The 544,285-nt window shown below is 44.2% G+C and overlaps 2 protein-coding genes and 3 long non-coding RNA genes across 15 annotated transcripts; 3 read left to right on the top strand and 2 right to left on the bottom strand.

The window, feature by feature from the left end:
• The first annotated feature begins 64,594 nt into the window (after positions 1–64,594).
• LOC109283616 (uncharacterized) lies at positions 64,595–126,646 on the top strand. The gene is made up of 3 exons (XR_002090858.2): positions 64,595–64,803; positions 112,466–114,123; positions 117,523–126,646. It is a non-coding gene; the product is annotated as an uncharacterized LOC109283616 (long non-coding RNA).
• Positions 126,647–130,592: 3,946 nt separating this feature from the next.
• RESF1 (retroelement silencing factor 1) lies at positions 130,593–177,267 on the top strand. Its single transcript, XM_006270003.4, has 6 exons — positions 130,593–130,697; positions 148,557–148,618; positions 164,248–164,346; positions 167,671–173,363; positions 175,434–175,508; positions 176,137–177,267. The coding sequence occupies exons 4-6, from the start codon at positions 167,717–167,719 to the stop codon at positions 176,331–176,333; spliced, it is 5,919 nt and encodes a 1,972-aa protein (XP_006270065.3). The 5' UTR covers positions 130,593–130,697; positions 148,557–148,618; positions 164,248–164,346; positions 167,671–167,716; the 3' UTR covers positions 176,334–177,267.
• LOC109283615 (uncharacterized) lies at positions 155,271–162,434 on the bottom strand. The gene is made up of 2 exons (XR_002090857.2): positions 162,304–162,434; positions 155,271–156,566 (listed from the first exon to the last, which is right to left on the bottom strand). It is a non-coding gene; the product is annotated as an uncharacterized LOC109283615 (long non-coding RNA).
• A 51,116-nt stretch (positions 177,268–228,383) lies between the features above and the next one.
• BICD1 (BICD cargo adaptor 1) lies at positions 228,384–509,607 on the top strand. Of its 11 annotated transcripts, none has more exons than XM_059726477.1 (11): positions 228,384–228,592; positions 237,439–238,000; positions 363,267–363,479; positions 420,734–420,886; positions 423,237–423,674; positions 430,236–431,330; positions 446,121–446,272; positions 461,867–462,074; positions 463,521–463,683; positions 493,032–493,107; positions 503,756–503,938. In XM_059726477.1, exons 2-11 carry the CDS (start codon positions 237,788–237,790, stop codon positions 503,841–503,843), a joined length of 2,799 nt encoding a protein of 932 aa, XP_059582460.1. In that variant the 5' UTR covers positions 228,384–228,592; positions 237,439–237,787; the 3' UTR covers positions 503,844–503,938. The 11 variants fall into 11 exon arrangements, with proteins under 11 accessions (XP_059582460.1, XP_019344900.2, XP_059582459.1 ...); XM_019489355.2 differs by having other exon boundaries at positions 461,867–462,184; positions 463,493–463,683; XM_059726476.1 differs by lacking the exon at positions 493,032–493,107 and having other exon boundaries at positions 228,384–228,580; positions 461,867–462,184; positions 463,493–463,683; positions 503,756–509,607.
• LOC109283614 (uncharacterized) lies at positions 229,214–238,016 on the bottom strand. The gene is made up of 2 exons (XR_002090856.2): positions 237,928–238,016; positions 229,214–236,200 (listed from the first exon to the last, which is right to left on the bottom strand). It is a non-coding gene; the product is annotated as an uncharacterized LOC109283614 (long non-coding RNA).
• Positions 509,608–544,285: the final 34,678 nt, after the last annotated feature.

The raw sequence follows: 544,285 nt of genomic DNA, 5'->3' as shown, positions 1-544,285 counted from the left end.
ACTTTAGGACCTGGTACTCCCTAAAAAAACAAACTTCCCGAGACGGCTCATATAACTGCACCCCACAGGTCAGTCTTAATGTTACAGTATGGAACTGTGTAGGACATGGAGGAGCTTGTTACCTAAATGGATCCCGAGCAAACTCATCCTCCTCCACCCTAAGGCAATTCGAGCCTGTTGCAGGTTGGAGAAGTCAAGCACAGTTTGTGCTTTGGAATGATGGACAGAACACCACCAAAAATAATGCCTGCTGGATTGCCCTAAAAGGCACCTATTGAGTATGTGGTGCAACAGCATATCATTGGCTACCCAAAAATTGGTTTGGATCCTGTTATCTGGCCTGGCTAACCCCTACCGTCAGGATAACAAAGACCTTGCCTCAAGGGTGTCACCAAAATAAAAAAGAAAGCCCCGATCTAGCAGACCGAGAACAAAATGTGGTAGCTACCCTTGAAACTTATAAAAATCCTTTAACCGTGGGAAAAATTAATAGGGTGTTCTGCAGCAGGAATAATTCCACTAGTTACTGGCCCAGCTATCTCCTGTTTGGGAAGATATACCCTGAGACTACAAGCGGTAGTTAAAATATTGGCCGTAGAAACTGAAACTGCCATAACCAGTCTGGGAAATGCTATAAAAACCATAGCCCAAAACCAGGATAATTTACGACAAATAGTTATGCAAAAGCGATCAGCTCTTGACTATGTTTTAGCATTCAAAGGGGGTGCCTGTGCAGTAATAGGGCAAGAATGTTGTACCTCTGTAAATAGTACTTTCAAGTTGTTAGAAGAGCAAGTTAACGATGCTTTAGTTCACGCTGCCAAGGCAGCTGAAGCTGCTTTTGTTCCCAAAGACTCTTCAGCAGATTGGTTTGCCTGGTTAGACCCTAGTGAATTATTCTAAGGTCTGCTCGGGAAAATAATGTCTGCATTATGTATGATTCTAATTTTAGGCTTAAGTTTATATGTAATAGCACAACTAATTTTATGTTGTGTAAAATTGTGTGTAAAGAAGGCTGAACAAACTATCTCAACAATATCAAAGGAAACAGTAAAACAAATGATGGTAGAATTTAAGAAAAATGAGATAGAACAGGAGAAACTATGGACAGACGTGTGCCAGATAGAAATAGAATGATCCTTCTTTTGAAGGATCAAAGAGGGGAATGAAGGGGAACAGAACGGAGTCTAATCGCCATTATGTGTAAGTGAACAGATCTCGTACCCAGCTTAAGCTATGAGGAAGTCAAAGGACATGACCCGAAACCGCTAGGCTAGCGCAAACTGGAACAATCCTGTCGTAGTTCAGTAAAAGCAGAAACTTAGTGTAGAAAGAATGTGGCTATGATGTCATGCTTCCTATTTAATCGAGTCGCGAGCAAAGTAGAACAACAGACAGTTTCCTCTCGGGGCAGTTGTCTGTTCAGAATGCATTCTTTAATAAATCAAGTCTTTAAACTTATGTTGTCGTTCGTCTGAGCCTCCGCCCAGTGAACCCGGGGAGTAAGATTTTCCCCAACATAAGGAAGTTGTCTTATTGCACTAATTTAAATAAAGTGAGCGTATGAAAGGATTTGTGACTATTCCTATCTCAAATCCTAATTTATTGAACACATAAGCAAAACTACTTCTACAATACAGTGCCCAAATCAGTATTCTTAAGTAGTCCTTCCCAACAATACATGATGACTCTGCTGGCTAGGCACTGTCACAGTATTAGGGTGCTATTAATTGTTGTTCCTTTTTAATGCCTATTGTTCTCTGCTATCTGACTTTAGCTTCATTTCATATTTGGTATTGCTATAATACTGTCCAGTTACAGATATTATCTGGTATAACTATCTGTACAGTTTAACTGCTTTTCTGGGTTTTCTTCTTTATTTCATTTTGGATACCCACATCCTGTTTTTCTTGCTGCTTAGGTCTGTCTTAAGTTGCGACATGCATTTGGTTTGCTCTTGTTTCACTTTCAGAGAATGGCACTGAATACACAAAATAGCTTTGCTTATGATAAGCATTTTACTAATGTGACTTTCAGGCCTATAGTCTAATGCAGTGTTTCTCAACCTGTGGGTCACAACCCAAATGTGGGTCGCAAGAATATAAGACAGAGTTGCAAACAAACTTTAAAAATGAATTCTCCTTTAAAAGAGAAAAACATGGGTTTTCCCTTGCAGGCCCCCATGCCTCACATGCCCAACCCCTGTCCTACACACTTAGAAGCTGGGGCCAGGGGGCAGCAGGTTGGGAGTCTGGAGTGCTGGGTAGAGCCAGGAAGCAGTTTTCTACATAAACTATCTACTGTGTCAGGACTGGCCATTCATGTTTAAAAATGGGTCATGGTGCAAAGAAGGTTGAGAACCACTTATCTAGTGCATCTTTGCTTAAGGCAGGATCATCCCTATCAAAGCCATTCCAAGCAAATATTTGTTTAACCTGCACTTAAAAACTTTTAGTGACAAAGATTTCACAACATCTTGATAATCTGTTACAATGTTTAACCATCTTCATACTCAGAAAATTCTTTCTGGGTACATCTACATGAGCCACTTTAAGGCACATTAGCCCAAATTTAAAGCACATTAGGGCACATGTCTACATGTGTGTGCCCTTAATGTGCTTTAAAAATGGTGATTTGGGGCTAATAGCACCTAAATTTGATACCTGCATTTGGAAGTTTCAAATGTAGGCACGAATAATTAAGGTGCATTAATGCATGTATAGATGTGTTAAAATGCATTATCGCTGTGAGTGTGGACTGGCTTGGGACTAACTTTAGTCCCAAATCAATCTACACACAGCATTAATGCGCTTTAATGCCTTTATGTGTAGATGCCTGTCTAAACTTGCTTAATGCGCATTAAGCTAATGCACATTAAATTTAGGCCCACTTAAATGCATGTGTAGACATGCTCTCTAATATCTCACGTAAATCTCTCTTGTTGAAATTTAAGCCCATTACTTCAAGACCTTTCTCTGGTGAGCACAGGGAACAATTGATTACCATTTTTTTAGTAATAGTCCTTTCTGCATTTGAAAACAGTTATCAAATTTCCTTAATTTTTTTCCTCACCAAAATGAATAAGGCCATTTCTTCCTCATATGTCATGTTTTCTTCACTTCTAAAATTTTTGTTGGTGGACTCTGCAATTTGCCACGTCTTTTTTGCACCAAAATGGACATAGATCTCCAAGGGTGGTCTTACTAGTGCAAATACAACAGAAGAAATCACTTCTCCTGATTTGTACATGCCATCCCTATTAATACATCCCAGCATGCAAATGGCTTTTTTTATAGCAATATTACACTGTTGACTCAGATTCAACTTGAGATCCAGTATAATCTCTAGATCCTTTTCTGCAGTCCTGCAGCCTAGTTAGTTACTTCCCATTTTGTATTTTTGCATTTGATTGTTCTTTCAAACATATTAAGGCTATCGGTGTGGATATAGGAATATTTAGTATATCTTGGGACAAGTTAACTATATCCCATGTCATGGTCTTGTTCCCATGACAAATTCTTCCAATGTTGCCAAAGGACTCTGTTCAAAGTCTTCTTACCCTATTGATATTTTTCCTTAAAGTATTCAATTTATTGGTGATTGCATCAATGTCATGACCATCTAAAACTCCTTTTCTGGTTTCCACTCATCCTAATGCTGTTCCTATGTTTCCATCCTTTCCCCTTTTTGTTCTGATGTTGGAAAAACTAGCTATTTCCAGTCATCCCTTTGCTTGTTGGTCCAGAGATCACTGAAGAGGACAACAGTGAGTGTTCCCCATAACTGCGCGAGTTTCTCTTCTACCTGTTGAATATTGCTTTTACAACCTGTGCAGTCACTACCATCATGTTTGATTCACCTGTCTGCCTCAACAAGTTCTCTAGTTACTCTGTACATATTGCAATTGAGCTTCAGCAGACTCTGGTGCTTCTGCATACTTTAGTTTCCAGTAATCACAGACATTCTGAACTGCTTGTCTGTGTTGTATGAATTACATTTTGGCCTTCGAAGAACCTGCTCTTATGTACATATGCGCATGTTATGCACCCTGGCCAGAAGGTGGAACTAGACCATACTATGATTATTTCCTGTTGCTGTCTGCTGTTAGGCTTGAAAAGCATTTGGTTAGGCCTTTTGGACTGTACAATAAAGATGGTTGCATTCTCTGCATGTTCTCACTGGGACAAAAAACCCTGCAATAGCCCAAACTGGTAATGCTGATGAAATCCTAGTGAATAGGAGGTTGTCTGTGCTTCATCCTGAACTGTAACTGGCAAGTGCTGCGAGGAAAAGGGGCCCTTGCCACCTTGGGAGCCAAGACCAGGGGTATCTTCTTATGGGGTACTCAGTGTAGCTACTATGCAATGGCCAACTTCAGCCATGCTGAAGAATTTGAGGTGGCTGTGCTGTTGTTCTGAGACTTCCACATTGACTGGCTTCTCTCCTGTCTGGAAATCAATCAGATTACTAAAGCCAATGAGAAATAAGCAGGGCTACTGACTGCCATTGACTCACAGGCTATTGACTGGCCAGAGGCCCTGACAATAACCCCACCCTGCCCAACGTCACGGGGCTGTCTTTCAGGCAGCTTGGGACTGGGCTTTTCTGGGTGCCTCTGATGGAAGGCTTGCACTAATTTGTGGGCATGAACATGGTCAGCCAGTTCCCAGGATTGTTCTTCAGGACCACAGCCCTCCCAAGTGACCAAATAGTAGAGCTTGCCTTGGACATGTTTGGAGTTTAAGACCTGCTTAACAATATACTTTTTGTGACCTTCCACTATCATGAGTGGTGGGGGTGTGGGTTCAGATGGTCAAGAAAAGGGTTTTCAATGAAAGGTTTGAGTAGGGATACTTGGTGTATCTTCAATGTCTCTGGTAGAGAAAGCTTAAATGCTTCAGGTGTGATATGAGGTTGTTCATTGCAGAAACCTGCGAGAAGTTTGGTTGTGCTAGCTGGCTGGAACTGGGGATGGAAACCGGAGTTGCAGAAAAAGGAAGTCTAGCCTGTGGTTGTATGGACAACATTGTTATATGTGATCTCTGCTAGGGTGAACAGGGACACCTAGTTATGCTGGTGGAAGTTTAAAAAACAACTGAGGTATTGTTCAAATGTCCGATTTACATGCTGTATTTGTCAGTTAGTCTGAGGATGGTACACAGACGAGTGAAGAGGTTCCACATCCAGGACCTTACAGAACTCATGCCAGAAATGAGAAATAAACTTGGAGTCATGATCAGAGAGCACCTAGGACAGGCAACTGTGTAGGCAGTATATATGCTCCAGGAATAGATTGGCAGTTTTGCTAGCAGTGGGGACAGAATGGGCAGGGATAAGGTAGACCATTTTGGTTAATACGTCCACTACAACAATGATCATAGAACAGTTCTCAAGAGTGTGGGAGGTCTACAATGATGTCTACCAAAATAGTTGACCATGGTAGTGCAGAAGTATGTAATGGCTGGAGAAGCCCATCTGGCTAGGTTCAATGTTTAAGGAATCTGTTTCAAAACACCTAGAGGAAAACAAGGTGATATGGGGCAGCCAGCTTGGATTTATCAAGAGCAAGTCATGCTGACAAACCTGATTTCCTTCTAGGATAACATGACAGGTTCTATGGGTATGGGAGAGCAGCGGATGTGATAAGGCTTGACTTTAGCAAGGTTTTTGACTTTGTCTGCCTTGACATTTTCATTAATAAGATAAGGAAATACAGACTACATGAAAATACTGTAAAATGGTTGTATAACTGGCTTTGAACGTTGGGCTCAATTATTTGTTATCAATGGCTCAAAACCTAGTTGGGAAGAGTTATCATTAGGATTCCCTAGTGGTCTGTTCTAGGTCTAGTATTGTTTAACATCTCCATTCATTATGTATGGGATTGTATGCATGCTTAGGATGGATAACACCAGTGCAAATGACACCAAGTTGGGTGTAGTTGGAGACAGGGTAGGATCCATAATTACCTGGTAAAACTTGAGAAAATACGAAAAATCAACCAGATAAAATTCAAAAGGTACTAATGCAAAGTCCTGAACTTAGGACAAAAACATTGCATGTACAACTACCAACCAGGGAATTACTGGCAAGGCTGCAGTGTTGTAGAGAAGGACCTTTGGGTTACAGCAGGCCAGAAGCTAAATATGAGCCAACTGTACTCTTTTTGCAAAAGAAGTCAATGGCATACTGGGATGTATTAATAGGAGTGACTTTTACAAATCAAAATAAGTGATCGTTCCACTCAATTCAGCACTGGTGAGGTCTCACCTTGAGTACTGTGTACAGTTTTCGGCTCCACACATCCAGAAAGATGTGTAGAGATTTGAAAGAGTCTAGCCAAGAGTAACACAAATTATTAAAAGCCTGGGAAGAATGGTTTATGAAAAAAGGCTGGAAAAACTATGATTTTTCAGTTTGGAGAAAAAAAGACTTGGGGGATTTGATAACCATTTTTGAGTATTTGAAGGGTGATTATGAAGAGGATGAGGATACCATTGTCTCTGTGGCTGTAGGGAACAGGATTATGAGCAATAGCCTCACACTGCAGTAGAGGAAATTTAAATAGGAGATTAAGGGAACTTTCTGACCACCAATGTGGTCAAGCATAGGAGCAGGCTACCTAGGGAAGTTGTGGAATCCCCCTCCCTGGAAATTTTCAAGAACAGTTTAGGCAGACACTTGACTGGGGTGGTTTAGTCAGAGATGATGCTTCCTTGAGCAGTTAGCTGGATTAGGTGACCCCATGAGGTCTCTTCCAGCTCTATTTACTATCATCCTATGTTTTATAAAAGTAAAGAATAAATATACAATCTGTTAATATTTGGCCAGAACTAGCTCTGTTCCATAGCTGTTGCTTTTCCATAATTCCTTCTGGGACTTGTAACAATTAACTATATGTCTTAGTGACCAAATATACTCTTAATCAGCAGACTAATTGAGCTTAATCAGTTTGGTCTCTTGAGCCCATTCTTAAAGATGTACTTGTTTTAGGGCCCTCCTATATGTTCAAATTAGAGCTCATTACAAACCAGCTATAAAGTTGTTACACATTTCCAAGAACTAATTTGAACCTGGTTGGCTCTTTTTATTGCTGGATAGACATTTTTATGTCTTACATTTTATGTCTTACTTTGCCCATGTGTCTGGTCTAAACTTACTGTGCAATTAACCAGTTAAATTGTATAACATATATAACCTGTGGCAGAGGCCTTAGAGACAATACCCCAAACTTGTCAGGTTAGCTTCTGAGTGCAATGTTACGGTGCCCCTGAAGAGGCCACAGCATGTCACTTGTGTCTTGACCCATCTCTTACTCCCCACATTGCATTCTGTAGCTTTCCCTTAAACCATTCACTATGGCATGCTAAATCTTGAGCACATTGTGAAATATATATTATGGCCTCTTGCACCATAGGAACCAGAACTCAGCTAGGATTCAGCTCATGGTCAACTTGTCTGCACTTAGTCCATGAGGCTGGAAGTCCTTTTCCCCTCCCATATGATGCCAGAATTCCAGCAAGAAACTACAGCTGTCCCTCACACTTCTCAGCTTTGTTTGGTTGCAGTGAAGCAGCCATGGATCTGGTATGGGATGTATTTCTCATTTTGGCCCCCATCCTATCCCAAACTAGCAGTTGTTTTAAGAGATTCTTGCAGAGCTTTTCAGTACTTCATTCATGTATCTACACTTCATTCAAGTTTTACCCAGTGACTGTGCCAAATAAGCACAGTAACTGGGTGATTGTCAACCTGAAGCAAGTAGCAGCTGTGGAATGAATGCTGCCTGTGATCAGTAATTCTGAGGTAGGAAAACTAGCACAGAGTGCTGGGATCACAACCTTTTGCAGGTGTGGGATAATCAGCAGTAGACATGTAACTTCTGGATGAGGAAGCAGACTTTCTTTGATCCATGTGATGAACTTGTTGTAGCCTTATAGTATCAGAACAAGGTGCTGAGAGAAACTATACAACTGCTGAATGGCAGTCTGTGAACACTCACACTAAATTGCACGTAGTGAAAACTCACAACTCCAGACTGCTGTAGATTAGTGGCCAACCAGTTTCATGTCAACAAATCTATTTTCACAGTGGTGGTAGTGGAGGTTTGTAATGTCACACTGGAGCATGTTTATTCATGTATAGTTACCATCATGGGTATGCCAGAAGTAATAGTGGACTTTCAGAAAATGACGTTCCTTAACTGTGGCAGGGCTATTGATGGCAGGGAGCTCAGATATTGGTTGCTTAGATATACTATTTGATTGTGTGGCAGCACCTCTTGCATAAATAGAAGTGTTCAGAACATCGGGATTTGAGAAGATCTGGTGTCACTTGCTTGTACAATCCAGGAAATTATTCCCTCCTAATAAGGCAATTGTTTATATAACCCTTCTGCCAGGCAGCAACAAGGGCCAGGTTCAAATTTTGGGGTACCTCATAAGTTTTCACTAGTCTCAAGCTCCTGCTTAGAAATCTTAGGTCACTGAAATTGGCTGGGGTGTCCCATATAAATAAAACCCCCTCCTCACAAGCAGTGCAAATACAAGAGGACAGATTATTAATAGAAAAAAAAAGGCAAGGAAAACAAGGGAAAACACCAAATGCAATTTAAACAACTACCAACTACAAGGCATAGTGTATAGGTTGCGCCCTCTTGGGGAAGCTTCACCCATGCACAGGTAGTCTGGGACTTCAGAGCTCCCCAAAGGGTAGCCTGTACCCCTATACTTGCCCTTCAGCAATAGGCTGGACAGAAGGGCCCACAATGGAGAGTCTTATGAAGCTGCTTCTTGGGGTTTGCTGCATCTTGGGCAGCTGCTAGTAAGTGAAGATCCTTCTATGTTTCAAGGGGCCCCTTGTTGCTCCCTGGGAAGCTATAGGGTGCCAATCTCCATGTCCACAGTGGCTTTGAGGGGGTGACTTGCAGCTTCAGTCCCCAAACCGCCAAGTCTCAACCTCCAGCTCTGCTGGGGCAGAAAACTGCAAGAGAACTCAGAAGGAGAGCCATGCCTATTCTGGCCTGGTTCTGAACATACAGAAGGGCTCAGCTACACAACTAAGCTGAGACACAACAGGTATAAAACTATAAAAGGGGAGGCCCAGACTTATTTGTCTTGGGCCTGGATCAAACAATAAAATGTGCTAAGCTTCTCACCCTGGCCCAAACCATGCCAGCCTGGCCCAAATCTGTCAGGCCTTTAATCCTGGCCAAAACTGCCAGCAGGACATACTTATAGCTGAGGTTCACCCACACAGCTAGGCTGAGACCAAGGGAGTTACAACAGCAACTAAAATGTGCCAGGCTCTTAGCATGCCAGCAAAAGCATGCCAGCAAAAGCTGCTAGGCTCCAACCCTGGTCAGATATGCTCCAGGGATTAATACCCCCATGGTATAACCCCTGCGCCCTCCCCCCCCCCCACAAAAAAAAAAAAAAAGAAACCACAAAAATTGGGGGAGGGGAGGGGAGAGGGGAGAGGGAAATGAGAGGAGTCCCAGATTTAGAGACTTACTCACTCCCCTATACCTGAGATTTCCATAGCTTCAACTTGCTTCTCCAGTAAAGAAGGGGAGAGACCCACCATGGGGAATAGTTCTCCCTAGTTGGCCTTCAGTTGTGCAGCCCTCAGCAGCCCCAAGAGAGGCGGTGAGCCTTACCTAAGAGTTTCCTATATAGCCTGGCATGACATCACCTAAGCTTTTGGAATCAGGCCTTAACCTGCTTACAGTTTTTCCTCTTAACCAATTAATTTTAAAAAATTGCCCAGTTAACCAATTAGGCTAGGGGTCTGATCCCTTTGTATATGTAACTAGAAGCTAAGCTTCTTGTTTACAGTAAATACAGGGGGGTTCCTAAAACAAAAGGCCTGAACAAAAGGGCCTGTTCTGTCTCAGGTATCTGCCTAGTGCAGTTTCTCTTTAAAAGTACCAAGCCAGAGTGGAGACGAGATCTCAAATACAGAAAACAAGCTTATAGTACTTGCTGTACAAATCAGACACACACAAGCAACTCCCCCCCACCCCTGCCCCCCATAATTATGTTGGGGAAAATCTAAGTCCCCAGGTTCGTTGGGTGGAGGCTCAGATGGACGACAATATGAGTTTAGAGACTTGATTTATTAAAGAATGTATTCTGAACAGACAACTGCCCCGAGAGGAAACTGTCTGTTGTTCTACTTTGCTCGTGACTCGATTAACTAGGAAGCATGACATCATAGCCACATTCTTTCTACACTAAGTTTCTGCTTTTACTGGAATAGGACAGGATTGTTTCAGTTTGCTCTAGCTTAGCGGTTTCGGGTCCTGTCCCTTGACTTCCTCATAGCTTAAGCTGAGTACGTGATCTCCTCTCTTACACATAATGGCGATTTGACTCCATGGATTCATAGATTCATAGATGCTAGGGTCAGAAGGGACCTCAATAGATCATCGAGTCCTACCCCCTGCATAAGCAGGAAAGAGTGCTGGGTCTAGATGACCCCAGCTAGATACACATCTAACCTCCTCTTGAAGACCCCCAGGGTAGGGGAGAGCACCACCTCCCTTGGGAGCCCGTTCCAGACCTTGGCCGCTCGAACTGTGAAGAAGTTCTTCCTAATGTCCAATCTAAATCTGCTCTCTGCTAGCTTGTGGCCATTATTTCTTGTAACCCCTGGGAGCGCCTTGGTGAATAAATACTCACCAATTCCCTTCTGTGCCCCCGTGATGAACTTATAGGCAGCCACAAGGTCGCCTCTCAACCTTCTCTTGCGGAGGCTGAAAAGGTCCAGTTTCTCTAGTCTCTCCTCGTAGGGCTTGGTCTGCAAGCCCTTAACCATATGAGTGGTCCTTCTCTGGACCCTCTCCAGGTTATCCGCATCCTTCTTGAAGTGTGGTGCCCAGAATTGCATGCAGTACTCCAACTGCGGTCTGACCAGTGCCCGATAGAGGGGAATTATCACCTCCTTGGACCTATTTGTCATGCATCTGCTGATGCACGATAAAGTGCCATTGGCTTTTCTGATGGTTTCGTCACACTGCCAACTCATGTTCATCTTGGAGTCCACTAGGACTCCAAGATCCCTTTCCACTTCCGTGCCACCCAGCAGGTCATTTCCTAGGCTGTAGGTGTGCTGGATATTTTTCCTCCCTAGGTGCAGCACTTTGCATTTCTCCTTGTTGAACTGCATTCTGTTGTTTTCTGCCCATTTGTCCAACCTGTCCAGGTCTGCTTGCAGCTGTTCCCTGCCCTCCGGCGTGTCCACTTCTCCCCATAGCTTTGTGTCATCTGCAAACTTGGACAGAGTACATTTCACTCCCTCGTCCAAGTCACTGATGAAGACATTAAAGAGCATGTCTATAAGAGTATGTCTCCGTTCTATTCCCCTTCATTCCCCGCTCTGATCCTTCAAAAGAAGGATCATTCTATTTCTATCTGGCGCAGGTCTGTCCATAGTATCTCCTGTTCTATCTCATTTTTTTAAAATTCTACCATCATTTGTTTTACTGTTTTCTTTGATATTGTTGAGATAGTTTGTTCAGCCTTCTTTACACACAGTTTTACACAACATAAAATTAGTTGTGCTATTACATATAAACTTAAGCCTAAAATTAGAATCATACATAATGCAGACATTATTTTCCCGAGCAGACCTTAGAATAATTCACTAGGGTCTAACCAGGCAAACCAATCTGCTGAAGAGTCTTTGGGAACAAAAGCAGCTTCAGCTGCCCTGGCAGTGTGAACTAAAGCATCATTAACTTGCTCTTCTACTAACTTGAAAGTACTATTTACAGAGGTACAACATTCTTGCCCTATTACAGCACAGGCACTCCATTGGATGCTAAAACATAGTCAAGAGCTAATCGCTTTTGCATAACCATTTGTCATAAATTATCCTGGTTTTGGGCTATGGTTTTAATAGCGTTTTCTAGACTGGTTATGCGACCAGTGTAAACCAATTTTTGGGTAGCCAATGATATGCTGTTGCGCCACATACCTAATAGGTGCCTTTTAGGGCAATCCAGCTGGCATTATCTTTGGTGGTGTTCTGTCCGTCATTCCAAAGCACAAACTGTGCTTGACTTCTCCAACCTGCAACGGGCTCGAATTGCCCTAGGGCGGAGGAGGATGAGTTTGCTCAGGATCCATTTAGGTAACAAGCTCCTCCATGCCCTACACAGTTCTATACTGTAACGTGTATACTGACCTGTGGGGTGCAGTTATATGATCCATCTCGGGAAGTTTGTTTTTTTAGGGAGTACCAGGTCCTAAAGTCCTGACACCATGTTCTCTCTTTGGATTGATTGTTCATCCATACCCCAGTTCCTACAGCGTAACGATTACAGCTACTATTTCCCACAGAGTGATTTTGGTGATGGGAGTAATTGCGCACCCAACACATTTCACCCTGCTGAGGTATCACTTTTACATATTCAACAGTTTTCCAAGTTGAATTATCTAGGTCTGCCCACCTGGCCATCATATTTTCTAAGCTTAAAGGGTGGGGTATCATGAGGAATCCTTCACTATAAATTCTTGGACTAAGGCCACATACCCAGCAATCTGAGGCATTTAAAGCTATGGATACCTTTTGTAGCAGACCTAGGTATACATTTGGGGCACCTAATACAGCTAAATTAAGTAATACTGTAGCTACAATAAACTTAGGAGTCATGTTGGCAGGTATTGTTTGGCTTGCCTCTGTAGGCAACTCTTCCGGATTATGTTGTCACTTGCTTCACCGTACGGAAGACTTCTTTTGCTGAAACCGTTGTAGTTGGTTTATTTTCTCGGACGCAGGTTGTAGGTACGAGGGGGCTCAACCCGGTGAGCTGCTTCAGCGCTTACTTTGGGGAGACCTTCTTCCTCATCAAATCCAGTTCCCGTAGGAATGGGATTTATGTCCAGCTGGGTTGGTTCTGGGTTGATTTGTTCTTCTTCTTTTGGTGTTAAGGTTCTTCTGCAATGAGATGCATGAATCCAGGCAGACTTTCCATCAACCTTTACAGCCATATTGGTGGTTAGTAAGACTTGATAAGGTCCATTCCATCTAGGTTGCAGACAGTTTTTCCAGTGAAATTCGTTTACAAGGATCCAGTCTCCAGGACTTAGAGAATGGCAAGGAACACCAGTAGGCACCCTTTGCTAGGTGGGAGGTCAGTGAAGTCTATCTGCAAGTTCTGAAATGGTCCATAGGACCATGGAGTAGCACTGGCCTGGACATGTGTTGGTTTACTAATTCCATGTTGTAGGCATATAGCACAAGTTTCTGATACCTTTTTCGCTTCTGCATGAATGGTGGGTGCATACCAGTACCTCAAAATGTTCTCAGCTACCCCACTTTTGCAAGCATGTCCCATTTCATGGGACATGTGAGCAAGCTGAGGGACAAGGGTTTTTGGGGCAATAATGCGCCCATCTGGAGACTTCCATAGGGTATCAGAATGTAAAGTACAGCCTGCTGCAAGCCACGCATGCTTTTCGGATTCTGGAGCTGCATCTTGGAGGAGAGAGATATTAGATAGTGAAAGATTAAGAGTTGCACATAAGGAGATAACAAGTGGGGTGCCTTCAAGGGCGGCATGCTGTGCGTGCTGATCCACGCAAGCATTTCCTTGGCTTATCGGATCAGAGCCTCCTGTATGAGCTTTGCAGTGTATAACAGAAATCTGTTTAGGGAGTAAAATAGCATCCAGTAAGGCGTTAATTAAAGGAGCCTGAGAGATAGGGGACCTGGAAGAGGTAAGGAATCCACGATGCTTCCAAATCTGACCTGTGGAATGGCACACTTCAAAGGCATAATGGGAATCAGTATAATTATTAACAGACTGGTTTGCTGCTAAGGTACAAGCACAAGTTAAGGCTATTAGTTCAGCAGGTTGTGCGCTCCGGATACCAGGGAGACTGTGAGCTTCAATGACTGCATGTGGTGAACATACAGCGAATCCCGCACCAAGTTGCCCAGTCGCGTCTCTTTTGCATGAGCCGTGTATGAAAAAAATATAATCAGGGTTATGAAGCGGGTTGTCAGTAAGGTCTGGGCGTGGGGTAAGTACCTGATCTGTCTGCACAACACAGTCATGGTCTAGCAAGTGTGTCTCTCCATCGTGTGGTAAAGGTAAAAGAGAAGCAGGGTTTAAAGCATTACAACGAACGACAGTAACATTATCAGCAGCCAGAATAGTGTGCTCATAAGAAGATAACCTTTGAGAGGACAAGTGTTGAGTTTTTCCACGGTTTAACAAGGCAGATACAGCATGGGGAACAGCAAGGGTAAGGGGAGATCCTAATACTATAGCTGCTGACTTGTTCAAAAGCAATGCAGCGGCAGCTACAGCACGCAGGCAGGGTGGAAATCCTTGTACAAGAGGATTAAGCAAGGAAGAAAAATAAGCAATTGGTTGGGGAAAAGAAACAAAGGGTTGAGTCAGGACTCCAGAAGCAACACCTTCTCTTTCATGACAGTACAAAGTAAAAGGTTTATCGTAGTCGGGGCGTCCCAATGCTTGTGCAGAGGCTAGGGCTGCCTTTAAATCAACAAACACCTGTTCGTGGTGCTCGGTCCACGGGAGAGAGTTATCAGTGGAATCATCTCTAGTAAGCTCATTTAAGGGTTTTGCCAGAATGGAAAAGTTGGGTATCCATTGTCGACAATATGAAGCAGAGCCTAGAAAGCCTCTGAGTTGTTTCTTTGTAGTGGGTCATGGAAGAGAAAGAATGGCAGAAATGCGATCTGTAGGTAAATGTCTATACCTCTTGGAGATTTCGTGCCCCAAATATATAACTTTTGGCTGGCAAACGCAAAAAAAAATTGGGAGTTAGGGTGTACTGGGATAGAGAAGAAAGCAGAACATATATCAACAACAGAAAAGAAAGCAGCAGAGGCAGGAATCATGCTGAGGATAGTAGAAGGGTTTGGCACAACAGGATGAGAAGGAATAACAAATTGATTAATTTTTCTTAAATCTTGTACAAAGCGATAAACAGGTTTTCCATGCTCGTCTATTTTCCCGGGTTTCTTTACAGGTAGGATAGTAGTGTTACAAGGAGAGCGAGTTGGAATTAAAACACCCTGTTGCAACAGTGCATCTATGACCGGGGCAATACCTTCCTCGGCTTCTCGGGAAAGGGAATACTGATCTACAGCAGGAAAAGGTTTGCGTGTATTATAAGTTAATTGAACTGGCTCAATGTTCAAGAGCTTCCCTGTTTCAATGAGGTGGGAAGCCCACAAAGACTCTGGAACATCCGAAAGAGATGGAGCGTTGAAAGAGTCACCATCTGTTTGGTTATTCTCAGGGTCTGTAGAGAACAAGAGCATTAAATTTTGGGTCCGATCAGAGGGCAGTCTAAATACACAACCTCAGGGGAACAGTGGATTGTGGCGCCCAATTTACACAACAAATCTCTTCCTAATAGATTTACTGGAGCAGTAGGACTTAACAAGAAAGCATGTTCAGCAGACAATGGCCCAATTTTGACTGTAGCTGGACTAGCATATTTATGCAGAATGACTTGACCCCCTACTCCAATTGCATTGACTGTTTCATTGGTGGGTATTAATCTTTCAGCTTCTTCATATTTTATAGTAGACATAGAGGCCCCTGTATCTACGAGGAAACTATGAGATTTGTTATTAACAGTCACACTTACACTGGCATCTCTAGAGGTTTTGATGAGAGAATGTAGCACAGCACATTCTGGAGACACAGAGACCGTGCTGAACTGTCATTGGGTAGGGCTTGAGGGGCAGGAAACAGGTGGGCCACTGCGCTGGGGCCGATTTGGGCAATTAGTTTTCCAGTGTCCCTTTTGTTTACAGTAATTACAAACATCGTCAGGGCGCAGTCCACGTTGGAAACGTGGCTGAAAAGGAGGTACATTTGGTCTTGAGTTAACTTGTGAATGAGGGTTTTGATCAGACTCTAGGGCCCCAGCATAAAAGTCTTTATGAAGTTGGACATATGAGCGAGGACCAGTATGCCATTTTTGTTCTAAGTCTTGGATTTCAAAGCCATAAAGCTAGTTTTAAGTTCTTTTCTTTTTTCATTTTCCGCCTGCTGTTGTTTCCATAAATCGATACAAGCCTGAACAATCTCGGCCATGGGTTTACCCTTCCAGCCCAGGACTAATTGCTGTAGTTTATCTTGTAGCTTTGGCTGTAATTCTTTACATAAGTGGTAACTATTAACCCTTGCATATTGTTTGCAGCAGGATCAATGCCAGTATGTCTTTGAATTGCTGCACAAAGTCGATTTTGAAAATCGGCTGGATTCTCGTCAGGATTTTGTTTGCAATTTTCTACTTTTGTCTAATCTACATGATTCTGAGCTACTCTGGTAATGGGTTTAACAGAGTGGCCCTTGCATTTTACAAATTTTGCAATCCCTGATTGTCTTCATAGTTGTAATCATTTTGTGGCTATGGAATGCCGTCCTGTATATTTCGGGTTTCAGCAATGAGAAGCCACTTTTGCTCTCAGTTTAAGAGACTGTTTAGGAGCCAATCGACATCTGACACAGTAGGATTATAGATATTAAAAACTTGTTGCAGTTTATCTCTAAAATCAGAAGGCCATTCCCTTAGTTTCGGAAAGGTATTGCAAAAGGTGGTGATGTCACTAGCAGTCCAAGAGACATGAACAATAGTCCTTTGGCCGCCATGCATTTGAGGCAGGTACTGTCTCAGGGGACAGAGAACGGCAGGTTTAAAGTATTGTGGATTATCAAGACCTGTTACAATCATTCTTGATTCTTCTGGGGTGAAAAAAGTTATGACAGGTTGTCCATCTAAACCTCTTTGAATATTTTTCACTTCATATAACAGTCTTAATTCAGATTTCATTCGTTTTTTGACCTCTTTAACAGTGGGTAGGTCTGGCTGGTTAGATTGGTCATCTTCTTCAGAACTTGAAGCAATGGAGGGTGGGGGAGAGACTAAAGTTATTGGTGGTTGAGGAAGGGTTTGTCTGGCACCACTTCAAGAGGTGACGGACCCTCCTGCAGGAGCCGGAGGTGGAGGAGTTTGACTGGGTACCCAGGAGTCTAGCAAATCTTCTGTGTCTTCCGGAGTGGTGGTATCGCTGGGCACCAGAATACTGGGGTAGAATTTTTTATAGGTAGGAGGATCAGGTGGGGGAGCGCTAGGGCTGGATTTTGCCTCTTTTAAAGAAGCCAATTGTTTTTTCAATTTTTTGTTTGAATCTCTGAGACTAGCCTCAATTGATTTTTGTTTTCTTTTAGAAGCTTCATTATCCCATAGGTACCAATATTCCATCTGCTTTGGCTTGGGTATTTCTAGGAATCCCCTCAGATAATTTAATTTGTCGGGGTCAAAGGTTCCTTTATTAGGAAATTGTAACTCGGGGTTTTCATAGGTATACCCATTCCAAGCATGTGCCAATTTAACTAAGTGCTTTTGCTTCCTTGGACCCAATTGAGTTCCGTAGGTTTTACACATATACCCTAAAGGGGTTTTTAGATCTGGACAGGAAGTTCCTTGACCCATTTCCAGAACAAAACAATTCAGTCAGGAGAGATTTATCAGAGACACAAGAGGAAAGGGGAGACGGGTTCGTCAGAGTGATGCCCGATACCAGAGACACAAAGGGAATTCACAACTGGAACACGAGCCCTTGCATTCAAGATTGGCTCACAAGTGGCCAACTTGGGGCGGCTGCCCATGAACCAGACACAAGGGAAAAGACACAAGACAATCTCTCAAATATAAATCAGAGTCATCAGGACAGGGACTGTTAGAGGCCAGTAGGCAAAGCGATAGACAGAGAAGAGTCTAGGCGTCCCCAGACGAAATCAGAACAGTCTACCTGTCAGGGATCCCATATATCTAGTTTCAGATAAAGAATTCTGTTATAAATTTCAGTCAGTCAGATAAACCAAGTCTTAGCCTCTTTCAAATAACATAGGGAGCGCTTACTGTCAAGAAGACGTAACTTGTCCAGGCTAGGGAGCACTGAGACCCGTTAAGTAAGATTTTTAATTAGGATCTCTTACCTCTGGGTTTTGGTGCCACGGGTGTCAGCTGTGTCCCCAGACTGTTCAAGCTGTCAGCTCGGTGTTCCGCCGCAATCCCACTTGTAACACCAGAAAACTGTTGGGGAAAATCTTAGTCCCCGGTTTCATTGGGTGGAGGCTCAGACGAACGACAATATGAGTTTAAAGACTTGATTTATTAAAGAATGCATTCTGAACAGACAACTGCCCCGAGAGGAAACTGTCTGTTGTTCTACTTTGCTCGCGACTCAATTAAATAAGAAGCATGACATCATAGCCACATTCTTTCTACACTAAGTTTCTGCTTTTACTGGACTAGGACAGGATTGTTCCAGTTTGCGCTAGTTTAGCGGTTTCGAGTCATGTCCCTTGACTTCCTCATAGCTTAAGCTGCGTATGTGATCTGCTCGCTTACACATAATGGCGATTTGACTCTGTTCTGTTCCCCTTCAATTATATTTAAACGAAAACAAAATACTTAACAACATGAAAACTAGAACACAGTTTGCAGTAAAAAAACCAGCTGGTACACATGTTGTGTGGGTTACATTGGCAATGTTTTGATGTTCACTTTTTATCAGAGAAGACCCAGCCATCTCTTCTTCTGCCGCATGAAGACATATGCCAGACGTGTGAATCTCACACGGCAATCGGTTACACTCTCAAGAGCTGTAGAATTGTAATAAAATGCACTTTGGGGAAGTAGAATGGGGGAAGCTGCAGGGTCCACAGCTGCAGCAGTGTGGCTAAAGCAGACTGCTCCAGCCTGTTCTTAAATGCCTGCAAAATAAAGCTTTGCAGATGTGGTCAGAAAAATGAAGAAAGGAATTAAAATGTCCAGGTAAACAAGTGCTGAGATCAAATTGGAACAAAAGGCCTAGCAGGAGACTTCATACAAGAAAGCCTTGAGATGAAAAAACAAACATATTTGTTAAGTTTCTTAGATGAGTAGCAACAACAGAGGTAGAGTTGTCAAGGGAGACCGTAAAATAGAGAAAAAAGAAAACAGGATGGTGGCAAACAACATTCCAAAATGGTGAAGGAAGGAGATAAGAAATCCTCCCTTCCAAAAGTTATAATTTGCACAAGAACATAAATCCCAACTAATTGACACCTTCCATGACTCTGGAATGAATAGTTCAGTTTGGTTCCCCCATAATAATAAAGCTTTATTAAACCGTTAATACTTTCAGCACAGACAGCAGGAATAACTGTTTATTTTGAGGAGGGGTCGGTGGGAATCATACACAACTAAAAGGGTCTAAAGATGAACACATCTCAACCCAACAACATGCAAGAAGCTATATATGGTACTCATAGAGAGGACATAAATAATCAATTTAACAGTAGGAATTAAAACCAGTAGGTCTCCAAACCAAAGTCCAAGTAAAAATTGTAGCTCAAAACTAGACAAAATTAGTGTAATAAGTGGATAATACACAGTGTCAAAAGGAGAGAATAAATTAACTGTTTATAATTTGCAGCTAAAAGCAGTATAGATGGTGGAACAAAGAGCAGTGTAATAGCTTATAAAAGGAAGCCAAGCAGAAGCATAGAAATGAAGGGGCTGAACAGGGCTAACAAGACTGGTACCTATCTATCCCATTCACTTCCCCTCTATCATCTTTATTTTTTCTGTGCCATCTGGTTTGGTATAGTAGATGAAAGGTAAATGGGTGATGTTTTCTCCCCACAACATTTCTCTGCCCTCTAGGTCCTCTTGTTTCATTGTGAAAAACAATGGAGGGTTGAAGATTCCCCAGAGATTTCCTGTCTTTTGTTAATTGAGTGAGTGCTGAACTCAGGGGAGATCAACTGGACATTCATTGATTTCATAGACATTAGGGCTGGAAGGGACCTCGGAAGATCATTGAGTCCAGCCCCCCACCCGAAGGGCAGGAAGTCAGCTGGGGTCATAGGATCCCAGCAAGATAAGCATCCAATTTTCTTTTGAAGGTGTTCAATGTAGGTGCTTGAACCACTTCCAATGGCAGGTTATTCCAGACCTTGGGAGCTTGTACAGTAAAGAAATTCTTCCTTATGTCCAGCCTGAAATGGTCTTGTAGGAGTTTATAACCGTTCGACCTCGTCATCCCTTGGGGCGCTCTGGTGAACAAATGTTCCCCCAGATACTGGTGGTCACCCCTGATAAACTTATAGGCAGCCATCAGATCACCCCTAAGCCTGCACTTTTCTAGGCTAGAGAGCCCCATAGCTCTCAGCCTGTCATTGTAAGGGCTGTTTTCCTGACCTCTGATCATGCGCGTGGCTCTTCTCTGCACTCTCTCAAGCTTCTCCACATCCTTTTTGAATTGCGGGGCCCAAAACTGGATGCAGTACTCCAGCTGTGGCCTCACCAAGGCCGAGTACAAGGGGAGAATGACGTCCCGGGATTTGCTTGAGAAGCATCTATGGATGCAAGCCAGCGTTTTGGTCGCTTTATTAGCCACAGCATCGCACTGCAGGCTCATGTTCATCTTGTGGTCAATGATGACCCCCAAGTCTCTTTCTTCTGTAGTGCTAGCCAGTGTAGCGCTACCGAGTCTATAAGCATGCTGCACGTTTTTCTTCCCAAGGTGGAGAACTTTGCATTTTTCAGTGTTAAACACCATCAGGTCTCGTCCGCCCATTTGCTGAGCCTGTCCAGGTCAGCCTGGATCACCCGCCTGTCTTCAGGTGTGGATGCTTTGCCCCAAAGTTTGGTGTCATCAGCGAACTTGGCTAGTCCACTTCTGACTCCAATGTCCACATCATTAACAAAGATGTTGAACAATATGGGTCCAAGGACAGAGCCTTGGGGGACCCCACTGGTCACAGGGCACCATGACAATTGACTTCCGTCAGTTACCACCCTCTGGGTCTGACCACAGAGCAAATTCGGGCGACCGTGGAGCCATTCGGGTGACCAGTGTGAATTGTGCTGGTTTGTTTGGGCACTGGCAAGCATGGCAAAGCAGAGGTCACATTGGACCTCATGCTCTGCTGCCTCCCCCTCCCAGAATTGGTTTTGGCACAGCAGTTCATGTGCTTCACCTGCTCCTGCCAACTCTCCTTGAGGAACTGTTTCTCTCTTTCCTCCTGCCTTGCTGTATTCCAATAGAACTCATCCCCTCTGCTCCAGCTCAGACAGTACCTCATTCGCTACACACTTCTTAGCCCTTTTTAGAATGGTCTTTAAGCAAGGCTCCAAGGAAGGATCAGAGAGGCCTGGATGAACAATGTCTCTTTGATGGAAGGTCCTGAGAAGAGTTGCAAAAAGATGCCACTCACCTATCTGTTTAGATCCTCCAAACTGGCAGTGGACTGATCTCAGTCCTCTGCTGCAGCCCCTTTTTCTGACCCCTCCTCTATGCACATCTGACAGCTGCTAGCAAAAAAGGTGGGATCATGTAAGACTTCGGGTTCAGCAGCAGGAACAGTTGCAAGTGCTGCACAGAATTTTTGAAAGAAGAGGCAGCATTTTGATGAGTAGGGACCAAATCAAATTGTGATTATATGGATTTTGTAGAAATTTCAGAAAATCATGAAATTGGACAATGCCTGCAAAATCTATAAAAAATCCTTTACTTTACTGAAAATAAAATGCTGGCTTCCCAGAGGGAGCTGCTGGCACAAAGAGGAGCCCAAGATGGCTGCTTCCCCTACTGCTTGCCACTAGAGGTGTAAAATTTCTGGAAATTTTGAAGACATGGGAAAAAAAGTTGTTTTTCTGGGGTTTTTTGGAAAAAATGGAAATTTTGGGGGAAATTGAAATATATGCAATACTTATTTTTTAGTACCCTTTACAGATCTAAATTCACTTTGCTACTTTAAGAACATAACATTTATAGAACTTGGTTTGCTCATAAAATTATCATGTTTGGTATATTTATTAAATGTAAAAGTATAGTTTTTTCAGACAATAATTACAAATTTACTAATTGAATTTACTTTAAAATGTTTTAATTTTTGTTACAAATGGAGCTACAAGCTGCTGAACTCTAAGGAACCTAGCATCTCTTAGTTTTTGCCAGTTTTATGACAAGCAGGCAAAAATTAAAGTTGAAATTAGAAGGAACCATTAACATTATAGTAAAACAAATAAAGTTATTATGTATTCTGGACTTAGTCTCCTCCACAGTGTTAAGCAGATACAGAAAGCACTAAATTTTAGAAAAAGAACTGAGAAATAAAGGAAAAAAAACCCGCAAGACTCATTGACTGTGTAGACAAATAAAGGGGCATGTGTGCACAACACTTTAAAGTGGGCTAAATGCTTTTGCACCACACTAACGGTGTTGGTGTTTGTACGCCTCGTGGCATATTGTGCATTAATTCCAGCCGCTTTAGGAAATTCAGTGGCATAATACGCCTTAACTTGGGGCACAGCAACCTAATACTCAGAGGAATTTTAGTTTGCTGCCCCTACAGCTGCAGAGTGAAGCACTGGGCTCTGTGCAGGTCTGCATCTCTGCAGGAAGCCCTGCAGGCAACCTGGCAGCAGCATGGGAAGGCAGGCTCCACCAAAGAAAAGCAGTGAACCTGATTCCCCGCCCTGAGCCTGCCTGCCTGCTTGAGCTGCGCAGGGGTCCGGTGCTTCCCTCTGTGGCTGCGGTGCCGCCCGGGACTGCCTGAGTTGGGTGCCTGCAGGTGGGTGCTGCCTGGGGGGGTCTGCTGCTGCCATGGAGGGAAACACTATCCCCCTGCTGCAGCCCAGGGACTGTTCTGCCTGCCAGCACCTCACCCTCCTCTCCCCACCACTGGAGAGGCAGGTAAGTACAGGGTGTGTGCACGACATGGGGGTTTACTTCACTCTAAATAGGAGTGGTGGGTTTAAAAACCAACCGCTTCAATTTAGGGTCCCCATTTCATCTACACACGCCCATTGAATACAAATTTTGTTACGTGAAAATTTGTCTAATCGGTCTCATTGTCTGAGCTATCATTATCTACAGTTTCTGCTTCTTTTGATTCTTCATTTTTATCATCTTCATGGACTTCTGAAAACTGAAGGTTTGCCTGGATTTAGATGAGCTTCCCTACTTTTTCACATGTTACTTTATTTCGTGATTTGGTATGAGTATTTCCAAGCATAGACCAATTTCTTTCACATGCTGCAGAAGATGGAGGAATTGGAAGCAGGCAAGAAGCAAGAGGAGTCAGAGGCTGTGTTGTGCAAAGGCCTTGCCACCTTGTTGTAGGAGGCATATGATTTGTAGACTCCCAGACTGCATTCCTGGATCAAATATCTGCAACATTTGAAAATACCTTTCCAACATCAAGTCCTAGGTGTGTTGCTTGTTTTGTATTCCAGTCAAATGCAGTAGCAGTGCTATCATCACTAATGTTTCTGCCTTTAAGTCTTGGATCTAAGAGATTTGCAGGAGCATGAATTGATTGGCAACAAAATTCTTCCTGTCTGTTAATAAAGTCTTTCACTTTTCTTTCATCTGTGCTTGTAAGTGGAGATATACTTAGCTTCTCAAAAACAGTTGATTTTATGTGGGCCATTTGGTAAGGAATGTCTGACAAAAGTACACTGTCTGATTCAGGTGCAGTGATTGCTGAAGAAATTGGCTTTAGAATCTTCAGGGAATTCTGCAGCTGAACCCAGAGGACACCCTCATCAAGTATAGTGTTCCTTACACTTCTGGGTACCATAGGATTGTAATTTCCTGTGGCGTTCACTTGAGTATTTTGCCTTTTCAGGCTGATCAGGCGCAGCTGTCTCTTTGAGGGTCGGCAGCTTGCCCTCCAAAGGTAGTCTCTATGGTCCCCAGGGGTTCTCGACTTCCACAACTTGATGTTAAGGCTATTGCTGGGAGGAAGTTCTCACATCCTGTTTCTCCTATTTCCCTCTTTGATCTCTTACTTAGATCTTTGTCTTGGGGCTTTGCCTCCCCTACACCCCGCCTTACGCCAACCAGAGATGATTCATAGATTCATAGATGTTAGGGTTGGAAGGGACCTCAATAGATCATCGAGTCCAACCCCCTGCATAGGCAGGAAAGAGTGCTGGGGTCAGATGACCCCAGCTAGATGCCTATCTAACCTCCTCTTGAAGACCCCCAGGGTAGGGGAGAGCACCACCTCCCTTGGGAGCCCATTCCAGACTTTGGCCACTCTAACTGTGAAGAAGTTCTTCCTAATGTCTAGTCTAAATCTGCTCTCTGCTAGCTCATGGCCATTATTTCTTGCAACCCCCAGGGACGCCTTGGTGAGTAACGTCTCACCAATTCCCTTCTGTGCCCCCATGATGAACTTATAGGCAGCCACAAGGTTGCCTCTCAATCTTCTCTTGCGGAGGCTGAAGAGGTCCAGGTACCCTAGTCTCTCCTCATAGGGCTTGGCCTGCAAGCCCTTAACCATACGAGTGGCCCTTCTCTGGACCCCCTCCAGGTTATCCACATCCCTCTTGAAGTGCGGCGCCCAAAACTGCACGCAGTATTCCAACTGCGGTCTGACCAGTGCCCGATAGAGGGGAATTATCACCTCCTTGGTTCTGTTCGTCATGCATCTTCTGATGCACAATAAAGTGCCATTAGCTTTTCTGAAGACTTCGTCACACTGATGACTCATGTTCATCTTGGAGTCCACTAGGACTCCAAGATCCCTTTCCGCTTCCGTGCCACCAAGCAGGTCATTTCCTAGGCAGTAGGTATGCTGGACATATTTCCTCCCTAGGTGCAGCACTTTGCATTTCTCCTTGTTGAATTGCATTCTGTTGTTTTCTGCCCATAGGGCGGTGTGCTGAGGGAGATCGGTGCACAGGTGGTATTCTCTTCTGTCCTACCAGTGAGTGGACATGGAAGACGACACGAGAACTGCATTAGAGAGACCAACTGGCAGCTTCGGCAATGGTGTCTCGAGGCAGGCTTCAGCTTCCTTGACAATGACCCGCACATCACAACGAGGGACATGCTCAGTTGGGATGGGCTTCACCTGTCTCCTAAAGGTAAGTGTGTGTTCTCTTCTAGGTTGGCGGATCTCCTCTGGCAGGCTTTAAACTAGGCTCGTCGGGGGAAGGGGAAGATGGGGACGGGAGAAGCCGTGGACCACCAAACCATGTGGCACCCACAAGGACAGCCCAGACTGAAGAAGGAGAACATTGGGAACCTGCAATCCATGGGGCGGCCAGCAGTACAGCACAGGTAAGCAATAAGGGGCCCTTTGGGAATCAGAGCTGGGGAGCAACAAAGGCACCAGTCACAGGGCTCAAGTGCCTATATACTAATGCTAGGAGCATGGGGAGCAAGCAGGATGAACTAGCACTCCTGCTTGCAGAAAACACCTATGACTTAGTAGGGCTAACAGAAACCTGGTGGGATTCTTCCCACGACTGGGCGGTACATATTGAGGGTTATAAACTGTACAGAAAGGACAGAGTGGGGAAGAAAGGGGGAGGGGTTGCGCTCTGTGGGCGCGTTCTCCGTAAGGTGTGTGGGAAAACGGCCGCAGTCGCGTCCTGAGTGGGGCACCAGATGGTGACACCAACCCAGACATGCTCGGGGATGCCAAGTGCGAGAGGGAGATAAACACCAGAGGCAATAAAGGGTGAAATAAAGCTTGATGTTTACTTACAGAACAGTCGAACGGTAGGTCAAAACAACTTGGTGGGTGATAAAACTTGGAGAATGATACAGATGATAAACTATATACAACAGCAAGGGAATACAGATGACAGACAAGCGACGGGTGACGGGTGAAGACCGCAGTCTAAGTACGATACAAGTACAATGTCTGGCTAGGACAAGGTACAGGGCGTTCCGGATTTGTGAGGCAGTAAGCTACGGCGCTCGGAGCAACCAGAGCAGCTTCTGCTGGTGACCTAGGAGTCTGACCAGGCCCCAAGACAGGTGATCAGTCTGTCTCGAGAGTCAGAGCCCGGGGACCCGGCACCAAGGCGTGTGGTCCCCTATATAAACTTTTTAGCCAATCAGAAAGCTCCCCTGATGGTAAGTTCTGGAACACATGGACATGCTGGCCAGCCAGCCATGCCCATTAGGTGGTTTTTGGTTGGCTAGACCACAGGTGATTACGCCCTACCTAACATTGTGATCACGCGCCACTCACATGGTGGGTCAGACTGCGGACACACTCCGCCACCGCATCACCAGTTACAGATGGTTGTGTCACTTAACCCTTTTTGGTACAATAATCTGGCGGGGATCACTTTATCTGTTGACACGCTCTATGTCAATGAGCAATATACATCAACCCTTAACAAGACGGAATCGAAGGAGGAGAAAGTAGAAGGATTGTGGGTTAGGTTACATGGGGGTCAAGGAGAAAGGGATTTGGTGGTAGGGGTCTGCTACAGACCCCCACACCAAGGGGAAGAGCTAGATTTAGGGCTCCTGAGGCAGCTCTCAGAGACCATAAAAACTAAGGAGGCGGTAGTCTGGGTAGTTTAGGTCCCCCATGACACATGCTGGGAGATGCAGACAGCAAAGTCCCACCATTCACGCAGGTTCCTATCCTGTGTACAGAACCTCCACCTGACACAGGAGGTACATCATCCCACTAGGGGGAATGCCTTACTGGACCTGGTATTGGCAACGGGGGATGACATGGTAGGGGACCTACAGATCGGTGGTCACCTGGGGGACAGTGATCACCAAATAATAGAATTCATCATAAGATGTCGAGTGGGTAAGGTAACTAGTAGGGTGAAAGTGCTAGACTTTAGGAAAGCTGATTTCAATGAGCTCAGGGGATTAGTCAAGGACGCACTGCAGAATAGGAGATTTGAAGAGATGGGAGCCCAGGAAGGGTGGCTGTGCCTTAAGGAAATGATCCTTCGGGCACAGAGGGAGACGGTCCCGATGTGAGGAAAAGGAGGGAAAGGGGCCAGAAAGCTTCCCTGGCTGACCAGAGAAATCCAGAGCAGCCTACGGGCTAAAAGGGGAGCATATAAAAAGTGGAAACAGGGAGAGATTACCAAAGAGGAGTATACCTCCTCTGCTCGCGCTTGTAGGGAGGCAGTTAGACGGGCCAAAGCTACCATGGAGCTGAGGATGGCATCCCAAGTTAAGGATAACAAGAAATTGTTTTTCAGCTATATAGGGAGTAAAAGGAAGGCCCAGGGTGGAATAGGACCCCTATTAAATGGGCAGAAGCAATTGGTGACGGACAGGAGGGACAAGGCTGAACTCTTCAATGAGTTCTTTCCCTCAGTGTTCCTAAGTGAGGGGCACGACAAGTCTCTCACTGGGATTGTAGAGAGGCAGCAGCAGGGCGCCAGACTACCATGCGTAGACCCTGAGATGGTGCAGAATCACTTGGAGGAACTGAATGCGTTTAAGTCGGCAGGCCCGGATGAGCTCCATCCTAGGGTACTGAAGGCACTGGCTGATGTCATTGCACAGCCAGTGGCAGGAATATTTGAACACTTGTGGCGCATGGGCCAGGTCCCGGAGGACTGGAAAAAGGCCAATGTGGTCCCCATTTTCAAGAAGGGGAGGAAGGAGGACCTGGGCAACTATAGGCCAGTCAGTCTCACCTCCATCCTTGGCAAAGTCTTTGAAAAAATTATCAAGGCTCACATTTTCGAGAGCCCGGCAGGACAAATTATGCTGAGGGGAAACCAGCATGGGTTCATAGCAGGTAGATCATGCCTGACTAATCTAGTCTCTTTTTATGACCAGGTTACAAAACGCCTGGATGCAGGAGTAGGGGTTGATGTCATATACTTAGATTTCAGGAAGGCCTCGGATACGGTATCCCACCCCATACTGGTGAACAAGTTAAGAGGCTGTGACTTGGATGACTACACGGTCCAGTGGGTGGCGAATTGGCTAGAGGGTTGCACCCAGAGAGTCGTAGTGGATGCGACGGTATTGACCTGGAAGGGTGTGGGCAGTGGAGTCCTGCAGGGCTCGGTCCTTGGACTGATACTCTTCAATGTCTTCATCAGTGACTTGGACGAGGGAGTTTAGTGTACTCTGTCCAGGTTTGCGGATGACACAAAACTGTGGGGAGAAGTGGACATGCCAGAGGGCAGGGAACAACTACAAGCAGACCTGGACAGGCTGGACAAACGGGCAGAAAACAACAGAATGCAGTTCAACAAGGAGAAATGCAAAGTGCTGCACCTAGGGAGAAAAAATGTCCAGCATACCTAATACCTAGGGAATGACCTGCTTGGTGGAACGGAAGCGGAAAGGGATCTTGGAGTCCTAATGGACTCCAAGATGAACATGAGTCGTCAGTGTGACGAAGCCATCAGAAAAGCTAATGGCACTTTATCGTGCATCAGCAGATGCATGACAAACAGATCCAAGGAGGTGATACTTCCCCTCTATCGGGTGCTGGTTAGACCACAGTTGGAATACTGCGTTCAGTTTGGGCGCCACACCTCAAGAGAGATGTGGATAACCTGGAGAGGGTCCAGAGAAGGGCCACTCGTATGGTTAAGGGCTTGCAGACCAAGCCCTATGAGGAGAGACTGGGGCACCTGGACCTCTTCAGCCTCCGCAAGAGAAGGTTGAGAGGCGACCTTGTGGCTGCTTGTAAGTTCATCACGGGGGCACAGAAGGGAATTGGTGAGGTTTTATTCACCAAGGCACCCCCGGGGGTTACAAGAAATAATGGCCACAAGCTAGCAGAGAGCAGAGTTAGACTAGACATTAGGAAGAACTTCTTCACAGTTAGAGTGGCCAAGGTCTGGAACGGGCTCCCAAGGGAGGTGGTGCTCTCCCCTACCCTGGGGGTCTTCAAAAGGAGGTTAGATAGGCATCTAGCTGGGGTCATCTAGACCCAGCACTCTTTCCTGCCTATGCAGGGGGTCGGACTTGATGAACTATTGAGGTCCCTTCCGACCCTAGAATCTATGAATCTATATGTCCAACCTGTCCAGGTCTGCTTGTAGTTGTTCCCTGGCCTCCGGTGTGTCCACTTCTCCCCACCTCCCCTACACCCCGTCCATACGCCAGCCTTTGAGATGAGGCTCTGGATCTCTATACAGCTTGCCTTCTGTTGATGTCAACTCCTGATCTTCATGTTGCCTTAAATAAGTAACCTCTCAAATAAGAGGGAAACTTAAGAAAAAAAAAAGACTGAAGAAAGAGGGGTCATTGGGGTAATCAGCCCTTCTACTCTCCCAGCTCTAGCCTGTGCCCAGCATTTCTTGGCACAGCTTTGTGTTCTAGCACCAGCCGGGGTCCTCTGTAGCTCCTCCTCAAGCTGTCTCGACTCTCACACACTAGTGCCACCTGCAACTGGTGTGGGGAGCTTTTGCAGTCTCTGCTGCCACCGACGCCTGCCTCAGCGCTGGGTCTCCTTGCTCCTGCTGGTGCTGGGTGTAACTAGCATGGGGGATCCCTGCAGCCTCCTCTGCTCCTCATGTCCCTCTTTGCTCCTCCTTGGTGCCGGCTTTTATTTCCGCCAGACAGTGTTCTTCTGACGTCACCCGCTTGTGCCAGCTCCAGCTGCAGCTGCAGATAAATGCGGCTAATAAACCGCATGGGTGTTTCTCTTCAGCATGGTTCTTCTTGTGCTCAGCATCCTGAAACGGGTGAGTAATTCTTTTTTTCGGCGTTTTTCCTTTGGGGTTGGGTCACCCATTTCTGGGGTTCCCCCATGGACGGGGCTCCTTGCTCCCCCATGCTTGTACCCCCAGGACAAGGGCAATAAGCTCCTTGTTTCTCCTTGTTTCTAATCTCTAATCTCTACAGGAACAAATGGATGCTACTGTCAGTGTCCACTTCTAGTCCTTTGAGGCCTAGTCAGAAGGACAGGAGCAGATCCACCAACCTCTAGATCAAATGTCAACAATAGGGGAAGTCCTCAAGCAAAGAAGGCACTGAATCCTTCTTCCTTCTCTTGTGAAAATGGCAGTGTCCCTGGGGGCAGAAATGCATCTTGCTCTTGCATTTGAGAGTTGTACTATACTGCTTGTCCTTGGTGTACAGGAATTGTAATGATCTGATAGTGTAGGTAGTCTTACATCAAAGTCTTCCTATTACATAGTTATTAGAAAACATTTTGGGGGAGTAAAGGGTAGCAATATATGCAACATATGAACACATTGTCTTAAACATTTTATTTGTCATTCTAAAGGAAAATATTTCATAAAAGTTTTTTTTTAATTTTTCCAAAATTTTCAATTTTTCAATTTTTCCAATTTTCTGGAAAAAAACAAAAAAATCCTCAGGGAAAAAAACAGGAAAAAACTTTTTTTTCCCCTGAATTTTTCTGGGTTTTTTTCTGGGCCTTTACATCTCTATTCCCAACTAAACCATGCCAGCCAAGTGTATCTTTTGAAAGTTTCCAGGGATGGAGATTGCATAAAGAGGGGAGGGGCAGGAGATTACTGGCCTTAAAGGCTTTATAGGATCTAGTTACAATAGAATTAATGTCTTTGAATTTCATACTTTGGAGGTTCAGTGACCCCAGTTGCCAGAACTGGTAGAATCAGCTGGAAGACTAATCCCTAAGATCTCCCTGGAAAATTGGCTGGCTGCCTCCTCAAGTTGGGTAGATCTCTACTGATGAGGCTTCCCACTACTCTTTGTCAGCTTGATTATATAACAATTTTAACATCTTTCCCAAGTTCTAGTATTGGTTCCTGACCCTACTGATTCTAAGGCACACAAGCTGCTTTGCAGATAATTTTTTTTAAGATTTACCTAAAATCATGAACTCCAGCATACTCAGTCCACATCCTGACAAGGAAGTGGCTGAACTCCTTTGACCAAGTCAAACCAAGCTGAGCATGTATCTTTCTGCAGTGTGGCTTCCAGGAGTTAGAAGGTCATGGGGTTGACCCTGTGATAGGTACAGGGTTTGCCACCAAATGACCCAGAAATCTTCCAGGCAATACAGATGGAAGGAAATGGGTGGGAATGTGGCAGGGCACCATTGGTGCCTGCCACTTTAATGGCAATAAGGCAGCTACCAGGTTCCTGATAGTGACAGCCATTTTGGGAACCAGATATAAAGAGGATGCAGCTTGCTGCTGCCAGGGCAGGCAGAAACATCGCCTAGCTGAGCTGCAGCATAAACAACCCAGGAGGTAAGGGCAAGAGCTGATGAGGTTGGCTATGAGGCTCTTGGTCCTGGGCACAATCTAAAACTGCACCCTGATGGGAGTGGGTGGCCTGGTGGGGCTCCCAGTGGTGAAGGAGCCCCCATGAAATACCAGGTCAGTTACCACCCTGGTGAAAGGTGGGTCAGGGTGCCTTAATAACCCCATCCCCCACATCCCTGATGGGCGAGATCAAGCAAGGGGGCCCCAGGCTCACTGTGGAGCACTGAGGCAGGGCCCAGGTTGGTGGAGAGACCTGTGGCAGTGCCCAGGCTCTGTGGTGGAGGTCTGAGGCTGCATATAGGAGCCAGCTTGAAGCTCCAGTGGGATGGGGCCCTGACCTTTGGGGAGCTATTGAGGAAGCTCCCAGGGCCAGGGATAAGGGGATTGCCCAGGGAGGGCTTGGGGACAGGGCTTGGGGTCCTGATCCCAGAGAAGGGGTTGGAGCCCCAAGAGTGTGGAAGGGGTTGGAGCCCTGAGAGTGTATGTGCAGGCTTGGAGCCCAGTGTGTGAGCACAGGGCCCGGTGTATGTTGCTTTGGTGTGTGCACAGAGTAAACCCAGTGTGAGGGTGCTGGGACCAGGAGCTCCAGTGGGAAGTAAGAGTCCTGGTGAGACTCTGGAGCTCAGGTCCCAGTGCTAGCTAGCTGGAGGGAATACCTGCGAGGCTTGGGCTGCAGTGTAGGGGAGGAACAGAGTCATAGATAGTGCCCCCTGGCATCAAAGTGGAAAAATGGGCAGCCTCCCTCCTGTGTAATTTCGTAATTATTTTCCAACAAGGTGTGGCAGGTAAGAGAGGCAGGCGGTTAGCCCAGAAACAGGATGGGCAGGCCAATGTCTGACCAGCCCTGGGAAGGCTCACTTATTACAGGGAAAAAGGAACAAAGAATTTGGGCTATTTGGACTTTTCCACTGCTGACTCCTTATGACTAGGCCCCTACTGAATTCATGGTGGAAGTGGGCTGCACAGTGGCTCCTTTAATCTTGCAGTTTCCCCTGCATGCCCCCACTCTCCTGCTGATTGGCAAAGGGGCCCTGCTGCTCACTCCTGATCAGCAGGGAGATGAAAACCATGGTTTTAAAACTGGTGCCAATTTTGCCTCCTGGCCAGTCAGCACCAAGCAGCAGGACCACTGGGGCTGCTCAGCTGATCAGCAATGGGGGAGAGGGCAAATGGGGGAACCTGCAAGATTACAGATGCCACTGTGCAGGCCACTTCCACCGTGAATTCAGGAGGGCCCTACTTAGGATGCAGGGTAAACTATCTGCATTGGGGAGAGACAACAAGCAAGGGTTCTGATGAACTTTTGACCACTGAGGGATAAGCATGGAAATGCAGGTAGACAAACCTAGATGGTTACAGTCTAGAAAAAAAAAACCACATGCACATGTAACCCTGGGTGCGACACTACATGCGCCCTCACCTGAATAATGGGATCCTGGGGTACCCGGTAGCCAGTAGCCCTGCCCAGCCCCCCTGGGAAGCTGCTGCAGTGCCCCCGAGCGGAGAGCCTCCCCTTACAATCAGGCACCCTTGCAGACAGTTCTCAAACTATTTACAAGATTTAATTATTTACATCATAACAAATAATCATTAAATAAGCACATGGATATACTGTCTAATAAGCCCTCAAGAGCTTATTTACACAGTCTCTCACTTGCACACGGTGTACTGGGGATCCCGTGTGCGCTGCCCCTGGCGGGGTATCTCAGGGAACGGGACTGTCTGCGTCCCTGCACATGGTCTGTGGACGCTCCCTGGCACTGGTGTCTGTCTCCGTGCTCCTGGGGTCTCCGGGCAGCAAGCAGCGGCTCCTCTGCAGTTCCTGCAAGACAGCCTTCCCTTGCCTTTGCCCCCTTCCCTGGTTCTGCTGAGAGCAGTGTCTGGGCTGCAGGCTATAGCAACCCCCCTGCCCCACACAGCCTCACAGCCCCAGCAAATGCAGCCCCTCCCTGGGCTTTGCCTGCCTGTGGGGCCCCTCACCCCTCAGGGAAACTAGGGCAGACTCTGGCAGTCCCCACCCTGGCTCTGCTGTGCTCACCCAGCCACACCAGCTGCAGTCAGGTCTCTTCAGACTTGGGTTCTCCACACCAGCAGTCCCTGCCTGCTCCTGCCCCCGCAGCTTCTCCACTCTGCTCCTGTGGGCCTCTCTCAGGGGCTCTCCGAGGGACCACTGCACTGAGACTCTCAATCCGGTCTCCAGCCTGGCCCTCAGTCCTGCTCTCTCTCGTTTTCCCCCTGCGGGAAAAACTGCTCCCCCTTTTATCCAAGCCTCTCAGCCAATCCCAGCTCAGGGCCCTTCCTGGGCTTTTGCTAACGGCTCTCTTTCAAACTTTGCTGGGGTTACATCACCCCTCCCACTTCCAACAGGGCTGCTCCCAAACAGCTTCACTTGCCCTCAGAGCCTACAGTGTCCCCTCGGGGACAAACTCTGTCTCTCTGCCAGGCAGCTCTTGCCATTCTGTTCAGGTGGGTCCAGTTTTTAAAGGCTGCTACACACACATAAAAAACAGGGCTGTGTGAAACACCATCATTTCATTTCACTGTCCATTTAACCATTTTGAAATGGCAGTGTTTCATTTCATCATTTCATTTTGTTTCGAATCACTGTCCCATTTCGTTTTGTCGAAACTGTTTCACTGTTTTGGCTTGTTTTGATGTTTTGCCCATAGGCTATAATGAGGAATCATGAAAATGCCAAAAACATTGTCATTTCTTGCCTGATTTGGATGCAAATTGCTGGAATGAGAGCCCCTTCTGAGGGCATGAAGTCTGCCAAGTTTTAAGGAGATAGGTGCAGAGGTTTCTCAGAAACTGCACCTCAAAGTCTTGAAAGCAAAACTTGCCAGCAGCAGTAGCCTTCTGTCATACGGCATGCAGATCCTGGGGCTTATACCCCTGGGAGTGCTGCAGGGGACTACTCCCAGGGATGTGGGCCCCATATCTGTGCCGGGTGGCAGAAAGCTGCCACTGCTGCCTGGGACCGGTACTGGGCGCAGCCTGTGCCCAGTGCACCTCCATGGAGCTCAGCCCAGAGGTGGGAGATGGAGTGCAGCCCTGGCTCTGCCCACCTCCCACCACCGGGCTGCACTATGAGTGGCTCTGCAGCTCCTTGGAGCTCCACTTTATTCTGCCTCCCACCACCCGGCTGAACTCTATGGGGCTGTGAGCTGCTCAGAGCTCAGCATGCTGGTGGGAGGCAGAGCGCAGCCCCGGCACTGTGCTCTGCCTCTGGCCACTGGGCTGAGCAACATGGGGTTGACAGAGCTGAGTGCAGCCCAGTGGTGGGAGTTGGGCAGAGCCAGCGTGGCGCTTTGATTGGCTCTGCCAGCCCCACAGAGTCCAGCCCGGCAGTGGGATGCAGGGAGAGCCAGGGCTGCACTCCCTGCCAGGCTGAGCTACATGGGGCTGTGGAGCCATTCAGAGTGCAGCCCTGGCTCTCCCCTGCCTCCCACCACCGGGCTGCTTCAAAATTTGAAATGTTTCAAAAGTTTTGAATGTTTTAAGTGCCTTCATTTTGTTTTGAAGCTGTTTTGATGCTTTTTGTTTCATTTCAATTTTGCTGTTTCAAGCTTGAAATGTGTCAAAACAGCTTCAAAATGAAACACTTGGCAAAATTTTGCACAGCCGAAATATATATCTATATCTATATATAGATATATCTCTCTATATATGCATGTATTGGGGTGTGCAAAATGGGCCGTATTTGATTCAGATTCAGATTCAGCCCGATTTGGGGGAGAGTTATTCGTTTCACTGGTTCAGATCACTGTCCCGATTCGATTTGGCCGAATCTGAAGATTCGATTCTGATTGGGATAATTAGTGATTTGGCCATAGGCACAGCTTTAAATGTTTTTTCTACATACCTCAAGGTATCAGGCGCAGCTTGTGAATGCTGAAATGGTGGGGTGGAAGGAACGTCCCACAGGAGCACAGGAGGCTGCGCCATGTGCTCAGTGGTGGACCTGGAAGTGGACCAGAAGTACTTCCGGTGCACTTCCAGGTCCGCCACCAAGTGCTTCCATGCCCCCCCCAGCTCAGTGATTGGCCGTGGGGGGACCCCAGGTGCCCCCCTAGACACAGGAGGCACCAGTCGCTGATCCAGGGCTGAGGGAAGGGGTCCCCCATGCGCTCTGTGGAGGACCCCGAAGGACCAGAAGTGCTTCTGATCTACTTCTGGGTCCACCACCAAGCATGCTGGTGGATCCCCCTCACACTCCTGTGGGACGCTCAATCCACCCCACCATCTCAGTGTTCACAAGCCGCCTGGCACCTGGAGGTATGTAGAAAAACCATATAAAGCTGTCTCTATGTCCGAATCGTTGAATCTCTCCGAATCTCTCCAAACTGAATCAGAGGCTTCCAATTCAGTTCAGAGAGATTAAATCGAATATGAATCGAATCAGCAACTGAAGCTTTGCGCAGCCCTAATATCTATCTATCTATCTATCTATCTATCTATCTATCTATCTATCTATCTATCTATCTATACACACACACACATACACACACATATATATATACACATATACATATATAATTTTGCCATGAATTGCAGTGTTCTTTTCATTTGTTAAATATAGTTCAACAGCCAGCTTCTCCTGCCTGAGTTAAACGGAAACTATTAAATGTATCAAGAATGCCAGGACCTTCTACAATTGAAAAAAAGCCTATTTTTTATTGCCTTTCTTCACCAGCACGCATTGCTTGCAAGTATAGCATAAAGTTCTTCTTAAATCTCTTTCAGTTATCTTCAGATTTTCAAGTGCCAATCTGAGGTAAACCATGGCAGCCATTCTTATACTCAAGGTATTTTTTTAAAATATCTGTTTATTTTGCTACCATGTGATGTTTCATAATCACCTTGGGCCCAAGATGATTGAGACAGAGCTTCTTCATTTAGTGGTGTTATCAGGTGCTATCTTGTGTTGTTCTTCCTGTTGTCCTCGTGTAGCCTCAGCAAAATGCATAGCATAAGCAATACTATTCTGTACCTTGATATAATTATTGCACACTGAAAACTGAGAAAAAACTATTTCATGAATTATTTGTAACCAACATCAGTGCGAAAGGTAGAAAGAGTATCAGTTAACTTTTCGAAACCATAAAATTTAAACAGTGCCTGAAAAAGCAAAATGATTGGGTGCTGGTATAGTCCAGTAGGTGACTGCAGAGGTTGTTTTCTAGAACAAAACCCCACAGTCCCAAAAAACTGAGAAGTAAAGCAATAAATGACAGAGCCTTCTTGTGAAAGTGGAAAACCACACAAAATCAAAGGGGGGTCAGCCATAACAAAAATAAATTGTAGAACATGATTGGTTCATTCTTAAAACTACAGTGACAACCCTTCGACAGAACATAAAATGCCTAAGCAACTATAGCAGATTGGAACTGTTTGCAAATCACCTGATGGCAATTAACAGCCTGCTTGCTTTCCCCATCCTGACACTAAAGTTTTCCAAGCAACCTGAAGCTGTGCTTGAGTGATATGTTATGCTGTAAGCAAAGTAAGTGTGTAGTTTGTTTATAAATTAAGAGTAGTATAATGGATACACCTCTTATCAAATTTTAAGCTCTGCCTCCATATAGGTGCCCTGCCCCTTGCCCTACCCTTTGGCTACCATCTTGGCCATCATCTTGAGAAAAGAAGTCCCTCCCTGTCACATGGCCTGTGACTCATAAGCCCCACTCCTGACTCCCATGTTGGCTGCTGTGATGGCTCCCAAGATGGCCCCATAATCCCTTGCTGCCCTGGCACATGGTCTGTGGCATCATAAGTCCCACCCCCTGGCAGCCATGTTGGCTACCATGTTGGCCCCAGAATCCTTTGCTGCCCCATCACATGCCCCATGACATCAGAAGTCCCACCCTCCTGTCCACCATGTTGACCCCAGAATACCCTGCCTCATCACACGCCTCATGACATCCCATGTCCCATCCTCCTAGCCACCATGTTGGGTGCCATCTTGGTCCCAGAAACTCCTGCTACCTTGTCATATGCCCCTGTGACATCAGAAGGTCCACCCCTTAATTGGGAAACAGTGCCCCTCAAGTTGCATGGCCCACCCCGGGTCCCCAGAAGTTCAGCCTTCCTAGGGTGCATAGCATAGGGATAGGCTATCAGGTAGCAAGGGGTTGTGACCCATGTAACAACTTGCCCTGCCCCCTCAACCAATCAGTAGTATTGGTGGGGTTTCAGGGGCATTGGACCTCCCCATGAAAATGGCACTGGACCAATCAGAGCAAGTATAGGGGGTAAGACCTAAGGTGGGAGTCCCTGACCTGCCTCTTTTCCAAATCCTGTTGAAGAATCCTCCAAACCAGGTTGCATGTTTTCTGAGACCATGCTAATGCAGACAGAAGCAAATATGGATTCTTACATTGTGGAAGCCTCAGATACAGTTCAGACTGAAGGTGGTTGTATCCATTTTGTCTGAGTCCCTGGAGCCCATGGAGCAGGGGTACGAGCTTGTGGAGGTTACGGAGCAGGGATATGAACCTATGGAGGTCACTGAAGAGGGGAATGGACCTCCTTGTTCAGAGAAGTATTTTCTGTGTGTCTAAAAGAGAGAAGTTCAAGACATAGCTGAATACTCCTATATTTGCTGCATTTCATTACCTGATTAATAAACCTTGTTTTATCACTATTTAAATTTGTTGTCTGGCATTTGAATCCACCATACGTGTGTTAGCAAGGAGGGTACCATGATTACCAGTCATGTCTACATGAGGAGCTTTGTTAAAAGAAATTTATTACACTCCTGGGGCAGCAGGGAGTTTTGGTGGGGTGAACTCACTTTCTGAAGTGGCCAAAAGTCAAAATAAGAATCTGAACAAAAGCCAGGTAACTGCCTGGCTTTCTGATCAGGATGCTTACACTCTACACGAGTTGGTGATAAATCATTTTGAAAGAAACAAGACTTGTTTCAGATGTGGATGCGCAATGGCAGGCAGATTTGGTGGATATGCAACAGTTCTCCAAACACAAAAGTGGTTTTAAGTACATCTTAACAGTGATAGACACATTATCCAAGTGTGCCTGGGTGTTGGGACTAAAAGACAAGTCAGCAGGTGAACTATCCAAGGCCTTTAAAAGCATTTTCTCAGTGGGTTGTGTGCCTCAGAAACTACAGACTGACCAGGGGAAAGTATTTTTAAATAAGTCTTTAAGCAACCTGCTAAAGCAGTATAATATCCACCATCTTGTTGCATACAATGCAGTAAAAGTGGCAGTTCTAGAACGGTTTAACAGAACATTAAAATCAAAGATGTGGGAAAGGGTGCCCGTTAGGCAAGGTTGGCATGGGCATGAAGCCCAAGGGGCATCATGGACATCCCTGGGGACCCCATCCTGTGACACTCTGGCCAATCCAAAATAGCTTGACAGGGGGCCAAAATTGTGATGGATAATCTCAGGGTGTCCGACAGGGTATTCCTTTGCTTTGTTTACAAAGGGGAAGAGGCTGGTAAAATCATAACAGTGTATTTGTTCACCAGGGTTAATTCTGTAACATAGATGGATAGCATTAGTTCTTCCCCCAAAGAGAGCATCCCTAGGCAGCAGAGGAGAAGGCAACTGGGTTCTGCTTAAGAACTGTATGAGCTCCCTGTCTCATTCTAACAAGAGTCTTCCACTCATGCTCCCAAGTGGTCCAGACAGTAAATCCTGCTCTCTTCAGATAATGGCCTTGTACTGTGCCTGGTAATTCAAAAATCCATAGGTTATCAAGGGGTTCCACTCTTTTTCATTGTAGCATGTGACACATTCATCGCAAAAACAACCATTAAATTTAAAGGTCATGGGTTTCCCATCAATGGTGGCATAGCCATTTAAAAAATAGGTCCCCACCTGAAATTCCCCACCTGTAAAACATGCCAAACTTGAATACTTTCTTTCTTTGAGATGTACATCAGCCACTGGATAGACGGAGTCAAACATCTCCACATGTTGTGAGAGCCAACAAACTGCCTACAAAACACAGGTTGGTATCAAAGGTAGTTAGGTCAATTTTCTCTGGAGCAGGAATTTATAATTTCTTGTCCCAATTAAATGTTCAATGTAGGGTACCAGAGGTTTATCCTCTTCATGGATCACTTCATATAAAGCAGAATTTTGGTCTTCAGCCAAATGAACATGGCTTATAATCGCCATTTCCTGAGCTAAATGTTTCTCAGTGAGGCGCAGACAATCCATAGAGTACCCTAATGCAATAATGGCATTTAGAACACTTTTCATATGCAGTTCAGTACAAAGTTCCCAAATTGTCTGGCTTATATCCTCATCTGTCCAGTCCACACACTCATGGCTTCCTTGTTCTGGTGCAGCTAGGAGACAGACCATGCAGTCTTCAAAAAGTCTCTTTTTCTCGAGCAGTATTTCAGTATGCTATAAAACAAACACAGATTTCATGAGGCTTTTACATTCCTGCCTCAAGACAGGGCCTATTCATTCAATCCCTAGTTATCTTCTAAAGGCAACGTTAGAAGGCATCTTCTTCTTCTGAAACACCTGGCCTCTGTTTGTCATAAAAACAGTTTGTTTGTTTTTTCCAACACGGGGTTTACAGGTCTGTTGATATGCCATCTTTCTGGTGTCATTAGAAAGGCTTGATCAAGCTGCAGAGGGATTTCAAAGGAAAAAACTCTAGTTAGCCACTGGTTAAGTAGTTCATAGCTAATTTCTGCCCCACCAAACTCAATGATGATATAGCCATCCCCTCCTAACAACTCCCCTAAGGGCCCCCACACCCACGGTTCATGTCACTCACCAGTGCCTCTGCTTCTTTTGAGACATCTTCTTTTCACTCAGTGTCCAGCACGAGGCACCCCTCTTCTCCAGAATCCTTAGCATCTGACCTAGGCATCAGGCATCTCAGGCAATCTTTGGGCTAGGGGGATACTCTCCTTAATTTCTCCCTCCTCAGAACTATCTCTAGGGTAGTGTTCCCTTGGTAGGCATCTGGCATGGCTTGGTGCTAAGGCAGGAACAAAGGGCATTACCAGTATAGTGTAAGAATCCATATTTGTTTCTGCCACAGTACCCAGGCCTGTTTTGGGAGCCTGGGAATGTGTCTTAATTACTGAGATCTCATCTATAGTTCTGCTGAGAGATATCTGAACAGTGTCTGAGGCTTTCACATTGTAAGAATCCATATTTGCTTCTGTCTGCATTAGTGAGGTCTCAGAAAACTTGAGGCCTGGTTTGGAGGGTTTCCGAACAGGATCTGGAAAAGAGGCAGGCCAAGGACTTCCAGCCTAGGTCCCACCACCTATACCTTCTCTGATGTGTTCAGTGCCATTCTCAGGGGAGGTCTGATGCCCCTGAAACTCCAACGCCCTACGATTGGTTGAGGGGGTTGTGGCAAGTTGTTAGAGGGGTCACAAGCCCTTGCTACCTGATAGCTCATGTCTGTGCCAAGATGGTGACCGACATGGTGACCAGGAGGGTGGAACTTGTGATGTCATGGGACATGTGATGAGGCAGGGGATTCTGGGACCAACATGGTAGACGGGGAAGTGGGACTTCTGATGTCATGGGGCATGTGATGGGGCAGCAGGGGATTCTGGGACCACATGGTGGCCAGGTGGTGGGATTTCTGATGTCACATTCCATGTGATGGAGCAGCAGGGGATTAGGGGATCATCATGGCTGCCACCATGATGGCAGGAAAGCTGACTCTGACAAGCTCAGAAAGCTTGTTGGCAAGGCCCCAGGGGACCACAACCCAAAGGGGAGGGGAGTTCAGGATGACTGGTAGCTCCTCAAGGGAGCAATCCTGGAAGCACAAGCATTGTCTATCCTGTCTCAGAGGAAAGGCAGGAGAGGGGCACAGCAGCCCTCTTGACTCTGCAGGGAACAGCCTCCTGTGTCTAAAAGGAAGACCTATAAAGGATGGAAGACTAGATCCACCCCAAAGGAGGAGTATTTTGCAGTGGTCTGGACCTGCAGGGAGTGAACCAGGAAAGCAAAGGCTGTGACTGAACTCCCAACTGGCCACACATATCAAGGACAATAAAAAGTCCTCTTTTAGATATGTGGAAGAAAAGCAAGGGTAACATTGGACCCCTGCTAAACCATATGGGACAACTGACACCCAGAAAAAAGCCAACCTGCTTTTTTTTTTTTTTTGCGTCTGTTTTTCACCAGCCCCAACGGACAACCCTGCTCAATACGGTATGGGACGGCCAGGGTGAGGAAGAATTGTTACCCTTCATCAATGTAGACCATGTGAAGGAATACCTTGAGAGGCTGGACACCTTCAAGTCAGCTGGCCCAGACAGTTTACACCTCAGGGTACTTAATGAACCAGCAAGCATTGTAGCTCAGCCACTGGCATGGATCTTTGAGAACTCGTAGCGCTCAGGAAAAATGCCAGAAGATTGGAAGGCCAATGTGGTGCCTATCTTCAAGAAAGGGAGGAAAGTAGATCCAGGAAACTACAGGCCCATCAGCCTGACCTCTATCCAGGGGAAGATCTTGGAAAAAATTATCAAAGAGACCATTCTTGACAAATTGGCTGATGGCAACATCCTGAGGGATAACCAGCATGGGTTTGTTGCAGGTAGGTCTTGCCTGACCAATCTCATCTCCTTCTATGACCAGGTGACATATCACCTGGACAAGGGAGAAAAGATTGATGTCACATAACTTGATTTAAAAAAAAAAAGAAAAAAAGCCTTTGATCTGGTATCCCATGATCATCTCAGAAAAACTGGCCAACTGTGGCCTCAGCTACATCACAGTCTGATGGCTGGGGAATTGGCTCTGAGGCCAGATCCAGAGAATGGTAGTTGATGGAAGTCAATCATCACAGTGTACCATAACCAGTGGGGTCCCCCAAGGTCCCATCCTTGGGCCTATACTCTTTAACATCTTCATTAATGATGTGAACATTGCTATCAGAAACGGACTGGCCAAGTTCACCGATGACACCAAACTTTGGGGTAAAGCATCTACACCCGAGGACAGGATGGTGATCCAGACCAACCTTGACAGGCTCAGAAAATGGGTAGATGAAAACCTGATGGCGTTCAACACTGAAAATGCAAGGTTTTCCACCTTGGGAAGAAAAACCCACAGTGTGCTTATAGGCTCAGCAGTGCTATGCCTGCTAGCACCATGGCCGAAAAGGACTTGGGTGTCATGATTGACCATAAGATGAATATGAGCCATCAATGTGATGTTTCAGCTGGTAAAGCGAGCAAAACTCTGGCTTACATCCATAGATGCTTCTCAAGCAAATCCCAGGATGTCATCCTCCCACTGTAGTCGGCCTTCGTGAGACCACAGCTGGAGTACTGCATCCAATTCTGGGCTCCACAATTTAAAAAGGACGTGGAGAAGTTTGAGAGACCAGAGGAGAGCCATGCGCATGGTCAGAGGGCAGGAAAACAGGCCTTATGATGAGAGACTGAGAGCTATGGGACTCTTCAGCCTGGAAAAGCACAGGCTCGGGGCAGGGGGCGGTGGGGTCCTGATGGCTGCCTATAAGTATATAAGGGGTGTACATCAGGATCTGGGAGAATGCCTGTTCACCAGAGCGCCCCAAGGGATGACAAGGTCAAATGGTCACAAATTCCTCCAAGACCGTTTCAGGCTGGTCATAAGGAAGAACTTCTTTACTGTCCGAGCCCCCAGGGCCTGGAACAGACTGCTGCCAGAGGTGGTGCAAGCACCTACTCTGGACTCCTTTAAGAGGCAATTGGATGTTTATCTTGCTGGGATCCTTTGACCCTAGCTGACTTCCTGCCCCTGGGGCAGGGGGCTGGACTCCATGATCTTCCAAGGTTCCTTCCAGCCCTACTGTCTACAGCCCTACTGAAATCTGTGAAACATGGCAGTCAACATCACAGCCAGGGGGTGCAACTTATGATGTCACAGACCATGTGGCAGGGCAGCATGGGATTCTGGGACCATCATGGCTGACAACATGGTGGCCAACATGGCAGCCAGGAGTGGGACTTATGATGTCACAGACCATGTGATGGAGAGGGACTTCTGGTCCCAAGATGGTGGCCAAGGAAGTGACCAGTGGGGGTGGGGTAAGGGGCAGGGCACCTGTCAGGGGCAGGGCTTAAAGTTTGACAAGAGGTGTACTTACTATACTACTTTCAAGCCAATTACCAGAACAGTTCCTTGGTCTTTTCTTCACCATTTCACCCACCAATCCCAAAAGCCCTTTCCCAACACTCTTAAAGTGTTATTGATGTTTTGTTAGTGTTAACGTCTGAGGAACTGTGGCGCCAGCAGAAGTTGCAGCCAGAAGTTCCCAACACCAGTCCTATCTTAAGGAACGACCACAGGCTTGGTTCAGTGGCACAGATTTGGCCAGGTTTATTGTCTACAAGGACAGCCGTAATGTGTTTTGGCCTAATAAGCACATCAGACCAGGAGTTACAGCATTTCTATCTGTAAGAAGATAATCGGCACAACACCATGCAGGCCCCCCTAGGCTGCTACAAAGTTCCCATGCTTTCCACCCCTCCTTTGTGGGCACCCAGAGGCCTTTGGGTGTGGGCTTTAACTCTGGCACTTAGCATGAGAAAATCTAGCATGAGCATGCTTGACTGCAGAATTAACCATGGCTCTAAACAGCTGCAACTCAGCAATGAGACACAAGACCTGACATGTGATGTACTTGACCATGGCCCTTTCTCAGTGAAAAAGAGGAAGTCTGGAAATACCCTGTCCAGTGGTCCAATGACCAAAATTATAACCAGGGATCCGGGTTTCCGTTTCCCATGGAAAAACGGAGAAAACGCGGATTTCTCCTTTTAGCAGAGAAACCTGCGGATTCCCTGCTTTTGCAAACTGCTCTGCAGGCTGGTTGAGCTCCAGCCTACAAAAGGTGTTTGCAAATAGGGCAGGAAACCCCCAGCCCTGCCCAGAGAGGAAGGGGAAGGGGGAGGGAGAGGGCAGGGCCTGAGGCTCTCAGTCAGCCACAGCCGCGACTTCATTCTTTGCTCCTGGAGTCTGAGGTAAGTGCGGCTTGCAGGGGGTTGGGGCCCCTCTGGCAGGGCTGGAGGTGTTGCAGGTCATGGCTGGCAGGGCTGAGGGAGCCAGGAGCTAGCCCCACCCCCATCCAAGCAGGCAGAGCAGTGGGGGAGCTGGCTCCATGCTGCTTCTGCTGCAGCTGCCTGCTGTTGGGGGCAAGGAGCTGCAGACTTGGGTCCCTGGCCCCACAGCCCTGGCATCTGGGGGCCCCCTCCAGCAGGGCTGGGGGGCAGAGCCTGTGGGTGGGGGGTAAGAGGCCCAAATAGGTTGGGGGTGCTGTTGTGGGGACAGTGAGGGGCACAAGCAGGGCTGGGAGGGGGCTTTGGGGCAGTGAGAGGCACCAGTAGGGCTGGGGGGCGAGCTTTGGGGCAGAGAGGGGCACCAACAGGGACGGGGGAAGCATTGGAGGGGTGTGAGGGGCACCAGCAAGGCTGGGTGGTGCTGCAGGGGGCTTTTAATTTTAATAATGGATTTGGGGGGTTTTGTCAGAGAATCTGAGTTTTTGTTTTTATCAAAGAAAACTAGGATCCCTGATCATAACAAGAAGTTGGCCAACTAAAATAAGGAAATTTGGCTTGGGAAAAAAGGAACAACCAGTAGCAAAACTAACTCTCACCTAAAGGATGAAAAAGTAGTAAGACTGGAAAATTCCAGTAATGTTTTATCATATATAAAACTTATTAATACAGGGGTGTAGGTTGTAGCCGTGTTGGTCTAAGGACATAGGCAGACAAGGTTCTTTGGGTGAATCTGATATCTTTTATTAGACCAACTTAAATAGTTGGAAAACAATTATTAAGCAAGTTTGCTTCAGCTGTGCCTGAAGTTTTTTAAAATTTCTTTCTTAAGATTTACATTTTTTGTATCCACTCCCCATTTTTCCTTTTCCTTTACTGATTTTTTAACTTTTGTGACCCTAACCTTAGCCTTGGGGTACATAATCTGGTTTCTTAGTTTGTTATTGTTTTAACTGTGTCCATAGTTCATTAACAGGAGTTTCTTCATGCTTTCTAGTAGCTGTTTCTATTTTTTCCTAACCATTCATTCACTGGTAATTTTTCTCTCTGTCCTCACACCAAGAATTCATCCACACTGACACACCAAGTGGTAATGCTTGTAACACAATTTCTCTCAATGTTTCCTGATCAAGTTCTTTATCTTCAGTTATTTCATTAAAAACATTGGGATCACCAGTGTCATCAGGTGTTATTAGTGTTGTCTTTCCTGTTGTCCTTGTGAGATGTTATTGATCAGTTGTTAGTGTTGAAATCTCAGGAGCTGCGATGCTGGCAGAAGTTGCAGCCAGGAGATCCCAACCAACACCAATTCTTGTCTTAAAGAATGACCACAGATTTGGTTCAGCGGCAAAGATTTGGCCAGGTTTATTGTCTACAACCACAACCCTAACATGTTTTAGCTTAATGAGTGCATCAGACCAGGAGTTAAGGCATTTGTACTTGTGACAAGATAGTTGGCACAACACCACACAGGCTCCCTTAGGCTGCTACAAAGTTTCCATATTTTCCAACCCTCCTTTTATACAGTGATAAAAACAAATGACACATTGCATTCCGTCTGTATCTTGAATATCTCAAACCATCCAGTACCATGGGCTTGTTTCACATTCTGACCTGGGTGTTCCCATTCCAGCCTTATCATCCTGCTACTGGATTATCTTAAACCTTGCACTACCATCTCCCCCTCCCATCTTTTGGTAGGAATGCACATCTGGCCCACATACCAAGCTTTGTTTATGTGAGGAGTTCATGCAGCAGTCAGGTTTGCTGATCAGGCCTACTCTGGTTAATGCTTTAGCAAAGCCTTTGTGTGAGTAGTATATATATATTGATCAATGTTCCAGCGATGTTACTTGTATGCCTTATTCTGTCTGCTGCCCTAGACAGAAAATGTGTTTTGGCAGCATGTTCCCTCCCCTGTGCTTGTCATGTCTTGAAAGCTGAACCTTTTTAAGGTAGGCATAGATAGGACATACCAGCTGCAAGGTTGGATAATAAGAGGGACAAAATAATTCGGTAACACTAAGAAATAAATGCTATGAGTACTGTTCTTTTTCATATTTCACTTTGTACTCGCATTTAATAAGATTTACTTACTTGAATGTTTCCTCCCTGCATAGAGTACTGAAGATAATTTTTTTTCTTTCTGATTTATAAGGAAGTAAAGAGGTTGGATTTGGATTTTTCGAATGGCAGGAGAAAGGGCATTTTTAATTGGTTTTGTTTTTTATTTGTTTTGCATTCATTTAAGAAGTATAGTCCTGTCTAGACTGAAATACTTTTAAGATATTTGTAGAAGTGCGATGATGATACTAGAAGTGTGCTGAGACTGACTTTCAGGAAGTTGCAACATATCTTGGTATGTAGAAATAAGCCCATTTTGGGTGAAATAATTAAAACTGTCATTGCAGTCCAGATGTGGTTACAGCACAGAGCCAGTACAGGATGTTTATTAGGGATTTGATAAAAAACCCACTAAAGAAGATGAAATGATTTATTCTGACTTTGGGCTTTGAATCAGGCTTAAGTAAACTTGCTATATGCCTCAGGCTAGTTTGCTTACAAAAGCAAGGCTTAATGCCTAGTCTACACAAGGTTCTTTTGCCACTCAAGGTTAGTTAATGATGGGATTCTTTTGCAACACTTCTGTAGTGGCAGAAGCCCTAGTGCAGGAGTGGTCATATCAGCAAAAGAGCACTTTCCTGGTATAGGCAGGCAAGGTTCTTGGAGTAGATGTGCTATCTTTTATTAGACCCACTGAGTAGTTGGAAAAAAGTTCTTAGCAAGCTTTCGGGTGCAGTCACCCTTATTCAGGCATAGGAAGTCTCTGATCCTCTGAGACACCAAGGAAGTCTCAAAATTATATAGCTTATTTCCGGATATAGATTATTTCACATGAGAAGCCCATATAAGATGTACTGGCAAAAGAACTTTTTGCCAGTATAAATTGCAACTACACCAGGCTATAGCAACTCTGGAGCAGTGAACCTTTTTTCAGTGTTAATCAGTCCTGAGTGCTCCAGTAGCTCACTAATGCACAAGACTAATGAATTGAAACTCAGATGAGTCCTTTTTTGGATCTTAACTTAGCCTTTTCAATGCTAAATGAGAGCTGAAACTTCTTGGATCATAAATAGCTGCCAGAAAAACTAGCTGGGCTCAAGGGTGATGAGAGCAGAGCTGTTCACAGCAGCCATTTTTCTCATCCAAACTTCTGTGGGCCTCCTCTGTCAGTCTCTTTTTTTTTTTTTTTCTCTCTCTCTCTTTCCTGTTGTAAGAACCTGGTTGGAGACAGGGCATGTATTGCATCCATGGCAATTTTGAGTGCAGAGTCAGGTGGCACATGGGCCTTCCCACTCCCACTCCAGCTATGCTAAGCCTGGAAATGAGGTGATGATGCCTCCCAGAGACCCATCACCAAATTCCAGACGTGTGGCCCAGGCCCTGGATCTCATTTAAATGGTTGGGAATGCTGTGGCCCAAGGGGCTAGAGAGCAGCATTCCATGCATGTATCTTAGCCTCTAGTTTTTGGAGGCTCCTAAATGTCATGTTTGCAGCCTTGAATTTAGAGCCTTGATTTGACAGTGCAGAAACCTCCCCTTACTTGCCACCAGTGCTGTGGCTTCTAGCTAAAGGACAGGGCATGCCTAAGACTTCCATGGGTGCCTGGGACTCTGCTTTTCTACCCTACCCTGCTCCAGGACTTGCGTAGCTGTTTCACAACACCTGACCAGTCACTCTCCCTATTTAAGACCAGGAAGAGGAGGTCCCTGGACAACAGGTTCTTCTTGTTTCTGGATTGTACTCCTGCAGCTCTGTTGGTCCTGTAGCTTATGACTTATTGGTTCCTGACTTGGCCTGTTCTTAGGTTCTGCATTATTCTTGATTCCTACATCTGTGTATGTGTAAGCTGGGCAGCCTGTATAGTATAGTATCAAGCTTTTCATTATGACAACTTCTGGACCATACACGAGCACAATATTCTGCTGAGGCATATACCATTGCAAGCGCAGTGGCTCTGTGCAATTTGAATTTGGCCCCCCATGTTCTGCTACCTAAATGTCTTAAGGCAGATACCCATGCAGAGACTTTACTGCTGACCTTTTGAATGTGATGTTCATAGGTGAGGCATGAACGCCACATGCCCTCAGAGGCTGGGAAGGAGGGGGGGGGGGGGCACAGCGAGCTCCCGCAGGTGGCAGCAGTGCTGTTGGCAGCAGGAGCATGGCAGGAGCAAACAGAGCTCTCACAGGCAGCTGTGGTACTGTTGGCGGGGAGGGGTGGGGTAGTGAGCGCTGACCGGTGGTCAGCGACCACCCACAGGCAATGCAGACTGCCTATAGATGCCACTGGTGTCGGCAGTGAGGGGTGGGGGGTGATGAGTGGTGACTGCCTGTGGGCAATGCCAACAGTGTCAGTGGTGCCTTTTCACAGTGGGTGTACTGTCACGCTCAGGGGGTGCATGTACACCTGCGTGCACCCCCTACACATCACCAATGGGTGAGGGAATAATGTAGTGTGATTCCTTAGTAGCTTGGGGTCTGTTTATGGGGAAGGCTGTAGCTGTCTACTCTGATATTCAGTGTGCTCTTGGTTTGATGATTGTCCACATGGAAGACTGATTATACTGATTAGTTGAGGCCTCTCACTGATGGTTTTTGTTTGTTTGTTTGTTTTGTGCCTTTCAAACAACTCCTCCCCCCCCCAGCTGCTGTGCCACTGGCTTGGAAAGAGGGTATGGCACCAGGCTCAGTCCCCTCTACTGTTACTGGGGGCTTATCAGGTTGTGTTACATTAAGTGGGACCATAAATCTGGGTAATGATCAACTGACTGTCTCATACCTCAAGGTTGCATTGTTTTCCTGAGAAGCCATCGTGTTTACCCACATCCACCTGACACAAACCCTAATTCAAACAGACCCAAATATATGCTGAAAGCTCTTCTTGAGCCCCACAGCCAAGGTGTAACCAACAGGTGAAACTGTGTGCTTTGGCTAGTGATTCTCTGGGCACTGTTTGGCAATGCAAATACTAATGAGCACTGCTGCAAGTAAGAAGCAGAAGGAAAAGTGAATTCCCCTAGCAACCCCCCGCTCCCCTCCTGGAGACATGGAGAAGGAACATCCCTCTGGGCCCTGACACTAGGGTTTCCTAGCCTGCCTGGCTCCCACAGAAGGGAGACAGAACCCGGGCATTTGGGTTTTCCTAGATGGGAGGCGGAAAGCAGGCATTCTGTGCTGTGGTCAGTACTGGGTTGGGAGGAGCTGTGCAGCTTCTGGCCCTGGTTGGGGAAAGGGAACCACTGGCGAGTTCCCCATCTGGACCACACACACACACACACACACACACACACCCACCCCCCCACCCCCAGGTGTCTGGGACACGTACGGATGCACACCCCCCCCAAGCGCCCAGGACACACACTTGGTGGGTGCACTGGGTGCGCATGCACTGGACAGCTGGCTGATGGCTTGTGGCCATGATGGGCTGCTGCCCCATCAGGACCAGGAGGGCAGCTGTGATGTCCCCTCCAGCCAATCAGGGGTGGCTTGGCTGTTCGGCTTTGCTTGGGAGTCTTTGGCAGCCCCGGGAGCCTGTGGGGCATGCTGGGAAGCATGTGAGCGCCTCCCCTACTTGCTGTGCTTGGTCCATGCAGGCAGGCTCTGAGCACTCCTCCTGACCAAGGACTAACATGTGTTCTGCTTCTTCCTGACCTAAATGGGGGTGCTGAGAGTAAAGCTTAAAAGTAAGAGTGCTGCCGCCACTAGCTTCTTGAATGCCTGTATACCGCCTATGTGTTTTGGTATCTACTGGACCAGTTTGTCATTGCCTATCTGAACAGCATCTTTATTTTCAATGGACCCTGAGCAACACAGGACACACATCTGTGTAGCGTTGGAGAGAGTGCATTGACATAGCTGCTTCGGGAAGGGTGCCTTCTATCAGTCTCTCACTGAGTTTCTTGACTTCACTCTGTCCCTAGATGGTCTGCAAATGAACTCATGAAAAGTGCAGGCAATCTATGTTTGGTAGGCATCCTGAAATGTCTCAGAGCTACAGACATTTCTGGGGTTTGAGAATTATTACTGGGGTTTGTGAATTTTACCCAAAGGGTGGCCTTCTCTCACCCCTCTCCTAGTGTCCAATTTTACTGGTCCTCTGAGGCCCAGTAAGCCTTTGAGCACCTGAAGTAGGCCTTTGCCTCAGATCCTATATTGGCCAGATGCAGCTTCCATATTCATGATTGATCCTGATGCCTCTACAAGGATCAGCATTCTTAAAATGGCAAGAACCAGAACAGACACTACACCCATCTGCTTTTTTTTCTATCCTAGAACTTGCCGCAGCAGAGCAAAATTGTCAAATCCTGGACTGCAGCTTCCATTTTAGAACTTCAAGTATGTTTTTGGAGGGTGAATTCTGTCATCCAGAGATTGTGCTGATGTGCCTTGTTCTCCTTACAGTCCAGCTTTCAGTTCACCTACCAACCTGGGCCCAAGAAGAGGAATATAATAAAAGAGAGCACACCTGTCTCTTCTCAAGAGAATCACTTTATTGGAAAGTTAACATAAGTTTAACTTGCATTCAGATCAGGTAGTGGTAGTACAGAGACATATCTGTGTTTTTGGAGGATCCATATCCACCTTGGAGGATGGATGTAGGCTGAACCCTTGAGTTCTTTCTGGTTGTTCAGTTCCTTGGGTCCTTTTTATTTTCTGATCATCTCCAGGTTCACAATCACAGATATACAGTCATGACATTCATCTGCCTACACCTTGATTGAATATACGTTAACGAAAGGGATTGGTCATGAAGACTCTCCTCTCCAGCCAAGTAAAGAATTTGTGATAAGGTTCCACATTCATTGTTTAACAGCTGTTTATGGTTGGTTTGGTAAAATGGTTTTCAGAGATTATTAATAATGTTTTGACTCGACACCGAGTTCCATTTCCTATGGTAATGGGTTTTAATTACTTTGTTTGTGGTACCATGGCCAAATACTTTGTAGTCAGTGCTCCGTTGTTGAACTCGGAACAAATTGGTATCTAGCCTTCCAAGCCTGTTTCTAGACAAGGTCAATCCAGAATATCTATTATTTTAGTTGCACATTTATAGTAACAGTAGATGAAGGATATACATTCAAGGTGGAGGCACTTATGCCAAGGCCACTAATGTCTTCCTTATACTATCTACATCCTCAAAACATAATCGGTAATGCTTTACTCTTGTAGCTGGATGGCTGTGTGATGCATACAATGACCATGAGTCAAGTCATGGTGACCACTTTATCAGCAAAATAGAATATCATGTATAAAAATATTATGGTTATAGCCAAGTATATGTAGACCAAACACTAGTTGTGAGCATGCGTATAATGAAGTGAAGAAACGGATAAGTACTGCAGCAACACAAACAGGAAATGGAACTATACATGTATGGAAAGACAAAGTACAGAGATAAGGCACCAGCTGGACTTGCTACCAAGATGACAACTCAGTATGCGTGAATCCTGCACATCCTTGGAGCCTGATCAACTTTCAGGAGTTGCTCTGATATGAAGGCTATGTAAGGGTGATTTTTTTTTTTAAATAGATTATATTGCTTGCTTACATATTCAATATACTTAATATAGTGAGCAGACTAAATGTCTGTGCCTGAGTGCCATGAATTTCCTTCACCCACTTTCCTTCATTTCACCCACAACTTTGGGCAACCCTTTCAGATCAACTCCCTGTGCTTTGTGCAAGCTGAGGAAGAAATATCCGTGGACAAGAAAATCCTCCCTGTGAAGGAGCCACATCATGTCAGGGTAGGAATCGTCTTTACTAGGAAGAAGATCTACAGGCCCCCCAGCTGTGCCAAGTTGATCATTCTTTTTAAGCCATGACTGTCCACGGGCAGGGCAAGATGGTATAGACTTTTGTCTATGCCTGCAGTGTATGTGCCTGCACCAGCAAATCTTATTAGAAGCCTTGAGATGGCTGCAAAGTCATGCAGCCAGGGAGCTGGAGAGCAGAAATCCCTGCATGCCCTCAGTCTGTGGTATCTAGAAGCTCCTAAGAGTCCAGCCTGAAGTCTTGCACCCAGGGTTCTTGGCCTGCTACTGGTCTTGGCCTGACCAGTATAGCAGCTTACCTCAATCTACCACTTTCTACTGTGGGGTTTGTTTTTTTTTAGGGCTTGGATGAGTCATGCCTAAGAATTCCATCAATATCTGAGGCTCTGCTTCGCTAAGTAGCTAGTTTATAACACCTGATTACCCAGTCTTCCTATTTAAGACCAGGGAGGGGAACACTAAGTGTCTAGGCAACAGAGTTCTATCTACAACCGTACTTAGATCAATAAAAAATGAGGGTTGGAAGGGTCCTCAGGAGGTCATCTAGTCCAACCGCCTGCTCAAAGCACAGCTATCCCAAACTAGATCATTCCAGCCAGGGCTTTGTCTGGGTCTTAAAAACCTCCAAGGATGGAGAGTTTATGACCCCTTCAAGTAAACTGTTTCAGTGTTTTACTACCCTCCTCATGAAAAAGTTTTTCCTAATATCTAACCTAAACTCCCTTTGCTGCAACTTGAGTCCATGCCTCCTAGTTCTCTCATAAGCCACCCATAGATGGAGGAAAAATATTATTTGGGGGGGCTGAGTGCATGTGTCAGCATGAGAACTGCAACTCCCATCATGCTCTGCATGGTGCAATGCATGCACGGTTAGCCTCTTCTTCCTCAGCTGCATAGAGCTGAGCGTGCATGAGGTGCTGGCTGGGCTGTATGCCGAGGGGTGCTCTGGTGCTGCTGCTGTCATTGGCCACTGGGAAATAAGTTGGGGGGGGGCTAAGCCCCCCTAAGCCCCAGCCTTCCACTGCCTATGCTGCCACCACAGAGAACAGTTGAGCTCCATCCTTTTTGGAACCACTCTTCAGGTAGCTGAAGGCTACTATTAAATTCCCCCTCAGTCTTCTGTTCTTCAGACTAAATAAGCCCGGTTCCATCAGCCTCTCCTCACAAGTCATGTGCCCCAGCCCCCTAACCATTTTCACTGCCCTCTGCTGGACTCTCTCCAGTCTGTCCACATCTCTTCTGTAGTGGGGCTCTTAGCTCTTGCCAGTTCCAGTTCTGGTTGCAATGCTACAGTCCCCTACCCCAGGAACCCAGACCCATGTCCTATCACTGATACTAAAATCATAGCAAAGTACTCAATTGACTATCTGTCCTGAGCCCTATGCCTCTCTCCCGCATGGGGTGATGAATGTTACATTATGGGATGCTGAAAAACTATTGGAGTGTACAGATATTTCACGAAGCACTTCCAAATTAAGCACTTTGAAGATATTCTTCTTTTTTGAGGGTCTTTCTTGAAGTTTCTGGCCATTTTTTAGGCTTTTCTTTATCCATCATGGTTGGAGTGCTTTAAAGGCATATACCTGTCTATTCTTTATACTGGAGTGAGAAGGAGCTGTCAATGACAAGCCATTAATTACTTGTCCCACAATACAGAACTGCACTGTTGTGGTTATTGCATCTTCATAATGATGGAATCATTTTGGATATTGATGTGAAAAAGAGCCTTTCATTCAGTTCCATTTGGAGTTGGAGAAAGACTGAACACAAAATTAACAGCTAAGACTTTCTTTAAGGTTTGTGTGTGTTCCTTTTTACCCTTTAATAACCCCTGTTATAGTTTATTGTTGCTTGCCTATGAGGCAGCTTGTTTACGTGGGAACCCCTAGTTAAATTTATTTCCTCAGGTTCCTGACTCGGGGCTCAAGCTGCAATAGAGAGTTTGTGAAAAACCCTAAGTTTGAACCTGGTTCTTGTTGTTACCAACCAGAAATAAACATATATATTTCTTTTGCTTTTTATATGCCCTGTAATGCCAAGGTCTGAATCATGCAATTGCAAGTATCTTAACTATTAGTGCATTGTAGAGTAGAACTTATACTGATATATATATCCAGTAAAAATCATTCAGGAACTACAAAGCATAAGCCAGTGGTTCTTAACCTTTTTAGACTCCAGGCACCTCTCCATAACTTGTGAACTGAGTGGCACCCCATTTCTAAAACTACCAGTAATTTGTTTATTATAGTTCTTACCTTCTTGCACAATGGCCTGGCAGGGATGCCATATTAGAATCTAATAGATGATAGGATCCCACCTGAGCCCATTATGAAGACTTGCATCCACAGTACTTTTCTTTTTATGTTTGATATCCAATTGCAATAGCATCCAAAGAGCACCTCCTGTCTGGAGTTTTGTATGTGTGTATGAAAGAGAGAGAGAGGGAGAGAGAGATGTTTTTCACCAGCTGCTTAGCACGTGGGATGCTAAACAAAATAAAGAAATGTACAAAATTTAAAGCAATCCAAATCCTAAAAGGTTCCAGATATATAAAGTTAGATATCAAAGTGGATTGTGTCAACATGTATGTTGCTCCATGCTACAAGTGCGGAGTACTGAATCCCACCAGCTAGATTGGTAATATCTAACACAAAGTGGGTACAGTAGGAAACAGTAAACTAATAGAACTTGGTCAATTTGGTCTGTTAAGTTCTTACTTTACAGACAAGAAATAGACAACAGAAAAGTAAAACATTTTAAACAGTAGGAAACTGAGGACAAAACTATAAAAAGTCAAAGAACATATTACTTTAAATTAATTTAGCGTTTCAGCCTGCACCTACGCCAGGTACAAGAAGTACACTTATTGCGTGGTAGGTACGCAGAAAGCTCTCTACAGGTGTATCTGAGCAGACAGTCAGGGTGCATAGAGCACAGTAAAAATGGCAGATCCCCCTCTAAAATAACCTGGGATGGATGTGGTATCAGACTTCAGTGCTGTAGGTTTGTGGAGACAGTTTAGCCTCTTGACACTTGACAGGACTGAAATGGTCCCTTAGGCCTACCAGACCTAGTAGCCTTGACATAGGTAGGCTAAAGTACATTCACAGAGTTAGCATACACCACAGGCTATGTGACTGTGTAACCTGTTTTTCTACAGAGAAAGGTCTGCTGTAGCTTGTTTTTTTGCAAGAAGTCTGATAAAAACAATTGTTATGGATAAAAGGGCTTGTTATGGTGCATTGCACCCATATCTTGGACAAAAGTCTCCTGGTACCAAGAGAAGGGAAAAACAACGATAAAGTAAAGACATAACTCAATATGTTGAGGAAAAACAGAAACTGGCTTAATTGGTAGTTAAGTAACTAAAGGACTATAAATATTGCCACCTGAACAAAGGGAAGAATCAGTCTCCTCTCCTTACCCTACCAATTCCTGAGAACTGAAGGCATTTCCCTTCAAGGAACCAGCCTGCTTTGAGATGCCTGGCCAGTTCTCAAGATGTGTATTATTAGGACTGGTAATATACAATTGTTTGCTTGCTAAGATTATGTCCTTATGCATTCTCACAGTTAATACTTTATAATGCTCAATAAAACTGATTTATTAAGGAATTAACTGGGTTCTCATTTGGAGAAAATAAATAGGTTCTCATTTGGAGAAAACTGAAACATACTTTAAGGCAATATCGACCCTGCTGTTTCCTCTCCATTTGGGAGGAGAAACAGTTTCCCCCTGGTTGTTAAGGCAACAGGTTAGAGTTCCGTAATGAACATCTGTACCACATCCCATTGCAAGTCATAGTAGGTTGCATTTTGCTGGCAATCCCAGGGGCTTTGTGGCACCCCACTGCCCCCCCCTCCTTTCCCCCTTTCAGGGTGTCACTTTAGCCTTAGACAGAGCTTGTGTGGTCTACTGTTGTTAGGGGCTTATGAATTTGTGTTATGTTAAGTCAGGCCATAAATCTGGGTAACTGACTGCCCCATCCCTCAAGGTTGCATTGCTTTCCTGAGAGAGGCAGCATGTTTACCCAGATCCACCTGACACAAATCCTAACCGAAACACACCCCATATACACTAAAAGCTTTTCTCAAGTCCCACAGCTGAGGGGTAACCAACAGATGAAACTACTTATTTTGGCTGCTGATTCTCCAAGTGCTGTTTGGCAAAGCACCTATGAATGAGCACCGCTGCAATTAAGGAACAGTGGGAAATGTGAATTCTCTCTAGCAAAACCTCATCACTTTTTCCCTTCCTCTCATCCCAGAGAACTGGAGAATGTCATTGTGGCGGCGAAGCGCCCCCACAGGCGAGTGAGGGGGAGAAGAGGGGACCCACAGACCCTAGACCCCGAGAGCAAACCCCCAGAAGGGCATACGTACCGGCAGAGGGGCAGCGGGAGGAAGAGCCGCAGCCACAGCCTCACGAGCCACCATTACGCCGGCTCTGGCAACAGCTGTTCCCCGTGCGGCGAACAGCTGAGCCAATCCCAGCGGCCAGAGCGGCCGCTGCTTGAGGATTTAAAAACGCCGGCAGGACAGGGAAGGGGGGAGAGCCAGGGGGAGAGAGTACGGGTGTGTGGCCCGTGCTGCAGGCTATCGCACGAAGCGTCGAGGACCCCGCCTGCGGGTCTCAAGCAGGCAGTGTAGGCAGGAGCGGGAAGCCTTTCGCCAGCAGCCAGGCGAGAGGCAGTCAGAGAGTGCACGCCGAGGCACTCTCTCTGCTGCATCCTGAAGCGGCAAACGCACAGGAAGCAGGGGAGCGCCCTGCGGACGGGAGGAAAGGGGAGACAGCGGAGGCCCCAGGAGGGGGCTGGAACCAGGGGAAGCAACCACCAGCTCCCCCTGGTCCGGAGGAGTGTTATCTATAAGGGAGGAGAAAGGAGAAACCCCTCTCTGCAGGAGGGAGGACGACCGAGAACCGGGGAACCGGTCAGAGGCCATCATACTGGGCCTGGCAACATCTGGAAGACATCGCCCAGCGGCTGGCGTGTGGACGGGGTGTAGGGGAGGCGGAGCCCCGTGGATCACCGTGTCCGATAACCGTGAGTACCACCGCCTATCGGGAGGCCCCACCCAGGATAAAGAGCTCCACTGGAGACCCCTCCGAAGGTAATTGAGTACATCCAAGTCGTGGCAGGCGAGTTGAGGGGAGGGGCCACACCCCGATAGGCCAGACGGAGCGAGGCGCAGGCTCCACAGTCATATTGAATGAAATAGTTTGAATGTTTGTAATAGTTGCCCGTTAGCCAGTTTAGGAAGAAGACAAGATTTATCTTCTTATCTAGGCCATTGTTTTGGTCTATGTGTGGAAGGTCCTGACTTTGCTCAAAGTTTTAACTCTTGAATTTTATCTTTAGAGGCCTTTAACAAAGAGAACCTAAAACTGACCCTTAAGCAAATATCCCAAATTCTGAGAGATCAAACCCTAGGGCCTTTTGATAAGATTGGAAATAAAAAATCAATTCAGTGATATGGAAATTCTTCAAAGTAATTAAAATGGTCAACAAAAGAAACTGAACCCAGCAGAAATCTGTTGAGTAAGATCTGAGCCCAAATTTGGGAGTATTGACAGGTTTGGGTAGGAGGGGCCCAAGACGGCAACTCACTCAATAAAAACTGTAACCTACTGTCCCAATTTGGAGGTAACCTCACTTGCAGAACAACAAAGGAAGAATCGCAAGTGTAGGCCAGATCAGACTGATCACCTGAACCACCCTCTCCATGAACACGAATCTCTTAGTTCACGCTGAAGCTGCAGAGCACCCGAAAGGGACTGAAGGAAGGAGACATAGTCCTATCAGTATTGAGGCGAGCCCATTGAACCGTACTACTGAGGCCAACCCATTAAATTGTACTACTGAGGAATGAAACCATATTTAGGTGTTTGGCTTCTCGGAATTCTAGGATTGTAAGTATATTATGAAAAATAATAGTATTGATTCAAATTTAACTTCTAGTTGTAATTGTAGTTGTTTTTGTAATACTAATTCTTATAGCATTGTTTGGGAAGGAAGTAATTATTGTGTTCTTAATGTTTGTGGTGTTTCTTAAAGCTAAGCAGTGTTATATGTGTAGCAAAGAATTTTAAAATAAAATTGTGTTGTATGAATTAAGTGTGTAATCATTGTGAAATCGTGCAATCAACTAGATACTCCCCCAGCCAGTGCATCAAATGAATCAGTAAGTTGTGTGGGATTTTCTCTATTCCATAACCCACTAGAGACAGAGAAGGCTTATGCCTCCTGACCCTGATGCCTGGGTTTCCCAGCAGAGGTGGAATCCAGGCATCTGGGTTTTCCCAGCTCGGAGGTAGAACGTCAGTGTTATGTGCTGTGGTGAGCAGTGGGTTGTGAGGAGCTGCTCAGCTTCTGGCCCTGGGTGAGGGAAAGGGTCCAGACAGGGAACTCACCAGAAGTCCCTCAGTTTTCCCCTTATTTTCAGGGTCCACATTTGTGTGGGAGGCCCAGTCATGGAGCCTGAGTTGCTGGATCCAGGATGGTTGTCTAGACACCTGCAGAGCTCCAAAGATATGTGCGTAAATAGCACTAGTGACATGAGACTCAAAGGGGACCCTTGATGAGGGGGGTTGGAATGGACAGGCTGGTGACTGTTTGCACCTGTGATACTGTGGCACTTGAACGAGCTGCCCAGGCCCAAGAACACACTGTGAAGGTTCAAGACCAAGGTCTACAGATGGCCAGCTGCTCTCTGAAGGATGCTGCATGTGCCGTTACAGAGCTGAGAGAGTGGCAATGCCAGAGTAGGGAGTTTATGCACAGGGTCAAAGACCACTTGGGATTTCAGCTTCAACACCACCTCCCACAGGGAGACCATTGCCCTCCTGGGCCAGAGTGATGGGGCACATTGCTACCTCAACCCCACCATGTATAGCCCCGCTCCAGGGACTACTCTCTGGGATAATATGCCCGAGAGTCCCACGAAGGGGAGGCCCTGGATGGCACCCAAGAGGGAATGTTCCAAACTGTACATTGTTTGGGAGATGCTGGGGGGCAGGAAGCCCCAGAACAGGAGATATGGTGAATGGGAGCCAATGCCATATGGTCCAAGTAGCCAGGAAGGCATCCAGCAAAGCCCATTCTGGAGAGCAGCAGTGTGGGAAGGGAGGAGGATGAGGCTCCCTGTGAGACCCATTGATTCAGTCTACATTCCAGGGCCAACTTGCTACCCTCAGGTGCTGGTGGTTGCCAGTACAGGTGCAGGGCTGTAAAGAGAACAGGGAGTGCGGTTGTGCACCAGACCACTGGGCCAGGCTATTGTGGGCCTAGGATCCACTGCAGGGGAGCAGTACAGCCTCTGTGAAGATAGCCCCTGGGGCTTTGGTACAACTTCCAGACTGGGCAATGTTCCACATTGAGAAGTTTAGCAGTTACAACATTTAATTAAGTTGAGGGGCGGTAGTTTCATGCATAGTGTTCCCCCTGCTGCTCCAAGGTTTTGTGTTTGTTAAGTTGAGCCCCTGAGGCTGACCACCCTTCTCTCCCCCTCAACTTCATAACTGCCTGGTTTAGGCAAGGACTTTCCCCACTCTCTCAATGTTAACTAAGAAGAAGGTTCCAAGTTCCAGAGTGGGCAACATTGCATAATTTTGTTTAATAAAAACCACACGAAAAGTTTGGCAGCTTCACCATTTGATTACAATGAGTCACAGCTCTTCCTTGGGCCAAGGGAACACTTTTGCTGTGGGCTTCTTAAATGCTTGTATTTAGCCTTAATGGGTCCTGTAACACTGGAATGAGGCCCTGTAGCACATCAGGGTCCCAGGGGTGGCCATGATGCCTCCTGGTGGCTCTGCAGCCATGCTCCGCTCCATCCCTAGGACACCTTCCCTTCTCGCCCACCACACCTTGATGGAATACTAGTAATAATAATAGGGAGGCTGCCCACGGGCCTTTCTGGTTCCCCAATCCAACTGGCCCACGCTCATCTCAGGTCCCTCAGGCCATCTGTGCCCTGCAGGGCACCCAAAGCCTTAGGGGCTAATTGCATGGCTCCAATCCTTCCCCAAGCCTCACGGGCATTACAATGTCATAGTTCTTCTGTCGGGGCTTCGGCCTCATTGGCCTCTGCTCCTTTACTCTCAGCTAGGCCTTCTAGCCTCAGCCCACTGTGTTGGCTCTGGCTTTGAGGCACTTGCTTTGGTTTGACCCTTTTGGGCACCGGACGCCTGGTTTGTGTTTGGTCTGCCCCCTGTATGGCTGTGCCCCTCAGGTGCTGGGCCCCTGCCCCCTGTCTGGCTCTGTAGCCTCACTCAGCCCTTGCACCTGCCCCTGGCAGGGCTCAAGGCAACCCTGTGCCCATGGGCACCAATGGTTCCCCATATACCACCTCTATAGTTCCAGCCCAAACCATTGGTGTAAACTGTAACATAAACCAAAAGCCCCCCTGGCTATAACATGAACACAAAGGGGAAGCAGCCCTTTGTGCCCCTTTGCGAAGGTAAACTTTCCCTTACCGTTCAGCTAGGAGAACCTTTCAGCCCTAGGCTATATCCTAGCAAGCTCCCCTAGCCTCACTGGAGATCCAAATGCAGTACCACAGTTCTTCCAGGAGCCCTGCTGCTGGGTGCTCTTCACCCTATGGTAGCCAGGGAAACACTACCTTGCCTAGTCAGGCTCTGGGCTTATATGTTCCCAGGGCCCTGCCCCCTGGGACTGCCTGCAGGTGCCTGCTAATTGCCTTATTTGCTGTGTTGCCCCAGCGAGTGGCAGCTGCTGCACCCTGCCTAGCCTGCAGTGCTCCACCTCTGGCTGGCTTCTTTTCTTAAAGGAACAGGGAGCCTCAGGTTCTCTGTTACAGGCCCCCATATAGCTTTAATAAATCTAGACAGTGTATAACATACAAGTAGGTCACTTAAAAGGTATTAGTTATTGTAATGGTTTTGCAGCTGCTAATATCTGAATGTGTCCAATAAAGAAGTTGTTGCATGTTGCTACGTGATTGACTCCCGGCACAAAGCTGGAAGGTAGTAGAATAGTGGAAAAATGCCTAATATTTTGAACATGACTTGAAATGTGTGCAGATGCAGTTGTATATCGGGTTAGTCCAGTGGTGCTGGGTCAGTGCATGGGATCACACTTGCAGACCATCACCACACCATTTGTTCAGCACTTTGTGCCAGCGGTTTGAGCAACACCGGGTACATCTATAAAAGATGCTTCGAGCACATTAGACGGAATTTACTGTGCATTAGAGTGGCAGGCAAAGCTTGTACTAATGCGCTGATGTGCAGTAGATTTTGTCTAATGCACATTAATGTCACTAAAAAAGCACTGATCTATGCTAATGGGCAGTAGTGCCAATTACAACACATCAAGTTAGTACCTGTCATTACAGGTACTAAACTTAATGCGCTGTAATTATGGTGCATTAATGAATGTGTAGACACGCCCTCTAGGTTAGTTTAATTACAGGCTTAAATCTGCCTGGTCTCTTGAGCTGTCACCTCCCTACCAGTTTGAGAATCATAAGAAAGCATTTTTGAAGGAGATGGGATTTCAGATGAGATTTTCTCTCTTGCTCTTTCTCTTTTTTTAAGCACTCCAAGATGCTTGAGTGACAGATGGAAGAGATGTGAAAATTAGCCATCTAGTTATAAGTGCAAGAAAGGAGGAACTGAACTGAAAAATAAGCATGAGAAGCTCATGTGATTTTTCTTGTGATTTGCACCTATACATGAAACATTTGGGAAATAATTTAAATCTACCACATGTTCTTCCTTGGCTAGGACAGACTTGCTTTGAAAATGTGTATCCCAAAGTTTTTTATCCCAGTGCAAATTTTTTTGGACTTGAGAAATGTCCCACTTCACTATGGGACCAGGCAGCACTATAGTGAAACAGCTGTGCCTAAGGGTCTACTTCATGGTTTTGCAGTTCTTGCAGAACCCATGAAAAATGGTGCTGTCTGTGATCACCAGAAAATATTGCATTGGCCATAATTTCCCACAAATCAACTTAAATACCCCTTCCAGCATGTTATTCATATAATATTCTGTTTTAGAATGTCCCAATGCTTACCTCAATACAAAGACAATGTGACAAGCACTGCAGCCATACATGACTTGATTGAGAGCTACTGTCTGTTAGTGACTTAGATAGACTAAGTGAAGGCACCAATCAGTGAAGTGAAAATATTTCTGTTAAGGTTAGCGTTAATTAGTATTTATAAACTTTTTGTAGAATGTTACTTATAATAATAAATGATGATGATATAAATTACAAGTCATACTGTATATAAATGTATATTTATAATATATTAAATTTAAATCTAAATTTTTACATATAGATTTATAATAATATGATATATTATATGATATAATTTACTTTCTGCAGAATTTGCTATTAAATTATATGGTATATACCTCTGGCAATCAGCAACGAGGGGCGGGACTGCCAGGAGATGCCCACAAAATGGTCTCTTTGTGCCATGACTAAGCCGTGAAAATTGCTTTGTCTCACTGCAAGTTAGGCAGATGCCGTCTTTTAGTGCAACACTGGGAGATTTCCTTATTAATCATTTATTTAAGCACAAAAGTTAATTAGGAATTGTTTTAAGTTAAACTGATACAAGTCCTTCTTCAATCAGTTTAATTGCCCTGTAGGAAGAGTGAGAACCACTTAAGATGCCTGTAGGTAATGCTGACAAGTATTTAAATTATACATATTTGCCAGATCCCACTCATTTAAATATTAAAGACATTACTTAAGCCTATGTAAGTGTTCTGGCTAATCTGTGCTCTCAGCTTTTGATACCTCCTTAACACTCCTTCCATTGCTACTGAGGAAGCTTTGTCTCTAATGGCAGCATTACAATTGATGGGACCCAATCTGTTTCCTTGCTGCCAATCTAAATTGTTTTTGCTGAATTGGTACACTTTTGTGTGTAGACAAGGTCTAAAATTGTGTGTGCGGGCAGGACTGTGAACATTGTTGCTTAAAGCCCCTGAAATAGTGAACTCAAAAGAAAACTCCAAAGAGCTGAATTGAACTGCAATTCTGTGTCCTGCATCTCTGGCAAACCAATGAACTCTTTTAGGAGTGGTGAAAGCTGTTCATTGTGGGAAAGTAAAATGGGAAGGTAATTCTAAATATTGAGATTTTTAAAGGTATTTGTATTTAATTCATAAAACTGCCTTATTCTGCACCTGCCATAGCACATCCTAGGCCCAGCACAGAGCCAAAGAATTGACTTTATTACATATTAAATCTCTGTGGCCAAGTACAGACAGTCAGAAAGCCCAAAGCTGAATCAATTCAGTCTTTGCAGGTTAATCTAAACTGCAGAGATTGAACTAACAAGCGAAGAGACATTTACTTGCAGCCACATGCCAGTGGTGACTCAGGCCAGGAGTTGAGGGGGCCACTGTCCTCACTGTCGACGACAGCAAGCAGCGAGTGGGGACTGCCCACAGGCACTGACAGCCACGTTGGTGGGAACAGTGGGATGGCGACCGCCTGCAGAAGCCAGCGGCGGCTTCGGTGGCAGCCAGTCTCAGGTGGGGCATGTGCCCCCACATGTCTCCCCTATGTGCCACCTATGATCACAGCTAAGGTCAGTAATTCCTGTCTGAGAACAGGGTTACCTGTTCTTGTATAATGTTTGGACATTTAAGAAATTGCTAACAAAACAGGGGGTTTCCTTTGGCAATTTTTTCAGTACCTAGCTGTGAAGCAGTCATGTGCAACCCTCTCACTACTTTCTGCTCCACAAAGCCAAGGTAAATTAATAGATTAAAGTAGTAACCATATGGCCAGTATTTTTTTGTGAGTTTTCTCTTATATTTATGGAAAAATGTTAGGCTTATAGAACACTTTCTACAGAAAGTCATTATATGTACTTGTATAAGGTGCTTTCTTGCATGTAGAAGTCAGGGCTTGATATCCAAGTTCCAAGATAATGACTCCCTGTGGTAATATCAGGGCATATCTAGTGCCCTGTTCTACATTACTGCTGTGACAAGTAGACAGAATATGAAATCAGAGCAGAGACCTAGAAGACTTACCTGACTCTAGTTCATCATAACAGTATGAATAAAGTCCAAATTATGCAAATGCATATGCTTTTTATCTCTGTGCATTAATCGTTGCATGAATATTTGCAGCGTTGGAGGAACTTAAGTATGTAGAATTGATTGACACGTCTCCCCTTTGGGGAAATAAAAAAAATGGAGGTGATTTGCTGTGAGTTGTAGTTTTCCCTAATCCTTCAGAGATGGTATGATTTTTTTCACTGCAGAATAAAATTAGGTGATCAGTCAATGAGTTAGCTGGCTTGGTTCAGGTGTAAGTGGCTACACGGTAAACCCATACTGTATGCATCTACTCCACCGCCTCAACACTGATGCTGTCCTTATTTGATTGAAGCAGAAGGGTTCTGGGGTCATACCCTAGTGTGTTGAGCACTGCAATAAGATGAGTTTTGTCAGAACCCAGTAGTTGTATGCCTATGGCACAGTGGAAAATTCCTTTGGTTTGATACATGTGCCTTAGTGGAAAATTCCATTAGCTTGATACATGTGCCACAGTGGAAAATTCCGCTATGTCAGAGCCCAGTAACTAAATGCTACATCTCAGTGGAAAAGTACAGCTTAGAAAAAGTTCCCACCAACGTTATGCAAACACGCACACCACCATTGGTCGGTTCCAAATTATTCATATTTGACGACTAGCGATTGGCTTGTTAGTCATATAAAAGTTAAAGCAGTTTCCGCCCACGTTGGAGAACTCCGCACATTTCTCGGAGTAAACCTGGCGGACTGATCACCCACCAGTGACTCCCCGTCACCGACCTACCCGACGTACCCTGTGCCCTGCATGCTCGTTAAGCCGTTCACGGATGTCTCGTTTCGTTCTCAGAAAGCTTTCATCTCGTTCCATTTGCAACTGTAACCTAAGTCAGTTTTCCGTCCTGCACTGTAATCACCACCAGTGTAAGTAAAGCAATCTTAGTTTAACCAATACGCTTCAGTGCCTAATTCCGCTCCATTGGTCAAAAGTACCCACCTGCCGTTTCAGGCTACTGGCCATAGCCTCGGCCTGCCACTCGACTGCCACAAGTTTCTTTTTTTTCTTAGTGAACTAACTGTAGTAAAACTTTCAGGTTTATAAGGGGAATTGTGGGAAGGCATCTTACAGCTAACAGCATGTAAATGGTTTAGCTTATATTAATGTTGCAAGATGCATGCCTAATAGCCAGAGTGCTCAGGGTTTTCAGGTTCAGCCAGCTGACTTAAGGGAAAAGCACCAGTATGTTTGGATGGGAGATTTCTGTGTGGGGGTTAATATTTCAAAGGTTTCAAAGGCATGGTTAACATTTCAAAGGAAACTGTTCTCACCGTTTTGTCTTTCAAAATGCATTCTCAAGCCAAACAATAGTGGCTGTAAATGTTTGAACTGCAGACCACCCAGTCCTCTCAACATGATATTAACTCTTGCCTGACTAGAACTATTACAGGCAGCATAGCCAAAAATAGCTGGAGTTAAGATGTTATATTCTTCTTTCCCTCTGCTTTCTAGCTCAGGCTCTTCATACACTTCAAAGCTGATCCTGCTAACTTTCTTTTTGTGAAGACTTTGTAGTAAAATTAAACACACATGGAGAATGTGTCTTCATTGAAGAGCTAATTCAGGCTTTTTCTTGGATGTTGCCCTGACCTGGCTCGCAGATGAAACAGACCTGAGATGAATTGTCTTCACTTATGACTACAGTTTTAGGAGTTTTCATTCACTTTTAAAAATTACTGCTCCACAATAGGGGCTGAGTATTTGGATAATCAAGGGGTTTATTTCTGTCCTTAAGTGGGCCAATCAAAAGGTGTATTTAGCACCATTTTTGTCTGTACAAAAGAAGGCTTGGCTTTTTCATATTCAAATCAGATTTCTCTTTCAGTCTCATTGACAATCTTCATAATCTAGGATAATCTGAATGTTTTAAACATGCTAATCAATCTTGTATCTGGGTGTGGTAGATGAAGAAATGAGTAGCACACTATTTTTGACTAAAAGGTGGCAAAAAAAGCATTCCTTACTTTTCAGGCAAGGTTCTTTGGCTAGATGTGATATCTTTTATTAGCCCAACTGGGTAGTTGGAAAAAGTTTTTTGCAAGCTTTTGGGTGCAATCACCCTTTTTCAGGCCTAGAAAGTCTCTGCTGTTCTGATAGCCCAAGGAATGAAAGAAGCTAAAAGTGTGACAGGATGTCAGTGAAAATGTAAATAGGTGGAAATTAGGAAAACAAAAAGTAGAGCAAGAAAGGGAGGGGGGAAAATGAGGGAGAAAAAAAAACAAAGGTACGTAAAGGAGACTCTACAATAGTAGCAGTAAGAAACTTGCCTGCCTATGTCCTTAGACCAACATGGCTACAACCAATATTCCTTACTCTGCCTGATTTCAGACTAACAAGGCTAACTCTCTCTCTGCCTTTAACTGTTTTCCTGAGTGTCTGTATTACTTAGTGGTTGCCTTCTAGGAGTGTAAAGCCAGGTCAGATAAGAGGAAGATCTACAAAGAGGTGTGTTTGGCATTTATTCTCTTATGACTGGTCGCCATGTGCAGCACCGTGTGGTTTGTGGTGCCATAAACGGCACGCAGAAAACATGAAAGCATGTGTCATGTGTGGTAAAAATACAGCATAATCTATACACCCTGCTTTTGTAATTGCTTATGCACTCCGCATGTTTTCACTCTCGCTTCCACACATCACTAAGACAAGTAGACTAACCATTGATTTGTGAGTAGAACTAAAATTCTGCAGACAGAGCCAGGAACGGATGCAATAAATAACTCCTTACAAGAGATAAGTGAAGAGGGACAGGGAAAAATGTTGATGCAAAGAAATTTTACCCTGACCGAAGGATGACCAGAGGGGCTTAAGAACTGCCCCTGGGAGGGGATTTAAGATGTAAATGATACATGTATGTAAACCGTCATAAACCATGTAACTGCTAAGACATACGATGCAAGACATAATGCTAAGTCTGCCAATAATTGCACGACACGTTGAAATCTATTGTTTACGTTGGCTATAAAAAGAAGCTTCAGACACAGTTTGAGGTCGACTCTGATTTGAGCGACTCAGCTCCCTGGTCGATCTGTTTGCAAACAAATAAACTCGAGATGGACCCGGCCTGAGTGTGTATGACTCTCTCCTTCAGGTGTATTGGAAAAGCCTCCAGGGGCACGAAACTAGCCGTTTGTGCAACAATGCAGCAAATTTGGAAATCCCAGTAGCAAATAAAAATGCCAAAACAAAAGGCAAATGAAACAACTGTGCACTGGCACAAACAGAGATTGGGCCATCCAGAGCAATGTTCTGGGTCCCAGCTAGGACTCTGTGCTGCGCCTGCTGCTACAGTACACCACCAGGCCAGCAGGTAAGACTGCTAGGGCCATCACAGGTGCTGGCCCCAGCCTCCCTTACACAGGAAAATTTGCTGTGCACTGAGGCACATGTGCAGGTGAGCAATGGTGAGCAAATTTGTGCCGCTTCTATTTGTGCCTCAACAAGCACATGCCCCTGCACATGGGAACTGATCCTTAAGTGGCAGGAATTAGTTTTATCCTGATCTCTGAAGGTAGAAGGATCACTAGTTTTTCATAACAATACTCATCCTTTGTTGGGCTACTTGTGGCAGGGTAGGTCCTTTAAAATACCATAATGTTGGAAACTCAAAACCCTAGCCCCCACTGCCTTATAGGTACTCCTTGGTTGGAGAAAGGCTGACATCAGCCTGACAGAAACATGCCTTTGCTGAGGTTTTAGGCAGTCAGCAGCAGTTCTTATCTGTTGCTTTCTGGCAGAAGCTACAACCACTGAAACACTGAATGTCTGGACTTGAATTCTGTCTCAATGCTCTAAAGCAGGGAAGGCAGGTCTTGGACAGCTGCCACTCCTTCATATACTTGCCTAGGAATACATGTTGTAGGTCTTGGTGTGATGGTTCCAGGACTCCATAGAAGTGGATTCATCAGGCACCTGACTAGATCTCTTATTGCATACACCATGATCCAGAAGATTGATGGTTGTGTACTACTTATCCTTGAAGACATTTTTCCCTTCCCTCTATCAGGAGTGAGCAGGGAGCCAGGAGCTCCCTTTTATTTTAGAGTGAAGGTAGCTGTTCATTAGGGGCTGAAGAAGCACAGGTTGCCAGAGAGTAGTAGGCTATAAGCATCTATTGCAGAGCTAGTGGCTCTACAGTAGTACAATTCAGCAGAGTCTGACTTGGGCAGCAGGGGAACTGCTGCAGCTGTTAAGTCAGCCAGGAAGCCTAATTGGATACATCTGAGGATACAGCTGGGGATGACTCCTGACCAGGAGGGGCAGGGCTCAGGAAGCGTATAAGCCTGAGGCATGGACTAGGGAAGTAGTCTTGCCCTGTAGGCTTCTAGGAAAGGAGCTCTGCACCAAAATGGCTCTAGCAGAGACATGGACTGAGACCTTGCTACAATAAGGGCTGACAGTAAGGAACTGAAGGTTTGCTAGGAGCTAAGACCCAAAAGGAGAAGGGGGTTTGATATGCACCTAGGGTGCTTAGAGTTTAGTTATAGCCTGGGGACTTGCATGCTTTTCCATTACATTTTATACCAGTAGTTACGGTTGGGAAGAGCAGGAGTAGAGGTCCCAGCATGCCCAGGGAGGGGCAGACACAGGACCACAAGTCACTGTGCTAGGGTGACCATCATAGAGGACATTCTGGTTTTCTTGTTCTCTGTCCACTAATATGAGACTGGATGCCAAGAGAAAAATAGAGGACATAAAGGCATCCAGTTTTGTATCAATAGAGGACACCCAGACTGTCCTCTATGATGGATACATTACCCAGTGCCCAAGGCAACTATAGGCCAGTCAGTCTCACCTCCATCCTTGGCAAAGTCTTTGAAAAAATTATCAAGGCTCACATTTGTGAGAGCCCGGCAGGACAAATTATGCTGAGGGGAAACCAGCACGGCTTCGTGGCAGGCAGATCGTGCCTGACTAATCTAGTCTCTTTTTATGACCAGGTTACGAAACGCCTGGACGCAGGAGTAGGGGTGGATGTCGTATACTTAGGCTTCAGGAAGGCCTCCGATACGGTATCCCACCCCATACTGGTGAACAAGTTAAGAGGCTGTGACTTGGATGACTACACAGTCCGGTGGGTGGCGAGTTGGCTAGAGGGTTGCACCCAGAGAGTCATAGTGGATGGGTTGGTTTCGACCTGGAAGGGTGTGGGCAGTGGGGTCCTGCAGGGCTCAGTCCTTGGACCGATACTCTTCAATGTCTTCATCAGCGACTTGGACAAGGGAGTGAAGTATACTCTGTCCAAGTTTGCGGATGACACAAAACTGTGGGGAGAAGTGGACATGCCGGTGGGCAGGGAACAGCTACAAGCAGACCTGGACAGGTTGAACAAATGGGCAGAAAACAACAGAATGCAGTTCAACAAGGAGAAATGCAAAGTGCTGCACCTAGGGAGGAAAAATGTCCAGCATACCTACTGCCTAGGAAATGACCTGCTTGGTGGCACGGAAGCGGAAAGGGATCTTGGAGTCCTAGTGGACTCCAAGATGAACATGAGTCGTCAGTGTGACGAAGCCATCAGAAAAGCTAATGGCACTTTATCGTGCATCAGCAAATGCATGACGAACAGATCCAAGGAGGTGATACTTCCCCTCTATCGGGCGCTGGTCAGACCGCAGTTGGAGTACTGCGTGCAATTCTGGGCACCGCACTTCAAGAGACATGTGGATAACCTGGAGAGGGTCCAGAGAAGGGCCATTCGTATGGTTAAGGGCTTGCAGGCCAAGCCCTGTGAGGAGAGACTAGAGAACCTGGACCTTTTTAGCCTTCGCAAGAGAAGGTTGAGAGGCGACCTTGTGGCTGCCTATAAGTTCATCACGGGGGCACAGAAAAGAATTGTTGAGGTTTTATTTACCAGGGCGCCCCTGGGGTTTACAAGAAATAATGGCCACAAGCTAGCAGAGAGCAGATTTAGACTAGACATTAGGAAGAACTTCTTCACAGTTCGAGTGGCCAAGGTCTGGAACGGGCTCCCAAGGGAGGTGGTGCTCTCCCCTACCCTGGGGGTCTTCAAGAGGAGGTTAGATAGGCATCTAGCTGGGGTCATCTAAACCCAGCACTCTTTCCTGCCTATGCAGGGGGTCGGACTCGATGATCTATTGAGGTCCCTTCCGACCCTAACATCTATGAATCTATGAAGGCAACAGGAGCTGGCAAGGAGATGGGGGATGGATCGAATGGTAATTCCTGCAAGGCAAGGGTATGGCTGTAGGAGGCCACAAAATCAGCCCTTAAGACAATTATTGCATTAGAGATCAGTCAGTAGGGAAGGGCTCACTCTCAGACCATGGGGTGGTTTCCTCTTCCCAAGTTAACTAATTACATCAAGGGGTAGCAGGCAGGAAGAAAGGGAGGATGACCAGAGAGTGAGAATGAAGCAGGAGCAGGACAACCACTGGAGGCATCATGGCCAAAATGTTGAATAAGAGTTGGATGAAATTTACTCAGTTTCTTTTGTGCAGGTTACAGTCACTCGTGTTGTAAAAGATTTTCATTATATATTTAATAAGTACTTCTTTAATACCCTAATTTTCTTGTTGCTATGTGTATGTGCCTGATAGGCCTTTTATGTGATAGGACAGGGGTCATATCTCACAGCCTCTGACTTAGTCTTTGTACTTATACTGTCCCCTTTCCTGGTAATTATTGGAGTGGCTGAGTCATTAAGGTAGTAGAGTTAAAATTCAATGGGCAGTGGCGATGCATAGGTGGTATGCGGGGGTGCACAGCCTTGTGATTGGCTGCAGGGGGATTGCCTCCCGTCAGTGGGATTGGCCATGGGGGGGATGCCCTCCCCCCCCCCCCGGGTCTCTGACTGGTTGGTGAGGGGGGCGGACAACTGACCTATGAATAGCGGCCACAAGTTGATTCAGGCCACAAGTTGAGAGTAGGTTCAGGCTAGACTTCAGGAAGCACTACTTCACAGTCAGGGCAGCTAGGATCTGGAACCAACTTTCAAGGGAAGTGGTACTCGCTCCTACCCTGGGGAGTCTTCAAAAGGGGGCTAGATAATCACCTAGCTGGGGTCATTTGACTCCAGCATTCTTTCCTGGCAGGGGGTTGGATGTGATGATCTTCTCAGGTCCCTTCTGACCCTATCAGCTATGCAACTAAGGTGGCACCAGTCAATGATTATGCCCAATGGTTATGCCTGTTAGTTTGACCTCACCTCTGGTAACACTTTCTCTCTCTCTCTTTTTTTTTTTTGCAAGCCATGATTTTGATACCTGATAATACTTTACATATTAATTTAAGTATCCGGGTGCATGGGAAAATGTACATATTTATGCTGGTTTTTCTTGAATAAGGAGGCAAGATGTCTAAAGAAAAGGCTCTTTTAAGTAAGATTTATTCTGATCCTGGCTCTGTTGGAAACTTTGGGGATTTACACCCTCTTTGTTACATGGTCAAAAAATGTAATAAAGAGGGTATGCAGACACGCTGAGGAACTCTTCATAGTGGATGAGGCTATGACCATAGGGCAGAGATCTGTCTGTTCAAGTTAAAAGATGACATTTGAAAGAGAATTACTAGCTCCTTTTTCCCCTGAGGAATTACAAAAAGTTAACTCAAAACAGGACAGGGTTCACAAAACTTAAATAGTTTTGGCTGAGAAAGGGAAGGGCAGAAAAAATGTTTCCTGACAAATAGATTTAACTGGCCTGCCAAATCCAACAGCTGGATGGAAGCCTCTGAAATCTGTAATATAAAGAAGTAAAACTAGCACTTGCTTTTTTTTTTTTTTTGAAGGAGACAGGAACAATGAAAAGAACACAGATGCTTTTTTACTTTGCCTACTAAAACCTGCATCAGGATGTTCCCTCAGAAAAGCGGCTCAAACTTTATGATACAACTTATTAAACCTCTGCATCTCTTGAGGACTGGGCGGGAGGGTTAGTGGAAATACAATATCACCACAGTTGAAACACAGTCAATAAAGACATTCTTTTGAATTGTTTTTGGAACCAAGTAATGGACATAGCTCACTCTGAAGGGATATTATTTATCGATAAATGACTTGTAAACTATATGAACAAGATTACCACCAACAGTGCTAACCTGCCCAAACAAGTTATGGTCTAAAAACATGTAAGTGGAAAAGTTACACTTAGAGTTGCCAGAGGATCTTACACTTTTTCTACCAGGGGAACTAGCCAACATTTTAGGACTACTCCCAGGGAACAGCATAAAAAAAATTCCTCTTCTCAGCAGATATCATTGGTGGATTCAACTTGTGTTTATACATTGTATATGGGGGTGTATACATTGTATACTTCGACATTGTAAAGATTGTGGAGGACTTTTCCATACCTGACTGTTTTAAATTATGTTACATCCCATGAGACAGCACCACATAAACATATTCACTGCTGAAATCAAGACACACTAGAATACACCTGTCTCATTTTGCTTTGCCAAGTGATAAGTAAGCTTCACCTGCATCCCCAGAAGTCTTTGGGATTTAAAATAAGCAAAACTGTGATGATAGCTATACAGGAATTAGTACATAGCCCAGGTGGGCTGTGGAGTCCCAGGTTCTCATGGGACCCCCATGTTGTATGAGGATGTAACTATAGAATAAAACTAATGTGTAATAAACCACTGCATATAAACCTACTTTATAGTGAACAGTTAACTAAGTTTGGTAATCTCCTTTAAACAGCAAAACTATAGAACTAATTATAAGGCCACAGTTAAGCTTGATTAGCATTATGTATAGACTAATATGATGTTTGAAATAGCATAAGTTAAGGTCACATTAAGGAATCATGTGGAGGTTTAAGTTGGCCACAGAAGGAGGAAGAATCTATATTTAAGATAGCATAAGTCTAGACATATGGGGAGATTTTAGCTTTGGCAGATTTATAGAGAACTAACACCCTTGGGTGCCCCTTTTTGATCTGTAAATAACCCTCTTAGAATTGCAACAAGACTGCTGATTTGCTGACTAGGGGCAGGAGGGGGGAAAAAGAGGAAATAAACAGAAATAACTGCAAGCTATGAGGAAATAGTAAAAATATATATGCTGAACATGAGCAAGAAAGAAATCAACTAAAATGCAAATAAGGAAAGATAGAATTTAATTGGATGACAGAAAACAACTTCATATATAATACTTTTCATTTCCTTTATGTGAAGAGCAACTTGGGTACTGGGAACTGAAGATACCACCGTGCAGGTGTGCAGAAGCCCTCTGGCCTGATGTCTGCACCTGGCCAGCAAAGTTGCCAAACAAAACTACTCATTCCACATGTACTGTATCTTACTACTTTGTTTTGATTTATTGACAGATTAAACAATGTGCCCCATATGACAGAAATGGTTCAAAGTCTTGTTTAGTGTTGCCTCCTTGGCCACTTGTACATCAGGTGTAATAGTAACAGGGGGCATATTTCATAGCCTCTTTTGAAAAGCGGTGCCTCTTTTGAGAATGGGGATGGGGTGCTATATATTGTTATGTCTTTGTATTAAACAATGAGAATTTCCTCTCAATGTATGGGCCTTTTACCAGGTAAGGAAACTCATCAGACAATCAGGCTTAGCATAAAGACAAAGTTTATTACCTTTTGGGGGTGTCTAAATGTGATGCTACGTCACCATAGCAATGTGCTACGGTGATGTAGCATCCACTGGTTTCTACATGTAACGAGAGTGCACTCACTGCTATGGCGAAGTAGCTGCTAAAAATAACCATGCACCGCATGTACGGCACAGTACAGGTAGTTACTGTGCTGAGCTTTAGTACTTCCTTTTGGAAGTAGACCCAAAAGGAAGTACTAAAGCACACCACAGTAACAGCATTACCGTAAGGCAACGTGTAGACGTACCCTTTTAGAACTAATACAAATATAAAATAATATGGATACCTTTTATTGCAATATGATTGGATTAACATATATGCTCACCACTCTAAGAAATAACAAACATGACATCAGCGATTGATCAGTTCGTGAGATCTTGTCCAGGGGCTACCAACTCTTATGTTTAAGTTCTGCACAGCATAGACTTGTTGGTCTGAGGATTCATGTTGAGGGTCTTCAGAGTGGGCTTCCCCTTGAACCATGGCTACTTCCCAATTTTATACCTGTCCTGTTTACATAACTCCATTTCTTATCTTAGCGCACACATTTTTTTATGGCCATTTATTTACATCACACATTTCTATAGCAACACTTGTAGCTGTTTCTCATATGGTTTGGCTTTCCTTAGAGGGTCTCTATTTGCCCAAGACCATATGTTGTTTTTCTGTGCTTAACCAATTTCTTAGTATCCTTAATTCATCCCGACTTAGCAAGAACTGCATTTTACATACACAACTCCCATTGCAAGGATGAGAGTCAAGCTAATTATATCAAGAGGCCTTTATTTTAGGCTAACACTTACCATCAAACCCCAAATTAAAATAGGTCCTCAGAACGTAGCCAAGTGTGGCATAGGATATGTTTCTCAAATTAGTTTGAATAAAGTGAAGAAACTGGCTACCCAGGAAGGAGCAGGAAGACTAGGTATATATTAAAAGAAGGAGCGCCCCCAGTCATAGTATGCATTTGCCATCATTGGCTTTCCTTCATACAGATAACAGGTTTTCTAAAGCCCCATGAATATCCATAGCCTGATAGAAGTAGTTTTCAACATTTTTCAGGAAAAAAATAAATCTCTGTTTTGTTAAGAACCTTGAAACATTTTTCAAGTGCCACCACCAACTTATTAAGCCAGTGTTACATCTAGTAATGCTATTACAGGTCATGTACCAGGTATGGAGACTAAGACACAGTTGTCCTTAACTATAAGCAAATTTATTGAACCCTAACAATTAAAATTCTAGATCAAACATACAGCATCCTCAGCAGTTACAATTCTAATGCTGTAGCTGGTCAAAAGCAATACAACGTGCTCACCACCCCAAGATATAACACATGCAATATCACTGGTTGATTGAGTTGTGAGGTCTTATCTGGGGCTCCCCGTTCCTACATTTGATTTTTGCGCATGGTAGAGGATCAATGATTGGATCTTTTCTGGTCTTCAGGAGTGTTTTCCAAGGTGGGATTCATGTCTTCTTTCTTATATACTTTGTAGTTACCACATTTCTTATCAAATCTTAAGCAATTCCCTATAATGCATATTAATAAGCTTGCTTTCACTTGCCACATATGGTTAAATTTAACTGAAATTTTCTATTCTTAGGTAATTTTTTCATTCTTTATTTGGGGGTAAGTTTTGCAACTGATTGTTCCTTTTTCCAAGTCAAAGTCCTCATTTTAATTAGCCAACTTCTTGTTTTGATAAAGCTCACCTGGACCTAGATAGGGGATTTTCAAACTTCCTCCTCCTTTTGCTGGGAAATAGGTCATGGTCAAGTATACATCACATTCCAAGCCTTGTTGCTAAGTCTGCAACTGTATGCCGCTTATGCTAATTACCAAGGTCAAATCTGCAGCTGAGCACAATTTTTGCTAAATGCCAAAGTTAAAATGCAGGCCTGAAGGCCTCTGGGTGGTTACTCTAGGCCCTTTAGGGCCTACAACAAGACCCATTAAATGAGTTATAAGCCCTCAAAATAGCTGAAAAATAAGCGTGTATCTCCAGGCCCTATTTTTTCATGCATATCTATTTTGGAGTTGTGATCAGCTGTGTTTTACTCATTGCTTCCTCAAGTTTTGGGGACTAATTAACCTATAATAAGGGAGTTGTAAGATTGCAGATTATTTTGACAGGTTATGCAGAAGGGGCTGATGAAGCGGTGGTCCAGCCTCCATGAGGGCCAGTCTGTGCAGAGGTGTTTGGTTGATAACAACACTTTCTCATCCATGAAGTAAGTAGGCCTTGGTGCTGGTCTGCTTGTCCTTTATAGGCCTTTTTTGCCTTCTCCAAGTGGTGCTTTTGTTCCTCTTGGATCTTGTGTATGTGGTGCATGCAATCCATGGCCCTGGGATTATTGAAGCTGATGAGTAAAATGGGATGTAGTGAGAGGTGGACCCCATAGTTGGTGAAAACGGGCTTTGCCTGTTATATGCCTATCGCATATAGAGTATAAAAAAAACCAAGTAGGACTTTTATCAGAGGGACAAGGCAATAGGCCATGTTTATTGAGAGGATAAAGTCAGAAAACACAAAATCAAACCAAACTAAGTATTACTAGAAACATATGTATATGATACCTTATATTTTTATATATGTACAATAAACACACAGACACACACACACACATATACACACACACATACAATAGCAGCTAAAATCATTCAGCAGACATTGAGATGTTACCAGGTTCAGATACTCGACTTAGTTTGGTGGCCAACCAAACTCAGTACGAGGATGAACGGAGCCAGACATTTGTTGGACACGTATACCAATACTTCTGTCTTTGTTGCAGAAGTCACCCAAGGACTTTTTAATTTCACCCATATTATTCTAGCTGTCTCCTGCATCAGGTGTACCTGTTATTATTCCAGTTTTCCCTGTCATCAGCTGCACTATTCATTGAATGTTCCATGTGGTTGGATATTGTGGGCTGATTTCTTCACATTGGTCTTATCTGTGTACATCTTCAGTTGTTTGGGTCTGCAGGGATGACCTCTTCCTCTCTCTTCTTTCCATCTGTATCTGCAGTTTCCATATCCTTTCTTGCCTAACCACATGCATACCACATTCATACAAAATAAAAACAAAATCATTTTTTTTTACTTATAGAACTTAAAAGTAACTTTGACCTATAACAACTTAAAATATAATTCTGATAAAACCACATAGAATCTTACACAGAATGGAATCTTAACTTATAAAAACAAAAAGGTTGAATGCAAAGTATATTTCCATCATAAGATTATATGATTGATCTGAGTCCAAAGGAGAGCCATTCGTATGATCCAAGGCCTGGAGGGAAGGCCGTGTGAGGAGAAGCTGAGGGACTTGGGACTCTTCAGTCTGGAGAAGAGAAGGCTCAGAGGGGACTTGGTGGCAGCCTACAAGTTCATAAGAGGGGTACATCAGGACCTGGGACAACAGCTGTTCACCAGAGCTCCCCAAGGGATAACAAGGTCTAATGGCCATGAACTCCAGGAAGGCCAATTTAGGTGAGACATTAAAAAAAATTATTTACATAACGTGTGTCCAGGGTCTGGAACAAACTCCCCACAGAGGTGGTGCAAGCACCTACTCTGGACTCCTTCAAAAAACAGATGGATTTATTTCTTGCTGGGGTCACTTGATCCCAGCTGACTTCCTGCCTATGGCGGGGGGTGAGGGGGGAAGGGATGGACCCAATGATCTCATGAGGTCCCTTCCAGCCCCTAATGTCCATGAAATCTAAAGGTTACATGATCTTTAATGATACAAATGTAAATTTTTACTCTAAAGGTTACATGATTTCCTAAAGGTTTCATATGCTGTAATAATTTTGCAATAAACAGAAAAATAAAACTATATTTATTATATCTATTACATGCCCAGTTGAGGCATGCTTGAGGTTATTGTAGGTGAACCTGTGAGTGTTAGGAGTGAAAGCCAGTTGTCCTGTTGGAAACTGAGATAACACTTGCGGTACTGCTCCAAGACCACACATAGGATAAAGTGGGTCATTTTAGTGAATCGATCTGTTATGGTCAGGATCATAGAGCACCACTTTGAGACTGATAATTCTAAGTTGAAGTCCAGGGAGACTGTGGACCATGGCTAAGGTGGTGTGGGAAGGGGCTGGAGGAGTCTGCATGGAGGAGTCTCCTGGCAGGTACAAACATTGCAAGAGTAGACAAAGCTCTGCACTGTCTTGCAAATCTATGGCCACCAAAACTAGAGGGAAATTAGGGCTGTGCGAAGCTTCAGTAGCCAATTTGATTCGGAGGAGATTCAACCCAATTCAGCAGCCAAATCCGAATCAAATCAGGAGACCCATTAAACGGTCCAAATCAAATCGAAAGCCTCCAAATCGATTCAGAGATTAGGAAGGCTTGCAGCAAACAGAAACTGATAAGAGCGGGGAGATGGGGTGATCTTCCATATATGGAAAAGGCTGAAAGAGGGGAAAGACTGCTCTGATATTGATATCTGTAGCTGGCCAATGACGGTGATCTTTCTCTGAGTTCCCTGCTGTTTTCATCCTGCTCTGTCTTAACACACACAAGTGATATGACTTTTGCTTTCAACAGTTTGAGGTGTACTTTCACAGAACCACTGCACCTATCTCCTTGAAACTTGTCAGGCTTCATGCCCTCAGAAGGGGCTACCACCCCTGCTGTTTTCAAAAAAATGACAAAGTTATAGGTATTTAAGTGATTCTCCATTATAGTCTATGGCCAAATCTCTGAATCGGCGCCGAATCTCTGAATCTGAATCAGCAGAATCAAATTGGGCAGCGATTTGAATCACCAGATTGAATCTCTGCTTCTCCAAATCGGCCAAATCTGAATCTGATGCAAATACTTGGTGCTTCACACTGGCCTATTAGCTGGTAGGTATTTTCAGCTCCAGGGTGGCCTGCTAAAGGATAGTCAAGAATTAGGCAAAGGATGGTAAGTCTAGCCATGGTCTGGAACATGTAGGTCCTACCCCAGCCAGTTATTTAGCTTTAGACTCTGTGGCTTGGTTAAAGATGGTTTGACAAGGAACAACAAAATAGCTGCTTACCTCCCCAGATTCTGACAGGTGCTGTTTCTATATCCTGTAGAGGGTTTCCTGGAAGTGCAGGTAAGAGACACACATCCCTACCTCACTTTTATATAGTCCTATTGCCTTTACATAATCCTAATTATTATATAAAACTGTTCTGTTATTTTACACCCACCCCCCAAACACACCCTTAGCCCCCTCACTCCTCCTCCCCACCTACCTACAATTTTGCTCTGTAGACCCAAAGCTATTTATAGAATTGTAGAATCCTAGAAAAGTAGAGCTGGAAGGGACCTCCATAGGTCAACTAGTCCAATCCCCTGTAAGGCAGGCTCATTCCTATTCAAACCATCTTATACAGATCCGCTAACTTAACCTCCAAGCAAAACTACAGAGTCAACTCGGACAAAACACAAGACATAACACCCTAATCTGCCACGGGTAAAGCAGGGGGTACAATGATGGTAAACATTCTGATACTTCAAATATTGTTAAAATATACTTGAGATATCCAAGGAAGAGAGCAGTGCTTTCCACTACAAAGGCGGGCAAACCCCACCGCAGTCCATACCAATCCAACCATGGGCAATTCCTTCCTGACCTCAGATATGGCAATTGGTCTACCCTGAATGGAGGGGCAAGATGGTTTAGCCAGGAACCTTCAGGGTCAAATCCCAGCAGAAGCATTGGCACACTGTAGTCAAAGCCTAGGTTTGACTTCAGACAACACTCAATGTTTCTGAGGAAAATGTAGCAGCAGAAGGGGAAAATTCCCTTCCAGCTCCATGCAGCAACCAGCAAAACCCAGAAGCTTGGGAAATACCCATAGTAGAACACAGGCATAGCATGCCTACATCATCCCTAACCTCCTTATTCAAACTCTTCTTAAACACCTCCAATGATGGAGATTCCACACCTTAGCAAGGTAGGTGCAGCTTATTGCTTACCATTTCTTTACTTGTGGTTGCCTTCCTGATTTTGTCCCTGTAGGTTCTTGCTATTTTCTGTCTGTGAGCGTGTTGTATTCTCTTGCCTTGGAACTGCACTGAGTTATTCGGACCGCAATATATCCCCCATATTCACCTGCCAAGCCTTAATGGAAATTATGTCCAGGAGGATGGCTGTTCTGGCTTGCATGTCTGTCTGATCCCATCGTGGATCTTCTTCAGGGCTCCAACCTTCCTTGTACCCTGCCACTTTTCTCTCAGGTGGATGGTCACTGTTCTCCATGGATGGTGAGCAGAGACTGTCTGAGTCACTCTCTTTCTCTGTCTCCGATCTGCAGCTCACAGTATTTCACCCTAGTTCCTCATCAGCCCCGTCACTCTATGGATACCCACTTTAAATCAAAGAAGCAGTATCTCTCTGAGATCCCTTGGAGTTTTTCCCTTGTAGGTCCCGAGGTGTTACCAAATTTGCCCATTACTTTGGGGTGTGCTCATTTATTAGGGATAGTTTCTAGGGTCTTGGTGATTCTGTCAGTGTGCTGCTTGTGTTACTATACGGAGCTGTATTTCTCCCTTCTGCAAGCCCTCACCCCCAGTGGAGCTATCTTGCAGGACTCAATCTCAATGGGACTGGGTTCCTCCAGTCACCAAATCAGTCATACACACAAACACACACAAATTAACGTGACACGCCTGACCTGGCCGGGCTGATCAGCATGGACAGGCTGACACCCTCATATGCCAAGAATCAGTTCATAAGAGCAACAATAAAATGCAGTCAGACACAAGCACACAGGTAAACAGAATCCCTCTGAATCCGGCTGGGTGTCCAGCTGACACCCTCATGGGCCAGCATTCAGTTCATAAGGGCACATCTGAGTCAAACTGGGTCAATCAGCCTGTACAAGCTGATCCCCTTATGTGTTTCAAACTCAGCACGTCCCAATCTTTGGCCTCTTGATGAGCAGACCCCACAATAATTTAGGCTTCACAGGGATCTTTAGCATAGGTAAAAGAAGTGTTGCTGCAGAGCACGGGAGGAAAAAGAAGCAGAGAAGGAAAAATATACCCAATTACTACCAGTTTGACTATAAAAGTTATTTATTGCTAAGCATATGAAATATATAATAGTACTAGTAGTAATAGACATGCAAAAGAAAAACAAACACAAACAATGACAATACTACCCTGGTTTCACTAAGTATTTGGGGAAACTTAGCTCAAGCTTAACTAATACAGTTCAGGTTCAGAAGTTTATGCCTAGACAGAAGAGAGAGAACTCTGGGGTCTCACCTAGTCCACGGTACTCAGGCTGCAAAGCTGACAGGCAGTCCATAGCACAATCCTTGAAAAGAGAGACGATCTGTTCTTCCAGCGTCCCAAGAATGACAGGGGATGGTGTCAGCACAGGAGTTTTCTTCTTCTTTCCTTTTCTCCCTCTTTCCTCCTGCTTCTTCTTTTTCTTTCTTTCTCTTCTTTAAGCACACACACTTACAGATTTTTATACCCTCAGTTCAGCTGCTTCGAAGCACCCTCAGTAGTGTAAATCATTGTCTTTTCTATTGACAAGGGGTTATCTGGTTTGGACCATCTCAGGAAACTGATTGATAATCAGGAAACACTTAAGATTAGGGAGTAACCCAAATACTTGGGAGCCAGCTTGAGATTCCTATGGATGGCAGATATCCTGATGGGATATCTCATGGTTTCTTCAGGAACAATAGATAGCTTGCAGTATCAGGATTTTGGATTTTTACTTGTTGTGCACAAGCCTCAGCTTAGCATGACTTTTCCAGATCTTACTATAGTCTTTTAACAGACTTAAAGCAATTATTGGGATGCTCATAACCTTTTGTGGAGAGGACTCCCACCAGTCGTCTCGGGAAAGATATGACAACACCTATGATTAGGGCTCCAGCAGGCTGGATGCTGTGATGAACCCTTAACCATTGTTCAAATGTTGCCCATACCCCCTCTGACTCGGTCTCTTGCCTCAGCATTCCCTAACCCGGCAACCGAGTTTTAGTCAATCAAGTTTAAATAGGCCTCCCATAGTGGGACCGGGGAATGTACGGCCCGAGATGCCTATTAAACTTAGAGCTGTGTGTGTGTGTCTGGGGGGAGAAAAGTCCTTAGCAAATCCAGATTAGAACTGGTCTGATAAATGCTGAGCTGGGTGTGTGTGAACATGGGTTGATTAACATTGGAAGCACAGATTCCCCATCATGCAGTGCTCTCCTGCTTCTCTGGTCCCAGAATTCACCGCAGTCTCTGCTTCAGGCTTTCTGTTTTCCATCTCTCATGTAAATGAATGGTCATCTGGTTCCATCTCGGATGTAAATGAGACCTAGGGCAGTTGTTTCACTCTTATCACCCTTATCTGGAGAGTTTTAGGTGTGTCTCTCATTGCATCTTAATCAGTTTCGTTTAGGTAGAGGAGGGGAGGGAGGGGGGTGAGTTCTTGTGAGTCAGACAGACTGCATCCTGTGCTAGGGTTGCCCAAGAACACAGAGCTGAGACGTAACAGAGGCTTCCACCTCAGACCTCTTCAATTATCCTCTTTGGGGCTTGTAGACATCTTCCCCCTTTAACTTTAAATCAAATAGTCAGGTGAAGGGTTCTTCCCCTGCCCTTTTCTTGCTATTACTCCTCCTTAGTGTGGAGTGATTTCAATCAAAGGTAGGGCACCTAGCCAGGTCCTCTTTCACAGTATTCTTTTACAACTCAAAATTAACCAGTACCTCCCTCAGATCTCTTTTCCCCACTTCAAGGTCTATTCAGCCATTGACAGTGTGTCCCTGCTTGGTTCTTTGCTCACCAGAAAGATGCCTATACTCTGTTTCTTTATGCTGGTGGCTTCAGGGTTGCCTCTCTCCTTGCTTGCTCCCAGCAAACCAGTCCAATTTCATTCACTCCTGCTTCTTCTTTCATCAGTGGGCTGGCTCAACCATTTCCCACAGGGATTCTTGCCCTAGATCACCAGCTCGGGCTTCTGCAAGGATGGGGTCTCCATCCTTCCCCTTTCTCCCCATTTACATATCTCTTTCAGACAAAAAAACATGATCTCTTCTTAGGGTCTGTCTCAGTCTCCACAGCTCCTGAAGGTCCGGCATGCTGGGCTGCTTCTCTGGGGTTCCTCCCTCCTCTTGCTGCCTCCAGTCAGGTTTTCTCCTTTCTTCCTGGCTTGGCAGCCTATAATAAATCTCAACCATTATATAAGTGCTTCATCTTTCACCTTTCATCTTCACCCAAATGCATTCTGCCCTGCAATCTTTTTCCTCTTGAACCAAGTATGTGTTTTTGACATACAAGGCAACACCACCATCTTTTCTCCCAGCCCTGTCCTTCCAAGACAGAGTGTAACCTTCAGTATTGATGTCCCAGTCAGAAGAGCTGCCCCACCAAGTCACTATGATATCAATCAGATCAGAGTTCTCTTCATAGCCTGTGCCTTCCAGCTCATTTTGTTTATTCCCCATACTTCTTGCATTTGTATACGTGTATTAGATGGATTTTGTATTCTGACCTACTTGTTTCCCTTTTGCACACTTCTTGCTGTCCTGCAGCTCCCTGGCCCTTTCCCAGAGCTGAACTGTGTCTTCCAGTCCTTTTCTCTCGGGACTGTTTGCTCTGCTACTAAAGATTTTTGTTCACCATCCCCCGTGGAACCTAGCTTAAAGCCCTCCTTTCTAAATTGGCCAGATGATGTCCAAAGATGCTCTTTCCAGTTCTGGTCAGATAGATTCCATCTCTTTATAGCAGTCCTCCTCCCCAGAATATTCACTCACTGTCAAAGAATTCAGAGAGTTCATACCGACACCACTATCTCAAACCATTTTATTTCCATGATAAAATGGTCCCTGCTTGGGTCCTTGCCTTCAACAGGGAGGATCGATGAGAACACCACCACTTGTGCTCCAAGCTCCTTAATCATAGATTTCATAGACATTAGGGCCGGAAGGGACCTCGGAATATCATCGAGTCCAGCCCCCTGCCCCAGGGGCAGGAAGTCAGCAGGGGTCATAGGATCCCAGCAAGTTAAACATCCAAATTTCTCTTGAAGGTGTTCAAAGTAGGTGCTTGAACCACCTCCAGCGGCACTCTATTCCAGACCTTGGGAGCTGGGACTGTAAAAAAGTTCTTCCTTATGTTCTGCCTGAAATGGTCCTGAAGGATTTTATGACCATTCAACCTTGTCATCCCCTGGGGTGCTCTGGTGAACAGGCATTCTCCCAGATCCTGGTGAGCACCCCTGATAAACTTATAGGTGGCCACCAAATCACCCCTGAGCCTTTGCTTTTCCAGGCTGAAGAGTCCCATAGCTCTCAATCTGTCATCATAAGGTCTGTTTTTCTGACCTCTGATCATGTGCATGGCTCTTCTCTACACTCTTTCAAGCTTCTCCACATCCTTTTTGAATTGCGGAGCCCAAAACTGGATGCAGTACTCCAGCTGAGGCCTCACCAAGGCCGAGTACAGTGGGAGAATGACGTCCCACGATTTGCTTGAGAAGCATCTATGGATGCAAGCCAGCGTTTTCCTTGCTTTACTGGCTGCAGCATCACATTGAAGGCTCATATTCCTCTTGTGGTTAATCATGACCCCAAGTCCCTTTTATCCATAGTGCTAGCCAGCTTAGCACTGCCGAGCCTATCATGATGCTGCAGGTTTTTCTTCCCAAGGTGGAAAACCTTGCATTTTTCGGTGTTAAACACCATCAGGTTCTCATCCACCCATTTCCTGAGCCTCCCAAGGTCAGCATCGATTGCCCTCCTATCCTCAGGTGTGGATGCTTTACCCCAGAGTTTGGTGTCATCAGCGAACTTGGCGAATCCGCTTCTGATACCAATGTCCACATCATTAATGAAGATGTTGAATAGTGTTGGCCCAAGGACAGAGCCTTGGGGGACCCCGCTAGTCACAGGGCACCATGACAATTGACTTCCACCAACCACCACCCTCTGGGTCCAACCATGGAGCCAATTTCCCAGCCAGCGGATCATGGCGAAGCCAAGGCCACAGTTGGCCAGTTTTGCCAAGAGGTGATCATAGGATACGAGATTGAAGGCTTTGTTAAAGTCAAGATCTTTGACGTCAAGCACCTCTCCCTTGTCCAGGTGGTAGGTCACCTGGTCGTAAAAGGAGATAAGTTTGGTCAAGCGAGACCTACCCGCAACAAACCCGTGCTGGCTATCCCTCAGGATGCTGCCATCGGCCAGTCTGTTAAGAATGGCCTCTTTGATAATCTTTTCTAAGACCTTCCCCAGAATAGAGGTCAGGCTGATAGGCCTGTAGTTTGCCGGATCCACTTTCCTCCCTTTCTTGAAGATAGGCACCACATTGGCCTTCTTCCAGTCCTCGGGCACTTCACCAGAGCGCCAGGAGTTCTCGAAGATCCATGCCAGGGGCTGGGCTATGATGCTTGCCAGCTCCTTCAGTACCCTGGGGTGTAAGCTGTCAGGGCCAGCTGACTTAAAGGTGTCCAGCCTCTCAAGGTGTTCCTTCACAAGGTCAGTATTGATGGAGGGCAAGGAATCTCCCTCACCCATGCGTTCCTGTCCCGTAATGGGCCGGGGCACCTCTTGGGACTGGTGAAAAACTGATGCAAAGTACCCATTTAGCAATTCCTCTAGCTCCGCACATGTCTAAAGAAGGACTTTTTATTGTCCTTGATACTTGTAGCTAGTTGGAGTTCTGTCGCAGCCTTGGCTTTCCTGGTTTGCTTCCTGCAGGTCCAGACCAGTGCAGAATATTCCGCCTTGGAGGTGGATCTCATCCTCGATTCTTTGTAGGTCTTTCTTTTTAGACACAGGAGGTCTGCTAGTTCCCTGAAAAGCCAAAGGGGCTGCTGTGCCCTTTTGCTGCCTTTCCTACGAGGCGGAATAGACTTAGCTTGTGCATCCAGGATCGCTCCCTTGACAAGCAACCATTCTTCCTGAACTCCCCTCCCCATTAGGTTGTGGTCCCTTAGGGCCTCACCTACAATCCTCCTGAGCTTGTCAAAGCCACCTTTCCTGAAGTTGAGGACTTTTGTATTGCTGACTGACTTGCTAGCTTTACAGTGGATGGTGAAGGTGATCAGCTCATGATCACTGTCACCCAGCTTCCCTTCAATCATTAAGTCGCTGAGTAGGTCATCCCCCATAGCCAGTACCAGGTTAAACAGTGCTTTACCTCTCATTGGCCCATCAACTTATTGAGTCAAGTAGAGCTCATCCATGCATGAGAGACAGCTTTGCGACCGCTCTGATTTGCCCGAGCGCTCTCCTACCAGGAGCCCTGTAATCTCCTCTGATCTGTTCAGTGTCATTCCTGGTAGTATTGTTGGTGCCTATTATATGGACAAGAAAAAAGGGTATTGGTCTGATAGACAGATGAGTTCTGGCAGTCCCCCTGCGACATCCTTAATTCAGGCTCCAGGTAGACAGCACACCTCCCTGGGCCCCAAATCTGGATAACAAATTGATTCTTCTGTTCCCTGCAGAAGGGAGTCATCAACCACCACCTTCTTTTCCCTCTTTGTGCAAGGATCCTAGAGTCTCCATCCCTGGGACCCTGCTCTCCAGGCTACCAAGGTATCATAGCTGCAGATGTCCTCTCCTTTGCTTTCTCCTCAGCTCTTCCACTGCAGACTGCTTGAAACAGACTTCAGTCTGTTCCTCTTGAATTCTGTGAACCTTCCTTCTTTGAGTAGTCACATGCTGCCACTTCTCTTTACCCTTTGGCATCTCTGCTCCCAGCCTCTTATAACTCCTGTCTGAGTAATCTTACTTTTTCTTGATAAAATGCAGCATGGATACCCATACTTGCAAGCTTTGAATCTTTTCTTCCAGGGCAGATACCAACTTACACTTGGCGCAGATAAAATGGTCTTGTTGCTCTGGGAGGAACACAAACATGGCACATCCCAGGCAGGTCAAAACAGTTGACCCAGACTCCCTTTGTGTCTCTGGTTCCCTGGAGGACACCTAGGCTGCCACATTGCATTACAGGCAGAAACAGTAGTTTCATCATTTGTCTTTTGAAAAGAAAGGAGATATTAATGGAGAGTTTCCCTCAATCAACTGCAGTTATCATACTAGATAATTTAACTAATTTTTAGATTAACTTTGAGTAGTGTTTGCTTTCTAAATTTATTTTCAAATACCAATCATCCCCTAGCTGCATAGTATTAAATTAGTTGTAGACTTAAAAACAGATCAATTTATTTAATGCTTATTAAAAGCTTGTATTAATCCATATTCCATTTTATTGCTTTTATTATGGTATGTGTTATGCTATAGTGTTTGCATGTGTTTTTACAATTTTGGAAGATAGTTTAATAAAAAAATATAGTTTTCTAGTTAAGAATCATTTACACAGCAGAAGAAACTGTCTTTATGCTGGGATTAAGGTTAGAATCTTGTCAATGAGTTTCTTAGTAATAGAACGTTACACCCCACAACCTCCTGAACATGTCAGCGTATTTTATGGTGGGGCCGGCTGACCCAGATTTTACTGATAGCTGTTTGTCTGTCATGGGAAACCCTATCCACTGCAATAGCAAAAGCTTGGGGGAGAGTGGCTATTAACTAGGTTGATTCTGCTCTCAAGATGAGACCTGTTTGAATTATTAGCACCAGACCATGACACTGGTAACATGACACACTTCCAAACACTTGCAGAAAGATTTATAGTGGGAATGGCTGACCCAGTTTTTCTGAGAGCTGTTTGTAAGCTAGCTTTTGGGACTTGTTTGTGTATGATTTTGTGCATAGTTTACAAAATTACTTATTAACCAATGTATAATCTTGTAATTAATTCTTAGACCTCAAACAAAATGGGCTTCCTGCCTTGCTCTATACCTGATTCACAGTTCACAAGAACTACAAACATGCTGTGATCACATTAGACATCCTTTATTTAGAAGCAACACATTACAAAAGCCTTCAATGACCACTTTCTTTCCTGAGCAAATGAAGTAGTAGCACCCTTACAAGTAATATTGTTTAAAGCCACATTAGGGTCTTTGCAGAACATCTAAAATACCCATATTTTGTGCTATATTCTTTTGAGTTCAACATAGACAATCTGTGGCATAGCCCATAGCTACAATAATGGTCAAAACACTCTCCCAACAGGGCCCCACAGATTTTGTGGATTTTCTGGTTTAAATCTTCAGTTCGGACAGTGGTTCCCCTGTCCAGGGGCATCTATAACAGCTCTCACATTCTCCAAATAATTTATCTCTCAGGCAGTGCTTAAGAACAGCATAAAATAATGCATGTTCAGTAGCCTGCATAACAAATTTGCAGACTTGATTTGAAACACTTCTGGTTAGCTGGATGCCTAAAGATCTTTTAGGGAGGCAAATTCCTCCTCTGGCTTCTGGTCCAGGAAACCTTGAATAGTATATCCCATGTCAGAACAGAAACAGTCTGATTTTGGTTCTGCAACAGTCATGAGAGGACTGGCTTTTTGTTAACAGATTTCAAGCAAGATACTGTAACCCAGAAGATGCACTTTTTTCAGTTAGGCATATGGATGGGCACACTCTCACTTACTTTTACCATCCTCATCACTCATGGCCCTGCATGCCACATTCTTGCTCCCTAGGTTCACCAAGGCCTCTGGAGCATCTCTGTCCAACAGTGGTTCAGGGCTCCCTTCTTCTTCTAATGCCACAGATAATGCTCTAAGAACTAGGCCATCAGTTTCATGCTCAGATTCAGATGTATCCAGCAGCAGCTGGGCCAGAGGACTGCTGTCCTTGACAACTTCCCCCTCCTTGCTTGAGCTATTACTAAGGTAGCACTTTCTCAACAATGGTTGATGCACAGTCTACAACAGACTTCTGAGGTCCTGACCACACCACCCTGTGGGATTAGATGACTATGATTTAATTATACTATACACTGAATATGATCAAAACTGGATTTAGAGAGGAAAGATTGTTCAGCAGTTAAAGAAACCTGGTTCAAGTCCCTACCTTGCCAAAGACCTTCTGCTGGTCCTTCTGGGCTAGATACAGATTGGTTCTCTAGGCACTTCCAGGTAAGCATTGCACCTTCTAAAAAGTAAGGACCTAGCCCCAGAAGGACTATCAAATAGATGGGATTCAGTGATTAGCATCCTTGTGTAGTTAGTGGGAAGATTTAAGCAGAGTTGCTCTTGAGTTGGCTGGGGGGGTGTTAGTGCTGCTCACCTTCTGCCCAGTAGACTTGTGTTTAGAACACTCAACCGGGAAGTGGAAAACCTGGGTTAAAAGCATTCCTCAGACTGAGGGAATTCTCTGATCTTCCAGGAGAGAGCACTAGCCACCAAGGTGTAAAACTGTCAGAGTAGAGTCACCCTGGGTAGAGTCTTTGAAGAAGCTGGACTGCAAGCATCATGGTGCCAGAAGAACCAGAGAGAAACTGCACTGCTGTACAGCCTAGTTTTTAGGGCACTCACCACTTTCTCTGTGGGTTTTCTAAGTATTAGCTATTATGCAAAAACTGGATGCTACTGCCCTGTTTTCCAGTGGAAGTACTATGAGTGCTGCACCTTTTATTGAACTCAAAGTGGCCTGGGTAAGTTAAGTCTACTCTGAAAAACCTATCTAATCAGGCCCACCTGGGTCTTAAAAATAGTGTAGGCACCTCCCAGACACATTCTAGACTACAGTGGACAGGAGTTAGGTGCCTAAATATTCAAACTGGATTGCTATGGAGCTTGCCTAGGAGTCCAAGTGTAGGCATCTGGCATTGGTAGTGACAACTGAATGCATATGCCTAATGAGATCTGTGGCCACAGGAACAGCACTATGTTGGATCACATCTTGGAATTTTGCTGTCTACAACCCTTTTTAGGTGCCAGTGGGTGCATCTACATATATGCTTTACTGAGGAGTTGACTAATTAGCTCCACAGTAAAGCATCACTGTATACACATGTGCCAGTATTAGGACTCAGTAAATTAATTAACTCCACCATAAGATAGTGCTGTTGGAGACAGTACTATCTTACGGTGTAGTAAGTAACTGTGATCAAATGCTTGTGTGGATGATAACTGCTGGGCATGAATTGTGCCTGGTCAACTAAGCCAACTGGGGGCCAGACCCCTGGCTCCTGCCAGTCCCTCTGCCACCTGATGCTGCCACCCAGAGCCTAGGGCTAATCCTGGTGCCTCCTGCCAGCCCAGGACTGCTCCACCCAAGCTCTAATTGCTGCAGTTCTGGGTATACATGTAGATGCTGCATCTGGAAGCAGTTAACTCCAGAGCAAGCTGCTCCAGAGTTTATTGCATTGCCTTAAGAGCATATATAGATGCACTCAGGGAGACAAATCTAGCTCTTAGCATCTCTGTGCTTCACTTGCCCCTCTGGAAACAGTGAGGGTAAAATGGGGATAAATGGTATTTCCCTACCTTGAAAGCATATTGTTGTTACTTTAAATTACCAATTAATCAAATCAAAAGCAAGATCTTATAAAGGGGGATAAGGCAAAATGTCGCATTTATTGATTATATGAAACAGACACAGAAGTTTGGATATACCATATATACAGACACACACATATCATCATACACATCGCTATGCATAAACATACACATACACAAAACAACCATGCCGTTCAGATGTTATAGTTACCAGCAACAGTTCAATGCTCAATATTGGCACTGGGTGGGCCGCCCAGGCCTATTGAGAAGAAGATGAAGATAGAGGCTGGAGCAGGGTGAATAGACATGTCTGTGCTCTGAAGAAAGCAGCAGTCGAGAGAAGGCTCACCCAACCTGGCATTTTTCAGAGCCCTCTTTTATAGGATTGCCATCCTTTGTTTCAGCACTTTGGGTTTTTTCCATGCTCAGTCTCTGTTTAGAAGTTACTTTTCATTCATCTTCTGCTCATCTCAGCTCGAGGTCGTGTTGGTTGTAAAAGTTGGCATCTCAGCTTTGAAATATCGTTGCTGCCTATATGGCAGGATATGCAGCATTCTTTCTCTTCATTATCTGCTTTGTGCCCCAGGCCTCAAAGTGATTCTTCAGCTATCCATTAATTAGTTTACTGACTGGTAATTTACACATTTGGTACCTTGTTGCTTACATAAATAGTTAAAACTTTCTCTTCCTGCCTCCGTGCCATTCTCTCACTATTCACCTTTTCATATACACTCACATAGGGCATACAAAGTTAATTTACTCATCTCAAGCAAAGAAATACAAAATGGGGTCTTCAGCTACTCATAGAATACCAGATTATTGATTACATATCCAGAGATTATTTTAATAACATTCTTTTAACATTTAAATCAATATCAAATCAGCTCAAATTCATGCTATATTGTGAGGATAAATACATTAAAGACTGTGAGGCATTGTAATGGGGTTTTGTAGTAAGTGCAAGATGTCAGATAATCAGGACCAGTTAGTTTATGAATAAAAGATAAATCAGAACAATTCAGAAAGGTTAAATGCATGACCTGTAAGGAGAGCAGTCTTGCACTGGTTTAATTTTCACTCTTCCTGTTCCAAATAGTAGGCTTAAATCTGCCCATTTTTGCATCTCACCTGTTTATGACATAGAATATCCTGCACATTACTTCAATTTCCACACATCTTTCTTTGCTTATCTTGCATGCATCTCAGGATTTATGAGGCTATGGGACCTTGCTTGAGCCTTCATTAACAAGAATGAAAATTCTAACTTTTTGGTATATTCTCCACTTACTAAAATGTCCATGAAAGTTTAACTACTAATACATTTTTGTATGAAAGCTCAGCATGAGCAAAAGGCATTCTGGAAATGTATGATATTGGTTATATTAGTAGCATTCAGACACTGCAGTGGTAAGTGCTATATGTGTGTAAATATACTCACACACACACTTTATAAAGTTTACCCAGGCTAAATTGGCTGGCCAATTTATATTCAACTGTTAGCCTGTTTTTAAACCATGTCCAATTAGTTCAGATAACTTAATTAGATACCTATTTGGGAGATTGGGGGTCATGGGGCAGGAGTGTCCAGCTTGTATTGCGTTGATTTGTGCTATTTTGATGTCCAGGCTCCTCCTGTGTATCTTCAGTGAAAATATGTATCACAGATTTGAAGGGGTTGTTAGTTTGTTCCCATGAGGGACAAGTGAAACAATGGCTTTATTGACTGGCCTTGTTGCTGGATTTTTTTTTTTTATCATAAAAGGAATAATTTATTCTGTGCTCTGAGATAGTATATAAGAGGATATGTGCAAGCAGTGGCCTCTATTGAGCTAGATTACATTCCTGAGAAAGAAACTTTATTTACTCACGGTTGTATCTATCTGTGGTTCCTATAAAATATAGCAACTCAGTAACACAGGTCCCAGCTGAAACACATTTTTCAGCTGAAATCTCAGAGCTCATCTTCCTTTTTTCTACAGATAAACTACAACTGGAGGCAGACAGAACTGTTTCTACTATTTGTGACCCCTTTCTAACCTCTCCCCACCCCATTAGATGCTGTTTCATGACATGGTTTGCATGTCTTGTTTGAAATCATTTAACTGAACTTTTAATATATATTAGTTTTTTACCACGCTTATAGCAATGTCCACTCTGCAAAAAAAAAAAAGTTTGAAATATTAACATGTGTTAATCCCCAAGTGTAGATAACTTTAACACTTGCCAACTGGTAGGAGTCAATTGCCTTTTTAGATTTAATATACTTCAGTAATATGTTAAAACATGCCTTTTTGTTATTAAAGGCAAGATCTTTGTGTTTTTAAAAAAGGGTCATGAAATAAAAGAGGCTTTCACACTCTTGCTTTCTCATCATAAAGTGTATTCTAAGGAACATTTATGTTAAAATTTCAGGTCCTGCCTGTTCTGGAAGACTCTGTGTTGACTAGAGAATCAATGAAATGAAGAGTTTTCATTGTTATTTTAAAGGGGATAAATCTGTAAGGATATGTGTACTATTATGGGAATGTCTGGCTAAAATGAGAGATTTTGTATTTGGTTTCAAGGCAACAATGCTTCATGCTTTTAGACCACTTCCTAAGAAAGTTGTGCTTTCCACCCCCACATCCAGATCATTGATGAAGATCTTGAAAAGCACTGGTCCAAGTACCAAACAATGGGGGACCCCACTGGCTACCTTCCCCCAGGTTGACACAGATCCTTCTATTAGTACTCTTCAAGTCTAACCCCTCAGCCAGTTTTCCACCCATCTGATCATTGAATTGTTGAGCCCACAGTCCCCTAGTTTTACCTTGAGAGCCTCATGGGACACCAAGTCAAAGGCCTTCCTAAAGTCTGAGTAAATGACATCAACCTCATCTTCCTTATCCAGGTGGTAAGTAATCTGGTCATAGAAAGAGATGAGGTTAGTCAGACATGACCTACCCATGACAACACCATGCTGGTTGTCATTCATAATTTTGCCTTCTACTAGCTTATCGCATATGGACTCCTTGAGAAATTGTTCAAGGATTTTTCCTGGGATTTAGGTCAGGCTGATTGGCCTGTAGTTCCCTGGGTCCTCTCTCCTCCCCTTCTTGAAGATGGGCACAACATTGGCCCTCTTCCAGTCTTCCGGGACCTCTCCTGATCACCAGAAATTCTCAAAGAGGATCGTCAGTAGTTCTGCACTGGCTCCGGCTAGTTCATTCAGCACTCTTGGGTACAGTTCATTCGGTCTTGCTGACTTATAGATTTCCAGCCTCTCTAGCTGTTCTTTCACCAGCTCTACATTGACTGTTGGTAAGTGATCATCCCTCCTGTAACTATTCTGTGTCATATTTGCATTTGGCAGGTTATCACTCTTAGACTGGTTGAATACAGATGCAAAATACTCATTCATGAGTTCAGTTTTCCCCTTGGTGTTGGTGATAAGATGCTCAGATGCATTGACCAGTGGTCCCACTGGTTTTTCTCTTGTTACCTATGTACCTATAGAAGGACTTATTTTCCTTGATTTTGGTTGCTAACCTAAATTCAGTCACTGCCTTTGCTTTTCTAATCTGCCCCCTACAGGTGTGGGTCAATCTTATGTAGTTCTCCTTGGGGCCTATTCCTAGCTTCCATCATTGGTAAGCCTCCCTTTTCTTTTTCAGAAGACCTCTGACTTCCTGATTGAGCCAAGATGGCCTCTTGGCCCCTGTGCCACCTGTTTTGCATACAGATTTGGACAACTTCAGTGCACTGAGGATAGTGCCCTTGAGGAATGACCACTCTTCATCCATACTCCTTCCCTGCAGTCCATAATCCCATAGGGCATTAGTCACTAAAGTCCTTAGCTTATTGAAGTCAGCTTCTTTAAAGTCAAGAATTTGTACCTTACTGACAGATTTCCCAGCCCTACAATGGACAGTCATAGGGCTATGGGCTCAAGACATAGACTGGACTTGAGTCTTATAGGGTAGCAGCCTAGGAAAGGACTGCAGCGGAGTGCAGCTCAAGGCAGATAGATACAGGGACCCAGACAAAGTAGGCTCAGCACCCAAAACAGGGTGGAGACGGGGCTGGGGGCCCAGAACCAAAGTAATCAAAAAAGAGCTGGTGGCTAGAAAGCAGGTCTAATACAATGGGCTAGAGAAAAGGGATGGAAGCTGACAAGGCTGAGGCCCCAATATGCAAGGCATGGGCATGGCTGTAGGGGATGTTTGGAGGCCATGAATAGCTCTTAAAGCTGAGGGGCATGAACAAGCTGAAAAGGCCCACTGGGTGCAAAACTAGGACTAACACCAGTCGGGTCCAGGTGGGGCCTGCTGGTTGTCAGAAGAACAGAGGCCTCGCTTTAGGACTGTTAGGCAGCTTCCCTTTCTAACATTCAATAGCTACATCAAAGTGTAAAGGGGATGATACCCTGGAGTCAGAGCAGAGCAGAGCAGGGGTTGCACAGCCACCATGGAGGTGTCACAGCTGCCCCTGGAACCTGAATGTTGCCACAGTCATGCTATAGACTCTCACCAATTACTTTTTACTGCAATTATTTCCTCATTAATCTTTCACCCACATCCTGTTTCTTTTTAACTTTCTGATCACCTACTGAGCTGTCTTTGGGCTTGTTTTGTTCCCCTGTTCTGTTCTATTTATCTACATTTCACAGCTATCTACATCCTTTTTTGCCTACAACAGTTGTTTTCATTGTCTACGTGTTAGTCTCGCTTACTAATCTTATTTACTATGTGCTAGTAACTCTTTTTATGTTTTCTGTAACCGAGTCCCCAGACTGTTTGCCAATCAGGAATGACTGTTCATGGGATGTTTGTATGTTCCATGCATGCTCAGGCACACATTGTTAGGAAGATGCATCAAGACCCATTCACATGAGCTGCATGGCAGATTTTCCCTATATGTCCTGTTTTGCTTCAAACTCTCCTCTATCCCTAGATAGAATATCTGTCTTTCATTATTTACTAGTTTGTGCTGCTCGTCCTTGAATGATATCTACCATTTGTTTTTCAATTGGAACTGCTGCCTGTCCTTAAAGATAAGCTGTTATACATAACTGTGAAACTGTGTGATATGCTCTCTTCAAGATAATGGTGTCCATAGAACAAAATAATTGAGAGAGACATCTTAGCTACTGGCTTCTTGGTGCTTTTTAGGCCTACACTTTACCCAACAATTTGCTAGGGGTCAACACTAATCTAAAGCCTGAAGTTTAGCCAACTGATATATGATAAAAACACAACTTAGCTTGTTAGATTTTTAGCACGTTAGCTACCATGTTAGAATATGCATTGTCTAATGAAGATAAGACCTGTATATCTTGTCTTTGCTTTTAAAAACAGTTCTGAAATTAAAAATGAAATAAAAGTAGCTTTCACACTTTTTTTATTTTACTTTATTATAGCACCCAGGTTTTGATCTGCTTGATTGAGTTCAACTGAGAAGGGCCTAGAAACCCTGAATTTTGGACCTCTCAGCCTACTTAAAACTTAAGAGCATGCACAGTTACTGCTCTGGTTTTGATGCAGAGTGAATTGACAGGTGAATGTTGTGAACAGGATTAAAGATGATTGGTGATAAGTGAGGTGAATGTTGCACCCTGAGTGATTGACAGGTCCTGTTGGCAGGAAAGAATGATTGGAAAAGTTGTTACCACCCTGCTGTGTTTGGAGGGAGTCAATGAGTTCATGACAATCAGACTCTCTGAAGTTATAAGAAAGCTTTGCAGCGAGTGGGGTGTGTGTGTGGGCACGTGTGTGTGCGTGTGTCCCCTGCAGTATGCATTTGGAATCTGTGTGATTATTGGTGTGTGCCTTAGTAAAGGATCTATGTGGCTTGCTGTCTGTATCTCTCTGTATCTGTGGTTGACTGTATCTGTATCTCTGTATCTGTGTCTGTCTTCCCTTATGGTTGGATTTGTGAGGGAGAGTCTCTGTGTATCCTGTTTGTAACTAGTGTCTGACACTTGTGACAGGCTGGGTGAGTGAGAGAGAGAGAGAGAATTGTCTTTCAGTGTATTTGGTGCTCACTCCAGAATCATAATCCGATTCTTGCCTTCCTGCACCTTAGTGCAGAGAGAGGGTGGCCAGTCTAACAGTGCCATTGCCTGCCTTGCTCACCACGCTATCAACTGTGTGGATCACACACTAAGGTAGCTCTGAATTTCAAGCACCAGTTAAGGAAGGTTGATCCTGTAAATATATTGTTTGTTTGTTCTCACTCTACTCCTGTTTCATAGATTCATAAATTTGTAGTCTGGGAGCTAACTTTGCCTGTGAATACAAAGGTATAAAAGGCATTCAAGTACTTCAGCCTTTTCTGCATCCCCTATCACTAGGTTGCCTCCCCCATTTAGTAAAAGACCCATACTTTCCCTGATCCTACTCTTGTTGCTGACATACTTGAAGAAACCCTTCTTGTTACCCTTCACATCCCTTGCTAACTGGAACTCCAATTGCACTTTGGCCTTCCTGACTTCATCCCTGCATGCCTGAGCAACACTCTTATATTCCTCCTTAGTCATCTGTCCAAGCTTCACTTCTTGTAAGCTTCTTTTTTGTATTTTCGCTCACTGAAGAGTTCTCTGTTAAACCAGGCTGGTCTTCTGCCATACTTGCTAGTCTTCCTGCACATTGGGATGACTTGTTCCTGTGCAATCAGTAAGGTTTCTTTAAAGTACATCTTGCTCTCCTGGGCTTCACTGCCCCTCAGACTGGTCTCCTAGTTGATTCTGTCCATCAGTTCCCTGAGTGCGTCAAAGTCTGCTTTTCTGAAGTCCAGGGTCCGTACTCTGCTGCTCTCCTTCTGCTCCTCAGGATCCTGAACTCAATCATCTCGTGGTCACTGCTGCCCAAGTTTCCATCCATTACTACATTCCCCACCAATTCAATATCTTCATCAGTGACTTCGATGTGGGTGTGAAGTGTACTCTGTCCAAGTTTGCGGATGATACTAAATTGTGGGGTGAAGTGCACACTCCGGACGGTAGGGAACAATTGCAGGCAGACCTGGACAGGTTAGAAAAGTGGGCAGTACACAATAGGATGCAGTACAACAAGGACAAGTGCAGAGTGCTGCACCTAGGGCACAAAAATATCCAGCACACCTACTGGCTGAGAAATGACCCTCTCAGCAGCACAGAAGTGAAAAGCGATCTCGGAGTCATAGTGGACTCCAAGATGAACATGAGTCGTCAGTGTGATGAAATTATCAGCAAAGTTAACCGCACTTTATCATGCATCAGCAGATGCATCACAGATAGAACCAAGGAGGTGTTCTGTCCCCTCTATGTGGCTTTGGTCAGACCACAGTTGGAGTACTGCATCCAGTTTTGGGTGCCGTATTTCAGGAAGGATGTTGGTAGACTTGAGAGGGTCCAGAGAAGGGCCACTCGTATGGTTAGGGGCTTACAGGACAAGCCCTATGAGGAGAGACTAAGGGACCTGGACCTCTTCAGCCTCCACAAGGGAAGGCTGAGAGGTGATCTTGTGGCTGCCTACAAATTCATTACGGGGATGCAGCAAGCGATCAGAGATGCTCTGTTCACCAGGGCACCTCTTGGGGTAAGAAGGAACAATGGTCACAAACTAACAGAGAGCATATTTAGGCTAGATATCAGGAAAAACTTCTTCACGGTAAGGGTGGCCAGAATTTGGAATGGGCTTCCAAGGGAGGTGGTACTCTCCCCTACCTTGGGGGCTTTAAGAGAAGGCTGGGTAGGCATCTGGCTTGGGTCATCTGACCCCAGCACTCTTTCCTGCCTAGGCAGGGGTCAGACTCAATGATCTGTTGAGGTTCCTTCCAACCCTAGCATCTATGAATCTACAATTTTTCCCTGTTTGTGAGGAGCAGATCAAGAAGAGCACAGCCCCTAGTTGGCCTCACCAGTCTTTGACAATCCCTCACAGATGATAATGATTGTCTTGCATGATTATTTATCTGTGTTTCTGAAGATGGCTGATGAGGTTTATCTGGGATCAAGAGACTCTGTTCCAGCTTGGTCATATGTTTCTGTGTGGGGCAGGTGCCTCTGGATTCTTGATTTGGTCCGCAACACGCTGTTTCTGTTGCTCCTGCTTTGCCGTCTCCTGTTGTTGTGAGGTTTAAAAATACTGACGTCCCTGGAGCAGACCACAGCATTTGGGGTAGTCCTGGGTGATAGTCTCCCACAAGTTGACATTGATGTTGCATTTTTTAAAGTTGTCCATCAGGATATCCCTGATGCATTTTTTTCTGCTCTTCTCTTGAGTGTATGCCTTGGCTGACCTGGGAACTTGCTTTGGGTGTCTAGAGTCGGACATCTGGATGACATGTACAGCTCAAAGAAGTTGATGACAGATGATCATCATCTCAATACTCATGGTGTTTGCTTACAGGAGAACATTAACGTTAGTGCATTTGTCTTACTGCTAGATTAGAAGGATCTTCCACAGGCACTGTTGATAGTACTTTTCCAACAACTTTAGATCTCTCCTATATGTTGTGCATGTCTCAGCTCCATACAGCAAGGTGGGGATCACAACTGCTTAATAAACCATAAGTTTGGTTTCAGATATGATGTCATGATCTTTAAACACCCATTTCTTCAGACACCCAAAGGCTGAACTTGCACATTTGAGGCAATGTTGGATTTCTTTGTCAGTGTCAGCCTTCTGTGAGAGAGCTTCTGAGGTATGGGGAATTCTCAGTGTTCTCCAGAATATCACCATGGATCTGGATTACTGGAGCTGGGGACTGTTTATTAGGAGTTTGTGGGTGGAGGACCTTAGTCTTTTGAATGTTAAGTGTCAGCCCCATTTTCTTGTATGTCTTGATAAAGATGTCAATGATTGCCTGAATATATACTTCCAAATGAGCACACACTATAACATCATCATCATACTGGAGCTCAATGACTAAGATCAAGGAGGTCTTGGTTTTGGCTCGGAGTTGGCTGAGGCTAAACAGCTTACCATCTATTTGGTACTTTAGTTCCATTCTGGCTTCAAGCTTGTTGGTGGTGACATGTAGTATCACAGAAAAGAGTACTGAGAAGAATGTTGGATTGTTGATGCAGCTTTGCTTAACTCCTATTTTAACCTCAAAGGGACCCATAATAGATCCATTACTGAGAACCACTGTTTGCATACCATCACAGAGCAGGCACAGGATGGTGACAAATTTTGGTGGGCATCCATATTTCAGAAGGATCCTCCACAATACTTCTTGGCTGACAGATTTGAAGACTTTCATGAGGTCAAAGAAGGCCATGTAGAGAGGTTTATGTTGTTCCTGGCATTTTTTCTGGCAGCTGATATGCAGTGAAGATCATGTCAGGTGTGCCTTGTGATGCCCTAAACCCACACTGAGATTCTGGGAGGAGCTCTTCAACAAGTGGAAGGAGATGATTCAGGAAGGTTCTTGCAATGATCTTTCCTGTGGTGGACAGCAAGGCAATCCCTCTTCAGGTTCCATATTCAGACTTGTCTCCTTTCTTGAAGACTGTCACAATCATGGCATCCCTGAGGTTGTCTGGGATTTTCTTATTATTCCAGATCCTTAAGATGAGTGCACAAAACTGTGATGTGAGCTCCTCTCCCCCCTGCTTGAAGATTTCCATTGGGATTCCATCTGCTCCAGATGCCTTGTTGTTCTTCATCTGCTTGATGGTTTTCCTCAACTTGTTAAGGATTGGAGGGATTCCGAGATCATCTCTGACTGGGTCTTGCAGGATGGAGTTGAGAACACTCTCATCAACAACAAAGTCTTAATTGAGAAGGTCTTCAAAGTGCTCCTTCCAAAGGGCATTGATGCTCCCCTTTCCTTGATCAGCTCTCCTCCACCCTTACGTCTCTAGGGGGTTGGTCTCTGAATGCTGGGACTATAAATGGCTTCGATGGCACTGAAGAAACTGCACATATCATGAATGTCAGTGAGATGTTGGAGTTGGTGTCATTTTGCCAAGCACAAAAGGCCTTGTGCTTGTGATTGATGAACTCCTGGATCTCCTGGTCTTTCCCATCAACCAGTCTTGATGTCTCCAGGTAGAGAATCCAAGTGTCTCTTCACATGCATTGATGATGGTGCCCTTGAGGGCACTCCACACACTTTTGACATTCTTCCATTGTTGTTGATTGGAATTCACCAGTTTTTGTTGAGGTACTGGTGGAAGAGGTCTTGCTTCCGTGGTCCCTTGGGGTCCTTCAATGATGATCTTCCATTGACATTGCTTCTGCTTCAGTCATCATTTGGGAGACCGTTTGAGTGACATAACTGAGTGGATGAGTTGGTGATCAGTCCAGCAGTCATCAGTTCCTAGCATAGCTCAGGTGATGTGGACATCTTTGTGACCACGGGTATGAATGAAGACATAGTCGATCCAGGTGCCGATGCTTTATCGTGGGTGTTGCCATGATGACTTGTGCCTATTTTTCTGATGGAACAGGTTGTTGGTGATGGTAAGTCCATGTTCTGTGCATTTGGCCAAGAGGAGGATGCCACTGGAGCTGACCTTTCCTACTCCTTCTTTGCTGATAGTTCCATCCTAGAGGTTAGAGTCCCTTCGGACTGTGGCATTGACATCATTGAGAAGAATAAGTCTGTCTCCCTCTGGAACATTAGAAAGGGCTTGGTCAAGGTTGGCATAGAATTCCTCCTTGGTTTCATCAGCAGTGTCACAAGTCAGGGCATATGCAAGAGTCCATGGTGCATTGGCTCCCTGCCAGTTTAAAATGAAGAGTCATGAGGCGCTTAGTAATTCTGATAGAGAACTCACTGAGTTGGTTTATGAGTTCATTTTTAATGGCAAAACCAACTCTGTGAAATCCGCATTCTCCTTCCTGTTTACTCTTTTGTTGACTGGGGGTACGCCAAATTAGCTAACTAACTCACTTACCCATCAAATGAAAGCTTATTCTTGCCAAGTTTAAACCTACAGCCTGGCTTTAACTGGCGACAAAGGAGCTTAAACAAATTCAACAGACTTAATTTAGATTGAAAATCACAAGACTATATTTTAAAACAGTATTAATTAGCAAACAGTAATGAACAAGACCAAATACAGAATTAACAACAGGGAAGGGACAGAAAACAAAGGAATACAAAGGAAAAAAAGAAAAAGCTCTTTTCTTGCCCAACATTTGCATCAATGTTTGATTGCAGGTAAAGGCTTATCTTACAAGGACTCACAGGATCCCTTAGCCACAATGGTGAGTCAACCAACATTATTTTTCCCTTTCCTCTCAGGAGCAGTCCTCTCACAAAGGCTCCGTTCCTTTAATAGGGATGGGTACTACTTTACCCTTCCTATGGGTGGTGGCAATCAGCACCTGGTAGATAGCTGGTCCGTGGTTATCTCCAACAGCCCCTGGGGAGCTGAGCTCGCATCCAGAAGAATCGTGTTCAACAATCAGCAACTTTCATCCAGACCCACAGTTCACACCAATACATTTACCTTACACAACAATTACCTACACACACATGCAAATGAACCCAGTCTCACTTGTACCAAACAAATGTTTGTACACCAGGGTCTCACTCACATGCTGATTGAACTCTCACACACCAAACCTTGAGGTCATGCTCTTTTATAGCCCTTAATCATACCACATTTTCAAGCCAATCACATTCCTAGGACTTACGCCAATCCTTCCCTCAGCCAACTGATGATACATTTGTCAATCATTTCTTTGATACATTTGTATACACTTTTCAAACCTCATCCAATCAGAACGTTAATCACCTTAGGAGGTGAATCTTCTGTCTCAGAAGTTAGCACCAAAACTTGTTTGTCACTTGTGCACCAACTGGGCATACTCACAACTCTTAAATTTCATAGATTTAATAGATTTCATAGACATTAGGGCTGGAAGGGACCTCGGAAGATCATCGAGTCCAACCCCCTGCCCAAAGGGCAGGAAGTCAGCTGGGATCATAGGATCCCAGCAAGATAAGCATCCAGTTTGCTCTTGAAGCTGCTCAATGTAGGCGCTTGAACCACCTCCGGTGGCAGGCTGTTCCAGACCTTGGGGGCTCGGACAGTAAAGAAATTCTTCCTTATGTCCTGCCTGAAACGGTCTTGTAGTAGTTTATGACCATTTGACCTAGTCGTCATCCCTTGGGGTGCTCTGCTGAACAAACGTTCCCCCAGATACTGGTGGTCACCCCTGAAAAACTTATAGGTGGCTATCAGATCACCCCTGAGCCTGTGCTTTTCCAGGCTAAAGAGCCCCAGGTCTCTCAGCCTGTCATCGTAGGGTCTGCTTCCCTGACCTCTGATCATGCGTGTGGCTCTTCTCTGGACTCTCTCAAGCTTCTCCACATCCTTTTTGAATTGTGGAGCCCAAAACTGGACACAGTACTCCAGTTGCGGCCTCACTAAGGCCGAGTACAAGGGGAGAATGACGTCCCGGGATTTGCTTGAGAAGCATCTATGGATGCAAGCCAGCATTTTGGTCGCTTTATTAGCCACAGCATCGCACTGCAGGCTCATGTTCATCTTGTGGTCAATGATGACCCCGAAGTCTCTTTCTTCCATAGTGCTAGCCAACATAGCACTGCCGAGCCTATAAGGATGCTGCGGGTTTTTCTTCCGAAGGTGGAGAACCTTACATTTATCGGCGTTGAACACCATCAGATTCTCGTCCGTCCACTTGCTGAGCCTGTCCAGGTCAGCCTGGATCACCTGCCTGTCTTCTGGTGTGGATGCTTTTCCCCAAAGTTTGGTGTCATCGGCGAACTTGGCCAGTCTGCTTGTGACTCCAGTGTCCACATCATTAATGAAGATGTTGAACAGTATGGGTCCAAGGACAGAGCCTTGGGGGACCCCACTGGTCACCGGACACCATGATGAGTGACTTCCATCAATTACTACCCTCTGGGTCCGACCCCGGAGCCAATTTTCCAGCCAGTGGATCGTGGACGACCCAAGGTGACAATTGGCCAGTTTCTCTAAGAGGTGATCATGGGAAACCAGATCGAAGGCTTTTTTGAAGTCAAGATATATGACATCAATCTCTTCTCTCTTGTCCAGGTGATAGGTCACCTGGTCATAAAAGGAAATGAGATTGGTCAAGCAAGACCTACCCGCAACAAATCCGTGCTGGCTATCCCTTAAGATGTTGGCGTCGGCCAGTCCATTAAGGATGGCCTCTTTAATAAACTTTTCTAAGATCTTCCCCAGGATAGAAGTCAGGCTAATGGTCCTATAGTTAGCCGGATCCACTTTCCTCCCTTTCTTGAAGATAGGCACCACATTGGCCTTCTTCAAGTCTTCGGGCACTACACCAGAGCGCCAAGAGTTTTCAAGGATCTGTGCTAGAGGCTGGGATATGATGCTTGCCAGCTCCTTGAGTACCCTGGGGTGAAGATTGTCAGGGCCGGCTGACTTGAAGGTATCCAGCTTCTCAAGATGTTCCTTCACAAAGTCAGCATTAATGGAGGGCAGGGGATCACCCTCACCCGGACTTCCCTGTCCCGTAGCGGGCATGGGCGTCCCATGGGACTGATGAAAGACCGACGCAAGGTACCTATTTAATAAGTTGGCTTTTTCCTGGGCGTCAGTTGTCAGTTGCCCCATCTGGTTCAGCAGGGGTCCAATGTTGCCCCTACTTTTCCTCCAGCTCCCCACATATCTGAAAAAGGACTTTTTATTGTCCTCGATGCTCAAAGCTAGTTGGAGTTCAGTTGCAGCCTTGGCTTTCTTGGTCTGCTCCCTGCAGGACCGGACCAGTGCAGAATAATCCTCCTTGGAGGTGACTCCCATCCTCCATCCTTTGTAGGCCTTTCTTTTTAGCCTCAGGAGGTCTGCTAGGTCCCTGGAAAGCCAGGGGGGCTGCTGTGCCCTCTTGCTGCCTTTCCTCCGAGATGGAATAGACTTAGTTTGTGCATTGAGGAACGCTCACTTGAGGAGCAACCACTCTTCTTGAACTCCCCTCTCCCTGTGGTCATGGTCCCTTAGGGCCTCACTGACAAGCCTCCTGAGCTTGTCAAAGTCGGCTTTCCTGAAGTCAAGGACTTCCGTGTTGCTGACTGACTTGCCAGCTTTTTGGCGGATGGTGAAGGTGATCAGCTCATGGTCGCTGTCACCCAGCTTCCCATCGATCACTAGGTCGCCAACTAGGTCATCCCCAGTAGCCAGTACCACGTCGAGCAGTGCTTTGCCTCTTGTTGGCCCATAGACTTCTTGAGTCAGGTAGAGGTCATCCACGCACGAGAGGAAGCTTTGCGACTGCTCAGATTTTGCTGAGCGATCCTCCCACGAGATGTCCGGGTAATTGAAGTCACTCGTGACAACCATGGTCCTGGAGCAAGCTGCCTCAGCCAGTTCCCGGGCAAACTCCTGGTCAAGCTCAGGACTTTGGGTGGGAGGTCTGTAGTAGACTCCCACCATTGTGTCCCCTGTGCCGTGTTCCCCACGGATTTTAACCCAGAGGGTACCAGGCGTCCACCCTGGTCACCAATATCGGCTTGCAGGGACGTGTAGCTTTCCTTAATATAGAGAGCTACACCCCCACCCCTTTTCTCTACACGATCCCTCCTGTACAGGGTATAGCCATCTATCCCTGTGGTCCAGTCATGGGTGGAGTCCCACCAGGTCTCCGTTATCCCTATGACAGCATAATTATTTGCATTGAGCAGGAGGATGAGTTCCTCCTGCTTATTCCCCAAGCTCCTGGCATTCGTGTACAGGCAAGCAAGTGTCCCCTGGGGGGCTCCTTCCTTGCCCACAGATTTTGCCAGGGCTGGGGCAGGGGTGGGCTCCCTTAAGTGCCTTGACCTGCTGGCTTTGCAAGGATTGCTCAGCGGGCCAGCAGTGGCGGTAGTGCCTCCGTCCCCCAGCGGGCTTAGTTTAAAGCCCGGTGGAGCAGGTCAGCCAGTCTGGCTGAGAAGAGCCTCCTCCCTAGGGGAGAGAGGTGGAGGCCATCTCTTCCCAGCAGCTCGCTACCTCTCTCGCCAAAGAGCGGGCTGTGGTCATGAAAGCCAAAGCCTTCCCGACGACACCAGCGCCGCAGTCTTTGGTTGACCACGTGGATCCTCCTCTCCCTCCTCGGCCCATAGCCTGAGACTGGGAGGATCGACGAGAACACCACATGTGCCCCCAGACACTTTAGCCCCGCTCCCAAATCCCTGTAGCGCCTCATGACCCAGCTGGGAGCGCTCCGAGCCGTGTCATTGGTGCCCACATGAATTAGGAGCTTGGGATAGTGGTCTGTGGGTTTGAGGAGCTCTGGGATCCTCTCCGCAATGTCCCGGATACGGGCCCTCGGGAAGCAGCAGACTTCCTGGGCTAAGGGGTCAGGGTGGCAGATTGCCCCCTCAGTCCCCCTCAGGAGGGAGTCTCCCACAACAAACACCTTACGCTTTGTCTTGGGGAGAGCAGGGGCGGGAGTTGCAGTTAGGCCCATGTTGCCTGTGGAAGCCGGCAACTCAGCAGGCTCTGCTGGAGCGGCAAGAGGTGCGTACCTGTTGCTCAGCTCTGGCGGGGCAGGGGCCTTGGTGCAGCGGGCCTTAGGGCCCTTGACCACTGTGGTCCATGCCCCTGGCTGGATAGAGCAGGAGGTCCCGGAGTCCTCCTGTGGCCTGGAGGGAGACTGTGGTCTACCCTCCGCCTCCTGGGGGAGAAGGGCCTGGCAGTAGGAGTCTATTTCCTGCTCGCAGTCCCTGATGGCACGCAGTCTCTGGACTGTGGCCTGGAGCTCCTCCAGCCGGCGCGCCAGAGACCCCAAAAGGGAGCAGACCCCACAGGGGGAGGTCACCATGCTCCCAGGCCCCAGAGCCTGGAAAAAGGGACAGGCAGCCCCCGCAGCCGAGAGCCAGGGGCTCCGTCTGGGTGGCTGTCTCTGAGGTGCCAGAGGGGGGGCCGCGGAGCCCGAGGGGACCCGAGGGGTGAAGTGCATGCCCATCCGTGGCATGCCTCTGGTAGGCTGGCTATGGCTGGGACCGTCTACCCTGGGGGGTGCGCAGGCAGGGTCCTGGGCCCTCCCGTGTGAACTCTTGCGCTAACTCACGTGCCAGCAGAGAAGTGCGCCTGTTTGCGCAGCTCCGGTTGCGTGGCTCCCTGGGGGGCTGGGCCAAGTAGGGGCCTGGGCAGGGCTTGACCCGGCCCGGCTCCACTCACCCACCTCCTCCCGCACACACACTAAGGGGTTAGCCCCCTCTCTCCATGGGCCCCACTTACCTCCGGCTGTGCTGGGGGTCGGTGGGGGGCTCCGCGGCTGCTGCAGGGTTTTTGGGGGGCTTCGGGGGAGCGGGGGCACAGCGGGCTTTCACCCATGCATCTCTTGCCACTTCCGCATCTAACTGGGGCTTTTTCCCTGTCGGCGGGCCCTTTTAAACTGCGCGCATGTGCAGTCGGCCTGCCATCGAGGAAGCTGCTCTTGGCCAAAAGGGGGCCCTGCCCAGGATTTGGGGGACCCTGCCCTACTGGAGGGGGACAGGTGAGTACCCCCCCTACTTCTCTCTCCCTGGGGGGCTGGGCCAAGTAGGGGCCTGGGCGGGGCTTGACCCGGCCCAGCTCCACTCAGCTGCCTCCTCCCACACACACACTAAGGGGTTAGCCCCCTCTCTCCACGGGCCCCGCTTACCTCTGGCTGTGCTGGGGGTTGGCGGGGGGCTCCGCGGCTGCTGGAGGGTTTCTGGGGGGCTTCGGGGGAGCGGGGGCACAGCGGGCTTTCACCCACGTGTCTCTCACTGCTCCCGCGTCTAACTGGATAATAGTTCAAATGTTCAGACCTTCTGAAACCTACTGGTCCTGAACACTGTCAAGTATATGCAACTTCAACTTAATGTAAGTGACAAAACTAAGGCCAGGGACACAGAGGTCTGTGGTAACACTTCCAGAAGAAGGTATAGCCACCTCCAATGTTCTTCGAGCTTCCCATCTCCCATTCACTAGGTCTCACTCAGGGCAGCTACATTGATGTTGTGTCACCTGAGTTCTTGGGCCACGATTGCAGTGCAGCACTGTGTGTTCACTATTAGGGTTTCCATGAGGGTCCTGATGTTCCAGGTCCTAAAAATGATGGTGTGTGTTCACTGGTATTTTCGACCATGGTAAAGGTGATCCATTGGATGCAGTTATCCAGTCAGGTAGAAATAAAGAATACTGTATTAGACAGGCTATGTTTCGGGCACCTTTCCTAGACCCCTCCCCATATGGGATGAGCAGAGAGGATCCTGAAGAGGACTGCCCAGTCACAGTTGCAGCAGCCAAATCATACTCTTACCTTATCCAAGTGCTAGACAACCTTCTTATAACTGCTGCCTCCATGCCAGTTCATGACTAGGAGCTTCCAGACCTCACAATCCTGCTTTTGTTGCCATTAGCTGGTCACCAAGGACTTGAGGAATGTGCCGGAAAAGATCTTTTCATGGAAGATGCCTCTATGTGACTTCTTTTATTGCGGAGAAGCTGCTGCACATTAGCTTCCATATGGCTCTTGACAGAATAGAACCTTGATCCAATGGCAACAAGACCAAGACAACTGAAGATTTCATTCCACAACAGCCTTCATCTGCCTTCACAGCTGTTGAGAGTCTAACATCTTCCACCTGCTATCCATTGAGAACTTGCAGACCCATAGCTGGGAGCTGGGTAGACTTATTATAGTCATGACCTGTACTTGCCATGTCACAGCAACATCAAAGGATATATGTGGCTTTTCAGGAAGGAAACCATTTCCATCTGCTGTCCTCACCACATCCTGGTGGTACTGCCACTGCTTCATCTGCATCTGCTTATTTGTCAGAGTTACCCCTGAAGGTCAGCTGTGTGTAGGAAGGTTAGCTGTGGCCTCTACAGTAGTTGTCCCCAACACTCTCCAAAAACATTCTGGATTGCTGTGCCTTGCTGTATTGCCCTCCCAGAAGATGTCAGGGTGACTGAAGTCCCCCATGAGAACCAGGGCCTGTGACAGGGAAATTTCTGCAAGCTGTGTGAAGTAAGCCTCATTTACTCCATCCTCCTGGTCTGGTGGTCTGTAGCAGACACCGACCACAACATCACCCTTATTGCTCTCCCCTGTGACTCTAACCCAGAGACTTAACAGGCATATCTCCAGTTTCATGCTGGAGCTCTGAGCAATCATCCAGTTCTTTAACATAAAGCACAACTCCTTCTCATCTTCTCCCCTGCCTGTCTTTCCTGAACAGTTTATACCTATCCATGACAGTGCTCCAGCCATGGGAGCTATCCCACCAAGTCTGTTATTCCATTCATGTCATAGTTCTGTAGCAGTGCAAGGATTTTCAATCCTTTCTGCTTGTTTCCCAGGCTCTGTATATTCATGTATAGGCACCTGAGGTAACTAGCCAATTGCCCTACTTTCTCAGGAAAAATGAAAATGCCTCCCCTGTTTCCACCTTCTGCTTGCGCTTCCTCCAGGTTACCCACTTCCCCATTTACCTCAGGGCTTTTGTCTCCATTCCCTGGTGAACCTAGTTTAAAGCCTTCCTCACTAGGTAGAGAGCCTGTCTACTGTTAGACCTTAACTCCATGCAATGCCTAACGACTGGATAGCAATGGGCCAGCACATGCATTGGCTTCACAAAGCAGCTTTATTGCGAGACAGCTCGGGACACCTGTAACTTGAGTGACCTGGAGTATCTTTTCTAACAGTGTTTTATTAAGCTTGTGTCATGGGGCACATTGCTGCCCCACTCCTAGAGAGGGGAAAACTGCTGGGGAAAAGCCCTAGCAGGGATAATGAGCTCAGCTGTGAGTTGCCAGGGCAACTCCAGATAGATTGACTCACAACTAATGAGAGTCAGCTGCCTGTAGGAGGCAGGGCCTGGCCCTTATAAAGCCCAGGGCTGAAGCCAAGCTGGCAGTTCCCTGCCAGCAGCCAGAGGGGCAGGAGCTCACATAGCTAGGATGCGAGTACCGCTCAAGCAGACTGAAGGATGGTGGCTCCGGGATGCAGGAGCTATGTTGTTACAGCCAGGTAGCCTTAAGTTGAGTTATAGCCAGGAAGCTTGTGTTTTGTTTTGTTAGTGCTTGTATTACACCGGTGGCTAGGGTGAGGCTATAAGGGGTTGGAGGAGGCCTCATAGGGACCCCCAGAGGGGTGGGGGCCCCAGTGCCTGAGGAGGGCGCAGCGTACTCATTGGGGATCTCACAATGAAGGGTGAGGACCCCAGCACCAGAGCAGGCGTGGCATACTCAGGGGGAACCCCCAGTGATATGGGAACCCCGGTGCCAGCGAGGGGGCAGTATTACTAAGGAGCCCAGCGTGGGCGCAGCAAGCCCCAGCGAGGGGGCAGTATTACTAGGGAGCCCAGCGTGGGTGCAGCAAGCCCCAGCGAGGGGGCAGTATTACTAGGGAGCCCAGCATGGGCGCAGCAAGCCCCAGTGAGGGGGCGATAGTATCAGGAAGCCCGGCGTGGGCATGTAAGGTCCCAGAGAAGGGGGACTATTGAGAAGCCCGAGACGGGAGTAGCGAGGCCGGCTGTAAGCTAGTACGGCAATAGCCCTCAGACAGGGGTAGGGTGCTGCGGTGGACCCTGACGGAAGGGGTTAGTAGTACAACACCCCAGGAGAAAGGCAAGGTGCTGCGGTGGTCCCCGGCAAAAGGGGATAGCAGTGCGGTGAGCCTGGATAGGAGAGGGTAGCCATGCGGTGGGCCTAAAGGACCGGAGACTCGGGAGGGAGTCCCGTAGCGGGCTAGATTATTTTAGAGAAGGCCCAGAGTGGGCTTGACGAGAGTCCCAGTGAGGGGCTGTGTATTACAGAGGAGGCCCGGGAGAGCGGGCTAGACTACAGAGGAGGCCCGGGAGAGCGGGCGTGTTGACAGACCAATGTCTAGGACATCTGTGAGGCTTGGGGCATGGTATTAGGGGTTGGTAGGAGCCACTCGTAGCCCATAAGGCTAGGGTGCCTGGGAAGCACCCATCATACAGGGAGACCCTCGGTGGGTCCAGGAGAACACGGGGGACGGAGGTCCCGGCTAACCGTGCCTAGGAGACGTAAGGCAGCCTCCCAACTTTACCTTAAGATCAAAGACGTGGCAGGCAAGAATAAAGGGTGCCCTTGGGCCGACTTGGCACGGAGAGGGGGCCTAAGGAGTTCACAGCCCTCCTGTAGGACCCTGCCGTGACAGCTTGATTTACATAGACCCCACCTTGTTCCCTCCCTTCTTCCCTCCCGTCTTACAATCTCACCCCTGCTTACTATTTACCTGCTTTGCATATTATGATATCCCCTATATGGCACTTTATTTCCACCCCTACTATGACTGTTGGTGCTCTTTGTCATTGCTAAGTGTTGCTAGGGTTGTTATCTACAGCACGTTCTTGTTGCTTCTTGTTCCCCTTTCCTGCAGATCTGTAGCCTTCAGCATTTTATCTTATCTTACTTTCCACTACCCTAACTTCTACAAAGATGCTTTTCCCTCTCTTCATCAGGTGGATACTGTCTCTTCCTAGCAATCCTTCTTCTTGAAACAACAACCTGTGGTCAAAGAAGCCAGTGCCCTGCTGGCAACACCATCTGTGCAGCCTTGCACTGATCTGTAGGTTGCATCTGCTCCTGCCTGTGCTCTTTCACTTGACCAGGAGGATTGAGGAGGACACCACCTGAATCCCTTTCCCCTTCACCTTTGCACCCAAAGCCCTGTAATTACTCTTGATCTGCTCAGGGTCTTTGCTGGCAGTATCTTTGGTGCCAACATGGACGAATAGCATGGGGTAGTAATCAGAGGGCCAGATGAGTCTTGGTAATCCCTCTATGACATCTAGGATCTGGACTCGAGAACAGGTTAGTGTGACAGATGGATGCCTCTGTCCCCTTCAAAAGGGAGTCTCCAACCATCACCACCCATTGCTGCTTCTTGGTGGCAGTGGTCTAGATCCTTCCAACCTTGAGAGAACCTAACCTTGTCGTCCTCCATAAATGGATCATGCTCCTCTACCTCTGTTGTTAGGGCTCCACTTCTTTTCTTTAGGCAAACTGCTGCAAGTGGAGATGAAGACTCCTGCTTGCTACCAGAGGTCACAAGCTTCCAGCTTCCACCTTCCTGGGAGTCCATGTCATCACCCTTCTCTAATGCTGCCTTTGGCAATACTGTTATGGTAGCTTGTTATAGTTAGCCTTAGTTAGACCTGTTTGAGTTATGTATAACAGTATTATTTGAACTTTTTGCATTCTGTATCTTCCTTGTCAGGTACAGCTTTGGGCTTGCTTGTACCTTATGTTCTTGTACAATCAGTATGAGAAGGCCACTGTGAGGCTTCACCTGTGTTCTATTGTCAGCATAGGCATGTAGGATGTGGCCTTCCCACTAGCTTAAACTAGGTAAACTTGGCACCAACCGACTGAACTAGAGGGATGTAATGACTGGATATGTTTTTGAAAGGTGATAAGAGGGGACCAATTGGACAGTGCCCAAATGGCAGAGCCCTTGGGATTTCCAGTTTTGGTGCATGGAACAAATTTAAGACACCAGTAAAAGACCAAGTTAAGATGTGATGGTGTGGAAGCAAGGAAAACTTACCAAGGGGGAACCCAGGAAGTAGGTGCCCCAAAAGCTCCCCTCATAGTACCTGGGTAAAACATGGAAGCCTGCTAAAGGCCAGAGATTTCCCACCTGCTCGCATAAGAACGGTGGCAGCGGCTGAATGGGAAGAGAAGCGGCAGCTCCACTTTGTAAGTTCCTGCTTGCTGTGCATTGGAGGACACTTGGGAGTCACCAGTATATCTGGACATCTGGCTCAAGCAGGAGGGGGAGATGGAGCTGCATGGAGGTATTGCACAGAGCCATGCCAAAGCAGGAGCACAGGCCGTGCTGCTGAAACCAGTGAGGGGAAAAAACTCTGTAGCCCAGGAGCTCAGAGGAGCACCCAGCATTGGGCACCGAGACCCCCAGAGAAGTGGCGGGAAGAGCAAGCCCTGGAGGACCCATTTGGAGGTGGGCAGAGAGAGGAAAGACTTATCTTTTCTTTCCAGTGACTGCCCATCATAGCAAATGAATGGAGGGGACACTGAATGAGTTTGAAGTATGTAAGTGACTTATGAACTTTGATCTGGTATATGGACTGCCTGGGAAGTTAACTGAATTAATTGATTGCCAGGGAAGTTGATTGAATTAAGTGATTTATTTATGGGACTGACTGAGAATTAATTGGACTAGCTGATTTGTGTAAGGAACCATGGGTGAAATTAGTAAGGCTGAGTGATTGATTTAATGAACTGCAGCTGAAATTGATTGGGCTAATAGATCTATTTGAACAATGAATCAAGATATAAATTGATTCTCCTGTAAAACGAATGAATGAATGAATGTCAAGACTTTGCTTTGAAGTTTCATTGATCGTTGTTTATTTATAAGATGCCATTTTGGGGTGGAAGTTCATGGCCAACAAAATTTCAGCCTGAACTGAAATCCTTTGTTCTTGAACTTTTGAGTTAAGAGCAACTAGTGAGCTAAAGCCAGCAGGGTACACCACACCATGGGTTGGAGACTGGGCACCAGTTTAATATCCAGTTGGTGAGGAGGACTGACCGTAGGCTCCTAACTTAGCCATGATAACTGGACCCGAACCTTGTCAAAACAGGTCAGTTTAGAACCTTATTGCCGGCTAAAATTTTCTGTCTTATCATTTTGTTCTCTAGGCGCCACCAGGCGGCCGTCCAGGGAGCGCCAGAGAGAGTGGGGGTGCAGTGAACACCCTGCACACAGCCAGTCATCCTTCTCCTTTTTTGGAGCTTGATTTTTGGAGAAAGACTAGATTTGAAAATCCAAAACTCTACTAGAGATTTTGAATTGGGTTTCTTACCTCTTAAGTTTGGCATCCAGGGTTCAGCGGGGAACGGTCTGCGGTTCTCCTTCTTTAACACGTGTTCTGGATCCGAGTCATGGCACCAAGAACTGTTGTGAAAAAACACGTGTAGACTTTAGGGTTAGGTTAGTAGAAGCTTTTATTCAGATCCACAGTGCCGTGGGGGAGAGCTCAGAGTAACATGGATTCACTAGCACTCCAGGGAGGTCTCCACCTTTAAACAGAACTGTGCAGTTTATATAAGCTTTTAAATGGACTGTTACACAGCACGTGATGGCAAAAATAAAATTCTCTGAGTAAGCACTCAAAGACAACTAGCAAGCACTCTGTTATCTCAGGCAGAACAGGCACATACTTTTTTTTCTGCTGTCTTCAAGGCTGCAGTGAGTGTAGCAGTTGCAGGGGAGTTACAAAGAACAAACACTTTCCCTTTGTCTGCTCTAATATGCAGAGCCAGCAATTCCCCACAAAGCTGTTATGGTCATCTTACCATATGAACAAAGTTTTAAAGCATTCATTTTGTCTGATTCCACAGCTGGTTGTTGTAAATGACCAAGGACCCTCCCATTAATATTAAAGACTAAGACATGGCAGGTGAGAAGAGGGCCAAACCTTGTAAGTGTGACACACTGAGGACGAATCTGTCCACTCCAACAAGTCAATGCCCCAGGGGTTGGAGTGCACATGCACGACAACATAGTGCATGCTGGCAGCACTACTCACAGATGGGTTTGTTGGAATAAAGGAATAGTCTGACAGGATAGAACATGGACAGTTATGATGACTACAGGGAAATCAATCAATGGTACTGGGAATAAAGAGTCATCAGAGGAGTGAAGTTAAAGAAAAAGCATAAAAGGAGGCAGGAAGAAAAGTTAAGTGTGTGTCGTCATCATCATCAGCATCATCTGACCAACAATATCTGAATTGTGTCAGCCAGAAGATCACCAAGACAACCATTGTGCATCTTCAGAACTACTGATTGGCCATTGGTACCTAAGGTGGAGAAACCTTGGAGTGGGTGAGAACATTGATTTATATGTTGTTTCTCTCTGTATAGAAATTACCAATATAACTTTTTATGTATTAATAAAGAGTTAGATTTTAGTTAAGTTTAAATTGGTGTTTTGCTTATTCCATGTTCACTCTGCGTTGGTTGAGATTAGCAATCCTTTATCACGATCTGCTGGACAGATTGGTGTGGTAACAGATTCCACCTTCCTGGAAGTCTAAGTCCTCTTCCTTCTCTAGCACTGTCTTTCCTCCACAGTCCTAGAGGTCTCCTCCAGCATGGAGTCAATGAAGCCCTCATGACAGAGGATGCTTTGGACCCTTACCACCTCTGGTAGTTCTCTTGCCTGCTCCCTGAGGGACACCATGAGGAGGCATTGTTCACATCACTGGCATGCCCCCACTTGGCTGACACTGGAAGGAACCTGCAAGCTGCAGTCTCCTCAGCATCAAACCAGGACCTGTGTGGAAACCTTAATGGTGAGTGGTCCTGCCTGGACAGACACCTCACAGGTACAAGCAGAGGCAGTAGGAGTAGCTCTGGGCAATGTCCTCCAGCCATTTCTCTGGGTCTCTGAATATGCCGCCTCTCTCTGACTACTCTTCTTCCAGGCAGACCTTCCCTAGCAAACTCACCTGTAAGCTGGCCTGTTTACTGCTTCTTATTCCTGCAAGTTTCCTTTTCCCCAGCTTCCTCTCACTAAGTTTAAAGGCTCCCCTTCAGAGAGAGGGTCGCAAGCTGACCTGTGAACTTCTTGCAAGCTGCTTCCCTTGGTCACTTGCTCCCTGGTTGCTCAGGGAGTCTCCTGGGACTAGACTGGCTCCTTCCCCTTGTTACGGCGTTTGTCAAACTCGGGCAACAATCACTCAGCAATCACCCAGCAAACAATTCAATAAACCTTTTCAATTTTAATGAGCCATTAATCTCTTTTCTATACTTGCACTAAGCATTGAAGCTGGACTTCTTAGTGATGAAGATGTCATTTTTAACCCTTCCTGCCCCTTAGTTCCTAATAAAGGCACTGATTAGTACTAATTAGGGCTGCTCCAACATTTTCATAATAGAATATGTTTCCCAAGGAATGTTTATGTTAAAAATTCATTTTTTCCTCTGTTCTGGAAAACTCTACAATGACTGTAGAATTGGTGAAATAACAATCAGAGGGAAGAGAGTGTTGTAGTGGCTCTCAACCTTTTTAGACTTAAGGCAACCCTCCTTAGATGCAAGGCATGGCTCAAAATGTTACCTCTTCGGTGTTACATCCATGTAACAACTAGGAAAGACAAACTCTTTTACTACAGGTCTTCTACCAGGTGTGGAGACTATGACACAATTTCCTTTCTTTTGTAAACAAACTTGCTAAACATTAGCAGTTACAAATTAGTTTAGTCAAAGCAATATGCTCACAACCCTGAGATATAACAAATGTGATGTCACTGGATGGCCAGTCTGTGAGGTCTTGTCTGGAGGCTCCCGACTTGTGCATCAAAGTTGTGTGCAAGGTAGAATCTTGGATAGATGACCGGATCTTTGGGGGTAGGCTCCCAAGGGTGAGCACCTTTTCCTCCTCTTATATACCTTATAGTTACTATATTTCTTAATACATAATTAGCTTAAGCCTTCCTCCTAGCACATAATTAATATGTCTGCTTCTGTTTGCCATACATGGACTTGTTCTGCTGTAGCTATACTTTTTCATTCTTAGGCAGGTATAGATCTTGCTCTGCCTGTTTTTCTTTTCCCAGGCTATATTTACTCCATTTAGTTAGCTAACTTCTCAGTTCATTTTAAGTCAAGGAACAGTATTTCTTCATACTTCCTCTTGCCACCAGATGCAAGCCACATATGCAACTCAAGTCAAACATGAAGATCCATGCATTAGCAGGTTTCTTGGGCCTATATAGATTTCAATTCTCTTTTGACTCAGAAAAATAATAGAACAATTCTTCTGTTGCTAAGAACTCAGAAAGAAAGACCACAAGAGATCAGAAAGTTTTAACTCTCTGAATTCCTATTTGAAACTTCTGGGTTTATCTTGTGAATGATGTTTGTACACCTAAGTGTACTAACATAATGTGGCACCCCACAGAACCCTTGAAAGTATCTCAAGACACCCCAGGGTGCTGTGGCAACCTGTTTGAGAATCACTGGTTTAGAGTTTCTATTGGAGAATTGTATGGATGAGTTTACTCTTATGAGAGAGCCTGACTAAAATGATTTTACATGTGGTTTGAAAATAAGATACCATTAGTCAACAGTAACAGTAGGATTACAAAATACAGCTGATTTAGAAGGTCATGTTGTAGGAGGAGAGAAGATATGTCAAGTGGCTGGGACTCATTCTCTTTAGAGATTTGAAAATCAGTACAGAAAGCATGAGCTGGATTTTAGCCACATCTTCATAGGTAATTTACCTTGTCCTAGCACGGTATGGTCCCTACCCTCCAATGTGCTGCAAGCATCAGTCTCAGACACCTCAGGCACACCATAGATCAGGGTGGGCAGTACTTCTTTGGTTAGAGACACCTGCAAAGAGGGAGGCTATAAGCCCAATAAACCCCGCAGAAAGTTTTGACCCTGCGGATCCTCAAGCTCTATTTACCAATGGGGCGGCGGATGGTGTAATGGCAGTATGGTCTTGGTACTGCCCCTTCTCGGGAGAATATGGGAGGGGTGAAATACAAGGGAGTCCCCAATTAGCAGAATTGAAGGCTGTAGAAGAAGCAATTGCTTATAGGATTGATAAGGGTTGAACGGAAATAAGAGTGTATACAGATAGTTGGGTATGTGCTAAGGGGGCCACTGAATGGATCCCTTATTGGCAAAAGGCTGGATGGCACTTGAAAGGCAGACCTGTTTGCGGAATGGAAATCTGGCAATGTATTTGGGAAATGAGTGGCCAAATTGGGGTCGCCATCCGACATGTGGCTGGACATCAAGGGGCTGGTTCTCCAGAAGCGTTTGTGAATGTCAAGGCAGACTTGCTGACACGCCATTCCCGCATCAACTCTCTGGAGACAGCATGGGCAGCCCATGCATTTGCCCATGAAGGGGGAAAAGGGATGCAGAGGAGACTTTGGCAGGAGGGCTACGGAGGCGGAGGTGTGACAGACCCTGGAGGAATGTCTGGCTTGCAGCACTCACCAACGATCCCCATACCCAGGGAGGGGGCAGGTAGACATTTGAGCCCTAGAGCCGGGAGAGGAGTGGCAAATGGATTTTGTAGGGCCCTTAAAAGAGAGTGAAGAGAAAAGATATATATTAGTAGCTGTGGATGTAGCCACAGGCTGGCCAGAAGTATGGCTTACTACGGAGGCCACTGGGGAAATGGTGGTTCGAGCCTTGAAGGAAATAAAGGCCCATTTTGGGAAACCACGCTGTTTAAAGACTGATAATGGGTCCCATTTTAAAAACACGGTAGTGGGATGATGGTGCGAGACCACAAGGGTAGAACATCAGTTCGTCATTCCTTATCATCCACAAGGCCAGGGAAAGGTTGAGCGTTTGAACCAGGAGTTAAAGAGGAAACTGGAAGTAGTGTAAGAGGTTTTTGGAAGGGGATGGGTCCGGCAAATTCCTTGGGTATTAAGGGCCTTGCGAATGCGAGGGGGAGAGTGGGGAACTAGCCCTTTCACCCAGATGATGGGCCGACCCCCGCATTTCCAGTGGGAGGAGGAGGTGGAGTTGGGTCTGGAACAAGGAGATAAGAATTGATTCCTCCGACCCCCTTTAGGAGCGAAAATAAAGTTTATTTCCCGACCAGGTCAGAGAAGAGAGGAAGAGGGTTTGGTCTTGGCTTGGGGCAGGGCAATACAGTGTTGGTAGGGACCCCCACAAGTAAATATTGGGTCGCTGCTAATCAAACAGCTGTTTTCCAGGAAATACCATGAAAACCTGGGTGCTGCTGCTGATGGGGCTAAATTGGACTTGGGGAGCACTTGAGCTACCTGGCTGGTGGAAATCAACCTCGCATGTGCTGCCTCTTAAGGCTACATGGCCCAATGCTTCTTGCCCCCCTATGGCTCACCAAGGGTATGTGTCTGAAGTGTTTCTGTTACACGCCTGGAATTCCAGTGACCACCAAACCTGGCAGCTGGCGGATACTACCAGCAGTCTGTATGGAGCGCATTGGTGTGTATAGATCAACACAATGAGATTGAAGGGAGCACAGCTGTGGGGTGTTACCCACCATGGAGTACACATATTGGATCCAAAGGAGAACGTTACGTTCCAATACAAGGTGACTGTAGCCCTGGGTACCAATTGGACTCTATTGGCCAATGATGACGAATACATCACTGAGATTGAGGAGCACCAAATTCTCGGAGTGGAAGGCACTTAAGATCATGCCATGCGCGATGGACTTCAAATACATTTTGTGCTTGTATTTTCTAATATTGTGGAATCATTAGATTGTGAGCCAGGAAGGCATCCCATCTCTGCAGAGGTATGGGAGGCCTTGTGTGGACAGGCAGAATTTCCTCATCTTAACTCAGGACAAATACAAGGGTTGCGAAACGGAGTGAAAATCTCCTTCTGGATTTTGGTAGGTCCCACCTTCCCAGAAAAGATTCCTACAGTTTGGGGAATTAGGGTCCCAGAAAACTTTGTTGTATTCCCCTCACTGTTCTTGGAAAAATTTGTAGTCTTGCAATGGGAAATTAATGTTACCAGGACACATCCGTGGTGCAAGACACATCCATGGCGCAGCAAATGGGCAGATCCCATTCTATTGGCCTGGCTTGGAAATTCTGAATTGCATAGGAAATTTTGTAGAGATGCAGCAACCGTCCTGGGTTCAGTGGGAAGTGCCAGAGCGGTGCTTAACCAAATGGATATAGAGGTAGTGCGAAATAAGCTTGCTAGGATGGAACAACTCACCTGCCAAGCATTAAAAGGTCAAATTGTGGCTAACGTGGAATATCAAGAGAATCACGTTAACAGTGGCCGTACAACCACTCAAGCAGCTATATTCCATTATGCATTCAGTGTTAGAAGGAATGAGAGACTTAGCCAATGAAACAGGTTCCACCATATCTTGTGTAATTATGCAAACCTTCGTATTACACCAATATGAAAAACAGGCACTTTGGATTAAGTCAGGGGATCCAGCAGTTATATCCAATTCCTATGCAGAATGGTATCCCGAATGTAAAACCCTCTGTGTGAAGGTCATCTCCTCTGGGATTAACAAGACCTTGAAAGAATATATTCATGTGAGATGGGTGGAGGTGGAGACCAAAACCTGGCCCCTCTATGAATATGTCCCAATCCCTATAGTGTTGACGGGGAGGGTTTGGGCCCCCAGTTCCCCTGCTAAATGGGTGACTCATACAAAAGAGCTCCTAGATCCCAGAGGGTGCGAACAATGGGGCCGTCATGAATGGATGTGCTAGCATGAAGATTTCCTAATGGACCCTTGTTGTCTACATCAGGATAGTGTGGGCAACTGTGTTAGATGAAATCTTTAACCAAACCACTGTAGTAGTGAACAATGCCATTGGGTGTCTATGTGTTGCTTCAGTGACCCCGGTAACTTGAAACGAAGGGAATGTTTCCCAGGCCCCAGTTAGAAAGTGCCATTGCAATGCCACCGCTGTAGAAAGTGGAGGGCATATTTATGCACAACCTACCTATTTGTGTTCATTAAGTTTAGCCAAGGTCTTCCCGGTGAATTGGACAATGTCACTAGGCCCTTCTTGGGAGGCTGTCTATCAGAAATTAGGGAAATTAGAAAAGATGATTAGCAGTTCTGCTACTGCTTTGAATAAGGAAAAACAGGCAAGCCTACATATAATACATCAAAAGGAAAAACTTTTAAAGTTAACTGCCGAGTTAAAATCAGTGTCTGAACACCATTGGTATGACATTTTCTTAGGTTATAGCCCCACCTGGACTGGGTTGATGAACTTTGTGCTACATTCAGTAGTTATCATGTTGCTGTGCATTGGTATCTTATGCTGCCTTATGTGTATGCTTACCTGCTATGCCTGAAGATTATATGGGAGAGTGCAGGGCCTGATGGACTATGTTGATGGTTATGTAACCCTGCGAAATTTTGATCGGCATGAGTACACGCAGATGCAACCAGTCAGGGAGGGATTGTAAGGCCCATCCCGAAAAGTGTTCTGGGAGGAGGCTACGCTGGCATCCCGGAGGGGAGGTCAGCCTTGTGGAATCTAGGAGCCACAGGATAATGACCTAATGCATATGCTGTTCTTTGGATAAGATTAGAAAGAGGAACTGCTCTTGCCTGACACAACGGCTCTGGAAAGAGGAACTTCGAAATGACAGCTTTGCAGCATGCAACAATAGCTTTGCTCTAATCTATAAAAGGTAATAAGGCTAGAAGCTACTTTCGTTTAAAAACCCAAAGAGATAGAAAGCGGGAGTAAAAATATAAAAGTCATGAAAACTAGGCCCTTGGAGGAATCACTTCAGGGAAGGACAAGGCTAAGAACCCCATAAAGGAGACCATCTCACCACCCTGGACACAGGGTGGGGTTCCCAAGACAAGTCAGGTAATGACTTAGGACAGGGTGGGGAGTGCCTTTCCTCCAGCCCAACGCACTAGTGGTTTTGTAAGCCCTTGTATTAAGTTGCTGCCATTAAACCATTTTGCTGTTACCCACAATAAAAGTTATAATTGTTGCTTTGACCCTGGCGTGTGACTTGTGGGTCACTCACCTTCCCCCTTTGGAAGGGAGGGACCCCTGACACCATGTTCCAGCATGGTATGGTCCCTGCCCTCCAATGTGCTGCAAGCATCAGTCTTAGGCACCTCAGGTACAGCATAGATCAGGGGTGGGCAACACTTGTGGGCAGATTGCCAAAACACCCACAACTTTGACATGTAAGAAGTTGGCATGCCAGGGCAGATGGTGGAGGAACTGTGAGGGGCCCAATCTTTGTTATGGAAGTGCAGCCCTGGCCCCTTCTCCACTCTGCCCTGAGGCGTACATGCCAAGCAAAATGCCTTTGCGTGCACCACTCTGGTACCCATGCCAGCAGTTGCCTTCCCCTGCCATAGATGTTTCCTACTGAATAGGCCAATTTGTTATACATTCATGATAGGCATACGCCCATCAGAAACTCCTAAACAGGAATAAGTGTAACTTCTTTTGTGCAGTGTTCTGGGTGGGCTAAGTTGCCTTCATGAATGACAATGCAGTTAGCATGCCCATGACAAGGAGAAATTCAGCTACATTGCATACAGTTTAAGAGGTGCCAGAGCAGTGTATTAAGTGTGCGACTGCTAGGTACAGTCAGTTTACTGTTCAGAAGTAAACATGGGTGACTGGTGCCTCCAGAGTCTGGGGTGGGCACCAGCAGCCCATGGCTGACCAGGGTGGGGATTCCCCATCAGCCGATTGCCAACCCTAGAAGCACCGGCAGCAAAAGCGGAAATGCCGCTGGTGCTACTCCTGGCGCCAAGCTCACGGGGGTCACCGGCCAGCACTTCACTCGGCGCCCCCACTTCCCAGCTGATGAGGGCCAATCTTAGGGGGCCCCCCCCCCTGTATCCCCTCTCATGTAGCCTCTGGAAGTAAACTTTGTATTCAGTCCCAAGTCAGAAGTCATACTGGGATTGTGTGTTCTTGTCTATGGCAGGTTAGGGTGTTAGGTCTTGTGTTATGTCAGGATTGACTGTTTTGCTCAGAGGTTAGACAATGATTTTGTAAAGAATGGTTTGGACTATCACTAGATGACCTGTGGAGGTCCCTCGCAGCCCTCCTTCCCTATGAATCTGATGGCTAATGTCGCAGCGTAAGATGCTGAATGTACAAGGCTGGTAAAATTTTGAGTAGACCATCTTATTCTGAATCTTCTGGGTTTTCTAAAGGATTGCATATTTTCCTCCCTGTATATTAGGTAAAAGAAAGGGAACTCAAACAATTTCATTTTAAATAGGAATTTTCCTTTGATTCCCTTGTGGCTAGAAGCAGAGAAGCTTGAACTAATAGATGTTTATTCTCAGTGTTCTGATTGTTGTTCTGTAGGGCCAGGCCAACTCCCAGGATCTCAAAATTGCACTGTTAGATGGAAGGGTGTGACACAATTGCACATATACACACACAAAAATTACTAGGCACATACACACACTGGGCGCATGCACACACTAGGTGCACACACACACACTACCAACTCAGGTACATGCACATCCAAGATTACCAGTCTAAGCACATGCACACCTATCACCAATTCAAGCCCCTACACACTATACACACCAAAAGTTAGACAAAAATCATTGTCAGTACTTGCACACTCAATACACATACACGGATTACTAATCCGTATATCATGCACATGATGATAGATAGATAGATAGATAGATAGATAGATAGATAGATAGATATGCCAGTTCACACACACACACACCACACACCTACACATACACACAGGTAAGTTCCTGACTTGGGTGGTGTGGTATGTATGTGTGTGCTTGGTGTACTTGGGGTACCTAGAGTGCTTGGTGACTCTGGGAGGGGGAATCAAGGGTCAAAGATTTCCAGAAGGAGGGGAAGGAGTGAGATGAATGGGGGTTAAGATGAGAGAGGGAAAAATAAGAGAGTGAAAGTGCCAGGAGTGAAAGCTTCTGGGGCCAGGATTAGAACCAGCAGGCTGGAGGGAGCTGTGGTTACTTAAGGTCATGTGGCCCCAGGGTTACTCAAGGTCACTGGGACTTGGGGTTACTTATGGTTAATGTGCCTCAGGGTTACTCGGGGCCACCAGGTGCTGGGGTGGAAGCAAGGCCCCAGGGTTACTTAAGGTCACTGGGACTTAGGGTTACTTACGGTTAATGTGCCTCAGGGTTACTCGGGGCCACCAGGTGCTGGGATGGAAGCAAGGGAAAAAGCCTGGTGGTAAGGAGGAGAGGGCGTGAGAGCCTGGAAACTGAGGAGAAGAAGAAAGCTGGGAGATCAGGGGGGCAGATAAGTGGTGGCAAGGAGGAGACAGCCAGGAAACAGAGAGGCAGAAAGCTGAGAGATGGCTGGGAAATCAAAGAGGAGGGCTAGGAGGTCAATAAGACAAAAACCCAACTCAGGGTTTCAAAATAACAGGCTTATTAAACAGAAACACACTACACAGCTCCACAAAATTATTGGTTCCTACACACACAAGCACTCACATACACACCCACACAATGGTAGCAGGAGAGAAAAAGGCTTGGTGGAGGGATTGAAGCCAAGGTGTGTAGGGACAGAGTCCAGGTCCTTTGCTTGGGTAAGAAAGGTGGGTGATAGCTACCTATCCTGGGCTGTGAGTTGATCCTCAATGGCCAGTCAGGATCTTCTCCAGCAAGGTGTTGTCCAGAGGGGGTTGCTGGCAGGGTCTCTGGGTGGATAGGTGGTGTGGCGTGGTGCTGGTCCAGATGGAGAGGACATCCCACTGGGTCTGTCTTCACTACCCCTTTTTATAGGTGCAGACCTTCTATTACCCTAGTGACAGGGTCATGCCCAGACAAAGGTCAGCCCTGGTATACTGAGCATGTGCACTCCAGGGAAGGACATGCAGTTCCAGGTATCTGTGTTGCAACAGTGGGTTGGGCTGATTTTTGTAGGGTCTTTGTCTTTCAAATGCTGGGTCCATGGTCCCTGGGTGAGTCAATGGAAGGCAATGGTCCAGTCGTTGAGTTGATTATTCAGTAGAGGCCTGCTACCATTGTATCTCAAGCACCCTCATTCATTCAGGAACCAATTTACATGAGACTGGTTAGACATGAGACATAGGTTACAACCGGGCAGAGGACACAAGATGGAGGCTTGACATTCAAAATGGAAATCTGACATTACTTGACATTACTTATGCTAACTTACACACGTAGGTCTAAATCATATAGTATCAATTAAAAAAAAACCAGTAAAAATCAGTAAAACATAATAATTATACAATATAAAACAGTGGACCAAAGGAGAGAGAGAAGAAAAAAAAACTTGTTACAAAAATGCTAAAGCTTATCCATGTATTTCATAGATTTCATAGACATTAGGGCTGGAAAGGACCTCGGAAGATCATCGAGTCCAGCTCCCCGCCCAAAGGGTAGGAAGTCAGCTGGGGTCATAGGATCCCAGCAAGATAAGCATCCAATTTACTCTTGAAGGTATTCAATGTAGGTGCTTGAACCACCTCGGATGGCAGGCTATTCCAGATCTTGGGGGCTTGGACAGTAAAGAAATTCTTCCTTATGTCCAGCCTGAAACAGTGTTGCAGTAGTTTGTAACCGTTTGACCTCGTCATCCCTTGGGGCGCTCTGGTGAACAAACATTCCCCCAGATACTGATGGTCACCCCTGATAATCACCCCTGAGCCTGCACTTTCACCCCTGAGCCTGCGCTTAATCCTATGTCTTAGCTTACTCATGCTTATCTATAGGGAATAGAGAGGGAGAGAAAAATTCAGAAATAGTTGGGGAAGGGAGGGAATGTATTTAAAAAAAAAGTAAAAAGAAAAACTGGGGGTTTTGCTACATGATCTCAGTCCAAGCAAACTGGGGGCAGTCTACCAGTAATGGAGTTGTGGCCAGAACACTAATGCCCTCCAACTCCTTTATTTTAAGGTCGGGTAATTTTTTTTGCACTGCATTGTATCTACAACCCTTTCTTTTGGTTTTGGGCAGTGCGCTTTTGCTTTGCGTTCTTTTTGTTTTCAGGTTCTACATGTCCAGCTCTACGAAGCCAACAGGCATCCTTCCTAGATACAAACTTGCATTAATTCTAACTTGGCATTGTGATTGTGTGGGTCACAGCAGCTGCATTCCTAAAACTGCGTGTAATCTTAGGACTAGACTAAAGATAGCAGAGGGTTTTTTTGTTTCGTTTTGTTTTTTTAACTTGGCTCTTGGGTGTCCAGACACGGTGCAGGGTTCACAATTTTGATCTGTTGGCTATAAACTAGAGCATCCCCTGGCCTAGCTAGTGTTTGTCCGTGCTCAGTGGATCGGAAGGGAAGAAAGTTCCAGGGTTTGTGAACTTTTGAACTGTCTTGATGTAATGACAAAGTTTTACACCTGAGCATGCCCAGCTGGTTCAAGTTAAGTAACCTGGTTTGGGCAGGAAACATGCGTTTACCTGAGTGATTGACAGCTGAATGCTGTGTGCATAAGAGAGTGCCATGTGAAAGGGCATGAATGTCATGTGCACAGATATTTGATTGGCTGTCTGGATGACTGATAGGTGTCAGTGGAGTATGGGTATAAAAGGTAACAGATCTAGAGAACCTGTGTTCCCTGCATGAATGAGTGCCTGGAGGAGAAGCCAGGGTTATTGTGTGTGGGTATCTGGAGTGTGCCTGGAGCACCTGAGACTAGAGGGCCCAGAGTAGCCAATAGCTGGCATGGTCCAGTGGCAGGGAATTGTGGGTATGCAGAGTGAGGGTCCAGGGGACCAAAACCTCTTTGTGTATGTATGGGTTTGCAGGGTGAAGGACTAGGGAATGGAGATCTCTGTGGTGTGACAGTAGAGTGGATCTGTATGTGAGTGGTGCTGCTGCAGTGATTGCTGCCTGCACATGAGGGTCTCAGTAATGCCAACTCTCATGAAAGAATCGCGAGACTCCCAACTTCTAAATCAAATGAACTCTATAACTCATAATCTTGGGATACAACCTTCAAATCTTGGATGTTTTCCTTCTAGCACGTGTAGAGAGTGCCCAACTGGTAAGTCTGTGGAGGGGAAGGGGCTGGTGGGGCATATTGAGGCCCCCACGGTGAGGGAGGGAGTGGGGAGGAGCTAGGGTGAATGGGGCCCTGGGGCTGGGGTGGGTTGTGCTGGTGGGCAGCTCGTCCAGAGTGGTGGGGGCACAGCTCCTTGCTGCAGCGCACACCACTGGGAGAGATACGGGGGGCATGTGGCCCCTGGATCTGTGTGGGGCAGAGGCAGGCTGCCTGTGCTGTACGCTTGGGCTCTGCATCCTGCCGCCTTTGCCCTGGGAGCTGCGTGATGCCGTGTGTACCTCCTGCTGCCTGCTGGGCAGGCCCAGCGCAAGGCTCCCAGGAAAAGGAGCAGGGACTGGGGTAAATGGGGCCCTGGGGCTCTCTGCATCCTGTGGACAGCTTGTTCAGAGGCACAGAGGGCAGGGGTGTGGTTCCCTGCCATAGTGTGCACCCCTGGGGGAGGCATGGGGGCATGTACACCCTGGATTTGTGCACGGGGCAGAGGTGGGCTGTCCACTGTGGGCTGGGGCTCTCTGCACCCTGCTCCCTTTGCCCCTGGAGCTGTGCCTCCTGCTGCCTACTATGTTGCCCCAGGAGTCAGGTGCTGGCCGTGGTGCGCGTCCCCTGCCCGCCCAGCAGGCAGCAGGAGGTAAACTAGCATTTCACAGCTCCCAGGGCAAGGGCAGCACATCACAAAGAGCCCTAGCCCACAGTGGGCAGCCCTGCCTCTGCCCCTTTCTTCTTCCTCCAGCCCCTTCCCCTCCATTTGTGTGCTCTGTGTGTGTGTGTGTGTGTGTGTGTGTGTGTGTCTCTGCCCCTCACACCCAAGCCACAACCCTCCCAGCCCTGCGGCTGCCCCTTACTCCTGACCCACAGTACCCTACATTCTGCCAGGGTGTGTGAGGACCTCCCCACCCCCGCAACACACACACAGCCTCCCACACCTTCACAAATAACACCCCCTCCCCCCCGGCACATATACGCATACTTCAAAACATAGCATCTCATGATTTACATTTCAAATCTCTTGGTTTTTAAGAGGTTGTCTTATGATTTTTGACATGGTGAGATTGGCAATTAGGGTGGCAATCATACAGGATGTTCCGGTTTTCTGCTACTCTATCCTCTATTCATATAAAACCCGATGCCTTTACGTCCTCTAGTTTTCTTTTGGACAGAGGACAACCAGACTGTCCTCTATGATGGCCACCCTATTGGCAATACTGGAGTCTGCTTATGCTCTCAAGCACCCTCTCTTGAATAAGTATTGATTGTTGTATTATTGTTGTTTGTATTGTACTAGTATTGGATTATTGTTGTTCTTTAATATAATTATTCTTACTCCTTCAGGTGTCTGTCAGTCATTTACTAATTAATTATGTTGCATTATATGTTGCATTAGGATAGAGCTGAGCTGTAAGCTAATGATGACCTAATGAGAGTTGAGGCACCCACCATTCTTTCACTGGGCTGATCTCTAGGAGGATTAACACCCTCATTTGAATTGCTGTTCAACAGATCGATTTAGTTGTAAAGTTGGGGGTGCAGTGATACCACCATAATTATACTTTTGTCACTTCCTCTTATTATTCCTTGATAAGAAGGCATCATTTCACTTTTTTGTTGCTACCCAATAGGATTTTTTATGCCTTAATTTTTTATGTCTTTTCATGCCTGTATCTTTCTCAAAAAGCTAAAACTAGGCTCCAAAGTAATCAGTCAGGGTCCAGATTACAGTGCGCAGCCCCACCACCAGGTCACAGGGTTGTACGCAGAGGATCCTGCTTGGACTTCCTGGGTGAGAGCATTACACCCAGGAAGCCTCGGGGGTAGGGGTGGGCAGAATGTGGCCTGCAGGCCAGATGTGGCCTGCCAGGCCATTCTATCCAGCCTGCGGGGCCCCTAAAAAATTCAGAAAATTAATATTTATCTGCCCCTAGCTGCCTGTTGTGCAGCCCTCAATGCTTGCCAAAACTCAGTAACCAGCCCTCTGCCTGAAATAATTGCCCACCCCTGCTCTGGGGGCTTTTATTTTATCTGGAGAAGTATAAGAGAAACCAAAGTACTTTCCTCCAAACTAGACACTGGTTTATTGGGATGTTATCCACCAGGTAGTATGAACAAGAGCCGGTCCATGCAGCAGAGACTACACAAGCACACTCACTACCAGGTTTTTTTGTTTGTTTTGGTTTTTTTAAGGAAAAATTTTCATGTCCAAAGTCAAATCAGCCAAATCAATTCCAAATCCACGTGAATCATCCAAGAAACATACATGGCCCTGCTACTGGCAAGTATCCTCCACCCCCGCCTGGGTCTTCAGATATTTTCAAATCCTTTTGCAGTCATCCTATGTGCAGGCCCGAGCCCAGAGACTGGCGGTTCAGATGCCCCTGAGTTTCGCTTGCCCTCAATGGTATGGCCGCAGGAGCAAGCTAGAGAGGAGTCTCCCATTTCCATAAAGTTTGCGTGCAGCCAAGATCCTCCCACTGGAAGCTGACCAGTGGGAAGTGAACTATGAAGCTCTCATAGGGAGCCCTGTCCACAAGCAAACAAGGGCGCAACCTTCCACTACACCATTGGTGATGCACAGGGGGTACATGCGCGCATCCCCTGAGCATGGCAGTATACACCCTAGGAAAAGGTTCACTGTTCGCCACCCCCCACCCCTGTCGACACCACCGGTGACATCTGCAAGAGGTGAGTTGCCGCTGGTCGGTGCCGACGGCATCTGCGGGAGCTCCCTGCTTACCGCTGCCATTCTCCCACTGCCGCCAGTGCTGCTGTGCCGCCCCCAGCACAGGTCGTTCATGCGCTACACAGTACCATTTTAATTGCATTGTTGTCTCGGTCAGGGTATTTCCCCTACCACACTCACTGCCAGGTAGCCAGGTAGGGTTGTCAACTCTGTTTGAATCTATTCCAGGCAGTTTTATTACATGACATAATGACATTAATGAGTCATTACCTCAGGACGGCAAATGCACATGACTGTTATGTTTTTCAAAACCACAGGACTACTGCATCAATTGGATTAAATATTTAATGTGATCATTTATCTCCCTAGTGACTCAGCAGTCTCCTGGAGATTTAAATCCCATTCCTGGCGACTCGGCAACCCTACGGCCAGGCCCTAAGCCCCTCAGCCTCTGTCCCCAGGGTTTGAGGCAAGGGCAGAAGTTTTTCTCGCCCCTTCCTCTTAGAGAATGATGGTTGGGCCTGTTCAGTAGGGAGCGGGGAAACTGAGTCAGGGCCCGCAGCCATTGTCCTTTATCACACCCCTGGGTCGTTCCCCCTCCCTCCCCCGGGGGTTTCTATCTTGCTGGCAGGGCTCAGGTTTCAGTGCAAAACAGTGGGAAGCAACTTTTCCTCCTGTGGGAACTCAGTTGGGACTACAGGTTGCAACTGGGAGACGAGCGTGCCTCTAGGGAAACGGCCGGTAGGGGAAGAGGCTGCTTTGCAGGGTGGATACTTGTCACAGACCAGCTAGGCACCATGAGTGTATAAATTCTATCGCAGGCCAACTGGGCTGTTCAGTTTAGTTTTGGATTGAGGAGGCAAAGTTGGGAGTGAAGCAAAGGCAAATTTATTATAACTTACACACACAACAGTTAACAGAAAGATAAATGCGATAAGCAGATAATTCAGTATTAAAGAGCTAATAGTAAATAATAACAACAGATAGTTAAGCAGATAATGCAGTATTAAAGAGCTAATAGTAAATAATAACAACAGATAGTGTCTATCTTAAAATAAGTTATACCACTCGACCCCTTACAGGCACGACATCCATTTCCTCCTTCCTGCTGGTTACCTGAGGCACGCGCTTTTTATACCTAGTCTTATGCTAATCTGTTGGTTTTAGAGCCACTCTCAATCTTGCCCTATAGTTGTTACACTATGGGATTGAAAGGTGTTAAAAATGATCATAAAAGGTTACTACCTAGTCTCGGGTTTATCCAATAAGCAAATTACAATGCAGCACCTTTAGGTTTGAAATTGACATTACTCCATCTAAGCCCAACCCTTTTAGGTTTCTCTGAATATGCTTTCTTGGGACATAGGCAGACAAGGTTCCTTGGGTGAATTTGATATCTTTTATTAGACTGTTGTACAAACTGCTAGTTTCATGCCCCTGGAGGCTTTTTCCAATTCACCTCAAGGAGAGAGTCACACACACAGTCAGGCTGGGTCCATCTTGAGTTTACTGTTTGCGCAAACAGATCGACAAAGGAGCTGAGTCGCTCAAAGCAGAGTCGACCCCTAGTCGTGCTCGAGGTTCCACTTTTATAGCTTACATAAACATAGGGTTTCAGCATGGCGATACGTGATTGGTTATACTTCTTTGCAAAGCTTAGTACATTCGTAGTTCTAAGACAGAACTGCGGCAAAATTAATGTCTTTTAGTAACCTTGTATCTTGGTGTAACTTTAGGGCATTGGACAAGGATGATGGTTATAAAATTTATGTGCAGGGCAAGCATTAATCTTTGTGTTTTAACAGGAAGCCTTGAGTCTTATCACAAAGTAAGCATTATCCGGACTGTTCTTTATTATGACACGGTTTATCTACTGTAGGAAGAAAAAGAGAAAGAGCAGCCCATAACTCAGCCGTGAGGCCTTGTGCAGCTTGCACAAGGGATCATGAGACATTTTTACCACACAGCTGTTACACAAACGTTATTGCAAAATCATGGTGACTAGATTATAACATATTTTTACCACAAGACCAACCCAAATGGTTGGAGAATAGTTATTAAGCAAGCTTTCGGGTTCAAAAACCCTTCGTCAGGCTAAGGAAGCTTCAGCAGTTAGTGTCTTGGGATGTGCTTTCCAGGATTGTGTTGGTTGTGCCAGGCGCTTGGATCCAGTTTTTATCGTCAAGGCTGAACCCTGAGCAAAAACCATTAGGTCAGCTAATCTTGCAGCTACAGCTTCGCCTTTGGGGCCCAGTCAGTTCCACGATTATAGGAACAGTTAGTTTTATCATTTTGGTTAAACTTACCACAGACAAGTTACATTTGCGGGTTACGAATTTACAAGCTTTATATTAGCTATATTACCTGTTAGGCAAAATACCAAATGCTTCCAAAAAGCAGGCATTTATTGCTTATTAATTCCTCCGGCTCTGGCCGTCACAAGGCTCCAGGAGAGGAGCTGGTGACAAGCTGGAGCGAGCAGGGGGTGGAAACCGCGGCAAAGCCCGCAGACACCCTGCACCGGGGCTAGGACCCGGCGGGAGCCCCTCGACCTGAGGCTCCATCCCCCTGGGCGGGCCCATTCCGCCGGCGGGGCGGGGAGCGGTGGAAGTGATGCGCTCCGTCCGCGGGGCCGCTGCAGCTGCACGGGGTGCTGACGCCGCCGCCTCTCTCGCGCCGCCCCAGGACCCCAGCAGCAGCCTCAGGTAGGGTCCGGCTCGGCTCGGCGGCCGTTACCCGCCCGCGTGCCCCCCCTAGCACTAAAAGTGCCGCTGCAGTTCCCAGCAGGTCCCGGGCAGCCCCGGGGGCTCCTTGGGCGGCCTCTGCGCGGGCGGGGCCTTTGTCGGTGGGAGCGGGGCCGCCGGATGCCGGGGGAGGCGAAGGAAGGAAGCGCGTTGCTGCGGCGGGCGCGGGGTCTGGTAGCCTGCGGCTCGCTCTGGCTTTTGCCCTCTGCGTCCAGCGCACTGGGCTCTTCGCGGGCCCGGGGCGGGGGGGGGAGAGCTGGGCTTTTTGGGTTTTGCCCCAAAGCCCCCAGTGCAGCTCCGCGGTTGGACTGGGCAGAGCTCCAGCGGGGAGTGTGGGGGGGCAGAGCGACTCCCTCTCCCGCCCGCCCGTGCTCCGCCAGGCATCCAGGTGCTTCCTGCCGTGCTTGATTTTAGCAGTGAAGGTGCCTAGGGCTTGGGTTGCGGCTCGGGAATGCTTGGAGGTGTCGGGTGCCTGCGGATGGCGGTGTTGGCCCAGCTCAGCTTCACCCTTTCTGGGGCCCTGAGGTCACGGCAAGCTTTTGCACTCTTAACTAGTCTCTGGAGATGGCTCATCCCGACTGCTGGCGACCCAATTTGCATCCGAGTACAATGGAGATTGAGTGGGGAAGGGAGAGGGGGAAGAAGCACAGACTTATCACAATAGAGACTGAGAGGGCAGTCATTACCTGGTCTGGCGTCACCTGCTTGAGTTGAAGTGGCCACAATCTTTGCACTGATTTACTCGGATGTATTTAAAAGAAAGTTTTTGTTTCAAAACTTACTGTTTTTTGTCAGTGAGAGGGGAGCTGATTGGTAGCTAGGCTAGTTGTAGTAGTCATGGCTGAGTAACTGAACAAGCCATCCACTTAAATTTAAATGTACTCAAACAAGCAAAGATTACTCTAAATGCTTCCTGAAACAATTTAACTGAACCCATTTATTTTATCATGCTCTTGCATTGGATCGCTGTTACTTCTGAAGCAAATCAGATGCACACTACAAATAGCTTTTTGTATTAATTACACAAAATTATTTTTTGGAGGGAATTCTTTTGTATGATGTGGATGACCCAGCAGTTATTAGCGTCTTTCCAGTAGCAAATACTTTGGCTATATACATACTTGTTTTTGCATAAAAGGTGAATAAATAGAAAAATGGAAAAGCAAGTAATGAGAGCAGAAGCAGTCTCTACAACTCATTGGTTCAAGAGGTTTTACAACTTCATTTACTGCAGGGGATTTGTTCATTCATTGAGATAGATGTGAAGATGCCTTTGAATTTTAATGAATTAAATGGAAATTCAGGAAAACAACTCAGTAATTTAAAATGGCTTCTACAATTTTGTCAAGGAGAGAGGCTGAATATCTTAATCACTGATTGTTTCAGAGTGGCATGATGTTCCACAGGCAACACCATAGTTTGTCAAATACTATGCAAGGACTGGCAGAAAGAAAGAATTATATGTATGAGAGGCAGTTGAGACAAACAGGGAAGGTTCTTTGAGTAGATGTGATACCTTTTATTAGACAAGCTGAGTAGTTAGAACAAAGTTCCTTGAAAACTTTTGGCACAAGTACCTGAAGAAGGGCACTATGAACAGTTCTACCCAAAGAACCTGGTCTGCCTATGTCTTTAGACCAACACAGCTACAACCTACACCCCTCACACAAACAGGGCACTTAACACCTGGAGGGACACTGGTATTAACAGCTTGTCTTCGAAATAGGGTAAGAGGTCCCTGCTGAGAACATCGATGACTTCTTGTTCTGCAATTTCAGATTTAAATTTGGTTTTTCAAAGTTTCTTGTTTAACTGAGATTTTTGTGGCTTCCATGTGTTTTTGTGTATGTGTACTTTGTTTGGTGGCACCCTGTCTTCTACCCAAATTTGTCACTGATCCACTTCTATCAAATCAATTTAAGTAGCCTCCTGCATGTTAAGGAGCTGCTGTTCCTTTCCAGAGGAACCTAAAGCCACTGCCTGTTTCAGTGTTGTGAAAGGCAGAGGTAGACCTGAAGTATGTGGAGAGGAATGGAGGAAAGGGAAAATAGATGCAGCTTTTTCCCCCCATACTAGAAAGAGTTTGCTGGTATAGCAATACTAGCAGACACTGACAGTGGAGCTGTAGTGTACATTGACAAGTAGTTTTTGTTTTTTCCTTGCTGATATAGCTGATGCCAGCACTCTAAATAGAATAAGCTGTACTGACAAAAGCATGATATAATATGGATTTTTGCCAGTATACAAAGGAGGCAGGAAGAAGAGGAAGGAACACACTTACACTCCTATTCTGCTATACCAGTAAACCAGTGATTCTCAACCAGGGTGTAGTGAGGTCCTTTACCGGGGTGCTGTGGGGTGCCATGTAATGTTAGCATTGCTAGATGTGCAAATATGATTTGCAAGATAAACACAGAAATTTCAAATAGGAATCCACAGTGTTAAAAATGTTCTGACCTTTTTTGATCTTTCAGAGTGCTTAGCAAGGGAAGAACTGCTGTATTATTCTTCCTCAGCCAAAAAACAAATAAATATTAGCCTGAAGCTGGCAGTGGTGACTGCGCTGCCTGCACTGGGCCATGTCCAGAGCAGGAGCTGCTGCCACTGCTGCTGCGCCAGGGCCAGGGCCAAGCCTAGGGCCAGAGTACCTTGAGAAGCTGCACGCCAGGAGAGAGGGGCTGCATGCTGTGAAGGAGACCACAACTGCATGCCACTGCTGCTGCTGGGCCAGGGCCAGAGTGCCTTGAGGGGGTGCACACAAGGGCCGCATGCTGTGAAGGAGGCCACACTGCATGTTACTGCTGCTGCTGGGCCAAGGCTAGGACTAGAGCTGCTGCTGCCTTCTCCCCTGCCTATCTGGGGAGCTGGAGCTGCCATGTAGTGGCTGTGGGGGGAGCAGGCTCCAGGGGGTACAGGCACTGTGGTGTTAGGGGACCAGGCACCACAGGATTAGTGGCATGGGGGGCAGAAAACAACAGACAAGAATGTGATCCTTACTCCATAACTCCCCTCCCTCTCCAACCACTGCTTTCCTTGCTGTTTGCTCCATTGCCATGGCTTTCCATCCTGTTAGGACTTGACAGATTTAAGATGACCCTCCATTCTGTCCATAGAAAATTATAACACGTTTATAATTTTCCACATATAGAATTTAATTACTGGTGGGAGGTGGTCATCTTAAATTCAAAGTCATTTTAGATTGAGATAAATACTGTATGTCAAGACATTTAGTTTTACAAGAAGTAGAACTTTTTGTGTGGCATTTAAACTTGCAGAGTACCGGAAGTTTCATTTCGCACAGTCTTTTTTATTTTCTTTGTATCTGCTGTGCCTGACTTACTCATGCTGTACTTTAGCACTTTTAAGGTTGCCAAATTAATACCTGCTTTTTGTGTGATTATAATATCTAATACTGTGGTATTTTTTTGGTTCTGCTTTTACAGCTGAATTCTGTAGAGGTGTATTTATACTGTGTTTATTTATAACACATGAAACTATGCTGAGTTGACTCAGTTTCAATTGCTGTGTCTACTACAACAAACCAATGGTTAGCAACATAGAAATTTTATTGCTGACTGACTGTGGCTGTGGTCTTTATAGTTCTGACTGGTAAACTAACTGATCAATGTCAGTTTCCTCTAAGCTATGATAGGCCTAAAGCTGCTTAGTGGCGGTCTGTGTAAGCATTCTGCATTTTATCTGGGTTTCATTTGATAAAGGGGGTCTTTTTAATATCAAAATGTAGATTTGAAAGGATAAACAGTGTGACTTGGTAACCTTCCTGGTCTAGGTTATGTGCAAATGCTTTGTTGGCAAGAATATAATCTTTTTAGCAGAGAAGCTAGTGATGGTGAAACTGACCAATTTAAATTTTGTTGAACAATGTTGAATGATAGACCTTTGTTGCTAGAGTTGCTAAAAATGTCTGGCTATAATACAGTTTTTATATTGAGTAGTTCATAAATCTTGGGCCCTAGGTAAGATTATGCTAATTTTCTGTAAAGTGGTCAAGTGACTGGCATTTTTGTGGAAAGGATGAGGTAGTTTAGGAAGACTGGATCCAGAATTTCTGTGGTATGCAGAACCACTTTTTTTTTTTTTTTAATTGCTGTCTTGAAATGCAGCTTTTGCAAATTACTAAAGATGAACTAATTTGAATATCAGAGCAAGTTGCATGTTTCTCACTACAACTCTGTAACTCTTTTGTCTGAATACCCAGAAGGGAGATGTTCCAAGGTGGAGTAATGAAAGCTTGGAAACTGATTTATTGAAATAAGACTGAGGAGCTGCACCTCAGGGGAAAACTAGTGAATACCTAGACCTGATTACTTTGGGAAGAATAGGTCACAACAACAAAAATTAGGCCACCACAGGCTTTGGTCAGTGTCCTCCAGCACCTGAAGTAGGTCTGCTACTGAGATATGTTGTACTGGTAGACCATCATTATCTAGCTCAGCGGTTCCCAAACTTGGACAGATTGCACTGTTGGGCAAAACTTGTCCCTGGTTCATTGGGCGAAGGCTCAGATGAACAGACTAATCAAAGTTAAAAAAAGAACTTGGTTTATTAGAGAATGTATTCTGGACAGACTCATACACAACTGGAGAATTGTGAAGAGGTCTGACCCCGTACAATAGGTGAGGTGAGTTTATGTAGAAAATATGACATCATAAACACAGCAACAGCATACACCAATCAGGATTTGCCATGACTTTGATAGTAATGCTCATGTTTCTACTTATTTTTAGTATAGCAGTGTTAGTTTTTCTGGTTTCTTCTGGCATGTAACCACAGGGTCACTTCCGATTCTGGGCTGACTCAGCAGGCAAATCTGTGGCTACTTCTACACTAAGCTTTTGTTTTTACTGGACTAGGACAGGATTGTTCCAGTTTGCGCTAGCCTAGCGGTTTTGGGTCATATCCTTTTGACTTCCCCATAGCCTAAGCTGGGTATGTGATCTGCTCGCTTACACATAATGGCAATTCAACTCCATTTTATTCCCCTTCAGCACACCACCAATTTAAAATGATAAAACCTTATGTACCACCAGCAAATTTTTGCCATGTCAAGTAATTATAATAAATCTGTTAACGCATACCACTGAGAGGTTGTCTGTGTAGCACTGGTGGTACTCGTACCACAGATTGGGAATCGTTGGTCTAGCTTTTTGTATGTTGTTCCAGCTCCTTCAGAGAGTTGGACTCCATAAGACTGCAATTAAAAGAGGGCTCCTCAGCTCTATCCAAACCAGGGCTGTCCAGCTGGTGGACAACTCCATCCAGCCTATAAGGGGTTAATAACATGCAGCCCCTGGGCTCCTGCCTGGTTTCTTCCTCGTTGTTCCTGCTGCTTGTGTCTCTGGGCTCCCTCTTCCTCTGGCTTCTGCTTCCTGTTTCCTGGGGCAGTGTCGATGCAGCAAGAAGAGAGGTTAAAAACCCTGCTATCCAGAAGTTGGAACTATAGCTCTTGCCCTATGGGATCAAAAGGTGTTAGAAATTATCATGAAAGGTTACCGCCTGAATTCGGGATCACCCAATAAGCAAATTACACCACATTACTTTGAGGTTTGAAATTAGCATTACTCTGCCCAAGCTGAACCCTTGTTTTTTTTATTCTTTGGATTCCTAGGAATGTGCTAATTATATTAGGTGGTCAGATCTTGTTACGGCCAACCTTTAAAAAACCTGTTAGATCAACTAATGTTGTAGTTTGCTTATTTTGGGGACCCATGATCAGTGCAAACAGTTAGATTCAACACTTTGGTTAAATTGTGATGGACAAATTCCACTTGCAGGTTGCAAACTTGCAAGCTTTGCGTTAGCTAATCTTAACTGCTAAACAATTGCCTGGATGTCTCCAAGAGCATATTTATTACTCATGATAGTAACCCCTCTGGTTCTGGCCACCACAGTCCTGTGGTCCAGCGATGCAGCCAGGAACCACATGGTACTGTAGTAGCCAGTGGGTCAGGTGGGGGTGATGGGGAGAAGCGGTGGCTGGGAAAGCAAGGAAATGGTGGTGGCAGTGGTAGGCAGGGGGGCAAGTGGCAGTGAGCTGGCGGGCAGGTTGGAGCATGGGGTCTGTGCTGGTGCCCTGGGGCCAAGACCAGCAGGGGCCCAAAGCGGGGCAGCAGGAGTGCAGGGCCTGGGCTGCCAGGGACTCTATAGAGCCAGGCCAGCTCCCCTCCCCCCTCTCCCTGCTGGTGCAGTCCAGAGGGGCTCCATGGACTGTACCAGCAGGGAGAGGGGGGAGCTGGCCTGGCTCTATAGAGTCCCTGCCAGCCCAGGCCCTGCGCTCCTGCCTTCCTGCCCTGGGCCTCCACTGGCCCTGGCCGTAGGGAACTGGCATGAACCCCATGCTCCTGCCCAGCTGTCGCTGTGCTCCTGCCCACTTGCTAGCACTCGCCTCTCCCACCTGCTGCCACTGCCATTTCCCCACTTTCCTGCCCGCTGCTGCCGCTTCTCACCATCCCCTTGCCTGCTCTCTGGCCACTCTGGCACCCTGTGGTTCCCAGCTACATCACTGGGACCGCAGGACATGGCAGGAGCCAACCAACCCCAAGGACTGGGGTGATTGCCAGTGGTCCTCCTTTCCCCCCAGTGTTCTTAGCTGAGTTGCACTCTTGGGCGGAGGGAGGCAGGGAACAGCCCCTAGGCCGCAATCCCATGTTGTGATGGGCGGGTGCTTCTTACTCTGGGGTCTGTAATTTTCAGCCATTGAACCACAAAAGGTCACTACACCCCTTGGTCATCTGAACCAGAAGAGGTAACTGTCTTATCATGTTTTCCTATATACCATACTTCTTTCATTACCCTTTCCTCAAGTATACCATGTCTCATACATACTATATTTAGAGTACAAAAAGAAAAACAACAAAATGGCTGTCATGTTTAAGCTAAGTAATATAAAACTAAAATGGAGTTTCAGCTTAAACAAAAATGGAACCTCAGTTCAGGCCAAGCCCTCATACCACCCTGCTCAAGCTGAATCTCTTTACCCAAATTTGGATTATGTAAAAGGATACATGGTTATATAAAAGTGAATACATGTGATTATATAACAGCAAAATTAACTTCAATTTGATGCTGGGGGTGGGTGGGGTAGGGCCAGGCAGGTCTTGCCCCTGTGGCTGCTGGCTCCTGCCACCAGCTCCTCCTGGGTCCTGCTGCTGCTGGTGCCTTGTGATATTTGACAGACAGCCAGGGTCAGATAATTAGTTTTTTAATTTTTTTAGAGGCCCCGTGGGCCAGATAGAATGGCCTGTTGGGCTGGATCTGGCCTGTGGGCCATATTTTGCCTGCCCCTGCCCTAGGTGGATTGGGGATTATGAGGAAGAGATTTGGGAGGTTACCAGGTTGTTTTCTTTTTAGTTTTTGTACTTCCATTTTTAGTTTATTTTCCAACATGTTTCATGAATTAAAAAAATGCTCAGATCAGTTGTGTAGTTCCTCTTGTTTGGGAGGTGCAGCAGTTCGCCTGTGCAATTCGTATAGGAAAACATCTCTGTTAGTGGGGGAACATGTTAACTGTAATTGCGAGAAGTTTTAGCCTTTTGTCTCAACAGTATTGCAAGATTCACAATCTAAATTATGCATTTTGAGCGAGACAGATGCTAACACTTAGTATTTGAGACTTAAGGCAAGAATGTACAAGGCTACTGACAAAAAGATACTAATAAGCTGACTTTGTTAAAAACCAGAAACCTACTTCCTTTACTGTTTTAAATAAAAGAGCTTGTTCATATTGTTCACCAGTGAGTGGAAAACTGAGGCTACCCAGTATTGAGATCGCATGCAAACTAGCAGAGCTTAACAACAGAACATGGAGTTGCTTGGTGCCTATAGCTTTTGCTCCAAAGTATAGGATAGGGATGTAAGTACTGATTAAAAAAAACCCTCCATTTTAACTTGGTTAAATGATTAATCATTTACAATGGTTAAATGATTAATCGGTGACAGGGGGAGAGGGACAGTACCTATAGCTAGGCTCTGTAGACCCCACTTCAGCCACTTGCACCTTCCTTGTGGCAGGTGGTAGGGAGTCTAGAAGTGGGTGCACTGCACTAGTGTCCGCTATAGGTACTAGTCCTCCCCCTCTGTTAGACCCCAACTCCATGTGGCGCCCAACAACTAGGGAGACGACAGTCCAATTGCTTGTGGATCCTGTTACTTGTTAGCCAGAGCAAGCAGGGAGCAAACACCAGCACGCATTGCTCGCAACAGCTTTATTCAGAATGGAGATGGCTTCGGACAAAGGTTCCTCACAGACGCACAGCCCGTGAACCAGGGGCCTGCCCTGAACAATAGTTCTTTCCACATTTTATACACCTTGGTTCATACTTAGTAACACTTACCCCGCCTATGTCCCTCCTTTGGTTCCACCCATTTCTCCTCCCATCTCAAGCTCTGCCTCTGTTTGCTTCCTTAGCATGGTATTGCTTATGCATTTTATTAATTTACATGCCTCTCTGCTAAGAGCATAAGACTTTGACCATTTTCTCCCAGTCAATTGTGGTTTTTGGCTGGTTCTTTCTGGTTTCTTGCTGACTTCAGCACCATCTCCAAGGCTGTACTTCTGCTTTCTCCCCTAATGATAGCCGTTGGTCCATATCCTATTTTTACACAACACATCATGCACTATGCACCCTATCCTTTTGTTGGGAATCCACTTACTTAAGCATTAGCAAAGTTAGTTACTTTTAATATATCATCCAGCCGTGTGACCAGCAGCTTTTGCAGAGTCACAAGAAAAAGCCTTCATTCAGCTGCACACTCAGTGCTCCCCAAAATCCTTACTGTTACCCTAACACCTTCCTTTTGTAAGTCTAAAATAAAAGCCTCTTGACACAAGTAGCTTGCCCAGCAATGGGAGTTGTGTATGTGAAATGCACTTTTTGCTTAGTCAGGACAAATTAAGAATACTAAAATATTGGTTAAAAACGGAAAAACAACAATGGTATTAGGCAAATAGAAACCCTCTAAAGCAAGGCAAACCATATGAGAAATAGCTGTTAAGTAAGGTATAAGGTTGCTATAGAAATGTGTGAAATAAATGACCACAGGAAAAAATGTTCTATTAAGATAAGAAATGGAGTTAAGTAAATGAAACAGGTATACAGTTGGGAAGCCAGCTTTGGTTCATGGGTAGCCTGTTTTGAAGATCCTCAACACTGATCCTTGGACCAAGAGTCTACCCCAGGGCTGGGCAAAATATGGCCCGCAGGGCCTCTAAAAACTTTAGAAAATATTTATCTGCCCCAGCTGTCTGTCAAAGATGCCAGCATCCAGGGGCAATAGGACCCAGGGGAAGCCCCGGCAGGCTCCTGCAATAGCAGGGCCTGCCTCCCAGCTGGAAGCCTTGGCTTAGCAGGGGCTTCTGGCCTGGGACCATGGGGCTGTTCGTGCCTTCCTGCCCCAAGTGGGGAATTCAGGTAAGGGGCGGGGGCAGGCAGGAAGGTGGGGAAAATGGCAGCAAGGGGAATGGAAGCGAGCGGGCGTATAGGAGTGCATGGCCCATGCTGGCGTTCTGGGCAGGGCCCAGAGCAGGGCAGCAGGAGCATGGGGCGCAGGCTGGCAGGGGTCTATGGAGCTGGGCTGCACTGCGCCAGCAGGGAGAGAGGGGAGCTGGCTCCATAGAACTCCATCTAGCCCTCCCCCCACCCCCCTTCGGTGCTGGCATTCCCTGCAGCAGCCACCCAGAGCCCACGCAGGGCTGTTTTGCCTCTCCGCCATGTCCCCACTGCTCATGAGGAAGTGGTGGCAATGGAGAGCAGGCACAGGAAGCCCCGCGTGGCTCCAAGTGGCTGCCACAGGGAGCACCGACAGTGGGAGGGGGAGAAACCACTTTTCCTCCACCCCAGCAGCAGTTCATGCCCACTGTCACTGCCACTCAGCCCATCAGGCGAGCCTGGAGCCATTGCGGGTCCCAGGCTGGCAGTGGTGGTGATGAACAAACTGCTGCTGAGCACAGGGGGAAAGCGCCCCCCCTTCCTCCCCAGCTGCTGGGGAGTCTGCCAGAGCCGGCTCTGCTGCAGCTGCTTTGCCACTGGCTCTGTGCTGTCCAGTGCGGCAGCAGTGGCTGTGTGGAGCAGCCGCACTGGGCAGCATAGAGCCAGCAGCGAAAGAGATGCATCGGAGCCTGGCGCAGAGTGGGCTCCCCCAGCAAACACTGCCTAGCAGTGATGAGGAGGGGGGCATTTTCATCTGCCCCAGCAGCAGTTTGTGCCCTGCTCTTGCTGCTGCTGCGCCACGGCCTGGAGCCGGCATGGGGCCCAGGCTGGCAGCGGCAGCGAGGAACAAACTGTAGCCGAGCATGGGGGAAAAGTGACTCCTCCCCTCATGCTGCCTGTGTGCAGCACTCCTGTGGCATCTGCATGGAGCCCTTGTGGGGTTGCCCGTCCCCGCTCTCCATTGCCACTGCTGCCCCACAGGTGGCGGGGAAACGGAGGAGAGGCAGAACAGCTCCACGTGGGCTCTGGGCACCTGCCATCGGGAGCACTGGAGGGGGCCACTTTTCCCCTGCACTGAGCTGCAGCTTGTTCCCTGTTGCTGATGCTTTTTGACTAGATGGGTGAGTGCGAGGAGCACGGAGTTGTGGCTGCTTGCAGTCATCCCCGCCTGTGTTGTGGGGCTGGGGCAGGCAGGGCTGGGAACGAGGAGGCGTGCAGCAGCCGCGTGGGAGCTGCAGCTTCCGCTGCCGGTAGTTACGTGTGGGTGGTAGGGTGGTTCTGGAGGGGGGCAGCTTGGCTCTGTGTGCCCCGTCCCGCTCCCGCCGCTATGGCTGAGCCTGGTAAGGTGCTGCCCGCGCCAGACTGGGCAGGACCCTCCATCCCTACCTGCAGATGGGAGCAGGGGGATGTGGGCAGGGAAATGCCTGGGGCAGAGGAGGGGGAGGCTCTGCTGCTTGCTCCTAGGAAAGGCAGCAGAGCCCCTTTTTTCTGGGCAGCCTCAACTGGATCTCCCTGGGCCACTGCCTGCACAGCCGCCTCCCTGCAAGGTCCCCAGGTTCCCCAATCCCATCCAATCCTTGCAACCCTACCCCCCCCCAAAAAAAAATTAAATTTAAATCTGTAAATTATACAGTTTGCAGGTCCAAAGTATAAAAGGGTTGGGAACCCCTGCCATAGACCCCTGCCAACCGACACCTCATGCTCCTACTGCCCTACTCTAGGCCCCATAGGCCCTGCACTCCTGCACACCTGCTCACTTCCACTCCCCCTGCCCCCCACCACCTCTACTGTCTCTTTCCCCGCTTGCCTGCCCACCCGCTGGCCAGTCTGTACCCCATGACTCCCATACCCACCTGCCCCATATCCCCAGACACCCACGCGCACCCCACACAATATACAAGTTATTAGACCCCGACTTTGTGCAACGCCCAGCGACTAGGGAGACAACAGATCAATACCATCACGCATCACCTGCACACATTGCTTATCAACAGCTTTATTCAAAATGGAGACAGCTTCAGGCCAGCTCCAACAAACTGGGGAGCTGCAACGAACACTAGTTCTTTCCATATTTATATGCCTTGGTTTATGCTTATTAACATTTACCCCACCTTTTTCCCTCCTTTGTTCTACCCATATTCCCTCCTATCTAAAGCTCAGCTTCTGTTTACTGTTTATTTCATTAGCATTGAATTACCTATGCATTTCACTTATTTGCCTGTTTTTTTGCTCTGATCGCATGCCTAAAACCCTGACCCCTGCTTCTTTCGGTCATTTGTGCTCTCTTGCTGATTGATTTCTTCTCCATCTCCAAGGTCTTGCTTCTGCTTTATCTCCTAACAATAGCTGGTGGTCTGCACCCTGTTCTTCTTACACAATGAGCTATATATTTTACAACACTACTACATTGTTAGGAAAATACTTGCCTAAGCGTCTTGCAGTGCTACTTTTAACATACTATTCTGCCTTGTGGTTAGCAGCTTTGCTAGGCCACAGGTTATATAGCCTTTTATTCGGCTGCAAATCCAGTGCTACCTAAGTTCCAAGTACTGTCACCCTAACACAACTAAGACTGCATTTTGAGCTTTTATTTAATCACTTCTACATATACAGCACAAACACACACAAATCAGATATATTTTTTTAATTACATTAAAATATACTATTATGGGTGTTTGATTGTTAGTATATATATATTTTTCCCCCCTAAGTTGGCAAATCCTCTTCCCCAAAAGAGTACTTCTAGGGGCAAGGGGAGGGACTTCTGGTGGCAAAGGTCAGAGGTTAAGGGGGTGGGATTTCTGGTCCCAAGATGGTGACCAGGGGGCAAGGCATGTGTCAAGGGGCGGGCTAACCATGCGGTCCTTGACAGCTTGCCAAAACTCGGTAAGTGGCCCTCCACTCAAAATAATTGCCCGCCCTGGTCTACCTTGTGCAGAACTTAGACATCGTAGTTGGGAAGCCCTGGACGAGACTTCACGGACTGATCAACCACTGATGTCATGTTCATTATTTCTTATGGTGGTAAACATGTTGATCTGTAGGGACCCGGATTTTCCATTTCCCATGGAAAAACAGAGTAAACCGTGGATTTCTTATTTTACAGGAGAAGCCCATGGATGTTGAAGTTTTGTGACAAGCCCTCTGTAGGCTGACAGAATTCCAGCCTGCAGAGGGCTGAGAAGGAGTGGGAGGAGGGTGGTCAGGCAGGGGTATCATGTGCCTATACATGCACATGGCCCCAGGCAGCCTGGAGATCAGCCCCAGCAGGTAAGTAGGTCGAGGGTGTGTGTGTTTGGGAATTAAGCCCCTGTAGGGAGGGAGGGTGGGAGAGTTGGGCAGGGCTGGGACTGGGGCTGCTGCCCAGCCAGGTAGTGCGTAGGGCTTGGGGCCTGAGGCTGCAATGTGTGGCTGCAGGACCCCAATGTGGAGTAGGACAGTGTTGTGAGGAAAATTAAATCTGGTGGGGTCAAGTTGACCGAACTCCCAGAAGTCTTTTTGAGATGATTCAGTTAATGATTGACAATGATTGGCCTAAAGTTAACCCCAATAAAATGCCAGGGAACCTCAAGAACAATAGAACCATAAATAAAACCATAACATGGTGACCATTGGGACTAATTAGTGTGGGAACAGGAAAATAACAGGAAAATACTCCAGATATGTAAGGCTGTGTTGTTGTAAATTTAGGATCTATAAGCCAAATATTATATGACAGGCTTGGCTAGAATTAGTGATGATGATGTCACTAAATGGTTAAATAGCAATAAGCAGGCGAGATGTTCGCTCTTCGTACCATCTTCATGGATTTCCGAGAGAAAAGATCAGGTCCTTGGAACTGGGGCGGTGCAACCCAGTTAGACCTGGAATTCTTGAGGCAGGACTCAGAGGCAGTACACTCAAGGGACATGGTTGTCATGGGTAACCTAAACTACCTTAACATCTGGTGGGAGGAGCAGTTAGCTAAATCTCCCCGTTCACGTAGGTTCTTAACCAGCATAGAGGACCTTCACCTAACACAGGAGGTATACAGTACCACTAGGGGAAATGCCTTACTGGTCTTAGTGCTGGCTACAGGGGATGACCTGGTGGGTGATCTGCAGATATAGGGTAACCTAGGGGATAACAACCACCAATTGTTAGAATTCACTATCTAGTGAAAGGTGGGAAGAATAACTAGTAGGGCAGAAGCGCTAGGCTTCAGGAAGGCTAACTCCAACAAGCTCAGGAGGTTAGTAAGTGAGGCACTGAAGGGCAAGAGCATTGAGATGGGAGTCCAGGAATGGTGAGTGTTCCTTAAGGGAATGATCTTTCAGGCACAAAAGGGGACTCATCCCACATAAAGGAAGGCAAAAGGGAAATCCAGGAGAGCCTAGCAGGGAAAAAAGGCATATAGACTGTGGAAGCAGGGGATAGCCACCATGGAGGAGTATACCTGCTTGGCTCGCACTTGCAGGGAATCAGATAGGAAGGCCAAAGCAGAAATGGAACTCAGGCTAGCAACAAAAAGTCCTTCTTTAGGTACATAGGGAGCAAAAAGAAAATGCATGATAGCATAGGGCCCGTACAGGACAAACTAGGGCAACTGGTAACAGATAGGAGGGACAAAGCTGAGCTCCTAAATGAGTTCTTTTCATTTGTATTCCTGAACATGGATAAAGACATATCTCCCAAAGGGGCTATAGCAGGGGTGGGCAAAATGCGGCCCAGGGGCCGGATGCAGCCCGCTAGGCTATTCTATCTGGCCTGCGGGGCCCCTAAAAATTTTAGAAAATTAATATTTATCTGCCCCTGGGTGCCTGTCATGCAGCCCTCGGCTTGCCAAAACTCAGTAAGCGGCCCTCTGCCCAAAATGATTGCCCGCCCCTGGGCTATAGACAGACACAAGAGGGACTCCAACCCACTGATAGTTAGCACTGACCTAGTGAAGGGGCGTTTAGAGAGGCATATAGGCAAACCTTAAACCATGAAAATCCTTGGGAAAAAAGATTTTCCTTGGGTCTGGGCTAAGAACAAACCTGAGTGTGGAAAAAATACAGGCGGAAATATTAATTACAGGTCCTGACCTTAAGCCCCCAAAAACATATGCATTTCCCCAGCAGGCAAAGAATAGTATTAAAATGCATTTAAAAGCCTACTGTAGCAAGGAGTGGTTACTCAACAAGAAATGCCCCCTTGTGGCCTGTCCTTAAGCCTCATGAAAAAAACTTATAAAATGACTGTCAGGACTCATAGTAGACATGATATCTTTTATTACACCAACGAGATTTTTGCAAAAAAATATCTTTAATTGCAAGCTTTTGGGCACAAACACCGTGTCAGGCATTGGAGAAAAGATTATAAAAGTTCTCCTGGGTAAAAATGAAAGTTCATATTTCAGAGGATTTCACAGAGGAGTCAATAGATGGAAGACTCCTCTGGGCAGTCAGTTCATAGCTGGTATGGAGCCTCTTACCTCCTGTGAGGTTCTGTGATGATGCATATTAACTTGAAACAAAGGCGGGAGCAGGATCTTAGGTTTTAGGTGGTCACAGTTGCTTCCTGCTTGGGAAAATATGAAGATTTCATTTTAAAAATTGACTAAAATTCAGTATCTTCCATGTGTCAGGTACCTAGGTTGTAGCTGTATTGGTCTAAAGGAAAAGGCAATTAGGACTTGTAGTTCATGTTCCTATCTAGTTATGGTTCTTAAGGTAACGTTGTGGTTGTCTTACTGCTTATTTCCAATTTCCCAGCATGTATGTGCCTGTCTATGCTAACCCTAGACCCTTGAATGCTAAAATGTTGAGAACATGAATCTCCTTGCTGTTTCCCCAGACTTTAGAAACCAGTTAACCCTTGCTGTTCTACTTATTGTTCTAATGCAATACTTACTCTTCCTGCAAGCCAGTTTCTAAAAACAAATTTCTAAATATCATTCTCTAGCCATCAAGTATTACAGGGTAAAATCAAGTATCATTTGGAGGGAAGCTAACAAATATGGAGACTAGTGCTACAGTTAAGATTAAGGGTCAACTTTTATGTTTAAAGGTCAGCTCCTTATCCATGTGGTTAAAAATGGTATCAGAAGTCAAGCTGGACCTATGGGGTGGAGTAAGGGTCTGGAGGCCCCATTCAGTGTACAGTTTAGGGAGATCGAGCCATGAAAGTGTGACACTTCAGTAAGCAACTGCCTGAGAGAGATGGATCATGTGCAGTGCAGAATGGGGGTGTGCGAAACGAGCCATATTCAATTCGGATTCAGCCTGAATCGGGGACAGTGATTCAATTCGTTGATTCAGATCACTGTCCAATTCAGCTGAATCTGAAGATATGATGCTTATTTGGAGTGATTCAGCCATAGACAGAACTTAAAATTTTTTTTTCTGTATACCTCAAGGTACCAGCTTGGCTTACGAATGCTATGGTGGATTGCACATCCCACAGGAGCGCAGGGGTCCTTGTGCATACTCGGCGGCAAGCCGGGAAGTGGACCGGAAGTAGTTCTGGTCCACTTCTGGGTCTGCTGGGGAGTGCATTGGGGGGCCCCCTCCATGCCCCCCCCAGCTCGGCAGTCGGCAGCAGGGGCACCCTGGGTGCTCCCCCACACCCAGGAGGCACCAGTCGCCGAGCTGGGGAGGCACCGGGGGGGGGAGGGCAGCGCACTCCCCGGCAGACCTGAAAGTGGACTGGAAGTGCTTCTGGTCCACTTCTGGGTCTGCTGCTGAGCGCCCTGGGGAGCCCCCTGTGCTCCTGTGGGACGCCCCAGCATCGCAGCATTCACGAGCCACCTGCTACCTTGAGGTATGTAGAAAATGCATTTAAAGGTGTGTCTATGTCTGAATTGCCAAATCTCTCTGAATCGGAACCCTCCAAATCGATTCGATTCAGAGAGATTAAAGGGTCCCCAGGCTCGATTCAGAGATTCAGGCACTGAATTGGGCCGAATTGGGGACCAAAGCTACACGCAGCCCTAGTGCAGAAGCAGCCAAGGGACTAATAGCTTAATTGCACAGGAAGGGAAGAATTAGCTGGAAATGTTGACAGAAGGGATTATATGAAGAGAACTATAATCAATCTCCACATATATGTTGAGTTATTGTAGCCATTATGTAATAAAACTGAAGATGTTTTTTCCCCAGGAAATAAGCTACATCTGTGTTCTCTGTCGCTCTGTTTTAGCAACAACACATTTAAATGTCTGACCATAATCACAATTATTCTGTTTAAAAAAAAAAAATGTATAAGATGGTGGCAAGGAGCACTTAAAAATCGCTACTTCCTTTGTCTTCATCTAGCTGCAGTAGCATCTTAGCTGCTGACCTACATGAGAATTAAAGTTGCCTAGAACTACAGCACTTCTTACATTTTAAAAGTACCAATTCAATTTCAAAGCTTTATTAACATGGAGTTAAGACTGCCTAATGCAAACTTACAACCTTCCAGGAAGTTGAGTGCAGCAAAACTCAAATTTCTCAAACAAGGGAAGACCTTGGCTCTTATCTTTTTGAACAGTGTTTCAGCATGCCTGTGATAGTGTCCCTGTTTTACTTGCCATACACCTAAACCTACACTTGCCATACATGTAAACACTTAGCAGACAGTGTCATGTTTATGGAGCAGGTTAAATTTTACGACCTTTTACAACCCTTCACTCCTAGGCACTTTATATCATCTTGTATATTCTTTCATTTACCCATCATTAAACCCACAGTTATTTTCCATCTAATCCCTGATGGTCTCCATGGCACAAAAACCTCAATCCCACTTTTGACAAGCTGCAAAATGAAGTGCTGAAATGAGGGGTGCACATGCTTCAGTCCTTTCATTGCATACTTGGATTAGATGGAGATTGCTTCACGTCACACCATTGCTCTTGTCACGCTGCTGCAGCTCCTCTTTTCCATCATTTCATATTGGTACATTTGAATGTGGCTGAAATGCTTCCAGATAACTTCCATTGGCTATTGTAAACTCTGAAAGGAATGAAGAACAGGGGAGTCGGCAGAGTTAAGGTTCCTAGTTTTCTGTAGTTTGTGTTTTTCTGAAATCAGTGTTCTGGAAGGACAGGACTCCCCCCTCCCCCCCCCCTTAGAAAAATGTAACTGTGTTAGCAAAATTCTGTGTTGTTGAAAAGGAGTATACTTGAAACTCCCTGTAAGGTAATCCATGTGCTCTAAAATGCTATCATGTTACTAAATCACAATTAAGCTAATTGTTTGCTTATGGCACCATCTTAAAAACCTGTATTCTGACAATGGAATTGCAATTTAATGATTTGAAGTATGTCATGCCTGAAGTAGCAAACTAGAATAGAAGAGGAACAAATACAGTTCTGTTAACATTTATAAAACAGTGACATGTACAACTTCCTTTTATTTCCTTTTACTAGAACTTTTGTTTGTTATTCTGTGGACTGTGTGAAGCCTGGAGGCGTCCTTTGTGAACTAGCACGTAAGTATTTTGTTCTAATGTTACACTTGTTTATGATCTTGGTCAGTGAGTTTGTTGTGACTTCAGTTATTTTGCAGTCAATTTCAAACTGAAATAATTTCCCTGTTTTTCTCAAATTTGGGGTATGGTTGTTAGTTTGGTTTACCTTACTATTTTTGAAGTCCTTCCTACAAAAGGTTATTACAGCACATTTATCGCTCTGGCTCACAGTAATTGTTCTTTCTGTCTTCCTCATTATGTATCTGCATGCTGGAATAATTTTTCTTAGATAAATGCCTTAACCCAAATAATACAAAAATAGATGCTGTAGAGATACAGAAATATTTGAGGATTGCAAAATTGAGTTAAAAACACTAACTAATATATATCTAAATGGAAAAAATGCAGGGTAAGGAGAAGAGCATAAGTATGTTGCTCAGAGTTGAGAACATTTTTAAAGTGAGGTTTTTTTGCTGCTTAATGTAATGCCATTCTTTCTCCTGGTATTGAAGAAGACATGCAATTGCATGTTCCTCTGGTATAATACAGTGCATGCTAACACTACTGTTGCTTTCTATCTGTTTCAAAGCTTTTCTATTAATCTTAACCTAAATGTCTTTTCTATACATAGATATATAATATCTAGAAATATAGTTAGTCAAAACTGCTATAGGTATGAGAAACGGATAAATTATACTTTTTGTCATCGGCAGATCCTTCGTGATTGTGGGAATGTAATTTAACCAGTCTCAATCTTCATTTCTGTTTTAAAAAACAATGAATATTCAACTACATGACAAGGATTATGAGAAGCTTCTTTACTTTGAAGAACTTTATTGTTACAGTGAAAAATGACATTATTGTTAATTTCTTAACGAAAGCAAACTTGAGCAGCATTTTTATTTGATTTAAAAATTTTTATCTTTTATCTAGTAAAAGCACTAAGAATAAAACATGATTGCAGCACAGATTTCATAGATTTCACAGACATGAGGGGCTGGATGGGACCTCGTGAGATCAAGTCCAGCTGCCCTGCCAGAGGCAGGAAGTCTGCAGAGGTCAAATGATCCCAACAAGATAAACATCCAAATGCCTTTTGATTGAGTCCATCGTAGGTGCTTGCACCACCTCTGCGGGGGAGTCTGTTCCAGACCTTGGACACTTGGACTGTAAAGAAGTTTTTCCTTATATGGAGTCTGAATCAGCCTTCTAGAAGTTTGTGGCCATTAGACCGTTATCCCTTGGGGAGCCCTGGTGAACAAGTGTTCTCCCAGATCCTGATGCCACCTGTCTTATGTACCTTTAGGCTGCCAACAGGTCCCCCCTGGAGCCTTCTCTTTGCCAGGCTGAAGAGTCCCATGTCCCTCAGCCTCTCCTTGTAAGGCTTGCTCTCTTGGCCTTTGATTAAATGGGTGGCTCTCCTCTGGACTCTCTTGAACTTATCCACACCCCTCCTGAAGTGGGGGGCCCAAAACTTCCTTGGCCAGGTGGAAAACTGACACAAAGTAATAGTTTAGGAGATTGGCCTTTTCTTGGGCATCAAATGTCAGCTGCCCTGTATCGGTCACTCTCTCAGGGGACCAATATTGCTTTTGTTCTTCCTCTGACTTCCCACATATACTGAGGAGTGACTTTTTGTTATCCTTGATTCTGGTGGCTTGCTCGAGTTCGGTTACTGTTTTGGCTTTTCTGGACTGCTCCCTACAGGTACGGGCTAGTGCTGAATAGTTCTCCTTGGTGATAATTCCAGTTTTCCATCTGGTGTAGGCTTCTCTCTCTTGTTTCAAGAGACCCAGAAGTTCCCTGTTCAGCCAAGGGGGCTTCTCTGCCCTCTGACTGCATTTCCTGTGGGAGGGGATGGACTTCCCTTGTGCATTAAGGATTGAGTTCTTTAGGAACAACCATTCCTAATGGGACTCCCCTTCCTAGGGAGCCCCATGGTCCCTTAGCACCTTACTGACCAGCCTCCTGAGTTTGTGGAAGTCAGCCTTCCCAAAGTTGAGGATTTCTGTTTTACTGAGGGATTTGCCCACCCTGCATTGGACAGAGAAAGTAATCAGATCATGGTTGCTGTCACCAAGCTTGCCCTCGACCTCAGACAACTCACCAGATCCATCCCCTTTGGCCAGAACCAGATCCAGCAGTGCCTCACCCCCAGTTGACCCATAGACCTCTTGCGTCAGTTACAGGTTGTCAATACAGGCGAGAAAGTTATGTAGCCGGTCAAACTTGGCCACTTGCTCTTCCCACAAGATGTCTGGGAAGTTGAAGACTCCCATGACGATCATACATCGGGAACATGCAGCCTTGGCCAGTTCCCTATTGAATTTGAGATCCAGTTCTTCTCAGTTAGGAGATCTGTAATAAACTTCTATGAGTATATCCCTTTCCGCAGGTTCCCGCCCCCCCCCCCCCCCCCAATATTTTAACCTAGAGGGCCTCAAGACAGCCTCCCTGGTTAATGAACTCAGTTTGAAGGGAAGTGTACTGTTCCTTGACGTAAAGAGGAACACCCCCCCACCCCTCTTCCCAACATGGTCTCTCCTGTAGAAGGTATAGCTTTCTATATCTACTGACCAGTCATAGGAGGAGTCCCACCAGGTCTCCATTATCCCTACAAGGTCATAATCTTTATCAGTCAGAAGAAGGGCCAGCTTCTCTTGCTTGTTACCTGAGCTCCTGCAATTTGTGTACAAGCAGTTGAGTCTGCCATGGGACTCCCTAGGCTTCCTTATGTGATGGGATGTGATTTTTTCCTCGGGCTCTCGTCAAAGTGGGTTCCCTCGGGCTACCTAAGCTGTTACTACTGTGATTGGGATGACCTGAGCTAGAACAATTGATTGACCGCCCGTCCCTCAGCGATCTTAGTTTAACGCCCTATCGAGTAGGTCAGCCATTCTGACCGAGATCTACTTCCTTCAGATAATGCACTTATTATTGTTATAATTAAGTATATGGAGAAAATAGATCCCAATCATGATAGAATTTAAATGCTAGCTCTCTGGTTTAAAGTTAAAACAAATGACTTTTCATTAGCCTCAGTACTAAAGGTAAACAGGCCATAAAGATATTTACTAGGAAAGAATTGAATTGTCCTGAGTATAGGGCAGTAAAATTCTTCTTGCTTTGAATAAACTGTGGAAGAAATCAGACTTCTCGTTGTGGTTGTATCAGAATTGACAGAGCCATCTTGGTTTATTTAGAGCTATACAAGTGATCAAAAGAAGGGTTCTCAAAGGAACTCTGAACTCTATAAGTTTACAAGCATATTTATACTTTAGACAGCGAGAAAAGATGCATGGCTCAGACAGAGCAACCTTGAAGAAACAGGAAGAAGTTGATCATTCGTCTGTCACACATAGGCAGTTTGCTTATTCAGCAAACACATTGTGTTTTGGGTACAGCTTTTAGTTTCTGGTTCTCGGAAAGGAAGAAGTTAACATCTGCACACAGAGATTAATATATCAAGACAAAACAAGGCATGAAGGTTTTTCCTTATCTTAGAACATTTTGAAACACATAGCATCAGCATCTTTTTCTCTTCTCTTTCTCTCTCTCTCTCTCTCTGTCTGTCCTCTTAGTCAAGTAAGAGACCTGGTTAAACCTAGTGTTAAATGTCATTAAAAAGGTGTTAGGCTGACCAAGCTAAAAGGTCATGATTATACCAGTTATAAAGGCTTTTAGAGAACTTGTGATTTTTTTTGTTTGTCTTTTTTTGTTCCAGAAGCCAGTGAGAACTAAATGGTTTTCAAATATCTGTTGTTCATTAACTGCTGTATTACCAACTTCCCTTTCTTCCCTCAGAAGAATTTGATTGCACATTCTCTTCTATTAATTTCATTTTCTGCATTGAAGAGCTTGAGCTACCAACAGATGGGTTCAGGATAAGTCACATAGTATGTAGAACCAAAGACTGTAAAGCAATCCTAAAAAATATCAGAATGGCTTCTGGAGGCTTGAGCTTCATTTCCTCCTTATAAGCAAGTTTCAAGCTAATTACTGTAGATCGGGGGGTTGACCACCCATATCCTGCAGGCTGGATTCAGCCTGCAAAGATCTCATCAGGCATTGAGTGGATTTGTGGCTTATAGCAGCACTTGGTCACTAATTCCTTCTGCAGTACTCCTCTCCTACAAAGGTTGCTGCTCAGCTGTACCTCTGCTTACTGTCACCTCAGTGGGGATGGAGATCAGTGGTGAGAATAAGCATGAGCAGCTGGGCACTCTGGGGCAACCAGAGGCGCACCCAGGCCTAGGATCAGTGAGGACCTAGTCAGGGAACTTCTGGATGGACTGGATGTATTTAAATCAGCAGGTCCTGATGATCTCCACTCCAGAGTGCTGAGGGAATTAGCAGAGGTCATTGCGGGACCCCAGCATGGCTTTACGAGCACTCATGGTGCTCTGGCGTGGTGCTAGAGGACTGGAAAAGAGCCAGTGCAGTTCCCATTTTCAAAAAAGGGAGGAAGGAGGACCCAGGAAACTGTAGGCCAGTCAGTCTTAGCTCGGTCCTGGGTAAGCTTTTTGAGAGCGTTATCTTGGTGCATGTCCGCGAGGGGCCAGCAGGGGAGATTGTTTAGGGGCAACCAACATGGGTTCATTAGAGGCAGGTCCTGTCAGACCAACCTGGTGGCCTTCTATGACCAGGTCACCAAATCCTTAGACGCAGGTATAGCAGTGGACGTGGTCTTTCTAGACTTTAGGAAGGCCTTCAACGCTGTCTCTCACCCCATCCTCGTTACAAAACTAGGAGACTGTGGCATCGACACCTACACAGTCAAATGGGTCACTAGTTGGCTGGAGGGCCGCACCCAGAGAGTGGTGTTGGAAGGGTCATTTTCAACCTGGAGAGATGTGGGCAGTGGGGTTCCACAGGGCTCAGTCCTCGGGCCCACACTGTTCAACATCTTCATCAGCGACTTGGACAAGGCTGTTAAAAGCACCCTGTTCAAGTTTGCAGACCACACTAAGATGTGGGGAGAAGTGGGCATGCTAGAAAGGAGGAATAGGCTGCAATTGTACCTAGACAGGTTACAGGGGTGGGCAGATGAGAACAGGATGAGTTTCAACACTGAGAAGTGCAAGGTACTGCACCTGGGGATGAAGAACCAGCAGCATACCTACAGGCTGGGGAACTCCCTTCTCATCAGTGCAGAGGCAGAAAAGGATCTTGGAATCATTATTGATGCCAAAATGAACATGGGCCAACAGTGTGGGGACGCAGTCAGGAAGGCCAACCGCACCTTGTCGTGCATCCACAGATGCATCTCAAGCAGGTCCAAGGAGGCGATCCTCCCCCTTTATGCGACACTGGTCAGGCCGCAGCTGGAGTACTGTGTCCAGTTCTGGGCGCCACACTTCAGGAGAGATGTGGACAACATGGAGAGGGTCCAGAGGAGGGCCACCCGCGTGATCAGGAGTCAGCAGGGCAGGCCCTACGAGGAGAGGTTAAGGGACCTGAACCTGTTCAGCCTCCACAAGAGAAGGCTGAGGAGGGTCTAGTGGATGTTTACAAACTAATCAGGGGGGACCAGCAGGCATTGGGGGAGTCCCTGTTCCCCTGAGCACTACCAGGAGTGACAAGAAATAATGGTCACAAGTTGGCAGAGGGTAGATTCAGGCTAGATATCAGGAGGCGCTACTTCCCTGTCAGGGCGGCTAGGATCTGGAACCAACTTCCAAGAGAAATGGTGCTGGCTCTTACCCTGGGGGTCTTTAAGAGGAGGCTGGATGAACACCTTGCCAGGGTCATTTGACCCTAGTACTCTTTCCTGCCATGGCAGGGGGTCGGACTTGATCTGCTCAGTTCCCTTCCGACCCTACCAACTATGAAAATATGAAACCCCTGCAACAAATGTAGACTTCTAAAGATATCAGGTATTGATAAAGAAGGTGAGTGATGAAAAATGTAGGGGGGTTTTTCCCCACGAAGTGAAGCTGAACAAGTATTTGTAATTTAAAATATTAAAAGGGATTGTGGGTGGGGGGAGCGGGGATGTTCTCTACTGCTTTAAATTGAAAGTTTTATTTGTTTCAGATTGTAGCTGTAGACCAGTGGTTGCCAACCAGTCTATCTCAATTGACTGGTTGATCGTGGAGCCTCTGATAGTCTATCTCAGTCTGTGAGAGGATCCACAATCAGGAGCAGCAGAATGTACGTGGCTGGGCTGAGCCATGTCCCCTGCTGCCCGGGATGGGCTGGGTGAGTGGGGTCAGAGCCCAGGCATCTTGTCTAGGAAGCAGGGAGGGGTGGGGGGTTGAGCAGGCAGGGGCCAGGCATAGTAGATCCTGGGGTGCCAAAAAAGTGACCTTCACCATAAAATGGTTGGAGACCACTGCTGTAGACTGTGTATTATGCCTGTGTAGCATAAGCCATAGCATAGTTAGAGGCAATATTGTATTTTGTGAATCATTGAAGGCACACACCCCTCTGTTGGGTGAATGACACATTGATAAACACCTATCATTGTTAATTCAAAATTCCCATACCAACTGTTTTTGTTATATTTTGAGGGTAAGAACACCCGTCTGCTCCAATTTGGGTGGAGGCATTCTGGTCTGGAATCCAAAGACAAGTCTAATTTTCAGATCTTGTATTATTTACAGTTTCTGTCACATCTACATGATATTCAAATGTGGTTCCATTTTTAATAACCAACACAAACAAAACAATCTTCATCATAGTATCAGAGCCACTGCTTGAGTGAAGAAGGCACTGATGATTTTATTGGTGATAACAAGGCTTTGCAGTTCATCAGCTTTCCTATAAGGAAGTGTAAAACAAAAAGTTCCCCCTTTTTCTGGGGAGGTTATTGGCAGCCTTCAGTTTAAAGTTAACTCTCTAATCATTTTACTTTCTGTCATTTTTACCCCAAACATAAAATGATAGGATGAATGGCTTATAATTGTCTCAGCTGCCTGCAGTGGGTTGGTTCGGGATTGAGAGAGTGGTCGGGGTGAAAAGGTAAGAAAGGTTTGTTATTTTAACAAACATGTAATTATGCAAAGCTTAACAACACAACAAAGACAGACAGTAAATCTCCGAGTCGGCAACTTATCGGCAGTCCCCTTTTATGCCTTGTATATGACAAGCCTCTCGAAATCCAGCGAAGTCAGGTGTCCCCAATCTACGCTGTCCAAAGGGGTACTGGGAAGGACCCTGGTATTTAGTCTTCAGGCTTCTCAGGACCTACTGCCCCACCGAATGCCAGGTCTGCTGCTTCTCTTTCACAGTGATAGCTTCTTTTACCATGTTGCGTTTTCCTTCAGCCGATTTCCGGATGCGCCAGCAAATTTATAGATTTTTTTTTTTTTTTTTTTGAGCTAGCTGTTGGCTTGCAGCCAGTTATAGTTTTATACTACAAACTTTCTTTACATGACTGACCAATAGCAGTACAATCCTTTGCGTTTTCCTTATATGATTAATTTTAGCTGCGCCATCGCTAATGAAGCTGGCTTTAAGCTATGGCAAAGTGCATTAACAAAATACAGGAAATGCATAACCACAACAGCTTCCTTTTACACTCTTTCTTTTAACTATAAGCATTCTACAATACACAGATAAGCAGCAGAAAACCAGGTTTAACCCTCAGAAGACTGGTTTAGCTGTCACAGGATGCCTCAGCAAGCACTCTTTGAAGCAGACACTATTTTGCTGTCAAGAGACTTGACCAAGTCACTGCCACGTATAGTTAGGGTACTCAATTTAGTCTGGGTCCCAACAACTACAGTGTCCTGCACTCCTATTTAATTGCCAAATTGAGGTTTTTCTGTTATTCTACCAAATGGTTAACTTTTCATTGTGATTAAACGATTGTATTTCTAGTTTTCCTGCTATATGATTGATTAGGTAAGCTTATAGGCAGTTAATTTCCATCTTTTCCTTGAATCTTGAAAGTGTCGTAATAATCTGTTAGGGGTGGTTGTAATCGTTTTCCAAGGTTTCCTTGATAGGCATTCATCGCTTTGCCCTAATTTAAAAAAAAAAAAAAAAACAACCAAGAATTAATTACCTTTCCATGCCTTTAATTGAGAGGAATGGTGTCATTTTCTCCATGGTTTTCCCGTACCATTCTTGTTAATTACCAATTGATAGACTGTAGGGCTGACTTTATTAACAAGATATACTGGACCTTCCCATTTAGCCATGAGTACGTGATCTTGTTCTGAAAAATGCCGGTACATGAGTCTCCAGTATTCCATTCTTACAGAATTTTTAACTTATCCCAATTGTTTATCTAACTTGCAAATATTTCTTCCCAACCGAATGACAGTGTCTTTATAAATATCTGTTGTCACATCATTTCTAAAACCCACTGGTCTGTGACAGATTTCAATTGTAGCCCTTCAGACCTATATCAAGGCCAAACCACCATTGTTCAGGACTGTGCAGTTTCTGTCCTGTTATAACTTCGTATGGGATGGGAGCATTTGTACTTCTAAGGACCATTAGAATAATTGGAAGCTTCGAGTCCCAATCTTTACTAGAAGCCTTAACAACTGTTCGGAGAGAGTCTTTGATGATACTCTCAACCTGCCTTAAAGACGGTGATAAGCAGTGTGAAATTTTTGCTTAATTCCCAATAATTTATGTGGTTCGTATATTATTTCCCCTGTGAAATGGGAACCTTGATCCGAATCCATTTGTTTTTTGATTCCCCACCGGGAAAGGACTATATTAAACAATTGGACAGTGGCAACCTGAGCAGTATTGATTTTTATGGGACCTCTTCTATCTGTTTTGTAAATGGATCGCTTATTACTAAACAATACTTATTTCCTCTTGCTGTTGTGGGTAGTAGTCCAATATAATCGGATTTGGATTCTAGCCCGGGGCCTACTATCTGTTGATGTGCAACAGGGCTCTTTGTAACCTGGGAGTTGGCATTTGCTAAAGCGCAGGACAAACAGTTATTGCACCAGTTTTTCATATTCTTGTTTATACAGGCAGTTGGTTTGATTCTGTCTCGTGTTTTTATATCCTGAATTGTTCTGTTCACGTATAAATTGTACTAAGTCCGTTCTGATTTTGAAACAATCCATCTTTTCCTTTTAATTTCTCTTCTTTGTGCCCAAACTATCCCCTCTTGTTCAGACACAACATACTTCCCTTTGTGGCCTTGATCTTATTCTTTAAGGGCATGTATCTCTTCATTTGCTTCTTGAAAAGTGGCCAAGTCAAGATCCCAGCTAGACTCCTTTACTCATGCTTGGACATTAACTACGATGACTACGTCTTCTTCAGATTGTGTCAGTAAAACAGCTTGCTTTGCCAGGCTGTTGGCTTGGTTATTCCAGTAAATTTCTGGGGATTTCCCTTTTGGTGGGCCTTCATATGATTAACCCACGTTTGTCCAGTCTTTTGTTTTACCAGACTATGTATTTGTTGCCATTGATTGACATGGGCAACTGGTTCCATCTCCCGTAAAAAAATAAATATATAAATAAAAATAAAAAAACTTCTTGCTACCCAAATATGCAGCCAAGTTACCATAGCTTTGGTGACCCAGTCAGAATCTATAAAGATAGCTACATCCTGATCTAACCTTTCTTGCTGCAGAACCTGTAAAATCGCTACTATTTCTGCGGCCTGTGCCAAATGGATAGCTTCTATAATTTCCTGACCATTATTAATTTGAATTGCCTCAAGGCCTATTTTTGCTTTTCTATCTGATAATAGCTGGACCTATCTACAGGCCATACCTCTTTTTCCTAGATCTGTTTCCTGAAAGGATTTACTTACCTCCTTTTACTGGCCAATCAATATGCTGATGCTCAGGTAATGGACAGTCATGTTCTTCTCCATCCCCTAATAACCCGGAAGGGGTTGGGGCCAACCTTTCTTCCTTTTGGACCTCAACACCCCTACTCATTAGTGGCAGAGTCCATTGGGTCAACAACCTAGGACTTGAGACTTGTCCATCATGAAGTTTTCTGGATATAATGTCTTTCAATGGTGAATGGATAGTCTGAATAACAATCTGGCTGCTCCCAGTGACATATTCCCAATGTCTCAGCACCCAGTCTAGTGCTAAGCATTCTTTCTTGCAGGGGGTAAATGTTTGCTCATGAGAGCTTAAAGTCTTGGAAGTATTAGCAATTATCTTCATTTTTCTTTCTTGACTATGTAATAGAGTGGCTCCCATAGCTGCTTCTGTTGTGCCAAAATGAATAATGAAGGGGTATCCCACCTGGAGGTAAGCTAAGGCCTTGGCTAAATCTTCCTTAAGGATCTTTAGGGCTTCCATTTGCTCTGGGCCCATTCTTATTTACGGTCTATCTTTAACAATTTCCATAAGGATCAGGATTTCTCAGCAAACATTTTGGTAAAGTCCTGAAAGAAATGTAAGGTACCCAGAAGAGCCCTTTAATTGAATAAACATTATGCTGGCCTAAAATGATTCCCAAATATATGACCCCCTGCTGTACTAATTGAGCTTTCTGTCAGTTAACTTTAAATCCTGTATCTTGAATAATGTGGAAGACTGCTTAGTCAACTTGTGTGGGTCCTTGGATTAAGACATCATCAACCTAAGATGTTACTATGATTTAGTATTGGGCAGGCAGTCGCTTCATGCGCATGGCATAAAGCTGGGGCATTATGGAAACCCTGAGGCACCTCAGTAAAATTATAAAAATAAATTTATACCACGAAATGAGATGTAGGAATCACAAAGAAGGCATTAGCCAAATCAATTATGGAAAACCACTTTGTTCCCCCTTCCATGACTGCAACTACTTTTTGATACTTCACAAGTACAGAGCAGTAGTACCTTCTCTTAGTTGCTTTCAGTTTGAAGTAACTAAAAACATCAAATGCCTTATAAGCTTGTTCCAAGGCGTCAGGTCCCTGGAAGGCACTTGGACTCCAGGGACAAATTCCCTTTCCTTGGACCCACTGTTCTAAGAGGGTCAGTTTATCTACCATAGTCCACTATCCACTGCTGGGTGGACTCTGGCCTGGGATGGTCATCTTCGGTAATAGATTGAGATCCTTTTTACTGAAAAGGCTTAAGTACAGCAGTTAACAAATGTCTTTTGTTTCCTCTATTTACATGGTCCAAAGAAGCTTCACCTGGTTTCCCACTTTCTCCACCATATTGTCTGTATAACAATAAGGGAGGAAACACTCCCTAAACAAATTTGTTAAACATTAGCAGTAACAAGTTACTACTATAGTTTATTCAAAGCAATATGCTTACCACCCCAAGATATAACACGTGGGATGCCACTGGATGGCCAGTGTGTGAAGTCTTGTCTGGGAGCTCCCAACTTCTGCATCAAAGTTCTACACAGGGCAGAATCTTGGATCAGTGACCAGATTTTCAGGGGTAGGCTCCCAAGGGTGATGAACACCTGTTTCCTCTTCTTATATACCTTATAGTTACTATATTTCTTAATGCATAACTAGCTTATGCCTTCCTCCTTTGTCCAGGAAGGTGATGCTTCCCCACTATGCGGCACTGCTCAGGCCGCAGTTGGAGTACTGCATCAAGTTTTGGGTGCCACACTTCAAGAGGGATGCAGAGAACCTTGAGAGGGTTCAGAGGAGGGTCACTTGTATGGTCAGAGGCCTGCAGGCAAGGCCCTATGAGGAGAGACTGAGGGACCTAGATCTCTTCAGCCTTTGCAAGAGAAGGCTGTGAGGTGGTCTTGTGGCTGCCTATAAATTAATCAGGGAAAGGCAGCAGGGAATAGGAGATGCTCTGTTTACTAGGGCACCCCTTGGAGTAACTAGAAACAATGGCTACAAATTGATGGAGAGCAGATTTAGGTTGGACATTAGGAAGAACCTCTTCACAGTAAGGGTTGCCAGAGTTTGGAATAGCGTCCAAGGGAGGTGGTGCTCTCCCCTACCTTGGGGATCTTCAAGAGGAGACTGGACAAGCACCTAGCTGGGGTCCTCTGACCCTAGCACTCTTTCCTGCCCAGGGCAGGGGGTTGGACGTGATAACATACTGAGGTCCCTTCTGACCCTAATATCTGACTCTATAATTAATAAGCCTGCTTCTGTTTGTCATACATGGACTTGTTATGTTTTAGCTCTAATTTTCTATTCATAGACAGGTATAGATCTTGCTCTGACTGACCCACTTTTCCCAGGCTATATTTACTCAATTTAGTTAGCCAACTTCCCATTTCATTCTAAGTCAAGATTATTTTTCCATAGTTACCCTTTCCATCAGGTGCAAGTCATACATGTAACTCAAGCCAAGCATAAAGACCCAGGCATTAGCAGTTTTCTTGGGCCTACAGTAGTGAGTAGTATACAGCATGAAACTTGGGCCTACAGTACTGAGTAGCATATAACCAGACTAAGAATATACTATTCAAAGCATGACTGAATTGTGATTAAGTGTTACTGTCAGACTTGGCCTTTCCCAAGATACCTAGGCCAAAGCTGCAGGAGCCTGACTAAACAGCAGGCCCAAGAGCCTATCACAACTGTATCTTAGAATATTATAAGTAATGGCTAATGTAACCAGATGTATTCATTGCTATTTTGCTAAAATGACTATTTTTGTATCCATTTGAGGCCCAATATGTGAAGACCTAAGAAATCCCCATGGGGGAATGTACTCGTTTGACCTGTATCCATGGGGACACCTAGCCCTACCCTGTGGCTTATCTGAAACTAACAATTGGTGGGCACAAGGGTCAAGTGAGAGTGGCTGTGGCCTCCCAACTGGCCTATCCCATGGTAGTGGGGAGGGACGGGGGTTCAGTGAGTCACCTGCAACGGAAAGCCCGCCAAATGCAGAAGCCCCTTTTGGGTCCCAACCCGGCGGAGCCTGTGGTTGAACAAATAGTTGCCTTTTTGTACCCAAAGCTGTTCGGCCACAACCCATTGCACCAAGAACAGAGTCAGGTTGAACGAGAAGCCCTCCTTGGGCAACAGAAGTATTCGGGGAAGGCTGTTGCAGCTCCATTTTAACAGACTGTGGTGATGGGATATAGTTTCACAGTTTCATAGTTGGTAGGGTTGGAAGGGACCTGAGCAGATCAAGTCCGACCCCCCACTGCCATGGCAGGAAAAAGTACTGGGGTCAAACGACCCCAGGAAGGTGTTCGTCTAACCTCCTCTTAAAGACCCCCAGGGTAGGAGCCAGTACCACTTCACTTGAAAGTTGGTTCCAGATCCTAGCTGCTCTGGCTATGAAGTAGCGCCTCCTGATGTCTAGGCTGAATCTACCCTCTGCCAGCTTGTGATCGTTATTTCTAGTCACTCCTGGTAGTGCTCAGGGGAACAGGGTACGTCTGAGCCAAACTGGGTCAACCAGCCTGTACAAGCTGATCCCCTTATGAGTCTCAAACTCAGCACGTCCCAATCTTTTGCCCTAACTGTCCTAGTAGTGGTAGCTTCTTGATGAGTGGACCCCACAGTGTTTTTGGGTTTCACAGGGATCTTTGGTTTAGGTAAAAGAAGCATTGCTGCAGACCGAGTGGGGAAGGGGAAGTAGAGAAGGAAAAATATACCCAGATACCACCAGTTTGACTATAAAAGTTATTTATTGCTAAGTATATGAAATTTATAATGGTACTAGTAGTAATAGGGAAACAAGGGAAAACAAACAATAACAATTACAATATTACCCTAGTTTCGTTGAGTATTTGGGGAAACCTAGCTTAAGCTTAACTAATACAATTTTGTACAGAAATCTATGCCTAGAGAGAAAAAGAGGAAGAGAGCAAGAGCTGGGATCTTACCATTCCAACGCACTCGGGTTGTTTGCTGACTGGTAAAGTTATTAGCATGATCGTTGAAGGTTAAACAGATAATAGAAAGGCGATCTATTTCTTTCAGCTTCTCGAGAACAACAGCCGATGGTGTCAGAGAGATTTCTCCTTCTTGAAGCATGCTGTTTGCTGCTTTTACAGCTTTTTATACCCTTAGTCCAGCCTCTTCAAAGCATTCTTTTAATTGTGTAAATGATTATCTTTTCTAGTGACAAGGGGTTATCTGGTTTGGAACATGTCAAGAAACTGATTAACAACTAGGAAAAACATAAGGTTTTAAGGAGTAACCAGACAGCTTGAAATTCTTATGAATAGAAGATATACTGGATGGGATACCACATTTTCTTCTCAGATGGCCTAGCTATGCTTGCAGCATCAGAGTTTTGTATTTTACCTGTTGTGAGTAAGCCTCAGTTTAGCATGACCTCCAGATCTTACTTAAAGGGACTGATTACTTGGAATGTTCATAAACTTTGTGGGGAGGACTTCTTCCAGTCATCCCGGGAAAAGTATGACAGCATTTCTGGTCAGGGCTCCAATAGGCTGGACATTGTGATGAACTTTTAATCATTGTTCAAATGTTGCCCATACCCCCTCTGACTCGGTTTCTTGCCTCAGCATTCCCTAACCCGGCAACTGAGTTTGTCAATCAAGTTTAAATAGGCCTCCCATAGTGGGACCAGGGAATGTATGGCCCGAGATGCCTATTAAACTTTTCTTCTGCTTAGTTCTGGTTAGATGAGGTGTGTGTGTGGGGAGGGGAGGGAATAGAAAAAGTCCTTTGTAAGTCCAGCAAGCTGGGTGTCAGGCTTCCCTCAGGAAGACAGAGCTGACAGGTAACAAAGGGGAGTCTTTAGCCTCAAGAGATATTTTGCAAACTTGTCTTTCCTGGTTATCTTCTTCTTTGCCTGGTACCGACTTGCTTCTTTAGCCTTCTTTAGCATGATTTAGCCGCCTTTAGCATGATTCACCATTTGGTAACTTGTTTACTGACACGTAGCTTACTTCTGCCTTTACCAATCATCCTACACTTGCTCATTCATACATTCAGATCTCTCTTTTTTGCTTTGCTTTTATATGTCTGTCTGTCTGTCCATAATGCTTTATTTGCACTCTGATTGGCCAACAGAAACAGCCAATCAGAGTGCTCCAACTGTGGGGGAGTGCTGCCATGATTTCTAAGCGGCACTGAGGATCGGACAGGGAGTGGGGGAGCCAAGGTCAGCAGCGGTGAGAAACTGAAACTACTAATCCTTTGTTTTTCTTGCAACAGCTGTTCAATCCTTTTTCATTTGTTATAAATGTATGAATGTCAAGATAACTGTCCATTTTGTATCCAGTTATTGCATATTCTTAATTTTATTAGTTTTCATTTTATGGCAGATGTAATTTACTATTCTACTGATGTCTTTCTTTTTATTCTTAAGTTTAATTATCTTTCTTGGAATGTGTATATACAGTAAAAGCTCTGTTATCCGGCATCCCCCGGGAATGGGGGATGCTGGTTAATCAAATATTCCAGTTAATCCAGCGTGCACCATCTGGCGCACTCCCTGGCGTCAGTGTGGTGGGGGACAGGGAGGGGGGCCCTGTGCAGGCTGCTTTGCCCCATGCAGGCTGCTTTGCCCTGGGCTGTGGGCCAAAGAACTGGCAAAGAAAAACTCTGCTTGCAGAGTGGTACTTCTGGTTTCGTTTTTGCCATGTCCCTCGGTTGCCAGTTAGAGTTTTTCGGCTAATAAAGTGCTGGTTAACACAGCTTTTGCTCTATATACTTAAGTAAACTACTGAAGGAAGTTCAAGCAATTTTAATATATTATTCGCTTGAACTTCCTTCAGTAGTGCATATAATTCAGGTCTTAAAAGCAAGGAGATTTAAGTCTCTTATTGCTTGTTGTATTTTGTTTTGTTTTTCAGGAAACAGTGTAGTGTGGTTTTTGAAGGTCTGAGATCTCTTGATTAAACAGAATTTTGGATTCCGGAGCCTTTGATCTTAGTTAAACTTCACACATCACTGTAAGTTTTGGCTTGATATCATCTTTGATGAACTGGGAAATTTGTATCTTTTTCTATAAATATTATGTGAAACTTGATTTCTCTGTTAAGTTCTTTGTTTATGCCTTGAGGTCTTATAATGAAATTGAAGGAGGTTGTAAAGCTGCTAAAGAACTGAGCAGGACAGGCAAAGCAACGGCGCAGATGAATTCAGTTGTACAGATTCAAATGAATGAAGCTGGATTAACTGGAGAAGTTTCTGTATGGCTCCATTCAGGCTGGAATCCCAACGCTAAACTGGGATCAAAGGAAATGTAGCATCTGTAGGACCTTAGAAAAGAGAAGGGCTTTGAGTATTTTAGAAGAGGCTACTTGAGAATCCAACTACCAGCTAGGGAGATGGTATCCTAAGCCAAGGTGGAGTTGACTGGGTTGAACAAGGTGAAACATGTAAGTAGTACCCCATGCATCTAGGCCTTTTTTGGTGTTTTGCACTTTACTCAAAATTTTTGCTATCTTTTCAAGAACAAATGAAAGGTGAAAGGTTGTTAAAAGGTTTTGACTTTGAAATGTCTGGCTTTGTATAATGGTAAATACTTATTTCCAGGTTACTGGAGGTAAAGCTTCAGCTTGTTGGCTGTAATGTAGGCCGTAATTGGGTGAATTACAGAATTCCACCCAACAGGGAGAAAAGCCGAAGGTCATGATACTAGGGGGAACAAACTTAGTGGGACCCTGTGAATGGATAGTCATAGAGCTAGCCCAGTAATAATGAAGCCCTTGATGCACTTAACTATCCATTAAGCCTGTTAGAACTTTCTTAATGTTGTTTAGCCACGTGCCGTTATTCACTTGAAATTTTGTTGACAACAGTGTCAAAGTGATATGTGAGTTTGACTTCTCATACAGCATTTAACAAGTGGCCCTTATATCAAGGAAGGGAGAATGATTGCTGAAATGCAACAACTCAGGACAAATTATGCATTATGTTAGAGAGAAATCTTAACAGATTATGATCTTTTTCATCCCTTTGTTATATTTGGAGGTATACCTACATATAGTTCACAGAAGTTGCCTTGCAAGCTGTTTCCAATGCAGGTTTTTCTTTATAAAAAAAATTGTTTATTATAGGTCTTGTAAGTGAGGTTGAGGAGAGAGAAACTGAGGGTTTACTGCATTTGCATGGCAAAAGTAGCTACAGAAGTTAATAAGTGATACTGATAAGAGGGTCTAAATCAGTGATGGGCCATACTGGTCCAGTTAACTCAGTGCCTCATAAGCAGGGATCTGGGTTTTCCATTTCTCATGGGAAAACAGAGAAAACCACTGATTTTTCTCCTTTCTATCAGAGAAAACATGGATTTCTCCTTTTAGCAGAGAAACCCGTGGATTGCCTGCTAATTTAGCAAACTGCTCTGCAGGCTGGTTGAGCTCCAGCCTACAAAAGGTGTTTCCAAATAGGGCGGGAAACCCCCAGCCCTGCCCAGAGAGGAAGGGGGAGGGGGAGGTGGAGGGGAGCCATGAGCTGGCTCCACCCCCACCCGAGGCAGAGTAGTGGGGGAGCTGGCTCCATGCTGCGTCTGCTGCAGCTGCCTGTTTCTGGGGGCAGGGAGCTGCAGCCTTGGGCCCCTGGCACCATAGCCCTGGCAGCTGGGGGCCCTCTCTGGCAGGGGTGGGGGCAGGGGCTTTGGGAGGGAGGGCAAGAGGCACAAGTAGGGCAGGGGGGCTGTTGTGGGGGCAGTGAGGGGCACCAGCAGGGCTTGGGGAAGCATTGGCGGGGGACAGTGTGAGAGGCACCAGCATGGCTAGGGGGGGCTGCCAGGAGGCTTTTAATAACGGATTTGGGGGGGTTTGTCAGAGAACTCATGATTTTTTATTTATTTATTTATTTTTATTTTTTTTCTATCAGAGAACCAGGATCCCTGCTCATAAGCAGGGTCCAGGTTTTCCATTTGCTATGGTAAAATGCAGATTTTTTCTTTAAAGAGAAAGATGCAGCTTTTTTTTTTTTTTTTTAAGGCGAAAGACATGAGAAATGGCCAGTTTTCCTTTGCAGGCTGGCAGAGTTCCAGACTGCAAGGGGCTGAGGGGAGTGTGAGGAGGGCGATCAGGCAGGGGGTGCCACAGAGGTTGAGGGCCCATAGTGAGAGAGGCACCAAGTTGGGCAGGGCTGGGGGCACTGCCCAGCCAGGGAGATGCTTGGAGCCTGGGACCAGGGTGGGAATGCATGGCCACAGGGCCTGGCTGGGGAGCAGGATGGAGCTACAGTGGCTCCCTTCCACTGCACGCACTCCTGGAAGGAGTATGGGAGGGCACATGATTTGTGTGCATGATTAAATTTTGGCATTTGATTTTGGTTTTGTTTTTTTTACAGCTATTTAGAATGTATTTTATTATAGTGATTTGAGGTGCTGGTAGACTTACAAATTGCTTTAAAATCTTAAATATATCAATAAAACATTGTGCTTAACTGATACTTCTTTATATAATGGTGTTTCATTTTAATTGTGGAAAAACACAGATTTTGGGGGTTTTAATAGAATTTATAATTTTAAACGGAAAACTGGGAACACTGCTCATAAAATAATAGAAATAAAATAAACTAGATTAATGCTGCACCAAGACTTAAGAAGTGAAGTTAGCTTATGTATCAGATATTACCTAATTGTAAGAACATGCTTGGTGCCTGATTTAATATTTTGATTAGTTAATAAATGGGTTGATAGGGATTGAAATTACTCTTGTTATACTTGCTATCTGTGACATGGTACAGACATTCAGTTTCTCCTGTGAGAGTTGCTGCTTTCCTAGAAGAAACTGCAAGCGTACAGATGTTCAGGATTTTTCTCCCAGAGTAAAAATGGACACTCCAGGGGGAAAAATAACCTGGGGATGACCAGGATTAAATTACTCCCAGGAGAATTTCTCCTGGAAGAACAAATGTCTGCATGTGTTATCAGTCTATTTGAACTGTGTTGCTGCAGGAGTTTGACAGTTCTTTAGAAGCAACACTTGAGCCTGTATTACATTTTGTAAATTTTTGTGGTTAGTTGCTTTTGCTTATTGCTTAGGTGTCTATATGGCATGTATATATAAATTGATTGTGCTAAAATGATTGAAGACAATTACTTGTAAAACTTGTTAAGTGTTTTTTGTTTTGTTTTTTTAAACATTGGGAAACTAGTTTAAATCAAAAACAAATGTTAAGAATCTGACAGTTGTGAAGTTCTGGTTGTGTTATGGCAGAGTGAAGTTCCTGCTGTTACAGCAGTTGTGTTTGTAGTGACTTTTTGTTTTTGAAAACCAAAATGTGTGAGCTTAAAAATAATATTGTTCTTCTTTTAGAATTGCAAATTTCAACTCAAGGAGGAAAGAACTGCATCAAGACAAAATGGACTGGAATGTGAGACCACTCCAGAATGCTCATACACAAAATAACTTGAAAAGTCAAGAAACTTACTTATCACAGGGACTTTCTAATGGATGCGCTTTCTCTCAAACAAATACTTATCCCTCTGAGAATACTTGCATTTATCCTGGAAGTAACCAAACAGTATTTCTGCAGTCCAGCAACACAAATATGGTTACAAATTCAACGCCTTTTGTAAATAACGAAGGATACAGTATGTTGCAGCAAGCTTTTGTACAAGTTCCTCTATCTGGTAATGGTTTTATTAACACACAACGTTCACTTGATAGACATCCATCTTCATATGTACGAATAGCACCAAAATTTCCTAACCAGAATCCCCGTATGCCAGCAGACACAACTCAGACTCTTTGGCCAAATGCTTTTACTAATGTACATGGTTTTTCACATGTAAGGCCAGCTACTGAATCTTACCAAATAAGCTCTGGAAGTAATGTACAAAATATACCTCAGGAAGTACAAAATCAGTTTGTGACCACAAACATGTATACTATGCAGCCACAACTAGCACAGCCTAATTCTACGAGAATTATGTTGCATCAAAGTAGCCACGAAAGGAGTAATTGTTCAAAAGGACTGCCAGTAGCAAAGGCATCACAATACAATTTGAATGGGCCTTACTCTTCTCAAGAATGTAGTGTAACAGAACCTGTTAATCAGTCATCAAATAATTTTGTAAATTCTCAACATAACTCTTTGTCTTGTGGTTTGCCTAGGCAACATGCCTCAAAACAAGGATGCTGTCCAAATAATCCATTACAGGTTGCACATTCATCAAGTCCAAATACTTCAGCAAGTACACAATTGCAACAATACACATCTGTACATACAGGATCTGAAGTTTGTAATGGAAGTCCTCCAACATATAAAAGGCCTCCTAATTATGAATCCAGATCATCAGCACAATCTCTGCCAATTATACAACAGATACTCCAAAGTGTAACTAATGAAAATGTCCCAAATCAGCAAAAACCTACATCAAAACAAAAACACATCTCTTGCTATAAAGATGTACAACAGCACCGTCAGAAACTTCAGTCTGGAGAAACTAGTTGGGCAGGCGGAAATGTGACATTAAGTCAGCCTGTTAATGAAACATCTAGACCTTCAGCTAACACTTTAGAAAGGCTTTGTACCACCACAGGAGAAATCTCAGCAGTTCCTTCTGATGTAGTTTCAAAACCACTGAATGAAGCCATTTCCACACAAAAAAAACAGACAGGTTCAATGGATTTCCCTGTCAATTCTAGAGCTGTGTCATCCAGAGGAGGAAAGTGGAGAATAACAAAAGAGAGTCTGGCCAAGGATGCCGCAAAACTGCTTGTAATTAAAAAAAAATATGCAATACTTGAAAAGATGTTTCAGTATAAACAAAATCTCTTAGTGGCTTCAGAACGTGACAGAATTACTTCTGATCTTCCTTCACATAATCAAAACGCCAACCACATGCTTTTTTTCAGTGTGGTCAATCACAATCGGGTATCTGGACAAACTGATACCATAAGAACGCAGAATCTAGAACAGTGTGAACCTGAAGAAAGAAATGACAAAATCACAGCCAACTTTAGCAGTGAAGTATTAGATAAAACTCAGAATAGTCATCAGACTAAGCATGGAGATTCTTTAAGTTCTCTTTGGATTCAAGGTCAGGATCAACTCCCAGGTTCTGTAAATAGTAGTAAGAGAACTTCAGTCTTGAATTCAAAAAATGTCTTGTCAGTTGTTTCTACTCAAGAAAACTTGAAACAAACTGAAAACACTTCAGGCTCTACTGCACTTGGTAAAAGTAATGAAGTTCTACCACAGAATATATCAGCCAGTCCTGGTGAATCCTCATTTCTTCAGTTTGTGCTAAGTAGCACAAATGCATTGAGAGAGAAAAAGTCTGGTGCTATTGCTGATAAAATACTGGTTACCCTTCTTCAGAATGAGAAAAAACCTTCAAATGTAACATTCTCAGATAGAACTGTCCTGTCCAGCACAAGAATGCCAAAAGATGCTAGTGAAAACTTACAGCATTCAGTATCAGCATGTCCTGAATTGGGTCAGCATGCTAAAGATATTTGTTCTCAGGCACCTGAGAAGAACACCAAAACTTTGATCAACGAGCAGGTGTTGAATGCTTCTATCACAAATCCTCATGTATCAGAGAGAGCTGAGTTTGTAACTAATTCACAAACACACATGGCTCAGCATACACCACCACTTACTGAAAATTCATGTTCTAAAACAAAAAGTTTCAATTATTCAATGGAAGAGCTAGCTGCATGTCTTGCTTTATGGAGAAAGTGTCCTCCAGGATCCGTGGATGCTCAGTGTGGTCAAGTAGAATCAGCTAAAGTTTCTTCAGCTTCTGAAAAAGTTGTTGATCAGAGTATGTGTTGTATTTTAGAAAACGTCCGAAACGCAGTAGCTAAAGGGGAGCTAAATAAAGTTGCAATAAGCACAAATGAAGCAAATTTGTCTTCAGCAACTTTTCCTATTGGGCAAAAGTATGATACATTGGGTTCTAATTTGATAAAGAGTTTTGAACCCCAAGTTGCTGTCGTTTCTCCTTTAATCCTTTCTAAAGAGAAAACTCAGTGTGACCTGCAAGTCAAAGAGAAAACTTGTTCAGAAACCTCTTTTCCAGTGATTGAAGCAGGTAGTGTGCATAGTCTACGAGATGTTTCATCTCTGATAAACGTTGATAAAGAGGCAGTAGAAACTAGTTACTTAAAATCAGATACCTCAGTTCCAGAACAGAAAGTGGATTCAACTGTACAGCAAACAAAGTCAGCTGGTGGAAACAGAATAGTAGAAGGTTTTGTAAATTCAGTCTCTTCATCTGATACAAGCCGAAAAAAAGATGGTCCGTTTTTTCAAGTAGTAACGAAAAATGATCTAACTCTCAGTTTAAAAAATAAGCATTTTCTCGAAACAAGCAAAAATTATTCCAGTCTGAATCCCCAAGAGGCCACAGAAGAGAGTAAAGATAAGCAGGACTTGTTAGAACCTGAAGATGCTACAAAAGTCATATTGGACAATGGCATGTTTCAGATTTCCAGTGTTTGTTCACTTGTGGAAGGTGATGCATTTTATAATTCACAAATAGCAAATATGTTCAGTTCTGTTCCTTTACATTTAGTGAGGAATAACATGATGCCAGAAGAAAGTACATCTAATACAAAGCATAATGAGCAACAACTAGAAGCTTGTAAAGATGAACTGAAAGCCAATGTTCTTGAAGGGGAGAGCGTACTATTGCAAAAAACAGAGTCATTAGAAAAAACAAGTTTAAACGTGTGTAATAAAAATGAGATCTCAAACATGAATGTATGCAGTTCTACAGAAGAGAATAATGCAGATGCTTCTAAAATTATTTCTCCTTCAGTACAAAAAAAAATGTTAAATATGCCTAACAGGACTGCCAGACATGGTGAAAGAGTTGCTGCTGTTAATCAGGAGTTGATCAGAAACAAACATGACTTATCTAATGTAATTGAAACAAATAAATATAGCATTGCAAGACAAGAGAATACACAAGAACATGTAACCAATGAGGATGAATGTACAGATGGAAGGAATAGCAGTACAGATACTTCTCCAGCATACCTCAGTGATCAGTTGACTGAACTTGTAAAAGAGTTTCCTTATGGAATCGAATGTGTGGACGTACTGCCAAGGGAGCTGATAGAAAATGTAGATTCTGTGACTGAGCGTGCAGAACATCAGATTGGAAAAGAAACTCAAATTTGCATCAAAAGTTGTGATGCTAAAGATCCCATAGATCAAATACAAATCAAAATATTAAACTCTGAACAAATGAAAAAACTGTTTCCTGAAAACAGTCACCAGTCCTCTAACAAAATCCAGGTGGAAAATGCTCAAAAACCTCCTCTAGAAATAGAATCTCTAGATAAAGGGAACTCAAAAAATCTACTTGATCAGGGTCTATGCGCAGAAAGGGAAAAGAACACACAAGAAACCAGAGCGCCTACAAGAGAGAAAAAAATGTTTTGTTGTTTAATGGGTTGGTTAGCTGCAGAATACGAAGTGCCACGATGTTCATGTCTATCTAAAAATGCCACTTTAGGGAAACAAGATGATGACATTAATTCAAAATCTGAAAACGTTGACCTTAGAGAGAGACAGGAAAATAATCATGGAACTGATCACAAAACAACAAAGACTAACTGTGCAGTGGACAACTACCTGCAGGTTCCTGCAAAATTAGAAGATGATGCGAGCCAAACTCTTCCCTTAAGAGACGAAGATGCACGTAAAAAAATTTCCACGATAAACAAAAATATTAAGCTGAAAGTGAGTAGTGAATACAAACCATTTAAAATCCAAGAAGAAATAATCTGGTGTTGTAGTCTCTCTGAGAAAAAAGAAACTGATCAATTAAAAAAAGTGAATGGCCAGCGGAAGGAAGAGTTGCAGCCTCATTCAGGAAAAGAAGTCTATTTTAATGAAAAAGATGCTCAGGAATACAAAGGGGAGGAATTAGCTTCAGGAAAGGTCAGCCCTACAAATACCGAACAATTGGAAGTGTCAACTGTAAAGAGGGAAAAAGTCTTCAAGGTTGAATCTTTGGAAAAAGATAACACCCAAACAGAAGGGCAGGCAGTAAACTCTAAAATGGATGTCTGCAAATTAAAAAGTTCAGAAACAAATGGAGCCAAATTTATTAAAATGTATAAAGAAAATAAATATAAAAAGCTTGAACAGAAAGCGCAAGAAGCACACAGAGTTAAGAGACCTAGCCACAAGCATAACAGTGATTTCAGGTTTAATATTAACGAAATAAAACATATGTTGGATAATCATGCTGCCCTGAGTAAATCATCAAATAGAAGCGACAAAGACTTAAGTTCAAGGAACTACAAGTATTCTCAGCACAAACCTACAAGAGTCCTCCCATCCCACGAGCCCTTATGTAGACTAAAAAGGAAAGAAAATATGCGTGGAAAGGGAGAGTCTAAAAAACCAAGATTAGAAGGTGATGGGATCAAGGAGCGTGAAGCAAACACTTCTGAACGTGCATTGCACATTGAGCAAAGTACTAATGTGGCAAATCTTGAGAGATCTGCAAAATCAAAAGAGGGGGATCGATGGAAATATAGAAGCTCTTTAGCAGATCGTAGCAGCCCTAAACTACACAAGAAAAGGGGACGCCCTTCTACAAAATCTAAAGCTGTTTCTGTCAAAGAGAAACACCTGGATGGTCAAAACAGAGAGAAACGCTCTGAGAAAAGTTTTCCTGAAAAATATTTGTTACATTCAAGTAGAAGAACTAATAGACTAAGCATTTCTCTTCAAAGGGAACAAAAAAAAACCTACCTGAATAGAGTTGCATTTAAATGCACTGCCCAGGAAAGCATTTGTCTGACAAAACTAGAGACATCTCCTGCCAAACCTATATGGCATATAAAACGTAACAGAGCCTCCGAGTACAGCCAGGAGTGGAAAACTGATGCCCTCCCTTCAGAAGAAAATAAACTACATAAACCTCCAATGCTTGAGTTTAAAATGTGCCCAGAGATACTGTTTAGAAGTACAGCGACTGATGGAGAAAGTTTAGATACGAAACATTCTCCTGACAGAAAGAAATGCCATGTGGCAGGTACAGTATGAAGTTTATTTTTCCCCCATGTATTAAAAAAAAAAAAAAAAAAAGTGTGTGTGTGTGTGTCTCCTTGTGGTAGCATACAAGAGTAAAAGTTAATGCCAAATTAGGTTGAATACAATAATATAAAGCTGAAAGGAATTTACTGCCAGTATTGTCGCTAACCATACCTGCCTTGATATGTCTTGAGAAATGAAACAGTCCCATTCCTTTTAAATTTCATGTAGACCGTGATGAATAATAAGTTATATGAATGTGACAGTTTGAAACTGAGGCTTAAGCTGTTCTCAGAATCACAAAGCTGTTTTCTTTCATTTGCCTTGGCTGTGTGGTAAGCATTATCTTTACATTTTCTTTTATCTTTTTTTTTTTTAATTGGCCTAGGTTACCTAAGATAGTTGTGAATGTTTATGGGGCATAGCTGGAGTAAGCACACAGTGTATGTTGAAGGGTGCAGACAGATGTTATATTTGAAACATTTCAAAATGTAATGGGGTTTAAAACTTTTTTTTAAAGGAGCGTTTTGACCCTGGACAACCTAAAGCTTCCTGTGGAATGGAACGGAATGCTTCAAAATAGTTGCACTGGCATGCAGCTCTGCTCCATCCTGCAATAGGGAGGGAAGAGTGGCATAGATGGTCAGTTAGTGTTTCCGGCATGCTGGACACTTGAGTACCCTGTGGCACTAACTGCAACAGTATCCAGCTGACAGTGGCCAATGTGCAGGGAGCCTATAGGGTGGTGGCAGTGCCTAGGTTCCAGGGAGACCATGAGGGTGAAGAGAAGAGCACTGTATTTTGTGATGACTTGAAGACCAACCTGCTACATGCATATAACATCAGTATAAAATAGTACCCGCTCCCTCCAGATACATTTTTGCCATGGTTTAGCCATGTTGGAGCATTGTGTTAGTCATTTTATCTGTGTGCTTACCTATTGAAATGTTTCAGAGATATTTCAAAGCAGTTTGGAACATTCAGAATATTTAATCAGTTCACAACCTGCATATGCTATAAGAACCTAGTTAGATGGATGTTTTAAAATCTCCTACAAAAAGTAGGAGGGGCCATCTGAAAAGCTGAAGGGAGTGGGAGGATAGTACTTGGATTCAAACTTATGATCCATCTGTCTACTTCCCAAAATCATTTGATCACCTAAATTTCCTCTGATCACCTTTGCTTTCCCAATTAGATTTTTCTCCACCACTTCTGGAGATGTATGTTACTGTGAAGACCATTGCCATATAGTTTCCTGTTGTGACCTTGTTTGAAAACCTGTCCTCTCTTTTGCCACTTCAGAGTTTGTGGGACATGTGCGCGTGTGTGCGCGCGCATGTCCCACAAAACCCAGGGCGTTTTCAAACTTGTTCTGTCAAAGTGAGATGGCATGATCCCTTAAAAAAGGTGATAATCAAAAAAACTTTTAAAAGAAGGATTCTGTAAATGGCTGTGTAGTTAGAATAAAGTGCAGGCTCTCAATTGCAGTTCTGTATTTTTTTCTTTCACCCAGATTTCTTAATAAATAAAAGATTCTAACATAGCACACTGGATAACTGAGGTCTGTCCCATTTTCTTCTGCAAGATGGGTAGGGAGATAACATCTTCCTTCCCTGTTAGTTCTTCCTGACTGTTAAGCCTTCTGCCTAGTACCATGGAGTGACTTTGCTTTGGGTTCTACTTTTGGCATGTACAGACATTTACTCTCTGAGGCAAAACTCTCCTGGGAGTGATTTAACTTTGGTTGTTCTCAGGTTATTTTTCTCCTGGAGTGGTTATTTTTCATATGGGAGAAAGAGCCTGATCACCTGTACACTTGTGGTTTCTCCTAGGAAAGCAGCAACTCTCCCAGGAGAAAATGTCTGTATGAGACCTTTGAGCTAGAGGTTGTCATTTTATAGTAGGTGATGTCCTTTAGGTTTATTATAAAGAAGGATCATGTATTTAGAGCTATAAACTTAAACCCAGCAACCCTACTGAAGTTTGTTTTTCCATTTAAATACCTGTTAACTGTAATGTAAGCCTGGGAAAGTTAGAGATCATTGAAAAAGCCTTTCCTTTTAACTCACAGGAATCAAAAGTAAAAAAGAAGATTGGTTAAATTATAAGCCAGTGAAGCAAAGAAAAACAGAAGAGACAGCTCAAGGTGATTTGAGTTACTTACTGATTTTTTTTAAATACTATTTAGAGTTTATTAAAAAAAAATTGAGTTTATAATAAAGTTTAGTTGATAATAAAATTGTTTAATTACATTAGGAAATCTTAATAAAAGATTGGCATTACTGGTACTTCCACTAGTTAGTTCAGTAGTACCAAATTAGTGGATTTGTGTATGCATGGCTTTGTCTTTTTGGATGCACTTACTGCCATTACAAAGTGTTAAAGCTGGAAGCCTTTGGAACTTTCCCCATGTTGGGCTTCAGTTGCTACATTTGAATCGTAGAATTGATTGGAATATTCAGCTAACATTTTTTGATATGTCTTTTGCCCCCCACATGTTGCAAGCATTACAGTTCCATATTAAAAAGGGGAGTTCGGTGGTGAGGTTAATACTAGATTGCACGGTTTTTAGTAAAGCATAATAATATATCTTCACAGTGGGTGGCCCTAAAATTAAATATTGCATGTTTAGTCTCTTTCTTCCTGCACTTTGAATGTTGGCTTTTATATTTTTCCTTTCAAAATAGTGAATTACATAGCTTACTGATATTGCAAGTAAGCTGCAGATGTTCAAAGCTCTGTTCTTTGTAACTGATTCCACATCTGTCTTGCAGATGACAACAGCATTCCACTTGATACAGCCATACAAATGTTGGAAGGAAATGAGGCTCTAGGAAATGAGGCTCTTCCTCTGTCAACCAAAGACTCAAAAGCAATGTTTGAGACCTACAGGAAAATGTATCTGGCAAAAAGAAGCAAAAGCCTAGATAGCAGCCATTCAGAACAGTTCTCCCTCAGTAATACTAGATGAGTACCACCACAAAAGTATTTTTTTGCACAAGAAATTTCTGGGTTTCTTCACTTACACAGTTTGTGTTTGTTAAATGGGTTTTCTACTGAAAATTTGTCAAGTTAATTCCTTTTCTAGGACATCTTTTTAAAAAGGTTTGTGGCTTAATCTGAAGCTATCAGTCCCAAGAGCATTTAAACCATTCAAAAATATGTCAGCCAATTTCTGGTTCTACAAAATCCCTTTCAATTGTCGTACTTTCCATTGCTGGTCAGTGGAAATAAATATTACTTGTTGCAAAAGGGATCAAGGGTAGATTCACAAGATTTGCACCTACATTTTCTGTTTATGATATTCTAAATATTCCTGTCTTTTTATTTTATTTTTTTTTTTGTAGAAAAGTTTGTTTGTTTGTTTGTTTTTACTTTGACCATAATAGAAATATGGAACAAAGCATTTATAGCTGAGCATGTTGATCAGGGGATACCATGAAGTATTCACGCTGCTATCCAGTTTTGTTAAAATTAACTTCATAAAGCTTGTCACAAAGTAAACTAGTACTTTTTTGACATAATGCTGCAAGTGACTAGTTAATATTTTTCTTCCCTAATTTTTAGGGTACGTTTCTTATACTTTCCTAATACTTGAAAGAAAAGGAGCAATGCTTTGAAGTCTAGGAAATTTGAATTCAATTTTTTCTAGACAGTTTTGCTCACTTTATCTAGTGACTATAAACAAATTCCTGTATCTTTAAGCTACATTAGCTAATGTTTAAAACCTACACATTCACTGTGGCAGATAAATTATTTTCATTATTGGATGTCACTTTAAGTGCCTTTTGAGTAATATGTTCAGAATTTTGAATTGTCATATTTTTTCAGAATCTTTTTTCATTTGATTTCTTTATACGTTTAAACCTTTATACTGAAAATAAAGCTACTGCATATTACCCAAACCATTTTTTCTTGCATTAAATACATTTATTCTGAATAATTAATGTTGGTATTTTTCAGCTAGAAAAATAACTTACTTCATTAACTGCACTTAAGAGTAACTTGTTGAATGGGTATTGAAGGCAATGACACATTCTGCACAGAAAGCAGAATTTTCTTAAAATGACTTGGACTAATTCAAATGTAAAAGTAGGTGCCTGGTGTTGCCTTTAGTTTATATGTCACTCTCCGCCTTGGTTTAGGTGGCAGGGAGCTAACTGAGCAGAATTTGTTTCAGATTGCACAGCTGAATCTTACAGATGCGGTCAGATCCAAGAGGCTACTCAGGATCATCTTTCTTGTTCAGCATCTTTTTCCTGTCATCATGTGGGTTGGAGGAGAAAAGGGGAGGTTGGAAATCCAAAGATGAATAGAAGTTGCTGAATTATCAGCAGCCTCCTTCCAGTAGAGCAGTCTTTCTCACCCCCTGGGTTGCGACTCAAAAGTAGGCCACAAGAATGTATGAAAGGGTTGTGAACAAACTTTAAAAATGGATTCTCCTTTAAAGGAGAAAAACGTGGGAAGCCATGTCTTTTTCCTGGCAGGCTGGCAGAGTTCCAGCCTATGAGGGGCTTCTTGCTCCCCTACCCCTTCCACCCACTCCCTGCCCCACACACTGGAGGGCTGGGGGCAGGGGGCAGCAGGTTGGGAGTGAGGGGCACTGGGTTGGGACTGACCACTGATGTTTACAAGTGGGTCCTTGTATAAAAAAGGTTGAAAACCACTGCACTAGAGTACTGAGGGAACAGGTTTAGGCTGGACCTATGTGGGAAGAAGAAACTAGTAGTTGTTCAAAAAAGTGATCCCATTATTTTTTCCCATAGTAATGTCATCTTTTTCTTTGTTCCCCCTCTTTAAAAGTTTTTAAACTAAGGTTCCTTTATTTGAAAATAGAAAGGGAGTTGGGCAGTGAGAACTGCATGCCAGGAGAATATTTCAAATATTGCTGGCAACTTTAAAAGAACATATTTTCTCTTATCTTGAAGCTTACCATCCACATGAAGTGTATTCCTTTTTCTTGTCTTGTCTGTCTACTGTGTTAATGGTAACCAGCTCCTGTTGAGAACTAGTGTGACTTCCATTTGCTGTTTGGCTAACTTGAATAGTTAAATTCCTTTCAGCAAATGTTTAAACAATTAGTTGATGACTGTTGTGTCCTAAATATCTGTAATGACCCTTTTGCATGTATTCTTTTGGAAGGTCATCAGTAATAGGCTGCTGTCAGATTGAACTCAGAGTGTATTGTGCCTTCTTTGTTGAGATTCAAGTACATAATGACCATAATTCAGCCAGAGATTCTTCTTTCATGTCATAAGATCACTTGGGTTTTTTGGTTGCATTTAATATACATCAGTAGTACATTAAATGTTAATATACAGCTACCTCTGTTCAGTAATAAGCATTGATTAGATGCTTACAATTAAAAAGTCCTGGGAGAGAACAGTCCCCATACTGGGTGGCTTTAATCAGTTCATCAGCTGTTAGCACCCAGCAGCTCCTTGTCAGTTAAACTTTCATGGTGTATATGTGTCATGATTGTGTATTTTCACGCAGTGTACTCTTCCATCTTCCTTTAAACAAAACAATCATGCAAATAAAAAAGGACACTTTTTTTGGGCAAGGTGTGTTAACAATAAGCTGGATCTTTATTTGCAGATATATAAATACCATATTCTCTTGCATATATCATGTACCTTTTTTCCAAAATCTAGCTTCTGGAAATTAGGATGTACATGATAAGCAAGGAATTATGGTAATGGAAGTTTCTTCCTCTTCAGGAGGTGGGAGTGAGGAGTGAAACTTAAGCTCCACATCAGGCTCCCTAGCTTCTGGCTGGGGACAGTTTCTCTCTCTCTCACCTCAGCAGAAGCTCTGAAGGAAAGATCTTTCTTTATTCTGCCTTTCAAAAATGAGGTCTCTTATTTGGAGGTGTATTATGTATGAAAAAATACAGTATACAATTATTGTTGCTTACATAAACTTTTGCATAGGACTACATAAAATTTGATTTATATTATGGTTGCACTAAAGTGGAAAGTATTCATGCTAGTTATGTATGTAAAATGGGAAATTTTACATACGTGCATACATGTGCTGCCTGCGAAAGATACTAAAGATCAAGTGGCAGGACCAGATTCTGGACACCAAGGTGCTCGGAAGATCAGCTCTCCCCAGTAGTCACACTCTACTAAAACTGGCACAGCTAAGATGGGCCAGCCACCTTTCTTGAGTGCCTGACTCCTGCCTGGTGAAGAAAATCTTCTACGACAAACTGTCAAATGGAGTGTACTTTCACGGCGCACCAAAGAAACTGTACAAGGACACCCTAAAGGTGTCAGTAAAGAGTTTTGGTGTCGATCCGGAGTCATGGGAGAAAATTGCTCATGATCGTCCATTCTGGAAGTCTTCAATCCAGAACAGAGCGCTTGCCTTCGAACAGCAGCACACGGCAGAAGCAATGAAGAAATGCATGGCCAGGAAAACGAAAACCTCCCGTATCCAGTCCTCATTGCTCTCCTGCCCCTGCTCCAGTCACCTACGCACCCAGGCGACCTAGCCTCCACCCTGCCCCTTTCTATTTCCCTTTTCTTTTTTCTCCTTTTGTCTTTTTTTTTTCCTTTTTTCTCTTTTTTTCTTTCCCACTTTTTTTTTTCTTTATTCTCGTCTCTCTCCCTCCCCACCACTGGATGTGGTTAACTTTGCCTGCAAAGGACAACAACATACACATGTATATAAAATACTAGCAGGAATACTTTTCTACTATTCTTGGAAATATATGCACGTCAAAGTGAGGTGAGGGTGAAGCAAACCTCAGGAAACGTTGTCAGAGTCATTCTAAGTTAAACGTTTGTTAAATGCAACTTTGGTAAAACCAAACAAATTCTGTGCTAACAAAATCAAAGGTGGGAGAAAATATGGCAGATTAAAGTGAATGTGTTTTTTTTCAAACCAGCCAGAAGAGGTTTTGAAACCATGTATATTGCACGTGTACGCAGATCAGGGAATAAGAGCAGTGCCCCATAACCTCAGCTATATAAATACACATCCAAATATAAAGTTTCCATGATCATACCCAGCTAAGTTTCATAGTTGGTAGGGTCTGAAGGGACCTGAGGAGATTATCTAGTCCAGCCCCCTGCCGTGGCAGGAAAGAGTACTGGGGTCAAACGACCCTGGCCAGATGTTCATCCAGCCTTTTTTTTTAAAGACCCCCAGGGTAGGAGCCAGCACCACTTCTTTTGGAAGTTGGTTCCAGGTCCTAGCCGCCCTGACAGTGAAATAGCGCCTCCTAATGTGTAGCCTGAAACTACCCTCCACTAGCTTGTGTCCATTGTTTCTTGTAAGTCCCGGGAGTGCTCGGGGGAACAGGGACTCTCCCAATGCCTGCTGGTCCCCCTTAACTACTTTGTAGACTGCCACTAGATCCCCTCTCAGCCTTCTCTTTTGGAGGCTAAACAGGTTCAGATCCCTCAGCCTCTCCTCGTAGGGCCTGCCCTGCTGCCCCCATATCATGCGGGTGGCCCTACTTTGGACCCTCTCCATATTGGCCACATCCCTCCTGAAGTGCGGCACCCAGGTTGTACTTATGCTTGTGAACACACTTTTTCCAAAATAAAGATCCTTTTACAGCTAACAGCTGAACATTTGCCTTTCTCATAAGCTTATGCAAGTTGAATATGTAGCTTGCTATTAACTACTTGATAAGCAGAAAGGGTCACAAAGGAGGGGTGCAATGGCGGCAGGATAGGCAAGAAGTTGTATGCATAAGGTAGGCCCCTCAGAATGAAACAGGTGATGTATGTGAATAACTAGCTTGGAAAATGAATGTATGCCTGTTTTTGAGGGTTTGGTTTTCAGTTTTTCCTGGCATAAGGAAACTGGAGTTCCCCAGCTTGTGAGCTGGCTGGAGGCTGCATTCTTGGATTTAAGAATAACTTAATCATTTTGATACCTTTTTGGTGGGTTATTATTTTTTATAATCCTTTTAATGATCTTTTTATGCACTTGGTGTCAATGTTAACTGAGTCCAGAGCATTTGACTAAGCTTGCCTATTCTGCAGAAGTGGGGATCCATCCTTTCGGAGTGCATGACCGGAGAAAGATGTTATTTTTTTTGAGCTGGGAGCAGGCTGGGAATGGTCTTGATCATTGACAACATTGTTTATAGAGCAAGGTTGGGGAAGAGCTGGGACATGAGGAGCAATGAAGTCTGCAAAGGAGGGCATGGCAGAGCTGTGAAATTGCAGTTAAGAACAAGAAATATAAACTTAACAATGCAAAGTTAAGAGAATTCAGGACGCGGTTGTGACTGTCTAAATAATGAACAATGGCAAAGCTAATTTAAAAAATGGCCTTAGATTTGTTTGATCTGATTAATTTAAACTGTACTGTTTCAAAAACAACTTTATGATATCTGTTCTACCTCAGATGTTTCTTAATCCTGCTTTGCCATTACAGATGGAAGTTATTTTCTTAGCAAATAGTGAATTTGCTGAAAAATCACTGTTTTCAACCACTACTGAATTTATTGAATAGCTCAGTGGTCAGAGTACTCTGTCAGGATATGCCAGCCCCCAATCTAATTCCCTTTTTGCTTGAGGAGGAGAGCATATCAACTTCTTCCCTGACAGTTCTACCCATTGGCCTATAAGGATTTCTGGGGTGAGGCACCTTCATACCCTGTTGAAACAGTTCCACATTATATAAATAATTTACTAAAGTAGGGACTGGGACCTAGGCATCCTAACTAGTAAGCTAGAAAATCTATATTGCTTTCTGGCTTAACAAATACTGAAGTAGATAAAGCTTCTGTGGTCTTTCTGAACAAAGTAAGATGGTGGTGGTGGTGACAAGGCAACTTCAACAGAGGATATTTGAAAACATCTTCCCCCAGCCCCCAAACCTAGCGGTTAGGATACTCTCCTAACAGATGAAAGCCGTAAGTTTTAAAACCTTCAGGATGAGAGAGGCCTAGGAATTTTGCTTCTAGATGAATTCTTGCCCTTCCTGAATGATTCTGTAAAATAAAGGTTCCTGTTGCTGCTGCTACTCCTACTACAAAAGTGGATGTTAGTATTAGATATAAAGCATGAGTTCCTCAGGGCAGGTTGAATGGACAAGCAGAATCCTCCAAAATGTTAAGAAAGTTTGCTTATAAACAGGGAAGATTGGGATAGCTTTGCTTATTAGCAAGGATCTGGGTTTTCTGTTTGCCACAGAAAAGAAGCAGATTTTCTTGTTTAAAGGAGAAAAATACAGGTTTCCTCTTGCAGGCTGGTAGAATTCCATCCTGCAAGGGTCTGCTTAGGACTGGGAGGAGCAGGACACGTGTACGTGGCTGGAAATACAGTCAGGCAGAGTTGGAGAGCAGCTCCTACGGGTAGACTGGGGGGGAGGAGTGCAAATTGAGGCAGAGGCTACAATGAGGGGGGTGTGGGGGGCTGTGGGCAGTACCCAGCTGAGGTGGGAACATGCAGCCACGAAGCAGGACAGCCATGGGTGGCTCATTTGGGGAGGCTCCCCCCTGCTGTGTGCCCTCCTGGGGGGAGGGGTTGGATGCAGAGGTGACCCATCAGGGGAGCACGGGGGGGACACGTGCTGCCCCAGATTTGTCCACCCACAGTGGCATGCAAAGCTGCAGCATGGCTTCCTCTGCAGCCCAGTGGGTGGGACCTGGCACAGGAGGTCAGAGTGAGGCAGGGAGGCTTGGGGTGGTACCAATGCTGCTAGGAATTTGCACCATCATGAGGCAACCCCTGTCCACCCTGCAGCAGTGGGGAGGCACAACTCTGCACAGCTGTCCCCGCTCCTGGCAGGGGGCACCTCATCATGGTGTGGCTGGCACAGGGCACTCAGTGGCAATTGCATTAAGTTTTTTGTGCCCCACTCCATCTTGTACCAGGTCCCACCTGTAGGGCCACAGAGGCCCCTGGGGGAGAGAGCAACAGGGCAGGGATCCCCAAGCCCTGCAGTGGACAGACCACATCTTCCTCCATCACTGGCACCCACAACACCATCTCCTCCCCCAGTTGTGCCCCCATTCTGCTGCCAGGTGGGCAGAGGGTGCCTCACTTCGGTGGCACAGCTGGCATTGGACTTGTGGTGGTGGCAGCACTGAGCTTCCCCATCCTGCTCCATCCTCCTGTACCTGGTCTTACCTGATGGACCATGAAGGCCTGTGGGGGGAGAGCAGCAGGGTGTGGAGACCACCACTGCGCAGCCCACATCTGCCACCCCACCCCTGCTCCACTTGGCTCTGCTCTGGCCATGCCACCCGTACGTTCAGGCACTGCTGGACAGCTGCGGCTGGCACCCATGGAGCAGGGAGCAAGTAGGATGTAGCCTCCATGTCCTGTACCCCCAGCAGCTGGACACCCCCTCTGGAGGGGGCAGGGGGCTGTGGGTTAGGAGTCTGGGGCACCAGTGGGACTTGGGTGGTGTGTGTGTGTGTACACACACACACACACGGGCTGTGCGAAGCTTCAGTTGCTGATTTGATTTGGCCTGAATCAGCATCCAAATCAAATCAGGAGACCTTTTTAATCTTTCTGAATTGAATTGGAACCCTCTAAATTGTTTTGGAGAGATTCAATGATTCATAGACACAAATTTATATGTTTTGTCTACATACCTCGAGGTACCAGGCAGCTCGTGAACACTGAGATGATGGGGCAGATGGAGCGCCCCATGGGAATATGGGTGGGTCCCCAGCGTGCTTGGTGGTGGACCAGAAGCACTTCCAGTCCACTTCTAGGTCCTCAGCGGAGTGCGCAGGAGACCCCCCACTCCCTGGCTTGGCAACTGGTGCCTCCTGGGTCTGGGGGGGCACCTAGGGTCCTCCCCACGGCAAATTGCTGAGCTGGGGGAGCGTCTGGGGGGGGCTCCCACACGCACTCAGCAGTGGACCAGAAGTACTTCGGGGGGGGGGTATTAGTGGTGTTTCATTTTAATTGTGGGAAAATGTGGATTTGGGGGGTTTTAATAAGAGAATTTGGGATCTTTTTATCAGAATTTGGGATTTTTAAACAGAAAACCAGAATTCCTGCTTATTAGCCATAAGGATTTACAGCCACTAGTGAGGCAAATTAAAACTCCTCCTTTTTAAAATTGTATAACTCCTTTCAAAGTAATGACAGGTAGAGAAATGAAAATGCCAAAATGTTTGTGTACATGTTGGAGGAGTTAAAAATGGATTTTTTAAATGTAAAAATACTAGGAATGCTTGAAATGAGTTAATTTGTAAAATAGCTAAAGAATTGAAAAAATAGGGACAAAAAAAAGCAGCAGCCAAAATATACTTTGACAAAGGCTTTTAAAAAAAGCAATTAGGAAATAGAAATGCTGGAAATGTTTCTGTTTTAAACAGTAGTTGCTTAGCCCTTCTGTTTGTTTACATGTGTATAAAAATCAGACTATTAGAAACAATTGTAAATTAAATTTACCATAAAGCAAGGATTGAATCAAAAGAAATCTCATGAAGTTCCTTAAGGATAAGTGCAAAGTCCTGCACTTAGGGCTAAACAATCCCAGGCACTGATGCAGGCTGGGGGATGACTGCTTGGACAGCTGCTGTCCAGGCAAAGGACCTGGGGGTTACAGTGGACAAGCTGAATATGAATTGGGTGCGCCCTTGTTACCAAGAGGACTAACGGCATATTGGGATGCATTGGTAAGAGTGTTGCCAGCAGATCAAGCTAAGTGATTATTCCCTTCTCTTCAGCCTTGGGGAGATCACATCTGGAGTACTGTGTTGTTCTGGGCCCCCCACTACAGAAAGGATATAGACATACTGGGGAGAGTCCAGTGGAATGCAACAAAAATGGTGAGGGGGCTGAGATGTGTGACTTATGAGGACAGGCTGAAGGAACTGCACTTATTTAGTCTAGAGAAGAGAAGGCCAAGGTTTTAACCAATTAGCTCAAAATAAAGAGCAAGATCTTTGTAAAAGAAGGCAAGGCAAGACGCCGCGTTGGTTGATTAAGTGCTTAGTACGCATGTACCCCCCCCCCCCCCCAATTTCTGTTCTGTGCTGGTATATGTTACCAGTCTCATTGGTGCTCAAGTCAACTTATTGGCTAGCTAAGTTGATCACCAATGGGAGTCGGGCTTCTGTTGGTCCGTCTCGTCAGGTGAACTGACGCTCCAGAACGATATGCGGAACAAGATCCAAAATCAACATGTCTTCCACACCTTCTATAGTCTTGTCAATTCATTCAGTCCTCTGGGCTTTTGCTGTGTTATCACTGTGTTCCTCCTTGAAGGTTGTTTGAGATTGTTCTCTCACTGTTCTGGGGTGGATTCTTCTTGTTTTTGTCTTTTATCTGTCTGCATTCTTCAGCCAGTCGCCAACTGGTGTTTTCTTTGTCCGCAACCACGCTTTCGCCCATTCCCTCACACACACGGTGTTCAAAGGAGTGAAAGGCCAAACACTTATGTCAAGCTACAGAGCAATACAAAATGGAGTTTCTTAAGGCAGTGCAAAACTCAAGAAAATACACCAAAAAAAAAGCATCAAGATGCACAAGATTAAGGCAATAGACAAAAGTCTATTTCCATGTTATTTACGTAACCTAAAGCTAGTATTTATGCCATTTGCATAACAGAGGTGGGGATTTAAGAGCAGCCTTCAACTACCTGAAGGGTGGGTCCAAAGAGGACAAAGCTAGACTGTTCCTAGTGGTGGCAGATGACAGAGCAATGCACCATGGTTTCAAGTTGTCGCAAGGGAAGTTTAGGTTGGATATTGGGAAAAACTTTATCACTAGGAGGGTAGTAAAACACTGGAACCAGTTACCCAGAAAGGTTGTGGAATCTCCATCCTTGGAGGTTTTTAAGACCTGGCTAGACAAAGCCTTGGCTGGGATGATCTAATTGGCAATGGTCCTGCTTTGAGAAGGAGGCTTGTAGGGGTTTGCTCCCTTTCCCGGGGTAGGTGATTAGCCCACAAGTCACACACCAGGTAAAATCTAAGGATTTATTTTTATTGCAGGAACAGGAAAATCAATAACACATATTTGATATGATCTTATACCTAGTTCAAGAATAGCAAGCGCGTTGGGTTGGAGGAAAGGCACTACACACCCTGTTCCCTTGTAATTACCTGATGGGTCTCGGGAACCCCACCCAGTGTCCTGGTTGGTGAGACTACTTCATCGGGTCCTCAGACTTTTCCTCCCTGAAGTAGTTCCACCCAAGGCTTTGTTCTTAGAACCTTTATACCTTTCTGTCTCTCATCTTCCTGAGATCCTCCAATCACACAACGCCTTTAGCCTTACCACCTTGTATGGGTTAGAGCAAGCTTCATGGTATGCTGCAAAGCAGGGTCACTTCGGGCCTTGCCGCAGTTCCCATCTTCATGGCTATTTCTGGTACTTTCCAGAACAGTTAGTTGCTCAAAGCATTTCCCATTTCTCCATTTTGGCTGATCAGCAGATGCATTAGGTCATTGTCTCGTGGCCTCCGGGTTCTGCAAAACTGACCCCCCCCCCCCCTCCGGGCTGCCAGCTTGGCCTCCTCCCAGAGGCCTTTTCGAGATGGGCCTTACAAGGCTGGACTAGATGACCTCCTGAGGTCCTTTCTAAGCCTAATTTTCTATGATTTTTATGGCTGAATTCGGCCATTGTTTGAAAATAAATGTATTGTTATTGTATATTTAATTGTTGATAGCTATAATAGCATCTTGTCAGTAATGTGTATGGGATCAGCTAGCAAGTCCTCTTCTGTAGGGTGAGCTAGATGATTACAAGATGTAGATGAAAATATTAGTTCCACCTCAGGGTTATTTGGATCTAGAATGTCTCTTTACAATCAAGAATAGGAAATGACACATTTATTATTTTGAAAGAAAGGCAAGGAAAGAAAGAAAGGTTCCTAACCCTATGATTAGGCTTGACAGAATTCAATTTTTTAGGACTGCCACCAGCTGTGTGGCAAAGCTGCCATCAGTCCCTGCTCCACTAGTTCATACCTTCCTCATCTACTTTGTTGCTTCCTCTTTCTTTGTTCCTGGTTCCCTGGGGTTTCTGTGAGTTGCAGTCCAAACTGAAGTCAGCACACTTCTGTAGGACTGCTCCCTTTGTCATCCCACACTCCCTTAGCCATTAATTTCCTTCAGTCCCTTTCTATACATTTGAATGATTAATTATAGAACTTTTTTTTTGTCAGTCTGAGTGTGAGGTAAAAATCCATGTTTATCAACATATACCGATTAAAAGAAATCCTGCCAATCCTATCTATAATACATGATATGATGAGCCTGTCTACAGAGGAATAAATTACCATGTATAATATGCATAATGCCTTCCTGTTTATTCGTTAGAGAAAGGAATATTGTCTGATCTTACCAAGGACACACGAATGACTCAGGGATATGTGTGCATATCTAAGATTCTTGTAATGTGTCAAGCCAGGTGAGTGAGTGTCCCTTCAGTACAATTTGTAAATTGGAGCCAGTGACATCCCAAAGTAATAGAGAGATTTTATACTTTTTTACAGTCCTGGTCAGTTTCAGGTTCCATGTGTATTTCATTTCCAGTATTTTGTTAGTTCTGGACCATTACACTGCAATATTTGATAAATTGGCTGCTGTTTGTTCAATAGATTACTTTAGAAAGAAGTATCTAAGAGGAGCATCTGGATCTGCTGTGGCTTCTGTGTTTCATGCAACAGGACCATCTGAAGAATGTCATGTACAACCTGTTGCCCTATAAAGGCATATCAGTATACCTTCAATATCTCAGCTGCTGGTCATGTTGGTTTAACACAGAGTGGGTGGACAATATTGCATAATAACCAGTTCACATATCAGCTGCCTATGGCCTGCAGGCTGCATCCAGCCCATGGAGCTGTTTGATTCAGGCCACATCAGGCCACAGACATGGGGCTTTGGTAGCATTTGGGAGCAGGGGTTTTTAGTAGGGAATAGTGCTGGCTGGGGGTGTTTTCCCCTAGTTATGGGGAAAATCAATGGCAGCAGTTGGATCCTAGTGCCACCCTTTCTTCCTGCCTTTAAACCAAACTGAGTCAGTTCAACCCACAACCTTAAAAGATTGCCTATCACTGAGCTAATTTAAATTTTGTGTTGTGAAAACCTCACGATATTTTCTCAAGATTTATCTTGCATTCTTCCCATATATAGCCTCATTCTGCCCCTTCCAAACTGTTGCAATGAATCCATAGTCCAAAATTAAGCCTCATGACCATGATGTGTTAAGAAACACATCCGTAACAGACCCAACTTTTCCATTTATCTTAAATGTAAGTATTAGGGTGACAATATTTGAATCTTCGTGAGCACTGGGTGTGTAGCTGAATAAAGGCTTTTTCCTGTGTCTCAGCAAAAGCTGCTGGTCACAAGGCAGGATGACATATTAAAAGTAACTAACTGCAAATGCTTAAGCAAGTGGATTCCTAACAAAAGGATAGGGTGCAAAGTGCATGATGTGTAAGAACAGGATACAGACCAACGGCTATCATTAGGGGATAAAGCAGAAGTATGGCCTTGGAGATCGTGCTGAAGTCATCAAGAAACCACAACTGACTGGGAGAAGACGGGGTCAAAGTCTTAGGCATGTGCTCTTAGCAAAGAGGTATGTAAATAAATGAAATGCATAAGCAATACCATTCAAACAGGAAGCAAACAGTAAACACAGGCAGAGCTTGAAGTGGGAGAAGAAATGGGTGGAACCAAAGGAGGGACATAGGTGGGGTAAATGTTAATGAGTATGAACCAAGGTGTATAAATGTGGAAAAAGTATTGTTTGGGGTGGCTTCCCAGTTTGTTGCGTTTTTGGGAGCTAGTTCGAAGCTGTCTCCATTTTGAATAAAGCTGTTGCGAGCAATGTGTGCTGGTGTTTGCTCTCTGCTTGCTCTGGCTAATGAGTAACAGGATCCATGGGCAATTGGATCATCGTCTCCCTAGTTGCTGGGCGCTGCATGGAGTCATGGTCTAACAGTAAGACCTTCAACAAAAAGGCAGTCATTCAGATAGGAATAACATACATAAAGCAAAACATTAAATGTTCCAATACATGATGGTTATTTTTAAATATTCAGTTCTAAATTATTAATAAGGTTTCTTTGATTATTTTGGAAACCAGTATTTGTTTGTATTGTATTGTGGTTTGCCTATGGTGGTAAAACCGTATCAAATTCATTTGAATGCATTTTCATCTGGCATTTACATGCGTGTACTAATGGTGTCACTAGAGGAAAGCGGGGGAGTATACTTTCTATTGCCAGAATTTAAGCCATGTTTTACAACCATGAACCATAGTTCCAGAATTTTTTTTTTAATTATTTCTATTAAGATGGCATCAAAATGACGCTAGGTGCAGAAACATACCAGAAAAATGGAATAAGATGGACGAGCCTAACAAAGCTTGTCAAACATACACATTTGTACAAATGTCTATAATGGGTTAGCAACAGTTTTGGGCTGAGTGCCAAAAATACCTGCAACCTCTACTTAAAAGAAGTTGTCATGCAAGGGGCGGAAGGCAGGGGAGCTACAATCCTTGTTGTGGCAATACATCCTGGTCCCCTTTCCCACCATTTGCCCCAAGGTGCATGTGCCAAACAAAATGCCTTGACATGGCATGCTTTGGCATGCATGCTGGGGGGTGCTGACTCCTGGTCTATAAGCTTAGCCTGGAATATAGGTAGGGAACCATCTGCTGAATGTGAAAAAATAAATAAATAAATAAAGGTGGTGCCAATACAGGTGTATTAATATGTATATTGAGCTGGCTTCTGAAGGATCCCTCTTTCTACTGGACTAGTAACAGTTATCTGCTGTTTTTAAACCACACTTAACAAATGCTTTTTCTTCCCAGTTTATTCTGCTTAATATGTTGTCCTCTGTTAGTCTATAACTGCATTCTCCATTCTGAAGAGCCTTAAGACAATTTATAGGTGGTTGCGAATGCAGAATAAAATAATTACTTCAATTTTGTACTTAGACTATCAATAATAAGCAAAGATCAAATACTTGAAAAATAATCTTTAAATTAGCAAATACATTATTTATTAGTGTTTTTGCTTAATCTGAGACTCAATTAGACCCTTTTTATTTGACAGTTGGTTTTAAGAGAAGCACAGGGTCTTAATATTTTCTTTTTCTTTATACGTAAACACTTAAAACTTCTGCTTTGATACTGAGAACTCTTAGAACATTAATTTAATCAGGAAATTCACTCTGCCCACATATTTGGTTTCTAGATGAGTGGTATATGGGAAGTCTGAAGAAGTAAAATTCACTTACAGTCCATTCCAGAGTTTGGGGCTTTAACAGAACCATCATTCACTAGACACACTTCAACTTCTGTAGTATTCCAGACAAGTGCAGTAACACCCAGTGTAGTTCTTCTATAGCAGCGGTTCCCAAACTGACAGATTGTGCACTACCAATTTAAAATGGTACAACCTTAAGTATCACCAGCAAATATCAAAGATACAGATGGAATGTAATATGTAATTTATTTTCATCATTGTATAAAAGATAGATTGGAAAGTATGCCCTAGGGAGCCTGTGGGGTGTTGTGCTGACTACCCTGTTACAGGCATAAACATATTAACACCTTGTCTGATGTACTTGTTAGGCCAAAAAATAGTAGAGCTGTGTAGATAATAAACCTGGTTGAATCTTTGCCACCAAACCGAGCCTCTGGTCATTCTTTAAGACAGGAATCTAAGACTAGTGCTGGAATCTCCTGGCTGCAACTTTTGCCGGTACCGCAGTTCTAGAAACTTCAACACTGACGATATATATAATCAATAACACCCAACATGAGGACAACAGTAACAACAACACCAGTGACCCAGAAGACAGCCTCACATAAGGTGTAAAGCAGTAGGTGTCAGAGTTTGGATTCTTTCTGCAACAGCATGAAAAGAACACAAGAGTTTATTTATATTGGAATTGTCCACTTTGTGTTCTGAATGGGTCTAAGGCAATCACTTTAAAGTTCACCATTTTATAAGAACCAAGCAGGATAAGCTATTAACAGGAAACCCAAAGGAGGTAGAGCTGCTCAACAGCTAATATGCCTTGGTCTTCATAAAAATAAGCTGCAACTAGACATCTAATAAAATAATAGATACAAAGAAGGTGAAAAGATGAGGGCCATGATAACTAAAAAGTGTGTCAGAGTTTTTTATTAATTTGAATGAGTTCTTGTTAGCAAGGTCTGATGAAACTCATCCCATGGTACTGAAGGAACTAGCTGAAAGGTTCTTCGGGCCACAGGCCATAACATTGATTAGACTGATCAGGAATTCCTGTGGGGCAGGAGGATTTCTGCCCCAGAAATTGAAGTCTGCTTATGCCCTAAGGGTTGTGCTTCAAAGGAGTTCTGTCTCTTGGCTTCTTCCTTAGGTCATACTCTCCACTGTTCCCTTTTGTCTCTACTCATTGTCTCATTCCTGTTTTCCCATTGGCTTTCATGTTCTAACACACAAGCTCAGTTTCTCTCCACTGTACTGCAACTTGCCCCAAGAAACAGACCAAGGTTGCTCTGAGAGAGCTCCCTACCCCAGCAAGCCTCATCTCCACTGCCCTTATACCAGACCTTCCAGACACAGCAAAGGAATCTCTGCCAGCTCCAGGTAGTGCTCTCCTGCTCCCCACTTTTGTAGTTCAGAAGAAATTATAGGTGGATGGACAAATGTGCGGGGAGAAGGAACAATAAACTCTGTGATGATAACACCTCAACCAGTTTTTTTTACAGAAACATTGAAACAGGAGAGAACAGGCATACTGCAGAGTATATCAGTAGTAAAATATGTGAAGCCCTACAGAAGATTGAGAGTGGTAAAGTATTTTCTTTGTTGACTGACCTTGCAAGTAACATGAAAGCAGCATGGGAGATCATAATGGATAAATATCCACGTATTAGTGCAATAGGATGTGCATCCCATGAGCTAAACTTGCTTCTTAATGACATCATGAAGTTGGACACTCTGCAAAAGATCTATAGAAGAGCAAAAGAAGTTATAAAACATGCTGCAGTCTTTAAGAATAAGCAGGAAAAAAAGAATGCAAAGAATCAAATAGTGACACACAATCTGTAGTAAAACTAGATGGGGTGGAGTGGTGATCTCATTTGAAAGTTTACTAAAAAACAAAGAAACTCTTCAACAAACACTAATAATTGAGGATCTTAATGTACCCAGAAGTATAAGGAACACTGTACTTGGTGAGGATGTCTTCGGGGTTCAGCTGCAGAACTCCCTGAAAATTCTAAAGCCAATTTCTTCAGCAATCACTGCCTCTGAATCAGAGTGCACTTTTGTCAGACATTCCTTACCAAACGGCCCGGATAAAATCAACTGTTTCTGAGAATCTAAGTGTATCTCCACTTACAAGTACAGAAGAAAGAAAAATGAAAGACTTTATTAACAGATGGGAAGAATTTTGTTGCTGATCAATTCATGCTGCTGCAAATCTCTTGGATCCAAGATTCAAAGGCAGAAAAGTTAGTGATGATAGCACTGCTACTGCATTTGACTGGATTACAAAACAAGCAACAAACACATTTAGGACATGATGCTGGAAAGGTACAAATCCCTCCTGCAACATGGTGGCAAAGCCCTTGCACGACACAGCCTCTGACTCCTCTTGCTTCTCCCCTGCTTCAGATTCCTCCATCTTCTGCAGCATGTGAAAGGAACTGGTCTATGTGTGGAAATACTCGCATCAAATCAAAAATAAACTAACATGTGAAAGAGTAAAGAAGCTTATCTCAATCTGGGCAAAGCTTCAGTTTTCAGAAGTCCATGAAGAAGATAAAAATGAAGGATCAGAAGAAGCAGAAACTGCTGATAGTTCTCGGTCCTCAGGCCTGCACTGTTCAACATCTTCAACGACTTGGACGAGGGGGTAAAAAACACCCTGTTCAAATTCGCAGATGACACATGTCACAACCCAAAGTTGTGATTTGTTGTTTGTGTGTGCTTCAGCAACGCTAAATTATGTTCCCGTTAAAATTACAGCTTCCTTGCACAATCGAGTTCTCTGCTGCGGGAGAGAACTCCGGTGCAACGGGGAATTTCCCGCCAATTTGCAGCTTCTTTGCATGGTGCATTTCTTTTGCATCTCAGAGATGCACGGTGCAAAGGAGTTCCTGCCATTTGTATTTAGATTCGCGCCACATTATTGGCCGGTTCTGAATGAAGGCATACATGGCGGCTAGCTATTGGCTTGCTAGCTGTACAAAAGGCTTGGGTAGTTTCCGCCCAAGTCGGAGAGAGAGGAAAACTGGAGAGAGATAGAACTCGCCAGGAGGAGGAGACTTCGCGCTGTGTGAAGATCTTTAAGCGATGTGGACACTTGCGGACCCAACGCGCCTTTCTTAAGCAGGCAACAGAGGTCTAAACAGCCTCTGGCCTCTCCCCATCGCTGAGCACAATCCTAGACGTATCCCTATCCTATATACCCAATTTTCGAACCCACGGAGTCTTAACAGCTCCGGGGGCCTAGGAACCGAACAAAACCCACGGAGCTTCGACAACTCCGTGAGGAAAGAATTGCCGAACCCGCGGAGCCTTAACAACTCCGGGGCCAAAGAACCGAATTTGTCAGAGTCCTCCAACGAGGACTTAAGCAGAGCTGCACCTGGAAAACTGTCCAGCCTACACCGCGACCATCTTGGGTGTAAGTAAATAATCTTTTCAATCAACCACTACGCCTCTGTGACTAATTCTAGCCCGCGCGTGCCTTGCCGCCGCGCGGTTTTCTCCGGCCCCGCGTGCCCGGGCTGCTGGCCACAGTCCGCGTGCGCAAAGACGGGCCCAGCTCACCCCTGGCCCACACAACGCTAAGATGTGGGGAGAAGTGGGTATGCTAGAAGGGAGGAATAGATTGCAATCAGACCTGGACAAGTTACAGGGGTGGGCGGATGAGAACAGGATGGGTTTCAACACTGACAAGTGCAAGGTGCTGCGCCTGAAGGGGGGAGAACCAGCAGCATACCTACAGGCTGGGGAACTCCCTTCTTGTCAGTGCAGAGGCAGAAAAGGATCTTGGAGTCGTTATGATGCCAAAATGAACATGGGCCGACAGTGTGGGGACACGGTCAGGAAGGCCATCCATACCTTGTCATGCATCCACAGATGCATCTCAAGCTGGTCCAAGGAGGTGATCCTCCCCCTCTATGCGACATTGGTCAGGCCACAGTTTGAGTACTGAGTCCAGTTCTGGGCGCCGCACTTCAGGAGGGATGTGGACAACTTGGAGAGGTTCCAGAGGAGGGCCACTCGCATGATCAGGGGGCAGCAGGGCAGGCCCTACAAGGAGAGGCTATGGGACCTGAACATGTTCAGCCTCCACAAGAGAAGGCTGAGGGGGGATCTAGTGGCCATTTACAAACTAGTCAGGGGGAACCAGTAGGCATTGGGAGAGTCCCTGTTCCCCCAAGCACTACCGGGAGTAACAAGGAATAACGGTCACAAGCTGGCAGAGGGTAGATTCAGACTAGACATCAGAAGGCGCTACTTCACTGCCAGGGTGGCTAGGATCTGGAACCAACTTCCAAGAGAAGTGGTGCTGACTCCTACCCTGGGGGTCTTTAGGAGGAGGCTGGATGAACACCTTGCTGGGGTTGTTTGACCCCATTACTCTTTCCTGCCATGGCAGGGGGTCGGACTTGATGATCTGCTCAGGTCCCTTCTGACCCTACAAACTATGAAACTATGATAGCTTAGAAAATGAGACTGATTAGACAGAGCTTCATCTGGTAAAATTTGTATTCAATGAATCTTGGGGGTTTTTTTCCCTTTTTTCTCAGCACTTTTTCTAAAAACGAGTGCTTTCTATATCTACCTGTCACTGTGGAGGAGACTTAAGTCCAGAATACATAATACCTTTCTTTGTTTTACTATAATGTTGATGGTTTCTTCTATTTTCAACTTTAATTTTTGCCTGCTTCTCATAACCTGGCAAAAACTAAGAGATGCTAGGTTCCTTAGAGTTCAGCAGCTTGTAGCTCCATTTGTAACAAAAATTAAAAATATTTAAAAGTACATTCAGTTAGTAAATGTGTAATTATTGTCTGGATAAACTATATTTTTACATTTAATAAATATACCAAACATAATTTTTTGAGCAAGCCAAGTTATACATAACACGTTTTATGTTCTTAAAGTAGCAAAGTGAGTTTAGATCTGTAAAGAGTGCTAAGAAGATAAGTATTGCATATATTTCAGTTTTCCCAAAATTTCTGTTTTTTACCCCCCCAAAATGGAAAAAAAAACTTTTCCCCATGTTTTCAAAATTTCTGGAAATTTTATATTTCTAGTTGGGAATGATCCTGGCTTCAGCAAGGGGCTGGACATGATGACATTGTGAAGTCTCTTCTAGTCCTACTTTCCTATGATTCCTATGCCAACAGTTGCTGCTGGGATGCTGTGGTTCAAATAGTACTAAAAAAAAGACCGAAACTCCCAGTATGAATGCAAAAGCCTGCTTGTGATGAGAGAAAAGCTAGCGTATATCTACAAATTGAAGCTTGCTACTTGTAGGCATGCTAAGCTTGTAGATCCTTCTAACCTGTTAAAAAATCACAGCTGCATCTCTAGTGCTAATAAGCTTATACTCCCCTCTGTTGCAAATCATCTAATCTTTTTCCCCATTTTTTTTAACTATAAATGGTGGTCATATTTTCTGGCTAGAGAGAGTGCTGGATTCATGTCCATGGTGTTCTATGAAAAGGCTTCTTATTTATCCTTTTACTTCTCATGTGTTCCACTGCAGCTGATTCACAAGGGTGGGACAGTCGGGCAGTTTTTCTCTGTATGAGATGCTAAACAGTCAGAAGTAAGAGGCAGAAGAAAGCAGGGGGTGGGTTATGTGCTGTGTGTGTGTGTACACACACCACACACACATACACACACAGAAATGCCATCTGGGAAGGGGAAATGATAAGTTGTGCGGCAGGCAGTAGATGCAGCCACTTTTCTGCAATCTCTGGAGGAAACGGGAAACAAGTCGTAGAACAACCTGGTCCACATGCAGTAAGCAAGTGCACAGGGACATGTATTTAGTCCCCTCTTAAAGACTAGAAACTTACATCTACCTGATTTAAAAGAAAAAAAAAATAGCTACCCACAAAGAGAGGAGATGTTTGCGACTTGGGAGTAGGGAACAAGCAGAACCAGAAGGGGCTTAGGAGTTCACATTGGAAGGCTCAAATTAATAAATGGGAGAAAGAGTAGGGAGAAAGCAATCCAAAGAGAACTGGGAAGATGTGAGAGAAAGAGAGAGATGAGAACAGTGGAAAAAATCTGGTTTAGCTGTACTATGGGCACTAGGCACTAAAGTACTAAGCTGTACTAAGCTGTACTAAGTCGGCAGGCCCGGATGGGCTCCATCCGAGGGTGCTGAAGGCACTGGCCGACGTCATTGCAGAGCCACTGGCGGGAATATTCGAATGCTCGTGGCGCACAGTCCAAGTCCCGGAGGACTGGAAAAGGGCTAACGTGGTCCCCATTTTCAAAAAGGGGAGGAAGGAGGACCCGGGCAACTATAGGCCGGTCAGTCTCACCTCCATCCTTGGTAAAGTATTTGAAAAAATTATCAAGGCTCACATTTGTGAGAGCCTGGCAGGGCAAATTATGCTGAGGGGAAACCAGCACGGGTTTGTGGCGGGCAGATCGTGCCTGACCAACCTAGTCTCTTTCTATGACCAGGTTACGAAACGCCTGGACACAGGAGGAGGGGTGGATGTCTTATACCTGGACTTCAGGAAGGCCTTCGATACGGTATCCCACCCCATACTGGTGAACAAATTAAGAGGCTGTGATGTGGATGACTGCACAGTCCGGTGGGTGGCAAATTGGCTAGAGGGTAGCACCCAAAGAGTCGTGGTAGATGGGTCGGTCTCGACCTGGAAGGGTGTGGGCAGTGGGGTCCCGCAGGGTTCGGTCCTCGGACCGATACTCTTTAATGTCTTCATCAGTGACTTGGATGTGGGAGTGAAATGTACTCTGTCCAAATTTGCAGATGACACAAAGCTATGGGGAGAAGTGGACACGCCGGAGGGCAGGGAACAGCTGCAGGCAGACCTGGATAGGTTGGACAAGTGGGCAGAAAACAACAGGATGTAGTTCAACAAGGAGAAATGCAAAGTGCTGCACCTAGGGAGGAAAAATGTCCAGCACACCTACAGCCTAGGGAATGACCTGCTGGGTGGCACAGAGGTGGAAAGGGATCTTGGAGTCCTAGTGGACTCCAAGTTGAACATGAGCCGGCAGTGTGACGAAGCCATCAGAAAAGCCAATGGCACTCTATCGTGCATCAGCAGATGCATGACAAATAGGTCCAGGGAGGTGATACTTCCCCTCTATAGGGCGTTGGTCAGACCGCAGTTGGAGTACTGCGTGCAATTCTGGGCGCCACACTTCAAGAAGGATGCGGATAACCTGGAGAGGGTCCAGAGAAGGGCAACTCGTATGGTCAAGGGCCTGCAGACCAAGCCCTACGAGGAGAGACTAGAGAAACTGGACCTTTTCAGCCTCCGCAAGAGAAGGTTGAGAGGCGACCTTGTGGCTGCCTATAAGTTCATCACGGGGGCACAGAAGGGAATTGGTGAGGATTTATTCACCAAGGTGCCCCCGGGGGTTACAAGAAACAATGGCCACAAGCTAGCAGAGAGCAGATTCAGACTGGACATTAGGAAGAACTTCTTCACAGTTCGAGTGGCCAAGGTCTGGAACGGGCTCCCAAGGGAGGTGGTGCTCTCCCCTACCCTGGGGGTCTTCAAGAGGAGGTTAGACGAGTATCTAGTTGGGGTCATCTAGACCCAGCACTCTTTCCTGCTTATGCAGGGGGTCAGACTTGATCTATTGAGGTCCCTTCCGACCCTAACATCTATGAATCTATGAATAAAATTGCAATTCACTGCTGAACAGAATGCTGAATGTAACCATTAAATCCACTAGATGTCAGTATGGAGACTGGGTTCTGTGCTACAGCCACAGAAGTCTGTTAGCCTTTTTGTCACTTTACAATATGGGCTTGGAATAGATCTATATTTATAGATAGCTATGAAGAGAAAGGGACTAAGCATATACTAGCAGGGACACATTATACTGGCATGGAAATTAAAAGGAGAGCTACTTCCATGGAAGGGAGAGGAGAGCTGCTACCTTCTCTCCTGAACCCTGTAGAATCTTCTCTTTTGGTTCTAAGGTTAAAATGGGGAATAAGAAAAGAGGGTCAGTTAAGGGATGGATTGGGAGACAGCTTTAAAGACACTACTGTCTTCCTAGCAGTCCCTTGGAGCTTTGGTGGGTAAATGGAGTGCTTTCCACATTTGATCACCATCTTCCCTGCCCCACTGTCTGATCCGGACAGGGAGCCAGTGAGGAGGCACAAATGGTCTGAGCTCTGTGGGTCTTCCACTTCTGTGGAGGGGAAAGCCCCGCCCCATAGATGATGTGTGGAGGGGCAAAGATGGGCATGTGCCTCCCCCGAGATTGGCCGCCACTGACGCTGCCACCTGTGTCTGCAGGTGGTCGACGCCCCCCCTGCAACACTGCTGCAGCCACCCGCAGGCAGTCCTCACTTGGCCCACCCTCACTGCTGATGTCATCGCGCCTGCCTGTGAGCGGCTCCCGCTCAGCCCACCCTTGCTGCCAACGTCATCATAGCCGCCTGCAGGCGGTCTCCATTCAGCCCGCCCTCACTGCTGAATCAGAGCAGCCGCCTGCAGACAGTCCCTGCTCACTACTGCCACACCCCCATTGCCGACACTGCTGCCTGTGGGTGGTCGCTATGCCCCACCAGCCTCAGGAGGCATGAGTCATTCATGCCCTACCCCAGTGAAAACGTGTAGGAAGCACAGGAAGTTGTCTCTTACAGAATTGGCTGTTATTTACATGCAGATTCTTTCCATGTAGAAGGTGCTATGACACACATGTACATACTAACAAAAATCAGGGTTATTTGGAGTGATATTGTAGCTGATGAAGGATGCCTTGCTTGTCTAACTTTATCCCAACTATTGCAGTTGGTCCAATAAAAGATATCACTCACAAAAATTCTTGCCTGTTAGTTATTTGATATCCAATTTAGGCTCAAAAATCAAAGAAATACCATAAAAGAAGCAAGTGTAGACCCTGAGATAGATCTACCTCTGGGCTCCTCTGAAGCTCTGAGCCTGGGTTTTGACTTTGGTGCATAGCATAAGTTGCAAATTCAACATGACTAATAAGCAGAGATTCTGGTTTTCTCTTTTTAAAAATCTCACATTCTTTGATGAAACCCCCAAATTCTCTGATTTAGATTTAAATGGATTTAAAAACCCAAAATCTGCATTTTTCCATGATTAAAATAAAACATGACTATATAAATCAATTGAACACTAATGTTTTATTGATATATTTACAATTTATAGCCATTTTGAAGCTTACCAGTGCCTCAATCATTATAGTAAAATACGTTCTAAATAACTATATATTTGGGCATCTGATTTTTGGTTTTTATCATGGAAAATCAGAGCTCCCCCTACTCCCTTTGCTCACCAGAATGCGGGTCCAGCTGTAGCTGGACCAGCTGCTTTGAGCAGCTCTGATATGCTGATACCCTGCCCCTGCCCATACCATTTCCCCTGCTGATGCACAGCCTCCTGGCCCTGCCAGTGGCCCTCACTCCTGACCCACAGCCCCCTGGCCCTGTTGGTGCCTCTCACTCCCGATCTGCAGCCCCGTGGCCCTGCTGGTGCCTGTCACTCCTGGCCATAGGCCCTTCGGCCCTGCTAGTGTCCCTTATTTTCAAACTGCTGCCCCCCAATCCTCAGTGTGAGAGGAAGGGAGTAAGTGCCTGAGGAAGGGGGGGGGGTGGGCACAAATGATGCATCAAGGGGCACACAGCTGATGTGGGGTGGCACAAGCCACACATGGGAAAGCACAGGCAATGCATGGGGGAGGTGGGAGGGGCACATGTCCCCCCAGATTTCTGCACATACTGCAGGGCATGGAGTGTGAGGCATGGGGCTACAGCTGGGTCAGACAAGTTCTGAGCAGGAGCCACCTACATGGCCTAGCAGGTAGAACCCAGCATGGGGGGGAGTGCCATGTTGCTATGGTCAAGGTAAGGTACCCCCAGCCTACCTGGCAGCAGTGGGGACACAACTTCGCAACAACACTGCTGCCACACCTCACCTTGGCCATGGTGGCATGGTGCTCCCTCCCGAGCTGGTTCTCACCAGCTGGTCCATGGAGGCAGCTCCTGCCTGGAGCTAGTCTGGCCCAGCTACAGCCTTGTTCTCCACTGTGGGCACAGAAATCTCAGGGGAGGGGGGTGGGGGCATGGTCCCTCGCTGCTGCATTGCTTGTACCCCACACCCTGCCTCTCCAACATGTTGCCTGTGCTACCCTACCACCCCCCGCATAGACTTACCTGAAGAGAGCTGTGGAAGCTACTCTCTATGCTGTCTGGTTGCCATGTGGTGCCCCCTGCATCCCACTCCCCCCAGCCCTAAGCAGCCCCTTACAGGCTGGAATGCTGTAAAAACTGTTTTCCATGTTTTTCTCCTTTGAAGGGGAAGATCCATGTTTTTTTCACAGCAAGCAGAAAACCCAGATCCCTGGTAATAAGGCTTGGCATATGTTGTGTATGTGACTGTGACCTGTTCTTGGTGAAAAGAAGAAGTTTGAAAATACCCTGTCCAGGTGACTTTAATCAAAACAAGAAGTTGGCTAACTAAAATGAGGAAATTTAACTTGGAAAAAGATGAACAATCAGTTGCAAAACCTACCCCTACCTAAGAATGAAAAGATTACTTAAGGATGGAAAATTCCAGTTAAGTTTAACCATATATGGCAAGTAGAAGCAAGCTTATTAATATACATTATAGGGAAGGACTTAAGCTAATCTTATTATAAGAAATGCAGTAGCTATATGGCATACAAGAAGAAAGGAACCCCACCTCGGAACATGCTCCCAAAGGTATGAATTCCATGTGCCCCCAGAAGCTGGGGGTGCATGGTGAGCTTCTGCAGGTGGCAGCAGCGGCGAGCAGCAATTGCCTGCAGGCGCCGCCGGCAGCATCAGTGGTGCTTTTTGCAGGGGGTGCACCGCCAAACTTAGGGAGTGCATGTGCACCCGCTTGCACCCCCTACGTGTTGCCAATGCCCAAAGGTCTAAAGATCCATTCACCAGTCCAAGATTCTACCCTGCACAGAACTCAGATGTTGGAGCCGGGAGCCCTGGACAAGACTGCTGGCCTGATCACTGAGTGATGTTGCATTCATAATACCTTGGGGTGCTGAGCATGTTGTATTGTTTTGACTAACTACAGTAGTAGAATTATAACTGCTCAGGTTGTTTTGCTTTTGACTTAGAATTGTAATTGTTAGGGTTTAAAACACTTGCTTAAGATTAAGAGTAACCTTGTCTTAGTCTCCATACCTGGTACAAGACTCGTAATAGTGACAATGGATGTAACACATGGTGCTAGGTGTAGGTGGGCTCACTTATCAGATCACCCCACAAGATGGCTGTTATGATTAAATAGGGCCTGATGGTACCTCCTAAGTCTATGGATAGAGGGGACCTACTCTGTGCGGAGCTTTCCCACATGTTCAGAAGGGTGTATCAGAAGGCAGGATTTCTCTCCATTCCCCCAGACCTATCATATCCCCTGCATAGCTCAGGGTGGAGGGGTAAAGCACTCTTGGACCATATTATCTTTCTATACCTACCCTTCCTGATAGACATTGGGTAGTCATGGGCCCTAAATCAATCCAGGATTGGAGATCTGTGAATGGCTTCTAGCATTCAGGGATACCCAACAGGCTCTGAAGCAGAAGGTTGACATGTCTTCAGTCATATAATCACTGTGAGCGGGTGTCCTAAATCAATCTAAAGAAATAGTGCACTTGGCAGAGCATTTCCCGCCTAGCATTTATTCTTTCCTGCCATGACTTTGATGGGAGTTAAAGTTAATACTCGCAGGAGGGTGGCTTCTGATCTTAACTAACACCAAAGTGACATTCTCTCATTACTCAGGAGCACTGCAGGTGGAAGAGCCGCAGACTTCACCCCACCAGGACAACCCATTGTGCACTAGGGCAAAACTTCTGGGGAAGGCTGAGGCTCTCACCCCACATACTTTATCCTCCCCCTCTACTCACTCTTTCCTTCTCAGGAAAATAGAATTGTGAGCCAAACTGTTAATTGGCCAGGTGCTGACTTTTAATTCACTTTTTCTCTCCGTCTGGAGAGACCTGACCTTCAGCCTGGCAAAACAACGTACTCAGTCCAAAAAAAAGAGTCCGTTTTCACGGTAAGTATTAGCAAAGTCTCTAATCAATCATAAATACCTGCTCTGCAGAGTTACCAGCAAGATTCATTCTCAGTGCACAGGTTACCTGACTTCTGTCTCCTTTGGGCACTCTGTCCACCTTGTTCCCGTGCCTCCACATGGAAAATGGCTCCATCATGGAGTCCTTCTTGGCTCCAGCTCCAGCTCCGGCTCCAGCTCCAGCTCCAGCTCCAGCTCCTCTCCCTTTCTGGGGGAATACACTAACCAAGTACAGCTCCTCTTATAGGAGCTCACTCAATTGGTAGTTTTAAAAAATGTCGCTCCCTGGTGCTGGAGACACTCCCAGTGCTGGCGAAAATCACATCATGTCCCCAGCTGGTCCCACAGTGTCCAGTAAGTTTCTCCACTCGGTCTTTCTCTGTAACAGGCATCAGCTCCCTATTACTATCACATAGTGTCATTTCCATAGGAGTTCTGCCAGTGAACAACCAGACAATGAGTGCCATGGGGCTTTCTAGGAAATGGGTCCTTATCTCCTTTCTTTGTTAATCAGGGCCTGTATTTGGTGGGCTGTCAAGAATTCTACAACCACTGTCTATTCTCACTGGATTTTGCCACTGCTGATGGGGAATTTTATTATTTTGAGGCTAGAGTGACCCTTTCATGGGCATCTCCATCAAACCAGTACCCTAGTCTGTGAACAAAAGCTGGAGTCTGGTGGCCACAAAGGGATGTTTGCATACAGCCTGCTCTCTTTGGAAGTGGTTCCCATGCTGGTTCCACTTACACTGGCCCAAACAGCTGTGGTGCAGAGTAGGGTCCATAGTGCCTCAAAGAAATGCCCTATGCCTTAGCCCTAGGTCAGAGAGGGGATGGATTTCATCTGCTGACTCCACCTAGCTGAGCAGCCAGTTACTCAGGTATAGTGTGGGAGAAATTGATTTTAGCCTTAAATTGAGACTACCTTGAGTTGTGACACTGTTCTGGGGATCACAGAGGTCATTTATGGAAGACCCTTTTCTTAAACACATTACCTATCATGCACTTGCCTTTCTTTAGATCAGTAATTATCAACTTGGTTGCCACAAAATCTTTTAAGGGTGCCATGGGGTGCATCCAGACATGCATGGACGTTTGGTTCCCTGGGGACAACTAGCAGTGGCATGCTTTGCACTGCAGCTACTTGTCCCCTGGGAATGCCCGTGCCACATTCACTTTGGCATGTGCAAATTCACTGGACTGTGTGGTATGTGACGCTGCAAATATGTTTGTAACGCCACATACCGCATGACCGCACTCGTCTAGACATGCCTATGGTGTGCTGTGCAATATTAGTGCTGTTAGGTGTACCAATACCTACCTATGATTCAAAAGATAAACCTAAAGTTTTCAAATAAGAATCGATAGTGTCAAAAATATTCTTACCTGTTGTGGGCTTTTTGAGTCCTTGCAACAGCAGAATTGCTCTATTATTGTTCCACAGTCACAAAAATAAATAAAAGCTAAGAGCTGAGGAATTACATTAAGTCTAAAAAAATTGAGAAAATCAGAAAAAAAGAAACACAGGAGGCTACAGAAAATATATATTTGCAAGAAAGAAAGCTTCCTGCATAAATAATATTTTAGGTCCCTTAAGGGGTTGCAATTGCTGTATAAATACAGTGGGGATAAACACCAATGAGAGAAAAATACCATTTAATCTGAACAGTGGGGCATAAATCTAAATAACAATAATAATAAAAATAACATTGATACAAGGATAAATTGGCAAAACTTCACCCTTAATATATTCTGACTGGAAATCAGTAGAAGATTTCTAATCAGCGGAGCAGTGATGTTCCTGTAACAGACTTACAGCTAGAGTAGTGGGGATAAAACTCTAGTTTTAAGATGGAGCTTGATACATTTTTAAAGAGATTGTATAATGTGATTGCTTATGATAGGAAAACATTTCCAGTCTTAGGCCACTATGTCCTCTGTTTTAGCATCACAGAATGCATCTAAGATTTGGGCCTCAGCTTGTTGAGAGGTATGTTTATCAATTCTTCATCCTAAGACAATACTTTTATAACTCTGGGGAAAGGAAAACTATGGGGAAGCAGGAGGAGAAGAAAACAGATTATGAAAAGAAGGTTGCAGTGATCACTGGATTCAATAAAGACAGTCAGGTGTGAGTGAGCTGAATGAAAATTGAGAAAATGTTCTACAAATTGGAGAAATGTGGGCAATTACTATAAGGTGGATAGATAACTGGATCAATAGTCGCAAGCAGAGGGTAATTGTCAGAATGGTAGGAGTTTTCTAGTGGAGTCTCAAAGGGGGTCTGTCCTGGGTCCGGTGCTGTTCAATGTGTTTATTAGTGATTTGGATACTACCATAGAAAGCTTCTTGAGCAAGTATGCTGACACTACAAAATGGAAGGATTGGAAACACATTGGAAGATAGGACTGCAATTTAGAAGCATCTCAACAAGTTGGAAAGCTGGGCTGGACCTAACAGGATGAAGATCAATACTGATACATACAAGGTGCTACACCTCGGGAAGAATAATCAGAAATACAACTACAAAATGCGGGACACCAGGCTGGATGGCAGCACTATGGAGAAGGAGTCTTGGTAGGTCACACACTTAGTATGAGTCTGTAGCAAGTGCCAAAAAAGGCAAATATGGCTTTGGGATGCATCACTAGAAGCATTAGGTTTAACATATGGGAGGTGATAGGGACTCTCTACTTTACACTGTTGGGCTCCACATTTTAAAAAGGAGATGGAGAGAGGGTCCAGAGGCAGGCAACAAAGATGATCAAGGGCTTGGAAGGCAAGTCATACATGGAGATGCTGAAGGAGCTAGGCAAGTTCAGCTTGCAGAGAAGGTGCTTAAGAGGGGCCAGGATAGAAGGCTTCAAATGCTTGAAGGGTTGCCATAAAAAGGAGGAAAAAAAAACCCTTTTATCTCTTGCTACACAGTGTTGGACAGAAAAATGGCTTGAAGTTGCAGCAAAGTAAGTTTAGACTGGATATCAGGAAAAATGTCTTCACTGTTAGAACAGTGAGGCAATGACAGACTGTCTAGGAAAGTTGTCTCTTCATCACTGGAGGTGTCCAAGAGGCTTCATAGATTCATAGATTCATAGATGCTAGGGTCAGAAGGGACCGCAATAGATCATCGAGTCCGACCCCCTGCATAGGCAGGAAAGAGTGCTGGGTTCAGATGACCCCAGCTAGATGCTTATCCAACCTCCTCTTGAAGACTCCCAGGGTAGGGGAGAGCACCACCTCCCTTGGGAGCCCGTTCCAGACCCTGGCCACTCGAACTGTGAAGAAGTTCTTCCTAATGTCCAGTCTAAATCTGCTCTCTGCTAGCTTGTGGTCATTATTTCTTGTAACCCCCAGGGGCGCCTTGGTGAATAAAACCTCACCAATTCCCTTCTGTGCCCCCGTGATGAACTTATAGGCAGCCACAAGGTCACCTCTCAACCTTCTCTCGTGGAGGCTGAAGAGGTTCAGGTGCCCCAGTCTCTCCTCATAGGGCTTGGCCTGCAAGCCCTTAACCATACGAGTGGCCCTTCTCTGGACCCTCTCCAGGTTATCCACATCCCTCTTGAAGTGTGGCGCCCAAAACTGCATGCAGTATTCCAACTGTGGTCTCACCAGCTCCCGATAGAGGGGAAGTATCACCTCCTTGGTTCTGCTCGTCATGCATCTGCTGATGCATGATAAAGTGCCATTAGCTTTTCTGATGCCTTGTCAAACTGCCGACTCATGTTCATCTTGAATGCCATTGGTCAGGGATGATCTGGGCATAGCTATGCCTATGTTCTAGTATGGGTATTTCTCATATTTCTGGGCTTTACTGTTTGCCGCACAGGGTCAGGATGGAATTTCTCCCCACCTACCCATCCTCTGTACCACAGCTGCTACAGGTGTCAGGGGTTTTTTAAGCCTACCTCAGAAGCATTGGGGGTTACCTGCAGCCAAGCCTGGAGATTGTGACTGAGATATGCCAATTCTCCTGCTGAGACTTAAACCCAGAGGTTCCTGGCTAGGGGGTCTTGCCCCTCCCGTTAGGGTCAGACTGATTGCTGTATTTGAGGTCAGGAAGGAATTTTAATTTGAGGTCAGGTTGATATGGAAAGTGGGAGTTTTTGCCTTCCTCTGTAGCAGGGAGGTGTGACCCTCTACCTGGGTTCACTTGAGTGTATTTTAACAATTTTTGCAGCAGATGGATGCTGGCTGCCATGGTCCCTCTGCTTTACCTGTAACAGGTTAGGGTGTTATATCATGTGTTGTCTGGGTTGACTATGTAGTTCCTCTGGGAGGTTAAACAATGGATTTGTATAGGATAGTTTGGATAGGGGGGGATCCTGCCTTTGGCAGGGGGTTAGTCTGGATGACCTCTAGAGGTCCCTTCCAACTCTATTTCACTATGAATCTATGATTTTATGAATGAGATGAACTAAACAACCAGTACCATGTATGAGTGTAGGGCAACTGGGACAGCATCCCTGGGTGCCACTTTTATGGGGGATGCAAAAGCAGCTGCCACCACAGTGGTGGCTGATGGCACAGCTGTAATTGGCACAGTCAGAGTCACCACTGCCAATGTGTTGGTGGCTGTTCCAGGCACAGACCTGCTTTGCAACGCCTCTGTAAACAGCAACTTCATTGTGGAGCAGTAGGTAAGCCTCAGAAGATCCTTTGTTTCTCTCTCTCTCTAACTAGCCACTGCCTAACGGAGGGATGATCTCTCAATTACCACCTTCCTCAGCCTCCTCAGTGAGAGTACATCTCTAAATTACACCTTCTATCACTACAGCAGTAAAAGCAGAAAACAGGAAAGGCTGAGAAGAGAGAGAGAGAGAGAGAGAAAGAGAGATAGCAGGCTTATATGTTAGGCTAGAACAGTGGCCAATGGTGCCAACCTTTTCAGGTTGGTATATTTTTATCACTATATCATGTGATAGTATATATAATAAAATAATACAAGTGTGTTTATTTTTTATTCCAAAATAGAAGTAAAACACATTTAAAAATATTAAATTTGAGCACATAATGGAAATTCTGAATTTTGGGCAGCTCTCATAAATTGCTATGAAAAGACCTCAAATACAGGGATAAAAAATGGAAAGAAAATTGCTAGCTACAAAGAAAAAATATATATGTGGCCATACAATGAAATTGCTCACAGCCTGGAGCACTTCAGGAAGCTTCATTGCTGCTGTCACTCAGTGAAAATGGCAAGGAGACTGTAGACAGAAAACCCCCCAGAGAAGCAAGATACAGCTGGCTGACTGTAGGCAGCTGATGGGAAGGGCAAAATGGCGAAGACGGTACAGCTGAAACTACCACATGGCAGGCTCTGAGCATATGTCTGTACTATCGTTCTAAGGCATGATTGTGGTTTGAATACTCAAACTAGCTTTAAACAAATTAGGGGGAACATCAGTACCATCCACCTACAACATCATGGGCGTCATTGTAGGTGGCAAAAACCTTCCGGGACCTTAGGCTCACTGATTGGAACCCATGCCAGCTCAGCCACTGTGCTGTTAGTACCTAAACTAGCAAGTTTGAAGCTAGTTCAAGAATGCCTACGTGAGCTGCAGTCGCACTTCTTGTACTGCAGTGCAGAAGCACTCTTGTGAATTCCTGAGGTACTTCTGCCTTAAGTATTGCTCAGGACTCCTGCTTTCCAACAACCAGCCCTGCTAATTGGGGCCTAAATAACATTTTGTCCTTCCCCTTCCAATTGTCACCTCCCTAGTGAATGTTCACTTTGCATGGCACACATGAAATAGTAACTGGTATATACCACTTATTTTGAATGGATAAGGTTGAGAGAAAAGTGGTTGTGTTACCTTGTATGTCAAAACCAGGGATCCAGGTTTTCCATTTCCCACAGAAAAATGGAGAAAACCACGGATTTCCCATTTTAATTGGAGAAAGTGCAGATTTTCCCTTTTAGCAGGGAAACTTGCGGATTTCCCCCTTTTGCAAAGAGCTCTGCAGGTTGACTGAGTTCCAGCCTGCAAGTGCTGTTTCCAAAAGAGGCAGGAAAACCCCAGCCCTGCCCGGAAGAGGAGGGAGAGGGGGAAAGGGTGGGACGCAATCGCTTACTGGAGGCTGTTGCAGGAGGAGCGGTGTTTGAGGGTTGCAGGGCAGGGCTGGGGGGAAAGCTGGCTGAGGGCTGAGGGAGCGAGGATGTGTTGAAGGAAGACATGGAGTGCCTGCCAGCCAGCAGGCACTCCTGGTGGGGCTTTCCCCAACACTTTCCCATCCCTCAGCCTGGGCAGGTGGGTGGGCAGGCGAGGAACAGAGCAAGTCCCAGGGTGTGGTGGTGGAGGGGCGAGGGGCACTGTGCCACAGGGTGTGCTCTGTTCCCCCCTCTCCCCACATGCCTGCCCACCTGCCCAGACTGAGGGAGGGGAATGTGTTGGGGAAAACCCCACCAGGAGTGCCTGCTGGCTGGCAGGCACTCCATGTCTTCCTCCAACACATCCTCACTCCCTCAGCCCCCAGCCAGCTTCCCCCCCACAGCAGCAATGGTGTGGTGGTGGCCACCATGTGTAAGCTTCCCCCCACCACAGAGGGGCACTGCTGCCCTGGCCCCCCCCCCCCACACTCAATGGAGCAGGTGCAGAGATGCACTCTTTCCCCATTCTCAATTTTCACCACCAACCCTATCTTTCCCCCCCCATTCCCCACCTCCACACACCCACCTGCTGGGGTGGGTATGTATGTCTGTGTGTGTGTGTGTTTGTCTGTGCCTGCATGTGTGAGACTGGGGGGCTGTTGTGGGGGGAGTAAGAGGCATGAGCAGGACTGGGGAGGCTGTGGGGGGAGTGAGGGGCACTAGCAGGGCTGGGTGGGGACAGTGGGGGGCCTTTAATTTTTATCATGGATTTTGGATTTTTTATCAGAGAATGTGTGATTTTTTATTAGGGAAAACCAGGATCCCTGGTCAACACACATATGCTTTTTCTCTGGTTCAGGAGGAAGAAGATGGCAAAACAGAATACATTGGGGTGAAGATGGTAGCTGAAAGATATGGTACCAATATATAATGGTGAGAATTTACTATAAGCCACCTAATCAAGAAGAGGAGGTGGATGAGGCACTCTATAAGCAGGTAACAAATCTAACCTAAAGCTATGGGATGAAAGACTTCAATTTTCCAGACATCTGCTGGAACAACATCTGCAGTCAAACATAAAATGTCAAGCCAGTTCCTAACTTGTGTGGAGGACACCCTTCTCTTCTAGAAAGGAGGAAGGACTGCCAGAGACAGCACTGGAGAAGGAAGAGGACATGCACTCTCAGGAGGGTAGAAGCTGGAAGCTTGTGACCTCTGGCAGCAAGCAGAGATCTTCATTTCCACTGCAGCAGTTTACCTACAAAAAGGTTAAGGAACCATAGCAGAGGAGGAGGAGCACATTCCATTGGTGGAGGAGGACAGGCCAGGCTTTCCCAAGGTTGGAAGCACTGAGACCACTACCACCAAGAAGAAGTGATGGGTGGTGGTGGTTAGAGACTCCCTTTTGAGGGGAATGGAGGCATCCATCTTCCGGCCTGACCTGTTGTCCCAGGAGGTCTGCTGCTTGCCTGGAGCCTAGATCCAAGATGTCATGGGAGGATTACCAAGATTTGTCCAAACCCCTGACTACTACCCCATGCTGCTCCTCTATGTGGGCATCAACATCAATTATATTTCCAGTGGAGACTCTCACCAGATGAAAAGTGACTACAAGGCTCTGAGTGCAAGGGTGAAGGGCACATAGGCTAAGGTGGTGTTCTCCTCAATCCTTCTGGTCAAGGGGAAGGGCCTGGGCAGGAGTGGATGCATCCTGCAGATCAATGCATGGCTGCACAGAAGGTGTTGTTAGTAGGGCTTTGCTTTCTTTGTCAGTGGGGTGTTGTTCCAAAAAGAAGGATTGCTAAGAAGAGACAGGATCCATCTGACAAGAGAGCGAAGAGCGTCTTGCAGATAGGCTCACTAATTTAGTGAAAAGGGCTTTAAACTAGGTTTACAAGGAAATGGAGACCTAATCCCTGAGGTAAGCGGGGAAGCAGGAGATCAGGAGGAAGCACAATGAGAAAGGGGAAACAGAGGCGGCCTCCACCCCTGAGAAGGTAAGGCAATTGGCTAGTTACCTCAGGTGCCTGTACATGAACGCATGGAGCCTGGGAAACAAGCAGGAAGAACTGGAAGTCCATGCACAGTCAAGGAACTATGATGTGACTGAAGTAACAGAGACTTGGTGGGATAGCTCGCATGACTGGAAGACTGTCATGGATGGAAGGACAGGCATGGGAGAGTAGGAGGAGTTGCACTGTAAAAGAATTGTATGATTGCTCAGAGCTCCAGGTTGAAACTGGAGATAGTCATGTTGAAAGTCTTCAAGTTAGAGTCAGAGAGGAGAGCAACAAGGGTAATGTCATGGGGATCTGCTACAAACCACTAGACCAGGAGGATGAGGTGGATGAGGCTTTCTTCAAACAGGTAGTGCAAGATTCCAAATCAGAGGCCCTGGTTCTCATGAGGGACTTCAATCATCCTGACATCTGCTGGGAGGGCAATAGAGCAGTACACAGGAAGTTTTTGAGGATAGAATATGATGATATGATAGAATTCCAGATCCTGAGATAGGAAAAGAATGCGATCAGCAATGTAAGGAGACTAGATTAAAAAAAGGTAGATTTCATCTGACTCAAGTTGCTAATGGGCATGGTGCCATAGGAGGGTAGATTGAAGGATAAAGACACCCAGGAGGGCTGGGAGCTTTGAAGGGGCACAGTATTGGAAGCCCACCAAGAAACTGTTCCAACATGATCGAAGCACCAAAGGAACGGCAAGATATGGCTGCACCTTCTAAATGCATCAAATGCAAAAGGAAGCCATACAGGCAATGGAAGGATAGTCAAGTCAGCAAGGATGCATACCAGGAAACAACAAGAACCTACAGGGACAAGATGAGAAAGCCAAAGATAAAGAACAAGCTGCATCTGGCAAGGGAGGTTAAGATCAGCAAGAAGAGGTTCCATAAGTACGTTGGACAGAAAAGAGGGACCAGGAAGCGGTGGATCCTCTATTAACAAGCCAGAGGGACTTCCTAATAGAAGATGCAAAGAAGGCAGATTTAATCAACAGCTGCTTTATCTCAGTCTTCCCCAAAAAATTAAGTTGCAGTCAGGCACCTACTAGGGATTACCTGGATAAGGAAGGGGGCAAGCTGAGGGAGGTGATACAAAAGAGATAGAGAGCTTTTGTTGGGTCTGAATAAATTCAAGTCAGCAGGTTCGGATGAGCTTCATCTCAGGGTCCTGAAGGAACTGTCAGATGAGATCTTGGAGCCCTTGGAAATGATCTTCATGGGCCAGGTACCAGGAGACTGGAAGAGTGCCAATATAGTGCCCCTCTTCAAAGAAGGCAAGAAGGAGGACCTGAAGAACTAGAAACTGGTTAGTCTCATCTTAATACCTGGGAAGTTACTGGAGCATATCCTAAGGAAGGCCATTTGCAAGCATCTGGTGGAGGAAGGCCAATTGCAAGTAGCCAGCATGGATATATGAAAAAAAAATCATGTCAAACAAATCTTACCTTCTCCTTTGACAAAGTAACTACTTGGGTAGATAAAGGGAATGAAGTGGATATAATGCATCTGGATTTCAGCAAGGCTTTTGACAAGGTCCCACACAACCTTCTTGATAAATTGGAGAAATATGGGCTACATAAAACTGCTACAGGGTGAATAGATAACTAGCTCAATAGCCACAAGGAAAGGGTAACTATTAATGGGTCCATGTTAAAATGGCAAGAGTTTTCGACTGGAGTCCCACAGGGGTCTGTCCTCAGTTTGGTGCAGTTCAATGTGTTTATTAACTGTTTGGATTGTGGCATAGAAAGCTTCTTGAGCAAATTTCTGTAAGACATTAAACTGGGAAGGCTTGTGAACATATTGGAAGATGGGAGTGCAGTTCAGAAGGATCTTGACAGATTGGAAAGTTGATCTAGAACTAACAGGATAAAATTCAATGCTGACAAATGCAAGGTACTATACCACAGAAAGAATAATCAAAAATTCAAAATGGGGGACACCTAGCTGGATGCCAGCTTTATGGAAAAGGACTTGAGAGTCTTGGTAGATCACAGTCTCAATATGATTCTCCCATGTGATGCAGCTGCACAAAAGGTGAATGCTATTTTGGGCTACATCAATAGGAGCATTAGGTGCAGGACATGGGAGGTGATAGTTCCTCTCTATGTGGCACTGGTTAGGCCTCATATGAAGTATCATGTGCAATTCTGGGCTCCACATTTTAGAAAGCATGTGGAGAAGTTAGAGAGGGTCCAGAGGTGGACAAGAAACATGAACAAGGACTTGGAAAACAAGTCGTAAAAATAGAGGCTGAAGGAGCTGGCGTGTTCAGCTTCTGGAAAAGGCAGTTAAGAGGGGACATGATAGCAGTCTTCAAATACTTGAAGGGCTGCCATAAAGAAGAGGGAAAGAACCTTTTCTCTATTGTTGCAGAGAACAAGGTCGTAGACCAATGGCTGGAAGTTGCAGGACGCCCTCCCTCACATGTCCTCCCCACCCCGCATGGCACACAGCCCCCACCAGCAGCAGGAGCAGGAGCAGGAGCAGGAGCAGGTGGTGGGCCCTTGAGGTGCTCATGGCCTGTGCAGGCATAGCTGCCTCGTGGCACGCAGTTCCAGCCAGTTCCGGGAGGTGCACGTGGTGGCAAGGAGCAGAACCAGGCCTGTTTGCTTGTATCATGCAGGGCTCATGTGCAGCTCCCGGGACTCATGCACCAGCAGAGGGAAGCCCTGAGCAATAGAGCTGGCTGCCTGGACCCACACTCTGCCCCAGCCCCAAACTCTGCACTCCTGACCAGCTGTAGATTCCCTACCTGCCTACCAAGCACTGCAGCAGGAACATGAGGAGATGCTGCTGAAGGCCAGGGAAGCTGAGCAGGTGTGTCCCCCACCCCCGCCAGCAACTGCAGCAGTGGCTCTTCCCAGAAGCTATGCATGGTGGCCTGGGCCAGGGCCCTCTCACACATGAGAGTGGGAGTGAAGTGCATGGGCTGGGAGGTGTACAATTAATTGGTGCAGGGGTGTAGGTTGTAGCTGTGTTGGTCTAAGGACATAGGCAGACAAGGTTCCTTGGGTGAATCTGATATCTTTTATTAGACCAACCCAAATGGTTGGAGAATAGTTATTAAGCAAGCTTTCAGGTTCAAAAACCCTTTGTCAGGCTAAGGAAGTTTCAGCAGTTGGTGTGCTGAAACTTCCTTAGCCTGATGAAGGGTTTTTTAACCCAAAAACTTGCTTAATAACTATTCTCCAACCATTTCGGTTGGTCTAATAAAAGATATCAGATTCACCCAAGGAACCTTGTCTGACAATTAATTGGTGGGCACCCATGGGCCAATGAAATCACCTGGCAGGCTGAACCCAGCCTGCAGGCCATATTTTTCCTGCCCCTGCTGTAGAATCTGTTCCAGGTGCTAACTCCTCCCTCCCAATTTCTGCTCTGATATAGCTTAAAATTTCAGATGAGGAGGAAATTCTGCAAGTGGAAATGTTTGGAGTTTCTTGTCTTGTTCTTTCTTTATCCTCTGGAAGAACATAGTTTAATCCTTTTAAGTTAGTCCAATTAAGGTTTTTTTCTTTTAGAAATTAACTATAGGTTGAAGTCTCATGAAATATAAATTTAGTTTCTTCACATTTCACATGGCATTATTCATTGTTGTTCAAAATCTTCTAGGAATATAAAACTATTAGGATGTCCTTTATTTGACTGGCTTGCTACTGCTCTGTTTTAATGAGTTCTTGGCTTTATGAATCCCTCACTGAGCTTGGTCTCATACTTTAAATCATACAATTGATTCAGTGTTCAAAGTTAGTCTATCAGACCGTATCTTCATGAAATTGCCTGCCAGCTATGCAGTCTAGGCAATGAAAAATTGGGATGGAAATCAGAGCAGCCTCATTATTTTTAAAATTGTCAAGCATTTGTGGCCAGATTCTGCAACTTTTTCTCATACCAAGTAGGAGAAAGAGCATTGTAAGTGGTCTTTCTCAGTACCCACTAGAGTAGTTACTGCTCAGTAGGTCTCCAGTGGCCTTTGGATAAGGTACCAGGTGCATGAGAGTTATTATTAAATTAGGCCCTTTGTGAATTGTATTTGGATTTTTGAAAAGTTAAGGAGTTTTCCTTTTTTGAAATGTCTTTAAGATACAAGAGGTGGTTACTTAAGGGAGATTTTCAAAGGCACGAATGGAAATTGACTTCTAATAAGAACTGGGTACCTAAGTCCCCTTTGCCCTTTTAAATATTTCTCCCATTGTTTCCAAGGACGGCAGCTGAGAACTGCTGCTGAAAAACTGTGATGCTTGGAAATAAGCAAGTTGCTTCCAGGCCAGCACAGTCTGCTAAATTAAATAAATCTTCCTCCGAAAACTCTCTGAGCGAATGAATCCCAGTCTATTCAAAGTAACAGCTCAAATATCCCATTTGGTTTTCAGTGGGTGCGCCTACACATGCATTTGATCTGAGATCAGTTTACTTGCAAGTAAATGCTCCCGGGCAGACATCTATGCATGCAGGGTCTTGGCAGCAGATTTGCTGCTCTTTGCACCAAACTGGCGCCACTTCCTGCAGCCCTTCAATATGCCCCTGCTGCCACTAGGGAGAGCTCCAGGCTCTGGCTGCAGCTGCCAGTAGCTGGCAGCCCTCTTAAAAAGGCAGCTCTGCTCTCTGCTCCCCAGCCAGCCACTTCCCTGGCCAGGAGCAGCATGAACACAGTGAAGGGGCAGTATGCAGCGGCTCTCTCCTCACTGGCTCTGCCTCCCCATGTCATGGCTGCTCCAGTCCCTGCCCCTGGCAGCCATGACCAGCGCCCTGGGCTCCTGCTGACCACCGCACTGGCCCTGCAGGCCCACCGCGCTGGCTGCCAGCTGGTCCATGGCCATGTGGGCTCTCCCAGCTCCCACAGATGCAGCAACAAGCTGCCTGGCCCCACTGCACCATCCCAGGGCCATTGCCACCATGCAGCTGCCACCCAGGTCCTCTCTGACTGGTTGGACCCCAGCAGGGATACTGACAACAAGCTGTTGGATGCCACCCCTCCTTGACCTCCAGCCCCATTGCCTCTGGGCCCACCAGGCCAGCCAGGACTGGTGGCTGCACATTGTCCAGCACACTTGGGATGACGAGCAGTGGCTGGAGGTGTTCAGGATGACTTAGGCCACCTTCCTGGACCTCTTGGGGCAGCTCTGGCCACACCTGGAGTGGCAGGACACCGCCATGTGGTTTCCCCTCCCCGTGAACACACAGTTGGCCCTCACCCTGCTCAAGCTGGCCACACCTGCCAGCCTCCATTATGTAGGTCATCTCTTTGGCATGGGCAAGGCCACTTCTGGGGAAGCCATCCTGGAGGTGTGCGGCACCCTCTAAGACAGGGTGGGGCACACGGTGCTCCATATGCATGACCCCTAGTGGTGATGGCTGGGTTCCGTGCCCTGGGATTCCCTGGATGGGTCCCACACCCATCACCTGCCTACCCCACAGTGACTAGCCCTACTACAGCCAGAGAGGCTTTCACTCCATGGTGCTCCAGGCTGTCATGGACCACTGTGGCACCTTCACAGATGTGAGTGCTGGCTGGGCAGGCAGTACCCTGGGTATGAGAGGCACTGGCTGACTACCTCCTCCTGCACTCCCTGCTGTAGCCGCCCTGGACTGCCACCCACTGACCCACCCCGTTGCCCACCTCCAACACCACACTCACTGCAGACATGTCTCAGAAGAACATCAAACAGAACCCTGATCCCCCCTCTGTCCCCAACAAACAGAGCCTCCCTTCCTCCCCCCCACAACAACAGAGCCCCTCTACCATGCACCCCACCCACCAACAATAAAAAACCCTCTTCCCTGTGCAAACTATGTGCAACAATGTGCTTTGTGCTGTCCAAACATAGGAGTCAGTGGGGTAGGGGTGCCTAGGGTGCAGAGCCTGGGGACAAGCAGCCAGTGCCCCAGCCTCTGGATGTTCCCTCACAGGTGCATAAGCTGCAATGACCCTGGTGGGCAGGCAGTTCACCCAGGGGCGATGGCGGCCAGTGGTCCCCTGGTGTGGGTGGCTCCCCTCTGGCAGCCAGTGCCCAGGGCCAGCAGGGCCAGCGAGCGGTCCTGGCCCTGCTGCAGGCAGATCTGGCTCCACGCCTGCATGGAGCTGGGGTGAAAAGTGGGCCTGGGCCCAGGCAGGGGCCTGGGTGGTGAGGGACCTGGGGCAGGGGCCAAGTCAGGGGCTCCTGGTTGCTGGATGTGGCACAGGACCTCCTCCCAGGACCTTGGGGGGAACTGCTGCCACGGGGCAGGTGGAACTAGAGTCAGGGGTTGAGCAGTAAGCAGCACAAAGGCCAAGGCCAGGGCCAGGATGGTGTCCAGCACCCAGTGGTCTTTGTCCATGACCTGTACTACCCTGCCCAGGATTGTGTTCTGCTCCTGCAGTGCTTCCACCCACTCATGCTCCAGGGCCAGGAGCTGTGCCCTGAACTCCTGGTCCACGCTGTCTGGTGCCTCCTTGCACTGATCCCATGCATCCTCATGGGTGATGTCCTCTGGCCGCCAGGCCTGTGCATTCACCAGCTGGTAATCCAATGCCATCACAAGCTGGCCCTGGAGGACAGCGTGGTCCTGAGTCCACCTCTGGTGCAGTCAGCACTTCTTTAAGTCTCTGACTGTGGGCTGTGGCAACCCTGAGGCTTCATTCTGGGTGCCATGTTTGGCCTCTCCCCCACGTGCAGCTACACAGTCAGCAGAGCCATGAGAAAGAAGCTGTTTCTGAGATTCTGCAACATTTGTTAGATAAGATGCTCTTTACCAGGCCAGGGGCCATGCGCTGCCTGGCCTCAGATCAGGGTTGGGCATGCCCAGGTGCCCAGGGACCATTGTAAGTCATCTGGGCAGGCCCAGTCCCAGTCAGCTTCTGTCCAAGCCCCACCATCCCCACTCACTCCCCAGGGGCAGGTGGGCCTCTGGGTGCTAGCTGCAGGCAGCCTGACTTCCCTGTCCCCTTCCCAGGCTGGCACAGGCCAGCCTCCTGGAGCACCTGATGCCATGGCTTCAGACCCCTCTCCCTCCCTCCTCTCCTGTGCTGCCGCCAAACCTACAGTGCCCAGGCTCAGGAGGCATGGAGCTCCTGGATGACTGGGACAGGGAGCTGCCCATGCCTCCAGCCACCCCACAGGGGGCCTTTCTGGGGAGACACCCTGAGGCCAATCTCCCCCGCACCAGTGCTATGCCTCAAGCATGCCCCTGCTGTGCGTGTCATGGGTGGTGCACAAGGAGCTATTTGTATAGATTTAGGGGTGTCCAACCCACTACACCCTGCTGCTGCTGATTGCCATGATGCTCTGGGCACACCCGTGCACCTTGCACGGAACCCTGAAATTATATGGTGCAAGGGGCAAGCCCAGGCTGCCCCACAAATTCTGCTGCCATCTGGAGGGCTTCCTGTGGTTGTGCTACCTGTCCCTGCCCCCTGCAGCTGAGGAGGACATCGCTGCTGGCATCAAAGCATTCCTCAGAGTGCAAAAGGCCCATGGCTGCCTAGCTGCAGGAGTTTGGGATGCTCAATAAAGTTTTACATTGTCTCCTGCTTCCCTGCATGCTGGGGGGGGACCCAGGGTCAAAGGACTGTGGGTGGGCTGGGTGGTGAGAGGAGGCAGGGGCAGGGACAGGAGCTGGGGGCAGGGGGCACGGGCCAGGGCATGGAGGTCCGTCCCCCCAGTGAGGGACTTACTATGTGGCTGGTGGCTCCACCGCAGCCTCAGCCTCAGCCACAAGGCACAGCTGGCCATGTCACTGTCAGCTGCCAACAGTGCCAGCTTCTCCCTGGGGGGTGCCCTCAACCAGGTGGCCACATGCTGTGCCCTGCCATCTGAGGACACCATCTGGAGCTGCAGGCCATCACCACCAGCTGGGATCCACAGCTGTTCAGCCAGGTGCAGGCCTGGGCTCCCTGAGCTGCTGCTGGAAGCTGTGGCCAGGGAGCTTGGTGCGATGGGCTGCTGCAGGCCTGAGGGGCCCTCCCCCAGTGACATGTCAACATGGGTGCCAGGTGCAGCAGGGGCTCATGCAGGCCACCTGTGCTGCTGTACACAGCACAGCTATGGCCTGGGTCCCAAGGTGCAAGAATGGCTGTCACATAAAAGGCATGGACTTGCAGGCACCTCTCCCCCCTCCCCCCCCCCCCCCCCAAAAAAAAAAAAAAAATTGTAGTCAGTCACAGTGACCCATTGTGCCTGCAAGGCCTTGACCTTTATACAGCACTGCCATGCAGGTTGGTTGTGCCCAGGCTGATGCATGCGGCCTGACAGCCCCTGATAGACATGGGTGTTGAAGCACCTGCTCCATGCAAACTGGTGCTGCACCTCTGCCTCACTCCACAGAACCTTGAGGTCACCAGTCTCCTCCATGGACCACCTGAGGCCCCAGGAGGAGGGCATGGGCATGGGCATGAGTGTGGGAAAGGAAGACGCCATTGGGGGTCCCAGACCAGCTGTCTGGGCCTCTGCATGACTCTCTCTGTGCTGCTGGGCCTGGGCAGCTGCCTGCAGTGCTCAACACAGGCGAACAGCATGGGACTGACAGGCACATGGCTGTGGGCTCTGGGCAGGCTCTGGGCAGGCTGCTGGGGGTGGGCTATGGGCAGCTGGAGCTGGCTCCAGCAGCCAGAAGCTGCCTGCAGCTGGGTCTGTGTGCTGGCAGGGCTGGCTGGAGCCTGCAACACCCTGTAGCACCCTGTAGGCCTGGATGGCACAGGCCTGGCAGCCATGTGGCACTGCAGTTCAGGCAAACTACCACAGCTAGGCTGCAGCCTGCCCAGAGGGACACGGGCCTGGAGTGCCCTCAGGCTCCTTGCATGTGTGCCTCAGGATTCAAAATGCCTACAGGCTTTTAAAGGGCCTGAGTCAGGGACTGCCATAGAGGCAGCCCTGGGGCAGGAGAGACTCCCAGCCCAGAGCCCTGGGGTTAGCCTCAGGCTAGCTCCTTAGTGGCAAGGCTGACTGGGAGCAAAGCTGCTCCCAGTTGGCATTTTCATTTGTGTTACTGCACAGTAACTAATCGCGAGTAAATTTGCTACCATGCACGTAGCAAATGTACTCGTGTGTAGGGCCATTTACTGCAGAGTAAGCATGCGCACATGCAGATGTGTGCATTTACTGTGCAGTAAACTACACTACGTGCAGTTAAGCATCTGGTGTAGACACGCCCAGTATTACCAAATTTTCCTGGGAGGTTATTCCTACATTTTCTGTAGGAGGAGTTGTGCTGTATGTAAAAGAGCAGTATGATTGCTTAGAGCTTAAGTTTGAAACTGGAGATAGGCCTGTTGAAATTCTCTGGGTTAGGGTCAGAGGGGAGAGAAAGGAGGGTGATGTTGTGATGGGTGTCTGCTATAGACTACTAGACCAGGAGGATGAGGTGGATGAGGCTTTCTTCAAACAGCTCGCAGAAGTTTCTGGATCACAAGCCCTGGTTCTCATGAGGGACTTCAATCATCCTGACATCTGCTGGGAGGACAATAAAAGAGTGCACGGGCAATCTAGGAAGCTTTTGGAGATCGTTGGAGACAACTTCCTGGTGCATGTGTTGGAGAGCTCAACTAGGAGCTGTGCTCTTCCTGACCTGCTTCTCACAAAGAAGAAAGAATTGTGGGAAATATAGTATGGATGGCAACTTAGGCAGCTGTGACCATGAGATGACTGAGTTCAGGATCCAGCTGGGTGCCAGCGGTCGGGTGCTGCCTGTGGGGCGCCACCACCACAGATTGAAGCACCGAGGTCCCCCGCAGCTCAGAGACCACTTGGCCTGGCAGCGGCTTGCCACCTGCTCCCCCCTGCACCACAGGAAAGGCAGGTAAGCTCCAGCACCCTCTGCACCATTCCTTCTGCCTTCCCACCACCTGGGAACGGCTGGTTTGTCCCTGGGGCAGAGCAGCAAGGCGGCAGGAAGGTGGCTGGGTGTGCTGGTGGCAAGAGAAGGTGAAGGGGATGGTGCACTGAGCGCTGGAAGCCCACCAAGCCCCAGCTTCCCCAAACACATTGGCTTCCAGCGCCCCATGCACCGTTGCACGTTGTTATGTAGCAAACTAAAACACCTCAGATGGGTTTTACCTTGCTATGTAAGAAAGTCATTTAAAGTAGAATACGCCACTGTGTAAATCGCAACACCATTAAAGCGGTGCAAAAGTGCAATTAAGCCACTTTAAAGGCCAATTTGGGTGCGTGTACAAAGGCCCTAAGAGACTAAAGTTTACAATTGCAAACAACCTATAGAGCTGGAATCATTACTTTCATAATGAATCTTTGCTGCTTTTTGCATGTGTTATCATACTGAATAACATTTTAAAAAGGTTTCATACTTGCATCATTCTTTTATATAAACTTGTAAGAATGGGATATATATAATATCTGCATGAAATCTGTGTTGGCTGAGTCTGCATTAGTACTGGCTGCATACATAGGTGAGAGTGCTCTCTATGGAATGAAATAAATTTCACAGCATCTCTATAAATGAAATTAAAAATACTTATAGTTCTAGAAGATGTAGGGTTTTTTTCCAGCTTCTACTTTATACAATGCAAATATGAAAATTACCTGAAAAATGTAGCTTTCCCAGGTTTATTTAACAACATAGTAAGCAAGTATTCAGCAGAAGCATGGGGAAAGTAGGGGATATAAATAAGAAAAAAAGTAAAGGAGGGAGGACAGGAAATAGAGGGAACAGAGGAGTGTTCTATTTATGAAGGGACAAAAAGAGGATTTAAGAAAACCAAGGCTTTAAAAGACCAAACAAGCAGCTTTTTCTATCTTAAGCAAGAGGTTGAAATAGCTTGGGAACTGGTGACATATGTGGCTATGGGGAGAAAAAGAAAGCAGAAGTTCAAGGAGCTAATTCCCGTGGCAAATTAGTTCTTACACTATTTATGAGCTGTCCTTTTCTGCTCCTAACTACCACTAAGAAATAACTTTGACTAATGCATTGAGAAGTGCAAACATACAAGTGCCATTAATATTAATAGCCATTGTGTGGAAAGTTAATTATCTTTTATACTTATGTTAAGTAATCTTCACCTCTTGGAACAACTATTTTTTTTTTCTTCTTAACTTACTGGTAAGTTCTAAAGAAAAGGACAGGAAAAACAGATAACCAAGTAATTTAAAACACCATTGCACCTGTTTTCAGCACTGATGGTTATGGCTGCCTCACTTTTGTGGTTACCTAGTTTGAAATACATACACAGTCCTCATAATCATGATTTCCTGAGAATTCCCTCTTACAATAAGGCCACTTTCAGTTTCTTGTACCCTGTTGGATCAGTTTGGGCCTTGAACTGCAACCTGATAAGCAGCTTTACTCTTGATCCATAGTTTGATATTGGTTAAACTGAGGAAGTTACCTGTTAATGAGACAGAGGCAAAGTCTGCCCAGTATTTTGCAAACCGCCCAGCACTTGCTCAGATGAAGGTAGCAGGAGGTGCCCAAAAGGCCACGTACTTGCTGGCCAGGGAGTGAAGGGAACCAAGCTCAAGGACCCTCCGAGTGAGTGTCACCCGGGGTAAAAGGAGGGGCAGTATGAGTCAGGCCCAGCAAGGGCAGTATGCAAGAGACTGGGTGAGAGGCAGTGGAGTGTGAGGGACCTCAGTGAGAGAGAGGCGGTGTGCGTGTGACTCGTAACAGGGCAAGTTGTGAAAGGATTAATACTGCAATGAGTTGGGTCTGGCCTCAGGCTGGGGCTTTACACAGTTGTTAGAAACATCTGTGAGGCATGGGACATGTAAGGGGAGGTAGAAGCATGTACTAAAAGCCCTAGACACCAGGGCCCAGAATGGGAAGCCTCCCGCCTAATTCATTACTTAACAGAAAGGTGAGCAGGCGAGATAGGTGGGCAGTGGGAGACCAGCACTGTGGCTGGCTGGGGAGTTCCCATGTTGCCACACAATCCTATATTTTTCTTGTAACTTTCATTATTAGGTTGTATTGAAGGTCTTAAAATTGATTTAATAAGAAATATGTATTGATCTGTGTTTATGTAAATTGGTTGACATTTAAAAAAATATATCCTTTGAAAACATAATTTTTGGCAACAAAAATACTACCCCCACCCCACACTCCCCAGCTTTTCCACCCCCGCTAGCACCCAGCTAGATCCTGAACTCGGTCATCTCATGGTCACAGCTGCCTAAGTTGCCATCCATACCATATTCCCCACAATTTTTTCTTCTTTGTGAGAAGCAGGTCAGGAAGAGCACAGCCCCTAGTTGATCTCTCCAACACTTGCACCAGGAAGTTGTCTCCAGCACTCTCCAAAAACTTCCTAGATTGCCGGTGCACTGTTTTATTGTCCTCCCAGCAGATGTCAGGGTGATTGAAGACTGAAATAAATGGATTTTTTTGAGTTTTTCAAACCCTAAATTAACTTGCCTTTGGAGCTGTAATGAAATAATTGAGTTTTGCCTTAAAATAAAATAATATTTTATTTCTAATTCTTTGGAGGAAAAGTTTTAGAAGATTTGACTGAAAATTCTGGTTTCCCTACAAGGTCTATAATGCTGGAGTAAGGCATTTATACAAATATATAACCTCATTTAAACAATGAGCAACTCAAACTACTCTCCAACTACAGTATTAAACAGTATACTAGGCTTCTGGTTACTCTTAACCCTGATGCATGGATACTATTATAGCAGCTTAAACTCTGAAATGTGTTGACTTCTAGGGAAAATAAATGTAACCTCCTTAATATGTCAAGTGGAATTGCAAATCAGTATCTTAAAATTTTATTATTTAATTTGTTTGTCTTGTTTATAAAAGCATTGCTTATGTATTTATCTACAATTTAATTCTTAATTCAGAAACAGGAAATGCTGACCATAAATACAAAGAATGCCATAAATAGGTTAAATATTTATGACCAGGGCAGCTGTATGCAGGGTTCTGTTGAGAAATTTAGCTGAGTATCTCTGACTTGGTTGAATACGTACAAAGGTATTTGTTGTTAACTATGCTAATGCATTTTGATTTTGACCTCTTCTTGACCTGTACAGGATAGGAAAAAAAATGTTCCTCAGCTGCCATCTGTAGCATTTTATTATTTTGTCCTCAGGTAGACAGCTGGGTAAAAAGGCTAGCAGATATGATATCTGGCTTTGCTTACTATAGGGTTGGTCTGTCTACATGTGCATTTGATGTGGGAGCAGTTTACTTTACTAAACTACTAGCAAGTAAATGCTCCCGGGCAGGCATTTACATATGCAAGGATGTGGGAGCAGATTTGTTGCTAATGGCAGCAAACTGCTCCCACTTCCTGGGGCCCTACAGTGGGCCCTCACCACCACCAGGGTGAGCTGGAGGCTCCAGCTGCAGCTGCCTGCAGTCAGAGACCACCTTTAAAAGTCAGCCACCTTCCCTGCTCCCTGACCATCTGAGTTTCTGGCCAAGAGCAGCATGTACAGCACAGGGGAAGCACACAGCAGCTCTCTCACTGCAGGCTCTGCCTCTTTGTGCTGTGGCTGCTTCCGCTGCTTCCCACCATGCATGTGAGGGGGGTCTTGCTGGCCCGCCACATAGACCACTGTCTGGCCCAAAGCTGTCCCCTGCCAGCTCCAGTGTATGCAGCGACCACCTGCCCCTCTTCTGTATAATAGCTTAAAATGAAGTCTTACTTTTGTATATGGTGGCGGAGAGTGTGAGAGGTATGGGTGGGCAGGTATAGGTTTGTTGGGGTCTGTGGGTGTGTGGGTATGTGGGGTGTGGGGGAGGGTGTTGGGGATTTGTGGAGGGGTGGATAGGTGTGGGGGTGTGCGTATGTATGGGGTTGGGGGTGTGTGGGTGTGTGAATGTACGGCAGGGGAGCATGTGGGTTTGTGTGTGGATATGTGGGATGTGGGTGGGGATGGTAGTGGCATGTGTAGAGGAGAAGAGTGGCTGCAGTGTGTGAAGGGGTGTGGGGTGTGCACGTATGGCAGTCTTTCTCTCTCTCTCTCTCCGGCTGCTTCTTGTGTATCTGTGTGTGTGTGTCCATGTCCCTTTCTCCCTATGTAACCTTGAAGGATGTGTGTGTGTTCCAGCATTTCATGGACTGAAGTCACAGAATGGCAGCCAATTGGCCTGGTCAGTCAGCCAAGCAGCATGTCTCCTCTGATCATTCCCACTAGAAATCTCTGATTCAAAACAAGTCCCTCATCTTGCTCATTTATTTTTCAAAACATGTTTTACTTTGACATGGTGTCGCAGAAAGAATGTGACAAGTTTGCAAATCAACCCTCCTTTAGGCATCTGACTGCAATATAACAGAGAATTTCCCAATATCTGATAATGTAGGAGTCATGATTTTGCTTTCTTTCTAGGCTAAGGAAAGAGAATTCAAAAACAGTTCTTTAAAGACTGTAGTTCTCTTTGATCCATATGGGTATTTATGGACTGTACCATCAGAGCCTATCTTGTCCTTGAGGCATGTTTTCAGCCTCTTCAGTTACCTCTGAACATTGGCCAAATGATCCTCATATGTCTGATATCAGACACATCTTACTGGCAAAGCTGCTGAAAATTTGCAGAGACAGGCATGGAGAGGAAACCAAAGTGTCTCTGACACACAATTATTATATTGTGATTATGTCTCACTTCAGAATTCCAGGATCCTTTGAAAAAAAAGTGTCTCCTAACTCTTTGTATTAAAGAGTGTCTTCGTATAAAAAAGTGTGTCTTAACTCTTTGTATTACTGTCAATTAATATTATAAAGTAAATAAAGATATCTGCTTACGTCTGAAGACGACCTCAAATAAAAGCTTTGAGAAAGCTGTAGGAACTTTCCCTATTACTCTTGAAGGAACATTAAATTTTGGTTATTAGGTTTCAGAATTAAGTTACAAGAAGTGCATCTACACAAGATGTTTACTGCAGGTTGACTAATTAGCTCCACAGTAAACATCCCAGTGTCTACACATGCAGGGCAAATAGGCTGAGTAAACTAATAAACTCTGCAGCAGAATAGTACTTGTAAATATAAGTACCACTCTGCTGTGGAGTTCTTTACTCTGCAGCACCCCACATATTGCTGCTGATCTGGCTGGCTGGGGCACAAGGGTGCTTCAGTGTGGGGGCTCCCTGCTGGCTCATGCTTCAGCCAGCCTCTCCTCAATACATTGGGCAGGACAGGAGCAGCCCGGGGTTAGCAGGCTGACCTCCAGGGCCCCCTGCCAGCTGGGACTGCTAGACCCAGCTCAATGTGCTGCAGTCCCAGGCACACATGCAAATAGTGCAACCAGGAGCAATAAACTCTGGTCCAATAAACTCCAGAGTTGATTGCTTTACATTAATTGCACATGTAGATGTGCCCAAGACGTACTATTTTACTGTTGGTGAAAGCATGCAAGAAAAGAGGGAAATTATCAGATCCAATGGCAATGGTAAAAACTTAGATGTCACAAGAGGTAGGTTGCACAGACCTTGGAGCCCTTCACCTGCAGAAGCCCTGGCTGTGCCATGCTATGCCACACTGCAGCTGCTAGCTGCAGCTGTCCAGAGGCTGGGCGGGGGGGGGGGAGGAAGGGAGACTGCCACAAATGGACCTGCTTCCCATCCCAAGACCTGAGCCAGCAAGCTGTGGGGGCACTCCTTGCAGTGAGAGGGCTCCCTTGCCCCCTTCCTCTTCCCCTACTTGCTGCTGGCAGTCACCAGCTGGTGGGAGGGGTGGGGGGAAGGGCTGGGGAAAAGGGACTCTGGTAGCCTCCTGGGAGGTGTGCAGAAACACCCTGGTGAGTGGGGTGCAAGCAGCAGCCAGTGAGTGCAAGCTGCAAGCCCCAGCACCCCAGCAAACATGTTCAGTTGGCTCCTGCTCAAACTTTAAGTAACAGTACTTCCACCAGGGACTTTTTGATGTCTGTACTTAGCCACAGGGCACTTACAGAAGTTATAGATCATGTTGTGACTTTAAGCACCTTACACAACGCACTTAGTTACAGCATCACTGAAAGTAAACAGATGTTCAGCGTTTGACAGTGGGGGCTCAGAGCCTCCATACGCTGGCCGAAGTCAGGAGTAGCCTGCTCTGGAAGTCCAGCAGCCAGGCCAGCTGGTGTCTCCAGACTTGCTCCCTCACCCACCTAGAGACATCAGCAGCCAACCAGGCTGCCAGGGATTCACCCATGTGGGGGGGCTCTCTTGTGGGAAAGACCCCCCAAGCAGTGCCATCAAGCACCAGGGAGCCTCTTCCTGGGGTGTGGGTGCCAGCCAGGGCCCCCGCAACCCAGATGGCTGCACTCTCCCCTTCTCCTCCTGGCTGCACAGGGAGGAGATTCTCTGCCTCCTCCTGTGGGAGACCGGGGGCATGACATGTAACCCTCATAGGGAACTGTATACAAGTTTCCTAAGGTGCTATAATTTAGAGAGCCTTCATTTATTACCTGATTTCATGAGTTACTTTTTTACACAATCGGCCATTTAAAAAATGCTTTGTAGCCATGCACATGTGTTACAACATGGCTGTAGAGTGCTTTCAGGAGCCAGATCATGCAAAAAATGTCACTTTTGTCTGCGCCCACATTATCTTTCTGTTTGCTCTTTGAGTATTCAGTCTCTCTAAAGAATGCAATAAGCATCTCCCCACACCCATACAGTGTTTCTTTTCAGTGATAGTGTAAGCATTTGGCCCAGTTTTGGCCTGTGAGCCCAGCATTTGTCAAAGGTACAGTCCCTAGAGATAAAGGGTAACATGAAAGTCTCAGGAAAATGTGACTTGAGTGCAGCCTGGAGGCTTAAAAACTGGAGTGCAAGGAAACAGTCCAAATGACAGTCCAATTGTCTAAAAAGCATGTGTGTGTGTGTGCATGTTTCTTTTTAAATATCATGACTTAATGGAGCTTGAGTCATCTGTCTTCGAATGGTCAGCAATGCTGGAGCCACTTGAAATAGTTTTCTATAATAACGGTTCCATGGTTTCTGAGACTTTCCTTTGTAGTGAATGATGCATTCATTATTAAAGTATGAACTACTCAAATTTTTTTAAATGTCAAATTTGTGATCTCTTGCAATATATTAGATTCCAGCTCTGCACTTCTAGTCCTTCAAGCTCCAGTTAGGCATGATTTTAATTGAAGCTTAGCTTCCACAGGAGTATTCACACGTGTAAAGTTAAAACCATTCCAGGGTCTTTCTGTGATTGTGGCCTTAAATTGGCCAACTGTGGAGGACAGCACCACTCACTGGAGGAAAATATATGCCCATTGATCAAAATGCCTGGTTCATGAGCCTTCATTTTAATTTTTAAAATCTTTAAATAAACACCACATTTTTCCATACATGATAGCTTTGACCAAAATCGAATAAACCAAAGTTTATAATATAAATCTATAAATCTGGCACCTTTCCCAAACACTGAATTTACTTAATATAAACAGAATATTAATCTCTTTATAGTGTAAATCCTGCATTCATTATAATAACATTTGTTTAACAGGCTACACTTGTAAGAAGCCTATAATCCATGTCTGCTGTGTGTTTGTATATTAGCTTATTTCTCTGTCTAAAAATAAATTGAAACTTGGTGCCTTATATAGTACCCAAATTAAATTATTCTGATCATCAGTTTATTCAGCATTATCAGGAGTAACAATACACTTGATCAGCTATCCACTGCTTATTTTGTGGTTGTAGCAGTGTAGGATGGCCCTCGAAGTGGGTCAGACAGCCCTAGGTTAAAGCCCAGCTCTGGGTAGTAAATTAGCAATTAGGCCCAAGGTGGGAGAGAGCAATCAGCTCCAGCTGGAGATGGAGCAGTTTGTAGTTAGGAGGCAGAATGAAGCACAGAGGAGCTCACTTCTAGGAAGGGTCAGAGAACTAAAGGATCTCTCCTGTTGCCTGGAGAAAGACTAAAGGTCTGGCTTGCTTATTTGTATTATGAGGGCTGACTGGAGGACACCCAGGGAAGCAAAGTCAACCGGTAAAGTTGCAGGTACTCACAACCTGCTTATGGACTTTTGTTTGGTCTGGTGGAGGGGTTTCTAAGGCGACAAAGGCTGCCTACATGGGAGCAGACCCACCAACCCATTGACAGTGGTCAAGTAGAGAGAAGGCATAGGAAAAAAATGTTTTGGAAGAGTATCAGTTCTGAGTCCAAAAAGAGGACCTAGTCAGGATTTAATTTCAATAACTAAAAAGATATTGAAGCAAATGATTAAACAATTAGCTTGTAAGAGCCTAAAAAATGAGGGTGATAACAAGAAACGCCCAATGTGGGATTGTTTGGTTTTTTTTTTCTGAAAGGGTAACTGGTCTCTTAGATAAGAGGAGCCTGTGAAGGCATGACATTCTAAAAAGTCAACTGGGGATACATTCACCATAAAATAGGTGAATAACTGGTTAAAAAAATCACTTTCAGAGTGTATTTATCAATAGTTCACTGACAAACTGCTAGGAAATTACAAATTGAATCTGGTTCTAGTCAATATTTTCATTAATGACTTGGATGATGGAATACAGTACACTTATAAAACTTGCAGATGACACAACTGTGAGAGATTGCAAACACGTTGGGGGACAGGATCTTGACAATAAAGATGACATTCAATAAACATAAGAGCAAAGTGCTTTACTAAGGAAGGAGAAATGTGAAATAGGGAATAACTGGCTGGGAAAACAGTGTGGCAGAAAAAAGATTTGAGGCTTAATGGATCACCAACCATAGAGCAAGGTTTAATAGATCAAGAGTCTGCTGTTGCCAAAAGGGTACATCTTATTTTGGCCTTTAGTAACAGTAGTTTCAGAGGTGGTTATTCCACACTAGCATCTGACCTCCAAGGGAAGGTGAAGGAACTAGATTTCTTTCTTCAAGACAAGAGAAGATGGGTGGGAACACGTCTTCCAATATTCACAGGTTATAGCCTGCTTCAAATTCATGCCTCTCTGATCAAGTTAGTCACTAAGGTGCTACCCTGCCCTACCTTCTGCCTAACGTCCAGCTAACATGGCTAAATAACTATCATTTTCAAAAAGTTGTTTATAATAGAGAGGGTGTTCAATTGCTCTTCGTTGCTGGGGGAAAGACAAGAAAAATCAGCTTAAATTCAGTAAACACAATTTAGGCAAAATGTATCACCAGCCTGACAACCAGAAATGTTTCCCAAGAGCTTACCCATGGATGTTGCTGAATCTCCTTCAATGTAGGTTTTTAAGAACAGGTGTGACAGCCATCTTACTGAGAATGGTCTAAGCATTTTTTTTTTATCCTGGTTCATTGCAGGGCTGGACTACATGGTTCCTTCTAGCTCTATGTGTCTATGATTACAATAGTGTAAAAGTGATGCTGTAGCTGTGATGACCTAGAAACTATGAGAGAGGCCAGGATTTCTAAGGGTGGTATCTTTTATTGGACTAAGTATTGGGATAAAGTTAGACAAGCTTTTGAATGCAAGACATTCTTCCTCAGGTCTGATAACAAGGAGCCAGGCACAGCACAGTTTAAAAAAAAAAAAGATGTTTTGTGCAAGAAATATAATATCATACCAAGAGGACTCATCTGCAACCCTCTAGATAACACACAATTCCATATATAACAACATAAATATGCTGGAAAACTTCAGAACCCTTCCCACTGATCTTTTTTTTACTATGCTGTGCCTGGCTTCGTGTCATCAGAACCAAAAGCTTTTGAATGCAAGACATCCTAGCTTTATCCCATCTACATAGTTGGCCCAATAAAAGATGTCACCTTAAAAAAGTACATTATAGTGTATTTCAGAGGATGCAAATTGCATCACACCTGTTTTCCAGGTAGAAAACCAGTTCAATAAAAGTGGGACTACACAATAGTTTTAACTTTAAATTAGATAGTTTTAAAAACTGGATAGAAAGTCTCCAGTCTAGACAGATATTCTATTTATCCCTCAAAGTTGTCAGAACTTTCAAATAATCCTTTCTGATCCTCTGCATTATAGGGTTTTGTGTGGAAAGTGGAAGCTGTTCCTAATGTGTGCATGATTCTCCATTAATTTATGGCACAGAGAGAATTCAGCTGATTTCAGTGGATCCACATTAGGCCCAATGCCAAATCTTGCTGAAAGCACCGTAACTAAACTAACTTGGTTTTAAGTTTATGTAATGGTCAGTGGTGACGTGCAGGGGGTGCTGGTGCACCCCCTGAGAGTGGTGGTGCACCCCCTGATGGGCTGTGCTCCCCACGTAGGCAATGGGCAGGTGGGAGCGCTGGTGCCCACCCTGTGAGCACTGGCTTGGGAGAGGGAAGTGCTGTGGCAACCCCCTCCGCCCGGTCAGTGAGATTGGCTGCAGTGGGGACCCCCTCGGTCACTGACTGGTTGCCGGGGGGGCACATGTCCACCCTGACTAAGGTGGCACCAGTTGCCCATGGTAATGGTCCAATCCTTCTCTCTCTATTCTATATCTCTTCTACAACTGGAATCTCCCAGCTGTTCTGTTTTTGCTATTTTTCAGCTTTAACTGTCATTTTATTTTGTTTTTGTTGCAGATTTGTCCTTAATTCCTGTGCCCCTTCTCCTTATTACCTGGAAGCCACAAAACTTCATGTGGGTAATCCTTTTCCAGGTTTCCTGCTAATGCATTAAGTTTTATTTCACTCTTTTTTTCTTTTCTTTTAGCCATTGTATATTTTACATGGAATCCTATGTTCATCAGTATAATATAATCTATCTTTTGTCTGAAGTGTCTCTTAATATTCTCTCCAAATTTTTACTTACAATTCTATTACTACTACTGCTGCACTACTCTTTACAACTATGTTCTTGAATTATATTTTATCTTTAGTGCTTGCTTTTATTGATGCTGGAAACTTTTTGGATGTACTTCAGAAACATGTTGCCTACATTTAGTGTTGAAAAAAGATGGAGGCTTGACAGCTATGGAGTTCTAAATCACTACTTTATCCAAAAAGTGGTAAAGCATAGCCACTGATAGTAGAGAAAACCCTCTGACTTGCAATATCCTTAAACTTTGGCCTGCAGTCTCACCCCTGGGTGAGAAGACTATTCAGTTCCTATATTCAGTTACTCTTTGTCCACCCTGGTGAGCCAACCAGCAAGGATAACAAAACATTTTTTGGGATTTTGAACCCAGTCCTAGAAGATGCTACAAACTCCTGATCTCATAATAGTTCCTAAATATTTAGCAGGTGCTGGGATTCACCCCTGTGGAGCATCCTGAAGGATGGGGACTTTTTGACTTGTGTGACTGCTAGGATGCAGACAAAACCCTCTTGCTCCTTTCACACTACTGAAACATACTTTCTCACTAGAAGTGAATGACTTGATACTACCAACCCATGTTAGCTTAGAGCTATAACATGTGAAAGTCTGCTGTCTCAGAAACATGACTAGAGATGCAGGAGCAGTTCTTTCTGGGTAGAAGGAGCCAATGCCATAAACAAGGTCTCCCAAAATGCAACTTCTAGCTGTACAATAGACATGAAAGGACTTTTTGCCTCAAGTATTGTGCAACAATGTCTGAAGTACTTTGAAATCCTCATGAATAACAAACTACAAGGTAAATGTGAAATAATAAGGAAAATAATACGGCAATTCTGATTTCTGAGCAAAAAGCACACTGATGATCTGGGCAGGGACTGAAGTTTTGCCTCGTTTATGGGGCAAGAATATTTACGATACTCCCATGAGTGCTTAAAACTGTGCATGCTAACTTTCAAGTAGATACGTGAAGGCAATAAAAGTGTTGCCTAGAATCAGGGTTTTAGTTGCACCTCCATGCACCAGCTTCCTTTTTAGTTTTTTGAATGGGAAGTGGAGCTAGCGAGGGGAGGACTCAGTTGAGGGGTATCCTGCTGTTGGATGGATTTCCAGAAGAGATTGGACAAGTCAAGTGTGACTACTTTATCATCATGCTGAAAGACCTTTTCCTTTGATAGTCTTTCGGTAATTAGGTTTATAGAAGCAATTGTCCTTCCTCTACTCCTCAAAGCAGAAACTACATTTAGGAGAGTTCTTGATGGCTGGGAAAGGGGAGAAGGGACCACTGTGCCACTAACAAAAATGAGGCACTTGTGTTCTACATTGGCAAGCCCCTGTACAAGACCTTAAGATAAAGTAGAACACACTGGGCCAGATTCCATACTGCAGCTCTTAGGTACAGCTTAGGAGGCATAACATAAGGAGAACAGAAGACAATGGTGGTAAATTTGGGGGAGTGTGGGAGTTAGCATGATTCCAGGGGCAGATCCAGAGGGGCGCGGTGGTGCAAATGCACCTGCCCTTTCAGTTGATGCCATGGCAGAAGCAGCAACTGAAGCTTTTATTTTTTTAACTTCTTGAATTGGGTAAGAAATTCCCCCCTCTCTTCACCTCCATGCTCAGGGGCACCTCCCCTCCCCTCTTCTCTGGCTGCTGCTGTCCCAAGCTGGGGCAGGACTGTTCCTACTCATTCAAGCTAGGCTCCATGGGAAGCCAGGTTCAGCCAGACAGAGATCAGCTTGGGAGGGTTCCTTCTCCCTGCCTGCTCTCCTCCCGGTGTTTCCTGCCATGGTGGGAGAAGGCACAGGGAAAGGGTACTTGCTTGCTTCTGCTGTCTCTAGTCAAGCCTGGCTCCATGTGCAATCTGGCTGGAGCAAGTTAGGAGAGGCTCTGGAACCTCCCTCTACCCCCTGGTCAGCTAGGACAGTGGGGATAGTTGTAGAGGAGCAGAGAGGAGGGAATATGCTGCTAAGCATGGAGGGGAAGGGAGATGGGGAAGGGGAGATTGTTACCTTACTGTGCACCTTGAAAAAAGACCCTGGCTGCTTTTTCTGTGGTACAGTCTGCCTGCTGTGGTAGAGGGAGGAGCAGGTGGGGGTACAGTCACACCCACAGTGGCAGTCACTGATCCCACACCCCCCTCTTAAAAATCTTGGATCTACCTATTCATGGTTCCTAATTTAATCTGGAGCAGTTTCAGAACATATTCTAATTCATGTCAACCCTCCCACAGTTTGTGAACTGCTTCACAGTCCAGAATAGTTGGAGTCTAATTCTCTTGCGCTCCTATTTCTCCCAACCGACATATCACTCCTATACTGTGAGTCCCCATTAAAAAAAATAAATCTCTGGCCTTCTGTATGAAAGCATTGCAGCAAGAAGGCAGCACTTCATCAGTCAGGTTTGCCTTTTCCATCTGTGGCCAGCGTAGGCATCAAATTGTATGGCTGAGCAAATATTTATGCATGTCTGCAGTGAGGTTTCTCTTTGTACCTGAGACAAACCAAACTTATTTAAGTGGAGTTACACCAAGGATGGGTTTGGCCCTACAGCTCCAGTTGACTCCGTCAGTTTCAACATAGACCTTCTCCATGAACAGTCATTTACTTTTTAGCTCTAATCTGAAAGCATTTTTTTTCCATTCCACTCCTGAACAATTACTAATGTAAGCCTCATTTCTAAAGTTGTATCAATAGAAAGTTCAAGAAGAGTCAACACAGAATCTTTGAATGATGTCAAGGCAAGGGAACAATATTTTCCTTCTCTCTTCTTACTTTGTTGATTTGCTGCATCTTTCATCATGTCTTAAGAATATATTGATGATAGGAGCATGCTTGGAATAACTGGCTTTTTTGGTTTTGTTTTGGCATTTAATCACACTCAAAAGCCACTCATTACCTTGTATGGTTCTCTGCTGTGAACAGTCACTCTTATTTCTCCACCAGAATTTAAATGCTAAAATATTTGCTCAATATTACACTCTAGTTACAAAATTGATGAAATGACTATTGTTTGTATGTTTATCTTATTTGTCTCATAATGTTATTTATACTTTGTGCCATTTTAAAGAACATAAGCAGTGCCATACTGCTGGGTCAAACCAATGGTCTGTCTAGCCCACTAGACTGTGGCTATAGTGGATTCTTTAGAGGGAGAGTATATGAACAGAGCGTATCTAGAGGGATCAGTCCCATTACATCCTCTCTGGGTATCCATCATCATTGTTTTAGGGATGCCAGAGGATCCCTGACTGTTTTGTTGAATACCTATTAAAGGATCTGTCCTCCCTGAATCTGTCTAATCCTTTTTGAACCTGGCTATGCTATGTGCCTCTTCAACATCTTGGGGTAATGAGTTTCACAAATTAAATATGTACTGCACAAAAAAGTACTTAATTTTGTTTGTTTGCAGCCTGTCTCCTGCTAATTTTAGTAGATGTTCTCAAGTTTTAGTACTCTGGGATTTGGTGAATAAGAGTTTACTTTACCTGCATCTGTCATGATTTTATAGACCTTTTCATATCCCCCCACCCACAGTCTTCTTCTTTCCTAAAGAGCCTGAAGAGCCTTTTAAGTTTCTCAAGATACAGGAACTGCTCCATACTTCTAGCTGTTAGTTGGCCTTCTCCATACCTTTTCTCTTCCTACTATGTCCATTTTGAGACATGGAGACAGACAGACCTACACACAGTACTCAAGATGTGCATGCACCATGGAGTTATGTAATGGCATGATGTTTTCCATTTTTTGTTTTCGGTTCCTTTCTTAAGGATGCCCAACTTTTTATTGGCTTTTCTGGTCCCTGTTACACATTGAGCTGATGTTTTTGGAAAACTATCTACAATGACTCCAAGGTCTCTGGAGTCCCTTATGTAGACAGGTTATGTTGGCATGCTATATTTACATTTGATACTTCTAATCACAGGTTTCTTTGTAAAATACCCCGGGATTCAAGTATTATCTCCATGTTATATATGGGGAAACTGAGGCAGAAATGTCAAGTAACTTGCCTAAAATCACACAGTAGGTAAGTGGCAAAGGAGGGGTCTTTCTCTGGGTTAGTGACCTGTCTATTGGAAGATATCAACCCTTTTAATAATATATTAAAAGAAGTAATCTCATTTTTCTTGGAGATTTCTATCCCAATTGGTCCAAATCATATTTGAGCATCTGAATCTACTGTATTTTCCCTCTAAATACTTGAAAAATGCAGTGTTTAAGGAGTGAAAATCTGATGCCATTGATTTTGATAAGATCTGGATTTGGCTCTTAGTTTTGTAACACTGATTTGTTATGCAAAGTGAAGCCATGGTCCTATTTCTTTTCATTTGCACATTTCCCTAGTAGATGGACCAGTCAATTATTCCACAGCCTTGCTAGACAATAGCAGGCAGCTTTTACAAGCTGTGCTCTAATCTATGCCATGGACGCAAGTGAATCTCACCTTCTATTTTTAACAGCACAGTCATATTTGTAAACCTCACTGAAACATGCTCAAGAAAGCAAAAAAACACTAGAACTGCAGCTCAGTTTTCCAGTCCTGCTTTGCCCTCAGGAACTTAATGAACATGTACAGGAAAGACTTCAAAATTAGACAGTCTGGTGGCATTACTAAACATATACAGCATCTTAAATCCAAACACAAGACATAAACTTCTAAGAATACACTGCTGCAGGCTCCATGTACAGAGAGGTCAGTCTGTATTCATAACAGGCTATTCCTCTGTGTGTATTATAATGCTGTCCCTGATTTTTTTTTTTCCATGCAAGTGAAGAGTCCTGAACTTTGGGGCGATGCTGTCTCAGGGTAGGGACCATGGAGGCAATTTGGCAGGCAATGCTCATTTCCTGCAAGGAAGAGAAAGAGAGGAGAGATGTATTTTTCTGAATGATTGAATTTGAACTGGTGGTTGTTTCCTTGCACATGAATGCATCCCATTCTCTTCAGTGTGGGGAGGATAGTGGCGCATAGATGCAGCACTGGAGAAGCCTCCCACAGAAACACAGGAATTGACCTGCTGTATCAGAACCAAAGTTCTCTTTCTGGGGCCGGGGGCTGGTACCAGCTCCTTCAGAGGAAGGAATGAGGGGCTCCGTAGGAGGTAGATATTGGGGCGGCCTGCCCTCCTCCCCAGTCCTAGGGTGGGCAGCAGGGATGTGTCTGTGTTGGCTGGAAAGAAATAGAAAGATGAAGGATGGGTTCTTTTTCCTTCTCAATCCCATTCCCTCCACCTCTTCCTCCCCTAAAACCTTCTGTTTATCAGAATGAGGCGGCATTGAGAGGAAGTGGAACAGGCCGTGTTCTGCCTTTCTCCTCTGTCAATAATTTAATACCTGTGTGGTGTGTGTCCTCTGTGTGTCTGTGTCTGTCCGTCCCGTGTGTGCGTGTCCATCCTCTGTATGTGTCCATTGTCCATGTTCATCCTGTGTGTATGTCCATCCTCTGTGTGTGTGCATGCCCATTGTGTGTGCGTGTCCATCCTCTGCATGTAGTCATTTTGTGTGTGTGCATGTCCATCCTGTTTGTGTGTGCGTGCGTCCATCATGTGCATGTCCATGCTGTGTGTGTGTGTATCCATCTTGTGTGTCTATCCTCTGTGTGCATGTCCATTGTGTGTGCGTGCATGTGTCTATCATGTGTGTGTCCATGCTGTGTGTGTGAATGTCCATCTTGTGTGTGTCCATCTTGTGTGTGTCCATCGTTTGTGTGTGCGTGTCCATCGTGTGCGTGTCCATGCTGTGTGTGTGCGCGCGCGTGTCCATCCTGTGCGTGTGAGTGCATGTCTGTCTGCTGTGTGCGTGTCCATCCGGTGTGTGTGATGGGGGGAGCTGTCGGGGGGTGGGGGCACCTCGCATCTCCACCGGCACCCCTGGGCGGAGCGCGGGAGGCGGCGGCGGCAGACCCCGCTCCATCCTCCGCCGTCATCTGCACCTTCCTCCGCCCGTCTCCCCGGCCGGGGCGGGCTGTGGTCCTGGCGGTTTGTCCCCCGCCTCCCCCAGCCCCTTTCTCCTCCCCCCCATCTCCTCCGCCGCCTTAGTCCCGTTTGCAGGAGGCAGCAAACACTGCATCACTTTTTTTTGCACAGGCTGCAGCGGCGGCGGCGGGGAGAGGAGGAGCAGGTGGAGAGTGAGAGACTGCAGTGGAGCTGCCCTCGAGACATGGCGGAACGAGGCCTCTGATTAAGCAAAAATCCCCCCCCTCCCCTCCTCCCTCCCCCTTCCTGCCAGCCCGCGATGCTGGGCGGTTGCTGAGCGCCAAGGAGAAGGCGAGGAGCGGGCAGAGGACAAATGCTGCAGCCGCCTGGGCTCTGATTCCTGCCCCTTCTCCTCCATGTCGCATCTCCCTCCCGCCCCCCGCGGCGTGTAGCTGCTGCTGCCGCCCGGAGCCGGTGCCCCGCATCCAGCCAGCCCTGCTCCCCGGCCCCCGCCAGGGCTATGGCCGCAGAAGAGGTGCTGCACAGCGTGGATCACTATAAGAGCGAGATCGAGAGGCTGACCAAGGAGCTCACGGAAACCACCCACGAGAAGATCCAGGCCGCCGAGTACGGGCTGGTGGTGCTGGAAGAGAAACTCACCCTGAAGCAGCAGTATGACGAGCTGGAGGCTGAATACGATGGCCTCAAGCAGGAGCTGGAGCAGCTGAAGGAGGTGAGTTTGCTGATCCAGTGCACCCCCCACCCCTGCACCAGCTTGCATGAAGCAAAATGCAGGCGGGAGAGAGGCCTCAGGACCTCAGCTGACTTGCTGGGCTCTGCATCAGTGTACCTGAGCCTCTTGATCAGGCCCCAGGGGGCCTGGGGATAGCATGGGTGTGTGGAGGCATGAACTCATGAGATGGGGAGGAGTGATTTCTTTCCCAACTCCAGGATCAGCCTTGGGCTTGGGGCTTAAGAGGGGATTACGCCACATCTTCAACCGCTTGCTGTTCAGAATTCCAGGGATGCCCAGACACGGTTCTCTGGGTGAATCTGAGCTCGTTTCTTTGACCAACTTACAGTAGTTGGACATTTTTTTTTCTTAGCCAGCTTTTGTGTTTAAAAACCCTTTGTCAGGCTGAGGAAGCCTCTGCAGTTGGTGTGTGCTCTTTCTGGATGGAGTGTTACCCAGGGGTTGCCATAACCCAGGTAGTGAAGTGCCGGTTGAGAGTCACAACCGGTCTGAGCAGGCGTTTGCAGCACCTTGAAAAGAATACTTTGGTCCTACCTGAATTGTCAGGAGGGGATGTAACGGCTGGATGAAAGCTGCATAGTTCTGGTACATCAATAGTGGGGGGCTGCAGAAACAGGATGTTGCAATATATGGAGGGAAAGAAGCAAAACCTCTTGGAGTTATTTATAGCCATGTTTTATTTTTACCAGTTAGGGGAGCCACCATCATACAGGAGGGGCAAAACAAGATAGTCATGAGGTCACCTGTAATGAGTGAAAATTAAACTTCTGTATCATCCTCAAAGGATGAAGGTGGAGTGTCTTTTGATGGAGTTTGTGTTACATGCAAAATATAATCTTGAGTTTCGCACAAAACCTTTTGTAATGTACACTTTTGTATTTCTGGGTGAACTTTGGAGCTCATCATTATCCATATTTTTTTATTAAATGTAGTAACAGATTCATCCATGGAACATATACTGAAACTACAGAATGGTTGTATTTGCCTGTACCTGTGCAGCATCATCCTGTTTGTCCTGTATGAAATAATCTTTGCACTTTAAAATATTGACACATCTGTCTGTAAGGACAATTGGAGTAAATATTTTTCTTTTTGTCATCTCTTTTAAAAAAAGGCTGTTTGGAAAACTTGAGGTAATATTTTCTTGTTCTGAAAAAAATAATCAGCATGTATAATGTTGAGAAGACCTATTTCAGTGATTTTTTTTTTTTTTTTTTTTTTTTTTTTTTTCAACCACGGTTCCATGAGATCCTTTTAAGGGTGCCAGGGGTGCCACATAATATTAGCAAACACCTACACATGGTTCACAAGATAAACACAGAGATTTTAAATGGGAATGCATAATTCTAACTAGTTGTGGTTTTATCTGAGTTCTTTGTAACAGAAAAAGGCTCTTATTTTTCCATAGTTAATAAATGGGTGAAAGTGAAGAGCTGGTGTTTTCTAGTCTGTCAAGGTTGATAACCACTGACCTATTGTGAAAAATCATGAATTAAACATTTTGCATTGAAATGGTCACTTATTGACAAACAGCATTATATATACTTATGCTTTTGAACATTTGAGTTTATGCAGCTCTATAAGTATTTGTTAATAAACATAAAGATTTAGTTTTATCTGCAGATGAATGTGATGAGCTTTGCCCTAGTGACCAGAACAGGTTTTTCTGAAAAATGTTTACGTGTGTGTGGGGAGAAAATATGATTTTTTAAAACTGTCTGATGTCCTGTGCTGTTCAGACTCATGCTCTTATAAAACTCTCCCCCAGAACTTGCTGAGCCAATGCAGAGGGCTCAGTGTTTAAATCCAGTCATCTAAGCTTCAAGGATCGCCATAGGAAACTTGTACAGGCACGAGAGCTGTATTTGATCAAATGACCTAGCAGAAAAAGGAACGTAGAATGAAGATACCACTGGAAAACATTTTTCTCCTTCTTTTTCTTAAAAATTGCATCTGTACCTTGTGATTATCTCAAAATAGTGCTACAGCACTGATCAGAACCTAGGTAGGACACATGGTTAAGTGCTGCCATAAGGACAATTGTTGAATAGGAAAAATTTGACTAGAGTAGTTATTCAGACAGTGAAGCCTGTGTTGACAGTATTGACTGAAATTAGAAAATATGCAGGCAGAAACTCTGTTCTGATTGGCACTCATTTGAAGCCCATGGGGTACATATCAGCACAGAACTGAGCCCCTGCAACTAAGTTCTTGTCGTTGTTCTAAGACCTGGGCTGGGGGTGGGCAATTATTTGGGCTGTAGGGCCACTTAAGGTGTTTTGGTGAGCTGTTGAGGGCCAGGGAGTTGTAGGGGAGGAGTTGGAAGGAGTGCTGACCCAGCCTGGGACCCCTGCAGGAAGGGCATACTCGGCCAGGGGGATAGGATGGGGCCACAGGCAGGCAGGGACCAGTGTCCGTGCCCCTGCCCATGGAACCAGTGCCCACTGCAGGGATGTGTGGGGTGTGGATTGCAGCTCTGCCCCAGGCCCTGGGCCTGTGCTGTCACTACCTTGCCATCTCATCTCAGCCTGCCTGTCCCACTCCTGGACACCACCCCCCGCCCACCTGCAGCCTCATCCTATCTGCATGGCCAAGTGCGCCCTGCCTGTGTAGGTCCTATGCTGGTCCATGGGGACTCTGCCAACCTGCTCCATCTGGCACCCCTGGCAGTAGGTGCAGGGTGGATGGGTTGTGGTGCCTGGGTAGTGGGGGATGGGTCTGGCAGCAGTAGTGGAGACATTGACAGGGCCAGCTGCAAGTGTGAGGGCAGAACAGGTTGCTGCCGTGGGGTTACCAGGAAGCTGAGTTCAACTGCTGTGCCCTGCTGCTGCATTGCCCAGTCCTGTGGGCTACAGCTCCAGGTGTGCCTGAGAGCCATGTATAAGGATAGGTTGGGCTGCGCTCTGCACCAGGCAGCACCTCTGTGCCTGGGGCAGCAGGACCTGATGTATGCACCACAGCCAGGGCTGCCACCTGCATCTTGGCCAGGCACAACGAGGGACCCACCACAGGCTGGATAGAATCACTTGGCCGTCCAGATCCAGCCCGTGGGCCATATTCTTCCCATCCCTGGCCTGGGGTGTGCATAGAGCCTACCCATTGAAGGAGGAAGGAGAAAATTCCTTTGGTTCACTAGAAGGCAGATAACAATAGAGGCACTCAACGTATGATGATTTGGACCCAGGCTCCTGCTTCTCTCCATCCCACACAGGTAGAGGAGGGCTCTACCAGTGCTGTGCCTGCTGCCACACAGGGCAGTTTCACCCCTGAATACGCTCCAAGAGCTCTTTGCTCCCTTCCACTCTCTGTGGAAGAACCACATTGATTCTGTTGTACAGTCTAGATATTTAACTGATTTTTAAACCTGGACATCTGGCTCTTGCAGGTGTGAGTGGAAGCAAGATGGTTGTGGACAAAGGGAAGATCTAGATGTCACCTCCAAGGGCAGGTCTTGCCCCTGGATCTGCCTCTCATCGTAATCTGGTTTCACAGTGTAGGCTTTTGAGCTACCAATTATCACCAATTGCCTGCGTACGGATCCCTGATAATTGTGCAAAGGAGGCAATGTTTCTGTGCTGACATTTTACAATTAGAATTTAAGCTGAGGTGGTACAGACAAAATGGATTCAAGCAGTTTTGGTTGTAAGGAGGCATGATTGAAACTGAGAATGGTATTATGGGCTGGAAGCTGTCCCAGCTCACAGCTTCCTTCGAAACATGTGCATGCTGGCCTCTCTATGTTCTTTCTAACAGGCACTGCAGAGGATGTTGTGGGCCTAAGATGTGGTCTAAGTGTATATAGGCATCTAAACAGTAGGTGATGGCAGACATCCAAACTCGTAGCAGTTGTAGATATTTGCATTTCTACGAGTGTGTGTGGGTGTGCGCGCGTGCGCGTGTGTGCACACATACTTTGCAGGGAGGGGGAGAAAATCTATGTAGTTGGGGTGGGATCTTTTTGAATATTTATCACCATGTATTTGCACATTTTCTGAAGTCATATAGATAGTGATATAACGTTTTGGCTTAGATTGTACTCAAGATAGTATTCAATTCAATAATTAAGCTTCTACAAGCTGCTGTTAACAACCAGTTGCCCTTTATCAGTGAATTGACATACCTTTGACTCCTGAGTAATTGTGTCCTTCTGGACCTATGTGTATATTGTAAAGTCAAATCCTGCAATCCTTATTCATTCAAAACTGTCGTTGACTTTAAAAGAGACTTTTCCTTAAGGACTGAAATATGGAGCCTCAGATATTTAATATCATATTTTTCAGCACTGTAGAATGAGATGGGAAAGTAAATTCATGATAGGAAGAAGCAACACAAGCAATTGTAATGCATTACATTAAATATTAATTTTGATACGTATGGTTCATGCTATGCCAGCATTAAAATGCAAATTGCTGTGATAACCATTTGAAATTCCTGGTCCTGTATTTCGATGGGTATACTTTTAAACAAAGACTTTGGTGTTTTGAGACATTAGGGTGATGCATAATACAAAAAACATTGAGGCTGTAATCAATGATCTAATACAGAGCTGCTCTTCTGGTATTTAAGGTATTTATTATATTATGTCTGCTTTCCAGATTTAAAGAGCATTCACTGGGAAGAATTGAAGAGTCCTTCAGCTGTTACCCTTACGTTTACCAAAAAGTGAACCAATTAATAGGATGGTGAAAAGTGAAATTGTATCTTATTTTACAGCTTTCATGGTCTTGTAACACACAATAGTAATAGTTTTAGCTTTCAGGCAGGACTGTAGAAAACGTTTTAATTGGGTAACAGATTTTCATGAATGTTAAAATCTGTATTTAGATTTGTTGATATTTTTTTCCAGTTTCAAAGTGATGATTCTTTTTCTCATGCTTTACCGTTCAAGTATAAAAACTCAATCCTGAGTCCCTCTGAGTCTTACAGGCCACTGGACTGGTGTGGTTAAAAAACATAAGAAAGTGATGTGATTAGCATCACAACCACCCTTCCTCTGACTCCCTAGCCCAAATGACTGACTAGCTATTTACAGTTGGGTCAACCAGGGGTGGCCTTCAGTATGAGCGTAGAGCAGTTGTCAACCTTTTTTTCATTTGTGGACCCCTTTGGAAATTTTGAAGAGAGGTGTGGACCTCTTTGAATTGTAAGTGTGGGTATTCACATACTTTGGATTGATCACAGTCATCAGACCCCGAGGGGTCCACAAACCACAGGTTGAAAACCACTGGTCTAGACCAGGGCTTATTTTTGCCTCTGGAACTATAGTAAGATGCCTTAACTGCTTTGCCACTGTATCTGCTACGGAGGGCTGGTGCATTTTAATTATGTGAGTGGGTATTCAGTGGGATTAACTGAATTCTTAAAAATACCTATGACCTTAAGTGCTTTGCTGACCTGGGAGCTCAGTTGCCAGCATTCAAGTATTTCTAACGGGAAACTGGTTCTCTGTGTTCTCTATATGTTCCCATAATACTTTCAGTAAGAATAGTTCATGCCATTACTTTTTTAACCTCCTCTGCACATGTCTTTTAATAAAACATAAAAATCCACTAATATTGATTATTTAATGTAGATTGGCCTGAAAATTTTTATGGGGTAATCATTTACTAGTTTGCAGATGAGAAGCAATGTGGGAGTTAGCTTGCTAATGTTGACAAGCCAGTATGTACACAATGGAAACAATTCAGTAAGATTGAAAGGGGAGTGCTATAAGACTCCCATTATGAGCATCCTAACATTGTATCACTGTATTAACCCATACATACCTCACTGGTACTCGGTTACCAACGTTCCCTAATAAAATAAGAACTTAGAATGAGAAAAACAGGGAAAGGTGTACCATACCCATACTATACAATTAAGCAATTTTGTTCCTCTAGAGAAGCATGGTCTGTATGAGACAGGCTGAAAATGTTATTGTCTTGGGGCATTCTCATTTTTTAGCATGTGCCCTAGAGTGAACCTCCTAAGGGCAAAGATTGTCAAAGGGATCAAGCATTTATCTTATACCTTCGCAGAGCTAACACTCCTTGAATGGCTTCACCACCTTTCCACATTCCCCTGGTCTGACTATCTGTGCCACAAAGAAGTGACAGAATATGAAAATGCTACAAGCAGCTCGTGATGAGGACTATTCACTGGGAATGCCTTGACCAAATGAGCCAGTGACTTACTTTCCTTTGATCACACTTGGTCCCATATTTCAGTATGGGGTAACAACTTCAGTCATGATCATGTTGTCTTTAAATGTCTTCTAGAGTCTTTTTTCTTCCTTCTGTTTAATTTTGGACATGCTGATTTCTGTCACAACCCAAGGGTGTGAGTTTTTGTTTGTGTGCGCTTCTGCACTGCTGAATTATTTCCTGCCATTTGTAGCTTTCTTTGCAGGGTGCATTTCTTCATTGCAACACAGAAATGCACGTTGCAAGGAGTTCCTGCCATTTGTATTCAGATTTGTGCCCCACTATTGGTCAGTTCTAAATTATTCCTACGTGGCGGCTAGCGATTGGCTTGCTAGCCGTATAAGAGGCTTGAGTGGTTTCTGCCCAAGTTGGAGGACTCCATGAACATCAGGAGGAGGAGACTTCACGTCTCGTGAAGATCTCCAAGCGCTGCGGAGCCTATTGGACCCAGCGTGTATATCAAGAAGGCTACAGGGGTCTGATCAGCCTCTCGCCTCTCCCCGTCGCCGAACGATCCCTCGACGTACCCTTCCCTGCGCGCAAAGTTCCACGGAGCCTAGCAAACTTCGTGTGAATGAATCCAGAGCTCTGTCCGAGTCCTTAAACTGGGACTTAAGCGAAGTTTTCCTGGAAGTTTTCCAGCTTGCACCGTGACCATCTACGGTGTAAGTAAATAATCTTAAATCAACCATTAAGCGTCCGTGCCTAATTCTAGTGTGCTGCCTGCCTTCCCCAACCCAGCGTGTCCGGGCTGCAGGCCACAGCCCGCCACGCGAAAAAAAGGGCCTCAGACTGCTCCCGGCCCGCACAATTTCCTTGAAAATATTTCTGAAGTAGAACTAGAATCTGAATGCAAGTTTTAAAGCATTTTCACAAATATCACTTTTAAACCATAGTTTTGGTCTTAATGTAGGCCTTCTAAAAGGGAGGCAGAAAGCGAGGAGCATTCAAAATATACATCCTCTAAAATCTCCCACAATCCATGACTGTAGCTTGGGGTTTAATGACCACAGCATGTCACCTTGGGCCATCCTGTTACTGTGACAACAGACTGTCTGGAAATCCTATGGCAGCTAATGATGCTGTGTTTTGTTGCATGCATGCATTTTGGTCTTTTTGGTGCATCATTAGGTTTATCCCAAGTTGGAGTTACTAACCTAACTGTGAATATCTTTCATTAGTATTTTCCCTAGAGGGAAATGCACACTGTATAGCTGACAGAAATCATGAGTGACTGAGATTAGCCTGGGGAAAGACTAGAGCCATAATTTCAGTCCCACGTATAAGCATAACATTCAGAAGAATCAGGTGAAATGACCTTTAGGGGTCTGTTTCTCTAGTTCGGACCTCTAACTACTTAGCACCCTCATGACAGAAATTTTCAAGACAATGAGGATATCCACACAGATGTGAAAGCCCTTACATTAGTTGGCTTTCAAACAGAAAAATGACATTCAGCCTTGACAAGATGCTTGTGGATAAAGGGAAGGTCTGGTCTACATTTTGATGAATTGTTTTTTTATTTTTAAAATACCTTTCCTTTCCCCCATTCTTTCCACATTTCTTCTATCTGTGTATAGCTAAATTTTAAAATATATGAGTTGGGAGGGCAGGGTTTTTTCCTGATTTAGGAGGAATTAATACTAGACAGAATATAAAGTGTCCCCTTTCCCAATAGTGGCAGATAAACAGGAGCATAGAGTTACTCCTACACTGTTCTATAGAACCAGTCAGATCCTATGAACTAGAAACCTGAGAAAGTAGTTAAAACTGTTTAGCAGGTGCAAAAAATGCATCACACCAAGGGTAAGATATCTGAAGCTGATGCAAGCCATTAAAACCAAAGCCAGACCATGACCCAGTGCTTTACTTTAATTTTTTGCTAACTGTGGGTTCATTCCTCATCTATTCCCACAGGCATGGGAGACAAGAACAAAACTTTATTTAGGAGAAGGTATTTACTAGAAGAAAATTAGGACTAGATTTTGTTTGCACAAGACTCCTTTACACTGTTATCTTAGTGTAATTGAGAATCTGGTCATTTAAAACAACTTAGGCCTTCCATGCTGCACAGGGTACTGCAGTTTTGATGGGAACCTACAGGTGCCTAGATACATGCCCTGTTCTTGCAGGGGATTAATGTGAAAGTAGGTAAGGTTTTTGCTAGCTTCCTTCTGTAGGTTCTCCTTTTGAGGTACAGTCATGTCAGGAAGTTTAAAATTGGGTTGATGAGAGAGAGCACAGGAAAATATATTTTCTAGGAGCTTTAACCCTTACAATGCTCTATGAAGATGCTAAATTTTATTATTTCCTGTTTTACAAATGCAGAAAAAGCCATGGAAAGATTAAGTGATTTAGTCAAGGTTTTAGAGTAATTCAGTGGCTATACTGAGAACAGAAATCAGGATGCTTTCAAATTGCAGTCTCCTGCTTAACCTGGGGTACCTACACTTAATTGTTCATTTTTAGCCTTGCCAATCTTACTTGAAGAATGGTATCTCTAAGAGTGTATCACCCCTTGAATACTGCGTAGCATGGTCAATAGTAACAACTGTGGACTGAAGACCCACCAAACTCACTGGGGAAAAAAAATCCTTTTTCCTTCAGTGGGCGTATACAGCCATGCATGGACATGGGGTATGCAGCACCACAGTCTTGTTTGCTGCTCCACACACTGCACAGGCTGCATATGCAGGCATTCCTTGCATGGCTAATTTGCAGCATGGGAAGGAGGGGGTTGGACCCCAGGAGATCCCAGAGTCAAAAAACCCAACACTTAAAAAAAGCGGGGCGGTGCACATGGCAGCAATGCGTGCCACTGTCACGGCGGGGTCCTGCAGGAGGGCCGTGAACTCCTTGAGGCCCCCCTCTCCGTGTCAAGTCGGCCCAAGGTCACCCTCTATTCTCGCCCGCCACGTCTTTGATCTTAAGTTAAGTTGGGAGGCTGCCTTATGCCCTCTTGGACACGTAGACTCCTGGACCCCTCGTGGGTCTTGTCCAGCACAAATGGGTGCTTCTGGGCACCCTAGCCTTATGGACCATGCGTGGCTCCAACCACCCCTGATACCACGCCCCAAGCCTCGCAGCTGGGATAGACATTGGTTTGTCTCTCTAGGTACACTGACGCCCCCTCCTGGGGCTCTCCTTGCCCACTCCGGGCCTTCGCTGCGCCGTCGCCCTCTCTCGGGGCCTTCTCTGTGCTGTTGCCTCTTGTCTGGGCCTCTTAAATAGTGCCCCCTCCTGGGGCCTGCTATGCCCTTACTGGGGCTTCTCGATAATGCCCCCCTTTCTGGGGCTCTCTCTGCACCCACACTCAGGCTTCTAAAATGCCGCCCCCTTCCTTGGGGCTTGCCACGCCCACACCTGGGCTTCTCAGTGCTGTCGCCCTCTCTCGGGGCCTTCTCAATAGTGCCCCCTCCCTGGGGCTCATTGTACCCACACTTGGGCTTCTAAGATATTGCCCCCTTCCTGGGGCCGTCACGCCCGCACTGGGGCTTCTCAATAGTTGCCCCGCTCTGGGGCTTGCTATGCCCGTACTGGGCTTCTTAAAAAAGCTGCCCCTTCCTGGGGCTCATTGTGCCCAACTTGGGCTTCTCAAACGCCCCCTCTCTGGGGCTGGGGTCTAAGCACCCCATAAGCTGCACCCTTACTGGCACCGGGGTTCACCCACCACTGTGGGTTCCCCCTGGGTACGCTGCACCCTTACTGGCGCTAGGGCCCCCACACCACTGTGGGTCCCTATGAGTATGCTGCGCCCACTTGGGCGCTGGGGTCCTCACCCTCTGTTGTGAGTCCCCAATGAGGCCTCCTCCAACCCCTATAGCCTCACCCAAACCACCAGTCTAATAAATAACAATGCCAAAGCAAAACCACAAGCCTCTAGGCTGTAACACAAATTGAAGCCACCTGGCTATAACTTAACATCAAGGCTCAAGCCTCCCGAGCTGCCTTCTGTAACTCTGCTCAAGCAGTACTTGCAGTTCTCACTGCTTCTTGTATTATGGCTGAGAAAACTGCTGCCTCTCTAGCTGCTGGCCAGAAACTGCCAGCCTGGCCTCAGCCCTGGGCTTTATAAGAGCCAGCCTCTGCCTCCTACAGGCAGCTGACCGCTGGCAGGTGTGGGTCATTTGCTCCCTCCAATTGCCCTGGCAACCCACAGGTGGGCTCCTATTCCCTGCTAGGGCTCCCTATGCACTGCCAGAGCTTTTCCTCTGGCAGTTTCTGCCCCTCTAAGAGCAGGGCACCCCGGTGTTCACCCAAAACCAGAGCCTGGCTGGCTGGAGCCACACTCCAGCTGCTGGCCACGCCACAGTCTCGTCTACCCCACTCGGGGCAATGTGCAGTGCGCCATAGTGCATGTGGCATGGGCATTCCTTGGGACCAAGTAGCAGTGGCACAGGAGAACCACAGAACAAGAGAACCACAGTTTGGTTTGATGGATTTGTCTTCAAAAACCACTGTCTGCTTTTGGGACTGACTCAGAAAGGCGATGAGCCCCTGGTATTCTCATTGACTTCATTGGGAGTTGAAGGCATTTAACAGTTCTTATAGTGTGTCTATGTGACACAATGCCATGCCATGTAGAGAGATCTGATCTGACCTAATAGAATCTGATCTGACTCTGAATGAACTAGATTAAGTCCTGGAAGCAGTACAGATGTATTTATTAGTTGTCTTGGCTAAACAGCACAGCTAAGAAGCAAGGCAGTGTGCCACACTAACATGGTTTTACTGTCATCAGTACCTGAACTAGTTGATTCAGAACTAGGTCAGGTATGTCTTTACACAAGATATATGGCCATGTAGAAACACCCTTAGGAGGAGATCAGAACTTTGGATATCTGCCCTTAAAAGAAGTTAAATAATATCTTATTTTCTCTGTGAAGTAGAGGCTGGTGCTTGTTACATGGGAAAAATATCCTTTTCCATATTTTCTTTTACTTCACATCCTCAGTAACATGGATGAAGGTAGAAGTGTCACTCCAGATTCATACCTGTGCAGCTGCAATTTTGAGATTTTAAGACAAAGGAGATCAGTGTTATATCTTCAGATCCTAAACTGACATTGTTGAAGTTTAGGCCTAAAATTTCACGTGTTCCAGGTACTATATTGCAGACAAAAATAAAGTTAGAGCTATACAGTATCCTGGAGTACAGGAAATGAAATGCAAACCTGAACAGGTTGAGACAGTATTTGAAAAGTATTTTATTTCATACTCTGTGGTAGTATTGGATGCATTTTCAGTCATAGAATTATTGAAAATTAGGGTTGGAAGGGACCTCAGGAGGTCATCGAGTTCAACCCCCTGCTAAAATCAAGCCCACCCCCAACTAGGTCATCTCAGCCAGGGCTTTGTCAAGCCGGGCCTTAAAAACCTCGAGGATGGAGATTCCATCACTTTTCTAGGTAACCCGTTCCAGTGTTGCACCACCATCCTAGTGAGAGAGATTTTTCTTATATCCAATCTATACTTCCATTGCTGCAACTTGAGACCACTGTTCCTTGTTCTGTCATCCATCACCACTGAGAACAGTCCAGCTCCATCTTTGGACCCTGCCCTTCAGGTTGTTGAAAGCTGCTATCAAATCCCCCCTCAGTTTTCTCTTCTGACTAAGCCCAGTTCCCTCAGCCTCTCTTCAGAAGTCATGTGCTCCCTAACCATTTTCATTGCCCACTGCTGGACTCTCTTCAATTTGTCCACATCCTTTCTGTAGTAAGGGGCTCAAAACTGGACACTACTCCAGATGTGGTCTCACCAGTGCTGAATAGAGGGGAATAATTACTTCCCTTGATCTTCTGGAAATGCTCCTAATAATGCAGTCTAGTATGCTGTTAGCCTTCTTGGCAATAAGAGTATGCTGTTGGCTCATATCCAGCTTATTGTCCATGGTAACCCCAAGGTCCTTTTCTGCAGAGTTGTGGCTTAGTCACTTGGTCCCAAGCTTGTACTGGTGCATGAGATTCTTCTCTCCTAAGTGCAGGACTTTGCACTTGTCCTTGTTGAACCTCATAAGATTTTTTTTTGGCCCAGTCATTTTCATATTTTACTGCTTTGGGATTTGTTTGTAGTAGAGTAATATCTGGTGGAAAAAATGTCCAAAACCTCTTAGCAGATAAAATAGTTTTTGTCTGCGTAAGTACATTTCCTACTTCTTAACAGGGAAAATTTAATAGTAAAGGTTCTTATGGTCTGATCTGTTCATTATTTGGATTCCCTTCCTGGCAGTCTTCCATCTTGAAGAAGTTACTGGGAACTGCTTTAGGCTGGGTAGGCCTAGTTGTGAAGTTTCATTGTCATGATTCTCAACCAGGTTGCTACTTAACACTGAGCTACTGTGGCTATATCTACACGAGCAGTGAACTGTGCAGTTGTTAGTGTGCTGTCATTTACTACTTGTGTAACCAAGTACTAAATTACTGCACACTACTATCCATGCCCGGTTTTTTCCAGACATCACTGTGCAGTAACAAGCTACTGTGCAGTAGTTCACTACTACTGCACAGTACTACGGCACATCATGGTTAGTGCCCGGCAATGCTACTGCTCAGTAGCTTGTTGCTACTGTGCAGTAGTGTCTCGTGTAGACATGCCCATTAAGTCCTGGATGTCCAGCCTTGGAGTTTCAGGGGTGCTGCATGGAGTCATGCACTGTTAACACTGTTATGTGTGCAAACACGATTCACAAGATAATTTCAAATAGGAATCCATAGTCTTAAAACCATTCTCACCTTTTGTGGTCTTTTTGAGCTCTCTGCAATAGAAAAATTGCTTTGTTTTTCTCCAGTAAAAAAAATGAATGAAAACTAAGAGCAGACATTTTCGGAGGGGTGCTTTTAGTCTTATCTTTTTAGTTTAAAAAGCTTGAACCACTGTTTTATGGAACTGAAATGTCAAGGTAATAGGGGCCGCAGAACTAGCCCTGGGCACAAGGACAACTTACGAATGACATATGCTTCCTGGCTGTTTTCCTGGGTTTTCCTTGGTTTGGGTGACCAAACAACTGTCCATTCACAGAGAAGTGAGTGCATTTTCTCTAAATGAGTTATTGGAAGTCTGAAGAGAACTTTTTGGAGATTTTTCTCATTTTATGCTCTTTACTTTGGGTATTTCCTTTGAAAATTGTCTTATTCCATATAAGAGACCTCAGATTCAGGTGTTTTACTGGTCAGCTTTATTAGAAAGTAATCAACTCTTTATCAGTAAGTATTTGGAAAATAGTCAGCAATCTGATATGAAGAATCTTTAAGAGATTGCAATTCAATTCTTTGTGCCATCAGTAAAGAATGGAATTGCAGCTTTGCAAGTGACAGCAAGATTATGAAAAGCCAAGCACTTACAGGAGGAGCAGAAGTAGATACAGAGGAAAAGCCAGAGAGAGTGAGTCAGCATGACCTTGGCTGCTGCCAGAATGATGGATAATGTATGCAACCTGAACAATGGCTGACACTGGTAGGGATCTTTAGCAGGAAGAGCCTGCAGTGCTATAACATACACTGGAGTAACCACTGATGAAAAGGATGGCATATGTCTGACTGGTGAAATGGGCAAGGGGAATATAGTGATTCTGAGAAACTGTCAGCATAACATAGAAGTCCACAATTTGTAAAAACTTGAGGCAGCTATAATATTTTCATGCTTCGGGCTGCAGTGTCTTGAGAAACAAAACCTTGGGAAGCCAAAATATGGTAGAGTTCATGAATTTCTATTTCCCCTGCAGGGCTACTGACAAGGTAGGACAGTTTTCAGAATGTCATTATTGTTTATCTGTGTGTATTCTGATAGTATCTGTAGGCCCTAATGTGGATTATGAAGTGCCTGGCACAAGGAAAAACAACCCAATGAGAGAGAGTCTCTGCCCCAAAGACCTTGTAGCCTAAATGGACAAGAGAGTCAAGGGCAATTGTGCTATCCATAATGTTACAGAGGGGCAAACTGAGGCCCAGGACTTTCACCTGGGAAATCTGCAATGACCTCAAGATTTGAACCCAGATCTGTGGAGGTCTAGTTCAGTAGAAGAAACATGGTCTGGTTAAACTAATAACCCTACAAAGGCTTAATGAAATGTGAGAATGAAAATAGACTGAAGGAAAATTTTATCTTACAGAAATATTTGTTTGTTTGTTTTTACTTTGTTACTTAGCATCATTACCTAGGAACATTTCAATAAAGCACCTAATCTCTGCAAATGCTGCAGAGCCAGGTTCAAGTCATGCACTGCTTCTTCTGGGCATGTATGGGGCTTGGCATGGGAATGCGCTGAGTTAAAAGCAAAGCACCGTTTTTGGGTTTGTTTTTTTTAAATGTCTGCAAGCACCCACCAGCAAAAAACAATGTTGGTGCCTACGCCTGCAATCTTCCTCTTTCTCCATGTGCACATCCTGCCCTGTCATACCTGATCTCCACACTGTCCTTGCTTATCCTAGGCATTGACTGCTGCATTCATCTCCAGCTATTTCCATCTCCTTCCTTCACAGTCTATCCATACCCAAAATTCAGCTCTTCTCTGGTTTTCATGAGGCCATCACATTAGTATTTATCATTAATAATGAAGATTGGTTTTTGTTTGAAACTTGGGTTCTTAATTAAATTAAACCTAAGTCAGTTATGCTATTAACAATGCTTCATGCCTCCTCATCCGCTAGTCTCATTCATACCCTCACCACAAAATATCCATTGTTGGAACTGCTATGTGTTAAAAAGTTAAATAGCATTGTTTATTGTTTGGAGGTCTGAAATTGTGGAATGGTCTTTGAAACTGTGATTTGAGGCATGCTGAGTTATTCCTGCAACATGTGGGTATCTGCAATTTGTTTGGCAGGTAAAACTGGTCGGCACCTCACAGGTAGTGTGAGTATCAGTACTGCTCATGATCAGGCTTGCTGTTGAAATGCTTCCAATGGAACATAGATATCTCACAAAGAAGGAAAGGCTTTGTTGTCTGGTAAATTTGGCAGTGCTGTGGGACAGGGCCTTTGCCACTGACCTTCTTCTTGACTTCAAACAAGTTACTTTCTGAGTCTCTCTCTCCATTTTACCTTGTGCAGTTAGATTGTAAACTCTTTGAGGCAAGGTTCCTTTTTATATTTGTATTGAATTTGGGGTTAGTCCTAGCTATTTTGGTGCCCTGAACAAAATATATTCTTATGCACTCCTTCCCTCTTTTTTGTATAACCAACAGCAATGACCAGTCAAAAGCTGCTGATTACAAATCAGTTGTAGGAATGCTGCCACTTCAGTTCTGATACCCTGGGCAACTTCCTTTATAGCATGAGACACAAGCTGACTGAACATAGCACAGTGAAGCTGCATTGTTGGCTACGAGGCTGAGGTACTATTGCAACTCAAAACTATAATAAAGAATAGAGCCTCCTCTGATGGAAGAGGTTGGAAGTCATAATCTACTGGTTGCTCCTCAGAAATAACATTTTGAATTGGAAGATTCGGAAAGAGATATTCAGGATGGCAGTCACAAACCCTCTTCCTTTGTCTGCAAGAAGGGCTGCAACTCCATGAAACTAAACTGCTTGATGGTTCATTGTTTTTGTGTAGGTGCTTCACTCTACACAATGACACCCTTCTTTGATTAAATTACTCCTCCAGTGGATTTCCTAATAAGACTGGCTTTTAATCATTCTTTTGAGGAGGAGCAGAAAGACCCCAGATTTCTTAAAATAGCCAGTGTGATTTGCTGATGCTCTGTGTCTTTTTGTTTTTGTGCCTGTACAAATGGTAAAATGCTACCATTAGGATATAGTTGAATTCTGCACTGACTTCACACTGGTATGAATGATACCATGAAGTGCAGAGCAATAGAGCAGGGGTTCCCAAACTGATATGCATACCTTTGGGGGCATGCAAGACATCTCTGAATGGTATGCAGGAGAAATTCTGTAATGATGGATTTAATTTTCTTTATAATAGTACTGTAATGGGAATTTAAGGGGTTAAAATATAAAAAAGTATGCTGGTAGGGGTACATGGGCAGCTGATAAATCTGGAAGGGGGTATTCAATAAGAAAAAGTTTGGGAACCCCTGGCTTGGAAATCTTCCCTGTCCCTTTGTGGACACAGCCCCTGTATAGCAGTACTTTGCCCTGTACAGTAGGTGCCTCAAGGAAAATTTACCCTTAAATTAGTATCCCAATACTTGATTCCAAGTATAAAGTATTGTAAAGACCTTCTGTTCTTCCAGGTGGATTACTAATATGAGAGGAAGACAATGTATCCAATGTATGCAAGTGTAAAGCTTCCCAGGAAGCTGAAAATTTGTTAAATGATGAAAAGAATGGGTATGACTGAGATTGTCATGAGTATCATAGCTAAAGTCATTTTGTTATATTAGGCTCCTGGTAAATGGTACAAGCAAAACTGTCAATAAGAGAGCTGCCATTTGCTCTCAAGAAGAAACCAAAGCTACATCTCACATTTAAAACTAAGACAATGGCACTAGTTTTCTTTGCTTCAAGTTGTATCCTAATTCCCCTCTGTGAACTCCACTTTATACTAGAATGTTGTTGCCAGAAGCAAGCCTGCAATGGTGACCAATTTTGTTATTAAAGCAGGGGTGGGCAAAACGTGGCCTGGGGGCCAGTTGCGGCCTGCTAGGCCATTCTATCTGGCTCACGGGGCCCCTAAAAAATTTAGAAAATTAATATTTATCTGCCCCGGCTGCGTGTCATGTGGCCCTGGATGGCTTGCCAAAACTGTAAGCGGCCCTACACCCAAAATAATTGCCTGCCCCTGTATTAAAGCCTATCATGGCCTACAGCTATTGGTATTGGTACTAGCTCAGGATGTGAGTACATCAATACTTATAAGCTACCAAGGCTTACAGGTTCGAGTATTTTTCAAATTAATATTTATAAAAATATTAGACTCTGTAAGAACACTGTGTAAATGATGGACCATGCTGTCAGTGCTGCAGCTTCCCTGAAATCAATAGAATTAGACCAGCAGGGAATTTGGCCTTATATAGTATTAAATCATGCAGCTCTTCTAGCAGCTGCCAGAACTCTCTTCCCAGAATTACATAGTATTTTGATGGGAAAAAGATAAAAGTCCAGGTGACTCAGTAGGTGTCACTTTCCATTTTGAGTAATTTCTAAACCTCTGCTCCAGCCAAGTACTTGTGTTGCTTAGTTTTAGCACCCTTTGTGTCAGTGTAGCACCCATCTGCTGTCATAAAATTATCCCATATCATGCATGAGCAGAATTATTAGCCTATGCATCTTTCTTAAATTACAGTCTGGGTAACTACTTTCTGCCTAAGTAAACTCCCTTTGTGATATCAAGTAAGACAAGTGACTCTCTTTACCTACTATCTCTTCTGAAAAGGAAAAAATCCACAATGGGAATTAAACAGGCCCAAAATGATTTTCTATTCCCATCTCACGTGTTTGCACTTCTTTGGTGGTGAAGTGACCTTTATCTGTGCAGAAGCTAGTTGGCAGAAACACAGCAACTCTAGCTGAAGTCAGTGGGTGCTGAGATGACCAGCTTCTTTTGAGAATCAAGCCTGTAGCCCCATGGGTATCAAAGATATTACCATGGGCTGTATCAGGCCTACAGAGCCCTATCATTCAGCCCCTGGTGCTACCTGTGAGTCTCCGAGTGAATCTGAGCACTGCATGTGGCCTGCACTGTACTGGCTTCATGTACTGCATGGGGAGTGTTGGGCTGGTCTGGTGCATGTTGCAGTGTCTGTCTGCGGAGCACACTGCTGGCACTGCCAGTGTGCTCCAGGCTGGTCTGGGGCACATGCTACCCATAGTGCTGGACTGAACTGGCCCCATGCACTGGATTCAGTGTGTGGGGCAGTGTGCGGGGCTGATTTGGTGCATGGTGCAGTGCCTGTTTAGCCTGAGACCCCTCTGGCCTGAGGACCGGGTCAGCACCTCTCATCCAGACTGCAGGACCAGATGAATTTGACACCCTTGGTCTAGCCTGTAAGCATTTTAAGATCACTTTGGGGAGGAATAAAAACTGTTATGTAAATCTCTTGTTACAGATTTAGATTCCAAACTTGTGTCACTCAAGTCTAATTGGCTACCTTCTCTTTTTGAAAGCCATTCCTGTGAGGTGAGGTTTGGAGCCAAATTCCATTCTTGCATAAGATGCTGCAAATCCATAGGTATTCCAGGGACTGCAGTAGGAGCCCAGGTATAACTGGAATCTTCCTAGATGCATAAGCACAGGCTGTGTGGGGAAATACAGTTCTGTGCAACTATACCAAAGCAAGTCATGGCAGTGTAAGTCCTGTTTTCCACTAGTTCAGTGTGTTTGCTTTTGAGGGGGGGGTTATATTAGTGTAATAACTAGTACGGCTACAGAGGTGCCAATTTTTTCTAAGGTAGACAGGTCCTTATGCTTCTGTAAACAAACAGAATCTGGCCCTTTTGACTTGCCTAGGCCCAACTAGGAGGTGTTTTGTTGTGTTTTTTTTAAGTGTTAGGAACTACATTTAATTAATATTTTAAAGCTTGATGTATAGAAGGTAAACTGAATTTTAACATATATACTTGTTAACTTCAGTGAAACCTAGAAGGGAGCTTAATCTCCAACATAGCTAGCTAACACGTTGAAATACACCCTGGATTAAATATAGTAAGGTTGTAAAATTATTACTTAGATATAGGTTAATATGCTTTGAACATGTACCTCTCTTCCTGTATGGATAGGATTGTAGACCCTAAGCTAATGTAAAAAAATACTACTGATACATATGAGTGAATCAATAGCAATAGTAGGAACTGATGTGACTTTCAAAATTTCTTATATAGCTGAATTAATTTGCAGGTTGAAATGCTTTCAGTGGCTGCTGCTTTGTTTTATGATAACACTAAGTTTTTTGTGCTCCAAATTTAAACTCTTGTACACTGAGATGAAACACATCCCAAATGCACCTTAAAACACTTTAAGATATATATTTAATTTTCTGTTCCAGTTAGAAACCTCATATAGTCACCTTATATTCTTCTTTGTCAAACCTGTGTGGATAGCTACAGTCTTCATATCAGCCAATTTTTCATTAGGATTCTTAGCAGCAGAACTATGAAAAGTTTGACAAAGCAGGTATAAAAATGCCAGCTTAGTGAATTCATTCAAACTGAAACTGACTTTCATCTTCTAAACTTGACATTGAGGAAGAGCTCTCTATTTTGAGAAGAATAAACTTGAAAATTAAGAAATATTTTAAAGTGCCTGCCTTTCTCAATTTTTACATTATTTATAAATAGGACCTAAATGTATTATGCTATTCCTTTTTTTTTTGATCCTCAGAAATGTGTCTGTCTTAACAGTAAATGGTACATTTAATAGAGGAATAGCCAAATAACAATCCACCAAAAGTACATTTTACTTCCACTTTCAGACAGAAGCACACTTTTTATAGGGCAAGTTTTTTGCCAGTGAATTGCCGCGCTAAAACTCTTTGAAGCTATACTGTCCCGTATCAGGTGAATATCATGTTCACAATGGTGTGACTAATTGTAGATTTTGTAATGCTCACACTTCAGTAAGTCATTTCTATCTAAATAACAAATTTCTACTTATTCCTATCCTCGTAATGATAATTTATCTTGGGTTTAAAGATGTTTGAGTGCCATTGATAAGTTATAAACATGTGAAGACACATTCTAAAAGCTGAAACAGCATTTTTATTGGCACACATGGGCAAGCATGGGGAAGCTCATTTTTAGTTGACATGAATTGGGGCTACTGACCTTCAGAGTCATTTCTATGGAAAGTAATAGCACTTTGTTCCAGAACACATGACAATGTTGGTATCTGCTAATCTATACCTTGTGAATTCTGACTAAGGTTATGACAGTGCCGTATCATTAAGTGCCTCAGTGAGTGTGGAGTAAGCCATATACTATCAGAGTTGTCATGCATCTCCCAAACCAAAGGAGTTTCCATGGCTCCTGTTCAAATGGGAGCACCATATTTATACATTACGATGTATGAATCTTAGGCAGAGGGGTAACTTTAAATTTTGGTACTTGGGACCATGACGGAAGAGAGAAGCAACGCTCACCTTTTTGTGCAGCTGTTGCCTTGGTGCAATCTCCTCCAACATGGGCTGTGGCAGCAGCATAGGCTTCCTGGAGGCTGCCATTCTGGCATGTCCCTGCTGAATCAAAATCTGGGGATGGTGCTCTGGTGCCCACGTCACTCCCAAGTTACACTACACAATTCCTAGAGAATCAACTTGCTCATTTTTTTCTTTAATGAGGGGGTTTGGAGCAGTGGGATTGCCTGAATAGCAGACCAAAGAGACCAGGCTCTTATTACTGGGTCTCAAAAGCCACAGAGCCTAAGAAACTTCAGAGGCACTGTCAGAGATGCATCAAATTTGGGCAAGGGGAGAGGAACAGATAGGCTTGCCTTTCTAGTAGAGTGATTTATCTGTGGGACCAGCTGAGGAAGAAGGAAACTGCACAAGCCCTGATTTGTAAGAGAAACTATAGGCATGATTGGAGATCCTGGTTTCTTAGATGATTTTGATGCAAGTCCAAAGACTGGTACAAGAGTGGAGAAGAAAATGAGTCAGTGGAATGTGTGTAGGGATTTATTATTTTGTGTACATCAGCATATTTCTTGTGCTAGATAAAGTAAAGACTGATTGGTGGGTTATTTGGGATCCTTACAAACTTTGTTTCTCTGTGCTCTAATTATCCCACTTTCTATGAAGAGGTCAGTTGTGAACAAAGAGCTCCTGTTAAGTTAGGAAAGGATATGTGTCACCCAGTAGAGAAGTTGAGGGAGCAGCACTGATTTTTTTGTGGGGCAGCTGCACGGTCTGACTTCCTTGGATGAGTAAAAGGTGAGGCAGAGAGCCCAGCGAAGGGGACAGTGCTGTAACTGATTTGGACCAATGAAAGCTTAAGAACATATGGATCTGACATGGTGGGGCCTTGAACACAGCAGCCTGATGAGCAGTTAGCTGTGAGTGCTTTACCAGGACTGATGCGCACACATACACATACACACATGTTATAAAAATTTTACTTTTGTACTAATGTTTATTAGGGGTGCACCGATAGAGATTTTTGGGGCTGATACCGATTATCCGATTTTTAAGGAGGCATATCAGCCGATACCAATCGGATTTCTGATACAGCGTGGAGAGCTGTTTTCAGCTGGTAAGTCTGTTGTGGTGGAAAGGGAGAGGGATGGGGGGGATGCAGATCAACCTCCCCACCATGGTGAGGGAGGGGACAGGGGCAGGCGCTGCCAAGTTGGGGGTGGGGGGGTGCCATGCTGTGCTCTCCACACTGCCAAGCTGTGCTCCTCACTGCCTGAATGCTGTGCTGCAGCTGCGCACATGCACGGGGCATTTAGCGGCCAAATTATTGGCCCCATTGGGCTGATTCTCAGTACAACCAATTTTTTTTATATCAGTACTGATCCAATATTGGACCGATGCATCAATGTATTTCTAATGTTTATAAATGTTTTTGGCTTACTATCACTTATAATCTGAAATAGTTCAGTGATTTATAGAATTACTCATATGTGCAAACTTTAGACTTTGTGTAAAGGCTGATGGTCTGAGATTTGTACTATCTGTTGTATATAAAAAAAAACCCTAAAAGAAAGAATCTAGCAGGTGATACTTGCTATGTTCTGCAACTGGCCTCAGTTATACTTGTGTAACATTGCTGTCTTCAAATAATGCTGTTCCTCTTATTTCTGTAATCCCACTAGTCTTCAATGGGGCTGTACAGGTATAACTAAGGGGATTATTTGGCCTGCAGGATCCCTATTGCTGCTAATGTATGAGAAGGAATTAACTCAGTGTGGCTTTTGTATCCCATGGTGAGTTTTAGCACTAACATTTAGAAAGTACATCTTTCTTACAGTACTATCTATTTTTCCTTTTTTTTAATTAAGCATATTTGTTCTGCTTTGAAGCCTCTGTGGGTACGTTTACATGAGACACTACATCACCATAGCAATGAGCTATGGCAATGTAGTATCGGCAGACACTAACTGTGATGTCACTGCTATTGCGCAGTAAGGTTGGAGATGACCCATGCGCTGCTGGGACTGCGCAGTACCGGTGGGTACTGCACAGTCATTTAGTACTTGCTAAAGCATAGAAATGACTTGCTAAAGCAAGTACTAAATAACGGTGCAGTACTCACTGCGCAGTGGGGCACACATGTAGATGCTCCCACTGAGACTATACCGGAATCTCACAATGTCATTGTTTCCTAGTCACTTTTCAGAATTAAAATATGCTTTAAAGCAGGGGCGGGCAATTATTTTGGGTGGAGGGCCACTTGCTGAGTTTTGGCAAGTCATCGAGGGCCGCATGACAGGCAGCCAGGAACAGATAAATATTAATTTTCTAAATTTTCTAGGGGCCCCGCGTTCTGGCTGGAATGGCCCGGTGGGCTGCATCCGGCCTGCGGGCTCCATTTTGCCCAGCCCTACTTTAAAGGGTGGATACCACTGAAGGCAAGAGAGAATGAATAGGCTGCTTGATAATGCTTTACTTGCATTGCAGTTTTATCTTGACATCAGTCTTGACAGATCTACAACCTAAGACAGCTGTAAAAACTCCAGGAAGTAATTGCTGAGATGTTTTGATCAAATATCAGTGGGGTAATCAAACTTTCTCTTTCATTTTTAGTTATGCCTGCTATTCTTTATAGGCCTAACTGCTCTTCTCTATTAGGCCAAAGGAGCTACTCAAATGAACAGGTTATTCAGTTGCTGACTTTGGGTCTGAGATAGTGGTTACTTCCCATCTTTGAAGTGGCTAAACTTTAATAGTGAAGATTCTTTGAGAATGTAGAGTCATAGAATTGGTTGACAAGTCCTGTGGCAGATGCCACTTCAGTACTTCATAGCCCTCATTTCCTTGTTATAGACTGAAACTTGCCAATAACTGGTGCCAGTTTGAGTGCAGCTGTGGAAGGGTTAACTGGATTGTACACCCTCCTGCTTGCTGGCAGGGAGAGAGAAGCTGGCAGACATCTTGTAGCATTGGGTCTTCATGAATAAGCCTGCTCTTTAGGTAATGACTCTGGAAAAAATCTCTTTTTCTACATTCTGCCTTCCAAGGTGCATGTCTTATTTGGAGAGTGTGGTATATGAGAAGATATGGCAAGTATTAGGAGGTTCTTAAATACAGTGGATTAAGATCTCAGCTTTCTGACTTCTGCTAAGGGGCAGGTGATGGTCAGTGATGTGTTAAAATTCATTGCAAATGTATTCTACACTTGCTTGAGCCATACTTTTTCAGTGGGTGGTAGATACCCATCCTCCCTCATTAATAGCTTTTCTGAGAGTAGCAATGACATATATGAATTGCTTTTACCTCTAGAAATGAAAAGTAGATTTTATGCAGAGTTTATAGTGGTGAAACATCTACCTAAGAGCATTTTGATTTTCATAGTAAGACTGAATTGAAAAAATAAAATCTTCAGATTCTTCACTGAGTGTAGCATACAATCCATGCCAGTGTACAGATTCTGTAGTATTAAGTGCACACCTCTCTGGGTTCACTATGAAACACACTCATGCACAACCATGCCAGCAGCACTTAGTATGGGTACTTGGCATTGAAGTTGCCTCAGTGCCCAATAATGAAACATAAAAAAATGTCCAAAATGATCAACTCTTTTAATTACAACAAATGAATAACAAATAAGAAATGAAAAAATACAGAAATACATTCAAAATATGGGGGTGCACTTATAGAGATTTTGGTGGCCAATACTGATCCTATTTCTGATACAGCTGTATCCAGCTGGTAAGTATGTTGTGGGGGAAGGGAGCGGGGAGGGAAGGGGCATGGGGGTTGCAGATCAACACGCCCTGCAGTGAGGGAGGGAGTGGGGTAGGGGCTGGAGTAGGTGCTGCCCAGCCGGGGTGGGGCATGGGATGGAGCCATCTGGGGGGCACGGAGAGGGGGTGCAGCTCCTGCTGCTGTGCACTCTCTGGGAGGGCATGGGGGGGGTGCTCTCAGATCTGCGTGGGGTGGGGCAAGGTGGCCTACAACTGTGAGCTAGGCCTGGGGCAGCGCCAGGCTCTTCCGGGGGCGGGAGGGGGGACTAGGCCAGGCTACACTTGGGGGAGGGTGGCGGTGGTGCTGGGAGGGGCTGCAGTCACCCCAAATTTCACTGTAGACCCAAAATAGTCTCCCTCTCAGCACTGCTGCCACCCACATGGCGCAGCCCTGGCTCTTCCTGGCAAGTGGGGAGGGGCAGGGGCTGGACTGGTGCTGTACTTGGGATGGATGGGAGGTGGCACTGGAAAGAGGGCTATGGGGGGGCTATGGCAAAACTTGGGGTGGCTTCAGCCCCCCCCATAGCTCCCTCCCAGCGCTGCTGCCACCTGCCCCAAGTGCAGCCTGGCCTAGCTCCCCCTGCCAGGAAGAGCCCGGAGCTGCTCCGGCCCCAGCCCGCAGCTGCAGCCTGCCCTGCCCCACCCCGCGCAGACTCAGGGGCACATGCCCCCCCCCGTGCCCTCCCAGGGTGCATCCAGTGGTGGGATCTGCCCCCCTGCACCCTCCGGATGAGCCGCACCTCTGTTTCACGCCCTGCCCCAGTCCCTGCCCCACTCTCTGCCTCTCTGTGGGGGCCTTGATCTGCCCCGCCACGTCCCTTCCCTTTTCCCTCCCTTTCCACTGCAACAGACTTACGAGCTGCACACAGCTCTCCAAGCTGCCGAACTCTGCTCCTCACTGCCTGCATGTTGTGCTGCGGCTGCGCGCATGTACGGGCATTTATCAGCCAAATTATCGGCCTCTTTGTAGTTCCTAGCTGTGTCTCCTAGGATGGACCTCTACACCTCTGCACTACATATCAAGCATCCTGGGGTGTAGTAATTTTCTCAAAAAAAAGCAATTACATTTTGAAACGTGTTACTTAGCAACAGTATAAAAAACATTTATCATATGGACTTTAATTAAACAGGCAAAAATGTCTGGTTCTCTTTTCTGTCGCATCAGATTTGCCAAACATCAGCTGTGAAACCTGACTTCTGGGATTCCTTCTTTCTTGAGTATTGGTCATTGCGCACTCTGAATGTAATGCCTTGGAAGATGAGAGGAGAGATTTGTGGTCCAGTATAACTTTTCCTCCTCTGATACTGCACATTTATACACAAAGGGCACATCTATACATGCCCCCATGTATAGATACTGTGCCATCATTTAGTACTTCCTTTTGGAAGTTTTAGAAGACAGCAGCATATAGTTATTTTTAGCTGTTATGTCTCTGTAGGAATGCGCTATAGCGAGGGACTTCGTCGCTACGGTGATGTAGTGGCAGCGTCATGGTCTGTGCCCACTGACGTTATGTTGCTGTAGTGCATTGCTACCGCGACATAGCATCTTATGTAGACACGCCCAATGATTACTTTCTTACTGCTCAGTATACAGTGGGAAGCCTGAATGAGGAGTATGTACCATTGTACCATTAATTGTTCTCACATATTAATGCCCAGGGATTAGTGTAAAAAAATAAAAATGTCTCACTTTAAGACACTTTGTAGCTCTTGGATGATTTTGTAGTCCTTCTTTAATTTTCAACACCTCCTTTAAAATGTAGACAACAAACTTATAAGAGGTATTTCAGTATTCATCTTCCCAGTGCCATGTGGAAAGAGGAAATCATTTTCCAGTTCCTGCTCATTTTCCAACTCTCCTGAAATCCAAGAACTGTATTACCTTTATTTGACACAGCATCACATTGCATTGGGTTGCTTGTCCACTATGAGCCCTAATTTATTTTCACAGACCCTGCAGTTCTCAGGTCTTTGATAAGAATACTGAATGGTATCAGATCACCCCCATAGTGTTCTAAATTATGTGCTTGCAACTCCATAGGGTATGATGCCGGTTGATGACACAGGTATAATTAAACTTTCAAATTGGCCCCTGTTTTATAGTACATTGAATGTTTCAGAATTTCTGCTTGCGGTATCTGTGAACCTTTATCTCTATCAATGTGGTTTACTAGTAAATGAGACATGAAATTGAAGGAAGTGTAAAAAGTTTAACAATCAGGTGCTGGGAATATTCAAATGCTGTTCAAAAGGAGCCATTACATTTTTTCCCATTTCTTCATATACATGAGGTATAATGGAATGACAGTGGTTTTAAACATAAGGCAAAACATTGATTCTAATTTCTTTCTTGTATTATAATAAGGTGGAATGTAATAGCCTCAATAGATTGAAGATGTTGGGGTTCTGGCATTATTTTTATTGAAGCCCATGATGAATACCGAGAGCAAGGATATTCAATTTTATTGATAGTGACTTATGTAAATCCAGGATATTATTCCAAATTATGGTATGGTACCCAAATTGCTTAACCAGTAAATTCAAGCTTAATTCAAGGTAATGTAAGGGAAAAAAAGCAATTTGGATATGCCCATTGAATGGTTCTTAATTGAATCTGCTTGAGATATTGCAGTAAAGGTGTATGTGTGTCTGAGCATGGGTATATATAGGCAGGCCTGCTAAGAGCTGTTAGCAGCAAAATGCTAAAGGCTAGGGAAAAAATAAGAAACCCCTTTTGTGGAAAAACTTGGGGGTGGGTTTGCTGAACCTTTTGAAACTTTATGTTAAAAAATATAGAAAAACCCAATAGTTGAGTGTTGAGGATCAGTGGTGACGTGTAGGGGGTGCATGTGCATCCCCCTGAGAGTGCTGGTGCACCCCCTGATGGCCAGCATTCCCCGCTTAGGTGATCGGGAATGCTGGTGTTCCCCCTGAGAGAGCCGGCTGGCCAGGATACTCATTTGTGATAAGAGGACCCCATTTCAAGACCTTCCTTCCAGTTAAGGGGAGTACTGGCCGGTACATGAGGTTTACATGCCCAGATAAATACCCCAGCCACTGGGCTATTACTGTTATTGGGTTGGTCTTTTCTTTTGCTGTTCTTTCAGACATGCCATTTTATTGTAATCAAATTGGCATTTTCTAATGGAAAAAAGTCTTGTAAACTGACCATGTTTAGAACAATCAGTTTTATTTAGAGTTTTTGTGTGCTTAAAGTGTTAACAATGTTTAGAAGGATTGTCAAGTATTGTAAATGGCATGGCTCTATTAAAGTTGAGGATCTGAAGTACTGTACCGAAGTCAACAATTCATTAATAGGGATTCTTTTAATTAAGGACCCTAAAAAAAAAAAGCAGAAAGATTGACTGTATTACATAGAGCACCCTATCAGGAGTGTTTTAGAAATGTTATTTATTGGGAGACCACTCCAGCATTCATATGGAGGATTCTAAAGTGTATGAGAGCATCTTCTTTTCTTCTAAGCACATTTCCAGTGTCTTTATTCAAATCCCTCTTGATGTGGTCATTTGTTGGTGTGATGTATGCTCATTTATTCTATGCATTATTAAGCGTCCAAAAGGGAATCAAGGATTCCCCCTGCCGAAAATGTTTGCTCTTCTCATTATTAACACCTTTATGAAGTGTACTATGGCCTCCACTTCCTCTCAAGTTGTGTGCTTTGTTTCAGTACAGATACAATCCTTGGTTCAGTAAAGACAAAGGTGCCCCTCCCTTTTTTATTTTTTTTAACAGCAAGATTACTGAAGTGGGCTTGTTGTAAAACCTCATACAAAACTAGAATACTTTGTCTGCATTGTGGTTTTTTGCAGTATGATAGCTAATAAATTTTAGATACCCTGTATTAGGAAAGATATCTTGGCAGGATATCCTGGTTCTTTCTATCAGACAAGACATAACTTTGGTAATATGACCTCCCTTGGGGATAGATACTTCTGAAATTCTGTTCACTAACTGATATGATATTGTTTTAACTCCCTGTATCTGTGGTGTACATCAGCTACTGACTGATGATAAGCAATGTCACCAACAGTAATTTTCCCTGGAGCTGAATGTATTGCTTCTAAATTGGTTTGACTGCCCACTGGAGTGGATGACCCAGCTGCTCTGACCACTACATTAGCTAAGTAATTGTGAAGGCCAACCGTGTTTCTTCTGTAGTCCTCAGCACATTATTGCTTTCCTATAATAATCATCCTTCCCCCACTGAACTTGCTATTCTGCACTTCATCTGATAAGACTATGAATAGCATGTCACCAGCATTATAATGATGTTTCAACACTGAGTCCTTTTGGTCTCTTGATCTCTTGATATCTCTTGATCACTCCTGATTTCTATGCTGCACAGATTGTTTGGTTGAGATTGTAGTAGTGTAGCTAGCAGACTTTTTTCACCCCAGTTCAGCACATCTTCTACATTTTAACAGAACAGTTCCCAAGGAGGCTTCTCTATAATATAATTTACTGTATGTATAACTGTGGTGCACAAGAACCCCAGCCATGGACCCAAGTCTTACTTTATACAACACTTGGCAAACAAAGAACCAAAAGATGATCCCTACTTCAGGGAGATTGCTCTCTAATTATATACTTTAATTATTAGAACTTAGAGGGAAATAATATTTAAGTTTCTCTGATTGAAAAAAACATTTAGTGAAATATGTTTTTGCCTATGAAAGCTTATTCCCCTATGAACTAGTTAGTTTAAAGTCAGACAGAAGTTAGGGTAGGGTGGCATCTTAGAAACTAATAGCTGACTACCTCATTGCAACATCAAGAATTCAAAACCCCAATTACAGCAATTTTGGTGCCAAAATAATAAATTGTTGTTCAAATGTTGACTATTTGGGATGAGGTTCAGCAAAACCCCAAGTTTTTTTTATAGAAGTAAGCATTTTCCCCACAAAATGCACACTTCTTCAAAAAGATCTCTTTCATCATCATTTCAACTTCTTTTTAATCTTGCTCTAGTAATATTTGTATCCTTACTAATTGAATACATTTTCCTGGAGGGATCACTCAATTCAGTACAACCTGGGCAAAAGTTCTTCTGTTTGTTTAAGGAACTGCTTCCAAAAGTTCCCTTTCTTTTTCTTAAGGCAGTGTTCAGTGTATGTGGAGGAGGAGGTGGAGTGTTTGTAGCACAAAGGGAAAACTACTTAGAGGTCTAAAGCTTCAGAAAGATTGCTTTGGCTGAAAGCTGACTCTCCCAATTCTAGATCAGGAGTAGGGTCCTGGGTCGGAAGAAGGAAGAAAAAAGAATCAGAAAGCAGACTTGGATATATCTACACCAGGGGTGGGCAGTTATTTTGGGCGGAGAGCTACGTACCCAGTTTTGGCAGTCTATTGAGGGTAGGCACAGGCAGCCCCACGCGGGCTGCAAGCGGCTACAGCGTGGGGTGCCAGCCACGCGGTGAGCAAGGGGCCGCTTTTTCCCACGCTCAGCACCAGTTTGTAACCCAGCCCTGCTGCCAGCTTGGGCCCCATGCCGGCTCTGGGCTTGCCCGTTGGCAGCAGCAGCTGCAGCCCCCTCGCTTGCCTCGCCAGGCAGTGTTGGCTGCTGCTGGCCACCTGGAGCTCATGCGCTGATAAGCCCAGAGGCGGCAGTGGCAAACACTGCTTGGCGCAGCAAACGAGAGGGCCACAGCTGCTGTTGCCATGCACAGCCCCTGTGGGCGAGGCCGGAGCTGGCATGGGGCCCAGGCTGGCAGTGGGGCCCAGTTACAAGGTGGTGTTGAACATGGGGAAAAGTGGCCCCTCGCTTGCGAGCTGTGCTAATTAAAAGTGCCTGAACATCAAGTGTATCAGTGTCTCGATGCTGAAAAATGGCGGCAGGACACTGAGCTAAAGCTCATTGAACAAGTTTTAGTTTAAAACACCACACCGCTGTTTTTCAGCACAGGAATGCTGATACATGTGACACTGGAGGCTGCTGGAGCACATTCATTTCTGCACTCCAGCAGACTTGATTTAAATGAGTCTGCTCTGACATGCTGGATTTACAACATGTCAGAGCAGCCTCGCTGAATGTCTATAGGAACCCTTTGATACAGGAATAGAGAGCTTCTTGATCAAGTTTGCAACTGCTACAAAGCTAGGATGGCTTGCAAATGTTTTGAGGGCAATATTAGAATTCAGAGGTGTTTTGGGGTTGTAGATAAAAATGAAATTCAGCAAGGGCTAATGTTAGGTACTACACCTCAGGAAGGAAAACCTAATACATGTGTGCAGAATGGGGTATAATCAGTTAGGCAGGAGCACTCCTGAGAAGTATCAGAGTTATGGTGGATCACATACTTACTAAAAGTCAGTAATCTTGTGTTGTTGTAAAAGAATCAAATGTATCTGTAGGTCATATTAACAAGAGTATTGTGTTGAAGACCTGCAAGGTAAGAGCACAACTCTTATTTTGCACTGGTTAGTCCTTGCTGGAATGTTGTATCTGTTGGTTGTAGCCATGTTGGTCTAAGGACCTAGCCAGATGAGGTTCTTTGGTAAATGTGTTATCTTTTATTAGATCAACTGAATAGGTGGAAAAAATGTTCTTTGCAAGCTTTCAGGTACAAACAGCCTTCTTCAGGCTCTCTCTCTGCTTGCAGAAGGGTATTTGTACCCGAAAGCTTGCAAAGAACAGTTTTTCCAACTATTTAGTTGGTCTAATAAAAGATATCGGATCTTTACCTAAAGAACCTTGTCTGCCTGTATCCAGTTTTGGGCGTCTTAGTTTAAGGATATAGAGAAACTAAATGGCTTCTAAATGCAAGTGACAGAAAAATGGATTGGAATGCAAATGAAATTCAGGAGTACCACATCCTTCTTCTGTGTGGGGAGTTGTACTAAATAACCCATGAGGTCCCTTTTTAACTATGATTCTATAATCTTACAGAGAATTTTCCCAAGCAACTATTTCTTTAAACAATTTCTTCTTTGGCTAAATTACAGAACTGGGGAAAAGTGGAGCTAAATCAATGTAGTTTATTTGCATGTAATCTATACTGCTAGGGTGCTTACAGAAGTGGAACCCCCTGCCCCACTGCTTCCTTTTCAGCTCAGTGTGCCCCTGCACTGAGCACAGCACATGCCCAGAAGAGGAATCACGCCAGTTTGACCCAGCTCCCCAGCATCTGTATAATTCTCATGCTTCCCCTATTAGATAAAAGTGCCAAAATGCCCTGCTGAAATGTGTGAGCTATACAGACAAACTGGGTTAAGCGCTGTTTTTTTCCCCCCATGTCTGTCAGCACCCCTAGTACTTAAGCAGTGAAGTTCAGGGAATGATGCTGGGTAAGTATTGCCACTGGGTGTAGTAGATGTAGTGGCCTTCTGCACTCTACCAGTTCATGAGAATTTACAATCCATTAAAAGCAAGTGATATGCTGCAGTGTGTCCAGCTTGGATATGACTTCTGTTTTATCTCTTGGTGTTGATATGCGTGGTGAGACTAGTCATCATTAAGTGCGTCTGCTTGTCCTCTAGGGTGGATAACTCTGCTGCGCTTAACAGTAATTTAAATTCAAATTACAATGGTATCTGAGTTAAAATCATCCCTGGAGTTACTCAGTTGACTTCACTGGAGTTACACTAGGGCTGAATTTCACCTGTGAGTCTAAGAAAAGAATGGCATAATTTGACAGCTTTCAAAAAAGGATAATATACTACTGTTTTGCTTCAGAATGGACTAAATAATTTCAGTGAAACTTAGCTAGTACAGGAAACCCTTGGTATTCGCGGGTTTAGCATTCGTGGTTTCAGATATTCGCGAATGCCGAACATGCATTTTAAATACACTTGAAACACTTACCTGAGCTCCTTGGGAGCTTTGTGCTTGCTGCTGCTAGGCTTCTGCCGCTGCCGGGCTCCTGCCACCGTTCTACCGCCGTCGCTGCCGGAGCCATGACCCCACTGTCCCTTTCACCTGCTGGGGGGACTGCACTCATGAACGCAGTGCCCTATTCGCAGATTTCGCCATTTTGGGGGATCATGGGAACATATCCCCCATGAATGGCAAGGGTCGGCTGTTGGTTTGTTGAGAAATCCAAGTACTGTTTCATAGTATCCCCCAACCTGAGGTTAAGGTTAGAATTCAAAAAGCGTCATTTAAAAAAACCCAAGAAAAATTGTTCTGAAACATTCCCTTCATCTCCATTGCTGCTTCTATTTTATCTTTTAAAAATCATTAGAAGCAGCTGCCACATGTTACTGATGGAAAAATTATTCTTTCTTTGTGTTCTCATTAAATAATTTGACACTTTTTAACCAAGTGTCACTGATGACACAAGACATTTTGAAAAACAAGACATTTTGATATGTGTCAGATTGTTTCCTTGCCGCAAACAGGAGATGAGAAAAGGTGAAATTTGAATCAATAGTATGAACAACTGCCTTTAATGAGTTTTAAAAAGAAAATAAAAATAATAGAGTATCTCAATTATATTGTGAAATGTCAGTAGTAATAAGGCATAAAATACAGCTGCTGACTTCAAAATAAAAATTTACAGATACAGAACTTTAATACATTTCAATAATAAAATTCAAAATGAATTTGTGGTACTTTACTTATGATGAATTTGACATGTTTGTGAAAAACACCTGAGGACATTTTTTCTAAGCAGCTCTACTGAAAAGATTTACAGCAGTAACTTAAATAATTGAGTAGTGTCTCTCAACTTATTTTCATTTTTACATATACATACACACACATTTATAGAAAGAAGCTGCTTTCAAAACAGTTATCTGTATTAAAATAGTTCTCTTATTTGATGGTGGAGTAGCTAAGAAAAGGGACCCCTTTTCCCTGCTGAACATGCTTATTGGACTTTCATCAATCTAGCCTATGCCACTTGCAGAAAACTGCATAACTTAAATCAATTGTGCCTCAGGCTTTTTGAATGTCTGTAGATTGCCTCAAAAATCTGTGAATACTATGAACATGGTGGTGAGTGCTTTTTAACTTCACTAGCAGGGAAAATGTTTTCCTTATCCTGAGATACAGCAGCACTTTTTCCTAAAACAGATCTTGTTGGTATTGCATTGGAAACTACTGCTACTGTTTCAGGGACCAGTGCTACAAGATGCTAAGCCCATTCAACACATCAGCTTTTAGTAAGAGTTGATCCCTATGTCTGGCTAGGGTTGCCAACTCTCCCAGATTAGCTGGGAGTCTACTGGAATTGGCATCGATTGCCTAGTGACTATTGGAAGCAATCCGTGAGATTGATATTGTGAATGGGTTGAATAGTACAATTAATGACATTACATCATGTTGGAAAAAAAACCTGTCCCGGAATAGCTTCAGTCAGAGTTGGCAACCCTATGCCTGACCCTAGAAGATTCAAATTGCATCTACACATGCGCCTTAATGCGTAGTAGCTTATTTTACTGCGCATTAAAGTGCCGTGTAAAAAAAATGCTATTATGCTAATGCACAGTAGAATAGGCTACTGCACATTACATATCACTTAAAAAACATGCACATTCATTACTGTGTATTAAGGCTGCCTAACGTGTATTTGTTTACCACCTCACATTGGAGGTACTAAATTTAATGTGCATTAGAAAAAGCACCTTAATGCACATGTAGAAGCACCCAGTGTATAGTTATGTGGATATTTCCTTTTGTCTAAATTCTGATCTGCACTATATATTTTCACCAGCAGAACTTGTGTTTTGCTGGTGAAGCTGTGAGTGGATCTGCATCCAGGACTTTGAGTGTGACTCCAGAATCTCATTTCTGCTGCAATGAAGCCATGCAGAGCTATCAGAAGCTGTACGGAAGTGAATGCATTTAGGCATCTTTCTCATGGAGGCTTCTGTCTCAAGTCCAGAAGTTCTCGTGCAGAAGCACCCTAGAGTAGGCATGGCCTAAAACCTATCATCTAATTTTTTTTTTCATGGTGTTGGCTGAGTCTCTTCCAAGACAGCTCTAATTATCTATGAAGACAAAAAGGCTGCAAGGGAATTTTATTTCAAGGGCACTGGGGAAAATTGTGGATGTGGACAGGCTTTCGGCCATAGGCATTTCCCTTTACACTGCTAATGTGGTGCTCTGCATCAGTACCTCTCCACCCTAGAAGACATTTTTGGGCATAAGCAGGAGTAAATGCAGCCAGAATTTGATACACTGACCGTTGCTAGGCAGCCAAATAATCCGTAGATGACCACTTTAGCAGATGCAATTAAGAGCAGCTCTTAGACCAGTGGCCACTAACCAGTGGATCTCGATCCACCGGTAGATCTTGGAGTCTCTTGCGGTAGATCTCAGAGCCTCTTGGAGTTGATCCAAGGCTGGGGTGGGGGGGGGGCTGAGTGCCCACATGCATGCACAGCTGTGCCCCAGCCCAGCAGGTCAGTCTGTGGGGGAGGGAAGGGATGGGGGCTAGATCGAGGCCCCTGTGGTGAGGGACAGTGCCGCAGAGGTAGGAGAAGGGTAAGTTGAATGGAGCCCCAGCCAGGTAGGACTTACCTGCTGAGGAGGTGTGCCCCCAAATAATTTTTTCTCCCTCTGTCTTGATCTGCCCCCCACCTTCCATCTCCACAGACTTACCTGCTGGAGGGTAGGGGGGAGAAGGGTGGTGGCGGCTTATGGTAGATCTTGGGTTGCTTTTAAATGTCAAAGGTGATCTCCTACTTAAAAAGGTTGGAGACCATTTTCTTAGACCATTAGGCTGCTCTAAGTCATGTTAGGACTAATTTGAGTGGAAGATCAGGGATGCAGAAAGATAGTTTAGATCCACTTTCTCCTCACTTGCAGCCCTCCTCTAAACATGGTATGGCCAGACCCTAGGATCTAACGCTATATAGAGAGAGTATTACATAACATTGAAGTGCCATTCTCCAAGTCTAGCCCATTTTTGAAACAACGATAAAAGATCAGTATGATTACTGCATGCACAGCTTACTGTGATTAATACTATTTTAATGAATAAATCAAATCTGGCAGTTCTGCAGCCAATACTGCAAAATTGTTGATGATCTGCAAAGAGTGATTAACTGGAATGTCAACGCAAGATTGCAATGATTAATAATGATTTGCTTAATCAATATTAGTTACCTGCTTATATGGTAAAAGATGGCCTTTGTTAGGTTAGCGATAAATACATTTGAATCACAGTGGATGTACCTACATGAGACATTTAGGGTACAGACAGAAGTGACAGTTTTTGCCCAATCTGTCCACAGAAAGTAGTTTAGAGCTGTGACCAAACACAAGTGCATGGCTGCAGACAGCTTCAAAAATGGCCAATTGGGTGAAAATCTGACCTCTTATTGCATGAGGCATCAGATAAAGACACTTAAAAATGTAGCATCTTTTGTAATTTGGAGCTTCCAGCATGTTGCTGTTTTCAGAATGGGAAGGGGGAAGAGAGCAGAGGGAGTTCAGCTTGGGGGTTTTTCACCCCCCTCCGGCGGGTGGGGTGGGTGTATTGGAGGCTCCCTGAGGTTGGGGAGGGCTCCAGTTCACCCACCCTACCCTTCAGCACTGGCTGGGGAGTCCCAAGAACAATCTGCCTCTGCCACCTTTCCCCTGTCCCATTCTGAAAACAGTGAGCGCTCGTAGAGAGCCCTGGCTGTTGCTATGGGAACCTGGTTGCAGGTTTTCAACAGGCAGGTAGGTTCTCCTCTCCCCTGGAACCAACAGTGGACCTCTGTTTGCTCGGGGTAACCTTGTAACTCAGTGCTTTGCAAAAATTGTTCTGAGCTACAGCTAGGAGATGCATTTCTGTCTGCGCCCTTGCTGCAGAACTGCCTAATTAACTCTACAGTAAAGTCTCAATGTCTGATGTGCAGCCCTGTTAGGTCACAGTAAATGTAGAAATGCTGCTGTGTGTTAGTACTTGTAAATATAAGTACTATCCCATGGTGGTGTTATTTACTGCGCAGCATTGCATGTGTAGATATTAATGGGTCAGGCTGGGGCATGACGAGCTGCCTGCTGGCTAGCCCTGCACCGAAGCACCCTCGTGCCCCAGCCAGCCCCTCTGCAGCACATTGAGGTGGGTCAGAGAAGCCCCAGGCTGGCAGGATGACCCCCCAGGCCTCCTGCCAGCAGGGGCTGCTCTGACCTGCCTCAATATTCTGCGGTCCTGGGTGCACATGAAGACATGGAGCTTGGGAACAGTAAACTCAGGCATGATATGCTTCAGAGTTTATCGCTTTGTTCTAATAGCACATATAGATGAACCCAGTGTTTACTTAATAGATGATAAAAAGATTAAAATAACTATGTACATTTTCTTTTGCATTCTAAATGATTCAGTGAGCATAAACTCCCACTCATTCCCTAACTGTACCACCATAGTAAAAAAGAAAAATTTAAACTTGAGTCACAGAGCAAAAAATCTTTGCTAGTAGGCCTGCAATGAGCTAAGGAATTGACCCTAGTCCTTCTGTCTTCAGTTAAAGTCACCGTTTTTAAGACAGCATTGCTGTATCTGTTCTGACTAGCAGTGTGACTAAAATCAAATGGAAGGCTACATTTATTCATTCCTGGGTGCATGTGTATTTATGTGCATGCGCGCACACACACAATATATGCACACACTATATATGTGTGTGTGTATTTGTAGATACTTTTTTGGATGTTTTATTACTATAAGGCTCAGTGGTTTTGCATGTTTGTATGAAGATGATCGATTGCTTGTAATGCAGATGCCTCAGTTTAACACTGTCTTAAGAAAATGTTTGTGTTTTAGGGTCTCTTCTGTTCTGTAACTGCTTTGTTACTTCATTCAAAAATCATTCCCTTTCTTCTGATGTGTACGGAATTGTCAGGGTGCTCAGGATCTTGTTTGGGGTAGTTTTATATACATCACATTTGACAGAAGTCTTCTATATAGCCTTTAGGAACACCAGGATATTCACTTTTTAATCCCCCTGCAAAGGCCTCACATTTCTATCTAATCTAATTTATTCTGTCCCTGGGAAAATACCTACTACTATGGTATCTACCTAACTGCTAAGCACAGTTATTTATATTCATATGGCATTGTCCACACCACAGATCATTGGGAAAATTGCTCTTTGTGGCCACGTCCAGACAAATGTGGCTGTATGGTATGTGGTGCCACAGATGTGTCTCTGGCGCCGCATTCTACATGTTATGTTGTTCTCTGCACTGTAAAGGAGCTGTGCAGAGGAGTTTGGGTTTTTTTTTTGGACCCCTGGTTATCCAGGGGCCAGAAAAACCTGCAGAGAGAAAAAGCGGAGCTGTGAACGTAGTGGCAGCGTGCTCCACACAAAGCTGGAGCCTGGCTGGCCAGAGCTGCACTCTGCTGGCGGCCAGGCTCCGCATGGCAGAATCGCCTCTGCTGCAGCCCCAGGAAGCCTCCAGGACCTCAGGTAAGGCTACTGGGTTAGCCCAGTGTGGGCCCCAGCCTCCCTTACCCCACTGGGTTAACTTGCCGTGCGCTAGCACATGCGGGGCACAGGCACTCCCCAGGGACAACTAGCAGCAGCACAAGGTGTGCTGCCGCTAGTTGTCCTTGGGGAACCAAATGTCCATGCACGTCTGGACGCAGCCTGTATCACCCAGCTTTAAGGAAGCTTTACTTATGTTTTCAGTTGTGTCAGGATGAATAATTATTTGTTACAGGCTTTGCAGCATGCTCTGAAGATGGATATACCTTTTGATTAAATCTTTTCTCTTCCGGTAGCTTATTTTGCCTTCAGTTGCCCTTGACTTAGTATGCTTTATCTTCATCCCTTCACTAAAGGAGGGCTGTACAACATTTCTTGGTAACCTATCAAGTCCAATTCTTAATTAACTGGTGTGACAATAGTTGTGCTGCATGAGAAAATTCCTCTCCTTAGCAGCTGTGCCTTGCCCTCAGTCCTAGTCATTGCTGAACGTACAGTGATTTGATCTCATCTCCCATGGTGACTGGCCTGGTGCTCTGAAAAAACAAAACAGAACAAAACATGCTCCCCACGCCCAATGTTTAAGCTTCAGTTTTATAACTTATCCCCCTGATTAAAAATATTTTAATGGAGTTTTGTGCAGTTTAATACTTCTCCAGTGAAAGCTGAGATACGCTCACATAGTAAAATGCAGTGCACCACTGTCCTTGGCTAAAATGTTCAATGCTGTCTACTTCTTTCTTAACTTATGGGTCCCTGTCATCCAGACTTCTTCCATTTCTGTTGGCTCCAATGGAGGTATTGCCTAAATGGGGACTGTAGTTCTAGTTTCATGTTTACTGTGCTGTGCTGCTGTGAAAGGGATGAATATCCACTGTAAGACACAGCACAAGTACAAATGGACCAAGGGGACTGAAATAGTTTGGGTGATCTGGTCAAAATTCATAAAGCAGAAGAATGTATCTACTTACTGACAGCCACGGTTCTTTGGGTAAAGATCCGATATCTTTTATTAGATCAACTCAAGTAGTTGGAAAAATTCTTCTTTGCAAGCTTTTAGATACAGATACCCTTCGTCAGGCAGAGGAAGCATACTTACTAAGATACTATATAAAATTGCATAGGGTTTTGGTAGTGCCTCATAGCTGGAGAAGAATCTGTGGAGAGCGGGCCAAAACTGAGAAAGGCGGAGAAGCCTGGCCAGCAGACCACTGTGGTGGTACTAAGTTTTCTTTGCCTGTAGATCTCCTGGAGCCTTTGAACTGGGAGACTTCTCTGTTGGCCCATTACCTAGGTCAGTGGTTGGTAAGGCTTTCTGGTAGTACGCAGAATGACCCAGCTTGGTTTCCAGTTAGGCTGACTCTAGGATCCAGCTGTCACTCCAGTTTTCCCTGCTGCCTAGCTGTGGCATGGTCAAAGCTTTCTGCCACGGAAGTCTCTTGCTGCTGAATGCTGCTGAAGTCAGCCCCAGCTTCATGTCAGATCTGGCCTGTGGGCCATAGGTTGCTGAGCCTTGATCCAGAAAGCTGATTTCTTGAATTTTTGCAAGTTAGCTTCACCTTCCTATCCACTTCTTTCCCATGCAGGTCTTCCTGAGAAGGGTCCTGTGATATGAAGTAGTTAAGAGTTAACAAAGGTTTTAAGTTAATGCTATTGTTGGGACCAGCAGTCTGGGTTCCACCTTGCACAACTTCAGCAATGATTTTGCTTATTTATGCCAGCTGAGAAGCTGTCTCCTTCACTGTACAAGCCAATAAGCCTTTAGGTTGAAACAGTTTAGTTATTCTAGCCCTATTACTATGTCTTGTTGACAGTGGGAGTCACATGATTACATGCAGAAATAATACAGCTTCTGTCTCATAGCAACAGCTTATTTCATGGACTCTCTCTCTCGCTCTCTTTTCATTTTTGTCTGGTTCTGCATGAAGACGAATGGAAAGATAACCTTGTTGTTTCTAGCATGGCAAAATACATTTGACATGTAGCAAGCCATTTAGGCTATTTGAGATCAATTTGGTGACAGACCAGTTTAAAGGAGACAATTAATTTATGCTCACTGCCCTGCCTATCTGAAATGTCTGTTTAATGCAGTAAAATGTCAATATTATTTTCTGCTATTATCTTGAAATGTTCAGCATTTTCTCCTCCCAGCAATACAGCATTTTTCAAATACCAATAAGGCAGTTCCAGTGAGGAGGCGGAGGGCTTTTGGAACTCATTGCTTGTGTTTTTTTTACTGCCTAGAGTATAATTTATTTTGTAACCATTATCATGAGAAATTATGATTATTTCAAGTCTTTATTCTGGCTTACCTCATTATGGTGGCTGCCTTTAACCATTTAACATGTTATAATACTATATGAATGAGATAAAATCTTTGAAATTTAAAATAATCTCTTATACAGTAGACATGGGATGCAGTTTGTTGCTCTTTCATTTGTGGGAAAAGGACATTTTTATTTTAGACTGTGGTATATAACTGCATACATCATCTACAGTGTCCTCAGCAACCAATGTAGGTTCTTTCCTTTTGTTGTAATCCTTTTCCAGTTTTCACTGAAAAATTAACATTTTATTTTATTTTTAAGCTTTAAGTAAGGAAGAAATTAATATACAGATATTTTCAAAAAAGTGACTGCCCAAATATCTGCTTGTACCCCAATATTAAAGAGTTAGGTGCTCAAGCAACTGTAATTCTGAGCACAAAAAAGGCTACATTTTTAAGTTATCTACTTGTTTGCATCTTTAAACATTTAAATACCTTTTAAAGTATGGCTGAAAATGAATAATGTTGGATCTCAAAATTGTGATAAAAAGATGAAAATTAAATGCCATATATGAACCAGTAAACCTATCATCAGCACTATATTTGTAGGATACATGCTTTAAAAACATGTGGAAGCTGACAGTTTAGCCACATTCAAAAAGGATTGAAGAAATTGTTGGCGGAAAGGTGCATCAGTAGCTATTGACCATATGAGTTAGGGGTGCTGCATCTGAATTAGAACTTCCTAGATCTTAAATGCTGCAAGTGGGAGAGGAACAGTAGAAAAAACGCTGGTCATACCTACTTCAATTTTTCAGCATCCACTCTCTGCCAGTGTGAGACACTGGGCAAGATAGACCTATGGTCTGACCCAGTAAATGGCAGTTCTTACGTTAAAAATGTCTTTTGAAATGCCCAGAATATATTTGATTGTAATGATCTAGTTCAGTTGAGTACAGTTAACATGTTAAATGGAGAAGAGTGACTTTTTAGAAGGCCCATGGGTAAGATATCATGTAAGTTTACTTGGGCTTCTGCTGTGCGGGCTACTTTAACATTCACGTCTTTTCCTCCCAAGTAGCTTAAAATATATGTTTACGGTTGGCAGGCTATGATAGGATATATTGGCCGCTATGGCATGAGGGTGACCCTGGATTGTTCAAAGGGTCTTACACAGAGAAAGTAAAGTGCAATGCCTATCTCTTGGTTGGCAGAAGGTCAAAGCAGGGCTGGCCTTGTGGGTGGGTAAGGTGGGCCACTGCGCATGGTGCCATGGTTGGTGGGGTGCCACATACACACTGCCTCTGCCTCCCTGCCAGATGGCATCTGCCTCTGCCTGCAGAAGTGCTGCTGACTTGGGGAAGAGGTGGTGGAAGCTAGCTGGCTGCGGGGCTCAGCAGTGATGAGGAGGCACTTCTATCTGCTGGTCAGGGGGTGGGGAGCAGGTGGGCTGCAGGCTGCGAGCAGCGTCCGCCTTCCCGCACCTGCGACTTGCTCTACGAATCCTCGTGTTCCTGTTGCACATTGTCATGGGTGCCTTTCTGGCACTGCTTGCTGTCGTCTTCATCTTGCGGCTGGTAAGAGATAAGCCTTCCCTCTCCCCCCACCCCGCCCATTCTCCCCTTGCCCTGCTGGGCCACCATGAGGGGATGCTGCAAGGAAGCAAGTCTCCCTGTCCAACCCAGCAGCTCCCCTTGGCCTCTATTTCTGAAATTTTCACTAATACTACTGCATACTTAAAGAAAGGGCACCAAAATACAAGTTTGCCCAGGGGACCATTTTCCCTAAGGCCAGCCCTGCATTAAAGTAGTCAGGGTCAGCAGCAGAAGAAAAGTGGGTTTGGAGATAAGATAACTTTGAACTGCAAGTGGGAAAGTTGGATATTGTTTCACAGTGCAGATATTTCTAAACTAAACCACTTCCTGTGTACTATGAGTGTCTTGTTATACACAGAAGCAAAGCTTTAGTTGTTACCCTTGCTTGGGAAAAGTGTACTTGCTTGGGCTTTGCTTACATCTGGGCTAGTCCATCTGACACAGGTTAATGCACTAACACAAAAGGGTTAATCCCTTGCTCTCTTACCTTTCTGTGTGAGTGTCTTTCAGCATATTAAACTGATTAGTAAAATAGATTTCTAGCACTCACTTATACTCAGTCTCTTTTAATATGCAGTGCTTGGTCCCAGTTTGGGGAACATGAAAGAAGAAAGCTGGTTGTTGTTGCCTCTGTGTAATTGGCTGCCCATGCTGTTAATCAAAACTATTGGCCAGATCAGTGTTGCCCAACACATCTGGCTCATGGGGCTGGAATTTGGTGATGGCAGTGTTAATTGCTGCAGCCCCCGGCGCCGTGGCAGTGGAAGGGCCACCGGGTGCCAAATTTTCAGCCCTGTGGGCCAGATGACACAACTGTGTGCTCTATATGTGGCACACAGGGCTCCACACAGATCCAGAGATTTAGTAGGAGGATGAGTGGCTGCTGCATTAATTGCTGTAGGTGCAAGAGCCATAGCAACTAAAGCTGCAAGCAATTGCCTGCTGCTAAATTTCCAGAATGGTGGAGAACCCCACAGCTTTGATGACACTACTTCTCAGGATGGATCTAGCCTCTGGGCCACTGGAACTAGATAATAGCTGTTAACTTGTATGTGATAGACCCTCCCTTCTAGCAGGTTACTCTACGACATGGTGTTAATGGAGGCATAGGATTGTGGTGAAAATCAATTGGGGAGTAGAGGATTGAAGAGGATGATGTCTCTACAAATGTCCCAGGTATTCAGACCTAGGTATTTAGAATCATATAGGCAGTAATAGACATAACACTTTTACTGGTATAAGTGATCAGAAACTGGTCTAAACTCGTAATAGAACAGATGTTTGGCATACAAAGACTGGTTTAAAAATGGTGGAATCTTGTCTAAGATAGGCAGCCTGTGTGCCAGGCCCTTCCCTCAACCAAAGGGCAAATGTGTGTTCTGTTCGCTACCGATTTTAAACTACACTGCTTACAGAAAACTGTGTAACTTAGATCGATTCTGCCTTTGGCCTTTTGAATGTCTGTACTTAGCCAGGCAGATTGTAACACATTGTAAAATACATCTAATGTTGAGCATACATGTCCATTATTTGTGCCTGTAATTACTGTTACTTGCATGTTTAGCAGCCTGAGGTGTGTATGGAAGCAGACATGTAAGTGACCTTGATTTTTACTAGAATTTTGTCCATCTGAAGATTATGTTGAAAATTTGGGCCTAAATCTACCTTACAGTGGACACGTCTACATGAGACACTATGTTGCTGTAGTGTCAGCGGGTATGAACTGTGATGCCAGCGCTACTGCGCAGTAGCAACGAGCTACCATGCAGTAGCTTGTTGCTACTGAGCAGTAGGGTCAGAAATGACAACTGTGCAGTGGGTGCATATGTAGACGCTCCCAGTGTCTCTTTAAATGGAGCTTTCTTGAGCTATTTATTAGAATTAGTAGCTCTTATGACAAAAGAACTTCAAGGCTCTTAAGCTTCTGGGCTTCTGCCTAATAAGTCCTGCCAGCCCCATTTCAGTCCTCTTTCATTGTGAACCTTAACTGTCTCATTCAGCTAATAATAGTGAGCACTTGCATATAAATAAATAAACAATCAGAGAAAATCCTAACACCCAGGCCTGAAAAACTCTAACAAAAACTCTGTAGACAGTGTGGCTGCTGAATTATAGAGGAATTTTGAGAATACTCTATTTCTGCATCATGATCTCATTCTGAATAGGGGTTTGTTTGTGTGTGTGCGTGTACAGTATGTGGAGTGAACTTGGGGCCAGACTGTCGGGTGGCTGTACCTGAGATGTTCAGCAGAGAGGAGTTGGTGAAGTATGTGCTGAGACTCTGAAGATCTTTAATTGCACCCTTTCCCTCATTTGTATAGTAGTCTTCAGAGTATATTTCTAGTTCACAGTGTTCTTCGTAGCAATCAATTTTGGCTTGTCTGAGCTGCAGAAATAGAAATACATTGCGGAAACACTTTGCTGCTTCAGAAATCACACCATTCACTTCTGCAATATTTTGCAGCCTGGAATTGGGGGAGGCTTTCCCTGCATTTGGCATCAATAAACTATTGCATTTTCAGTTCTCTTATCCTACAACACATCCAGAGAAACTGAGGGCATGAAGAAAAGGTGAAAGAGTACCTTTAGGGACTGACAGGTAAATTTACTGCGTTAGAAAACAAATTCCCTTTCGAATTTTAGTGTGAATTAACTGTCAGTGAAGCATTCACTAAGGCCTATTTAGAATAGGCAATTTCCTCTCTAAATTGCCACTTTAATTCCAGAGGTCTCCAGTAGAATGTTTGTTCTACCTTTCAGTTAAACATCACACCCTGGTAGACAACAATTTACATTTAGACACTTGCATGGTTGCTCAAGTTGAGTTCCAGCATGCTTTTCAGTAGCTAGCTATTCAATTCAGGAGCTGATAGAAGTTTTAACTGTACACTTTCATAATGAACAGACTCTTTAATAGTAGACTTAAGCCCTACCTACATGTTACATTTAAGGGGTGGTTAACCAGTTAATTATGCCTTAAGTCAGAGTCAGGCAATTATTTTGGGGGGAGGGCCGCTTACTGAGTTTTGGCAAGCCATCGAGGGCCGCGTGACAGTCAGCCAGGGGTAGATAAATATAAATTTTCAAAATTTTTTACGGGCCCCACCGGCCGGATAGAATGGTCTGGCGGGCTGCATTCAGCCTGCGGGCTGCATTTTGCCCACCCCTGCCTTAAGTGGTTACCTGGCCACACATTCAATCAATTAATGGCATGATAAGAAGAGAAGTAAGTTACAAAGTTATTCCACAAAATATGTGTAATGACCAGGGATCCAGGTTTTCCCTGATAAAAAAAAAAAAATCACAAGCTCTCTGATTAAAAAATCACAGATTCTCTGATAAACCCCCCAAATCTGTGATTAAAACACAACTATATATATATAGTTATCAATTGAACACAATGTTTTATTGATATATTTACAATTTTAGAGCATTTTGGAAGCCTACCAGTGCCTCAATCGCTATAATAAAATAAATTCTAAGTACTTGTAAATGTTGGTATTTGATTATGGGTTTTTTATCATGGAAAATCAGAGCTCCTCCTGCCCCCTTAGCTCACCAGGACATAGGTCCAGACCCCTTCCTCCCTATCCACAGCCCCCAGCCCTGCTGGTGCCCCTCACTGCCCACCCACGGCTCCCCAGCACTTCTGGTGCCCCTCAATCCCCTAAGTCCCATACACTGCCTGGCTGGGCAGCAGCCCCATCCACAGCTCCAGCCCCAGCCCCAGCCCTGCCATGCCCAATTCCCTCCCTCCTCACAACCCCCCAGACTTACCTGCTGGAGTTGCTCTCCAAGCTGCCTTGTGTGGATATACATGCACATGGCACCCTCTGCCTGACCACCTCCTCCCTCTGCCCCCAGCCCCTTGCAGGCTGAAACTCTGCCAGCGTGCAGAGCTCTTTGGAAAAGGGCAAAATCCACATTTCTCTGTTAAAATGAAAAATCAGTGTTTTTCTCTGGTAAAAGGGAAAATCTGCAGTTTTTTGTTTTTCATGGGAAATGGAAAACCCAGATCTGGTAATGACTTTGTAACTGCTTCCTATCATGCCATTAATTGAACATGTGGCCAGGAGAGCTCCCAGGGGGGTGCAGGGAGCGTGTGTATGCTAGATTCTGGGAGCTCCCAACCGTCAGATGAGGGGGCATCCAGCTTCAGGAACTGGCTTTTTGCCAGTGCAGGGGGAGCTCAGGATTGGGCTCCCCCTACACCAGCAATAAGGTGTAATAGGATATGATTTGCAATCCTACAATTATGCCTCCTACCATGCACATGGGGCATGGCATGAGGTGCGATTGTGTGGATCACAGGTTAGATTTCATTGTGGGTTTACCTGCATGTGAAGAGGGGGCCTTAGTGTAACAAGGAAGATTAAGATTGTGCTTAATGATTTTCTTTTTTTGCTTGCTCGAAGTAAAATAATATGGTCTCATCATTTTCTTGTATTCTCCCATCTGCCCTTATGCATCTGCTGCCTCTTGATTTATGCTTCAGTTGTAATCAGTGTGGGAGAAGCTTTTATTTGTGCAGTGGCTAGCACACAGGCCCATAGGTTCAGAACCCAAGGATTATAATAATAAACTTCCTGACAATTAGTTAAAACCCTTCTGAGTGTTCATATAAAAGTTGCTTTGTATATGTGCTAAATAGTCTTAAGGCTTAAAAAAATATCTCCCAGCTCTATTATCTTTCATATTCACATGCCTCTGTTTCTCCTGTTCCCCGTTGGGGCAATAAGATAAAATGTTGAAACACCATAAAAAGCCATTCTGTAAACATTGTAGTTTCAGGTACTTTGCATAAGCTTTTAAACTGCTGGTTGTTGATCTGAAATGAACCTTTAATGCTCAGCAATTATTGGAAGGAGACATCCTACTGTTTGCCCATAGAATCAAGGTTTGAATTTGAAACTGAACATCTTCAGCAGTTGGGAGTATATGGATTTAAGATTTTCCTCCAGACCCAGTACACTAAACAAAAATAAGCAAGCAGAACCATTATAGGGATCTGAGAGAAAATAGTAAATTGTAATTTAGATCTGAAGAAAGACAGCATACATAAATCACCAAAATCTTCATTCAAAAATTCCTTTTGAAATGGTTCCAAGGCTAGGTACAGACATTTGGAGAGGTCAGGGGGAGGTTAGATTGTGTTAAAAATGGTCACCCAGCCTTAGTTCGCCCAGGTGCAGACTTTACACTTAGGGTGCAGAAAGAAGTGACAGTTTTGTCTGATTTGGCCACAGAAATGCCATCTATTGCTGTGACCAAACACAGGTGCATGGCTGCAGACAGCTTCAAAAATAGCCCATTGCATGAGGTATCAGATAAAGACATTTCAAAATGTAGCATCTTTTGTAACTTGTTTGTGGAGCTTCCAGCATGTCACTGTTTTCAGAATAGGAGGGGGGAAAAGGGAGCGGACAGAGCTCAGTATGGGGGATTTTCAGCCCCCCCCAGAGGGTCGGATGGGTATATTGGAGCCCTTCTTAGGGGGGAGGTCACCCACCCCACCCTTCTGCACCATCTGGGGAGCCCCAAAAACGAGCTCCCTCCACTGCCTTTCCCCTTTGCATTCTGAAAACAGCGAGCACTGGCAGAGCCGGGCCACTGCTGCACCCTTAGAGCCCTAGTTAAGTTAGTTTAAGTGTGAACCGTACAGAAGGTCAGGAAGGTTATATTGGTTCAAAATACTTACCCCATGGACCAGTCAGCCTCCCCACCCCTGAGCCCACCAAACCCTTCATCCCACATGCCACTCTCAGTGTTGTTTTTACCAGCCTTTGTCAGTGATGGGTGTCCATAGAAGTAAGTTGGGGCAGGGAAAAAAGGCAGGCAGGATGGGGGAGGTTGTTTGTCTGTGAGTGAGAGAGGTCAGGGGGCTAAAATAGCATCTAGTCCCAGGCTGGGAGAGAACTCCCCCATCCCACCAAAGCCCCCTCCATGGAGCTGCCAGCTCCCCCTCATCTGCCCACCCCTCCCCGTACCCTGATTTACTTCAGTCGGGCTCCTGGGAGCAGTGAGTGCCAGTAAAACCAGCCCTGGGAGCAGTTTGTGGGATTGGGGGCAGCTTGGTGGCATGCAGCCGGGGTGGGAGGGAGGCAGTTGGAGGGGTTTGGTGATATTGGAGAGCCTCTCCAATACCAGCAATCCCCCTAAAGTCGCAGGCCCCACCAAGGGCTCTGCTTGCCCTCAAACCTTCCAAACTCCCCACTAGCCCCTCCATTCCCCCATACCTTAGGTGGGGTGACCATTTTTAACTTGTTCTAACCTCCCCCTAACCTCCCCAAATGACTGTATGTATCCCAAATGTACCTGTGTCAATATCCTAACATACAGGCAATCCTCGACTTACAGCGTTTCAAGTTACAATGTTTTGCACTTACAGCATTTATAAATTGACACCGTTTCAACTTTATGACGTCAGTTTTGACTTACAATGCTTGATCTGACACGACGCCATGCCAGCGAACAAGTTCGCTGCGTCACTCATCTCCCTGGAGAACGTTTTTCCACACTTCCTTGGACACTTTCTTTAAGCAAGCAGACAAGACTCCAGAAAAACCTGCAGCCAAGACTCCTGAGGAAACTCCAGCCCAGAACCCTTCAAAAAGTCCAACCAAGAGCCTTTCAAAAAGTCCAGCAAAGTCACCTCAAAGAAGTCCTCCCAAATCAATATGATTGCTATTTACAATATAAATACATTAATGTAGCTATATTACTCATCTATAATTGATGGAGTACAAAATTCTGGGGTATTATTGGTGAAAATAGGGTATCAGGCCTTGGTTCAGGAACCAATCCCCCACTAATAACATTGTTTCTTATGAGAAAATTGGTTCTGAGTTACAACGTTTCAACTTAAGATGCTGTTTTCAGGAACCAATTGTGTTGTAAGTCCTAGGACTGTGTGTACTCTTTTCTGATATTTCTGATATTTCCAAAAACATTTAATTTCATATATTTGTGAAGCAATATAAAATTAAGTACACACACACTGTGTGTGTGTGTGTATATGTGTGTGTGTATACACACACATATATATATATATATAATGTATTTATTATTTTTATAATTATTTTAATATCATTACTATATATGTGTGTGTGTATTATATATAATAAATTATGTCATGTAGCAATATGAGCAAGTAAGAATGAAGAGCCTTTCATTGGGACCTATTTATGCACATCTTGTTTGGCTTCCCTCTGTCCTTCTTCAATAAAGGCAAAGTTTTAGGGAATGCAAAGAAGTTTTACCCACCCATGAAGGGTGTTGGTTTTCATTTATTCCAGTTTCTTCATGGTCTTGTTTGGGCAGAGAATTTGTAACTGATTTATGTCTACTGAGGATATTGATCATTTCTCTTGTCCATATTCACTTATTTGCAGAAATTGCAGTCTGTGTACTGCAACTCCATAAGTGCCACATCAAGAAACAAATTCTCATGTAAAATTCTACGTGGATGATGCATATATAATGCACTCTCAAAGTCTTATAAAAACAATCACATCTGTTGCCAGTGAGCGATGAGTTTCTTATCTTTCTACATAATTTCTGAACATATATTTAATTGGAAAGGGCAAGACTTCCTTCTGATTTCCACTAGGACTGTGGTTTCTCTGAATCCAGTTACAAAGTAGTCTGCAATAGTGATGTATACTTCCTGTGCTGACTCTTCCTAGGTATATAGATCTTGGCCAGGGTCCTCCTGTAAGACTTCCCACCATTCCATTCTCCCTTTGAGGGTGCTGTAAATTCTTCAGAGCTTGTAGTGAAATGACAGTCCCTGTTGCCCTCAGTCTACAGATTTTTTTAAAATTGAACTACTGAACACAATATGCTATACACCTATTTGCTCACTGTCCACATACCCGCTATATTTCATTGTGCATTTGCTATCATTTGTAGGTCAGAAGAGAGAGATCAACACAGAAGCTTTTATTATGAATATATTTGATGTGTAAAATGCAGAAATTATGAACAAGGCCACTCTTGGGTTGTCCTACAAGTTGTAATACTGCAATCTGCCAAACTGTAGACTGTAGAAGAGCCAAGAGGCTTTGGCTAAAATATGACTTTGCACTTTACTAAGGCATTTTGGATCAACATTTTACAATGGTGTTTAGTTCTGTGCCTGCAACAAATGATGGGTGCAAAATTGCAGGTGCAGTTATAGAATTGTTACTTAATTTTTTTCAGATGCCTTGAGGCAGAAGTTTGGCTTTATTATTTGTGCTTATAGCTGGTATGGACAAAATAAATTATAGTCTGGGTTTAAACTCTTTAAAAAATGTGACTCACTTCCTCTGTGAAACTTTGTGTTTAACACTGTTATGCAAAATTTATTCATGTCTGCCAAGATGGCGGTGATAAATGGCTTTCTAGATCAAAGGCCTGAGATAAATCAATAAAGAAACCATAGCTTCAGTACAGCTGTTTCTGTTCTTACCTATATGAATATTTTTAAATATCTCAAGCAGCAAGGGGTGGATGAAAGTACTGACCAAATGCCTGGCAAAATAGAGTGAACAGATTGCTCTATATATTTTTCTTTTGAAGGAAGTGATCCTTTAGGTATTTACAAATTTAATTCTGAGAAATTTGGATGCAAAGCAGATCAGTGAATGCTCAGGTATATGAGATACACAGTGCTGAAGAGTGTGAATTCAGCATAGTTACTGAAGACTGATAAGCTTCTCATCTGAACAGCTCTCTGTCAGCACCTTTTCCTAGACTCAGGCACATGAATAATTTAATCCATTGGTAACACTAGTAGGAAATCAGTTTCCAGAGTTTCAGACTAACTTGCTGGTCCCTGCATCTGTGCACAATTTGTCTCTTCTCTGCCCCCAACCGTCTCCAAGTGCTGTAAGTTTACTGCTTAAATTTGTTTTGGTAAAGAGGCAAATAAGAATTGAAATACTTCAATAATGGGTTGCAGCACATGAATCCTGGAGAAAGAGGTCAGGATACTGTAATAACAAGTCCTGCCCCCAAGGTGCATATGTCTATTACTGCTTCAAATACCATGACTTCTGTCTGAATAGCTGCACTGTGTCTGTACTCTGACATTCTGAATTGCTTTTGGAAGTGCAAGTAAATTCCCATTATCTCTGAGAAAACAGTATAGTGGTAAAACATCACTATGGCTTTGTGAATGATTCATTGTAGCAAGTCATTATTGGAATATAAGGATATCAGCTTCCAGACATAGGATGGGGGTATGTAATCTTTTCCATAGTTCATGATATTTCTTTTAAAGTAATTAAGCATGGTAAAATCTCTGCAACAGAAGGACCATCCTGAGGTTCTATGTCCTTTCCAATGAAGAAGGTTGATGCCATGGGTTAAGAGGTTAAAAAAAAAAAGCGTTTGTTCATAGTTTGGGTAAGGATGTGTCTCTGAACCACTCTAGGGAGTGTCGCAGTGGAGTATGGCACACCCTCTCGTGTACTAAACCTTGAAACTGATATAATATATTTTTGGCATGTGTCCAGGGTTCATCTATAGATCCTCATCTCTGTGTGGTTGTTGGCATGCACCCAGTACTGCACTAAGATATCATTAGATTACATCATTGTGGGGATTTAGTCTATGCAGAGCAGGCATGCTGCAGTACTCTCCAGCATAGTCCATAGGAAGTATGAACGTGCCATAAATCAAAGTGGCAAAGATGCATCTCATTGGCTTGATCTTCCCTGTGGATTTTGGTAGGTCCCTACTGATAAGTCCTGGGCTTCCTCCAGCTGGTTCTCCTGCTGCCCGTCAATGACCCCACATCCTTGGCTGCTGGCTGTCACTGTATACCTCATGGTGGAGCCGGAGCTGCTAGTATCTGGCACATGGTGGGAGCTGCTCTGGTTCTGGCACAGGGCATGCAGTAGAGGCTGGAGCTGTTGCTGTGTGCCCTGGGTCAGAGCCAAAGCTGCTGCTGCTGCCTCTGCATGTCCCGGGTCAGAGCTGGAGTTGCCACCACTTCCACTTCCTCATGCCATGGGCCAGATCTGGCCAACAAGGAGTCCCGCAGCTCGGATCCAGCCTGGGGCACAACATATATGAACCCATGCAATTGTTAGATGGACTCTTCTAGCTCAAAACCAGAAGAGCCATGGGCCAACCTTCCTACTAGTATAGTCTTTGACCTTCAGTGAAGGCAGCGGCCTGCTACATGTCTCTGACATTGGAGATCTTGTTAACTGAATTTCTGTAACCAGGGAATTACCTACCATTTAGTCTGCTTCATTACCTGAAAAGATGCTGAGTGTAACATCAAACAATTGATTTGTTACAATGGGGTGATAAGTAACAGCCAACATGGATTTGGCCAGATCAAGGCTATGGACAGGCATTCAATTGTAGCAATGCAAATTTCCAGGAAATTTTCTATGCTAGAGAAACGTGGCAAGAAGGAGGGGTTTAGAGGAGTTTCAGAACCTTCCCTGGAGAGTTACAAAATTGCCTCTGGGGAGCTCTGCAGCCAAACGGCAAAAGAGGTTACTTCAGCCTGGCTCTCCTGATATCTGTAAAGATCGAGTGCTTTAGTGGGGCTTTTTTGGCATTTTTATCTAATAGCTGATTGAGTCCGCTTTAGCTCAAAGTACCAAAAAAGCCCTGCTGAAGTACCTGATCTTTACAGATGCTGCAGAGCTGGTTGAAGTAACGTGCTGCTGCTTCTGGTGAAGTGCGGTTTTTGGTTTTTTCTTAGTCTGCATGCAGCCTTCCTGCGAAATATGGCAGCTAAAAATTTGCTCATAATGGATTTATCTTATTATTGTGGCAGCTTTCCTGTTACAAACCCCTTATATCTTGCACCTGTCTGTTGTATACAGTACAAATTGTTATGTAATATTAGTTCAAACTTTTCTGTGTCTGTTATGGTCATTTTGCACTTTTTCAAAAGTCTTCAGCATCATACAGGATCAGGCCCATGAACAAAAGTAAAGGAGTTCTAGGTTGCACAAAATTGATATAGTAGGCAACCATTGATCCCCTGGATCACGGTGTACATATAAGAGGATTAGTCAGATGCCTGATGAATTTGTTTGTGGCCCCAGTTCAGGAGTGACATAGCTTGTTACAAGTTTCACAGATCTATATGTTGTCTGATTTGGAGTCTAAGTCTGCTTTCTTCTTTCTCATTTTGCTTCCAACGTCTGTTTCAAAGCCACTTCTTGCTGAGCTGCACCCAGTGCCAGATGTTCCCTCCAGATGGGAGGGGATTCTGCACGCTTCTCCCAGCTTTCTACATTGATGTTGAAAAACTTCGTATAATTTTTGCACACATTGTGATACCACGCTGACCCCGCTTTCTAGAGCCATCTTGAATCTCGCTATACAAAATATTCTTGGGGATACATCTCTTCCCATTCTACTGACATGGTCTCTCCATCACAACCTCCTCTTCTTGATAGTAGTTTTTCAGTGTGTGCAAAATTGATATAGAATCATTAAATGTAATGTATTTAAGAAATTACTATTTTCAGTATTAATACACTTACTGCCTAAGCAGCTTTGTAAATATAATTTGCCTGCTACATTCCCCAGTCTAATTTTTGTCAATTTAATTGAGCTAAGAAGTCTAATTTTATTTCTTTATATAATTTGCTCACAGCAAAAGTTATGGGGAGCGGCACATTTTGAAGAATTCAACTGAAGGAGCATTTCTTGCCTTTTGAGGAATTGATCAGTTCCTTTAACATTGCAAGATATAACTTCCATGCCCTGAAGTTGGTTATTACTACATTGAACTACATCTGATGATTTGGATTACAGGACTGAATGCACGTTTAGCAAATTGCAGTTGACACCAAGTTGGCTGGAGTTGCAGACACTCTTGAGGGCTGGGCTATAGTTCAGAATGAACTAGATAAATTAGAAGAATGGTCCACGACCATAGAATTGTAGAAAATTAGGGTTGGAAGGGACCTCAGGAGGTCATCTAGCCCAACCTCTTTTCAAAGTGAGACCAGCCCCAACTATATCATCCCAACCAATGCTTTGTCTACCTGGGTCTTAAAAACCTCCAAGAATGGAGATTCAGCATCCTCTCTGGGTAGCCTGTTCCAGTGCTATACTATCCTTCTAGTGAGAAAATTTTTCCTAATACCTAACCTAAACTTGCTGCAACTTGAGGTCATTGCTCTTTGTTCTGTTATCTGCCACCACTGAGAACAGTCTAGTTCCATCCTCTTTGTAACTACTTTTCAGTTGAAGGCTGTTGTTAAATCCCCTCTCAGTCTTCTCGTCTCCAGATTAAATAAAACCAGTCCCCATAACTTCTCTTTATAAGTCACGTTATAATTATCCATATCCTTTGGATAGTGGGGGGCCAAAAACTAGACACAATACTTCAGACGTGGCCTCACCAGTGCCAAATAGAAGGGAATAATCACTTCCCTTGATCTGTTGGCAACACTCCTACTATTACAGTCCAGTACGATGTTAGCTTTTCTCACAACAAAGGCTCACTGTGGACTCATCCAGCTTATTGTCCACTGTAACCCCCCCAGACCCTTTTCTGCGGAGCTGTTGCTTAGCCAGTTGTCTACTCAGTCCCCAGCCTGTACCGGTGCATGAGATTGTTTCTTCCTACATGCAGGACTTTGCAGTTGTCCTTATTGAACTCCATGAGATTTCTTTTGGTCCAATCCTCCAATTTGTCTTGGTCACTCTGAATCCTACCCCTACCCTCCTGTATATCTGCTGCTCCACTCAGCTTGGTGTCATCTGCAAACTTGATAAGGTTGCATTCCATCCCATTTTCCAGATCATTGATGAAGATATTGAACAAAACTGGCCTCAGGACCAACCCCTGGGCCACTCCTCTTGATACCATCTGCCAACTAGACTTCAAGCCATTGATGATCCAGCCAGTTTTTAATCCACCTTACAGTTCATTCATCCAACCCGTACTTCCTTAGCTTGCTTGTGAGTATGTTGTGGGAGACCATATCAATATCTTGCTGAAGTCAAGGTATATCACATCCAGTGCGCTTACCGCATCTACAGAGCTTGTCATAGAAGGCAATCAGGTTGGTCACTTTTGACTTGCCCTTGGCGAATCTGTGCTGACTGTTCTAATCACCTTCTTCTCCTCCAGGTGCTTAGGAATAAATTCCTTGAGCACCTGCTCCATGATTCTTCCAGGGACTGAGATGAGGCTGACCGGTCTGTAGTTCCCTGGATCCTCCTTTTTCCTTTTCTTAAAGATTGGCACTATATCTGCCCTTTTCCAGTCATCTGGGACCTCTCCCAGTGGCCGCAAGTTTTCAAATATAATGGCCAGTGGCTCTGCAATCACATTGGCAAACTTCCTCAGCATCCTTGGGTACATTGCTTCCAGCCCCATAGACTTATACATGTCCAACTTTTCTAAATAGTCCTTAACCTGTTCTTTTGCCACTGTCGGCTGCTCACCTCCTTCCCAAACTGTGCTGCCAGGTACAGTAGTCTGGGAGCTGACCTTGCCTGTGAAGACTGAGGTAAGAAAGGCATTGAGTACTGCAGCCTTTACCCCATCAGCTGTCAATAGGTTGCCTCCCCTCTACCTTCCTGAGTAGAGACCTCAGTAAAACCTGAGATGCACTGAGCCAGAGTTGCATAAATCAAATAACTGAAAAATGCAGCTACCTCGCACATTCTTGGGCTGAAAGAGGGAAAGCTGCTTCTCTGGAATTGTGCAGAACAAACACTTGGGCAAGCTCATCTGTTTTCATATCACTGCAGGCATGATGTAGTAGCCTGTGGGGTAGACACTTCATGCAACAATCATTTAGAGTGGGCCAAAGAAAATTAGAGCAAGTGTCTATTCAGGAAGTGGGGGCTGTTGTTGAAATTCTTTCTCTCTGGGCTTATGTTATATGGACTTTAGGGAATATTGCTTTCCTACCTACTAATTAGGTTTCTTTAACATCATTAGCGTTCACAGAGCTAAAGAACTAGATTTATTTATTTTTTTGTGTAATGTGAGATTGAGAGTGCTGGGCAGACTGGAAACAGTGAAATCTCTGAGGGATTGAAGAGCAAGAGTAAAGATAGTGATACTGCACTCCTAGGTTTATTACATTTCATGAAGCATTGAGCAGTGCTTCCATTATCATAGAAGTGCTGTGACTCAACTTCACAAATTGTTAACAGCCAAACTACTTTCAGTATTTTCTTGAACAAATTATTTCCTTTTACAAAGCGTGAACACATTTTCTTGATGTTCTGGCTCCCTTATGAAACTGGCAAATTTTAGCTATGGCAAGATTTTTTTTCTGTTCATTCCCAAGCTGTTGCTACATTTACAGGAATGCAGAACAGAATAATTCCTTGATAAAATACTTGTGAAGGATGCACAGAAAAAAATACCTCTTCCTGATTATCTCTCTTCCACACACCCTAGCAGTTTCTTTATCTATAGTGTTTCAGCTGTATTTGTGTTGTTAAAAAGTGACTTCTAAAATAAACTCAAGGATTTTTATTTAGTAAGAGATACCAAGCAAGTGATGTTTCTCTGCAGATCTGACACATTAAGTTTACAGTTTTCTCCTTTTTGCATTTTTTTGAAAAATCATTGAGATAAGTCTAGTCCACCAAACATTTAAATGAATAAAACAATACTTTCTGCCAACAACAGAACAAAAACTTTGTGTGTCCTGTCATATAGCATTGTGGGCCTTGTACTTAAGTTTTGCAGTGGCTCAGACCTTTGTCTTTATCTGGATGGTTACCAAACTGTGAATACTTCACTGGTAACATACAACCATTTTAAACCTTGTATCGCATCCAGAACCCAGTGCCATGTCATCCAGCCCATGGGGCCACTCACAGATTCAAAAATTTGGCAAAAAGGTAGTGGTGGCACTGCTCCTCTGCTACTAAATTTCTAGACCCATGGGGGACCCCGGGCCCTGTTTGCTATATCAGGTGCACAGGGCAGTGTATGGCCTGATCCCAATGCACAGTGCTGGGCAGAGGCAGTCCTTGGCCCTGATCCTGGTGCATGTGGATGGTGTGGGCCCCAGGGCCCAATCCCAGTCACAGGGCTCAATTCAGCCCATGGACCAGCCCCTTGCCAGTTGTTGGGTCTGCGGGGCCAGAAGCACAAGACACACTGTGTTAAAAAGTAAAGGTAGTCAGGAATGCTCGACTTTGCTTTCCGCTCTGAGGACAGGTAGAATTTTAGATGCACCCCGACCCCTTGCATTTCACATTGGTTGGTTCTTAACATCCTCTCCTGATCACTTAACATGTCCTTGATTGTCTTCTGGGGGCACTGAAGTCTCCTTATTCACCGCAGAGGGTCCCTAGGCATCTAACCTGATTGATCTGGATCATCTCTGTGGGGCAAGGTTTTGCAATGGCAAAGTGAAGGTGCCTGTAAAAATGGTTTGGATCTGGCCTCACATTGCTGCTTTGTACTGCTACAGATTTGGTAGGAAGATTTTGCTCTTAAAAAATATTGTATAATTTCTATGGAAACATCCCAGGCTTGAACATATGATGGAGGGTGTCAGTTTTTGATAATGTGACTCAGAAATGCTAATAATAGTTATAACATTTTGAATTACTTTTCTCATATGTATTTGTAGATGGAAGTTATTCTGACTCTTAACATTTTCAGACTGATTGGGGGATTTTTTCCTTAAGACTAAGTTTGGTAGCATGGTATTCTTTTGCACTGTTCCCTTAAGTCAAGATTTTGGACTAGAAAAATAGTATCTTGGAAGTTAGTATTCTGCAACAACTTCTATTACATAAACATTCTGAATTTACCTAGGCTCCATTTTCCATGTTGAGTTTCTCCTGAGCTAGGGACACAAGTTACACATAAACACCACAGTATAAGTGATCAGAATCTGGTTCAAAGTTGTAACACAACAGAAGTTTAGTGAACATAAACTGCTTTCAAAATAGCTGAAACTGGTTTAAGTTAAACCTGGATGGATGTAGTATCAGACTGAACTGATTTAGTTTAAATCAGTTTATTGAATTTCTGTCCCAGATCCCCTCCAGATTCAACTTAACTCACAGTCCCCTAGCATCCCAGGATGCTTTGCACCTCCCTTGCAAACCCCACTCCTCACAAGCTGGGCAGGCTAGCCTTACTCTAGTGCCCCTCCCAGCTTCTGGCCAACTTCTGGCCTTAGCGGCTGCAGGCAAATGTGGCTGCATTTCCAGAATCAAAAGAGAGTGTCTATTCACTTGTTTATTGGTTCAATCTATGTAGCTTAGACTAACCTGTGAAGATTGAATCGATTCAGCCTCAGGACTTTTTACTATCTGTACTTAGACCTGTGTTTGCATCCTGTGCATGCTTAGTGAATTATTCTCTTGTGGGTGTTTGATGGCCAAGGTTTTTTTAAAGTAAAGAATGCTTATGGGCTCTTCAGTTTATACATGCCCAACCTAACTTTTGAGATGCTTTGAATAGGCATGACTTTAAAAGTCCATGAGATCTTCACTGACAATCAAGATTCTTTGAAGCATGTCAAATTGGTGACCCAAACACTGGTACATACAGCATCACAGATTGCTTTTGAAAATCCAGACATATGTGTATATTGGAGGTGGGTCAGGAGTAATTCTTGTGACTCATTGCAACATAGTGTTATTTGTGGGTAACCATGGTAAGTGTACATGGTATTATATACAGTTGATCGTGTGTACCTGACAGGGTTGCTAGAGAATTGCAGGCTATAGCTTTATGAAATTTAAATTAACCAAGCACTACTTAAGTTCTTGTGTGACTCAACAGATGCTCTAAATTTGTCAGCTGAATGAACAGGAACAGTTTAAAATCTCTGACAATAGTGAACTTATGCTGAAAGAGATCTGGAAGGTTTGAGAAGCTTGCTTCTGAGTTTCTGCAAATACTTGTTTTTGTTTTAAAATAAAGTAACAGAGGGATTCTGATTTCAGTGTAAAACTGAGGGTGTTTTTTCTAGGGGAGAAGGTTTTATAGTGCATGGTATTAGTGAGGATTAAGAAGCACGCAGCAAAATATCTGGCAGCTTGGGAAGGGGAGGGAGAAAGAAAATGTTTCCCATTTCTCTTATTTAGACTTTCCTTTCCTTTCTTTTTCCTCTTATATTGCTACCCCATCCCTTCCCCTTACCTGCCTACTATGCTTATTCTTTCACCAGAGATGTAAGCAGGCAGCTTGGTGCCTGGGGCAGCATTGGCGCATGGGGCACTGGTGGCTTTTGGGTGCCAATGTCACCACTAGCGGCTACAGTGGCAGCTGTTATTTTTCCGCACCCCCTCACCACCAAGTCAGTAGCTGCATCTGCTGCCCAGTCGCCCCATCTTAGTTCTGCTAGCCTTTCACTCCACTCCCAGCTCCACTATTCCTCGCTGTACTTTTATTCCCCGATTGCCATCCTCAGTACCTGTCACAATTCAGTGTTCTCCTGTGGTGTAAGTGATGTGATCAGTAGCATAGCCATTGGCCTGTAGTTGGAACCATTAGTGTTTAAAATATGGTGGTAGTACCTCAATCTGCCTGTAGGATCCCTGTGTGCAGCAACTCTTCACAGATTTGTCTCTGTAGATCACGGATAGTGTTGGAGATGTCAAGGCTTGTGTGAATCCTGGAAGGTTTGTGGTACACAATGTGGTCATACTGTTGTGTGGGATATCTGGGGTGGGCTCTGAATTTGATACACTCATTTATCTTGTTCCCAGTTATAAAACCAACATGAAACATACTTATCTTCATAACTGGCAAGAATATGCCTGAAAAAATGGTTGCTTTTTTCCTTAATAAAAAAATTGTGATGTACTCTTTACTTACATTAATGCAAGGGTGGCATGAGTATAGTCAGCTACAATTTTTTGAGAGAGTGGGGCAGTAGGCTATAAATTTCAGGGGAAAATGGGAAGGGAGGAGAGAGATGGCAGGGTGCAACCGGGAAGGTTTATTCTCAGGTTTATTTCAGACTTAATAACAAATGCTAAGACTTACCTTTCTGTCTGTAAAGATAACATGACTTACCATGGAGGGTTTTTTTTTTAAATGTTTTAGCTCATGGCATGGCCCAATACTGCCCTGCTGTACCATCATTGCCCTTTTCTTTAAGACATGCCTGGTGTATTCAGAAGCACAGTGGAAGGGTTCATCCTGAACCATGTAGCGAGCACTTATTAGAACTGGATGCAATCTGTGTCCTCCTTCCTGCTAGTTTGAGTCACAGTGGTGACTGCCTTTGACTATAAAACTCTGAACTCCTTTCTGTTGCTAACGAACTTCATTATGATGTTGGCTGTTATCCTGTGTGAACCGGAATACAGTTTACTGTATGACAGGGATATTCTGTTCCCAGATGACAGCAGAGAAGGACATTAGTGAAATCAATCCTGCATTAGAGATGCAGGCTCCATTACCAATGTGTCAATATGACAGATTAGTTTCCACAAGTGCTGACATCACGCTGGGGTACGTATTTCCCTGGATCTCCATGAAACACCAGCGCTGCTCACTGTATTACTTAAAACTGCAGACACTGTTCTCCCTTAGGGGAACTTGTATCATGCCACTTTTCCAGCTTCTACTGTACCTTGGTGTTTAGAGCACTCTCCCGGAAAGCTTAACTGGGACTACACCACAGCACTGGAGGCTGCTGTAAGGTGTGTAATCAAAAGCACTGCAATGCTATTTTGGGCAGTATCCTGACTGTGATGCAACTGAGGGATGTGACAAATCCATTATGTTTGCAGAGCCGTCTGAAAAGTCAAGGTAGGTTTCAGTGTGTGGGGTAAAAGACCTCCAGAGAAAGGGTAGAGGAGATGGTGTTTGTATTTTCTTACAGAGGTCTGTACTGTATATTTTCATGGTAAGACTGTGTGGTAAAATGGGCGGAGCACTGGATCAGAATCAAAAAGCCCGGTTTTCTCTTTTAAGGTATGACATTCATTGGTCTGTGTGGTCCTGGGTGAGTGACTCTCAGTTCCTTGTATGTAAAATGAGGAAAATATCACTGGCTTACCTTTTTATAGTACTTTAAGATGTATAAGAGAAAGGTGCTAAGTACTGTTATTCATGGATCTATCATGATTCTTTCCTCTCCCTCATTAATTTTTGTATGCTAAAATTAGATATTTAAATGTCTTGTTCTAAGAAGATTAATTTCATTCCTAAAACAGATGCAGGTTCATGCTTCCTAAGTTCCCTATAATGACAATTCTTTCAATACTGTCCAGGTATGTATGCATCAAAGAAAAATGACAATATGGCTCAGAATTTTAAAGACATCATATTTAATTTACTGTGTGCAGTTGTTGGTAGTGAGGCATTTTGGTCACTTGTAAACATCTGAGCTTCTAGGACACTACTCAGTGGCATTACACGGTTCCTTTGAAGTCCAGGACTAAGAATATTCAAAGCGTTATAAGTAGTTAAAAGATCCCCCGGTCACACTGGCAGGTCTTGTAAAGGTTTATTGACAAGAAGCAAAGATCACATTTACAAGATTGGGTGCCTGTCTGTGTCTAACTACAGGCACGAAATCCTGAAAAGTTTAATTTCACAATGTGCTTTTTAAAAAATCATCCCTTACATGTGGTGGGGGCCCCACATAATCCATCTGAGCAGAATTAAATCTTTCCTTCACCAAGTAAATAACTGAAGAAAAATGGTCCTTTTGTACATGTCAAAATATAATATGCAGAATGAATATTGATGTGATACAATCACTGTGAGACTGCAGACACACTACTCCAGTAGTTCTATTCCTGCTCATAGCCTTATCAAACAGTGATAGAGTGAAGTTAGCAAGGCTCTGGTCAGATTCACTGCTGCTTTTGCGAACTCCCGGCAGTGATCCTGTCAGAGGAGTAAACAGATTAGGTTTGCATCAAAGAATTTCCTCTGAATATGCCCCACAGAGAAGTGGGTATATGGAATCTTACCTAGGATGTGGGATGAAGATTTCAGATGCTACAGCTGTTGACGTAGAGATGGTTAGCCCTGTTAGTCTGAAGATAGGGTGAAGGTAAAGCAGGGAAGCACCGTAGAGACTAACTGGTTCATAACCTACTTCATCAGATGAACTGTTCCTAGCATCTGACAAAGTAGTGTCACAACCCAGTGGTTTTGGTGCCTCGGCACGATGGAATTTTCCCGCCACATGAGAGCCTCTTGCACAGCAAAGGTTTTCTGTTGCAACAGAAAAACCCCGGTGCAAAAGAGTTCCCGCCATTTGAATGCAAATTTGTGTCCCGTTATTGGCCAGTTCTAAATTATTCCTATGTGGCGGCTAGTAATTGGCTTGCTAGCCGTTTAAAATTTCGTGCGACTTCCGCCCAAGTCGGAGAACTTGGAGCACACTGCAGAGTGCCTAAAAAGAGATCTGACTTGCGGCTGAGCTGATCGATAGACTGATCACCTATCAATTCTTCTTCCCATCGCCGAGCGCAATCCTCGATGTACCCTTTCCCCGCCGGCTTAATTTGTGGATGGATTAGCTGGCCTGAGCCTTGCCAGCTGGAGCAACTCACATAGTTGTTCAAACGACCGGACCATCTGTGTCGCGGCTGCAAGCGCCGTAAGTAAAGTTTTTGCAACCACTAAGCTTTGTCAGTCTCTCCATTCACCAGCCCGCCCAGCGAACGAGTAATTTCTAAAATCACCTTGAGTCGGCTCCGGCCATCCGAGACGAGTAGGTTGTTGCCTATGAAAGCTCATGCTTCTCTGAACCAGTTGGTCTTCAGGGTGCCATCCTGCCCAACCTTCTGTGTTGGAGATCTACAGGAAAAAGACATTTCCTTAGCAGAATGTGCTAGGCATTTGGAGATGCTGCTCAACATCCTCTTTTTTACTACCTCTGGCTCATTTACAACTTCCTAGCCCATCCCCACTGCCTCTTATTCTGTCATAAAGTGCACATATTAAAATGGCTAGGTGCAGCATTAACTTTCAGCTTTCCACCAACTGTGGAGGGGAAGATGCCATTAAGTTCACATGTCTTCCCTTTCTGATTCTAATATTATAAAAGCCTACATCTGTCTGTCTGTCTGTCTGTAACGCTTTATTCACACTCTGATTGGCTGATTGAAACAGCCAATCAGAGTGATCCAAGCATGGAGGAGCACCGCCATGATTCCAAAGCCATGCTGAGGACTGGACAGCCGCACCAAGAATTGGATAGGGGGTGGGGGAGCCAAGGCCAACAGCGCTGTCCTCGGCTTCCCAATCCCACTTCCTGCAAGAGGCAGAACAGTAGAAACATGGGGTGTTAGGTCCATCCCAACCTCCACCCCTCCCCTGCCCCCCCTGTCATTCTTGATGGGCAATTGGCTAGTTATGTATAACTGCTATAGAGGGACTCTTGGGGAGTTTGACTCATCATCATTGATTGATCTTCTCTTCCACTGCTTTGCCATCCCATTTTACTTGTCTTTACTTCTTCCCTTTTCTTCACAAAAATATGGATTTTACTAGTTATAGGTACCTATGGGTGCTTATACATGTGCTCCAGGAGTGGGGCAGGGGGATGCCTTAATTAGAATTAAATTAAAGTGCCTGGAGCATCACGTGTATCAGCATCCCCGCACTGAAAAAAGGCAGTGGAGGTGCTTTAAAGCTCATTGAACACGCTTTAGTTAAAGCACCCTCACTGCCATTTTTCAGTGCGGGATGCTGATACACATGACACTGTAGTCTGCTGGAGTGTGGTAATTACCACGCTCTAGCAGACTTGATTAATTGAGTCTGCTCTGATACACTGTAATTACAGTGTGTTGGAGCAGCCTCACTGCATGTGTATAGATGCCCTATGTTATTAGATGAACAGCTTTCCCCTAAAGATGTCTGTCAAGTAGTGGGCACTACTGAATGGTTTAATGTTTCTTTTATTGGGGTAGAATGTATGGTTCCTGCTTAGATCTGCTGGAATGCCTGAAAGAGCTTAAAGCTTTGCAGTTAAAGGCATATTATGAGTTTGATGTCATTTTTTCCATTTGTCTATTACTCGTGTTTGAGTTTAGTAGTTCCTACAGGCCCGAACCAAGATTAGGGCCACCTTTATCTCAGACATGGAATAAGTGCGGTGAAATTTTTAAGCAGGGACTAAATAGACAAGACAGATAAAAGATAGGAGAGGATACAGAGATGTAACCAAGGAGGTAACTTGCCCAAAGTCAGACAGCAGGTCATGTGTAGAGCTGGGAATTCATTTGATTTTTCAATCTAATTAGTTTCCCACATTTTGGTGTTACTACTCTTTGAAATCTGTGTAAATTACGATTATATGCTCCACTTGTCTGCAGGTGTTGTGGCTTAGAAGAATTAGTTGATACATCTTGGCCCATGGCCATTTTTTATTGTGTTTTAATATGACATGCCTGGCTGTAAGTCTTTGTTCTGTCTGTTGATTTGTATGCCCCATCTGTTCATCTATGAGCCAGTCACCTTTCCTAGTTCTCTCTGCCACCTCTGCACAGTGAAATTGAGATTCACCATTTTTCTGGGGTTTTGCTTTATTATTAAAGCATAAATCAAGATGCCCCCAGCAGTTCCTTCCCTCATCACTGCTTAGTCCACAGCTTAGAAACTCTCTCCACAGAGCATAATTTCCACTGCCCCTAAACCTTCCAGAGGCCATGAGTTCCTTGTTTCAGTGAGTGCATTTGCATGAGATGCTTTACTGCACAGTAAGCATGCACATCTACACATGCAGATGCTTACTGAACAGTATACTTCACTAATCATAAATAAATTTGCTACCTGCAAATACAAGTAGCAAATTTACTTGTGATTAGTTACTGTGCAGTAGTGCTCGTGTAGACATCTGAGATTGCTCCCTGCCTCCAGGAGCTGCCTGCTGCCGGGGCAGGCTCCACTACTGGAGCACGGCCAGGGACTATGTCCCCCTGCTCCAAGATCGCTATTAGGGAGTGGGGGCTGGAAGATCTCCCAGCCTCTGCTTTGCCATCATGATTGGGGCGTGGGGGATTGGGAGATCCTTATCTCCAAGCGCCAGCTCTGCAGTCATGGGGCCGGTGCTGGGGGATCCTTATCTTCCAGCACCAGCTCCATGGTCTTGGGGCCAGTGCTGGGACAGCCTTATCTCCTAGCCCAAGCTCCACAGTTGCAAGGCCAGCACTGGGAGATAAGGGTCTCTCAGCGCCATCCCTGCAACCATGGAGCTGGTGCTGGGAGGTCCCTGCTGGTGGAGGCTGGGAAACCTGTTCCCTGTGTAGCTCTGTGACTGTGGAGCTGGGTAGGGAACAGGCTGGAGAGCCACAATCATGGAGCTGGGGGGGAACAGGCTTTCCAGCCCCCACTCTGGAGTGGGGGCTGGGAGCTGTCCCAGTCAGGGGCAGGTCCCAGCCCCAGACCCCGATTGGGTGATCAAGGCACGGGGCTTGGAAAGAACTGAAGGGGTGAGGCAGGCTCGAGACCCCTGCCCCACTGTCAGATTGGGGCAGGGGGCTGAGACCTGCCCCTCCCCTGCAGCTCTTTCCAAGTCCCCTTCCCAACTGGGGAGTTGGGGCCAGGAACTCCGTGCTTCAGGGGCAGGGACACATTGTCCCTGTCCTGGCAGCAGACAGCCCCCCAGGGGCAGAGAGCAATGTTCTAGCTCAGGGGCAGGCAAAATATGGCCTGTGGGTCAGATCTGGATCTCCAGGCCATTCTATGCGTCCCGTGGAGACCCTAAAAAATTTAGTAAATTAATATTTATTTGCCCTGGCTCCCTGCCAAAGGTGGCTGGAGAAGTCACGGGGCTGAGTGTATGTGTGTGTTTATCTGTAGGAACAGGGGCAGAGTGTGTGTGTGTGTGTGTGTGTGTGTGTGTGTGTGTGTGTGTGTGTGTGTGTGTGTGTGTGTGTGTGTGTGTCTGCAGGCACAGGAGCAGTGTGTGTGTGTGTGTGTGTGTGTTCATAGGGTGAGTCCCACACGCTCACCCCTCCATGCACATGCACCTATGCCACACCTCACAGTGCCATACACAAACCCCAGCCACCCTCCTCCCATACCCACCCACACCCCACATACCCACAGCCCCCACAAACCTATATCCACCCCCCACAATATACAAGAATAAGACTTCATTTTAAGCTATTGTGCAGTCACCTCTGCGTATGCTACACAAACACATGTAAATCAGGACAAAAATATTTTTTGAAATCAAATTAATGAATGTTGTAGATGATCACTTTTTAGAATATAATTTGGTATTTTTCTGGTTCTGAGATGGCAAAACCCTTTGCTGAAAGGAGGACTTCCAGGGGAAAGGGGAGGGACTTCTGGTGGCAAAGGTCAGGGGTTAGGGGGTGGGACTTCTGGTCACAAGATGGTGACCAGGGGGCGGGGCACCTGGCAAGGGGTGGAGCTACCCATGCGCCCCTTGACAGCTTACCAAAACTTGGTAAGCGGCCCTCTGCCCGAAATAATTGCCTGCCCCTGTCCTAGCTCCAGGCAGGAAACATCTGTCTCCTAGCCTGGTGCTCCCCACCAGTCCCTGGGCTAGTACCCAGGGGGAGCCTAGAACGCCCCCTAGTGGTGGCAGGAGCCCATTGCAGTGTCCCAGGAAGCAGGAGCAGTTTGGTGCCAAACTGCTCCTGCTTTCCTGAACGTGTAGATAGATGCCTGCCCGGGAGCATTTACTCATGAGTATACTTCTCTCGGATCTAATTCGTATGTAGACATACCCAGTGAGTTAGCAAAACATACATAACCCTTTCCCAGAAAAATCAATGCCTACTCACGGGGTGAAGTGTTCCAGGCAGACATCATCATCTAGATGTATTAGTTTTGCCAACAGGATTCAGTCTCCTGTTGTTAAATTGAGGCTGGGAATTTTAATGTAAGAAATGTGTCTAAGCTTTCCTTTCTTACACCTGATAAAAGGGATGAACTTCACCCACCCATGTTGGTTTTTCTAGTCTTGTCAAATGCCCTGGCTTGCCTTGCCTGCCAGAGTATGGCATTGGCTAAAGTAAAGCTTATTAACATGTAACAAAATACATTGATTGTAGCTAAATTGGTTGGAGGTTTGCAGGCTTTGATTTTTAACTACTATACTGACCTTCTCCACCCACTCAGGGCCCTCTACCCATGCAGGTAAAGGCATGCATGGCAGGAGGTGTGATTATGAGATCTCAGATCAGATCCCATCATGCCTTACTGTGGGTGCAGGGGAATCCAAGGCTCCCTCTGCACCAGCAAGAAGCAAGCTCCCATGTCTGGGAACCCCCTCAGCTGAAAGGGCTCCCAGCCACAGGGACGACCCATACACTCCCGTGGCCAGACGACCTGTCAGCTGGGAGCTCCCAAGCTTGGAGGTGCACATGTGTGTCCCGTCCCCCCCCAGCTGGGAGCTCCAGTCAGCTGATGGGGCTCCCAGCCACAGAGGCTCCTGGCCACACATTCAATTAATGACGTGATAGGAAGCATCCACAAAGTTATTACACATAGTAGAATAATTGTGTAGCTAATTCCTCTTTTTATCACTCCATTAATTGATTGAATGTGTGACTGGGTGACCACTTAAGGCATGATTAACTGGTTAATCACGCCTTAAGTGTAATGTGTATATGGTCCCCACACTCACACATGACCACACAACCTGGAATTTTAAAATTAAGATAATTAATGCATGATGTCAAATGCTTATCTGTTTTTATATGTATGAAGCATGGCATATAAACTATAAACTACACTAGAATGTTACACTAGATAGCTTAGATATTTGGAAGATGGTTGCAAATCAACAGGGTCTCTGCATGCATAAGAATTGCAGTCAGGACCAAGGGCTCCCATGTAACGAGGGACAACTGGCATAGGAACATTATGTTCTACCATGTTTTGCCTTTTCTCTCCCTGGCCCATATAAATGCCTATTGTATGTATTGATCCCATGGAACATGATATACTAAACCAGTGGTTTTCAACCTTTTAAATTTGTGGACCCCTAAACAATTTTGAATGGAGGTGCTGACCGCTCTGAATTGTAAGTGTGGGTAGTCACATACTGTTGATTAATCATAGTTATCTTTCATGGACCCCCTTAAACAGTTTGTGGACCGCCAGGGGTCCACAGACTGCAGGTTGAAAACCACATTTACTGCAGTTGGCTAATTAGCTCCACAGAAAAATGTCACCTTCTACATGTGAAGTGCTTTTAGGGTGGAGTAAACTAATTATCTCCACCATAGGATAGTACTGCCAGATACAAGTTATCTATGACAGAGTTATTTACTATGATGCAGCGCATGCGTAGTTGCTGACGGGGCTGGCTGGAGTGCAAGGGTGCTTCAGTGTGGGGGGCTGCCTAGCCCCACACTGAAGCACCCTCGTGCCCCAGCCAGCTCCTCTGCAGCAAGTCGAGCTGGGTCAGAGCAGCCCTGGGCTAGCAGGCTGACCCCTGGGGCCCCCTGCCAGCCAGGGTTATGCCACCCAAGCTCAATGTGCTGCAGTCCTAGGCACACATATAAACACGGCACCTGGGAACAATAAACTCTGGCCCAAACTGCACCAGAGTGTATTGCGTCACACTAATTTCACATGTAGATGTGCCCTGTTAATCCTTCAGTACAGTTGTAGTAATATTTATTGCTTTTTTTGGACAGTATGTTATTATGTATTTTGAAAACCTTAAGAAAAGTTAAGGTAAGGTGTATAAGGATACAGTTTAAGTAAGAAAAAGAAACCTATAAATTGATTTTTTTTTTTTTTTAACGGGGTAAATTCAAGTTATCAAACTTTTCTCTACCTGATTTTTTTCTTTTTTTATTGTAAATATTAGGTACAAAACATAATTATTTTTACTTTTGCTTTATCCCTCATTAAGCACCCCAAAGAGAAGACAGATACAGAACAAATACAAGAAACAGAAATCCCAAACATCTTCTTATGAAAGAGTCAGAGTTGCTGACTACGGTTTTTATGAAATTGGTAAATCTTTCCACTATAATTATCTTATTGTCATGTTTAATAACGAAGACTCCATTACCACTCAGAAACATCCATATGTAAACCATGTAATGGGTATAGCTTTGTTTCAAAGTGCTTTGTCAAATAATTGAATATGGAACTCGTACAGAGAGACTAGACATTTCAAATGAAGGAACCCTGTGACATATATTTTAATACAGTGCCAGGTTAATTCACGACTATATGGATTTGCTGCCTCTGCACACACAAAATGAAACTACATTTTTTCAAGTTACATTCTACACATGATTGCACGTAGTATACTATGTTACAGTGACAAATTTAATGGGACACTTTTCCACTCTTCAAATCTATGAGCTCTCTGCATTCTTTACAGCTCTCTGCACTCTTCACTTATGAGTTTGCCCTGCTTTCATCCTAATTGAGTTGTTTCATTGGCTTTCCATTAAAAAAGAAGGAAATTAGAGCCTATGGATGCCATGGATAGTTCACTGTGGGCACGTCTACACGGGATGCTACTGCTCAGTGGTTACTGCATATTTATTTAGTACTTGTATAATCACACCCACAGTGAACTATCCATGGTATCCATAGGCTCTAATTTCCTTCTTTTTTGTATAATCAAGCACTAAGTAAATGCGCAGTAACCAGAGTTACTGCACAGTAGCATTGACAAACACCTTTTTAGTGACACTACTGTACAGTAGCCTAATAATACTGTGCAGTACTGCATTAGTGGTGACACGCTACTGCACAGTATTATCCGGCTATTGCGCAGTTAACAACTCATGTAGACTTGTCCACTGTTTAGCAAATGGATAAATGATCTCTTTAGAGACTTTTTTTTAAAGCAGTATCCCCAATGGAGCAGTATCTTTCTTTTTTTTTTGTCCTTGTTTTTATACTTCAGTATAAGAAACAAACCTGGAAAACAGTGGAACACGAGGTCAGAGCTCATGAAATCAGAGCAGAGAATGACAGCACTACTTGTTTTGCAAACTTGAATTTGAGCCTATTTATAAAAGGAGAGATTGATACATTAGTCAGCCTTTGATTTCAAAAACAATATGTTCCCTAGTATCACATACCTTCTATTGCTAATGCTCCTTTGTGCTCTTTGCTCAGACACAGCTTTCTTTGTGTTTGGATTGTACCAATTAGCTGCTAAATTCAACTGTTTTATTTCTAATGTATAATCAGAAAGATTTGGGGATCATGTCAGCTCTTGACATATGGAAAATCTACAGGGAGAAATGCAGAGGGTTGGAAATTTTACAGATATTATCTCACAGAGATTCCCCATGTCGTTTCATCTTGGATAGGGTTTGTTCCTGTGGAGCAGACTGCAGGAGCTGCCAACAAAGCCTGCCTTCCTGAGGAGACCAAGATCATCTGCTCAGAAGCTTTGCATTTCCACACTAGTTCTATGTCTTTATCTTGATAACTAGCCAATTGCCCGTCAACAATGACGGGGGGGAAAGGAGGCTGGGATGGAGTGCCGCCACCTAATGCCCCGTGCTGCCGCTGTTCTGCCTCTTGCAGCGAGTGGCACCCCCTGTCTGGTCCTTGGCGCGACTTCAGAATCATAGCGGTGTTCCCCCATGCTTGGAGCACTCTGATTGGATGTTTCTGTCAGCCAGTAAGAGCATTAATAAAGCATTACAGACAGACAGACAGACGTAGGCTTTTATAATATCTTTTTATAATCTTTGCCTGGTCCACAAAATCTCCACTTTTTCCTTTCTCCATGGCTCCCTAGAGCAGTGAGAAGGACTGCATGGTATCTGTGGGAAGAGTGGCTGGCGGATAGATCCTGCTTCATAAATTGCTTTGTTCTTCTGCACAGGAGTAGGGATACTGTTACATGTGGGATCCTCTCAGGTGCAGTATTTGGGGCAACAGTGCCTTGTGGGTGTTCAGATAGTCATTTAGAAATGATGTTAGAAATGTGGATACACAGCCCATTTACTCCAATGTAATCTGCCTTTTCATCAGTGTAAATGTAGAGTGGACACACGTAGATACCGTCTTGCACTAGTGCAAGTCATTTTACTCAAAGTGGGGATGTCTACACATGCAATTAATGTTCCTGAATTTTCTGTGCAGAAAATTCAGGAACATTAATTTTCTGTGCAGAAAATTCAGGCACATTAAACTGCAGCCCTGCACATATCTGAACGTTCACCTGTTGGGAGCAAATTTTCTCTCAACAGGAGCAGTTCAGTCCAGGGCTGCTCTTGTCCTGATCTGCCCCCCTGCAGGAGCCTGGGAGAGCTCCAGGCACACCTGGGTGCCAGCCCAAGGCTAGCAAGGGACATGGGGACTGTTTCTGATCTCTGCAGGGCAGGGGAGAGCTGTCCTGACTGCTGGGCAGCTGCTTCCCAGCCACATGAAGATCCCGATGGGTCCGAATCTCCACATGGCTGAGAGGCAGCTTTCCCAGTCATGTGGAGATCTGGATGTGACCTGATCTCCACGTGGCTGGTAGGTAACATCCTGCCAAGATGGGACAGCTCTCCCTGCTCCTGAGGCCCCTTGCTGCCTAGGCTGACTGGGAGCAATTTGCTCCCAGTCAGCATCTACGGGCCTGTCCAGAGGAGCCCACATGTGCCTCTTGCAGCATCTCAAACCCCTTTGAGATGCAGCAAGAGGCACGTGGAGGAACAAAAAAAACCTTCCCCCCACTGCAGATTTGCAGCGGGGAAGCAAAATTAGATCCCTGGATATCCAGGGGTCAAACAAAACCCTGGGGAAAACTATGGGTCAGGGCATGGTCTGTGCCCTGAGGCAACCAGAGGCTCAGTCCTCCACAGAGATGCCCTGAGCATGGCGGTGCACCCCCTCAGAAGAGGCACCATCGACACTATTGGTGGTGCCTGTGGGTCCCCAGCTGCCGGGGGCACATGGCATTCATGCAGGGGACCCACCCCTCCTAAGCAGCCCCCACATCCACAGTCCCCCCACACCTACACACATAGTAACTTACACCCACCCACATCCCCTCACCCCACTTCTGAACCCCTCCTGCAAACCCCACATCCCCCATCACATACCCACCATGTGGTAAGGAAACCCAAAGCAAACATTAAAACATACAGATATTTAGGATTTTTTTATTATGATGCTATTGACACTGGTAGGCTTCCAAATTTCTTTAACATTGTAAATATAGCAATAAAACATTGCCGATCTGATCAATCCCCCCCCCCCTCCCTCTTTTGTTCTAATTGGGGAAGAATGTGGATTTGGGGGTATTTTAAAAAGTTAATTTGGGATGCTGCTTCAGCAGTCTAGCTGACACAAGGGGCTAGTGTCCCCAGATACCAATTGGCTGGGCTCCAGAAGCTCCTGAGGTCAAGTAACCCTGAGCTGCTGGCCAGGGCAGCTTTTTATACGGATGGCCCAGCACAGGTGCTGGCCCGGGGCTCTAGCTCCCCCTGGCTGCAGATCTGGGAGGAACCAGGCAGGTTTATTTTGCCCCAAGTGGCACAATTTGCTCCATAACCAAGTGCGTGTCTAAGCACATGCGCTGAGACAAAAAGCCCCAGCTCAAATTTGCACTGCTTCTATTTGAGCTGCTGCAAGCGCATGGATGCGCCCTACATGTGCACTTCGGCGCATTAGTTTAATGAACTGATTTCTAATACCTGTATCTGTGCAGTAATTGGTGCTCATGTGTAGATGGTGACGCTGCATTGCACATTAGATTAGTCTCATGCGTGTAGATGCACCCAAGTAAAGTTACCACTTGGAAAGTCAAGAGTAACTGTTCACCAGGGTAAGTTGTTCAGGTGTATGTGTTCTCTGCCTGCACCTCGCATTCCTGACTAGCCCGTTGCTTCAGGTAGGCAGGTGGTTTCTGGCTCTCCTACCACCTAGTGGTGACATGCTGTAATAGTGCCTATTGTACCAGCTCTTTAGGAGTGAGCTGGTCCTCTGTCCACTTAGGTCAATGATATAATTTATACCGGTGAACAAAGCATTGTAAATTACACTGATATAAATGTGTTATGTGTCTACCTCCTATTTATTAATTTAGAGAGAGTGCAAAAGGGAATGTTTCCAAGGTTAACTAATGAAGTATTTGTGACCCAGAGAACTTCTAACTCTATCCCCCCCTTAAGTTATTTATTTTTGCAGTGGGATAGGTAGTATAACATTAACTTAGTAATTGCACTGTTGTTCATCCATCATCAAAAGAAAAGAAATATGCCAAAAAGGAATAAGATAAACAAGATGACACAGGGATGTTAGATATCAGGGATGTTTAGCACTCATATTAAGTCATATTTCTATCAGAATATAAACTACAAATACTTCCTTTAATCCGTGCTGGGGGTGTCAAATTCATGTGGCCCTGCAGGTCAGAGGAGTTATGTGGAACTGGTTTATGGGCTGGATAAAAGGTTCAGGGCCATCCCCATGGGAAAGATCAGACCTATGGACCTCCCTGCCTCCCTCTGTATGCAGGATCCAGTGCCCATGACACTTATTCTGGTCAGACCAGGACTGTGCTATATATGGTATATATATGGATATATATCTGGCTGTATCAGGATTGTGCAGCATGGCTCCCAGATTGGCTGGAATGGGTGCTGCATGCAGTCCACTCTTAGACCAGCCAGAGTAAATACTGGATCTAGCATGTGGGGGACACACAGAGCACTCTTCTCTTCCCACCCCTCCTTCCCCCACCCGAATGCTGGATCCAGTGCCCGTTCTGGCTGATCCAGGACTATGCCACATGTGGTGCCACTCAAGCACCACACCCTGGGCTGGCTGGAGCAGGTGCTGCAGGTGCTGGATCTGGCATTTGGGGGGTGAGGGTTCTGGGCTGGCCCTGTGTGGTGGTAGCACGAGGGGCTGGATGACGTGGCTCCATGGGCCAGATCTGGCCTGTGGGCCATATCTATGCATAGTGTTCTACATTTTCAGTTTTTACTGATTTTCACCGATAAATTTCCTGATTTTTTTTTAATTGAAGTTATTTGTTTTTTACTGATTTACACCTGTTTTTACTGATTTACACCCATTTTTCAGTTGACTCAATTTTACTGGGTACAGTAAAATCCCCGTTAACCAGCATGAGTGGGGAATGGCTGGGGGGTGCTGGTAAGCTAAAAGTGCCGGTTACCTGAGGCACAGGTTTCTGGCTGGCTGCAGGGGGAGAGGGGGATTGCAGTGGCTGTACGGGGGCTGCGGGAGGGTGGCTGGAGCTGCTGCCTGGGGGCGTGGGGCTCCCAACTCTGACCCTGAGTAGGGTGGGAGGGGTTGCAGGAATCACTCCCAGGGCACAGGGTGGAGCTGTGAGCCCCGCTGGTGGGGCCCGGTGGGAGAGCCCAGCTCTGCTCCCTGGGGTGGATGCTGCACCTGGCTGCCCCCAGGGGTGTAGGGCTCCTAGCATTGACCCCGTGTACAGCGGGAAGTGCTGGTGCCAGGGTGGGTGTCAGGATGAGGTGCCCCACCCTCCTGCTTGGGTGTCCGCCACTTCCGCCAGCCCCTGGGCTGAGCCATGCTGTGGTGCAGGCAGGTGGTGTTGGCTGCTCCCGGGGCTGCTGCAGCAGAGGTTGGAGTGAGTGGTGATAAGCAGAGCCCCAGGAGGTTTGGGGTGCAGCACTGGCCAGCAGCTGCAGGCAGCTGGTGTCAGCCGGTCCCGGGGCTGCTGCAGCAGGGGCTGGAGTGAGCGGGGACAAGCTGTGCTGCGCCCTCCAGGGCTCCGCTTGTTCCCACTCACCCCAGCCCCTGCTGCAGCAGCCCCGGGAACGGCCAACACCAGCTACAGAGGAAACTGCAAGTCAGTAGGTACAGGGTGGGGGGGACGTGGTTCTTGCTGCTACGTCCACTCCGTGAGGGCTGCGGGTTCAGGGCTGTGCCAGGCTCTTCCCGGGTGGTGTGTGTTCCCAGATCTGTGCGCCGGATGAGAGCAGGCTGCCGCCTGCCCCAAGCACCAGAAAGAGCCCAGTGTTGCTGCTGGCCCCAGTCTGCAGTGGCAAACTGCTCTTGTCCTGCGCACAGATCCTGGGGCACGCACCCCCCCGGGAATAGCCTGGCACAGTTCCCCACCCGCAGCCCTCCTGGGGTGCATGTAGCAGCAAGAGCCACGCTGCCGCCCTGTCCCACACCCTGTGCCCACTGAGTTCTCTCCACTTTGCTCCCTGCTGAAGCCCCAGGAGTGGCCAATGGGCTGCACCGCGCCACTTCCCCCACCCCTTCCCTAGTCCCAGCCTTACTCCCTCCCTCCCCGCCATGAAAATGTATTATTATTTTCCCTGATTTTAAACTGACTTTTTTTTTCTTTTCTTCTTTTTATCCTGATTTCAACCCGGTTTTTATGTTTGGAAAATAAACCCTGAAAAATTCCTGGATTTTTTTTTTTTTTAAATAAAAACTGAAAACGCAGAACACTATCTATTCAGTACTGCAGGTCATTTCAGAAAAAATTGTGCTCAGTTCCTCTGTTTGATTTTTTGCATGTTTTGCTCTGATTCATTCAGTTTAATGGTGCAAATTCAGTCAAGTTCCAGGGTTATTTGTCCTTGAAATTCATGTTTGGGGGTTGATCCTGTAAACACTGAAGCAAACAGAAAATTGAACTTGGGAGCCCTGATTCCCATAGTCTGCCCTAGCCTCTAACTTGATTAATTGCTTTTTTCTTTTACTTGTGGAAACAAGCAACTGATTTCAGTGGGTTTGCATGAGGTATAAGTTAAGGTAGAAGTAGCCCCTTAGCACAGTAGGAGACAATGCATATACATTAGAAAATGCTATAGATTTATATCCTGGTTTCTTTTTAAAGATATTTGGCTTATATTTTATCCATATCCATAAGATATGGATAAAAACCACACATAGTACATACATAGACAAAAAATTGGGCTTGTTTACATTCTCAGAGGTCACCCAGGTTGGGTGCGTGTACTAGATTGACACAGTTAAGTGTAGCCTCTCTTAATATCATCTGTTGTATCACTTCACTTTCATTATGCCGTTAAGAGAGACCTTATTTATTAGATCCAAAAGGAGACTTTAGTGTTTCTTCAAGTTTGGGTTGCTACCCTCTGTTAAATATGGAGATCTGCCCCTGGGGCTCTTTCTTTATTTTTTAGAATGTTAATTTTCATATTTTTCTTCTTCCTTTTTTGCCAAGCTCCTGCAGTCATATCATTGCTATCATTCTTAATAATGGACTGTTTTATTAGCAAGCGAAATGGCAAACCTTTCTTTCTTTTTTTGCTTTTAAGTAGAAATAGCCCATGATTTAAAGTTGCAGTGGCAAGTAATGGCATACAAAAGAAGTCATTTCTAAATGAAGATGTATAGTTGTCGTTTAGGACAATCGGTAGAATTCCCAGACAGAGCTTTCAGGGGGAACCATGGCCCACTGAAGTTGATGGGCTTTTGCCACAAATTTCAGTATTTCAAGCACAGTTTATGTTTTTTCATATGATCAAGTCAGAGAACACAGAATATAATTCCTTTTCCCTTTCCTTTCCTTTCCCTCTTCTTTGTGTTAGTGGTACTGACTCAGCCTGGGCAAAGTGTATTGGGGAATAATGCCTAGAAAAGCTGAGTTGTGTGTCTTTGACACATCTAGCTGGGAACAAACAATGCTAGATTTCTTTATGAGGAAATCCATTGATTCATTGTCCTCCTCCTCATTTACTCTTTCACATCCCTCCAGTTCTTCCCTCGTGTTCACCATAGGACCATACAATAATAAGGAAAGGGAGAGAAATCCCAAGTTTACACTGCATCTATCTCTGGATTTCTCAGTGTCTTTTAAATTTCCAGCTGTTTGTGGAAATTATTCTCTTTAGTCTTAGATATTACAGAGCCCTGAGAATGAAACAAATAGCAAATTATCACATAAAAAACAACCAGCAAGCCAACCTACAACTAGGTTAAAAAGTTTAAAATACCAAATTCAGGCATTACAGTTAGGAAATTCTAGAGTGAAGGCTGTTTGTGCCCCTATCCAAACCCTCCAATGTCTTGCTCCTCTCCCTTTCTCCTTCTTAGGCTACTACACCTGTCTTTTCTGCTTCTGTCCAAAAGCCCCCACCACCCCGATCCTGTCTTTTCATTCCTGCAAACTCCCCCATTTTTCACGCCTCAGCATTCCTGTTAGCTATTGCCCTCTTTCCCCTCCAAGCTGCACTACAGGTGGAAGAAGCAACTGCAGGGAAATCTCTGCTTAGCCCTGTTAGCCCCCCAGGGGAAATGTGCTCAGCCTCTCTAGCCAGGTACAGACATTATACTTTTACTGGTATAAGTGACTGGAAACCAGTCTATACCCATAACAGAACACTAGTTTAAAAATGGCAGAACCTGGTCTAAGATTTACCCCCAACCAAAGGATGTGTTCTGTTGACTACCAATCTCAACTACACCACTTACAGAAAACCATGTAATTTAGATTGATTCCACCTGAGGCTTTTTGAATGTCTGTACCTAGCTTCTGGGGTGATGTATGCACATAGGATCTGTGGAGCAAGGGTGCAGTGTTTACTTGCCTTTATAGAACATGTGCAAAATGGCATTATCGGAATCCTGGACTGAACCATGGCAAATTTTCTGGCACCAAAAGTCATGTCCCTGACACCAAAGCTATCCTTTTGTTGAATTTGAAGTCCATGCACGAAATCATGGATGTGCTTGTGCTAGAGCTGCCCTACAGAATGGTGCTAAGAAATATTTTAATATGGGCAAAACTGATGTATGTTTCCCTAATATTCTTCTCAGAAAATAGCTGAACTACTTTAGCAGAAACCTCTCAAGCATAATTGGACCCAAGCAAGACAGCATAGAAAAATTTAGCTTGAACATTTTTGTAATTTTTCCGAGTTATAAATATCTGAAAAATGGGTCATATGATGGAAAGTGTCAGGCAGTCTTTACTAGAGGCAGTGTTACCACCTCTGCCTACAGTCATAAATGACAATTAATACATTTCGGGGATGCTTCAGAAAATGTATTAAAGTATTGAAATATGTCATTTTATCCTAAAGTGTAATTCCCAGGGTGGTGTCTTTTATTGGACCAACTGCATAGTTAGGATAGAATGGGATAGTGATCTGAAGAAGAATGTCTTGTATTTAACATCTTATCAAACAATCCTAACTATGCAGTTGATCCAATAAAAGATATCACCCTAAGAAATCCTTGCCTCTCACATAATTCCTGGATCATTGTGGCTACATCACTCTAATGCTACCACATTTATCCTAGAAGATTTACTGGCTAACCACAGGGTACTATTAGTTCTGAGTGAGAGACAATTACTGTATTTTCTTAGGACTATAAAAAATTGTGTTAAAATATTTTAATCAGGCAGGTCTTTGATCACAGACTTTGTGAAAGCTGATGAAGATGCTCACCACTTGCTTTCATGCCAAGTGGATCAATCAGCCCACTTATGGAAAGAGATGTTAAGCTGGAAACTGTACTGCCCAAGGCTATTGGCCACCTGGCAGTACCTGAACTGGGACTGTTTACAAACAAAGGGCCTAGGGAATATTTGGCAAGCTGTGTTTTGGAAGCAAAAGTCAGCAGAAAGTGACAGAAGGAGCCCTGTTTATGGGCCTGTGAGGAAGCAGAGTGACACAGTTTCCTTTGGAACAAGGAGCTTCTGGGGTGACAGACATGGACATCAGAGCAAGGAACACACCTTCTGCTGTTTATTTGTAATGAGTTCAGGGAAACAGGACTTTTTTCTCTGTAAATAAACAGGATTGCAACAGAAATTCCTGACTTTTATCATCAGGTTCTTTTCCTAAAGGAAACAACCCAGCCAGGTCCTGAATGTTGCTGACTGCTTGACCTGGAAGGGGAAATTGACCTGTTTATTTGTTCTTGATTTTTTCTGAAAGATGTTTATAGGCTAACTTCAAAAGGGTTTTATAATGAATACCAGAAAACAGAAGTTTCAGGGTTTGTCTGGCTTAAATGTGAGGAATTCTATTGTAAAGATCAACTTCAGTGCCTTCTGGGTAGAATTTTTAAATGTGTTATTATTAGCTCTCCAGAAGACCTTTCTTTCATTGAAAAGTGCAGCATGGAGTAAGAGGATAAGGATGTTTTTTAGTTTCAGTGGAGTATTGGTCTGGATCTGACTGCGGAAGTGTTTATGTGTAGGGGCAGATCCAGTGCAGGGTGCACTGATGCACTTGCACCTCTCTGATTTCTGGTTCACTCAAAGTTTAAAACCAACTGCCTGGCAGTAGTAGCAACAACAGAGGCAGCAGTGAATAAGTCCATTGTCTTCATGGTTCATTAAAATCTACCTGATTCCTTCTAAGCTCTTCATTTCACAGGTGTTAACGTCCGTCTCTCCTTTTTTAACAGTCTTAATGTTCCACTAATCAAGTTTGTCTTTCTTCTGCGATTCTGCTGCGTGTTAGTTGGTCCTGCTAATGTAGCTCCTATTTCACAGTCTTGCAGACTGTTTTTAACTCATTCCAATAAAGTTATATTTGTTTTCTGTTCAATCTTAAACCCTAGGTCCCTAGCATATTAGTAAAGCGTCTCATTTCTTTTTACCAGGTGAAAAATGTTTTTTGTTGTATGGGATGATACGGCATGCCCTTTTCAAAATCCTAGATCCACCAATGTTTATGTTGTAGGATTTGGCTCAACTCAGAATAAAATCAAAGGATACTTTTTGTTGACTGCAGTCAGAGTTGAGTTGAGCCCTCATTCTGTATAATTTTTATATGTTTTTCATTGTATGTATTCTTATACAACTACATGACTCACTGAGACTCCTTTGACAGTTTTCTGAACTGAACCTCCTGTAAGGACTTCAAAGCCTTGTCAAGGAAGCCAGCAAGCAGAGGCATAATATTCCCTTGAAGTCACAGAGTCCTTCTGCTACTGTCTATATTTCCAGTTCCAGCAGTAGTGCTGTGGGTAGGTAAAACAGAAAAATTTTTTGGTTACAAGGGCCTTAAAGGATGAGTGTGAATTTTATTAAATCTGAGCAAAGCAACCTGATTGTCATCAAGTTCCCAGAATGTGGGGTAGATTTGACTGAGCACAGGACACAGGAATCCAATCTTCAGCTCTCCTGCTTTTTTATTAAACCTATTTTTAAATGAATTCTGTCAGCCTCTCAATAAAGGAAAGACAGGATGACGGGGTGAAGCTGCTATGTTGGAATTAGCTGAAACAGCAAAAGGGCTTTGAATGACATTGCCTCAAGAGAGATCTTTAGCAAATCCTCAGCAAGCTTTCAGCAGAAAAGAATCCAGGGCTCAAGCCCAAAGCTCTCCCATGTTAATTAGTACTTGGATCCACACATATTATGAAGATCAAATCCTGAAAGAACTCAGGACCATGAAGGTGATGAAAACCATAGAGGGCACTGCCAGAAGGACACAGAGGATGCGCAGGGCAGTGAAGCCAACAGCAGTGAAAGCTGTTGGCCTGGATCTAACAAAACCCAGGATTACCTTGTCAGAGGCAATCACTGCAAAGCCTCCGTTCTGCAAGTGGGCCTAAAATTAGACTGTTTCATATCTTTGGGGATATCACTGCATTTCATCTACTCGGTGCATAAGAATCCTGAGAACAGGGGGAGGAAGTGGAGTATTATACTTCAGACATGTAAGGGAATGTAAAGAATGTTTGTTCCATAGGTTAAAAACTTCCATTTGTGCAGCCCCGTTGCATTCTTTGCTTGGCTTCTGGGCCAGGTTTTCATGATAGAACATTGTTATATAGCAATTCGGTAACTATGGAAGAATAATGCTATAATGCTATAGATCAGTGTTAGCAACTAACATGCTTTGTGAGCTGTAGGAGCATAGGGAAGCTGTCTCTCTCAGAGACTGGAGTTATATGTGGGGGCCTGCTCACATCCATGCTAAGTCTCTTTTTACTCTCCTTGCTTTGACACGATAACTTCTTAGTGCTGTCATTCAGGGAGCTGATCCTAATGTGTTCTGGCAGTGGTTCTTCCGAAGCATCTTCCTGCCTGTGCAGTCAGTTTAGAAAATATTTCCCCTGTATTTTACTTGGTTTTCACCTTGATTGCTCCCAAAAAGTTTACTGGGCTGTGTGTGGTAACTGACTTGGAATCAGAGCCTGTGGATGAATGAAACTGCGTCACAGAGAAGCCTTCAAGTTGCCTGTCTGGTTAGTTAGGGTGTCCCCTGGTATGGAGGGATTCCTAGCTATAGTAAACCCTCTAGCTCCATGGTGTTAGGGGTGTGCTAGAGGCTGAAAAGTTCTCTCTCCTGCATGCTGCACTTAGGTAGTCTCATAAATAGCACAGGATTGAACAGCCCTTGGAGCCATTCTGCCTTACACTAGAGGTGAAGTAGTCTTCCCAATTGTAAAACATATACTTGCTCATTCAATCCTTCCTCCTTCCAGCACCTACTTCTGGCCATTTGAGCATATCTAGAAGAGGGGTGGGCAGGGAGTGGGTGGTGAAAAGAGGAACCTATGTACCACCATTGCCTCTGTCTGGCTGAGCCTGGCACACTTCGCTGTCACAGCCCATGAGCAGAGCAGGGAAGGAGAAGCTCTGGGGCAAAGTCTGTGCCCAGGCTTAGCCAAGGACCAAGACAATGGCAGAAGTGGGGTGAAGATAGGGCTGCATCCGCACCACTGCAACCTCACTGGATCTACCCCAGCTCTGGTTGATATTTTAGCATGCAGGAATGTTGTTCTTGGTGGCCCAGAACTTTATCCTGGGGCACGGTGGGGAATGCATTCCTCTCTCTCTGCTGCATCTCACATAGTATGTTCTTAGTGGTGCTGATCATCCTGCTTTGAGCAGGGGATTGGACTAGATGACTTCCTGGGGTCCCTTCCAACCCTAATTTTCTATGATTCTCTTCCCCCTTCTCCAAGCAGAGTTGTGGCATAGGCCACCCTCTACAGGTTATATCTATATTGCACAACTACCTTCTAAATTGTGCAATAAATTTAGACTGGCTACACGTGCAAATTAACTATTATACCTTAAAAAGGTCCAACTAGCTATAAAGTTATTGTTTGAAAACATGTAATAACTTTATAGTTGTTTTTTATCCAGCTTTAATTTGCATGTGTAGGCCGTCTACACCTATGAGACTGCAGCTGCTGCAGTCTCCCAGCCATTGTGATCTCCCAGCTGTGGAGCGCTCCACGTATCTCCATGGCTGAGAGATTGCAGTAGCACCCCATGTCTCGTGGGGCTGTGTCCCACAGCTACACCCCATGAGCAGCCAGGATCAAGAATCCCTGCACCTCAGTAAAGGGGGCTCCCAGAGATGAGTCTACTTCTTGCCATTGAAGGCGGGACGCAGGATCGGACTCCCCCTACATCAGCAATAAGACCTGATTAGATCTAATGCATGATCCCACAGTTACGTCTCCTGCCATGCACATATACCATGGTAGGAGGTGCAATTGTGTGGATTGCGCATTATATCCAATCGTGCTTTTACCTGCATATGTAGAGAGGGCCATAAATGAAGATCTCATCCTCTTTGTCCAGGAAACATGTGGATCCAAACCCACCATAGAATACCTACTTCATAATTCTTCAACGGGAGCTGCTTCTCTCTTTGAATAGTGAACTATGTTTACAGCTGCATGTAGTCCAGAAAGGTCAGAAGCTTCAAGAAGCAAGAGTTCAATAGCACACTAAGTCAGGAAACCTGGGTTCTTTTTTGACTGACTCAGGGTGAATGCTATGACATCTCTTCACCTTTCTGGCCATTAGTAGTCTTAACTGTGGAACAAGGATAATGCATATCCTAGCAAGGGGCTATGGGTCTTACTACTGGTAAATTTGAATTAAATTCTCAAAAATTATATCTTCTACTGAAAAGTACTACAGTATGGCAGAAATTTTATTGCCTAGGAAAGGCTGATGCCAGTTTATTCTAAAAGGCATTTAACTTGTGGATGGCATCCTGCATATCAGTTTTTCTTGGAGAAACTTTTCTTTTAGTTACTTCTGCCTTCTTTGTTCTTTTTACAAGAGGAGTTCTAATAAAGAACAATGTTATCCTAGATACTGAAATGAACTTCCATTATCTTCTTTCTGTAAATTTTTTTCAGTTTATTCTTACAAAAGATGGGGCAGTACCTCCAAAATTATCCTGATAGCTTTTGGATAGGAGTAATTCTTGAAATGGCACTTACCTTTCATCTGTCTTAACATATAAGTACTGTGCTTTCTGGGTTTTTTTTCCTCTTCTTTAGTAAATTCCCATTCTCTTTTTCAAGAGTAACATTATTATTTGTTAATGGAACACCATTCTGCCGTCATAAAGGAGCTATAACAGACAGGAATTTTTAATTCATTTGATGAACTAGGACTGTATATGAAATTCTATTGGAATAGCATTTACTATAGGTGTGGCTCACTCAAGGTTAATATCCTAACATCTTATGAATGTTCCTTCTACAAATAGAATGTAATCACAAGCTGATAAAATCTTATATGCTGTTAAGTATCTTACTGGAAATATTCACCTTGAATGTCAAAAATTCTTTTTTTACTTTCTGAAAAGAACTTTGATGCAAGTCGTGATAACGTTTAATTAAAGCAGAATTTGGCAGAATATAGCGATAGAGCATTTACTAGAGTTGTTATAAGCCTGGTGTTTGGGAACCAGGTTATTACTAGGGCTGAGCAGCTGAATTTTAGTTTTTCAACACCAATCCTGCTATTAGCAAAAATTCACACCTAGGTACCATTTCAAATGTGCATGAATTATGTTTTGGAGTAACAAGAAAGATGTAAGTTTCTGTTTATAGCCAGTTATTTTATTTTAGATGAAAATGGACAAATTCTAGGATTTTTTTTCCTCTAAAGCTAGGTAGTTTATCTTTTTATGTGTGCATGGTGTTGCAGAGTCAAAACCCCAAGACATTTTGGCACTGCACACCGTATTATCCAAACCACTATGTACTGTGAAGTAAGGGGGTGGTTTCTGAAAGCAAATTTTGTTTAGACTTACTTCTAGCTGCCATGTAAAGAAGAGACCAGTTGGCATCCTGATGCTTGTTCTGTGACTGTTACATCCTAGCAAATGGATACTTTTTCAGTTCTACATTCAAAGGCAGTCACAGTCAACACTGGCAGAGGGAATATTTTCTGGGTTTTCAGCATTCCAGAAGGAAGCTGGCTAACCGAATATATTCTCATATCCCTCTTTTTCTTTTTTTGGTAATTAACTATCTTTTCTTGATAAGATCTTCAAGTAACTCATCTCTCTGGTAAACTGCTCTGTAAATTCATTGCCTGATCCAAAACAAAGCCCGTTGAAACCAACGAGAGTCTTTCCATTGGCTCAGAAGTTATTTTAGGTTTATTGAGCCTGCATTCTTTTGTGTGGTGATGAAGAAATATTAGATGAATTAAACAAAACTGGACCAGTTCTGCTGTTGAATGCATCAGCGCAAACCTGCTGTCTTTATTGGATCTGAAGGGGCATAACTGAGGAGAGAATCCAGGTCGTTGTAAGAGAAAGTAAAATCTATAAGCCATAGCAATAACACTATATAGAACATTAACTGTGTATATCATTAATAGCAGGATAATATAACTGAATGAGAGATGTTTAATACAGGGTGAATCATAAAAGAATATTTAAAACATAATAAGATGCTCTTAGCACATTATTTTCAAATGAGTCAAGTCTATGCACATGCAGCAATTGCAAATCTCCAGTTGCTTGCTCTAGACTCTGGAATTAATTAAAGATACCAAAGCAATCTGCACATGGCTTCTTGGAAATATCAAGGGACATTGATTCATTAAGTGGTTCTACAGAGGAAGCTTTCCAGATTAGACCGTTGCTGGATGCATAAATTTTCTCCTGAAGGAATTACCAAGAATTTTCTTTCATTTGTATATGTTTTGCATTTTTAATATCAGAGGTGGGAGGGAAAACGTGATCTGACTGCATCTTAAGGGATTCAGTTCTTCAAGTCAGTTGCAGCCATAAAATTCCACTAAAAATGGTACATTTGTTAGGCAATATCTCAGTATGGTATATGGCAAAGAGTTTCTAGTTGCAAAGCAAAACATGGAGAATCAGGGTTAGGTAACCAAGTATATCATAGAACAGACATGTTTTAGTTGCTGTTAGAGTTGGGACTGTATGTTTGTGCTGTGTGTTTATACCCTACTTAATGTTAAGGGGGTGAAGTTTTGATTAGGTGCCTACCACATTTCAAGCAGGAAAAATAATAGTGGTGATTTTAGAAAGGCTAAACAGATGAGAAGAAGGGGGTTAGGCCTCTTGCTGTGGATTTTCATGAACTGGTAGAGTGACCAAAATACCTAGTTATCTTTATGCAAATTATAACAATATGTCGTTTTCTCCTCTGAAAAACAATATTAGCTAGTAGAGTTTAAATTACAGAGCTAAAAGGATAAGTATTTAAAGTGTATATCTATCTAGTAGAAATGAATTTCAAAGTACAACAGGGAACAGTATAACTTTTTATTGAAACAAATGCATTTATGTTATTTTAGAACTATACTATATCCATAAGTCATGTTGATACAGCTTGCAGTTTTAGAACTTAGAAAAAAGTGGATCACCCTGTGTGACAGGGAACCTTTGGTGCCCACCACTTTAAGGGGTTTGAGCAGGTGTGGTTAGGCCCAATTAGGCATTCACATGACCACAAGGGGCCCCCCAGATTGGATGAGAGCTGGGTAGCCAGGGTTTAAGCCCAGGCCCTAGGAGTTGAGCTGGCAGTTACATCTAGGGAGCCAGTGGAGCAACACTGCACAGTCTGAGGAGAGCAGCTCCCGGAACACCTGGTGGTCAGGGTAGGAACTATGGGGATGGAGGAGGTTCCAGGTCCTGGGTAAGAACTGAAACTGCACCCTGCTGGGGTGGGATGGTGTGATGGGGCTGTCTGTGGCAGGGCAGTCTCCAAGAAATGCTGAACCTATGCATCCTTGATGAAAGGCAAGGATGGGGTGCTGGAAAGCCTCAACCCCCACTGCCTTGTGGGTATCCCATGGAGGGGAAAGGCTATGGGAGCATACCCCAACAGAAAAGCACAGGGCACAGGCCCATAGATTGGGGCCTGAGAAAGGGGCCAAAGCTGTGGCCCCAGCAAGGGGGGTGAGTAATGGCCCCAGTGACAGGGATGGAAAGGCCAAGTCATGTCTGAGGACACCTAACACCAAATGTGGGCCAGAGGCCAAGTGCAGCCTAGCTAAGGGGTTGGGGGCGTTGGAAGTGATTTTGGATGCCATCTGCGAGGCATGGGACATGGTATAAGCGTAGGTTCGGAGCCATGTATTTTGCCCTTGGCATTAGGGGAACCAGATGGACAGCCTCCCACATATAAACACCTATTTTTCAGAAACATTAAAGGCTTGGCAGGCGAGGCAGGGCAGATTGCCCTAGACAGTTGGGCAGGCTGATGGCATGACCGGCCTCGAGAAAGCCCACTGTCGTACCATGGTACTATGCATATTAGGAATACTAAAATCATTTCTGTATGACTCCTTGAGGGGCTTATGATTTATGCCTTCAAATACCATACTCTGTGGCCATGTTGTTCTACCTTCATAACATCATCTTTATTTCTGTAAACAGTTGTAAAGGGTCTTAAGCAGATTCTCCTTATATGAATCTGAAGAAGGAAGGTGATCTAGGTTAATGTTAAACTTGTGCTTGAAACAATAGTATGGATGACCTATGAGTCTAGTATACTTTATAAATAATTAAGCTTATAAAAATTGCAAGAGCCTGGACTGTGCTATCCTAAATCCAAGACATAGGTGACTAAGTCCTTCCTCATGGGGCCCTGATGGGCTACTAATGAAAGCGTGGAGAACCTCACCCAGTATACATACAACCGTATCTATTTAATATGACTGGGCACAAATGATCCCAGATAGGAGGTAGTTTCCCATATATGTTTTACATAGATTGCTTTCCAGAGCACACTCTACCTACTTGAGTTTCTTTCCGCCTTATTGTCTGTTCTATAGATATATATCAGGCAAATAGAGAGAGAACTTTAAAGGAGGACTGTATTCAGAACAGTTGCTCAGAACCGGTCAAATCATTGATGACCCTGAAATAGCAATTGGCTGTGGTCATAATGATACAATAGAGCTTATTGTTCAAGTAGTCACTTGAATACAATTTTTGTTCAAGATGGACCATTTCCAAAAAGTGTCACAGTGCCCACATGGCAAAAGAAGTTGCTTTTATTTGGGATTCAGAACTTTGCATAAAATTTAAAATGGGAAAGAACTGTAATAAGCCACTCTTTAGATGCTAGGTAAAAAAAAATAAAAGCAAACAAACTAATAGAAGGAGGCTGCAATCTTATGGGTTTGTCCAGAAATTCATTGCTGCAGATATTGATTTCTAATAGTACTATAGCAACAGAGGCAGAACCACAAAAAGCGGACAAGATAGTTTTGCAAGTGAGCTGTTCTGTATATGTTGCTGCACAATGTCAGCCTTTCAGGGATCATTTCAAGACAGACATGTTGTTGAATGAACAGCGTGCAAGATGTAGGCTCTGCAGTGACTATACTTTAGCAGCATTCATTCTCCTTTAGTACAAAGTGAATGTTTGGAACCAACAACTGATTTCCCCCTAAACTTCTCCCCATGTGTCTCAACAGATGGGGCTCCCTGATGAGATGGATATTTGCTTTTTCAAATGTATTGATAGAACAGTGTTTTGTTGTAGAGCAGATGTGTATTAATTTTTAATTATTAATCTGAATGCTAATCTTCTTGTGGGAAAACAGATCAAGACTCCATTTTTATTTCTTCTGTGAAATATTCATTATGTTATTACTATTTATAAAGTGCAGTGTTTAAGGCTGACCCTCTTGAAAGTGATGTTGGAAATGATTTTAATTATCTAATTCCTTCCAAAATGTTAAGCAGCAAGGGCAGCTGCAAATGTAGTAAAATACACAGGCGTTTACAATATTTCACCTCTTTTTATTTAACCATTAAAGGAGAGAATATATAAGCAGCGCACGCCTCCTCATGAACTGGGCCTCCTAAGGCCATCTTGGAGGTCCTTTCTGTTATGTACTGAATGTTATTTGAATATATAGTCTCTCTGCTAATGATCTGTCTTCACATAAGTACTGTGTTCACACATATGCATACGCATGCATACTCATATGTGTGTACATGCATACACATACATACTCACATACATACGGGGGTGGATCCAGACTTCACTGCTATATGGAACTGCAGCTGGGGACTTTTCTAAGCCTCCAAAACAGGTGAGAATTCCCTCCCTCCCTCCACCTCTATACTCAGAGGCATGTCCTCTCCTCTTCCTCTCCCCTGCCTGCTGCTACAGCTTTCTCCACTGTCCTGGGGGTGGTAAAAGCTCCATAGATTCTCCTGCCCACTCCAGCTGTCTGCGTGAGAGCTGGGCTCATCTGGGGACAGCAGCAGTGGCAATGGCAATGAGTGAGTCCTCTTCTCTGCCCGGTCCCCATGGGAGCAGGTGTGGACAAGAGAAACCCACATGCCTTCTCCTGCTGCCGCTGCTGCCACTGCTACTGTCCCCGTGCAGCCTGGTAGGAGGGGCCTGGAGCTTCCCCTGTCCCCAGGACATTGGGGAAAGCAGCAACAGCAGGTGGGGGAGGTGGGTAGGATGAGGAAAAGGGATGCATCTCTGAGCATTGAGGGGAAGGTTGAGAATTCTTACCTGCTTTGGGGACTCAATATCCGCAGAGGCTTCTGCAGTGTGGTCTGCCCACACTGGTGGTGAGGGAGAAGAGAAGAGGGTGGCAGTGGGAAGGTACAGCCATCCCTATAATGCTGGTTTTTACTCCCACACTCCCTTTGCAAAATCCTGGATCTGCTTTATCCCCTCCTTTAATGTGTATGTGTATGCACACACACCTGTGTGAATCAGCTATTAGATAAAAACACCAAAAAAGCTCAACTAAAGTGCCTAATTTATACAGATGTTGGGAAAGCTGGGTGCAACTAACACAATGCCTCTTCTGGCCATGCACTGGGCTCAGTGCAGGAGCACACTGAGTTTAAAGTAAAGTGCCATTTATTTGGGGTTTTTTTTCCATGTCTGCAAGCAGCCTAATAAACTAAGCGGCTTTGTGGCAGCTAGCTACTTATATGTCCTATGTCAGGGGTAGGCAACCCCTGGCACTGGTGCCAGAGTGTGGCATGTTGCAGGCATTTTGCTTGGCATGTGCACCTCAGGGCATATGGCAGGGAAGGGGCTGCACTACTACAGCAAGGATTTGGCCTCTCACAGCTCCTCCACTGTACACTCCTGGCACACCAACATCTTACAAATCAAGATTGCCCGTGTTTTTGGCACTCTGCCCAAAAGTGTTGCTGACCCCTGACCTAGATGTATTCATCAAAGGCTGAATCAGTGCTGCCTTCCCTTAAAGGGACATAGTTATCTGTGATAGCCTAAAGTCAAGGAGAAAGCAGGGTAGGCTTGCACCTGACTAAATTAGAGATACATATATAGCACAAGCTTTTGTGAGCTGGAGCTCTCTTCATCAGATGCTGTGAAAGGACATGCACACAGCTGTGTTTAGAATGGAGAGAATGATTTGAATACAAAAGTGGAAAGGGACAGGGAGAGAGGGAGATGGGAAGGAGGAGGGGAACAGTGCTGGGAGATGCAACAAACAAAGACCCCATTGGTACAAAATGGGTCACAAACTAATTCAGGTAATGGGAGAAGAATCCAGTCCCTGTTTAAAATGTTCTTAATGCAACCTAGTCTGTGGGTGATTTCTTCTTTCACAGATTCCTGTTCAAATCAGTTTTTAAAGGTTGTTGTCTCAGAACAGCTACCCTAAAGATGGTGATGGAGTGTCCAGGGAGGTTAAAGTGTTCTGCCACAGTCTTTTGTATCTTTCTGGAGCTGATGTCACATCAGTGTTCTTTCATTCTTTCACGTAGAGATTGCCCCATCTGTTCAATGTAGAGAGCAGAGGAGTACCCTAAGAAGATGACATATATGAGTTTGGTAGAGGTGCAGGTAAAGTAACCTTAGATGTTACAACCTGTGTTATTCAGCCCAGTGATGATGTGGCCCCTTAAAGTGACCAAAAAACTCAATTTAGGTGCGTTCATCTTTCTTAAACAGTTCATTCAGGGTGACTGGCTGGATTTTGAATTTTCTTAGGAACTGTACAGAATTTATTTTATTTTACTGGTGAGCTCGTTTAAGCATTATGCTGTCATCGCAGGGCACTAAGGTGCCTGCTCCTTTAAGGGCAGAAACTGCCTAGGGAGAGAGCCCTAGCAGTCAGTCAGGAAGCCCTCCGTTGCAAGTTACCATGGCAGCAGGAATGAGGGAATTAGCCCGCATCTGCAGGCAGTCACCTGATCGGAAGAGGCAGGGCCTGGGGCATATATAAACCCCAGGGCTGGGACCAGAGAGTCAGTTTTCTGCCAGCAGCCACGGGGGAAGGAACTCTTCTAGAGGAAGCTAAGTGAAGAGGCTTGACTGCCCGTTCAGCTTCTGGTAAGATTAAGGGACTTCAGGAGCTCACCAGATACCCTGGCCTGCAAGACCCATAGTGCTGGGGGAAGGGTGATTCTTTTAAAGGGACAGAGCACACCCTGGACTGCTTGCATTATGTTATAGCCCAGGGGCTCGTATTTTGATTTCCATTTGTATACCAGAGGATCGGACTGAGGCTACTGGGGAAGGAGGAGGCCTCACTGGGGGTCCAATGCAGTGTGGGGACCCTGGTGCCAGTGTGGGCGCAGTATCCGGGGGTGAACGAACCCCAGCGCCATTGTGGGCACAGTATCAGGGTGGACAGACCTCAGCACCAGGGGCGCAGTGACAAAGGGGGTGAACGTACCCCAGCACCAAGGGGTGCAGAGAGAGAGATAGGGCTGCAGAGAGCCTAGCAGCAAGGAGTGCAGAGAGAAAGACAGGGCAGCGGACAGCCCAGTGACAACTGGAGGCCAAGTTAAAGTAAGGCTTCAGAGGGACACTGTGTGAATGCCATCTGCAAGGCTTGGTGTGCGGTAAAGTGGTGGTTTGGAGCAAGGCTTCTAGCCCATAAGGCTGAGGTTGTCCCAAGTGACCTCCATTTTGGAGCAGGACCCAAAACAGGGGTATGAGAACCCACAGGGTTAAGCGAGGTCCATCAGGACTGTGTCCAGACAAACTTGAGGGTAGCCCCCCTATTTATTATAGTTACAAGACGTGGCAAGAGAGAAAGAGGGTGCCCGTTGGGCAGGATTGGCACGGTCAAGAAGCCCTAGGTGTATCACAGCCATCGCTGGGGATCCCATCCCCTGACAGCTGTCTATATCTTTTCATCTTATTTGGTGGCTTTTCACTAGTAAACATTGCTATTTTTTTTCTTTCCTTGTCCTTGTGTCTTTCCTTGTATTTGCCATGAAGGACAGTTGGTCAAATTTGGTATTGATGGCAGCCACTACTTTCTGCTTTATTTTTTGTTCCATTTCCCTGGGTTTGCCTGTATTTTGTACTGAGCATGAATTTGATTTTATACCTCCTACAGGAGTCTAGGGCTGAGCAATGATTAAATTGTTCAGAGAAATGCACTTTATTTTCTTTCCTATTTTTAAATGAAAATTAGGCTGCTTGTCTCGAAAATTGAAAGTGCAGCATATCACCAAGTACAAAACTATGCAAATGTATCTGAATAGTGTGGGGGATGAATGCCAAATATGTCCGTGGTGTTTTTGCTGCAGATAAGGGATATATTTTTTCAAAAGAAGTTAAAGTGATCCATCATAAATCCATGTGTTTGAAATATTCTTTATATTGCTTAGGCAGCTGTAGATCATAGGCTATTAAGTTGGACAAAATCCAATAGCATGGAGTTTTCTTTTTCTTTTGTAAAAACACTTCCATCCCCCTGCCTCCCCATCTGAAATTTGTAATAACTCAAGTAAATACAATGACAAGATCAAAGAGTCTAGGGAGTCTGGCATTTCTCTTTTTCCAAGAAATATTCACAGACTGTTGTGATCATCTGGATATCTCTCCATTAAAAATCATCTTTGATATAATCTGGAGTTATTAAAAATATACTCACTTAACATCCCCTGAAAGAATGGCTTCTTGCCTGCCCCTCTGGACATGATGTTAGACCTTCTACCATGTGAGTGGACTACACTGTATATAAAGAAAATACATACATGACCTGAAACTTTCCAACATGGAAGGGTAGAACTTCCATGAAGAGTGGGCATAGATCTTTTGAAATAACATCTATAGAAGGAAAGGAGATAGAAAACAGAGTTCTTAATCAGGAGATCAGTCCAATATCTTTATATACTATTTATAAAGCTAGAATATACAAGGGGAAAAATATAAAACGTGCTGGTTGAAAGGTTGTGTATCTTGAAGTAGCATGTATTTATAGGCTAAGTACAGATAGTCAAAAGCCCAAGGCTGAAGCGATTAAATCTTTGTAGGTTAGTCTAAGCTGCAGATTGAGCTGATAACCAAGTGAGCAAACATTCACTTTTGATTCTGGAAATGCAGCCACATACTTGCAGTGGCCCAAGCCAGAGGCCAGGAGGTGCTAGAGCATACCTCCCTGCTTGCTGGAGCAGACAGGTGAAGTGAAGGGCAGCCTGCCCACCATGTAATTTGGGGTTGCAGGGCAGATGCAAAGCATCCTGGGATGCTGGAGGACTGTGATCTGGAACAAAGATTGCATAAACTGGTTTGACATATGTGGAGCCCGTGCCTCGCTCCGCCTGGCCTATCGGGGTGTGGCCCCTCCCCTCAACTCGCCTGCCATGACTTGGATGTCATTGATTACGTTCCGAGGGGTCTCCAGTGGAGATCTTTATCCTGGGTGGGACCTCCCGATAGACGGTGTTACTCACGGTTACTGGACGCGGTGATCCACGGGGCTCCGCCTCCCCTACACCCCGTCCACACGCCAACCGCTGGGCGATGTTGTCCAGATGTTGCCAGGCCCAGTATGATGGCCCCTGACCGGTTCTGGTCGTCCTACCTCCTGCTGAGAGGGGTTTCTCCTTCCTCCTTCCTTAAAGATAATACTCCTCCGAACCAGGGGGAGCTGGTGGGTGCTTCCCCTGGTGCCAGCCCCCTCCCGGGGCCTCCGCTGTCTCCCCTCTCCTCCCGTTCGCAGGGCGCTCCCCTGCCTCCTGTGCGTTTGCCGCTTCAGGACGCTGAGAGAGTGCATCCGCGTGCACTCTCTGGCTGCCTCTCACTTGGCTGCCGGCGGCAGGCTTCCCGCTCCTGCCTACGCTGCCTGTTTGAGACCCGCAGACGGGGTCCTCGCTGCCCTGTGCGAGAGCCTGCGGCACGGGCAGCACCCCCGTACTCTCTCTCCCTGGCTCTCCCGCATTCCCTGTTCTGCCGGCGTTCTTAAATCCTCCCGCCGCGGCCGCTCCGGCCACTGGGATTGGCTCAGCTGTTCGCCGCGCGGGGAACAGCTGTTGCCAGAGCCGGCGTAATGGCGGCTCGCGCGGCCGCGGCCGCGGATGCGGCTCTTCCTCCCGCTGCCCCTCTGACGGTGCGTATGCCCTTCTGGGGGCTTGCTCTCGGGGTCTGGGGTCTGTGGGTCCCCTTTGCTCCCCCTCGCTCGCCTGTGGGGGCGCTTCGCCTCCACACACAAATCATTTAAGTCGAATACTGTATCCATCCAGGTTTATCTTAAGTGGTTTCAGCCATTTTGAAAGTGGTTTATGTGCACTGAACTTCTGTTCTGTTACAGGTTTAAATTAGTTTCTGATCACTTAGGGCATGTCTACAGGTGTAACTAATACTATTTGGCTTTACTGTGCAGTAAATTTACTGCACAATAAATTTTACTACTTGCATATGCAGGGAATAAATGTACCGCACAGTAGACTAATTTACTGTGTCGTAAGCACCTGCAAGTGTAGACAGCGATGCTTTATTGTGCAGTAGATTAGTCTACTGCTCAGTAAAGTGTCTCATGTAGGCACAGCCTTAAACCAGTTTATATGTAACTTCTATCCCTAACCACTGAGTTAACTTGTATCTGGAGCAGATCTGGGACAGAAGTTCAATAAACCAATTTAACTTAATTCAGGTAATTCTGATACTACATTCATCCAGATTTATCTTAAAGTGGTTTTGGCCATTTTGAAAGTGTTTTATGTGCACTGAACTTCTGTTATGTTACGAATTTGAACTGGTTCTTAATTACTTATACTGGTTTATAAAACTAGAATATAGAGTACAACTAGAATATATAATTTCTGTCCCTAGCCATAATGGACAGGTAACTAGATAACTCTCAGGGGTTTGGCATGGGTTGACATGTTAAAAGAGGCTGAGATGTTGAAATATAGCATGCTAAATAGAGTTGGGGAAATTTGCTAGCATGGAGGAGACTGGTGCAGGCAGTTAGCTGGTGTGCAGTTATTGGAGGAAATGCAGGGGAATGAGCAGCTGTGGGATCATGAAATATATCCTGTGTGTAAGTCCTCAGGCCAGACCCTTGTGTAACTGTGTGATTTACATGAAGTGTACTGAGCTGAGTTTGGTGTCCACACTGCTTTTGCATCATGCATAGCAAACTACATATGGATTGTGGTGGTGATGCTATAGGATTTGAGAGGTAGCTTCTGGTTGGCTTCTAACATAACTTAAAAAATCTACATTAGGACACATGGGTCATGTCCCCATGAGTGGGAAGGTGTGCTTTGCAGCACCTCAAAGGTGCCACAAAGAAGCAGGCCACAGCTTCCCCTACCCCACTCAGGGCAATTTGCGGTGTGCCAGAGCACACATGCACAGGCATTCCCCAGAGAAGAAACTAGCAGCGGCACAAATATGTGGTGACTCACAAATAGTTGTCCCCAGGGAAATGCACATACATACCCATGAGGACGCACCCATGGAGTCAATGATGTTGGACATCTGTAAATTACAGCAGAATGTAGGTCACAGGGACTAGAAATAGAACAAAAGTCTTTTGGGTTTTCCTAGCTATTCTTAAGTTTCATATGTTTTAGGAAGAATTAGTTTTTAATTGCTTATATTGGACCTAACCAGCCTTGAAAGTGGATTCCACTAAGTTGTCTTTGTCAGCATTTTGATGTTCATAACAAGCTGCCTAGCTCATCATTTTCTGAGGAGGTGAGGGTGTTTTTATATGGATGAAGAAATTTAATTTTAAAATGTTTGAGCTTGCACCCTTTATTTCACTGCAAAAATGATGAGAGATCAATTCCAAATAGCATTTTGACACATTTAGCATTGATTGGACTTCTTTGGAATAAGCCAACAAGAACAGTTCTTACAAGTATGGTTTCTAGGTTGGACAACATAAATTCATTCATGAATTGATGAAGCGGTCAAAAAGAAGTGCAAGAATGCTTCTGTATTTGTTGTGTTAGTGGATAAATTGCAATCACAGTATCATTTTGTACAAGGTCTGTAGGCAATGTTCTCTTATGGAATGGAAGTTAGGTATGCTATGGGAAATAAATGGGAAATAAAAATACATCACATTTGCAAATGTAGTGAGCACTTTGGCATTTGCTCTGTGTTTTAGAGATGCTCAGTATATCTACAGTGCTATAACGTGTGCAATTATATTTCAGAATAAGGAGGCTACTTGTGTTGCAGGAAGTGGGGGAAATGGAAGGAACCCTCTCCATGCCAGTGATCCTCACCCAAGGTGTTGTGGTACTCCAGGGGGCTGCAAGATCCTTTTAAGGTGCCATGTCATCATAGCACTGTTAGGTATGCAAACATCTATACAAGATTCACAGGATAAACACAGAAGACACGTCCACACATGCAAACACGTGCACTTGCAGCAGCTCAAATAGAAGCGGTGCAAATTGGAGCTGGGGCTTTTTGCTTCAGTGCATGTGCTCAGACATGCACTTTGTTGTGGAGCAAATCATGCAACTTGGGGCAAAATAACCTTGCCTGGCTCCTCCTGGATCTGATGCCAGGGGGACCTACAGCTTTAGGGCCAGCACCTGTGCTGTCCCCAGCAGTATAAAAAGCTGCCCTGTCCTGGCCCCATCAGTATGAAAAGCCACCCTGGCAAGTAGCTCAGGGCTACTAGCTCTCCGGAGCTTCTGGGGTCCAGCCAATTGTTACCTGGGGACACTACCCCTTGTGCCAGCTGGACTGCTGAAGCAGCCCTGAGACTTCCCTGCACCCTCTACCCACTGCAGCAGTCTGGCGGTGAGGTGGGGCCTGCTGCCTGGCTGTCCCGATGGGGACTGTACAGCCAGTAGAGGCATCTGCCCCTCTGGGCCAGCTGCCAGTGGGTTGTGGCTGCAGAGTTGGCCTTTGTGCAGCCCTACTGCCATGTGTGCCCCCTGCCCGGCCATCTGGGCAGCTATTGCCTGGAAGATGTTCCAGGTGTGGTAGTCTGCTTTGAACTGTCAAATCATGTCCTCCTGGCCCCATGGGCAGGCAGCATGCTTCAGCACCAGGGCGAGGGCCAACCACAGAGATGCTCTGGCAGCTTGAGCGCCTCTGTGGAGGACCTAGCCTCCGGTTGCCTCAAGGTATGGTTCAGGACCGTGCCCTGCCCCACTTTTTTTAACTCTGTTTTTTTTTAGATCCCTGGACATCCAGAGGTCTAATTTTGCCCCCGTGCTGCAAACTTGCAGCGCTGGGAACCTTTTCCTGTTCCTGCATGTGCCTCTTGCAGCGTCTCAAAGGGGTTTGCTGCAAGAGGCACATGAGGGCTCATCTGGACGTGCCCAGAGATTTCACATAGGAATCTATAGTGTCAAAAACATTCTGACCTGTTTTGGGCTTTTTGAGGTCTTTGCAACAGCAGAATCACTCTACTGCTCTTCTTTAGTCAAGAAATGAGCAAAACCTAGGAGCTGGCATTTTTTGAGGAGTGCCTTGAGTATAGAAAGACTGAGAACCACTGATCTATGCCTGTATTGTTGCACTTCCTCCTTTGTATGGCTGCTGTCCTTTCCCCATGCAAAGTCCTGCTCTCTGCCCTCTTTCCCTTTCCCTTGATGGTGCTGCCTTTTCTGCTCTCTCCCTCCCTGTTGCTCCCTTTTTCCATCTGCTAGTACAGTTACTCGTGTGATTAGAGCATATGGCTGGGATTAGGAGATCTACCATTTCGTTCCAGCTGTGCCACAGGCTGCTTGCATGCCTACAGGCAAGATGTGCAGGGCCGTGTTTTCACACTCAAATGTCTACAGTTAGGGACCGAGGTCCAAAATTTAGATACCTTAATAAGCAGCCTGATTTTAAAATGAGCGGATTGTCTACAAATCCCTGTGAAAGCAAGGGGAGATTGGCTTACACTTGGCACCTCTAACAGTCATTCAGATTTTTAAATAATGATTTCATTTTTTGGCATATTCTTTGCTCCTCAGTTTCTGCTTCTTGTAAAATTAGATATTAAAACTTACATTGTACAGGTGATATCAGACTTACCTAATAGAAAATCTTGTCAGATCCTCAGAATGGCCTTGCTTCTGTGTTTGTGGAAGTTAACTGTCAAAGCTTCATAGCACAGTATCAGACTCACAGAGGACATGTCCAAAATATTGTTATTGTTTTTTCCTACATTGTAGGCAACCATTCCCATCTCGCATTCTGTAGAATCTGTATCTACATATTGAAGCAGCAGTCACTGCTTGTAAATCAATAAAAGGAAAATTTAGACTTGAGAAATCCAAGAAAATACCAATAACAGAATTCAAATAGCAGAATAGTCCACCAATAGAAAAAAATACCGAGACAGGTAAAACTGTCCTTAATGTCCTGTATGTAACATTCCACCACTGGCAAGTGGGGTAGAAAAGAAGAGCTAATAGGTTTTTTCCATGTCAATTTTCTGTGACACCCAATGGCAATAGATAAGAACTTAGTGTAGATCACATAGAACTTGATGGGAGTGTCAGGGAAAGGTTGACAGAAATATGGCCTGTTCGGGCTGATTTTAAACGCTAATTTTGTTGTGCTTGTACTATGGCAACTTTGTTTCCATTTATATTGGTTTTGTGTGACCACTCTTTCTATACCAATTACATGAGTAGTTTTGAGAAGCCTTGATAATTTCACAGTGTCCTATACCATAAAGCTTAGCTATAGGTACAAAGCAAGGTCATAAGTGACACTCTTCACTGAACTTTCAGTAGTCATTGTAAAATCAATTCAGATTGTACTAATTCTCAAAACTGCAGCTTATAATGGGGAGATGTCAATTTATGTACAGACATGCACTCTGCATTATAGTCTGAGAAATAGTCACAATTGACCTTAGCAGTACTGGATGTGAAAAATTCAGCTATTTATTTCAAATCAGGTTATTTCAGCAACATTAAACCCTGATGCAGTAATCTCAGTTCCATAGCTTTGTATATGTAGAGCTTAATGCTTTCATTTCAGGAATGTGGTAGCACTTACGGTGCTTCTGATCTACAACATCTTGAATACTTATGTTTATTTTTGAAGAAATCTCTACCTATTTATTAGAAAAGTAAAATGTCAGCATCACCTGCCATACTCACATTCATACTTGCAGTCCTGCTTCAAAGCTATTCTGATGAAGTAGATATACATGAAAAGTAGTTTAAAAAATGCAGATTGTTATTTATTACCAGTATTTGTAATGGAAGAGAAATAGTAAACCTGAGGCCTTAAGATTGTCTTTAAAAGCCGATATTTGTTGTGGTATCACTTAAAAAAGAGCTTATATTACTCGTTTTCTTATATGTGTAATTTGTAGTATGACTTTGCAAAAATTAACTGCATTCTTTCAGAATTATTCTTGTTAAAATGCTCCCTGGAAATTTAAAGCAGTAAAGCAGCAAATTAATAACAGTAGAAGATTGTATTTAATAATTTAAGGCACAAAATTATAGAAGGAAAAATCCCCATTTATTTAGTCTTTAGAGCAGTATCTGTAAATGAATTGTTCCCTGGATGCAGAGTTCTGTATATCCAAGATCAATTGAGAACAGGAGCCATAGGAATTTTTCTTCTTCTCTGCTCTCTGATTCCAAACTTCCTGCTTTTCAAACTGAAGCTTCAGTAGCATTTTTCATGTTTTTAAAAATGTTATAACATGTATAACCTAGAGGTGGAATAAAATTAGAAGGTCACCTATTACATTTTCTGCAGAAATGCTAACTGGATCTAATTTTTTCAGATACTTTAACATTGTTTTCTAACATAGGTTCATATTGGGACTGTGGTCAATGAAATAAAAGAAACATATAGATAAATTCTCCTTTTCCAAATCTTCAGTCCATAAATACTGGGCAGAGGAGTATGCTGATGCACACACCTTCTTTCAGGAACAGTAATCATACACTGTGGATAGAAATTGCATGTTTGTGGAGCTCCGTAGAGGTTGATGTAGAAAGCTGTGACAAGCTAAGACATAACTAGCAATTTGAAATTTGCACCCATTGGTTGATCTATTGCTATTATCTACACTGTGCTCATACTCTCCCGATGTAGACATGTCATTACACATAATAAGGATGACTGAAGTCACAGGTGCAGTTAAGGAGACATAGGACTGCCAAATGAAAGGGACGATAAAGAACAGATATAGCTATATGCAGTGCCTATGGAAAGTGTTTCCCAAAGGAAATTATCAATGGATAGTCAATATGCATATGGAGATCTGCACCTGGTTGAACCCATAGGAATAATTCCCTCCTGCCAGGAACCTCTGAACCTTCAACACCCAGCAGCCTAGCCAGAGCTACCATGCATGTGGTTTAAAGTCCCTGGTGGGGGAAGCCCTTCCACTCCCATCCCCACTCCCAGGTGAGTTGATCAGACAATCAGCTGTTTAAGCATGCTTAACCTGTCAACACATCTCCACTGCTACTGCATTCAATACCACCCCATAAAAATCTATTGAATCCTTGGATCCTGCATGTGCTTCTCTCAAAATGTGATATACCATATTTACTCAACCAAAAGATGAGTTTTTTTCCCCCATTTAACATTATAAGGGGGGGAAGCCCCTTACCTTATAATGGAGCATGTGGCAGCAGGGAGGGTGCAGGGAGGCTGGACAGGTGCTCCAGCCCCAACCTAGTAGTGCAGGTGTGGGGCAGGCAGTGAGGGGTGGTAGAGGGCAGATGTTAGGGGGTAGGCAGTGGGAAGCAGTGAGAGAGGAAGGCAGCTTGCTCCCTTCAGCCTGTCTCCCTCCCCCCCCACACTTACCCCACACTGTACCTGTCCCCCTCCCCACCCCCATACAGGCTCAGGCTATCCCAATTCCCTCTTCCCCTGTTCTCTCCCCTCCTGGCAGGGAGCTGGGGCTGCTGCTACAGGGCCAGGCTGGAACAGCAGTGCTGGCTTCATGCTGCTGCTATAAGGCCAGGATGGAGCCATGCTCCATGCCTCATGCTGCAGCAGGGCCAGAGCCTGCTGGTGCAGAGAAAAGGTAAGGGCAAGGGATGGAGGGGCAGGTGGGGGGGTGAGACTTAGTTGGGGGAGACAGGAGGAAGTGGGGCTGGGCACCTGAGGCTGTGCAGAGCAAAAGCGCCATGGAGGGGAGAGGAGGGTGGGGAGGGGAAGGAGATATTGAGGTAGCCTGAGGCTGCAAGGGGGGTCAGACACCATGGGAGGTAAGTGGGGAGGGACAGGCAGCAGGGGGCAAGCTGTCTGCCTCTCTCACTGTCTGCCCCACCATTTCCACACTGCCTGCCACCTGCCCACTACTGCCTGCCCCTTTACTGCTCCTTCATCGCTTCTCCCCTCCATCACCTGCAGTAGTAGGGTGAGGGGACAAATTTAAAACGATCCTCCAATAATTAGATTCCATACATGGAAAACTGTAATAAATTTATACATTTTCCACGTGTAAAATCTAATTCTTGGGATGAGTCATCTTACATCCAGGGCCATCTTGTATTCGGGTAAGTACAGTATTTGATCCAATGCACTGAATACCTTCATGGTAATTATGTGGGTAAAACTAACTAAACTAACAGTTGTGCCCCAAGATAAACTCTCACATAAAAAATATGAAGGATGGAGAAGCACTTTTTCACAGAACAGCCACTCCCTTTCTGACTTCACTATTCTTGTGCTCAGGATATCTGCCAAATACATTTAAAAGATGAGTTTGGGAAGAAATCTACCTGATTCCTGAAATTCTTCCTACACACTACAGAGAATAGTGACCCTCCTTCCTTCTGATAGGTCTTGATTTCTCAGTAATCAGGCTTCTTTTCTTCTGGTGATCATTTATCTTCTACCCCTCTCCTCCATTTTCACAGCCCCACCCCCTGTTCTTAACAATTGCTGTGCTTGCATCCTTCCTGAGTCCTACTGAAGAATGACTTGCATTTCACAACCATACGCTTGGTCCAATAAAGGCTATCATCCACAAAAATCCTTCCTTCTCGCAAAATACCTGGACCATCATAGCTACATCACTCTTGTTCTTATTTGAACTTCTCTGCTTTAACTTCAAGCCATTGGCTCTTGCTATGCCTTTTTCAGCTAAATTAAAGTGTCCCTTGGTGCCTGGTATTTTTTACAGTTGATACTACAAATATACACTATAATCAAGTCACCTTTTTCTCCATTGAGCCTCTTTTTGATAAACTGAGAGTTTCCTGATGGATATGACACACAATAAAAAGAAATTTAGAGTGGTTATACCTTCCAAAACAAAAATAATCTCAGGGCAGAAACTTGTTGCCATTGTCCAATTAGTGGGATTATATCTTGGTCTCTTAGGCTAAGTACAAGCAGTCAAAAAGCCTGAGGCCGAATTGATTTAATCTTTGCAGGTTAGTGTAAGCTGTGTAGTTTGAACCAATAAGCAAGTGAACAGACATTCACTTTTGATACTGGAAATGCAGCCACATGTGTTCAGTGGCCCAGGCCAGAAGCCAGGGGTTGCTAGAGTCTGCCTCCCTGCTCAGACAGCTTGGGCCAAGACTAGCCTGCCCACCCTGCAAGGGGGACATGTGGCAGAGGTGCAAAGCATCCTGGGATGCTGGAGGACTGTGAGTTAACTTGAATCTGGAGGGGATCTGGGACAGAAATTCAATAAACTGATTTAACCTAAACCAGTTAAGTTTGATCCATCCAAGTTTATCTTAAGTTTATCTACATCCATCCCAGTTTATCTTAAACTGGTTTCAGCCATTTTGAAAGTGGCTTACGTGCACTGAACTTCTGTTTGTTACAGATTTGAACCAATTTCTAATCACTTATACTGGCTTATGTGTAATTTCTATCCCTACTCTTGTAGGCTAAGTTCAAAATTTATAATGTTATTAATGTAACCAAGGAAATCAATCATTTGTGTTTTTAGTTTTGCATAAGGATATTCTGTCATTGGAGACTCACAAGAATCCCCAGAGGTTCCACAACTCTAAAGTCTAAAGTGTGTTTCTAACTTCATAGAAGTTAGGCATTAACTCTCAGCATGTATTGAAGAGGTCTGGCCAGGTCCTTCATGAAGCATGTTGATAGGGGACTATGGAGCAGCATGCATTGTAGCTCCTTGTGTTGATAGCTGCTGTGTTGAAAAATTGCTTCAGGTCTTTAACTTGGGTTTTTTTCCACAGCAAGTTAATTTATTTTAAAGATGTCAGTATATTAGTGATACAAAAAAATAACTTGTCACTGTTATATTGTAGGTAGAGATAGATGAAAAACTGGGAAATGTTTCACAAAAATATTTCTGAACAATTCTGTTTTTCATAAGAAAATGTTGATATTGTAAATTCTTTAACCAATTCTGATCATTATTCATAATAATTATGATTGATAGATTTTTAGCTAGATCTATAGATTTTTAAAGAAAATACTATTGCAATTATCTGGTGTGATCCCCTATGTAACATGGGCAGGAGTCCCTTCATCAAGTCTGTAACTTCTGTTGGATTATATCTTATATTACATTCATCTCCAAAAATGTAAAGCTGACTTTCTCTCCATGTTTAAATTTACAGGGCTCTGTACTCCTAATAATCTCATCTTCATCGTTACTTTTGCTAAATGTTACCATTATTTCTCTTCCTAAAATATCTATCACCTTCCCACTCTGACCTTCCCATCAACTCTCCTCTTCCTCCTTGTTTCAGTGAAGGTGAGAGGTTGAGTCTGTTTTTGTCTTCAAATATCCTATGCGTTGCTGCAGGGCTGACACATATGCTGTCATTCTAATGCATTTCATGTGACCTTATGACATGGAATAGTTTCAAGCCATCTGTAATCCTTGCAGTGATTCAGACATTTTCCCTTTTGACCTATTAGGGATGAACCTTTTTAACAACTATCCAGTTTTGACAGCTGGGCTATCTCAACTGTTTGTTACATTTTCAAAGAACTAAGACATCTGTTATTTGGTTTACTATATAAAATTTTGCACTTTTTCTCTCCTCCCCCCCCCCCAATACAATCTGTTTGCAGCATGACTCTCTTTGTTCAATATATATCTATTGGATTTCCATTCTTTCACAGTATCTGACACTGCTTTTACAGGAATGAATGACATTGTGGGTGACAGTATCTGGGATAATTTTTCACTGACTAGAATCAGGCATTTTCTCTCAGACTGTCATTATTGTGTTTGTTCTTTTCTTTACCGTAATTATTTACCTATCTAGTTAACATTAGCACATTTATTCATTAAATCTATGAGCTGTTATTTTCAAAGTAGTCCAGGGGATTCAAGCACAATTTTAATGTGAAATCTGGCAAAATTTCCTAGGCTGCTCTGATGTTGTCAACAGGGGTGCGTGCTTATATGTAGATGTAAATATGCAAGCCATATGTCATGAGGATATGCATATAATAAATGGCAGAACCATGGAATAAATGGTGTTTATAATATACTTTTTTACTCTGTCCTCTAATCAATCAAGCCTCTGAACTGCTTTAAATACCTTTCCCCTTTGTCTGAATTGTCTACTAAAGAAGTACTGCTTCTCCCAGTCTTCTGTTTCCCCCACCCTGATAAAAGATTTCTGCTGCAGCATCAGGCAGGGTTCACTTTTATCAATATGCACACAACTGCATGCTGGTGGTATTTTTAAAAGCACCTGAGTGACTGAGGAGCATATATCCTTTCAGTGTTCCTAGGTGACTGAGGAGTTTTTAGAAAATTTCTGGCCCCCCTGTAAGTGCAGAGAGACTTCTAAGCAGTGAATTCTGAATTGAAAGCTTCCTTTGGAGAGCTCTTAAATGAGTTACTGCTGCAGTCAGGAGCCTTCCCACATAAAGGTTCAGAGTAGTTTGGGGCTCATGCTTGATGGTGTTAGGATCTTTACTTCTTCCTTTTCTCTGTGATTTCACTCTGTCCCAAAACAGGATGTTTCACTTGTGAATCAGTTATTTGCATATATCTATGAACAGCAATTGTAGCTGTGCAGCATTTCATAAGTTCAAGATACTTCACATCCTTGCTGTAATAAAGGGTTTCAAGTAACGCCTCAACAGTGGAGTCAGTAGGGAGCTCTCTGCCTACTTGTAATGTTGCAAATCTTTCAATTAACTGAGAGATCTAAATATAAATGCACCACACAGGGACACCATGTAGATTTGAGTGACACCCTCTGGAGGACTACATGTCCATGAAACAATAAACACAATATACTCATCCATACATGCTGCTTCTTCATCTATCTCAGATGAAGTACCGATAGTATTTTTTAATTTAATGAATCATCTGGGTGTGATTTCAGTCTAAGCTATTAATGTAAATTAGAAATGCTCTTCATGTAAGTTAACTGCTTCATAATACCGTGTTTGAGAAGCCACAGTAAAATGCAAAATGCTTCTGGAAAGGAAAGAGTGGACTGAAACATGTTGTGACTTGCAGTGTACACTTTTCAGCAAAATAAAGGGCAGACTAGAGGCTGATTTGCACAATGAAACACACCGTGGCATGCGATAAGCTTCTAATTAATTTTAATCTCAAAACGACATATAACCAAAGTTCTGCCTCTAGAGCTAAGCAAATCACATCCACTGAATGCTGAGATGAATTGTGGCTTCTCTCTTTGTAATTCGTCCATTCACAGGCTGTAATTTTGTATTGTTTGTTCATTCCCAATTCAAAATTATTCAATCAATATTTTGTGCAAAAAAATATCAGCCTCTGGTAAGATAGGAAACTACAATGTGGCATTTGTTGGAGGGACTGAGTTCTGCAGCTGTATGAGTAGTCACCTAAGTTGCAGTGGACTGAACTAATAACCTTTATAAACCACTAACTAAAAAATTCATAAACTAGCAAGCCTCCATTCTGAATGGGAGAGAATATAAGCACTGAAATCTGTTTTCATGGTACAGTCAGTTTGCTAGCTAAGCATTCTTTCTTTTCCTTTTGCTAATTACATTTGTTTTTTTTCCTATATGTGTTGCTGATCCTGAACTCTGAAGGAGCAGTGACTTCCATCATCAGGATGTGGGAAATTGTAAAATGACCTCCTTCATTGCAGTAGAGCTGTCACTGCGAGCAGCAACAATAAAAAGGACACGTTCTAATTGTTTGCTAAGTTGTTGAAAAGTCACTCAGAAAAGAGGACTCTACTTGAAAGAGTGAGAGAGGTTAGCTTTTGTTAATTAAATAAAGCTATGGTTGTTTTAAGAGCAACATCTCCTTTTCTTAAGATCAAATATGGCAAGCAGTGTCCAGAAAACAATGCATCATCCAAGGAAGAAAAGCTTAGGGTTGAAATTCTGGCCCCACAAAAGTCAGGGAGAATTCTGCTGTTTTCTCAGTGGAGCTGAAGCAGTTGTGGGTGCCTCATTTGCATATTCTCGTGCAATTATTTTCCAGTCTGGATGATAGGTCACCCTGAGACAAAACTGCTGATGAAGCAAAAGCATATTACCCTATTAAAATTGTTATCACTTGCAAATTGCTTGCTGGAAGACAATTTATATTACAAAACAGAGTTTTTATTGCTACAGAATATTTCCATTTTGCACTGTGTCAGATGGTTTAATTGAGAAATGTGTAAGAATTTATTTCAAGATGTATATTATTTCCTGATGCAAGGCGGCAAGACTCTCTTAATAGTCTTAGAACTCTGTTAGGATTCCTGCAGCATTGCTGGGACATGACCTGTTTGTTAAATAACACAAGGAATTATGAGGAAGGTGGGAACAGTTATTTTATTATTTTTTGTGACAACGTTAAACCTCAGAAGATTGTTATTGTTTATAATTATTTATTGCTGTTGTGATAGCACAAAGGGACTCCAGTTATAGTCAAGTTCCACTGTATTAAGGCTAGGGACAGAAGTTATGAACTGGTATAAATTATCTGAAACTGGTTCAAATGTGTAACACAAAAGGGCTAGGGATGGACATTACACATGAACTGGTTTAAGTGATCAGAAACTGGTTTAAACCTGTAACATAACAGATGTTCAGTGCACATAAACCAGTTTGAAAATGGCTGAAACCAGTTTGAGATAAACCTGGTCGAATGTAGTATCAGACTTAATTGATTTGGGTCAAACCATTTTATGCAATGTCTGTCCCAGACCCCTTGCTGTTTTAAGATAAAACAGACTCTCCAAGCATGCTCCCTGGGCTAGGCAGGGCTTTCTGCTCCACAGCAGGGCTGGCCCCTCCCCTCTGCTCCCTCGCTAGCTCCAGCGGAGACTGCAGGCACAACAGGGTCTGCCTAGCTTCCCCCTGCTCTACTCCCACCTGCTGCTCACTGTTGAAGCAGGAATCCTTCCCCACTTCTCCCTCCCTCCCATCTCCCACAGCATGGACCTAAGCCCCACAGACCCTAGGCATGTTGTATGCTAGCTAATGCCGCAAGGTGTCTGTGTGTCTCTCCAATTTCACTGGGACAGTCATACAGTACAGTGACCGCTTAGGGCATTTTGGAGCTAATCAACAGATCAGCTGGTAAGCTGTTTAAGAAGAGTTTTAACTAACGGAGAGAGGCTATTTTGCTGATGAGGTGATAAACACTGTTATCAGCTTCTCCCTGGCTCGATTGCCTGTCAGTTTGCTGCAGACAGTATAAAGAAGCAGGGAGGGAGATTGAAAAGCTCTGTATCATCAACAGATGCATGCACTGCACACCACCCCCTTGCCTCAGAGTGCTAGCAGGGGGCTGGGGTCTTGCAACACTCCTGCCTCTTGAGCAGCTGGTGGGGAAAAGCCTGGGATAGTGCAGGCAGATCTCCCTAATCAGAAATCCTGCCGGGGCCTGGCCACGTCCAGTTCAGTTCAGCATTGTGGAAGGGATGGGAGAGCTGCTCTAGCGCCTGCCCCCGGCTTCTAGTGTGAGCTTCTTCAGGCATGTGCCTGAATTTCCTCAGTCCAGAATGAATGTCTGTCCATTTACAAACCAGTTCAGCCTAGCTAGGTTAGACTAAACTGCAAAGATTTAATCAATTCAGACTCAGTCTTTCTGAATGTCTGTTCCTAACCAAGAAGTTCAGTGCACATAAAATGACTGTAACTGGTTTAAGATCCAATGGCCATCCATACCTGCAGAGGAGATGGGTGCCACCAGGTCATTGTGCCCAAAGAATCACCAGTGATTCAAAGCAACTCAACTAACTTTATAACCATTGCCATGAGCCAATTTTGAGTGGAGGAGTGTTGGTACAGTATCTAAAGTTCCCCAAAGGTCACAGCAGTCTTGGGACTGACTTGACCTGACTTTGGTTATGTAGTACCTGTATTGCTCCATATTTTACCTTTCTTTAAAAATCAGTGAGAAGTCTATATTGCTGTCAATTTTTAGCATTACTGTTATATAATGTGTTATTTTGTTTAGATATGTTGCCAACTTGATATTTAATTTTATTAAAAAAATATAAAACATCAGATCAACAGACTTATCCCTACAATCTTTTAAAATATTTCCAATGAAAAGTAGTTATTTTAAAAGAAAATAGATACCCTTGCAGTGTTTGTAACTTAAATATTGCAGCTCTAATGGGCAAATAGTGTAAATAACTATAGTCCAAAGTGAAACTGACTTCCTTGATTGCTTCTGTCAAAGCTGAGGGATATGCATCCAAAGCTGAGGGATGTTTAAATAGCGGCAGGTAAATTAAATGCAATGATAATGTACAGATTGCAACCGGTAAGTTAGCACTTAAAAATTATTTGAATAAGTAGTATTCATATTTAATATTTAATAAGAAATCTTTTAATAGTTACATGTGTAAAAATGGGTGTTTACTGCATATGATAAACATAGTCAGATGTGCACCATATTTTAACAGCATTGGTGTTCATCATTGGCTTCAGATTCTAATAATTTGAGCTATATTCTGCAGAACTGCCCTCATTTATGTATGACATCCTAGCCACAGTAAACCAAGGCTGGTTTTTCTGAGCTGCTTCGTTCTCTTCTCTATAATATTTTTAGAAATTCTCATTTGGGGATGAAATTTTCCTGGCCTGAGCTAAATATTGATTGGGAGTGGGAAGGGAGCATTGCAATAAAATGTGTTGAGCCCTATGACCATGTGAATATAAAAAGAAAAAAAAAAAGCTGTTTGGATTCTGGAAAATAGCTTTACGTTTAAAATGTAAATAATCCCTGTATTTATATGCTCCATTTCTTTTGGCTTGCTTGAAGGACCTTGAGTTTTGCATAGATTGACAAGCCACTGAAAATGACATCTTTGCTATGTGCAGCAAGGTCACTTTTGTTACAGAATACATGTATCCAACTGGCAAAGTAAATATCAGATCCCTCCCAAATTTCTATTCTACTAGAAGATAAGAGCCTACCATTATTTCAAACTAATCTAACTAGTAACATTTGTGCTGGCTACTGAAGGCCCAAATTTCAAACACTACTGCTGATTTGAGTTATGGGATATGCGTGCTATCAACGTGTATGCGTACTTCCTGAGAGGCCCATATGAATGCAGGCATCTCTAAAGCCCTGCACTTGATTCATATTAAAAAGAGAAGGAATGAGGAATAGCTAGACACAGAAAGTTTGCCGTTTACTGAGACACTCAGCCTTTATAACTCAGAATATACAGAGTTAAAAAAAAAAGGGGGGTATTTCAAGTTGTTGAGAGCAAGTAAGCCCTCACAACCCACAAATTACTAAGCATTTTACAATCTAGAAAAGGTAGTAAGGTAGGCCTGGTCTTAATCTTTTTTTTTTCTCAGTGCTAAAGCAAGGTTCAGAGATGTGACTCCCTGTGATGGGTTGGTCACAAGCTTTCTCCAGGTAAAGAAGAGGTTAAAGATGGCCTCTGAACTGGGTTAGCTCTGCCCTTATATCTGCAATGATTGCCAAGCCTGGAGGGAGGAGAACAAAGGGAGACAGGCTGGCTCAGGCAGCGATGAGTGGCAGATGAAGCAGACCTTTGTTCTACTGCAATCAAGTAGTCCTTTAATGGAAGCTGAAGGAGACTTGCTTAGGTGGACTGGGCACCACCCCAGGCACTCTTGTCTGTTCCCATATTTTTAAACATTTTGGGGTATTTTAGAGGGGTTTAAAATTGAGGGGTTTTAGTAGAGAAGGGGGAGAAGAGCCCTCTTTCACAGAATGGTTTTATAACTTATGATAACATCTCTATGTACATCTCCCCTGTGAACAATGCCAAATAGCAGTAGCTTAATGATATGGGTCAGTGGGGCATGAGCCCTAGCACTGCCTTCTGGTGGTGGGAGATGGGGGCAGCAGTGGCATGCAATGTAGAAGAAGCTGAAGGTGGGTTGATACAGGGGAAGATGTCACCTCCTTTGTTTCCGCCAAAAGCTGGTGATTTTTTTGGCCACTTGATATGCCTGCCAACAGCAAAAAACATTCCTCACCATCAGAGAACCTCTAGCTCAGTGGTCACCAACTAGTCGATCTCGGTCTGTCAGAGGCTCCATGATTGGGAGCAGCACAATGCATGTGACTGGGCTGAGCCACGTCCCCTGCTGCCCAAGCAGGGCTGGGTGAGTGGGTTCAGAGCCCAGGTGGCTTGTCTGGGAGGCAGGGGTGTGGGCCAGGGGGTGGGGCAAGGGCCAGGGGGGCAAGGTGGTAGATCCTGGGGTGCCCTTTACTTACAAGAAGTGATCTTCCCCATAAAAAGGTTGGAGACCACTGTTCTAGTTGCTGCTTAGTGCTGCCACTTCTTTGTCTTCCTCACTGCTAGAGCTGGAGTCCCTGCAAGGAAGGTCCAGGGTACAGAGGGCAGTACTGCCCAGGGCCCAACACTGGCCAGTTATGCCAACTAGATAACATTCTTAAAGCCAGAATTTTTACTAAAACAAATATTTTACAAAGGTTTCTTTCACACCCCTATCAGTTATATCCCAAACAAAGAGGTGTGTCTTGGTCTTTGATAAGAAAGTTTTGTTGTATGTTTGCCTTGCAACTAAAATGGTCTTTAGATTTTTGTTCTGCCACTTGGCATATATTTACAGTTCATAGTTACGGGGTTCCACTAAATATTACAATAACTAACAACTCTGTATGTATTTAGAACAAGAAAACAGTACAAATGTTAAAGCAAATAAGATGTGAGCTAGATTTCAGAACCTTTGTAAACATCATGGAGTGTTTTTATGACCAGGAACAGCTTGTTATAGATAATGATATGCCCTTTAAACACTGGACACCCTAACCAGAATTCCTTCTAGATACTGCCATGGTAGTACAAAACTTTGAAATAATTAAAGAAGTAGCTAGACCACAGCATGGAAATTGCATGATGTAAATGAAAATAATGTAGGCATTTCTTAAAATTCAGGTAAGGCACAGGAAAGTTTATAGTTGGCTACAAACTTACCATCGTGGAAACCACACGCAGCAAACTTTTGGGTCAGGTCAGCAGAAGCTTTATTTGGATAGAGCTACAGCTGTAGGAGGGGTCCCAAAGTGACATGGATTCACCATGCACTTGGAGGGGGCTCCCTCCCTAAATGTTAAATCAAAAAGCTTATATACCTTTTTAACAGCCACCTACAATTCACGTGAACATATAGTGAAATTTTTCAGAAACCTAGTTGCGATAACAGTTACAAAACATTATTTTCATTTCTTTATTACAAAACACTCTTTTCTTGCTGTCTCAGTAACCGCTGATTACTACAAGGCCAGACATTCTTCCTCTTTTCTCAGCCCACACTTTTACACAACGCCTTTTGTTTTATCTTTACAACCTTTTTTTCAATCAAAGTTTAAGGCCTTTGCTTTTTTATGCCACATTACTGAGGATGAAATTAACACTTTTATATCAATATGCAGGTCTCTCCTTCATACATGTATGTAAATTCCTCTGCTCCCCTGTTATTCTTGGGTGCATTAAGATGCTGCTTCCTCCACCTTCCCATTAACTAGAGTTAAGGCAATCTAAATGCTGATCCCTGCAGACATTTTGGTGGTTTAAATAAGGCCAAAAATGGTGGTCCTGCTCTGAGTTAGTTCACCTGAGTAGGTGAACTAATTTAGACTGGGAACAGGTTAGCCCAATCTATTCAATATCTGCACATGTTTGGAGTGTAGCCATGGGGCTAGGAAAACTCAGCTGCTCGCCCCAGCCCTGGGGCTATCCTCTTCCTACCACCCCCATCCTGACTGGCTGTTTTTTAGTCCCCAAATGGACAACCCCCACTCCATGGACCTACCAACCCACCCCAACCCGCACTGGACCCACTTAATCTCCCCACAGACCTGCTAGCCAACTTTCCAGTCCTTTCCACCCTTCCCCCCACCTCGAGTTATTTATATCAGGTTTCTGGTATGGCTCCTGGCACTGGCAAACTTCTGCAAACGCTGCTTCTAATCTACAGCCATGCAGCTTAAAGGAATATATCTTGGGAGTCTTTCCTCCCTTTGTATAGTTTTGTGTGGCTGCCTCATACCTAGAAGTAATCCTGTCCTTCTACAGTAACCTAAGGCTTGTCCACATAGAAAAGCTTTTATAAAACAAACACGAGTGCAAATTTAAAGACTATCCTCCACTGACTTCCACTTCGGGCACACTTTTTCTGTGCTAAGAACACCATTTTGGTGTTTTGCTTAATCTGCTTGCAAAAAAAAGCTATTTTAGTGCAAAAGAGGAGTTTCCATATGCAGATCTAGTTTGGAATTGCTGTTGTGAAATACTGTCGAGGCTATTTCCTTTTGTAGACAAACTTTTAATTAGTAGGGAATCAAACTCCAATAGACATTTTCTGTAAGCTACCTAAAACATGAAAGCATAATTATCTTGGCCATTTCAAATGTATAATGACCTCAATTATATTTGGGATGTCTAATTTATTACAAAGGTGACAACGTTCCAAGAAAGGCATCTCTTGTCCAACAGTTCAAACAAGCATTTGGCTAGGAATATCTCAGGAATTTTTTTGTCCTTATTCCAGCAAAGAGGTTTGAATGGGAACTTAGCATTGGTGAGTGCCAAAGACCTTGGCCTAATAATAACAGTGTGAAAATATATGAACATCAGTCTGGGTAGCACTACAACTTTTTTGAATGATCTTATTATTTATTAATAGTATATGACTTTATAGGAATTATTTTATTATTGGCTGCATTCGTTTGACAGAGAACTGATGTAAACTACCAGCAAAAACTAATTAGCTATGTTGTAGATAAACGATTTCCTTTGTTACCAGCTTCCCCTTCCCTGAGCGTAGAGGGAATTCTCAGGAAGGGAATTTAAGTCTTCATCTTATGTGCTGTAAAAGGCAATTAAAGGAGGATTCTTATTCACTCTGGCTTTTACTAGACTGCTGATTAACAATGGAGATTAGTATTTGCATGTTAATTTTCTTAGTAGCGCTTTCTTGTTTTAGGCTATAAATGTGTCCTAACAGATATATTTAGGGATATTTTTATTCCCTGTTTTTAAAAATGATTTGGGAATTATGCATTCTTGCCTGAAGCCCTCACATGTTGCCACATTGATTGAAATCTGCACAATATGCATTGAGGCTACATAAACACTGAGATATTTATGGCTGAGATGAATATAAATGTGCCCTGCAGTAAATTTGTGTTATCAGTTTGCAATTGATATATGAATTTCAATCAGGATTGTAAACATTGTATGGGTCTACGGACAACAAAAGGTGGAAGTCCATATTATTTTCCATTCTATCCAAGACCTCCATGAGGCAACTAGTAAAGAAATGTGTACTTTTCAAGCTCCAGTTTAGCACCTACAAGTAGCTTAGATCTGTAGACCTTAAGGAAATGTCTGAACCGTCAGCTCTGGACCAAATAGGGAGCACTGAAGTACAACATATCTCCCCTGCTGTTAACAAAAATGGAGGCTAGTAACGTGCCCAAAACATGGACACACACCATGCACTGTTCTGAATTATATCTGCACATGCAAAACCATCCTCTAATAAGCCAACAAACCAAAAAAGATTTCTTAATAATATTACATAGCAACAATTAGGGTAGACTAAGGCAGCCACAGGAAGATAACATAAAAACTGATCTGAAAGGGATAGGTGAAGATGTGACAAGGTGAAATGAGATGGCACAAGAGGAGATGGAAGGCTTTAGGTAACGTGGTTATAGGCCCTCAAGGCCTGTGAGACCAGAGACAGAGAAAATAGTACCCCCCTTGATGCATTCATTGTTAGATTAGGGCAGTATTCTTATAAGTGCGTATATGATTTAGAAATGCAAGAACTGAAATGAGACTTATGTTGGTGACCATCCACAGGTAGTGTATATAAAAGCATTTGAAACACTTGAACCACAATTAAAACATTAACTCTAACTCTAACCTCCATCCAAAAGCTGAATAGGTATGTTTCCATTTCAGAATGGGATTTGGACCATCTGAGGCAGTGGTTCTCCACCTTTTTAGACTCAAAGCACCTCTCAGAAAATGTCAGCTCTTAGTTTTCACTCATTTTCTTGAGTACAAAAAATAGTAGAGAAATTCGTCTGTTGCTAAGAACTCAGAATTACCACAACGGGTTCAAAGGTTTCTAACGCTATGGAGACCTTTTTGGAAATTCCAGGGTTATCTTGTGAATCGTGTTTGCATGCTTAATGGTGTTAACATTGCGTGGGACCCCACAGCAGCCTTAAATGTATCTAAAGGCACTCTAGGGCTGCTTGTACATGCCATGGGGGTTTAATTTGGTTTAGTTCTCCCTAAATTGAAATGGTGGGGTTTTAAAAACACTGCTTCAATTTAGGAAGAATTAAACTGAACGAAACCCCCGTAGCATGTACACAAGGGTAGGGGCCCAATCCTTCCTGCCTCTTCAGCAGGGGGGGGCGGGGCAAGCTGCCGGTGGTCGGAGCAGTCCCTGAGCTGTGCAGGGAAGGGGGCCCACGCAGCACCCAGCCTGGGCAGTCCTGGGGGGTGCCACAGCTGCAGAAGGAAACAACCCCTCCCCCAACTCCCGCAGCTGTGGAGGGAAGCACTGGGCCTCCACACAGCTCAGACAGGCTCCCAGGAGAAAAAAAATCAGGCTCACTGCTTTTTTTTTGCTTTTTTTTTTTTTTTTTCCTTCAGTGGAGCCTGCCTGCACAGGCTACCACCAGGTCCCACAGCCCCTGAGCTATGCAGGGCCCACCATGTACCAAGCCTATCAGCTTCCAGTGCCCCGTGAACTGTTGCACTTCGTTAGGTAGCAAACTAAACCATCTCAGAAGCATTTTATCTTGCTACTTACCAAAGTCATTTAAAGCAGAATATGCTGTCGAGCGTGCAAACAGCAATGCCCTTAAAGCATTTCAGTAGGGCATTTAAGCCACTTTAAAGCCAATTTTGTGGCATGTACAAAGGCATTAGGGTGCCATGGTACCCTTGTTGAGAATCGCTAATCTAAGGCCTCCCCCTCAGTCTTAGCTTCTATAAAGATGCAATTCAGTGTGCTGTTAACTTTGATTTGGATGGTGTAAGCTGACATAAAGTGAGAGGTTTATTCTAGATGGGCTTTCTAATCAAACTTAGGGCACAGGCACACATTTGTGGGACCCAATCTATGACCCTGCAGCTTACTTTAAGCTGTTGTAATCATAGTTTGGGTCTCTGCTTGTGCATATGCTTTCTTGTGCCAGGAGTTGCATCAGGAACTCAATCTAAGTCTGGGTGAAGGGCAAGCAGGATTGGGGAGGAGGCTAGTGAGTCTGCAGAGGGGTTTGATGGGTTGGGAAGTGGGGCTGGCAGATCTGCAAGGGGGGTTGGTGGGCCCGCAGGTGGGGTTGTTCATCTAGGGGAGAGGTGAGGGTTGAACAGCTAAAAATAGTCTCATTATGGTGGCACAGCGTAGGAAAAGTGCACTCCTAAGGCTGGGGCAAATGGTTACACTTTCCTAGCCCTGGGGCTGTGCACACATTTGGTTATATCGGGCCAGGTTTTAACGTAGTGTACCTCTACATAGTGCACCTTCTTAGGTAAACTAAGTTAGTGGGCTGGCCATTTTTTGCCTTATCTAAACTCCATGAACATATGTACGGTTTGGTACTTAGATTGACCTAACCCTAGTTAGTTCAATCTAAGTGTAACATCTGCACATACTTTTAGTCCTTTAATGTCCCCCTGTAGCCATCTGCTACGTTACTTTGAAAAGTGGGATAAAAAAAATCAATATATAAGACCCTTTTTTCTAATGGGAATGCCTTTTAATCCTACACCTGCCACTGGCTTTGTGGAGATGACAGTCATGTGGAAGTGATGTCACTTCAATCAATGACGGAGTGACCCAGATTGCTGCAACAATAAAGCAATAGAAAAACAAATGTTTTCAAATGTAATTTCCCACAATTAGACTGACAACCCTTAAAGCAAATTGGGAAGTAGTTTAGATCTTTGAGTGCCTTGGATCTGAATTTTTGTTCTTTAGTCATTGATGTTACAGCATTATGGGTTTTTTAAAAATAAAATCCCTCCAATGTATGTCATTTCTGATTTGAAATAGATGAGCAGCTCTCTGATTTAGCAGTACCTTTAAACTTAATGTCACTGGGTCAATACATGTGTCAAAAACTGGAACATAAGTTTTTTGTAACCTACATAGGGGCACTTTGAATATTATGCTTATTTTGGAAAACAAACTGTACGATTACAATATGGGCAGTTATATTATGTGCCTGTGCAATGAAACAAAAATTTGGCATAGCATCGCTACAAGTTAGTTTTTTTCTTCCCTGTTATGATACCATTTTGTGAGCTTTACAAGATAGACAGTAATGACTGGCTCATCTGTCCCATTGGACATGGTCTGCTATAGGTGTTGCTGCTCTGAAGACAATATGCCTGCATACATATTTATATCCTTTAGTGGTGCAATAGGGTAATGTTGTGCTGTCATATGGATTAAACATCAGTAGTTGAGGTAGATTCAGATACTTAGAGATGCCTGCTTCCATGTTTGCAGATGACACTAAGCCATGCAGAGTAGTAGATACACTGGAGGGTAGGGCTAGGATTCAGAGACACCTAGACAAATTGGAGGATTGGACCAAAAGGAATCTCTTGAGGTTCAACAAGGACAAGTGCAAAGTCTTGCACTTAGGATGGAACAATCCCATGCACTGCTACAGGCTGGGGACTGACTGTCTGGGCAGCAGCTCTGCAGAAAAGGACCTGGGGGTTACAGTGGACAATAAGCTGAATATGAGCTAGCAGTGTGCCCTTGTTGCCAAGAAGGCTAACGGCCTACTGGGCTGGCGTGTTGCCAGTAGATCAAGTGAAGTAATTATTCTCCTCTATTCAGCACTGGTGAGGCCACATCTGGAATATTGTGTTCAGTTTTGGCTCCCTCTGCAACACACACATACCACTACAGAAAGGATGTAGACAAATTGGAGAGAGGAGGACAGTGGAGGGTGACAAAAATGGCAAGGGGGCTGGTGGACATGACTTACGAGGAAAGACTGAGGGAACTGGGCTGATTGAGTCTAAAAGAAGAGACTGAAGGGGGATTTAATAGCAGCCTTCAACTCTGTGAAGGAGGGTTCAAAAGAGGATGGAGCTAGACTGTTCTCAGTGGTGGCAGATGACAGAACAAGGAGCAATGGTCTCAAGTTGCAGCAAGGAAAGTGTAGGTTTGATATTAGGAAGAATTTTCTCACTAGGAGGGTAGTAAAATACTGGAACCACGTAACTCAGAGAGGTGGTGGGAGCTCCATCCTGGGGGGGTTTTAAGATCTGGCTAGACAAAGCTTTGGCTGGGATGATCTAGTTGGGGATGGTCCTGCTTTGAGCAGGGGATTGGACTAGATGACCTCCTTGAGGTCCCTTCCTATCCTAACTTTCTAAGATTCTATGTAAAATTACACCTTAAAGCCTCCTGGCCTAAGACCAACCAATGGGAGTCCTCTTTTCATTTCATCCCCAAAGAAGAAAATCAAACAAAAGGAACTGCCCTAAATTCATGATTAGCACACTGCACAAACAAAGATGACACCCTAAAATCAAATACAAGGAAAAGGGATCATAACACATGCAGAAAGATGCTACAGCTGTATTCTGGCGTCTATCCTTTACATTCCAGTTACACAGGCCCTCAAGGCACTTGCACATAAGCAGGGAGCCTGCTCCAACACACTGGAAATCCAGCACGTCAGAGCAGACTCGAGTCTGCTGGAGCACGTAAATTGATGCGCTCTGACAGCCTCTCCCATCATGTGTATCAGCGGCGCAGTGTGCCTCTGTGCTGAGAAAATGGCAGCGGTGTGCTTTGAACTAAAACACGTTTCATGTGCTTTAGTTCAGAGTGCACTGCCGCCATTTTCTCAGTGTGGAGGTGCACTGCAGTCCTGATGCACATAACATGTAGGCTCTTTTAATTAGTGCGGCTCACTAATAAAAAACATCTGGCACTGCATCAGGAACACGTGTAAAAATGCCCTCAGTGGTTAAGGCCCTCCCATCTTTTCATGGATGGTTTCCTTCTCTAGTGTATCCAGCCACAGTTATGATAATGGTATGCATCTTTGACCATAGGCTTTTCTTTCACTTTTCTATTATTTATAAAAAATAGTTTGTTCATTTTCAGGAACTTTTAATTTTATGAACAATCGGTGGGACAATTTAGTAATGTCATATGTCATAAACTCAGTAGCAAAGCCTTGAGTGCTTTCTACTTGTAGGTTTAGTAACTGTGTCTGCTACCTGGTGTTCAAAATAGCTAACGCATCTCTTTAGTTTCCATGTCTGACTGAGTCCAGGTAGAGATTCCCGATCCAAATAAACATGAAACACAAACAGTAATCCTATCCAGACCATGTAATCATCTGGTCTGAAAGTTACCATACTGACCAGTTTCCTGGTCAGCTTTGAAACTGTGTTTGTCACAATAGCTACTAACAAAGAAGAATCTGGCAAAAATACATTTCCACATTGACTAGACTTGACTATATTCCACTAATCCAGATTCACAATGTGCAGGCCGGGTCTGACCCCGGGCCCTTTTCGTCGCTCTGCACGCGGGCTGTGGCCAGCAGCCCGGGCAGGCTGGATCAGAGAGGGAGGTCGCTGAGCTAGAATTAGGCACAGACACGTAACGGTTGATTTTAAGATTGTTTTACTTACACCGAGATGGTCGCGGTGCAGGCTGAGAACCTGCCTGAGTTGCGGTTACAACAGAAAACACGAACACACGTGGAGTTTGCAAGGCTCCACGCAGACAGAACACGATCAATCACGTGGAGCTTGCTAGGCTCCACGCAGACAAACTCCGGATGTCCAGGACAAGCGCGCATTAAACTCGTCGTTACGTCTTATAGCAGGCTCCGTTCGAAGACGGGAAGAGGTGGGCGTTGGATCAGGCCGCTAAACTCCTCTGAGCGACACACAGGGTTTCTATTACCCTGCCGCGCACACCCAGAGTCCCCACGAGATGGATGCGGAGTCCTCTTCGGCTTGGGCGGAAACTGCTCAAGCCTCTTATACGGCTAGCAGGCCAATCGCTAGCCGCCACGTGTGAATAATTTAGCACTAGCCAATTGCAGGGCACGAATTTGCATACGACGAGCAGGAACTCTTTGCACCATGCATTTGTGTTGCAAAGAGAAATGCGCCCTGCAAAGATCGCTGCAAAGTGGCGGGAACACTCCTTTGCACGCGGGTTCTCTGCACAGCAGAACTCCTCCGTGCAATGAAGCTGTAAACCCACGGGGATAATTCTTAGTGCCAAAGCACACACAAAAAAACCAGACCTTTGGGTCATGACACACAATAGCAGTATGCCCAAACTATATATTGTTCCACAAAATACTAGGTACTTGGGTGATGGAGCAATAAGTGATTCAGGTTCCAAATTAAAACACAGTGGGTGTGTTTACATGTGCACATGTGGCAGGGTGGGTTTCCCCTAGAATAAATGTCTCCAGAGTAAACCCACCCCAGGCAAGTGTCTACACGAGCAGGAGCAGATTTGCTGTTCCTGGCCTCCCACCCCCTCCGGCTGTGCACCAATCCCCTGCAGCAGCCAGGGGGAGCTCTAGGCTCCCCTGAATGCTAGCACAGGGGCTGGCATGGAGCATGGGACTAGGAAACAGCTGTCCCCTGGCAGCAGCTGGGAGATTGCTACCTGCTACTGGAGTGGGCTCCACCACTGGAGCCCAGGCAGGGACAATGTCTCTCTGCCCTGGCAGCAGGGAGCACCCAGCCCCAGCATCCCAATCAGGGGAAGGGGGCTTGGAAAGAGCTTCAGGGGAAGGGCAAATCCCAGCCCCCTTCCCCGATCTGCCAGTGGGGCAGCTAGTAGCGAGCCCCAAGCTGGGCAGGAATTCCCCACTCTGCTGGGGGCTCACTGCTAGCTGCCCCATTGGCAGATGAGGCAGGGGGATGGGTGCTGCTCTCTCCTGCAGCTCTTTCCAAGCCCTGTGCCTCGATCACCCCATCAGGGCATGGGGCTGTGATCTGCCTCTGACCAGGAGAGGTCCCGGTCAGCTCTGGGCTGTGGGGAGGAAGCCTACAAATGCACCTCGGAGCTGGCTGGGGGATGCCTGAAACGAGACGGTACCCAGCCACCTCCAGGCTGCATGTGCAGACTTCTTCGTTTAACCCAGGGCTGGCCAGAAATTGTCCTGGTCAGGGCCAGGTCCCAGCCAGCTCCAGGCCGGTTGTACAACTCTCCTCATTCAGGGAGTCACGTGAAGATTGTTCCCAGCCCCCGCTACATGATGGTGGAGGTGGGCTGAGAACAATCTCCCCAGCCTGTTCCCAGCCCTGGCTCTGTGATTATGGGCCTCAGCAGCACAGAACATTATGTTGAGCACCTATATTAAATTTGCCACTTGTGTGCATTAAATCAATCAGGACAATCTTTTCCTAGTTCTAAAACATCCATTTATGTCAGAGGTGGGAAGGTAGCCATCAGGGTGAAGTGATGGTGAAAAGATTAAAGTTCTTACAATGTAAGACCCAGTTTATATTATGCTATGTGCAGTACAATTTTGAAGATTATTGATAGAGGTCCAGCATTTAATGAACAGTAGAATTCATAATTGTTTTTAGTGGTTTTTAAGAAAGACTGACTTAATAAATGATTCATTAGGGTGATAAAAGTTTGAGCAAAGTACTGGTTCCAGCTTTAAGCAGTAAAAATTCCTTGGCTTCTGTGAAGATATAAATGCCCGCTTGAGAACCCTCTGCTACTTTTATGGACAAATAGTTATAACTGGAATTGTGAGGCGTGGGGATGACAGAGGAAAAGGATCCTTTTGTGAATGGTTTCCACGTGTGGCTCAGACTTGTATATGCCAGAAAAATTATCCTTTCCCCTTCAACATTTTTAAAAAGGTCTTGGGTGCTTGTATAAACTCATGGCAAATGCGTCGTACCATTAAAGACAGCATGTTAAAGGTGGTATAGCAACATGCTGTCTTTAATGGTGCAGAAATCATGTTTGCCAATACTCTATACTAGTTTTATATATATATATGTCTGTAATTTTGGTATAAATGTCCTACCTTTAATCTTCTGGTTGTTCAGTACTCAGTAACATGAATAAAGCAAACAGAAAGATTATAACATAGGCATCTTGGGGTTAAAGCCAACCAAAGGAATGTCTACCTCTTTCTCCCCAAGAAGAAAAGCAAACAAAACAAAACACCCTAAATCCATGATTAGTATACTGCAGAAACAAAGATGGCACCCTAAAATCAAATATAAAGAAAAGGGCTTGTAACATATCCAGAAGGTACTACAACTGTATTCTGGCACCTGTCTGTTATATTCTAGTTATTTAGGCCCTCACTGCCTCCCATCTTTTCATGGATGGTTACCTTCTCTAGCAAATCCAGCCATAGCTACTGTAATGGTATATATCTACCTAGGTGCATGTCTGGCTATCAACAGCACATCGTTTGTGGTCTTTCAGATAGACTGAGCATGTGTACATTAAGTAATAACAGGCACTAATTTAATGCGCCATGATCGGTGCTATTGCACATTAATGCAGAAGAATGCTCTTTAAGTGACATTAATGCACATTAGACTAAATCTACTGCACATTAGCACAGTTTTTGCCAGCCATGCTAATGTGCAGTAGAGTCAGTCTTCTGTGCATTAAACGTGTCATGTAGATGCACCCACTGGCACTCAGTTCCTTACCTCACTAATCATGAATAGCAGACTACTGAATGTAACTTTATTTCATAAGATGCAGTTTATCAGCAGTGCTCCTGAAACATTCTTCTTGTGCTCACAGGTGTATTGACTGAATCAGAGTTAACAGTTTCATTATGTTAAATTGAACTTGTTGGGTTTTTTTAATCCAGCAAGTTGCTGACTCCTGCTGTTTCAGAACTTGCAACCTTTTGAAGAGACAGCTGGATTAATACATTATTGAATATTTTAGAATCCTTTAATGCTGAATTCACAGAATTGTTCAAACACTACTTAAAATTACAAAGTTTTGTATAGTGTTTTGCTCCAAAGTTCCCAAGGGCAGTTTCAGTCCTGATGCCAGTAAAACATTACATATGTTCTGAGAAGACTATAAATAACAACAGTAAAGCAATGAATTTAATTTGGTATGATGTTATTGATGAGATGGTAAAGGAGACCATATTTTACAACAGGAACAAGCATATAGTATTCTTTGTGGTTCAGGGGATCTGGCTAAGAATGGCACAGCAAAAATTAGATTTTTGGGACTATCTGCATTAAAGGAATGGATGCTTCCAAAACCTTTTAACCATCCTGAAATGGGAAGGTTATCACCATTTTCTATTATTAATAATATAATTGCTTTCAATAATCATATTAATGATCATTAATAATTCTTCAAATGCACAAAGAAAGCATACAAGCAATGGAAGAATGGGCAGGTCACCAAGGAAGTTTACTAGGAAATAGCATAAACTGGCAGGAACAAAATCAGGAAGGCAAAGATAGCGCATGAGCTGCACCTGGTGAAGGAGGTTAAAGACAACAAGAAGAGGTTCTGTAAGTATACTGGCCTCAAAAGAAGGACCAAGGAAGCTGTGGGTCCACTGTTAACAAGCCAGGGGAAACTCTTAGCAGAAGATGCAAAGATGGCAGAACTAATCAGCAGCTACTTTGCCTCAGTCTTCATAAAAAAAATTAAGCTGCAGTCAGATACCTAATAAGGATTATTTTGTTAAGGAAGGGGGCGAGCTGAGGAAGGAGACAACAAAAAAGAGAGAGAGCTTTTGATGAGTCTGAATGAATTCAAGTCAGCAGGCCTGGGTACTTCATCCCAGGGTACTGAAGGACCTGAAAGACAAGATCTCAGAGCCCTTGGCAATGATGTTCATGAAGTTGTGGGAGACCGGTCCAGTACCAGATGACTGGAAGAAGGCCAATGTAATGCCTTTCTTTAAAAAGGCAAAAAGGGGGACCCAGAGATCTGCAGACCGGTTAGCCTCACCTCAATACCTGAGAAGTTACTGGAGCAAGTTTGTGGATGACACAAAACTAGGAGGGATTGTGAACATGCTGGAGGATGCAAGCACAGTTCAGAAGGATCTTAACAGATTGGAAAGCTGGGCTGGCGCTAACAGGATGAAGTTCAATGAGGACAAATGCAAAGTGCTACACCTGGGGAAGAATAAACACAAATATAAAATGGGGGACACCTGGCTGGATGTCAACTCTATGGAAAAGAATTTGTGAGTCTTGATAGATCACAGACTAAATATGATTCTGCAGTGTGATGCAGCTGCACAAAAGCAGTTTTGAGCTACATCAGTAGAAGCATTAGATGCAGGACACAGGAGATAATAGTGCCTCTCTACTCGGCACTGGTTAAGCCTCACCCAGAGTACTTTGTGCAGTTTTGGGCTCCACATTTTTAAAAGGATGTGGAAAAGTTAAAGAGGGTCCAGACATGAATGATGCATGCCCTTGGTGGCTGGGGGGTCACAGTGGTGGCAGGAGCATGGCGGTGGTGGTGGGAGCACAGCGGTGGTAAGGTGGGAGCTACTGCAAACACTGCCAGCACTGTCAGTGGCGGAGGGTTGGGAGCCCTGACCAGGCAGTGGCGACCACCCACAGATGCCGCCGGCAGTCTCGGTGGTGGCCAGTGGTCATCTCTGACTGCCTGCAGACAGCAGGCAGGGGTGTCGGCGGCAGGGGTGGTGAGCGGCGGGTGGCACCTTTTCATAGGGGGTGCACTGCCATGCTCAGGGGGTGCACGTGCACTTGCGTGCACCCCCTACACGTTGTCAGTGGTCCAGGACAGGGCAAGAAAGATGATCAAGAGCTTGGAAGGCAAGTCATATGAGAAGAGTCTGAAGAAGCTAGGCATGTCAAGGTTGTGGAAAAGGCACTTTAAAGGGGATGTGATAGCAGTCTTCAAATACTTGAAGGGCTGCCATAGAGAAGAGGGAAAGCAACTTTCTCTCTTGCTGCAGAGAGGAGGACATGGGCTAGTAGCTTGAAGTTGCAGCAGAGTAAGATTAGATTGAATATCTGGAAAAACTTCTTCCCAAGTAGAATAGAGAGACAGTGGAATAGACTGACTAGGGAAGTTGTGGCTTCTTCATCCCTGGAGGTGGTCAAGTAGAGGCTGGACAGCCACTGGTCAGGAATGATCTAGGCATAGCTGTGCCTATGTTCTACCGTGGGTATTTCCCATGCTGCTGAGCTTTGCTAGTTGCCTCAACCTCCCCTTTCTGCTACACATGTCAGGGTGTTTTTAAGCTTTCCTCAGTCACTGGTTGTTGGCTACAGCCAAGGTTGGGGAATGTGAGTGGGGTATGCCAACCCCAATGTTGGGACCATAACCAGAGGTTCCTAGCTAGAGGGCCTTCCTCTCTGCTCAGGGCCAGACCGATTGCTGTATTTGGGGTCAGGAAGGAATTTAGTTACATTGGAATGGACAGCAGGATTTTGTCTTCCTGTGAAGCAGTGGGCGTGGCCGTCTGCCTGGGATCTCTTGAGCATATATTGACAACCTTTTATAGAAGCCGGACATTGGTTATCATGGTTCCCCTGCTTTCCCTGTGGCAGGTTAGGGTGTTAGGTCTGTATTGTGTCAGGGTTGATGGTAGTTGAGATTATGGATTGTATAAGATGATTTGAACAGGGATCATCCTGCCTCAGGCAGGGGTTTGGACTAGATAACTCTGGAGGTCCCTTCCAGCCCTACTTTTCTGTGATTTTATGAAATCCTACTACTATTTTGTGTTAAGAAATGTTTGTAAGAGCTGTTCCAAGTATGAAAATGGTCACTTTTTTTTACTTGTTTTCTTTCTATGGCTTTTCTCCTGATCTTGAGTTTGGCATCTCCTTTTTAAGCAATAGTAATTTAAACATAAAAGCCTGGCTGTTTTGTTTTTCCATCCTTCCCCCTTTGTACTGCTAATGTCTACCATGCCCACTGCTATATCAAGTCAGACCTGTCCAGAGTGACTATCCTTTCTCTTAGTCAGTAAAAAATGTTGCCACAGAGAGAGGATCAGTCAAGCTGGTAGGAAGGAAAGAGAGTAAATGGAAAATGTCTGTCTTCAGTTCCCTGTATCCCCCGATAATATGACCTTTTTATTTTTGGGTAACATCTGAGAAAGTACTGTAGCCTATGAAAGCTCATACCTCTCTGAGTGAGTGAGTTCGGGGGTGGCCAGCCTGTGGCATGAATGCCACAGGGGGCACAGGCAGCTTCACTGTGTGGCACATGGCAAATTGAGGAGGGAGCAAGGAGCACAGCCACAGATAGTGCAGGGAGCAGAAAGTAAAATAGCAGATCAGGCAAGGAAACAGGAAGCAAAGCAGCAGATCAGGCAGGGGAAGGGGATCGGAGCAACGCTTGGGGAGCACATGTGGCTGATTTGTGGTATTCCTGCCAGCAAGGTTGGCCTCACTGAATTAATCTATAAAGTACCACCCTGCCCTGCCTTCTGCTCTTGGTTATAGGAGATAGAAAAGAAGATGGCAGAGTGTATAGTGGAAAGAACAGAATGAAAAGAAGTTTATAGTGCAATGGTTGCTCTATCTTTGATTTTTTTTATCTCTGATATAAAATGTGGCATCCCTATTCACTATACAGATTGGCATTGCATAATACTTGGGATGCTTGACTTTCTTGAGAGTTAGAATGGGAACTCACACATACTGCTATTAGATGACCTAGTTCAAGAGTGACTGAGTTTTTAACCAGGGGCACAAGAGCAAATTCTGTTTCACCTATTAAATATCTCAGGCTGCTTACTGATGTTAAAAAAATAAAGCAAAAACCATGATTTACCAGAAGAAATAGTCTGTTAGTTGGACCCAGCTCCACGGTGTCTATATAGATTGGGCACTTCAGTGGGGTTTTTGATGCTTTTATCTAATAGCTGATTTAAAAAAAACACCAAAAAAGCTCCACTAAAGCTCCTGATCTATACAGTACAGATGTTGGATGATCTGGGTCCAATTAATGCAGTGCCTCGTCTGGGCATGCTGCAGGAACTTGCCAGGTTTAGATGAAGGAGTTGGGTTTTTGTTTTTTTAAATGTCTGTAAGCAGCCTAAGAGGACTAAGGCACCTAAGAATGATTCTTTCACCCTGTTCAAGTCCTAAAAATCTAGTAACTCATCTTCTTTTGTAACTCTGTCACCTTACCCTTAAATTGAGGCACAAAAAACAATGTGTAGGGAGAGATCTTTGTAGAGGGAGAGCTTTAATATGTTACATTTTGTGAAACGTAGATGAGGCCCTAATATCTTGGTGAGCTGTAAATGCAGTGTTTAAAATTGTTCAGAGCTTAGAAGCAGCTGATCTGGTGCTTTCCCCTGGTTGTACAAAGTTGCGTCTTATATCAGGTAGATTTTCTGCTGTTTCCATGATGTTATTATAGGTATTGTTTTTCTTTTGTAGGCATTTGGACAATCATTTTCAATCCACCGCAAAGTGGCCGAAGATGGTGAAACACGTGAAGAGACTCTCTTGCAGGAATCTGCATCTAAGGAAGCCTATTACCTAGGGAAGATCTTGGAGATGCAGAATGAGCTAAAACAGAGCAGAGCTGTGGTTACCAATGTTCAGGCAGAGAATGAGAGGCTTACAGCTATTGTCCAGGACCTGAAAGAGGTAAATCTGTGTGTGTGTGTGTGAGAGGTGAGAGAGAAGGATCAATTAGTTTAACAAATGACATGGCACTGAGTCATGAAAATAGCATAGAGCTTATAAATGTAGGAGTAATGCTCTATAACCAGTCCCAGTGACACCACACCCTGATGGGGAGTGGGATTTAGAAAATAAAAAGGAATCCTGTTGGAAAACTTGAACATGAAGTAAAACCACTTTAGCCATTTATAATTTTAAAAGCACTGTAGGGCTTTCATTTTTACTGTACAGCCCATGCTGAGAGATTAACTTTATACATGTCCCTAATTCTTCACTGTCTCATGAATCCCTCTTCTCTCACCTCCTCTGTATTATTCAGCTGTTTCAGGATGGCTATGCCAATTAGAGCTTCCACTCATTTTCTTCTTACTCTAGTGTACAGGTTCGAGTTGAAAGACAGACTGGGGTGAGGAGGAACGAATGGACTTGCTAAGCTTGCAAACTCCAGTAGATAAAAGAAAACTGCAAATAATGAATTAGTCTAAGTCAGCTCAACTATTTTTCAAAACAGTGGACTGCCTATACACACGCTCAGAGATTTTAATTTGAGTGGTTCCTGGACAGCTGCTCTAATTAAAACAGCTCACTGTCACATGCAGTAAGCACCCCCAACATTTCAAAATGGCTGTGGGGGCACTTTAAAGCTCATTTCATAAGGTTTAAAGCACCTCTGTACTTTAAAAATGAGCCCATTTTGAAATACAGGGGAGCTTAATACATGTGACAGTGAAGCAACGCTGGATCTTTCTAATTAGAACACAGAGCAGACTCGATTAATTGAGTCTGCTCCAAAGTGTCCTAATTAGAATGTGAACAGGCATATTTATAGGTAGCCATGGTGCTCAAAGTACAGCCTGTAGGTCCACCTATGGCTCCCCATGGGTCTGGAAATTTGGCAAGGGTGCTGAGTGGTGGCAGTGTTGTTTGCTGCAGCTCTGGGAGCCTCATGGCAATTAGTGTTTCCACGGCTCTCCTGCTGCTGGGCTGGCTGATATGGCTGTGCATACTAGATCAGGCTGATGTTTAGGAACGGTCCGCAGCCATACCCAGCGTGCAGGGTTGGGCTTAGTGCACAGCCCTGGACCTGGTACATGGGTTGAACCTGGCACATGGCCCCAAACTGGACATGCAGGGTTGGTTCATGGGTCAGATACAGTGCATGAAGTCAGTCCACATACCAGATCTGGCCCATAGACTTGGCCCCAGGCACCAGATCCAGCCCGTAGACCGGCTGCACCCTACTCATCTGGCCCACATGCTAAAGAGGTTGAGCACCGCTGTACTAAAGGGAAGACCACCACACTAAATAGTGTGCAACAACTGGAGTTAACTACACTGTCACAAAGTGCCCTCCATCAGGGATTGCTTGCTCTGGACCAATGCAGCCTTCCTAATCTTTGATAGTGTCCCTAAAGCCAGCCTAGGCAGCTCAGGATCCTTCCGTTGTGAGACCCCATCCTTTCAGTCCCTCCCCTCCCCTGGTTCTCCAAGGCCCTGACTCAAGGAGCAAATATCCAGTTCTGTTCCTGAGAGAGGGACTTTACCTGTAGGGTGGATGATTGGCTGGATTCCTATTGAAATGATTACTTTAATGCTCTTGGCATTTTATTGTTATCAATGATGCTTAGAGTCTTAGATAGGAATATTATAACTTAATATTTTGATTAAATAGATTTGCAAATTATTATTTAAATCTAAATAAATTAACTATACATTCTGAAAAACAAGCACTTTCCTTCTCCCCACTAGATTCCTGTGCCAAGGAATTTTTGGAGGTTTTCATAATCTTGACATAATCTGAACCAGAAAATACATTGCTTTCATGAACTAGGACTATAACCCCAAGGAATCCATAACAACATTCACATAGTTGTGTATAGGGTTGCTGGCCCCTGTGGCCATGTACAGACATTCACTTTTTCCTGGGAGAGTCACTGCTGCCCCAGGAAAAACCACCAGTGCACAGCTATTCAGGATTTTTCTCTCTAGTAAAAATAGCCACTCTAGGAGAAAAATAGCCTGTAAAGACTCCTGGGACAATTGCCCTTGGAAAAGCACGAATCTATATAACTTATCTTTCTGAGAGACACCAAAGCACAGTCTTCCAGCATCCCAGGGTGCTTTGCTTCTGTTCCCTCTGGACTTTACTACTCCAGCTGAGCAGGGAACAAAACACACCCCCTTCACAATCCCACATTGTGCTGCAGGTCTGAATCAGCCAATCAGGGCTGACTATGCAACACTGCCATCTGTCATCAGGCAGACTGAGGGAGCCATGCTGAGATGTGTTCACAGAGTCCCCCTGACTGTGCAACATTAGCACTGCATGTTCTCGGCTCTTCAAAATTCAACACGAAATATAAAAACTTTACATTTTTAGGATCTTAAATTATATTTAATACCTTTGCATATCTGTAGTTAACAAACAAATCCATTAAAATTGTTATTACCATATTTACTCAAATCTGAGATAGCCCCAAATTTAAGATGATCCCAATTATTAGATTGCAGAGATGGAAAATTATAAATTTGTTTCAATTTTTCATGTCTAGATCTAGTTATTGGAGTGTCCTCTTAAATTCATTGCTCCCAAGCAAAGCAGTGGCAGGGGGAGAGTGGGGGCAAGCAGTTTGCTCCATGCCCCTTGTTCACCCCTTGCTACTTGCCTGCTGTGCCTGCCCCCTGTTTTACTTTTATAGCTAATGGCTCTATCTCCACTGGGGGCATGGAACACATACCCAAGCTAGACAGTAGCGGTGGCTCTGGCTTCAACCTCCAGCCTTAGTCAGGGTTGGGGCCAGAGCTGCAGCAGCTCCCCTCTGCTCCAAGTGCCCTTCCCCCATGCTGTCCCCTGTTCTGTGGGTCCTTTTCCTGTGCTCTCCCTGCACTGAGTGCCCCTTCCCTGCACTCCACTTCCCTTTGCACTCCTTCCTTGCACTCCCTTTCCCTGCGCTCTGTCCCCCTTTCCCTGTGCTCTTCCCTGTACCATCTGCCTTTTCCTCTGTGTTCCCCTTGCACCATGTGCCCTTTCTGTCTACCATCCCCCCTCACTGCCTGCCCCTCGTTCCATGTGTCCCTCCACGCTTTCCCCCCGTACACCAGGTGTGGCGGCGAAGCGCCCCCACAGGCGAGTGAGGGGGAGAAGAGGGGGGACCCACAGACCCTAGACCCCGAGAGCAAGCCCCCAGAAGGGCATACGTACCGGCAGAGGGAGGAAGAGCTGCAGCTGCGCGAGCCGCCATTATGCCGGCTCTGGCAACAGCTGTTCCCCGCGTGGCGAACAGCTGAGCCAATCCCAGCGGCCGGAGCGGGCGCTGCGGGAGGATTTAAAAACGCCGGCAGGACAGGGAGAGGGGGAGAGCCAGGGGAAGAGAGTACGGGTGCGCGGCCCGTACTGCAGGCTCTCGCACGGAGCGTCGAGGACCCCACCTGCGGGTCTCAAGCAGGCAGTGTAGGCAGGAGCGGGAAGCCTTTCACCAGCAGCCAGGTGAGAGGCAGTCAGAGAGTGCACGCCGAGGCACTCTCTCTGCTGCGTCCTGAAGCGGCAGACGCACAGGAAGCAGGGGAGCGCCCTGTGGACGGGAGGAAAGGGGAGACAGCGGAGGCCCCAGGAGGGGGCTGGAACCAGGGGAAGCACCCACCAGCTCCCCCTGGTCCGGAGGAGTATTATCTATAAGGGAGGAGAGAGGAGAAACCCCTCTCTGCAGGAGGGAGGACGACCGAGAACCGGGGAACCGGTCAGAGGCCATCATACTGGGCCTGGCAACATCTGGAAGGCATCGCCCAGCGGCTGGCGTGTGGACGGGGTGTAGGGGAGGCGGAGCCCCGTGGATCACCGCGTCCGATAACCGTGAGTACCACCGCCTATCGGGGGGCCCCACCCAGGATAAAGAGCTCCACTGGAGACCCCTCCGAAGGTAATTGAGTACATCCAAGTCGTGGCAGGCGAGTTGAGGGGAGGGGCCACACCCCAATAGGCCAGACGGAGCGAGGCGCAGGCTCCACACCAGGTGTCCCTTTCACAACACCCCCCCATGCATCTTTCCCCCCACAAACCTCCTGCTGCCCTTTCCACTGTGATCCCTCCACACCACACACCCTTCCCCCCTGCTCTCCCATGCACCCCCTACCTGCCACATGAGCCACCCTGGCCCTGTCTGGAATCGCAGCAGCTGCTTCCCTGGCCTGCACTCGATTCTAAGATGAACAGCCTCCCAGCCCCCCATGCTGAATGGGGAAAAAAACCCTCGTCTTATATTTTAATAAATACAGTGTATCATCCTAGTGCTGGAGCCATAAAAGAACTTAGGCACATAAGTGTCATGAAACTGCCACTGTAGGTGTCTAAAAGTAAAATAATCAGAAACCTTACTCAGCTGCCTCCTGAGTCCATAGGCTCCTAAATTTTTACCAGCAAAGTTCCTTAAGCACATAAAGATCTGCTTCTAGGTAGGCCTTAGTTGTGTCTTAGTTTTGACAGTGCTAAGTAGCTCAAGACCTAGCTCAGACCTAGCCCCATCAAGATCTGTCACCCTCTAATCTGTCTCACTTACAGGGCTTAATATACCAGGCATTTTCAGGACATGCTTGTTGGATTGGTCCTTTCCTTATGAAAGAGGAGGAGCAGTGACAATCATCTTTTATCCAGTAGTTCAGTATTCACAGTACTCATCCAGGACCTGGAGACCTCTATGTCTGAGAGAAAATGAATTAATATCTCCCACCTTTCAGGAGAGTGCATCACATGCATGCTACAGGCTTTTGTGAGGCGAGGGCTCTCTTGATCCTTTGAAACTGTTTCCCTTTGCATGGAATAATTAAAATACTCATTGAGTCAGAGAATGAAAGGGACCATGGATGTGGGAATGACTGTAGCCTTGTGGTTAGGACATTTGCTTGGAAAGAGGTAAACTGGTTCTTGCTTGTAATTAATTTTTTAATAAGAAATACTTAATAATTAGAACACAGACTGGGACCCAGGTGAGGTGCATTCTATAACCAGAATGCCTCATATATGTGTGTCTCCCTCTCTGTTTTCTCTGCCTCCCTCAGGCAGAAGAAGGACTTGAAAGGTCTCCCATATTCTGTTGGAGTGCTCTAGCCATTGAGCTATTAAATAAAAGGAGGCATTGCTTGCTGCTTCAGCCTGTTTTGAACAAGTTGGTGGCTTGGGCACTTAACTTTAGGGAATGATTCATGGTTGTGAAGCATGAGCTTAGGGAGGCACCTCTCTTGAGTCTTTATTCAGATGCCTAATTCTGAGAGTGAAGTGGTGTAAACCAGAGTGCTCTTGCAAGAAAAAAAGCCAACAGCTTACTGGGTTGTATTAACAGGAGTGTTACTATCAAATCAAGGGAAGTGATTCTTCTGCTCTGTTCAGCACTGGTGAGACCACATCTGGAGTACTGTGTCCAGTCTTGGGCCCTTCACTTCAGGAAGGATGTGGACAGATTGGAAAGAGTCCAACACAGAGTGATGAAAATAATTAGGGGCATGGGAAGAAAGACTTAGGAGGAAAGCCTGAAAAAACTACGGTTATTTAATATGGAGAAGAAAAGATTCTGGTGGGATTCAGTAACAGCTTTCAAATACCTGAAGGGTGATTATAGAGAGGCTGGAGGTGGGCTTTTCTTAATGATTGTAGGAGACAGGACTAGGAATAGTGGAAAAATTTAGGTTGGAGACTAGAAGGAACTTTTTGACTATGAGGGTGGCCAAACTTTGGAACAGGTTACCTGTACCGCCAATTATTCACTTAATTTCATCCTGGTAAAGCTTCTACATGCAGCAGTGCTGAGTATTGCAATGTATAATTCCTTAGGGGATCTTGAGCTGGTTCTTGGCTTAGCTATCTCTCTGATCCAAACTAGTGACCATTTTCTTAACTCTGCTTGCTTTACTACAGAATTTTTCTATATTCCAGCCATGAATTGCTGAATGGAAGGCTGCAGATAATTGCATTATCTCCTTACAAACATTACCTGTGTTACTTTTAAGGATGGCTTCATTTCAAAGAAGGAAAGAAATGCAGTGCTCTTGGCAGAACTCATTACCAATGTCTTATAAAACTGGCATTTCTGACTTCTTGTTTCTGGTGGCTTATCGAGTTCAGAACATGCTGTATCTCTTGTTTGGTAGAAGTATGTTTACGGGCCATGATGGAGAATCTGGGGTCTACCAAACTTCCTTGAAGGGGTAGAAGTCTTGATATGTTATAAAGGAAGTATCTGAGCTATGATGCCTAGTTTCAGAGCTACCCAAATAATGACATTTTTGGTTTGATAATGAAATAGAAAATTTAAAAATTATTTCACATCAAGTTAAAAAATGGTAAAACCCAAAATAAAGCATTTCAGTTTATTTGATTTCTTATGCCTTTTACATTTAATTTTGAAATTAAAATGCCCTTTCAAAACAGAATATTAAAATGTTTCATTTAAAAAACATCAAGATGTTTCATTCCAGCTTGTCCAAAACACCAGCAAGAAAATATTCTAAATGGTTTTTCTAAAGCTAGATGCCATTTCCAAATGCCTTTAACCATGTTTTCAGCCAAAACTATTTGCTGAATTAAATTTGAATTTGTAAAGTGTTTAGCTTCCTTGAGACCCCCAAAAACTGTATTTATTTATTATTCACTGAGGTCGGGGTTTGGACTGGCTCTAGACAAATCAATATCTGTGGTCTGTGGGCTCGTGTGAGGTGCTGGGAACCAGCAGGTTATGAGTTCAAGCCTCCTTACTGAGAGTGCAGGAACAAACCATCCTGATGTGAAGGAAGACTAGCTTGGTTTAGCAGAGAACTGTTTGGTGAACTAAGTCAAAAAAGGAAGCTTATAAGAAGTGGAAACTTTGCCAAATAAATAGGGAGGAGTATAGAGCACTGCTCAGGTATGTAGGGATGAAGTCAGGAAGGCTAAAGCACAACTGGAGTTGCAGCTATCAAGGAATGTGAAGGGTAACAAGAAGGGTTTCTACAAGTATGTCAGTAACAAGAGGAGGATCAGGGAAAGTGTGGGTCCCTGCCTGAATGGGGGAGGCAGCCTTATGACAGAGGATGCAGAAAAGGCTGAAGTGCTCACTGCCTTCTTTGTCTCAGTCTTCACTAGCAAGGTCAGCTCCCAGACTACTGGGAAGCACAATTTGAGGAGAAGGTGAGCAACGCTCAGTGGTGAAAGAACAGGTTAGGAGCTATTTAGAAAAGCTGGACATATACAAGTCCATGGGTCTGGATGTTGGCTGATGTGATTGCAGAGCCATTGGCCATCATCATTGAAAACTCATGGCGGCCAGGAGAGGTCCCAAATGGTTGGAAAATGGCAAACATAGTGCCCATATTTAAGAAAGAGAAAAAAGAGGATCCAGGGAGCTACAGACCAGTCAGACTCACTGCAGTCCCTGGAAAAATCATGGAGCACATCCTCAAGGAATCCATTTGTAAGTGCTTGGCGGAGAAAAGGGTGATTAGGAGCAGTCAGCATGGATTTGCCAAGGGCAAATCATGCTTGACCAACCTGATTGCCTTCTGTGATGAGGTGATTGGCTGTGTAGATGTGGGGAGACCAGCGGATGTGATGGACCTTGATTTTGGGAAGGCTTTTGATATGGTCTCCCACAACATTCTTGCAGGGAAGCTAAGGAAGTACAGGCCAGATGAATGTAAGGTGGATAGAAAACTGGTTGGAGCATTGGATTCAGAGGGTAGTAATCAATGGCATGTGTCTAGTTGGCAAAGTGGAGTGCCGTGGGGGTTGGTCCTGGGGCTGATTGTGTTCATTGTCTTCATCAGCAACCTGAAAGATGGCATAGAGTGCCCCCTCAGCAAGTTTGCAGATGACACCAAGCTTGGGGGGGAGTATGCTGTAGATGCACTGGAGGGTAGGGCTAGGATTCAGAATGACCTAAACAAATTGGAGGATTGGGCCAAAAGGAATCTCATGAGGTTCAATAAGGACAAGTGCAAAGTCCTGAAACAATTGCATGCACCAATATAGGCTGGGGACTGACTGCCTGGGCAGCAGCTCTGCAGAAAAGGACCTAGGGGTTACAGTGGACAATAAACTGAATATAAGCCAACAGTTGCCCTTGTTGCCAGTAAGGCTAATGGCATACTGGGCTGCATTGTTAGGAGTGTTGCCAGCAAGCAGGTCAAGGGAAGTGATTATTCCCCTCAATTCAGCATTGGTGACGCCACATTTGGAGTACTGTAGTCAGTTTTGAGCCCCCTACTACAGAAAGGATGTGGACAAATTGGAGAGAGTCCAGCAGAGGGCAACAAAAATGGTGAGGGGGATGGGGGACGTGACTTATGAGGAAGGACTGAAGGAACTGGGTTTATTTAGTCTAGAAAAGAGGAGACTGAGAGGGGACTTAATAGCAGCCTTCAACTACCTGAAGTTGAAACAGATGGAGCTAGACTGTTCTGACATCGAAGTCATTATACCAGGAAGGAATTTATTCCAGTTTAGCTAGGCATGATCTCCCATATAAATGAACCAAGGAGCAAGGCCAGGGAGGCATCTTGTTTATTAAATAGTAGCTGAATAACCAACATGAGTCTGAAGCTTTTTCTGTTTTTCAGTTTCTCTAAAATGGTAAAATTCCAAGAGAAAATATTGAAGCTATCTTGTTTCTTCTGCAGGTGCATCACATTTTAAAGTACTTGCAAGCTTGATGGGCTCCTTGGGGTCATGTCAGATTTGCTAGAAGTAGCTCATTCCTGCTGTTGATTTTTATTATTCAGTTGATTTGCACGGTGGGAATGCTTATCTCTGCAAGCAGCTGAAAGGATTTTCTTAAGGAGCCAATTACCAGACACCCTGGCTATGTGATCAAACTACCTTAGTTGTGTCTACATAATTATAGCACCTATATTAGACATTTGCTTACCAAAGAACTTCAGTACTTGGGATTCTGTCTTGCAATCTTATTTTCATTAGGTCATTGAAAGGATTTCTATAGGTTGTCTCATTCACAAATGTAAAATAATGACACCAGGACTACTGCCACATAGATTTTCAGTTTTGTATGCAAAGTTATGTCTCTCTTATCCCAAAGACTTTCAAAGGCTGCACTAATTTTAGTGATTCTGTTGGAGACTTCATTACTGATGTGAATGTCACACACGAGTGAGACCCCAGTAGATGAATTAATCTGCAGCTTGAATGACATGTCTTCTCATAGTGACAGTTGATGGTATATAAGTTTTATCAGGAGCAATCTGATACACAGCTTTAGTTTTAATGGTTAAGTACCAACAGTCAAAAAGCCCAAGGCTGAATCGATTCAATCTTTGCAAGTTAATCTAAACTGCATAGACTGAACCAATAAGCAAGTGAACAGACATTCACTTTTGATTCCAGAAGTGCAGCCACATGCCTGCAGTGGCCCAGGACAAAAGCCAGTGGGTGCTAGAGCATACCTCCCTGCTTGGTTGGAGCAGACAGCTTAGGCCAAGGCTAGCCCACCCATCCTGCAAGAGGGGAGGAAAGGGGAGTTGTAGGGGAGATGCAAAACATCCTGGGAGGCTGGAGGACTGTGAGCCAGTTGAATCTGGGACAGAAGTTCAATAAACTGATTTAACCTTAATCAGTGAAGTCTGATACTACATCTATCCAGGTTTCTCTTAAACTGGTTTTGGCCATTTTGAAAGTGGTTTATGTGCACTGAACTTCTGTTGGGTTACAATTTTGAACTGATTTCCAATCACTTATGTGTAATGTCTGTCCCTAGCCATCAAGGCGACCAATCTGTCCAAAATGTGAGCATCTAGCTTCAAAGGGATCTGTACTAATTTGCACATCATCTGGGGAATGAGCAACTAAGGCATTCATCAGCAAACAGAAGTTCATAGACAATTTCCTCACGCATCATTATTTTTTACTGACAGTTGTCTGGGATTAAATAGGTATTGATCAATTCAGAATTTAATATAAATACAATACAATTGTATCAAATCCTAATACATATATTGAGATCACAAAAAGCAACCAGAAGCATAATAGCAAATGAAATACTAAACAATGTGGATGCAAAAACATTGCCTTGTTTTTACATCCTTTATTAGTGAAAACAGATTAGAGAAACTCCCAGCTTTCACTGCATTTCCCAACTTGCCATCATGAAATTGTCTAATCAGAACAATGATAAACCAATAGAAGTGCAAAACTGTAGAGATCTTCTGCTTTGCTGTTTGCTGACAAAGCTGCTTGTTAGTGCTGACCTGTTTTGCCTAGCAGTATTTTCTTGTGCATTGTGGTGTTTAGATATTTATATGTATTGAATGGTTTCCCTAGTCTCGTGTAATCACCTTTTCTGTCCTCCATGTGCTTGCCAAAAAAAAACAACCTATAGTTGCACTACCTGGGAAATTTTACTGTTCTTCATGTCACTGACTGCTAGATTGCTGCTCAGAATGTGAAAATAAGCTATGCTACTAAGGAACATTCCCTATCTATTATGGAAGGAGCACTGATTGCAGGCAGCAGAAATTTTCTGAATCTGGTTATGAATCAGTTTGTTTAAATTACTGTTGAATGAACTTATTAAATACTAGATCAGATGAAGAAATAATTGTAAGGCAGCCAGTCATCATTATTCCCAACTCATTTGTCATTCTAAAGTTGTCCTATGGTTCTAAATGGTTTTGTGCATTCTCAAGTGAATCACTCAACACTTGTATGTGAAACCAAATTAGGGCCATAGTGCATTAGCTTTAACATTCACTGAAATTTTGTTTATAATCTTATGGATGTTTATAATTTTTGCCACACTTTCAAGCAAGGTCATGCCTCTCAGGGCTCTCTGCAATAAGTGCAGTGCCATCTGAAGGTGACAGGACAGAAGCAATTGAAAATTTGATTTGAATATACTTTTTTTTTTTCAGAGCAATTTTAACCCAACTCTGTTGCTGTAGAACTCAAACATACCCACAGCCTAACAAAAACGCTTTGGTCGGTCTTGTTTCCTGTTTAATGAGCCTGGAACAATGACTTAGGATACACATTTCTGATGTGACACATAAATGACACTGTTTTCCTCTGACAACGTTCAGACATTTAGCTCCACTATGAATAAAAAGGCTTTAAACAATGGACAGTGAGGAGGTCAGGCAAAGGTTAGGCAGGATAATGGAGCTTCACTAAGAGAACATGGTATAGTTCCAGTGTGTGCCTTGTTTTAATTTCTCAAATTACATCTTTTCCTTACCAGAAAGGGACTTTTATGACCCCCAACACGAATAGACTGCAGTTCTTGCATTGATTAACCGAAGCAAGAGTTTACTGACAAAAAGGTACCTACAGAAACCACTGAGAATGATTAGCCCTATTTGTACGGTGGTAAGAGTTAGAAACCCCTGCTGAGCTAAGGGCCGGTTGTGCTAAGCATTTTGAGCACATAATAAGAGAGCTCAGTGAAGAGCTCATAGTCTAAGTAGGCAAGCAGACAAAGAGTCAGAGGCTAAACAAAGACACAGCAAAATGGGCTAAAAAGATTTGTCCAAGATCACAAAGTAGGTTGGTGTCAGATCCAGGAAGACAACCCAGGTCTCCTCCTTCACTGTTCTGTGTTGCCTCCAACCCATAAAAAGTGTTAATATCTATGTTTATCACTGGATCTGTTCCCCCTGGTACATAAGAGTCGGACTAGTCCTTATTCATAGATGAGGAAACCCCAATGGGAAGCATCTGTGCTGATTCAGTTTTTTTATGTATTGATTTGTTGGTTAAGAATAACTTCTATTCTTAGTCTTAGCCATTCTAAGTCCGTTCAGGTGGTGTGAGAAGCTGAATCAATTGTTGGCTGTAGGTTTGCTATTAAATGCTGAGCAGGCTGTTCTAAGAACCTTTGTAGTGTCATCTGAATTCTTCAGGCACAGCAGGCCAGGTTCTGTGCTGACCCGCACTCTGGTTTGCACAGAGTTGAGCCAAAAAGAGAAAATTTTCCAGTGCGTCTCACAGGCTGAGGCTTCAGTCTGCTTAAGTTATTATGGTAGCATTTGTTGCTCAAAAGAAAACATCAGCTAATGTCAGAATCAGTTAACGTGAGTGGATAAGCAGACAGAGCCAAAGTCTCATTGACATGTGGCATTGGTAATAATTTCTTCAAATATTTAAAGAAAGGAAATTTATTGTTGTCCTTGGTTTAACAAATTTCCTTTGAGCCATGTTGGCAGATATCCAGATATCCTGAGCAGTTTTCCCCAGAAAGGTGTTAGCACTGCCTGGAGCAGTTGGTGGTGTTGAGCAGTTGGGTGCTAGAACATGCCTTGCAGTCTTACCATATTTTCTGCTTTTGGGGCTTCCTTCCATCACAGAACAGCGCGAGATCTCAAAGCTAAGGTGTTCCCAGTAATCACTATGCAAGCAGTGCAGTCGTGATAGTGACAAGGCCCACATGGGTCTTTTCTCCTGGCGACCTCCGGTCATATTGTGGTTCTATCTGATTTCACATTTGGCTCCTCTTATGTTCACTAAGTAAGGATGTAGCACTGCCAGTCTTCCCATTCTGTTGTCTGCCTCAGCCATTTTGGATTCAGATCATATTGTTGCCCAAACAGCTAGTTTCGTGCTCCTGGAGGCCTTTCCAGTCTACCTCAAGGAGAGAGTCACACACACTCAGGCTGGGTCCATTTCAGGTTTATTGTTTGTGCAAACAGATCGACAAAGGGGCTAGATGCCCAAAGCTGAGTCGACCCCGGGTTTTGTCCGAGGGTCCCTTTTATAGCTTACCTAAACAAAGAACCTTAGCATGTCATGCAACTATTCGCAGTCTTACAGCTTCTACAAGCTTCTACTGTTTCATCTAAGTTTCCGCAGGATGTCAAAGTTTCCATGGTTACGTCTAAGTTTCCACAGGATGTTTAAGTTTTCAGGCTATGCTCAATTTATTATGGGTTATGTTATAGCACCTGTGTGTTTTTAAGAGGAGGAACTGCGGCAAACTTAATGTCCTTTAGTAACCCCTTATCTCCGTGTAACTCTAGGTCACTGAGAAGGTATGGTCGTGAAGTTTTAGGTGTAAAGCAGGCTTCAATCTATGTGCAGAAGCTAACGCAAAAGCCATTTGCAAGTCATGTTAAATACAAAAGCACTTTGCAAAAAGGCATTATGTCTAAATTCTAACGTATTTGTACCACAATATTGTCCTCTTTGTTTTAAAGCAAGCTATGGACAAATAAGTTTTGTGAAGGCTTTCTGCATGGCACTCCACTACCCAGACTATGGCTTCCTAAAGAAGATTTTTGGTGGATCAAAAATACTTAAGGTTTGACATTTTTCATGACTGAAACAGTATGTAACTGACTTAACCTGTGGTCTCAAGGGGCATTTGTACATGTGCTCTGGGGGTGGGGTGCTTTAATTAGAGCAGCTCCCAGAGCCTCTCTAATTAAAGTGCCCACCAAGTCTCATGTATCAGCATCCCCACGCTTCAAAATGGTGGCAGGGGTGCTTTAATTAAAGCTCATTGAACAAGCTTTTGTTAAGACTCCCCTGCTGCCATTTTGAAGTGTGGGGACGCTGATACACGAGACGTAGAGGCTGGCTGGAGCTTACTAATTAGCACACTCCAGCAGACTTGTTTAATTGCTCTGACAGAGCAACCTCCTCGCACCTATACAGGCACCCATGGATTTCGTGATTCAAATGAGTTCCATGTAACGAAACCAGAAGATTCACAGTCTCTTCAAGCAGGGACCATCCTTTTATTCTGTGACTAATCTAATAGAGCATGAAGTACAGCCCCAGTACAAATAATAAATGGCAGCCAAACACTAATATCATACCTCTGTAGTATTGTCTAGTTGTTTCGTATAGACTTCAGAATATCTGCAGCCCGATTTGTTCAATAATCAGCTTTCTTTGAAATGTCTTGTCTCTCTTCTCCTTTAACAATAGCAACGTGATTCACCAGAGTCCCTTGTGATAGCGAGCTCCATAAGTTATAAAAGTGTCTTGCAAATGCCATGGAGAAGAGCATTCATTATGTTCTGACTCAAGAATGGGAAACTCTTATTAGGTGAACTGAGGTTGAGGTGAAGCTTAATCTATTGTGACTGAGGTACTAGAGAAAGAGTTCATCAAGGTAATAATTTTTGCCCAAAAATAAAACAAGCAGAACCATGCCAATGAAACCTTCAGAGAAGTAGAGAAGGGAGCATGCTTTGGATGTATTTGGTCTGTATTATGTCTTTATTTTTTAGGCACAGTTCCTTATTGAATTCAAAGGGGCCCTTAACTTAGAAAATGATTGACTGTTCTTGGAAACCAGAGATACCTATATGATGGCAATGTTGTGCCATTGCTGGGTACTGTCCTCCAGAGAGAAGATTCTCTCACTCAATTCCCTCTTCTGACTGAAACCCCAAAACTCATTATAATTTGGCACTACAGTGAAATTACTTAAGTTCTTGACGCTCATCACAAGCTCTAATTGTATCTTCTGTGGCAAACACTTCTCAAGGGGAAGAATGTAAGAGGAAGATGGCATGAAGGTGAATAGTGACAAACTTAAAGAATCCATTCAGATGACACTTTTGCCTTATTACTATATATGAGACAAACTGTTTATTTTTAGTCATTCTCTGTAGTCAGTGCCAGTCAGCATCCAGGAAGAGGGCACCGAGTCAATCTGAGGTCAGACAGTGTTATCACTCTTTCATTGTCATGGTCAAATCCACTTTTAAGCTTCAGGATTGAGAGAAATGCACTTTTGTTGGCAAATGCTGTAGATGTGTACGTGCAGATGCTCATACATAATTACAGCTTGGCAGCTTCTGTAACATTCTTTCATAAAACATAAGGTAGAACTGGGTATTAATAAGGGTTTTCTTTATTGTGTGTGTTTTCTTTATGTAAAGTCTTCCTCTTCCTCCCCCACGGCATGTTATAGTAGCAATTCAGCCAACACTTTTCTGCTGTCCTTGAAAACAGCATAATAGATTCTTTTTAAATGTCAATGGAAAGGACTCAGAATGACTGTGCTAACCACCCTGGCTTTCGAAGTATATATAAATAAAGAGTGCATCTGAAATGACAAACATGTCAGCTTTCTAGTGAGATGGGTTTAAAGGTGGGCTATTATTCCTTATCAATGTTTCAGGCATGCCTATGAAGATGGGATAGCAGATTAGTAATGTGAATTCTGTGAGTTATGGCCCTGTGCTGTATTGCCTTCAACCTACTATGCAGTAACTCACAGACTACATTTTTATTTGCTTTCTCTGATAGCTTATTCTCATGAGAGGAGTGGGAACAAGAGCAGGAACTAGCAGAACACTAATCTGGCCTTAAAGCAAAGTCTGTATTGTAAAGAAATTAATACTTCTTTGATTACAATTTCAGGAGCCAAATTCTGGTCAGCATGGGGAAATGGAGTAACACTTCCAGAAACAGATTCTAAAGCAGCCTTAATATGTCCAGATCTGAAATCGGTCAGCCAAGCAAAACAAGGGGGCAAAGATGAGAATAGTCAAAATTAAAACTTTCTTGGCATGGGGTCCTTCTTCTCTTCTGTTTCTGAAGAGTCAAGTGTAGTTGTGGTTATGAATTTAGGAATATATTGAAGATGAAATCAGTCTTTTGGTTATCTGTCAGCACCAAGACCCTCCTAATTCAGCTTGACCCTCCTAATTCACCTTGATTCTACTCATCCCACACACACACACACACACACACACAATTTTACAATGTGCCTGGAAGTTATCAAATATGGTCCCCGTCAGAATAAAGCATCAAATTTACTCATCCTTTTGTAAGAATGGAGCTAAAGCATGTAGGAAATCTCAGAAAGCAGTGGGTGGTCCCATTAACTATGCCATTAAGCATGTTCTTACATGTCTCGCTGAATCACCGCCTAAAAGCTGAAAGCATACCCCAGTTTGATTTTTCCTCAGTTTATTTTTTTTTTTTGTAATACTTCTAATAAATGTGTTGTGTGGGGCAATTCTAGTCAAACAGGTAAGGAATTAAGATTTTTGCTTCTCAAAAGATTAATTTAATTACAGCAAAAACCTGCCTTTGGTCCACACTTGATTATACCTCTGCAGATTGTTTTTGTTTTGTTAACTATAAGAGATAGATAATTGGTATTGTTGCTTTTGCCCTCTCTGTATAAAACCTACACTCCTCATTAAGTAGACTGGATATAAATGAACTAAATGGTTTAGACATTCTCTTGATGTATGAAGAGGATCTCCTGGTCCATTGAGTTTCTGGTACAGAGGTTTTTGACAACTTATTCTCTGTTTTATCCCATATAAACATTTTTAGAAATTCATAGAAGCTAACTACAAAGTAATTATGCAGAAATCATTATGAATTACTATTTCTCCTCAGTTGAGTAGGTAATGTCTTTTTATAAAATCTGTCCTGGTAGGTGGAGTTCTGTATCAGAGTGGCAATTTTATTTAAAAATAAATCATCCTATATACTATAAATGAAATCAAACCTTAAATTACAGCAAGAATCTAAAAATCCTATGATCCTGTTGTTCTGTTTGAATTTCTATTAACTTTTCCACAAACAAATGAAAAAAAGGCCGTAAATGTTTTGCATTTTTAAACTGACAAGGTTTCAGCTTAATGGGAAAGTAAAAGAACATAATTAATTAGAACCCTACTTGGGCCTGGAAACCTAAAATAATGAATCAACAGCTCTAGCACTGTTTCTGCTTATGAAATCCTCCATTTAGAAAGTTATCAATAGCAATACATATGCCTTGGGTCACTGTCAGATTTAATCGAGGGCAGCCACGTCACCTGCGTCCTGCTGAATTCAGCTTGTGAATTGCATGAGTAAATCAAGGAGCAGTCTGCTGGAATTCATTGAACACGTATTACCTAACTTCACACTGAGACAATTAGAAGGGAATAATGAACCAACCAAAACCTTGCTTCAGTGTTATTTTTCTCCATAGCTTAATTAGTTTGTTTGGGGGGGGGGGGGGGGGGGTTCTTTTACTCCGCCTTCTGTTGGGAATCATGCTTTCTTTTCCTTCCCAAAGCAGAGGCAGTAAAGAAGATGCATAAGCTCCAGCAGCCCCTGTGAGTTTCCCCAGAATAGTAATGCTGTGTAATGGTTCTCAATCCTCTACATACCCATCCTTTACATATTCATAGTAGTCAGTAATTCAGCCCTGATAACTGAGTCTGAAGAGAGGATGAACCACAAGCATCTATTTAACATTTAAAAAGCAAAGTAGTTAAATATCATTATTTAACTAAAATGACAAACTACTAGCTTTCATGGGGAGTGAATTAATTATGGATTCCGTTTTCAAGGCTGGGGTCATTTTGATAAAAAAAACCCATGGTACTAATTTAGGATGATCTAAGCAACACTTCTTCCATCAGAAGCCAAAAGCAAAGAGAGGATTTTCATTCTTCCAGAATTATTAAAGCTGTAACTCCCATTGTGCAGCACTCACCTCTTCCAAGGAAGCTGTAAGCAAGCCCAGGGACAGTGAAAAGTAAAGAAGGCTGATTTCTTCTTTCTTGCTTAATGCATCTCACTGGCTAAGGAAATTTGGGCTCCAGCAGCGATTCCTCCTTCTTTCACTCTGCTGCTGCAAAATTCTGTTAACCAGCTTCTTGTACTTTTCAGAGAATCGTTCTTGTCTCCCAGACCTAATGCTTAGGGTACAGAGACATTCAGGAAGGTTAGGGGAGTTTAGATCAGGTTAAAATGGCCACCTGGTCCCCATCTAAGGTAAATTGGGATGTGGGAGCTAGTTGGGGAGTGCTTGGCAAGATCAGAGAGCTTCTCCAGTCATGCCAAACCCCCATGGACTCCTGCAGCCCCCTCCCAATGCTACTGAACTGCCCCTAATCCTGCAAACCACTCCCAGGGCTGGTTTTACTGGTGTTTAGTGGTCCAGGGAGCCTGACTGAAATAAGTCAGGGTGGAGGGGTGAGCAGGTGAGGGGGCTGGCAACTCTGTAGTGGGGGTTGGTGGGATGGGGGGGACTCTCTCCCCACTGGGACCAGGGCCTTTTTTTAGCCACCTAATCCCTCCCCACTTCCAGACAAACAACTCCCCCAATCCCACTCACCTCTCCCCTCACACCAACTTACTTCTATCAGCTCCCAGTAAAATGGGCACTGGGAGCTGCTTGCAGGATTGGAGGGTTGGGATAGCTTACAGGGTGCACTGGCTGGTTTGTGGGGTGGGGGGCTGTCTGTGGGGGGTAAGGGGCCTGAAAATAGCCTGGTGCTGGGAGGTGGGGGTGGTAGGAAAAGTGCAGCCCCGGGGCGGGGGCCAGCTGCTGGGCTCTCCCAGCCCTGGGGCTGCATTGGGAAGGTGTGCAAAAGTTCAGTTATAGTCAGCTTGCTGTACCCAATCTAAGTTAGACTGCCTCCAAGGTAGAGTTAAATTAAATCAGGCCAGTCATTTTTTGACCAATCTGACATTTCTAGAACTTCTGTACAGTTTGTACTTAGATTGACTTAACTAGGGATCTAAGTGTAAGGTCTGCATGCGGGCCAACTCAGTTCCATTGTTGACGTGATCTAACCTCCCACTAACCTCCCCAGACATCTGTACCTACCCTAAGCAGAGAAGCTGAATTTGGACTATAATGACTTCCATAACTATGGAATTAGCTTTGAATTACAGGAGGAATTGCTATCGCCTTAATTCCTCTTCCAAGAAATAGAAGAAAATATTGCAGTCTCCTCTTGTGCAAATATTTGAAAAAGGAATGTTTTTTCTCTGACAATTAAATACTGTTTGAAAGAAGATTTTTAAACCTCGAGAGAAGGCAGAGCTGTTCATTTTTCTTTTTTGCTTGGTTATTTAAGAATCAACAGAAGCCACATCATTGGGTTCTTCAGGCTATTCAGTCTTCAAGGGACCATTGTGGTGTCACTGAATCCTAACTGAAAATGATGTCCCAGAAAGAAGGCCATATTTTTTGTTTGTTCATTTCAGTCCTTGAACTTGTTTGCAGCTCCCTGGGAAGAGGTTAGTGCTGTGCTAATTAACTATGAAATGAGTAAAGGCCTGATCCAAAGGCCATGGAAATGGACTGGGATCCACTGATTTCAGGCCCTGAGTACCATATTTTCTCTCATCTAACACATCCCTGAATCTAATACACACCCTGTTTTTGAAAGGCAGCATGAAAAAAAAAGTTCTTACTTAGGTAAAGAACTGAGTAGTAGCAGCTAGGGGAAAGGGGAAGGGGGACTTCCTCTGAAACTTTCCTGACAGCATCTGGCTTGGCACAGAAGGACTGCTGGAAGATGCAGCCGTTCCTGAAGCCAGCCTGCTTATTTCCTCCCACATTTTTAATGAATGTGGAAACAGAGTAAGACTGCGGCCATGGGGCAATCCAAGGCAGAGGCATGCACTCGCAGTTTGGGACTGCAGGCTGCTCTTTCTGCCACCTTCTCTCTGGCTGTGGGGGTGCAGGGCATGGGTGGCAGGGGAGAGAAAGACGGGAAGCCATAGCTGCAGCTCAGCTCCCAGCCCAAACCTTCCAGACCTACCCTTTCTGCTGGCATAGGGATGGGCTGACCTCGCATGCCACCCTGATCTGGTGCGCTGGGTCCAGGGCCACACACCAGCTCTGACCGGTATGCTGGGTCCAGCGCAGAATGTAGCCAACCTGGCATGTCGCCCCAGACCTGGCATGCTGGATTGCACTGGTGTGTGGGTTCAGTCCTTGAGCAGACCTAACCCATCCCTGCACCAGCACAAGAGGAAGGTTTGTAGGGCTGGTGTCTGGAGCCAACCTGTGGCCACTGCTGCCTGCCTCTTCCACAGAACCCCAAATTTTTCCCCACTGTTCTCAATGTCTTTAGACCACAGATTAGATTTTATCCCTGGGTTTACTCTGACCAGACTGCTCAGCCCCTGACCTGATTCACAGCTCCAACGGAGGAAACTTTGCCAGCTCCAGGAATTTCACCCTTCATTTGTACAAAATTATAGGCTTCCTCTTCCACAAAAGAGGTGAGCCTGAAATTATCAGTTGTTCAGAAAATCACTTCTACCCCAGGCAATCAGCAAGGTAAATAACATAGCAAAAAGATTTATTGCACAAGAAAGAAATTACCTTTGCCTGTACAATCTGGAGATAGGATGCATAAAAAAAATGGGATAATCTCACCCTCTTTTCTAACACAGTAGTATAATGAAGCAGAAGCCACTGGGGCACCAGCCCTGGGTGCCAACCTAGAGGGGAGCTAAAAAGATAGAAGTGGCTGTGCTGCTGGGCTTGCTGTCACCATGCTGGTGGCAGTGTAGCCAGTGATGCTGTCCCACCCTTGCACAGCTACACCCAGGGCACTCAAGTAGCATGTAATGCCTCTGATAACACAGTCCCGCAGAGAGTCTTATCAGCATTTCCAGAGACAAGCTTTCCGGTTAGCTGTTAACACAAGTCTACGGTGAGGCTTGAACTCTTACTTCTGACCACCACACCCCATTCGGTATAGGTGTATGTGGTTGAAATGTAGGCTGTAAGAAACAAGAGGTCAAACCACATGATCTGATGTTCCCTTCTGGTTAAACTGAACACATTTATGAAAAGTGCCAACAGTATGATAGCACAGTGACGATTGAAAAAAGCTGTGATCCATTCCTGCAAGCAGTGAAGGGGTTAAGGAGGCACATTGGCTGAAAACATGGCCCACATCAATAATTAGAGCTTAATAAATTTTAAGACTTTACTGAATAATCTGAAGACAATTAATGACACCTTTATTGCAGACCTGTGATGCAGAGTGAGCAGGATAGAATAATGAGCATGCAGGCTGCCCTTCCATTGCTACAGGCTCTTTGTGCGTTTTCGCTGCCTGGTGAGGGTGGTGTCCTGCATTGCTCCGTCTACAGTTCTGGGTGGTACATTTAAATCTATCGAGTGCAAATTATCCACAGTGACCTTGCCAGAGGGACCATGTCGGGGGTGCAACCCCTCTTTTTCTTTTACTAATTGGGTATCCTCACATAACCGCACATGGGCGTGTCCCCACATGCAGGGGTGTGCACTTGCAGTGGCAAAAATAGCAGTGGCACACATTTGTGCTGCTGCTTTTTGCTACAGTGTATGTCTCTGCATATGTGCCTTGATCTAGGACAAACTGCCCTTTTCCCATTCCTCCTGGCTCCTAGCGTGCTAGAGGAGCCAGGTCGCAACTAAAGGAGTAGAGGCACTCTGGCCGGAAGCCAGAACATCTCTCTGGAGGACCAAGCCTCTGTCTGCCAGCACATGCTCCTGTTGCATGTGCCATGCCGCTTATTTTTTTTCCACCTTTTTTTTTTTTTTTTTTTTTTTTTTTTTTGCTATGGGGATTTCCCGGTAGCAAAATTTGCCTCTATGCTGCACGTGTGCAGTGCAGGGCATGTTTTAACATTTTGGGTGTGTGATTTGTGGCACTGCAAAGAGGTTTGCAGCACCATAAACCACATGTGCATGCACATCTGGATGTGGCCTATGTGTGTAACAGGCAGTAGCTAAGATGACTACTCTCTTGATGTGCTTACATAGTTTTTTATTCCATATATACAATCACTAATATTTAATGACATTTTAATACTATAGTTTGTTACATTCAAGAAAATGTCCTTTCTGGTTAAGCCTCTGGCTGGTAGAGGAAGAACGGAACTCCTTTTCTGTCTGAGGTATCAAAGAATCCAGTAGTGTTTCAAGCTAGTGCTGCCATATAATGCAGAGGAATAGTGTCTGTCTTCAGGCCCAATAGTTTTGTTTCAGAGTGTGGTAAGCTGAGGACTGAGAAGTGTAGCAAAACATAATAAGCACATGCCACTTCCTCCACTGAAGCACATAACTCAGAATCAGTCAGAGCTTCTGCATGAAGGCGTGTACCATCTCCTTCTATTACTTTCTTCATTCCGTCTTCTACCTGTAATCCGTTAGAAACTTTTATTACTTCGCTGAGATTGGCTCCAACTTTTAACAATGATTTATTGTAGCCTAGTCTTACAGCCACAGAAATGGAGTCTGTGTTTTCATGTGAACTGCTCTCTAGATGGACACAGAGGAGTTGTTTTTTATTATTATTATTTCATGATGCAGGGTTTTTATGATGCAGAGTCAATAGCCTATGATTCCTCGAAACAGAAGTGGAAAAAACAATGTGGTGTGAGAGATGTTTTAAGTAAAATGGACAGTTTTTTTCCTTTCAATTTGTTTCTGAAACAAAGCTTCCACTTTCTTCAGAATCCAGATCGTGGTTTTTTTAATGTTTTCTTCAAGTTTTCAATAATAATAAAGCTAACTTTCTGGGGTAAAAAAAGTGTTGCAGCACAGAAATCATAGAATCGTAGAAAATTAGGCTTGGAAGGGACCTCAGGAGGTCATTTAGTCCACCCCCCTGCTCAAAGCAGGACCATCCCCAACTGGATCATCCTAGCCATGGCCCTGCCTAAGGGTCTTAAAAACCTTCTAAGGATGGAGATTCCACAGCCTCTCTGGGTAACCCATTCCAAAGCTTACTACCCTCCTTGTGAGAGAGTTTTTTTCCTGGTATCTATCCTAAACTTCCCTTGCATGAAGTGAGAGATTAACTTGGCCTTTCACAAACATTCCTTTACCACTGCATGCCCCAATATGTAATGTTGTGGTGTTTAAAGGTAGAAACAGATGTCTTTCATCGCCTTTGTGCTGCTTTCATGCAGCTGATTGATGGCCCCAGCTCTGGGACCACGCAGGCATGTCAAGGTTGCTCTGGTGTGGTCTTGAGGCTGAGTGGTGCATCTCTGGAAGTGGGTTACATGTTGCTCGTTGTCCCACACAATCATTGGGTGGTTCAGTGGGTGACGTGGATTTTGCCCAATTAAGCAGATCAGCTGAGCCAGCACAGCTGATCCACTTCATTGGGCGATATCTGTTTCTAGCCTTAGAATGCTGTCTCTTTCTCTCTCTTTTGTTTCAGTTGACTATCTAGCTAAACAGCTGTTAAATTACTGGAGAAATAATTTGTTTTCATATATCTGTAAGTGAAAATTTCAATTAAAATAACTTATAAGTGCTATTGATAAGTTATACACAGTTTTGGTACATTCAACTTAGAAACAAATCTGTCTTTATCTTAAAGGGTCATAATTCAAGCTGTTTTAAGAAACCACTAAATGCTGGTGTTTTAACACTGGTGTGATAAAACAATATCAGTAAAAGTGTGTTACTCTGCCCAATTCTTTCAGTTGATCATACTGGGGTTTGTTGGGAACATAGCTGCTCGGCTTTTGGGCTAAGATCAAGTGGTCATGATGGGATGATGAGTGATTCTCTGACTTTCTGATGAGGATCAGGCACTCTTTAATCTCCTTAAGTAAAAAAATACTCCAAATACTCCAGTGACATCTGTGCTTAGTATTTTTTCCTCCTTCTTTGAAACCTATTGCATTATTTGGTAGATTTAAAAGAGCCCTGGCCCTAGCCTGTCACAGTACACTATTTTTTCTCTGCACTGAAGACTGTTGTGAAGAAATGTGACAACCTAAAGAACCCAGAAACTGTCCTGGTCTGCCTTGTATAGGAGAAAGGTTTACTATTGTATAAATGCTGTCTTATGGCTGGCATTATTTATGCATGTAAGTGAGTGTTTGTTAATGGTCAAGGTCAAAATATAAAGGCAAGTACGAAGCACTACACAAGTGGAAAGTGTAGTTTAAAGTACTAGAGTTGATTAGGAACAATCGACTACACAAATGCAAAAATGGCTAGGGTACTGCACTGCAGAAAAGTATCTGGCAGTTATAGCGGATTACTATCCGAATAGGAGGGAGGTAGTTAGCCACATTAGTCTGAAGTCAGGTAGAAGGCGGGGTAGACTGTACCTCATAGACTGACTAAATCAAAAATGTATATAGCATAAACTTTCATGAGCCTGAGCTCACTTCATCAGATGCTATGACATGCTAAGCGCAGTGTATAGTACAGAGAGAATCACTGAGAGAACATTTGATGAAGTGAGCTTGAGCTCATGAAAGCTCATGCTAATGTATCTGATTTAGTTAATCTATAAAATGCAAACCTAGCTTGCCTTTAGTCTAAATAGGAGTCACTGATGTAATGTTGCAAAATAACTGATAGCTTACTGGGACGTATTAGCAGGAGTGTCATATGCAAGTCTCAGGAAGGAATTCTTCCACTCTGTTCAGCATTGGTGTGGTCCCATGAGTGTCCAGTTTTAGGCGCTAAACTGTTAGATGTGAATGAATTTGAGCAAGTCAGGAGAAGAGCAACAAACACTATGGAAGTTTTAAAAATGTAACATGCAGGAAGTTTGGAAGTACTAGGATTATTTAGTCTAGAGAAGGGAAGACTAAGGAGAGAGTCAATAATAGCCTTCAGGTTAAAAAGGAAGTGTTATAAAGAAGATGGTGATTCTTTCTGTCCACTGGGAACATGACAGAAGTCCCCAGGACACAGGAGATTTAGGTCGATTTAGGTCAGCTCTCAGAAAGAGCTTTCTGTCTGTGAGAGTGGTTAAGCACAGGAAGAGACTACCTAGAGAGACTGTGGGATCTCTGTCTTGCGAAATTTCTAAGTGGAGGCTAGACAAGCATTGGTTTGGGATGGTTAGATGGTGATCTTGTCTGGAGCAGCAGGATGATCTAGATCAGTGGTTTTCAACCTTTTTTTCATTTGTGGACCCCTAAAAATTTTCAGATGGAGTTGTGGGCTCCTTTAGACATTTTGAATGGACGTGTGGACCCCTTTGCATTCTAAGTGCAGGTATTCACATACTTTTGATTGATCATAGTCGTCTTTTGTAGACCCTTTAGATATAGTCTGCGGACCCCCAGAAGTCTGCAGACCACAGTTGGAAAACCACTGGTCTAGATAATCTCTGGAGGTCCTTTCCAGCTCTGGGTTTCTGTGATTCTGTCTCCAGCTTTCTGGTTTGGTTTTTAGTGTTTTTCTATTTTTCAAGATATCAGTGTTAAAAAAATAATCAATGTGGATAATAATTACCCTTTCCTAATTTATATAGGTTGTCTTTTATGAGTATTAGACATAGCAGGAAGCAGCAATTTAGTTCTATTTCTTAAGTGCCCCAGGTTCTTCCATTCCAGAAAAAAGATACCTTTTCTACTTTGTCTACATAACATTCTTTTCACAGATGAATCATTTTCTCAAACTGGATCAGTGAGGAGCCAGAAGTAGAAATTCCTGCTGCTCCTTCAGTAGTGCAGCCATCTGTTCTTTTCTACATCTACTTAGAGAGAAAATTTTAACCATGCTAAGATTAGCAAAACATTACTCTGATTCCTAGCTGAATTACAGGTCTATAGAGGAAAAAGTCTATCTATGCTCACATTTTGATTTATAAAACTATATACATTTTAAAATTACAGCTGTATACCACATGCACCTTTATGTACAGGTGATATTGTTTATCTGATAAATAATACTTGCCACTTGCACATCATGACATTTTTCACCTTTGAAGCCCTTAAGAAGAGTTCAGCCTCACAACTTCACTGTGATGGGAGTGTATTTCTCTCCATTTAACTAACAGAGAAGTTGACATACAAAGGCTCAGGTCCAGATTTTTAAAGGTGTGCTTCTATTGCAGTTTTGCATCTAAGTCTAAAAACCAGGAGTTCCTCACTCCCAATCAAATGTTCAGATCCCCAAATTATAGCCCTTTGGTCTGCTTCCCCCAAATAAAAAAAAACCATTATTTAGTATCTCAAGATGCTGCATACAAATTGGACAAAGAAATGAAGCAATTAAGGAAATAATGAATTGTCATCTAAGAATTAAGCAATGAAATCCATACCCCATTGGGCAATATTGGTAGAGTTTTTTTCACAGTACTAGTCTATTTGCTATTTCTTCCACATGCTTCCCAGGTAGAATGATAGACTCCATAGGTGAAAACACTCACTGACTATGGTTGTAACATATGATGAATTCTAACCACTTGTTAGCATTTTCTGGTGGTTTTTATTAAAGCACATTATAGTTTTTCAGTCACTACCAGTTTGTTATTAGATTTAAGTGTCCTTAATTTGGTGACAAGGATATAAAATAGGATTTCTGCTGTAAACAAGTATTTCATTGTAAGGATATTTCTCTCCCCACATCAGCTTCCTATTTCCCAGTCCCTTTCAATGCTGTCTACTGCTGCCAACTCCAAGTTTCTCATTGGGATTCTAGACAGGAAAAATTTCCTCATTGGCTTTTGTTTATCTGTGAAAGCTCATATTAATGGAGGCTGCTCTGTATAAAGCGTCACCTTTCAGAACAAAGGAAAGTCCCCTGTATTAAATGAGTACTGTGGCATTTCGATATTTTCAAAGAGCCATGTTGATCACTGCTCTATCCAGAAACATCACTGCCCCTCTAATAGAGTGCAGTGCCATGCTATCACTTCCTCTGACAGAGTGATTCTAGCTGCATTATGCCCTAAGAAGGAGCTCTCTCCAAGCCTTTTTTCCAGGGAGGGGACTGATGCAGTGTTTGAAGGTGTACTTCACTGTATATCAGCCAACTCATGTGGACATGGCAAGCTGTAGTTTTAACAAGTGTTAGTTGATTGAGATTAACTAGATTCCCACCTAGGAGTTTCCTTGGTCTAATAACATGCATGAAAATTACAGCTTTTCTTGTCCACCTGAAGCATGTTGTTAAATATAATCTTTCTTCCCAGTGAAGCCCAGGCTTGAGTGGCTAGCCTCCATCGCCTTCCTCCTTGACCTCTGCTTTACTAGAATCTTTGTTTTCACATTCACTTTTTTTGGTCTTTGAAGGTTAGGGGTCTTTTTGTATGTTTGTTTGCTTTTTGTAAGATAACAAAAATTTCCCCAGGTACATAGAGGAACACGGAGGAGATTATATATTTCAGGAGGAAGATTTAATTGATAAGACTTGCAAGAAAGCACTTCTCCCTAACTGGAAAAGACTATGGCAGAGCCACAGGTATTCATCACCCTAGGGATTTGAAAATATGTGGGTTCCTTTTCTTTATAGTGAATAAAAAGTTAGAAACTTGCTTGAGGAAAAAAAGCAAAACAAAATAACAAAAGAAATAAATCCAATTAGGGGTGCACTGATAAAGATTTTTTGGGCCGATACCGATGGTCGGTTATTGACTAGCCTTATCAGCCAATACCAATCCAATTGCTGATATGTAGTGTGGCAGCTTGGAGAGCAGCATCTGGCTAGTAAATCAACTGGGTGGAAGGGGAGGGAGGGAAGGAGTGTGGGGGAAAGATTGAGGCTCCCACAGTAAAGGAGGGAGTGGGGCTGGGGCTGCAGGGCAGGGGTAGGCACTGCCCGGCCAGGGCAGGGCGGGGTGTGGGATGGAGCCACAGCTCATCTGGGAGGGTGCGGGGGCAGGTCCATCACTGCGCACCCCAGGGCAGGCATGGGATACATGTACACCCGGATCTGTGCACAGGGCAAAGGCGGGCTGCCCTCTGTGCACCTGGGGCCAGGGGCTGTGCCAGACTCTTCCTGGCAGCGGGGCTGGGCCTGGGCTACGCATGGGGCAGGCAGGGGTGGGGTGGGGTAAGCAGTGGTGGCACTGGGAGCGGGGGCTACAGCTACCTCAGAATTCACTGTAGTCCTCGCATTGCCCCTCCGGCACTGCTGCTGCCCTGGCCCAGCCCTGCCTCTGGGAAGAGGCTGGCGCAGCCCCAGCCCCAGGTGCGCACCGGGTAGCCCGCCCTTGCCCTGCATACAAATCTGTGCATGCAGCGGCGGAAGCACCCCCTCCCCCCTGCCCTCCAGAAGACCCGTAGCTCTGTCCCGCACCCTGCCCTGCCCTGCCCTGCCCTGCCCTGCCTGGGCAGCCCCAACCCCACTCCCTCCCTCACTGCGGGGGCCTCAATTGCCCCCCTACACTCCTTCCCTCCCCCCCGCCACAGACTTACTGGCTGGACACTGCTCTCCAAGCTGCCGGGGTGTGCTCCTGGCCATGTGCCTGTTGCAGCTGCATGCATGCATGCAGCGTTTATCGGCAACACAATCGGCAACACGATTGGCCACATCAGCCAAAAAAAAAGCCAGTTGCCAATAATGTCAATTTTCCCTTTATCAGTGCCAATATGGTATGGACTGATGTATCGGTGCACCTCTAAATCAAGCCTTTTGTCCTGCTTTCTTTTACTTTATAAATTCAAATGCTGTCTAGCATTAAAAACTGACTGTAAAATGAGCAAATTGACATGATGTGTCAAGAGAATGAAAGCCGAACATTTGAGAAGGAAGGGGATTTTATAGACAGTTTGTTCAGCACACTGATTAATTTATTTCTATTTTATTAACCCATATTTAAGTTCAGTGACTAATACTTTGAAACAGAGTTCCTGCTAAATATTTCATATCCTTGGTCTTTTAAATAATGAGTGTATACTGGCTTTTGGCAAAGACAGATGAGCAGAGAGGCAGGAGAGACTTTTTGGAGGGCTTTTATAGTAAGTAAAAAGATTTAGGATTTCAGTGAAGTGGTAACACGGAATCGGTGAAAAGAGTTTTCAGAGAGCTTTTACATAGTTATAGTATCAAGGAGAGTGGATAATTTTTCACTGGAGCGTTTTGGATAATTTGTGACCTCAGTCTAAGGAAGTCAGGAAAGGAGAGCTTTCAGTAATTATGTTTCCACTTTAACAAAACTGTTGGATCCATACAGGGCTTTGAAAAATACTTCACCTGTGCAGGAGAGAAACTGAAAGACTGTCAGAAACAGGCATGTTTAGTTTTGATTGAACAACTCTTTCTATGTTATTAAGGAACCAGTAGAGTTGTAGTAGAACATATAATTTAGTGAATAAGGCCACAGATTGGTCAATTAGACAAACTCTAGCCTGTCAAAACAAAGCCCATCATCCATAGGTGCAGAGAGAAAAATATCATTTGGAGGGCTTGAATGAAACTTAAAAGATATTTCTACTGTGCCCAGCAGGGAAGTGTGTGGGGGGAGGAGGTGGGGGGGGGTCAAAGCAAGACCCCCAGGGTGAGAGAGGGAGCAGGGCAGGGGCAGGAAGTGAAGTCAGTGGGGCTCCAGGGCAGGTCATGGGATGGTCAGAGCCACGGGCAGTTCGTCCAGGGGTGCAGGGGGGCTCTTGCTGCTGCACACACCCTGGGGGCAGCATGGAGGGCATGTGCCCCCCGGATTTGTGCATGGGGGTGGGCTGCCACTGCAGGCTGGGGCTCTGTGCCCCACTGCCTTTGCCCTGGGAGCCACACATGACGCCATGTGCCTCTGGTCACCAGGTGGACAGAAGGCACAGCGCAGGCGAAGCCAGCACGTGGGAGACACATGGTGTCGTGTGCAACTCCCAGGGCAATAGCAGCCAGGCACAGAGCCCCAGCCTCCAGCAGCAGCCCACTTCTGCAATACCCCACACACAAATCGGGGGGTGGAGGGGATGTACCCTCCATGGGTGCACACAGTGGGTGAGTCCCCACAGCTCCAACAGTCCCACAAATTGCCCTGGGGCCCCATTCACCCCATCCCCTGCCTCTGCACCACTCCCTCCCTCACCGTGTGGGCCTTGATCTTCCCTCCCATGCCCCTTCCCTCCTCCATGCCCCTTCCCTTTCACAGACTTACCTGCTGGACCTCCACACATTGCTAGCTGCGTTCCTGGCCACCTGCAGGCTGCGACTGCATGTCTGTCTGTGCGTGCCCCTTCCACACCCTGCATCCCCGCCACCCTACAGCTGCAGTTGCCTGGAGCCCGTGCCTGGGCTGCCCTAGCCTTCCACCACCTATGCCATCATCTGCAACTCCTTAAGGAAATTGTTTGAGCGAAATGCCCAGGAAAAATGCTGTATGCTGTAGCCTTCACAGGACTAGGGCTGACAGGAGTGATATTGCAGGGTATTATACTAGTTCCACTGCATAATACAGCAGAGATTCAGTGAGACTTTGCCCTGAAGTTCAATAAATTCAGGCTCTTCAGAAATATGTCTGCACCACTTCAAGTGTGCTCTTGAGAGGATTGCCAAGAAGCAAGCCTATCCACTCCCTCTCTGCATTTACCAAACCTGGAAATGAAGCAGGGAAGAGGGCCTGAAGATGCCTTCTGCTGTCACACTCACATGAAGAGCGGGAGCAGACTGGCAAGGCCATGCCTCTCAGTGGCTCTTACAGGAGCATTATGGAAGCAATATAGACTTATCCTCAGAATGAGCTGGGAAGGAGCCAGTATGTTTCAGGCTTGAGCAATGTCTTTCTTCAAGTTCCCTTATTTGGATATTGAAGAACTGTTCCCAGAAAGATTCCCACTTGATCACAGGCATTGAAAATTTCCACAAAGAAAGAGGGACCACCTTAGTTATTTTGGTCTTCCTAAGCTAGAAATAAGTTTATATAACATCAGCACTTTGAATTTCACTGAGACACAAAACCCATTTGAAAGACAAGAGACCTTTTTACTCAATGTATCCCATACCAGTAAGTGGGCAGATATTCACATATAACACCATATTACATTCACATATTACATACAGTGCTAAGCAAGGGAAGTAGTCATACACTTAAATTTGAGCATATGCTTATCTATCTTACTGGGGCTTTAGGGTCTCATCCCAAGAAGTGCTGTCTGTTGCAGCCTTGGGGCTCCCTGCCCTGCTGCCTTCCTTCTGGGAGCCTTGTGCTGCCATAGCAATGTGCCCCCTGGCTACTCAACAGCAGCTAGGGCAGTGGTGGCATGCCGTTGTGCCCCCAGCTGCTGCCTGGCAGGCAGGATGTGCATGGCTGGCACAGGGCTCCTGGAAGAAGGGCAGCAGGGTGGTGAGCCCCAAGCCCACAGTGGGCAGCCTGCATCCATCCGTACCCCACTTGGCTTTGGTCCAGCCATGCTACTGGGGGGGGTGGTAGGGAATGGGGAAAAGGCAGGCATGTGTCCCACCTTCCAATTTGGAAAAGGTGGTGACCCTAACTGCAGGGAGAAGAGGCAGATGTCAGAGGGCACAGCTGCATGGTGCAGCAGGAAACAGGATACAGGCACCACAAGGGTAGCAGATATCAGGAGGTGAGGCATGGGGTGAGGAAGGTATAGGCAGATGCAGACACGGGGAGGGCAGGCATGTGGGGGAGGTGGCAGGGGATGCAGGCACTGTAGAGGAGGGGTAGGCAGTATAATGTGGTGGGGCAAGCAACAGGAGGCCCCCTTCCCACTGGCAGCCCCCTATTTCTGCATTTCCTGCTGTAGCAGTGAGCAGGGTAGGGAACTTAAGATGACCCTCCAATAATTAGATTCTATGCACAGAAAATGTACAAAATTGTATACATTTTCCACATGTAGAATCTAATTATTGGGAAGTCATCTTAAATTCAAAGTCATCTTGGATTCAGGTGAATATGGTATTGAATTCAGACCAGCTTATTTAAGTAGCTCTACATAGTAAGCTGGTGTGGAAACCTACTAGAAACTGAAAACAGAAGAAGAAAGAAAAATCCCTAAGGAAACAGTTCAAATTCAAGCTTTCCAAGGGCAAATGAAATGGGAAAAACTAGATATAAAGCCTATGTAAACACTCTTCCTTCCAGCCCCCAACCCCACCAGCATTTCTAATGTGTTTGAATATCAGCCATGTAAATGTGGTGTTTTGAGGGTTTTGTTTTGGTGTTGTATGTAAATAATATTGAGTGCTTATTTGATTTATAAGATGGTAGTTCTAAGGTTTTAGAACTACACATCTCATGCTTGAGTAGCTCTCAGGCTGATTATACCATTAATAATCAGCTCTGGTCTTCTGTTTTTATAGAATGTATTATGTTTCTTTTTGGTATTTTATCCTACACATCGATGCATTTCATTTGATCAGTCTTTTAAACCTCAGATAGAAAATTATCGCTGTAAGAGTCACCTTGGGTAAATATAACATGCGAAGAAAGACTCCTGGAGGTGCTATCTGTATAAAAACAAATAAAGGAAGGTCACACCATAAAAGCCAAGACCATCCTTAAAATCAATATGTTTTCAACTGACAGGGAAAAAGCAATGTTATGGAAGAGATGGTCTGAATACAAATTTTTTCATCGACAGGGAGTTATTAGGGGAGTCAAGTAAGCTGTAATGCATTTTATTTTACTAAACCTTCTATTTAGCAATTCATATTCATGAATTGCCATATGTTCTATTCTCAGTAAGAATTGCATTTAAAATTCATCCCTCATAGGTGTAGTTTACAGGCATAGAGGAACTTAATCTTTGCTCACACTCATTACTTGAGTCACTCAAACGTACTAACAAAGCAAAAATATGTGTTGGGTAGGGAGGAATTAGTCACTGAGTTCTTGTTGTCTTTGGAACAGTATTCAACAAACATTTCTATCTATGGGCTACTGGTGCCATAGAAAACTAAGAGTGTGTGCTCTGCATGCACAGTTGGCTTTACTGCTGAAGAAGGGTAAGGTCAGCCTTGCAGTCTGTGAGTAGAGAAAAAGAATATGTCAATTTTAAACACAAATCACGTATAAACTAGAGAATTTCTCTTCCTTATCAATGGCAGACTTGGCCACTAATACAACATTTGGATTTTGTGGCATCACTGTTCTTTAAATATGAAAATTGGCATTTCTGTGTCATTTGGGGAAAAAAGGAGAATTGCTGAAGTGTGGCCTTTCATATTCTCTTCTTTTCATAACAATGACCCATATCACTTAATCAGCATTTTTAAAGAAAAACTTGCAATAGTCTATTGGCTTTGCGAGAGAGAGGATTTTATGCAGAATCACAAAGAGCTTATAAGATACGTTGGAAAGTGTTCATTTACAAAAACACATTTTTCTAGGGAAGCTGTTCTAACAGAACTTATTTTATTCAGTGTTACTCTAAAGCAGAGCTCTGAATAGGTGTCCCATTTTATTTTAGAAGATACCTTGGCAGCTGCATAATTTCACAGTGCATTTAGCTTGTAAATCTAAAAGTCGTTTTTCTCTATATTTTAGTTTAAATAAATTGCTTTCTAAAGTACATTCGAATTGATTTTTTTTTTCAGTTTCCATTTGTATATTTGCTCTAACTCAGTTTATTCTTAGGAACAATTCCAAAAATTAGCTTGATATTGGTACTGTTTTCTGGGAATCATATGCTCCTCTCTGCCTGACAAGGTGGCGAAGTAGCAAAGGTGAAGGCAAATTACTTAACAGTAAAGTAAGCATGTATATATTATGCATGCCGCTATAAGTGCATCCCAAAGGCTGGATATTACATTTTCAGTTTAGGGAAACGTTTCTCAAAATTTTCTTCTTGTTACATCACAACCCCTGAATTTTCAAATGGGAATGAACCTGGGAATTTGAAACAAAGCTTGGCCTGAAGCTCAAATGAGGCAGTGTGGTCACCTTGGGCCCCTTTACATGAGCAGGTAAAGATGCAATGGGACCTAGTACATGATCCACACAATTGCAGCTCTGGCCGTGTATGGCAGGAGGTGTGATAATGGGATCATGCATTAGATTCCATCATGCCTTATCACCGGTGCAGAGGGTGTCCAATCCCAGGTTCCTCTGCACCGGCAAGAAGCAAGTTTTCACAGTTGGAAGCCCCCTCATTTGACACATCTCCATGGCTGGGATATTGCAGCAGTTGTGATCTCCCAGCTGTGGGGGTGCGCCATGTACCCCTACAGCTGAGAGACTGCAAGAGCTGCAATCTTCCAGCCACGGGACCCTCCATACAACTCCAGGGCTAGGTGGTCACAGCTGCACCCCGTGACTGCCAAGACCCAGTATCTATAGCTGCCTGTCACTGCTGGGGCTGAGAGTCCCCTCAGCGGTGGGACTTCTAGCCCTAGCTGTGCATGGTGTACCCCTGTGGCTGGGAGCCTGGTCTGCTAACAGAGCTCCCAGCTGCAGAGCAGAGCCTGCTACATGCACAAATTAAAGAAGGATAACAACCAGGTAGCTATAAAGTTATTACACATTTTTAACTTGAGAAGTGGTTGGACCTTTCTATGACATGATTATTAATTTGCATGTGTAGCCATTCTAAATTAATTGCGCAATTAACCTGGTAATTGCATGATGCAGATAACATGGAGAGGGAGCTCTTAGCTGCCATGCATACCACATCCATTGGCACATGTTCAGGGTCATTTAAGGCAATCATACTGTCTCATTTTCAGGAATTGGCCTGAACCAAGTGGTAAGTAGATCATGGTTCATGGTGGCATTCTTAGTTGCAGCATGGAGGCAGTGCAAACAAATCTTAAGTGTCATTATTCTGCATGTCATTATTCTGTGATCTGATGAAGAGTGCCTTGCATTCAAAGGCTTGCACAGCAGTGTACCTAATTATAGCTAGCAATTATGCTGATTCAAAATTAGGATGCTTACAATTCGTGTTGTATGTTTATGGAACGTCCAAACACTTCAGGCTTTCATGGGAAATCATTTTAGATCATTGCAGCTTGTTTGGCTGGACTTTTTTTTCACACTGCTTGGATGTCTGTGCATATCTAGCCAGAAAACTTTGCTTGCTGTGAACTTCGGATTTTGGATTAGGATTGGTTAGATGGTTGAAGACAAATGGATGAAGGTATCTGTTATTTCATATAGACTGGGCCAGACTTGTGCTCAGGAGGGTTAGTAGAAGCCATTTTGCTTACCACAAATGGTGGCATTTTCTGCCCTTTCTGAGTCATTCAGGAGAAAAACTATATCTGTATCATTTTAGGGGACAATTTTACAGTTTCCCTAGCAACTACTGTAGAGGAATGAATAGAAAACAGCTCTGCCTTTGATGTGCATGAACCAGGGCAGCAGAGAGTTATTTTATCTTACCTTAAATAAGGGCTGTCCAGTTTTTAAGCATCTGATGAGGCAGGCCCTCTGCTTACAAAAGCTTATGCTATACATACCTGATTTATCATATTTACTCAGTTCCAAGATGAGGGTTTTTCCTCGCATTCAACATGGGGGAAACCAACCCTTGTCTTAGAGTGGAGGCAGCAGGATTCCACTCAGCAAGGCATGGGGCAGTGACTGACCGAGCATGAAGGCACAGGTATTGCACAACCTGGCACAGAGGCAAGGAGTAGCGAGAAACCTGGGCTGGAGGCACAGGATCTGGAGTGGCAGGAGACCCTGAGTGTAGGTGTGGGGCAACGAGGGGTGCAGAGGCATGGGGCAGCACAGAACCTGGCATGGCATGGGACCTAGCACAGAGGCTTGGGGTAGCATGGGATCCAGGGTGGTATGGGATCTGGCACAGAGCCACTCAGCAGTGCAGCATGCTGGGGTGGGGGGCAAGTGGCAATGGGGGCAGGTGACAGGAGGGCAAGGTGTGGGGGGTAGGGGCCTGAGGTCAGGGTGCCTTCCCCCCCTCAGCCCTGACTCCCTCCCCACTAGTTGCCTCTTGCCACTGCTTTCCCTGCCATAACAACCCTCCCAAAATTAGGTTCTTTACGTGAAAAATTAGCACAGATTTATAATTTTCTGTGTATAGAATCTAATTGGGGGGGCGGGTTGTCTTAAACGCAAATTAATTTTGGATTTGGGTAAATATGGTAGTTATTCTATAAAGGTGCAAATCTATCCTGCCTCCTGCCCAACTTATACATGGGCTGGGGCCACACGCAGGCCCTACCCTTAGCTCCTTCACCATGGGCTTGCCTTCTGTATCTCGCTGCAGAGGTGCCCTGGGCTGTGGGCTCCTTCAATCCCACAGGCAGTGCCACTCTGCCCTGCCCCCTGGGGCTGGGGCAGGGGCAGGAGATGGATCCACAGGATGGAAGGGGAGCCCAGAGACCATGGCTTCTATGCAGCCAAAGCAGAGGGGGGATGAGGGTAAGGAGGGAGGGAGGGGAGCAAGGACTGGTCAAAAGCCCAGAGCATACAAATTATTAACCTCTTGTAAGCTGAGAGTTGGACAGCCCTACCCTGAAATACTAAAATTTCCAAGTAAAACTTAGATACATCTCTAAGCAGCATATTATGTTGCATATTAAATCATAATAGGAATTGATTCTTCTCTCATTCTAATGCAAGTCAGGGTTACGTTTATTGAAGTGAAAATCATTATATGCTTCAGGCCCAGTTATCGTTTAAATGGTAAATAGTATATGCTCTTCTTGTTCACCATTTTTTTTTCCAGATTCATTTCTGAGTATTAGAATCCTGCTAGTAACAGTCACAAAAGATTTGTTTTATAAAAATAGGCTGAGATGTCATATCCTAGTCCAAAGGAGTTTTGCTGTTTGCTTCCATGGGCCAGGTTTTTTCACATGGAACTCAGAGGTAGAGACATATTAGTTTGGTTATTCCTTTCTAGCAAAACAAAAGCTTGGACAAGAAACAAAGGAATTTTTATTTGGTCAGAGAGAAGTAGATTTGGTGCTTTAGGCTGCCTATACACATGCTCAGAGGTGGAGGTAGGGGGCATTTTAATTAGAACAGTCCCTGGAGAGCTGCTGTAATTAAAATAGCTCACCATCATGTATATTAAGCCCCCCTCCCCTCCCCCCCCATTTCAAAATGGCCACAGGGGTACTTTAACTAGAGCTCATTCAATGAGGTTTAGTTAAAGTTCCCCCGTGACCATTTTGAAATGCGGGAGGTGGTGTGGTGGGGAACACAGAGCAGACTCGATTAGTTGAGTTGGCTCCAATGCATTCTAATTAGAAAGCCAGCGAACATGTCTGTCGGCAGCCTTAGTTACTATGTTAGTGGTGTTTGTAAGACGGTTTGTGTGTGCTTGTGTGTTTCTGTGCATGCATGCACTAATGCACATGCAGTCAATGTTTATTTGGGCCTGAAAGAGAAATTTGGCACATTATATCTGACAGGTGGCTTTTAAAAAGTATATCTGTAGCTCTTCCTATATCTATCTATACCTTGATCTATTCTTACAGTCAGTGTAATATATTTTCTGAATATTAAGAATCCTTTTGTGGCTGATACTAGTAGGAAGCTGTAAAGAAATTCCACTGGTGAGTGCTTTGCTGTCCTTTTTTTTTTTTTTTTTGGATTTAATTGTGGAGAGAAATTGGCAATGTTTGTGTGGGAAATGGCAAAAATTATTTTGCAGCCTATCAAAATTGCTAAAGCTAATTCTGGAAAAAGATTTCTTCCCCTGAGTAAGTTTGGTTATGGTAGTCTGTTTTTATTATATGATACTGGCACCTGGAGATCCCCATCAGAATTAGAGCCTCACTGTGCTGGCTGCTATATATATGAAGCAAAGTTAGCACCTATTTTATGGAGTCCACAGCATTAGTCCCCAACCTTCACTGGCAACAGTACTGAGAAAGGTACATGCTGCAGGCAACATCCCACTTCACTCTTACTGTCCACTGTAGCTTTTAAGTTCCTATGGCTATGCGTCGTATTGGAGGGTCTCAAGGGCAGTATGTTAGCTGTGATCGGGAATCCCTGATTCATACTTGCAAATCTTGCTCTTCTGTGAACAAGACATGACAAGTCCATGTGAAATAAAAAAATGGGGTTGTGTAACACCAAGTTACTGTTACTAAACTGACCTAAAGAGATTTAGAGCTGAAGTGAAGGATTAAGACAGGCACACTCAGTACACAAAGTCAAAGATGCATTGTTTTCATAGATTCATAGACATTAGGGCTGGAAGGGACCTCGGAAGATCATCGAGTCCAGCCACCTGCCCCAAGGGCAGGAAGTCAACTGGGGCCATAGGATCCCAACAAGATAAGCATCCAAATTTCTCTTGAAGGTGTTCAATGTAGGTGCTTCAACCACCTCCGATGGCAGGCTATTCCAGACTTTGGGGGCTCAGACAGTAAAGAAATTCTTCCTTATGTCCAGCCTGAAACGGTCTTGCAGTAGTTTATAACCGTTCAACCTCGTTATCCCATGGGGTACTCTAGTTAACAAACGTTCCCCCAGATACTGGTGGTCACCCCTGATAAATTTACAGGTGGCCATCAGATCACCCCTGAGCCTGTGCTTTTCCAGGCTAAAGAACCCCATGTCTCTCAGCCTGTCATCATAAGGTCTGTTTTCCTGACCTGTGATCATGTGTGTGGCTCTTCTCTGCACTCTTTCAAGCTTCTTCACATCCTTTTTGAATTGTGGAGCCCAAAACTGGACGCAGTACTCCAGCTGCAGCCTCACCAAGGCCGAGTACAAGGGGAGAATGACATCCTGGGATGTTTTATTTGGTTACAAAGCTAATGAGAGCAATGCAAAGCCATTACAGTTTTGAAATACTGCATAGTACTTACAAAACTGAGAAATATGAACAGCTGCTGTAACCAGAGAGAAGCTGGCCGGGCTTCTTTTAGTGTTAGCTGGAGTTGGTTGAGAGATGCTAACTCTGAGATGTTGATTCTGGTGTGTATATATATGTGTGTGCATGTTAGCCTGACTTTATACTTCTTGCATATGCACATTTACTAACTCATAGAATTAACCATAAATGGCAACAGTTTGGAAACAATGTCTAGCTGCAAAAATAGCAAGCTGAGCAAGACCCTGAACAATTAAAAAAACACTGCTTAATGTGCAAAGGAAAATGATGTTTGTCTCCAAAGCTTAACAGTTCATATCTACAAGGATAAATAGTGCTTGCCAGTATTTACAAGAGGAAACAGTTGAGCAACAGACTTGGTTTGTGGGACTTGGTGCTATTTTCAGGCCCTGCTAATAAGAGCTGTTTAAGGCATCTTTTGTCATGGAAGACTGATAGGCAGTTTGTTTTGAGACAATTTTTCTGTTGTAAAGAACACAGAGGGCACATCCCCATGAGTGGGAACATGCATCTCCCTGGGGATAAATAGCAGCAGCATATATTTGTGCCACTGCTGGTTGTCCCTGGGCATTGTTGTATGCCCTGGGAATACGGTAAATTAAAACTAGCAGGATCCTTGTTAGGGCACAAGGCAATACACCATGTTTATTGGAAACATAAAAACATTAAAACATCACATACACACTCATTCACACACACAGTTCTACAGATGTTAAGATGTTACCCTTTCATAATTGCTTTAGTCAACTTAGTGGCCATCTAAGCTGAGCAAGAGAGAGGGGAGCCAGGCCTTCTGTCAGACACGTACCGATCCTCCTTAATGTTCTTGTGCAGAACAGACCCAATTTCTTTCTGCTAAGTCTCCCCTCTTATAGGGGGCATCAAGTCTTTGTTTAAACTTGTAGTTTATCTATCCTGACCTGTGGTTCCAGGTACTGCATATAAGTAGCATGGTGAACAGAATCACGAACACTGCATGTGTTTTGTGGTGCCTCAGAAGGCTTTGAGGTGCCACAAACTGCACGTTCCCACTCATACTATGGATTCCTATTTGAAATCTCTGGGTTTATTTAGTGAATCGTGTAGGTGTTTGTACACCTAACAGTGCTAAGATTGAGCAGCACCTTAAAAGGATATTCTGGCACTCCAGGGAGCCATGTCACCCTGATTGAGAATCACAGATTTAAGGGATAAGAAAGACCCAAGCATCTATCACATTCTCTGTTAGGTAGTAGATTAGTCCTTCCAATGTTGTGTAAACCATAAAAAATAAGGCTGGAAGGAACTCTTAGGAGATCATGTAGTCTAATACCTTGTTCAAAGCAGGATCATCTGAGCCATCCTGGATAAATATCAAATGCATTTGTGCTTGAAGATAAATAGGGTTGTATGTGATTTGGCCTCCCAAATTTAGCAACCTGAAGTAGGGAAGAAGGAAAGGTTTGTGGTTAAGGCACAACATGATAGGACTAGAGAAATTTAAGTCCTGTTCTTGATTCTGCCAGGGACTTCCTGTTTGATATTAGGCCAATTACCTGATTTTTCAAAACTGTTGGGCACTAATGTTTCCAGCTGAAGTCACCGAGAGGAGTTAATCTTCACTTGAAAACCAGGGCACTATAAATCCAGGTGCCCCGTGTCCCTGCAAAATGTGAATAATAGTAACCTACTTTACAGCGGCATGGAGAGATTAAATTATTGTGTTTGCTTAAAACATTTTCTTGGATGGAAGTACAAAGTGCCGTAAGGCAGCATGTGTTTCACTGAATGCATGTGGTAGCTCTTGCAATTCATGCATGTCTGCAAGTTAAACATTTTCTGAAAACTTCTTTTATAATTAGGCAGTTAAAATAAAGTTAAGTTGGTGCCATCCAGGTATATTTACTGCTTCCAACTTAATTGTTAACACTTAACAAGCCTGTGAAATTATAACCAATTAGCTAACTAACTGAGTTGATAGGGGACTGAATAACAATTGTCTACGACTTCCTCAGGGGCAATTATCTTTCCTTTTTTATCTTCTATATATATTTAACTTGCTCACAGTGTGTTAAATTGAGCTCATCTTGTGTAAAATGGCTACATAGACTGATTGTCTATGAGGCCTGTTGTGTTCTCAGCATGGAAATTGTTGGAAACTGAAGCTAGACAGATTCAGACTAGAAATAAGGTGAACATTTTCAACTGCCAAGGTAAACAATAACTTGGACAGCTAATTTCATGGGAACTTGTTTAGATCATTGAAACATTTTTGGCTGGACACTTTTTACACTGTGTGGATTCCTGGAAAAATCTAGACAACTTTGCTTCCTCCAGTGAGGTGTGTGGAGCAAGCAGTGGCAGCAGAGTCAGTTCAGTCATATGGGAATGAATGCCACTGCTACTTGCCCTGCCACTGCAGGTGGATCATGTGGCTCGTGAGAAGCCCTGCAGTCCAGATCTGGCTCACCATCCCAAAACAGTTGGACAACCCTGAACTACTTTGTAAGGACCATGAAAATGACCATACTTTTCAGTGCGATCATGTTGAACGTTCCCTGTAATATGTGGGAGTGCCTGTGTACAGGAAGGATTGTGAAAGTTGGAAAGTCAAGAAAGTATGCTTAGGTGGGTTTTTGAAGCTGAGGAATAAAGAGAAAATGAGAGACACTCCTCCATCTCCTCTACGTCTTCCTCTCATCCTTCTTGTATCCTCTCTTCTCATTCCTCCTCAGTTCCAAAAGATGACCAGGAGGTCAAGGCAGGTCAAAACCATTTTTATCTTTCTGCCTTTTCTATGATTTTCTAACAGTTTCACCCCTATAATGTATTTTCTACTCCATACTTTCCAGCTAAACTTAAAAAAGTAAAATCTTCTTTGCTACATGACATCCAGTTAGAGATGTAAAATTTCTGGAAATTTTGACACCATGGGGAAAAAAAAAAGGTTGTTCTCTCCCCCCCCCCCCCCCCCCCCCGGGGTTTTCCAGAAAAAACGGAAAATTTGAGGAAAATTGAAATATATGCCATACTTATTTTCTTAGCACCCTTTACAGATCTAAATTCACTTTACTACTTTAAGAACATAAAATGTATTCTGTATAACTTGGTTTGCTCATAAAATTATCATGTTTGGTATATTTATTAAATTTAAAGGTATAGTTTATTCAGACAATAATTACACATTTACTAATTGAATTTACTTTTAAATGTTTTTAATTTTTTTACAAATGGAGTTACAAGCTGCTGAACTCTAAGGAACCTAGCATCTCTTAGTTTTTGCCAGGTTATGAGAAGCAGGCAAAAATTAAAGTTGAAAATAAAAGAAACTATCAACATTATAGTAAAATAAAGAAAGGTATTATATATTCTGGACTTAAGTCTCCTCCACAGTGTCAAGCAGATACAGAAAGCACTCATTTTTAGAAAAAGAGCTGAGGAAAAAAAGCCCCAAGACTCATTGAATACAAATTTTGCTATATGAAACTTTGTCTAATTAGTCTCATTTTCTAAGCTATCGCTATCAGCAATTTCTGCTTCTTCTGATCCTTCATTTTTATTATCTTCATGGACTTCTGAAAACTGAAGCTTTGCCCAGATTGAGACAAGCTTCTCTACTCTTTCACACATTAGTTTATTTCTTGATTTGATGCGAGTATTCCCAAACATAAACCAATTTCTTTCATATGCTGCAGAAGATGGAAGAATCTGATGCAGGCGAGAAGCAAAAGGAGTCAGAGGCTGTGTCATACAAGGGCCTTGCCACCATGTTGCAGGAGGGATATGCTTGGCAGAGTCTTAGACTGCATTCCTGGACCAAATAACTGAAGATGTTCTGTATTCTTCAACATTTGAAAGTACCTTTCCAGCATCATGTCCTAAGTGTGTTTGTTGCTTGTTTTGTAATCCAGTCAAATGCAGTAGCAGTGCTATCATCACTAACATTTCTGCCTTTGAATCTTGGATCCAAGAGATTTGCAGCAGCATGAATTGATTGGCAACAAAATTCTTCCCATCTGTTAATAAAGTCTTTCACTTTTGTTTCTTCTGTACTTGTAAGTAGAGATACACTTAGATTCTCAAAAACAGTTGATTTTTATGTGGGCCATTTGGTAAGGAATGTCTGACAAAAGTGCACTGTCTGATTCAGGTGCAGTGATTGCGGAAGAAATTGGCTTTAAAATTTTCAGGGAGTTCTGCAGCTGAACCCCGAAGACATCCTCACCAAGTACAGTGTTTCTTATACTTCTTGGTACATTAAGATCCTCAATTACTAGTGTTTCTTGAATAGCTTCTTGTTTTTTAGTACATTTTCAAGTCAGATCATCACTCCACCCCATCTAGTTTTACTATAGCGTTTGAGTGTCACTATTTGATTCTTTGCATTCTTTTCTTCCTGCTTGTTCTTAAAGACTGCAGCTACACTATAAGTAGCTTTGATATGTTTTATTACTTCTTTTGGTCTTCTACAGATCTTTTGCAGTGTCCAACTTAATGATGTCATTAAGAAGCAAGTTTAGCCCATGGGATGCACTTCCTATTCCAGTAATATGTGGATATTTATTCATTATGGTCTCCTATGGTGCTTTCATTCTACTTGCATTGTCAGTCAGCAAAGCAAGCACTTTACCACTCCCAATCTTCTGTAGGACTTCATATATTTTACTATTGGTATACTCTGCAATATGCCTGTTTTCTCCTGTTCCAATGCTTCTGTAAAAAACTGGTTGAGGTGTTGCTATCACATAACTTATGATTCCTTCTCCCCACACATTAGTCCATCCATCTGTAAGTACTGCAAGACACAGTGCTTCGTTGATTTTTCCTTGCACAGATTGCATTACACATTCATATTCTGACTCTAAAAGAGACTTGCTCAAAGAATGTCTGCTGAGCAAATGGTATGATGGTCTTCGTAATTTAAAAGCTTCCTGCCAGGATGCATTTTCAGTTATCGACAATGAGAATAGAAGAATATATTGCTTTTGCATGAGCTTGGTCAATTTTTTCCTGATCTTTAGGTGTCATCTTGTCTACAAATGAAGCTATTCAGAGTCTTTTGTATAAAGTTGGTTATATTATTTGATTACTTGAGGATGTTGATTGGGCAACCCTTTATGATGCTGATGTTATAGAAGAAGAAGCAGCAGCAGCAGGAGGACTTCTGGATCAAGAACGTTAGAGCTACTTGCAGTTTCATCATCATGATCTACCTCTTCCTCACTTACACCCATCCAGGATTTTTTAATGTATGTAGGACATTTCTTACATACAAGGATGTGCTTGGTCTTCCTAGTAGCATGTGGAAATGCATATTTCATTTGACAGCATTTGCAAATCACTTTTTTCCCTCAGAATAACTTGCAGAGTGGAAATGCTTCCATATGCTAGAAGTTGGTCGCACCATTTTCCTGAGGGAGAAAAAAGAAAATGTAATGTAGTGGCTAGCTTGCATACATAAACACTAAGCTAAAGCATGTACAAATTTAGTTCTGGATGGAGGAGAGGCCTCCTCAGAGTTAACTGTGAACCATTTCCCTGCCCTGCAGGCCTCACCTCACTGCTAAGGTTGCGTGATTTGTCACAAAACATCAGATTGGAAGGAATTCAATTATGAATTACATAGGTTATGAAAATATACTAATGCAGCTAAAATATAGTTTAATATACTGAATTCAGAGAGATTTAAACTCTTACCTTTCAATAAAGAAGTATACTTTCTTTCAGCTTCTTTGTGCTGCTTCTGTACTTCTGTAGATCTCCAGGTCACAGGGCCAGGAGGTGGCAGGTTCCTTCCAACTCCAAAAGTTTTAGACTTGCTCTGTCTCCTCTCCCGAGGCTTTTGAGCAAGCAGGGCAATAAGCTCCTTGTTTCTAATCTTTACAGGAACAAATGGATGCTGCTGTCAGTGTTCACTCCCAGTCCTTTGAGGCCTAGTCAGGATGACGGGAGCATATCCACCAACCTCTAGATCATAAATCGACAATGGAGGAAGTCCACAAGCAAAGGCAGCACTGAATCTTTCTTCCTTCCCTTGTGAAAATGGCAGTGCTCCCTGGGGGCAGAAGTGCATCTTGCTCTTGCATTTGAGAGTTGTACTGTACTACTTGTCCTCGGTGTACAGGAATTGTAATGATCTGATACTGTAGGTAGTCTTACATCAAAGTCTTCCTATTACCTAGTTATTAGAACACATTTTTAGGGAGTAAAGGGTAGCAATATATGAGCACCGTGTTTTAAACATTGTTTTCATCATTCTAAAAGAAAATGTTTCTTAAGATGTTTTTTAATTTTTCCAAAATTTTTCATTTTTTCCAATTTTTCAGAAAAAAGAAAAAGACCTTGGAAAAAAACAAAAAAAACAAGTTTTTTCCTGAATTTTTCTGGTTTTTTTCCAGGCCTTCACACCTCTACTTACAGTATGTCCTTTGGGTCTCAACTCCACCTTTCTTTAACTTCTGCCTTTTCTCTTCTTTTCCAGTGTATCACTTATTCTTTCTCTCGTTTTCACTTTTCTTCCCTCTCTCCTTCTTCAGATAGGTGTGTTTCCATCACACTGCACAGTGAAAATACCCAGAGAGAGGTGGAGTTACAAACTGCAAGGAGGGAAATATTTGAGGGAGGGCTTCTGAGAAGAGGGAGATTACATAACATGAACCTTGCAGTTTGTACTAGATCAGAGAATTCAGCATCTAAATCCACTGATCCTGGGCAGTATGCTGAGGGCAAAGGTGGGTGATATCAAGGTCTTCCTCAGTCACAGCTCCAAATCACGTTGCTTTACCACTAGGGATTTACACTCGTTGCCACTAGTACTGAGACCCCTTCTTAATAGGGAGTTTCACGGCATAGAGGGGCTCTATTTAAGTATTAACAATGGTACTGTTGTTTATCTTGCCTCATGATGCCTTAGGGAAAACATCTATGCTCATACGCTGTTCCACTGAATCAGTAGGGTTCTACTGGGCTTGCACTAGTAGGTCACGCTACAGGAGAAAGGGCTATGTCTTTAAATAACTTTAAACTGTTTTCACATGAGGTTGGGGAGAAGTATTGTGTGCTTTATAATCATCTTTCCCTTCTGTCAGCCTTCTTCCACTCTGCAAAGGTCCCTGAGCCCATGAGGCACCCTTTGAAGGTCCAGGTTAAGGGAACAAATGCTGTTTTGGAACTACCACTCCATATACAGGCAGTCCTTGACTTACAATGTTTTGAGTTACAACATTTCGCACTTGCAACATTTATAAATTGACACCCTGTTTCAACTTTCTGATGTCAGTTTCGACTTCACAACACTTGACGCCATGCCAGTGAACAAGTTGCCACCTATCTCCCTGGAAAACATCTGTCCAAACTTCCTTGGACACTTTCTTTGAGCAAGCAGACAAGACTCCAGAAAAACCTGCAGCCAAGACTCCTGAGAAGACTCCAGCTAAGAACCCTTCAAAAAGTCCAACCAAGACCCCTTCAAAAAATCCAGGAAAATCACCTCAAAGAAGTCCTTCCAAATCAATATGATTGCTATTTACAATATAAATACATGAATGTAGCTATATTACTCATCTATAATTGATTGAGTACAAAATTCTGGGGTATTTTTGGTGAAAATAGGGTATCAGGCCTTGGTTCAGGAACCAATCTCCCATTTATAACATTGTTTCTTATGAGAAAATTGGTTTTGAGTTACGTTTCAACTTAAGACGTGGTATTCAAGAACCAATTGTGTCATAAGTCTGAGGACTGCCTGTACAGAAATTGTGTTTATGTTGATGGTCCAGTCCATTCACTGTCACTTTGGAAAAATCCGAAGCATTATTTCAGTTCCTGCTTGGCACATGGTAAAAATCCCCTTAGAAACTAATTTAATTGGAAATCTGCTGACTCTTACAGGCATCAAGCTGGGTGGAGCAGCTGCTCTTGTAGTTTTGCTCCCTGATGTGACAAATCTCTACAAATCCTGATTTTTAATGTTTTTCTTTCAGCTGACAGGAGAGAAAACATGCTATTGCCTTTTTATTTTCTTTTGGGTGGGTTCTTTGGTACTTTAAGGGGTGGAGAAGGAATGTTCCCTATTGGTTACAGAAGTAATTTTCATTTTGATTGTATTTGGTTCAAAGTAAGGGGGTGAGGAGGGTTTTTTTGTGTGTGTGTTTTGTTTTTTTTAAGAAAAGGATATAAGTAGGCCATGAAGTTCCTAATAATCTACCCCAAAGGTAGTGAAATAAAGATATTTTAGGGTTTGGGGCTTTTGGGTTTTGTGGGGCAGCGTTATTTTCTAGAATCTTTCACGAACTTACTAATATTTTCCTGGAGCCTAATAGGAACTTGGGATCTAAAAGAGAAAAAAATGATTTATTATTAAATTCCAATCCAAGTTAAATTATAGATAAAAGGCCTGTTTTATTATTAGTTTCTGCAAAATAATTCCTTTTCATTTTAATCTCTACAGATTAAAGTAAATATGGTACAGAATTTTTCAATGACATGCTTGCATGCCCAAACTCAAGCACTCATATGTTCAACGTAAATTGACTAATTCTTGTGATCAGTTTCAAGCCTTTCCAGTTATTTTTAGTGCATTAAAATGTCATGAAATCAAATAGGGTTTTGTACTACATCAATATAACATTATGGCATTAAAACCTAAGTACAGAACTTTTCCATTGTCCTTACTCATGAATTATTTAATACAGTAAATTCACACACAGTATAAAGGCTAGTGCATGCATTTCCCACAAGATAGGACTTAAACAGTGAGTGAGTGTGTACTGGATTTGGAGCACACATCTGATTAACTGAGCTGAAATGCAGTCACTGTAGAAAAGAATAGGCTTTTATTGTGGTAAAGACTGAGGTCATGACTTCTGTTTGACCTGAAATTGGTCTACTGATGGTTACATGAAAAATGTGATGGGGAAACACATTAGTCAAACCCTTGTCCCCATATAATGCTAAATGAAGGTCATTTCATCAATATTTTGTTTGGGAAATAAACAAAGGGTGGGGGGACCAATAATGTAAAATATCTTTATAAATGCTTCCAAGCAGGAAAGACTCACAATTAACTGATAAAAGGATATGCTCTGTTTAACAAGGCTTGAGGGGGGAAAAAAAGTCTCAAGGGAATTCATAAAATCTTCACCTGAGGGCCCATTTCAAGAAAACAAAGTATCTCTAGACTGGACCTCAAGAGCATACTTACCAAAGAGCCCAAGGATGAACAGTAGGAATACAGGAGGCTTCCTTATGTATGCCCAGGCTAGTTTGTTTACAGATGGAAGAGTGTCTCTTTTTGGGGTAATATATGCCTTCGCTGTCCCATGTTAACAATTTCAGAAGGAAATGTTTCACCTTTTCATTTTGAAACAACTTTTCAATTAAAAATTAATTTTGTTTTTAAGTCTCCCTGTCCAGAGAATTTTAACGTTTCCAGGTTTGGTTGCAATAGAAAACAAAAGCCACATTTTTGAAATACTGACATTCTTTGTAAAATGGAATGTCTCTCAGCCAAGTCACTCTTAAAGTGAATTTTTCACATTCTTACTAGTTGCTTTGCAGAGGTGTCCTGAAACTCTAACAGGTCCCTAGGGGAATGTCCAGATGAGCGAGCATGTACAGGGATGTCCGTTTGTCATGGCATAAATAGCAATGGCACATATTTGTACTGCTGCTTTGTGCCCCAGGTCACACCCCTGCATGCATGCTTCAGCATGCGCCAAATTGTACTGAGCGGGGCAGGGGAGGCTGGGGCCAGTACCTGTGCTGTCCCTAACAACCTTACCTGGCGTCCTGGGGGCCTCCTGGGGCAGCAGCAGTGCCAATCAAGCCGCATAGAGTCTGGGCAGCAGCCAGAGCATGGCTGGCTGTTTCTGGCAGCGCACACTGCTGCTGCTGCATGCACCACACCACTTTCTTTTATGCAGCTTTTTCTTACACCAGGATCTCCCAGTATCAAATTTTGCAGCAAGCAGATGCATGTGTGCTGCATGTCATTTGTGGTGCCTCAAACAGCTTTGAGGTACTGCAAATCTCACGCATGGCACTCTCCTGGATACGCCCTAAGAGTACAAACATGTAATAGAAGACAAAGCTTATATGAAGTTGTAAACTCCTGTACTTACAATGTTTGGCACTATACAGATATATTGATGCTGACTGGGTGCAGCATGGTGGTATGTAGGCAACCATCAATCCTCTGGATAATGGTGTAAGCATAAGAGGTGCCTAGTGAATCTGCTTGTACAGAGTCTTGCAACCATCATACCAAGACCTTCAATGCATACAGCTAAGCAAGAGTATGGGGGAGTGGAGGCTGCCCAAGACCTACTATCCCTCCCCCCCTCTTATTCTATTGAGACAGAATCCAAAGGCCAGGCTAGGAGTCTAGATGTTCAGTGCCTCTATGGTTGTAGCTTCTGCCAGACAGCAAGAGATAAGAACTGCTGATGACTGCCTAACATCTCAGCGAGGATATGTCTCTGTCAGAATGATGTCCTTTTGCCATTCTCCAACCAAGTTAGTACCCACAAGGCAGTGGTGGCTAGGGTTTTAAGGTGCCCTATACTTGCCTTACTCTGGAGGTTGCAACATTGTGGTATTTTATAGGACCTAGCCCACCATAAATAGCCCCAACCACATTGCCACCATGTCCTATAGTCAAATGCAGTTTATGGTTATACCCAGGATGGTGGTGCAAAGTAAAAAAAAAAAAAAAAGATACCTTTTAAAAACTTTTAATGACAACCAAAACTGGACTTTGTGAGCTAATTAATTTGACTCATATTGTGTTAAGCGCATGATTCAACACAATATGAATAGTTTGCTTGCATGGCAATGTCCTAGGAAGTAAATGATGTTTTCTTCATGTGGCATGCAACAGCTTTTTCAAAGAAGTATACCATAATAAAACATCATTTAAAATCATCTTATACATTTCATTAAACATCACTTGAGGTAAGACTGTATAACTCCTCTTATTAATACTATTGGAATAAAAACTACAATCCTATGTATGATGCCTCAAAATGAAATTAAAATATTTCTTATATCTCTCATATTTCCCAAGATGTTTCCTAAATTTCAAGCTGTGGAGGTAGAAATATTTTAATTCTGTAGTGAATGTTCCTGCTTACCATAGAAGGTGAGCAAAAGGCAGAAGTAGCATGGGCTAATTTGTCAGTTAGTGTAAATCATCAATCCGTTAACTTCATTGGAGCTACACTGCTTCAGGCTGGCTGAGGATTTGGCTCAATACCTTAAAAGTTCACCCGAATGCACACTTTGGTCCACGTACTGAATGAGTCCACTTATACAGAGATTCTGCATTAACTACAAATAATAGGTAGTATTTTAGTAAAGTACAGACAAAAAGCCTGAGGCTGAATTGATTCAATCTTTGCAGTTTAGTCTAAACTCTGTAGATTGAACCAATAAGCAAGTGAACAGACATTCACTTTTGATACAGATATATTTTGATACAAATATATCTGGGATACTGGGGGACTGAGAATTAACTTGAATCTGGAGGGGATCTGGGACAGAAGTTTAATAACTTGATTTAACCTAAATCAGTTAAGTCTGATACTACATCCATCTGGGTTTATCTTAAACCGGTTTGGGCCATTTTGAATGCAGTTTATTGCACTGAACTTATGTTCTGTTACATATCTGAGCCAGTTTCTGATCACTTATCCAGTTTATGTGTAATTTCTGTCCCTAGTGTTACATTCATGGTACAGAGCCAATCAGGATTTGAGTGCCATTGGACTAGGAAGACAGGATCTTCATTCTGAAGAGCTGACAATTAATGTCCAGGACTTTGTGTTTGTGCTGTGTTTTATACACAAGAGTCCCTTTGAAAATGTATCTTACTGTGTGCAGAGAGGTATTTAGCCATGTTGGCCTGAAGTCAGACAGAAGGCAGAGGTACAGATGCACCTTTATAGACTAACTGAATCAGCAGTAAATAAGCTCTTGTAAGCAAGAGCTTACTTCATCAGAGGCTATGAAAAGACATGCACAGAATAGGCTATCTAATAGAGAGAGTGATATGAATACAAAAGATGGACAAGGACGGGAGGTTGGGGAGAGGGAAGAGAGAGGGCAGTACCGAAAGAGACAAACAAGTAATAAACTTATAGGAACAAAGGGGTTACAAAGGTGTCTGCAGGTATGGGACCTTAAGGATGTGATGGGAGTCAGTTTTAACTGATATTTTCCTTTTTCATTGTTTGAGATTTATTCTATGTATTTTTGCTAGTAGTGCTTTAAACAATTGAATTAACATTTTTCAGAACTAATGAACATATGTTATAATTTAATGAAATGCTGACAAGAGTTTATTGCTATTGTTCATTTAAAAGGGCTTTTTCCTTCCCAGTTTGGTGCAACTGATTTATTTAAGCAGTTGCACCAAGTTTTACTGATGACAAAGATCAAAAATAAATGCATAGAAAGCATTACTCAGGCATTTTTAGTTTTTCCTCTGAGTTAACTCAGTTCTTACAGATATAACAACTCATAAGAGAACTTTCTTTAGAGCTGCTGAAAATATTTAGACTATACTCTTGCAGAAATGTCTGAATCAGTTGCCATAACTTTAAACTTTAGCACATAATTAACAGTGAAGCTTAATTATGAATTATTTTGCTTATCATAATCGTTTGGGTTATAGTGTCCCCTAGTGGTTCACATATACAATTCCCCTCAAGATGGACTTGTTTTGTATTGTGCAAAAGTATTCAGTGTATTTCTAACACATCACAGAGAAGCTTGATGTGGCAATCAAATGTGAAACTTAAAGCATGCTACCACATTATTATATAGTAAGAGAATGCTGTATCCTCCATAATGATATTATCTGCTAAAAAAAAGCTAGCCAAAAATAATAGCAAAAAAAATTATTAAAAGAGACATTCTATTTCCTTTTTTTTTAATCAGCATTTGGTAGAAACAGTCATGTTGCCCTGTGACAGAGATGAGATACTAAGTCAGCATGGTATTTTGAATAAAAAAAATGAGAGAATATTTTATTACTGCAAAACACACATAAATCTTGTAATGGCAAAATTACAGTAACATTATATGCAGGACCTCATGCCTACTAATTTTAAAAAAATTATAAAATACTTCAGAATAACCTTGAGTAACATTGAGGCTTTTCTGCTGTTCCAGTAAAGCACAGCCTTTCACATACAGTATTGAAAATGACACAATGCTTTGCAGCTGGATCTTTGCCAACATAATACAGCCATTTCAAATGCCAAGAGAGATCTAAGAGTATACAGTACTATGTTATGGCATTTTCAGTGACAAGATTTGTGTTTTACGTAAGGAAAATACAGTGTAATCCTTTCAAAATAGCATGTTTGGTCTCTGTGACTGCTTAAGGGCTCCAGGTAACATTTTAGACAGAACTATTAACAGACATAATTTTTGGCTCTTCCCCTACCCTCCCTTTTTTTTGACTGGTTTGGATTGTTGTCTGGTTTGAATGACACATGATATGAAATGTTCTATAGTAATACTTTCTATGCTTAAATGGAGAAAGAGAAGAGACATACTATACATGGTTTATACTTTCAAGAGTATGTTGGAGAAGCAGTTAACATGATGGAGAGGTGGGGGAATGTATATTCTGCTTCTTTTTCTTTTAAGTTGATGATTTGCAGGTTGGTCAGTCGGGCTTCCCTGGTGCTACATGCTATACTAGGGAAAAATAGTTTCATACCTTACTCGTAACAAATCCAGTGAATTACAAAATTTTCTCCAGAATGATGCAGCTTGTAGTCAGTGAAGCAATGCATCAGGACTCAACATAAAGCCTTTTTATCTAGGTACTTTCATCTCAAGCCATTTTTTCCTTCTTCCTTTTTCTAAGCAGTCTTCCTTTTGAATGTTGTTAATGACAGGGTGATGGGGGGTCAGTTTTGTTGACCTATTTTTAAAAAGTCTCTACTGTATCTCAATGGGTGTATGTACATGTGTGCTTTACTGCAGAATTTACTAATTCACTCCACAGTAAAGCGTCACTGTCTACACGTGCACCATTATTAGGCCAGAGCAAACTAATTAACTCTGCCATAGAACAGGACTACCCAACACTACCCGACAAGTTAATTAGTTAATTATTTCACTGCGATGCTCATGTAGATAGTGACTGGGGCTGGCCAGAGAATGAGGGGGCTACAGTACAGGTACTACCTGCTGGCTACCCCCACACTGTAGCACCCTCTTGCTCTAGGCAGCCCCTCCACAGCACGTTGAGTCAGACTGGAGCAGCTTTGGGCTGGCAGGCTGATTCCCCAGGCCCTACACTAGCCAGGACTGCACCACCCTGGCTCAATGTGCTGTGGTCCCGAGCACACATGTAAATGCTGTGCCCAGGAGCAATAAACTCCAGCACAAACTGTGCCAGAGTTTATTCAGGCACACTAATTTCACATGTAGATGCACCCAGTATGTGATGGGATTTGTAAAACTGAGAATGTAATAATAGGTTTGTTAGTTTTGTTTGTTCTTATCAGACCTCACTTTTGTTTGATCCAACAATTGTAAGCAGTTAGATTTTGGTCTCTGACATATTGCTTGGTTGCGTGCCTTTCATTAGTTTTGCATGTAGCTTCGTTGTGGCTCATGAAAGATTGGCATAATAGGTCTGATCTTGCTTAATAATAATATGCAGTGGCACTCTCAAATTTTACTCAATGTCTTATGAAGTAAAACTCTCTATCCCCAAAGGGACAAAGAAAGCTTGTTTTCTTGGATGGGGCCCTGGCAGTAAGAATGAGCATGCCTGTCTCTTCTCAAGAGAAACACTTTATTGGAAAGTTAATGTAAATGTAACTAGCATTCAGATCACGCAGTGGGAATGCAAAAACACCCAGGAGGATGGGCAAATGCCAGACTCCAGGATCTCTGAACATTTGATTGTTTTCTTCCTCGGATCCTTCATTTCCTAGCTTCCCCAGGTTTGCAACCACAGATATACAACCATTAATGATCTGCAGCTATCTACACTTCCATTGGATATATTCCGGTTTCTTTGTTTCACTGAAACTTTTGGAACTGGACTGAACCAGTTCTCTTGTGGACTTTGAAGGTGTTAGTTGGGATTTATGTTTTCTGAAAGTTACAATTCTGGAAGAGGGGCTTCCTTATCTCCTTCTTTCTCCATGGAATGTTGTTTGTCACCATTCTTTTTCTTGTTATCTTATTTATAGTCTTTACTGGCATGGCTGCTTTGATTTTACAACCTATTTGAGGAACCAAATACAAATGCATCTATTATAAATTAAGCTAAATTTAATACATTTGGTTACCTCGGTTATTACTTACTAACATGTTTAAGCTATGGTATAGTATATTTGGATTGTCTAATCTGAGGTCTTCCTTTATAATGCACTCTTTCAGGCCTTGTGCTCTGTTTGAGCTGATTTGGTTGAGCTGGATACAATAATTGCTTTCTGTCCTTTACTAGGTGCCAGAAACAGGCTTTTAGGGCTTCTGCCTTAACCACACTGGTTTTGTAACCCAGAATTTACATTATTTTAGTTTTGATCTTCATATAATAGAGGATATATACAAGTTGGAGACACTTCTGGGAAAACCTCTAATGCAGGGGCGGGCAATTATTTTGGGCAGAGGGCCGCTTACTGAGTTCTGGCAAGCCATCAAGGGCTGCATAACAGGCAGCCCAGGGCAGATAAATATTAATTTTCTAAATTTTTTTAAGGGCTCCGCGGGCTGAATAGAATGGCCTGGTGGGCCGCATTGGGGCCCCGGGCCGCATTTTGCCACCCCTGCTCTAATGTGTTCCTTAGAACTCAATCAGTAGTGATTGCTACAAGAATAACTGTGAATGGGCTCTTTCATCTGGTCAGGATCAGTGGGGGTAGCCTGATCCAATGTCTGGAGCTGTGGACTCTTGTTAGTATTCAGAATACCAAGTCACAGGTTGGAAACAGGATACCAGGAAGAGGTCAAGAACCTAAGGTTAATATTTAGGAACATTAAGTCAAGGGTTTTGGAGCAAGAGGCAGATTCAGCCTGAGGTCAGGTATCAAAGGTCAGTAGTCAGTGGTTAAAGACTAGGGACTGGCTTTCAAGATCATAGGGAAGTTAGGCTGGAAGGGACCTCATCAGGTCATCTAGTCTAGCCTCCTGATCAAGACAGGATCATCTCTCACTAAATCCTCCCAGTCAAGTCTCTGTTTAACTTGTTGGATAATCCTAGCCAACCCATGACCTAGTTATTATAGCTCTATCCTGGGAAGTGGGAGATGCAGGTTCAAGCACAGGTCTCCCACTCCCTGCATGAGTGCCCTAGCAACTGAGCTAAAAGGTAGAAGCTCCCTTCCATTTGAGTTCCAGCAGGCATGTGCAAATAATTGTGCATACGCACTGGGAATTCCAGTGACGTGGTCATGTAAGTGCTACTTAACCAAGTCAGGGTGAAATAGGATTTGGTCTTCAGTCTCAGTTCAGAAGCTCATGGTTTCTTTACTTTTCTTAAGAGTGTGCTGTTATATGAGATCCTTCTATTAAAGTATGGTCATACAAAGGAAGGGTCATACAAAAGAAGCCCTAGGAGTTACTGTTCAATTTCCTTTGTAGGTAGCAAGACTCTCAATACTCCAAGTACAGAATAGCAGATCAGTTATACCCATAAAAGCAATACAAGACAGTACCTAGCCCACCAGGGAGAGACATGGAGATCTTCAGTTTCCTTGCAGTCCTCTTTGGGTCTTCAGTCTGGTGATCAGCATCTGTCTTTCGTCTATGCTTTGTAAGGGCTTGTTATTTAAGCTTTGTTGTATCAACTTGATACTTGCATCTTGTACTTGTCACGGTTTTAGCAGGATACTGAGCTTATATGGAGCATTGTTCTTATAGTCTAACCTATTTTATGGCTATTTATTATTTTAATCTTTCATGAATTTTATTTCCTTAACCCGGGTGCCAAACTAAGCATTCTTTTTACGATAAGGCAAATCAGAGTTGAGAACATTTACCATTGCATTTGCTGGGCAACAATTTATGGAGACAGTCCATGACTAACAGCTCTCAAAAATACAGTTTCTATAGTAACTGTTTCTTAAGGAGATATTTAACATTTCAAAAAGACACAAAGTCTATGACTGTACTCTCTACAAAGAAATCATAGTGCTGTGGTTTTCTGTATGTGCTCCCCCTGGGCTCACAGTAGAGACATAGTCTGCCCTATCATTATGAGCACAGACGTTTTACTCAATATATAATACTCTGCCATCTCCCCACATAAAGCTACTACTGCTGTGTTCAACATTCCTTCAAGAAGGAACATAATTGATAATGCTTGCTGCTGTTAATCAGAAAGAAGGAGAACTTAAGCAGTTCTCTGATGCCTATAGACCACATCCATCAACTTTCTTTCACATGTGCAGTCTGATATCAGTTTAACCTAACGGCCTCTTATCATAGATGGCCCAGGGAGACTCAAGGTCACTCCAGAAACTGCGTGCCTTACAAAGAATAACTTTGGGACAACTAGCCTCTATGGCTGCTTGCAAATATTAAAAAAAATAATAAAAAATATCACTTTAATTTAAACTCCATCCGTCCCTTGCTGAGCCCAGTGCGTGCCCAGAAGAGGCATTGCATTAGTTGGACCTGGCTCACCCAACATCTGTATAGATCGGGCACTCTAGTGGGGCTTTTTTGGTGTTTTTGCCTAATAGCTGATTGACTCGGCTATTAGATGAAAGTGGCAAAAAGCCCACTGAAGCACCCAATCTATACAGATGCTGTGGAGCTGGGTCAAAGTAACATGCTGCTTCTTCCGGTAAAGCATGGGGGAAGGGGCGGGTTGTCTTTTTTTCTGTTATTTTTTAAAATCTGTAAGCAGCCATATATCCTCAAGAGGAGGCTGAGAGGTGATCTCGTGGCCGCTTACAAACTCATCAGGGAGGGGACAGCAAGAAAAAGGGGATACATTGTTTACCAGGGCGCCTGTCGGGGTAACTAGAAATAATGGCCACAAACTGAAAGAGAGCAAATTCAGACTGGACATCAGGAAAAAATTCTTTACAGTGAGAGTTGCTAAAATATGGAATAAACTTCCAAGGGAGGTGGTGCTGTCCCCTTCCTTGGAGGTGTTTAAAAGGAGATTGGATAGACACCTGGCTGGGGTCCTCTGACCCCAGCACTCATGCCTGCCCAGGGCAAGGGATCGGACTCAATGATCTAATAGGTCCCTTCCAAACCTAACATCTATGAAACTATGAAATTATCCCTAAAGCTTGGTAGTAGGTCTGTCAGGCAGTTTTTTTGTGGGAATTCTTTAGTGTCCAATTTAATAATGTTGACTGAGATAGTAGTATCTCTTAGGTTATTGTTGAAACTACTTGTAAATACACCACTTGAAGTATGCACTGAATCAAGAAACCATGAATATTGGTAATCTTTAGCATTAAAGAACTGCTTAATATTATCCTCAGGCACTTTAATTGCAACTCTGTTCCAGGTTTGATGATCATCTCTGTTGAATAATTCTTTATTCAGTTCTTTAAATAGTCACTTACGACAGTATAGCACACACATACCTGCATTTTTTTTCTAAACATGAAGCTGATACGTACATGATTTCATATTGCTGAATAGTAGCTATCTGAAAAACAGATGTCACTACTCATTGTTATGCATGACTTTAGAAGAGTGCCCTTTTGTGAAAAACAGTAGGTAATTGCATTTGATTCAAGCTCTTCAACCAGACTTCTAGCAAAGAAATATAATGAGATGATAAAGTGCCAGAAAGTTTTCAAATTAAATATAAAATTAATCTTGGAACTGTTTTGATCAAATTTCCTTTTCTTATATTCCAATTTGTGCACATCCAATGATATAATAAATATTAAGAACTATTGTGTGGCTTAAAATGTAATTTGTGCTGCTTTTCTAACACATACCTTTACAAGACTTTGATAGCTTAATTATTTTCTTTTCCTAACCTGGGATCACACTTAACCATTCATGCTGTTGGGACTAGTAACAAGTTGGATGTTAATGTGGAAATAATGTGTTGAAATTTTTATTTCACCTTCAGAATAATGAAATGGTGGAGCTGCAGAGAATACGGATGAAAGATGAAATCCGAGAATATAAGTTTCGAGAGTCAAGACTTCTTCAAGATTACACAGAGCTTGAAGAAGAAAATATCACTTTGCAAAAACTGGTGTCCACACTGAAACAGAATCAAGTAAGTGTAGAAAAAAATGTAAGTGCTCGCTTAAAAAAATATCACATTGATTGCTTTTAATCTGCATAATATGACCTTGAAGGCTATTGATCTTTGTATGTTACGTGCTGTTTTTATTAAAAAGTTATTGTAACACAATATTATTCCTCAGATATAGCCCCTTTTCCTTATGTAATTCTTTCAACTGATTTAAAGGATTTCTTCCAGACCCAGAGCCTAAAAGAAAAAAAATTGGTTCCACCATTTGCCCATTTAAAATGTCTCTTTAGACAGTATTGTCTGGAAAAACATTTCAGTCATGTGAAGAGGCTATCCTATCCAATGGGTTTCTTGTGTAGATATATCCAAGCAGGTACTAGAAAAAGGCATGTTAGCCTATTTTAATAAGCATTAGCCAAAGAGCGCAGTTTTTTGTGATGCTTTAATAAGCATTACAATAGGTTAATGTGCATTAAATTGCATATGTAGATGTGCCCTAGGAGACTCAGATCCACCAATAAGAATATGTCATCTATTTATATTGCTCAAAAAAAATGTTAATTTTTTTATGGTAATCTTTCTGATTAGGTAATCAAGAAAGCAGTTGTCTTTTAGGTTGAACAAAAGGGATTTGTTCCTCTCCCAAAAATGTTAACTTGTTATGATGCATATGTAATTCAGATGACTAAACTGGCAGCAATTGCCTTCTTTTTAACACATTGTAAGCCAGCACAGGATTACAGGTTATGAAGCAGTTTCTTCATTTCTATAACTATACACTCAACCTATATACAAGTTGGTGTATAACTATACACTTAACCTATACACAACTTATAAACATTCAAACTATAATTGAGTGTTTCCTAGCTTCCGTAATATTCAGTCACTTTATGTCCTAAAACAATTCAACAGCTTAATTAGGGCTTTTATCAAGCACCTAAGGAAGCCCCAGTGAGATTCCTTCCAGGTGATGAGCATCACCTGGCAGGGATCATACTGTGGTCAGTTTAAGTCCTGTTGTGGTCCTGATTGGCAGCTGAATCTGGGCCTTGAACTGGCCCACAGGGTCCCTAGAGCCAGACGTCAATCAGCTGATTGTTGGATATCTTTGCTGGTGCAGAGGGGGACTGGGGTCATGATTACAGGCATTTATACATGTGCTGCAGAGCAGGGATGGGGAGGGTGTTTTAATTCAGAGCCGCTATAATTAAAGTGCCTGGAGCAACATATGTATCAGTGTCCCCGCACTGAAAAATGGTGGTGGGGGTACTTTAACTAAAGTTCGCCGTACAAGCACCGCTGTCACCATTTATCAGTACGGGGACGCTGATACATGTGATGCTGGAGTCTGCTGGAGTGTAGTAATTACCACACTCTAGCAGACTTGAATATTCACAGCACATTGGACCAGTCTTTCTGCATGTATATAGGTGCCTGCATGTCCTGCCACACACGTGAGTCTTGGCAGGAGGAAAAGTTGTTGGGATCATTGATCAGATCCTATCATGCCTACAACTGAACATGTCAGCAGCCTGAGATTCATGAGAATTTATGTGTATGTTCTTGCCTTGCTTGTTTTATGTACTTACGTCTATCGGTATGGAAATAAAGATAATAACATGCATTTTATAAATCGGGTCTCTTTTTGAGATTAATCTCTCCCTGCTACCTAGTATTGGCTCACCAAGGGACCTGGACATCTAGACAAATAGGTGACTGGTTCTCTCCTCTGTTCTATGTTCACAATAACAGTTTGGATTATCAGTCTGGGTTATTGGGTAATTAGCCTTTTATTTTTTAAATTAAAACCTTAATAAATTATTTTTAAAAGCCCTGTAATATGTTCAGTTTTCTTTATACTGTAAATACTTGGGCCCAGATTAAAAAGTTATTTAGGCACCAAATAATCATTAAAATCCACGGAAGTTAGGCACCTAAATAGGAAGAAACCACCTTTTAAGGCTTTGGGCATCAGTGGCTATATCTGCTGAGAATTTAGGCACCTCAGAAAAACCTCTGAAAGGTAAGTCACACACTATAGTTAACTTCTCATCTATACACAGAGTCATAATACACCTACATTTGTGTCACCTTCGGGTAAATGACTGTCCTTCCATGAAATGCAGTAACATAGTCTCCTAATAAATCGTCCCAATATGGAATTTAATTTGCCTTAAAAAGTGCCTGCCACAATAATGAATAGAGAGTACCTTCTGAGTTTTCTGAGTGCTCTGTTCCTTGCAGCTATAGGCAGTGCGTGGTGTTCATAATTTTATTTCTTTTAGTGCGCAGTTCAATACGGCTAGAAAATGGCAGGTTTTTATGACCCAAATTTTAGTATTATGAATGTTCTTTGTCTTATCTAATTCAGGTTGAATATGAAGGCTTAAAGCATGAGATTAAACGATTTGAGGAGGAGACAGTATTGCTAAATAGCCAGCTAGAAGATGCCATCAGATTGAAGGAGATTGCTGAACATCAGTTGGAGGAAGCCCTGGAGACTTTAAAAAATGAGAGGGAGCAAAAGAACAATCTGAGGAAGGAACTCTCCCAGTATATCAACATAAATGATAGTGTGTACAATAATCACATTAATATATCAGTAGATGGATTAAAGTTTGGAGAGGATGGGAGTGAACCTAATAATGATGACAAAATGAATGGGCACATTCATGGGCCTCTTGTGAAGGTAAATGGAGATTACCGGACTCCCACAGTTAGGAAAGGAGAATCTCTGCACCCAGTCTCTGACCTCTTCAGTGAGCTCAACATATCAGAAATACAGAAACTGAAGCAGCAACTCATGCAGGTAAGAGTCACAAAGTGTTATGAAGGTATGCCTGACTGATAGCATTTTGTGCATTAACTGATGTAATTGTCTCTGATCACACTTTCTACCATGCATTTCTTCATGGTTTTCACTTTCTACTTCTGCTTATGTGTTTTCAAATCTTGTAAAAAGTTCAGCATAGAGAATGGATCGGCCTGAATTAAGCAGAAATGAGGTGGGATGTGAAGGATGGGACCCAGTCACTCTTGCCAGATTCTAATGCCATTGCTTTCCTTTAATAGCACTTTACTCCCATGAGTAACATCACAGCTTTCAGCAACACTACCTGTGGAATGAGGACATTCAGTGCAACTAAGCTTGTTTGAATTAGGGCACAAGTGTATCTAGGCTCAGTTCTGTTCCCATTGAAGTCAAATTGAGATTTTGCCCTTAATTTCAATTGGGACAAGATTTGACATTCAGTCAAAAGAGAATGAAAGAAGAGAGTTCCTCTTGTTAAACATTTACTCTGAGAGCCCTTGATGTTTGAGACATAACAGACTGTTGTATTCCACATTAGTTTTCCCTGCTGATGCACACTGCATGGAGTGCCACTGGTGAGTATACTGCCAGCAGTTTTGTTTTTCTTTCTTTTGTGCCTGCACAACCATAATCAGAATATAAGATTGGGAAGTGATCCAATGTCAAAAACACAAGCTGCCAAAAGTACTGTTGTCATCATCTTAGAAAGGATACAATGCAACACAGTGTAAAAATCCAGTCATGCAATCTCTTACGCAGTTCACATAATGGGAACTGAAAGTTCTTGGCAACTTCCAAGAAGCATTCAATACCTCCCAGGATTGGGTTATTTTTTACATCTGCCCATCCTAAAAGGAAACTTGTTTATAGAGTGAAAGAAGAACAGAAGTAAAAGTGAGTATGTAACAAACCTAATTTGGTTATGATCAATGAGCAACGTATCCTTACATGTTGTGATCTTTTTCTGGAGAATTTATTCTTTTATACAACTCATTAACAAATAAGTTATGGGAAGTTTTAATCTCAATTATGGCATGAACAGACAGTGATGATTTGGCTTGCAGTGTCTGGTAAACATAATTTTGAGGCAATAATTATTTTAACTAGAGCTGGTTGAAACATTTTATGGGAGAGATTGATATTGATTTTTTTCCCAGATCAGAACAAGAAGTCAAAATTTACTTTTGAAATAAAATTTCAGAGAAAACCATTTTATGTCAACTGAAACATGTTGTTTCAATTCCAGAATATAAATTCAAAATGTTCTGTTTCAGTTAGGAATATCTCATTTTGATTTTTTCTTAGATTAAATTTGATCAAAATGTGCATGCTTTTATGGATCATATCAATTTGATAAATCAGCATTTTCTAAAATAAAAATGTTCTATTGAAAATGTTTTGGCCAAATCTAATTGTATCTGTATAATTGACCTTATTTAACATCTTAATAATGTTAAGGAACTTAAAGATGAAATAGACACAGCAAGAAAATTAACATTTCCATAGATGTTTAAAAGGTTTCCATAGGCTTCTGATACTCACTTTCCTTTTTTAGTGACAACCTTTTTTCTGTTTTGAACCACATTAGCTAATCCTGGATCACACAAATTAAATGCAAGAAATTCCTCCTAAGAACTTTCTTGTGAATAGATCTGGGGATTCAATTACATGTTCAAGCTGGTAAAAGGCAATGATTCAACAAAATTGGATTTGCCGTCTTCAGCACCGTCCTTCTAGTATTCAGTTTATCCAGGCATATATTGAAATTTGGTTTGTGTGTCTCCTGCTTTCTGTGATGGAGGGATGTTTCTGTACAGAATGGCAAATTCTTTGCCCTAATGTTATTTCATCTTGTTAGTATATGGCCACACAAAATATTTATTAAAGCAGGCATGATTTTTCAGCAGCTCTGGGGCTGTCCTGATCCATGCCTGTTAATAGCCCACCCCCTGGCTAATACAAAAGAGAGACCTTACTGTCAGTGTTTGTGCTTCAGAAGTTCAAACAAGACATACCTTACAAATCTGGTTGGTAACATAGCCCATCAACAACCAGTGAAGTCTGACCTCTCAATCAACATTCCTAGGGTAGTTCATGATTATATCTTCTCCAGTTTTCCATGTTGCAATAGAGAAATTAGCCATCTCCTTTTCACAGTGTTAAAGTTCCACCATTGCTTCCAGTACTTTGTTCTCCCTAATTTCATGCCCAACATCATAGCCTCCTTTTTCATGGTTGAAGATGAAATTTCCTTCAGATTCTCCATGTCAAACTTTCCTTCTTTAGCTTCCATCATACTCCTACTTAACCTTTCCTGGAGCCAAAAGAATGAGATCATTAGCATGTCTGCATTGCATTTCCAGTGGCCCTGGGGAAGATCACTTTTGTGCATACCCTACTCACACATTACAAACCTAGAAATGTAGTACTGATGTATTCCAGGGACACCCCCATCACTCAAGAATGAAACCGCTCCATGCCTGTTCTCAAGATTTCTACCTTTAGCGATGCTTGAGAGCAGGCATGGAGTGGTTTCACTGATGCAGTTCTGGGTTTAGTATAACCAAGTGGGTACAGATAAGTGGAGTGTGTTCAGGAAGACTCCTTCCAAAGTATGAACATAGCCTAGAAGTCAAGGTCGCAAATCAGAATTCCTGTTCAGATGTTTCTCATGCTTCCAGCAAAATTCATTGCTAATTTCTCTTGTTAATAAATTAAAGAATACTGACATATAATTCACAGCAAATTATCAAAAGAAATTGTGGAAAAAATACCCCCAAAACTGAAATCTTTGTAGAGAAGAGAACAGTTTGGATTACTTTTTCTTTTGTCAATGTTGAATTACTTTTTCTGTTGTCATTTCAGACAATGGTGAACTTTCTTTTTTGAAACTTTCACTTTCATTGTCCCAAAAACGACCCCAAATTAGACTGAAAAATAACTCCCTACTTCTAGGAGGTTGCTGTGGGTGGATGTAAAGGCCTTGTAGATTTTAAAAAGTTAAATATAATTACTGTACCTAAGAAAAGGAGAAAGTTATTATTTTTAAGGAGTTGGCTTTAGAGTTTTTAGGTCGTTTTTTTTTCACTTTAAAATAGAAGCATGTATTTGTGACCTGGAACAAACAGTAACATGCTAAAGTCATTTATTGTTATTCTACCTATTAGAAATCATTTACTTTCATTCTCTATATGTTATTCTGTGACAGTGAATTCCAGTCAACCCATTTTATTTCTTTACCATGAGAATCTACTTTTAGTTGTCTAATTACAGGGTTTCACCTAATACTCTTGTTGTGCAATCCCTTAGGCTATGAGATCATCTGTCCATGTAGTGATGACTACATAGATATCTTTTCAGTATATCGTCACCATCACCGAGAGAATTGACCCTTTAAGATGACTGGAGTTCTGCCTCAATCATGCAAAGTTCAACATACCTCACCAGATGACAGCCAGAATTCAGTCATGAAAGATTTAAATACTTAAAGTGTGAAGTATGATTAACAGTGCAAGAAAAGGAAAATTGAGGCAGCCGTGAGACCTGGCGCCGAACTGGGAAAGGTCCTGGTTCAGTCATAGAATTTTACTAACTGCTTCAGTAGCCTTAGATTACAGTGGGTATGTCTACACGAGAAGCTTTTTTCAGCAAACTAATCTACTGCACAGTAAAGTTTCACTATCTACAACTGTGTAACACTGTGCAGTAAATTAGTCTACTGCATAGCTAGCTAGTAAATACAGATAGTAAACTAACTGTGCAGTAGTGCATGTGTAGATGCTTGACTGGGAGCAAATTTGCTCCCAGTCTGACCCACCACCAGGGAGCTACAGGGGACAGGAGCTGAGCAGTGCCAGGACTAAGGTGCTCTCTTCTAGGCGCTAGAAGTGGGACAGCTCCCAGCCAGCCCCCAGCTGTGCAGAGAAGCCCTGCTGGGCATGGGGTTTATCCCCATGTGCATGGATCTGGGAGAGCTCTGCAGTAGCAACTGTCTCTTGGCCCCATATACATCAGGATCCCTCACCCATTGCAAAGACTAAATGCAGATAAACATGCAAGGAGGTGAGAGTGGCCACTGTGTTATAACACAGAAATGAGGGAACTGATAAGAAGGTTTGATCCCAGTTTTCCCACTGAAGTAGTCAGCAAATTAAAACAGGATTTATTGTCTCCCTTCTGCCCATACATAGAAGAATTAGGGCCAGATTTTTAAACGTGCTTGAATGTGGTTTCTATTTTTGCTCCTGCAGTTCTGTGCCTGCTACTAACAGCAAATTCTAAAATAGAGGCCAGGTTTTATAACAGATCTATAAAATCAGAGGATCATCCATCATGTATTCAGCCTTTTACAGTAGCAGCTGCAAGGTTCTTAGTTATGAGACTATAGGAGCTAGAACAGCTCTTCAGAACTTTTTTATGAAATAACTTTAATATACTTTAAATCTTTGAAGGCCTTTCTCCCCTCCCTCCCCCCCCTCCCCCCCCGGTACAATTTTTACAGAGACTGATTTCACTCTTTCACTGAATACTGTCTGGAAGATGTCTATGAGTATAAAATATTTGAAATGGAGAGCAGCCGGGTTCGGCTGGCAAGTCTGTTGTGAGGGAAAGGGTGTGGTGGGGGGGGGCCAGATCGAGGCCCCTGTGGTGAAGGAGGGAGTGGGGTTGGGGCAGGTTCTGTGTAGGCAGGGCAGAGCAGGGCATGGGATGGAGCCACGAGCAGCTTGTCCAGGGAGCATGGGAAGGGGGCTTAATCCTGCTGTCATGCACACCCCAGGAGGGCATGGGGGGCATGTGCCCCCAGATCTGCAGACGGGGCGAGGGCAGGCTGCTGTTGTGGCCTGGGGCCAGGGCAGTGCTGGGCTCTTCCCAGTGGGGGGCTGGACTGGGCTGCACTTGGAGCAGGTGGTGGTGGCATTGGGAATGGTGCTATGGGGAGGCTATAGCAGATTCCAAAGTGGCTGCAGCCTCCCCCCCCAGCCCTCTACCCAGTGCCACTACCACCCAACCCAAGCACAGCCTAGCTCAGCCCCCTGCCTGGAAGAGCAGGGCGCTGCCCTGGCCCCAGCCTGTAGCGGCAGCCCGCCCTTTCCCCACACGCAGATCTGGGGGCACACCTCCCCCATGCCCTCCTGGGGTGTAGTAGCAGGAGCTGCCCCCCCCACACCCTTGTATATGAGCTGCTCATTGCCCCAACCCCACTCCCTCCCTCACTGTGGGAGCCTCAATCTGCGCCCCCTGCTCCTTCCCTCCCCCTTGCCCCTTCCTCCCCAGCAGACTTACCAGCCTGATGCTGCTGTTCAAGCTGCCTGACTGCATATTGCCAATCAGATCGATATCGGCTTATATGGCTCATTAAAAATTGACCATTGGTATCAGCCCAAAAAAACTCTATCAGTGCATCCCTACTTATTTTCATTGCATTCAGTAGTTCAAAGTTGGACAAAGGCACACATGAAACATAAAACGTTATTTTTTTATGTGATAGTCAATGTTTGAACAGACCAAAATTAGTGACCATTAACTTGGTTCATTTGCTTTCAGATTTTCTTTATTAAAACCATTGGGGATATGGCATTCTCCACAGCACCAACCATTCCCTCTTCAACACACAGATTTCCCTATGGAAATGCAGAAGGGAATTAATATAGTTCAAAGCCAAAGGTAGCATAGCTTTTGTTTGTCTTTTTCCTCTTCCATTCAGGGAGAGAGATGTTTCAGTCCAAAATTGTATTACACATGTACATACTAGTAGATTTTGAGTGACACCATCTATGTGCAGTCCTGTTTTTTAATCTTCAGGGTGCACTGCAAGGCCCATTTTTTTCTCCCATGTCCTTGAGGAAGTAGGTTTTGTGCAAGGCTGAGTAACGGTGCTGTCAAGCTCTAGGGACTGTGTGTGTGCTACTTCCAAACTTGTTATATTTGTAGGTAGTTGCTGGATTATTTGATTCTATGTGTGAGAATTTATGCATCTCTGTAATTTATTTTTGGAAGGTTGTCCAGAGTATCCAAAGCATCCCATCAATGTTCTGGATATTCTTTATTGAAGCTTAAAGGCATATGCACTGTTATAAATATATAATGAGTAAAGGAATAGCTATACTTTCTACTAGAACTACATAAATATAGAAACTTTGACGAAACATGTATGAAGCAGGATGCTGCCTTATATCATGAGGCAGATGATATGAAGGTTGATGCTTATTTAAAACTTACAGAACTTATTTCAGGATCAATCTGATATTTAGTGAAAACCTGCAATGATCAGTCAGTGGCTAAGGAGAATTACTAGGGAATTAGGTAGGATGAGTAATAATAATATAAAAATGACCACAAATATTTGTTATTTAATTTCTACAATTTTATTTTAAAATCGGTGAATAATATGTCTCAGTCTCCTTGAGTGCTTTGAAAATTCCAACTAGAGTATATTGTTTGGGGGACAAATTCTGTTTGCAGTATTTGTTGACCACCATAGAAACACAGGTAGTTGAGAACTGTCCTGTATCTCTTAGTTTCATTGCCTTCTCAGACACTTATCTTGTATCATTCCAGGTGGAGAGAGAAAAAGCTATTCTCTTGGCCAATCTTCAGGAATCCCAGACACAGCTGGAACACACAAAAGGAGCACTGACAGAGCAACATGAGCGAGTCCACAGACTCACAGAGCATGTTAATGCCATGAGAGGGCTGCAGAGCAACAAGGAACTGAAGGCAGAGCTAGATTTTGAGAAGGCCCGGGACTCTGGGGAGGAAACACATGACTACGAAGTAGACATCAATGGCTTAGAGATTCTCGAGTGTAAATACAAGGTTGCCGTGACAGAGGTGATTGACCTTAAAGCTGAAATCAAAGCCTTAAAGGAGAAATACAATAAGTATGTAGAGAACTACACTGAAGAAAAGACAAAGTACGAGAGCAGAATCCAGATGTATGATGAGCAGGTGACAAACCTCGAGAAATCAACTAAGGAAAGCCATGAGAAAATGGTTCACATGGAAAAAGACTTGCAAAGGATGACAAGCATAGCAAATGAAAACCATAATACCCTCAACACTGCCCAGGATGAGTTGGTAACCTTTAGTGAGGAGTTGGCTCAGCTCTATCATCATGTTTGTCTGTGTAACAATGAAACACCAAACAGGGTTATGCTGGACTATTACAGGCAAAGTAGAGTTACCCGTAGTGGGAGTCTGAAGGGACCTGATGATCCCAGGGGGCTTCTCTCTCCTCGGCTTGCCAGAAGAGGGGTGGCATCCCCAGTAGAAGCCAGGACCCCAACTGAGCAGGTTTCAAAAGAAGGCACAGAAGTCGGTAAAGAACAAAGCCCAACAAAGACACCTACCATTTCTCCTATCATCACGGCCCCTCCTTCATCTCCAGTCTCTGATACCAGTGACATTCGCAAAGAGCCAATGAATATCTACAACCTAAATGCTATAATAAGGGACCAAATCAAGCACTTGCAGAAGGCTGTTGATCGGTCAGTGCAGCTGTCACGCCAGCGCGCAGCAGCACGTGAGCTGGCACCCATGATTGATAAGGACAAGGAAGCCTTAATGGAAGAGATCCTGAAACTGAAGTCACTGTTGAGTACCAAAAGGGAGCAGATAGCAACCCTGAGGGCAGTGCTGAAAGCCAACAAGCAGGTAAGATGCTAATTGTATTTTCAATGAGTGGTGGTCACCAGTTCCATTGCTAATCAGTGTGTCACCTAATGAGTATTTTTGTGGTTGAGAATTCAGGTATCAACTGAGGAACTCCCTGCTCAGTCATAGTCCTTTTTTCCCCTTGTCTCCTTCCAGCCATACTGGATACTTTCTTTTCAGCACCCAATGTTGATCTTAGGGGTGGACAGAATGAGTAGCTTGCTGCAGAATCTGAGATCCTACATCTTAGCTCCAATGCTGCTGCTACTGCAGTGATTCTGAACCTTTTCAGATTCAATGTACCCCTTGTTAGATTCAAGGCAACTCTAAAAAACTGCCAGCTCTTAGTTTTCATTCATTTTTTGACAATGAAAAAATAATAGAGTAGGTTTTCTGTTGCAAAGAACTTGGAAAAACCATAATAGATCACAATATTTTCAATAATATAGGATCCTTTTCAAAATCTCTGAGTTTATATTGTGGGTCATGTTTGCACACCTAACAGTACTAATATTGTATGGCACCCTGAGGCACATTAAAAGGCTCCCTCATTGAAAATCACTTTTCTAGTGAACCAAAAGTTTTAGAGTTTTTTTTATTGCATTTATGCAGCACTAGTCAGCCAAGGATCTGAAACTTCTTGGCAAAGATGGATCTGCTTACTCCCTTTTTCTTCTGGGAATATTGACGTACAGAAAAGTTAAATGATTTGAGCTGGCATATGGTATGAACTTGGTTATGAACTGAGTCAGGATTAGATCTCTTGCCTCTACTGTTGTCAGTGTAGTTAAAGTGTAGTTAAAGTTGAGAACTTTAAACTAAGTTAAAGATTATTCAGTTGGCAAGCAATTCACTTTATGCTGATGACAGTAGAAGAGAATCTGATTCACTCTCTGTTTTATAGGTTATTTCTTACTACAAGCTAAAATATAATTAAAAAATAAAATTTTCCTGCTAAAAAGGCAAGATTATGCAACCACAGGGTGCAAAAATGCTGACTAAGAAGGTGCTATAAAAACATTTTTCAGAATTAGAACTACTCTTTGGTGTATAATTCCCCCTGAGGCAACTATGCGAATATTAGGAACCATACAATTGGATATGTATCTGTGTGACCCCTTCCATGCAAACTGAATAACCCAAATCCCAAATGATATCAGTTAGTGTTAAAGATCTAAGACAGTAAAACCTCATTATAACAAACCTTGTTTTTAAGAACCCCATCTTTTAACAATCCCAACAGCAGGAAATGGGTTTTTTTCATTGTTACCATGCAGCAAATCAACTAACTCTCTTGCAGTGAACACTCTCTTTTAATTAACTTTTTTCCTGGTCCCAGGGGTGTTCATTATAATGGCATTATTATAAGATATTATAATAATCTTATATTATAAGACGAGAGAAGAAAAAGCTAAGATATAGGTAGATGATGGAAGGAAAGAATTTTTAACTGAGACTAGCAATATTGCCATCCTCAAGTGTTCAGGAATCACAAGTCAAGACCTGGAAAATCTTGAGGTTTTAAACACTAACACACTTTGGGTTCTTTTTATTTGTCCTCTGCTTTGAGAGGCTTTGGGGTATGAACCTGTAAGTCAGTGGTTCTCAACATTTCTTGACTTGAGGCAGCCTTCATTAGGTTGAAGACACCATATCTTTTCTGAATTGAATGACACCCAATTTTAGAAATTATTTTTTTATTACAGTGCTTACCTTCTTGCATAGGAGCCAGGCAATAAAGATAAGGAGTGGGCCCGGGAAGAACAAGCCTGAGCCTGTGCTTATGTGCTTATCTTCTCAGATCTCCCTCATCTCCTCACAACTTGTGGAACCTTTTAAAGGATCTGGCAGCATCCCAGGTGCCACAGCACCCTGGCTGAGAATCACCAGGGTAATCTGGTTCACATTTTCATGCTTTTCTCTGCAGTTTTCAGGGCTAGATTTTTTTTTTCTTTTTTAAAAATCAAATATATTTTCATAGGATTCACAATGAAATTATGAAAGTTAAATTAGCAATACTATGCTGACATGACTAAAGTTCTTGAACTGGAAATACGTATTGAGTATGCTGATTTCCTAATATGTAAGCACCAAAAAATAAGAATTTACCAGCAGGGAACCTTGTTTGGTAATGCTAACATTGATACTATAGAGGAAAAAAAAGTGTAGTATAATATGTTTCTTAAGGAAATCCATATTGATTTCAATCAATTTCCTTGTAGCTCGCACCATAACACATTCACTAAGGATGGAGTTGAAAATACAGAGTATCAATAAAATTGTTCTGTTATATTAAAATACCTCTTGCAGTCACCATCTGGTTTTTCTCAGACCTTCATGATGGTATATTTCCTTAAGTTTCCCCTTATTATCTTTAAACGCACTTTGTATCTCATGATGGATAATAGCAGGGAATAAACATGGAAGAAATAGGAGGGCTGATTCATGCACCCAAACCTACATGAGTTTTCCATGTGGACACAAGGAGAAGACAGGAACACCTGGCCCAGGGCAGCCCAAGGACACTGATAGAAGTGGCATTGGTTACACGATCAGTCCCTTGAAAGCGTACTGCAGCTGTGCCCTGATAGAGTCATAGAATTATAGAAGTGCATGGCTGCAGAGCACTTTAAAAGTGCTTGATCATGCAAAAAACTAGCTTTTATGTGATGAGGGTTCAAAATAATGTGCTCCAAAGCAAAGTGCCTTTATTAACTTCTGTCTGTCTCTACACATGATCGGGGCTGGGCTAATGCAGCTAGGGAAGAGAGCCTGTGGATAGGCAGATCCTCCTGTATCAGCTCCAAAGTGGATTTTGATCCCCTACCCTCCTGACCCAGCAACAAATGTCTTTCGGGTCCAGGGGGATGTCGCTCTAACTCATGGCACTTTCTTTGAAGAGCCATGAGTTAGGGTGAGGAGCTGCATGTCTGTTAGAGTCAAAGACACTCCCAAGGAGATTAACATGAGCATAACATACTCACAAATTAGAAAATACTCTTTTGGAAAACGAGAGTAATTCTGTTATCCTTCCTGGGGCAATATTGCTGCACAGAGCAGAAACTAGCCTCTTCTGGTGCCTGTACATGAGCAGGATGCCTGCGGTGCCACATTCTAATTAGAATGCTCCAGCAGCCTCACTGTCACGTGTATTCAGCATCTCCACATTTCAAAATGGCAGTGGGGGTGCTTTAACTAAAGTGCGGGGCACTGAATACACAAGATGCTATGGGTGTTTTAATTAGAGTGGCTCCCAAGAGCTGCTCTAATTAACCCAAGCTCCACCCTGGGGCATATGTATAGATGTCTTTCCACTTCTATTAAAGACTGCAAGTCTTGTCCTGTTTCTGTGCCCAGAGGCGTGTTTTTCTTTTTACAAGGCCAGGAGATTAGTCTCCTCATTTTACCTGTGTTTGGGACCAGCAGCTACACCAAGATGTAGCAGACAGGGTTGTAATAAGACTGAGAGCAGGGGTGGGCAAAATGCGGCCTGGGGGCTGGATGCAGCCCGCCAGGCCATTCTATCCAGCCTGTGGGGCCCCTAAAAAATGTAGAAAATTAACATTTATCTGTCCTTGACTGCCTGTCATGCGGCCCTTGATGGCTTGCTGAAACTCAGTAAGCGGCCCTCTGCCCAAAATAATTGCCCGCCCCTGACTTAGAGACTTGTTCAGGCTCTTAGTTTCCATTTTTAAAAATTGCTAGGGAAAATACCACGTATTTAATTCAGTTTTAGTCCAGGTAGCAATAAAATTAGAAATAGGCAAATGCAAGTGCTACTGTATATTGGGAATTTGCGGGGTTTAAATGATTGACAGTAGTGTCAAATGGGTGGAAAACATTTTGGATGAGACCCTCATTCCTGTTTACGGCACTTTATGCTGGGTGAAAAACAGGGACAGGGAACTAATATCTTATTCAACTGAAGTGAAGGATCTTTAAAAACAAATGCCAGGATTGGGGTATTAACAGCAATATCCTGCTCTGGTAATAAAGCTACACATTGAATGTAGGAGGCATGGGTGCTATCTAGTGGCCAGCAGAAGTATGTCATATTGCAAATACAGCTGCACAGCATTGCTACAAGAAATAGAACGTTGTAGTATTTCACTAATATTTTGTGTTGCCACAACATCAAGGCAAATAGTTCACTGAAAAATAATGTAAACAGGATTTCTGCCTCTTAACTTTAACTGTAGTTTATTCTCTGTACTCCAGGAAAACAACCAAGTAACTTGCATTTCTTAATATTTATCTTTATCTTGCAGTCATCTTTGAGGACCCAGATAATACCATGCATAGCATATATCTTTTTAAATCTTTAAATGCAGCTGTGATTTGTTTGATTTCTTTACATGCCTAAAATTTGCATAGCCATTTCCTAGTTTAATGTGAGCATTTATATTTGATTAAAAGAATCTGATTTCACTCTATTTGCTTTATTTTTTAACAAACATTTTATGTTCTGATCCAAGAAAAATTAACTTCAGGTAAATTATAGTAAATGACATTCTCGCACACAGGAAGCCGCAAGCCTTTTGCATGGAGGTAGTAATCTAAAAAATCTGGAAAAAATATAGAAAAAGGAAAGAGGAAATGGCATATTAGACATATTGATCAAGGCAGGCCTGGGCATCTGACAGGCTATTTATTTATTTGGTTTATATGCCACTCTTTCTCAAAAAGTAAACTTACAATACAAGCTAACTTTCTTTGTTTTAATTCATGTACTCATTTATTCATAGCTTCAATTACCTGTATCAGCCCTGGTTTTGGAAAGCAGAACAAACCAAATGTAAAAAATGTCAAGCAGTAGTAAAGTAATTATATGTATTGTAAACCAAATCAGTCGTTTTTCTGATTTTTCATTTTGAATAATATAGAAATTTAATATATATAAAAAAAACTAAAGAAATTGGGGAATCCTGACTACAGTGTGGAATTCGGTGGCCTGAGTTTTCGTGATTAAAAATGTTCTTTATCAGGTAATCAGTAGTTTAATCAGTATCTCTCACATATCTTTGGTGGTTGAAACCGTGGTCCCTCCAGCTTCCATAACTGAGGCAAACGCCAAAATGCTGAAGCTTTGGAGGAATAACTTGAGGGCATGAAAAAAGTTAAAAAGCCTGAAATTTAGACCAAAAGCTTGTGAGGTTAAGGCAGATAAAAGAAATGAGGTTTTTTACTTTGAGTATCGGGTAGGACCAGAGGACACTATAGTCTGTCAAGTGCCAAGTACTTTTTGTAGTGAAAATAACTGGTCCTCTGTTGTGCTTTTTGTGTGTGAAAAGTGAAATACCATTTTACAGCTTTTTAGCAATGATATTATCACTCACTCAATTTGCTTCACACTTACTGCAAAATGTGAAGTGAGTAACAAGACATTTTTAAATGTATAAAGGTGTCTTGAAACTTGTCTAAACTGTAAGGTAAGTAAAGCTTGCAGAAGGGTTTAAAGTTTAAACTGTAGAAAATTTGGGGCTAGAAAAGCAGCTGTGCAGTAAACAGAACGATAAAAAAGAGGCAAAGTAGATAACTGTTCGGTGATCACTTAGGCCCTTTCTACACAATACAAGTATTGCACAATTAACTGGTTAATTCCACAATTACCTTAAGACCACCTGCGTGTGCAAAGTACTTACCACACAATAAAAAGCTCCAACCAGCTATAAACTTAGACCTTGAAAATGTGTACTAATTTTATAGCTGATTGCAGTCAACCTTTAATTTGCATGTATAGTAGGGTCTCCCCTTCGGCTGGGAGCCCCCTTGGCTGACAGGGCTTCCAGCCACAGGTGTGTGTCATGTCCATCATGAAATGTCTAAGCCCCAGGGACCATGGTTGCCATGATCCCCAAGGCTCTGGGGTGTGTAAAACTATACCAAGAGCCCCAGCAGGTGAACGGACTCTTGTCAGGTTCAGGGCTGGGAGCCCCCTCAGTAAAGGGGGCTCCCCGCCATGTGTGCCTGCTTCTTGCTGATGAAGGGGAAGCCCAGGATCGGGCTCCTCTTACACCAGCAATAAGGCGTCATTGGATCTAATACGTGATCCCACAGTCACACCTCCTGCCACACGTGTGGCTTGACAGGAGGCATGATTGTATGGATCATGCATTAGATCCAGTGCATTAGACGTGTAGAGCGGGCCTTAGGGCCAAGAGGTTGGACAGATAGTTGCATCTTGCAGTACCTCAGTTGTGACTGATCAGCTTCACAACCATGGTTTCCAACTGGTTCTTGTGAGACTCTCCCCTAAAGGTACATCTCCTACAGTTTTTTCCCCCAACCAAACATAATAACAGTTGACAACCAGTATGGAATTTAAAATACCTATATAATTAAACTACTTACAATGTTCCTTTATTTTCTGTAGTATCTTTGGCTGTCATGAAGAATTGCAGGCCTTCCCTCAGATCTGAATACCAGTGTTGTCAGGTGTTGATGTAAATCCACTAGTTCTGGATGTATCTTAGTCCTTGGGCCCAGCCATATCAACCTGCTGAGGTGATTTGCCACAGCACATACAGCTTTACATTCTGATATATTTTGGACTTTAAGATCCTCATGCTTTTTTTCAGCCTTAAGTCTTTTTCTTGTTGCCCACAAGACAGTCTACTCTCCCCAGTCTCCAATCTGGACTCTGTGGCTCACATAATTTCATGAATGCTACTCGTTTTGTCAAAGTTTTGTTCTTGGTCTTCCAAGCACAGTACAGGTTTCCCTTGCCAACCATGGTTTTGTGTATCCACACTTAATATTCTATATACCATTTTCGCTACTTCTGGGTTCGTTGCCGAGCATGCAGAGCTGTGTCCCCCCTCTCCCCCTTCCCACACTTCTGTGGGACGCTCCATCTGCTTCACCATTGCAGCATTCACAAGCTGTGCCTGGGACCTCGAGGTATGTAGAAAAAACATTTAAAGCTGTCTATGGCCGAATCGTCGATTCTCCGAATCAGCATCGAATCTTCAGATTCGGATTCACCTGAATTGAATCAGGGACAGTGATCCAAATCAACGAATTGAACCACTGTCCCTGATTCGGGCCGAATCCAAATTGAATAGGACCCATTTCGCACACCCCTATTTGGTAATCCTTAACTGCTGACTCAACATCGCTGTAACCTTTAAGTGTTAAACCACAGAAAGCTATTTTCATCTGCTGCGAGAGGACTGTCTTCTTTCACATTGTCACATACATACATCATTCATTCTTTCATTACCTCTTTTCAGACATGCCAGACATACCACAGACCTTACATAAACATTTTTCTTATACTAAATTTAAGTTCTAAAATCATGAGACCAACAGGTCAGATATATCGATGCTAAGCAATAGGGAATTTAAAGTAGATGGTTAATTCCATGGTTATTTAATATTTGATACAGAATAATAATGACTTCAAAATATTATGAAAAATAAATCATAACAAGATTCATTATAAAAATAGCAATATAAAGCAATTAAAGCAATTATAGTTACTGGAATACAACAGTATCAGCCCGCCACCTGCCATTTCAAATCACCCATGCTTTTGCTAGCCACCTGTGGCGCTCCCATCTCCTCATGCACACTCAGTCTCACATTGTGCTTCATGCCATTAACATCCAGTCGCAGGTGCTCTGCATTTTTCTCCTGATTTCTTTCTGATTGTTGCATTTTGCCGTTAATCATGGCCTTTAAGTGAGTGAGTGGTAAAGGTGAGCAGTTTGTGAAGAGGGCAAGGAAAGTGATGTCCTTAGAAATAAAACTGGAGTTGTTGGATTGTCTAGCATGTGGCGAGAGTGTGGTGAATGTAGGGAGGCATTGTGAAAACCATTAACCATTAACGAATCCACTGTGAGAACCATGAAGAAAAGCGAGGCTACTATTAGGGCTAGTGTTGCGAGTGGTATACCAGGAAGTGCTAAAGTTCCTTTAAAAGACCCACTACTCAACAGTGAACCTTTCTTTTAACCTATTAAAGGTAAATAAAAATGATTTTTATTAGGGGTGTACAAAGCGGGCCCTTTTTATTTCGGATTCGGCCCGAATCAGGGACAGTGATTCAATTTGTTGATTCAGATCACTGTCAGTGATTTGATTTGGCCGAATCTGAAGATTCGATGCTGATTCAGAGAGATTAAAGGGTCCTCTGATTCGATTCGGATTTGGAGATTTGGCCACCAAATCGGGCCAGTTCTCTGCTGAATTGAATCAGGGACCAAAGCTTCACACAGCCCTAATTTTTATACACTGTATGTTCCTTTATTATTCATATTCAAGTCCCTAACCCCATTTTCCCCATAAGCCTTGTCTTACCAACCACAGTTTTGCCAACCACAGGAACTTTCAGGAACCTAACCCCTGCAGTTGGTGAGGGAAACCTGTATTCTTTCTCGGAGTGTTTTGTTTGAGATCTCAATCATGATCTGGTTTCTTACTAGGTATGCAACTAACACTCCCTGTGAAAAGCAGCCTGCAAGAATGGTTCTTCAGCCTCAATCCATTCACAAATTTTCTCTGTTTTGACTTTCTGTTTGTACTGATTGTTTAAATATGTATCACTCATATCCTTTCTTTTTTTTTTGTGGAAAACAGTACTCTCAAGATTTCTTTAATCCAATTCTATGAATGTCCTTTGCCTAAGTTACCTGAAAACCGTTTAAAGAATCAGATGCTTGGAAACCAGTTCTGGTCAGAAATAAGAACATCTCTTTTGATGGTCTTTTTTTTTCCTGGTACCCATTGCTTGCTGATACATTGTAAAGTGCTGGAAATGTTCTTTGTGTTTCCAGAGTTTCAACTTTCGGGCTTTTAATAGCCCCATTCTTCTACTCAAGGTATTTTTCTAGTCCCTTTACTTCCCGTTTCCTTCATTCAGGGTGCATCTACACATTCATCTAAGTGCCATAGCTACTGCGCATTAAGTTTAGGACTTGGATAACCAAGTACTAAATCATTGTGCAGTAACTGGCGCTACTGTGCAGTAGTGTCTACCTACAGGTTTTTACAGACACTAACTGCATAGTACCATATTAACATGAGTTTTGCCCAGCACGCTACTACACAGTGTTATTAGGCTACTGCACAGCTAGCATCTTGTGTAGATGCACCCTCAGTGTCTTAGTTTTAACTGATGAGATTCACATAAGATGAGCCTTCATATCAGTGATTCTCAACCAGGGTGTTTTAGCACCCTGTGGTGCCTTGAGACCCTTTCAGGGGTGCCCTGGGGTGTCACACAGTATTAGCAGTGGTATGTGTGTAAATGTGATTCATAGGATAAACCAAAAATTTCAAATAGGAATCTATGATGTCAAAAACATTTTGACCAGTTGCAGTCTTTCTGAGTTCTCTGCAACAGAAAGAATGCTTCATTAATTTTCTGTAGTTAAAAAATAAGTGAAAACTAAGACCTGGTGTTTTCTAAGAGGTGTCACAAGTCTAATGGTAGGTACCTTGAGTCTAAAAGGAGTGAGAACCACTGCTCTAGATAATCAACAACCAGTGCCAACAAGCTTTTGCTGTAGCATCTAAAGCAGGGGTGGGCAATTATTTTGGGTGGAAGGCCGCTTACTGAGTTTTGGCAAGCCATTGAGGGCTGCATGATAGGCAGCCAGGGGCAGATAAATATTAATTTTCAAAATTTTTTAGGGGCCTTGCGGGCCAGAGAGAATGGCCTGACAGGCTGCATTCGGCCCCCGGGCCATGTTTTGTCCACCCCTGATCTAAAGGCAATGCAAGGGCCATGTGTGTATTGCTACTTTACTTTAGTACCCATCTGGGTATGTTTATGGAATTTCTCCCCATATAGTCTTGCCTAACTGGAAGTTATATTTTTCTTAGTTTTGTTTGCTTTGCTTGTGGAGTGCTTGTGCTTACCTGTGCTTCTAGGGATGACTTGAGACGAACATTGACACACTATGTTCAGTTACATTGTTGAGCTTGAATTTAGAAAGCAGAGAAGTACGCTATCAGAACAGAGGATTTGCAGATTTTAACTGTATTAAATCATTTCATTATATACACTTCATTAACATGTAGTGAGAAGATAGAGACCTGAAGCTTTTCTTGTATAAACTCCCTTTTATTTGTTGTTTGGAAATTCCAGAAGACTTCTAGTAATTCATAGTCAGCAAGTACTTTTCACCCTGAAGTGTTTGTTATAAGTCTGTTTACTTATTTAAACTGAAATACAAACTGAATGTAGAGCTCACTTCCTCAGCAGTGTAATTCAGCCACTCTAAGGTGAAATGTAGCTGCTCTTTTCCAGTGTCAGCAACAATGGCAAAACTGTGCAGAATACTATGATTCTATCTCTGCTATAATTTGCTGTCACTATTATATTGAACAAAAAGATCCTTGAGAAATCAAGTAAAAAACACCAGAAGACTTTACTCAATTTTTATCTGACAGTGTGCATTTTAGTGGGAGGGACAGGTGAGTATCACTTTGGGAAGGGTAGCTAACTCTGTAAAATGTTCTTAAGTCATCTCATAGGAAATGGCCAAAGAGAGACAGAATTTCCCTTGAGGTTCATACTGCTAGCTAGTCACACACTAGAGGAATGTTAAATGAAGTTCCTTTGCTACATACATTTCAAACTGGGACTCTCATGTGAGTCTTGGAAAACACAGAGAGTAAATAAGGAGGAATTATTTAAGCTTGAAGTCTAGTATGCAGATATGTTGGTATATTAGAGATTCTGGAATATATCAAGGAAAACTTCAGGTATCACTTGGTCTGCACTGTTCCATTACTAAAGTTGTTTGGGACAAAGAAAAGGCCGATATAGATGGTAAATTTCTTAAACAACCAATCTTTAAATAATTTCAACATCTAAACCAACTTAATGAATTCACCGGTAATTTCTTACTGGTGTTCAGAGTGGATGCTATGTTTTTCCTCATACCAAAGATATTGAATTTGTACTTTCACGGTAAAACAGAAATTATCTCTAACTTTGGGGACATGACTGGTGCCCCCCCATAATTAACTTTCTTCCCTATGAATAATCCCATCAGCCATAATACAGGTTTGAATAACCTTTGCTAAATAGAAACTTGCCAGCTTGATCCTTAGCTTTCCAGTTGGAGGCACGTGAGAGCAGAATTCTCTTTTATTTGTGATAGTTAACTGCTTTTCTCTACTAATCTTTGACTGCAGATAGAAAACAGATACAAACAGATGATCTGTGCTATGTCCTGTCAAAATCAGAATGGTCTAATACTACTGCAAAGCATATATTTGCCTAGTGATTTACATTCATTCAGCATTAATGCTAATTAAAGTTGTATTCATAGAATGGATTGTGGAAGGCCGCATAAGGTGCCTGCTACTTTAAGGGAAGAAGCAGCTGGCATAGCAGTCTGCAGGTGGGGTCAGAGCTGATTATGGGCTCAACTGACCCAGGGAGCCTACAGGTGGTGGCTAGGGCTGATCAGAGGGAGTCATCTGACCCAGAAAGAGGGCTGGGCTTAAGATAGATATAAGCCCGGGCCCTGTGCTGAGCTGTCAGTAAGATCTTGGAGGCTACTGTTTGAATATCTACGGAGTAGGATGCCTCCAGCTCTGGAATGCCAGCAGAGAGCAGACATCTGAAATGGTCTGGAGGTCTGGGAAGGAGCTAAGGGGATGGAGGAGGTTCCTGGGGACCCAATGTTGGGTCCAGAGCTCAGTGAAAGGGGCCGAGTGTATGAGGGCCTATTGAAGGGTTTGAATGAGCCCAGAGAGAGGAGCTGGGTTTGTGTGACTTCTGGATGGTCCCAAGTTTGCTCAGAGAGTGAGAGATCTATGGAGGGGCTCAAGAGGGTTGACACATAGGGGAGGACAGCTGAAGGACTGACCCTCAGAATCTCAACTGGCCTGTGCAGGACCAGGGCCCAAGAAGGGCCAGAAGATTGAAATAGATTACTGCAGACATTGCCAGAGCTGAGGAGCCTGGAGATCTTGACTGGTCCAAGTCAGGGTCTGGGCCGTGGAATGGGAAGGCTGAAGCTCCAGGAGTGGCTATCGCCAACAGAGAGGGGCTCAAAGAGCACGCGACACAGGATAAAGATAGCTGATGTAGGGCCACCTAAGGAAGAGGGTTTGAGAGAAGGGGTCAGAGAGAGAGCCAGCCCGAGGGGCCCAGAGATGAGATTGCACTGGGGCCAGGAGGCCTGGAGGTCTGCAGCCCAGGAGGTCTGTAGGGTATTAGGGGAGAGCCCTGGAGAGGCCAGGAGTTAAATCAGGATGACCAGAGATTGGTCCTGGCTAAGGTCTGAAACTGCACCCTACTGGGGCTGGTCAGCATGAATTGCCACGCATGGGCCACCACATGGAAAGGCAAATATAGAGCTCCTGAAAGCCTCCACTCTTAATGCCTTGTGGGTTATCCTGTGGAGGGAAAGGCAAAGGGACCACACCCTGACAGAAAAGAAAGGGAATAGCATGAGGCCCAGCAAGGGGCCAGGAAGTGACCAAAGGGGCCTGGCAGCCCAGGGAGGGGTTGCATAAGAGACCGAGGCGTCTGAGGTCCCAGGGGGGCTGGATGATAGACTGAGGGGTGTGACAACCCAGAGAGGGGCCAAGTGAGAGACCGAGGGGTCTGGCAGCTCAAGGAGGGGGTGAGTCAAGAAACCAAGAGATCTTAGGGTCCAGAGGAGGACTGCATGAGTGATGGGAAGACATCAATGAGGATGACATCTGCGAATTGAGACATGGCGTAGGGTCGGAAAGGAGTCACGCAATTGGCCCATAAGGCCTCGATCACAAACCTGTTGATCCTTACAATAAGACCAGGGCAGCCTCCTGCATTTTACTAACAAGGTGTGCCAGGGTAAAGGAATTTTTTTTGCCTCCAGGGGCTTCATGGCCACCCCTGGAGATGGTACCCTGTCACAGGTATCCCTAAGTGATTTTTCACTGTGACCTCTTGGTGACTTCAATTTTAGAACAAGAGAACCCATCATTTAAAATGACGGGTCATTTTAAAAACCTGCATATTTTCCACATGGGACCTAGTTACTGGAAGTGTAGGGAAAGATTAGCTAAGCATGTACTATCATTTGGAGAGAATTCTGATATATTTTTGTATAATACATTTGAGTGAATCTGTTTCTCCAGAATTAAGTCATTTTAATTTGTTCCATTTTTTAAGAGGTGGACTCTGAATTTCAAATCTAGCAAGTTTCAAAAATTTGAGTTAAAATGATATCATGCCATATCGCCATTAACTTTTCTTCTCATATCTCCATACCAATATTTGCAGTTTTACTGTCTCTTTTTTTAATACTATCTTCCCTGTTATTGGGTGGAAGACCCAAATAATCAACCGAGGGTATAGACAGACATAACATTTGAAGTGTTTCCAGTGTTGCTGCACTGCTTTCAAGAGTGAGCAGGACAGACTGACATGTCCTTTGAAATGCTATAAATGTAACCCTGAAAGTAGCAAGTGCTATTTAGAAGAGTTTAATGAGGAAGTACTCTCTGTTACATATGCATACCCTGTGTAGCATGACAGGGGACTCCTGGGACCCCCAACGTCCCACAGTGCTCTCCTTTTTCTCTGCCCCTGTAGAGGAAGAGGAGAGGGAGAACAGGGCATTATGCTGTTGAGCACTCTTTTGTCTCTTCCATTTCTTGTCTCCTGGAGCACCCCTGACTGCTAGATCCTGAAACTGGCACACTAGAGATCCTGTGTCCCTCCATCAGAACTGGGATTCCTGCCCTCCAGTCCCCACATGCCTCTCTGTATCTGGTCTCCCAGTTTCACCAGGGGATGCAGCGCCTCCAGTCTCCCAGTTTCAGCAGGAGAGTGCTCTGGGAGATTGGAGGTGGAGTTTGCAGGAGAATACTCACCAACATTAGTTTCACTCCCTGCAACTGCAGCCCTTGGGAGACCAGGAGCTGCAGAGCTGTACTGAAAGTTTACTTAGTTCCCCTGTGCCCATGGTGGCACTGGGAGAGTGGACTACAGATCATCATAGCCTCCTGCCATGCCCCTGACTGAAGAGGAGGATGCTGCATGCAGCTGTATTGACTTTGAAATGCTCTGGTGGATGTGTGTGAAACAGGGCAGTAAGTCTGTCCCTGGCGGAAGTGTTCTTTTTTTTAAGTAATTAAAATGCTACATTGTTCCCTAACCAAGGGAAAGTAACTGTCTATAGGGGAAGTACCAAAGTAAAGACACTGGAAAAACACACAGGCAAAAGTTCTTATTTCTTTCAGCTACAGTAATTCCAAATGATATGAATTACACTCCTAGTTAAACTATCATACAAAAACATGATTTTTATTTGTATTGATGTAATATGAAAAAATAAAAATTGGAATAAAAGTAACAAACTACATGGAGGAGTTTGTCTTTTTCAAATAATAGGACTGATATGTAACATAATATTAAGTTAGGTAGGGCCTAGAATGAGAAATTGAGCAGGGGAAGAAGAAATAGGGAGAGAACAGAGAGCTAGGTTATGTTCATGACTTCTTGATTTCTTTTAAGAGAACGTTATAACTTACACTAAATTTGAATGATGATTTCTCATTAAAATTATGAAAAAATATTAAGTATGCAGATTGGTAGAGCGTATTAAATTTTACACAACTGTGGAATCCAGTATTTTTAAGTTGATTTTGTCTACTTGGCTACATGGCTTTTTGGGCTCTATAGCACAAAGCTTTTTAGATTTTTTTAGTATGTGTTTAAGCTCAAGTTGAACAATTTTTTACCCTGTGAAAGAAGGAAGAAGTTAAAAGTGGATTTGTAACCTGGCAGTTATTAAATTCCCATCTCATAGGCATGAATGTCTGTCTTTGTTTCAGACCGCTGAAGTGGCATTAGCCAATTTGAAGAACAAATATGAGAATGAAAAAGCAATGGTGACTGAAACAATGACCAAACTGCGAAATGAGTTAAAGGCTTTGAAAGAAGATGCAGCAACCTTCTCATCCTTGAGAGCAATGTTTGCCACCAGGTAAGGGTTTTCCATAGTCTTTTCAGTTGTCCAGCATTTTAAGAGCAAACCTGTGATGTGAGTGGGAATGTATCGCCAGCTGCATTTCCTGTATTGTTGAAGCACTACCCTGGAGATTAAAAAAAATACCTTCTGCAAGCAAGGGCAGACATTTATTAGATGAAGGTGAATGTGGTTTATAATGCAAACCATGCAAAACTTTCAAGCTTTCAGAAAGCACCAAGGTGCATACCTCTGAAAATAAAGCTTTAAAGTGGTCGCGGTGTAGGCTGGACAGTTTCCAGGTGCAGCTCCGCTTAAATCCTCGTTGGAGGACTACGACAAATTCGGTTCTTTGGCTTCGGAGTTGTAAGGCTCCGCTGGTTCGGCAATTCTTTCCCACGGAGTTGTCGAAGCTCTGTGGGCTCTGTTCGGTTCTCAGGCCCCAGAGTTGTTAAGGCTCCGTAGGTTCGAAAATTGAGCATATAGGAAAGGGATACGTCTAGGATTGTGCTCGGCAATGGGGAGAGGCTAGAGGCTGATCAGACCTCCGTTGCCTGCTTAAGAAATGCGTTGGGTCCGTAAGGATCCGCAGTGCTTAGAGATCTTCACAAAGGGTGAAGTCTCCTCCTCCTGGTGTTCGTGGAGTCCTCCAACTTGGGCGGAAACCACTCAAGCCCTTTATACGGCTAGCAAGCCAATCGCTAGCCGTTACGTGTGCATATATTAGAGTCGGCCAATAATATGGCACGAACTCCCATACAAATGGCGGGAACTCCTTTGCACCGTGCATCTCTGAGATGCAAAAGAAATGCACCATGAAAAGAAAGCTACAAATTTGGCGGGAAATTCCCCATTGCACCGGAGTTCTCTCCTGCAGCAGAGAACTCCACCGTGCAAGGAAGCTGCAATTTTAGCGGGAACATAATTTAGCGTTGCCGAAGCACACACAAACAAAAACTCACAACTTTGGGTTGTGACATCCCCCCCTTGCTGAGAGCATAGCTAAATTATGCTATACACTCATCGCTCTAGAACCTTGTCATGAGTCGTCAAACGAACAGATAAGCAAACAAACAAATAAACAAACATAAAATTCGCTGCCCTGGGATTAAGTTACATAACAATCAAGAAACAATAATCAACACAAACACATAATCTGATTCATAACAAAATTGCACAATCAGGGCTTCAGTGGACATCATGGCGAAGTCGCGCATCAGGCCCTCACTTCTTTCGGTGATGTTATCCCTCTCAGGGCTCTTCCTCGCCACACGCTCTGAATCTCGGATCTGTAAACAGAAAACTCTCAAAAAATAGATTAATGATCTTATTCATCAAACTTAAACAATTTCCATGGCTCAATTAGATGAAATCGTTGAGGATCCATCATCTGGCTCTTCTAAATAACAAAAACCTAACTCATAAGCCAATTGCTATTGGCCTGCGTCTCCTAAAATCCGAAGCTGCCTCTTGTTAAGTCCGGAACGCTGCAGGAGAAATCCAAACATGTATCACTCCTCTAGGGTCCTCGGTGGCAGTGGTGGAAGATCGGATTCATGACGTCTGGTGCCTTGAGGTCCGGTCGGGTGTCGACAGTCCCGATCAAGAGACAATCTTGGCTCCATCAGGATACGCAGTTGTGGCAACTGACAAAGAAGATTACTTACAGGTTGGTTCACCATTGGACTGAGCAGAATCTGAAGGACGACAATATTCTTTCTTCCATAAACCTCGAGGCAACTGTCTCAGCTGTGAACGGTTAGTGGAACGGTTCCAGGATCTCGTAGGTGACGATGAGGCCATGGTCTTATTCGCTGGAGTGATGTCAGTCCCAGCGCACATGCTCTGGGGTTCCAGGCACAATACGAGACGCCGATGATTGCTAGCATAAGATGCTCTGCACCGGTATATTCTGGCCGTCCTGCATGCCACACGTGGGCTTTTTGACTAATCAGTCCTGCAACAAGCGTTGGCAGTGGAATAGGCCAGTGAGTATTAACTGTTACCATGTCGATGTCAGTGACATGTCCTCTACTCCACGAAGCTTGTCTGACTATGAAGCTTGCTTCTTCTTGGTTCAGCAGGTCGGATCCAAGTTCTATGACTAAATGTCCTAACCATACAGCTAGAGTCTCTTCAGGTTGAATTCTTGATGCTCTACATAAATCCTGCAACTCAGCTCTTGTGCGAGCATAGTAGGCAGTAGCAATTGGATCAGTTGTTGATGTAGGGAAAGCTGTTCTTTCGGGAGTTGATGTTGTTATAGGCTGAACTGCTGCTGCGGGAGTCACTGCTGCTGTTACTGCTTTAGGCAGGAGGGGCGGATGCACTCCTCCGCTTGACTCTTTCCTTCGTCGGCAGGAAGGAGTGGTCGGCAGGGGCGTCGCTGCGTCGCTAGGCAGGGTTGCCAGCAACGACGCTGCGTCGATAGGCGGAGTCGCTGACCGAACTCTCGCGGGTTTTTCAGAAGCTCCACCCTTCTTTTCCGGTTCTTCCACGCGGTCTCCCTCTTGCTCAGCGCCATCTTGGACTGGCGTTTCAGGCTTCTTTTTCTCAGCCGCTTCTTTGACTGCTTGGATCGCCATCTGCAGCTGGGCTTTCAAACTTAAATTCTTGTGCATTAGATTCATTATAGTACGAAAAGTTGCACTACATTCTCCCCCCTTGTTGTACCACGGGGCCACCCTCTCATCTGCGGCTCGTTCCGCCGTTTCCAGGTCTTCGTGAAGCTTGGATGGTAGCTCACGACCCCTTAATCTAGCCGCCATGAGGGGAGGGAACCGGCCGATGGACTCCAGTTCTTCACTCTCCCGAGCATATCGTAGGCATCGGGCACACTCCCGGGTGAAAGTTGGGTTCGTTTTGCCTGCCGGGTTGGGTCCAGCGAGGGACACAGTATCGAGGGGCCTGAACAGGACCCGCTCGTCTCTCATTATACACCTGAACGCCACGGGGAGCAAAAACACTTCCCTCTCTCTCGGGGCTCCGTCTTCGGAGACTCCCTCTTCTCCCTTCAGCGACAGGCGTCCGCTCACAGATCTTTCACCCATTCCGCCCGCCTGGTGGTAAGCGATATGTGCCTCCAGTTCCTCAAAGCTTTTCACTTGGCGTTGGTTATCGCGCCAAGGGCAGTTGTGAACCAATTCTAGCTCTAGCGTGTTTTCTCCTGATCCCATCCTCGTCGCCATGTCTCGGACGGCCAGAGCCGACTCGAGGTGATCTAATAATTACTCGTTCGTTGGGCGGGCTGGTGAACAGAGAGGCCGACAAAGCTTAATGGTTGTAAAACTTTACTTACGCCGCTTGTGGTTGCGATGAAAACGGTCCGGTCGTCTGAACAACTATGTTAGTTGTTCCAGCTGATAAGGCTCAGGCTAGCTCATCTGTCCACAAATCAAGCTGGCGGGGAAAGGGTACGTCTGGGATTGCGCTCGGCGACGGGGAGAGGCTAGAGGCTGATCAGACCTCTGTTGCCTGCTTCAGAAATGCGTTGGGTCCATAAGGATCCGCAGCGCTTAGAGATCTTCACACAGGGTGAAGTCTTCTCCTCCTGGTGTTCGTGGAGTCCTCCAACTTGGGCAGAAACCACTCAAGCCCTTTATACGGCTAGCAAGCCAATCGCTAGCCGTTACATGTGCATATATTAGAGTCGGCCAATAATGTGGCATAAACTCCCATACAAATGGCGGGAACTCCTTTGCACCGTGCATCTCTGAGATGCAAAAGAAATGCACCATGCAAAGAAAGCTACAAATTTGGCGGGAAATTCCCCATTGCACCAGAGTTCTCTCCTGCAGCAGAGAACTCCACCGTGCAAGGAAGCTGCAATTTTAGTGGGAACATAATTTAGCGTTGCCGAAGCACACACAAACAAAAGCTCACAACTTTGGGTTGTGACACCGGCAAGGTGGCCGTCTAGTCTCCTCTTGAAGATCTCCAGGGTAGGTGATTGCACCACCTCTGGAGGGAGCTTATTCCACAGTCTGGACACCCTGACTGCAAAGAAGTTTTTCCTAATGTTGAGCCTGAAATCGGTCTTCTAGGAGATTGTGGCCATTACCTCTAGTTTTCCCCTTGGGTGCCCTGGTGACCAGTTGTTCACTGAGCCCTTGATGTACTCCCCTAGTGTAGCGGTAAGCTGCTACCAGCTCCCCTCTCAGCCTTCTTCAGGCTGAAGAGTCCCGACTCACTCAGCCTTTCCTCGTATGACTTGCCTTTTAAGGCTCTGATCATATGGGTGGCTCTTCTTTGGACTCTCCCAAGCTTGTCCATGTCCTTATTAAAGTGTGCTGCCCAGAACTGGATGCAGTACTCCAGCTGTGGTCTCACTAGTGCTGAGTAGAGCAGAAGAATCACCTCCTTGGTTTTGCTGGAGATGTATTGATTGATGCATGCCAGGGTATTATTTGACGTACTGGCTATAGCATCGCATTGCTGGCTTATATTCATACTGTGGTCTGTTATTACCCCCAGGTCCCTTTCATTCATAGATTCATAGATTCATAGATGTTAGGGTCGGAAGGGATCATCGAGTCTGACCCCCTGCATAAGCAGGAAAGAGTGCTGGGTCTAGATAACCGCAGCTAGATACTCATCTAACCTCCTCTTGAAGACCCCCAGGGTAGGGGAGAGCACCACCTCCCTTGGGAGCCCGTTCCAGACCTTGGCCACTCGAACTGTGAAGAAGTTCTTCCTAATGTCCAATCTAAGTCTGCTCTCTGCTAGCTTGTGACCATTGTTTCTTGTAACCCCCGGGGGCGCCTTGGTGAATAAATACTCACCAAATCCCTTCTATGCCCCCGTGATGAACTTAAAGGCAGCCACAAGGTCGCCTCTCAACCTTCTCTCGCGGAGGCTGAAGAGGTCCAGGTGCCCCAGTCTCTCCTCATAGGGCTTGGTCTGCAGGCCCTTGACCATACGAGTGGCCCTTCTCTGGACCCTCTCCAGGTCATCCGCATCCTTCTTGAAGTGTGGCGCCCAGAATTGCACGCAGTACTCCAACTGCGGTCTGACCAGCGCCTGATAGAGGGGAAGTATCACCTCTTTGGACCTATTCGTCATGCATCTGCTGATGCACGATAAAGTGCCATTGGCTTTTCTGATGGCTTCGTCACACTGCTGGCTCATGTTCATCTTGGAGTCCACTAGGACTCCAAGATCCCTTTCCACCTCTGTGCCACCCAGCAGATCATTTCCTAGGCTGTAGGTGTGCTGGACATTTTTCCTCCCTAGGTGCAGCACTTTGCATTTCTCCTTGTTGAACTGCATCCTGTTGTTTTCTGCCCACTTGTCCAACCTATCCAGGTCTGCCTGCAGCTGTTCCCTGCCCTCCAGCGTGTCCACTTCTCCCCATAGCTTTGTGTCATCTGCAAACTTGGACAGAGTACATTTCACTCCCACGTCCAAGTCACTGATAAAGACATTAAAGAGTATCGGTCCAAGGACCGAGCCCTGCGGGACCCCACTGCCCACACCCTTCCAGGTCGAGACCGACCCATCCACCACGACTCTTTGGGTGTGACCCTCTAGCCAATTCGCCACCCACCGGACTGTGTAGTCATCCACATCACAGCCTCTTAACTTGTTCACCAGTATGGGGTGGGATACCGTATCGAAGGCCTTCCTGAAGTCTAAGTATACGACATCCACCCCTCCTCCTGTGTCCAGGCGTTTTGTAACCTGGTCATAGAAAGAGACTAGATTGGTCAGGCACAATCTGCCCACCACAAACCCGTGCTGGTTTCCCCTCAGCATAATTTGCCCTGCCGGGCTATCACACATGTGAGCCTTGATAATTTTTTCAAAGACTTTACCAAGGATGGAGGTGAGACTGACTGGCCTATAGTTGCCCGGGTCCTCCTTCCTCCCCTTTTTGAAAATGGGGACCACGTTAGCCCTTTTCCAGTCCTCCGGGACTTGGCCCGTGCGCCACGAGCATTCGAATATTCCTGCCAGTGGCTCTGCAATGATGTCGGCCAGTGCCTTCAGCACCCTCGGATGGAGCTCATCCGGGCCTGCCGACTTAAAGGCATCCAGTTCTTCCAAGTGACTCTGCACCATCTCAGGATCTACGTATGGAAGTCTGACGCCTTGCTGCTGCCTCTCTACAACCCCAGTGAGAGACTTGTTGTGCCCCTTGCTTAGGAACACTGAGGCAAAGAACTCGTTGAGGAGTTCAGCCTTGTCCCCCCTGTCTGTCACCAATTGTTTCTGCCCATTTAGCAGGGGTCCTATTCCTCCCTGGGCCTTCCTTTTACTCCCAATATATCTAAAAAACAATTTCTTGTTGTCTTTTACTTGGGTTGCCATCCTCAGCTCCATGGTAGCTTTGGCCCGCCTAACTGCCTCCCTACAAGCACGAGCAGAGGAGGTATATTCATCTTTAGTGATCTCACCCTGTTTCCACTTTTTATGTGCTCCCCTTTTGGCCCTTAGGCTGCCCTGGATTTCTCTGGTCAGCCAGGGAAGCCTCCTGGCCCCTTTCCCTCTTTTGCCTCGCTCGGGGATTGTCTTGCTTTGTGCCCGAAGGATCGTTTCCTTAAGGCACAGCCACCCTTCTTGGGCTCCCATCCCTTCAAAACTCCTACTCTGCAGTGCGTCCTTGACTAATCGCCTGAGTGCATTGAGATCAGCTTTCCTAAAGTCTAGCACTTTCACCCTACTAGTTACCTTACCCACTCGACGTCTTATGTTGAATTCTATTATTAGGTGATCACTGTCTCCCAAATGGCTACCGATCTGGAGGTCCCCTATCATGTCATCCCCTGTTGCCAATACCGGATCCAGTATGGCATTTCCCCTAGTGGGACCATGCACCTCCTGTGTCAGGTGGAGGTCCTGTACACAGGTTAGAATCCTGCATGAGCGGTGGGACCTTGCTGTCTGCGTCTCCCAGCAGACGTCTGGGTAATTTAGGTCCCCCATGATTACCGCCTCTTTAGCTTTTATGGTCTCTGAGAGTTGCCTCAGGAGCCCTGCATCTATTTCTTCCCCTTGGTGTGGGGGTCTGTAGCAGACCCCTACCACCAAATCCCTTTCTCCTTGCCCCCCATGTAGCCTAACCCACAATCCTTCTCCTTCCTCAACCATGGATTCTGTCTAGATGAGGGTTGATGTATATTGCTCACTGACCTAAAGTGCAACCCCCCCCCCCCTTTCTTCCCCGACCTGTCCTTTCTGTACAATCTATAGCCCTCAATATGTACCGCCCAGTCATGGGATGAATCCCACCAGGTCTCTGTTAGCCCCACTAAGTCATAGGTGTTTAGTGCAAGCAGGAGCGCTAGTTCATCCTGCTTGTTCCCCATGCTCCTAGCATTAGTATATAGGCACTTGAGCCCTGCGACTGGTCCCTTTGCTGCCCCCCCCGCTCCGAGTCCCAAGGGGCCCATTGTTTCTTACCTTCTTGTTTCTTACCTGTTCTGTAGTGCTGGTCTCCCCATGGCTTTCAGGTTTCCAATGTTCTCCTTCTTCAGGCTGGGCTGTCCTTGTGGGTGCCACATGGTTTGGTGGTTCACAGCTTCCCCTGCCCTCGTACTCCCCTCCCCCCGGACGAGCCTAGGGTGCTAGTCAGTTTGGTGTCACCAAGCCTGTAGGTGTGTTGAGGATTGCTCGTCCTGAGGTGGAGCACTTTATAGATTCATAGATTCATAGATGTTAGGGTCAGAAGGGACCTCAATAGATCATCGAGTCCGACCACCTGCATAGGCAGGAAAGAGTGCTGGGTCTAGATGACCCCAGCTAGATGCTTATCTAACCTCCTCTTGAAGACCCCCCAGGGTAGGGGAGAGCACCACCTCCCTTGGGAGCCCATTCCGTTCCGTTACATTTCTCAGTGTTGAACTTCATCAGATTCTGATCCATCCAACTTGCTAGCCTGTCTAGGTCCACCTGTATCTGTAGCCTATCTTCAAGCGTGACCACGCTTCCCCATAACTTGGTGTCATCTGCGAACTTGGCCACTGAACTCTTCACCCCCACATCCAAATCATTAATAAAAACATTAACATGTACTGGGCCAAGCTCCAACCCGGGATGCCACTGCCCACTTCTCGCCAGGATGACACAGATTCATTCACTACAACTCTTTGTGTCCTGTCCTGCAGCCAATTTCTCACCCACCTGACTAGCTCGGAGTTAAGCCCTCAATCCTCCAATTTTCTTGCAAGGACATCATGGGATATGAGATCAAAGGCCTTTTGGAAGTCAAGGTCTACAATGTCAACCTGCTCTCTTGTGTCCAGATGGCGAGTTACCTGGTCATAGAAGGAGATGAGGTTGGTAAGGCAAGACCTGTCTGCAATGAAGCCATGCTGGCTGTCATTCAGAATCTTACCTTCTGCAAGCTTATTACAAATAGACTCCTTGATGAACTTTTCTAGGAACTTTCCTAGGATGAAAGTTAGGCTGATTGGCCTATAGTTACCCAGGTCCACCCTCCTGCCCTTCTTGTGGGTGGGCAGAACATTGGCCGTCTTCCAGTCCTCAGGGACTTCTCCAGAGTACCATGAGTTATGGAAGAGTTTTGCCAGGGGTTCTACAGTGACTTTAGCCAGCTCCTTCAGCACTCTCGAATGAAGATCATCTGGTCCTGCTGACTTGTATATATCTAATTTTTTTAATTGGTCATACACCAATTCTATGGCAATAGTAGGAAGGTGATTATTCCTACTGTGCTCATCGTGTACTCAACTTGGTGTTGTTTTCCCCTTGGTCTGGTGAAAGACCGAGGCAAAGTAGTCATTCAGGAGTACAGCTCTCTCCTGGGTGCCAGTAACCAGCTCTCCTGAATTGTTGAGCAATGGCCCCACACTCCCATTTGTTTTCCTCTTGTTCCTTATTTACCTAAAGAAGGACTTCTTGTTGTCCTTGATTCCCATTACTAACCTTAAGTTCGGTGACTGCTTTAGCCTTTCTGATCTGTTCCCTGCCAATGCGGACCATTGTGAACTAGTCCTCCTTGGAGCCCGCCCCAAGCTTCCATTGTTTATAAGCCTCTTTCTTCTTTCATAGAAGAAGATCATAGAATCATAGAAAGTTAGGGTTGGAAGGGACATCAGGAGGTCATCAAGTCTAACCCCCTGCTCAAAGAGAACTATTCCCAACTATATCATCCCAGCCAAGATCATTTTCGTAAATGATAGCTTTCATATCAAAGCAGCAGTAGCTCATGGTTCTCTGATTACGCACCTCATACCACTCACAGAAACATGAGAAGATGGTGAAAAAGCTGTCCAGCACCACACCACTTTCATGGGAAAGCCTCCCTGTCATGCTTAGGTGTATGATGTTTAGACAGAACAGAGGAGCAGCCCATATGGGGCTTATTGCAGTTCTAGCAATTTTGCAGACCAAAAGCACTAAAGATGCCTTTGCACATAGAAAGCAGACTGAACTGCATAATTTGGTGGCTACTTGAATAATGCTGCCTATGATATCATTTTACTTATATCTTCTCTAGAGTGTTTCATGTGTGTTTCTAGACCAGTGGTTCTATAATTTTTTAGACTCTAGGCACCCTTTCATAACTTTTGTGACCTGAGTGGCATCCCAGTTCAAAAATGAAATTATTACAGTGGTTACCCCCTCACACAGTGGTCAGGCAGTGACGTTGAGGGAAGGAGCAGCAGGGCAGGGATGACCACGTGCTCACCTCCTTGCAGAGGGGCCTGGCAGTGGTGCACGGGCGCGGCCAGGCATGGACAAGTCTGAGCCTGCAATTATCTCTTCTCAACTCATTTATCTCTTCACACCTCACAGCACCCTTCAAAGGATCTTGCAGAACGTCAGGGAACCGTGACATCCCAGTTAAGAATACTGTTGTAGACCTTGTCTCTTGTCTGTACTAATAGGTGCTGTTTCATGCATACAAGTAAGATGATACACTTGTAACAAGTGCTCAAGATCTTTTTACCCATTTTTGTGGCTACGGGGTAGCTCTTTTGTGCCTTTTCTTAAAGAAGACCATCCTAGGGCCATTGTGCTTAAGAGCATATCTACACTGCGGCAGCAGGCCACTCTGGCTAGACCATTCTTGAGGACACTGTGCCCACCTGCTCCAGTTAATGTGCTGCACACCAAGAAAAACTGATGAAGGCTCTTTTGAGTTTCCCCCGCAGTTGTTCTCAAATACACTGTAAACCAGTGGTGTAACTAAGGCAGGGCAAGTGGGGACAAGCACCTGTGGTGCAGACCGATTGCATAGCCACCAGAAGTTATCACTGTCCCTATGCCATGGACACCCAACTGCATTCCTATATTACTGCTGGAGACGAAGCTTTTGAGAGAGGCTGTAGAGGAAAGTTTCTGGGTTTGGGGCATGTGAGTGGGAGCAGCTAGCTGGGACTTGCTCAGGATCACCCTATTTGACATGCATCACTGCTGTGTAAACGTGCCTATAGATGTCAGTTAACAAGGTCATATGCCTGCATAGTTTAAAAGCATTATTGAAATGCACAAAAGAAATACAAAAAAAACCTGGACTGGGGAGACAACTTCATCCTAATACATCTGGAATTCAGGTCAAAACATCTGATTTCATTGCATATCCTCTAGAAGGCAGCCTTGGTCATGTGCAGTGGCACCAACACCCTAAAGCTTTGTATAATATTCTGTGGGTATGTCTGTAAAAAGGCCCTACATATTTTTAAAACGTTACTACAGACCCATCTGTGCATTTTTGAGACTCTTCTATATTAAAAATTTCTCCTTCCGTCCCCTGTCCCTTCTAAATGGTTTTATATCTAATTTTTAACAAAATACAAACATTAAAAACAATGTTCCCAAGTGCTCTAATGATTGACTTGTTTTAGCCTTTCCTCTCCCTTCCCCTTTTGGAATATTACTTGTCTAAATGAAAATTGCTGCTCTGAACAGCCAACACACTGTGGGCAGCCATTCAGGAAAAAAAATTCTTTTTACAAAATGGGAGCGCTTGAGATTTTTTAAAGGTAAATATGCAGGGCCCTAGCCTTGAGCATAAAACCTTAATTGTTTAGTCTGCTGCTAAATGAAATGGGTTCCCATGGCAACCCTGTATCACATGTTACCTGCTACTGAGTTGGTAATGCAGGGAGAGCGTTTCCTGAAAGTAGAAATGTATTATTAATACAGATACGAAAATCATTTTCTCTGCGTTTATACTGTTGATAAGGGTTGTATTTGTTTCTTTTCCCTTTAGTACAGTTCTGAACTGTGTTTTTTTCTCAAGTAATAAATATTGGATGTAACCCATGCAGCTTTTAAATTCACAAGCCTACAAGAAGAAAACGGTATTATAAAATGTTGAAAATTATAGTTATTACATGGCTTTGTAGAGTCAAAAGACAGTATAGGACTGTGGCAGGGCACTGTTGGTGCCTGCCACTTTAAGGACTCAGCCAAGCAGCCAGCAGGTGCTTGATTGCGGTGGCTATTTTAGATCCCTGGCCGCCTATGTAAATAGAGCAGTTTGCTGCTGGCAGAGCAGGCAGTAACATTGCCTGACTGCAAGGCTGCTTGGAACACCTGGAGGTAAGGGAGGAGTTGTAGGGGATGGCTTGGAGGCTCCTGTTCCTGGGTATGACCTAAAACTGCACCCTGCTGGGATTGGGTGGCCTGGTGGGGCTCTCTGTCGCACGGGAGCCCCCAGGAAATGCCAGGCCAGTTACCACCCTGGTGAAAGGTGGGTCAGGGCGCCTTAATAACCCCAGCTCCCACAACCGGGTGGGTTACCCCCCCATAGGGTCTGGAAGGTGGACCCCAGAGAGAGAGTGGAGCTATAGACTTGGAACTTGTCTTGAAATCCCCTGACTGGTCAATTCTGGGACCAGGACTGGAAGGGTCAAAGGGCCAGGGGCCCACTGCGAGGGACGCCCAGAGCCGAGGGCCTGGGGTTCCGATTGGCCTGGAGGTGGGCCAGGGCCCATGTAGCCAAAGGTCCCAGGGGGACCACACCCATACGGGGGAACAGCTCAGGGAATGATGGTGGAGTAGGCTGCCTGAGTGGAGGGATCCAGGTGGGGTTCAAATTGGAGGATTCTGGGGCCCAGAGTGGGGCCGGTGAGATTAACATCAGTGGATGCCATTTGTGAGGCTTGGGCTGTGGTGTAGGGGAGGAACAGAGCTGCAGATAGTGCCCCCTGGCATCAGGGCAAGAAATGGGCAGCCTCCCACCTAATTAACAATTTAATTAGTTAACAAGGTGTGGCAGGCGAGAAGGTGGGCGGGTAGCCCATAACAGGTGGGCGGGGCACTGATAGATCGGCTCCAGACAAGGCCCCCTGTTACAAGGACCTTGCACATAGTGGCTATGTAGGTACATAGTTGGCATGTGATGATGCAGTCTGGGACATCAGTTGATAATGCAGCCCCTGCACGTGGTAACCTCATCAATACAGAGTTGGCAGGTTATGAGACCCTCTCAGACACTGGTTTTCGCATATGGTGTACAATTTCTGGGATGGGGAATATTTAAGGATGTTAAACAGTTTTTTTGAGTCTATGGTGTATGTCAGGGGAGTAGGAGAGTTCAGTCCATCCACTTAGTCTTGCTTCCAGCGGGTGGTCTCAGCCCACTGTCTTCATATTGGCAATGGTCCATGATGTACTCAACAAATGTCTCAATGTCTGAAATACCATGAAGCACCTCATCAGTTTTGAGTCGTGGTGGGTTACTCTGCAGGTTCACAAGGTGATCTCATTGCCCAGGTCCCATGCTCCAAGTGCCCCAATGATCAGCACCTACACCATTGTATCAAATCCCATACATTTATTTTAACCAGAATATTTAATTTCATGAAAATGTCATGGATAAAGGAGATTAATTACCTCTCATAATAGGAAATAACTTTAATACTACAGGCTTCAAAGAGAACTGTAGAGCTTGGGTAACTGCGCAGCCTCAAAAGCTAATTATGGCCTTTTACCTGACTGTTTCCCTGCTATGTTTAACCTGTCAGAATAATGATTCTCAGATAAATATATATTTGAGCAACAAAACACAGATACGATGGTCTGTGCTTTTCTAAGAGAGAATAGCATGCTTGCAGGTGTCACTGGAGGTTAAATGAGTGTAGGCAGCCAAGAAAGGCCATAACTACCCTGCCTAAGAGGAATGTCTAATTGTCGCTGTGCAAAAACCTGATATGAAGGATATATAATCAAGGAAAACAGTAAGAAAACTCTGTGTTTATTAGATTATTAATATCATGAGTATGAAGTCATTACCTATCAGTGGAATGACCCAACTGTGCTGAAAATACTAAAGCCAGTTTATGTTGGTTTACTATATGCCACCAAAGTGTATTCATGTAAATTGCTTTTACTGTAATAATATACATCTTGATTAAGTTTTATGTTTAATTAATTGTGCATTAACATTATTTTACAGATAAACCATGCAGTTGTAGAGAATGTATATACTCAGGTCTAAAGCCAAGCAATTTTATTCCAAAATGGAAATTGGATCATTAGCACATTAAAAGAAGGCAATGAGATCTATTAGATGTACCATAAGGCAGGTGTTGTGGGGTTGCTATCTTTTTTTTGAAAGCCAACAGGTTTTGGAGGGGTAAGGGGGGTTGGGAGATTTTGTTTGTTTGTTTCTTCTTGGACAAACAGAAGAGAAATAGTGAAGTAGGATACAGGTACTGTCTGATTCCAGTGAGTAAGAATTTAAATTTGAGATATCATGGACATTACAGCCATTCCTATTTCAAATGGATTTAATTTTAATTTAATATCCTGGGTGCTGAATACTTTTTAGTAGCCTTGTCAAAGACACTGGTTGAAACATCCATAAACATCACATCACTTTTAGCAGAAAGAGATATGGAAGATGACTGTAAGCTAACCAATATTTTCATAATATCTCCTTTCCCCAGGGCTTACACAGTCATGCTTGTTAAAATCACCCTTGAATGAAAATATTACTGAATCTACAACTGACTTATAGTCATTTGGTTTCCAATTAAAACATCTAAAATTACTTGAAAGGAAAGTACAATGTGTATAGAATAAATAGGATTTTTCCCCAATATATTGTGTTTCTGCCTTCTTACTGAAGGATGTTACACAGCAAGTAGTTTAATATTTCAGTTAGCAGGAATTCAGAGCTTAATTGTGAGTCATGAATCTTGAGAAGGCAAAATACAAATGTCAAATCCACCATTTTTTTCTGTTGATAGTAGTATTGAAAATAAAAATTTTCATCTACACTAGTGTTAATCCACATTAACTCCATATATATCAGCAGCTATATAGACTTATGTGGCTGACAGAACAAGATTTGGCCTTTTAGGTAGGGTTGCCTTGTGTAAATACATCTTGCTTATTTTGTTGCATGTTCAAATAAGTTTATGAATAAAACGTCCAACTTGGTGGTTGCATATTTAAGTACTAAAAAAATACTGTGTAGGAAACATTTGATGCTGCTACCAATGCACAGTGCTATCACAAACAAGTTACCTGTAGAACAGTATGATTTTTAGTGTAATTTTACTGCAGGGAGTAAATGATCTGATTAGATAAGAGGCTCCACTTTTAATGTAGTACAGCTGTTTTATTTCAGTCATTTACTAATATGAGGATATAATGTCTTCTCCTCCCCCTTCATTAGCTTCAGAAATCCCTGTTTAAAGTTCAACCAAGTAAAATGCCTTCATTTTCAAAGCACTTGATAAACATTAACGGACTCCTCTGAAGAAAGTAGCTGAACCTCAAGATCTGCCAGTGATCAAATGTGAGATGCAACTTGGGTCAAAGTTCCTAAAGAAGTGGAACAGAGGGAAACATAATGTAGGAAACAAAATGTTGAGGGATTCATTTCTTTGATATGTTATGTAATGTGAGCTAGTTACCTGGATTGAAAGGATATTGAAAGGTTGGTGACCAGGCAAAAGATGGCTACACTCTGACCTTTCATTGTTTACACCCCCAAAGCCCAAGATAGTCACCGTAACATCCTTTCAAAGGGACGCAGCTTCTAAGCTGTGTATACAGATAGGCCTTAGAATAAAGGTTACTAGATTGCGAGGAGAACAGATATGTTAAAATATCTCTGTGCAGTTAGTTAACATAATGCATTATCCAGACTTTGCTTTCCTGCCTTTGGCCAGTGACCACTGGCAAGTAATTGTTAGTGTCTTGTGTAACAAATTAGGAAACATTGAGTGTGGAATGGAAATGTTCCAGCTCTTGTCATACTATTGTGTAATACTTAGCTTTCAGTAGAATTTATTGTTTATGGCCTGCTCCACTCTAAGTAAATTATCAATTCAATGGCCCATAACACAATTGTATTTGAATTACTGATCATCCCAGAACACAACCTTAAAATTGATCTCATGATCTGGATCAGAAATGAAATAGGAAGGTAATGGCTGCGCCCATATTTTACATCCAGATATTTCTGTTGATTGTAAAAGTTTGAAATTGAGCTTTGATTCCCAACTTTCTCCAAGTAGGAATCAGCAAGATTGAGATTGGACTGTGCTAAAAATTCACTTGAGTTGGAACCTTGAGCTGGTCCCAAATCTCTGTCTGGTTTAGATCTGGGCTGTTGGTTCAGGCCCACCTTGGCTGTGCTTGATTTTAAAATGCATCTCCAGGTATCTCTCTCTTTTGATTCTTCAGATGCGATGAGTATGTCACACAGTTGGATGAGATGCAAAGGCAGCTGGCAGCTGCTGAGGATGAGAAGAAGACCCTAAATTCTCTGTTGCGGATGGCTATCCAGCAAAAACTTGCCCTGACCCAGCGACTGGAGGATTTAGAGTTCGATCACGAGCAGTCCCGACGCAGCAAAGGCAAGCTTGGAAAGAGCAAGATCGGCAGCCCTAAAGTAAGTGAGGAGGCATCAGCCACCGTGCCAACCATAGACACTTTCCTCCTGCATAGTCAGGGCCCACAGCAACCAAACTTACTGGTCAGCAGTGGCACTCAGAGGAAAAGGTATGCATGCAGTGATCTTTATGATACAGTGCAGTGGCCAGACTTTAGTTAAAAGTCGTTCACTGAATTGTAAACATTATTATTATTATTATTATTATTTGTCTTTTGTTTGGGGAAAAGGAGATGGGGAAGATGCAACTAGTGGCTGGTCAGAATTCAAAGCCTGGCTAAGTGTTTTTTTGGTTCCACCTACCCATAATGTTATCTCCTCCTTTTTAATATAGTTTCAGACTATAATCTGTCAGTGTCCCAGTACATTCTTATGCCTTTTATTAGTCTGATTGTATTTTTTTTAATGAGTTAAGGCTTTGCACACAGTAAAACAGCCTTCTGAAATGAAGGAAAGACCCTGTGTTCTATGAGCTTTTCAATGCACTTTTAAAACAAAAATAGTAGCTTTTTGATACGCCATGGTGCTTGTCTCTCTCTCTCATAAGTGGGAAAAGGATACGGATGTGTTCACTCAGACAGATTTCTCTGCATTATAAACTAGTGACTTGGTCAGAGGGGATGGCTACCATTCATAACGCTTCATTGTTCAACCAGTGAATTCTCATCTTGTCTTGTGACTGTCTTGCTAATGCTGTGTAGTTATGGAGATGTTGATGCTTCTGATGTTGAAAAGGACTCTTTGTTCAAGAAGTCCTGGATGTTCATTCCCTTTTCTGGTACTTCTTGGTCACAATACAAAAGACTTAGGGAAAATAGTCAGGGAGCCTAATAAATGCTAAACATAAAAAGGTGGGAAAGAGGGTGGGCGATAACTAAATCTTGTCTCCTCCTGTAAGGCTAGGAACAGATGTTGTATTTGTTGCTGGATAAGTTGTGCCTATGTTTGTCCCAGATCTGGGATTGGCATGTGCACACACGTCCCTTCTAAGTGGGGATTACTGGGTGGCTGAATGCACTACCGTTTTTCTGCCATTGATTCAATGATGCAATCCCAGGATAATGGTTCAGACACACTTGGCAATGTTCTGGGATAAATTGTTATTACATCTTGTCCCATGAACTTTTTCAAGATTTATCTCAGGACAGTGGACGTGGATATTTGAATGATTGCACTTTGTCCTGGGATAAAATGGCTTTTCCTAGGACAAATGCAACATCTGTTTGTAGACTAAGATGAACAAAAATTTCCAACACAGGACTTGCGTCCTGTTGTGGAAATAACAGGGGGTGGCAACACAAGTTGGTGTTTTACCTGTTATACAGATTAACATAATGATATCATTCATAAGACATTTAAAGGTAATTAAAGTAAAACTCTTTTGTTTCCATATGTATTTTTCTTGGATCTCCTGCAAGACTATTCTCACCTTCCCTTTGTGATCAGAGTCATCCCAGGACTTCAGGGACCTACCTACAGCATTTATTAAGAGTCCCCCTTCATCCCGCCTCCACAGAATCATTTCTTCTGAGGGGCCCCCCTTCCATGAGTGAATTCATCCATGGGCACCGTCTCAGCAAGGAAAAAAGGTTAACCGTGGCCATACCAGGTAAACATTTTTTCCTTGGGTGCATGTGGTGCAGAGTGATTAGCAGAATAGGGGACTTTCCCAACACTGCACATGCAATAGAATATAGGCACATTCTTGCAACTTTAAAAGCAAAAAGTCCACATCTGTGCCACCTGCTGTAGCTGCTGGCTGGATGTCAGCTCCTACAATAACTGGTCCCAGATACAACGGGACAAGTTTATACATGGGGTAAATGGGCACAACTCTCACTGGCATCCGTGGGAGTTGCACACACTTATTCCAGGGTTTAATGTGGTCCAGTGACTTTGTTAGCCAGTGAGGAAATGACAGACTAAAAGAGAGATGAGTCAGGAGTACAAAGGCCATTGTTAGAGTGGCTAGCAATACACACAAGCCAGAAATAGTATTTGGGTTGTGCTTACATTTGGGTACCCGTTGGACTTATTAAAGATAATATTACACTCATAAAATATTTCTTTAGTGTAAACTGAGTCATGAGGCCCATTTTGCTAGGAAGCTTTCATTTTTACCAAATGAAACACTAACAAAACGTTGTCTCTATTTTGTACAACAAATAAAAGGGGAAGTGCAAGCTGGGATGAGGTTTCTAAGGTCCTGCCATTTTTTTTTCTTATCATGGACAAACTAATGATTGCTTTTCTTCTTTAGAAATGAGCAAGGATGGTCTGTGGTTGAGTAGTACTTTTGCTTTTGACTGTTTGCCTTACTGTTTATTTTCAAGCTTTCCGAGCAGAAGCAGAATCAACAGAAAACTTAAGAATTGAAACTAGACAAGTGATATCTTCCAAAATAAATAAGATGTTTTTTATAAGAATATTACACAATATCCCACAATGTATCTTTCTTAGTGACAGCAATACTACAACAGGTTTAAAGTAATACAGGGCAAATAATATTGGTTCAGATGACAACTGCAGAAACCCCTGCAGCCAAAAATAGAATGGCAGAGATCTGGAGTGAAAGTTAAGAAACTCTTTTAAATTTGCAAACCAAAGTCTATCTACATGTCAGGGAGTCCTTTCAAATAATTCCTTTGCATTGATGTAGCATCGCTCCAAGATTCACTAAAATAAATAATCATTCCTTATTTGACTGAGTATTTTAATGAGAGGCTCTGGAAGCTGTTGTGTCAATATATTTTTATATATTTTAATTTGGAGGGAGATCTATACATGTGCGTTATTTTACTACTCACTAGATGCTTCTACATATGCGCCTGACTACACAGTAACTGCCGCTGCAGCACAGTCCCAGCAGTGCATGGTTTGTTTCTGACCCTGCAGCACAGTAGCAATGAGTAGCTTGGTGCTACTGCACAGTAACATCAGCATCACAGTTCATGCCCACTGATACTTTGTCACCATAGTAACAGGCTATGTCACTGTAGCTCATTACTGTCTCATGTAAATATGCCATCTAGACAGGAACCTCGTAACTAAACACTAGTGGTGCCTGCTTTTTCTTCCTTCTATGAAAATGGGGCTCGCTATCTCTTGTGGTGACTTTTGTATATACTTAAGGAAACTGATTTTACATGTTTTTTTTTTTATACCTGATTTGAAATCAATGAGAACTTTGGATGAGTAAAGCACTGGGTCCAACCATGGCAAAAAGGTGTATTGAAGGAGTTTCTTTTCTCTGCTAGAGTAGAGTTTGCAAGATTCAAAGTCAGTAAATCCAGAAGGGAGCAGTCTTATCACCTAGTCTGACCCCCTGCATGGTAGAGGCCAAAGAACCAGGAAGCTTGGAAGTGCTGTTACACTGATAAGGCAGAGACTGCATTAGTTAAGCTGAAGTCACACAGAAGGTATGGCAGGGTGCCACCTGCAGTCACAGGGTGCACTGCAAGTGCATCAGTGACTGCATACACATTACATTCAGGTAATCTAGAAGAAAGATAATCTAGAGAAATTTACCCAGAGCCACGTGTACAGACTTTCAAGTACTGAGGCTCTGATGTGTGAAGAGCTAACACTATTTAGCTTGGGGGGAGGGGGGGGGAGAGACAGCTCAGCATGTTTTGCAGGCTTCCTTAGTCTGCCTTCCAACAGGTGACAGCAGTGCATAGGGCAGCTGACTGGCTGACCCAGACCACCCATGGTCAGCCTATGTTTCTCTCAGACCAGGGTGGGAATTGTGAAGGGGGCACGTTCTGTTCTCTACTAGAGCAGCAAAGTCCTGCAAGGGACACATTGTCTCTCTGGTAGGAAGGGAGGAAACACTGGAAGAATATGGCCTCAGATGGACATTCAGTTTCTCCTGGGAGAGTTGTTGCTCTCCCAAGAGAAACCACAAATGTACAGATGTTCAGGCTTTTCCTCCCAGAGTAAAAATAGCTGTTCCCAGGAGTAAAATAACGTGGAAACAACCAGAGTTAAATTACTCCCAGGAGTTTCTCCTGGGAAACTGAATGTCTATACATGCTGTGGCTTCTCTCAAAAGAGAACATAGCACTTCAGCCTATGTTCTCTTCTGAAACTTGCCATGACATATACAGAGAAATTCCTAGGAGTGACTTAATGCTGGCTGTTCCCAGGTTATTTTTCTTCTTGATTGGCCATTTTTTACTGTGGGAGAAATAGCCTGAACATACCATACACTCATGTTTTTTCCTAGGACTGAAGTAACTTTTCCAGAAGGAAGCTGAATGTGCGTATGGGGCCACATTTTTCTCAAGGTCTCTTATGTTCTTAAAACAGGGTTATACGTTTATTTATTAATGTAAAATACCCCCAAACAGGTTTCTGAATGTAGTTTATCTGTCTTCTATAATTTTCTATGGCCTAAATCTAAGCCAGTAAACTGGTAACATTGGTTTGTTCAAATGAATGTTCTACTGAGCTGTGAAAGGGCGAGAGAAAGCAAACAACAGCCCCGAGGTGCCTTAGATGCTGAGCAAGGGAGGGCAGGAGAAGAAAAACAGCTGGCAGCAACTACGGGAAAACAGTCAACACTTATAGCATGGAGGGTTGCCAGGGCTGCAGCTAGAGACCGGAAAGGAAGAGAAACAATCACCACACTTCCAGAGCAGCATCTCACTCCCAATTGGAGGAGGGACGCTGCTCAGAGGCATTTCCAGTCCCAGAGAAGGGCAGAGAGGGGTCAAGTCCCTGCAAACCACAGAGGGAGGAGCAGCTGAGTGTCCCAGTAGGCAAGGGATGCAAAACTGGCCAGAGGAACACTGAGGGTGTGACCCTGAGAAGGAGGCAGGCAGAGGCCTGCACACACATGGCTTTTGCTTAAATCTGGAGCAGAGTGACAACTGAGGATCTGGGGAAGAGGACAGAAAAACTGCTGTCTCAGGCTAGAGCCTTGCTGTGCATTGGAGAGATCCTACTGGGACTGTGAATGTTCACAACTAAGCTGGGTAGGCCTATGCAGAGCAGTGATTGGGCAGTGATTGGATTAATTGATTTCTTTCTGGTGCGATTTGGACATGATCCTGATCCCAGGTGAAAGGGACATGGACTGAACCTGGCAAGGAGGCCGAGAGCAGTCAGGTTTTTGGGGGTTTTGTTCCTTTTTTTGTTTTTTTTTTATATATTTGAATGCAGGTAAAGGCCAGCCCTGGAAGGTTGCACCTAACCAAAGCCAATGGTCACCCTGATGGGAGAGGGCAGAACAGTAGACTAGCAGGCAGTACTAAGACCTGGCTGCAGAGAACTTCGAGTACCATCTGGAGAAGCTAGGGTGGGTTAAAGGGGAGTTCTGGAGCCCCACAGAAGAAAATAGGGATTGAGACCAGGTTGGATCACGTTGAGCATTGCCTCCTAGGAATATAATTTCATCAAAGTCATGGCAGACGAGAAACACAAGATCAATTTCTTGGCAGACCAGGTGATCTGAGGCCCATGGCAGTGGTAGCAAGCCCTACAACACCTACAGCCGTCACATTGGTGCATAGGCCGGGAAAGCAGAACCCACCCCAGAGGTAGCAATGGTTTTAGATCCACCAGCAGGGGCACAGAGACCATGCAGCAGACCTTGGGCCTGGTTTTGCAATTGTTGCAGCAGCAACAGGCAGTCAGACAGATGGCAGTAGACAAGCAGCTGATGAGACAGCAGGAGTTAATGCAGCATCATTTGGTGGGTTTTTGGGCACCAAAAATGACACTGGAAGATGACCCTGAAGCATTTTTAGAGAGTTTTGAAAGCGCTGCCATGGTGGCAGAATTAGATCCATCAAAATGGGCTGCCAAATTAGGGGTACTGCTTGTAGGGCAGGCACAGGTGGCATAAAGTAACATGTTGTGTATAGATGCACAGAATTACGGGAAGGTTAAGGAGGAAATTGTGTACTGTTTAGATATTACTCCAGAGAGATATAGACAAATGTTCAGGGCATGGGAAAAAAAGAAGACAAAACCCCGAGGGCCCTGTTACAAAGGTTAGCAGATTTATTGAATAGGTGGCTGGAGCCAGAAGTCATGTCCCTGGAGAAAGTGATTCACATAATCCTATTAGAACAGTTCCTTGCTGACCTAAAGGAAGGCACACAGAGGTGGGTAAGGCATCATTGCCCCAAGACCTCTAGAACGGCTCTGCAGATAGCAGAGGATTTTGAGTGTGCATAGGTGGAAGGGCCCCGAGAAAAGATGGATAGGCCCAACAATAGTATGAGTGGTAAGACTGGGGAATGCTGTGGGGAGCGTGATAGGGGCTTAACCGGCCAATAGTGATGGGAGTCACCTGCTTTAGATGTGGGAAGAGAAGGCACACGGCTAGAGATTGCCTGAATAACCCATGCCTATATAGTTCTGAATTTTACATGCGGCATGAAGGAAAAAATGAGTCAATAGGGGCACGGGAACCACGTCCAGCTAAGATGATGGCCTGTAGCTTGGGGGAGAGTATTAGAGGGAGACAAGTCAAGCCATCAGTGTTGGTGGAAGTGGCGGGGTGTGTGGTCCAGGCAATAATAGACACAGGATGTGATCAAACCTTGGTCCAAAAAGGGTTAGTACCCTGGAATGTAGGAGCAAGGCTGACACCTATACAGATGGTATGTTTGCATGGACAAGGCTGCACATACCCAATAATGAAAGTACGGCTCACAGTAAGAGGGGTTACTCAGGAATGGCCAGTAGAGGTAGCTGATGACTTGTTGTACCCCATGATTTTAGCTACGATTGGCCAGAGATGCATCAATTGTTAGCAAAGGGACAGGAGTGAATGGCCCCTAGAGAGGGGCTTGTAGGCCAGGAAAATGCAGAAAGATCAGATATGGAGGATGCTGATCTATGGCATATGAGTATGTTTGCTGGTGGGGCACAATTCTGGGAAGCTCAATGAGAGGAACCTGCGTTCTGAGCTGTCTGGGAGTCAGAGATTACCAAAAAGGAGGGAGATGAAGGAACAATCCCTTCCCAATATGTGACAACTCTGAGAACGACTTATGAAGGTGAATCAGTTGGTGAGCGATCACCTGAGGAAGGCCCAAATAAACCAGAAACAGCAGTATGATCGAGGAGCCAAAGAAAGAGAGTTTCAGGTTGGGCAGAGAGTATTGGTCCTGTTACCCAGTTCAACTAGTAAATTTCTGACTTGTTGGCAAGGGCCATTCCAGATCATATGCCAGATCGGTCTGGTAGACTATGAAGTATCACGGCCGGTGCGTCGGAGGGACAGGCAGATATTTCATGTTAACCTGTTGAAGTTGTGGCAGGAACCTGAGGGTCTTTTGGCTACTCCTAGCCCACAGAAAGAGGAGTTTGGAAGAGAGTTAGGAGATGTGGGGACAGACAGGATCAACTTGGGGGCAGTAGTTACAGGGTCTAGTTTGACAGAGAGGCAACTAAGACAGCTGAACCAGGTACTACAGAAATAAAAGATGAGATAGGGAAGATGCTCCAACAGGGAATAATTAAGACCTCCAGAAGTCCATGGAGAATCCCCATAGTGACCGTCCCCAAAAAAGATGGGTCACTCCGCTTGTGTATAGATTATCGTAAACTTAATGCCATCACCCAGTTCAATGCATTTCCCATGCCACAGATTGGGGAGTTCCTAGAAAGAGTAGGGCAGTTGGAATTTATCTCCACCTTTGATCTAGCCAAGGGATATTGGCAGATTCCAATAAAACCAGAAGATCAGGCTAAAATGGCATTCGGAACACCATGGGGACTTTGAGTTGTGTAGACTGCCCTTCGGCCTAAATGGTGCAGCTGCAACATTTCAGAGGCTGATGGATTGGTTACTAGCCCCTCGTGAATATGCGGCTGCATATATTGATGATATAGTCATATATACCAAGAGCTGGGAGCAGCACCTAACATCTGTTCAGGCAGTTTTGCAGAAGTTGAAACGATTGGGATTGAGGGTTAACCCTAGGAAATGTGCATTAGGACAGCATGAGACAGATTATTAGGGTATCTGCATGGGGCAAGGACTGATCAAACCATTAGTGGATAAGGTTGAGGTAATTAAAAGTTACCAGGTCCCTTGAACCAAGAAACAGATGAGAGGGTTTCTAGGTTTAGCAGGTTACCATCGAAGATTTATTCCTAATATTGCAGAATTAGCAGTCTCACTTACTAACATGATCAAGGGTAAGGGGAATGGCCGTATACATTGGACGGAGATACAACAGTGAGCCTTCGAGGTGGTTAAGCAGGCCTTATGTAAGGATGTTATACTACACACACTGAATTTTGCACTGCCCTTCATCCTTCAGGTAGATGCGTCAGGACAAGCGTTAGGGGCTGTGCTTTCCCAAAGGATTGAGGGACAAGAAAGACTGATAGCCTACGCCAGTAGGAGATTAAACGACCATGAAAGAAGGTATGCCACAGTAGAAAGGGAGTTTTTAGCAGTAAAGTGAGGTGTGGAGTATTTTCGGTACTACTTGTTGGGGCAGGAATTCATAGTTATAACAGATCATGCACCACTGAAATGGCTAAAATCCACCAAGACAGACAATGCCCGTATAACAAGATGGGCCTTGGCTTTGCATCCATTTCGGTTTACGGTCAAATATTGACCAGGTAAAGAAAATGCAGTGGCTGATTTTTCTCTCTGGTTGCCACTCAAGGGAGTCCCTTGAAACACAGCGAATACCAGGAGAGCAGGTGACAGTCCAGGAAGAAAGTTTCCCTTATGAACAAAGAAGAGTGCCTGACGGTATCTTAAGAGGGGGGGGGAATATATGAAAGGGTGAGAGGAAGCAAACAAAAGCCCCGAGGTGCCTTACATGCTGAACAAGGGAGTGCAGGAGAAGAAAAACAGCCGGCAGCAACAGACAGGGAAAGTGCAAACAAACAACACCTATAGCATGGAGGGCCAGCAGGGCTGCAGCTGGAGACTGGAAGGGAAGAGAAACAATCACCACACTTCTGGAGCAGCATCTTGCTCTAGATTGGAGGAGGGAGGCTGGTCAGAAGTATTTCCGGCCCTGGAGAGGGGCAGAGAGGGGTCAATTCCCTGCAAGCCACAGAGGGAGGAGCGGCCGAGTGTCCCAGCAGGCAAGGGTTGTGAAACTGGCCAGAGAAACTGACCCTGAGAAGGAGGCAGGTGGAGGCCCGCACACACACAGCTTTTGATAATCTCTGGAGCAGAGTGACAGCTAAGGATCCGGGGAAGAGGACAGAAGAACTGCTGTCTCAGGTTAGAGCCTTGCTGTGCATGGGAGAGATCCCATTGCAACTGTGAATGTTCACAAGTAAGCCAGGCAGACCTATGCAGAGCAGTGATTGGACTAATTGATTTATTTCAGGTGCGACTGGGACACGAGAGCCTGATCCCAGGTGAAGGGGACATGGGCTGAGCCTGACAAGGAGGCTGAGAGCAGTCGGGGTTTTTTGGGTTTTGTTCCTTTTTTTTGGATATTTGAGTGCAGGTCAAGGCCAGCCCTGGAAGGGTGCACCTAACCAAAGCCAACAGTTACCCTGGTGGCAGAGGGCGGAACAATAGACTAATAGGCAGTACTAAGACCTGGCTGCAGAGGACTTCGAGTACCATCTGGAGAGGCTAGGGTGGGTTAAAGGGGAGTTTTGGAGCCCCACAGAAGAAAACAGGGATTGAGACCAGGTTGGATCACCTTGGTCATTGCCTCCTAGGAATATAATTTCATCAAAGTCATGGCAGGCGAGAAACACAAGATCAACTTCTTGGTGGACCAGGTGATTCAAAACTGAGGCCCACCCTGTCACTGCCTGTAGCAAAACAAACTCAAGGCAGTGGTAGCAAGCCCTGCAACACCTACAGCCATCACATGAGCACTTAATCCTTACCAAGGCAAGTTCCCTCTTCCCTCGTTGTACTTTAAAGTTAAGCACAGCTATTAAGGCTCTATATCAGCTTGTGGTTTAAAGATGACTCAAGGTCCATTTTAGAAAGTGCATTGTAAATGAGAGTAGGGAATTATTTAAGATTGTTCTGCTAGCAGCAGGTTTAGCAGCAAATCAAATATTTGCTCCTGGTAAAATTCCTTACTGCTGGTAACAGATCAAATATATAGTAAACAGGAGGACCATACATTCTGGTTTGGCTGGGACATTCCTGGATTTTGGAGGCCAGTTCTTGCTAGCCAGTGAAAATTAAAATGAGCATTCTGGGCGTGGGGCGGGAAGGCATTGTGTCACAAGCAGTGAAATAGGAAGACCTAACAGACAGGAATGTTGCCCTAAAATAGGTTAGCTTGATTAGTGGAATGACCAATGAAGGTGGAGATGATTGTTAATACCTGTGAAGTAAAGAAAAATGAGTCTCTTAGCTGCCTAAATAGTAATACCAGAGCTCTACCACACTGACTTTACCTGCAGCAGTGCCACTAACTTACCAAGTACATATTGAGGGCTATAGATTGTACAGAAAGGACGGGGTGGGGAAGAAAGGGGGAGGGGTTGCACTCTATGTCAGTGAGCAATATACATCAACCCTCATCAAGACGGAATCCAAGGATGAGGAAGTAGAAGGATTGTGGGTTAGGCTACATGGGGGGCAAGGAGAAAGGGATTTGGTGGTAGGGGTCTGCTACAGACCCCCACATCAAGGGGAAGAAAGAGATTCAGGGCTCCTGAGGCAACTCTCGGAGACCATAAAAGCTAAAGAGGCGGTAGTCATGGGGGACCTAAACTACCCGGACATCTGCTGGGAGTCACAGACAGCAAAGTCCCACCGCTCACGCAGGTTTCTAACCTGTGTACAGGACCTCCACCTGACACAGGAGGTACATGGTCCCACTAGGGGGAATGCCATACTGGATCTGGTATTGGCAACGGGAGATGACATGGTAGCGGACCTCCAGATTGGTAGCCATCTGGGGGACAGTGATCACCTAATAATAGAATATACCATAAGACGTCGAGTGAGTAAGGTAACTAGTAGGGTGAAAGTGCTAGACTTTAGGAAAGCTGATTTCAATGAACTCAGGGGATTAGTCAAGGACGCACTGCAAAGTAGGAGATTTGAAGAAATGGAAGCCCAAGAAGGGTGGCTGTGCCTTAAGGAAACGATCCTTCGGGCACAAAGCAAGACGATCCCCGAGCGAGGCAAAAGAGGGAAAGGGGCCAGGAGGCTTCCCTGGCTGACCAGAGAAATCCAGGGCAGCCTAAGGGACAAAAGGGGAGCACATAAAAAGCGGAAACAGGGTGAGATCACCAAAGATGAATATACCTCCTCTGCTCGTGCTTGTAGGGAAGCAGTTAGGCGGGCCAAAGCTACCATGGAGCTGAGGATGGCAACCCAAGTAAAAGACAACAAGAAATTGTTTTTTAGATATATAGGGAGTAAAAGGAAGGCCCAGGGAGGAATAGGTCCCCTGCTAAATGGGCAGAAACAATTGGTGACGGACAGGGGGGACAAGGCTGAACTCCTCAACGAGTTCTTTGCCTCGGTGTTCCTAAGCGAGGGGCACGACAAGTCTCTCACTGGGGTTGTAGAGAGGCAGCAGCAAGGCGCCAGACTTCCATGCGTAGATCCTGAGATGGTGCAGAGTCACTTGGAAGAACTGGATGCCTTTAAGTCGGCAGGCCCGGATGAGCTCCATCCGAGGTTGCTGAAGGCACTGGCCGACATCATTGCAGAGCCACTGGCGGGAATATTTGAACGCTCGTGGCGCACGGGCCAAGTCCTGGAGGACTGGAAAAGGGCTAACGTGGTCCCCATTTTCAAAAAGGGGAGGAAGGAGGACCCGGGCAACTATAGGCCAGTCAGTCTCACCTCCATCCTTGGCAAAGTCTTTGAAAAAATTATCAAGGCTCACATTTGTGAGAGCCCAGCAGGACAAATTATGCTGAGGGGAAATCAGCACGGGTTCGTGGTAAGCAGATCGTGCCTGACCAATCTAGTTTCTTTTAATGACCAGGTTACGAAACGCCTGGACACAGGAGGAGGGGTGGATGTCGTATACTTAGACTTCAGGAAGGCCTTCGATACGGTGTCCCACCCCATACTGATGAACAAGTTAAGAGGCTGTGACTTGGATGACTACACAGTCCGGTGGGTGGCGAATTGGCTGGAGGGTCGCACCCAGAGAGTCGTGGTGGATGGGTCGGTTTTGACCTGGAAGGGTGTGGGCAGTGGGGCCCCGCAGGGTTCGGTCCTTGGACTGATACTCTAATGTCTTCATCAGTGACTTGGACGAGGGAGTGAAATGTACTCTGTCCAAGTTTGCAGATGACACAAAGCTATGGGGAGAAGTGGACACGCCAGAGGGCAGGGAACAGCTGCAAGCAGATCTGGACAGGTTGGACAAGTGGGCAGAAAACAACAGAATGCAATTCAACAAGGAGAAATGCAAAGTGCTGCACCTAGGGAGGAAAAATGTCCAGCACACCTACAGCCTAGGAAATGACCTGCTGAGTGGCACGGAAGCAGAAAGGGATCTTGGAGTCCTAGTGGACTCCAAGATGAACATGAGTCGGCAGTGTGACGAAGCCATCAAAAAAGCCAATGGCACTTTATCATGCATCAGCAGATGCATGACGAATAGGTTCAAGGAGGTGATACTTCTCCTCTATCGGGCGCTGGTCAGACCGCAGTTGGAGTACTGCGTGCAATTCTGGGCGCCACACTTCAAGAAGGATGCGGATAACCTGGAGAGGGTCCAGAGAAGGGCCACTCGTATGGTTAAGGGCCTGCAGACCAAGCCCTATGAGGAGAGACTGGGGCACCTGGACCTCTTCAGCCTCCGTGAGAGAAGGTTGAGAGGCGACCTTGTGGCTGCCTATAAGTTCATCATGGGGGCACAGAAGGGAATTGGTCAGTATTTATTCACCAAGGCGCCCCCGGGGGTTACAAGAAACAATGGCCACAAGCTAGCAGAGAGCAGATTTAGATTGGACATTAGGAAGAACTTCTTCACAGTTCGAGTGGCCAGGGTCTGGAACGGGCTCCCAAGGGAGATGGTGCTCTCTCCTACCCTGGGGGTCTTCAAGAGGAGGTTAGATGAGCATCTAGCTGGGGTCATCTAGACCCAGCACTCTTTCCTGCCTATGCAGGGGGTCGGACTCAATGATCTGTTGAGGTCCCTTCCGACCCTAACATCTATGAATCTATGAACTTGAAAGGTAGGGGGATGGGAGAAAAATGTCCCAGGTTTCACATTGGCCCCGATTTCATATTTTCCTATATGGTCACCCTCATGGAAAAAATCAAATGCAAAGTAGGATTTCTGCTCTCGTGCTCATTATCTTGCATTACAAAAGAAGAGAGCAAGGAAACAGTCTTCTGTTCTACTGCTTTGAGTCTGTTTCTGTGTGAATGTCATAAGTGCCTGTGTCAAGAACAGGGTCTTGCCCTATGCATTGTCCATAGCCAAGCACAATATTTATTGCTCCACAAATAGCTTGTAGCACCTACCTCATTATCATGGGGATTATAAGACAACAGTAGGCAAATTCAAACAACACTGCAACACTACAACACACACAGATTCTAGCAACCATTTCATCCACATGAGCAGGCACGCATGAATTTGCAGTAGGATTTGAGAATGATGAAAGGGCCCAGAGTATATTTAAAGCACTCACAAACATAAATACCACAAAGAAGAGAAATCCATATATTCTCAGCAAATTTTATCTTGAACAATTTCTACATACCCCTTCTAACTTAATCCTAAAAACAGTACTCTTCACTTTTGTGGCAGTGCTGGCTGCTACTGGCCATCTAGCATAGGGCAAGTTGGGGTTGCCATCTGCTCTAGAGAATCTTTAGAGAAAATCATAAAGTAAATTTGGCCAAGAAAGAGTTCTTTATATTGTAGCCCATTCAAACGTTGCTTGAATGTGCCATTAAATCAACAGTCCCAGATTCCCCTAACTTCAGACTGTTGCAATATGTCTTTTGCAATATAGCTTTTGTTGTACTAATAGTTTCTTATCACAATGCCTAGGAACCACTCATTGTTCCATTTCCAGAGCATTGCTTCCTCAGGGTACTGATACGTATTTAGCTTGCTGTGGTTTTGCTGCCACTGAGCCAAGAGCTCCAATTCATAAACCCCATGTAGGGTTGAGATGTCATTCATTTCCTCGCTTTGCTTACTTATCAATAAACATTGTTATGCTGATAAAAATTATTCCTCCAGGAGTCTGAGCCAACCAGGATGGGCACCAACAACTGCAGTTCTTTTTCTGTATAGTGGGATTTTTCATAATACATGAGGAAATGAGAGCATAAAAGAAGCAAACAACTCTGTTATGTCTTATTCCTTCCACAGGAGTCTCAACAGTGAACTTGATGCTGAATTTGATAGTCCCACAGTATGCAATCTTCTGTCACCAATGACCTTTTATTTCCAGTTATTAATTCTTTCTTCTCTAATTTTTATGCACATCAAGCCTGAGGATGAAGTAGCCAGATTGTCATTGCACCACCCTGTATCTGAAATAGGCCAGGATTCTGCTGTCCATCCTTGATTTTTCTCCATGAAGGGAATAGGAGAAAGTTTTGTTTCAGTGCCTTTATCCCCTTCTTACTCCCATCCATTATCTTAACAATGATGTTTCTTATTGAAATGTTCACTTTACATGATATATTTTATTCAGTCCTTCCATACCTGGTGTGATTAGAGAAAAGAGCTACAGAGATTGGCTTATATCTGCAGTGTATTCTCCATAAAATGTTGGATATGTTCTCCAAGAACAGATGCTTCACTGCTTTGTCCTGTTCCTCCTGCCATCAAGGGGTCACTCAGTGTTCACTGGTACATACAGATCTATGCCTTTCTTTCACATGCCAGTTAAACCAACTCTTTTAGGTTTCACCAAGTGAGTCTACATGAGACGCTACATCACCGTAGCTCATTGATATGGTGATGTAGCATCAGCAGACATGAACTGTGAGGGTAGCTCTTCGGTTTCAAGAGAGCTGTGCTGATTCCCACCAACTCGCTTGTCTAGGTTTTTTATTTCATTGCTCTTAAGTCCTACAGGGCTAAGTACAGAAAGTCAAAAAGCCCAAGGCTGAATCAATTCAATCTTCTCAGGTTAGTCTAAGCTGCGTAGATTGAACCAATAAGCAAGTAAACAGATATTCACTTTTGGTTCCAGGAATGCAGCCACATGCCTGCATTAGCTCAGGCCAGAAGCTGGGGGGCACTACAGCTCACCTCCTTGGTCTGCTGGAGCAGATGTCTTGAATCTGGAGGGGATCTGGGACAGAAGTTCAATAAACCGATTTAACCTAAATCGTTAAGTCCAATGCTGTGTCCATTTAGGTTTATCTTAAACTGGTTTTGGCCATTTTGAAAGCGGTTTATGTGCACTGAACTTCTGTTTTGTTACAGATATGAACTGGTTTCTGACCACTCGTACCAGTTTATATGTATATTTCTCTCCCTAGCCCAGGTCATTTGCATGTAGGTGCATAATATGATACCTTTAAAACTTTCTAAAAACTCCATTTCAGGGGTCATTTATTTCTTAAAAGTGCATTAAACCTGAAAGTTTGCTTGTTTGTAAGCCATCTTTCAAGGCTCGTTTAGAGTGTGGTATTTAATTCTTATTAGAGCAGGCTAACATGGAAGATAAAGACAGAACAAGAAAAATAATGCTGACATTTGCTTGACATTTTCCTTGTTTCTTGTCTGGCATCAAACTCACTGCCTGTAGGTGCATCTACACAAGACATTAACGGCACAGTAGACTAATTCTACTGTGCATTAGCGCAGCACAGAAAAACTGTGCTTACACACAGTAGAATTAGCCTACTGCATGTTAGCATCTCTTAAAAAGCAAGTGCCTGTGCTAATGCGCAGTCACACTGATTATAGTGCATTAAGTTAAGACCTCTGATTAAAGGGCATTTGTATAAACAGCAAAATGTGCATCAGTGCAGAGAAAATGGTAGCGGTGCGCTTTTGAGCTAAAATACATTGAAGGCATTTTAGTTCAAAAGCACACCACTGCCATTTTCTTAGCACTGACATGCATTCTGCCATTTATACAAATGTATGCGATGCAGCACTGGGCACATCAGTTCGCATGCTCCACAGACTCAGTTAGAGTCTGTTGTGATGCACTGGATTTCTGGCATGTCAGAGCAGGCAAAGGTATGTGTATAAATGCCCATAGGTATTAAACTTAATGCACCATAATTACAGCACATGAACGAACGTGTAGACATGCCCTGTTTAGCACACAAAAAATACTGGATATAACATCCAGACTTGGTCTATACGGTATATCTACCCTCATTTGCAAATAAACCATATCAGAATTTGGGACAAACATTATAAGCACTTGTTTCCAAGGGAGTTTTGCAAAACTAGATTTTTTTGCTTTCCTATCTTACAAAGGAACATAATTTGTGATGAATTCTGCTCACAGATACATGCACATACAGAACTCTTTAAAATCACCAAGTTGCCAGCAACATCTCAAGGTAGAATTTAATTCTTAAAATTCACGTGGAAAATAATAAGGAAAAAAACCTGTTGATTCATGCTGTAAAAGTGAAAATCACAAATCCAGAAGGTCGTTTGCAAGTTTCTCAGTCTTTTAACAGGGGCTTAAGTGGAGCCAGTCGGTGGAGAGGGCCTTGTTAATGGTCTTCTACAGTGGGAAGAATTTTACCCATGAAGACTAGCATAATGACCTGGCACAGTTTGGGCATTTTTTTGTCTGTACTTGTCTTTATCCTTCAAGTTGCAGAATGTCCCATCCCAGGGGTTCAGCATGTTCAAATTCCATACCACTAGGGCAGTCAGTATCAGGTGTTTAACACCTTGCTAGTGCAGAAATAATTGATGAGAAATGCATCAATACCTTAGTTTTTCATTTTCCAGTTGTGTTTTCTTTTTAAAAAGAATTGTTTTTGGTGCAGCTATTGAATATTTAACATATTTTTCTCAGAAATGACTTACAGAATGTTATTGTTTGGTTTTACCTATTTATTAATCAGTTATAAGTTTATGATTTTTTTAATATAATGTTATAAGGAAAATGTGAGGTCAGGTTCTTGGCCATTTTGCACAAAGCTACCGAAAAGCTGTTCTAAGGGAGGAAGGAGAAAATCTCTTGATGAAAGGGAATTTCCACCAGACATAAAAGCTGACTCTTCCACCAGGTCTCTTCCTTTCTGTGCAGTGGTCACAGTGATTGGGGAAGGGGGTAGGGAAGTACCCATAAAGGGTCCTCAAACAGCAGAGTATTTTATATTTTAATTTTCTGTGGCTTATATACACTCTAGCTTTGCTTTTAATTTAGACTGAGTACAGACATTTGGGAGGTTAAATTGCATTCAAAATGGCCACCCAATTTAAACTTAGCTCATCCTGGTGCCGACCTTAAACTTACAGACCCAGTCTCAGTGACCAACAATCAGTCTAAACCGGTAACTGTACAGAAGTTCCATGCACACAAACTGGTCTAAAAAGTACAGAAGCCAGTTTAAGATAAACCCAGCTCTGTGTAGTATCAGACTCATTCAATTTAAGTCAAACCAGTGCATGGAACTTCTGTACACTTTCCCTGCACAGCCCCAGGACTGGGAAAACCCTGGGGCCTTGTTCCCCACCAGCTAGTGCTCTCAACCCACGAGCCACTCCAGGTACAGCTATGTTTATCAGAGTTCACCACTGCCGGAACAGAGCAAGTAAGTCTTGGTTGGGGCAAGAGCGGGAGAGATGGGAGGGTAGGTTTGGTGGGGGGAACCACACCCCACCCAGTCCATGAGCCATGTGTCCTCCCCCACCCCTCACAGGTCACACCTGTTGCTTCTACCCCACCTGTGGGTCGCACTTGTCTCCCCACCCCACTCACAGGAGTGCCTCTCCCTTCCACCCCCACCACAGGTCGCGCCTTCCCCCCAACCCTCAAGTTGCATGTCTTCCCTCTACCCCTTGTGGGTCACATCTGCCCCCCCTACACTGCCTGCAGGTCATGCCTGCACCCCCTACCCACAGATCATGCTTGCTCCCCCTACCTCTTGCGGGTTGTGTCTGCCCTCCCTACCCCTTGTGGGTCACACCTGCCCTTCCCCTACCCCACCTGTGGGTCATACCTACCCCCCCGCCCCACCTATGGGTCACCCCTTCCCCCCATCCCCTTGTGGACCCCCAACCGCTTCCAGCATGCTGGGCCCCCAGCGTCCCTGCTAGCCTCCCCAGCCTGATATCGGGCAGACATATTGAATCTATTTAACCTCCCTGTGGCATAGTGGGGTCCCTGACCAGCCACAGTGCTACTTTCCCCACCTGCCTTTAGGCATGCCACCTACCTGTCTTTCCTGCCATGCCTTGTTGTTAATTACTTATTTGTTAATTAAGGTGGGAGGCTGCCCATTCTTGCCCTGATGCCAGGGGCTGCTATCTGCAGCTCTGTTCCCCCCCTACACCGCAGCCCAAGCCTCGCAGATGGCATCCAGATGAAAATGCGCCCGGCTTACAGCCGGACCAAGCTTAGCCCTCGTTGTCAGGCCTCAAACGCACACACATTCATACCACCCTCCTCTCACTAGGGCCTCTCACACTCCATCCCCTCTCACAGGGTCTCTTTCATGCCTCAACAACTTGTACTGCCTTGCTCCCTCCTGGACTGGGCCCCTTAGGCCATAAGTTTTAGCTAGCTCATACCTTGAGTAGCAGATGAACTGTCTTTTGGGCATCTCCCACAGCCCTCAGTGGGGTAGTGGCCAGTCAGTTACCTGACCGGGTCCAAGCTTGCTCTGGCCTCTCCCAGGGCAGCTCTACAGATTCACGCATACTAGGCTCCCAGCCCTCTGGTTTTCCCCCTCACTGGGGCTCCTCATCTCCACCCCCTCCCTGGGGCCACCCCCTCACAAGGGGGCTCCTCATCTCTGCCCCCTTACTGGGGCTCCACACCATCCCCTCACTGGGGCCACAGGGCTTCCCTCCCCAGTGGGATCAGGTGGCCATAGCTGTGCCTGGCCCCAACTACCTCTCCTCAGGGTCTTGTACCCCATAGGGCTCAGGTAGCCCCAGACATGCCTGGCCCCACTCTTGCTCCTTGAGGTCTGGCACCCCACAGGGCTCAGGTGGCCGCAGCTGTGCCTGGTCCCACTACCTCCAGTGATAAATGACCCACCTGAAGGCAAGGGCTGGGGTTAAGGCCCCCCAACCCACATTTCACCGGGGTGGTAACTGGCCTGGCATTTCCTGGGGGCTCCCACACCACTGAGAGCCCCACCAGGCCACCCACTCCCAGCAGGGTGCAGTTTTAGGTCATGCCCAGGACCAGGAGCCTCCAAGCAATCCCCTACAGCTCCTACCCTTGCCTCCATGATGTTGCATGCAGCCTTGTAGCCAGGCAATGTTTCTGCCTGCCTGCCAGCAGGGAACTGCTCTGTTTACACAGGTGGCCAGAGATCTAAAATGGACGCCCCAATCAAGCACCTGCTGGCTGCTTGGCTCCGGTCTTAAAGTGGCAGGCACCAACAGTGCTCTGCCACACACATTCCCCCTTAAAATAGTTCCTCAGGGAGGTTTCCCCTACTGTTCCTCCAAAGCAGGCTCCCCTCAGAGCCTGTGAAAGCCCTCAAGTGGTGAGCACCCCCAAAGGTGCTCTGCCACACACTTCCCCCCCTTAGAATGACATTCAGGGGCTTTGCTTGGCTACCTTCTCTGCTAGCTTTGCCCCAGACTACTGCAGCCCCTGCCATGTGGCGAGCACCCCAACTGCTCCACCACACTCCCCCTAATGCCCCTGAATGTCTGTACTTAGCCTTAAGGACGTTTAAAGATAGTAGTCACAAAAGTTCACAACCTTGTAAATTCGAGCATAATAAGCATCCCCATAGCTCCTAAACTTTGGTTTGGTCAAGTGTCTCTTTCTTTTGGGATAGCAGGACTGTTAGGCATGGTTTCTTTTTTAAAAAAAGAAAAGTACTACAAGGCCACTGGCATAAAATATTAGCTCATGTACTGATTTGGAGGCCCACCTGCCTTTCAGATTTATAGTCTGTTCAGCCAGCATCTAAACTACAGTAATGCCTCAGTTGTCTTTGGGAATGAGGGTGATTGTTGGCTTGCAGCTTTAAATAATCCTTTCTTCTCTTTTTCTTAAATTAGACTTTAAGGATTAATCCAAAGGAGAATTAAGAGGAGAGAAAGCTGATGCTTTCTTTTGTTACAATTGCTCATTAACAACTGTAGGACTTTTGGATTAAGAGTTACAGGGCACGTCCATATGTCACCCCATGTCACCATAGTGATTGCACTACAGCGACATATGACATGCTATGGCGATGTAGTGATCACATGAGTTTATATGTGACTAGCAGTTACTTCGCCATAGCAGCGCGGTCCCCCGTTTTAGTGTGCCTCAACAGCAAAGTAGTGGCTAAAACTAACCATGCACCACATGCTTGCTACAGTTTGGGTGGTTCCTGCACTGTACTTTAGTATTTCCTTTTACAAAAAGTACTAAAGCATGGTGCAGTAACAGCATTGCCATATGGCGACATGTAGACGCGCCCATATGTAAGATACAGATACATGTATACTTTGAGATAAATTATTAGCTTTCATTTTACAGTTAAATTTATTCACTCAGCCTTTGATATTAAAATAAATAAAAACCCAGGAATACATTTCAAAAGAATTTGTCAAACCTAAGTGGTTTGAAATTTAGCCTACTTTATTTACTACTGGGCCATGTTCACCAGCATGCTCTGAATGTCTTCATTCTCTTGTGATATATTAGCCCCATGAGATCAGTTAGTAGCTGCTTAGTATCAAAAGAGCAGAGGTCCAGCAAAAGGTGAAGCACGAAGGTTCCTCTTAGAAATGTGTATTTAAAATAAATGGCCTGATTCAGGAAATCCTATAAATTCACTGGTGGCCCACTGCTAAGAGACCCAATGGCTGGGTTTTCTTGTGACCCCTCAAATATGTACAGAATGTGTTTGTATGTGCAGTGAATGTCTTCATATTTATGGTGTCAATTCTTATGTACAAGTCTTCTCTGCATTTTTCTAACCAGGCAAGTGGCTCCCCTTTCTTTACAAGCTTCCTGCAGCATTCGTTTAATATGTATAGCATGGAAATTATTTTGATCACTTTTTTCAGGGTGATGCTACTCTAAGTGAACAAGGTGCTATGTACAAAAAAAATATTTCAGACATTTTTAATTTAAGATTATTCTCTATGTCCATTATTTGTTTTGTTTTGTTCTGTTTTCTGTGGTTTTTGTAATGAAACATTTTTGTGTAATTTGTTTTCATTGTTGAATATGTGCTGTTGGTGCATATATAAAAATATATATGTATTAAGGGCCATATTGTGCATCTGATATGCTCACTTAACTCAGCTTAATGAGCAGTACATATTTGCATCATTCCAGCTGTGGTACATTGTCTTTGTGAATGCCATTTCAAAACTGAAGAACAGTATCATTGCCAAGGGTTTTAGTTGGCTGTAACAGATCAAGAAATCAGCTGGCTAAAAGTACTTTTACCTCTTGGTGCCACTGTAAACAAGACCTTTTTTGCTTTATGTTTTTCTCTGTTATGTTTATCTTCCTAATTACCACAGACAAGACCAATAGTGTACATTTCATGCCGATCAATATAATTTAATTATTATGGTGACATGAATTCACTGCTGTGCCACAGGCTATATTAATTTCTATTTGTATTTTCTTATTATATTTTATAAACAGGGTTTTAAAAAATACCCTCCTTACGAAGATTTGTTTTTACGAGAAAGCCATGTACCATTTACAAAACAAAATTAAATAAAGAATTGAAGGATTGCAGTGAAGTCCATGCCTTAATCTTGAGTATTATCATCAAGAGGTTACTGATCTTTTTTTCTGTACGCATAAAATTATCTGCATTATTATAAACATATTTGAATCATGCATTAGAGCAGCATTTGTTGAAGTTCTCCAGAACCTAGGCTTTAGGTTGTGTTCAAATAGACAGACAACAAACCAAATCTTCGAATGTGTTACTAGTGTTCTTTTATTCTCTGTAGGGGGCCTGTGTTCTTGAATCCACCATCCTCAATTATCCAAAACAATTATTGAAATCTCCTGAAAATCCCTTTAAAAACCTATCTGTCTTATATGTTCTTCTTTGAAAAGGTTTAATGTGGTTTCACGAGTTACTGATATTCCTGCCAAGAATAAATGCATATATCAAGTGTTGTGCAGAAGAGAATCTCTGCTTGTTTAAATTAGAAAAGCGGTGCGTTTATTTAGCTCTCTTGCAGAACAGCTCTTTGGGAGTTGGTAATCTATACCCTAAACTCACCAAAACTTCTCTAATCAAAACCAATGTGTTACTAATGGAAGGGATGTTGCTGTCTGTTGGATAGGTCTGTGATAGCTTCCAGATATGCCTTTGTGGCTTCCTAACTTGCAGAGGTTTTGGGTCAAACCTTTCCTTACATGTGCAATGGTACAAATATCCATGCCCTGGCTATGTTTGCTGAGCCAGCATGATCCTTAAAATATATACCTGAGTCTGAAGGGAAACCATGAAAATAATATCTTAAGTAATATGTTTACATTTTAAATGTTTTATCACATTTGTAGTGAGTATACAGGGGGTGCTGAGATCTGTTTAAATGGTGTTTCTGTAAATTGTATAACAAACAAACTGAACAGAATATATTTTTAGGCTCCTGTCCACTCCCATTTATGCTAATTTACTAACCTAACACTTGGCCTTTGTCAGATTTAGTGAGGAGTGTTTTGAAACATCCTGCAAATTATATTTAGGATAAAAATCTAAAAGCATCAAGATATGAAACATAAAAATAAGCACACAAAAAAAAGTTACAGCTGGCAAGAAGTATCTTTATGTCTTTTTAGCATCTGGCAAGAAAAATCTATTCTACCAGTTTTATTACATTAACAAATAACAACAAAAACAAAACAAATTAACCCATATGCAATTTAAATATAAGCTACGGCAAAGTAGAGCTGAAAGTCAAAGCTGACATATAGCTTTAGTACATTACTTTTGATATGATCATTTGTTCACCTTATTATTGGAGCACATGGACAGATTGGGAGACTTTCACTGGATGTTAATGAGCAGTAATTCAGAAGAGGACAAAGCATTAAAAATTATGAACAATTCAGTGTCTGGTCCACTGCTATAGAGTTGTAAATTGAGAAATGAAGAGGAGAGTGGTTTGAGGAGTAAAACAAATCCAAAGGGGAACAAGCTTAGGATGAACCAGTTGTAAATTTTTTAAAAAGATGTATTTAATTATGTTTGTAGAAAACAACATGTGCCTTGAGTATTGGGTATTGGGCACAGTGTTTGTTAGTTTTTTTATAAATATAGGTATAAACAAGGGTAGAGATTTAATTAAAGAACCTAAATCTTTCAGTGCCTAAAGGAAAAGAGTGAAAGACTTGTGCAGATAAGACAGCATCCATATCTCCTCCACTAGCAAATCCCCAATGGTCTTTGACTTCTATCAGGCCTGTGATCATTTCAGGGCTGGATCCTCCAGGATGTTAATTTATACCAGCTGAGGATTGGGACCTCATTATTTCAGATTGTGTTATTGGGGCAGGCTGAGCTCCCTGCTTCTGACCTACTTAATTTCTCTGTTTCCCATTAGTCCCTCTTTAATAATGTAGCCTGTGTTTTCCCACCTTCTTTCTGAACTCCTGGGTTCTTTAATGCCACTTCTTCTTCTGTGATTTCCCCTATTGCTTTTATCTCTGTCATCTCTCAATACATAAGCCACTGTGAGGCAATCTGTTACTCTCACTGAATGCTGCCCTGGCTCATCTGGAGCGGGAGAGCGACAACTGTTTCATGAAATACAGCTAAAGAAATACAGCTCCCCGTGACAGGACTCAAAAGAGAGAGCTTATTCCCCACTGCACAGAACTCCTTTTATTTCTGCTCAGAGGCAGAGTAGTGAGTTGTGCATCTGGCTCATGTTGGCTGCTGATAGCAGCATGCCTTCTAGCTGGTTGGTTGGTACCATGGGACCATGCCAGTCCAGGAACATGCCTGCTAATGTTCTTGAGTGCTCTTGAAAAAGCCTGGCCGCCTCCTTACAAAGTGAAGGAAAAGAGGAGGAGTGTGAATTCAGCAGAGGTCAAGGTGACTTCAGGTTTCTGTTTGCCTGGCAGAGCTAAAATATCTGGAATTCTGTGATTGCTAAGATAAGCAGTTGTCTACTGCACCAGTGACAAATTAGCTGACTAAATGCTGAGGAGGAACAATTCCCTGTAGCTTTACCATTTCGATATAAGACTAGTGTGACATAATCCAGGAAACAATTTTACTGACCCATTAACCCCTATATCTTCATGCAGTACACTAAGTATGCCCTAAGTTGTTATAAATAGAGCTTTATCATGTTCTGTGGGAGTCAGTACTGAGACAGATTGTTCTAATTTTTTTTTTTAACCACAAATTAAATATTCCAGCTCTTCTGACAACCTGAGAGCTTGCTCATGCTGTCAAGAAGCCTTTAGTTAATAAAACACTTTCCTTCCTTGTTTGTTCTAAGATTGTATTTTTGTATACATTCAGGCAAATAAATCTCCATTTCAAGAGCATTGGGTTTCTGCCTTGGAAGTTTCTATGAATTGTTGCTTAAATTAAGGAGTATTGGGTATCATTTTTAAGCCTTTGCTTTAGTAAAGGACCCCAAGCAGATTATTGTACTGTACAAGGGTAGACTATCTAGCCTTACAGTGCAGTCCCTAGGTCAACATAGCCTGAGCATACTACTAAAGAAGCTGGACACTCAGCTCTGTGGGATAAGAGAGAACTGCTTGTCACTCCCACGTTCTTCTCACTGTGGCCCATCCCTGCAACAGTCCAACAGTGACAAGACCCAATCCTTCTTATTACAAAAGAAATAATGGGTCCAGACCCTTTTTCTAGCAAATCTCTTAGCTGTGGGACCATCTCAAAACTGTTTCATGTAGGATACTGAGGAGCTAACAGTCCTGCTGACCCTCACATACAGAGAACTATGGAAGCAGTAAGGCCAACCTGCCAAGCTAAAAATGTGATAGTGCATGAGCATTAAAGGGTGTTGAACCCCTTCCTAAAGGAAGAATAGCTCATAGAAGGAAGAGAACTTTGTGTGAGGCAGAGAATTTATGGGAATTAATGGGAATATGGAAAGACTTCCTCTGGAAAGATGAGAAATTGTATGCAGATGTGTGGAGACCACAGCTTAATTTTCTCTACAGTTTCCTATCTCATGTTCCATCGTTTTCCCCTGTCCCATCTCTCCCACATCCCTAAAAAAGAAAAAAAGGTCTGTTCAGGGGGACAATGTGAGCAGACTCTTGGGCCAGATCCAGATGTGCAGGCATGTGCAGTTTGTGGTACCACAAACTTCTTTGTAGCACGGGGGCAAAATTTGCTACCAGGAAATCCCCTTAGTAAAAACCCCCCCCACAAAAAAGCAGTGCAGCCCATGCCACAAGAGCACGCACCAGCAGACACAGAGGCTCAGTCCTCTAGGGAGACATTCTGGCTGCCAGCCAAAGCATCTCCCCTCCTCTAGTTCCACCATGGCCCCTCTAGTCTGCCATTTCCCTGCAGTGGGGCATTTTGCCCCACACCAAACCCCACATCCAGGGGCATGTGCAGTGGCAAAAAGTTTAAGTTTAGATGCAGTACATATGGATAGTAGTAGACTGAGAGAGCACCATCTAGCCAAAAAACAAGTATAGGGTAAGCAGTGTGCTTACCTAGTATGGAACAGGAGGGGTTGAGTGGGTACTTTAGTTTCCATGACTTTTCAGTATTGTGGTCTTTGGAACTCCCAGGAAAGACAACTGCTGAGATGCAGGCAATTTTCCCAGCAGGACTGGACTGGTAACAACTTTTTTACATGAAACAGCCATCAGATGCTACTTTTTCATCCCCTAGTTCCCTGAGTTATTCCATTGCCATGTTCTTGATATCCATAGACATTTCTGGTATCTTCTTCAGCATAGGAGTTCAGTGGCAGTTTCACATTTATTAACAATCTTTTCTTCAAACCAGATTTGGGAGTACTAAAAGATAAACTCTGAAAGAAGATTTTGCCTTTAATTGAAAAGTCCTAGATAGGAAAATCAGAAGGAAACAAGATATTCAAAGTAAAACAGATGATGGAATCCAGTGAACAGTGTAGGAGTGATCCATAGCACTGAAATCAAGCTAATGGATAATATTTGCAAGGCATGCCACACATTCCCACAATATATCAATTTTAGTGAGCTAAGCCAAATCTGGTATTTAGTAATGATTTGAGCTATCCTTTGCCACCTAATGTGTGTCAGCACTTTGAGCTTCTACCACAGTCCATGCTTCTGATACGTTCTTGATCACCAAACACAAGCACATGCACTTACTTGTTAACATGTTTATAATTGGGTGTGATACCCATTGGGTTATTCAGTTCTTTCCTGTGATGATGTGATCCAGGTCTCTTGCAACACTGGGGAAGAAGCAGACCCTTCTCATCTTCATGTTGCTATACTGCTCATGCATCCCTCTGAATACCCAGCAGTAGTCATCATCCTTCTTGAAATCACTACATCAGATTCCAGACAGCTTTTAATAATAGCAGAGTTGCTTTGGAATCAGTTGGAAAATAAAGAGAAATACACATTTAAATGATGATAGGAAGTGAATTCAAGCAGCCAGATAATGGAACAGAAGCTGCAGTACACTGGCACAAAAGTTGTTTTGCATAGAGTGAAAATTAATATGTAGATGTGTCATAGATAGAAAAAACATTTTCTCTCAATTTAAAGGCTGCTGGGATTTCTCCCAACTTGTCAGATTTGAGTTTGGAAGTTTGTCTCATCTTGGCAAGGTGTTTGCCTTTTCTCTCCCTTATTCAAGACAAATGCAATTTGCAGGGTAGACTTTGGAAATGATGTATTTGCCTTGTTCTGTACTTTAGAGCAGAAGGAACCAATTGTAGGACATGTAAACTATTACAGTGTGTTTTCTCCTGTTGCACAACTAGTTTCTAGTGTTCAGAAGAATACTGATTTTTTTTTAAAAGGGTTTTCTTGCTCAGCACTCTTGATTTATTGTATCAGACAGAGTATTACATTAAATCTATTTAATCTCTCAGGTTTTGACATCCAAGGAAAGAGAATAATTCACTATGACTTGTCAGCTTCTTTTTTCAGGTAATTTTTCAATAATATAACTTCACAGACCAAATTATCGAGTTCCCCAAGATTTATACCACAAGTTCAAGTGACATCAGCTGACATGATACCACCTTGATGAAAGTAGGTACTACAGAAATTCTAGGTGGGAATTAAGACTGTTCTACAAGTTATGTCAAGATGAAGGGATCAAGGAAAGTTTTCTATAAAAGATGGGAACATCAGCTTCACATTTCTTGGTGCTTCTCTTGGTCATGGATCCCTTGCTATTATAGATCCTTGATAATATCAAGTGGCCTTTTGTACAGACAGCTTTTTTATTTTAATCCAAAATCAAAATGTATCATTATGCTGATTCCATTATATGGAGCCAGAATGGGTGGGGCTAAAATGGTCACATTTAGAACTTTTATAGAGGACATTGCTGATGGCAACAAATTCATGCCCATTTCTCAGACGTTATAAACATAGCTAAGCATTGTTATGGTGAATGGAGTTGTCCAGTTTATAGTCCAAAGGGCAGAGCACACCTTGTGACACTAGGGAAGAACATTTTTATGGTGTCTTCATCAGAGGAAAAAAAGGCAGGAAATACATGTAAGAGGTTCTCTTTTCAACAGGAATTATAGGGCCAGATTTAGTCAGATTGTGAACAGGTGCAACTTTGAGTTAAATATTTTAGAATTATATTTGGCCTGTATCTGGCATCAGGCATTAGATTTGAAAGGAGAAACCAGCATTAGCCAATATATCGGAGATCCTTGTGCTCTTTACTTCTCTATTGCAGGTTATGACAACTGAAACCAGCCTAGTTGTAACATAACTTAGGTCCTATGAAAGTTCAAATCATAGAATCACAGAAGTTCAGGGCTGGGAGGGACCTTGAAAGATCCAGTCCAACCCCCCTGCTCTGGGAAGGAATACTGAGATCAAACGATCCCAGCAGGGTGTATTTCCAGTTTCCTCTTGAAGACTTCTAAGGTTGGGGAATACACCACCTCGTTGGGAAGTCTGTTCCAGATTCTGGTTAACCTTGCCATAAAGAAGCTTCCTTGCATCCAACCTGAAACCATCCTCTAACAGTTTATGGCCATTGCTCCTTCTCCTCCCATGGGGCACCCTAGTGAACAGTTTTTCTCCCAGCTCCCAATATTCACCCCTTACGTACTTATAGATGGCCACCAAATCGCCCCTCAGTCTTCTCTTCCCCAGGCTGAACAGTCCCAGATCCCTTAGTCTTTCCTCATGTTAATGCAGAAAGCCATTTAGTAAAAGAATTTACTCTTTGAAGTAAAAGAATGATTTTTTATTTAAATAACAAAACAGAATGAAGGCCCTTAGAGGATTAAAGGGACCGGATTTGGTTTTCCAATAACATCTTTAAACACAAGGTACCAACAGAATATTTTAAGATTAGCGTGGCACAAGCAAAGTTGGGCACAGAGCTTTTTAACTTCTCTTTTGCCAAATTGAAGGCCAAATTCATTTCTGGCACAGCTGCAAGGATATTAGAAGAGTGGAGCCCCTTTCCCTCAAAATTTTTTTTTCCATGTGTATCAAAGTCATTTCCATAGTCTAACTCTTTATCCCAGTGCACCCAGTGGGAGCTTTACCACCAGAAGATGCATTTCCAAACTGTAACTTCTACTGCCCCTTAGTAGTTAGTGCCCAAGTGAAGGCAATGGGATTCATGTTAAATAAATATCAACTAGCTTGTATACGGCTTGTAGAATGTGGCTTTCCATTTTTGTATTCTGCCAGAACTGGCAAAATGGTATCACAAAATGTTCACAAGAGGACTTGGATATTATGAAGGAACCATAAATTAGTCTGTTGTTCCTGGCAAAGCTTGAAGAAACAATTTCTTCTATATTTACAAAGTCTATCTACACCTTTTCATCACCAAGCATTCTACTCTGTCTTCTCTTTTCTTGTTGGCTTGCATCTCTCTGTTCTAAGAAATGACTTTGCATTGGACTTGTGAAAACTAATTTGTTTGGGGGAATAAATATAAACCTTCTTTGTAAACCTTCTATCCCCCTTCTACAGTTAGGTAGGTCTGTATAGGCGCACCCATCTAGCAAGCAAGGCATGAATTTGCTCAGAGAGAAGAGCCATGGAATCAGCCTTTCAAACAAAGTATTTCATAAATTGTGCTAAGAGATCATCTCGGTATCAGTCATATGGCAAATTTTGTTGTGTTACCAAATAATTCTTGACACACTTCCTACTTGACAGTCTTCAGTGTCCAGCATGCATTTCTATTAGCTGAAGTGAGAGGACGCTAAGTACCAAACATGATTTGTCTATGCCTACTTGCACCACCAGAGGGTAGCACAGGTTACCATAGGAAATGGACACACACATACACACACACACACACACACACACACACACACACACACAAAACGTGCGTATGCAAAAAAGGTATCCTGTCCTATGAGAGGAGCAGTAATATAATTGAAACTATCTGGAGAACCATGGCATAGATTACTAATAATTTCTTCCACTTGAGTGAACCAGAGAACTGAACTGATTTGAAAGTGCTGGAAGCAGAGCTGCAAGTGTACCAGTTTATGTACCTCCTCTGCAAAAGGATTTTATATTCTGAGCAGCAGCCAATAAGAAAGAAAAAATATATATTATGATAGCTAGGAGACTGGCTGGGCTGCCTCCTGAATTTTGTATTTAAAATATACTAAAAATAGTTTCTGTTTCTGTTCTCTCTGAATAGTTGCATTAGAGAACTGAACCTACACAAGGAATCAAGTTATAACATTCAGATCAGGCACCAATTCATATACCCTATTACTGTAAAGGACAAAACTACTTTTGATTTCAGTGAGGCCAGGATGTCACCAGCAGAGATCTTGATGATCAGCATGCCTTGATGGTAAGCCTGGAAACAGGCATAGACTGGATCAGTCCCCTTATGGAAGGGCAAAACTGTGTGTTTTTTAATGCAGAAGTATAGTGTTGGGGTTCAGATCTTTGGTTTTAAGTTGGAAATGACCAAAAAGGCTGGTGTTGCTCTTTCAATTGTTATTCAAATCCAGGAAATGTAGAAAATATTGTTATTTGAATTAAAAACCCTGTCGTATGTAAACATAAAGATGAGGACAATTATGTCTTTACATTTATTTGACACAATATCCATTAGCAAAAAGCTTTGAAAATGGTTTGGGTAGAAACATCTCTGACATAGAATTTAAACAATTTGGACAAAGCAGTGAAAGCTATACAGTGATAAATCCTCTTCTTTCCCTGTACCCCACATCATCTCACTGCTACTACTGACAAGCTAGTGTCTTGGGGAATATTTTGCAAAGACCATATTTTGATAGTAGCTGAAACACCACAGGATATTATTTACTTCCTAAGTTCCCAGGGAAACAGAACTTGATATAATATATCTTGAGAACGTTAAAGTCCCTTATACTGTCACTTTATAAGTAACCCAGTTGCACCCATGTACTATAGTAAAATAATGCTTAATAGGACATGATCTGCTTCAGTTTAAATCAGTGGAAAGGCTCCCACGAGACCTGAATTGAATTTGGGCTTCATATGTGCTCAATAAATGTTGTCAGTGTAAAATTCCAGCTGAACAAAACTTTGCCAGCACATTTCAATGTTGAGCTTAAATGTTTCGCTTGATATTTATGAATAAACTAAGTTTACTATCAGAAACCAAGTGTTTTTGTAAGATCAGGAACCAAACTCACAATCCTCACTAAATCTCTCCATCAGCTATAGAGTCTGTTTACTACCGTTACTAACCCTTTGCTCTGTAATCTGTGTATATATGTCTAATTTATCAGTTTCTTGTAGATTGTCAGCAGCCTGCTGCCTCCATACCGCCACACGGCGCACAACTAGCTGGGGGGCCACATTGCCAGACTGTCAGGTAAACTATAGCTAACTCTTTCTTTTTCCATATAGCTGCATGCTGTATCCAATATGCATCTGCCCTTGCCTTTCCTATACAAATAGTCTTTCCTGTTTACAAGATTTACAACTAATAGTAAACTTTTAACAACTTGAGCTACTGTGATATATTTTGTAGTCATTGCATAATACCGTTTTTCTTCCCTGCATGTATTAAGGAAGCTATGCTCTTGTGCATAAATCAAAAATTAAAAAAAATAATTTGGGATAAATCTTTCTCTGCTTATATCCAGACATTTTTTTCAGTATAGTCAAAATACATTTATTGTGGGTAAAATCAATGGGATTTTTGCCTCAGCTAGGGGAGCAGGATTAAACATGTCATTACAGCTTTCAGTGGGTTTTACTGTTAAAGAAAAAACAGTATTTGATTTTGGGGGGAAGCACTGGAGAGAGGAGACTGCAAGTCAGGAGACATAAATTCCAGCATGTTTTCTGACTCACCAGGAGGGGGTTGAGCAAGTCATTTAAACCCTGGTGAGGTTCGGTTTTCCCATCTTATAGTGGGCAGCATGAAGCTTCACCTTTTTAAAGCCCTTTGAAATATTTTGGGTAAACAAGTGCTATTGAAGGTCTAACTATTATTGTGAGAAAATAAATAAAAATATTGGGTTTGAAAGAGGAAACTCCCTCTCCCCGCATAAAAGAGTATTTGAGGTACCCAAATCTTTGTCCATCCTTGGCCTACTCACCTACCACTGAAATGTCTGATAAAAAAATTTCCCTCAAAGTAGTAAAGAATTTAATTTTTTTTTCCATAAATAGGGTACTTACTGTTTTAGAAATGGGGAAAAGTTGTTATTTATATAGAAAATAGTTTTCAAAGGAGCTTAAGAGAGTTGAGCAAGCCCTGTCATTGTCTGAGTTATATGACTGTCCCCACCAATACACTCTTTTAACTTGTTAAATTTGACTCAGCTTCCTTGTCCATAGACCAGGGGTAGGCAACGTTTTTTGGCTGAAGTGCCAAAAAACCCACAATGCCTACCTTGGGAAGTGCCAGAGTGCCAGCATGTCAGAAAAACAAAATAAAGGCAGGGGGTACATGGCAGGATTCCCTGCTTGTGCACCTTGCCCCCCACCCAAAGCCCCTGCCCCTCAGCTCTGCTCATACCCCTGCTGCCCCTGCCCCCTAGGCCTGCTGCCCCATGCCCCTCAGCCCAGACTCCATGGCTATTAGCAGCTACCTTGAACCTGGGCCAGCTGCAGCTGGGAGGCTGCAAACAACTGCTGCCTCCCAGCCCTGGGCTCTGAGAAGACAACAGGTGCCGGCACTGCCCTGGCCCCAGCCCCGTGCTGCTGGCCACATGCCACTGTCAGGGCCTAGCCAGCACCACTGCCACCACACTGCTGACAGTCCTGGCAGCCAGCTGGGGCCTGCTGGGCCCAGGCCCCAGCTGCAGCGGTGGTGCCAGCTGCCAGCGGGCCTGGGCCCAGCCCTTACCACCACCACGGGCCCACTGGCAGCACGTGGCTGGGGCCTTCAGCAGTGCCAGGATGGGGCTGGGTCCTGCGCGGGTCCACAGCTCTGGCCTCAGCCCCGGCCCCATCCCAACACTGCCGACAGCCCCAACCTGGCAATGGCACTGGGCCAGGGCCTGCGGCAGTGGTGGTACTGGCTGGGGCCTGCCAGTGGCACATGGCCAGCAGCGTGGGATTGGGGCCAGGGCTGGGGCCATGGGCTGGGGGGTTGGGGCCAGGGGCTCATACCTGGCTGGGGTTGGCGGTGTCCCGGGGCTGGGGTCCAGCGGTGGCAAGGGTCAGCAGCAGCACAAGGCTGTCTCCAGGCAGACATGTGCTGCTCAATCTGGGCATGCCTCTTCCTGCCCCTTGGGGCGGGAAGCAGCTCATGTGCCAATAAAAACCATGCTGCGTGCCACATTGAGCGCATGTGCCGTAGGTTGTTGACCCCTGCCATAGACCATGCAAAGGTCAAATCATGCTTCTATGGGAACTGAGTAACTCGGAGAGCAAAAACAAAGAAAGCAGAAGTGAACTGTTGTTATCATCATCAGCTGTTTCTTGAACAGAAAATGTTGCCATTTGCATCATTTGCCACATAATATACGTCCTTTGCATATATGCAACTCCATTTGATGCTCTTGCTTGGAATATCCTAATTTGTTTTTCATTCTGCATCTGATATACAAGAAAACCCTATTCAAAGTGAAGTTATTCCCCCTCCACAGATGAACTTTCCTACAACACCTCTGTGAATTCTGCATAAGCAGATGAGAACACAGAGATTATACAATTACTAGGCAACTATAGGCCAGTCAGTCTCACCTCTATCCTAGGCAAAGTCTTTGAAAAAATTATCAAGGCTCACATCTGCGAGAGCCCGGCAGGAAAAATTATGCTGAGGGGAAACCAGCACAGGTTCGTAGCAGGTAGATCATGCCTGACTAATCTAGTCTCTTTTTATGACCAGGTCACAAAACGCCTGGACGCAGGAATAGGGGTTGACGTCATATACTTAGGCTTCAGGAAGGCCTTCGATACGGTATCCCACCCCATACTGGTGAACAAGTTAAGAGGCTGTGACTTGGATGACTACACAGTCTGGTGGGTGGCAAATTGGCTAGAGGGTCGCACCCAGAGAGTCATGGTGGATGGGTCAGTATCAACCTGGAAGGGTGTGGGCAGTGGGGTCCTACAGGGCTCGGTCCTAGGACCGATACTCTTTAATGTCTTCATCAGCGACTTGGACAAGGGAGTGAAGTGTACTCTGTCCAAGTTTGCAGATGACACAAAGCTATGGGGAGAAGTGGACACGCCGGAGGGCAGGGAACAACTACAAGCAGACCTGGACAGGTTGGACAAATGGGCAGAAAACAACAGAATGCAATTCAACAAGGAGAAATGCAAAGTGCTGCACCTAGGGAGGAAAAATGTCCAGCACACCTACTGCCTAGGAAATGACCTGCTTGGTGGCACGGAAGCAGAAAGGGATCTTGGAGTCCTAGTGGACTCCAAGATGAACATGAGTCGGCAGTGTGACGAAGCCATCAGAAAAGCTAATCGCACTTTATTGTGCATCAGCAGATGCATGACGAACAGATCCAAGGAGGTGATACTTCCCCTCTATCGGGCACTGGTCAGACCGCATTTGGAATACTGCGTGCAATTTTGGGCGCCACACTTCAAGAGAGATGTGGATAACCTGGAGAGGTTCCAGAGAAGGGCCACTCGTATGGCTAAGGGCTTGCAGGCCAAGCCCTATGAGGAGAGACTGGGGCACCTGGACCTCTTCAGCCTCCGCGAGAGAAGGTTGAGAGGCGACCTTGTGGCCGCCTATAAGTTCATCATGGGGGCATAGAAGGGAATTGGTGAGGTTTTATTCACCAAGGCGACCCCGGGGGTTGCAAGAAATAATGGCCATAAGCTAGCAGAGAGCAGATTTAGACTAGACATTAGGAAGAACTTCTTCACAGTTAGAGTGGCCAAGGTCTGGAATGGGCTCCCAAGGGAGGTGGTGCTCTCCCCTACCCTGGGGGTCTTCAAGAGGAGGTTAGATAAGCATCTAGCTGGGGTCATCTAGACCCAGCACTCTTTCCTAACTATGCAGGGGGTCAGACTCGATGATCTATTGAGGTCCCTTCCGACCCTAACATCTATGAATCTATGACTCTGTACTAGACTAGAATTGAGGCACTGCTAAATTCTAATCCATTAATTGTTCTGGTAGCTCTCCCAGTGCCCCCAGGAAAGTCACAGAAAAGGAGAACCACTGCCATTACAAATTCACTTGAATATATTTTCTGTTCTTCAAGTAAACCTGTGGGAAAAGGCAAATTCCAATGGAAAGTCTCAGATTTTTCTGAATTGTATTATTGGTGATAGCCATTTTGCCGTTGTATTTTCTAGTGAGGACAACAGGGACTAGACTGCTCAAAACTATCATTGTTCAAATTTCAAGAAATCCACAATGAGTCCCAGAGGTTCCATGCACTGGACATTCATACATACTCCTCTTTCCACTTTCCTCCACTATATTTCTTCCTTGTCCTCCTCCAGGAACCATGGTTTCATCTAATCTCATCAGGTTGCATGCATGTTCCTGAATTGCTTCTCAAGCGGAGATCACCTTGCAGAGGAGGAATGTTGTGTAAGACAATGCAAACGCTTAATATAATTTTACACAATTAAATTCCCACGAGTTTAGAGTGAGATGGTGTCACTTTATGTAATTATTCACTTGCTTCTCCTTTTCCTCTTAGTCTGCAAAGCTCTGACCTGTAGTAGAGAAGCAAAGGGGTTTTCATAGACCTTGGGGAAGTGGAGAGCATGCTGCGGAACCTCTGTTCCCTTCCCTTCCCTTCTGCACGCAAGAACTTGATTTGGACCCCCTCCATGTGCAGTGGGAGAGCAGAATATCATGGTAAACTAAATCAGTACAGGTTCTAGAACCACAGTCATGGTCTAGGACTTTTCCCAGTTAGGAAGGCAAGTCAGGAGTTAGAAGCAGATTTGAAAATGTTATTGAAAATGATTTTCATACAGTGTTTTCCACTAAAGCAAAACCAGGGGACACAGGAAAGAAGCAATTTGTGGTTAATCATTTTCAGAAATGCATATTAGTCATCCCACAACATGCATATATGTTTAAAAAATAATCATCAGTTTGGTGCTGTTCTGGCTAAGAGAAAAATATGCATTATTGGGTGTGATGGCTATACAGTAGTGCCTGGCATGCAGTTGCCAAATAGCTGCATACCCTGAATTTTATCCAAGAGAGTGGTAAAACACAGCAACAGATTGGTTATCAGGCTAACAGCATGATAGCATGAATATGTGACTGCTTCAAGTTCAGTAATTGGCATTTAGAGTAAAATCTGAAGGCAACTGAGAGAAAAGTAAGTCACCCATTTAGTTATTTTAACAGAAAGATATGCACGTTCCTGCAGTTTCCTGCTACCGCAACATGCTTACAGCAACATGACAGCACCTCTGCTGGGAACACACAATAGCTTATTTTGAGTGAAAATCACATGAATGTTTTCTATGTCCAAGGATACATCAAATCTATTTGTATTCAAAATACTTAATATTCCTGATCATAAGTGGGGTTTATGTTTTTGGTGGGGAAAGAGGGTGGTTACTTAAAGGGCATCCATATATAATATACTTATTCTTGATGTTAAGTAGTGGTGATCACATACCTTTGCAGATTATTTGGTAATTATAAAGTATATTGAATCCAGTGTAATTCTTATTGACTGTAAATAGGTGTTGGTGAACTGCACTGGGTAAAGTAAGAACAAATCCAAACCGAATCTAACACTAACCTTTCAGATTCAGAAATATCTGGTCAAGTTCCTTATTGACTCGTGTGTTAAAGGTTTGTTTCTAAATACTGTAGATAGATTTGGAAATGTTCTGAGAGAAGTATTTCTGAATTTCCCAATAAACCAAACAATGGTTTATGAATGGTGGAAATCTTGACTAATTTGCCATGACATTACCCCAATTTCTAGTCCCCCAGAGTTTGGAATAAATAGCAAGATTTTTGGAGTCCTAGCTAAATGCTGATGTTCTGCCATTATCCCCTGTACCCACATGTCTATGATTTACTGCATTGGGCATGTGATAAAATATTGCTATATAATTATCCTGTGAGTATATGATACAGTGCAGTAGAACCCAAATATTTCACACCCAATGAGAAGATAAGGCTTTGTAAAATAACCAGGGATTTACAGCGCTGCAGCCAATAGCTGCACAGGACTGCTGAAGTGCTTCTGTTCTTCCAAAGGTTTCTGCTTCTCCAATCAGTGGCACGGGACTACTGATGAGTTCCAGGTGAGGCGAGAAGTGGTGCTATTGGAAGTAAAAAAACACTGCAAATGGCTTAGCAGCTCATCCTGAATTCTGCAATTAGCTGCAAATTAAGATAGTTGAGAATGAGCCAGATACGAATGATCTGAATTCTACTGTACATTGGGCTCATCTGCACATGACACTACATCGCCATAGCCACGTGCTATGGCAACACATCATCTGCAAGCACGTACATGCGACCAGCAGCTACTTCACCGTAACGACACACTCCCCCAGTATAGCACACCTCTACAGCGAAGTAGCTGCTAAAAATAACTGTGTACTGCACATAGATGCAGTATGGGCTGTTACTGTGCTGTGATTTAGTACTTACAAAAGTAGCTCCTTCCCTTCACGGTGGCAGAAGGGAAGTCCCTACTTTTGGAAGTACTAAGGAAGTACTGAAGAAAGGACTAAATCACAGCGCAGTAACAATATCACCATAGTGACACGTGTAGAAGTGCCCATTGGGCCATATAAGGCTTTTGCTAAGCTCAGTGATAGCCCCATATAATATATAATAGTTATGACGCCAAACACAGTCCCATATTATTCTTCAGAAACTTGCAAACATCTAAACTATGCAATAAAGTATTTCTAAAATATAATATGTTATTATATGAACACTATAAATCTGTACAGAAAGCATGTGGCATATGTCAATATAGTCCACTGCTGATGCATTATAGATATGACCTACCATATTTCACGGTGTATAAGTTGAGTTTTGAAACCAGGTTTTTAACTCTTAAAGTTCAACCTTGACTTATACACTGTCCCCTATGAGCATTGCTGCCTGAACCCCCCTGGGAGCTCCCTGGGAACTCGAGCAGCATATGGCCCACTGGCAGCCTGCCCAGCCAGCCCCAGGGGGTGCAACCACTAGGGAGGGAGGGAAGGATAACCCCCTTGCATCTCAGGGGCTGCCTGGCCCACCAGCAGGTCACCCCCTGGCCCTGGGGCAGGCAGGGAGGTTCTGCAACAGGAATGATCAGGCCCCTCACCACTTCTGCCATCAGCAAGCTCCTGCGACCACCAGGGCATCTGGTGCTGCCCAGGAAGGGGCTGACTTGTCCCATAGGCAGCGTGAAGTGTCAGGCAGAGGCTGGGGAGGGAGGCTGGGGTGTCAGGCAGGGCTGGCCTCCCCCCTTGCCCTGCCTGACATCCTGTGCTGCCCATGGGGCAAGCCAGCCCCTTCCCAGGTAGTGCCAGATGTCCTGTTGGTCACAGGAGCCTGCAGAAGGGGGGGGGGGGGGGGTGCTGATCCTGCTTTTGGCAGAGCCTCCCCTCCTGCCCTGCAGCTGGAGGGGCAAGTTGCTGACAGGCTGGGCAGCCCATGATCTATGGGGGGGGGCAGTTCTTCTCTCCGCTGCAGCAGCACCTCCCAGGGCCAGCCAGGCAGGCTGCCATCAGGCTGTATGCTGCCCAGGTTCCCAGGAGCCTGATCCCACTTCCTGGAACCCCACCAGCCTGCCACCTCTCCCGTGAGCCCGCCAGGGCTTCCAGCACATCACACACTGAAGTGGGGTCAACTTATACAATGGCTGTACAAAAATCCTAACTTTTATGTACAGAAATATGGGGTAGACTTATACACTGTGTCGACGTATACTCCATAAAATATAGTATTTACATTTGGTAATGTTTTATGAAATGAGATGGTTTTAGGAAACAGGAAATACCAGTTATTAGTAACACTGAAAGGCTTTACATAATGCTTTCCAGCTGGTTTTAGAATGATTAATATTTCAAGTATTGTGAGTGAAGACTTCAACTAATACTGCAATCCTCTTAAAAACGCATAGGAATCCTACCTCTGAGAAGTGATATGGACATTGTCATAGATTAGCTGTATTAACAGATCCATAAATAATTCTGCCCATTACACAGAGTTCCCTAAAAACATGAACAAAGGCTAGACTTTAAAAGCAGCATTTAGCATACATGTAGGGATACAGGTCTAGCTGTAATAACATGTAAATTTAATCACAGTTATAAATCAACAAACCTATACTCTTCCCTGTCTTTGTATTGTTTGGTTTTACGGCTTGCAATTGCTGTCATGCCACACTACCTAAAATGCTGAAAAAACCTGATGCTTAAGCTCCAGGATCCACTGCTGTATTGTTTGCATGAATACATACCACCCAACAAGCACATGGCATGCCTGTTTCCCTTGCTGATTTTAACTCGTGAATGATGTAACTTTTGTCTCTGTAGTACTGTTTTAATTTGAATGATTGAACTATATCTTTTCTCTGAACAGACGTAGTATGACAATACAGCCTTAGGATAAAGACTGTATGAGACTCAAACTGGCTAAGATGGCAAATGATTTGTACTGTGTGTGTTTTGGTACAAAAATATTTAAAATGTCTATGCTAATTACCTTGTAATTTTCTTGTCTTTTCCTCATGTCCCTAATATCTGTTACTGTTTGATAAGGGAACGGTGAGACAAATATTTCATTTCTGTATCCACAAAAATGTTTTTATATACCAAAATGATAGACGACTTTGAAAACAAAAAAGATAGGCAGCTACAGGACCACGAATAGAAAGATGAGCTTAATACTATGTCAACATGTTGCATATTTTGAGCAAGTGGGATATATTTGTATGAGACTGTCTACAGGCATCTCCTCACCAGCCCCATATAGCCCCAGGTATATCACTTTACATTGTTTGCTTGTTTGCACAGGTAGGAAGCCCCTCATGGGTCCCCTCATAAAGAAAATTAATAAATAAATAATCCATTCTAACATTGTTGACCAATTACAGAAATACTAGAAAAAAGTGCCTGTTGTTAGGGTAGCGTAGCTTCTTTATAGAGATTCCTCACCAGGCATCACTTTAAAGGTGAATTCATTTCTTTGCTGAGGGTGAAAGCAAGAGAGTCCTGTACTCCACTTAAATCTGATGATGTCTTATCTTGAAGGCTTAAGAGGTCCAGAGGCCTTGTGCTGGCTCTTGGTAAAGGAAGAAATTTCTCCTTAAATGTAGATGTCTTAGATGCCCAGATTCCTGCTTTATGAATAGACAGCTGAGATAGGTGAAGAGCTAATTCAAACCCCTTCTCCATAAAACGCACTGCAGTCCAAAGGAAGTGCAGTCTTAAAAAACATTACATTGATTTTTTTTTTTAACTCTGCTATCAACTTGCAGAAAAACACATCTGGGCTAAAATATTCAAACCTAACTGCCTAGAGCTAAGCTTTTGAATCCATATGTAAATCCCCAGAGCTTAATCCAACAAAATGCTGAACACTTCAGGCACTAATCCAGCAGCAGGGTCCCCTCACAGGCATAAGTATTTGGATTGGTCAGTGCCAAGAGGGTTTAGCCCTGAAATAGAAGCTGCTTACCCCCTTGTTTGCTGTCAGATTCAAGATCTTTAGTCACCATTGGCAACTAAAATTGTCAGCAGATGCAGGAAGGGGGTGAATGGGAATGGCATTCACCACCTGGATTCTGGAGTCATGCCAAAGCAGCAGCTAGGAGAGCTGTGCTGGCGAGCCACTACCTCACCACCAGAGGTCAGTTGTCTGGCCCAGAAAGCCAAATAAGTTGCACACCCCTGAGTTAAAACATGCAAACCCACACTTTTTCTACTCTTTTTTAATTCTCTTAGACTGCTCTGATTTCAAACCATTAATCTTGCAAGGTAAAATCCCAGTGGTGATGGTGCACACCCTTCTCTTTGAGCAAATCAGACTTCATTTCTTTGTTTCCCTGATTACATTCTATATATCTATATCTATATTTTCAATGCCTCTGGCATTTCCAGTTATGCATTTCCAAATACATTTAGCATTTCACATTGATTTATATTCAGCAACAAATTAATTGCATTTCCTTAGCCAACACATGCAATTCACCAGTAGTCTGTATTGGAAAGATAATAGGGAGTAGTTTCTTAAGGAAAAAAATGGAAAAAACCCACCATCCCTGGAAGTACAGGGGCATGAACCATTGGGCTTCGTCATGTACAACATGGCTGACCTTGCAGCAGTTCCAGCATAGCTATAAAAAATAAAATGTTCCCAGGTAGATTTAGACTCTGCAGGTGTTCCTGAAATTAATTCACTTGTACACTGTACCTGAAGCCCAGCTAGCTGCACCTTCTCTTGAAATATTAAGGGCTGTCAGATATGAAATATTTCTGAGGGTGAAGGTCACCCTTGTAATGAAACCTAGATCTAATTATTTAGAGTAAGAGTTTAGGGGGTGAAGTTGTTTCTAGAACTAGAATTTTAAAAAAATCAATCAAACCTGTCTTAAAAGTATTTAGAAATTAAATAAGAAGTTACTGAAAACCTTGGGAACTTTTTAAAGTGGTACCGTACGTTTTTTGTAGGAATGCTTTGGTTGAGACATTGTATTTTCAAAGGGATCACATTTCCAAAGTGGGTAAAAAGCTGTCTTCTAAAATGGCACAGTTTGGTACGGTCAGTCATTGGCATGTATAAAATCTGTAGCATGCACATAAAAATGGCACTTGTATATTGCCCTTTGAAACTGCTCCCACCAGTTTACACACACATTCATTTGCCTGCATAGCATCTATCATCTGAACATGCAAATAGCATTTGCGCGTGCAAACTGGAGAGGAAGACATCTCCAGCACCTGATTTATATGTGCTGGTGCCATCTGTATTTAGTGCATATATGCAGATCTTTTCTGGTTTCATCACCTTTGGAGATGTCCTCCCATACCTGTTTTATTTACATTTGCATGAAAAGCTGGCTGCTTATTTTAAACACTTTTTCTCTTCTTTTAATTTTCAGTCCTAATGCTCTTCTGGAAGAGCAGCCACATTCCAGCTCTCAGTGTGCCCCTCTCAACTGTCTCTCTAAGCCTCCTCCTTATTCCTAATCTTCATATGCAACGTAAGAATAAAAAAAAACAAACAGAATGGAATTCATGCAACAATGATACAGGTTGCTCCCAAACGGGTCTGACAGACAATCCTGCCTTGTTGCTGCATTGACAAGTCTGGATTCATATCCGCAGTTTTGGCAACTGAGGGAAGGTTGAGAAGAAGAACACAAAGCACAGAGCCCATCCTGTCAAGAAGACTTTTTATGGTTCCTCTGATTGTATTCAAACTTTGCTATTTGACTGAAGTTTAGCAAAATGTAACATCTTGAGAAAATGTTCCTCCCAGCTGCTTGGCTTTAACCTCTGGAATCCTGAGAGACATAAGCCAATATTAAAAAAAAATTAATGTTACAAAATCCTATCTATACATCCCCCAAGTTCAGCCATAAGAACTGGTTTAGATTTTCTTTTGTGTTCTTAAGAGTATGATATTTATTTTTCACTTTATTTGCACCATAATTCTGTGTTTATAAAATGCAGTCCTTTTTGTGAGAGTTGTATTTAATTCCTTTCATTTTTTTTAAATGAGCAGTAATAGCTTAAGAATGGCTGAGTTAATATTATGAACAATTGAGGTTTCTGATCTTGACCAGAGAGTCTGGCCTTTTTTATTGCACAAAAATGTTGATGATGGGGTGAATTGGAATGTTAACAAGAACTTTGTATTTTGCTGCTGCACTGATATAGTTTATGTACTTGTCTTCTAATTTCTATCACAATAGCTGCTGGTTTTATTCTAGTTCTTCACTGGAAGCTAATTATTAAACCTACGGAGGCATTTATTTTTGTTCACCTGCACGCTTGCATTGTAAGTATATTTTTGCATTTCAGGCAAGTAGATGAATTGGTGCTGTTTTTTGGGGGGGGTGGTCTATTTGGTACTTGAGAAAGATAAGGTGAAAGAACTTGAATTAAAATGTTGTGTGCTAATTAAAATGCCCAAGTTGTTTTCTTCCTTCCAGCTCCCAAATTCAGGATGCTAGCTTGAGGCCTTACTTGTAAAGGAATAGCGTGAATGGTGGGGTTATAAAGATTTAGCGTGGACTATTCTGTGGTGAAATATCTCCTGCAGGTAGGGTTGATGGCTTGGATCAAAGGTGGTAGGATTTTGCTGTAGTGTATTTTTTTCCTTGCCAAAAATCAACAGACACAGAACCTTGGCTCATTGTCAGTTCTGACAAATACTCAGGTGATCTACAGTACACACAGATTCTATTGCAACAGTGCACAGTGTTCCTAGTTAAGGATTCTTTCCTGTAGAAGATGAATCAAGCTGGTTTTCCGAGTTGTGGATTTTCGTAGCTAAGTGAAGGATAGCTGAATTTATTTTGCACAGAACCTGACAGCAAGACAAGTAGCTAAGTAAAATGTTGCCTTTTAGCATCTTTGGGCTTCCCATTTGGTTTCCAAATGAAAAAAAATGCAAGTACAGCCCACTCATTGCTAATTAGCATACTACTTGCTCTTGGTCAGGTGGCCTTAATTTATTTAAAGGAGAAAGGCTTTGACATTTCCATGTCTCCTCGTCTGTTCCTTCTCTTCAGTATAAATATAGTCTACAGGACAAAACCATGATATAGCTTATGTTATGCAGCTGTTGAGAAAAAAATTGCTGCTGATAGAGTTGGAAAAATTCAGCATATTCTGCCTGAGTGTGAGACAAACGAGCGGTCTTCTCGTATTAATGATGCTTACCAAATGTTATAATATACAGTATGCAGCAGAGGACAGAATCAATGACCAATCAGTGTGCCTAACAATCATCATTACCATAGTACCAGTAATGAAGGTGCTGTAAATAGAAGTATTCTATGTAATCAACAATGTATATTATGTAACCCTGGCAGAACATTTGAGCTGTTGTATCAAAATGTTCAGTCTCAGAGGTGGAGAAAATAGAAATAAATTGGTGTAAAATTCTGATCGTACCAACCTGACAACTCTTTGCAGTGTTTTTATATAAGTTTCTATGCTGTTCATATGATCCTCCTTATATATCATTCACATAACTATTTAGTCCCCTACTTAACCTACATGTTGTCTTGTTTCAAGAAAACCAGATAAGACTTATTTAACATTTTACTGTTTTGGCACTGGAGATTACATGCTATGTAGATTTTTATTAAAGAACTGTTTTGCCTAGGGCAAGTGTAGCCTTTAAGCACCTCAGAATAACTGACCTTGTTAAGTGGTACGTTGCTATTCCACAATGATAGTGTCTATGTTCAGCAAAGACAGCTGCTGTATATCAGTTCAGCGAGAAAAGGATTAGCATTGCCACACTGAATACAGTTGCTGCAAGCTTTACTTTGAATATTATCTCCTTTTTTCATGTCCAAACTAAATATCCAAATTAAACATCTGTTGAAACTTACAAAAAGTATCTCTTCTTCACTAATTTAAAAATGAATTGAAAAAACCTCACAGGAAGTACATTATTTATTTCAATGTAGATATGAATCTGTGGGGGGAAATGCCTATTCTGAAGTCTTCATCCAAGAGTGTGTTCATTTTTTAATTGTGAATTGCGAAGTAACTTTGGGAACTCTGAAATACAGCACTGGTATGCTTGTTTGGGCCATGAGTAATAGAACAGCTTTCAGTGAATTAGAGGTTATGGTCATCTTTTATAGAAATAAGTGAGTTTTTAAAATTTTGATTCTATTGTTAAGCTTGACATTAATTTTTAATTTCTAATTTCTTGATTTCTAATTTTTTATATATAATAAACAGAAGTAAGTGACAATTTAAGAGAACTAGGAAAGAACCAACTTAAATGTAAAAATGACTGTAGTTATTATTGCATTGTAAGTAATAAAGCTTTGTGGGCCTCAGAGAAGTCTTGCAGCTTTTGTCAGTTAACCAGTTAAAAAAGAAAATTCAGATAACAGAAAGCCTTCTGGGTGAGACGGTAATCAGCAACACGCAGTTTTGTAAGATGTCTAATAGGAGGCGTTTCTGTACACAAGCAAAAACACAGGTGTCTGTGGATGTTGGCAAAATATTGTCTATTGCCATTTATAAACATATTCCTTCAGATATGTTTTCTTTTGTCCTTACTCCAACATACAAAAAGAACAATGAATACATTTTTTTTGCAAAGTTTGGGTATACTTAAAAATGCCCATGTGTATCCCACGCAACAACAAAGCACCTTGCCAATCTTGCCCTGACATTCACGTCTGAAACGCAGCTGCTGTTCACTAAGAGGGCCTCAGAAGTCTTTGGTTTTCAGGTAGCCTGTATAAAACCTTGTGCATGCCAGTTTTGCTCTTTTTTTCCAGACCTCAAGAGAGGTTTTTTTCCTGGTAGAAACAAATGATCTCTTGTGATTGGCAATGCACAGAAGATAAGCAAATGAATAGTATAATTCAAATAAAAATATAAAGGGAGAAAAAGATAAATAAATACATGACAAAAATTTGAAACTGGCTAGTGGGGAAGAATATATTTTCTGCCAGTCGGTAGATAATTTGAGATTTTTACAGAATACAAAGGTATTAAAATTTCCTGGGTCAAATCATATAAAAGGCTTTGCCTTCTAGATAAAGGCAGCAGAAAGATCCTTTCTGATTGATCTCTGACAGGTGTGCATCTGTGCTAGTACCACCCAAGTTTTTTTCTCCCCAGTAAATTAATATAGCTATATAGTAGGGTTAATAGAATGAAATTATAATTAAGATAAAGCTGAGAGTTTTAATACCAAGATGACTTTCATTTTTTTCCTCTTTGAAAATTATGGTGTGGTTTTAACCATTTGCCATGTTTATCTCTAAATAAAAGAATGATTACATCTTAAAAGATGACAAAAACATTGCCAGTAAAAGCTGCTGACCTAAAATCATAACGTTACTAGGGTTTGCATACAGCTACTAGCATCATAAAGTCAAATCCTGCTTACACTGGTTACAATACAAGCAACATTTAAGACCACCGTTGATAACTCCTTTAAAACCTGACCCTGCATCTCTGTAGTCAGGAGAGGTTTTGCCACTGACTCAGTGGAGCTGGTCTGGGGCCCATAATAAGGGTATAGATTATACCAGTCCTTCAGAGGTCTGTTCCCTTTACCAGGTGAAAGATGTGTACATTTGTTGTGGTTGCTTTCTGTACTGCAGCAATCTTTGACAATGGCAAGCACTGATGTTTTACATTTGAAGCATGATCATTGCTATAGTCACCTCTTTAAAAATGATAGCCATCATTACACTTCAGTTTTGCTTCTGTTCGACATGCAGTATATCTGAAGGGGATATACAGTATTCAGATTTCTTTTTTTTTTTTGCCATTGATGAATGTTGGGGGTTTTTTCTTTAAGTGTCCTGTGAAAAAGAAACAAAAAAAGCATTTAATGGCCTTTAGCCTTAAGGCACTAATGCATCTAAATATGCAATATAAAATGTTTGCATGGGATTCTTTTCATAATATAGCTTTTCCATATCCATGACAATGAAGCTAGAAAATTCTTATTTCTTGTATGATGCTCTTACTCATGCTAGAAATGCAAGACAACTGTTAAAGGGAGTCTGTAACTTTCATCCAGAGATGCATGACTCAAACCCTCATTTCATTTTAATCTCTTTCCCATGGAGTTCTTGAAAATCTCCTCCATTAAACCTAACAATGGCAATTGAGTGATAAACTGATGAGAGATAAAGGAAAATTCTCATATACTATGACTGAAGTTAATTTGCTGTCAGACTCTGGGGAGACAGGGTCTTGTGTTTCAAAAAGCATCTTTCTTTGAAGGTGTTTGCTGTTCTGCTCATACTTATTTTGCTGTAATAGGAACAGTAGAGGTTATTGTATAGTTTTTCTCAGCATTAGTAAACTTGGTTAAGTAATTAGGTTTTTATTAAACCCTGTATGATTTTAAAGGTTGTTTGGAGATTAATGAACAAAAGTGGTTGATGCTAGCTGACATCATTTAATCAGATATGAAGGAGAAATAAGAATAATCTAGCTTTTTTCTATCCCCAGGTATGGCTTTGTGCACCATGCCAGTGGTTAAACTTAGTACATCTTATTACTTACCACCCTACTGATTTCAAGCCCTATGGTTTGACTGTTAAAGGGATAATTAACTTGATCCTTTGTAAAAAATTAAAAAAACAAAAAATCTGATGTTTTGTGACTTTTGTAATCTACTGAATGTTTCCATCTGCATGATGATCCATATCTAACAGTCCATACCGATTGCTGTGTTCCTTTCAAAACAGTTTTAACATTGGTGAGATTTGTGACAAACGCAAATTTGTATACTGTATGTTTACTACTGTAATAATGCAGCTACTCCTGTGTTGAATTTCAGTTATGTTGTTACTACCTTCTTGGGGTTTAAATAATGGAATGTTTCTAGATGGTGATGAATACAGAAGTGTATGTGCTCATGGACTAAAAGACTAAACATTGGAAACTCTTCTTTGCTACATTTTGTTTAAAAAAGCAAAAAATTGCGGAAGAATTCTTGTTTCCAAATATGCAACATTATGTTTTCAAGAAGAAATAATTCCCATGTAAACTCTTCCATGTCTTATACCTGTAGACAATCCTAGGTGAATGCCTTGTGAGGGATTCATACAGTTTGTGCTTGTACATGTGTAGTATGATCATGCAGTCAAATGGTTGGGAAAAACTCTAGTGCTGAAGAAGTCAATTAAAAGAAGACAATATACTGATTCTTACATCTTTATGTTCCAATTAAAATTACAGTGTAATGCATAACTGTTCCAGTAAATAAACTGGCTGTTTTTGGTCATTTAATTCTATGCTCTCTCTTTTCTACCTGTTTTGGCCAGTTGGTAGTGTGCTTGCTTTGGTCTGTATCCCACTATGAGCCCCCAAACCCCCTTTTTATATTAAAGATGTATTTCTGTAAGTTAAAAAAAAGTACTAGAATTAAGATAAATAGTTTGGTGCTTCCTTTTTTTTCTGAGGTTGAGGTATTTAAATAGGGACTTTATCTGTGTGCATGGTTTCAAAAGATTCATATAAGCTCTGAAATACACCAGCATCTCTATAGAATAATGCCATGCTCTGTACAATGCAAATCTTTCGCCTCAAGGGATATTCAGGCAACGGGAATACTGAAGTCAGCAGAAAATTGGGTTGCAGATGTTGTGCATAGTGCAGCAATAAACCATACCTGTGCATCAAAGCAAGACACATCTGAAACATTTCCCTTTGTGGAAGTGCTGTCATAGGACATTAAAGCTATTCTCATCCGGCCAATTGCCCTGCAACCTTCTAAAAGGCAATTGCTTGATAAGCAGGTATTCCCCACATTAATGTTGATGAACCTGATTGGCAGCAGGTTTCCTATACAGCAGGATATATATATTGGAGGAAAAACTGCAGAAGAAACTGACTCTCCTGATTTGCTTGCCCTTCATGACAGCTGATGTAAGAGTTTCTTCCTTTCTTTCCCCAACCCCCAACCTACTTTGGAAACTATAGGAGGAAGTAAGAGTGGTAAGTAAGAGGAAGTAAGGTTTGTTTAGAGTGGCATAGTATTGTAAGTGCTTGTCTGATGTTCTTCTTACTCTTCTCCACTTTTCTGGTGTACAGTGGGGAGAAGAGTCTCTGCATGCCATTTTACCTGCCTTTATTTCAGCCTGGTGCTTGACATTAAGCCTCACATCTGCAATGTACCTTTACCAAGCTGTAATCGTTTAGGCTGAAATTTTCCAGGATGGGTGCCTGCCTTGGAATGCTTGGTGTGATTTGCTTTCAGTTAAAGCAATTTAGTTGTTTCTGAAAACCAAATTAGAGAAAAATGCTATTTCTTTGGACTATGTCTTTAAACAAGAAAAACCTTATCACTGTTTTACTTATAAACCCCATTACTTCAGTGCTTTTGAGCAGAAGCAGTATTTATATGGATATGCCTAAGTGAGTCAATGCTGAGCCTTGCAGATATACATTAGGTAGGAGTACTGGGAGAAATATACCTGCACTAGACTGGCACTGTAGCCAAGCTAATTGGGCCTCCTGAGAAGTATATTAGCTCGGGAGGAGCACTAGGCTCATTTAGGTGTAACTTGACTATCTACACAGCACTGCCCTGAGCAGTATGGACACAGCCTTGTTGTAAGAGCTATATCCCTGTTTTCCCCATGAAAAAATGCTAAGTTCCTGGGTGATACTGGGCAAGTCCCTTAAACCAAACTCTTTGCTAGTGGACAGTAATTATATGCGCCTCATTCTCTGGGTGTCTTACTTGATAGACCTGCAGAGATGCTGAGTACTGCCAGCTGTGACTGAAGGCAAGAGAAGTTGCACTTTGAATATTATATATAAAGGGCAATAAAGTTGAGAGCACAAAATTAGTGCATACTGTCAATAGTGTGGACGCTAATCTCTCTGCATCATACAAATGGTTCCCTGCCCTTTCTTCCTCAAGTTATCTGAAGGAAACCTTTTGAATTGCCTAAAAGGTTATCAGCTACTTTTTCCCCCTCCCTTGGTTAGAAGGTAAGCATCCAAAGCCCTCTTTATCAATCTACTGTTGCAGCACAAGCAGCAGCAGGAGGGCTTCCCTTTGCAACTTTACGTTGGTTCTCAGGGCTCTTCCTAGTGGGACTCCTGCAAGAAGTAATGAAATAGCTCAGTTCCCAGGAACATTCATGCCACTGTAATGAAATGAGTTGGTCTATTTTATGACCAATGTGCACCAACTGGATAGTACACATCAAATTCATGCCACAGACTATGGAAAAACAGACAATGACTTAACAGACACTTTCTGGAGAAAAATTATTTCAGTGAAAATGACTATATACTCTAGAACAGGGGCCAGCAATCTGTAAGAACCATGGGCCTCCACTTGCAACCTGGCTGTCACCATGGACCACCAGTTTCCCTCTGCAGTACCCCAGCCTTTCTTGCTCTGTGCCAAGGGCTGCTCTTGCACTGAAGCCTCTGATTCCAATTGCCACTGATTTTTGGCACTAGTTGCAGTGGGTATCCCCAAATTTGGTGATAAGGGTAAATGTAGGTGGCAATAGCTTGTTAAGAGAACAGCCCTCAGCACAGAGCAGGGAGAGCTGGAACACCTACCTGCTGTACACTACAGAGGGTATCGGCTGCACATAGTGGAGGAATGCATGGTACAGGGTGAAGAAAGTGTCCATCCCCATATCCATGGACTGTTTCCATTCACTTTGCAAGTCAAATCCAGCCCATGGGTCATATGTTGCCAACCTCTGTTCCACAATACCCACGAGTTGGAGCTGTATCAGCGAAACAAATGGGTGTGCAAAGATTATAAATGTAGAGGCTTTCCTGCCTGTCTTGGGATGGCTCTTCCCCACTTAATCCCATCAGAAAGTGAGGAAAAAGCATACACAGATCTTGGTTATCTTTTTAGGATAGACTTAATTTCCAGGATTTTGTCACAAAATCGTGGAAAGTGTTAATATACCTATTTTTCTTCAGTTACAGGTAAAGCATTTTATCCAGTCCCACTTATGTAGCCTAGGTTTCAGGAATCATTAATAAGAGTAGACTCACTATAGGAAAGGCAACTTCAAAGGACTTACTGTCAATTATAGCAGAATGCCTTGTTACTGGGAGAGGGAAAAGAGCCTAAAAACATATATATCTGTATGCACTGAGCGGAAACATGCAAAGGAAGTCATCACAAAATACTCTCTTAATAGGTGTGAGGGCCCTAAAGAGAGAATAAAACCTTTGGCTCAATCCAACAATGTAGTTTTACAGAACATGCATGAATTATACAACACCATGAACAACTTCTAGTAACTAGGCAAAATATCTTGACCACTTTAACAATGGGCTCATCTCTATTGCTCCATTTAAGAACCTGTATTTCACCTGTTAATATTAATGTATTCCTTTGTGACCCATCCAAAATACTTAACTGTAACCGTAGGAACAGAAGCTGGGTAAAAATGGTGCAAAAATCCTAAAATATATTTACAACTTAAATGCAGAGTTTCAAATGAGTTATAATCCTTTCTTTGCAGAATATTATTTGTTTTGTAAAAACCTTTATTGTTAAAAAGAAAACCTTTGATCTTGGAGTTTATAAAACAAAGTGAAAAACCTTCAGTCCCTGTGCTTGCTAGATCATGTTAAAAGGAGGATTTAGAAAAGAATAAGCAGACAAGTTGAGTCTATTTCAGTGCATCTGTGTGATTCTATCCCAGAGGAGCAACCTGTTAAGCATCAATTTCCTCCACTGGGAAAGCTGATGCCCATTTCTCACTTAGTATTGTCACACTGGCCAGTGCATTAAAAAAAAGACAAAGTTCATTTATGCGCACAGTGCAGCAAGCCCTTTCTGCACAGAACTCTCCCAAAATGCAGATCCTGAATGCAGAGGGTTTGAAGAGGAGATCTTGTATGTGCTCTCAGAAAAGTAAATTGGCACAGGCAGAACTTCAGACTACCATGGCTAGACTGCTTCTGGTTTGGATCTAGCTTTGATAGGGTGACCATATGTCCCATTTTAGCCAGGAAAGTCCTTGATTTCAGGGGCTGATCTTGGCCAGCTGTTGGGAATTATAATAAGCCTGCCCTGCCAAGTTGTGAGAGTGTAGAGGGGTCAGTGTCCTAGATTTCCTGGGTGATGTCCCAAATTCACAGGATTTCCATGTGGTCAGCTTAAGCTATGATATCTGGGCAGGGAGGATGGGGCTTTCCAGGGTGCCTAGGACCTTGGGTGGGGGGGTTGGGGCCCTGCAGGGGGAGCTGGGACCCTGGGCAGGCAAGCTGTGGTCCTCTAGGGTGCCTGGGACCCTGGGCAGTGGGGCTGGGGCCCTGTGGGGGATAGGAGCTGTGGCCCTCCAAGGGGGAGCTGGGGCCCTGGGTGGGGGCTGCACCCTGTGGGGGCCAGGAGACACTGGTAGGCTTCCACATAGCTTTAACATTGTAAATATACCAATAAAGCACTGCCTAACTGATTGCTGTCTCTCTCTCTCTATGTATATGTATATATAGAGTGGTCTTTTGTGTTAATTGTGGAAAAACATGGATTTTGGGATATTTTTAAAAATGGATTTGGGATGCTGCTGCAGCAGTCTAGCTGGCACAAGGGTACCAAGTGGTTGAGCCCCAGAAGCTCTGGAGAGCAAGTAGCCCTGAGCTGCTTTCCAGGGCAGGTTTTTGTACTGCTGGGGCCAGGACAGGGCAGCTTTCTGTACTTCTGGGGACAGCACAGGTACTGGCCCTGGGCTCAGCTCCCCCTGGCTGTAGATCCAGGAGGAACCAGGCAAGGTTATTTTGCCCCAAGTGGCACGATTTGCTCCACAACAAAGTGCATGTCCGAGCACGTGCGCTGAGGCAAAAAGCCCCGGCTCAAATTGGCACCGCTTCTATTTGAGCTGCTGCAAGTGCACATGATTACCGGTGTGGACATGCCCATAGTGTCTACATTTAATTTTAAATTCAGACCTTTTTTAAAGGTTCACTTGAGGGTTTTGCCCACAATCCTAGAGATGAATCTATGTCACAGACGGAATTAGTTCCCAGCGAGTAGTCCTGTGCTTGAATAATCCCATCCTCAACTGCTATGCTTATGGTCATATCATATAGATTTGATATTTTCTAAAAAAGGATACTTAACTGTTATTTCAGGGTCCAATGAACCGGAGATAAGGAGGTGGGGGGGAGGAGGAAGAAAGTAGCTATCTGTAAAACATGACTTTTCTAAAAGATATAAATAAATTTTCATGCTATTTTAAAATATCACTTGCAAGCACCATTTGAAAAACGGGGATAGGAGCAGCACTTGGAATATCTTCACAACTTCTGCTCCAGCTAATCAAATTTCACTTCATAAAGATATGAGTCAGGCCATGGAGTGGGGCTTGGCATGAGTGGAACGCAACTAAGGGTGGATGAGATGACGTTACAGGATTATGCAAACAGTGCAGCTGCTTTGAAGTCTCTCTAGTTTGAATCACTGTAAATTATTAATATTTATGCCATAATTCATGTGCACAGACCATATGCTTCATTAAGAGAAATACTAGGTAGCTGACATCTCATACAGAAAAAAAAGGCATAGGGAGGACTGTTGTGTCAGAGTGGGAACTGCCAGAAGAACACAGGAATAAGGTTAGAGCAATGTGACTGTGACATTTTTTTTCTTCCAGAATAGGGCTAGTAATGGTTTTATTTTGCAAATAATTTGAACACTGGTGCTTTTTTAATGGCATAGCAGAAAGGAGCTGAAACTTACACTCAGTAAAGTACAGATTTAAAACCATTGACTTTATTGTGTGCTTATGTTTTATTATTGCGCATAAATAACACTAACAATTTTTTACACACAATTCCTGCCTCCAATAGCACACAGTTGATTACATACAGATAACTCAAGCCAAATGATGGTGGAGGTTGGGATCAAGGAGACAAATAAGGAGAGAGGAGAAACAGTGCCTGGGAAAGCATTTAGATGTATATTCCTATATCTTTCCATAAAGTTTCATTCATTTTTTTTTCTTTGTTTGTTTTGGTACCCTTTGAGTTGCTGGAAAACAATATGAGTTTTCTTTTCCTTTTAACTAAGATCTCACTAAAATCCCATTGAATTCATTAAGAAGATTTCAATTGAATCCAAGTAGATCAGATCCTCAGTTTCAACCATGACACTGGGAAATTGATCCCTACTTGTTTACTCCATGGGATTATATAATGGTTTACAATGTATGAACCTGCCTGCTATTGTTTGTGATGGGAATTCCCACCCATATTTGTGATGGGAAACTAACCCCAGAATTTCCTAACAGTGAATCCTGGTTAATTTGAGGCTAAATGTAGCAAAACGTTAGAGAATGGTCCAAATTCCTGCTTTTTCCTGCTAACTCTCTTCTCCTTTTTAAGTGATTTTTAGTGTGTATAGGCTGAGACCTCTTAAAGACCTAATTTTTAGAAAGTGCTGATCATTCACGTTCTCAGAATCAGACTTCTCTAAGGTCTCAAACTAGACACCTAAACTCTTTAATCCCCCCACACTTCTAAAAAAAAAAAAATTAAATCTTTACATTGGTAGTTGCTGTTTTCACTGCAGGAGAAGCTGCAAAATGGACAGAGATACTTTCTCTGATTCAGCTCTTTCTTTCTATTAAAGCAATCGGATTCGATTTTGTATTCACTTGAATAATAAATGTATTGTCACTTATGGTAACCAACTATCTGACATTTATATGCAGGAGGGGGAGGGGAATCTTATTAAACTGGTGGAGGGGAAATGATGATACAGCATACTCTAAAACCAATGTGGGACTTAGATGAGTGCCATTCTGCAAGTCTTATCAATCTAGTACTACTGATTAAGCAGTAATTACTTCCTCTGAGTAGCAGTCTTTCAGCAGCAATAAAGTGTGTTATTCCCAACACAGTTTCAGTAAGTTCTGAGTGTGTGCACTCAGTGAGCCAGATACTAGTCTGTGGAGGGAGGGGGATGTATTTAATAGAAAAATAGCAGTAGAGATTTGCACTATAAGCCAGGTATGTTTAAACCAGATTATGTCCTTTGTCATGATGTTGTTTTTCAAGAAAAACTATCAGTATTTAATCTGTTGGATTCCTGGTGGTAGAGAAGAAAAGAGTTGGCTGAAATGAACATAAATTATTTTGTTATAGTTGCTGGACACGGATGAGGCCTTAGTTCTCTAGCACCTTGACTAAATCTGTGCTACTTTGTGGGTCTATTCCCTGCTATGGAATACTCAACCCTGAAGGGAACTGCTGACTTTGCAGCACAGTGGTGCTCAGCCTCTGGCCTGCGGGTCAGATCTGACCAATGGAGCAGAGTCATCCAGACCAGAGAGTTCTCCACAGGTCTAGAAGTTTGGTTGTGGGGGAATGGTGGCAGTGTTAATTGTTCCCCTACTGCCAAATGTTTCCGTACCTGTGAGAAGCCTCGAGGGCCAGATGACACGACTGTACACTAGATCATGCCAGCATGTTGGTGGGGCTGGCATGTGGGGTCACTCCGTGGCTTGATCTGGCACTCGGAGATGGGCTGATGCACCGGATCATGCCCATGGTATAACCCTATATGCCAACCCTCTGCTGGATCAGGCTTGTGGACATAGGCAATGGAAGTGGGGGCTAACGGGGCTTAGCCCCCTCAAATGCAGGCCAGTCAGGGCTGCAAGGCAGCCTGGCCAAGGGCTTCCAGCAGCTGCAGCAAGGATGGGGAGCGGGGCCGGGGCTGGAGCTAGGGGAAGGGCAGGCATGGCACAGGCAGCAGGGCACAGGACTGAGCATGGCTCAGGGAGGCACCGCTTCTGCTGCTACATGCACCCTGGGAGGCATGCAGGTATGTGGCCCTGGATCTGTGTGGGGCAGGGCAGGCTACCACTGTGGGCTGGGATAGACTGGGCTGCACTTGGGGCAGGCAGTAGTAGTGCTGGAAGGAGGTTATGGGGGAGGGGGCTGCAGCCACCACAAAATTCACTGTAGCCCACGCGCCCCAAGCGCAGCCCAGCCCCCACCACCAGGAAGAGCCCGGCACAGCCCTGGTCCCAGCCTGCAGTGGCAGCATGCCCTGTCCCATGCAGATCTGGAGTCGCATGCCCCCAGGGCTGGGGGCGATGGATTCATTGTCATGGGTGGCGCTGGTGCCAGGCTGTGTCCCTGGGTGCAGGGAAAGGGGCAGCCTGGCTTGGCTTGGCCCTGCTCCCTCCCAATCCCTGCCCAACCCCTTCCCCTACAGACTTTCCAACCTGGGGGGCGTGCAAGTGCTCAGCCCCCACAAAAAAAGTTTTCTCCCTCCACCTATGCTTGTGGACCAACCCTGTTTGATGGAATTTGGCTCGTGGCCTGGTCCTGCACCACTCATCCAGCCCACAGGGACAAATAGGTTGAGCACTGCTGGTATTGCACAACCAACCCACATGCCTGGGGCTATATTCAAGAACATAGCTGCTATCATGTAAAATAACTATCTACAGCTGCAATCGGTCTCATGCTTTACCTGAAAGTGTACAGTCTTCCAGATTGGGCAACATTCAAACCTTATTTTACTACCAGAATTCCAAAAGATAACAATGGCTTATGCAAGTATTTGTCACATTTTTCACATAGCTGTAGTGTTTTTATGACCGTTTATCTAGAGAACAATGGATTTAGGAACAATACACTATTGTGTACTTTGGAGGATGAGAAGCTGACCTATGTTTTCTTCTGGCAGCTATCTAGCACTGACGCATGGAGTTTGACATGGTGCTTATATGTGATAGCTTTACGCTGGCAGGGGTACAATCCTGAGCAGTATGCATGTCAGTGACAAGAGACTCTGAATTCCAGCCCAGATGCTGTGAATCTTCCTCATGCTTAGGTGAGATCTTTTCTGTTCTGTTGTTCTTACTTGTGCATGGCGGCATTAAACAAGGAGGAGAGGGGAGGGAACCTGAGCCAAATCCATAATTGATAAAAGCTGAAATAGTTCCATTAACTCCAATGCCTGCTTGACTACTCTCAGCGAGGCAGTGGCCAATCCAGATGGTGTCCAGTTCCAGGATCAGGAATGGGCAACCTCCACTCCACTCACCTGGGAGAGCAAATACTGGTCGTAAATGTTGGCTAGTTTAAGAACATGGAAGACACCAGAATGTGTTTTAAATCCACAAAATATCCTCCATTGCTAGAGTTTGCATTGATCTCTAATGGTTTTGTAACCGGCATATAGATCCACATACAGAAAGGGGGAGAGAAAATCTGTTTCTCTCACTGCTGTTGCTCTGCATGTGAAACTCTTTCTGCTCTGAACAGACGCTTTGCCTTTTTGAAATAAGCTACAGGGAGCCTGAGATCAGAGGCTTTTGCTCTAATTAGCATTCTCATCCACCTTTTGAGATTTATTTATGCATTGTATTTTCTACTTGGCAGAACAGGTTTGTCATTTGGACAACATCCTGTTCAAATAACAGTCAAAACTTTACATACTATATCCTCAGATAGGCTAGGCTTGGGTTAGCTGTGTTGGGATATGGATTTTTCATAAAGAGGATTCCAGTTCTGCTTTTTCAAGATGTGGAGTCTAGGATTTCAAACCCAGCAGACAAAGATATTTCCCTGTCAAGTCACCAAAGATGTCTAAAGGGCACAATATTGAGCAGGATAAATTACCCCACACAGGCACCCTGCTAATGTGACTACGCAGCTGCTGGTACCCAAGCAATGCAAAGCCGAGCAGACTATCCCCCCAGATAAATATGAAGTAAAAAATGTGGTTTTTTGAAAGAGAACCCACAGGGCTAATGATGTATAGGCTTTGATTTGCATTCCTGTGGTTGCCATCATTCCTCAAATGCAGGGTGGTTCTTATAAAAGATTTTCTGTGGCCACAGGAAACAGGGCAAGAAGTAACAGTTTTAAATTGCTACAAGAAAAATTAAGGTTGAGTATTAGGAAGAACTTTCTCGTTATGCAGGTGATTAAGCATTTGAACAAGTTATTGGAGTAAGCGTGGAAAATCTATCCTTGGAAAACTTTAGGAGGAGGGTTAGAGAAATACTTGTCTAGAATGGTTTAGATGGGGATGATCTTGCCTGGAGCAGAGGGTTGGAATAGATGACCTGAAGCACCTTCTAGCCCTACTATGCTATGATCCTATATTAACAGGAAACTTTAGGCATAAGGATTTATGCTTTGTAACTTACAAATCTGCAGCCTCCAAAGTGGAGAAGAAAAAGCTGTTCGTGCCTTCAAGAATTGGAATACTTAATATTGCAGAACTGGTAGTACCACTCTCCAATGTGTACTCTGTCCAAAGACAATGCCAGGGACTGCCTCATGTTGTTCTAAAACCACATCCCACTCAAAGAGCACTAGCTACAACTCTGGCCTAGATTGCCAGCACATAACACCAGATCTGAATGGTACAGAGTTTGTTGTTTTAGGCCAATGGGTATAGTGTGTCTCCTCTTTGTTTACAAAGAAGAAAGAGAGTGCATAAACAGGGAAATAGCGAGGAGGAATAGGAAGGTGATTTTTTTTTATTTTTTTTTTTAACTTCTGCATGCAAGATTGGTGAGAGAGAAATCAGAATTCTGCATCCTACTCTAATGTCCACAGTTGTAAAAACATATAAAAATTGGAGAGATTGCAAAGAAGAATCACACAAATGATTACAGGGGTAGTACCTTGCACTAACAGATTAAGAGCTCATTTGGTTTAGCTCTTCAAAAAGAATATTTAAGAAGAGCCTTGATTACAGAGTATTAGTGCCTTCACAGGGAGAAAATACTGGGTGGTCAAAGGCTCTTTATATTGGCTATCCCTCAATACAAAGAGTACGTCTGCCTGGGGCGGGGGAGAGTGGGGGGGGGGGTTACTGGTGAGTTGTAAAGTGGCTGGGGGGGGGGCAGAGGAAGAGGGGTACAACTGTTGGCCAGAATGTTGTTCACTTTCCTTCCTCCTCTGCTATTTCTTAGTTCCTGAGTAAGATGGTTCGTTTTGAAGTGGGCCATAGCTTGATGTATGGTGCAGCACAATTGAGACCTGCTACCAACCACCACTTTCCAATTTGTATGGTTGATGCCATGCCACCCTTAAGGTATGCTTTCAGGGTGTCCTTATAGAGCTTCCTCTGTCCTCCGCAGGTCCTCTTACCATGACTAAGTTGAGAGAAGAGGACTTGTTTCAGGAGATGTCAGCCATCCATACAGAGTGGTTAGCCCAGCGGACTTGATGTTGCATGATCTTTGCCTCTGTGCTGGTTACATTGACTGTAAAGAGGATGCTGGCATTGATGGAATGACATTCCCATCTAATGTGAAGGATTTTCCTGAGGCAACGCTGATAGAACCATTCCAGGTGCTTAAGAGGAGCGTAGGGATAACCACTTCATTGTAGACCAGGACCCTAGTTTCCATCTGCAGATCTCAGAAAAGAGATGGCAAAACAGCTTTCCAAAGGATTTGTTGTACCAGCGTATCCTATGTTTGATTTCTACATCAAGACTGACTGACTGGAAGAGGTGTCTGCCAACCATAGGCACTGGAAGATGTGGGCTAACGGGGCTTAGACCCCCCCCAAATGCAGGCCAGTGGTCGGGCCACAAGGAAGCCCAGCCGAGGGCTTCCGGCAGCTGCAGCAAGGGTGGGCTGGACCTGGGGCTAGAGGAGGGGCAGGCACTGTGCAGTTGATGGGGCAAGGGACTGAGCCATGAGCAGCTTGTCCAAGGGAGCACGGCTCCTGCTGCTAAGTGCACCCCAGGAGGCATGGGGGTGTGCGCCCCCTGATCCGTATGCAGTAGGGCAGGGTGAGCCAGGCTGCATGCAGGGTGGGCAGTGGCGGTGCTGGGAGGGAGTTATGGAGGAGGGGGTGCAGCCACCCCAAAATTTGCTGTAGCTCACCTGACCCCCCCCATCACCTCCACCATCCGCTCTGAGTGCAACTTAGCCCCCCCTGCTGGGAAGGGCCTGACACAGCCCTGGCCCCAGCCCTCAGTGGCAGCCTGCCCTGCCCTATGCAGATCTAGGGGCACATGCCCCCATGCGCTCCCAGGATGCATGCAGTAGTGGGAGCCACCCCACCCTGCACCCCCCTAGACAAGCCACAGCTTCGTACTGCGCCCCACTCTACCCCAGCTGTGCCAGCCCCAGCAGCAGCAGCATTGGTGGTGGTGTTGTTTCTGTTAACAACGATGACTCAGGGTGGGAGTGGGGGATCCCTGGGTCTCCGTCTCCTCTGGCCTAGCAGTGCACCTGAGGCTGGCCCGCCTCTGGCCCCTGGTTCCGGGACCCCTGGGTAGTGCAGAGTCAGGGCTGGTCGGGGGAGGCAACCAGGGCCAGTGCAGGGCTTGGGGCAGCCCATTTGTTGGTGCGGGAGGTGCTGGTGCCAGCCAACAACCCCAGGTGCAGGGGAAGGGGCAGTTGTACGAGCACACTGGGCCCCAGCCCCACTCTCAGGCCTGGCTCAGTTCTGATCCCTGCCTGGTCCCAGCCCCACTTCCTTCTCCCCTCCCCCCCACCCCTTCTCCTGCATACTTTCCCACCTGTGGGGGTGCGCAGACTCAGCCCCCGCACTCACCTAATAATTTTCTCCCTCCACCTATGCTGCCAACATATGGGAACTGTTCAACATTTTCTGGGGGGGTTCCACCAATGGTAATTTGGGGAGGGGGGTGCAGCTTGTGTTGGGGCAGGCTGACGGATCACTGGTTTTCCCAATGTTAAGGGAGAGTCCCAGGCTGCAATATGCACCTGAGAAAAGGTCAAGGGTGGACTGCAGATCGGTCTCAGTGTGCATGAGAATAACATCATTGTCAGCATACAGAAGGTCAGTGATGCCAGACTTGGTAACTTTCATTTTGCTGTGAAGGCAATGTAGGCTGAAAAGCTGACCGTCCATTCAATACTCAACCCCAATTCCAGGGGGAAGGCAGTCACAGATGAGAATCAAAATCACAGCAAGATAGATGGAAAAAAGGGTTGGGGTGATGACGCAGCCGTACTTGACACCGGTACAGATGCTAAGTGGGTCTGTCTCTGATTCATTGCAAAAAGGCTCTTGAATCTTACAGAGATGGGCATAACCAAAAGCAGGAGCTGGAAACTGACACCCAACAAACTCCAAGATGGAATAATGCAAGCAAGGAAGGTGGTAACACTTGGAACTAATTGGGCAGTGATGGTTTCTTCCTCTTTCAAGGTCTTCAAATCCAGACTTTCCTTTCTGGAAGGTATATTGGGAGTTCTCTATAGAGAAATACATTTTGTGCTGCAGAAAGTCAAAAACCTATCGTTCAGTGGTTCCTTGCAGGCCTTAAAGATCTATATATCTATGAATACAGACATAGCCAGCCAGGGATACTTCATATAGGTTTGGCTGATAAATGGTGCCACTATACCTTTATTTATAAGAAAGTGTATTTCTCTATAGTAGAGGAGAAACATGCCATAAGCTGTTTTCCAAAAGATTGGAAGAATGCATATTTTCTTGCATACAACACTTCCCTCCCTCCACCCCTCCCAAGGAAACAAAACAGCTGCTGAAAATTGTAGTGCTCATTATACATGAGAAATGCATTAAGAACAGGTTCTGCCAGTTATGAGCAAAAGTGAAAATAAAATCTTCACATGACTCGTAGAAGACAGAACAATAAGCAGACTCTGCTTCCTAACTGTTAATACTTAGTTACTTATTACCAGGGAAGATTTTTTCCCCCTCCACACTTTTCTACCTTTTTTTAAAAACAAGGTGCACATTTATATTCTGAGGTGTGTTGTATGTGAGAAGATAAAACGTGTAGATTTATTATATGACAACCCCTTATTAAAATCTTAATAGAACATAGGAAGGGATGATCCTTTAACCTGCACACCTGCCGGGACACCTGCCTGCATGAACTAAGGCATTTCATGCTCAGGCTGAAGGAAACTTCAATTTAAAGTTACTATTAGTAGCTAAAGGCTTCAAAGTAGTAGTTACACTGAAGCTGGATGTTGCTGATGTTTAACTAATTTTTAGTGAAAGACTTGCCTCTTGGTAACAGCCCTTCACTTTCATGAATAGCAGTTCCATTAAATATTTCACTAGGTTGAGGGGAGGACGGATTTAAGCAGGAGAAAATATATATATATATAATGCTCACCATGTCACCATGGTACATTGCCAGCATCTTAAGTGTAGACTGTAGACAACACTTACAAATACCAGCCTTGTAGTTTGAATTATTGTAATCCGATACAGGGCCTGACCTAAAGACTGCTGAAGTTGGCAACAGCCTTTTAATTACTTCAGTGGACTTTGAATCAAGTCCAAGGTACCCTGATTCTATGCCAGCAGTTCAAACATGGACTGACTGCAATAAGTTGCAGCCAAAAAGAAGGGTCCAAATTTCAATCAGTTCATAGTGGTCAACCGTCTGTATGAAAACCTAACCACTGGAGTGGTATGCTCCCAAGCAGAGCCCAAGGAATGGGTACTTGTTAGGTTTCTCTGCTGCCCTCCCCAAAAAAGGCTCAGGGTGTAATGAGGCCAGATCAGAGATCTGGGCCCATCCAGGGCAATTTATCCCCTGAGGCTGCAGAAGAATAGGTGCCACCTGCAATGAGGCTGGATCAGTGCCCTGGGCCCAGCTAGTCCTAGTGAGGCAATCGGAGCAGCCAATCCCCTGAGGTCAGAGGCAACAGGCCCTACCTGCTCCATCCTTTAAAGGTTAGGCCTATTCTGAAGTATGCTGTCAGGCAAAATTGAGGTACTTGCTCCTGACAACGTGTTTTCTTGCTCTCTTTCATTGGCTTTCTAGTTTTGACTCGGCTTCTGATTCTGGTTTGAGTCCTGATGTAGCCTGACTCTAGCTTTGGTTCCTGATTCCAATTCTGACCTCTGACATGTCCGTACTCCCTGGGATCCTCAGTCCTGGACTTTGCGTGTCTGGTGACTGTCTTTGACTGCCAATGTCCTGGGCCTTAACATGGAGTACTGAAAGACTTTGCTCAACAATAGGTGTTTTGAATTCCTAAGAATTAAGTGCATTGTCAGGGAACTTTTCAAAATACAAAGTTTTTAAACTTTGTTTAAAAACTTTGTTGGTTTTTTTTTTAAAGAAGACTGCATCATCAATTTCTCTTTCTAAACAGGAGCAACCTGCAAGGTCCTTTCATTTCAATCAAAAGGACCAAAACAGGACACACGGACCGTTCTTGCTGTTAAACAGAAAATTGAGTTGAGAAAAGCTCTACCCAAAGCAATCTTGTTTGTTTACAAAGGGTTTTCCTAAAATCATGTTGAAATAAAATGGGTGTCAAAGAAATGGAGTTCCAAGCCCCTTTGTAGCCAACACCCTACCTGCAAGATCTCACCCTCCTATTTATTGTCAGGATTGTAATACAAATGCTCCCTTGGCTGTCCTTGGCTTTTTGATCTTTCTCTGTGTATGTCCATGGAGTTTTTGTTGCTTCTCCCACAGACATACAGGTGCAATCAAATATATTTCCCACTGATACATTTCTTACCAGTTCCTCCACAAAGTCTTAGCAATGACTGGCTCATGTGGTGGTGGACGGGTCTTTTTCAACCTGGAGGGATGTGGGCAGTGGGGTTCCCCAGGGCTCAGTCCTCGGGCCCGCACCGTTCAACATCTTCATCAGCAACTTGGACAAGGGGGTGAAAAGCACCTTGTTCAAATTTGTGGATGACACTAAGATGTGGGGAGAAGTGGGCATGCTGGAGGAGGACAGGCTACAACTAGATCTGGATAGGTTACAGGGGTGGGCAGATGAGAACAGAATGGGTTTCAATACTGACAAGTGCAAGGTACTGCACCTGGGGACGAAGAACCAGCAGCATACCTACAGGCTGGGGAACTCCCTTCTTGTCAGTGCAGAGGCAGAAAAGGATCTTGGAGTCATTATTGATGCCAAAATGAACATGGGCTGACAGTGTGAGGACACTGTCAGGAAGGCTAACCGCACTTTGTCATGCATCCATAGATGCATCACGAGCAGGTCCAAGGAGGTGATCCTCCCCCTCTATGTGGCATTGGTCAGGCCGCAGTTGGAGTACTGTGTCCAGTTCTGGGCACCGCACTTCAGAAGGCATGTGGACAGCATCAAGAGGGTCCAGAGGAGGGCCACTCACATGATTAGGGGGCAGCAAGGCAGGCCCTACGAATGGAGGCTATGGGACCTGAACCTGTTCAGCTTCCACAAGAGAAAGCTGAGGGGCGATCTGGTGGCAATCTACAAACTGGCCAAGGGGGACCAGCAAGCTATGAGAGAGTCCCAGTTCCCCCGAGCACTACCGGGAGTAACAAAGTATAATGGCCATAAGTTGACCGAGAGTAGATTCAGGCTAGATATCAGGAAGCGCTAGTTCACAGTCAGGGCAGCTAGGATCTGGAACAAACTTTCAAGGGAAATGGTGCTCACTTCTACCCTGGGGATCTTCAAAAGGAGGCTAGATAATCACCTAGCCAGGGTCATTTGACCCCAGCACTCTTTCCTGCCCATGGCAGGGGGTCAGACTTGATGATCTGCTCAGGTCCCTTCCGACCCTACCAACTATGAAACTATGTGGTCTCAGACTCGCATTTTGAACAAAAGTTCATGAACAGTGGTTCTCCACTGTCTCTAGTATCCCAAAACAACATCCCCAAGTGATGGCTGTTTTCCAATAGCTTCACTAAAGTGGCATGATTGTCCAAAGGTCAGTATAACAATACTGTAGAAAGGCTTGGTTTGCAGGGTCTATATATTTAAGGCCACCTGATGGCTCCTATAAGATCTTGCTTTCAATTGCTTAAAACATTTGCTATATTTCAGTGGTTTGGATTGAAAACTTGCTTCAGACTTCTAATGTTTCAGCACGAGAGACTAAAGACAGACACAAAAGGAAAAAAAAGAACATTATAGCAGTGGAATGTGGCAGCATCTGAAAGCTGGTAAGCTAAAAGTGACTTGCAGACAGCAGTTGAGAACCAGTTTACAGCAGCTGTTCCAGGACTGTTATAAGGAGGTCCAAAATAGGATGGACAGTTAGTTACCCTAAGAAGTTTGTATTATGATAGGCTGAACATGCTACAAAATGTCCATAAACCGATGGACTTTATGAAACACTTCCATCACAATAGGGCGGATTGATTTAAAGCAGCAAGCCAAATTTAAATAATTGCTCTTTATCAACTTTCCCATTATATATTTATGGTTTTTAAAGAAAGGTATGTTTTTATTGGTTGACATAGCAGTTAAAAGATGTTGATTTACAACTAAATACTGTTTCTGCAGTAGCTCTTTTACATATGTTTCCTAGGTACACAAACTAGAGCTATATGTATTTTAAAAATATATAGCTTAATACAGGGGTACTCAGCTTTGGCCTGTGAGCCATATGCATCCCACAGAGCCATGTCATTGGGCCTGCAGAGTTTCCTATGGGTCCAGAAATGTGGTTGCAGGAGCATGGTGGCCATTAATACAGACACCCTAAGCCCTATGTAGCCCGTTGGAGCCTGAGAGCCCTTCTCTCTGCGGGGCTGGGCTGTGCCCCTTCCTTCCCCCTGCTTCTGGATCAAAGATCAGCCAAAGCCCTTTCCCCTTACCCCCACAGGGCTGGGTAGGGGCCAGGCCATGCCCCGTTCCCCCACAAGGCCAGGTCAAGTTCCTTTCCGCTGCAGGGTCATATTGGGGCTGACCTGTCTCACCCCACTCTGCACGGCTGGATGATGCCTGTGACACCTACCCGGGGCCCTGGATCAGGACCACTGGCTGGATCCAGTCCACAGGCAGACTGGGCATTGCCTAACCAGGCTGCAAGGGAAGAAGGGTGAGCACCACTGGCTTCATATATTTGGATTTTTAGAAGTCCTACATTTTAGTATGCTATACAATGTAGACATATGTATTTCTTGTTCACTAGATGGTTAACTTTTTGCTCATATTTGTATCAAGCTGCATTAAGGTGGCAACTTTAATTTGATTAAACACAAAACCAGCACTTCAAATGCATTAAAACTTTATTGTTGTGGTTATGGAAACTTTTTTTTTAAATCAAAATGTGTCACCCACTTACTAAACATTAGTATTAGCTGTTATAGCATTAGAAGCTTGAACTGTGGTTAGTGAATTAAACCAATTATTTCAGGCAATCCTGGGGAATTTTTTCTAAAATGCCTAGGTGAAAGTAATTTGAATACAAGTTCCTACTTGCTAATTCTATTTAAAATGAGACAGTGGTTTGTTTGTTTGTTTTTACCTAGGCTGTTTTGAAAAATGTTACCTTCCTCTTTCAAGTTTTTAGAACTTGTGAATTTCATTCTCCTCCCCCTTTTTTGTTAATAGACTGGAAGAGAAAAACAAGCTTCCTCCTTTCTCCTTCATTTGGACTGGTTCATTCAAAGCTGGGAAATATTCCTTCTGTATACTGGCTTAACACTTCAACAAACTGGTTCCAGGTGCTATATTAGTGACTTCCACCTGTTCAGCAGTGTGACTTTTTTTAAAACATCCTCAGCAAACATGTACTGCTTGAATGGTTTACCTCTAGCCCTGAAACTTATTTTGGTTAGCATGATTGGATGATTTAAGAAATGCCCATGTTATAGCAGCATTTTCTTCTTCAACAGTTAGGCATCTACCCTGGTACTTTGTGTTAAGTATATTGAGAAAAAAAACCGAGGTAGAGTAAGTGCTTGATCCATCAGCTTCTTTACCAACTTCAATTTTAACTTCTGCTGTTGCGTATTTCTTGCTTTAATGTTTCTTGAAGTTCTTTCTACATTTCAGCAGCATTGTTTCTGTAGTTTCTCCAAGGCTATGGAAATAGGATTTGGCATATTTAGCATATCATTTACATTTCTGTCTAGTCCAGTTGTGACTACTTTAGTAATGATACTTTCCTCAATTTTGTCAATTTTTTTTCAGAGATGGTAATCAGACTAGGGCAGTTCTTAATAGATAGTTCAAAGCAGTCAACCACTGAATTCCATTGTGCATCTTAAGGGAGAATGGACTTGGATCCCCCAGCTCTCTTCAGTGAAACTGAAGCAAACCGATTCTCATGGAAATATTTTGCAATTTTAGAAATGTTTTCCTTTATTTCTTGTGTACTTAAACCTTTGGCTAAAAGATGCATCAAATGACCACTGCACCCATACGTTGAAAGTTTCAGGTTTGCTTCATTATCTTCTTCTCTGTTTCTTCTCATCTTTGCTACATTTGCAGCAGCATCTGTGACAAGGACACGACACTTGAATTTTTGCTCAGAGTTTGTTATAGCTTTTACTCCTGCTCCTTTTAAATATTCTGCAGCATGGACGTTTCCTGATGTATCAGCTGTTTATGAGATAACAATCCCATCTTCTGTTGGCACACAAGCATGTTACTGGATTGTTGCTTGTTGCTCCATCCATCAAGACTTAAATTAACATTATTCCCTCCAATGTATTCTGCACATTGTTCAATTGCCTTATCATACACTGTATCTAGAAGCCTTCCAGCAATATCTATTCTGCTGGGTGGAGTGTAACCTGATCCTAATGATTGAACCATCGCAGTGGGATGTTTGTCCTGAACAAGACAAAAGGGAGAATTTGTTGCATAAACGAACTGAGCCATCATTTAATTGCCATTGTCTTGATGGACTTTGATCCTGATTTTAAACTCATCCATACTTTTTTCATTATCAAGTAAAACTATATTTTTTGGATACAGGATCTCTTTTACCTAGGGTTCATATTTGCTTACAGTGGGCAAGTCTACATGTGCCATTTGGGGGCAGTAATAAATTGTGGAGCTTATCTGTCTGCAGTTTATTGCTCCTGGGAATCTCCTGGGCACATTGTTTACATGTGCACTCAGACCGCAGCACATTGAGCCAGATTGCAGCAGCCCCAGCTGGCAGGGAGCCCGGGAGTCAACCTGGCAGCCTGGGGCTGCTCTTATCGGGCTCCATGTGCTGCTGGCAGCCACCCCATTGAAGTACTCTCATGCCCCAGCCAGCTGGCTCAGTATCTACACTTGCACTGCTCTACACAAAAACGGTCTGCAGCAGGATAAGACTCACAAGTCCTAATAGGGGCACAGATGTAGACAGTTAGCTTTGCTGATTTCATAGATTCATAGATGTTAGGGTCGGAAGGGACCTCAATAGATCATCGAGTCCGACCCCCTGCATAGGCAGGAAAGAGTGCTGGGTCTAGATGACCCCAGCTAGATGCCTATCTAACCTCCTCTTGAAGACCCCCAGGGTAGGGGAGAGCACCACCTCCCTTGGGAGCTCGTTCCAGACCTTGGCCACTCTAACTGTGAAGAAGTTCTTCCTAATGTCCAGTCTAAATCTGCTCTCTGCTAGCTTGTGGCCATTATTTCTTGTAACCCCCGGGGGCGCCTTGGTGAATAAATCCTCACCAATTCCCTTCTGTGCCCCCGTGATGAACTTAAAGGCAGCCACAAGGTCGCCTCACAACCTTCTCTTGCGGAGGCTGAAAAGGTCCAGTTTCTCTAGTCTCTCCTCGTAGGGCTTGGTCTGCAGGCCCTTAACCATACGAGTGGCCCTTCTCTGGACTGTCTCCAAGTTATCCGCATCCCTCTTGAAGTGCAGTGCCCAGAATTGCACACAGTACTCCAACTGCGGTCTGACCAGTGCCCGATAGAGGGGAAGTATCACCTTCTTGGTTGGTTCTGTTCATCATGCATCTGCTGATGCACGATAAAGTGCCATTGGCTTTTCTGATGGCTTCGTCACACTGCCAACTCATGTTCATCTTGGAGTCCATTAGGACTCCAAGATCACTTTCCACTTCCGTGCCACCAAGCAGGTCATTTCCTAGGCTGTAGGTGTGCTGGACATTTTTCCTCCCTAGGTGCAGCACTTTGCATTTCTCCTTGTTGAACTGCATCCTGTTGTTTTCTGCCCACTTGTCCAACCTATCCAGGTCTGCCTGCAGCTGTTCCCTGCCCTCCGACGTGTCCACTTCTCCCCATAGCTTTGTGTCATCTGCAAACTTGGACAGAGTACATTTGACTCCCTCGTCCAAGTCACTGATAAAGACATTAAAGAGTATGGGTCCAAGGACCGAGCCCTGCGGGACCCCACTGCCCACACCCTTCCAGGTCGAGACCGACCCATCCACCACGACTCTTTGGGTGCGACCCTCTAGCCAATTCGCCACCCACCGGACTGTGTAGTCATCCACGTCACAGCCTCTTAACTTGTTCACCAGTATGGGGTGGGACACCGTATCGGAGGCCTTCCTGAAGTCTAAGTATACGACATCCACCCCTCCTCCTGTGTCCAGGCGTATTGTAACCTGGTCATAAAAAGAGACTAGATTAGTCAGGCATGATCTGCCTGCTACGAACCCGTGCTGGTTTCCCCTCAGCATAATTTGTCCTGCCGGGCTCTCGCAAATGTGAGCCTTGATAATTTTTTCAAAGATTTTGCCAAGGATGGAGGTGAGACTGACTGGCCTATAGTTGCCCAGGTCCTCCTTCCTCCCCTTCTTGAAGATGGGGACCACATTGGCCCTTTTCCAGTCCTCCGGGACTTTGCCCGTGCGCCACGAGCGTTCAAATATTCCCGCCAGTGGCTCTGCAATGATGTCAACCAGTGCCTTCAGCACCCTCGGATGGAGCTCATCCGGGCCTGCCGACTTAAAGGCATCCAGTTCTTCCAAGTGACTCTGCACCATCTCAGGATCTACGCATGGAAGTCTGGCGCCTTGCTGCTGCCTCTCTACAACCCCAGTGAGAGACTTGTCGTGCCCCTCTCTTAGGAACACTGAGGCAAAGAACTCGTTGAGGAGTTCAGCCTTGTCCCCCCTGTCCATCACCAATTGTTTCTGCCCATTTAGCAGGGGTCCTATTCCTCCCTGGGCCTTCCTTTTACTCCCTATATATCTAAAAAACAATTTCTTGTTGTCCTTTACTTGGGATGCCATCCTCAGCTCCATGGTAGCTTTGGCCCATCTAACTGCCTCCCTATAAGCGCGGGAAGAGGAGGTATATTCATCTTTGGTGATCTCTCCCTGTTTCCACTTTTTATGCGCTCCCCTTTTGGCCCTTAGGCTGCCCTGGATTTCTCTGGTCAGCCAAGGAAGCCTCCTGGCCCCTTTCCCTCTTTTTCCTCACATCGGGATCGTCTCGCTTTGTGGCCGAAGGATCATTTCCCTAAGGCACAACCACCCTTCCTGGGCTCCCATCTCTTCAAAACTCCTGCTCTGCAGTGCGTCCTTGACTAATTGCCTGAGTTAATTGAAATCAGCTTTCCTAAAGTCTAGCACTTTCACCCTACTAGTTACCTTACCCACACTGATGACTCTTGTTCATCTTGGAGTCCACTAAGACTCCTGAGATCCCTTTCTACTTCTGTGCTCCTGAGAGGGTCACTTCCCGGCCAGTAGGTGTGCTGGATATTTTTGCGCCTTAAGTGCAGCCCTCTGCACTTGTCCTTGTTGTACTGCAACCTATTGTGTACTGCCCACTTTTCTAAACTGTCCAGGTCTGCTTACAATCATTCCCTACCCTCCGGAGTGTGTATTTCACCCCACAATTTAGTATTGTCCACAAACTTGGACAGAGTACACTTCACACCCACATCCAAGTCACTGATTAAGATATTGAAGGATGCAGGCCCAAGGACCGAACCCTGCAGGACCCCACTACCCACATCCTTCCAGGTCAATACCGACCTGTCTACTACCGCTCTCTGGGTGCAACTGCTAAGCCAATTTGCCACCTACTGGACCGTGTAAACATCTGTGTCACAGCCTCTTAATTATTTATGCAAATGGGATAAGATACTGTTGCAAAGGCCTTGCAAAAATCCAAGAAAACGACATCCACCTCTACTCCTGCGTCTAAGCATTTTGTGACTCTCAGATGCAGCTTATCCGGGTCTGCTGACTTGAACACATCCAGTCCATTCAAGTGACTCTGCACCAAGTCAGCATTGACAGTTGGTGGGCTGGTGTCCCTCTGATGCCCATCTAAGAACCCATTAGGAGACTTATTTTGAGCCCCGTTCAGGAACACTGAGGCAAAAAGCTCATTGAATAGCTCAGTCTTGTCCCCCCTGTCTGTCACTAATTGCTCGTTTTTGTTCAGTAGGGGTCCTATGCTGCCCTGTGCCTACCTTTTACTCCCTACACACCCCCAAAAATACTTTTTCTTTTCTTTTAATTTGTGTAGCCAGCCTCAGCTCTGTAGTTGGTTTGGCTTTTCTAACTTACTTCCTGCAAGTGCAGGACAAGAAGATATACTCCTCCTTGGTAGCTTCCCCCTGCTTCCACCTCCCCTATGCCTTTTTTGTCGCCCTTAGACTCCCTTGGATTTTCCTGTTTAGCCAAGGAAATTTTTTGGCTCCTTTCCCCCTTTTCCCTCATACTGGGATCGTCTCCCTCTGTGCCTGAAGGATCGCTTCCTTTAGAAATGACTATCCTTCCTGGACTCCCATCTCACCAATACTCTTATCCTGCAGTACATCATTGACTAGACTCCTAAGCACACTGAAGTTAGCCTTCCTAAAGTCAAGCACTTCCACCCTTCCACCCACCCTCTGCCGTATAGTGAATTGCAATAAACATCTAGTGTAGGCACACCCACTGAGGAATAAAATTCAGTTATCTTACCCACCCTCTGCCGTATAGTGAATTGCAATAAACATCTAGTGTAGGCACGCCCACTGAGGAATAAAATTCAGTTTAGAAATGCAGAAATAATGATAAAAATATATCATTGACAAATACTCGCACAAACTAGCACATCCATTAGATTTTGAACACAAACATTTTGAAACTCTCAAGTAATCTGCCCAAAATAACTTGCATTTTTGTCAGAAATTTATCTTTTACTAGCATTGCAATATATGGTAGGTGATGGCTGGAAAATAGTATTTACAGATTTGCTTTTGGGAACTGGCTTGTAGATATTGAATTAGAACAATGGTCCAGGGGAACAGCAAGAGTTAATTGGTTTCTAAAACCTGTTTGTGACAAAGTTTCCTTCAAGGCCCACTGTGTCTGAAGCCAGCAGACACACAGGCTGGGAAGTTTGAAGACCTGTACCACACTGTTCCATAACCTGAGATAAGGTCACAGTACTGAGCTGCAGAGGCCTTGGGATTTCTGGTTTTGATTAGCAGATCAAATGAGGAGGCCTGGTAAATAACCAAATTAAGATGTGTGCATGTGATGGGTCTGGGAAATGAAGGAATATGCTGACAGAACAGAATGTGGATGGTATGATGACCACAGGGAGACCAATCAATGATTTCATAGATTTCATAGACATTAGGGCTGGAAGGGACCTCGGAAGATCATCAAGTCCAGCCCCCCACCCAAAGGGCAGGAAGTCAGCTGGGGTCATAGGATCCCAGCAAGATAAGCATCCAATTTACTCTTGAAGGTGTTCAATGTAGGTGCTTGAACCACCTCCGATGGCAGGCTATTCCAGACCTTGGGGGCTTGGACAGTAAAGAAATTCTTCCTTATGTCCAGCCTGAAACGGTCTTGCAGTAGTTTGTAACTGTTTGACCTTGTCATCCCTTGGGGTGCTGTGGTGAATAAACGTTCCCCCAGGTACTGGTGGTCACCCCTGATAAACTTATAGGTGGCCATCAGATCACCCCTGAGCCTGCGCTTTTCCAGGCTAAAGAGCCCCACGGCTCTCAGCCTGTTGTCGTAAGGTCTGTTTTCCTGACCTCTGATCATGCGCGTGGCTCTTCTCTGGACTCTCTCAAGCTTCTCCACATGGTTTTTGAATTGAGGAGCCCAAAACTGGATGCAGTACTCCAGCTGCGGCCTCACCAAGGCTGAGTACAATGGAAGAATGATGTCCCGGGATTTGCTTGAGAAGCATCTATGGATGCAAGCCAGCGTTTTGGTCACTTTACTAGCTGCAGCATCACATTTCAGGCTCATGTTCATCTTGTGGTCAATGATGACCCCCAAGTCTCTTTCCTCCGTAGTGCTAGCCGGCAGAGCACTGCCAAGCCTATAATGATGCTGCAGGTTTTTTCTCCCAAAGTGGAGAACCTTTCATTTTTCAGTGTTAAACACCATCAGGTTCTCATCTGCCCATTTCCTGAGCCTGTCCAGGTCAGCCTGGATCACCCTCCTGTTTTCTGGTGTGGATGCTTTGCCCCAAAGTTTGGTGTCATCAGCGAACTTGGCCAGTCCGCTTCTGACTCCAGTGCCCACATCATTAATGAAGATGAATCAATCAGGAATGAAGAATCATTCAACTGACAACCAATGCCCAGGAAAAAGCGAATTTGCTAAATAGGTACTTTGCGTCAGTTTTTCACCAGTCCCATGGGACGGCCCTGCCCACTAATGGTCAGGGAGGCCCAGGGGAGGGAGATTCCTCATCCTCCCTCAAAGCTGACCTTGTGAAGGAACACCTTGACAGGCTTGATACCTTCAAGTCAGCCGGCCCTGATGGGTTACACCCAAGGGTACTCAGGGAGCTGGTGAGCGTCATAGCTCAGCCCCTGGCACAGATCTTTGAGAGCTCTTGGCGCTCTGGTGAAGTGCCCGATGATTGGAAGAGGGCCAATGTCGTGCCTATCTTCAAGAAAGGGAGGAAAGTAGATCTGGCAAACTACAGGGCTATCAGCCTGACCTCTATCCTGGGGAAGGTCTTAGAAAAGATTATCAAAGAGGCCATCCTGAACAGACTAGCTGAAGGCAATATCCTGAGGGATACCCAGCACGGGTTTGTTGCGGGTAGGTCTTGCTTGACCAATCTCATTTCCTTTTTTGACCAGGTGACTTAGCACCTGGACAAGGGGAAAGAGATCAACATTGTATATCTTGACTTTAAAAAAGCCTTCCATCTGGTATCCCACAATCACCTCGGCTAAACTGGGGAACTGCAGCCTCAACCTCACCATGATCTGCTGGCTGAGGAATTGGCTCTTCAGTAGGACCTAGAGGGTGGTGGTCAACAGGAGCCAATTGTCTTGGTGCACTGTGACCAGTGGGGTCCCTCAAGGCTCTGTCCTAGGGCCTATACTTTTTAACGTCTTCATTAATGATGTGGATATTGGTGTCAGAAGCGTACTGGCAAAGTTTGCCGACGACACCAAACTCTGGGGTAAAGCACCCACACCTGAGGACAGGAGGGCGATCCAGGCAGATCTTGACAGGCTCATGAAATGGGCGGATGAGAACCTGATGGTTTCATAGTGTCGGGACCGAGGGTCGGTCTGAGGCTATGGCGAGTAGCCCAGACCGTCAGGTGGGGTTTTTCCATGACGGAGTAGAGTTAGGCACAGAAGTGTATTGGTTTTACAAAGAAAGCTTTACTTACACTGCCAATGGTCACAGTGCAGGAAGGAAACTTGCTTGAGTTGCAGTTGCAGACAAACAAACACAAGTGAGATCTCTTCCGAACCGCACCGAACCAAGATGAGTTGTCGATATACGACTCCACGAGCGCTTCACACGGGGGATATATCAAATTCACACTATGATGGGGAGTGGCTAAGAGCTGATCAGGCCTCTCTGTCCTCCTGCAAGACGCACGCGGAGTTTGCTAGGCTCCACAGCGCACTCAGAGTTCCCCATGAGATGGTTGTGGAGTCCTCCAACTTGGGCGGAAACTGCTCTAACCTTTTGTACGGCTAGCGAGCCAATTGCTAGCCGCCGCGTAGGAATAATTTAGAATTGACCAATAGTGGGACACTAATTTGCATGTGTGTAGCAGGAACTATTTTGCACCGGGGATTTCTCTCTGCAGCTGAGAAATCCACTGTGCAAAGAAAGCTCCATGTGGCGGGAAAATTTCAATGTGCCGAGGAACTAAAAATCATTGGGTTATGACACACAGTATCATAGTAGCTAGGGTCAGGAGGGACCTGAACAGATCATCTAGTCTGACCCCCTGCCACAGGCAGGAATGAATGCTGGGTTCACAAGACCCCAGACAGGAGATCGTCCAACCTCCTCTTGAATTTGCCCAAGGTAGGGGCGAGGACCACTTCCCTGGGAAGTTGGTTCCAGATTTTGGCCACCCTAACTGTAAAATATTGCCTTCTGATCTCTAACCTAAACCTAGTCTCCATCAGCTTATTACCATTGTTCCTTGTCACCCCAGGTGGTGCTGGGGAGAAACGACTGCCTATTTGCTGTTGATCTCCCCTGATGAGGTTGTAGGCAGCCACCAGGTCCCCCCTCAGCCTCCTCTTGCTGAGGCTGAACAGGTTTAGGTCTCTCGGTCTCTCCTCGTAGGGCCTGTCCTGCTGCCCCCTCACCAAGCAGGTGGCCCTCCTCTGAACCCTCTCCAGGCTGGCCACATCCCTTTTGAAGTGCGGGGCCCAGTATTGGATGCAGTACTCCAACTGCGGCCTGACCAAAATCACACAGAGGGGGAGTATCGCTTCTCTGGACTGGCTTGAGATGCACTTTCAGATGCATGGCAAGGTATGGCTGGCCTTGCTTGCTGCGGTCTGGCATTGGCGGCTCATGTTCATCTTGGAGTCAATAATGACTCCAAGATCCCTTTCCTCCTCTGTGCTTTCAAGAGGGGAACTCCCCAGCCTGTAGGTATGCTGTGGATTCCTTCTCCCAAGGTGCAGCACCCTGGTGTTCAACACTGAAAAATGCAAGGTTCTCCACCTTGGGAGGAAAAACCTGCAGCATGCTTATAGACTCGGTAGTGCTACACTGGTTAGCACTACAAATAAAAGGGACTTGGGGGTCATGGTTGACCACATAGATGCTTCTCAAGTAAATCCCGGGACGTCATTCTCCCATTGTACTCGGCCTTGGTGAGGCCACAGCTGGAGTGCTGCAACCAGTTTTGGGCTCCACAATTCAAAAAGGATGTGGAGAAGCTTGAGAGGTTGCAGAGGAGAGCCACACATATGATCAGAGGTCAGGAAAACAGACCTTATAGATTCATAGATTCATAGATGTTAGGGTCGGAAGGGACCTCAATAGATCATCGAGTCCGACCCCCTGCATAGGCAGGAAAGAGTGCTGGGTCTAGATGACCCCAGCTAAATGCTTATCTAACCTCCTCTTGAAGACCCCCAGGGTAGGGGAGAGCACCTCCTCCCTTGGGAGCTCATTCCAGACCTTGGCCACTCTAACTGTGAAGAAGTTCTTCCTAATGTCCAATCTAAATCTGCTCTCTGCTAACTTGTGGCCATTATTTCTTGTAACCCCCGGGTGCGCCTTGGTGAATAAATCCTCACCAATTCCCTTCTGTGCCCCCGTGATGAACTTATAGGCAGCCACAAGGTCGCCTCTCAACCTTCTCTCGCGGAGGCTGAAAAGGTCCAGTTTCTCTAGTCTCTCCTCATAGGGCTTGGTCTGCAGGCCCTTAACTATACGAGTGGCCCTTCTCTGGACTCTCTCCAAGTTATCCGCATCCCTCCTGAAGTGCAGTGCCCAGAATTGCACGCAGTACTCCAACCGCGGTCTGACCAGGGCCTGATAGAGGGGAAGTATCACCTCCTTGGATCTATTCGACATGCATCTGCTGATGCACGATAAAGTGCCATTGGCTTTTCTGATGGCTTCGTCACACTGCCGGCTCATGTTCATCTTGGAGTCCACTAGGACTCCTAGATCCCTTTCCACTTACGTGCCACCCAGCAGGTCATTTCCTAGGCTGTAGGTGTGCCGCACATTTTTCCTCCCTAGGTGCAGCACTTTGCATTTCTCCTTGTTGAACTGCATTCTGTTGTTTTCTGCCCACTTGTGATGAAAGGCTGAGAGCCATGGGGCTTTTCAGCCTGGAAAAGCACAGGCTCAGGGGTGATCTGAAGGCCACCTGTAAGTTCATCAGGATCTGGGGGAATGTTTGTTCTCCAGAGCGCCCCAAGGGATGACAAGATTGAATGGTCACAAACTCCACCGCGACCGATTCAGGCTGGACATAAGAAAGAACTTCTTCACTGTCCAAGTCCCCAAGGTTTGGAATAGCCTGCCACTGGAGGTGGTTCAAGCACCCACTTCGAACGCCTTCAAGACACATTTGGATGCTTATCTTGCTGGGATCCTATGATCCCTGCTGACTTCCTGCCCCTGGGGCAGGGGGCTGGACTCAATCCTCCGAGGTCCCTTGCAGCCCAAATGTCTATGAAATCATAGGTGAAAGGATACAAAAGGGGGGATTTCAAAGCAGCAAAGGGTCCCCAAGAAGAGAACCCAAAGCCTTCATGGACAGAGGGCATACCACCAGCCTGTTTTACCCACCTCACTGGCCAAGGGGTGGGGGGGGGCGTTGGTTAAGCCATTGAGCTCCAGGCTGCTGACATCTGATATTCAAGAAAGAACCTCAGGGTGAAGCTCGCATACTGGCCAGCTGTACTTTCCCTCTGTGACAGCTCTAGGACTGGTAGATATAGAATAAGCGTCGGTTATTTTATTTGCCTTGCCGGTATTATTCTTATCTGCTATCACTATGTATCAATAAAATGTGTCTATTATTGAATGGAGAAGTCGTAGTTGGTCTAAAAGTTTGGGTCTAACTGGAACAAGGTATCTGGGTCATAAATCCAATGCCAACAGTAGGCAATCCATAAGGATGGTTTAAGAATGGATTAAAAATAGCAAGTTTACTGACCAATTGATCCCAATGACTAGGACATATCCACATCACCATCTTCAAATTCATTGCCTTCTGAGAAGTATTTTCTCATAATGTTGTTTCATTTGGGGTAGCAGGCTTGCAAGTCTTTGTTGCACTGCTAACACTTGGTATGTATTCCTCTTTTCCTCTGGCACAAAAAAATTCTTGAAAATATTCCCAAATAGGGTATTTTTGATGACCTGCAGCCATGGTGGCTTTTTCTTCAGGTGTGAGGTATTGAACTCAAGCCTAGTCTATGCTCCACAGAATGTTGTTCCTTTTCCTACACTGTCTTGAGCCCAGCGTTGGTCATTTCTGTTGCACACACTACTTCATACTCTCCTCGCTTCTTCCTCCACACAAATTAACCACGACTCCTGCCTGTGACCTAACCCTCCACCTTAAAAATCCATGATTTCTGCTACTGTAACACCTCTTCCCTCCCCCCTGCCCCACTTTGTTTGTTGCAGTATTTTAGTTTAGAGACATGGTAGGGTACTGAACTCAGTGCTTACATCTCTGTACATATGCAAAGAGACCAAAAAGGCCATTTCACTGAAGTACCCAGAAGCAGGGGGTTGGTAGTTACTGAGGTAGATGTTGTTTTTCCATGAGCTGGCCAGTAACTAGGGCTGTGCAAAGCCTCAGTAGCCAATTCAATTTGGAGGAGATTAGCCCAGTTTGGCAGCTGAATCTCTGGATCCGAATTGAATTGAGAGACCCATTAAAAGATCCGAATCAATTCAGAAGCCTCGATTTCAGAGATTCGGCCATAGACTATACAGGCAGAAGTCCTCAACGAACCTGGGCACAGCTGCCTCCAGCTGGAAAGTCTCTGTGGTGGGCAGAGGGGGGTGGGAACGGCCGTGGCGGGGGGCAGATCAAAGCCCCCACAGCAAGGGAGGGATTGGGGCTGGGGCTGGGCTTGGACAAGCTGCCCAGCCGGGGTGATGGGGCATATGACTTGGGGAGGGGGGCTCCTGCCACTGCACACCTCCAGTCTGGGAGCTGCTTTTCCAGTGGCTCCTCTGGCAGCTCTTGCCGCCAGCCTGGGAGAGTATGGGAGCAGACATAATCTTTCATTCAGTGTATAATCTTTATCTAGGTGTACATATGACGATGCCTGCTGGAGTCAGAGGACAGGTTTCAGCACCTGGATGATTTGGCTGATCCTTTGCATGCAGTAGTGTAGACCCTTGCAAGATCAAGCTCCTAAAACATAAAATACTGTGCCATATTTTTAAAGCTTGACCTTTATAAGTTTGGTTTCTCTCCCCCACTCCAATTTTAGATAGAAGCAAATCAGCCTTTAGCTCCAGAGCTTTTAGTAGAGACTCCTGGATTCTACATATTCTATTATCTATTATAATCTAATATATAATCTAATTAGATTATAATATTCTATTATAATCTAATAGATTACAATGATACGTAGAATCCAGGAGTCTCTAATTCAAATTTAATTTAGGTTGCTTAATTTGTAAGAAGGAAAACTTAATTATTATTGAAGTAAAACAAATCTGATTTAAAGCAAAGAAATCTGATTTTTTTTATATCATTTATTTAATTTTTTTAAATTTTATTTATTATCCACTCTGCATCCCAAAGTATAACTATGCAGGCTTAAAGATATTTATTCCCTTCAGAAGGCTTTCCTCAAGGAAATTACTTCTGTGTCAGGCCTGCTGTGTAATTAGCCAGCATGATTCACCTCTCTGTGGTGCCCTTTATGCTTGCCATAGAGACATATTTTTATAATTACCACCTAGTAGTAGCATCAGAACAAACACTTAATAAATTCCATGTTGTTGTTGTTGGTTTCCCCTCTTCCTTCTCCCTCCTCCCCTACCATAATCATTACTTTATTTACTCGTTATATTCCTGAAAGGAAAAACAAAATTTGGTTTCATTTGAAAAAAGTCCAATTGCAAAAATGACTTTAAAGAGACATATTTGTTGTATTTTAAAGTTTGGACATTTAGTAGCATTTCTCTAGTTTGATGTCAACTAATTATAGTGGAGGGAGGCTTAATTTTCATGTCCCAACTTTGTCCTATGATGTGGTCTGTTAAGTGATGTGTAATGAGAGGGTTAAAGTTCAAGTTTCTCTGCTGAAGGCATCTGTTCCAGTACAAAAGTAGGAGAGCAGGGGTAGACAGGTCCCAAGTCATTCTGAGTATTATCAGTGAAAACTCACACTGTAGGCACAGACAGAAGTGACAATTTTTGCCTGATCTGGCCCATGAAAGTTCTCTACAGCCATGACCAAGCAGAAGTGCACAGCTACAGAAGTCTTTAAAAGGGCCCAATCCTGGAAAAAATCTGAACCCTTATTGCACGAGGGTTCAGATGTAGATATTTCAAGACAGAGTGCCTTCTGTAACTTGTGTCTGTGCTCAGAGACGATCCCAGCTGGGTGCGGGGCCTGGGGCACAGGGCCCCTCTCCCCATCCTACGGCATACTTACACTGAGGAGTAAAAGCCCCATCCCACTGGACTCAGTGGGATGGGTGGCAGCCAGAACAGGCAAAGAGCCGTACAACCCTCCAGGCAGGAGGGTGGGTTAAACTGCAGCCGTGGCCTCTCTGCCCGGCTATAATATTTTTATGTAGATGTATACATGACCCTAGGACAGGGCAGGGAAACTAGAGATGATGCTTTCTGCAGCACGTTACTTGCTCGGTATTGAGGCTCAAGGGCCAGCAATGTTAGGGACTGCTGACTTAAAACATTTCAGGGATTATATCTTTCTTATCTCCCACATTCTTTGGAGAGTGACTGGCACCTCCTGAGCACCTCCAAGCATAGTCATGTTACCTGGTCCTCATGTTCCTGGTTTGGGATGGTGACAGTGACATGATGAGACCCTTTTCCTCTGCATTCACAGAGAAATCTTTGAGGAACTGGGCCTCTTCCCACTCCAGAACCATCAGAGTTAAGTGACAAGGGGGAACCGGCCTATAGAAGCAGCAGACTCTGGGAGGAGAAAAGGACTGTTGGAGGATGGAGAAGTGGAGAGAGGATTGGGATTCTTGGCTGTGTGAAAGCAGCTCCTCTCTTTTGCTGTCTAGCATAGTAGTTCTCAACCCTTTTGTACCAGGGTGCATTTGTAAACATTGATGGCTAGTCCTGCCCAGTACCCCTCACTCCTGACCTGCTGCCTCCCACCCACAGGCCCCAGGTGTGTGGGGTGGGGGGGGCATGGAGTGTGTGGGGCAGGGTATAGGTGTGTGGAGTTGGGGGGAGGGTGTGGAGCATGGGGAGGCCCCAAGCAGCCCCTTGCAGGCTAGAACTCTTACAAGGGAAAAGCTATGGATTCCCACATTTTTCTCCTTTAAAGGAGAATACGTTTTTAAGGTTTCTTGATCCATTTTTAGTCTGTTCTTGACCCGTTCATATATTCTTGTGACCTACTTTTGGGTTGTGACCCACTGGTTGAGAAACATTGGTCTGGGGGATTTGTATTCCTAAGCCAGCAGTCTCCTTTTAAAATCCAGATGTTCCAGGTCTCCTAGATAAGGCTGTACCTCTCTTCTCATCAAGTGGCTGGATAGGTTCTCATCTTTTTTACCTGTATCAGGCAGGCTCAGGGTAGATCCAGGGGGAGTGCACTGGTACACTTGCCTCCCTGTTGATGCCTAGTCCACCCAAAGCTTAAAAACAACTGCCTGGCAGTGGCATTTCTAAGTAGGCAGTGCCAAGAGAGTCAACTGACTTCATGGATCATTGTTATCTACCCTTTCCCTTCTAAACCCTTTATTCCACAGGTGCTAACAGTTTTCTCTCCTTTTTAATGCTCTTGATGTTCCACCAGTCAAGCGAGCCTTTGTTCTGCCGTCCAGCTGTCATTTAGCTGCTTCTGGTCATGAAGCTCCTATTTCCCAGCCTTGCAGATTTGTTCTTAACTCATTCCAATGAAACGTTGTTTGTTCCTGCTTCCATCTTAAAGCAAACAACACAGGCCTAGGCCCTTGCATATTTGGAAAGCTTCTAGTTTCAACCACAGAACAGTATATGTTGTGTTGAAGGACCTTGCCATCTGCACCTGCCCTCCTTCCTCCCCACGCATACTTTTCAAAATCCTAGATGCACCCATGGGCAAGGTTATACTTGGCCAAGTGTGGGCATATGAATGGGGTCTAACCCCCTAAGCTGAACAGAGAGTGCCTTGCAACAGGGACAGAACAAGGGTCTTTATGCTATACCAGTCGAGACCAGGGACCAAAGGAAAAAGGAGTGCATGAAGAGTGGTCATTCCTTAAGGACATAGAGTCATAGAAGTAGGGTCGGAAGGGACCTTGAAGAACTTCAAGTCTGACCCCCCGCCTGGGCAGGAGGAAAACTGGGCTCAAATGACCCCAGCCAGGTAGGCATCAAGCCTCTTCTTAAAGACCCCCAGGGTAGGAGCCAGCACCACTTCCCTTGGAAGTTGGTTCCAGATCCTAGCCGCCCTAACTGTGACATGATCATCAAAGCACAAAACAAGTCCATTCCCATGCGGAGGAAAGGTAGCAGAAGGGCTGGTAAGCCCTCTTGGCTTAATATGGATATCAAGGTCCTCTTGAAAAAAGAGAAAGAGGCATACAAACAACAGAAGCTTAGGACAGTCCCCAAGGAGAACTATACAACAACAGCCCACACTCGTAGGGAGCAGATTAGAAAGGCTAAGGCGATGACTGAATTTAAACTAGCAACTGAAATCAAGGACAATAAGAAGTCCTTCTTTAGGTATATAGGGAACAGGAGGAAAACAAATGGAAGCATGGGGCCATTGCTTAACGACTCAGGACAGCTGGTTACCGACACTCAGGAGAAAACTGAACTCCTGAATGACTACTTTGCTTCTGTAGTTCACCAGAGTAAGGGGAAAATCATACTGAATAAGGTTCAAAATGGGAATGGTAGGAGTGACCACCTTCCTACTGTTTACATCGAGCTAGTGCATGATCACATAGAAAATGTAGACATTTCTAAGTCAGCAGGGCCAGATGAACTTCATCTGAGGGTGCTGAAGGAGCTGGCCAAAGTCATTGCAGGACCTCTGGTGAAACTCTTCCAAAACTCGTGTGCTCGGGGGCGATCCCTAAAGACTGGAAGAGGGCCAATGTTGTTCCCATCTTCAAGAAGGGGAGGAGAGACGACCCAGGCAACTATAGGACAATTAACCTAACTTCTATCTCAGGAAAAATCCTAGAAAAATTCATCAAGGAGTCTATGTGCGATATGCTTGCAGTAGGTAGGATTCTGAATGACAGCAAGCATGGCTTCATCGGAGGCAGGTCTTGTCTTACCAATCTCATCTCATTCTATGACCAGGTAACTCACCACCTAGATAAGAAAGAGGAGGTCAACATTGTATACCTAGACTTCCAAAAGGCCTTTGATCTGGTATGCCATGATGTTCTCATGGGAAAATTGTAGGAATGCTAC

The sequence above is a fragment of the Alligator mississippiensis genome, chromosome 4, assembly GCF_030867095.1.
Source record: "Alligator mississippiensis isolate rAllMis1 chromosome 4, rAllMis1, whole genome shotgun sequence".
Classification (NCBI taxonomy): Eukaryota; Metazoa; Chordata; order Crocodylia; family Alligatoridae; genus Alligator; species Alligator mississippiensis.
This window is presented reverse-complemented; position numbering and strand designations above follow the sequence as displayed.

Excerpts from the sequence above, each read along its gene's own strand:
- RESF1 (XM_006270003.4), top strand. The coding sequence starts at position 167,717 with ATGGACTGGAATGTGAGACCACTCCAGAATGCTCATACACAAAATAAC. Across the intron at positions 173,364-175,433 it reads AAAGAAATGCCATGTGGCAG|GAATCAAAAGTAAAAAAGAA; the intron begins GTACAGTATGAA and ends TTTAACTCACAG. Across the intron at positions 175,509-176,136 it reads AACAGAAGAGACAGCTCAAG|ATGACAACAGCATTCCACTT; the intron begins GTGATTTGAGTT and ends TCTGTCTTGCAG.
- BICD1 (XM_059726476.1), top strand. The coding sequence starts at position 237,788 with ATGGCCGCAGAAGAGGTGCTGCACAGCGTGGATCACTATAAGAGCGAG. Across the intron at positions 462,185-463,492 it reads AGTGGCACTCAGAGGAAAAG|ACTATTCTCACCTTCCCTTT; the intron begins GTATGCATGCAG and ends ATCTCCTGCAAG. Across the intron at positions 463,684-503,755 it reads GTTAACCGTGGCCATACCAG|TCCTAATGCTCTTCTGGAAG; the intron begins GTAAACATTTTT and ends TTTAATTTTCAG.